At 42.0% G+C, this 576,716-nt stretch overlaps 12 protein-coding genes and 5 long non-coding RNA genes across 36 annotated transcripts in view; 8 read left to right on the top strand and 9 right to left on the bottom strand.

Moving 5' to 3' along the window:
* LOC137481086 (uncharacterized) overlaps positions 1 to 33,678 on the bottom strand; it is a 203,478-nt gene extending 169,800 nt beyond the window's left edge. For all 7 annotated transcript variants that reach the window (XR_011003301.1, XR_011003300.1, XR_011003298.1 and 4 more), the window contains exon 1: positions 33,647 to 33,678. This is a non-coding gene — a long non-coding RNA (uncharacterized lncRNA). The remainder of the gene's footprint in view (positions 1 to 33,646) is intronic.
* Positions 30,815 to 32,563, bottom strand: LOC137480955 (uncharacterized). Its single transcript, XR_011003209.1, has 2 exons — positions 32,452 to 32,563; positions 30,815 to 31,289 (listed from the first exon to the last, which is right to left on the bottom strand). It is a non-coding gene; the product is annotated as an uncharacterized lncRNA (long non-coding RNA).
* Positions 33,679 to 64,911: 31,233 nt separating the features above from the next.
* Positions 64,912 to 83,537, top strand: ZNF507 (zinc finger protein 507). Of its 3 annotated transcripts, XM_068202541.1 has the most exons (7): positions 64,912 to 68,064; positions 69,182 to 69,287; positions 73,786 to 73,900; positions 76,138 to 76,242; positions 79,254 to 79,388; positions 79,517 to 79,554; positions 79,648 to 83,537. In XM_068202541.1, the coding sequence occupies exons 1-7, from the start codon at positions 65,938 to 65,940 to the stop codon at positions 79,878 to 79,880; spliced, it is 2,859 nt and encodes a 952-aa protein (XP_068058642.1). In that variant the 5' UTR covers positions 64,912 to 65,937; the 3' UTR covers positions 79,881 to 83,537. The 3 variants fall into 3 exon arrangements, with proteins under 3 accessions (XP_068058642.1, XP_068058640.1, XP_068058643.1); XM_068202539.1 differs by having other exon boundaries at positions 64,917 to 68,064; positions 79,517 to 83,537; XM_068202542.1 differs by lacking the exon at positions 76,138 to 76,242 and having other exon boundaries at positions 64,921 to 68,064; positions 79,517 to 83,537.
* Positions 83,538 to 87,362: 3,825 nt separating this feature from the next.
* On the top strand, positions 87,363 to 120,617 carry DPY19L3 (dpy-19 like C-mannosyltransferase 3). Its single transcript, XM_068202552.1, has 20 exons — positions 87,363 to 87,475; positions 88,569 to 88,711; positions 90,139 to 90,272; positions 96,653 to 96,743; positions 97,605 to 97,726; positions 97,928 to 98,073; positions 99,717 to 99,840; positions 100,292 to 100,426; positions 102,111 to 102,242; positions 103,232 to 103,333; positions 103,786 to 103,859; positions 104,099 to 104,257; positions 105,554 to 105,556; positions 105,717 to 105,836; positions 106,176 to 106,287; positions 106,804 to 106,860; positions 111,041 to 111,123; positions 117,690 to 117,822; positions 118,480 to 118,638; positions 119,252 to 120,617. Exons 2-20 carry the CDS (start codon positions 88,609 to 88,611, stop codon positions 119,411 to 119,413), a joined length of 2,151 nt encoding a protein of 716 aa, XP_068058653.1. The 5' UTR covers positions 87,363 to 87,475; positions 88,569 to 88,608; the 3' UTR covers positions 119,414 to 120,617.
* On the bottom strand, positions 105,855 to 184,089 carry LOC137481074 (neural-cadherin-like). Of its 3 annotated transcripts, XM_068202527.1 has the most exons (34): positions 183,069 to 184,089; positions 169,087 to 169,284; positions 167,785 to 168,010; positions 165,183 to 165,387; positions 163,399 to 163,510; positions 161,959 to 162,208; positions 159,082 to 159,224; positions 157,250 to 157,422; positions 156,095 to 156,263; positions 155,141 to 155,311; positions 154,438 to 154,610; positions 153,280 to 153,447; positions 152,836 to 153,085; positions 152,613 to 152,740; positions 151,564 to 151,750; positions 150,677 to 150,820; positions 149,309 to 149,592; positions 147,191 to 148,805; positions 146,016 to 146,109; positions 145,183 to 145,367; positions 144,740 to 144,969; positions 141,599 to 141,870; positions 140,567 to 140,781; positions 139,449 to 139,576; positions 138,758 to 138,885; positions 137,340 to 137,463; positions 136,605 to 136,785; positions 135,569 to 135,735; positions 134,611 to 134,875; positions 132,128 to 132,308; positions 130,937 to 131,181; positions 129,268 to 129,422; positions 125,950 to 126,364; positions 105,855 to 106,386 (listed from the first exon to the last, which is right to left on the bottom strand). In XM_068202527.1, exons 1-33 carry the CDS (start codon positions 184,087 to 184,089, stop codon positions 125,987 to 125,989), a joined length of 8,565 nt encoding a protein of 2,854 aa, XP_068058628.1. In that variant the 3' UTR covers positions 105,855 to 106,386; positions 125,950 to 125,986. The 3 variants fall into 3 exon arrangements, with proteins under 3 accessions (XP_068058628.1, XP_068058629.1, XP_068058630.1); XM_068202528.1 differs by lacking the exons at positions 105,855 to 106,386; positions 125,950 to 126,364; positions 130,937 to 131,181 and having other exon boundaries at positions 129,285 to 129,422; positions 183,069 to 184,050; XM_068202529.1 differs by lacking the exons at positions 105,855 to 106,386; positions 125,950 to 126,364; positions 129,268 to 129,422; ... (4 more) ...; positions 136,605 to 136,785; positions 137,340 to 137,463 and adding an exon at positions 138,330 to 138,636 and having other exon boundaries at positions 183,069 to 184,050.
* Positions 161,975 to 163,397, top strand: LOC137481085 (uncharacterized). The gene is made up of 2 exons (XR_011003296.1): positions 161,975 to 162,258; positions 162,874 to 163,397. It is a non-coding gene; the product is annotated as an uncharacterized lncRNA (long non-coding RNA).
* Positions 184,090 to 195,808: 11,719 nt separating the features above from the next.
* Positions 195,809 to 475,299, top strand: PDCD5 (programmed cell death 5). 3 transcript variants are annotated; one of them, XM_068202550.1, is made up of 6 exons: positions 195,809 to 195,922; positions 197,553 to 197,593; positions 198,761 to 198,822; positions 199,257 to 199,348; positions 199,577 to 199,668; positions 475,285 to 475,299. In XM_068202550.1, exons 1-5 carry the CDS (start codon positions 195,857 to 195,859, stop codon positions 199,664 to 199,666), a joined length of 351 nt encoding a protein of 116 aa, XP_068058651.1. In that variant the 5' UTR covers positions 195,809 to 195,856; the 3' UTR covers positions 199,667 to 199,668; positions 475,285 to 475,299. The 3 variants fall into 3 exon arrangements, with proteins under 3 accessions (XP_068058651.1, XP_068058649.1, XP_068058648.1); XM_068202548.1 differs by lacking the exon at positions 475,285 to 475,299 and adding an exon at positions 204,486 to 207,465 and having other exon boundaries at positions 199,577 to 199,648; XM_068202547.1 differs by lacking the exon at positions 475,285 to 475,299 and adding an exon at positions 199,971 to 200,927 and having other exon boundaries at positions 199,577 to 199,648.
* Positions 201,648 to 367,700, bottom strand: ANKRD27 (ankyrin repeat domain 27). 6 transcript variants are annotated; one of them, XM_068202534.1, is made up of 30 exons: positions 367,686 to 367,700; positions 245,598 to 245,618; positions 234,535 to 234,665; positions 233,454 to 233,564; positions 232,638 to 232,794; positions 230,966 to 231,120; positions 230,614 to 230,673; positions 230,467 to 230,520; positions 230,317 to 230,382; positions 230,162 to 230,238; positions 229,680 to 229,801; positions 228,703 to 228,781; positions 227,729 to 227,861; positions 223,047 to 223,139; positions 222,113 to 222,240; positions 221,583 to 221,665; positions 220,739 to 220,854; positions 219,831 to 219,923; positions 219,260 to 219,457; positions 218,890 to 218,949; positions 218,649 to 218,768; positions 214,988 to 215,032; positions 211,970 to 212,092; positions 210,010 to 210,207; positions 208,881 to 209,000; positions 208,224 to 208,385; positions 207,302 to 207,410; positions 205,699 to 205,780; positions 205,095 to 205,167; positions 201,648 to 203,311 (listed from the first exon to the last, which is right to left on the bottom strand). In XM_068202534.1, the coding sequence occupies exons 3-30, from the start codon at positions 234,634 to 234,636 to the stop codon at positions 203,045 to 203,047; spliced, it is 3,186 nt and encodes a 1,061-aa protein (XP_068058635.1). In that variant the 5' UTR covers positions 234,637 to 234,665; positions 245,598 to 245,618; positions 367,686 to 367,700; the 3' UTR covers positions 201,648 to 203,044. The 6 variants fall into 6 exon arrangements, with proteins under 6 accessions (XP_068058635.1, XP_068058636.1, XP_068058634.1 ...); XM_068202535.1 differs by lacking the exons at positions 245,598 to 245,618; positions 367,686 to 367,700 and adding an exon at positions 257,774 to 257,901; XM_068202533.1 differs by lacking the exons at positions 245,598 to 245,618; positions 367,686 to 367,700 and adding an exon at positions 245,683 to 245,817.
* RGS9BP (regulator of G protein signaling 9 binding protein) lies at positions 246,280 to 250,281 on the top strand. Its single transcript, XM_068202546.1, has one exon. It carries the CDS (start codon positions 246,320 to 246,322, stop codon positions 247,031 to 247,033), a length of 714 nt encoding a protein of 237 aa, XP_068058647.1. The 5' UTR covers positions 246,280 to 246,319; the 3' UTR covers positions 247,034 to 250,281.
* On the top strand, positions 257,826 to 262,853 carry NUDT19 (nudix hydrolase 19). Its single transcript, XM_068202545.1, has 3 exons — positions 257,826 to 258,636; positions 260,382 to 260,589; positions 261,636 to 262,853. Exons 1-3 carry the CDS (start codon positions 257,947 to 257,949, stop codon positions 261,860 to 261,862), a joined length of 1,125 nt encoding a protein of 374 aa, XP_068058646.1. The 5' UTR covers positions 257,826 to 257,946; the 3' UTR covers positions 261,863 to 262,853.
* Positions 265,275 to 287,907, top strand: TDRD12 (tudor domain containing 12). The gene is made up of 32 exons (XM_068202551.1): positions 265,275 to 265,368; positions 266,132 to 266,181; positions 267,750 to 267,908; positions 268,205 to 268,341; positions 269,417 to 269,536; positions 270,102 to 270,157; positions 270,990 to 271,075; positions 271,990 to 272,191; positions 272,391 to 272,467; positions 273,284 to 273,342; positions 274,054 to 274,114; positions 274,769 to 274,873; positions 275,221 to 275,403; positions 275,846 to 275,999; positions 276,972 to 277,099; positions 277,633 to 277,821; positions 278,566 to 278,694; positions 279,541 to 279,658; positions 280,387 to 280,520; positions 280,612 to 280,832; positions 281,032 to 281,131; positions 282,266 to 282,453; positions 282,748 to 282,955; positions 283,455 to 283,547; positions 284,461 to 284,630; positions 285,156 to 285,218; positions 285,308 to 285,417; positions 286,426 to 286,480; positions 286,941 to 287,054; positions 287,135 to 287,288; positions 287,382 to 287,448; positions 287,781 to 287,907. Exons 2-32 carry the CDS (start codon positions 266,161 to 266,163, stop codon positions 287,864 to 287,866), a joined length of 3,747 nt encoding a protein of 1,248 aa, XP_068058652.1. The 5' UTR covers positions 265,275 to 265,368; positions 266,132 to 266,160; the 3' UTR covers positions 287,867 to 287,907.
* On the bottom strand, positions 293,855 to 299,831 carry CLEC3A (C-type lectin domain family 3 member A). The gene is made up of 3 exons (XM_068202526.1): positions 299,652 to 299,831; positions 297,983 to 298,063; positions 293,855 to 295,320 (listed from the first exon to the last, which is right to left on the bottom strand). Exons 1-3 carry the CDS (start codon positions 299,764 to 299,766, stop codon positions 294,929 to 294,931), a joined length of 588 nt encoding a protein of 195 aa, XP_068058627.1. The 5' UTR covers positions 299,767 to 299,831; the 3' UTR covers positions 293,855 to 294,928.
* VAT1L (vesicle amine transport 1 like) lies at positions 313,069 to 368,412 on the bottom strand. 2 transcript variants are annotated; one of them, XM_068202544.1, is made up of 9 exons: positions 368,300 to 368,412; positions 361,226 to 361,355; positions 357,321 to 357,536; positions 346,833 to 346,975; positions 344,614 to 344,717; positions 343,745 to 343,800; positions 341,848 to 342,042; positions 317,778 to 317,861; positions 313,069 to 315,919 (listed from the first exon to the last, which is right to left on the bottom strand). In XM_068202544.1, the coding sequence occupies exons 1-9, from the start codon at positions 368,395 to 368,397 to the stop codon at positions 315,821 to 315,823; spliced, it is 1,125 nt and encodes a 374-aa protein (XP_068058645.1). In that variant the 5' UTR covers positions 368,398 to 368,412; the 3' UTR covers positions 313,069 to 315,820. The 2 variants fall into 2 exon arrangements, with proteins under 2 accessions (XP_068058645.1, XP_068058644.1); XM_068202543.1 differs by lacking the exon at positions 368,300 to 368,412 and adding an exon at positions 367,395 to 367,742.
* Positions 362,184 to 363,919, top strand: LOC137481072 (uncharacterized). The gene is made up of 2 exons (XR_011003295.1): positions 362,184 to 363,229; positions 363,262 to 363,919. It is a non-coding gene; the product is annotated as an uncharacterized lncRNA (long non-coding RNA).
* Positions 381,504 to 449,155, bottom strand: LOC137481157 (hydrocephalus-inducing protein homolog). Its single transcript, XM_068202676.1, has 65 exons — positions 447,769 to 449,155; positions 443,410 to 443,544; positions 441,790 to 441,989; positions 438,569 to 438,693; positions 437,079 to 437,283; positions 434,070 to 434,262; positions 432,856 to 432,955; positions 431,509 to 431,627; positions 430,118 to 430,341; positions 428,145 to 428,212; positions 425,745 to 425,977; positions 424,852 to 424,952; positions 423,469 to 423,604; positions 422,687 to 423,013; positions 421,829 to 421,981; positions 419,755 to 419,993; positions 418,455 to 418,707; positions 417,682 to 417,825; positions 416,201 to 416,341; positions 415,396 to 415,712; positions 413,705 to 413,867; positions 413,114 to 413,212; positions 412,204 to 412,413; positions 411,226 to 411,354; positions 410,179 to 410,356; positions 409,440 to 409,705; positions 408,578 to 408,711; positions 407,480 to 407,616; positions 406,733 to 406,854; positions 406,463 to 406,645; positions 405,945 to 406,097; positions 404,622 to 404,861; positions 404,086 to 404,364; positions 403,509 to 403,707; positions 403,048 to 403,209; positions 402,492 to 402,513; positions 401,847 to 402,006; positions 401,284 to 401,412; positions 400,789 to 400,993; positions 400,190 to 400,331; positions 397,682 to 398,942; positions 397,044 to 397,202; positions 396,441 to 396,628; positions 396,079 to 396,261; positions 395,719 to 395,838; positions 394,315 to 394,474; positions 394,038 to 394,210; positions 393,683 to 393,881; positions 392,822 to 392,921; positions 392,191 to 392,290; positions 391,540 to 391,708; positions 391,018 to 391,256; positions 390,627 to 390,696; positions 389,797 to 390,001; positions 389,192 to 389,424; positions 388,777 to 388,928; positions 387,668 to 387,860; positions 386,992 to 387,100; positions 386,150 to 386,434; positions 385,663 to 385,805; positions 385,100 to 385,321; positions 383,766 to 383,926; positions 382,737 to 383,254; positions 382,144 to 382,621; positions 381,504 to 381,747 (listed from the first exon to the last, which is right to left on the bottom strand). Exons 1-65 carry the CDS (start codon positions 447,838 to 447,840, stop codon positions 381,507 to 381,509), a joined length of 12,858 nt encoding a protein of 4,285 aa, XP_068058777.1. The 5' UTR covers positions 447,841 to 449,155; the 3' UTR covers positions 381,504 to 381,506.
* On the bottom strand, positions 434,735 to 437,072 carry LOC137481071 (uncharacterized). Its single transcript, XR_011003294.1, has 2 exons — positions 436,693 to 437,072; positions 434,735 to 435,055 (listed from the first exon to the last, which is right to left on the bottom strand). It is a non-coding gene; the product is annotated as an uncharacterized lncRNA (long non-coding RNA).
* Positions 471,611 to 550,786, bottom strand: ADAMTS18 (ADAM metallopeptidase with thrombospondin type 1 motif 18). 2 transcript variants are annotated; one of them, XM_068202532.1, is made up of 23 exons: positions 550,485 to 550,786; positions 550,253 to 550,331; positions 548,074 to 548,390; positions 522,463 to 522,745; positions 518,629 to 518,828; positions 517,826 to 517,909; positions 516,817 to 516,976; positions 516,190 to 516,295; positions 512,960 to 513,097; positions 511,354 to 511,507; positions 510,229 to 510,324; positions 509,047 to 509,195; positions 501,790 to 501,962; positions 499,767 to 499,897; positions 499,503 to 499,626; positions 498,188 to 498,432; positions 487,621 to 487,762; positions 486,313 to 486,439; positions 481,590 to 481,794; positions 478,953 to 479,144; positions 478,390 to 478,602; positions 477,248 to 477,395; positions 471,611 to 473,655 (listed from the first exon to the last, which is right to left on the bottom strand). In XM_068202532.1, exons 2-23 carry the CDS (start codon positions 550,302 to 550,304, stop codon positions 473,540 to 473,542), a joined length of 3,555 nt encoding a protein of 1,184 aa, XP_068058633.1. In that variant the 5' UTR covers positions 550,305 to 550,331; positions 550,485 to 550,786; the 3' UTR covers positions 471,611 to 473,539. The 2 variants fall into 2 exon arrangements, with proteins under 2 accessions (XP_068058633.1, XP_068058632.1); XM_068202531.1 differs by having other exon boundaries at positions 550,489 to 550,786.
* Between the last annotated feature and the right edge of the window lie 25,930 nt (positions 550,787 to 576,716).

The following is a 576,716-nucleotide window of genomic DNA, read 5'->3' as shown; positions in this document are numbered from 1 at the left end:
ACCAAAAACTTTTCCTCCAGAGCAGGTAAAGAGCATGCAGAGAGTTTAGGCAGACTCTGAACTGTTTTGCCATATTGAAAATTTAACTGTACCACAACCACCATAGTTTGTACCACATATTCCAACTCCCACTCCTGAACTGAGAGCAGCCACCACCAAACTTGTGACTGCACCTTTGGGGTGCAACCACCACAAGTGGTTGCAGAACCCCCGGCTGTGCTCAGCCCTGCTCCTAGAGCAGCTCTCTGAAGCACACACCAGCAGAGGCCCAGGGGATCAGCTCAGAAAGCACAGAGAGAACAAAAATTCATTCCCAGACCAGGAGATGACTTTGCTGTGCGCCCCCCGAACCATTCTGGTGGTGAGACATGGTTCTACTCTTGGAGGGGCTCACACTGGCCAAGGGGGGGATTTGGAATGGCAGCACTGAACTCCAGATCCTTCCAGGGCACTGTGAGCTTAACCTTGCTGCCTGTCAGCTCCCACTGCTTTTAATGAGAGCAGGCCTGGAACTTTCCTAAGCTATAATTAACCCCCAGTATTGGCTCCTTAATCACCAAAACCCTTTCTGATGCCAGCCTTGCTCCTCTCACACTTGTTTGTTACTTCCAGCTGTGATGACTGAGCCATTATGTGGGTGCTGTGCCATGAAATTGTCAACCACTCACATCCTTAATTTTGCTGCTCTCACGCCATACCTGCTCCTTTACAGCCAGAGAGGATTTGACCTGCATAGCAAAGTTTTCCATGTTTAGAATACCAGGATCTGAGCTATGACAGAGGCCATAGTTCCACATGCTGCAGTTAGAGATTTGTTCCTGCTGCAGTTAGAGATTTGTTCCTGCAGAACAGTCTGTACCTTAAAACTGCTACAGAATTTGAGCTGGAAGCTGCATTCACCTCCTTCTATGCCACCAGGAATTTCAAGTCAGTTCACAGCCTAACTAATCCAGGTTGCCACTGAAAGCAGATTATTGCTTTTGAAATTCACTTTGCCATTTGATAAAGCCTCATTTTGCAAGCTTTTGGAGCACACCACAGAACCCCCTTTCATATCTGATGGATTATCAAAAAGTGTATTTGAGCAAACAGGCTAATTTTGCCTTCCATAAACTCGTGAGACCCTGTTACCCCAATGGAAAGAAAACAATTTCTCTATGCTTCTGTTCTCTATTTTGGAGACAAAAAATTTTTGAAAATGTCTTTGAATTTTTTTTAATACATTAACAAATTATTTAAACCAAAAAAAAAATGATTGAAAATTTCATTGTTCTAAATTCTAACCAAAAAGATTTCTTAAAATTAGCAAAACACACATCAGTATTTTTTCCCAGTACTCATAGGTCTTGTAAAAAATGTATCTATAGTTCCACATTTAATATAAAATCATAATAATTGATAAATAATTCAAAGAATAAATAATAAAATCATATAACATTTACTTAAAATCAGTTTTAGAAGATGAAATATTTCCCTATGTAGCATAGATTCCAAAGGAAAGAATCCATTAACAAGCATTGTACACTATTTGATCTGCCAGAAACTACACAGGAACTTACAGGGACAGTTCTTTGCATGTGTGAACACATCTCAGGTATCAAGAAAATTACCTGGGGATGTGGAAGGGAGGGGAAATCAGTGTTTGTTTCTCAATCAATGAGGAGCCAGCTCCGTGTACCTTAATTTTTCATTTCAAAATTGTATTTTTAAAAAGTTTTCCTGGTAGTAGTGGCAACAGCAAAGGATGAAATGACCTGCAGGAAGCCTGTTGATTTTATTGGGTTCAGTAAAGAGGAGCTAGAGCAGAGCCATATGGAAGTGAGCCCTAACACAACCAGGCTGGTTGGCAAGACAGTGCTGGCCTTTGAGACAACAGCTGGATGCAGAATTGCCCACGTACCTTCAACTGACTCAAAAAGCCTTGTGGAGAAATAGGTGTGACGTGACAAACTCATCAGCAGCCTCCAGAGCCCAGACTTTCCACTGCAGGTTCCATTTGCAAATAAACTCATGGTACTCTGCCCAGTGCCACCCTCACTGCCCTCATTTGTGTGCAGAGAAACGAAGTGCCTGTCCTCTGGATTCAGCAGAAGTCATGCATTTTATGGCAATAAAAGGAATCCTTGTTAGTAAATACCAGGTTAAAGGGAACACAAAGCTCTCAATCACAGAACAAGAGGGTTCCTTGTCCAGTTGTTCTCAATTTGTGCAGCTTTAGCTGGGGCTACATAATGTGATCAGCAACAGGACTTCAATCCAAATCCCTGATTTGGGGAGGGACCAAGCAAGGGATGATTGCTGGGGCCAGCATCATTGCAGTTCTGAGGCATGACTGTATTATCCAGCCGTGCACCAGCCCTGAGTCCTCTCTCAACGCCACTGTCCTGTCACAAGTTGTCACCCTCTCTTGCTTGTGTCCCTGAGAGCTTTTCACTTACAAGTTAGGGAGTATCTGTCCTGTAGGACTTGGCAGAGTGGGAAACTTTAACAGCAACTCACTGGATAAAACTTTGACCACCAATATATGAAGCAACAAGTTCCTACAAAAATCCCCAAATATCAAAGTATTCCACGATTACTTCAATCAGAATTATGTGCAGCTTAACTATATCAGGATTAAAATAGACACCTTTAGTTCTACTTTAGAACTAGAAACCAAGATCTTTGGATATAAAAACTAAATGGCCAAATATAAGCTGTTTGATTTCCATATATGCCAAATACAGCTTTGGTTCCTCTCAAAACCAAAAGTCAGATTTAAAACCTCTGAAGAGTATCAAGCTGAACAAAATCTTTATATCAGAAGAACAAATAACTAAATTCTATTCCCTTAAAGCTCAAAGCACACAAAAGTACAACACTGTGGGGTGGGGAGATACCAAAAAATTGTATTCTATTATATTCTGTATATTAAATCTGTATTCTATTTTCAAAAGACTATATTGTAAAAAATTAGCCTAGTGAGGGTCTGGGTTTCTGACTTCCTGTCCTAAGACACGCTCCCATTATGAACACAACATAAAATGTTTTGTTCCACACCTGTTTTGCAAAGAATCTGGAATCTGAAAGTGAGGCTAGGTTCCTTTTCCTGTGCCCATTGTCACCACTCTTAGTGGGGAGTAAACTCTTAGAGGTTTTCCAGTCCAACTTCAGACTCCCCAGCACCTACACAATGTCAAAACCTCCAAAATGTGTCCTGGCCTGTCTGCAGTCTCAGATGTGCCACTGAACTGGCCCAATCTTGATTTGTTGGAGCTGCAATCAAGGTCCTGTACACTTCATCTGCCTGTGCATTAGGGGTTTTTCCAGGACAAAAGGAGAAACATTTTTGGTTTGAAAAACATACCACTTCTTTGAATGAAGGAAAAATTCTGCTTCATTCACTCTTAAAAGAAAAAAATTTGTTTGCTATTTTCTCTACCCACATTTTTAGGTTTTATCCCCCTTCTCAAAAGAAAAATATTAGTTATAGCAGATACTTATCAAGGGCTGATCTATTGAGACATTTGTTCAGTTAAGTAGAACAAAATAATTCTCACAGTCCAAAAAAACCCCAACAAACCTCAAGGTGTGTCTGTTGCTCACCTTGTCTCAGTCAGCTCCTAGCCCCAGGAGAGAAATGACACTTCCTCCTCCATAAACAACATAAATAAACCCCGAGGTTAACCTTGACAGCTTCCAGATCACAGAAGTCAGCAAGTTCAATGACTGTAGATCTTAATTCTGCACTGCCTCACCCAGGAAGGTGCATTGCAATTGCTTCTCTCTATTCTAAAAGGATAAAAAGAGCTGACCTGCTGAAATTTAAGCCTGTAGTTTTAGTTGAAATATACAGAGTTCTGTCACAGAACTATAAGGAAAGATATCCGAGGAGTTTGGAATTCTGAGACATCAACTGTCTCCCCAAATCACTCTTTTGGTTATCCACATTCTACTGAGTGGAGCTACCATTTGTACATCTATCGTGCAGTTCCCTTCCTATCGTATTTCATTCTTCCAAACTCTATTGTCAACCACTTCATTATCTTCATTATAATCACTGTCAAGAGTGAAAAGCATGAAAGGCTTCAACTAACATCTTCCTAAACCAACCCCCTTTGTACTTTGCAAGTCGTTGTGATCTCACACACCAGATCTAGGCTCAAGCAGTGAAATATCAAGAGCATAATTCTTGCAAATTTCTGAGTATCATAAAGTCTTACTGTGCATATCATCCAGACTGTTAGGATGTTACTTCTGCCTTTTGATATGGCAATCAACAAACGTTTATATCCACATGTATAAGAGACATGAATAAAAGATGAAAGACAAATACAACAACACAGACATAAAAGTAGATCTGATACATATAAGCATTTAGGGTATAAAGTATATTTTTTTCCTTGTATCATTCTGCCTAGTCCATCCAGTCAAAGACAAAATCCAGTTGAAGGAATGACTTCATCAATGGTCCCCAAGATGTATTTATCATCAGAACTGAAATAAAGTAGGTCCCTTTTTAAATCTCAAAGTGATTTATGGCAATATTTCATGCTCCTAACCAAAAAGCCCTCTCAAACTTTTGGGAAGACAAGACCTTTTCACTGGAAAGGTAGCAACACTGTCACAAGCAAAGTTCTACAAGGACATCAGAGTCACAGCAAGGTTCTCCTGTGCCTCCAGCCCTACCCTTCCCCTTCAGCTCTGGGAAACACACACCAGAAAAGCAGCAAAGGTGCTGAGAGCAAGACCTCCACACACACACACAGAGACATTGCTCTGTAACCCTGCCCAAGAGATAGACCACAGCCCACTGGAAAGGCATCTCAGTGCTCTCTGAACTAGGAACAAAAGCCAACGGGACCACACCATCCCACAATTCTTACCTAAGAAAGTTAAATATACAAATTAAATAATTTTTTAAGCTGTTTGCACAACTGTGAAATAAAAACACATTTTAGCAAGAGGATGTCATATGCAACAACTCCAAAAAATTGACTTTAAGGGATGTTATTTCTAATGAAGAACAACAGGAAAAAAAAAACACAAAGGTAGTTTATTCCTCCCACTACCAAGGCTTTTTCTGAATAAACTAGTAAAATTTATGAATCTCAGCAGGACAGAAAAAAAAATATTTCATTGCAGAAAGAAGCCACACTGTTTGACTGGAAAAAAGAAACAACCAAACAAAAAACAGAATTATGAGATATCCATTTGTTACACTCTCATGCCAGGCAGATCTGTCTTCAGACAGTTCTTGCACAATCTGAGCTGCTGAACAAAGATAAAATGGCATGAAAACTCCTCCTACAGGCATCACAACCAAAGTTCACCTTCACACTGATGACACTTTTTGTTTTCTTTTTTCAAAACCATATAAAGATAATGTCATCTCTTCTGATACTGCCAATTCAAAATAGGACTTGCTGGAGAATTGCAGAGTAGAAACCTGCCAGATAACACTGATACTGCTGTTTTTTCTCACAGAAATTCTTCACATGAATAAAGATTTTTTTTTTTTTTTTTTTTTTTTTTTTAGCATGGAGACTAGATATAAATACTGGAAGAGTTCTGAGAGGGGGGAAAAAAACCCAAAGAATAAACTTATATTTCTCCCATGAAAAGAACCATTTTGTCAAGATCTTCCTTTTCACTCTTTGCCCATCATGCAAAACTGAAATCCTAAGAAGTCCAGGAGATGGTGGCCTCTGATAGCCATAAATCTTAGGTGGAAGCTGTGACCCCCAGCTTGAAAAAATACTTAAAGTTACTTTTGACTATTCATATTCAAAACATTGATTCTAAACAAACAGCAATATTCTCTAGGTACATACTTTCAGACGCTGCAGTGCATGACTGAAATGCAAGATGAGTGTCTCCAAACTTCCACGAGCTCCTTCATTCCCCTTTCACCTCCCCCTGAGCACCTTGCCCAGGCTGGTCCCGATTTCCACACCTTGAGGAAAGCTGGCCACACACCAGGGTGGGGACAACACCCCAGAGCTGTCAGGGACAGACAACAGTGCCCAGAGGAGCTGCTGACCATCTCGTGTGCCCTTCATAAAAGGCTGAAAATAACACAGCAAGTATAAGATACACACTGCTCCAAACCCATTTGCTCCACTCTGACAATTAGAATGATAAAATAAAACTCACTTTCTCAAGCTCCTTAAGCAAGGATTTTTTAGTATGTGGATATCTGCCTAACACCCTGGGTCCTGCCTCAGGCACTGTGGCACAAAATAATTATCTGAACAGACCATTAAATAACAGATTATAGAAATGCACAATAGAATTACTTTGGCATACTTGGTAAAAAAAAATATTAATCAACAGCTTTAAAATGCAACTGCCATTCCCAGAATCAAGAGATCTTCAAGTAACCTGCAGACCAGCAGTGAAAAACATGAAACATTCTGCTTCAACAACAAGAACAGGGTGAACAAGAAAATTAAAATGAGCTCTTGCTTCACTCTGACTGCTGGGAGAACCTTAGAAGCAATGAACATATGTGGCACTTTAAAACCTACATATGAAAAAGCAAATTCATGTGAAAGTCCCCCTGTAAGGGAAATAAACTTTTTGATATAATCATTTCCAACATTACTTACCCCAATGGACAAAATCTCTTTAAAATGTCAGGTTTGCAAATCCTCCTGGACTGGTGCTGACAGGAGTAAGTTCTTAGTCTGCATCTGAACTAAGGTGCAATGGCAGAATTTGTCCTTTTGTGACTGTATTCTTCAGGTTTCTCAAACTGGAAATCCTTAGAGCACCTAAATTCATTTCTGACAGGAGCATTCATTTCCTTCCTAACTCTCATCTGAGCAGTGCAGCTCAACTTGGCACCAACACCACTTACCTTTATTCACTTTTCATTCACCCGGGTCAGAGTTATGTAAAGTCCCTGTGCTTTATTTAGGGACCTGTTATTACTGGGGGAAGGGGAGATGCTTTTCACAGTCCCCACGTCACAAAAACACCAACCAAACCAACCCACACAAGAGCGTTTCCTTACTTTAAAATAATGACTCAGATTTTGGAAAGTTTATTTTACTGGGGAAAGTATGAATGCTACTTTTTGTTTATTTTTTCCATATTTAGGCATTTCTTTCCCAATTCATTTCCCACACTTCTTTCTGTCAAAGACACCTCAAAAATCTTGTTTTGAGGTGAAACATATTGCTGGTTATGTCCAATTAATGGTTTCCTCTGAAGTAAAATAACGTTTCAGGGCTCAAATGTGACAACTTCTTGACAAAAACACACTTTCCTTCTGCCTTGAGTAATTTTTTCTCAAGAACATTTCAGTCAAACACTTACTAAAAGCTGTATAAGGACAGAGTGAAAAGGGGGTGAGCCAATGCATGCCCAGGCTGAGATACAGAGTTAAGGTCTGACTCAAGGACCTGTGGAAAGAAAAGAAACCAGGAGGAAAAGACTAGCCCAAGTCAGTAGCATTTCTCATTCCATGTTTCATCACTGACTCTGGCAGTTTTTCACTGGCCTCCTTAGGAAATAGGGTAATTTTTGTTATTATTTCCAGCCCTTTTTATGACAGTTTCATCAAAGAAACCTGGTTTTCAGCAACTTTTTCAAACTTTCTCTATCACTACAATGATAACAACCACAGATAATCTGAGACAAAAAACAAAGAAATTTTAAACAACCTCATTTTACCTAAGAAGCCTTTGCCCACCTCAAAGGCATTTTCTAATTTGCAGTAGGAGTCTCTTTAGTTTCAGCTGACCTCTTAGACCTGGAGCTAGGTAAAACTCAACCTCTGTTTAGTATTACACTGCTATGGTAGCCTTCAAAAAGGGCATTACAAAAGAGTACCACAATGTAGCAATAAACTACAGCTCATGTTTATGGCATGTTCAAACAGAAGAATTCCCTTAAAACCCTTTTTGAAAAGAGAAAGGGGAAGAAGGGGTAACCATGGCATTACATTATTAACTGCTATTGAAGCCTCCTGTACTGTAGAGAAGATTAATAGATTAATATCCCAATGATACTAATCTATTAAAAGAGTTTGAAGAGTCACAAATTCCTATTTGAAGTCTGGCTATTGATGTATGTGCAAGTGATTTCTTTTTTGCCATTTTACTTATTTGTCTGCTGGCCTACACTGTCATCATTGCCACTATGCAGATTCTGGCTCAAATGATATAGATTTGACCAGAAGAGCAGAAACCTCCTAACACTGGTGCCTTTGGAAAATTACCTTAACAAAAACAATGCAATAATTAAAAAAAAAAAAGTTGAGTAGTAATATTTCCACAAACCTGGCTTTTCTCAATTTAATAGCATGATCTTAAAAACCACGGTCTACATATTCCCTGCTTTAATGTGAATGTTTTTTCCAAGAATAGGACTCTTAACAGGACAAATTCTAGTCTAGAAGGGAAATAAGGCAAATTAATATGCCCTTAGAACCATCTAAAGCACTTTTTGTACTCGCCATAACTCACAATTTAAACTGTACATGTGCACAGTCATAATCCATCTTTCATTTAAATTGTCAATACTTGAAGCTGCTCACTTTAGGAATATAAAACTTCTCAATAATTTCACTGGGTAAAAGGGTCTGGCAGTTGCAGAGACCACCATGGGAATTAAAAAAAAAATTTTTTTTTTATTGGTTTGTTTGGTTGTGGGTTTTTTAATGTCTGTGCTGCCAGGAATTGGTCAGAAAAGATCCATCAGGCAATCTTGTTTCCATCCTGTTAAATATTTTCCCCACTGAGGTTATATAAAGTTATTCTGAATAGATTTCTTTTCCCTCTACTGAGTCCACGCTACATTTAAATAAATGCTGCATGATGGAACTCCTGTCCCAAGTTCACAAGTTGCACATCTTTCTCTCCAAGCTTTTTTCAGCCTCTCAGCAATGATGTGTACACTATTTAGCAGCCTCAAGCATTCTAAGCTGAGAAACACAACCTAGGAAGCAAATTTTGTCACAGGCAGTGACAATGACAGCACAACAAGGGTTTTCTGCACCGTGCATATGCACAAAGAGTTCTCAAATGTGTCTGCTATTGCTACAAGCCCACCTGCTTTCTGCTCAGCAATACAGCTGGAAATGCTGTATTTTAAACCAGAGAAGCCTTTTCTCTGCTAAAAAAAAATCCAGAAGTAGTAACACAGCATTTTGTGCAGTATCTGCACATTCAGAATACAAGGGAGAAGTGCCAGCCTTGCTGTCTTTGAAATTTATTGGCATACCACGACCCAACTGTGTTCCTCCTATTTGCTTTTGCAGAGAAAGAGAAGGAATAATAATAGAAATAGCAGTAATAATAATTAAGATTCAAGCAATCAAATAAGGGATGCTACATCAAATGAAATTTCACCTCATCCAAATGGATGAACTCATAGCACAAAAGTTCTCTTTCAGGTCAGCATACATTTACACAATCTTTTAATGTATATGTTTGAACCTGAAACCATTTTCGGTGCAAATATAATAGAAAATACAATTCTTTGGTTCAATGATTCTGATGTTTATTCTCTTGCTTAAATAACCATGACTTACAGTCCACTTTTTTTAGAGTTATATATTTTCTATATATTATAAATATAGAAGAATAACTGTGGTACAGCAATCTAAAATTGTACCTTCTGGCAAATGGAACAAAATTTTAGGTGTGTTTGGTTTAGTTTCCACAAAAAAAAAATTAAAAAATCAGAAATACATACTCAAAGACTATACAAAAGAATCAAAATTCTATTGATGAGTCAGAGAAGTTAAACATTTCTATATTTTTATGCAGAAAGACTAAAAATTTTTGGTGTTTAACTGGGGTTTTTTTTTTAATCTTTTGGCATTATCCCCTTACCAGCTAGGTAGTAGAACACCTTACTGGTGTCAGAGGAGCCTTACTAGTGAAAATTGCTTCCTTTTGGCAACCAGAAGTTATACTAGAAATGAGTATTATTGTATACTTCTGTGCAGGCATCCACTCCAGAAAATTTACTCTCTATTCCAGCTATAATTCCTAATATAAACTGCTCACATTCACTCAGACTCCTTAAACTGATGCGAAAAGAAAATGACACTTTTTACCAAAAAGCATCAGAAAATTCAAAATTTACTAATATTTTTGCACATAGGTCCCTAGCACCTAACTATTACCTTTTAATGAACATATAACGAAGATGTATTTCTTCCACAATAACTCAAATTACTACTAATAATGTCTTTTCAATTAAAGTCTGTTATATTTTAAATACAAGATAGATTTTCCCCTCCTATTTCCATTCATTTTTCCCCAAAAGCTTTAGTTCTTGTAAATTTTTAAACACTGTAGCCTCTGTCAAATAAGAATGAACTTATCCTTATCTCTGATCTAAATCAGTGTAAATCATTGTCTGTTAATAACAAAATTCAGCTCTTACACATAAATACATAAAAGGAGCTCTATTTAGCATCAGCTGCTCTGATTTTAGCAGCAAGTTTTACATTTTCTTTACAAGTGTCACCAGAAGAAACAGAATGCAAACATCTCAGAGCTTGAACTCTGGTTCAAAGTGTTTGAGCAGATGATCACAGACACAAATAATCCCCCACTATTCATTACCCTTAAGTATGCAAGTTTTCCCAAAAGCACATTTAGGTAATTTACTCAATCATGGCCTATAAGTTTATTTTCAAGAGGTATTTCAAGAAAGTTCAGGAGAACTTTACTGGAATTACTAAGGCATACATTCTCAGATTCATGCCAAAAATATAGTTTTTAAGTCCTTAATTAGGCATCAAAGTAGAGCTGTAAAAACCTTCAAATGTTTAAGATACACCCAGACTACACATCACAGCTTCAGAGAAACTCAAGCTTGTATTTAAATTATTGCAGTGTCCAGCTGGGCCCTTGCTGGCAGCCCTCTCTTTTTAAGCCCATTGTGCCAGGAAAGCTGAAGGCAGCAGCTCACCACAGCAATTCCATGGGAATGGCTGGTGCAAGGATCTCACCACCCACTCCACTCCCAGCTTTCCAGCTCCTGAATTTCATGCCACGTGCATTTATGCCTGAGCAACAGGATTTTTTTTTTCCTAATCTCACCAATACTTGTCTCTTCACAACTTGTCAAATGGAAAAAAGCTCAAAGCACTCAAGCAATAAAAAAACCCCATAAATTCTCTGAAGAGTTTTATGTTACGTGTGAAGAGCAGCTAAAATTCAGCAGTAATGCAACTACCCATGGCTATTCAAACCACAGAGCAGCTGAACTCCCCTGAGGGCACTGACAGGCCAACAGCAGCAAAAAGGGAGTTCTCAGTAATCATTAAAAAGCCATGTCGTGCAATGCTGGAATCACCCTCCTCCCCTCCTGCTGGCCATGCAAACAGGCCCCTTGGCATTCACTGGGTGCTCTATTAACAGAGCAATTAGCTGGAGCTGCCAGGTATGGCAAACAACCAGGCCTTTGTAATCCCATGAGGATGGCATTCATCCCCAGCAGAAACCACCACAGCTTGCTCTGACTTCCCTCACCTAGAGACTACACCCAAAAACAACACTTCAGATATGGAGGACAGGATTCATCTAATTTAAATTTCAGTTATTTTAGCCTGCAACATCCAAGTCTCAGCTAACACAGCTTCACACAGGTCCGTGGAGAGCAGTGGGTGTCAGGAAAAAAGTCACCTGCTCAGACATTTGCTACAGGCAAGGCTCCTGTCCTCCTGGTTCTCCAACAAATAAATGTTTCCTGGAAGCCAAGACCCAGTAGAAAAGGCAATATCTAAGTATCTAGATCCTGCTCTGGTCGGAGCTATAAACCAAGCTACATTTTAATGTTAAAATATTACATTTTTATTTATAATTTTTTTAATAATGTTCATCCAAATAGGTTTTGAACTCCACTCCAGTGTGATAAATTCTCATTATTCCATGTTTACCCCATTTATGGCCCACTGTGTCTACAGAATGGAGTAGCTCAGATACCACTCCTAAGATACCTCATTTTTATATAGTTCAGGTGGAATATCTGCTTAATTTGCATTATATGCTGTGTATTTTACCCAAACACATATTGCACACAGTCATTAAGAGAAATGCCACAAATGCTAATACCTAGACTACAATATATAGGGAGACAAAAACATGCTAAACTAAAGGAAAAATATTCCAGGCTGTGAAGTGTAACAAAAAAGGCCCATGATGACAGTTTCATCTGAAAATAGCAGACTGAGACATATTAAAATTGGTTTATTGTCTCCCTAATGAGGCAATGTATGTAAAGCCCCAAATACTCTATAATCAAAGTTACCAGCTAGTGTAAGCTTTGAAAAATGAGAAGCAAATCTATAGCTGATAATTAACAACTTCCTTCATTGTTGACTACACAGGAAGGAGAAGGGTGTTTTTACTGCTGCTCCTCTCTGCGTTATTGCACGATGCTGCTGTAGTGTGGTCCACCTCAGAACACGGGAACTGCTTGCTTTCTTCCCCAAAACTCTTGAGAGCTGCAGTCAGGAAGGCCTACTTTTTGTACCCTAAAACGCTAATGTAATTTCTTTAGTTAGACAGAATTAGAATAATCTGCATAATTAGAACAGATCATAAGGTTCCAAGGTTATCTGTAGTATCATGAAGACATCAAGTTTTTTCTTATGAAACTCCGTTTTCCTAGGCTAAGTATAACTCATCCTTGTGCAAACATAAATCCTTAAAAACATGTGAAAAATCCTTAAATACATGCAAAAAGCCTCACACCACCAAATATTTGTAATCAATAGAATCTATGCAATAATGAGAGAGTGAATCTAAGCTAAACATCTCCATTACCTTATTCCAATTCCTCCAAATTCCAAACAGATTTATTTTTCTGACCACACTAGAAAAATTAGTAAAGTTGACTTTTCCAACAAAACCTGTAAAAGCTAGAATACTCAGGTATATGGTAAGACCACCTAGAGGACAGAATTTGCAGAGATTTTACCTGAACCAGCTGCTTCCTCCTGAAGGACACCACAACACAATCACTTGGACTCCAATCTCCTACCAGGCTGCTACATCCACAGCATCTCTTCCTTCAAATCAACTACTAATACTTCAAGTTTTATCAATCTTCTTTAAATGTTTCACAGCCTCAAAATCATACATGAACCTACCAAATTAACTAAAACATGGGGAACAGGATGTGAGCCACTGTTTAAACTAACTGCGTGGAAGTTTTCCCCCCTAAGATACAAGGGTTTTCAAAAATCCAGAAATATCTCTGCCTGTATATTCCTAGCTGGATGTATTCACTGCTGTGAGGGGTTTATACTTTGCCTTAAAACACCTCACATTTAAACTAGGTTTTCAAAAATGCCTACATGCAAATCAAAATACTACTTACTCATTTGCCCAGGGCAATAATTATATTTTATAAACTTGTCAAATATCCTTTGTTTCTTAATCAATCTTCAGGGCCTATGGCAGACAAGCAAAAAACACCAGTTTTTTGTGACTTCTAAAAGTAAAAAGGACTATTTTAAAACATTTATATTAAACAATGTGCATGGTTGTATCCACTGAGTATTTCAAGGCTCCAATGAAAATTCTAAAACACTGATAGATAGCACAGAAAACTTAAATACAAATCCACCAAATCAAACCTGAAAATCATCGGGTAATCCACAAAATATTTCAATATCTACTGATGACATCCCTTTTATTACTGATGAGAAATAATAAATTAAATTCCAATACAAAAGTTTATCCTTGAGACCTACTGTTCACTGAAGAAATAATAGCACTCCCATTCTTCTGACACAAACCTATATGATTTTGAGCTTTGGAAAGCACAAAAAAGAAATAAGCCACATATTCAAGAAGAACTTGCACATCTCAGTTAAAACACATATATACAAATATATATGTATTCATTCAGTGCTGGATCTGGCCATTGTTAACATTAGAGAAAAAAATGCCTCTCATACTGTAAAACTGCATAAGATCAGTGGCTATTGATCCAGAGTTATGGCCAAAAGGACACCACACCTAAAACACTCTGTCATTATGGATCCTCAGATATCTTCATATTCTGGACACCATCTAAATGGAAAGATTACTTCATGGGTCTCATCATCTGCACTTTCACAGACCAAGCTCCCTCTTGTTCCTAAAATCCTGACTCATATCCATCACCATTTGGGAGCAAGTGTGTATCTTTGCAGGGCTTCAGAATTCCATCTGTCCTGCCTGAGATTTCCTGGAGTACAGATAAATTCCACTGAATAACACTGCAATATGGAGAATGCATACATTTAGAGCAGCATATGGAAAAGCAATATTTAAAAGTACTTCTCATATATTAAAAATATACATGTGATTTAGAAATGAAAAAAAAAAAATAAACTAAGGAGGAGGAAAACATCATTAGACTACAAAAATCTGTGGCAAAAGTTTAGGATTCGGATATAGGCTCAGCTGGGAAGAATATTCCGCAACAGTTTCTCCCTTCAAGAGTACGTCCAAAGTACAAGAGACCATCTGTACGAGAAAACACGTATGGAAGACACCCAGAAAACAAACAGAGCACCCCATCCCCTCCAGCTGTCCGCGCAAGGGACGAAGTGCTGGCTGGCAGCACAGAGTCCCCAGTGTGCTATTGGGCAGCTGACGCACAAAGAACCAGCAGAATGAACAGAACCTTTTCCTTCCTGTTCCCTGTGCACTCCTGCTGCCTGCACTACACCTAAACCCAGCATTTAAATCCTGATGTGGACAAACAGCTTCACTGCACAGCTCCCTCTTGGCTGTTCCGGGATGCTTGCAGAGCCACCGTCACAACCTCAGATCAAGCCATCCTTAGTTAATATTTGCCCTCTGTAAAAGAGCTCAGTTTTGCACACGCATCCTTTTGGTAGAGTCACAGAGTAACTGGGGTTGGAAAAGCCCTCCCAGCCCTTGGAGTCCCAGCTGTGCCCATTGCCCACCTTGTCCCCAGCCCAGAGCACTGAGTGCCACCTCCAGGGATGGGCACTCCAAACCTCCCTGGGCAGCCCCTGCCAAGGCCTGAGCACCCTTTCCATGCAGAAATTCCTGCTGGTGTCCACCCGGAGCCTGCCCTGGCCCAGCCTGAGGCCGTTCCCTCTCCTCCTGTCCCTGTTCCCTGGGAGCACAGCCCGACCCCCCGGCTGTCCCCTCCTGTCAGGAGTTGTGCAGAGCCAGAAGGGCCCCCCTGAGCCTCCTTTTCTCCAGGCTCAGCCCCTTCCCAGCTCCCTCAGCCCCTGCTGGGGCTCCAGCCCCTCAATGTGTCTCAAGCCATGAAGGGCCCAGAACTGGACAAAGTCCTCAAGGTGTCTCACCAGGGCCAAGTATTTTTTGACAGAAGATATGGATATATCCTTTATCCTGCTCAAATAAAGCACCTTTTCTAAATTTTTTTCCATCAACACACAATTTCATAGTTATATCTGTGGAATACTGAAGAGGACTCTCTCCCAAAGAGTTTTAAATCGAGTACAATTTGTTTGGGGATTTTTTTAAAACAATTTCTGGTTTTAAAAAAAAACAAACAATTCTGAGACATACTTTTTGCCTGTATTTTTTTTAACAATACAATGAGAAAGCCTGATCAATAAACATTCTCTCATGAGAACTTGTAAAACATTTTCAAAATACATTCCCTGTTGTCGTAGACTCAACTCTGAAACAACATTGTACTTAGACAGCAGCAAAAAGACATGCTGAGAAAAAAAATGAAAATCAAAAACACAACAACAAATTAAAAGCACACAATCAAAAACAAACCCATTTTTATGTTAGAAATAAATCCCTAGGGACTACTGCAATAAACATTCAAACAGCTGAAAATGCAACACCACCATCTTCCAGGAAAACACCCTCAACTCTATTTTGTCTCTTCTGATGTCACAAAAAATTCAAGCTTCATATGAACGACAAGTTTCATTCATTCAGCTTCATACTATTTTAAGCAGCCCGTTTTTTCCTGCTGTTGTGTTTTTGGGGTGATCCAGTCACAGTTAACATTGCAGGTAGCACTGTCTCCAAAGCTGTAAAAACCTTTACTAGCACAAAGAAATTGCAAAGCAGGAAAAAGTTTAAATTATTGCAGAAATAAACCTAGAATATAAATGGTGCTATAAAACCCTACTTGTTTCAGCACTTTTTTTTTGTACTGCACTGTCACTATCATGTGGCAATCACAGGAAATCTATTCTTCAAGAACGAGCTCTTAGCCACTCTTGAAGAGCTAAAAATGCCTTTTTTCCAGATGGCCTAATGATAATGGCTTTTCACAGATCAGCTGCAAAAGTTGGTTGTTTTGTTCTCACTTCAGTTAAGTAAAATTCCAGAAATGCCACAGTCAAGTTAATCTCAAAGAAAACAGATATAATGAACACAGAATCAGGGGACTTGTGAAAACTGTGACTTCAGTGGAAAGGCTTCATTCAGCTCTGCAAGCACCACACCTCACACTGTGGATGGAGCTACTCCAGCCAAAGGCAGGACCTCTTCGGACCAGGACCAAGCCTAGACACACACACAGAAACCCCCTCTGGGAACATCTTTTTTGACAACTGACAATACGCTCAGCATCTCCACTGAATCCAAGTTCTGCCCTGCAAAGGAGAACACGAGGAAAAGGAGCATCATGGTTTAATTACAGCTCAGGAATTGTGGCCCCAGCCTCTGAGCGGCCAGGGCGCTTCCCTACGGAGCACCAGGCAGATGGCAGCTCTGGGAATTTCCACCAGGACAGGCCTGAGCTCTGGGTGCTCTCCAGCTTTTTGCCCTCCCTCCGCAGAGATTCCCAGTGCTGGCTTCTTTAGACCCGACTGCGTTTCTCCAAGGAGCGTAATAGAGCTAAAAAGGGCACTGGAGACAAGAAACCAGGATCATCAGAAGAATAAAAGTACAGCTCATAAATTGCCAGCTTCCAGAAACAGGGAGCACAGATTTGGGAAAATATAACCCTACTTGTGCTCTGCAGCTTCCACTTCTTCCCTGTAAATCCTTCAGTGGCCAATGTCACAAAAAGGACAGTGTCCTGGAAGGCTTGGTTCTGCTGTGCAATACTTGTTCTAATGATCATAAATCTGAAGGTGTGAGGGAGCACTGCAGAACTGGTTCCCACTTCAGGAAATTTCAGCTGGCCACACACCAAAATTAGCAAACTGAGGTCACTGGGTTTGATCTGAAGCACCACACTAAGTACATTAACCTTTAAAACACCCTCAGAGTACGTTACATGTCTTGATAGGCATTTCCAGACTCACCTCTGTCTATTACAAATAAGGAACTAAAAGAAAATCTCAGAGCCTTTGACTTCAACAGAAACAAAATCAGTTCATCCCACTAGCACTTGGTTGAAAAATCTAATGGACTCTATAATAATAAATTGCATTTAGATAAAAACTGACAATTTTTTTAAGCAGAAGTAACACCTACATCAACAAGGAGAACTCAGTACATCAGTGGTTTAATGCATTTAAAACAAAACTCAAAATCCGTTTTGTAAGATTTTTTTCTTATGTTCCAGAAAGCTTAACAACCCTCCTACACCTTATTTTGAGTTCAAAGTCACCACTACTCTTAACAAAATACTTTTACTTGATTCTCATCAAAGTATTAGTTAACATAAGGAAACTTAACTGCATTTTCACCTCACTTAAAACACACTTATAGCTCAACATTTCAAGTCAGACACAGTAAAGTTGTATAACCCAGTACAGAAAGCTAAAACTAACAGTCAGAATAACTGCTTAGAAGATATAAAAAAACAAACATTCAAAAACACAGCTTGCCATTCCTATTAATCCTTCTCTTTATATTGTGATGTTTTTGGAAAGCTTTTTAACAAAAAAGTCTAATACGAATACATAATCTGTGAAATAGAAATTGTGTTTAATATATTTTAAAATACTGTGTGTACAGTCTTTAATGAGTATCAATCCTATTCATGCAAAATTTTCAAAACATGTAATGTGTTTTTTTTCCCCATCCAACTTGTTCACATACATATTTGCTTGTTTAAGTATAAAATCCTGATAAAATCACATCACTTGTTTCTGGTAATTCCATCATTAAGCACACTTTAAATGCCTGATACTAAGCATAGGCACAGACAGGAAAAAGCAGAATTAGAAATAAATTTCAGCTGCAAGATTCCTTCCCTGAAAAACAATTTCTTCCCAAAAAAATAACCACTACATAAATGAAACTCATATCTGAATATATTTGTAACACACCACTATTTTCAACAACAAAATGCAAAGGCAATATATTACACCAGACCCTAACCTAGGACAAGTTGAAGCAGTAAAAAAACCCCTGGCAATATGAAGAAAGCATCAAAGATGCTGAGAAATATCAGAATTCTGCAAAGGGAAAAATCAGTTTGGAAGGACTTGGACCAAAGCAGCTTCCTGAGGAGGAGCGAGGTGGAACACGGCAGTCCAGCTGTGCAGGCTGCGAGCAGCAGCAGCTCCTCTGCCAGCACAGAGCAGAGCCTCACTCGGAATGCAGCTTCTGCCTCGCAGCCCAGCACGACTTGTCTCTGCCTGCGCTCGCCCTCTCTCCTCTCTGAAATGTTATTTTAACTTCTCGCCATAAAAAGATATGATTCCAATGTTTATACTATGAGCTACATTTATCTTTAGGAGCAAGATGTTGAGTTGAGCTCTAATGATGAAAAAAGCCTTTAAAAAGGAAAACTCATCACAACTCATTACGTACTATAAAGGCCACAATTTAAGGATTCTCTAACTCCAACGATGATCATTTTAAAGTAGATTTATAGCAGAAAATAGTTAGATACTTTTACTTCAGTTATAATTTTCCATTTTGTAATTTAACACTCCTTTAGTTCATATTTGCACATTAAAAATATAGCTTGAGAAGTCTATCATTAAATACTTTTAATAAGTGCAATAAATAAATTTTACAGTGTGCATAAATCTAAGAACAAAACACAGCTTAAATTGTTAATCTTACACTTTTTCTCATTAATTGCAATACATAAACATATGTTTTATACAGAGATATTTGCTACAAAATAAGTATAATAAATAGAGTTTACCACATGTATTAATCTTAATAGTTACAAGCTGTTAATCTTATATATTAGGTAATAATTTGCAATAAATAATTGTTTATTATCTTGATGTCTGCTTGTCTTGGGTTTTAGCAATATGCAATAAAGAAATGCAATTTTGAATAATTTGATTGTAAGACTGCTGGGAAAATACTGTAAGTTATAATTAGCTGAGGGAGGATTTTGTTCACTAGATGAACCATAGAGATATAGTTCAATAACAGAAACATGCATTATTGCTAACATAAATAATTTAAAAAGTTAACTTCAGTTCCAAGCAATAAGATTTTTTTAAAGTTAAATGCAAATAAAATTAGTAAAATATTTCACATTCTTTACTTGTTTTATCATTTTGTGTTCACTGAAAACAGCAACAGAAACCAGAGAAGCATCTCAGCCTCTTATGATTTTTGGCACAACCCACAAATGTGTCTCCCACCATCAATACTTACCTGCTCAAAAGCAAATCATATTTCACTATCAAACCATCTTCTGTCCAGTTCTAGTATAACACACTCTCACATATTTACTGATCTTAATATTGTTTCTCTTATACAGAACTGGTAATAATTTGTCACAAATATTTGTTCATTATCTTAGTATTTTCTCACTTTGGAATTTGGTAACTCGCAATAAAGAAATGCAGTTTTGAATAATTCAATTGCTGGGAAAAAGGTAAATTCTAATTAGCTGAGCAAGAACCAGGTGGCCCCAGAAGGAGACTGGTGCTTCTTTTCAGTAACTTCAAAAGTTTGCTTTTTATCAAATAAATGTTCTCTCAAATTAGGCAAAGAACTGCAGTTAAGGCATTTCAAACACATCCCTTCTACAGAAACAAAAGGACAGGTAAAAAAATTAAATATAGGTCCTCAAACCCTAACCCTAACACAAGGTGCTTGTGTTAGGCATTAAAAACAGGATATATTTTGCATTTTCATGCAACAGGATTTCGTACACTTTTTTTTGCTTACATATCCTAATACAGATAAATAGAGAAATCAAATCTGCCTGTAAAATATATACAAAAATAAAAGGTAAAGCTTTTTGTGAACTCTAATCGGGCTCTGTTTCCAATCTGTAAAGCATTGCAAATGCAGTCAGTACAGCAGAAAAATAAAACCCACAGAGATCACAGTACTTCAGAATGTTTATTACCAAAGTTGCTATAAACATACCTACAGTATCTCTGAAAATCATCTACTGATAAATATCGCTACAACCACCAGTATTTGTAAAGAAATGCCATTTACTATTAAGAGGAGTCATGCATTCCTGAGTTTTATGACGTGCAAATTCCAAACACTCTAATACTGTAATAGTTGTCCCACCTATTCACCTAGTTCACTTATGCAAACAAACTGCTTGCATTTTCTTTAAGCATCATCTAAAAATTATCAGTAAACCACCAGAATTTGCTGAGATAAGGAGAGAAACTTCTCACTGAATGACCAGAATCTGGTGTGTGTATACATCCCCACCGTAATCCGTAAAGATGAAGCAAATAATTTACCTTTCTAGAAATTTTAACTGAAATAAATGCTAAGGTACTGAACATTATAATGCAGTTTGATAAAACTGCCAATGCTAAGATCCTGTAAAACAGTGGCAAAAGAAGAATTTATCTGTAGGTAGATTTGCACAAGTGTACTGGTATGTAAAGACTTCAAGCTAACAAAATTCAGAAACACGGTGTTAAAATCAGAAAATATTATAGGCTTAATCATTACAGGAGTTGAAACATGACAAAAACAGTCACAGTGAGGAGAAAAAAATCACTCGGATTAAAACCTCCCTCCCACTTGCCTTACACAAATAATCCCATTGATTTTAATGGGACAACATGAACGAATAAAGCACGGAAGAGAACAGGATGAACAGTGTCAGAGCTATGACGGAATAAATTCAGAGCCCCTTTGCATAACACCCAGGCAACGTTTCCATCTAGAACTCCACTGGATACGACTACTTCAGGTGCTTAAATGAATTTGTACCCAGCACGTAACAGGAGGAGAAACCGAAATCCTCTGTTCACCAAGGATAAAAGGAAAATACCCTTAGAACAAAACTGGGGTTTTTACATCAGATGAAAAGCATTTGTTAAACAAAGAGCCGAAGAAGTCTGCTATTCAAATGAAACACTGTACTACAAAAACACAGCGAGACAAGCATTATTAGAGGCTTCACAGCAGATGGAAAAGCTACTTTGTTGTAGCCTAAAGACGTAAAACGCAATACCAGTCCCTAAGTGGCACTGGTACAACCGTGGAAATCATGCAGCCAGATGAAGCACATAAATTTCCCCCATGAACAATTGTTTTCATTTCCCTCCCGTGCCACCGCGTACCGCGGGCGGGCAGCGCGGCCGCTGCGCGCTCCCGCGCGGGGCTCTGCTGCCACCGCCCGGCCGCGCCCGGTGCTGCAGGCCGCGGGAAAACCACGGCCTCCCGTCGCTGCGGAGCGGAGCGGAGCCGAGCGGAGCCGAGCCGAGCCGAGCGGAGCCGAGCCGAGCCGAGCCGAGCCGAGCCGAGCCGAGCCGAGCCGAGCCGAGCCGAGCCGAGCCGAGCCGGAGCCGAGCCGGAGCGGGCTCCCGGGCACCGCGGCCCCCAGAAGTCTCTTCCCCCAGGTCGGGCACCGCCGCCTGCTCGCCTCAAGCTGTCTTCGGCAACAGCTACAGGTGCTGCTCTCCACAAACCCATACAGCAACTCTCTGAAACAGCGTCCTTGAAACTAATAAATGTACGGAGTAACTCCTTACAACCCTCACCCAGAACTGCCATGTAAACAGAAAAGGTTTTGGTGCGGTTTAGCTTAGAAAGGTTTCGGTGAGACTTATCTCAGCAAGGTTTTAGACGCCTGCCCAGAATTTCTACTCCTGTAAGCAATTGCTCGACAGTATTGTTAACTGTATTAGCAAAAGTGGCCTTAAAAAAAAAAAAAAACACAACACGTATTTTTACGTCAGATAAAAGAGAATTGCTAAAAACAAAGAGCTAAAGTCTGCTATTCAAATGAAGGTCAATGTCATCTTTGGGACAATTAATTTCATGTTATAAATCTAATGTTATTCATTTTAGTCATGTAGTTATTAGTGTGAAGCTCCATGAACAGGATTTTTTAAAATATAAAAAGTTACCCATTATTATTGTGTTTTTTAAGAGGAAAATGCTGCAATAATTTTAAAACCATGTTGGGTGAAAACCAAAATATGAGCAGAATTTCAGAAATCTGAACGTATCTCCTAGAATGGTTAGATGTTTCATCCTTCCATTTTCTTGTTTAATAAAATACCTTACAATTCTCATTCATGTCCAAACAAGACATACACCCTAGAAGTGGTCAAAGGCAGAAATGGCAGTGAGGTACCTTCAAGTAATTGAACAGGTCACAGATGTCTAATTCTCATTTATGTTCTTCATAAGAGCCCATTTGCAGCTCTTTGTGAATAACAAGGCAATGTACTCATTTTTAGTCCATATGGATGACACAAACTCCTCAGCTTTGAGTAGCTGTTCCTGAGTCAGCAATAGCAATTTCCCTGTGTCCCCAAAATTGCACAGGAAGCTCATCCTAGATAGATACAGGAACAGAAATGGAACACAAACACATAGTGCCACTGATATAGTATCAGACATTTTTATCTGTTTGGGCAGCTCGTGGCACCATCTCCAGGATCGTCTCAAAATCTGGCAACTATGTCTTAAAAAAAAAAAAAGGAAAAAAAAAAAAAAACAGATAACTTATATTTCAAAGTTCCCAAACCTGCTTCTTTGCCACTTTTTTAAACCTCAAGCTCACAGAATACAATGGATATTTCTGGCAAGGTAGCCAACAAAAGGTGGAAGCAATCTTATGCACTCAAAATTCAAACAGAAGCAAGTAGAAGAGGAAGGAGTACACAGATCCTTGAAAAGTGAAAAAGATACTCAATTAAGATGATATTGCATGAAAAGACAACACCTTAAGTAAGTTGTACCACAAAAACCCCACTGCATATTACAGGACTGCCTGTGTCCAAATTACTGCTCCTCCTGGGTTGGATGAACAAGGAACATCTCCAGAGAAGCTGTCAGAACTCCTGCTCCCCTCATCAAGAGGGGACAAAGGAGACAGGAATCACACTGCACTGGCTCCAGGGGTCTGTTCTAACCCAGACCATCACCGCAGGCCAAGACTCTGCTCTGGCCTTTCGCCCACCTTCCTTCCAGCCAGGCTGGAGAAGTGCTGGAGGATGGACTGCAGGGGAGGAAGGCAACTGGCAGCAGTGCTGGCAGGACTGTGGAGGAGTGGGACATTTTGGACCATTCTCCCAGCCTGCTCAGGTGCTGAGCTACAGTGCACAGACTACAGGGGATTCCTTTGGCCTCGTTCACTTCTGTCCTGTTTCCAGAGCTAACAATAAAAAATTAAACAGGGCTTGCATGTAACAACAGTGAAAACAGACAAATTCTAGATGTCAAACCCCAAGAGCTTAATTTTAAAAAAATTACCTAGTTCAGCTAGGAAGTAACTTATGTCAGGTCTCACGTTGCATGTCCGATTGAGTGAAGCTGCTCCTTGCTCATGAGTTTTGGAATGTGCTTCATCACCTGCACCTCCTTCTCCTCCTCATGGCCACCTCTTTCCTGTTCACCTCACTGTCTCCTTGTCTCCCACCCTTTGCTCCCCTGGCCCCTGCTGCTCCCTCCCTCCTGGCCCAGCTGCCCAAGCTGGCAGTGCCAGCACAGAGCCCAGCCTAAAAATCCTGAAGCAGTTTATTAATTTAGGCTTCAGGCCACGCCTCAATACCCCTGCTGTAGCTGGGAACGAACACCTACAGTGAAATTCCAAACTACAGTGTCAAACTCAAACATTTCAGAATTAGAAAATGAACTGACAATTCCAAAGATATTTATTCTGTAGGCAGGCAAAATCTGAGTGCCATTCTCTGTCCACATTGCTCTAAGACATCTGTACTTACAGAAGTTCCTCTTCCCCCAGATCATAGTAATCAAAATGCTTTATTATCCTACCCATGTTCAGGATGTTTCATCTTCCCACTGTGTGGGTTTCACATAGTTTAGTTCACCAACTCCCCAGCTATTTCAGGTCTACCTACAAAAGGATTTCTGCACATGTAAAAAGCATCACAATTTCACTGCACAGAAAAGCTCCCAGGGAAGCCTTGCTATTACACAAAGAAATGAAATTTTTTTTGAAAGAAAGATTTTTTTTTTCTTTTAATGCTGTATGGATACATAAGAAACTTATTTTTTTTTCTAGACCATATGATAAAAATGGAAACCATGAATAACCAGCATATTACAGATCAGTTTGTACTGGCAAACCTGATAGTGTTTATATATTTTATATACCTTATTTTACCAACACCATTTTCTCTTCATTAACACTTCTTTATTAATTCTTAATATCATTTTGATATCATAAAACAATCATCACTACTGACTCTGCCAAAAAGAAATACTAAATACAATGTTAATATGATACAATAGAAAATTGCTAAACAATAACATGGGTCTCTAAGAAAATTTGATATAGATTTCCTGTAGTTTCCCTGTACTATTTTCAACCCTTTTCACAAGGGATACAGCAAAATGGCAATGAAAAGTGAATTTCCTGCTGTTACAGCTACTTTGGATGCTCATGCTTCTGTTCCTGTGGAGCCAGCTTGGATCAATTTCAAGAAAATAGCCTTTATCTATACTTTTGCACAGAAAACACATTTCTGTTTTCAGGAGATGCAATGTTTGTCTTTGGTCAGTATTTTAATCTGAAGCATAACATTGTTGTAACTTGCATATAATTGAAGCATCCCTTACTATCAGAGAAAGATTTACAAAGCAATTGAGGAAAATTACGTTTGCATTCTATAAAACAGGTAGAGAAGTATCTAGTTCTGAATATTTAATAAGATTTATGCACTGTACATACATGTAGTAAAGTTTTACCTGCTGAAGGAGAAATTAAAAGTTATCTGAAAATTAGTATTGTCACAATATTGGGCCTGAAGATGCTTGCACCAATTTGTAGATCACCCAAAATCTTCTGAGCTGGTCAGGATTTTGGAGCTGCTGCAGTTAATCCTAACCCAGCTGTGGTGTGACAATAGAAGGTTACAGCCCACCCTTGTCAGCAGGAAGACAATGAAAGAAATCACTTCATTTGTTCTGGGACACAGACACTCAAGCAAATTAATGCATGAAGCAGCAGCACACAAATTTACTTACTCCTCCTTCACTGGAGAGTTGGTTATAACTGATGGGCTGTAATCTCACAGCAAGAGTGTAAAGGCACATGTATGCATTCACACCAGAGTTAATCTCATCACAGCTTGCATTTAAATATGCTTTATAAAAAATAAATAAAATCCCATAGACTTCAAGGGTGCAAGAGCAGACCCATTTCAGTTTGAAAAAAACACCAGACAAGATACCAATGAAATTTGAATCAGCCACCTTCCATCCTGTTCACAGGCAGTCAAATCACACACCTTTTACCATTTCAGCTTTCTTGGATCAATATGGACAGGCATTATATAAACTGCACACCCTAAATAGACATATCTGTTCTATAACTAAACAAATCACTGCATCTCTGCAAGAAGAAATGAGTCTGTACCAGACTCACTAAATCAGAATTTGAGCTCAGACTCTTACACGGCTGCAGTAGACCTAAGAGCTGATGGACAACAGCCTGGCCAGGTTTCAGTGCAAATAGAAATCTGAGCTGCACCAGGACAGACAGACAAATCCCTGAATGAGAAGCCAGCATTTCCTGTCTCTTGGACTTGGATACACTCTACCAGAAGTCTTGTTCCTATTTTGGATGCCAGCTCTCGGGAGCAGCAAAAGTGACTGCACAACGTGAGCACCGTTCTTAACTCCAGAGCTCAGAGTTGTAACACTGAAACAGCAAAAAAGCAACTTCTACAGCTCATTTTGTACAATTTCACACCAATTGCCAGATATTTAAAAGGACAAATGGTAGAAAATATTTGCTTTTATCATTTTCAGAAGGTAGATGTGCCTCTTAATAAGGACTTCAAGTACCAAGTATAGCAGGTACAGCTTCCTCTCTATACACTCCATAAATCTGCTTCTTCAATATACAATTCAAAAAAGCCCCAAATTGCTATTGCTATCATGATAAACATTGGAAAGTTCTGCTTGACCTTTTATTAACATTTTTCTATACCAATATGGTTCTTGTGCTACAAGCACCCTAAGGAATTATGAAAAATACTTTTTTCTCTAGTTTAGCCCATGTGCACTTAATAGGCTCACAAATATAATACCATTATAAAAAAGAAAAACTGCCAACACTGCTAAAAAAATTGTCATAACACTAAATTATTATATAAATATAAAAGGAGTATGTCTGTAAAATATTCACTCAATGAACATCCCAAGGTGATGATTTTGCTATGTTGTTTTTATTCCTGGGAGATCCATAACACATTTGGATATGCCACATGTCACCACATGAATCAGGCAGTTAATGCATGTGCTTTTTAGAAGCAGAGATGTCTTCCCAATAGAATGTGCTATAAAAAAATGTTGAAATTCTGCTGCTTTGTCTGATAGGCATAATTTAATGTCTTACTTGTAATGCTGCATCTTAAGGAAAAATGTGCACTGTCCCATGTAGTTATTTACAATATATTACTAAATCTATGCAAATATATTTTCCTGAGCATGGTATTATATAAGAAAGGTCAACAATGTTTGAAATATTTTGAAACACATTCTCAATATATTTTGTATATAGCACTAACGTCCAATGTAAAAATATATATCTTAATATTTTTTCAGATATTTCTATTCATTTTATTGTGCTGTCGATTATTACAATAAATATGAGGGGGGTTGCCTTAAGACTATAGAAATTGGCCTATCAAGCTATGGCTTTTCATTAAGACTGCTAATTATACATTTGTTAAAAATGCAGCATTTCAGTTGTCACATGACAGCACTATTTAACAAAATAAATTTTAATAGTCACTATTTGGTACCATTCAGATACTCATTTAAGAAAAATTAAGGGGGAAAAGTTTGAGATCTATTTCCCATGCTTTTTTTTCACTGTTTCTTCCATTCACCTGTTTTTGCACTAACATTTAAACATAAAGATCCTCAAATAATATTTACCTGTCCCATTTTGGGATAAATACTTGTCCCAAGGGACAAGTGTCTTTTGTGAAAATTCTGAACATTTGATCCCATTCACATATCCTCTTGTCATTTCTACCTTTATATCCAGATTAACAGGTTTTTTCCTACAAGTGAAACTGTACCAGTGATGAGCAGGTTATAAAAACTTGTGCATCTCAGAAAGCAGGAGCAGAAAACTAAAGGCAATATGATTATTTTTTTGTTTTTTCTCCCCAGTGCATATTAGGGACAGCACGTACTTTATCTGCAGAAGTATGGGGGTTTTTAAAATTCAGGACTTACAAGTTGAAATATGAAGTGTTGCTAATATTCATACAACATCACTGAAATACTGCACTATTCCTATTGTGCCCTAGCAAATAACTGACATATTTTTAAATTTTACATACCTGTGATTTCAAAATAAAGGTTCTGAAAATGAAACATAGTCAAGTTGTGTATATCAGGGATATTTTTTACATCTTTAAGTGAACTCTGTATCATGTCATTTTAACAGAGAGCCAAATGAATTCTGACATTCAGTAGTGGGCTTACAGACCACATAGCTAAAGAAGATCCATAGGTTTTCAAGGCCAAAAGCAATCCTCCCTTCTACCTATTCCAGCTTACAAGTGCCACAGCATTTCACCAAGCAATTCCCAGGTCACATCCAGCCGGCTGAATCACTTCAAGCAGTGAAGAAAACCAGTTAAATTCAGCCATTAAATGCTAAGCCCAGCACTTGGCTCCAGAAGTACCAAGCAAAGTGTAGCCACAGTCAGCTAAAGCCAAGGAGGGACCCAGAAGCATCTTCCAGCTGCTTGTGCAGTCATATCCCATGGCCACATCCCAGTTCCATCCCTAAAAGATGGGCCAGATCAAGCTGAACTCACTGGGTCAGGTCCACGGGTGATTTAACTTTGTGTCCTGTGTCCAACCCCAGGTGTAAGCCACAGGTAAGAAGAAAACAGGGCCAGGATGAGAGACTTCCCTCTCATCTTCTCCCAGGTCAGAATTTCCTGTATATCTACATTTCTACTGAAGCCCTCTACTGCCACTCTGTACCTTTTCCAAGTGATGCTAGACATCTCATGAAATATTTAAGGCATGTAACGTCATTACTCTGTTGATGTTTTCATTCTCAGTGTGCAGTGCTGGTTATTATTAGAATTAATATTTTAATTTCTAACACATTTGGTCATCTCTGATGGGTTTTTACTCAACTGGTTCGTATCAGTTCTTACCTATTTAAATTATTTTAATATTAACCACATTAATATTACTCCTTTTTGTATTTCAACTAGTGATAAATTAATTTCAAAAATTCATTGTATGGTTGATTTTTAATTCTTATTCCACCAAAGTGTAAGAAATGTTATTCTGAAAGTCTATTCAGGGCCATATTTTCCACAGAAATGTCCCTGACTTTTGTGATTGTGTTACAGTTTGCATTTGCAAATCAAATAATACAGTGTGCATGTAATTATTTAATCAAAACTACATACACAGCCACTGGGCCCAGTAATATAATGGAGCTTAATCCTGTTTTCAGCACAGGTATTCCTCACGTTGCCTGCAAGTCTTCGTGTTTTCCCCTTAACATGCTCATGAGTACTTTTTCTTTTTCCATGCTTGGCTTGGGCTACACTGCCTGTGGATCTCCTACACGTTCATTCATCTGAATTAGACAGTAACACAATCCTTTGACTCAATAATATGCACATGAAGCTGCGTTTAGATCTGGATAGTCCTGGTCAAAAATGTGATTAAGTCCCTCTGCATGTTTAAAGAGACCAAAACTGTACAGAACGCTGATAAACAAAGTTAATGTTTAATACCATGACAAGCACTATCAATTCAGCTGTTAACAAAAGAGAGCTATCAAAAGTTAAAACATGCTCAAAAAAAAAAAAAAAAAACAGAAACACTACAGCAGGAACAAGTTACGAATAATGCCTACAACTGGCAGATTTTTATTATGAAATTGTTTCTAGGAAAATATTTTGAATTGTGCTGATAACGTTTGCAAGTTAGAACAAGATCTCTGTTCAAGATTGGAGTTACATTCTCAGCCTTACCTTTCTCTCACATGTACATCTACACCACCACAAAGCCCCACAAGGCTCACTGTCTGCATTTATCAAAGGCTGGAATTTTCTTTTGATGTCAGGGAGATCCTCTGCCAACACTCTGGATCTCTCCACATTGTTCACCCAATCCAACCAGCACTGCCAGCTCCTCTGGACCTTCACCCATTCCCCGTGAATGCACACACAACACATGGGAGGGATGTTTGATGCATTGAGATCACCTTCCAGAAAACATCTGGACCTCAGCTTCTGTACCCCCAGTAAAGCTCCTTTGCCTTGATTCTCTCTGCTATATCCCATTTCAGAAAGGGTACAAAGGCACCCTGCTCCTTCCATACCAAACCAACCTCACCTCACTTCCACTCTGCTTCCTGTCTGTAAAGGACATACAAACTCCTCAAAGGTTCCAGACGTCCTTTCAACAAAGATATTCACCAAACCTAAACATCAGGAATTTCTGCAGAGGGCTTTAACCAACATCATCAAAACCAACATATTGCCTTCTCATAGGAAAGTATAATTTTCAAAATCTCAGAATAAATCTGCCAAATATGAACTTTATGTTGCACCATTTCTTGGTGAAGGTATGGTGACCAGAATCTATTGGTATATTTAAATAGCAAGTCACTTTGATATTATACTTCAAAAGTAAACTAATTTAGTCAACTCATCTTGTTTATTTCCTAAATATTGTTAGTTTCTGTAAGTCCAATGATTTTTCCAGACACTTACATAACAAGCATTAAAAAGATACATTTAGCAGCTACAACTGTTAACATAACAAAGGCTACAGAATCCAGAGGTTATTGCATTCTCCCAAAAGTACTTAAATAATAGCCTAAAATCTGAAGAATTACTTTAATACTTCAATAAAAATAACCCAATTCAAAACATTTTCAAGGAAACATAGTTCCTTGCTCTAGGCTACCGAATAATGGCTGAAAGAAAGTATATAGCTTGTCACTTCTGATTAGAGAACTGTGCCTCTGTGCTTTGAATGAGAGGCATGTCTGGTAATAGGAAGTGCAGATATTAAATTTAATAAAATAACGTGGAATACGATATATATGAAACTTGACCAAGTATAGCACAAAATGTAACATACATTACCCTGCTCAGTCAACTACTGTGGCCTAGCATCTAATGACAGACTTAATTTCTATTTTCCAAGGAGAGTACTACAAAAATATAATTTTCAGATTATACAAATATTTTATCAGACTACACAAAAAATGTAACAAAAAATTGCCTTACATATCTACATGAATACAGAACAGCAGCAGAAATTTGTTAGACTATGAAGGTTCAGCCTTAAAATTCCACAGAAAGGCATTAGGTCTTGTAAATAATTAGTTACAAAGACCCTGATGGTAATACATTACAGCATCATATGACCCACAGCATATTTCTTTCTTTCCAGGTTTAAGGATTCACTCAGTTTGGGGGTTATTTGTTGGGTCGTCTATGGTTCTTTTTTTAACACACAATCAGGATACAGCATTAACATACTGCTTAGGGAAAAGGAAATGCCTTATCTCTGGGTTTTGTCTTAATTCTGGCATTCCAATGCAAATCCTAACAGCTTTGTCTTTCATTATATGAACCCTCACCATGTTTTTTCACAATTAAATAAGCTCCACACAGTATTTTCCATTTCCTTTCTAGCACAGAACTATGCTACCTGTGATATGACACATAAGGGATTTTAAAACAATTCTAAGAGCTAATCCCAGTAAACCCAGAATTAAAGTTCTTGTTTTCATATTTCACTTTCAAAATATTTAGAACTTTGACAGATATGACATTATGTTTTCATTAAAACAGTTGATTTCAAAATGCTGCACTGTGCAAAAACACCATAAACAGTTTATGATGAACTGCCACACTCTTAATTAAAACAATAAATCCAGTGCACAATATTTGTGCAGCCTCTGGTTTGACCTTTGCCTCTTGCTATCCACTACCAAAGCTGCTGCCTCATTCTGTGCACCAGATGTAGAAGGTTTTAAACCATGATCTGAAAGGCAGTAAAGATAAAATAAGAGAAAATGTGCCATTACTCTTTGCAGTTATGATTAATTCAGTTCATATTTTACAATCTGGTTATGGAGTAAAACTGCAGACTTTACATCAAGCATTTGCCATTCAATATACCAAATGTATAAAAATGCCTGATACTTTAGAAAATGGCACAAAGCTAATTCACAACCACATGAAGGACAGAAATAGGAATAATAAAAAAAGGACAGTAATTAGCTATCCATCTAAAATAATGAAGCTATTTCAGCCACTTGGTCAGTCTTGGCAAGAAACACATCTGTTACAACAAAACAAACTAATGCTCCCTTATCTCTCTACTACTCCTTGATTTTAGATTAAAATATCCTTTAAAACAATCAGGTCTGCTCCACAAAGAGAAACCAAAGGTTATTAATTACTATGACATGCTGTAATGATCACGGATTTGTTGTGTTTTACTGGAAACAAAGTCAAATGCAGAAACAACTCCAAGACCCAAGAACAGGAAATGAGCTGGGATCTTTGAGTACAAGCTGGTGTAGGCAGAAATCTTGCAGACAAGAAGATAAATTGAAAAGTCTTCATTCTGAAAACACTTACAGATTTATCAGTTTGTTACTTTAATCCTCTAGCTTTGTATACAGTAAAGCCTCCAGGAGCAAACATCTGTTTGGTAGATCCAAACATGACTATTCATTGCATCCTTAATATTTCCCTTTTCTGTCAAAAGAAATCAATTGACCAACTGAAGCCAATAAAGCTCATTCTCCCATTAATGGGAAATTGGCACAAAATATATTTCTGCCTTATGATGAAAGGGAGAAAACACTGTATGTTGCCAAATTAAGAAATTCAGGATTCAAATGCAAGTCCATTCACGGCCTAAGTAGTGAAGATTTCCTTTCATAGAATAATTTCCCCCATAGTATTCTACAGGAGAACCTTTTCTTTGCTAGTCCTTTGATTTGCCCACAGTCAGAAAGAATCATCTCTCCCAGAGACATTCATGCTGCAGTTCACAAGACACCAGGTGTTTGAGGGGGCAGGGCACTGCTCAGGAGTGGATTTTGAGTATTTCTTTTACTCCCCAACTTCATTTACAAATCAAGGGAAAAAATATAGGAACACACACAAAACTTTCTCCAGCTTTGTTTTCTTACACAATAGCCATTGTGCATTCAAAGTCCAAGTGCATTGCTGTAGAAAGCCATGTATCACTTTTCTGCATCATTCAAAAACAACACAAAGCTCACATCCAATGCAGGAGTTCTGCAAGGACACAAAAGGAAACATATATATCTACTTTCTGCTCAGTGAGAAATTAGAAAATAAATTTTAAAAGGCAAGACATTATTTTTAAAAATCCACTGCCTTAAAAACTCTGTGTTAGTATTGGAAACTCTTGCTTGGATCCACTATTTTTTTTAGAGAGATACACAAAACAATTGCATGATAATCACTCAGAACAAAAAAACAAACATACCCAACCTATAAAAAAATTTAACTCTACAAAAATAGTTTCCAAGCATTTTAGAAGGAAAAAAAACCACACAAAAACAAAACAAAAAAAAAAACCAAACAACAACAAACACATGCAGTTAGGACAGATTTCAAAGTTTATCAAGAGGTACTTTACTGTGAGAGATTTACTTGTTTCATTTGTATTACCAGAGGTCCCACAGAAGTGAATCTAAAACATTTGTGGAACCTTCATAACATGAAGAAAAGAGTTTTAAAATTTAAAGATTTTAATTTATCATAAGCAAATTATTCTTCCAGCAGCTATTCCAGATCAACACTTTCATATTTTCCCCATTTCTAAAAGGGATGCTGGGGATGAGATTATGCTTCTATAACATTTCAAATTGTTAGCTAATTTCTGCAAAGCATAAAACATTCTTACAGACTACGTATGCAACAGGAAAATTTTTAAAGTCATCCCTTTGTGAAATACACACTGATGTACCTCTTAAAAATAGCAGCCAAGAAGAGAAGTGTTTGCACCCTTTTGCATTTACCTGAATCCTTCTACTTAAAATATGCAATCTATTCTAAAGGGCTGCAAATTCCTCTCCATTTTCTTTTGGTTTCTTCAGCCAAATACATAACATGTTTTAACAGGGCCTTTCTAGGTAAAGAGCTGACATTTTTGCCAGCTTGTTGCTTTAAAAGTACTGCATTCTGAAAACTGCAGATCACTCTGCCATAGCTTTCATAGAAATTTTCAAAGACAAGCAAAAGTCTAACTCATCACCAAATAAACACCATTGTATCAAGCACGCCTCCCTAAATCTCTCACAAAAAGTGGATGATTTTTATGTCAGCTGCACATATTTATGGACCCCATGCACATACCTTTTCTGTCAGGAAGGACTGGATGTTTTCCACAGACAGGTAGAAGGACAGAAGCACAAAGAACGATCCAGAGCTGAGCACACCCTTATAAATCCTGTCCCCAGGTGCTTTGGGGCTGGGCACCAGTTGCACCCACTTAGCCTAACGAGGTTCTGTAGCAGGTGTGGGACAGATGGGAAAGGGAGAAGAGTAGGGGAAGGGGGATTTGAAGGCTGATGCTTTTGTCTTAGCATTAAGATGGTGTGAGGTTGCACCTGGGTTACTGTGATTTCACCTGAAACCTCTCTGCTGTGCCCTCTGGCCCAGCAGGGAACCATCAGCCAGACTGGCCCTGCAGCTGTAACCCATGTCAGAGCCCCAGAGCTCCTGCCCCCACTCAGCCAAAAAGGGACCTGGAGCCAAATCCTGCACACATGCTGGGACACCTTCCAAATTACTAATTAATCCTTAATGCTTTCACAATACTGAACTTTTTCCTACCAGTGTATCAGCCACGATGCCTCATGAACAAATATTAAAATTGCAGGAGAGCACTGTCAAGATGCAATTTCAATTTAATGTGGCATTTTCCAAAGCAGAAATCTTGAGCCTGACAAACTCACCCCTCAAGTTAAAACTTTCTAATGAACACCTGTAAACATATCCAAGTGATGATTGAGGTTTTTTAAATGTGGTCACCAAAATACAAAATAAACAAATGTGCCCTCCTGCTCTGGATCTATAGCAAAGAAAGTCAAAGCTTTCAAAAACCAGCTGCAAGAATATTGAACATTAGCCAATAGCACATTTCCTGTAATCTAGTTCTCAAAAACACTCCAGTTAAAAACTAAAACATGTTAGTTGAAACAGTAATTTCATGAACTTGCAAGTTTTTGCCCATAAAAATAGGTGATATTTGACAAATTTTCAAGACACTGAAAACCATTTTTTTTTAAATTGGAAATGTTGGGCAAACTTAAATTAAGGGTGATGTATATGTTGCTCTAATAATAGTTGCATGCCTACAGCACAAGAGTCCATGCTTTTAGAAGGAAACATTGCTCCACAGAGTACATTGCATAGGGCATAAAATTTAAATTAACTTAAAATAGGAATTTTGCCTCAAGATCTACTCCACTCCAGCTTCTGGTAGATGTTTTTTTCTGAATAATATGTTTTTTATTCAATTAACTTGCCTTCCTTTTCCTTCCTGGAAGAAGGAGCTGGTCAGTTGTGGTAAGATTTCTGGTGTGGGCACCTTCACATGAAATGGCTTTACCTTGCCAATTAAAGTTGTGGAGCTCTGATTTGGAGAGAGCACTGAATACATAACAGAAATTAATACTGGCACATCCATATACAGCATACCCATGAACACAGGGAAGTAAGAAACTGGCAGCAAAATCCTCTCCATCCTTTTCAACCATGAAATATCTGCATTAGCTATCTCCTGCTGCATCCCATTAACATGTGCAAAGAGAAGTTATGCCCAGAAGGAGAAAAGAACCAAGCCCAGGCATGAGCAGCCCAGTTTCACGGCAAGTACAGAACCAACCATGATTAGTCCAAACTTCCAGCCCAACCACCTGAGGAGCTCAATGAAGTCAGACAAAGGGAATGAAGTCACTACAGGGAATTTCCATCAGGTCAGTTGACAGTCAACCAGCTGGAAAGGGTAATTATACATTCAACATGATGCAAGACCACATTCTTGCAGCTCTTTTAATGATCCTATAAAAGAATGATGAGGGAATGGAAAGAAAAATACCAATTAATCTTCTTGTTCAAAATACTCACTTTTCTCCTCGGCAACGAGGCTGGTGAGGGGCTTGGAACACAAGCCCTGTGAGGAACGTTTGAAGGAGCTGGGGTTATTTAGCCTGGAGAAGAGGAGGCTCAGAGGTGACCTTATCAATCTCTACAACTCCCTGAAGGGAGGCTGTAGACAGGTGGGGTCGGTCTCTTCCACCAGGCAGCACTGACAGAACAAGAGGACACAGTCTCAAGCTACGTCAGGGAAGGTACAGGTTGGATATTAGGAAGAAATTTTTCACCAAAAGAATAATAAAGTACTGAAATTGTCTTCCCAGGGAGGTGGTAGAATCACCATCTCTGGATGTGTTTAAAAAAGACTGGACATGGCACTTGGTGCTGTAGTCTAGTTGAGGTGTTAGGGCATAGGTTGGACTTGATGATCTTAGAGGTCTCTTCCAACCTCATTATTCTGTGATTCTGTGTGATTCTGTGATTCTGTATTATCTTTCCCATAGCACATCACTCTAACACTTCAATTAAGAGAAATTAAATTTCATTCCAAACAAAATTTTAAGGAATTCACATCCAGCAAAGAATCAGTGAACTGCTCAAATTATTTAAAGCTTCAAATTTTCATAACTGCCAATCTCTTCAGAATTTTACTTCAGTGGAACCTGCAGATGCTCAGAACCTTAAAACAACCAAGCTCTTTTCTCCATATTGTATTGGAATTAGAGATGGAGCCTGGATTACACAGTGCCTGACTTAGCCTCTAAATCAAGAGACCTTAAAAGTAATCACTCACAGGTTTATAAATTTAGAATAGTCAGGATCCCAACTGGCTGAATAAAACAGTTCACAAATGTTACTTCAGTCCATAGATTCTGAAAGATGGCATCTGTTGGTCTTCAACAGAGAAACATTCTGTGCTTTAAAAGGCCAATATATAGAGTGCACTAATAACACTGACAGAAACTAATCTATAACAGCAGGTCTAGGTTTTAAAAGTTCTCATGGAACTAAGAAGATTAGGAATTTGTCTTTAAAATAAAAATTAATTCCTGGGGGCAAAGGGGGGACAGATATATTAGCATTTATGTAAAATTAGTAGACAAATATCAAATGTTCTCACTAGCACAACATTTCTGAATTACGAATTTCCAAAGTTCTTCTGTGAGCTGAACTTTCCTATTATCTTCTTTATCCTGACTTGAATAGCAAAGATTTAAAGAACTGGAGAAAAGTAGATTAAGAAAAATAAAATACATGCTTGAGTCACAATATTCTTTAACCTTCAATCAGAGACCTTGCAAGAAAACTGGGCATGTGAAGATCAGCATGTGAAAGATAGCATCCATTAAGGTTTATGCTGCAATGGCTTTAGGGTTCATGAATAACAAAAAATGAGCTCAGGCAGGAAAAGTGGTTGAATAAAACTGAGACTAAATGCAGTATCCACACAAGGCCTACAAAATCCACCTTCCTGTGAACTCAGTTAATACTGTTTTCCTATTACAAAAGTAAGGAATTTGTTCAATTTTAAAGCTGACAAGTGAGAAAAATCTACATTTTCCAGACTATTATAGTCAGGTAACGAATCTGTCCTTACTGGGAAATGTATTTCAGACATGGAATGGATGAAATAGCAATTAAGTGGTACCTTCAGTGAATTCTTGTTCAGTACACACACAAGTATCTGTAGAGTCAACATAGGAGTGGAAAGGGAAAAACCTGGAAATTTTTACAGCTTATATAACCGAGTATTTCTTTTACATTCGGTAGATGGACGCCAACATTCAATGAATGTAAACAGAATAAATGTTCTCCAAAGAGCTGGTAATCCAAAATAGTAGGCAATAAATGAGTAGTATAACCCTCCCTGCCTCCCTGCTCAATTGTCAGCTTTAGGAATTCTCTGGGATCAATTAAAGGTGCTTGCTGAGCACATCTGCATGCCCAGGAAAAGACTTCAGTGGCCCCAAACATCAACTCATGGCACTTTGTCCATGATTACTTGGTAGATGTAGGTGACTGATTTAAAAACATAGCTCTGAGGAAAGTATCTGAATGAAAAATAACCTTGAATTACATCAGGTAACAGCCAAGAGTCTTTGTAAAAGAAAAAGATATGCTTTTCTGATAATGTCAGAATATAATCTCCCTTTTTAAGACTGCAGAAAAGGACTCCTGTTTGCTAAGATGACTAAACAAAAAATGAATTATTTTCCAGTGTTTTCATAACTTTTGTTTGAAAATACACATTAGACATTGAAGCTCCAGCAGTTATAAATATGAAGACAAGAATCTTGCAATAGCCTTGTGACTAAAACTCTCACTGAATGAATAATCTTTATCTTTATAATGCTGACCAAAGAAATCCCAATATGACACCTGGAATTATAGAAAACCTTTAATAACTATATTATCTTTGTAGGTAAAAGGAAACATTTTGTACATTCAAAATTTATATGCGAAAAAAATAAGTCATCATAGAGAATCACAATGCAGTAAATCAACTTCACTCTGAATCTTTAAGTTTTCTAACAGCTCGATTTTTTCAAACTGATTTGGGTTTTTTTTGTGTGTCAGTGTGGAAATGCAGAGCTGTCACCCAAAAGAACCGAAGAGAAACTGTTTAAAACAAATTGGCCTAAGCACTGAATCACTGAGACACTGAATTGTTTGGATTGTGAACCTTAATTTGTACTGCATCACACATAAACAGTGCCAATGTGAACAATTCAATACAAGTTGCACTCAATTTCTGAAAATCTTGAATTCTTGTTTGAATTCTGTGAGCATTATTTAAGATAACATATCCATATTTCATGAGGAATTCTTCTTGATTTATCCCTGAAAAAAAATCTCATCTTGAAAAAAAATTAACAGAGGCTTTAAGACACTTCTCCTAAACTAAGTTACCTGAAAAATCAGTGCTACTACACATGAATAAACACTATCTTTTAAAATCATACAAAATGAGCTGTATTTCATCTTTATAAGTGTGTCTTACTAAGTTCCACCACTGGGACAGTAGGAAAAAATAACAGTGATACATCTCCATCTAATTGTTTATGTCTTTCTCAGTGTTATTATAGGACTAACATATTCTCCCTCTCAAGTTTGTTTTTTTTTTTTCCTTAATTGTGGTAGCACCACCGGGAGCAGGTGCCTTGAAGTGGGGGCACATACCAAGCCTGACCTCCCTATGAACAGCTCTAAATTCCCTGATCTTGTTATGAATATTTTTTCTTCAAATGCAAAGCTGCAAAATGCATGAAGGCTAAAGTAATTCAATTAAGTATCTATTCTGAGCTGGAAAAGACCATTTTGTTCGAAGCAGTGGAGCACTAGTTTAACCCTGGTGCTCAGAATTCCCAAGCAAGTCAGCACATTAAGCCAGCTCTTCAACTTAAGAACAATTACTGTCATTTATCAGCCTGAATAGCAATAATGCACAAATCGACAGCTTTCAAGAGGCAAAGACCGAGCTAGGTGTAATGATATGCAAAGCCACAGCACTCTGCATTTTGAACTGTCTTCAGCCCATCAATACATCTCCAAGTACCTACAATTTATCAATACAAATGTGGTACCCAATGAAGGCAGGACCAAAAAGATAAATATGAACAGGGTGGAATAAAAGGTTCAAGAATGTTTGAATTTTATAATGATGAAGTGCAGATCACATTCTTACAGCATTTTACATGCAGTGACCTGATCACATCACATTTCCCTCAGTAAGAGGAAACTAGGATAAGAGATAATCTTTCCTTCAGGTAGTTGAAAGCAGCTGCTTTGCTATTTTGCCTTTTTATGTTGTTATTGTTGATGTCTCGTTTCTTTTCTGTTCTGTTCTTTCTTTTTTAACCCTGCCATTTCTATTTCAAATGTGCATCTATGCAGTAGTTACACAGACATGGTTACTTCTATTGAAATATATAATTAACGTATCATTATTTTATCTCAGCAAAGCATAGCATACATAGAAAGCATCATTTGTGTCTCATTACCTTATAAACTGATTTTAGTAGCAATTGAAGGACTAAAGGAATGGCTGAAATTATCTAATAGCATAGATAGCAAATAGCATTCAGCTCATGAAAGTCTCAAGCCTATAGAACTGATTTCCTCTGTACCTGATCTAATTGTGGGGGGGTTTTGTTGTTGACTTTTTTTGGCTTTTTTAGCATTACAGCTTCTTTGTGAACAGAACCTTTCAGCAAGCAGAGCTATTGCAGTGCTGAGGTATTTAGATTCCCTTTCTCATACAGGCAGGTATGGGTATTTGGATTAGCAGCTCACATATACAGGGAATAAAAAGATTTCTTTGTTTTACCATAACAAAAAAAAAAAAAAAAATCAGGATTATTTCACCTGCAAGTCTGCAATTCTGCCTGAAACGACTTGTTTTATAATATCTTTTCATTTTCTAGTCCTTACTTTCTATTATTATACCATGTAAACTGTTATATGTAGTCCTATCTTAATTCAAGATTTCAAGGTGTTCCCTTGAATTAAACATCTACTTTGAAATGTATTTTGCACAGGAGATATCACCATGCAAGATATTTTTTCTACACTATTATCATCTTCCAAAACTTAATAATTTTAAAGAAAGTACTAAGAGGTCCAGATGGATGAAGTGAGGGATGAGCAGAACCAAAAGAGGATTTGCTAAAGAGAAAAGAGTCTTTTAGGTGAAGAGCAGAGAGCAGGAACTCTGGAGTTTATTATGAGCTCTGCTACAAACTTCTCATAGATGAACACATCCCTAAAACCTGTGCTTCCTCAGTTTCCCCACAGACAGCTCTTTTCTAGCCACAGGGTAAAGCTTCTTCAGGGGACAGGTGACAGTTACTGATCCATGGAAAACACAACACCCTGACCTATGGAATATCTGTGTGATATTCTTGAGCAGAGGACTGGAACAGCATTGTCCTCAGCCTTCATCAGACAGAATTAGCTATACCATATGAGGATATATAGATCAAAGTTGAGAGGACCTAACAGGAGCCTTCACATGATTTAAAATACAATTTTAAAAATAAATACAATGTCCTCATGGTTTACTGTCTTTGTAGAATTCATCTTCTTCTGACATTTGGGGGGAAGGTATATGTTCAAATGCTTTGAATTTATTTTTCAAAACCATTTTTGCTCCTGGCAACTTTTTTCGCAAACTTTTGCCTTCTTACCAAGGGAGCTCATTTCATGTTCCTAAGCATATCTGTCTTTCAAGCAGCAGCTGCTGAAATGTGCAGAGATCCAACATCTCAAAGTGTGAGATGAACTCAACCTAAGAGATCCTTCCACTGTGACCTTCGTTCTGCTGCTGATTACAGCTGTTCACCAGTTTGGTAAACTTACCAGTTAATCATATCAGTATTCTTTCAGAAGTAATTCACTGTCAAGGTTACTGAAGAAAGAATATGCAGGACCAACCATCCCATTTCAAGGCAAAACAAAGAGAAACCTACCGCTGATTAAGACAGCAGAGTTTTGAGAACTTAAGGACTGCTGTGTTTGCTCCAGTATTCTGCTTTCAGCTCAGTTAGCAATGCATATGGAAGAATCCGACATAATGGAAACATAATAGCATTATTTTCCAAGAAGGTGAATGGGAAACTAAGCAGAACACAATGAATGCTTATTTTGATTTATATCTCTCTTACTTGTTACTGTGTTGGCAACACTTAGGATTTTTCACAAGTCTCCTATTACTTGGTATTTCTTCTCATCTAACCACTCCTGCAGCTGTATAATTATATTTTTAAAATCTCATTTTCTCTTTTTAAATTATGTTTCTAACATTCAGTAATTATGAGAACACACTGCATGTTCCAAGCCAAAAGTTTCAGAATACAAAGGGAAACTAAAAGAACATAAAATGCATTGTTTTTTTTTTTAAAAATGCTTTGAACCAATATAATTGTTTTTTTTGTCAGAAATGCAGTGGTCATTGTTCTGGAATATTCCTGTAAGTAATGTCTCTAAAGCTATAGTCCCAATAGAACTTTCATCCCTTCTCTTTCTCACATGTGTGTGTCCAACCTCTCTACTGTTATCAAGCTCTATTACTCCTGTCTAATAGCAGCATCAGAACTGCAAATTTGCTATAAAAATCCAAGGCACAAACCATTACATTGATAAAAAATAAATAAATTATTATTTAGAAGAGGAGACTACTCTCAAATAAAAGTGTAACCTGAACAACCTAAATGACATGTTACTGTGTCAAGTCCCTTTGTTCATTTCTTCTGTCTAAACTGACTGAGAGTTTGATCTCGCTTCCTCTGAATTCAAAATAAAACTTCCATTTTTTCTTTGAGAAAACCCAGAAATATCTTCTGGAGCACAATGATATCTTCTGCTGAAAAAAAAATCAGATTTATCTCTTCCTTGGTTCATGTAATAAGCAGAAACAAAATGGTAAGAAAAAATTCAATAGTTAGAATTTCAACAACCAATTAACTTATAAACTGTGGTGTACAAACAATAAAATGGGAGTCAAACCCTCTCAAACTGAAGAAAAACTTCTTGACTCTTGTTACTCTTTAAACTATTCATGCAGTAATTTAGAAGACAGTGCAAACTCACAGACTGAAAAGAATAGAGGGCAAATCAGGGCTAATTCAGGGATTCAGATCAAATGTTGATATATTTGCACACACTACAACCCAAATAGGAGGGTTTTCTTCAATGTCATCTTATTATTCTGCAAGGGAGGAAAACAGACAGTTCAATCACAAAATCATAATGCTTAAGCAGCATGAAATCATAAAGCTAGCAACAAAACAGGTGAAGCATGCTACATTTATGATTCATATGCTTCTTTTCACCCTAGCACAGCATTGGTTTGCTCACAGCCCTAAATGGCCAGTCCCTGCTGCTCTCCCCAGCACAAGAGGAGTGAGCAGTATTGTCCTTTTGGGTGTACTTACTGTGCTGCACTCCATCAGACAAAAATAATGCACATGAATACTTTAACTGTTCAGCCAACTGTACACATAGGTTACAAGACACTCAAAACAGGATTGCTGTTTAGACATCTACATAAAGCTGAATGCATGCAAATAATCTTTACTGTCACATTTTAGATCCATTGAACTTGGTATACAGCTACAATGGAGTTGGGTGGGTTTGCTTTGCTACAGACATCCAAATTCCCTTAAAAATTGCTGTGAACCAATATGAAAAATTATTTACAAAATCATGTCTATAAAAGAAAGTCTAAAAGAAAGTCTAAAGAAAGTCTAAAAGAAAGTCTAAAGAAAGTCTTCCTTTGCTCATTTAGTTTTCTCATAGTTTCTTCAAATATTTTGTGATTTTGAGATACTCAGTGTTGATATTCTCAAGCACATGAAGCAAGTACAGCTTGAAAGAGGTGTCTCCTTAAGATGTGTGTAAAAATCCAGAGTAGAAACAATTTAGAGAAAACTCTCAACTCTATCTCATGCCTCCACATGGTGAAATAGGCATTTCCAGTGAAGATATTAAAATTAGAACATTGCAAAATAAACTGGGACATTTCCTCTCTGTGATAAGGCTGGACTGAACAGAGAGATGAGGAAATGGGAAGGACAGCTCAGATCACCTCAGGTGGGCTGGAGACTTCTTCAGTCTCTGCAGCAGCTCATCTGGGTGAGTAAGGAATTGACCTGCAGAATTCAATCCACCTTTTAATACCCCACATCTTCCCGATACAAGTCAATCCCTAACAAAAGGATAATATTTTCTGGAGTGACTAAATAATCTAAAAGAAGTGAACTAGGCTCCCAAGTGCCTTTTTATAAATTTCAGCCATGTCTCATACACTGGCATTTGTTCATTACAAGGTAAATACACCTGCTATACTGCCATCTGTTGTCAATCAATAATCCACAGTATCAACAAAATTTCTACATTGTTTTCAAGATAACATCGTTGCTCTCAAAAATTATTTGAACCAGCTTGTCGTATATAATGTGAATGTAATAAAGATGTCTTTTTCAAGATGTAATTACAATATTCTTTAGCATATGAAACTTATTGCAGTCAAAAAGAAAAATTAATGATACAGGAACTAATGGAGTATTTATTTGCTACTGGCATCTGCATATCATTTTCTGAATGCTAATTCTGAGACATCTTTTAGTATTTTCTACCTCAATCAAAAATTCTTCCATTTCTCATTTTAGCCAGAAGACAGAGTCACTGTTTCCTTATGAAGATCCTCCCCACACACACTATTCTGCCTAGCTCCTAGAGCTGTGGTAGCTTCCAACCAGCTAAATGTTAATAACCACAATAGAAATTGCAAGTTATTCAGAATTTTGAGGCCCTGATTCCACACAGGATCTTACCATTGTCTTAGGTGAAATGCCACTTCAGCAGCTTATGATAAATCTTTCTAGAATATATCAGGGGTGATACATATACTTCTGTCATCTTAGTTAGTATCTTGACAGTCACAGCCTTCACCTCAGTGAAATTTCCACAAAAGTAGAGGCAGTCTTCACAAGCAGAGTTTGCTGATCCCTCTTCCTGAGAGGCGATTTCAGCTCCGCTCATCAGGGAACTGGCAGCTCTGGAAGAAGAGCTCGCTTACTAATGCTAGATCTAGTGCAAATTAATATCCAAGAGTACAGCACACAAGAAGCAGTGTTCAGAAAAGCAGATAACTCATGGTCACATGTTCCTCACATGCAGGTGTCCCCAGGAAATGAACAGGTTCTTGTCACACAGCTGGAAAATACAACTCAAGATCAACCTGAGCTATAATTAATTCATCAATTAACAACATACCACTGTATGTTTCATACTTACTGAAATGGCTGCACAGGAGTAAAATCCTGGCTCACAAACTACAGATATCACAAAAAGACAAGCAGAAGGCAAATGAAATACAGATTACAAGTAGCTGACACTCCTGAGTGACCAAAACCTTCAGTTTTAAAAGGCTTAACATGAAAATCAATTTATCAACCATCCCACTAGATCTGACTTCGACAACACTGTAAGGAGATTACAGGTGTTTTAAAATTCATTTTAGTTACATATTTAATTTGCAATCACAAGCAAGTGTTTCAGCAGTCATACATTATGTGATTACACCTGTGGTGACATAACAGTATTCCCTGGCTATCCACTGCTGATCTGGGGCCCTGTCTGGCACTGACAAAATAGACAATCTAAAAAATCAGGGTTACCCTTAACTCCTGGATTAGCTGCAAAGGTGTGTTCTAGGGGTTTTTTTTTTCTTGCTTTAAAGCAAAGAAAGCAAACAACCACCCAGAATTCAAACAAATGTGTCAGTGAGCACTCAGGAATTCATCAACACAGATACCCAAGTTGTCTGTAAGTGGAAAACATTTTGCAGGTACTCTGTGAATTAGTCTGATCACTGGTAAATTCCAAAGGGTAAATGCAAAGGGAAAATTACTATATTTCATTTCCATAAAATTTTAATTTTGACAGGTTTGCAGAGCATTTTTGCATACGACACAAATTCCTATAACTGAATACATTCTGCTTTTTCAATTTTTTCTTTAAAAAAATACAATCTTACATACACAACAAAGTGTATTTTCTCAATGAACAGACATTTCTTTATAAAGTTTTCACTGCTACCTAACAGGTACAAGTTTGGTGCACAAAACACCAGTAATTTAGCTTCTGAAACTTTGTGTTACTTCCCATGAAAGACATCCACCCACGTTTAGAGTTCAAAAGGTTTAAAATGTTTCTGCAGCATTACCAAGGGTCATGATGGTAACAGCAGACAAGGTAGGGAGACTGCACTGCTATTAGTTATTACTTATAGTACATATTATTAAATTAATTGAGCAATAAAAGGTATTGCTATGATTGATCAGAGTATTAAAATCTCATTCACTTGATTATTTTTTTTTTTCCTACTGAACTACTCAATTCAGTATTATAAAGCAAGGATTTTACCTTTTCAGTTTAATCAGGTGATCCAGTTTTGGAGCAAGTTAAATGGAATTCATCTGAATATTAGTAAGAAGAAAATAGAAGTTGTGTTATCATTAGAAAAACAAAAGTCTAGGGTAGATATTTTTAAAATATATCCTTCATCTTAAATTTATGCAAAAAGATTGTTTAGGAAGTCCAGCATTTGGGAAACTCAAAAAAACCCTGAACAAATGACAAAAAAATAAAAAAGTGAAGTCCAACTGTAACAAAAGGAAAACAACTGGTAACCAGATAGAGTTTTAGCATCATTATTTTTTATAGTTTATGAAGAAGTATTAACTGACAATGATATTGCATTTCAGTGTCAAAAATCAAGCTTATTCCTGCTTCACCACCACTCTTTTAGAGAATTTTTTGAGAAATAAGCCATCTCTGTTAAAAAGGGAAAATGTAACTAATATCTGGCAAACTTTTAGATAGCAATATTCTCAATGTTTTTGTACAATAAAATCCGGAACTATTTTCAATTTCCTATCATTAATACTGGTTTTGGGACTACTACGTTTGTGCTAAAACTGCAGAAGCAGCCAGTATGGTACCGAGATCTGAATTACTGAGCTCAGCACTTTTGCCTGCGTGTATAATGCTCACAAATACATTATGTGTAAGAAAAACAATGTATTATTGCATAACATTCTTAATTGCATCTCTCCCTGCAGGACTCCATCCAAACACGGCGTGTTGTATCTCTATAAAAAATATTTTGTAGAAGGACTTTGGAAAAGCAGAGAGCTAGTAAACAGATAACCATTGCACATATACTTACAATGCATTATGTATTTAATAACCTAAATTTTTCAGTTGAGAGTGCAGATTTTAGTGAACCTGAATGGAGAGAAACTCCACATGCTTATATGGAGTGCTATCTTTACCTGCTCTTACAAAGATAAGCTATTAGCACAAATGGCAGATACTATTTCCATGCTCACAAATACTGCCTAAGTATCCCTTCACTGAAAGACATATTTAGAGTTCATTGCTTTCCAGATTTGAACTTCTATAAACGTTGGAGAAGAGGAAAGTTTCCTGAACTACATTTCTAGGGGAAGTGGGTGAGTTTGTTCTCCAAAAGCACATTATCAGCCTGGAGGAGAGAAACAAAGGAACATGGTATGTGAACGGCTTCCCAAGACTGCTGTGGGACAGCATCTCTCATTCTAATAATTTGCTGACAGGCTTTGCTATTTAGTTCTCTGATCTTTAGAACATTTATGCATGTGAAGAAAGAAAAAAAATCTGAATTTTACAGGTAAAGTAGATTATTGGGACTTACGTGCTAAATCAGAGAGACAAATTTTTCTATCCCCTAATATCTCCCAGAAAAACTGTGAAGCTTTCCTTTAATTTCCATGACAGCAATTGGAAAATAGCCCTTGTGCAATACTACAGGGGGATCCCCTCTGTTTTCTTGTCATTGCTTTTCATTACTAGAACCAGGCAAGGACAATCCTAACATATCTGCTGTGACACTCTGACTGTTGTGAACAGTTCCTTCAAATGCCACATTATCAAATCCTGTTTAAGTTGATTTCCCTTTGAAAACTCCAGCTTGGGCAGAAGGGAAAGCAAAAGAGGTGGAGAAGAGGAGACCAGAGAGGAGATACTGATGGCTGGATTTGTATTTGTCCTCCCAAGTTCCAATTCAGTGGAAGCCTTTCCATGGTACTGTCTAATTGTTCATCTGCTGTCTTTAATACAAGATATTATTGTGGCATTTCAGATGGAAAGAGAGACTGGAAAAGCATCTGAGGTTATCTCAGTTACTGCAGGAAAACTCCTCACTCTCACAGTGCTGATCTAGAACAAGGAATGTCAGTCTTGTTAAGAACCATACAGAATCCTAAAAGAAAGTCATTGCATCCTTGTAGACAGAGCCCAAGCTCATTCAGTCAGCAGCAGTCCTACAGGAATAAAGCAATTTAGAGCTGATTAGTACAAAGCTGCTCAGTGCTCCGTGCCCAGGGGCTGGCACTGCCATGGCTCCGGCCACTTCCAGGGCTGCCCCAGCCCAGGGCACAGCTGAGCCCTCAGCACCCCCGTGGGAACACATCTGGGAAAGGGCAAAACTGCCTGGCAGTGGGGGGTGGTGAGGAAAGGCAGGAGGAAGGCAAGAGTGAAAACAAGAGCAGCCCAGAGAGCATTGAGCCTGGAGGAGCCCCTGGCTGGGGCTGGGGTGGGCAGAGGACTTTGGAAGGAGCGAAGCTGAGCCTAGGAAGGAGAGGAGGGGAGCAGAGGCAGGTGTTACTTTTATTTTGTCCTGTTGCTCACCATTCAAATCTGTTTCATTTGGCAATAAATTAAATTATTTTCCCCAAGTCAGGTCTGATCTGCCCAGGACAGTGACAGATAAGAGATCTCCCAGTCCTTGCCATGACCCCCAAGATTGGCTGCAGGACAAGGTCAACCCTGCACATCCCCAGGCTGATGAACAACACCCCTGGCTGCCAGCTGAGGGGGGAATAGAGCAAAAAAGGGGGGGAAAGGTAAGGGGGTAAACATAAAGAAGAGGGAATACTAGATTTATTTGAAATCTTATCCCTACCTGGGCTATTCTTGACTCTAAGTTCTGCAGTCAGTCCCTGACATATTTGGATATTTTGATCACACATCCATACTGCCAATATTTATTTCAGTGACACATTTGGGCCTCTGTACTCACATAGTTCTATTCTCAGCACACGACCAGAACCCTAAATATAGTCCCAGTCTGTCTGTGGGTATCATGCTGTGCAGCTACAACAAGCATGCTTTACTGCAGTAACCCTTTCTTCTACCCTTTAAGTAAGCACTTGGAAGGATCTATATCTAAAAATGCTCCATTTCCTTTATTGTGCCAAATCCTCTATATATCTATTTGTAGGGAAAGATGTGAAACTGTATGGTTATAAATAAAGAAACATGCTTTCTAATAAACATTGTATTAATCTGACAGGGTTTATATAAAAACAACCAAAAAAAGAAACTCATAAAATATTTCAAAACCATATTTTCAGGAGATATATGCTGAATAAACTTATGACACCTCCTGTCTGCTACACAGTTAGCCTCCATTCCCACTAAATTTTTCAGAATCACACAGCTGGATACAAACTCTGTAAATGCTATCTTTAATGCCAGGCCCAGCATCCTGCCCAACATATGGCGAAGTGATGGGATTTTTTTCTAGCTTTCCCCCTTCCCCGTTGAGTTCACACCTTCACATCTCCTTTCCTTAGGTAACCATAAAATTCTACCAAGAATGTAGAGTTAGATTTTTGTCCATTAGTGGTGACAGTCGTGGCTACTGAGGAGCACCAGTCTCATTCTTACACCCTCGGTTCGTGTAGCAGTTGTGATATTGATCTAAGAGCCCACAAAACACAGCTCTCAATGGTTACCATAATTGAGCAAAACACGTCCACCCTGAAATTATTAGTACTATCACAGAGAGATTAATTTCCTTTTGATGTTCTTCTATCAGGAGCACTACTTTGATTCATTGATGTCACAGAACAAATTAGTGCAGTACATAGCCAACAGTCTGATATTAAAATCGGACATTATTCTGCTGCTGATACCAAACAATAAAGTGGCAGTTGGCTTTTTGTTTTTTTTTCCAGAAATGGCTTTTATGTCAGAGTAAAGGGATGCACAAACCAAAATTATTTCTTTTTCTGGAAGTTGTTCTTGTTGGTTGCATACCTGGATCAAAATCTTCGTTGACTGAAAGGACTACATTGTATGACCAAAGGTCAAACATTCAATGGCATAGAAAAGACAAGAGGTTTCATAAGCTTCTATGTTTTTGCTCTTTAGCTTCAAAGTGGCAACAAACCATAATATCTGGTGAAGAAACAAACACTGACCAAACTGTGTTTGTTTTTGGACAAAATATTTGCCAAACATTCGATTTTAATAACATTGTCTTTTATACACAAGGTTTACTTACATCATGTGCTAAACTTGCCTGAAAGAAATTATTCCTTCATAATTAATTGAAAGCAAAGGTTTTTACTCTGGCATCAAACCTGGATTTGTAAGTGCAAGCACAACTATTCCAATGTTCTTCCTTTCTACATTCAACCTGAACCTGCTTCTCCAGTGGATTAAAGACAAATGTTAGAACTCATTTGTTTCAAAGGTGATAAATGTGGTTCGGGGTCTTTCTTCAAGCACATCTCCCATGATACTCCCCGATGTTGTAAGGACATCTGCACCTCTTTATTCAGCACAGCTGCTCTTCAGAACTGAAGGACTTGAACACCCAGGCTTGGGGACAAGTCCCTGTGCTGAGGAACAGCCCAGCCGTGGCTGACACCATTCCTCCTGCTGCCTGCCAGAATGCACAGGCACTGCAAGGAGTCGTTGTCTATGGGTACCCTTCAATGAATGAATGAAACAAAACACAAAGCACAAAAGTTTGTTTCACACTGTGTTCAACCCTGAAAATGACAGGTAACATTGCAGGGCTTGTGCAGCTATTCCTGCTCACCAGCAGAAGGACAGATACAGCAGAATCCTGGAATTTCAATTACACAAACAGGATCAGAATATGTACCACATTTACTGGATGTCAAGTGGTTACTTCAATAGCTTTGTACAGTACGGTTTCCAGAAGCCTAAGAAAGTGAACAAAATAGAACCACTTTCTTTGACCTCAGCCCATAAGTCTGGCAAAGAAAAAGCAGAGAAACATACTTACATATTTAGTAAAAACAGAAGAGTCACAATACAGACTCTAAATAAATATATAGAATCTCTAAAATAGGAATAATACGTCAAAACTTTCATTTAAAAACACCTCAACAGAGGAACATGTGTACTGCTAAGTGGATTAGCAGCAATACAAGTCCTGTGGAACAAAACAGGCCTTCTAACAACTTGAAATTTGCATTTCCCCATGGAAGACTGGTGATTAGTTTTACATTAATTGCAACATCCCCTTAATACTATCCCAGCCAGGTTTCACTGGCAGCCACAATCACTTTTTTTATTACCAATTCTTATTAGCTGTCATATATATCTAATCCTAGCATATGATTTGAGTTGAGTTTTTCCATTATTCTCATTAATATGGGATCTTTGGAAGTTTGGACTACCCATGAAAGAGATTGGGGGTGGGGGCTGGAGACAATTAGCCATAGTTTATATTATCTGTTGTAGAGAAAGTATCTGTGCTTGGCTTTTTAGTCATGTAAAGTCATGTAAACTCTGGGCCATGATGTCAGACTTTAACACTCCCACTTGTTAAAATGTAGACACTCAAATTCATTTAGAAGAGCAAATAAATTACAAGTTAATAACACTAACCCAGGTATTTTTAGAAAGTTCTGTACAGCCAAGGATTTTCTTTCCTAAGCAAAATGATTAACAAGTTCATAGCACTTTTCATATATCCATCTCCAATTTTAACAAAATTCTTTGAAAAAATAAGTATCCAGATATAGGCACAAACACAGAATAAGTGTTCAAGTTATTTTTTCTGAGTTATTGCACCTCTTTCTCTTCCACACCTCAAAACACCTCAAAAGCTGTAATCACCACCATTCACCATTACAATGTTTAGAACATAGCCTGTTCTAAATGTTCAATATAGTGAGAGCTTCTAATAAAGTTAAATTAACAACATCTCCAGCTTTCAGGGTCATCAAATTAAATCAAGGACAGTAAGATGGTGGGCAGTGAAAATGCATTTTGTACTCACGGCAACACTTGGCTTTACCAGCAGCAGACCAAGTACTGTGTTTTATGCAGAACACAATGTGGTTTGCTAAGCTTGGAAACTGTGAAAAAGAGCAGAAGCTTTCAAAACACAGCGAAGTAGAACTTAGTGCTCTTTCCTCATAAAGCTGCAGAATGCAGGTCCCTCTCAGCTGTTAAGATTGAAGAATGACTTGGAGTAGAACAATAATGTCAGAAGAACAGTGAAGTGCACACTAGACAGCCATAAGAACTTCATTTGACTTGTATTGGCAATTGATTTAAATGGAATTGCAACCACCCATCAAGGTCAAGAGTGCTTTCTTGACATTAGGGACCTCTGTGTCAACTGTAAATGTACAGTGGTCATCTATTTTTTACAAACATGTTCAAATCATTATAGATCACATTTTAGAATGATTGTTTTAATGTTCTAGGTAATGGAATTTTGCTGAATGGTAGTATTGCTTGCTGAACAGTTTGCAATTTATTCTTTGCTATACAAATTACTGCACAAAATAATAAAATACCCTTTATCAGATACTGCACAGCTTAACCAAAGAGATGGATCACACCAGGTACCTTCCATTCTAGTTTTACAGTGGTACCATTAAGACAACAACGTTGTGATTTCAGGACAATAAGGTCTTGCTTAACATTAGTGCAGAGCATTAGCAAAATGTTACACTAACATTTGAATAAAATCTAAAATACTGGTTCCAGGTCAAAATCTCTGGAATATCCCACCACATCTATAGTAGATTGCTCTCAAACTGAAGCTGAGGGCAACCTGTTTATGTGGACTTTGTATACTTACAAAGAAACCCCACTGTGATAAGTATTTTTATATTTCTCCAACAAAATGTGTTTATGTTGCTCTAAAGACAAATAAAAAGCACATCTCCCTTTTGGGATACTGATAACCAAGGTCCCTGACCAACAGAGATGAGGGGTACCCTCTAAACATGCTTTCTATAGGGTTCTGTGAAATTACTCATTTCATTTCCAGGTTAACTATGTTCAGCTCATACATATTTACTGCCTTACTTTTATTTCTGAGGTAAATATATTTTGATGATAAAGAGCCATAAGGTAAAATCAGAAAGAAAGAAGAAATAGGTTCACAGTGAATTACATTCCTCCCAGGAGTACTGCTGTTATCTGCTTTTTTGGCACTCGCTGCGTTCACATCTTTGGAAATTTTGAAAAACCACAATCCCAGAATGGCTGGGAGGGACCTTAAAGCTCATCCCATTCCACCCCCTGCCATGGGCAGGGACACCTTCCACTTGCCCAGGCTGCTCCAAGCCCCATCCAGATGTGCCTTGGGCACTGCCAGGGATCCAGGGGCAGCCCCAGCTGCTCTGGGCACTCTGTGCCAGGGCCTGCCCACCCTACCAGGGAACAATTCCTAATTCCCAATATCCCATCCAGCCCTGCCCTCTGGCAGTTTAAAACCACTCCCCTTGTCCTATCACTACATGCCCTCATAAAAAGTGTCTCTCCATCTTTTTCAGGCAATGGAATCACAGAAGTTAGTTCAAGAAACAGTGAAGTGTGGCAAAGAGAAGATGACAGCACAGACCGGAGGTAAAAGACCAGATCTGTGTCTCAGAGAAGTAACAGTAATTGTATTGGCTCCAGCAACCCCTGGCACAGCCCAAACAGCATTTGTGTGTTGTAATCTCTGTTGCCTTGTGGTTTGTGATTCTCTGTTTTTTAAACTTAATAACTCCTTATTGTGGAACTATAATTCAATTTACATTTTTGTTTACATACTTATATACTTGTTTATATTTAATAGTTCTATTTCCTTAGTTGAAAAAGTTGTCAACAAACAAGTGGAAAAAATTATTAGTTTAAACAGGCCTAAATGTCATATCCTAAAACTTAAAGACTGAATCAATTCAAAATTAAATGAACAAGTTAATCTTATTTTTCATTGAATTACACAGAATTATTTTATCTGTTACATAATCTATCTTTAAGCAGTTATTTGTACTCCTTTAGCATCTGTTACATAAAGGGACTCCTTCACACCAGATTTTAACTGATGTAAACACACCACTATCATTATTTTTCTGCATTTGTTAAGGAAAAGACTTTTGAGTGTTGCTGCTTCCCCATCATTCCACTAGATAACAGAAATCTAATTTGGATTTTAGTCCAGGCTTGGGCTGGTCTTGCAGAGCAGCAACTCCAGAGCAGCGATGCCCCAACAGAGTCAGAGCACTGGGAGCATCCCAACACCCCAACACCCCAACACCCCAACATCCTAACACCCCAACACCCCAACACCCCAACATCCCAACACCCCAACATCCCAACACCCCAACACCCCAGTATCCCAACATCCCAACACCCCAATATCCCAACACCCCAACACCCCAGTATCCTAACATCCCAACATCTCAACACCCCAACACTCCAACATCCCAACTGTGGACACCCTGGGGGGCAATCCCTGGATTGGGGAAACACAAGAATCTTCCCTCAAAAAGCCAAGAAAACCCCATTTGCTCCTTCCCCTGTTCCTCTGTCGGTTCCTGTGTCCCTGAGCCACTCCCTCCCTATTCCCTGACTGGCCCTCATCTCTGTACTGCCCCGAGACCAGGGTCACCCCAGGCCCTTGGAGAGAGAGAAGCCTGGACCCTGTATGTGTGTGTGCCTGGGACTCTGAGCATCTCACCAGGCAGCTGAATTCAACATCTGTGGATACCATGCAAAGGCCCTTTCTGCTTCTTTACCCTGGACTTTACTAGCAGCAGTTCAGGCTGCAACACCCCAACACTCCAACACCCCAACACCCCAACATTCCAACACCCCAATACACCAACACTCCAACACACCAACACCCCAACATCCCAACACCCCAACATTCCAACACCCCAATACACCAACACTCCAACACACCAATACCCCAACACCCCAACATTCCAACACCCCAACACCCCAACACCCCAATACCCCAACACTCCAACACCCCAACAATCCAACACCCCAATACCCCAACACTCCAACACCCCAACAATCCAACACCCCAATACCCCAACACTCCAACATCCCAACAATCCAACACCCCAATACCCCAACACTCCAACATCCCAACAATCCAACACCCCAATACCCCAACACTCCAACATCCCAACACTCCAACACCCCAACACTCCAACACCCCAATACCCCAACACTCCAACATCCCAACACTCCAACATCCCAACACTCCAACATCCCAACACCCCAACACCCCAGCTGCCTTCCCAGCCCAAAGCTGGCTTACAAGTTTGTCAATTCCTTTTCTTCCAGTGCCTCCTATTTGACTAATTACCTAATCATAATTTGGTAACCTAACAGTAATTGACAGCATAGAAATGCAAAATAACCGTGGCCTGAAAGCTGCCATGAGCAGAGTTATGTCACCCAGCATCCTGGCTTTCACACAACTATTTCATTACCTGTAAGCTTCTCAGTAATGAATATGCTATTAAAAGGGTTTTTTAATTTTCATGTTTCTCATGTTGTAATTCTCCAATAAATTTCCCTGACTTCCAACATAAATAAGTTTCATTATTCCTCATTATTAAAAGAAACAAACACATTCTCCTTCACTGAAAGGGTGTCATATAATTAGATGACCTTCCTACATAAAATCATGAATGAAAAAAGACCTGACAAGTTGCATAAAAATATTTAATCAGACATTAGGACATTAAATATAGTTAGTCAAAACACAAGTCATTATTGTACTAACAAATGCTTTCAGAAACAGTCTTTTACAATACAAGAGATCAAAACAGACTTTAGTTTTACTACATCATTAGACAAGTTCCAGATTTTCAACAATTTATCACAAATTTCTTCATTTGGTTGCTTTAAACATGCTTTTTAAACATACTTGATAACTAGTAAAAATTGTATACAATGCAAATGACATTTCAGATAAGTTTTATTGACTTAATGCTCTGGTAATAAAATTATAACAATCAGTATTATTTTGATTTATTGCAAATTTTACTTTCACCTTTAATGGACTTGGTACATGGCAGAATTGAATGTAATGCTGCTGCCACCTCAAGGTCACTACAGAAAACTGTGATGGTTCATTTTGGTCTCCTGCTATATAATAAACAGTAGGAAGATTGAATAACTAAGAATGAGCAGGCCCCTTTGTTTTCGTAAAGTTGTTTGATGCTCACTGTGTGCAGATTCCATGTCCATATTTGCAATGAAAAACTGATTTTCTGCCTCTGTGTACATGGAAGTACAGACACAGACACACAGACAGACACAGGACTGCACCGCTGCAGGCAAGTGTTGAGGGTTAGAGGAAAAAACAAACTTGGGATGCCAAGGAATGTTCATAAAGTGAGCCAAACCATGCAGTCCTAATTTTACACCTGAATGAGAATCTGAACTTAGTAAAATTGCAAAGGAATTTCAGTCCATTACTTTTTCAGGGTTTATGTTTGTTTGTTTGTTGTTTTTTTAAGCTTTCAGATAAAAATCACAATAGGATGAACAACTCCAGCTTGTCACATTTATGTCAATATCTTGACAAAGATTTTGAGGGGACAAAAGCATAGTAAGTTCTGTAGCCCAAACAGGAAACTTGTGCAAAATTTCCTATTTAAGATTCTGTAGAGCAAATGAATATTTCAATGAAGAACCATATCTTTACTATAAAATATCTGCAGTACTCTGTATTTCTATGGATGCTCAGAAATATTATAAGCTTGTACTCCTAAAAGTTTTACAGTAGCACAGCAAAAGCCTCATACCATCATCCACATGACAAATATGCGGTCAGTTATATAAATTTTGTAAAATTTATCGTGGTTAGGGTAATGTGACTGCTACCCTGAAGTTATCTGGAACATGTCACACTCAAAAATTACAATCTACTGCTTAAAACCCACCTCAAGCATCTCTGTGCTTGATTTAAAAACTCTATCTAATCCCATTTGGCAAAACACAGACTGCAATTCAAGTAAAAAAGTCTGCAGATCAACCCATGGAATTTAAGTAAAGTTGCCAGCACCACTCATTGAAGGACAGAGGACTGGTCCATGATTCCTTTTAATGACATAAGAAGTACCCAAAAGCACTTCTTATTTCTTGATTTAAGCTATCCAATTTCCATGCTGAGCAGGAAGTTTTAATAGACTTATTCTGGCCAACACTGGTAATTAATACTGAAATTAAGTCATGGATATACCTGAGTTTCACACTTGAGTGGATTTCCAAATTTTTGGTGCTATTTTATCTTTTGGAAGCTAGCATGTAGTACATAATCTAGAGGTTCTTGCTTGCAGAAATTAGGGTATTTTAGTCCACATTGAGTTATTTAACAAGGAGGAAAAAGTAATGCCTTCTAACTACAACTGCAAAAAAAAAAAAAAAATCACCAATTGAATCAATTATAGGACTATTAGCTATATTAGAACTCCAGGGAGTCCAATTCTTTTTAGGGGATCTCCTTTTACAGGTGAAATATTAATTTATATAATGCATGATCTGATTCCAGGCTTACTGCAGCTTATCATTCACAACTGAATTCTCCTGGATGTGTAAATACACACTGAGGACAGCCACTGGGGCATTTCTGAATGGCAAATGTAACATCTGGGATCAGTATGTACCTGCTCTAATGCAACACTTCACATAAAGATAATTTCTCTTAAGAATGCAAAAGGCACTCCTGTATTTTCTCTGACTATAACAAGACAAAAAGAGTGGTACTTTGCTGTCATTGCTGTTGTGAGTCTTTTGTGCATATGACTCCCCCTGCTACAACTGACAGTAATAAATCCCATTCTGCACTCCCTGGGTTGGATTACAGACCTAAAGCACTGCTTGGAGTAAGAGCTGGCAAAAATATCACTATCTATGCAAAGTGATAAAAAGGAAAAAAAGTACTGGACACTACAATATAGTACATCATGTGGCAAATCTCTGTGGACTGCCTTGATATTTTCTCTATAGATAAATAACTTTTGTCCCTATTCTAAGTGGAGTTTCCCCATGGCCAATTCAGCAGTAAAATCCCACAAAAAATCTATGATTTTAATTTAATTTAAAACAGATCTGTTCTCAGTACATGGACACAGACCACTCTTTATATTAACCCAGGTGTAAGGGAACTCCCTGTTCTGAAGGCTGTGAGAAGCCCTGAGAGGTCAAGATAATGGCAAAATATCACTTAAGAATCTGCAAGTTTATCATTTCCCCCTCCAAAAAAAAAAAAAAAAAAAAAGAAAAAAGTGGCAATAAGGTCCTTGCTACCTCACACTCAGCTACAGCCCAGGTTTATCCTGCTTTTCACTCACTGCAGACCTTCCAACAAGAGACAAATGTGCCACGGCAGTAGTTTGGCCAAGTCCATAAAAATCACCTCCCAACACACTCAGAGCAGTTAGGGGTGTGATTTTGGGTGACATTTTTATGTAAGACTTAACATGGAATGCAGTTCTAATTATGTTTTGCCAACATCACTGGCAGAAATAAGCTTTCATTTCCTTCATGGATGAAACTAACAGCAACTGTGAAAAGCACTGCTGTGCCAGTGTAACTTCTATATAAATTATAAGTTATAAAAGTTGCTGTTGGTATAGCTGTATCAAAAAAAGCAAAAAAAAAAGCCTTATTTATTGCAGAGAACATTTTTGCACTGCAGAGAACATTTTTGCACTTTGCCTTGAGCCAACGTGAAGCTTTCCACAATGTCTCACTCTTTTCAGTTCACCTGGTTGCCTCTTCTGCTCAAGACCAATGAGAAGTATGTTGAAGACAATAACAATATTCCACAGAACAGCATGAGGAGAATTTTGGGGAAAAAATTATATTCTCTTATTCCTGAGAAAAAGTTGTAAATATAAGTGAAGAAGCAGATGAGAAAGAAATGTAGATTTTTTTTCTGTAAAAAGCAATTCCAAATAAGTGACTTATGGTCAAATAACTAAGATTCAAGGGAATGAGAGTAAGTTTGCAAATAATAGGACAGATGCTGTTAAATCATCTCTAAATTGCAATTACGTATTTTACGTATACACTTACTTGCACACATAAAATTAGATTTACACAGAGCTTAGAGGTGGCCCTGAATCACAGGGTTTAAATCTGGAGTCAATCCTATGTCTACACTCCCATAAAGCTGGGGGAAGCAGGGGATTCAATACAGGGATTTTTAGTCTCATTTCCTGTACAAAATCAAGTAGATGTGATTCTAGGAGACAGAATAAGTCATGTAGGAAAGCAGAGGCAAAGTGTTTTCCCTTTAATTCACAGAAAAGTATACCTAAAATACAGAGTGAAAAAATCTCATCATTTGATAACGTGTCATGGAAAAATACAAGGTCTAAAGTAATGAGAGATTCACTGATTTGCAGTGGTAGCAGTACTAAAATAATTAAAAGACAGATCAAGGGGAAACAAAAAACAAAAAGATAAGAAGTTAAAAATGTCATAGTTATTCTCCAAATATATGACATATATCAGATTCACAGCTTTTCAGCAAATACTAATAATTTAGATTTAGTAAACATATTAGTAACCATCTTCTTAAAAACAGGAGATACGTATCTAAATTAAATTAATATAAATCAGCCCCTAGATGTCATTGTTGCAGCTGAAATATCACTTAATACAGAACTTTCCTAATTCTCTAGCAGAAAAGGCTGTGTAAAGCAAAATAAAACATCTAAGTAATATAAATTCTGCTCAGCTTTAATGCCCCACTGCCAAAGCACAAAGAGCTCTGAGGCTGTAACAAAAAGATAAATAAGTCTAACTACAGAAAAGGGTTGTGTGTGAGGTTTGGGCTCTGGCAGCAGAGCAGCACAGCCACCTCAAAGGAAATTGCACTCTAAACCTTCTGCACAAAACATCCCACACCTGTCCCAAGGGAAGGTCCTTCCTAACTCCCATCAACGCTGGCCTCAATACTAAAAATGTCCTTTCATATAACAATCTAAGTATACTGAATAATATTGAAATGTTATTTCAATATTTACGTCTCTGTTTCTATCTGGAACAGTTGTACATGTTCTCTCATTTTATACAAAAACTTGGGTTTAAAATACTCATTTTAATTATTACAAAATTTTGTTATCTACCATCTATTGTAGCAATGAGTTCCAGAGGTTGATTACACTTATAGAAGAAAAAAAAAAGAAATCTAAAACTTCCTGCACCTGTTTTGAAAGTGCAGCCATTATGCAACTTCACTGAATATCTAACTAATCTAATGGTAGGAGAAGCGTATCTAAAGTGCAATTTATTTCCTTTATACTATTTATTATCCATATATGTCTATCATGTTCTATTGTATTGTCTAAATGCAGAGACACAGTGTTCATTCTTCCCTGCATAATTTCTCAGTACCCCTAACAATTCTCAATCCACCTGCAGGATTTTCTCTCAGAATACAATGTAGTCCTCTTCCATAAACAAATAACACAATATCATTTTTCCTAGTCCATTGTCTTACCATGCTTCTCTCACTCTATGTATTTTCCTAGATTAAGCATCACATTTGCAAACTTCTGTATTTAGAGGGTCAAAATGTCCCCTAAGGCTCCATTTCACAGTAAGGGTTCCCACGATGCTAGTCTGATAAATCAAAGTACTTGTCCAATACTTGTACTCCCACGTGAAAATGTGCAAATTCTTCCAAATTTTCTGAGGAACCAAACATTTCATTTTTCATGTAATAGTGAGCTGTATTTTATGCACTCTAAACTTTTTTTTTAACCAGAAACAATACAGCTATGATCAGATACAGACAATATGAAACACACTCTGTCTGCCGAAAAGAATTAAAAAAACTGAATCCAGGCTTCTGTGATGTAGTTAGTCTATAAAGATAGCAGCAAATTCCCTACTTGCTATCGTATTGTAATGCAATGGCAAATTCCATCCTTTTATGGTGGATCTACCTCACAATAAAGGCCAACTCCAGGCTACCAAGAACTGAAACTTAGGTGAAATATTAAATTAAAATTCTCCTTCTTCTCATGCCACTCCAAGTGCTCACACAGCACTCATGGCACTGTTCACCCAGGAAGGGATGCACCAGCCAAAGCCTCCCTTCCCACCAGGGCTCCATGCAAAGCTCACTTCTCTTGTACACAGAGCTACAAATCAGTTTATTTAATGCCCACTCAATACAGTCAGGGACTCCAGTTATATAATACATTATAATAATGTGAAAATTATAAAGCTTTTGGAATGGTTTGGGAACTGCCAGGCATGAAAATGTAGAAAACTCATGGGCTAAATTGAATTTTTCATTGACAATTATATAACTCATTGCTGGTACAAATCATTAATGAAAACAAGCCTAATTGTTCATTTGATGACAGAAAAGAGTTTCAAGACTGAGGCCACAAAGAATAAACAGGCACCTTATAGGAAAGCCACTACCCGTAGATTTCTGTTATTTTAAAAGTGTACACAAAAACCTGTGCACACTTTGCATGTTTTCCCTTCAAGATTGCATCTTTGCTGATGTAGCTCGAAATTCACCTGGTGTTTCTAGACTATGTGTTACTCTTCTAAATTAAGCTTATAATGTTTACCATAAAACTCATGCCACCGACATTCTGTACATATTTACAGTGCTTAGGAAGCAATTTGGTATAAACTTTTACAAAAACATCAACATTCTGAACATATTATCCCCAAAACAAGAGCTTCATCTCTACTGCTCAGGGAGAGACGCCTCATCCAGATTTCATTTGGCTTCATGTCTCCTTCAACTTGAAAGTAATGAAAATGAAAAATGGGAAAATAGCTTTGTGAATTACGAAGCCTTTCAAATTAATGTAAAAGCGTAAAATCTAAATCTTTTTGTGCAATCATACCTGCACAGAGAATGAAATCTTTAACTTAGTCCAGGTTTAATTACAACAAAGAAGAATAACAGAGTGCATGGAGATGATTACTCATTATCAACCCAGTATTTTTAATTCAGATCTATCAGATCCTAGCATATTTTGATTGGAAAAAGGAGGGTGAGAGTCCTGTATCTACAAGAGTGATTCAATTCAGGTAACTGGCTAATTAACCTATGACATATACACACGTGGAAACAAAGCTTTTAAAGGAACAGGGTAGATGAAAAATAATCATTTTCTATGAAAAGGCTCCACTTAATACGGCAGGAAAAGCTGAAACAAGTTGCCATGATTATTACTACCACCTTTGACACTGTGAATACTACACAGCTTAAAGTTTTACTTTTATTTTCTTTAATTAAATGCATTTAATAGGTGTTAAGAAGATAGGTTGTATCCTTGCATTTTCCTGACAGCAATTTATTTTTAAAAAAGAGTCTTATCAAAGGCTTACCAATTATTTTCAATAAGGCAGAGATTGTAAGATATGACTTGAATTGTCTTAAAACTTTATGTAATTAAACAGAGCTTCAAAATTCAAGGAGTCAAAGAGAAAAAGTAAAATTAGAGATACCTATTGAAAGGATGGTCAAATCCATCTCTTGAATAATACCAGATCTGACAGTATTTTAGAAAGATCATATACTTCAAAAGACCGTATGTCTATGAAACAATATATAACCATTAACAAAAAGTTCAATCTTGCAAAAAGTTCCAACAATTTTCCAGATCCCTCCAAATCTCCAAATCAATATGCTTCACTCTCCGTTTTGGAAATGAAGATTGGATTTTACTTGCCACCATCACCCCGCCACCTGTGAAATCACTTCTGAAGCTCACGATTCCCCGGACTTTTCAGTCCACATAAATATCTCACAAATTCACCACATGTAACATTCCTGGAACACAGCTGCCAAGGCAGCCCCTGACATGACAGACACTGCTGTCCTGTGTCACTGTCACACACACAGACAGACACACAGACACTGCTGTCCTCTGTCACTGTCACACACACACAGACACACAGACACTGCTGTCCTGTGTCACTGTCACACACACACACACAGACACACAGACACTGCTGTCCTGTGTCACTGTCACACACACACACACACACACACACAGACACTGCTGTCCTGTGTCACTGTCACACACACACACACACACACACACTGCTGTCCTGTGTCACTGTCACACACACACACAGACACTGCTGTCCTGTGTCACTGTCACACACACACACACACAGACACTGCTGTCCTGTGTCACTGTCACACACACACACAGACACTGCTGTCCTGTGTCACTGTCACACACACACACACACACACACAGACACTGCTGTCCTGTGTCACTGTCACACACACACACACACACACACAGACACTGCTGTCCTGTGTCACTGTCACACACACAGACAGACAGACACACAGACACTGCTGTCCTGTGTCACTGTCACACACACAGACAGACACACAGACACTGCTGTCCTGTGTCACTGTCACACACAGACACACAGACACACAGACACTGCTGTCCTGTGTCACTGTCACACACACACAGACACACAGACACACAGACACTGCTGTCCTGTGTCACTGTCACACACACACAGACAGACAGACACACAGACACTGCTGTCCTGTGTCACTGTCACACACACACACACACACAGACACTGCTGTCCTGTGTCACTGTCACACACACACAGACAGACACTGCTGTCCTGTGTCACTGTCACACACACACAGACAGACACTGCTGTCCTGTGTCACTGTCACACACACACAGACAGACACTGCTGTCCTGTGTCACTGTCACACACAGACACACAGGCACTGCTGTCCTGTGTCACTGTCACACACACACACAGACACAGACACTGCTGTCCTGTGTCACTGTCACACACACACAGACAGACACACAGACACTGCTGTCCTGTGTCACTGTCACACACACAGACAGACACAGACACTGCTGTCCCATGTCCCCCGGCCCTGTGTCACACACACACACACCTCCTGTGCCCTGTGCCGCGTCCCCCGGCCCTGTGTCACACACACACACACCTCCTGTGCCCTGTGCCGCGTCCCCCGGCCCTGTGTCACACACACACACACCTCCTGTGCCCTGTGCCGCGTCCCCCGGCCCTGTGTCACACACACACACACCTCCTGTCCCCTGTCCCCGTCCCCCGGCCCTGTGTCACACACACACACACCTCCTGTGCCCTGTGCCGCGTCCCCCGGCCCTGTGTCACACACACACACACCTCCTGTGCCCTGTGCCGCGTCCCCCGGCCCTGTCGGCCTCGGCCCTGTCCCTCCCCGTCTCCATGGCAACGGGAGGCGGCGCTGACGCGGCGGCAGCGCCCCCCGCCGGTCACCTGACACGGGCCCGTGTCACGTGATACGGGCTCCATCGTCGCCATCTTGAAGCGGTGGCCGGAGGTGAGGATAACCGGGCTCTTTCTCCGCTCTCGCCGGCAAACAGCCGGTCGGGACTGCCCGGGGCCGCGGGCGGCAGCGGCGGGCGGGCAGCAGCAGGCGGCCGGGCGCCAGGCAGGGCGCCAGGCGCGGCGGCGGCGGCGGGCCGGCCCGGCCCCGGGGCGACGCGCCTCAGCCCATGTGCGGAGCCGCGGGCGGCAGCGGTTCCCGGCGGAGCCTTCCCGGGCTCGGGACTGCCTCCGTTCCCTCTTCTCCCCTCCCCTCCTTTCCCGACCCCTCCTCGCAGCCCCGGCGGGCCAGCTCCTCGCTGCTCTCGGCTGCAGCGGCGCGGCTCGGGCCGTCCCGCGGGAGGGCGGCCGGGCGGTTTCCCTGCCCGCGGGGGCCCGGTGCCGTCGCACCGCCCTCTGCGAGCCGGGCTGTGCGGGGCGTGCTCGGCTCTTGCTGCCCCGGAGGCGTTCGCCCTGCCTCGGTGCTGGGCTGGGGCGGGCGGCTCGGAGGCGTTTTCCTCGCGGCTGCATCTTCCCCTCCGCGTCCTCTTGGCATCCCCCGGCCCTGCACTTTCATCTCTGTGCGGGTCGTGGGGACAGCGCTCTCGGGCACGGGTGACTCTCGGGGCTGTGCAGGGCAGGAGCTGGACTCGGGGATGCTGGGGGTCCCTTCCAGCTCTGTGATAATTTGTGCACAGTTCTGACCATCCCTCTGTAAACCAAAGTGCAGCAGTAAGGATTAAACTCTAAGCGAAGAGTCACCTAACACGGATATATGCCTCTGTAAATGAGGATCAGCTCCAGGCATCCCAAATAACAGAGGTGAAGGTCCTCTCTGTTTGCCTTTTTGACATAGCAACGCTACATGGCAGCTTATTTCTTTTCTCATCTTCTGTCAAGGGTTTTTCATCTTAGCTGTTATGCTGCTTTCAGGTGTTTTCAGGTAGAGAAAATATTTGCCTATTTAGCATTACTTAAAAAGTTTTAAAAGTACCGAGGGTAATTTAAGGTAGCACCAGTTTTCCTTAACTCATTTTCAAATTGGAAATATTTCAAGTAGACTTTACCCCTTTGAGCATCTCATTAAATCTGCTTTCAGGGGAAAAAGCGGGTTTGTTCACTTTTCACAATGGTTTTGAAACATGTTACAGACACCAAAGTGTTTTTATACAACTGAATTAGGGTGGTTTTCAAATAATCATTTCCAGGTTTTAGTATTTAACATGAGGTGCAGGTGATACTAAAAAATTAACATTGCTTATATTGATAGCTCTGATGATAACCTGAATTGTAAGTTGAATGGCAGAGGAAGGTAATTTATTAGTTCTGCCCAGAATTTTTCTGAAGTGGGAAAGGGGCACCACAGACCCTGCTCTCCTGTGTCTGTGCATTATAATGCTGTACGCTAAATCCACAAGTAGAAATTAGTGGATTTCATGGGTTTTTAGGACCAGTTCTGGAAATTCTTTTTTTGCCTCTGTATCTTTCTTGGAAAAAAAAATCCACATGTGTGTACTTGGCATAATTTTTCAAGGATGACTGATAAATATCCCTCATCTCTTTATGTTTTCAGTTTTATACACAGGATATAAAAACTTTGTATAAAATATATGTGTGTATATGTAGTGGCACTTGAATAGGTTATTTCTAGACATTTTTAGAGAAGTAAATTTAAATGTAAGACCTTTTGTCCAGCTCCTTCACCCCCCAGCCCACAGCTCTGCCCACATCACAAAGTATGCTTTCATGTACTTTTTTGTATATTGGCTTATAATTTGACCTCCAACACTGTCACATTATTGCCTGTGGTTTATGGTTTGATATTTTTAAAGGAGAGGTAATTGGAAATAGTAACTGCCTGTAGCTTCCCCTCAAAACAGAGAAGAATTGCTCTTTATAACTTTAGTACCACTTCATTTTCCCTACAATTAAGAAATTGTAGCTGCAATTAGTAAGTTTTCTAGAAAATTACATTCATAATGAGAAGTATGATTTGACATTTGAATGGTCTTTAAAATAGTCATGGTGAAATGAGTAATGCATATAAATGCCAGAATTACTTTCTTCTAACATTTCAAGGAAAAAAACTGCTTATTTTTGAAAATTATATTGTTGCAAATTGTCATTTGCTTTAGGAGCATTGATGCATCAAAGTACATTAGGAATGTATTTTCATATCCTAGCGTGCTTTTAAACATCAGTATGCCAGTTACTGTCAGCTGATATTTTAATGTTTAGCATTCAAATGTGTAGTGCTTATAAAGAAAAAGAGAATAGCTGTAACACTGTTCTTCAGCTTACACTTGAAAATACTTGTCTTACCCTTGTACAGCTTGGAGGCAGCCTGTTGGAGGCTCTCTTGGAATTATTCTCTGCAGCTGTATTGAAAAACATCCACTAAATGTCCCCAATGTCTTTAGCTATTTCTGTAGCCATTCTGAAAATTTTTATTAGTTTAGTGGAATCGGGCTCCCGTGTTTGGTAGAGAGAGAAATGTAAATAGTACTGGGCTGTATTTTCATTATTGTGCAGGTATAAATCTTTATTTTATAACCCCCATTCTCCTAGGTATTATGGAAGAAGGAAGCAGCATTGCAGTATTGATGCCAAATATTGGGGAGCAGGAGGCTGTGCTGATTTCTGAAACAGTCATTGGCCCAACACTGCAGAGCAGCGACGACCAGAGGAAATGTAAAACTGACCCCCTGATCCACGTTATCCAGAAGCTGAGCAAAATAGTTGAAAGTGAGAAGTCACAAAGGTGCCTTTTAATAGGGAAGAAACGTTCCCATGCCGAGGCTTCTGCGCAGCCCTTGGACGCAGCCGAGCTCTGTGAAATCCCGGCTAAAGCCATCGAGCTCTCGGTGATTGCTGCTAAAAAGACTGAAGAGTTGCAAGCAGATTATTTTGTGACTGAATGTCTCCCACCAAGCAAAAAAAAGGTGACGTGCTACCAATGCGGTCTCTGTAATTTTCTATCGCCTTCGCTCTTAACGCTACAAGAACACATAAAACAACATGGGCAGAAAAATGAAGTGATATTAATGTGCTCAGAATGTCATTTTGCCTCCAAAAGCCAAGAAGAACTTGAATCCCACTTCCAAAATCACCATGAGAATGGTGGTAAAAACAGCATCCAGACAAAAGTGCAGCAGTGTGTCAATGTCACAAGTTCATTTCTGCAAGGGCCAGTGGAAGGAAGTGTCAAAACAGGGACTGATCAGACAGGAAATGTGGAATGTAAGGATACAGCTCAGTCTGCTCCTGTGCCTGAAATGGGTAGGAGGAAATGGTACACCTACGAGCAGTATGGCATGTACAGGTGTTTAATTTGCAGGTACACCTGCGGTCAGCAGAGGATGTTGAAAACACATGCTTGGAAACATGCGGGGGAGGTTGATTGCTCCTACCCCATCTTTGAGGAAGAAAATGAAAACACCAACTTGTCAGAGACAGTTGTAACTCACACACCCCAGAGCGTGGATACAGTTGTCCTTTCTTTGGAAAACAGTGAACTTGATATCCATAGTGAGCCTTCTCTTCAGCTTCAGATTTGCAATTCTGAGCAGCTGTCATGTAAATCGCCCATAGGAACAAATGCAAAAGAGGAAGAGATATTAAGTGAGTCCGTGGTGCATTCTCCTACTACAGAGGTTGTAGAGGAGACTGTATCAGATACAGAACCAGACAATTTGATAACTGACAGCCTGCTTTCATCAGCACAGAAAATCATCAGTTGTAGTCCAAATAAAAAGGGTCACGTTAATGTCATAGTAGAGCGTTTGCCAGGTGCTGAAGAAAGTGTTTTACAAAAGCCATTCTTAATGAACACTGACATTGAAACAGAAAAAAAATTGATCTCAGAGGAATCCTCTGTTACCTGTGAAGAACCTGCTGAAGTATATAATTCAGATGCAATTCAAGAAGTAATAATAGAATGGAATAACACCGAGAAGAAAGATAACGAATTAAGCGCTAATAAAAATGTAACAGCTGATGAAAATGTGCCTCCTGCACGGAGGAGGACAAATTCAGAGTCTTTGCGACTGCACTCCTTAGCAGCTGAAGCTCTTGTTACAATGCCAATTAGAGCTGCAGAATTGACACGGTCCAGCCTCAGGGCTCTGACTGGAGAAGACGCTGTGGATGCAGGTGCAGGACAGGGAGGAACCGATGGCCCATGCACGGCTCATTCTAAAGTGTTGTCCTCACTTAAGGATCCTTCAGAGGAGTTCGGAGGCTTAAACCAAAGTGAATGTGCAATAGTCGAGATAAAGAAAGACAGACCGGAGTTATCAGAAGCACCAATTAAAATGGGCATCAGCATGTCACTGCTCACTGTCATTGAAAAACTGAAGGAGAGGACAGACCAGAACGCTTCTGACGATGACATCCTGAAAGAGCTACAGGACAACGCCCAGTGCCAAAGCGCGGGCGATGGCGCCGTGGCCGGGAGCAGCCTGGTGGAGTTCATCCCCAGCGCCGAGCGGCCGTACCGCTGCCGCCTGTGCCACTACAGCAGCGGCAACAAGGGCTACATCAAGCAGCACCTGCGGGTGCACCGCCAGCGCCAGCCCTACCAGTGCCCCATCTGCGAGCACATCGCCGGCGACAGCAAGGGCCTGGAGAGCCACATGATCAACCACTGCAAAGCTCGCATGTACCAGTGCAAGCAGTGCGAGGAGTCCTTCCACTACAAGGTAAAGCTCTTCCCCGTGCCTCTCCAGAATCCCTAAATTAGCTCTTTTGCTGCTTTGTTAATAACCGGTGATCCCTCTTTCTAACTTATTTCAGTCTGACATCCTGGCTTTGTTGTAATTACCATTAGGGATTATTGCCAGCAGCACGTGCTGAATATACAGTTCAACTGTAATTATTCTGCTTTTCCCACTGAAATAACCTTGCTTCCTTACATAACTTTTTTCCCTGAGAATTGTCCTACGGACATGATAATATTGTGTTGTTTTTCTGCCCACACATAGCAACTGCAAGAAGAAATGGAAACATCAAAGAACTTAATAGCTAAAATTTTAAAAGAATGCTCAAACATGCCTTCCTCTTGTGACTGTGGCAGTTGGTGGTAACACTGAAGCAGAATTCTTTTCCCACTGTTTTACTGCTCTGGATGTTGTGTAGAACTTAGATTTGAAAGATTACATACCAGAGCAGAATAATACATTTCTGTCATTTTCCTAATTGCTATTTTAAGCATTAGTGAGTGAGTTCCCATGCACTCAGCTCAGTACTTAGGAATACAGAAGAGATGGCATCAGTACTCAGCTGTACAGCTGAACCTCTTGGAAGCAGTGGTCATGCAAATTTTCCCACATTTATTGTCATTTAGTCCTAGTTTGAAAAAATATGCAGGTAGGGTAGCAAAAAGGTCTCTTTTCTTTCTCCTCCCAAAGCAAGTAGAAACAGGACTGGTTTATGCTTAGGTCAGTAGGCAATATGAAAATTGAGGTAATTTTCACACAAGCCTCCAATCTCATGCTGCTTTTGGAGTACTGTCATTTTGGAGGAAGAACTGTGGCCACTTGTCTGTGGCAATGGGGAAAGAAGGAAATCTGTTCTCTAAACACAAATCATAGAATCCTCTCAGTCACTCTCATCAGTCCTTTATGTTACTAACCCATGTTATTGACTTGTTTTGTTTGTAATAAAATTACCTAAGGGATAATCTGTATAAGTTAACATTTATGTCATATCAGTTGTCATTAAAGCTTGAGTAACAAAGTCACAGATGATTCAATATTCCAAGTGATCACTGTATGTTTGTAGTGTATATTTAAACATTAGGAACTGTGTTTTTTTCAGAGCCAGCTGCGAAATCATGAAAGAGAACAACACAGTCTTCCAGATCTGTTCTCTACAGCCACAGCTAACAAACTAATAGTTTCCAACGAAGCAGATGATAGAGAAGGTACTGTTTATATTTACACTTGAAATTACAAAAAGTCACTCGTAATTAGTCAGTCAGTCATTACTTGTTTGCTGTATTTGTGTAACTGGTTTTAAGATCTCTTGTGCTGAAATGTTTTCATGCCTGTTCATAACCTTAAATGTATATTCTTTCCAGAGGGCAGAATTTACCACAGTCAGTCTTGAGATGGCATTTATTGCTAGGTGATATATTTTTAGCCCCAGTAATTAAACTCTTCTTATGACAACTTATGTGCAATATTATTCTGGATTTTTAAGAAGAAAATCTTTGTTTTATTCCTTCCTTTCTTCAGCAGCTGTAGTATTTTCCAAATGACCTAAACAAAAGAAGTCACCATGGTAATGGTGTTTAAGTCACCATGGTAATGTAGTTTACTGTCAGCATATGCATACAATGCCATCCCTTCTGAGTTTAGAAATTCCTGTTTAATTATGGTAATGTCCCAAATGAGTCATTTATTTTAGCCCTAGTGAGGCAAATGTAAGACATTCTAAATATGCAGCCTGTATCTGTACGAGTTGCCTGGGTAACAGTAGGTAAGCATTTTCCTAGAGACATAGAATGGTTTGGGCTGGAAGGGACTTGAAAGCTCCTCTTTTTCCAAGCCCTGCCATGGGCAGGGACAGCTCCCACTAGACCTGGTTGCTTAGAGCCTCATGTTTGTTTAACTGTGTATCTGCTTCTAATTTAATAGGGTTTGTTTGCAAAACATAAACAGAAACAAAAGAACAAAACAAACCAAACAAACTCTGGAGGCATTAAGGTAATCAAATAGGGGAAAAAATAACCAAAATCTGATGTTTAGGAGAAAATGTGACCTTAAAATCCCTTGTGTGTCCTGGAGAGCCACTATGTATCATTGCAGTGTGAATGCATCATCTTCTCTGGTGAGTTACAGCTACTGAAAATATTTACAGCATTTTTATTTTGAAAGCAACACTGTAATTATTAGCATTTTGCAATTTTAGAGCATTATGGATAAATAGTAGTAATTAGATAGTCTCTGAACAACTGTGAGCTGAAGTATTCCCATTTTGTGCACAGAGCTCTTTTCTGTCCTATCTGTGCTCTCTCATTTGTTTAGACAGCAAAATGTGCACTCTAATAGTACTTAGGTTGCTGTGGAAATTTCTGGGTTCTACTCTTTCCTCCACAGCTGCTCAGTGAGTACAAAAGTTGTTGAAATGGATGCAATTTCTTGTGAAAAAGGCACTGACCAGCAGGAGCCAGGGTGGATGGGCAGTGGTTTGCCCAAAACAACTTGGTACATGTCAGACCAGAATGGGTTCTCAGCTTTGCCTTCTGCTCTCTCAGCTCACACTGCCTCCTATTCTGGCTTTCAGTATACAAGTTAAAAGTTAATTACCTTGTCAACCTCAGGTAGAATGACCCTTCCCAGCTCCTTTTTGCTCTCATCAGTGCAGAAGGCATTTAAATTCAGGAAATTGATCTGTACTGCTCAGTACATCCCCTGGACGTAAGCCTGAGATAGCCATTCAAAGCCAGAGGGAGACAGGGAAATGCCCAGGGAGGGTCTGCTGGGAGTGGGAGTCTTTCCTATTACATTGTGGGGGTTTTCTGCAGAAGCAGTAGCCCAGATGTTTTAATGGCAGTGTTAGGAAATAAAACATTGTTACTTTAGCGACTTACAAATACCTACAAGCACAGCTTGGACTGTTACTTCTGACAGTGTGCTGTGTGCTGTGTTCTGTGTTCCTAAACATGTGGTGATTCAGGAATAACTACCTTGCAATGCCTGAAACATGTCAGGTTTGGAGAAATAATGTACTTTTTGAGCTCAACTCCTGGTAATGTGACTGGTAATGTGAAAATCAATAGTCCTATCTGCTTTTGAAATTAGTATGTTTAATGAGGTTGTTTTACAGTTTATATCCTGATTTTGTAATTTGACTTCCGTGAAAGGAAAGCCTCTGTTCAAGAAATCTGCCTGCTTTCAATTAGTTTAGAAATGGTTTTATAAATATTTTTTTTGTTATTATTACCATATACAAGTGTTGCAGCCATGCACTTTAATTGTTTACCCCACATGAAATTTAGTAATGTGGCTTGAATGAAAATAGTTCTCCTTTTAAACTTTTATTAACTCATACTGTGGAATGCTTAAATTATTTCAGAACCAATTTATAATCAAATTGCAGCACCACTGCAGTACAGCAATCTCTTGTCAAACAGATGTCATCCCTATAAAGCGACACAAAACAAAGAAGTTTATGGCATAGCATCTGTTTATGTGAAAGATGCCTGAGCTGGAACAGTTTCATTTCTTGTTTATGAAATGGTTAGTCCTAAAAGTCTCTTTATTCATCACGGTTGTACAATAAATTAAAAGGAGCATTATGACACTGGATATGATCAGATTGTAAATGTCTAATAATGAAGGAATGGGGTAATAAGCAGCATTACAGGAGCACCTGTTACTGCTGCTGCAACAAAGATCTGTCATTTCCATATTCACTTGTAGGAGACCTGATAGTCTCCATCCAGAAACAAAACAGGCCCCAAACCCACAAGAAATAAGCCTGGGGAGGGGGTGAGGGACACGAGTGCTATTTTGTAACAGCAAGAGATTATGTGATGTATTATAATTTATGTGCATTTTGTAGAAGGAATAAATATAAAGTAGTGATTGGTATAAATAATTGCTCCTAAGTGTGTGCTGCTGGGTGTGAGCATCTTAGAACTATGCTGCTGTAGCTAGTATGTTTGCATAATGCTTTAAAAATCTCATTAGATACTGTTGGTTTTAAACTGCCTGCCCACTGAAATACCAAATTTGTAACAGAAAATACATTTGGAAGCAGTTCATTTTAAAGCTGCAGAATTTAAGATGGAAAACCCCTTCAAGCAGAGCACAGCCCTTGCTCTCCCATGGATGGATCTGCAGCCCAGTGAGTGTCCTTGATCCACTTGAGGTCTCCTACAAGAATGTGTTTTCATAAAAGAATAATGCAGAAATATAAATTCCAAAGTCTCCAAGTAAATAATTAGGATTGTTCTGATAATTTTTACATTAAAGGAAAAACAAATCTAATAAATCTTACTCTATGAGCATATTGTAGGAAAAATTCTAATATATTTTGCTTTAAGGTTGACTTGCAAAGGGTGCCTATTGTGTATTACTTCCATATTATTTCTTATAAGAATGCTAAAGAGTGAGCACTGTGGCATGTTTTAAAATTAAATATGGGAAATATATTTTTTGTTATCTTTGCATACACAGAAATATTCCAGTTTTATTTCACTGTCTTTGCATTCAGACTGCTATTTTATTTTATATGATATTCTATATATTCTTCACAATAACCCTCTGGGGTTATCAACCTTACATAATTACTTTGCATCTTGAACCAAAAGTGCTAAATTTTGGAGTGAAAGTTTAATTAGTTGTAATTTTCCCTTACTGTTGAACCCGTGTGACTGTATTCATCAGAATAATATATCTACAACTCTTTTTGGCATAATTCAGTGCCTGCCTGTGGGAAAATAAATGTCTCCTTAAAAGAGTTTTACCATCACGACTCTTAATTGTTTTGTTAATGAAAAAATTCAGCCTAAAAAAGTGCATGAGGTACAGCATGATAGGCTGGAATGGGAAAATTACCTGCATAAAAAATGCCATCCCTCTTCCTAAATGTTAATATCTTAACCCAAATCAGTCCCATTATTCAGTGAGGGAACAGGGCTGTTAAAGTGTACACACTTATATCTCAGAGATATTCCAGCTGTGCATTGGTGGGCACACATTTTCCTCTGTAAGGAGTCATTAGCCTTTGTCTCTGCAACCATTAATTTTTCAAGAGTCTTTCATTCTGGAAGGAAAAATTACTTTTGTTACAATTGCTTTTTAGTAATTTGGATAAGTTCCAAAATATTTATTAAGACATCTGGTCAATATGTATTTTTTTTATCATCTCATACCTTTCAAAAAGCCTGAGTGTGTGTTGGATGAGAAAGAGGGTTTAGAGGCTTTGGGAGGTCTTTTGCTTTTCTTTTCTGTGTTTGCCAGTTTGAAACTCATCCATTCTCAATCCCAGTCTTTTCCTTTATTTGATGTATTCTGCAAAGCACTGAAACTGCTGGGTTCAGCAGTCCCACATATTATCACCTTTTGCTGTAACGCAGGAGACTTTACCCAACTGCAGGGAGAAGGAAAATGTCCACACAGAGAAAAAGAATGTGTTTTCCTAAAATTTTAATAATTCCTGTAAATGGCAGGGCAAATGCAGATCAGTATGGTAAAATAAACCATACTGTTTATATGGTTTATAATCCTTTATTACCTCTGTGTCAGCTGTCTTATTTAATACTTTAAAAGTATTAAATATTTATCGACATTCAAAACTATTGCTTTAAAATGTAAATTCGTGTCTCGTAGTTCAGTTGTGATGAAATCATAATCTGAGAGTTCCTTACAGCGCTGAGTGCAGCTCTACAGTAATGGATTTCGTTTCAACAGGAAGCAAGTCTTCAGCCCAGAAGCTGTTCAGGTGTGATGTCTGTGACTACACGAGCACAACCTACGTCGGTGTGCGGAATCACCGCCGCATTCACAGCTCGGATAAGCCATACAGGTGAGTGCCTGGGCTGCCTCCCCCTGCCAGGGCCACTGAACTGCTCATGCACTTGGCAGAGGTGGTGGTAAAGAACTGCAATTACACTATCTTACTGCAAATTACTGAAGGAGACACACTTGCTGGCTGACTCAAACTATGTAATTAAGAGTTGCTAATTTTTCCAGCATGCATCTTTTTCTGTGGAAGTCTTCAGCTTGTTTTCAGTTTGAAGCATTCACATTTGGAGAGGAAGATAATTCTGTTATAATACTGGACTTTGGCCAAGTACATTTCTCAAAACCCTTGCACACCTAACTTCATTTTGGATTTGCTTTATTGCAAAATGTTCTCCATTGTCATATTACTGCTTTATATATCAGCTGCTACAGAGTGTGACAGTCTGCCCTTGTCAGCAAGAGCCTCATCTTTTTCACTGGTTTCTAACAATAGTAACATACTCAGGGTCATATTTTATAAGTTTTCTACAAGGGTATCATATGGATTTATATAGGAACTTGGGTATCTAAAATCACGTGTAATACTACTGCTGAGGTCCCCAGCAAAAAAATAAATCCTGCATTTTCCTATTGGTTGCTGCATAAATTCCCCCAAATTCAATCTGTGCTTATTCAGTGTGGATCTCTGTCCCTCTCTAGTGGCTAGAAAATAGATCTGAGTCAATAGATTTTTTGAGCTGATCTTTAATGTAAACTTTGGTCTTTAGTGTAAATTCTGGAAACTCAACACCTTGAAATGCTGAGCCAAGCCAGGGACTTTGTTTTTTGGATAAACAAACCCTGAAGACATGTTGTATTTTGATTTGTGCATTATAATGATATCCCGTAACACCGGCAAAAATTCACAAGGTATTTACCCAGAGAGCAAGCATGGAATACAAATAGATTGTTTTCTCCTCAGAACCTTCACCATTACCATTATTTATTACTTAGTGAGGTTGGAGCAGCAGATCTGTAGAGTGTCTTGTACGTGGTAGTTTTCAAATTGGTGTTAGCAGCCTGTTTTGATTTAGGAACCCTTGGAAATTTTCCATTGGTGATACAGACTGCTGCATACTAAATACAAACCAACCCATCTGCCTTGCTTCTCTTATTATTTTTTCATAAACCCATTAGACAAATCTGAAAACCTGGCAGGATACTTGAGCCACAGTCTGAAAACCATAATGATCCAGTATTTATGGTATTTCTCCTTCTGAAACATGAATTCCTCAAGCCTTCCATAGTGTAAAACAGCAACCTACTATATTGCTGCCTTTTTGAGAGCTGTAAACATACTTTATTATTTGTTTGACAAAACTTGCTGGAAACTAAGCTGTTGACCCTTAAATGATATGTTTTTGTAGATTTGATATGTTCTGGATTTTAATACTGCACAATTAAATCCTTTCAAAAATACAAGGAGTATTCTCAGGCTAAGTATGCTGCAGTCTCAAACTGTTTCACGCTATAGAACAGACTTTATAACTGGACATTTTACCATTTCAGAAAAAAAGAAACACCTAAAGTTCAAACAAATACATAAGAATTTTAGCTGAGCTTTATGGTTTCTGTTTTAAAATGGTTGATACAAGAAGGTTGTGTGGTAGTATATTGATATTTATGAGTAGTAAGGAATTTGTGTAATACTTTGGAATCTAAATCCATGGATCTGAATTTAGATCAAGACTGTTTTATGTGTTGGTTTTATACAAAAATATTGTGACAGAAGTAAAAAGAAAAAAAAATTGAATGGCATGCTGTGACACGCTTAGGGCACTTAAATATGAACGTGTTGATCGTGTCACTGACTTCTTTTTCAGCAACAAAGCCCTGAACTTGGTGTTTTATTACTGGTTTGGCTTTTAGCATGTCATGAGAACATTGCCGGTGCATTAAGTAGAGCATATACCCTCCCCTGCAGCTCTTGGGGTCACATTGTGCCTTTGGAAGGGGTGCACCCAGCCACATGCATCCTCACCTCCCCTGCACTTAGTGATGCTTACCCACATCAGGAGAGGGGCACGAGAGAGATTTCAGGAAGAAACATAATCTGTAAGCCTAGGGATGCTTGCTGAAAGGTAGAGGCTTTTTTGGGCTGCAAAGATTCTCACTGCCCAACAGCAGCTTAACATCATAACCTGGAGTTCTGTAAATGTGGTTAGTCCTCAGCTGTAGGCTTTCTAGGCACCTTTGCATTCTGGTAGCTGTTGGGGTTTGGAACAGTGTCAGATCAGTCACTTGTTGTTGTCTCTTCAGATGTCGCGTGTGTGACTTCGCCACCACAAATATGAATAGCTTGAAGTGCCACATGAGGCAGCACCCCCAGGAGCATCAGGCAGTGCAGCTCTTGGAACAGTTCAAGTATGTAACGGGGCTCATGTGGCAAAAGCTCTGACACTGGGGGTCTTGTTACATTCCAGCAGTGTTCAGATCCTGTTCCCTTCCCTCCTAGAGTCATTCTTTGGTCCAGAGAGTTGTTTGGGGTTGTGTGGGGTTTTTCGATGGATTTGCCATGGCATTGCCAGGCCATGCTTCTGCTGGCTGATTAAACATATCCATGACTTCTCTCTGGGACACTGTTCAGCTTTTGCTTTCCAGAATGTGGTGGTTGCACCCTAACTGCCTATTGCAAGTAGTTTCTGACCCGTGTTAGTTACCTAAGCATGTCTGGAATTGCCATGCCATGCCATGGCACTTCTAACATTTAACATTATAGACAGGTAAATTCCAGTATCCAGGAATGTTCTCTGGCTTTCTTTAACATCCCAGTCTAGGCACAGCCTTTGCATGTACATGTTGGAATGCAGGTTGGCATCAGCTAGTTGAGATTTAGTATGAATAGCCTTTAAGGGATGAGTGTCCCTTACAGTCTGCCCATAGATATGGGTGGTTTATAGATATATGAGAAAGTTGGTACAAATGTGTGTAATTGTCTACTACTAATTTGTAACAAAAAATAGAAGTTGGGAAAGGAAAGAAAATGAGGAATATTCTGAGTATTTCTTAGTGGAAGATTTTAAGGGCAATATGAAAGGTCTAAACAAAGCACACTCATACAGAGGTTTCTTCTCAAGAAAAGCTGCTTCTACAATTTAAAAGTACTTCCACTGCATTTTCCCCAAAATGTTCCTAGAAGAATTAAGTTGTATTTGCTCAGCTGTCATGCTTCCCACAGTATTGCTCTTGGAATTACCACGGATTACTGGAAACCTCCACACTTTGGTCCCTGATCCCCAAGGAATTAGTCTATCCAAAGCTGCAAGAGAATTGTTTCCTCAGTGTATCAATGTAGAATACACCTGAACAGTGATGTTTAATAATTCAGCACAAATCAAGCAGTAGGTCATGTTATGGAATTGAAAGGCTTCTACTACTAAACTCAGTGGTAAATAATTTTGTTTCTCTGAGAAAGTTGCATATACTGTAAGCATATGATCATTAACTGTAGTGCAGCATACTAAAAGCTGTGGAGTTGCTGTGTTTGATTTGAACTGTATGCTAAAATAGTCAACAGTATTTGGCTCAAAAGATACTGTTCTCAGCAAAGTAAATTGTATTAGTAAATCACCTGAGTAAATTAATGAGCTTCAAAAAGTGAGAGTATTTAAAAGGGACTAAAAATGAACACTGGGCTGTGGCTTCCTTGATTGTGTTCCCAAATCACTGACCGAGCAGTGTTAGTGGCACAGAAAATCATATGTATGGTGAGACTAGTGGGCACATTAAATGAAATTAAGATTATTTGTTGATCTTCGTGTTTTACAAAAAAATTATTTTGGCCTAATTTTATCTATAAATTGACTATAAGGTCTGCCTTTTATGTAATGCTGTATTTTGTAACAGCGTTTTTAGAGATATTAGGATTCCCAATCTGAGAATACACTCGCCTACCTTTGAAAGCATCCATTTTCTTTGTAAGGCTCCAAATTAGAAGGAAAAGAGACAAATAGGATCCTAGAGAAGAGTGAGCTAGGATACACCAGTTGTTCCCCAGCAGGACAGAATTACCTTGCTCCATAAGCAAGGTAATGTACTGTGCTTTCACCTCAATTGGCAGATTTTTGCTGTTCTTTGCAATCTTCTGCTGAGCAGAAATAGTTTTCTGTGTATGATTATTTGCAGGGCATTTAAGGACTATACCCTACTGTCATTAAGAAAAGTCATAAAACCTTACTGAATTGTAGTGTATGATATGGTTTTATGTAGGTCTTCTTGTGTTTCCAGGTTACATTTCTGAAAAGTTCTTAAACATTTACAAAAACTGACTTGCATTGTGGTAATTTTAAGAGACTCCTCATAGTAACACACTGGGATCACATTGCTTGAGCAGAGCTGCATTGCTGGTTATAATTTATTGGCACAAGGTCACCTTCGATTGATTCTGATCTTTTCCATGGGATTTGGGGAACTGAAGCCTTCCCAAGTAAAGGGAGCTGAGCAATAGAGCTTTTTTATCCAAAAGACTTAAAAAGACAGATCCTGCTCTGAAGTGATGTCAGGCAGTATCACTTATCTCCTTCATGCTGAGGTGACTAATTTATCATCTTAAAAACATATTAAAAAACCTCCTCTGATGTATATTCATGCATGAAAAGGGTTATACAGGATTTGATCAGTCTTGGGTTATTTCTGTCCATAAATATACACTACATCTCCCTGTCAATAGGATTTATTCTTCAAGGTTTTATTCTTTACTGCATAAGATGGTGTTTTACAGGGAAATAGAAAATTTAGTCTTGTGGTACCGGAGCTGATGGAAAACTCTATGGAGAAAATGATCACCTGTCTGAATCTTGATCTGTGGATATATTCAGAATCTGACACTGCCCTCAGCAACCTGCTGATCCTGCTTGGGGGGCTGGATTGGACTGTGTGACCTCAAGAGGTCCCTTCCAACTTCAACAACTCTGTGATCCTTAATAAACTAATACCTGCTATACCAGAAAATACTTATTTAGTTCAATTGACATAATCAGTGCTAATTACACAGTTCCTGCTTGGTTCAGAGCAATGGCAGAGAGAGCTCACCACCTCCCTGCCAGATGCCGTGTTTCTGCACTCATGAGGAAGTACTGCATTTCTGCCGTGTTTGAACAGTTTTATCAGGCCAAACAGATAAGATTTCAATTCATTTGTTTAGGAAATTTAAAACAAAATATTAGAAACTTCTCAGACCCTAAAAATAGTCTTACATTTCAGGATGAAACTTTGCAAACTAACATGACCCAGTTATGAAACTGCAAATGAGACCAAGAAGAAGGTTCATATGGATTCCTCTGCTTACTCATCCTTTTGGAAGAACTAAACCATCACTAAACTAATGACATTTAACTTTTAAATGTTTCTCTTTTTCCTTCTCCTTTTTCCTCCAGATGTTCTCTCTGTGGATATGTATGTAGCCATCCTCCATCCCTGAAGTCCCACATGTGGAAACATGCAAGTGACCAAAATTATAACTATGAACAAGTGAACAAGGCTATTAATGATGCAATTTCACAAAGCAGTAGGTATGTCTGATTTACTGTCAAGCCCTATTATCTTTCAAAAGATCCAACCCTGACTCAAAATAAAGTTCCCATCAAAAAGCAACAGTTGTATATTTTAATATGTGTTTTGGTTTTTATTATTATTTCAGGTTTCAAGGACAGCTCACTGACAAAACCTTATTAGAAGGCACAGATGAAAGTACAGTACCTATACTAGGAAGTTCAGACAACTTGGTGTCTTTTACAGAGTCCATTAACCAGACTACAAATGAAATTTCAGGTTCTGATGAAAATGAAAAACCTACCTTGATGAATACCTCATGCAGTTTAGAAAAGAACTCCACTCTACCCCATCTTGGCACAGAATACTGTGTTCTTCTCTTCTGCTGCTGCATTTGTGGTTTTGAGTCTACCAACAAAGAAAATCTGCTGGATCATATGAAAGAACATGAGGGTGAAATCATAAACATCATTCTAAACAAGGACCACAGCACGGTTCAGAATACAAACTAGGTGAAGCAGTAAGTTAAGAGAGGATTGCCTTGAGTGAATATTTTCTTTTTTTGTTAATTTTTGCCTGAGAAACTTGCTAAAGAGAAGAATTGCAAGCAAAACTTGATTTCCCATCCTGAGTTCTTGTTTCAGTAGGAGTCCAGTGTTTGAACCAGGGACCGATTAATCATTTAAGAGATAAATATAAGGTGTGGAGAATAGAACGATCCACTTTAACCTGTTATTTCTTTATATGGTGCCAAGAATGTAGGATTGTTGTTTTTTTTTTTTCATTTCCTGTCAGGTACTAGTCAGTAATAATGCATTAGCACAGTACTTTAAAACCCAAAGGTGTGAAAGCTTTGAATCACTTGAAAAGCTTTTTTCTTCCTCCCTCTTTGTTGTTTCCAAGTAATTCAGCAAAGGTTTTTACCTTCTCTTTTGAAAGATGATCTGGCAACAGATCAGATAGAACTGTTACAATATAATCTGGTAAACCCCCCTGCCTGGAAGGTGGGGAGAGGGGAGGTGGGCCAGGGCATGTGTGTGTTGTATTCACATGCAGGAGTTCCATTTTTCACAGTCTATTTTTAAGGCTTTACAAACTCTCAAGTCATTTTCCAACAAAGACTGCCATCCTTTCCATCAATTTACAGCAGCAGGAGGAGAAGGCCCTGGAAGCATTTTGTTAATAACTATTTGTTTGATTGGATCCTAACTACCAAACTATCTTTTCAACTCATAGTGTGTAACAGATTATTTCTTATAACAATAACCTGTTGTTTCTTTATGGTTTTCTTGACACGTTCAGGTGAATTATTTTAAAAAAGAAAAGTTTATAATGTCATTTTCCATTTGTGGAGATTACTTTGCAGTATGGATGAGCAATGTTTTTAATGAGAACAAGATATTAACAATAACTGCCACAAAGTGATGTAGATGACATCTATGTAGATTCCAAAAGATGTAGGTGAGCTCAAATTGGGATTTTCAGAAACGCCTACGTGCTTTGGCAATCTTTGAAATGCCACTGGCTGGCCAAATTTCCCAGTTGTCTGTCAGAGCTGTAACTGTAGAAATAATGAGCTGAAAGATAATTTTCCTGTAGAAAATCATAGTTAAAAAAGAGAAATGGCAAACAATGTCTTAAGCCAAAACTGTATCCAGTCACTTACTGAATAAATTTTACTAGTGCCTATAGTATGGATTGATAGAGGGAATTAGAGATTACTTTGTTGTATAAGAAAAACATAGAAATCTCACCCTTTTAAAACCTTCAGCTTCTGAAATTACAGTGGGTTTTTTTTTTTTTTGTTTGCTGTTTTTACAGTTACAGCAGTTGGCAGTAGAATATACTCACTGTATATCAGTGTGGAATACCATTTCACTGGCTAGTTTCCTGGCAACTTTGTTGAGGTTATTGATGAAGTTGGCTACTTAATTTTTTGAAAGATTCATTAAGTGTAGTATCACTTCCAAGAAGCCCTTGGCAGCCAGATTTAAACTTCCTAGTTCAGGCATGTATTCCTGCTTCTAATGAATGGCAGATGCACAGCAGCTTGCCTACTGCTGACACGGGCATGCAGTGACCTGGTTTTGAGTAGCTCAGTACTTACAAAGTTCCTTACTCTTAGGAAGACAGTGGTTTCTGCTTCCTTTATTTACACCCTTCTGGCAGCAGAAATCAGCTGCAGCTGTAAATGTGAGAGGCTGGCACATGGAGTGTCTGTATTGTGCTAGCACTGCCTGGAAGTGGCAACCAGGAAAACAGTAACAGAAGTCACAGCTTCATGAAGCAGCACAAAATGTAGAGGCCAGGGTAAAAGCACTAAGACTTCAAGTGTATTTGATACTTGTTTTCACGAGATTTTCCTCAATTTGACTTCTTCTTTTGGGTTAAATAGGTATTTTTTTGTTTATAAATTAGATAGCAGAAAGTAAACATTTGACTTGAAGAATTAGTCAGGATATAAGGTCAAAGCATTTTTGTGTTGAATTTTTGAGATACTTTACATATTTGAAGTTAATTATACATTATTTTCAGTTAATAGTTATTTTTCATATTCCTACAGGTGGATTTTACATTTGAAAAACACATTATTTATTTACATGATCCCAAATTCCAGAGGAGATAATGAACTTTTAATGGGATATTCATATTGTCTTACTGGCACTGCTATTTTACCTTCAGTATAGAATTAATGTGAAAATACTACATCATCTGGAATATAGCTCAACTTTCTCACTCAGAAATTCCATTTGTTTGAAAAATTAAAGGACAGTGAGATCCCTAGTAATGCTAAGCTCCCAGTCAGTATTCACAGAAACAGTATTTACCACACTGTTATTTTTGTGTAATTCTGTTAAAGTTGCTCAGCTAGTGAAAGACAAAAAAGGAAAAACTTGCACTCATAAGCTAAGAAGGAGATGGCAGTGAACCAAAATTTCAGAAGCCAATAACCTTGAATCCAGATGAAGAGCTCTGGTGTGTGTGGAAGCCACACGTGCAGCGTTCTGTGCAGTGCACCAGGAATCAGCGCCACAGGTTTCCTAAGCAGGATGTGTCTGTTCACAGTTGTTCTTTGCCATCTTGTTGCTCTGTTCTTTTTGACTATGTGTTCCTGTAAAACAGAAAGCTACTTGCCTCTACAAACCATTATCCTGACAAATGCCAACAAAGAATTCTTTCCCATATGCACAGAGATTTACTTTTTTTAGCTGTCTCCATGCTGCTTGCAATTAGTTACCCACTCACAATTCCCATGGACTTTGTCAGAAGTCCTGCATGTGAAATAATTATAGACTTAAGTTTTTCTGAAAGCAAATTGTTTCTCAGGTTATCTGCTTTCAAAAGTGTATGGCTAGCCTGGTTGCATGTTTTGTAAGGGGTTTTAAGCACATTTCAAAGTCACTAACACTGCAAATTTCCCCTTTCTTTAAGCTTTTAAACTGTTTTTGTCTCTTAGGTCACAGCACTAGCAGGTGATCAGCTATTTACATGCTGTTTGTTTAAATTAGATTTTATTCTGTGATACAAACTGTACCTTGCAGCTTTGTTTGCTATGCCTGTACTTCCACTAAAGAGAAAACTTCATTTATACTCGGCTGTACTGAAAAATGGGTGCATATTTCATCTTCCCGATTTATGCCTGACCTGGAAAAACAGAGTGGGATTCAGTCAGAGTTATTGTATTTTCCTCTTTCATAAGCACTTATTTAATCATTTGAAGAAATGTACAGTTGGTGCTCAAAGTAACATTTGTTAAGATATATTTAATAGAAATTTACATTTGCATTTGATATTCATGGACATGGGTACATGTATTTTTTTAAGAAAAGGTATTGTAACACTATGGCACTGCTTTTATAGCCAAAGTATAAAAAAATTTAGAAAACTGACATGTAAAGACTGCAGTTAATTCTGATACTGTATCTTATTAAATAGGATGAGTTTTGTTTTATAAAGTTATCCAGCACATTAAGCTGCATGCCTTAAGCTCTCTCTAGGATTGTGTTCCTGATAGGCAACTCTTTGGAAGGATGAAGCAAAGTCTGTAGTACTACTTTAACTACCTTCTGGAATACTGTACAATGGTAGAATAATTTATTTTGCTTTACAGGAGTTTGTCACGTATTGACTTTAATATTGTATTTTGGTAATAAACTTTTTTTTGTTAATTGCTTGTCACTTTTATTTGGCCTCTACGAAATATGAATATGGAAAATCCAAACAATAAACCAGTGTTTAGAGAGAGGGAAATCTGTTTGAGCCAAAAAGTATTTGAAATACTTTACTGCCATTTCTTACTCTTGTATGAAATTATTAGTATTAGTTGTTATTACTAGTTTAAATACAGCTAATACAAGTTTTATCAAAGTAACTGTGGTGAAGAAATATGAAACTATTAAGTCAAAATATTTGTAAGCCTGCTGCAGTTAGGGTGGCACCGTGCTGAAGGAAAGAACTGCAAATTCAAAATTCATAATAAAACTCCTAGGAATTTCTTCCCTAATTTAAATGAGTGAAAGCCTTAAACAGCTTTTTTTCAGGTGACTGACTTGCTTTTCCATCATATAAGCTAAACCATGTCTTGAAACCTATTTTTAATTATACAGCGTATTTCTTGGCCTAGCTGGAGCTTTTCTTGCCATCTCTGTCAGGGAAAAATAAAGTCAGTTGGTGTTGCTGGGGAGAAAAGAGAGAGTATGGCCAGGATGCCCACTGCTGGTATCAGCATGGTTTGCAGTTACATAAACAAGCAATCTTTTGCCATTTTCTTGTTGTTATTATTAGGGCCCTGGGCCAAATATGTTGAAATAAAGGCTGGAACTACAAATGGGTTTAGATGCAACACTACAGAATGCTGTGTCATGCAGCTTTTTCACATCTTCTCTAATGCTGCTGCTTCTTCTTGGGAAAAAAGCTCTTTGTACTAGGATGTGCCATCCAGGTATTATCCTGTTCACTGGGCTAAAACACCTTCCTCACTGCAGCTGAACAAAGCTCCTCAGAGCTGAACAAGAGCCTCCTCAGAAGTTTCTTCCCCCCATAAATGACCTGGCCATGTGTGATCACAGGTAGGACTGGACACAGGGCTGGCTGGGACAGGGCACCGAGGGTCCTGTGATGGTTGGAACAGCCCTGGGAACTGGGAGAAAAGGAGCCAGAGCCCTGGCACACAGCAGTGGGATTCAACAACTCTGTCCTAGATCTCTGGCAAGTGTTTAGGGTTGGAATTGCTGCAGAAAGCTGATGCGCCACAGAGAGCCTTTGTTGTGCATCCCTTGAGGCATGTTTGGAGAAGAGCTGTCACATGCAGGAAGGGACACACCATTAAAGCTGACCTAAGATTAGCTAGCTAATGAAATTCACAATTGGTCAAGCCAAGATTTTTTTGCCCAAAAGCAAAAACTTCAGGACCCTGAAAAGCTTTAGAACTTGAGAAAAGTGAAAACCCAGAAATTTGGCATGTTTGCCACCCACCACACGGCTGCTGAACAGCAACGCAAAACACTGCAGGCTTGGACTTAAAATTTACCGGGGCAGAACTTGAGTCCTCCTGCTTTTCTAGTTCATGGTAGCTCTTTCTACAGTACAGTCCAAGAGAAAACACAAATAAACTGAATTTAAAGTTTCTTCCAACCGTTTCCTGTTTGTAGATGCTTGGCATTAGCTGGGATTATGGCTAACTTGGTGCCAACATGAACACTCCGCTACTTCGATCTAGTTGGAACAGGATGAGCAAATGGAATATTGTTAAATATCCTTTTGCTGTTTTGGCAAGTAAGAAGCCAGCATTGCAACAGTATAACAGTATTATAACAACACAGTTATGATATAACCATCAGTATTACTGATTGCAAGCTACAGTTTGGTGACTTTTAATTTACATTTTATAATACAACTTTTAGATATTAACATCCATCTGGAAGCTCTGTAGTTCTTCTGTATTCTCATACTTGAAACATTAAATTTTTATCAACAGACATGTTGCTGAAATAATAAATTGTTTCAGTGAGAATATGTTAAATAACTTTTTTTCCTAGTGCTGCACTTAAACACTTATTGCAACAGGAAATGACTTGTTAAAATATACAGAACTGAGGAAAAATGCATTTTTTATTTCCCCTAGTATCTAATCTTCTGCTATTTGAAACTTGAAAGGTAAGTATTAGTATTTCAGAAGGAAGGTGATAGCTGAGCATTTAGATACATTAACAACTGTGTAAGGCTGTGTAGCACTTTTCTATTACAGAAACTTTTTATTTCTAATAACACTATTCTGCAGTGTAGGTTGTGTTAGTACTTCAGAAATGTCAGTGAGATTTGTACTGCTGGTCCTGTGCATCATTCCACAAAATGGAAAACTTCAGCTGAGCACAGTGACTTATCACATACAAATCCATTACATCCATGCACGGGGTCGTAAAACACAGGAGAATTAAGATAACTCCTCCCTTCTCAGGGATTTCTAAAGCTCTTCACTGATTATGCTTTCTAAACCATTTCTGTAACTGCTTGTTCTTGTAGAATTTACTTTGCATTGGCCTCTTTACAAGCAGTGGAGAAGTAGAACTGTTATTCTAGGTAATATCTTCCACAGCATCCCCTTTCTTAGAAATGTAAATACATTATCTGCTTTACACAAAAACCTGCACACACTCAAGGTGTTTATCTACACTGTAAAATTTCTTGTACATATACAATGTGTTCATTTCAACAAACACATGATATCTAGGATGTGAGAGTGACAAAAGGAAGGTAAATCTATTGCCCATGGTAAGGCACATATTTATTTAGTTTTCATTCTTAGTTTAAGCATTCCCCACAAATGTATGACCTGCCTTATTGCACAAAAAACAAACAAAAACCAAACCCAAACCCAAAAGAAGTATGGCTGTAAATTGACTTACAGTAGAAATGTTTAAGTATGTGGAGGACTTGATCAGAGGAAGAAAGATAATTATGTTGGTTCTAAAAAATTCTTACAAAACAAAATAAGCATGCAGAGCAGATACTGAAAAAATTCCTGATTTCTAGTGTCAATGGCTTCTAAGTTCAGAATGACCAGGATGATTGCTACATCATTTTCTTGCTGCCTCTGAGCATGCTTTCTATGAATTTCATGGCTCTTCCTGCTTGAAATACTAAGTTTTTCAATGAACCAAGGTTGTGCAATGAGAGGGAAAAAAAAAAAAAAAAGTAAAAGTACTGCTGTACTATAAAATGTGATGGAAAATCAACTAAATATTGTCCTGAAGAAGTGAACTCTCTCCCCAACAATTCCACGGAATTTGTATGGATTATTGGGAAATCAGCCTTCTGTGACTGGACCTGGAGTCAGCTTGTTGGTCACACTTCACGGGGCATGGCTTTTTCTACAATTACTAAAGACAGCGCAAATAAAACTTACAATCAAGACTTACTGCAGGAGTACGTTGTACCCATTAAGTAGAGCAAAGCCTGGCATCGCCTTTATCTTCCAGCTACGAAAGGTCTTTTCCCCCTTTAAACCTTTATGGTGCAGTTAAGCAAGAAATACAGCGGAGCTTATAACGCGATGAACAGAACACAAAGCTCTAATTTCAATTCTAAAATCACACATCCATGGTACTATATCGCGGAGGACAGGGGTGGTGCGAAATACATTTTAAAAACCACTACAAATAAATTCTAGGGCGCTACTTGTGTAAAGCACGCTCCGACAGCGCGGCCCTCGGGGGAGCGCACCCGCTGCGGGCCCCGCAGCCCCTTTCCCCGGGGCCACACGGGCGGGAGCCCTGGCAGTGCCGCCATGTGCCGGATTTCCGCCGCACGCCCGCCCCGGCCCGTTCAAACCGGCGATGCCGAGGCAGCCGGGGCGGGGGCCGGGCCTGTGACGGGCGGCTGTGCCCGCCCCGGCCCGTTCAAACCGGCGATGCCGAGGCAGCCGGGGCGGGGGCCGGGCCTGTGACGGGCGGCTGTGCCCGCCCCGGCTCTCGGTCTCCGCCCGGCAGGGCCGAGCGCCCGGCGCCGCGCCCGCCCCTTCCCCTTTCCCGTCCCCTTCGCTTCCCCTGCCCGTGCCCGCGGCGGGGCCCGGCGGCTCCCGCAGCAGCGCCGGCAGCAGCGGCCGCAGGTACCGGGGCGCGGGGCCGGGAGAGCGGGCGGGGGGAGCCGCGGCGGGGCCGCGCAGGCCGCGGGAGCCCCGGGCCCGGCCCGGCCCTGCCCCGGGCCCGGCCCTCCGCGGCGGCGGGGCCGGAGGGGAGCTGCCCGCCCCGGCGGAGCCGAGCGCTGCGGCACCGGCGTGCGAGGAGCGCCGGCACGGCCAGCGGGGTGGGGAGGAGCGTCTTGCCTTCGGTAATGAATTGTCAGGTGTGCTACAAAGCCGCTCTTCCAGAACGCCAGCCCGCCTGCTTTCCCAGGGGCGTGAGGAGGAGGCGAAGCTGCTCCGCTGCGAAAGCTTTGAACAAAGTTGTGCGGCTGAGGCGTGCTGGCCCGTGGCGGCAGGGCAGCTCCGGGAGCAGCTGTTGCTGCGGGATGGAGCCGGTGGTGCCGCCGGGAGGGACGGATTGGCGCCGACGCCGCTGCCCGGGTGACAGCAGCTCTGTGCATGGACCGTGCTCACAGAGCCGGGAGCACCTGGCATCCACAGCGCCGGCACTGCCCCAGCTTGGGCTGGCAATGGCCGCAAATTCTACGGCGTGGAAAACATCAAGTACTTTTTTAATGCTATCTCCAGTTTTTGTAACACAAGTGTTCTCTGGCATCATTTGTGCATATTTTGATCCCCTTTTTTGGGCGCTTCCTGGAAGTCAGGATCTAAATGAGACTGGCTTCATATTTTAGGTGCCCAATTAAAATAGGCTGAAAAAACGAATTTTTCTTTGAAGGGATTAGACTTTTTAAAAAAGGGGAGCCTGGTGTGCGTTTTGAGTCAAGGGCTAAAAAACTGAGGGCAGTCAAAATAACGAATCTTTCTGAAAACCTGTTCAAGAGTATGTAAAATAGTGAACATTAGTCTTTATAATTTAAGATAATGTTTTCTATAATTTGCTGAGTGAGATTTAAAATAAACCTTGTATTTTGGTAAGATAGACTTTATGTACAGTAGAGTTGTAGAAGTCAGAGTCTGTGATGTCAGTAAGATGTGGTTTTATTTTCACATATTTCATACAGTATCAAGTGACTGCTTGGGTAGGAAGATGCATTGCTTGTGTGTGTCCATTTAGGAGTCAGGCTGAAGAATAATGAATTAAAGTGACTGACATCATGACAACCATAAGACAGAGAAGGGTTGGAAAAGGCACAGAAGCAGCTGAAGATCAGCCTTCAGAGGAGACAAATGTGAAGCCTGATGGGAAAATTCTGCCTGGTGGGTAATGAAAAACAAAGTGACATTATGGCTTTTTAGTGGTGCTTTGGTTTTGATCTGTCCTAAGCACAGCTCAGAGCTAGGCATGTGCCAAATGCATTTCCATACTCAAATATCACTAAAATTAATTGGATGAGACAGAGGGTCTCATGCAGATTGCTGCATGTCAATCTTATCTCTGTTTTAAAATCTTAATTTAAATGGGTGAGAACAGTTTTTTCAATTTATTATTGGTGACACTGTGTCACCTTGTACGTACCCATCCAAAGTTCTTCGAAGAATCCCAGTCCAAATCATTGGTAACATAAAAGGATTTGAAGACAACTGATGAAATGTACTTAAAAATAGGCAGGTTGCATGTAAAATCTGAATTTAACTGCAAACTTCTGCTTTTTAATTTATAGGACACTGGTAAGGTAAATTTTAAAGAGAGTAATTAAGTGTCTTAATTCCAGGATCTGTTTACATAATGAAATTCTGACATTTTTGTGTATGGAATTAAAGATTTAGAGCTGACAAAGTTCCTTGTTTTTTGGGGGATTTTTAGATTAACTTATTTGAAGGGATATTTTGATCTAAATTCTAAATGTTTCTCTGAATTTGGGAAGATGAACAGAAAGTTCTGTTGATGTTTCTGCACAAACACATATACAAAATGGGCAAGTGGTCATAGTTCTCCTGCAGCCCAGCCCTCAGTTCCATGGAATTGCAGAGTTGGAACCCTTAAGCAGATGTCACACACAGTATAAAATAGCCATTTCAAACAATTCCAAATCAGTAATCCATATTGAACCTCACCTTAGCATTGAAAATAGAAAAACCCCAGGAACGTAAGGGCACAGTGAAGGCCTGGAGGTCAGAACACATCATCCCATCCCTGCCCTTGCTCCTGTGTCAGCAGGAGCCCATCTGCAATTCAGAGCATGACACCATCATCAAAGGCTGCTGTGGCTGCTGTTCAGTCTCTTTGTGGGTATTTAGTGAGGCTTCTGAACCTTCACTGTTGTTTTCTTACAAAAACTGAGCAACCCCCTCACAAAAGGCAGCTATTTTTAGACCTTTCTTGTGAATTTCTTGCTTTGTCATCAGTCATGCTGTATTGCTTGAATGTGAAAAGTTCTGGAAGATATTTCAATTCAGATTTACAAATTAGTTATGGCATTGAGCTAAACTTGTATAGGATCATTGTGTTCTTAAATTCAAAGTATACCAACTCAGGCACACTTTATTTCACTTTGTATGTAATTAAAATTCTCTGATTTTCCTATATGAGAAAATAAAAACAAAAGTTATGTTAAAACCAGGTGTCCTGTTACCTGCAGAATGTAAAGTGTATTAGCAAAGGCAATGGGTAAATGGCTTTCCAAAATCCCTGTAGTTTCAATAATATGTTTCACAGTTACAGACTGAAATATTTTTCTTTCAAGATCCTCCAGGTAGAAAGGTGTGGAACATACTCTCAATAACTGTTGGTGGAATTGTTGCCATCTCTCTTGGATTTCTTACTTCTGTTTATGTGGCTACACTGCATGAAAATGACCTGTGGTTTTCCAATATCAAGGTAATAATAATTTTCCTAGTTTCATCAGTAGTTTTGTGGAGCGTTAATATGAGCATTAGTTGAAATTTTTTTTTTTAATTTGTCTTGCAACCTGCTCAAGACCAGAATATTTCGTTTTTAAAAATTCAATTTAAAAAAAGCTATGTTTCCCTTCCCACCATACCGCATCAGTTCTATAAATACCTGTCCCCAATTTTTTCTCTTAAAATATTTCTAGAGTGCTCCTGTCTGAGTTGTAGCTATGGTTCTTCCAAAAATTGGTCTTTATCTGCAATAGAATTTCAACATTTTACTGTGTGTTTTTCTATAATCTCCTTAGTTTTATCCAAAGCAATCTAAAATTAAAATAAAAACCAACAGTTGAAAGAAAAAAATTATGCAAAATCCTGGCACACAGTTCCTAATTGTATTTCCACTGTTGTAATATTTTTTTTGTGATACAGTTTAGGGACAGTCTCTTGGTATTCAAAACTAATTTTATATAATGTCATCCTAAATGTGCAAACCTCAAAACATGTTTCTGCCATTCACTAATGTCAACCCAACTATTCCCAAGACCCAGGACTGACTAGTTTTTTCATAGAATCACTGCAGAGAAAATAATGCAGCTCTACCCACAGCTAAATTTAACAGAGAAAAGAAAAGGTGAGTCATTTCCCTTTCAAGTGCCTAAGATCCATTCTGCTAGGTCTGTGTATTGTTTTGTTCAAAGAGTACATATATTTAACTGGAAAACTTGCCTTGCAATATGTCTTTTCTATGCTACACACTTTTTGTGGCCCAGAAACATTTGTATTCCCCTAATACAAATAATTTGCATTTCCTGCAACAATTGCTGTTGTATTATACATATAATACTGTGTTGTGCCCACACTTATCTTCCATTGATTTTGTAGAAAGATTGTACTCGATATATTGAAGGTACACCTTGGGTTTGCCTTTTCCTTCCAAAAGCAAGCAGTGAATAAATTCAAGGTGTTGTGTATTTCCAAGTACAAGCAGGCATGGGCTTGTGGCAGTGTATGAAAAAAATGGATACATCTTTTTTATTCTGTCAGACTGACCCAGAGGAGCACAGAGCTGACTGAAATAAGCAGTTCTGGAGTTAAAATTAAGTTGTCCCCTCAGTGGGTGAAACAGTCATTTTATTTGATAATTACTGTTCTCATTTTAAGTACACTGGAATGCCACTAGATATCAAAACTGAAATACGCCCCTCTAGTTTTTTGTACTCTGGATCTATTGTCTGTGTAGCTGTTACTTCATCCCATGGAGGTGATGGATGGCTGGTAACACTGCAACAAGAGCAATTTCAGCCAATTTGATGGAAAGATTCTAAAAAGAATTAAGTTCATCTAGCAGCAGGGTAAAGGAGAAAGAGGTGCAGACACTCTCTGGTCTCAGTGTCCCTTCTTTAGAGGGGTGTGATCTCCACCAGAGCATGCATGTGCAGACTACAGAGTGCTCATTTTAAACAAAATACCGCTTTAGGAGTAGTAGGGGAAGAGAAGAGTGCATATGAAGAGTCTGAAATTTCCTGCAAAGCTGAGGCAGGAAGGCTCATCCCTATATCTGTAAAAGAATCCACAGCTGTGTCCTGTGCCTGTGTGTAGGACTGTGGTCTCTGCAGAGGTTGGTACATGTTTTCCAGCACTTCTCAACTGGCTCAGCTTTTCATTACAGCACATACTATACACTAAGAAAGATCAGACCCTCAAAAATCACATGGAAAATAAGTGGAAAAGGTGCTTTCTTCTCTAACATTTTAAAGTTTGGCCAAAGCATATATATTTGCAGGTATCAACTGAACTTTCCAAAATTTTGAAGAGTGTAAGTTTTATTTTAGTTCATACCCCTGCCCAGATTCTGGGAAGGGAGAACTGTAGTCTAATCCTTGCCCCATAATTATTGCATGCCTTGCTGCTTAGTGAAATGCAGAGGTAGTCTCATTTCATTATATTTTCTTTAAACATAACATAGAATAAATGGATACATTCCAAATGCACATCCAGTGTTTCGTTAACCACCATGCCTGTGAAATACAGTAGAGCATCACCACTGCTCTGCAACACAGAAAAGAAAAATTCTAAATCGGTTCTATTTCCATATATTTTAAACTACTGACTTCAGTCACCCTTAATTGGCTGTAAATGGGGCAAATTTGAGGATTTATGTTGCTGAAATGTGACATAAAAATTATATAACTGTGTATTATTCCCCTTAACTTTGTTCCTTTCATCCAATCAAACACAATTAGTCAGATGATAAGAATTCATGCCCAGAAGGGTCTGTGTTGCAACTTAATTAATACAGAGATGTAATGGGAGACCTGTTTCGTCATCTTTACTTTTATATGAAGGTACTTTTCTATTTGAGGAAGGTCTGCAGTATTTTTCTGACACTTTTGCACCAGGCAGATATTTGTACCTGCACCTTTTAGGTGCAGAAGGTGGAATTTTGGTTCTGAAGACCCTAGTGATACATGAACACCACAACTGCATATTTAAAAAGTAGGCAGTTGTACTCGACCCTAAAAATTGGAAGTAAAAAGAGTTTATTATGCAAAGTCATGATTCCTAACTCCTAAATAATTGGAGTCAGGACTTGCACACACACTTGCAGTGATTGCCTTTCTGTAATTTCAATTGCAATTCATCGAAAGCCAGTTCAGATTTGGGTGTCTTCCAGCAATGGTTCACCCAAGTAGAAAAACTGTCTGGTCGTTGTTAAACTGTTTTGCTGTATTTTGAATATGGCTTTCAACAGTGCATTGATTTCAGCTGCTGCTCTCTGTGTGAGTCTTGTTCTTGTTTGTTGGTAAATGTGCCTGCTATTATCCATTAGCCATGGTCACAGGAGAAAGATGTACAATTGTTTTCTTACCAGAAAAACTGAAAAAGCACATCTTGAAGAGTGCTTTATGCAATGAAGGAAGTACACAATTGCTCCTTTTATTTTTTTATTTCAAGACTTCCTGAGAGAATGACCAAAAAAACCAAACCAGAAAAGATTCAGCATATCATGACATCTAGTCAGGAGCTGTGTTTGTGTCCCCTTCCAGCAGGGTTCACAGGTTATAATCACTTAAATTGATCAACTAATTTTGAAGAAAAAATTTTGAGTCCCTTCTCGTATACATTAAACCAACAAACATTTCTGTTTGTGATGGTGGAAGTCAAAACAGATTTCTTATCCAAAAATCCTTCTCAGTTTTCTGTAAATGTTCTGGCATAACACATCTGAAATGGCTTGTCTATTTTCAGTGATTTTCAGTAGCAGTTTAGTGGCTGCCCCTCCAGTGTAGCATTTTTTGGGAACAGAATCTCCTATGCAAATAAAAAAATGGAGCGGGGGGGGCACCTCTCCTGTCAGCCATTGCTTGTTCAGCTGCAAATTCTGAAGACACTTTGAACAGGAGTAAGCCAAGGCCACAGAGCAAATTAATACTGTAAGAAAAACAGATAAACTTCAGGGCATTCATTTCTTCTTCATCCCTTCTGAGTAAGCATTTAGATACTGTTACTGATTTTTTCCTTTAATAAAATTGCTGCTTGCAGGAAGTCTGGAATGAAAGTGTAAGATTGTAAGTCTTTTAGGATAAGAATGCCAGGATTTAGTCCATGAAGTGCTCATATTTTCCATTTTTACATTTTGAGTGCAAACCCAGAGAAGCTGTGGCTGCCCTGGATCCCTGGAAATGTCCAAGGCCAGGTTGGACACTGGGGCTTGGAGCACCTTGGGATAGTGCAGGGGGTAGCTTTCAGGACCCTTCCATCCCCAAACAAAATGATTTTATGAAGAAAAGCAGGGAAACAGGTAATGAGAGCTGCACAAAGTGAATGCTCAGGCGTGAAGGGAAGGAGGGCATGCAGGACTTCGGCAGTTCTTTTGCACAGAAGTGCCTGTCAGAGTGTTAGGGGTACTTTTACTCTGGATCACGTCTGATGTGGAACATGCCCTCAAACAGATGGGCTTGAGGTTAACCAGCCAGGAGAGCTTTCAAAGGATTAAATACATTTGCTGAAGGCTTGTTCTCAACTGGGAACATTGACAGCAGCTGTGTGTTGAGAAAATTTTCAAATCTTCCTGGTCTTAAATTGAAAAGTAATAAATAGTTTCAATTACACAAATTTTGTTTTAGCGATCTCAAAAAAAAAAAAAAAGAAAAGTAATTGGAGCTTTATTTATGCTCATCATTTATAGAAAAACTCAACTCAGACTCTGGCTGCTTGCTCAGCATTCTGAAGGACTTGTTTAAGGAGTTTGAGGAATCATAAGCGCTAAAATTTTGCACTGCCCTTGAGAGAAAGTCCTTTGTATCTGGTTGTGAAAGCTTACTTTTATTAGGATACAATTGCATAAATTGAAATAATAAGCAGCTCTGTGTGTGTCCCAGAGGAATGTGTTCTTTATTTTTCCCTTGGAACAGCGAAAACTTCTTTGTTACAACCTCACAAAGTGAATATACAGACAGATAAGCATGTGCTCTCACAATGTTTACCCATAAGTCTGTATGTTTTTATTGACATGGAATGCTAGGAAAAGTATAAATTGCTGTAGAACTGGAAAAGTATTTTCAATGAATAAAACAGATGTTATCTTAGCATGAAACAGATGTAAAACTCACTAGTGTTTGTCTCATAAAGTATAGCATTTGGTTGAATACAGCTGGTGCCAGGATTACAAATTAATAATGTTTGAATGCATTTTTGCTAATTAGATCCCCTTCTGTGTCTCCTCTCTCCCCACCAATAAATTCCAAATGTTAGCATTCCCTTTTGTTTTTTTATGAGCATTTAAGAGTCAGCCACTTTTTGTTATTAGAAAACTTTCCAGTCATGATAAATTTGAAACCAGAGCTTGTTTAAAATCCAGCACTCTCAATTTGCTAAGTGTGTGGCTTTTGTTGTGATGATGATTTATATGTCACAGGGCAGCTGTGAGAGTTTAATTCTGAACTTAGATTGAATCACTTGTGGTTTTATCTATTGGCTTTTCTCAGACCAGAACTAATATTGGTTTGTCAACAGTTGACTCCAATAAAACACGTGCTTTGCGATAAGAACCTGTACTGGGCAGCAGAGGAGAGAACATGATTTTTTGTCAAGCTTTATGTTAGCTCTGAAATAGAATTAATTCTGCTCCAGCATAAGAGTTGGGACTGTATGAGAAAGCTGAAAGTCTTGGGGTTCTGTGCAAGGTTGCATTAACAAGAATGGCATTCATAAAAGTCTCTGAAAAAGTAATATTCTGTTATTTCAGTAACATTCTTTTGTACAGAAAGATGAATTTATAAGGTTATTTTTATAAATCACACAAATTTTTTTAGTGACTTGCATATACCACATACAGGGATTTCACTGGATTTTCAAACCTCAGTATAAACTTTTTCTAACTGGATAGAGACCTTTCCTAACTTACTGCTTAGGAGATACATTTGCTGGGATGTTACTATACAAACTACTAAAAATACCACTAATAGTAGAACAATTCTCTATAAGACAATTGTTAGTTCTCATCAGATTGGTTGTTCATGCCATCTTTGTTTTAATGTGGTTGCCCAAAGCTGTGGATTTGTTAAATTGCATTAGGTCTTCACAGCTAATGAGGTAACAAAAGGAAGTGCATTCCAAAGCAGAGAGCTTTCAGATCTTACTAGACCCCATCTGCTGCAATATCAGCAGCAAGAAAAAGACAGTTTGAAATGTATCTGGTTTGAAGTGTACCTAGTTTAAATAATTTGAACATTTTTAGTTAGAAATAAGTTCACCACGCCCTAAAGCCAAGTAAAGAGTTCCTTTCCCTTTCACCTGTAATTTAAGAGTGAGAGCGATGCCAGCTGGCTTCCTGCAAGAAGCAGTGTTGAACAAGTGGGCAGCAGCATCCCCTGCCAGCTGAAATATCCCTGGCACCATGGTGCAGCCCCCACGTAGCACACTGAATTAATTGAGCCTTGAGCTGGCAAAGCCATGGAACACAAAGGGATAACTACAGCTGGGAGAAAAGGCTAAATGCACAGAGCAGGGGTATGCAGCTTTACAGTCCAGCTGTGGGCCACTGTGCCAATCTAAGCTTGTCATATTGCAAAAAAACAGTGAAATGCCCAAAATATTTCCAAGCAGCATATCGGAATCACAAAAACCTTGTACATTTCCCCAGTTAAAAGAGTCATTTACACCCCAGCTGTTTGCCTCTCATCCTGATTTGTTTATGTGTGTTTACCTTTAGTTGAACTAAATTGCTTAGAATGTGAAAGCCCAGGACTGGAGCCTCTCTGGAGGTCAGTTTCTCTGGTGCTGCAGGAATTGGAGTTGAAGGCAGCTTTGGATGATGGTGAAAAGCAAATGGAAAGTGAATTTACTGTTCAACTTCACTTGCAGGAGGTCGAAAGAGAAATTTCATTCAGAACTGAGTGTGGACTTTATTATTCCTACTACAAACAGATGATTCAGGCTGCTTCCATACAGCAAGGTATTTTAAACTGTAAAGTAAGTTTTGCAGCTGACTATTTGTAGGTTTGGTTGGGTTTTTTTTTTTCTAAATATAATTGAGAGCAAGGCATACCATAACTATGAAAGATAGTGTAACAATTGTACTGGGGACAGATTTATTCTGTTCCTATGCCAGGGAGCCACTAAGTTATGGACATAATAAATTTCACAATGATGCATTGATTTCTGTGCCACACCTTCACATGCTGATGAAGGCAGTCTCTTTGAGGGACAACTTTCATATCTGTTCAGGTTTCAGCTTGCTGGTTTATTCAGTTTATTGCTTTCATTTTTTTTTCCTTCTCTTGTTTAATTTGAGGCATGAGCTATTTCTGGGAAGGGGAAATGTTTTTTGCTGTATTCCTGGACAGTAAGTGACACAAGGAGCAGCTTCCAAGGAAATCCTATACAGTGATGGGGCTTTCTCAGACAGTCTCAAGTTTCCTAGATCTTTAGCTCTTTCTCCTTAGCAATTTTGCTTATACTACACATTTTTCAATAATAACTTCACCTGTGATTAAAGTAGTGCCAAGAACAGTTCCCAGGATCCAGAATGTACCACAGGTTCTATGCTGGGGATGGAAGTATAAAAATAAATGTTTTATACACTACTATATATATAGTACTTGAATTAGCACTGTGAGTCACATTTGAAGCAGGGAAGCTGAAGACCTCAGAAGGTCATGTTGATTCAGAGGTAATATGTTCTGAATCATTGACTCAAAGTTTGAAGTGTCTGATGAGAAATCCTAAAATACCTTTGAAAAAGTTATTCACTGTTCAAATGAAGATGGAGGGGGAAAGTGACAATCTCCTATTTCAATTTCTCTTTATCATTAAGGTTTACATGGTTTAGTATATGACAATAAAACTGAATCTGTGAGGACAATTAACATACTTGAAAGAATGAATGTTTACCAGGAGGTGTTTCTCAGCATTCTGTATAGGATTCTTCCAATTCAGGTAGGCATTTATTTATGGCTTTAGATTGTAAGTGCATTATGAAGATTGCGCAGTGAATCATAGCTCCCCTTTGTAGATATTTTCTAATTAGAAATATTCCTGATACCTTTTTAATTTGCAAAAGCAAAACCTAATTCATACTAAGTATAATCCCCCCCGTGAGTGTTTTAATGTCAACATCAGTATTCTTGTGTTTTACAGCAATACCTAGAGCCTGTTTATTTTTATATCTACACTTTGTTTGGACTTCAGGCAGTTTATGTCATTGCTCTGTATGTAACAAGCTGGCTTCTTAGTGGAACATGGCTTTCAGGGTTGTTGGCAGCTTGCTGGTATATTACAAACAGGTAAGTGAGATGAAACATTTCATCTTTCTAAAATTTTACCTAGTTTCAAAGGTAAGACATTAAAGCTTTAACTGCATGATTAATTGGACAAAACATGAAACTACAAGGCCTCTCTCCAATTAGCCAGAAAATGGAAAGCATGTTTAAATAACAAAAAATAATTAGAAAATAATCAGAAATGAGCTGACATATCAGACTGAGTTTTTAAAGATTCTGGAAGTTTTAAGTAGAAAATTTTGTCTTAAAGTAGTCTCTGAAAGTGGACTACCTGTCCACTACCACCACCTGTACCCTGTCTTATCCAGCCTAGGATCTCTCAGGTGTTAAAACATCTGCATGAAAGCCCTTCAGGTGCCTCCTCAGTGCCTCACACCTGCCTTCAGGGGTTCCTTCCACAACCTCAGCTCATCTGATGTTCAGCTTCTCTCTCCCCTTACTCCTGTAGCTACCTCCTGCACTAAGCCTCAGAGAAAAAATATGGTAATTGAGCTGTTCTAGTGCTTTATCACTTAAAGAATTTTCAGTTTGGAGATAAAAACCTAAGAACTGGCTTTATGCCAGAATTAAGCTGCTGGCGTGAAGCTAAGACTGGTGACATTGGCTGTTACCTGTAAATTACTCAAGAAAATAAAAGTAATGTCTTGGTTCTACCAGAAATGTTTGATATGTTAATGAGCAGCTCTAAAGGAATTTATCTGCAAGCACATACACTACAGAATAATTACAGGTGTATGGAGGCAAAATGTTTCTCCAAATATAAAAGTAATTAAAAGCCACATGCAATGTACAGTATTTCACACATTTCTTTCATGAGGTCATCTCTTCCATTTACAGAATATCTGGAGCAAATTTGTCCATCTTTCTAATAATTGGTGAAGAGTGAGAGCTTGTTTGCTTTATGCAATATAATAAGTGCATAGAATGGATTTGGATAAAGACTTTCTGTCCAGATTAATTACATCTGAGGCTATTGAGTAATTCCATTTAGACACGTTCTTTCTCCAGCTAAGCATGTCTCAGATATGTTGCCTACTTGCCTTTTTAGCAAATATTCTCTTTTTCCTGGTGGAGAGAAAGTTCTTTTAGTTTTTAAATCGGGTTTTGCAAATGACCATTCTTTGGGGAATTCTTCCATCACATACTTTGTATGTTCAAAAGCTTCAAAAAATGACCAAAAGCTCATAACCAATTAAACTGTCTTCATGCTCAAGTCATTGGGATCACAGTGAAAATTATATCCTGTGTATATTCTTACATGTGCATTTGCAAACCAAAAAATGAAGTAATGTGACCTGTGGTATGGAAATCCACAGCTGGATTTTGAGAGTGCTTTTAGTTTGGGGTGTATGTGTCATTTCTAAATCATCCAAGCTGTGCTTCATAAGTAAGATGTAATCCATTGTATTTTTTTTTACAGTTAGTGAAGCTGAAGTACATCATTTGAGATGCAGAAACAATGGATAATTTGCAGAACCTTAATAGTGATTTATTTCAGAGCCAGGTGTTCTGAAGGAATTGGAATGTAGAGCCTCCATTTTTATAAATAAGGAGTTAAAATAGCACAAAGATGCTTGTCATCGCAAGCTCTCTGTCACCAAATGTTTGCTTGATTTTAAATTTGTGAAACTCTCTGTTTTGTACAGAGTAGATACTACAAGGGTAGAATTCACCATTCCTTTAAGGGAGAACTGGGCACTGCCATTCTTTGCTGTTCAGATAGCAGCCATCACATACCTACTCAGAACTCATTTACAGCCTGCTCAACAAGTGAGTATTTCTGACAATTATGACACAATAAACTCAGTAACAGAGAACTGTCCTGATCTGCAAGAATAAAGCAAATGGGTGTTGCAGTTTCTTGGACCAACAGTTAAGTAACCACTCCTCATTTTGATCAAATAACTGCTGTTTATACCACAGTAAAACAGGTATTGTATTTTAATCTGGGGGCTGAAACTATCTGAGATCTCACTGTTTTCTTGCAGATGGTATTGCAGTGATAAAACACAGGCATAAGTCAAGAATTTGTAATTCCAATAAAATGTTTGTTATCCTCCAAGCTGTTATTGCAGTTAGAAGACTCAGTGTTTTAAAAGTGGTTTGAAATAAAACCAGAGTAAGGTGGGCTTTGGTTTGGTTTCTTGGGGTTTCTTTTTGTTTGATTTTTTGTGTTTTAACAAAGAAAACTATAAAATAAAACTTTGTTCCCTCCTTCCAGAGGCTCACACTGATGGCTGTATTCATAGCAACGTTTCTCTTTAGCCTGACTTGGCAATTTAACCAGTTTATGATGCTGATACAAGCATTGGCATTGTTCATACTGGACTGCTTGGACATGCTTCCCACAGCAAAGGTAACCTTCTCTTTGGAAAGAACCTACTTTTGTTTCTTTGTCTTCATAAAGCCAACAGTTTTGAAGGTGTTTTCCTAACCAGTGGCTTGAATACCCAGAGGAATACAGATAATGCTGTGTGCCTTGTGCTTTGAAGTAATCACAGTGTATAAACCCTGCAAGTGTAAAAGTGCATGATGGAAGCAACACCATTTCTGGTTTTTGTGCACTTGAACGTAGTTCATGTCTATTTAATTTTTGTCTACTTTTGTTTAGAGATTATTTGACACTTCCAAACACCAGCCTAACAGTTGATCTGATACCACTTCAGCATGGCCAGCTTTAGCATGGCTTCTCGAAGTTGCCAGAAGCAAAAAGTACCACAGGAAATCTTTGTGTAAGCTGAAGTCAAAGCAGTGTATGAATTTTGCCTCAAGCATTGTGCATCCTTGTTTGCCAGTCAGGACCAAGCTCTGTGCAGAGGAGGAGGATGCAGAACACCAGGTTGCTGGGGAGAAGCAGTTTTCTTGCCTGCATTGACATTCACTACAAAATAACAGCATTGCCCCTGCTGTGTTGCTGAGCTGGATAAGCCAGAAAATAAAACAAGTCTTACTAAGAAGGTCAGGGATCATTGACAGTCTTAAAAAACAGAAATGTACTGTAGAAGATGAAAACATTGTCTTTGACATAAACATTGCTGTGAAATTCTACTAAGATCATTTTAGCCATGGTGAAAGCTTGCACTGGTTGAAAAAGGTTCTAACTTTAGGAAAGGTTACAGGAGGATGAAGAGTAATTAATGTAAATTCAGTTTAAATTTGAAGCAGACTTGAACTTTACTGATTGTATTAATTTAACTGAAAATGAGTATGGTGCCTGCATATCAAGATAAATGTGACTTACTTAAGTTTCTGAACTCTTCATTATATCAGCAGCTGCAAGCTGAAGTCAACATTTAATGTGACTGGTCAGCTGCCTTAAAAGTCAGCAAATTACCAGCTTCATCCTGAGTTATTCCAAAACAGACTCACCACACCGTGTCTGTACTCATTTTCAAAAAAGCACTAAGAATTCTTGGAGTTTATTGGCCTCTTAGATACTGATTTACACCACTGCTGTAACACTGGTCTGTACTTGGGATCTTTGTGTGAGGTAAAATCTATATTTTGGTACCACTGTGTCAGAAAATCAGCTGGGGTTTAGTGTTTACATTGAGCTGAACACTGGTCAGAGTTTAGCATAACCCAGAAGGGATTATAGTGAACTATTTCTGAAAAATTTGAGAAGGCAGGTGATGTTTGTTTGCTGAACTGCGCTGAGCCGTAACTCTTTAGTCATAAAGACATCACAGAGGCTACAGAAACACTACTTGGACTAAAGAAAATAAAAACATCTTCCAAATATTAAGTAATTAATATTTTCCTCACACTGCAGTTATAATCAGCTATAATCAGCAGTTAATCTCCTTGATTATAGGATCAGGCTTCCTTAAATGTAAAATGGGTATAAAATATTACCCTAAGTAGTTCAGGACATAAATATAAAAAGGATACAGTAATGGCTTTAAGTGTAATGATTTACTGCAAGATGATACCTTATTTGCAAAAATATTTGATATTGAAATAAATCATAAAGAATACTCAGAGAAAAGCACCTATGACTGTAAAGTTTTGTAGACATAAAAATCTCATTATTGTTACAGGTTACATGGCTCTATATCATTCAGATTTCTGGGTTACTGCTGGTCTGTGTCCTACAGTTCTTCAATTCTATGATTCTTGGATCATTACTTATAAGTTTCAATGTTTCTGTCTTAATAGCAAGAACAATCCAGGTAGGTACCAAAATAACTTCTGTAGTACTAAATAAAGAGCATTTTTATATATGTGTGTGTGTGTGTGTGTGAATGAGTAATTTAGATGCATTATAATTTTCATTTAGTAATACTAATTAGAGGAATTACTATAGCATACAGCAACCCAAACATTGCCTGATCAAATAATGATTTCCATTACACTAACTGCAGCTTAACCAAGCACATCAGACATCATAATTCCATGATTGCTATTAACATTAATGATTGTGCAAGCTGCAGATTGGATCCTGAAAAAACAATTGCATAAATGGACTTTACACCTGTTTCAGCAGGACTTGGCTTGAATTTATGGATCTGCCTCCAACAAAATAATCTGTAACAACTAGGACAGCTAGACTCATGTCGAGTTCAGCTTCCTGAAATCCATTGCTTCTTTCAAAGATTAGGTTTCTTTACTGTAGTTAGAGTGGGTTTTTTTCTGATTCTGGCATTGGTGACAGCCTCTGACCACAAGGAAGGAGTTTACAGGGCCATTCCTATTGTCTGCACCTATTCCCAGTTACCTGTGAGCAGCTCGTCTGGATCTGGAGCTTGTAACTGGAAAATTGTTCAAAACCCTATCAACTGACGGAGCCAGAAGATCCTTCCTCATGTTTAGTGGAAGGTGTACTGAGTGGGTATTTCAAAAGGCACATAAGACTGTGGAAATTAGGGAATAAATTCTGTCAGTACTCTAGGGCTGCTGCCAAAGAAAGGCTTTTTGGTTGCTTCCAAAACTCTGCCAGATCAAAGCTTTTATGACATTGTGCCTGCAGTTTTGTGCACAAAGTATATCTTTATTCTGGCTACTTGGTTCTCTGTCCATTTTTGCTCAAACGACCCTAATGCAAATTTGGTGCTGCTCAGGACTAGCAGATCACAGTTGTTTAAAATAGCCTGTAAGGCTTTTGTTCCAAATACATTAAAAAAAAAAAAGGACTGAAATACTAATATTTTCTTCTTTGTAGAAAAACCTAAAAAAGGGTGGCTTGCTTAATAGGCTTGGGAAACTTATGCTCCATGTTCTACTAGTCTTGTGCTTGACTCTCCTTATAAATAAATTCATTAAGGTAGGCAAATAATTTTTAATATCAAAATTACACATTGTATTATGTTAAAAGCTATTTGTTAACCATCTACAGGAATATCATTAAACAAAAACTGCAGTGAGATTTTTCTGCATCTCAGAAACTGCATTTTAGAAATTAAAGATGGTTTTGCTAATCTTTGGTATATGGATTTGAAAACTTCATAAATTAACACAAATAATTGGTGTTAACTTGAAGCTCACGTGTAATTTTATATCAGTTGTATATCTATACTGTTGAGCATTTGCAAAGTTTTTCACTGAATTTTCTTTTCAGTTGATGCAGTTAAAACTGCATGCTTCTTTGATTGCAAAGCACCCATCTTAGTACACCTGTGTTGCTTTACAGTTTCATTTAAATGAAAAAAAAGCTGTTTATTGTGCAACATTTTTGATATTTAAAATATAATTTTCTTTCTCTTTCGCTCGTTGTAGAAAATTCTTAATCTTGAGTCAGATGAGCATATATTCAAATTCCTGAAAGCAAAATTTGGATTTGGAGCAACAAGGTACGATTTACCTGCAGTTTTGCGTTTTTGTTTGACTTCTTTAATTGAAGCCTTCAGGTTGTTCCTATTTCAAATGTGTGCAATAAATCACAGTTTTACCTCATCCTTATGTCATACTTGCCCTAAGAATAATCTGCACAACTGTGACTTTATAATTTCTTGAGAAGAAAGGAAACTTTGATCCTTTTTGACATCAAGTTATGAAATACATGATGGACAAAGGTGTTTATTTTTTTTAGAGATTTTGATGCTAACCTGTATCTTTGTGAAGAAGCCTTTGGTTTGCTGCCTTTAAATACTTTCTCAAGACTCTCCAGTACATTACTTTTTTACGTCTATGGATTTGTTCTCTTCCTTCTGACAGTAGCAGCTGTAATTGTTGCCTTTCGGAACCTCAGGTAAATACAATTTTAAGAAAATTCACATTTTTATCAATTTTTTTTTCTTCATCTGGCTGAGGAACTGACAGATGAACACAGCAGCAAATACAGCATTGCTTTGCACAGCTACTGAGGAGTGGGGTGTGTGAGAGAGAAATCAGGCAGAATAAGTAACTTCCAATTGAAGCTAAAAATGTAACCAAAGGAACATCCTTCCCTAGATTCAGTCAAGCTCTTTGCTGCTGGAGTTCTGCATTATGTATAATGTTGGTTGGGTTTTTTGGAATGAGGAGAAGCAGGGGAAGGATTTTTTTATCTAAAACATTGTTCGTTTCTTTAGTCCATGCCATTTTCCCTGTGCAAAGCACTCCAAATGACAGATTTCCCAGGTGTTACCCTCAGAGTGCCCAGAAGTGAGCTGGAATAGTCTGTGCTGAACTTTGTGATCTGTGTGAAGGGGCAGGAGCTGTAACTGTGCATCACTGCTGGCAGTTCCCAGAGCTCATCTGTGGGATTCTGAGGTATCTACAGAACACAGAAGAAAATCAGACAGAAAAGTTATTTTTTTAAAAATGGTTCACTATAGAGCTCTCAGTTTTACTTGTACAACCTGGGCAAAAGTTAGAAGGGATCATATAAAACTTGATTAAGCAAAAATTCAAGGAGTGTCACCTGACTAGTGTCACTATCAGAGATTTTAGGGAAGACTGGATAAAAAGGAGAGAGAGCAAGAGAAAGGAAGAGTATCCAAGACCTTCCAAAACTGTGTTATGACAATTACATATTACAGTAGTAATTGTCAAATGTCCGTCATCTGTAAATAATTTTGGTACTATTCAACCAGCCTCTTAAAAAACTTACTGGATCAGTCAATTTTAAAAATAAAGATTCTGCAGCTCTTATTATCTGTAAGCCTAGATGTAATTCCAAACATGTCTTTAATTTTTAATGCATTTATCTCACTTGTCCCCTGCTCTGAAAAAAACCAGGAAAACCCCAAAAACTGAAGCAGTTTTTTTTGCACAAGGCTAGACACTTCAAGCAATAATCACTCCCTTCAGGGCTCATTTTCCCTAACTCTGCTTCCAATCTTTGGCTTTAGTAACATCCAGGCATACCAGCACAACCCCACAAATCACAGCTAAATTCTTCACTCTCATCAAAAGCCCTCTGAACATAGGAGTAGCTGCTTCAAAATAGAAACCAAGCTTGCCTTGCTGTAAACAATTTTATCTCATTATTGTAATAAAGTTCATGTAAAATTGCATTTCCAGAAATCTGCACATGAAAAGAAATACCTGATGCTGCATCAAGTTGGTGGCATCAGGCTAAATTAGATATAGATACAATAGAAGGTTGTGAGCTCATAGCAATGGTTGTTGTTTCTGGCCTCAGAAAGATCCAGTGCTTTTTAAAATGCAGATAATTATATGAAATATGTCACACAACCTAATACAACACTTTTTCCTTCAATTAGTTCAGGTCAACTCAATTTTAAGGAAAAACAGGAAGAATATACAGTGACACTGAAGCCTGATGCTGCCTACAGCTTAGTTCACACAGTTCTTTTTGGATGTCTGGCATTAAGCACAATGAGGTATATTTTTTGATTCTACTAAAGGCTTGTTCAGATGATTGAGTCTATTTTTATAAGAGTGTAAAATATGTTGACCACAAACTGATAGGATCAGGAACCTTCTTTTATCTCTCTAATGTGTTTCTACTTGTAGACTGAGGCATTTCCCAAATTCTGCCAGACAGAATGGAAGTCTGGGAACAGACATGCGTAGCAAAGTGCAGTGTCAGTCCTGTGCTCACTTACTTCAGAGGCATGAAAGCCCAAGAAAACTGTGTTCAGAATTTCTCTAGACATTACCTGCTCTCACAAGAGGCTTTGCAAAGCTCCAAATGATATGGAAAGCTTGTGTTCTTTCAGGATGAAGTACCTCTGGACATCCCACATGTGTGTATTTGCATCCTTTGGCCTGTGCAGTTCAGAGGTTTGGAAACTCATCCTGAAGTGTCTCCATCTCTACACGTCCCAGAGGGTGAGCACTGCCTTTCATCCACTGGGCTTTGTGCTGCATCTGAGCCAAGTCAGGGCTCAGGGCTGAATATTGCTTTTAGTTCTCTCAAACCATGTATCTCTGCTGGATGTTTGTATAAATTTAGTAAGTAAAATTCATTTTCTGGTGGTTTCTGTATTAAACAATTCCATTGGAATACACTAGATGGCAATATAGATGTGGCTATGAAAAATAACCATAATTTTACTAAAAAAGTCTCCATATTAAGAAATCATCAGCAGTCTAAGACCATTGCAGTCAGTAATATTGAGTGACAGTGTTTTCCACCTTGTAGAATACATATTTAAAGATATAAATACATCTTTTGTGATGGGTCTGTAATTAGGGTATTACTTGAAAATAAAATCAGAATATGGGCTTAAAATGCAGTCTCTTAAATTCAACTACATGTTAAATATTTCAGATATCAATACATTAAAAATTAAGTCTATTAAATGTATCATCAAAATAACCAATTTTTTTTTCAATTTCTCATAGACACAGGTGATTAAGTATTCTATACCAATAATTACATTACTGTACATTTCATTTAAGGTAAGAAATTTTTTCTCAGTGTTTTGGCATGTTTTAGTTGCATTAAATTTTTCCTTTCTCCTAGAAGGTTTGTCTTATTAGTAACTACATACAAGAATTGTAACTGAATTTTAAAAATGAGGATAGCTCTGCATATGGAATTGTCTGTGAAGGATCAGTTGGGCTTATTTGATCCAAATAAGATAATAGATGCAAATGTTTATCTGATTGTATGTGTAAGTAGCAGGTGTATTTAAATGCATGATTTTATGGAAATGGGAGTTGTCTCTTTTGGTTTTAACTAAGTAGTGGATAAAATGCAGATTGTCACATTGTCTCATGATTTATTGTAGGAGCAGAAATAGTCATAATCTCTACTGTTGTGCCTCATCTCATATGTTACAAAGTTTAAAAATATTAAATAGTCAAGTAGCTGGTTTGTCTTCTGTCTCTTCCAGAAACAGAATATTATTATTGTCAAACACTGCAATGTAACTGCATAAAACATACCTAAGTCAGTAACATGTACAAGATTATCAGTCATAGCAGTGAGATTTAGAGCACTGATTTAGTGGGGAAACCATTCTTTTAATCTGTAGTCACAAAGACAAAAAATTCAGAGTCTGCTTTGATGGAGAAGTTGTTTCTGCAGTAACTAGTCTGAGATGAAAATACATCTGTTAAATAATTCCCTTCAGAAAAAAGCAAGATTCATTTCATTGTTACAGTTCAAAAGGCAGTAGTGAAGCAGTTAAGAAAGCTGCTAACAGAGTTCACTCCAGTATTGTGTTCCCCCTCTAAAAATGAAATAAAAAGTCAAAAAATACTGTTTTAAACTTAAATTGTCTAATTGTTCTGTTAGAGGACTCTTTTTGTCCACTGATGTGACTGTTATGAAGTCATTTGCCATTTTCATCATCTCTGAATATGACAGAAACAATGCCATTTCTTCTGACAGGGGGCATACCAAGAGCATGACATTCTGATAGTCGAATGTGACAGATCACTAGGAATAATTTTCCTCCCACTCTTCATAAGCAGATGTAAATTCTGTCAGTTTCAATTCTGAAGTCAACAGAAACCACTGATTTCATGGGCTTTAGAGCAGTCATTAGTTGTGCTCAGTCTGCTTGAAAAGCATCATTTTCATGTTTCTTCTAAATAGAGGAAATAATTTTTATTGACATTAAAAGTACTGTTTTTCAAATTTCTCAGTAGGAATGAGAAATTTGTCATCTCTCAGTTGTTTTTTGTCCTGAGTCAGTTCTTGCAGTTGAGCTCCCAGAAGAGTGGATTTCTCTGGGTCTTTTCTGCAAAGCTGAAAGAGTTGATGAGAGGCCTGAGGGAATCACAGAATATTCTGAGCTGGAACGGACCCAAGGCTCTTGTCCCCGGTGCCTTGGCAGTGGTCAGACAAGAATTCATAGAGAGAGAGATCCAGAAAGTACCCATTGCTTCTGTGAGAGTGTGGTTTTATATTCTCTCTCTAAAACCTTATAAACAGACAGTGGAAGGAGATTTTTGGAACAGAGACTTAGTTAACATCTCTTTTCCAGACAAGAATTTATCTGTTCAGTCACTGATTGCGCAGATTGCAGGGGCGGTTTCTCTGTACACCACAAAGTTAACTGGCCATCAGGGCTGGTTTTCTTGAATTTGCAGGAGGGCAGTTGGGTGTTTCATTATCGGTTATATTTGTCAGAAGAACTATTCCTCAGTGCAGTTCCTCAAAATAGGACTTTTATGGGATTATTAACCTAATCCTGAATAAGCCAATGAAAGCCTCTTTTGAGGCATGTGGTTACTACAGCCTCAAATACATCACTTGAACGATAATTTATTGAGATGCAGCTGCAGCTACAGTGCTGGCTTTCTTTCAGATTTCAGGTACAGGATGTTTTGAGGCCTGTAAGACATCTGTATTCCTGTTTACATGTGATTTTCATTATTACAGTACAAACATCTTTCAGATGAAGTGAAAATGCTGAAGTATTTCCTTGCTTACTTTAGCTGTGCTGCAGATAACACAACACGTGCATTAAGCAGTACCAAGTAGTATTTATGATTCACTTCTTAGACTTTCTAGGTAGGTTTCACATTTATCTGTGTTCATTGTATTTTAACTTCACAATACTGCTCATCAATTTGGGTTTGCATGTCAGTGATTTCTGAATAAATTGTTGGTACTTAAGGTGAGATCCTGAGCTTGAGCAGTCTAATTCCAAGGATTGCCAAATAATCCTGATTTCTCTCTAAGAGTAAACTCTATTCCTATTACTTCTGCAGCTGCATTTTCATCTTCACCCCAGCCAAGTCCTTTTCCTCCAAACATGGACATTTATGCAACATATATCCATGATCTGAGCAGTCTTTGGCTGTACTTAATAGTTTCAGTTCAGGGCTAATTTAAGCCACTTGACAACTGATTTCTTTCCCTGAAGACTTTGACACCAGGGACCAGCACTGTTACAAGTTGGAAACCTCTTTCACATTTCCCTCTCTCTTCTGAGCAGTTTGTTACATCCCTTATGTGCTCCATCTGTTCTTTTTATCCTCTCCTGGTGTCACCAGACTTTTTTTCAATCTGACTTATACTTGATTTACAAGACAAAGTTCTGTTAGTGTTATTGGTCCATATTTTCATATGCTTTACTTTTTATTTGTCATTCTCTTGTATTTGGAACTCCTGAAGTACCTTAGTTTTCTCTTGGTTCTACTAATCAAATGTTGTGCTACCTGGAAATTTTTCAATTCAGTAATAGCAAGCCCCATGACCAAAGTTTTCCTCCAGTAGAAACTGATTGTAGTCTCTCAAAACTTGCAGTACTGTGACTTAAAAAACCTTTACAGAGTGAATGTCATGGAATAGCCCCAGCACTGAGCAGGGAGCTGTGCCACTGGTTCCTCAGGAGGTTACAGGGCAGGGTGCAGTGACTGAAAAGAAAAGCAGAGCCCATTTCTTCTGTCTCCACCCTGAAGGACTCCAAGCTGTCAGAATGTGTAGCTGTCCAGGGCAGTTTAGTAATGAAGAGAGGAAATTTTGATTCATTATGAGACTCCACAATCTCCTTTCACAACAGCTGAATTTACTAATCTCTGGGAGAGCTTCTGAAGAGAAAAATGTATCTGTTGTTCTTCCCAAAGCTTCCCCATGGTTACGATGCTGCCCTGGCTCCACCTGGGAGATGCCAGGAGTATTTGGGCAAGTGTTTTAAGGAAGCAGTTACGCTAGTGAGAATCTTAATTGGCCCAGTTACACCTCCTGCCCCCCGGCCTGCCATGTAATTACAGTTTTAGTGAAGGAATGCCTGTGTTTGCTAAGGGACTCGGCAGGACCACATTCAAATTCTTTCTGAACTCTTGGATGAGCATTAAAACGGGATGATTAATGGCTTTTTAGATTATCAGGTGGGTTTTCTTAGACTTTCTCCTGTAGCATTTCAATTTTCAAACCAGCAGTCCTCCTTATCTAAAGAAAGCAGGTTTGGAATAGGTTTCACCATAACATCCTCTGTAGTAAAGACTGATGCACAGCAATCTGTCATTAGCATTGTCATTATCTTCCTTAATTGCTCCCTTCTGTCCTGGAATATTCACAGGTTTAAACAATAAACCCTTAAATAAATCATTGTTCCCTTAGCTTTTTGGACGGGAGGCTTAAGCTTTTCAGAATCAGTTTCTATCCTTTTTTCTCTCCTCTGGGTTTGATTTATGTATTCTTTGTCTGTAGTAAATTTTGAAATGCTTTCCCTTGATGGTCTAGTTGTTGTTATTCAGTCACAGTTTTATTTTCGCCTTCAGTGGTTCTCTTTTAATTCGAACTACTGAAATACCATTAATAGCATCTGCAGCACATCTAATAATCTTTTGATACAGATTTCCTACATTTTTTTGTTTAGTTTTATATTTCCTTTCCAAACTAATGTTAATTCCTGAGGCCTTTCCTTCTCTTGTCATCACTGACAATGGGTAGTTCTGGTCCTGTTGATCATCTGGCAAGAGCTGCAGATCTCAAACTCTGAAACTGTGTGTTCATCCTGCAGTGACAGCCACCTCTCCTTCCTAGGAAGAGCAGATAGATAGACTTGTGTACAAGCTGGACAAGATTATTTGCCAGCTAAGAGGAAGTAATACATTTCAGCATCCAAAACTTGTTTGCTTCATTCTGTCTTCAGGTTGTTCTATTTTGTTTCCATTTTAGTTCTGGCCAGGAATAATGGATGAACTATCAGAGCTGAGAGAATTCTATGACCCAGACACTGTGGAGCTGATGAACTGGATTAAGTAAGAGGATTTTTTCTCTATTTCAGTTAAATGCTATTTGTGTAGATCTAATGTTCTTAGTTATAGTGTTCTCCTTATTTGTCACAGCTCAGCAGTGAACTCTGGTGACCCGTGAGGATAGTTAGGGTGAGTGGGTTATCAGGAGGTTGGGTATGAGCAGCTGTGGAGAGCAGCTCCATGCTTGGGTTCAGTACCAGGGCTGTGTTCCATGTGCATCAGGGAACCAGCTGATCCCTTTGCTCCCACAAGGACACAGTTTTCCCAGCCAGAAGAGGTAAATTTGGAGATGTCAAGCTTCTCTCATCATATTATAGCTACTTTACATTAATAGACCTCTGCAGTGAAATCATTTTATTCCCTAGCCCCACCCCCCCCCAACCAAATGTCCTTCTCAACTCTGTAAATGTTAAAAGCTTGGATGTAGTGCTGGAAAATCCATACTCTGCAGTCTGTTGGACTTGAAAACAATCTAAGGTGTTTCTGCTTGTTATAATTAATCTCAACATCTGTTCCAAACTGCAAGCAGAGTATTTTTAATTGAACTTGAACTCATTACAGCTAAGCATAGGTGCAGTCTTTCAGGAGTGTGAGTTAATCATTCCAATCCCACCTCCTCACTTCTGCTTTCTCACAGAGCATAGGAAGTTGTTTTTTAGGTGGAAACAGTTTGGAATACTTCATGTAGAAGATGCTGAGAAAAAACACCAGGTAGGATGTTCTCTGGAGGGCTGTGAACTGAAGGGATATGTTTTCTATTAACATAGAGCAGCCACTAAAAACTTTCAGGTTAAGCTTCTGAACAGGGAGATTCCTGGGACTTGTATTTATTGCAACTCCGGCAATGACTTTTAAAAAAAAGATAATTGGTTTCATGCTATAGAGGAAAACATTCTGGAAGTCAATCTGAATATACAACATTAAATATTGAACAGTTTGAAGTATTTCCTTGGAGTATTTCCTTCATATGCAATGAACTTCAGTGAAACCAGTCACCCAGCCTCTTCTCCCCATAGCAACATATTTACACTCCATAATGTTGTATTTCTTTAATCCATAAACTAGAAGGAGTAATTTAGAAGTAAAATATATTACAAGCCTTCACTGACTTATTTTGGAAGCAGGCCATGATTTTTTTCCATCATTTAGAATCTTTGCAGCCTTATTGACATGTTTTTGTGACTAATGTTTACCAGCCAGTTCCATTTAGCACTACTGTTTTATTAAAAGATGGTAAATGTCTGATAGTTCAGGTCTCCTGTGTGCAATATATAGAGTTATATATAGATTTATACATAAAATATGCATGTGGAGTTATTCCCAGCCATGAACTGGATTTGACTGGCTCCAATGAGAGTAATTTTTCATGTGTTCTTAGTGCTGAGAATGCTAAACTGGTGCTTGTCATCTCTTCATTCCAAGTCATGACAGACAATTACAGAGAGGCATTTTTTTACTTAGAATTTATTGTATTTAGAAGTATTATTCCTGTGAAGAAGAGTTAATTATCTGTGCTTTAAATACCAGTCAACAAAATTTATGGTAAGTTTCTCAAAGTGGGACAGATTTTGTTAAGTTTGATATGTAAGAGAAGACTTTTTCTTTACTAACACTTGATAGTTGTGCTGTAGTTAATGACCTGTCAAGGCTGGTGTCAGGAACTAATCATTCATTATTAAAACTCCGTATGAAAACCTCTAATTTGTCATGTATAGCAGTGAATTAAGAATAACTCATCTGTCTTGCAATCTCTCCACAAGAAAACCCTTCTGTCCGCTTAGCTCTAAATGCATATTAACTTGTCCAAATATACAATCTGAATAATGGCCAACTATTAGTCTGTCCCCTGTGAAGTGTCTGCAGATGCATTTCTTACTCTTACCCTCACTAAAATTGCCATAGCATTTTCAGGAAGATCTACTAATTTGTATCTGTGCAATTGCAGAGCACAGTTTTTTACACAATGATCTTGCATAGCCCAATCTTCTGTTTTTTTTTCCTACCCACCATCCCATTTTCTTAGCTTTTTTTCCCACAAAAAAGTCAAGAATCCAATGCTCCAGGGATAGTTCACAGGTCTGTTCCCAGCTGGGAAGTACATTAAAATTCTTAGTTTTGGTCTTTCTCCCTAAGACAACAGGAACAACATGCTCATTTGTGAGATGGGGAAGAATATCAGTAGAATGAGCAAATCAATAGCGTGAACTTCCCTACTCTGTTTACTCCTGGTAAGTGTTAAAGAAGCAGTGTCTTCTGCCTTTAAAGGGGAAATCTGTCCACAGTTGTGGAATATTTCAATAGCAGTTGCCAAAACTCACAGAAAAAGATCTTAAAAATCTTGGGCAACAGCCAAAACAATGGAAAAGTTAACTGAGACTGAGATTCAGCAGAGCATTGTTGGATGTCAACTGTACCTGAACCAGGTGTGGGGACAAGCAGGCAAATTTGTATATTTGGATACCCCACATATTTCCAAGAAGCTCCTAAGGTTATGCATATGAAACACCCATGTTTCAGTGTTTCTTTTAGTAATTTATACTAATTAATGGCTATATTTTATTTTCAACCCAGCTTTAAAGTGTAATTCTGTTACTTACATTCCTGATTTTGAAGGGTAATCACACTGAAATCAACACGTATTCCAGACTTTAAAGGCAATATTACACTTTTTTTAAAAATTATTGTTCTTAAATTCTTGGGCTTTTGTTGGACAGACATGTGAGTAGATTTCAGGCATGAACTTGAGAGTGCCTGAGCAGTAGGCTTATACCAATTGTGTAGGTGCACTTCTTTATGTGAGTATAATCTGCATGCATGAAATTGAAGCTGGGATTCACAGAAATGCATCTTGTTGCTCTTTCTTTGTGGCTGTCATTTTCCATTTTTGCAATTTTCAGTCTTTCCAAACCAGAGGGAAAAAAAAGAACCATGACAGTGTGACTGAATATGCTTTACTGCCTATCATCTGCAGCTAAATCTGTGGTATTTTAATATTGCATTCTGCAAATAAAAAGATTTTCTTTTAAAGAAAAAGAAAAATCTATCATGGCATATTCCTCAGAATCTCCTTTTCTCAAATCCTTTCACTTTGTTGATTCATACCATACTCAGGCACTAGTAAAGGAGTAATCTGAGACTTGTCAGATTTTATGGCTTTGAAAGCCAACTAAAAAGGGTTCAAGTCTGGAGGACTTCTACTAGAAATAGCCATTTTATTTTTAATGATGTCACCTGTAATTGCAATGTTGGCCATTTTTTCCATAGTGCTTCCTAAAACCAGCTCATAATAATTCTTTAGTTTAAGAATTACCACCACTTTCTGAGTCTGTGCAAGTACTTCCTGTAAAACCCTTTTATTTTTAATGAGTTATTCTTTAGTATTTATATAATTCTCTAAATTCTTAACTGTAAGGTAAAGAAAAGGTTCCTACACTGTAATATAGTGCTTAGTTTACCCATTAGCTCAGCTGCAATTAACTTGTTGAAAGCTTAGAGCTTCAGAAATAAATGAGATTATTTGTTCAAAATGCCATCAGGTCTGCTTGGAATGGCATTTAAATTATATAATGTAAATCAGTTTGACCTGTAAGTCCTTGTCATTATTTAGTGACATTTCCTAGAGAATAAATTGTTTGCAGGTTGGGCAGTGTGGTATGGAGCTTGGCAGAGAGCTATAAAAACAAATTATCCTTTCATTTTATACATCATTTGCTCAGACAGTTGTAAAAATGGCTTGGTTTTAGTGTAATAGAGAAGTGTCATTCAGGGGTTTGCAGCACAGGAGGTGCCCTGGCTGCAGAGCCCTGCGGCGGCACCTGGCTCAGGCAGGGCATCGGCAGGAGCGGCCCTGGGATGCAGGAGCCATGCTGGCCCTGGGAATGCTCCTCGGGGCTCCTGTGTCCCCAGAACTCAGTAGTGGCACCCGCAAGAGCTCATGGGGAGGGAATTGAGAGGGCAGACACGGCCTGGGGCTCTGTGTCACCTCCCAGTGTCACCTCCCAGCTCTCTGCCCAGGGCACTGAAATCCAGCACTTGTGCTCCTGGCACTGTCAGTGCAGCACAGGGAAAGAGGGCTTCCAGTAGCTCCTGCTGGTCTGGGAACAACTGAGCTGGCCAGTAAAACATGGACAGTGATGTAGCTGAAGGAGTATCATTTCCTGGAACTTCAAACCTGTAAATCTCAGGGAAACAGCTGCCTTTACTTGGAACACCAGATTTTAAACTCCACCCCGACCAAAGCACTTAAGGCAGTTGTTCGAAAAGCAAGCAAGGGTCAGTAGATTGTCTTCAAGGGATAGGGAGAGCAGGAAGTGCTGGCAAAACTCTTTCTGTCTAGTAAAGAATGCAACTCAGCTGTATTTCACCCCTTCTGGGCAGGAGTGAGTGCTTTTGGAAAGGCGAAGAAGGAAACCCTGAATCTTCTGCATGATCCATTTTCTGAGGGGAGATTCACTGGGGGCTGCAGCTCCAATGTCTGCTCCCTGTGACCAGAGCAGATTCAGGCTGGAGAGCAGGGAAAGGTTCTCCTTCCCCCAGAGGGTGCTGGCACTGCCCAGGCTCCCCAGGGAATGGGCACGGCCCTGAGGCTGCCAGAGCTCCAGGAGCGTTTGGACACCAGGGATGGACAGGGGGCATTGCTGGGGGGTCTGGGCAGGGACAGGGGCTGGACTGGATGAGCCCTGTGGCTCCCTTCCAACTCAGTGTATTCTGTGATTCTACATTTTTGACAAGCATTTTTACCAGGAGGTTATTAATAAAGGGCACTATCACCCTTTAGCTTGCTTTTTAAAGAAAAGAGCCTGCAGGCTGGTTTGGCTTTTTTGTTTGTTTGCTTTTTTCCTGTGGTTTTGCCTTTGGTACTTGTTGGGAGGGGTTGCGTGAGTGGGTTTGAGTCTGCTACAGAGCCCATTATAATGCAAATCTGCAGTCAGAAGAGCAGGGTTGCCTTGGTAAAGCCAGTTAGGTTTTAAAATTTGAACTAATCTTGAACAATCACAGAAACCTACTTGTCACATTAGAAGTTGCCTGGCCCAGGCATAAACACAGAAACATGTTGAAGATGCTTTAAGAATCATCATTTTTATTCGGGTGTCTAAGCTCTTCCCAGTCCCTCTGTGAGTCCAGCCCATGTCCTTTGCAGCTTAGTCCTACAGACTTGTGCTTTCCCACAGCTCCAGGGATGAGTCCTGGCTGACAGCCTGTCAGGGCCATCCCATTTGCATAGTACTAAATTCTAACAGGAATTAATTTCTTTTAATGGAACATGTACCTCAGGACACTTGTGGCTTTGAATATTTTAAGTAATAAATAATTTCTTAAGAGATTAAATATTTTCAGAATTTAAAATGAAACCTGTTTTTATAAAGTGCTGAAGGACTAGTCTATCAGGAAATTTAAACTGGCCTATTAAAAATACGATCTCTGGCCTTCCTAGATGAGATTAATGTACCAGTTCAAGATTTTTTAGCAAGGGTTTGTAATTATTAATTCATTTGCTAAGCATAATCTCTTGAAAGGCGATAATAAAATTTAATACTTGTCTCAACATTTTCAAGCTGATCATGGAGCTTAAAGATGACTGAGTGTGTAGCTGCAGTTTCCAAAGGCTCCCTAAAGTGCACCTCAAAGTGCCACTGGAGTATTTTAGTGTGTGCATGGGGATGTTAGGCACCTATTCCCATTCTAACTTCATTTTATTGTGTGCGGCTTTCTGTTTGGTTAGTCTTCACAGACCCTTCCATGGTTATGTGCCTACTAAGCACTAGAAGACACTTCAGCATACTATGGCCAGTTTCAAATAGCCTGATCACAGGAGTGTCCATTGCCTGGCATTTTTACTCTTTCTTTTTGCTCTGCACTTATGTTGTGTCTTTGCAAATATTTTAGATTGTAAACTTGTTGGGAAGACGGTGAGCAAAAATAGTTTTTTTTTCATTATTGGTACTTGAGTGATCTTGCAATACCAGGACTGCTATTTGGAATTTCAAAGGTTACAGTAACAAAAAGTGACAGCATTATTCTGGCATCTTCTGCATTCCCCTTCCCCAGCTTTTTGCAACTGGGATGTCTTTTTTCATAATTTCTCTCTTACAGTTGTCAGAATAGAAGAGTAATGTCTCATGGAACAAAGTTTTTGTTCCAAGTAAATGGTGAATGCTAGGACAGGAACAGAAGGTTTTACCATAGTACCTTATATATATCAGACACAAACCTAAGTCACAATAATTTTCTTGAAATATTAAAATAATTAGAATATAGAAACCTATAAATATTCAGAGGCTTTATGAACCTGAGAAATATATGAAATATAGAAATAGTTTGAAATCGTCCGGATTGTGTTTTCCTTAGATTTCCTCATAGTGCTTAGTAAATTTTTTATTTGCAGTTGAGTATCATCATAATTTATCCTCTTGGCATTGAAGAAAACACAGTTGCTTGAACAGTTTGCTCCCTGAATAGAGGAGAAGCAGAAAAATATTTTTGCAGTCTTTTTTTTCCTTCTGATCTGTCACAAGCATTGCAAAAACACCCCTGCAAAGACTTCCTCAGACTTATCAACATTTGTTTAGGTCAAACACTCCAAACACAGCAGTGTTTGCTGGGAGCATGCAGCTGTTGGCAGGAGTCAAATTGTGCACTGGACGGACCCTAACCAACCATCCCCACTATGAGGATAAGAATCTGAGAGAGAGAACAAAGCAGGTAAGAGATTTCTGATTTTTTTTATAGTAATCCTTGCCCACGTCACTGACTCCACTCCAGAAAATAATGATGTCCTAATGGCACACTGCAAAAGGCATCACCTGCTTTCTCATGGAGTAACTTACTGTCAGTTGCTCAGGCAACTGCTTTGAGATCTCCTGACTCACTTTTGGCAGCTGGTGAGTGTCTCAGCAGCTCTGTGCCTGAGCACCCAGCTAGTCCCAAGGGCACTGGTTTGGCTACTGTGGCATGAATAGATCCTCATGCCCACTTGGGCTGTTAAACCCACATGGAGCATTCTGTGATACTCCTTTCAGTTCCCAGAGCATCACACAGCATTTGATAGAGAAACCACCCTGAGAAACTGCACACGCAGCTGGGAGACTGTTTTCACCTACCCTTCTCTGGACTCGAGACATTCTCAAAGCCTGACAGCACCATCCAGCGCTGTGTAGCCAGTAGCATCCTCGCCATAACACACATCTCCATGTGGAGATTTTACTGAATAAAGCATTTATAGATGGTTTCTATATATTTTGTTCACATGGTTTCCCAGTTCTTTGTTTGGTTCAAGATAGAGGAGTGATGACAGAGCAAACAAAGCAACAGTGAGTGGTGATGTGGTGTGTCTTGGAGCTCAGTTCCCTTGTTCTGCAGATCTACCAGATCTATGCCAAGCGGTCTCCCAGTGACGTGCACAGCATCCTGCGCTCCTTTGGCACAGACTATGTGATCCTGGAGGACAGCATTTGCTACGAGAGGAGGCACAGCAGGGGCTGCCGCCTGCGCGACCTGCTGGACGTAGCCAATGGCCACGTGAGTGTTACAGACCACATCAAGGAACAAAATACGTTTTGCTTGACCTGGCTCTGAAACCCAGTTACTGAGAGCTGAGGTAGCCAGTGTATTTGCACTGTGGGAAGGAAAACCTGCTGGAGCCTTAGACATTCTCAAAATGGCCAAATTAACACTTCTTGCTCTTAAGGGTATTTGAGAATAAAAAAGGGGGAATTTCAGCCTGGGCAGGAAAAGTAATCACTTCCTGACGAGCTCCAGGTTAGGAGCACACAAGCAGAGTTCCCTTCCCCGGTGTAAATCACTTCAGAGCTTCAGTTCACTGAGGTGTGGTTCTGTTACCACTCTGTCAGGGCAGTTCTCAGGCATTTCTAGGGCTGAGCTGGAGCCAGAGCAGGCTGCACAAGCCCAAGCAGATACAGACCTCTGACAAAGCAGCTTTATCCATTTAGAGACAATACTCTAAGTCTTACTGCTTTAAAGCTGTTTTCTTCCTCCCACTTGTTTCCTACTGTGAACAAACCTGGCCAGCCTGACCCAGTGAATGTATTGTGGAGGTTGTTACGAACTTGTTATTGCCTACAACTGTGAATTGGCTAAAGAAATTTCACCGGTCTGTTCCATTTCATTGCAGATCATGGATGGCTTGGGAGAGAATGAACCTGATTTGAAACCGTCCTTGTATCCTCGCTTCTGTGAGGAAATTAAAAAAAACCTTCCTTCTTACACCATGCACTTCACCAGGGTGTTTCAGAACAAAACATTCCATGTTTACAAACTTGCCAAGCATAAATAACGTTTCCACCCATGACTTCAAGTTCAGTATTTCACTGCTAGGACCCACATTAGGAAATGCAGGTGAAGTTTACAAACAGGTTACATTTGTAAGACATTTTACACCAATGGTTTTTTGTTTAATTACTGTGATTCTTTTTTCAGACAGTCTTAATTTTGATAACATTATTGATGTTGCCAGAATTTTCATAAACTCATAAATAAATGCTAGTAGGGACCATTTTGATTTAAATTTTGACCCTCAGAATACTTAGGTTGTAATTTTTTTCCAGTTTCAACTGACTGGAAGACAAGGGCAGCAGCCTGTGAATCTGCTCAGCAGTTCAGATTTTCCTCTGAAATGGTAGAAATTCAGTGAAAGCAGCCCATGCTGCTCCTGCCCTGAGTAAGCATTGCTTTTGTGAATCCTAAAAATAGTCACAAAATGAAGTTTTGTCTTACAGTCCGATCCTTTTTGACAGATCCTTGTGCTCTTTCAGTGCCTCTTTCTTGAATTCTTTGGGAATGTATGCAGATATGAGTTTCCAGTTTTGTGAGTGTGATTGCAGAATCAGTGAGTGCGGATTAAGCAAACAACTTTTAAGAAAAATAATCTTTGGTCCAGCATTTTTAGTGATCAGAAACAAACTGGTTTATAACATTAAGTGTTTAATGATGGAGTGTTACGTATTCTTAGTGAGAAAAAAGGCTGGAGCATGCTTGATACATGTTGCATGTTTGTATCCTTGTAAAATGCTCAGAACAAACAAAAATCCAAATTTCTCAGTTTGGATTCTCAGAACACTTTCCAGTATATACTTTCTGAACTATAGAGGATCCTTTTTCTCCTCGTGTGAATCCCACTAGGATAGCAAAATTGGACAAAAGAAAAACCATCTCTAAAGCAGCAGGAAACCAGTTTATCAAATACATTCAGATAGTAGAGCTTTGTTTTGTATTATTTCAGACACAAAGCTCTATATTTTAGCACAAAATCATTGTGTCCTTGTTCTTTAGCCTAAAACAGAGACTACCAGTGTTTTAAAATTACATGGAAGATTAAGTGAAGCCAGACCTCAATGCTGAGAATTTTGTGATTTGTTTGTACCCTTTGTCTTTTTACCAGCCTGAACTTTGTGATTTGTATCGGATTTCTAAATGTTATGAAGGTACCACATGACTTTTGCTGTGTTTTTAGCACTGCTTTGGTTTTAGATTTAAATCAATCAAATTTGGAAGCCTCACAGTACTCTCCATCTTGAATTAGACATCCACTAGGTTCGTTTGGTACAAAAAACAGAATTGTAATAATCAAGTGCCTCTAGGCCCAGGTTGAATTAACATTTGAATACCTGTATAAGACTGTTTGTGGCCTGTGCAAATAACTCAGTTATAGTAATTACCACTGCAATTAATTTCTAATGATGGGAAACTTAAAGTGCCACAGATAGCAAACTCCACATTTAATTTAATCAAGATGTGTAATGAGATTAGGTGTCACAACTGAGCTGGGCTCCAATTCCAAATGATATGTTTTCCCTTTCAGTTGTACAAAGGTAAATTACCAAAGAGATGGAGATGGTTATGTCACATGCTTAAACAATTTTGTATTCACTAAATACTCATTAAACAATGTTCAACATCCTTCTGCCTTTCTCTGTGGCACAGAAGGCTGTGCTGTAGCCAGGCTGTGTTAAATCACATGCTGACAGGAGCTGGGTTGTTTCATTGAGCAGCTGAAACTCCTGAGTAATTCCTAGCCTGTATCCTTTAATGAGGTTGGAGACCACTGCAGTTTAACATAATACAATAATAAAACATTTTAATCAGTATTAAAACTTTAATTAGGCCTGTAATGATGCATGGTGGTTCTAGCTGCAAGCCTGGGTCAGTGAATCCCTCAGTGAGTGCCTTCAGTAACTGAAAACAAGCACACAAAAAGTAAAAGATGTCTGGGCTGTATGGCTTGTTCTAGAATGCAATTGGATCTTTCTGGAGAGGTGCAGTGACTTTCCTTTGGTGGAGGGGAGGGATTCCCAGGACCAGAGACTGATAGCCTGTTGTCTTCAGAATTTACTTGTAAGTAACAGCTGAGACTAAGAAATCCTGACTGAAACAGTAATTATTTTTAAACAGACTTATTTTAAAAATGCAGTTTCTAATATTGCCAAAGGAGAAGTTTAACCTTTTCATAGAAACTACCAAGTGCAATCTGGTTTGTTTGGGGTTTTTTATACAAAAGGATGTATTATGAGAGATTATCAGAAAGGTTTAACACTATTCCAGGGACTGTAGTGCAGCATTCAGACACCAACCTGCTTCAAACAGTAAATCCAAGTGCCGAGGGCCAAAAGCATTTCCCAGCTCCAGGGGAGCAGCTCCTCCCTGCCTCTGCTTGAGACAAGGGCTGGGGGGAAGGGCTGCCCCTCCCATTCCTGAGGTACCAACTCTGAGAACCAGCAGTGGGAATGGCAGGGACTGGGCTCCTCCTGTGTGCTCCTTGGTGGCCACAAGGACTTTGTGCTGTATGAGATCAGTGGGATTGTGGTATAAATTACTTTTTTTTTTAGATTGCAGAGACAAAATGCTATCAAGGAGCCAGGACTCTTTTAGGAGAGAAAAGCCTTTGAGATCCATAAGTGTATTTTCATTTCTTGTTTCAGTGTTCTGCTGGTGGGATCTAACATAGTTATTTTATAATACGTTGTTGTAAAGAGATGTAATGACTATTGTATACTAAATAAAATGTGTCATTTGAAAGTTGCTTTTTTTGCTTGTTTATATGTTTGGATGGGCTGAGAAAGACCTGGTTTGGGTGTCAGCTTTGTTTTAGTCCATATGGAGGAAAGCAAGTTATTTTTCACAAGCAAGTTTTGGCTTCTTGAGCTCATTATATTGTGTGTGACTTTTGGAATGGCCTTTGTGTTTTAACAGCTCACTGGGCTTCCTTTGTTAGAAGCTAAAGGTACCAGCCACGATTTTTATCAGTCATCACCCCATGCATGTCAACTCCAGTAAGGTCAGTAGACTGAGGCAGTATATCCATTTAAATAAATATCATTTTTTTATTAAGTGTATTATATAGACATAAAATAATATATTAAGTGCTTAGAACACCAGGGACCTGCTTGTTTCCACATTGTAGCTCAAGTTTAGTATTTTTAATGAACAGAAACATTAGTGAACATTCTTTGGGAGTGAAGAAGCACATTTCAAGGGCTGTATGTGCAGTAGGGTGTCCTGATGTGACTCTTGTGGCAGGAGCTGCAGGATGTGCAGAGCTGGAAATAAAACTGCCCATGTGTAGGACTGGTCTAAAGGGGGCTGGGGGGAGTTTGTTACCAGCATTAATTAGGGATTAATGTAATTGATGGGATGTGAGCCACACGTGGTGGGGATAGAGGGGCTTCTGGGTATAGAGGGGATTCTGGGCTCCAGGGAACCTCCTCCTTTCAGTCCCCAGGAGATGGCTGTGGGTTTAACATTCTTGTCATTAAGAAAATGCTCCAATTTCTTCTGCCCACCTTATCCTGCTTCTTTATAGCCCTGTTTTCCTTCCTAAACCTGCTGATCAGTAGGTCAGGCCTAAGGACAATCAGCTTTCCTATAGCTTGGCTCCGTGTTATGTACTTGGAATGTTATTTTAACAGGGGAAGACCATAAAGATTAATGTAGTTGACAGGCAGCCAGATTAAATACTAATATCCGCATGATTATTTAAATTTCAGACCTTTACAAACATTTATGTTAAATAAAATGTTCTTACTGTATGTTTAAAGTCTGTAAAGAACATGGAAGAAGATTAATAAAAGTACTAGATTATTGCAAATCCCACTACCTAGGGACCCAATGGGGTTTTTTATTCAATATTTTTCCTTCCCCCCGACCCAAAGCTTTCTGTGGAAAGCCAGCTGTTCTCCCTGGGAGCCATGGCAGTGCTGGGATAAGCCTTTCTGCAGAGGCACTGAAATACTGGTGTGTGCCTGTGCGAATGCAGAACAAGTGAGGATATGATTTTAGCAATTGCACAGTAATTAAAAGAGCAGCATGCAAATTAAAACAGATAAATTAATTGAACTAATTAGTTATCTCTGGAAAGAGGAAGAGTAGGCTTTAATAGGGCATGACAGCTGCAAATGAGTGTGTCCTATTACTGAGATTGTATCTACACAAGCTCCTAGAGGAGTTTGCAAATGTTTCCTGCCCTTTTGTTTTAGTCTGTATGTTCTGTACAAGGTGGACTCACTGCCAGTGCAGAGGCAGCTCCGAGGCTCTGGGGCTGTTGTTTTCATGTTTGCTTACAGAGTAGGGCCACAGCTGTAACAGGGAAGGAAGCAGCAGCAGGGCAGCAACATTTGCAACAGCACTGAGACATCTGAACATCAGCAGCTATGTGGCTGCTCTGTGGGACACGTTTGTCACCTTTAGGGTTCCTGGGCAACACTTGTGCTTGTGCTTGTTGTTACTCTAACAGGGACCAGTTCCTCAGGGATGGAGGAAGAGCTTTGACGAGGTCTTGTTCCCCTGGGGAAACCCAAAGTGGTTTTTGGGTGGGTAACTGGATCCTGGGCCCACCAGCAGAAGCTTTTCAGGCAGCACAGTACCCATGACTCACATCTGTGGAAGCATCTGATCAAAACTGAGAGAGAACTAATTCAACACAGTTCACCCTTCAGTCATCCTTAAACACAAACAAGGCAGAGACACCCGGAACAGAAGGCCAGTTTATTAGTGATACGGTGCCTGAGATAGGCAGGACACTTCACAGGCAAATAGACAGTGTCGGCCCCAAGGAGCTTACAGGCTAAATTAAATTAAAACCAGCCAAAGCAAGAGCATGTCCATAGGTATGGGAAGAACACAAGGTATGCAGACAAAATTATTGCTGTTTCAGGAAGGAATAGATTTTTGTGCACAATATGTATGTAGTTCATTTTCCATACCCTGTTTGTGACTGCTGAGGTGATGGAATACAGGAGCTGGCAAACTGGACTGGTGAACACTGCATGATGTTTCAGCCAAGGTTTCCTCCCAGGCAAATAAATGTGTCAGTAAAATTACAAAATCACAGAGACTGTACCGTCTGTGAACCAAAACCATTGGGAGTGAGTAAAAACTGGATTCAGGTTTTCCAGAGGACAATGCTCACCACCTGCAGTGTGTAACAGTGCTTAATGGTGCACTCAAGAGTTTTCCAGCGTGGCACAAGTGCACATGAAAACAAGGTACTGTGTGAACATTTCTCATTTGGGAATCATGCAAACTGAGCTGGCCTGCAGACAGCTTTCACTTACTTATGGGTTTTAATAGATATATAAAAATAAAAGCCAGACCTCCCAAAACAGACTACTGTGAGCAAAGCAGTTTCAGTATCTGTTATAATACATTGTTTCATGCTTCGTTTTAATGAAACATAAGAAACTAGGATATATTCATATTATTAGCTCCTAATATATGATGTACATATAACTTATAGTTTACATATCATAATAGATATAATTTACATATTATACAGAGAAGAAACAGCACAGCGTAAGATTTAGGGTTTGCTGCATTGTACTCCATTTATCTGTACAAGTGGTCCCAATTTAAAAAAATCAAAATTAATTTAGTGGCACCTTGTCTCTTCCAAATATTGTCAAGTTTAAGAAAAATCCAACATAGTAGCTGGACATTAAACGGTTTCAAAAAGGGACTGATTAATTTAGAGCATAATGTTCCACCCCCTGCTACTGCTGTTAGTTTTTCCCTATGTTTCTTTGTCCCCAGATATGTCCTGCAATGATTCTATCAAAGGAGATTTAACAAAACATGAGCAACACAGTTGTAGATGCAAATGGCACAGTTCAGGCTGGTTTAGGCTCAGTTTAGCAGCTCATGAGGAATGAGAGATTGTGATGAACTGCGGTGTTTGCTACTGAAGTTCCTGACCAGCCCCCTTTGATGCATGTAGCCAGCACACCTGGCCTTTTCCTTAGGAAAATTACGTAGTTGTAAGCAGCTGGGTTCATGTGTTGTGCCCAAATCCAGTTTCTGCCCTTGTATGGCAGCATACAGGGATTTTATCACAGTATAAATGAAGTTCCAGTTCATCCTTCTGCTTCTTTCCTTTTCCTGTAGCCCTGCAGTGGCACCTGTGATCAGTGCTGTCACTGTGCACGTTGGGAAACAGGAGCGATATAATACACCATGGACTTCATTATATGAGAAAAAGACAAGGTGTTTTTTTCTTCAAAAACTGTTAAAGCACCAGAAACAGCACATCCAGCATGCTTCCCTCAGCTCCTCCTCAGGCCGTGTGCATTACTTCAGTGATAAAAAACACCTGTACTTCTTAATCACAGAATATGAATGACTACATACCCCAGATTCTCTCTTTATTCCTCCCAGTAGGTTTATATACCAAAATGCAAATGTCCAGCATGTCCTAGGCTGAGCTCCTACCTACCTCTGCTGCCCAATGTGCCTCCTTAGTGGGAATGTGAATCCCTGTGGAAATAAGGAAAAAAGGCCGGGTGGTGCTAATACGGAGCAGGAGTATAAAAAACTGTGCCTTACCTTTGCCTCGAGAACTAAAAATAGCAGCCTTGGGGAGCTACAGGTCTCCTGCCTCTCTGTGCAAGTACAGCTCCCTCAGTTTCTCGAACTTGGGTCCCCACTCGTGGATGTCCTCGGCGCCGCCGCCGCCCAGCCCCGCGGAGCTGAGGGAGCTGAGGGAGCTGAGGGAGCTGAGGCTGCCGGCGCTGGAGCCGGCGCCCTCGGTGCAGAAGACGCGCAGCGAGTCCTGCGGCGGGCCCGGGGCGCGGCGCTCGGCCTCCCTCAGCAGCGCCGGCAGCGCCCGGCCCAGCGCCGCGGGCCCGGGCCGCGCCCTCAGGGCGCCCTGCCGCCGGGCCGGCAGCTCCTTCCTCCTGGGCACGGAATAGGCCGGGCTGCCTTGCAGGGACACCTGCAGCTCTGCCATGTTGTAGGCGTCCTGCAGGGAGAAATCGGGCACAGGGAATTAATACTCTCTGTAGGTCCCACAGGCTCACGTTCTGGTGGGAAAAAAGGAATGATCGCGAGTCTGCGGTGAGAACCAGAAGGGTCGGGTGCTCTGCCAGCTCTGGCACCTGCAGTGCACCTGAGAAAGCCTGTGAGGAACACCTGTGCACTCTGCACTGCTGCGGTCAGGCTCAGAATCAAGTCTGATTTCATCCAGAAGCTAAATAAACGTGACAGAAACACCTCAGCTTTTGTTCTGAAATTCAGATCCAAAGTGTCTTTCCATGCCTGGACACTGATCCCACAAGTGTGGCAGAAGAGGTGAGAAAGGCTATTCACAAACAGCACGTTAAAGAAATCTTTCTGCAGAAGTAGTTCGAAAATGTGCTATGATTTCTGATAAAACATTACCAGTCCCTGGAATAATACCTAATTATGTTACATGGCAGTGGCACAATTGTAAAAGCCAAGTAAAACTACCTACTCCCAAAAAAGTCACTGATTCCCTTCCAGCTCAGCTGTGGTAAATGCTGTCTGGGAATTGTGCCACAACCTCTGGCACAAAGCTGCCAATGCCAACAGTTAATGGCATTCACTGATCAGAATCTCTGTGCCACCTGCAATGAAGAAGTCCTGTCCCCCAGCATCCTTCAGCTCCCTACAACCCAAAGGTTGTGTCCCTGGACTGATTTACAGGCCAAAGTACAATGCAGACAGGTGGAGGGAGACAGAGTTCATCAGAGCAAACAAATAATTATTTGTATTGCTACTACTGTTCATGGAACAGGAGCCATCAGTGACAGAGGTGTGGAATCAGCACTTCCCCAAAGATTTCTTTAGCTGTCTAGCATGTGGCATTGTGCATAACCATGTTGTAAGAGATTAACCCAGGTAATGTCAGTGAGCTTTGCTGAATTTCCCCTGGAGGCTGAGAACAACTTAAACTCCCCCCACCTGCAATCAAGAAGCTGCCTCAGTGGCAGGATGGGGTTTGGGACAGGAGCTGCTTATTCCCGTTCCTCCAGAGATTGAGAAGTGTTGGTGATGAACATCGAGACCAGCAGCCCAGATCCCTGCCTCAGGCATGTCCTAAGTTACTGCAAGCCCCAGTCCAGCCCCACTCTGAGCACGGATACCAGGAGAATCTGTGACATGGAACAACTTTTTGTTGTGCACAAGTGAAATGGGAGCTTGTTCCAATACAGACTTGAGGATCATCCCTTCACTGAACTGGGTGATAATAAAAGCATCCTTCATTGCTACTAAATGTTCATTAAAATTACACATTTGTTCTGATAATAAACCCTTCTTGGCTGGCCATCCACAAACCCAACTCAACCCTGCCTCTGGGTCCAGAGCTGGCTTTTAACAACATCTGGTGGTCAGCTGAGTTCAGTGTGTAATCAACAATGCAGTGACCTCCTGCAATTTTTATGAGCTCCTCATTTCTCTGGGAAAAAAATTTATTTATTTCACATGCAGAAACTCCTTCATATGACAACTCCTTGTCCTCAGAGCCCTACCATCCACAAACATTACAAAAATGAATCTCTCTTATCCAAGCAGCCTTTTGTTGAGGTACATTAGAACACAACTAAGGTGGTGTAATTCTAGGTGTTTTGGGGACTGGTTTGTTTGTTCGGGTTTTTTAAATCTAGACAACTAGGTTTTAGCTTAAAAAGTTTCAGCTGCAATCCCAGCAATTGTTAAATCTGAATAATTTAGGAAGAACACACAGAACCCAGAGAGGCTTCACTCCAAGCACTTTTTCTTCAGGCAGAGTAATAACCTCAGATGGAGATCATCAAGTCACTAATTTGGTTCTACTGCTTAAAATAAGGAGTGCATTTTAAGAACTCTCCAAAAGTAATTAAACATGTCATACAGTAACTGTAGGTTTCCTCAAAGAGACCTTCTGGGTGTAAAATTGCAAAATATTGCAGAGGAAGTTAATCTGATTAAGGAAAACAGGCTTTATAGCTGTCTGTGTTATCGCATGGGAAATGTCTGTGTTTATTACGTTGCCACTAATTCACCAAGAAAATAAGGATACTCTACAAGTAAGAATATTTTAAAATCAGTGGCTTTTTTTGGCCTTCACACTGGCACCATGACTATTATTACCTCTGCAGAGTCACACCACCCCTTGAACCCATGAAATGAACAGTTGGCAATGAAGTTTCTTACCTTTTATAAACATAGAAAGCATCTATAGGTCAATAAATAATCTATTAAGAGTACTTATAAATAATATTCACTGTTTTCCTTCCAAGCTCTGCCTTTCACTGACACATGAAAACCTTAGAACAGCCAGCAGGGATGTTAATAATACCTGCTTTGGGTATAATCTGCTCTACTCTAAGTATAAACTGCTTGTGTTCAGAGGTGTATTTATGTCCAAAACACAAAAATGCAGAAAGGTTCTTCCACAACCACCACATGCTCCAGGGCCTCAGAGGAGCCAATTCAGCAACACCCCTTCCCAACAGGGAAGGTGTGAACACCTGCTGTTGGGAGCAGTCTCTGGAAAAGCCTGGCCATGAGGAACAGTCACACCAGACTCTTCCAAGCCCTTGGAGCTCCAGCAGAAATGAGCCCTGAGAACCTCAGTGTCTCCTGAGCCCCAAAACCAAACCCAGCAGCTGATCCCTACTGCTAAACTCACCCTACAGGCTCCTATCAACATGCACTCAGGATCACAGGCTTTAAGACAAATTAAAAATGAATAGGCACTTATCTCTGCTTAGGAAACATGCACCCTCATCCAAATAATTCATTTGCAATTGCAGGGCTGAATCAGCAGAACGAACACTGAGGACAAAGCACAAAATGCATTTTCCTTAGCATGGTTAGGCAACAGTCCCCTCTTAATTGTAACATAACAGTGATCCTTACTTCATCTTGCTCCCCACCCCCTTCTTCATTGTAGTTGAGGATGTTTTCCCTGATGTCCTCCAGATCCTCAGGATGAGCAGATCCGTGGTAAACGCCTCCGTGCAGACCCTTGCGCGTCTTCCAGTGAGCCCAGAGGAAGGCGGCGCTGAGCAGAGCTGTGGGGACACAGGAGCAGAGCACAGTGATGTAGGCACCAGCAAACCCCAGCGCACAGCAGGGCCAGCACGGCTGCACTCTGGGCTTCTCAGCAAATGTCTGGGGTTTGCACTGTCCAGTGTGGTGAACATCAAACACGGAAGAAGAAAAGCCTTTAAAGAGCATTTTGAAACACCCTTTAAAGCCCAACTCCAAGTTGGTCAAAGACCAAGTGGTGTCTCTGTCGTGTCTCTCTCCTGTGTGGAGTTGAACTTGGTCACAGGATATGCATTACAGAGGGGTACAAAGAAGAAATAACATGCTGACAGTAACAGACACAATTACACACAAATGAAACACAAGAAGACACAAGACAGAAGAGGAAATTACTTTTAGATGTTTTACTAGAAAACAAGAATCAGGCACATTTTGCCTTAGCATTCATTAATTTAAACATTTTTCTTAAATGCTGAAGTGCATTTACACAACTGACAATCTTCAACATCAGGTACTGAACATTCTGTAAATAGAAACTTGTGCATCACTGTGCTACCAACTCTATAAAAATCAATAAAAGCTCAGAGTAAGACCTCAAAGCATTGAATACCATAAATTAGCAGTGCAGTGAACTAAAGAAACTAGAATCTCTTACAGAATATCTACATGGAAGCAGTTCTGTGGAGCAGCATCTAAATGACCTTGGGACTGAAATGGGGTACACAGAATTCATGCCCTACACTCCTCTAATATAAAGATCTACTATCTACCTCAGCTATCTGGGATTCCAAGAGCTGTAATACCACTTAGCTTCCCACGAATTTGCTGCTCATATTTGCATGGCAAACATAGTATCTAGCAGAATTGGGGAAAACAATGGTATTTTCATACTCTTACTGCAATTTCTGAACAAAACTGCACTAACACTAACAGCCAGGAGAAAAATCCTATGTCTTTACTCAGGCAAACTTCCATAACATTTGAATAAACAAAAAAGACTCCAAGATGTGATCCTTCCTCACTAGGAACCTCCTTCTGGCTTTTCTCTTTAAGATCCAATACCTAATGGCTGAGGAAGACAAAATCAGCTGCTTAGGAGCTGGGACACAACTGGCAAGATGCAAAGTCTGCTCCTGCCTGACCACTGTATTCCTATCAGACAGGAAGTTTCTCCTAGACTGAAAAATCTGTTTCATACTCAGCAGTATTTTAAACAATGCTTATGTGGTAGCAATTTCCACTCTTGCTCTTCAATTGTATTTGCTTCTAATTATGCATCTGAACAGTTCCTCAGCAATGACATCGAAATGTGAAGAAAACAAAACTGTAGAGACCTTCCATAGCTCACAAATGTTGATTCACTTAGCGATGGAAGCACAGAGGGATGAGAAATCAGTGATGGGACCACAGCAAAGGAACAAAGGCAGAGTTGAATCTCCCTCAGGAGTTTTCGGCAGGAGATGAGGCGATGGCTGCTCAGGAGAGGTGGACACGTGCGCTCACCACAGGTAATACAAGACGTAGTTGCCGTAGCTACCTAGGAGCGCCAGGAAGCAGACGCAGATGGCGAAGAGGGAGGTGAAGCTGAGGCCTGTGTCCTTGTGGAAGATGGCCAGGGTGATCTCACAGCGGTGCCCGGTGTAGCCGTCGGGGCAGTGGCACTGGAAGGTGCTGGGGGACAGGGACACGCACGTGCCATAGTTGCAGGGCCGCTCGGCGCACGCCGTGTACACGCACTGCCGGCCTGAGGCGTTCTCCAGGATCATGTGTCCTGCAGGGCAGCTGCACACACCAGGGCAGAATGGCACCGTTAGTCTGGGAGAAAACAGCCGTGACAGGCAGCACTGAAGATGTTAAAACACACTTTGGTGACACTTTTTGCACAGTTTCCAAAGCAGCTACTGGGAGTAAGTTATGTGAAATCATGACAGGTCATAGCCTTTCCTGAGGCAGCCATAGCATGAGCTGCACAACTTCAGACCCTTATGTCTGGGGTTTTCAGAACTCACGTAGTTCCACTGCCTTCTGCAAGATTATCCCTGTGACAACCAGCTGGGTTGGCCTCTGCAGTTCTGGCTAGGCAGGACAGGCTGTGCTATGTTCTTTGAGTTTCCAGAGTTAGAGAACTCCATTTGTGTGGACAGTGGCAGTCAGGAGTGTGTGCAAACATTAAGGTGTGTGTAAGTGTTCATTTGCACACCACAACCGACAGGAATTAGTGTTGTCCTGACCCCAGCCACAAACACAAGAATCTGAGCGCAATAGTGTGGTGTTCCTAAAGCAGCTGAAGGAGCCTGGGAGGGAACAGAGGCAACAGCCTGGGACAGTGTAAGAAATCAGACCCTCACAAGAGAAAGCATTGACACTGTACAGCACAGGCTTCACAGCACAGCCAGAGAACTGTGCCACTCCAGCTCACACACCCTCCTGTCCTGGTTCCAGGGTTTACAAGCATTCTGGATTTGCTGCTGCTCTTTAAATGTTTTCCATTAGACAGGCAGCTGAACTTGCTCCACAGTCCCTGGAGCCAGGCTGATTTACATCAGCTGTGGTGGTGTCTCTAAGGACACAGTAAGCTGCTCCCTGTGCAGGTGTCCAGCTTTGTGTGCCACTGTGGTTCTAGGGATTTGATGAGATTGCCAGTGCCAGCCTTCAAGCTGCACACTTCGACATCCACCCTTTCCCACCTCACTCTGAAGGGTTTTGTGCATCTATTTCCACCAATTACCTGCATTCATGCATCATCCACAAATCAATACAAATAAATTCCTGGTTGCAAGGGTTATTCCTACAGGCCTCCGAAGAACAGCCTTCTTTGATGCCTTGGGCACTCAATACTGACACCAACTCTTTCCCATGAGTGTCCAGGGGGATTCTGTAGTTGTTAAATCTGACATCCTTCATACATCCTAGAGCAAGGCACAAAGAGACAGTTTTAAAAACCATTCAGCAAAGAATCATTTGAAGCAGCTGTACAATTTGGCAACAAAAGACACAGGCTATCAAAGTTTAAATCCATGACTGAATTCACTTAAACTCTCATAGCATTGTCCTTCATTTTTGGACTGAATTTGCTGAAGTTTTAGATCCAGATTCCCAGTGTTTTCCACAGGAATCAAGTGCTGCTGCAGGTCTGTGCTAGTTTTGGCTGGGACAGACTTAATTCTCTTTCCAGGGCTGGTGTGGGGCTGTGTTTGGATCTGTGCTGAACACAGGGCTGATAACATGGAGCTGTTTCTGCCCTTGCTGAGCAGGGCTCACACAGAGCCGAGGCCTCTCCTGCTTTTTGTGGGGCCTTGCTGGGGAGGGGGCTGGGGCTGGGGCTGCCTGGGAGGCTTGGAAGGGACACAGCCAGGACAGGTGACCCCAAGTGACCCAAGGGAGCTTCCAGACCATGTGGTATCATGCTCAGGATATGCAGTGAGGGGAAGAAGGAGGAAGGGGAGATGTTTGGAGAGGAGGTGTTTGCCATCCAGGTAAGCAGGTAACATTCCACGGGATGTGGCCCCGCTCTCCTGGAGGTGCTGAACACCTGCCTGCCTGGGGGAAGCAGGGAATTCATTCCACGTTTTGCTGTGCTTGTGTGCGTGGCTTTTGCTTTCCCCATTAACTGTCTTTATCTCACCCCAGGGGTTTTCCAGCTTTTAGCCTCATGACTCCCTCCCTGATCCTGCTGGTAGGGAGTGAGTGAGAGGCTTTGAGGGGCTGGAGGCTGGCTGGGGTTAAACCATGACAGCCTAAGATAGTCAGTGGAATATGTACCCCTCTGCTGTGATTTCCATAGAAAAGTCCAAATATTGTGGGGAATCTGTTACATATGGATAAGCTGTTCTATTCTTCAATGTACCAGTAAAAACTGTTTGTCTGATTTTAAATTGTAGCTTATGGCTTACCTTTATAGTATGAAAAGCAAACCACAAAAAATGGTGGGAGAGTCTTCAGTCAGGGATAGAAAATTTGTACTGAAGAAGTGTGGCATTAACTTTGTATGCACGAGATGCCTCAGCATGAAAACATATACTTTGATTAATGAAGTACATTTTATGATTTTGAAGTCCTTAAAGTTTCAGCTACTTAGCAGCAACATTAATAGCCCTAATTAAAATTATTTTAATGCAATCATTTGACTTCTTTATTTACTTGAAAACAAACACTATTACTCCCATAAATAAAAAAATCAAAATATGCTCCCTAATTCATATCATAAACTTTATTTATTGGAATACTTATAGTAAAGCAATAGAAAACAATCTTTTTCTAAATAATTTGTGATACACTTAAGTTGTAAATTATTACTCTATTTAATTTCTCTCCAGGCCCTTTTGCATTACTCACTGAAGTACTTTTGCATGGTGAAAAGATGATCAGCTTGCTTTGAATGGATTTACTAGGACCTGGTTAAAGAGGTGAAGGGCATGGGAGAGAGGTGGCCTATAGACACCAGGCAGGTTTAACCAGCAGTGATGTGTGATCCTTGGCAATAAAACCTGTGCTGATTTGCTTTATTTACACTGTGGGTTTAGACAAAGGCCAAATTTCCAGTTGAGCTCAGAGTAAAGAGCTGCCGTGGATATCCCAAGCTTCCAGTTCTTTATATTTCTCCTTTGAGGAACTACTCGTTTTCCAGGCTGGAAACTGATTTGCTTTTAACAGACACTGTGACCTTATCCACTCAGTTGCTAAAAATTCAGATTTTTAGCTCTAATTCAATAAACGATTTCTAATTTTAGTTAATGCTTTGACTGAGTGTAAAATCCAGTAATACAGAGGTAATAAACAGGGTTTGGTGGGTGCTACGCAATGCACATATAAAATGGAAAAATTCCTTTTAGCATAGGAACAGATGTGTTTGGGAGGGAAGGAGAGCTGCCAAATGGACTGGGCAGAACCATACACTGAACCAGCTCTGCCTATCCCAGGCAGGGAGCCATGCACAGTCTATATGGGAGAAATTTCTGGATCTCCAGGTAAAAATTCTCTGCAGCCAAGGCAAGAGGTGACCATCATTATTCCAGGTCCAGTAGCCAAGTGTATTTGCAGGCAATTCCCTGCTGTACCTTCTCCTGGTCAGAACAGCTTATCCATCCCTGTTGCAAAGTGTCATGCAGGCAATCTATGTACTTTGGGCTCAACATAAACAAGAAAGTTTCCTGCACTATTTCTTTATTTTTATAGGTCCATATTATGAACAGTGGGATAGAGAATTCCTACCTTGAAAACTCCTGTTTTGATTGAATGGGTAGGTGTTTCCAAGGACCAGGCTGCTGGGGTCAATGACGATCTCTTTGTATATTCCTGCTGCTTGAGTAATCTCTCTCTTTCCCCCTCCTTCATAAAGGCGAAGAGTAAATTCATTTTCATTTCTCTCCAGTGTGATGTGATGCCATTCACCATTATCAATGTGGTAGGAGGGAAGGCTTACAGAATAGTTTCCATCACCCAGATTGTATGAGACCGCTAGGAGTCCCTGAACAACCTTGTGCATAATTTACAAATAGCAAGAAAGAAAAGTCATTGCGTGGCATTTGGTATTGACCTGTAACTTCAATCTTATGGCATTTGTTTAAATTTAGGGTATGTTTACACTGCACATTTAGGTGTAATATAAAAATACTGCAGGTGCTACTGAATTAGGGAACCTGAATGTGGTAGCAATATACTCACAGTAGTACGTAAGTCACCTTAGGAGTAATTTTACCCTGATCTCTCTTGCACAAATTTATGAGGTTCTTCTAATAGTTAGAAACAACTACAGTGACAGCTCAAACCAACATGGCTGAAGAGGTGAGTTGTTCAGTGGTGTTCATAAAATGAGAAGGTTGTCACTTTGAGAGCCTGACCTCATTAGAACTGCGACAGGCACCTTGCTTGGCAGAGTCTGAACTACACAGAATTGGCTACATGGTTCAAAAGGACACCAGGTACACACCCTATTCATCCTATTCTGTATACAACCTGCACTTCTCTGCAACTGGCATCAAAACCAATGGGATACCACACCTGAGTGGCCAATATCTCAAGTAAAGGATCACATATATCTATCCACAAAACCAATTCCAGACTCTTGGTGCTCAGCATAAGGTTTTTGTTCTGTTTCCATCTCTTAAGCGAGTGTTTCTCTGAGCTGTCTGTGGCTCTGGTGTCACTGTCTGTGAGCAGGTGCCCTCACCTGCAGGGTGATGTGCTCGTCCCTGGCCCGGGACAGCACGGTGGCGATGACGCCGTCGGGCTGCCGCGTGCGCACCAGGGCCTGCAGCAGCGTCCTGCGGGCAGACACACTGACAGGCAGCTGGTAGCGGATGTGGCTGCCTGCCTCAAACCGGTACTCCTTGGCCACTGCAAGGGAAAGAAACCTTTAAACCATCTCCTGAGGAGAGGGAAACATTGTTATTGTCCTTAATGTCATAATAAGTGTTTAAAGTAAAAGGAAACAATTGCGATGCACAGCATGGATCCGCGAGACAATTTGTCCTTTGGGACATCGCCTGTATTTATTTCCACAGCTTCTCCAGTCACTCTCGCGCTTCATTTTCCTCTGTAAAGAGGTGTTCTCCTACCCAACTTGATCCTGCTAATGGCTCCTCCTTACAATGCTCACAAGGGGTGATGGCAGGGAAGCAGCACCTCTGGCCAAGACAAGAGCCTGCAGGCCAAGTACCACAATGAAATTTCACAACCTGCTCTTTTATAATTGTATTTCTGCTGCAAACTTTGGCTCCATGAGAGCTAAAAATCCTACTATTTCCAAAGCACAGGTCCTTAAGCCAGCAGAATCTCTTCCGACACCAAGAGAGCAGTGATTTCTAATTCCAGTTGCATAGTTCTAATTCTTCACAGAAAATGGTACTGGCACACTCATATTTTTTAGGTTATTAGATATTTCTGAAAGTGTAAACAGATGCAAATCAAACAAATGTAATAAAATAAAATACTTTTTTCACAATTTTTTGTCATGCAGCCATGTTGTTATACATTCATTGCACAAACACCCTCAGGATTAAAGAAATGATCCTGTACTGAGAAAGCAATTTCTCAAAGGGAATTAGAAAAGAAATTGTTAACAATCACAGGCAACTACACTGCAACATGGCTTTACATAATGTAATATAAAACCATCTCAACAATCATTGCCTGCAAATATCTGAAGTTTCCTGTACTGTAAAATTTAGCAGCCTACACTAATGAAACAGAAAAGCAGGGTTCACCTTTATCACATCGGTAGCCGTGGTAGCCTGGCAAACAGTGACACGCAAACGAGCCCCAGTCCCCAAGGCACCTCCCATGGGCACCACAGGAGGAAGATCCCATGGTCTCACAGCTCCCATCCGTCAGGGTGCAGCCAGGGAAGCTGTTCAGGGACTCTGCAGGAGACTGAAGGTCGTACACCTTCAAGAGACAGTTTGTGATGCAAAAATATTATTTGAGAAACATATTTCATTTTTAAACAGAAATAGGTGCACCACTCATCTGCATTGCTGAAGTTACTAAGTTTGCTTTTTGACATTCAGACTTCAGCTGATTTTATCAAGAGCATATTTTGCCTTTGAATAAAGTCAACTGACTACGAAAACAAAAAAAACCAAAAAACCTAATACTTCCTAAAAAAGCAGACAGCTAGCATAAATACACTGTTACACAACTGACATTCAGAAGCTCCCTGAATGCACAAAGAAGCTTGGAAAACAGATGCATGAAACAGGGGATAAGCAAACACACAGTTCCTGCCTCATTAATACATCTCCTTCTATTGAGAAATAACTTTTCAAGGTACTTATTCTAATTATCACAGAAAGCCCCAGAATTTTCTTGTATTGTACACTGATGCATGTGGGCATTGAATACATTGATGGAAGCAGAAGTTTCATGTATAATACAAATCTCCCAAAAGTTGAATAAAGAAGTTTTCTTCTCTGCTAAAGCAAACATTACTCTGCTCTTACCTGAGTATCCAAGATGAAATTGCGCAAGCAACCAGAAAAATGTTTGTGTAGCAACTGTGGGTAGGAATATGGTAACGACTCTTTCACACCACCCAGCTGGAGAACATGGTTCACATTCCAATACCTTTAAAAATCATATCAATAATACAAATAGATGTGCATCTACCTTCAAACATGGGCGGATAAATAAATAAATACACCAATTCTCCAAATAACAAAGGCTTTATAACATAACAGTAGAACTCAACTACTTTATCTTCTCTCTCTGAAATAAAGCCCTTTAAAATAAGGGGTATTTTTTTAAACATGACAGTGAAACCTGCTGGAAGTTTAACTGTGGGACACTATTACATTTTGGGTATGTTTGCATTCAAGTCAGAAACAGCTGTGATATTCTAGACACCATATTCTCCTTCAAGTGCTCTGTGTACACAGACATCTTATGCTGTAGGAATACTACAAAAAAGGCTGTTCTGTGTATGACTAAGAAATCTAAACGTTGGGTCCATGTGGTCTAAAAGGTGTGGTAAACATGTCCAAGTTCTGCACTGTCTCCCAATCATCTCTCCAAGCCAAACAACTCCATGCATTTTAGTCCTCATATTTTCTTTTTCCCAGAGTTATCAATTCATTTCTATTGTTTTCATTCGTCCTTATATTTTTTCCCTTTCTTTGTGCTCCTTTCATGACCAGGAGAGCTGCATGCAGCTGTGGACAAGGCTTAATCTCAATGCTCATCAGAATGTTTGCTTGGACTATCTATTCCACAGCTGAAGTATCTTTGTTAGTACAAAGGTTTCCCTAAAATATAACCTGAATATTCCTCACTGTAACTTCAGGCCCTGTACAGAAGAGATTGTCTAAATCCTCTTTGTACCATTCTTTTATACACACTGAGACTTATCATCTCTCTCCTTAGTTTTCCCTTCTTTCTGTTAACTGACCTCAATTCCTTCATTCTTGATTCTTACTTCTCGGGGTGAGCTGATCAGTCATTGCTCTACTCTGGTCTATACCCAGCTGCTCCTTGCCCACCCTGCACTTTGGGCCACCAACTGTACCCAGGACTCTGATGTTAACTGGCCTAAATTTGTGAGGTTTTAAAGAGCAGGCTCACAGTGACTTGATAAACAGAGAGAAATCCTGTGGGTGGAGGGTGGTACACACGACCCACCAAAGCTCCAGTACTAGCCACAGAGTTTTGGGGTTGTCAGTTAGTACTGCAACACTACTTAGTGGAAGACTGGTTCCTTAAAATTTGTTTAGTTCTTTGAGTTCCAGGCTTGGTCTAGAAGGCCTGAGAAAAGAGGAAACGCTTTTTATGCTCCTAGCCATCAATAACTCGGCTTCAGTCTAACAGGTCAAATGTTCACAGGCCTTAGAATCAACTGCCTGTCAGGGACGCTCCAGGAATGTACCTTGCTCTCCGTGGAACAGACCCCAAGACTTCACAGTTTGTGCGATCTTCAGTGGACAGCCAGCGGCCAACGCCTTCAATCTCGGACAGCACGGCGGCGCTGCACCGATCCAGAGTGAAGCGGACAGCCTGCGCCACAACACAGCACACGGAGCTGGCCCCTGCTGCACAGCCCACACCTGCTGCACCACAGCCTCATCTTCTACTGCCTGCACACTATCAAGCAAAAAGGGCTGCCTGTTCCCTGTTCTGTTTGTCTTGCAATAACCATTAGAGCTAAAATGGAGCCATTTAGCAAAAATAGGCACTTCTCAACTTTATTTGTGCTTCTGAGTATTTTAACTACTTACACAAGACCTGTAACTGCATTTGCAAGTAAATAAATATCTGCTTTTTGTGCATAAGTAATAGATTCCAGTGGCCACATTCTACGTGTGTTGCAGCAGAGCTTAGAAAAGGTAAAGATTGCAGAACATGGATTACAACATCAGTGGAAGTGGAATTCACAATGAGGTCGTCCCAAAATTTGTATTACTTATCAAACCTACACAGCCAGTTAGGACAATACCTATTGTCTGTTCTTTATTGAAAGGCTGTTCTTTATTGAAAGGCTGTTCTTTCTACCTCCGCACAGGGAAATACTTTTAGAAATTGCTTGATGTGGGAAAAAAAAAAAAAATCCAGTGACTGACCTGACCATTGGTTTTGACTTCCAGTCGATGCCACTTCTTGTCTGCTACATTCAGGTGACTTGGAAACTGCAGCACCACAGAACCTGAGCCATGGCTCATCTTCAGCACAGGAATACCACCAGAGAGTTCTAATACAACATGAACAAGAAATTCCACATCAGCTACAAAATGTCACTTTTGGGTATCTCAGCAGCTAGTGATTTAATGGTTATTGCTAGTCACATACAGTGGGGTCACTACAGAAATAACTAGAATTATACCCTATGTCTTCTATTAAGCAGAAGTACTCATCCTGTATATTATTTACTTATACACTTTAGATTATTCCACTTCTCTGTCAAAACACTGAAACTAATTCCTGAGAAGCAATCTGCAATTTTATGATGCTCTAAAACAATTAATATATGCAGGTTTCTTCTTTCCCATCCTCTACTCAAATTTACAAGCAACTGCAAAGCAAGGCAAAAAAAAAAGGTAAATTATTAACTATTCAACCACATTACCTTTCAATTAATCAGGAGAATATAAAATGCCAACCATAGTGTTCTTCTTGTGTGTTAATTCACAAAAAAGAAGCAGCAGTAACCTTTTAAATATGTGTCAACATAAAGCATTAAGTTCTACTTGTAGATGAATCTTCCCACAATGGCACATGGGGCTGGATTCATCCATCACATCATTGCCAGTTTAAAAAAATCTGCAAAATTGCCCCAAGACCAAAGGGAGTTTAAGTGGATTTATTTTCTCACTAAACTAGATAAGAATGACATGCAACTAAGACTGCACTACTCATGTAATACCTATCTCCAAAGCACCTAAATTCCTTTATAGCACTACAGATTTCTAGGCAGATTATTTTTTTATATATATATATCAATCTGTTTTGCTTTCCCCTTCATTTCTACAACTCTGTGATGAACCCAAAGCCAGAGGTGCAGGCTCCAAAAATAGACAAAGGAGAAAGACTTGTTAGGAAATGCTTCAAAATATTTTTACACCACAAAATAAATTACCTTATTAAATGGAAAGACAGAATCCATAGTCTAATTGTTACACTGGTCACCAACAATCCATTCCCAAAAGACATTTAATTTTTCCACACCCTTTTGCAGAAGTACCTATTGCAATGAAGTTTTCTGTGCTCCCAGGTTCTGGATTTGATAAAGGGCCACTATATAGTAAAAGTCCATCTGGAACCACAGTAATAAACTCTAGAGAGAGAGAGCTTTCAAAACAAGGTCTGATGGGACGAAACCATGCATAACCATTTCCATGGAAACTGTGCTTAGTCTGCTGGCAGTCTGGTCCATGAAAGGAAGCAGGACAAAGACATCTGAAAGACCATAAACAAAAGAAATAGTCAGAATTTGCCCATGTTCAGCCTTTTTTTTTTGGTTTTGCATGCAGCAAATGCAGAACTTAAATCACAGTTAAAAAAATCAGCAAAACACAGATTTTAGCAGAATCTTAGGTGTGTTTGGCAATTATTAAAATGCTCTAAGAGTACAAAGTCATTTTGTTCCTTATACTACCTCCCTCAAAAAAACAAGTATTTTTGAGGCCAAGTTTTTGAGAACAATGAACTTTTTTCCTAAATAACACAGAACATCAAATATCAATTTATTACAGAGTAAACTCGAGGAGGTTAATTCCTAGCTGGAATTAATTTCACTAAGGGAATACTGCTGCACGCCAGGTGATGCTATAATAAAGCAAGTTTACAATCTAATGCTTTTTAGGCTCCTTATTACCCATTGTTTGAACTATATTTCACTCCTACATCCCTACTGCTACCACTGATATTCACCTTTATTATTGTTATTATTATTCACCTCTCCTGGAAAAAAGAAAAAAACAAGGCACACATGCCTTCATCCTGAATTAGGTGCTGTTAACAAATGTCAAGTGTTAATTATGTGTTCCCCAGGGTTTTCTTTGTTACTCGTGCACTTTTTGGGAGCACAGCCCCATCGGGGCCATCAGGAAGCCCCTGCTGCCGTTGGGTTTACACCCCAAGGGCGTGTGGGGTTTCTCTGTTTCTCCTCCAGTCAGAAGGACATTTATGGATATTTCAGGCAGGTGCCTCATAAGCACCACTCAACAGCATAAAAGCAGAGGGCAGCAATAATGTGCCGTGCAGGTTTGCTCACCTGTAGCCGTTCAGAGTGTCGACACAAAGGCCTCCGTTGAGGCAGGGGCTGCGGGGGTAGGAGGAGCAGGGCTGGTGCAGGCGCTCGCGGGCAGAGCAGGAGCAGAGCCCGTGGCTGGAGATGCTCAGGGACACGAAGGACACGCTCCCCGTGTCCATCACTGTGGGGATGTCGCTCACACTGAGGTGGTTTGTACAGCCCTCACTGCAGTTGGCACTCCTGCACTCGTCAACATCGATCTGGGAAATGTTCAGTTGTAGAGCTGACTGCATCTAAGAGAAAAGACAGCACCACTGCCATCCAATGAAGGCTTTTACCTCAATTCTGAAAAATCTAAGCCATCAGAGACTTAATGCAGTGTTTAGTTTCTTGAGCATTACTTAGAAACATCCCTGGTTATACAGGCAAGAAGAGTAATTTGAAAAACTCAGGAAACATTTCATTAAAAAATTACAGCAGCAGCATTTCGTAAAAACTTGATCGTTGACATGATTGATTGTGAACCTGTGAATCCGTACTGGTCTAATAACATTATTTCCAAGAACCAAAGCTCTGAAAGCAGTGACACTCCTCAGAGCTGCAGCATCTGCATCACACCTCTCCGCATGTCAACAGCAACAGGAGTGTTTCAGCTCAAGCCAGGATAAATCCTTCCTCAGCAGTAACACCCAGATATTATTCCTTACATTCTCTCTCACAAAAAGATACAGACACAGCAAAATGCAGAGCTGAGCTGCTTTCAATAATCATGTCCACAGACAGTGACCTGACAAGACAACTTTGTAGCAACTTGGATTCAGTCTAATGATTTGTGCCCCATAAATTTACATTTCAAGTCAAGCTGTCTGCTACAAAACACAGTCAGTTCAGCATACTGGATACTGTATTCTATGCTACACTAACCTTTGCTAGTTCAGTTTTTATTGTTAATTGGGGTTGCACCTGAAAGCCCAGGTACCAAATAAAAAGAGCCTCAGTGTAACCACAGCTCTGGTAAAGTAGGAATAGTGACTCTGAGACCACAGCTTCCATTCCAAATGGAGCAAGGAAGCATTGGGAGCGAGGGAGGGAGGGGAGCTACTTACCTTGTGAGGCAAGAACAGAGCTGCCATTAGTCCTGGCTTTTTGTCCTTCAGCCTGCACCCCTAAATTATCACAGTTTGTTCCTTCCACTTACTTGGGAATTTTGCATAGGTGTCTGTTATAAAGCTTCAGAATTTGATCTGTATTTGGTGATTCAATTACACTGAAATGTGTATTTAGTACCCAAACCTGAGTTTGGGTGAGTGAGGCAAAAGACTTCACTACTCTCACAGTGGTACACAAATGAACAAAGTATACAAATGTAAAACTAACAACACTACAGCTTAAGGTATTTAATATGGAGGGCTTTTTTCCCAAATGGTAAAACATATGGCAGATATCTTAAAAATAAGCTTTGAAAAGATAAAATACATAAATACTAAAGTGCTTCTATTTTTTTCCTCATTTGTGTAGCCATCTCAGTTCACCACTGTAAGAACTTTGATCTTTATAATCCTTTGTTTCTATATTCTTAAATATCATAACATGTATTGCTGCCCATGCCCCCAAAGGCACAGAGTATACTTTGTAATGACATGATGCATCGTGTCAATGCAGGTCTGTGTCTGCTGCCCGCGTTTATCACCATCAGTGGAGGGTCTGTAATGCACTTTTAGACATCTAGGTAATACTGTTATTGAAAAACTGTATAAAAACAACCTTGGCTCCCTTTAAAAAGTATTAGGATGGATTATTTTTCTGCTAAATAAAAGTTGCTGTTGTAAAACTATATCCCCAGAAGGTAATGCAAACATTATTTATGTAGAAATTCAATGAATAATTACAGTGCTAATTACTTATTTTCTATATTTATAGTTATACACATAGAAAAATTACTGGAGGAATTCTCCAGCTATGATTGGTTTTCTGTAAACTATTGATGATTACTCAATAGAGCTATTATTTAAATATTGAAAGGAGGCATATAATTAATAAAAACATATATTTTCATTAAAATAAGTGAAGCAATCCCCTTGTTACCATTTTGATGAATTCAGGTGTCATGTATTATGGCAGAGAATATTTGAAATCTATAGGATTTTCTATTTTATCATAGCAGTAATTCAATAAATATGCAAAAGAAGCAGTCATAACCCTTCATGACTACTCTCTGTCTGTGACATTCCCTGTTTGGTCACTCTGAAGAGTCTCATAGTCCACAGAGCCATTCAAGATACACTAAGAAGGAGGCAGGTAGTAAGTTAAGACAGCTCTGTTTGGTTCCCAGACTCGGGCAGACTCCACCATATTCACATAAATGGAAAGTGCTGATTTCTCTTTGGAAAAATCATCCATATGATGTACCATTATGATGTATTAAACCCAAACATGGCCAGGCAAGTGAAAAGCTGAGCAGTGTCACTTTGCCTTTGTGCAGGGCTACAGAAAAATCCAGCTGTGGCCAAGACAGACTGTGCCTGTAACTGAGTCAGAGAGCAGGACAGTTAGGGAAGACCAAGAAGGGGAGGAAAGCATCTTCCATCCAAAAATATTTTCCCTGACAACAGTAAAAGAAGTTGGGGGACGGTGTCACTTTGTATTTGAAGCTGTCCTCTGGTGAGATAAATGCAACCGATAAATGCAGGACTGGTTGTCTCCATCTCACTTACCTGTTGCAACTGTTCCCTAAGCCACACATTCCTTCCAGCAGGACTTTTCCTCTGAAGTGTCACCTCTTTGTACTGCAGAATTTCTGTTAGGGTGACATCAAGCCTCCACTCTAAGTGTCTAAGCACAAGCTGATGTGGGGATTTGGGGATGACACAGTGAAACACTGACTGGAGAAAACACAGGTATCTGCCCCATGGCAGCACTGCAGACCCATTTTTCTGCAGCTCTCCAGTGACTATTCATTGAACCAGAAGTTAGTACCACCACACCATACCAGTATGTATGGCACTAAAAAGAAGGGAGAAAGCTTGAATTAAACACTTGTTTTTATCCTGAGTGAAGCAATAAAACCCTTATCTGCAGATGCAGTATAGTTTTCCACTGAGGTTTGGGATACACACCCTGCAAACTCAAGTGTTTGGCTGAGTTCCACAGAGGAGAACCAACCTCAGTTTTGAACGCTGCCATCTCCGCATGCAGTTTCTCAGGTCTGTAATAGGCCGAGCCAGCACGGACTGCAAATCTCACATCTGTCTGTTTTCCATCCCTGCCCATCACACTGAAGACAATCACATCACTCAGCTTTGCAGGTAACAGTTTTGCAAGGAACTCCTGGAACTCGCCATGTCTCGTTTTGCCGTGTTCATCTTTCCTTATGAACTCCTCTGCTGTGACATCTGGTCAGGAGATTCAAAATTAGATAAACCTGAGCACCTGGGAGCTCACAGGTTAATTTCTCCATTTATTTCTTATTTAACAATATGGAAACATACCAGAAAGTAGCCTACAGTGATAAGCAAATCAAGTATTGATGTAATAATACCTACATCATGTAAACATTCAGTTAGAGAAGCAGCTGATCTAAACACTCACCAGCAAATAAAACCAACCTGAGAAACGCACAGTGGCTGAGTTTTGTATGGCTTCATTTTCCAGGTGTCTGACATGGACTTGTACTGTAGATATAACATCAGGACAAACTCCATCAGAAACTCTGACTCTTAAGTTGTATATTCCCTGAGGAGTGTTATCCACCATCAGCAAAGACCCAGTCCTCTGATTTAATCTGAAAGATCTAGACAGAAACGTTCAATTAGAAAATCTAAACAAATCAAAGTTGAGGACTCACTTTATTCATTAACACCATTCACAAGGCCTTAGATGTTACTGTGAAGGTTATAGGGCCAAAACTTACGGGAATTATCCAACAATGTCTAAGTAGGAATTATGGGTCCAATTTAACATTTCAGTTAACAGAAAAAACCTTCACTAATCTGACTCATGGTTTTCATATGCAATTGTAAATTTAGCCATCAAAGGAGAGCACCAAATTCCCCTCCAATTTTGATAAAATTACTCACTTCTTTGCTTTTAAATTCAGGATTTGTACTCCATCAACCCTAACATCTGAAAGCAAGCCTGTGGACACTGTCTATTTTTAAACTGGAGCTTACAGAATGCACATTTTAAAGAAAATTAACTATGACATCTGACTAAAAATCAACATCATGGTGTAATCCTGCATTGTCTTGCAAAAAATATTTCATGCAATAATTTCTTAATACCTAGTAACCCAAGTGAAAAAGAGCATTCAAAAGGTACATCCCTTAATACACTCAATAACCCTGGCTTTATGCACATCCTGAACACAGAGAAATGCATGGTGAGAAAATAATTACAGAAGCATAAATATTACTAATTTTGACAGAAATACAATCCTCACTTGAGCAGTTTTCCTTCAGAGAGAAATGTTTTATTGTCCCAGTCATCCTGATCTGGTGCAAACACTTCCCCAAGCACTGTTGTTGACCATTTTCCTGTTGAGATAAATTACAATAAATCTGCATTTAATTTTTGCTTTTCAGTGCGCTTTACATTCTGTGACATTCATGACTGCATTTATTATTTTCAGACTCCTGCTCAATTTAGTGATGGTTATGATCCAAGATTCTTAAAACAATGCATAGTCTGTCATATGATTTCAGATAGTTCTGGCAATGTAAGCACAGTGGAGATGCCACATGAAAGAAGAAAAGCTGGAAATAGCACAAAACAACACCAGAATCATACATAAATACAACTCTCTAAAAAACTCTCAGACAAAAGAAAAATTAAAAATCACCACATCAGGAGTTAATTCCAAATGTTTCATTGTTACTCTATTATTTTGAAGGGCAAACAAGTGGAACACAGCAAAAGAGGGAGAGCATCTTATGGGGTACAGCTGGAAGAGAAGGAGCTGATTAGGAAAAGGAAAAGGGCAAGAAGACACCAAGCTGGGCCGGGTCTTGGTGATTTTTCCAGGCCCTTGGGAGCTGGCACAGAAGCAGATCATCCAATCAATTTTTCTAAGACAGCAGGAGGAACAAATCCAGGGAAGGATACTTTTAAAATCCACAGTCTGGGTTCAGCAACATGGTAGATTTTTAAGGCTCACATCTGGAGCCAAGCCAACCTGGATGCTTCATTCTCTCATTTCTGCAGTATGATCTGGTCACATATTTTTTGTAATTTAGGCATACCAAACTCAGAAAATGTAACTGCAAAATACCTTCTGTAGGTGAACACTCATTAATGGAAAATAGATTTTATCTGTTTATAAAAATACTGCTTTTTCTGCAAGTTCAATATATACCTGTTTGCAGCTAACAGTTCTTAGTAGCTAATCTTTTACACACTAAGGTCTGAGTTTAACAAATACATTTCACTTATTCCACTTTACTTAGTAGTTTACAGAACAGGAGCTGCATTTTTGAAGTATGTAAACCATTAAAGAAATAGATTAACAGACTGCAAGAAAGAAATTAAGTGTAAGACTTATTTCATGAAGTGTCAAACTGTATTTCATGAATCTGATCTAATATCCAGAATCTGATCTCATATCCAGCTAGCACTCACCTTTGTAGCTGTACACATAGACCTCCTTGTGGCCAGACTGATGGCAGTTGTCGTTCTCATCACCAACTGTTATAGTCAGGGTGGTCGTGGAGCTCCTCACTGGAATCCCACTATCTGTTATAACTATTGGCAGGTGAAAGACCTTCTGCTTTTCTCTGTCAAAGGACCTCAAAGCTGTTATAGTTGCCGTGTTATTTCTGTTGTCAGTAAGAGAAAAGTCCAAGGAATTCTGATATTCTGGTGGCAGTGAATAGGTGAAGGGTGGCCCGTTTTCCTCCGCATCCGGATCAAAGGCATGAAGCAGCTTTGAGGTATGGTTCATATGCACTATTTCAGGCTTCAATGTATTCTCCCAAACTACAGGCATGTACGGTGCTTCAAACCTTGGTCCATTGTCATTAATATCAAGCAAGTTAATTAAAACTGTGACACTTCCAGTGCGGGCAGGTGTCCCCTGATCTGCAGCTTGTACAATTAAAGCGTATTTCTGCATGGCTTCTCGATCAAGTGCACTTGCCACAACCACGTGACCAAACTGGTCAACCACAAATTGTCTCATAGGGTCTGAATCTGACTTTATAGAATAGATAACCTTCCCATTCAAATCAGAGTCCTTGTCTGTAGCCCTCACTGTGGTTACTGTCGTACCTACAGGCACGTCTTCAAATACAGGGTTTGTCTGAATAAACTGAGAAAGGAAAGCTGGGCTGTGGTCATTTGAGTCTTCAACTTCAATCAGGCACACTGCAACACTAGAAAAATCCAGATCTTCCACAGTAATAGTAAGATTAAACTGTCTTTCACGGGCATTCTCAAAATCCAACTTTTTTTTCAGTCGAACAATGCCACATTGCCATTCTTTGTCATTCTCAATATAAAACTTCTCATCTGGGTCTCCCCCAATGATACTGAACATCAAGTCTGCATTTTCCCCAACGTCTGCATCCGTAGCACACACCTGCAGGACTTCTGAGTCGATGGCACTGTTCTCAGGAATTGCTGCCTGCCACAGCTTCTTTGTGAATTTGGGAACATTATCATTGACATCTGCAACCCAGACAGTGGCAGTGGCAGTTCCCATTAGCCCTCCCCCATCTCTTGCTTCAACAGTAAGAAAGTAACTTTCAGTCCTCTCCCTGTCTAGCAGTCCCCCTGCCACGTGGATGGTGCCGGTACTGGGATTGATACTAAACATGTCAGTACCAAACTCGTTCTTCACGTTCTCTGTTATCCTGTACGTCAGGACAGCGTTCAGACCAACGTTTGGGTCATCACGATCGACTGCAGCCATTTCCATGACTAAGGTGTCTGCAGGAGAGTTTTCAAAGACATTCCCATCGCAGTCATCGGGCATGCATGTGAACGCGGGTGCATTGTCGTTTATATCCCACACGTTGATGATCACATCTGCAAACCCTGTAAGTCCTCCTCCACCTTCATCAGTAGCCAGCACAATGAATCTCCACAGTGCTCTCTCTTCCCGGTCCAGCCTCTTGTGGGAGTAAATGCTGCCTGTTTTCTCATCTATTGTGAAAATGTCACCTGCACCATGCCCATGCAAGGAATATCTCAAATCTCCTCCATCAACACCACTATCAGGATCACTGGCCATAACCTACAATAGTTTTGAAAAAAAACCCAAACATAGAAAGCATGAAATATGCAGTGATTGCATCATACCCTATATGATGCTCCAGTCTAAAGGAGTCCAAGCAAAAGCATATGACATGGTATTAACATGTGCATGCCAGGGACAATTCAGGGCAGGCAAATATGCATTTTTAACAATGTTAACAATTTAACAACTTTTGTACTAAAATAATATTATATTCTTCATATTCATACAGGTAATTTAAATATTACATTCTGATAGCTACTTTAAATTGTATATTATTTGCTTTTCAGGATTAACAAATACATCTCATTTATCCTACTTACTATCCCTGTAATTTATATTTTTTTCCACAAAAGTCCATTTCTTCTCTTCAGTGATAAAAAAACTTAGTCAAAATAAACTTCATTTATATATATGTGCTAAGTTATTTTTAACATAATTGTACCACAGTAATCTGAGGTCTTTCACTGAAATATAATAATCTGTGGAACTGCATACACTACCTGAAGTACAAAGACTGGCAACGAATCGAGTTCCTCAATTATACTTCCATAGTATTCATTGATAGAAAAAACTGGAGCCTCATCATTTTTATTCATGATGTTGATGATTATAACTGCATAATCCTCCCATTTCCCATCAGAAGCCAACAAGTGGATCTCATACATTTTTGTTTCTTCATAGTCCAGTGGTTGGGCAATGAAAATGGCTCCTGTTTCTGGATCTACATCCAGCACTCCTCCTGTGTTTCCAGCTGTGATCTGATACCGTAGTTTAGCATTTGTTCCTGTCAATTACCAACAGTGTCAGAAAACACACATTTCTTGAAGTAGACTGATGGTGAGATGAAGTACAAATCACACAATAAGATTAGTGATATTATTTTTATTTTATTATTTTTGTGGTCTTTTAAAACATGCAGCTATGTCAGATTACTTAGCAGCATTTTCAATTCTGATGTGTCCAACTGTAGTTTGTCTCTACAAAATGTGTCTATGCAATGAAGTAATAATTCTGTTTTAATTTTATTTTGAGGGCAGAAATGAAGTGCCATATATCCATCACATCAGGTCCCCTGTCCAGCGCTATAGAGCAGATTGACAGGCAGCCTAAGTTCCAAACTAAAAGTTCCCTGAGTAGGTAAATCCTTCTGCAGTACATCTTCACCACATTTGCCTCAGCCTCCTACAGAGTGGGAGGAATCCAGTGAAGTCAGGATTTCCTTGCATTTCACAAACACACAGAGAACAGTCCTTGGGATTTGTGCAACAACAAAAAAAAAGCAGTGTTTCACCATACAGTGCAGATGAATTAGCAGTGCTCCATGGTCAAAAGATGCAAGCGTGTACTGATCCCTTTCTCTTTTATGAGCACTGGTTATGTACTTTTACATTATTAGTGGCTGAATTTCTGGCTGACTTGTGGATAAAACAGTGTAGCTAAAGTTCATCATATGCATTTAAGAAGTCTAGATTCAAATAAAACAAACAAACAAAGCAAAACTATACTGTCCATCATAGAGAAAGCAAATGAATTTCACTGGAATCAAGTCTAGTTAACCAGGACATATTTATTGGCACCCACTTTTAAGAAAATGATCTGATCTATAAAAAATTTGTATCCGCAGGCATAGAAATTATATCCTATCATCCCACATTAATGCATGTCTCCTGAAATAAGAGACTGTGCCTCACAGCTCACAGTTATGAACTAATGTTCATGCCTGAGCAGTGCACACTTAAGGAAGTTTTAAAATCTGGAGACAGAAAGACATTTCCTTTTCTCACACCACCAAATATGCCTTGGAGTGCTGAGATTAATGAAACTGATTAATATTTTGGACAGAGCTGTGGGGGTTTGCAGTGCTTTACCTTCATCCTCATCGTTAGCACTGACTGTAAGGATGGTGGATCCCACATCCTGGTCCTCGTCCACGCTCACCTCGTAGACGCTCTGGGCGAAGACGGGCTGGTTGTCGTTCACGTCGCTGACGGACACACGCACGTACGCCGTGTCTGCAGAGACAAGGAGCCACAGGGTCAAACCCCCAGCTGTGCCACTTCTGTCAGCCACAGTCCCTTCACCTGTCTGCCTGCACATTCCATGGAGACAAATATGCAGACAATACAGAAACAAACCCTTAGGGCTGTGGACTGCCTATATACCAACATTACTCAAAAGCACTTGGGTATCAAATAAATGTCACATCCAATTTGTTTAAACACATACTACATGAATAATTGAGTAATTGATGCCTAATATGGCAGTTGTGCAGTGTTTAGTCATAACTTTTCATCCTGAAGCCACAAAATTAAGTTTTTATTTAAGCAGGACTATCAATTGACAAAAGGATTTTCTATCTTGCATATTCCTGCTTCATAATTACTTTTGAATACTGTACCTATGCAGTGCTTTGAGAAACACTTGCACTGCCCAAAGATTTGCATCCTACAGATAACAGGCACATCTTTGCCTGCTAGAAAACACTCTCTAAACTCTAAATATGAAGGTCTATAGGTTTTTTTTATTTCAGAACAAAAAACTTGCTTGATCATCATGTAAAGCTTATCTTCCAGCTCTGACACAACTGTTGCACAGATAAACAGTAAAAAAGCCACGACAAAACCAGAACAACAGACACTGTCCCCACAAGACAACAAAAAAAGAGGAAATTACCATTTAATCTTGTACTTCAGAGCTTCTGTTTTCAGACACAATCCAAGTAATATCACACTTCCCACAGCCATCTGCTTCTTACCAGAGTTTGGCTTCCCATGCTTCCCAGGTCGAGCTGATTCAGAGCCATCCATTGACTTGACTTCCAGAAGGTAGGAGCCCTTCTCCTCTCTGTCAAACACTGAGGTGGTGTAAATGGAGCCTGTCTGGGAGTCCAAGCGAAAACAGGTGTAGTCTCTGCCACTGTCATGTAACAGGGAGTAAGTTATCTACAGGATTAAAAAGAAGTTGTTAATATATACTTTCCTTTTGTTGAATAGTTCACAACTAGAATAGTACTTAAAGAGAGGAAGAACTGTCCCATGTCTGAATACTTGATCAGGCCAAGGAAGCTGGGTAAAACTGCAGCTTCAGCAATCTGGTCTAAAGCCAATTAACTTCCTTGACGGCTGATCTGTAAAGGAAAATAATTTGTCTAATCAGCTCCTGATCTCACTAGCATCTGTTTGCAGAATGCTTCTGCTGCAGCACTCAAACTCAGCTAAAGATCCCAAGTATTTCTACAACATCCACAGGTAAGCTGCATTTGAACCTGCTCAGGATCACAGACCATGTTCTACCCTCTAGTATATGCATGGTTTTGTGACTTGATTTCAGTTTGCACTCTTGTTCTAAGGATGCAGAGATTTTTGATTTGTTTAATCAGCATAGAATACATCCGCTTAGGGTGTTAACTTGCCATATTTTGTAAGGACTCAGTTTGCAGTACTGCCAATGATTTCCAACTCACACAAGCTTTTAACACAGCTTTTCTTCCATTCATTTATCCAGTCTCATTTTAGGTCTATGTAGAACTTTCCACACAAAGGAATTCTACAGGAAGCATTTCAACTAAGCTACAGGCTGTGCAAATATTTCCTCTTTGTTTTTCTGCCTCACACCTACTAGTTTTAGTCGAATTTTTTACCTAGCAACACAGAGAAGCGTGTAATTAACTACTTTATTTCATTCTACATTTCCCTCTTAGTCATCCCTTTTCTAGGCTGAAGATTTCCAGTTTTTTTAACCATTGCTCCTGCAGAAGCTATTCCACAGCTTCATCAGGGGAGATGAAGATGCCCACTTTCTTACCTCACCATGCTGACCAACGTCAAGGTCAGTGGCAGACACCTGAGTGACAAATGTCCCCACATCAGCTCCCTCTGTTACTGAGGCTTCATAAATGGATGAAGTGAAGAATGGGACATTGTCATTGACATCTAGAACATCAAAAAGAGCACAGAGAGAAAACTGTAAAACTTTAAAGGAAAAGAGTGCAGGATGATACTGTGACATCACTGAGCAGATCACACACCTGTGACATTAACATGGACTGTGGTGAATGCTGCCAGAGGAACTGCAGCCACATTCTGTGCTCGCACCCGCAGCTGAAAGCTCTTTGTTGTTTCATAATCCAGGGGCTCAGCTACCAGGATTGAAGCAGAACCATCATGTCTGTTTGGAGTCAGGTAGAAACGCACTGGCATGTTGGTCTCTGGGACAAGCCCCTCTTCCAGGTTGTAAGTGACACGGGGATCTCCAAGGGGAGAAGTTGCTTTGATTGTCTGCACAGTTCAAAAAGTGTGTGTAATCAACCCTTCTGCAAGTATAGCAACATTTCTAAAAACTTCTGTGTTTTCATTCTCCCAGATATTCAGCTACAAAGCACAAAACTCTTATAAAAGCTCACTATTTAAGCAAATAAACAATGTTCAGTTACGCTGCAGCCTGAGAGCTACAGACAGACAAACAACCTTACCAAAACTGAGGCATCCCGTGTTGTGTTCTCTGGAATAACAACTTCATAGCTGTCTCTTTCCCACTGTGGAGGCTGGTTTTTTGCACTGGTTACAGTTACAGTAAGTTCAACTTTACTGCTCCTGTTGCCTCCATCTGTAGCAGTAATCTCTCGAATTATAGATGACTTCTGAACAGTAAAAAAGGTTTAATTACAGAAGGTTTTGAGCAGGCCTCCAAAATAAATTAATACATAAATTTAAAGGTACACTTAAAAATAACCTTCACAAAAGAAAAAATATGAAGATGAACTAAGTGTATATTTTATGAAAATTCTATTTACTTTACTTAAGAGGGTTGGAAGATTTTGCTATATGTCTCAATAAACCTAAGCAAATGTCATACAAAATTTAAAACCAAACAACCAAAAATACCCACTTTGTGGAGGCCCTGAGTTCTTAAGCTTACCTATTAACAGTTCTTGTTATTAGGTCTGTAGGGTTCTTAGATTAATTAAAGAAAATACATTAAAAGGATACACCTTCACCCAACTTTTGTGTGTCAGTTATTTAGAAGTTCAATGTCAGTATTAAAAGTATCTATTTAAAGACTGACATCAACAACAAGAGTTCAATCTCATTTAAAAATGAAAATATTGAACTGCTTGTGTAGGTATTCAGAAATAGCTGAAGCTAATCAATTTTAGATAACTACAAGAATTATGCTTTCACCTTCCTGAGGGACAGCTATGCTTAATGCACCTCAACTGACATAGATCAAATTGGGAATCTGTATCAGGACCAAAATTTCACACGTGTTCCTGTTCAGGTTTGTGTCTTGACTCATTGCCTATAAACACAATGAAGTGCTACACTTGGGTTCTTGCTCCCCTGCTTATAACCTCAGCCCTGCAGCCCTTGGAATCAGCATGCCAGAGACAGGGAAATGGAAAGAGCAAGTCTCAGAGGCAGTGCTGTGGCTGCTGCTTCCCAGCTGAAAGCAGGGCTTCTCATATGCAATTCACAGTCCATGAACTCAGCAGCTAAAAGCTTTAGACTCATGTTTCATTTAAATAGATGTATTGATCCCTTAACCTGAGCGGGTAACCCAAACTCATGACCTCAGTCCCTCCTACGATATATTGCAATAGTCAGCTTAAAACAGAAAGCAAGCACCAGACCTGAGATATGGGTTGGTTCACAAACACCCAGCCTGTGGCAGGATTAATCTGTAAATAATTTGGTTCATCACTTGCTATGGAGTATGTAATGGCAGCATTTGAGCTGTAGTCATCATCCCGGGCTGCAACACGCAGGAAGCTGGTCCCAACTCTTGTGTCCTCTCGGAGGAAATCTAAGGGAAGGAAAGGATATTTCAAAATGATCATTAATTTGCTAAACTACCATGGACATTTTAGTAAGTCATAAAGAAACAACTGTCATACATTATTCCTTTAGTATAATCTTCTCTTCCTTGTAACAATGGCCACACACACTGAGTATTTCAAAGGGCTGCTATCACTCCAGAGCTACAGATCATATCTGAAACTTTATACTACCCCATTCATAACCTGGAATTCTAACTTCTTATAAGATACTTCTTTTAACTGTATTTTAACCCAGAGAATAAATGCTCTGTATGAATGACATGGCTATTGTTTCAAGGAACTTTCCCTAAGGCAGGCCTACGAGCCAAGGCTGTACATGTTACATCACACATTACACAGAGTAACAGCTCTCCAATAAATAAGCAAAGTGCATCTCTGCATGCATCAAAATTTGTCACATGCTCTACTGCCAGGACAGGCAAAAACCCAAAAATCTGAGGCATGGGGTACGCTCACACTCAGGGCACTGAAACTCTATCCAATGACTCTCAATTACATTCATAGTGGGTGTTTTCAAATCTGGGGTCATTGTCATTTTGGTCCAGGATGACAATATTGATCTGACATATTCCAATGAGTGGCTCCGCTGCCTGATCTGTTGCTGTCACAGTGATGGGATATTCCCTCTGTTTTTCTCGATCAAATACCTGAAGAGTTGTCAGAACTCCTGAAAACAAATTAAATATCAAAGAGTTAAAATTCTGTGCATCTGGCAATATTCTTCATGCAGATGTTTGTTTTTCTGTCAATACATTGGGATACAATGCAGTGGGTTAAGTACACCTATAATATCAGCTTCAGGTTCAAGGATTCAACCATGACATTTAACAATTGCAACAGCTGACATTGTACTACTCAGACAGACTCAAACTTTAGTTACACTTACATCCACACACAGAGGAATTGCAATTAGAATGAAAGTGTAATTTAAGTTTACAAAGTGAAGGTAACTACAAACTAAGAGAATGAGTTTCCCAAAAAATTGTTTCTTTTGAAGAGCTGTAAGTACAGGGTAAAGGAATGTTTCATATCTTTTATCCTCCAGATATTCAGCCTTAGTTTTGGCTTTCTAAAATTTAGTTCCTTCCCTGTTTGTAAGATTGCTGTCATTTGGATAAATCACTTATATGCCATTAGCAATGTTGCAAGATAATGTACATTTAAAATAAGTTTGTTTGGGTTTTTTAAATCCAGTTACAAAAGCACACAAGTTACTTCACAAAGCAGAACTTCCACATTTCAAGGAAAACATCAGTTTTAGTTCAGTACTGGACATGTATGAAACTTAGATTCAGGGAAGACTTGTTCATGCAGTTAATACATTTATATTTAGTGTGCTGTCAAAACACTAAATGAAAAAGCACAAAGTCTGATTTTATCTAAGCCTTTTCTCCAACAGTGTCACAAGGTGGTTTCTCTATGCCATTATCAGTACTGACATTTGCTTTACCTGTGTCAGGATGAATGCTAAATGCTGGTAGGACACCATCTCTGTGCATCAAGCCATATTTCACTATTCCATTGGCCCCTTCATCAGCATCAGTGGCTTCAACCTGCAGAACAACAGTCCCTGAAGGCTGATTTTCCAGGACAGAAGCATGTTCCCGATAATACTGGCACTAAGAGAGGGGAGAAAAAGAAAGAACGGACAATTTTAAAAAGAGAAAAATTAAGGACTTCCCTTGCCCTTTGATTTAGAGGTATACTAGCAGGGGAAAAAAGGATTCTTTAGCTACACTTGCACTGCCCTGCTCTGCAGTTAAAGCTTTATCTGTACCATAACTAATTTCAATTTCCCTTGCTATTTTGTGGTTATACATACAACACAAAACATCAGGCCACATCTCCAGCTAAAGCAAATATTTGGAGAAAAAGTTAAAGTAGCTTCCAAATGCAAATATTTTTCTATATTAGCAAAGGTCTAATAAAAAAGAGGGCATACACTTGCCCAAACCACAGAATTGTTTTGATCAAAACAGGATTTCTACACAAAGTAATTTTGTCAAGGAGAGGTTACTGAGAATTTCTAAGACTGACATGAATAGTTGCTGACTTTTCAAAATATGCAACATTGCTCAACATCTGAGCCATCAGTACCACACCTGAAATTTTTAGACAACAGATCTTTAACAGGAATTAACATTCTGAAACCAAATTCAAGCTTTTTTTTTTTTTTTTACAGTACTTCACTATTTAAGCTAAAACACTCATTCTTCTCTCTTTCATTAGTTCATCAAAGGAAGCCTGTGTAATTTAGAGAGGTATTCTGGAGTATTGTGGGACAAGCCCACTGCACAGACAGCTATCCCTGTGGATTCCTGCTCACATGTGTCACATGGGATCTCCAGAAGTGTTTCACTTGGCCTCATCTTCTGAAATGCTAGACATGAGGTGTGGTACAGGGAACAGACAGGAGCTCACAGGAGCTGTTCTGCCACAAGAGCAGAACAAACCCTGAAAGCCTTAGGGAGGGATGGAGGAGGAGGAGAAGACAGGACCCAGAGGGAAGCAGAGCACCTCTTGACCAGCTCATCTGCTGCACACCTGCAGTGCCAACCGCGCTAAAACACAGTCCAGTACAAATGACAGGGGCTTATATATTTACCTTCTGAAAGACAGGTTTGTTATTGTTGACATCATCAATTTTCACTACAACCTGGGCAGTACTTGTGAGAGGATGGGGCCCTCCAGAGGCATTATCATCAGTAGCTGTGACATTCAGAACATATTCTGTCCCCTGCAGCTCAGGAAATGGGCTTGCACGCAGTCTAACTAGCCCTGTAAAAACAACAAGTTGTGGGGTTTTGCTGCATTAACCCATTCCCATTATTCTTCTCACTAGCAACCATGACAAGAAAGCATTCTGGCTTACCTATTCACCAAAAAACCATAAGGCTGTGCTGTTTAATTTAACTACGGTGTTTACTTGCAGTCCCATATTAAAACAAAAGAAAGACATCACAACAGGTTTGTCTATGGAGCAAACTGAGCCAACAGCCACAACTCAGCTGACCTGCACATAATGGCTTTCATCAATCTGCAGCTGCCATGGACAGCCCAGCTGAACTTCAAGTTTACTTTCCTGCAGCTCAGTCACAGCAGCACTGAGCTACAGAGGCACAGGCTGAGAAACCTCTGTTCTGCCACTCTCAGAATTCCCCACGGGACACACCCTGCTGGGTGGGACACAGAGGCACTGGCAGAAAGAGAGGTGCTGCAAATGCAGAAGGCACCACAGCTGCCCGAGATCCTGCAGAAAGAGGCTGTCATTCTTTTGCTCCACCATCCATCACATCTGTTATTCATCAGGAATAATGGCAATTGTCATCACATCAGAGTATTTTCACAGCATCAGTGTCACTAAATTTGATTGAAAATGTATTATTTTAGCTGCAGCTCTTAACTTTGACACTTCTCCAATGTACCTCCATGTTTCTACTACAAGTGGGTACAGACTATTCCCCTGACATCACTCCTGAAAAGAAACTGCTGTAAGCCACTGTATAAACTTTTACTGGTTTATTTAGCAACAAAAGCCTAAAAGTGTTCTGGAAAAAATGCTAATGTTCCTAAAATTAAGTTTCAAATACTATAGAATTAATTGGCAAAAAAGTATAAATGTACCTATACATGATTTTCTATATTAAAACTATAGAGCTAATCCCAGGAGATGCTATCAATCAAATGTTGAGATGCTTTGACCAAAAAAAATCTGTTTCTCACAAAAAAGATCTTCAGAAGTGTCATGTATATTAATGCTGTAGCTTTTAGACACTTTCAAAACCTTTTTTCCTCTTCAGGTGCCAAATCATCTGTAGAAATTTAACTCTTGGACCTGCAACTCAAATTTTTAAGTCAGAAAGGAAGTAAAGGAGCTCATAGTAAACTCAGGGTCATGATTAAATGCTTGCAAGTTACCTGCAGACCATATTTTTGGGAACGTTTCAGAATCTAACATTAATATTGCAAAACCATGATTGCATTGAAATTAAAATTTCATGTTAAGTGAACTCTATGAAATAAAGTGAAGGAATAACTAAGGGCAGCTTGCTCCTTCCTATGTATTCAACACTTCTGCTTTGGAAAATCTACGTGCAGATTTTGATTGTTTAACTGAAGTTAATTAAGTTACTTCAATCCTTCAATGGGATTTCAATTTGTTTGCCTGTTTCAATCTCAAAACATCCTCTTCTGTTTTTTCAAGCAATCAACAGTAAATAAATCCTATTAATTTAAAGGGATATGCCAACCAACTCAGATGTTGATGTTTGTGCACTTATTTAACTTATTTTTTCCTAATGAGGACACCAATGTGGTGGGAACCTTTTTTCTTCTCATAAAGAAGGATATTCACTTTGCTAGTAAGACCAAATTCAAGGTGCACCACAACAGAATCAACATTATGACCACAACAGCAAAGAGCTAATACACAATTACCTTTCTTAGGGTCGATAACAAAGTTCCCTTTCTGATTCCCAGACACAATATCATATGTCACACCATCTCCATCAGGATCAACAGCATTAACTGTGGCAATCAGCGTGTTTGGGCCTGCATCTTCAGAAACAAAGCTCCTGTAGCTGTTAAAAAACCCAGACAACACACATTTAACCAGGATGTCATATGTAGAGAACTAATCTTTACACCACCACCTAACTACCTGTTCAAAGGGCACTGCAGGAATTTGTAATTTTCTAATACAATTATACTGATATGATGCTTTTTTATTAAGCGGTGAAATGATAGCACTGATGATCTATCCAACCATCCACATCCTTCTGTTGTTACCCCCACATTTCCAATCCAAACTTTCAGCAGTACCACAGCCTTGAAGATGAGCTGTGCAACAAGACTCGTGCTAAATGCAGAATTCACTTGGGTTTTTTAATTCAAAAACATGAGTTTCCTGATTCACAGACTCCAAGCAAACATTTGGTAAGTTAAAGCAGTTCCCATCACAGCACATTCTGACACAAGCCCTCAAAAGATTTTCAGTGCAGTCCTTGCTCCAGAAGGACTAAGATGAAAGTGAGATGTGGAGGATATGTGCATAATGTCAGTTTTATAAAAATCTCTGCTCAAGTCCAGACACATCACTGACACTGTAAGCTCTTAAGAGGCATTATCAGCCTAAGCTTAATACTCTCTGGAGTAGAAAAGCCCACTGCTTTAGCAAAGTCCCAAATATTTATTATTTTATCTGACTGCATTGAGCGTGTGTCAGACTAAGCACCCACCAGGCCAGTCCACAGGAGATATCCCAAAGCTCAGCTGTAAGAATGAACTGCAGCTGGCAGCATCCAGCATAATACAGCTGCACCATTGGGTTAGAGTGCTTATGGACACACTGGCCAGATGCTGAGAACAGCAAAAGATTGGAAGAAAGAGAGCATGGATGCACAGAAAACCATTTCCTTCACTTTTCTTGTTGTGCTTTTTATGAAACCTCCATAGAAACAGCTTCTTTTCTTCCCCCAATTTTATATGCAATGAAGTAAGAGAAGTAAATCATTCTGGTTTAGCTCAGTCACAAACCTCAAGACACTGTCTTAACTCTGCCTCTCAGAAGCAAATGAACAGTAATTCTGATAATTTTTTACATTAAATACAGGGAGAGAGGAGTTCAGAAGAGATCTCTTAAAAAAGAGAAAGTAAAAACTGACAACATGAAAGAGAGTGGTAGCCTTAAGCATTTCATAACTGAGATAAAGAATAACTGTGATGAAAGAGGGCTCAAGGCAAGGAATCAGGAGCTTATACTGGGCTGTAAATCTGTTTGAACAAAGGGCTAGAATCACCTAGATTTGTATGAGATTGCCACAGAGCACAACATTAAACTGCAAATAGTCTCTCAACAGGCCCCAATTTACATGTGTTCACAATGATTCTACGTCATGGAAAATTTAAACTAAGTTCTGTCTGAAATTTACCTCTGGGTTTAAGATTTTTTTCCTAACAGGAAAGATAAAGCAAAATCAAAGCCTAGTTCACCAAAAACTTGAGATAATCTGTATTCCAGAAGATTAATTCAATTCCAATGCCTATCTACACATACACACAACAGTAGTTTCCCTGCTATTGCACAGGCAACAGCAAAGCTTCTTGTGAAGGTTTGGTAATTTAAAATAATATTATTTTAATCATATTCTTCAGTAACCTTTAGGTACAAGACCTGTCAGGGACTTTCTTAAACTATGTTTTCTGTTTCCAGTTTGCTAGATATGTTTACAGCATCTTAAATAGTATCACTCACTTCTGATTAAAATATTAGGAACAGATGCAGATAAATATTCAATATCGCTGAACAGTAAAAGAAATTAAATGAAAAATAGGCATCAGCAGAAGAGTGCAAAACATAACCTGGTTTAGTATTTGAAAATATAGAGAAATCCAATATTAAATTACAAAAGATAAAAATTTCCAAGCCATATCTCCTCAGCAATGTTTAGAAAAGAAAGAAAGGCACAAGATCTCAAAGCCAGAGGTTATCTGCACATAAAACAAGGACTGTCAGAAAGCTTTGATGTTTTGTTCAGCTAAACCCCAAGCCTAACATCACTGAAATCTTTGCCTCAGTTTTGTTCTGGGCAACTTCTACTTTTAAGAGTAGAAGGCTGGTGCAGAAGCTGACTGGAAATTCCATTACTAAGCCTCTAACATCAGTGCATTCTGGCATTGCTTCAGATACTGCTGAGTCCCAGCTATGGAAGAAAAGTGCTTACATGTATTTAGAAGAAAAAAATATATACATGCAATTTGTAGGGGATGAAAAGTGAAATTAAGTGAACTCCACTTAATGGCATTTATCTTATGGGTTTTGTAATTTAGTTGCCATTTAGGATTGTGTCATCTAAGCATTTTTCTTTGACAGCATTAAACCAGGGATGCAGACTGCTGACTCTAAGTTTAAACTGCCTAATTAAAAGGCAAAATTCCCCCATGTCTCTAGATGAGGGCTGATGGTAACAACTCTGTTGCCTGTTTTTTCTGCCTGATTTCCTTTGGTGGTGGAGGGGTGCGCCTGAACTGTATAATCTGAAATTTTTGCTCCATATCTTTCAGTACATACTGGAAAAAATAAAATTGCAAAAAAGAGATATAATAAATAATAATAAATATGTAATAAAATATGTTGTCTATATACTACCATTTTTTTTACTGAGAGTTTCAGAGTCAAAATATCACCCCACATTTGTCAGACCAGCTCTCAGCTTTGATTGAACCAAAGCCAATTGCCATTCTGTGATAAGCCATTCAACCAAAATACAAAAAGCAACAGTAAAAGATAAAGGAGTCTGAAGAATATGTATTTACATTGTCTGAGAAAACTCAGGTGCTTCATCATTCACATTGGAGACGTGGATCCTAACAGTTGCTGTGCCAGTCCTGGGCTCTTCCCCTTGATCTACAGCCATAATGATGAACTCATAGAGGTGGTTAGGGCGCTCGTAGTCCAACCGCGTGGCTGGAAAAATAGTGCCATGAGAAGTAATGCTGAAGTCTTGGCTCAGAGTGTAATACAGCAACTGGGCATTCTCCTTTGAATCACAGTCAGTGGCTGTCACTGTTAGAAGAGAAAGACATTGTGTAGACCAAAGTTAGTGAATTGGAATGGTAAGTGCATTTACTACTACTGTAGTAGGATTTGCCTTGGCATGCGGTGCTCGAAATCAGTCAGAAAACTCTGCTGTGCCTTGTGCTTTTTAGTGAACTAACCTTTACTCAAAAATAAGTCATTTTCAAAAACAAAAGTTAAGTCCCTGGGAGAATTTGATGCTAGATCTTGACTTTGTTCAAGAGTCCTGTGCCATCAAGAATATATTTCCACATAGAGAAGTATATTCTCATGTCCACCTGGCCTACACTGCTGACTCAAAATCACTCAGATCACACACTGTGCAATTAAAGATGGGATATTTACATATATTATTCAACTGATGCCCATTATGTGTTTGTCAGATCCTGATTATAACCTACAAAAATCTATGCTAAAAGCACAATTACCAGACCAGTAACTAACAAGCTACCATTAGTACAGGATAAATCACTAAGCAGAACAATAGGAGGTTATAAAAGCCTATTTACTAGGGAAAAACAATTTTCCAGCAGTTGAACTTCCTTTTCCCCCTGCAGATTTAGAGAAAGTTTATGTAAGGGTTAAACACTAATACAAAGCCCTTGTACAACTGTCTAATAGACACAGATTTTTTTTCTTGCTACACTTTACAGAGCACCACCACTTGAAGCTCAAGTTCTTGGTCTCCCTTGGAAGAAGCAAAGTCTTCTTGTCAAGCATCCAAACAAAACCTCACATAGAACAGTTAAAGTGCACAAGAGGCTGTTAATGCAAGAGAGCAGAATTCCTACAGCGAGCCCACACAGGACTCTCCGAGACAGGCAGAGAAGGTGAGCTGAGGTGTCCATAACTTCTGAACCAGGATCACTCTCTTCCTTCAAGAAATGTAGCAAGACTGCTACTATGAGCCTGCTGCTGTTAATACTAACCACAACAAAGTTCCATTACTTCAAAATTCCACAAAGAAAATCTGCTTCCTTTGCCTTCCTGTCCCCCAAAACTGTTTGGGCTGTGGCACCAGTAAATAACTCTGACATGAATCTACAAGGTGCCATTTGCCTTCAGAGAGCTGCAACTACCCACGTTGGGACAGGTAATTTTGCTTTCTGAACTGAATTCTAAATAGTGCAAGGGAGAAAAATACAGTGAACATAATAAATGGCTTCAGGAGCACTAACCTTGGAGAAGTGCAGTTGTCATAGGAACTGTTTCAGGAACACCAACTTTGCTGTAAATCGACTGATGAAATGCGGGGGCACAATCATTCACATCTGTGATTACAACCAAAACCTTAATGGAGAAGAGGGGAATGTTAAACAGCAAAGTGAATCAAGGGAATGACCTCACTGCTCTGGAAATACCACATAGAAGAATTTCCCAAAAACATCCTTGAAGTCTTCAGCAGCTATAGGATAAGACATTTTTCTTAGATTGCTCTTTTTCTGCTGAATGCCACTGAAATGTTACATTCCAAGATACTAGAAATTGCAAAGTCCCTGACCCTGCAGCAATGTTTTCCACTCACCTTTCATCTCCATTGATTATTCCTTATTAGTTTAAAGGAAAATGGGCCATCTGCTTGCCAAGCCCCCTTTTTCCATTATCTTATCTTGCAACACTTCTGTGATTTGTAACACTAAAAACTCTACTGCCAAGCATATTGCATTTTAGCATTATAAATCTCTAAGACCAAGTTCTGAATTTAATTACAGCAGCACAAATCAGATACAAGTGGAACTGATCTCCAGGGAAGTGATCACAGCCCCAGTCCTGACAGGGCTCAAGGAGTACTTGGACAATGCTCTGAGGCACAGGGTGGGATTGTTGGGGTGTCTGTGCAGGGCCAGGAGTTGGACTCAATCCTTGTGGGTCCCTTCCAACTCTGGATATTCTATGGTTCTGGTAAACTAAGTAAGAGATACAATTTTGCCTCTGACATCTTTACAAATGCTGTCTTATTCCTGTGTCAAATATGAGTCCACAGTTAACACTCCCAACAGTAAGGAGTGTGTAAAGGAGCCTTGCTGGTGCTCATGCTGCTGCACCTCATGCAGTTAGTGAAGGCATTCTGCATTACTGAGCACCAGGCAGAGCTGTATTCCATGTGCCTTACAGAGCAGATAGGCATGAACTAGAGCTGCTATCTCAGCTATTGAGGTTGTATCAGTGTAAAGCAGGTACAAGTTAAACTACCTCTAGGCTAAACATATTTGTAAAATCATCTCATAATCCTCTTTTGAGTCATATTTTACTAGTCTTCATCTCGCAGTACACATGGGCCAGCTGAAACTATCAGGCTACAGCCAGTGTTTGTTACACTGGCATACTGCTTCCTGTCTGTGTCCTCACACTTGATCCTAATAATTCTGTCTCCAGCTCCCTATCTTATTTCCTGCAGCAGGAACAAACTCATATAGTATGCTTTTCCTAGTTCAGTGAATCTCTGAATTCAAATAACTGTAATAACTATATTAAGAAATATTTTTGCGGTCAAACAGCTTTCTAAAATACCACAAACCATGACCTTTTAATATCAGTGAATTTTTATTGCTTTCTTGTTTTACGAGTTCACTTTGTGTTCTTGATACAAAACAAGTAATTCTTTGTCCTGCCTTTGTTTTAGAGTGGAATAATCACAAATGTACCTCACACTCGATGAAAGCAGAGTAAGAGAAAACCTCGTGTCTGGCTTGGCCACATCCATTTCCATGTGTTACCAGATAAGGCTTGAGATCTATGATGGGATGGCATACTGATCCCTCAGAAACAGCTTTTAGAGCATCTGCAAGAGTGAAATCCAATCTAAACCACTCCTCAACATCTCCCCATAGACAGAAAGACTTTTGAAATGGACAGCAGAACGGCCATCATGGGGAAATGGAAGCTCCTGGTGAATCTGTCCAGATTCAAAAGGATGAAGGAAAATGGAAATGCACCCAGGCTGCTGGAGAGGAACACCTACCTCAGCAGCAGTGCTGAACTGCTCCTCGTTCTCCTCTGCCCTGACCAAAAGGAGGTACTGGTGGGGGTCACCTTCATAGTCCACACTCCGAGTTAGACTGAGTTCTCCTGTTGCCCCATCAATGCTGAACAGACCCCCAGGATTAGTGAGCAAACTGTAGTTCAGGGATTTCTTCTGATATGACACAGCAGTGACTGTAAGAAAGCTGCATTAAAAGAAATAAAAAGAGAGGACTCAAGGACACAACACAACATTGTGAAAAATGACAAAAGCGATGCGTATCAGAAATGATGGTGCAACCCTGCAGGTCTGCTCAGAGGTATCCTCAGTGAAGTCAGTGACAGCTGTATCTAAACACCAAATTCAAGCATTTTGTTACACAGTGCTTCTATCACCTTGGGGTTAAACAGATAAAGATTCTTGGAAGCAGAACACAGTAAGGATTAAAAATGCAGGAACGGAGGATTTAAATTTTGCTGCAACTGAATTTGCCTACTTCAACTTCCTTCTGTGCTAGTGATGGTTTTCAGGCAGGAAACTAAAAGATAAAGCAAGATGAAAAAGATTTGTTTTAATAACAGCACAATAAGTTTGCTGCAATCATACCATCCTAAAGTTCCAGCAGATAACAGCAAAAGGATAAAAGCCAGGCCCTAATAGCAGTGAGTGTTACAGCTTACACTGGACATATATTGTCAGCTCATCTGACACTATCTTTTTTCCACTGAAGTGCAATGTGTTTAAAGCCTTTAAGAGGAAACACCCAAAATAAGAAGTAAAAGAAGAAATTTAAAACTAAATATTTTTAAAGGATTTAAACCAGAAAACTAATTCTAATTCCACAAGTTTTCTTGTTTTAACATGCAAGTTGCTTAGGAAAAGAAAAAAAACAACCCATCTCCCAGGAGAATACACCAACATGATCCTGTGGCAATTACAGTCAAAAAAACCCACAAACTCCTTTATTCCCCCTTGCATTGTCATGCTGCTGTGTCTCATGTCCCTCTAGTGCACTGCTGAACCAATGGACAACGCTGCTGTAGGTCATTATCTCTCTTCGGTTTTCTCCTCTATTTTCCTGTGCTGAGGTCTCACAGGCAGTTTCAGCCAGTGCATGACTGCATTCCTTCCAACAGGAATTATTTTGCACTCCTTCCAGCTCCCTGCCCTGGCTGCATGTTCAAGCCACCTCTGCTCTCCTGCCAGCACTGAAAATCTCAAGGCCATGCTGGGTGCACATTTAACAGCCCACCTGGAAACTTTTTTTGCCTTTTTTGTCTTTGTACCTCCTTGGCTCAGGCTGCCTCTGCAGCAGTAGCTCATTGGTGTGACAGGCAGACCAAAGGAAAGGAAAGATTTGGTAATGATCCTCTGCTCAGCAGCAGCCTGAAATCAGGCTCTAATTAGGAAATCCTAAACCCAGAAACTCAGTGCATGACAGCAACTCTCTTCTGCTTTGGCAAACCAAAACCACTACACCCGCATGCTTGGGTAATTGGGCCGATTTAAATATGAGAACTTTAGGATTCTAAATGGATTTGCATGGCTATTTCTGGCCAACACATTACAGAAACAACTTTCATTATGTATATTCTTTTCAGATATAATAACCACACAAAATACTTCATTCCTTTTGGATATTACCAAGTCGTTTGATCAACTGGCTAATCTACTATTATCTAAGGTGTGCAAGCCTATTTCTAAAAAAGTTATGAATAATTTTATTTTTAATTCAAAACATTATTGAACCCAAGGCAGTTGGACATTATAGTATTTTGCACTTATTCAATTTCTTTTATGCCTGTGCAATTTAATTTTATTGCAGTTTTGAAGAAAAACCTTGTTATCTACTAATATTTTTTTTTAATCCTACCAGTCCTTAGTTATGTAGACACCGTAAAACCGAATGTTCCACACTAAACATTAGCACCACAGATATTACAATATGAATAACAGTTGAACTGCCACAGAAGGAATACATTGACTGGACAAAAGTATCCTCGATTCAAGTAGAAGAGAAAATATTTGTTGTAAGAGAAAAACAGCTTGCAAAAGAAGGGACTGAGTATTCAGATGGACTTATGCTACTTACATTTTCTGTGGTATTTCAATTGACATGTTTATAGAAAGAATGGATAAATAAAATGGCATCTTCATTTTAGCTCAGTTTGTCATTGTGATGAAGACAGGAAAAAAAAATCTTGGTTTTTTCCAATTTTCACCTGGTGGAGAAGGCACTTCTCCAAATTTGACATGTAAATATGTCAAATTCTTTCACACAGGATACCTTTCTTCATGATGTAACAGTACTGATTTGTATTCTGCATTTTATTTGAAAGTTAAGAAACAATCAACATCTAATCCTTTCGCTATCATTTCAAAAATAAGAAAGCACAACTATTCAATAGCACTTCTCCCTGTAAAAGGGTGACTAAAACAATGTATCACCAAACTCTGTCTGGATCACTCCTATTAAGAGACCTAAATTGCTTCTCACAGTATGTATTTATGATTCACAAACAATACCAAGGCTCTGGGGAGATCAAACAGAAGTCAAAAGCAGGAGCACAACCTCACTGCACTACTGTGAGCTGTTACTTACGGCTCTCCTTGCGGGGTGCTCTCAGGAACATACACAAAGTATGAGATGTTGGTGAACTGTGGTGGTCGAAATCCAGCAATTACAGAAACAGAGGCTGGGGACCCTCTGCTTCCAAGTTTATCTGCTGCTAGTACAGTCAGCAAATACTCCTTGTCCCTCACCAGTGGCAAACCTGTTGTTTTAATCCAGCCAGTGTCCTTCTCAACTTCAAATCTGTCTTCACCACCTGAAAGGAACATGTCCACAAATTGTCATCAGTGAGAACATTTTTATTTGATTAAAATTAGGAGGAGAATACAGTGTCAATTCCCAAGTTGGCTTTGGCTTACGAGCAGCATGTACACTAAGGTTCAAAAGTTTATTTAGAACTTAGAAATCAGTCATTACATTCACCATTCATGACTGCATTTCTAAATTCCATTTCACTCTCTGGACAATTATCATTCTTCTTTATCACAGAATTATAGAATAGTTTGGATTGGAAGGGACCTTAATGTCCATCTCATTCCACTCCCTGCCATGGGCAGGGACACCTCCTATGAGACCAGCTTGCTCCAAACCCTGTCCAACGCGGCCTTGGACACTTCCAGGGATACAGGGGCAGGCACAGCTTCTGTGGCCAACCTGTTGAAGGGTCTCCCCACCCTCACAGGGAGGAATTTCTTCCCAATATCCCACCTAAACCTACTCTCTGTCAGTTTACAGCCATTCCCCCTTGTCCTGTCACTCCAGACCCTTCTGAATAGTCTCCAACTTTCTTTTATCCTCCAAAACTTTGCTGTTGCTTGACCCCAAGTATCCCTTTCCAGAAAATACTCCACTGGAGAGGTATTGTTGCTCCTCATCTGCTCAGATGCTTTTGAACTATTACTAAAGTTTCTTAACTTTACACGAAATATTATCACTGAATTTGTACAAGCTTTGCACACCCCAGACCTTTGAAAGTTTTTTACAAATGAACCAGAAGCATGACTCCCACAAGGGATAGGAACATTAACCCTCCTTTCACCCAACAAACTACTCCTCCACAGACGGTCTCATAAATACAGTCCCCATTGCCACCCCTTCCCAAAGCCTTGGGATTACTGACTGCTCCAGTCCCCATCATCTCCAGGGATATATTTTGGCAAGAACTCAACTTTGCAAAGAAATCTATCCATACATCAATAAAAGCTGATTTTTCTGACACATAGAGCTGAAGGTTTATCAGCCTTTTGCAGGAGGAAGGGAAAATAAAGCTGAGGCTAAAAAAGTCACAATAGTGAGGCATAATACTCAGGGAATGGGAGGGTTAAAATTTACCTTCCAAGAGAAAATATTCTACAGTTCCATGGATCCCTTCATCTGCATCCACAGCAAGCAGCTTGTACACTTCAGTCCCTCCTGCAGCCTCAGGAGAAACCACGGCCAGGAAAGGGAAGGGCTCCATGGCCCACTCAGGGACGTTGTCATTCACATCTGTCACAGTAAGTGACACGTGCACCAGGTACCAATCCTTCCCTAAAGGTCACAGCAAAAGGAAAAAATCATTAGACAGCTACTTCATGGCACCGAGAGTAACAGAAACCTATCAGCACCTGAGTGTGCACTTCCTGCAATACTGCTGGCACATAATCCAGAAAAACCTGGAGTCCGAGGTTCTGGAATGAAGAGCATCTAGGAACAATGTGGGGAAGAAATAACCAGCACAAGCACTGCTGAGCTGAAAGACTGGGGCCACCCTTATCACATTCTTCTGAGATCTCTTCTTAGGAAAAATCACCCATTCTTAAATTTTCTAACTTTAAATTTTTTCTAAAAAGTGTTTTGTTTTTCTGAAGAAAAAAAAAGCATCAAATGTTTTGTTTATGCAAAGTTACAGCAACTCTGAATTTTGAAAGTTAAATACTTGTTGCCAAAAAATTCTAATCTACTCTAAGCAATGATTTGCCTTTAAATAAAGTACTCTGAAATCCTAATATAGTTTTCACTCCTATTTAAGCTGAAATACTATTAAATACATACAATCCAGAAGAACAAACCACCACAATATAGAACTTTAAAATTTTCCAAAAAGCCACAGCATAAGATCCTTAAAAAATGAGGAAAAATTTATTACCTCTTCATTTATTATACTTTTACCATTATTAAATTAACCCATGAAATAGCAGAGCACCTAACAAGCACTAAGTTTCAGCCAGGTATTGCTGAAAAGGTAGCAGAAAGGACACTTGAGACACTGATGGAGCAAAGGGGTTTTTTTGTAAACTGATAATTATCAGTAATATCAGGGAGCACAGTATGAATAAAACTTGGGCCTGTGGGCCAGTCTGGCTTCCAGCAGCACTGGACCTGTACATAGTTCTGGACAGAAGCCAAGCTGAAGTTCCTGCAGGCTGTATTCATTGCCTCTGGCTCCAGAAAGGTGAGCCCTGTGTGGCACCAAAGGCAGCACAACTGCACTGTGCTCCAGCCTGGAATGTGGCCCAGGCCAAAACAGCCACCTACACTCACAGCATCACTTAGCCACAAGCTTAATAATGGATGTGAAGTCAGAATTTTTAATGTTGATGGTGTTAATACTTGATTTCAGTGTTGATTTATTATTTATACATACATGAAAACATACAGACAAGCATTTATTTTCCAAACAGCTCTACAGCAATTGAAACAACATGCAAAAAGGAACATCTAAAACTACCAGTTTTAATTTAAATCTAATTAATAACACAAAGACCTTAGTATTTAAGTATATATTGAAGTAGAAAGTGCTGCCAAAATCTCTAATCTTGTAGACAGTGTTATGTTGCTAAGGAAGCCTGTTCTCCCAGGAAGTTCACTTAGGCTGAACTGCTGTGCTCATTCTCCCTCTCCACTGCAGCTTGACATCCCTCGACAAAAAACATCCCTACTCCAACTAAAATCTGTTCCTTTGTGCGAGGTGTGCATTTACAGACGTTCTCCCTTCACTCCCACAGAAGCACCACCTCCTGCAGCTTCAGCTTTCCATACTCAGAAGCTCCTGTCTGCTGGCACATGGCAGGTTTAGCACAGCACATCAGAATCTGTCAGCTGTGAACAACCAGTTTGTGGGCTGTTGTGAAGAAAACTCCTTGGTGCTGTGACCAGCAAAGTCAAACAGAAGTTTCTTAGTTTAGATTCCTGAGACTTAATCCATCATGACCTTTGAGTACATTTTATTTTTACCCAGAAAATTATCTTAACCGAAAAAATCAGCAGTCACCCAGGATAATCACTGAGGGTCTCTTGAGTTCACCTTGTAAAACTGTATTAATTAATCTGCATTTTAAACCTGTGAGTACATGGCCTTATTTTGTTTCTCTAAAGAGCAACAAAAAGTGTATTGACAGTAACTTGTTAAATCCAAATTAATTTCTTTGTAATTAATCCCTGTACCTAGAATCTAATGTTCCACGGAATATCAGTTTTACAGTAACACATATGAAAAATCAGTGCCTACAGCAGAACTCAGTATCTAATTTACCAAACAGTAAATTACACAAGTGATCAGTTTCCTGAAAAAGAGCCTGTTTTGGGTTTGCCCATTAAACATGCCTTGCACCACTGTAGAACATGGATACATGCAACCTATGATCTGATATTTTCATGGCAAAATTCCCAGTTACCATGTACATCCAAGTCTTACAAAGCCTTCCTGACTGTGAGACCCCCTGTGTGTTGTGTATTACTGCACCTCTGCAGATAGAAGTGTTGGGAGGCCCAGTGTAAAGATGCTCAATTCAGCTTCTGTAGACAGATGTTCTTTAAAACAGTGCCTGTGAAGCCAGAGTTTCCACAGGCAAACTCAAACTGCCTCACCACAAAACACAGCTGGCACTGAGGTGAGAGCACAGTTGCCTGCTCTGCTGTTGCAGTCCCTTGTAGTCACCCAGGTGTCATTCCCTTCAGCATTCAGACAGACTCTGAAAGCAGCTGCTTTGCTTTCTCCCGTGTGTAGCACAAAAAAAAAAAAAAGCCACAGAAAGCTGAAAAACCTTTAAAAACCCCAAATATGTCAAAAGCAGCAACATGTATATTACTTCTCACTACTATGCTAAATAGTACCAGACGTGTTTTAAATAGATGTGTTCTCATGTCAGAATGTGTGTCCCAAAAGCCCCAGGTCAGCCAGTCCAAGACACCTGAAGAAAATGCAGAGGAGGGAACGTGCTGGACATTGATCCAAGGTTAAAATACACCACAGCAGCACACACCAGGGTGAGCTCTAAATAAGTGCCAAACACAACCAGTGACTGCTTGAAGACTCCTAAGATTTTAATTAAAAGGTGTCCAAATAGAGTAGTAGCAAAAGGGAGAAGTTAATGCCAAAGTTGCCTGTCTCTTCTCAGAAGAACAGGTCTGGTGGAAGCTGCCCCAAGTTTGTAAACACCCCTATTAGCCTAGTTTGCCTGGGCATACTGTGGGCTTAAAGTAGCAGCACTAAATTAGAAGCTGGGTTAAGAACCTTTGAAAATCTGCTCCTATAATAGCAAGACCTATTGAGGATTTGAATTCTACCTTGGTAACCCTGCTAGGAGTAGAAAGGTTACTGATATTTGTCTCTTGGTGTCTGGAAATCACTCTCCTAATCAACCCCTGAACTCATTCTGGTTCAAGTCCTGCTAGAGTTCCTAACATACATGTATTATGTATTCCTCTGTCAAAAAGTCCCAAATTAAGAATAATTCATTTTTACTGAAGTAGTAATAAATATGGTCACAAATCCCACTTTCATCACTCAGCCAATGCCAATTCACTGAAAATTAATATGCTGTTACTTAGAACATACTTGTAATTGAGAAACAGTTGCAAGTAAGAAAACTGTGCAAAAGTGCATAAGGACCAAGCTTAATCCTCACATGCTCTAGCAAACTTTATTGCTCAAAAACTCAAAGGGCACATTCCTCCAGGTACTTGTATTTTAGCATTTAAGAGACCTTAGTGTCATTCTGACATCTTGGCAAGACCAAAGCTTTCAGCAATATGTTGGTTACTTCTGAAACTTGTGAATAACCTTAAGAATTTTGTTAGGACAGTCAGCAGGAACTGCAGTGCAGGTAATGGAAGAGAGAGCATTTAAATGCCTCTCTTGATCAGCATCCATTTCCACTGCATATGACTCTACAGATCTTATTGGTATATTATCTTCCTCCATCAACCCCAGACAATCTGATTCCTAAGAAAAAATGCTGAATAAATCATCATGATTTCCCTGATAAAGGCAGTCTGGAGGAAAATGACTGCAAGTAAGTTTTCCCTTGACTGCATACCATATATCAAAGGAAAAACTACAGCAGAAATACCAACCAGGACTGGAGTTCTCTGCAGAGACCTACAAATGTGACCTGACAACTTGTGGAAACACCATCAGGGTGTCCAGCGAAGCATGACTGGACAAGGGCTTGCCAGAGGACAACGAATGTGATGAAGAGACTGACAGCAACAATAATGTCTGTGTAATATGTGGATGTCTAGGAGGACAGTGCATTAAGGATTTCAAAGAACATGTTCCTGAACATGATTTTTTTTAAGCATAACTCCACATTCTAATCAGCACAGCAAGTATTTCCAAGTTTTTGCTTGAATGTAATTACCACGACACACACAAAAGGCAGTCTCTGGTATTCTGTAACTGACACAGCTGCTTGCCTGCAGAGCAGACCTTAAACCAGATTTTCAACTCATTTCAAATAAGGTACATAAAATTAAATTTCTCCCTTATTTACGAATTTTTTTTTGTGCTTTAAGGCAGTGCAGATGGATAGAAATTTTAGAAATATATACTTCCCTATAGTTCAGGTGTCTCAATGCCTCTGTCCATCAAAACATTCCCTATATGTACCTTACAGATATATTAATTATATATGTACATCAGTAGATAAATAGTAAGAGTACGTGATCATGAATCTGCATTCATATGTTATGATTAATAGTAGTTTATTAGTAGTATATGTGCAGCAATATTGCTACATTATAGAAGAAAATAATATGTTACAATTCCACTCAAATCTTAGCAGAAACAGCTTAAAACTGATAATCCTCTGTGGATCTGGGTTAAGTCCTACAAACACACAGAGAGGTTCTACTGAAATTATCTGTCCCCAATCCCAGGCCCTGACAAGCAGTGGAGATACCTGCCACTACATCCAGCAGTGCAAGTCACCACTGCTGAGACCCTAAGTCAGGAGTCTGACCCAGGCTTCATTTTCTAAAAAGAATTTTTAAACTGTTGTGTAACACAACAGCAATTACAAATGTCTCAATATTAAATGCTAGCTGTTTGACTTTCAAGCCAGGCACACCATAGATATCTTACACAATGTCATCCATTCAAAAGAAATCCTACTCAAAGGATGGTTCTGCTAATTAGATTGTTGGCGCACACACAGATTTTGCATTTGACAGATTTTCTTCCCTAGTTTCAGACAAAAGAAAAATTTAAATTACTTTCTCACAGATATTGAGCAAGAGGAGATAAAACACAAAATGGCCCTTGCTGATCATGAACATGACAGTAACATAACACTGGAATATCTTATATCAAAAATGAGTATTTTTAAAAGACACAGAGAAAATAATACTTCCTATTCAAAAGGGTAAAACCATATTTTTATTTAATCACAAAGTATCTTTCCTCTTATTTTTCTTCAGCATGGCAACAAGTTCTATAAACAGATTGCTTTTCCCACGTATTTGCAAACACCACTTATTTGCCCCTCGCAATATCAAATCTAAGCCCCCTCCACAGCTCTCTTTTCAATTTATACAGAAAACTAGAACTAAAATTATAAACTCTAGTCCAGAGGTTTTTCCTACTTTAGCTGCTTAATTCCCTATTAGAGTCAATTCGTGTATCATCAAAAATCCTTCTTAGGGCAGCTCATCCTGAAGTCTGTTTTTTTTCCTCTCTGATATTCCCTTCCAGTTGGATTTACTTCCTTTTAACTTAATATTACTGACAAAATCTGTAGCACTGAAATTCATTCCCTATCACCAAAATCAATCTTCATAATCCACTGCTGAAACCTCATCATAGGTACCTATCTATAATTGCTTATTTTTCATGCCTATCTGTGGTTGAAAACTGATAAACAGAAGGATTTATTACACTGCCTTGCTCTGAAATCCAACCACATTAGGTAAGGTAACACACTAGCTGGCCACGTTTCTGCTCACAGGAAATATATGATATGTCATCACTCATCATTTTCATCCCTTGGAGGAAAAAAAAAAAGAAAAACTAACAAAAAATTAAGTAACTTGCTGGGAAGTTTAATCATAGTAAAAATGGAAATAAATGGCAATGAGTCAGTAAAAAAAATAGGGAAAGTCTCTAAAACATTTAAACAGCAATAACAACCAAACAAAACTGGGAAAAGCCTTAATACTCATATACTATGAAGACTGGGTTACACTTCCCACATCAAATTTAAGATACACAGAGGAATTTAGGAAGGGAAAGCCCTCTCAAAATTGCGAACGTCCTGGGACTGAAAATTACAAAAAGCAACCAGGTATCTTGATGGGATAATGGTTTCCTTCTGCTATAGGTTTTTACAGCTTTACTGAATCCAGGCTTATTTGAAGAATCTCTTCTATGATATTCACCATCAGTTTTTTCGGGAAGGGATTTTAACATAGTAACATGAACCAGTTGCTCCAACCTGCTATTGCAGCTGGTTATACAGGTTCATTGGATTGCAGAGAGATAGTGCAAACTGATACATCCTGTCATTTCAGACAGCAACTAGAAAAAAATATTCCCCCACCTACCAATAAAGTTACACCAAAGGTGGCAGGAAGAAGGCAAAGGATTTAATACTTAATCATTCAGTTAACAGCAACTTCTGAAGGCAACTCTGGTTAAACCAAGCCTTGAAAATCATGCCTGCTGAAACAGTCTGACTGCAGTTTCAAATACTGTAGGTCAGAGCTGCCTCTAAACCCATCTCTTTTCACCATGTCATTTTAAAAGATGCTGTCAATCTGTGAAATCCAACATATTCTCAGACTTCTGATTGCATTAGGATTATATGACTGTCTTTTCTCTCAAAAATCCAATGGATAATTCTATAAGACAAGACTTGGAAATAAAATCCTTTTATTCATGAAAAATGTAGGCTTCTCTGCATTAGTGTAATTGATAAAACTGACAATTCCCAACATTCTGATTTTTAAAAATCTGACAATAGACACTATGCAGTTGACTGAACATGTCTCTGCAATTGGGGACAAACATTATACATTCCTTGAATGTTCTGAGGGAAGAGGTATTATATTATCATGATTAAACCACAATGGGCGAGAAGCTAGGCTGCTCCTGGCATTTTCAGGTCATTACAGTTTACTTTTAAAAGGAGATTATGAGAGTGTTAAAAGTCTTGCAAGTCTTAAGGTTACTATTGCTATTACATAGTGCCCTAAATCCATCAGCAAATTAAGTATTCAAGCTGGTATTTTTCTTTATGGCTTGTGGGTTTTTTAGGTTGCTCCCACTTTTTACCCTAAATAGACAAATGTTTTTTGAAAACCTGGGGTTTTTTTTGGGTTACTCCAAGTTAAATGTTTGGAGTTGGATGACAGGATAACGAAGTTTTGAAAGCTCTCTCCAAATATCATACTTTGCTATTTTAAAACCTCAATTATATGTCTTCATGTAAAATACCTAGTGAGTATAGAGTTTGAGAAGATACATTTTCAGAAAAAAAAAATCTTAATGCCCTAAGCCTCTAGCTGCAATCAGGAGAAATCTCTTTTACCGTATTCATACCATAAGATAAAAGCTATTGGTTATTGTACCCAGTCCTACTGTATATCCTTCAAAAAATAGGACAATTATGCACAAACATTTCTCTACTGTCATTTCTGAAAATTCCTGAGGTACATGATGGGCTACTTTTAAGTACAGTAGTTTGCTCATTCATAAAACATTAACCTTCTAAAGAGATAACTTTGATGGGCTCAAGCTGGGGACAGCCCATGTTCTCTCCTAATATGCCTCATCTTTTTTGCAGACAGAATAATGACAGCCTGGAATGTCTCTGCTCCTTCCCATCATACAGCTTTTAAAATAGAAGTTAAAGCAAACCAGAAAACAAAATAAGGAGAGCATCAGATGTGCTCAATGATCATGACAGAAAGGAAATTAGCATAAATAACCAATTAAAAGACATTACGGTGATCACCATGTTATCAGGGACTTCCAGTGTGGCATCAGTCTTCTGAGGGTGGCAGTCAGGGAAACCAAGCATGGCCAGATGTGAAATAATGACTGCAAATTAATAATCACAACAGACATCCTTAAATAACAAAACACATGTCTTAATGAATTACTATTGATTGCCAAAAAGCATTATCATAAATAGAGATCTTGGCTAAAGCAGGAGCAGCTACTGTACCACTGTAAGATGGGAAGTTCTCATGAAATTTTTCTTAGAATTTCTTGGGGAAATCCAGCTTGTTTTTCGGTAGTCTTCCCTGTGCAAGGAGGGGAAAAAAAAAAGAAAAAGAAAAGGTAAAAATGCCACCACAATCAGGAGCCTCACCAGAGAGGCTGCTGTATGTCCTGGGATCATTGTGGAACCCTAGAATGATTTGGGTTGGAAAGGACCTTAGAGCTCATCTCATTCCACTAGACCAGGCTGCTCCAGGCCTCAGCCAACCTGGCCTGAATGTTCTATAATTTATTAGTTCTATCAAATTGGCAAATTTGTGCTGAAATTTAGTTAGATTTTGAGAACAAGAGAAGTTCATTTCTTTTGTAGAAGATGAATGTTTGAGATGATAAACAGCCAGAAGATCTAAACAGTTTTGGTGTTCAAGTCATAGCAGTCTCGGAAAGATATTTTTAATCTGACTGCTTGGAATAGAAAGCAGAAAATTTCAAAATATTCAGACTGATCAAACATCAAGATGGTGCTCCACAGTTTCCTCAGACATTCCTTTCTGCCATAAATCAGTAACATTCCAAGTCTGTAAACACCCATAGCTGTCCTGAATGCACACAGAACACCCATTTTTTTAAACTTAAGTGCATGAAACCCACTGCTGTTTAATGAAACCCATCTGCTGTTTAACAGATGATGATTTCAACTTAAGCTCAGCTTGAAGTGTAACTGCTGACAGCTGTAATTCATGAAAGAGGTAATAAGAAATGTAAAAGGCAAAACATCACCCAGAAGCTACTTAATTCTTAGGGATGATCCCCCCAGAATCAATACAGCTAGTAAGGGACTAAGGCCTCAGATAAAATTAAAACAGATGATCCTTGACTTCCAAGCACAAAATCCTTCAAGGTGAAAATATTACTAAAATTGGGATCTCCACTCTCTATATTGATTTAAACAGGATAAATATACTTAAAATACAAGTGATGCTGTTAACTGTTGGAAGGCATGTCAAACATCACTCTCAGTGAATCCCCTGATGAGAAAAAATGAATGACAGCAGATTACAAAGCTAATGCCCATGGATCAAGTAAGGTCAAGGGAGCTTGAGACAGCAGGATTAGAGAGGTGGGCTCTTTAATGCACTTCCCCCAAGCACTAATGGAATAATAATGGCTCCTTCTCAAATTAAATGCTACCCCATGTTGAAATATTAAAGTGTATGACAGTGTAAGAAATTTTACCTTCTGCTCACTGGGTAAAAACCTAAAATAGCATTATGCTTTTGCAAAGAATAAAGTGTGTCACAATTAATTGAATGGGATAAAATCCTGAAATGCCACAAAAAAAAAACATGTGAGCATAGCCATCAGTCCTTCCAGGCAAGGTTGACTGAAGAATATAACCCAGGGCTGAGTGATCAGTGGGGTCACCAGAGGAAACTCCTCCTCAAGGACCATGTGCCAAAAAACATGTTAAGCCCTGAAATTCTGGCATTCTCTTTAGCATTTCATGGCACAAACTAATGCATAGGGTTTTCCTGGTGTTTCCCTTTGGTTTGGAGTTGTAAAGTTTGTGTTTTGCTTTATTTTCTTTTGGATAAAATGTTTGCTAATTATGAAAAACAAAGATTGCCAGGCCATTCTTCAATTTCAAGTGTTTTCAGCTCTCAAGATTGATTTTTCTGTCCAGTGTCAAGACAGAACCTCACAGCACCTTCCAGTATCTGAAGGAGCCTGCAAGGAAACCAGAGGGACACCTTTTGTCAGGAATTACAGTGACAAGAAAAGGAGTCATGGGTACAAATTGAAAGAGGGGAAATTTAGGTTAGGATGTTAGGAAGAAATCTTTTACTGTGAAGATGGTGAGAGACTGGAACTGGTGTCTCAGGGAGGTTGTGGATGATCCCAGTCTGGCAGTGCCCAAGTGCAGGCTGGATAAGAGCTCACCTGAAGCTGAAATACCAACCAAGGCATAATGTCCTCTCTTGTCCAGGTCCTGAAACTCCTCCACAGGCACATGAGAACCCATTCCATTAAAAAAAAAAAAATCCATTCCATTAAAAAAAGCACTCAGCATTGCAGGTCCGGATTTTTTTGTTGCTACTTTCTACTGACTAATTACTGCCTCCAGAACAAAAAAAAAACCACCTATGATAAAACTAAGCCTACAAAGTATCAAAAAGCAAGACATATACACAATGAATAAACAGAACTAGTAACATAGTACTTCTTCTACAGATTGCAGTTAATTTTACTGTTGCAGTCAAATAGACCAAATTGTTATTTCAAAGCATAAAAAAAGGATTTTTTTCAGGCATCTACATTAAAATAAAACCATGACATTGATAACCAAAATATGTTTGGTCACAAAGCAACCACAGCATGTAGTGCCCTGGTAATGATAATAATTAGTGATTTGTGCACATCACTAATAAAAATCTTAGAGTTCAACTGCAGCTTTGCCAAAAAATCTCTACCCTGAATGCTGAAAAGTTCTTCATACTGCAAAAGCCCCCCAAATCTACCCCTGACACAGGCAAACATACACCAGCACAAAGCCTGTGGTCTACCAAGAAATACTCCAGGCAGTGATGAGGGAGTCAGTGTGTTACACTGGTAAGTACTTGCCAGGCCAAGTGGAGTGAGCTCCCTTAACTCATACCTTCAACAAAATGCAACTCAGAGAGAGAAAACCCTTCCTTGTCATCAACAGGTGGGAAATATCTGGATACTGAGATACTAAAGGTCTGGTTGCATCTGGAACACCAACCCTACACACACTGCTGTGCTGATTAAGGAAGTAAACAGAAAAATATTCCAAATTCTATTTTAGCAAAAGGGGGAAAATAAACAAACATATAGCCTGTTACATGCCACTTGAAGAAAAGGTAATTCAGGCAAAGGACATCTCCTGCACAGTCCCATTTATGAACCAAAGAGTGGGGGCTGTCACAAACCAGGAAGAAACTGCTCAATGTTGCTTTATTACCATATACCCATCTTCTTGCTACTATTTTGAGAATGCTCTATCAGACAAAAAATAAAATCAGTTATTGTGCCCAGAGATGCATTAGGATCACTTGTGGCACAATGCTTTTAAGCACTTTTTACTGCTCTAGGTAATGAAGTGCACATTACAAATAAATCACAATAAACTACACTGAAAAGATAAAGGAAAGGAGGGTAGACTTTATATGCTAAAGTATTTAAACATCTTGTCTTATCCTCAACATCACTGCCTGGGTTGAAGAAGAGAATAATGACAGAATTAATTATTGGCTCATTTTCAGTTCACAGCTACCAGGCAGCAAGAAGAGTAGAAAGTAAAAATAAAAAAAATATTGAAGAAATTAATACAACTTTATACCACTTGAAAATAAATAGACACCTGATATCATAAGCTCTAATGCTAGAAATCCACTGAAATGCTACTGAAATGTTTATGGTTATGTGTAATGTAAAATAAGTGACCACAAATGTTAAAAGCAAAGTAAGTAAACTGGAGAAAGAATCTGAACTTGCACTTTTATTCACAACAAAATTCAGTGTAGCCATCTCCACACTTTAATTCATCCTGAAAGTTCACTTCTGTAAATACTGTGTTTTCTCCTGGAGCTTTTGCAATATTCTGCACCTATTTCAGACTAAGCAAAACACACAGTTCTGCTAGGTATCTTTCTCCTATCCCTTCCTTTTGGTTTTCTTTTTTCAGATTACTGCAGTTTGGACTGTGAGTAAGCAGAGAGACAAAACTTTCTAAATCTGTTTCAAAGTATTATGTTAAATGTATTTTAACTCCTATAAAAGGAGTACGAAAGCATTCTGCAACTTGAAAGAGTTTTGAAAGTGCAAAGTCATTATTAACATTTAACTGATGAAAACAATAGTATTAAGATGTATTTTGAATTTGGTCTCCTTTAAACCAAGAAACTTAAAATCACCACTACCTAAAGTATGGCATTTGGACTGTACACAATTAATTGCTTTCTACCTAATCTCAGAGTCAGAACTTAGTCCTACATATTTCTTAGAGATTTTTCTCTTATTACTACATACTACCAGCAGTAATACATTAGGCTAGTGGAAAATGCTCCAAACTACTTAGTGAAACTACATGACGGTAAAAAAAATCCATGAAATTAAGTTAAAACTTGTTTCAGATTTTTTTAAACTGCATTAGCAAGCATTGCCTTGGAAGTGAAATCTCGGGCACGACAGAATGACAAGCTTTGTTCCAGGCGATCTTAGATTTCTCTACTCAGACTAGGTAAGGGAAAAAACGAGCACAAAGGTGAGACCAGCAGTAACCCGGGGCAAGGTTAGCTACCGCTTCTCTAACAACATCTTCTTGATCCCGACAGAGGGAACTGACACCAGCAAAGGGCTGGAACTTGGGCTGCGTGACTGGGTGAACACCCCAGCAGCACACTCGGATTGACCCGAGGGGTTCTGTCACTGCCTCGGAGCAGTGACATTCCCCTCGGCAGGCAGCCTTGCTCAAGACTGACTAGCGGGGGTAGGACACACAAAGCGCTGCGTTTTGGAAATTGGTCTGTCAAGCTCTTGGTCTGCAGCCAAAGCTCAGGCTGGAACACAGCACAAAGCCAGTGCGAGTGACTGACACCAACACGCGATAGCGACAGGCGCGACAAAACCCCAGAGAGAACGAGAGGAGGATCTGAGCGCTGCTCCTCGGGACCCGGGCGAAAGGAGCCGCTGCTGTAGTCTTGCTTCACAGGGGGAAGTATCCGTGTCACCGAAACTGTCTGCGCTAATTAGAGCCCTGCAGGCACCCTCGGGGATTGCGCAGACACCGAGGAATAAGCTGCCTCTCTCTCCTGTGGGCTGCCCCTCAGTCACAAAGCAGGCGAGATAAGGGAGAGGAATCGCGTGGGAAGCTTTTCATCTCTCCCGCCTGCGCTGCTCTGTGGCTGAGGGAAATCACCCTGAGCAGCTGCTCTGCTGAGCAGTTAATCGTTTTCACAACCACTGGAAGCCTCACCACGCCAAACCCTTCCCGAACCCTCCCAAGATGAAATCAGGCCAACCAACTCATGTCTTCTGATAAGATTTTCTCCAGAATACTCATTCTGGGCAATCTCTGCAACCTCGTTACAATCACAAGTAACATAAATTTTTTAAAAGTGACATGGTGAATGGGCAGAGATATCCACCATCCATAAGTTTAAAATATGCTTAAACTAATTTGTATTTTCATAGGTGAAAAACAGTAACCAAGATGGCAATTAAAAAGGAAAAGAGAACTTTAAAAATCAGTATGTGTAACCAGTAAATGAAATTAGCTATTCCATTTAACTAAAGTAAGAGCTTGTGAAAAATGATAATTTAAGTCACAGACGTGCCATTTCAATGGTGTATATTGAACTCCTGAGATATTTTTTAAAAAGAACAGCCACCTAAACACAAGGGCTCCAGTCCTGCAAAACCCCACATCATGCTTTTGAGTCAAACACACTCGACTTTAATAATGACTCAAAACTCAATGCCTTCAGCTGCATGCTGAATTAGGCACTTACAGGAGAAGCGCTATAGAGAATATTTTAATAGCAAACACCTGTGCTGTGCCTCAACCACTCACCAACAACTAAGAATTCTAACCAGTGAAACACTTAAATTCTGCTAAATGCCTTACTGCTCCAAGCATTTTCACACAGCTGTACAGTCCACTTTTCCTAAGCTACATAGTGCCTCTTCTCACTTCCAGTGTTTTTAATGCTAACAGTTTACAGATTTAAAAGACCAAACGTACACTCCACAAAACTGCATATGACACCTGATGCTAAACCACCAGGTGCTTGTTGTCACCTGGAGACAAACTGTCCTCGGACTCCTTGATGGGACGACTACTTGCTGTAAGACTCTGCCTAACACCCACCTCGGCGCTCCTGGACGCGGACGACGAGCTCCCAGGCGGCCACCGCTTCCCTGTCCAGGGCCGCGCGCAGCGTCACCTCGCCGCTCTCTCGCTCCACGCTCACCGGCGACTCCTCGCCGGGCGGCGACAGCAGCTCGAACCACGCGGAGGCGAAGCGCGCGGGGGCCAGGGTGGCCAGGCGGGTGCCCGGGCGGGCGTCCTCGGGCAGCGCCAGCGCCAGGGGCGCGGCGGGCGGCAGCGCGGCCCGGCGGCGGCGGGGCGGCGGCGGCGGGAGGCGCTTGGGCTGCGGCAGCACCTCCAGCTCCAGGGGCTCGCTGAGCAGCGCGGGCCGGCCGCGGTCCCGCGCGTAGAGGCGCAGCGGGATGGGAGCGCGCAGGTGGAGCAGGGAGCTCACCAGCACCACGCGTCCGCTGCGCGGTACCACGAAGAAGTGCGCGCTGCGCGGGAGGGCGAAGTAGCGCAGCTCCGCGTTGGCGCCCGCGTCCGCGTCCTCGGCCCGCGCCTGCCACACCTGGGACTTGAGCGCCAGCGTCTCCTCCACGCGGAGCTGCGCGGAGCCGGGCCCCACGAAGCGCGGCGCGTTGTCGTTGTCGTCCAGGACGCGCACGGTGAGCGCGGCCAGCTCCGCGGGCGCGGCGCCCTGGGGCGCGCAGCGCTTGCAGCACAGCCCCAGGCGGAGCGAGTACAGCGCCCGCGCCTCGCGGTCCAGCGGGCGGCGGGTGCGCAGCCACACGCGGGCCGTGCGCGCGTCCAGCGACACCTGGAAGTGCGAGTGTCCCTCGCCCAGCAGCTGCAGGTGCCAGCGGCGCCCCTGCACCTTAGCGCACCAGGGCTCGGGCCCCAGCCGCGTCAGGGGGATGCTGAGCCCGCGCACCCGCGTGCCCGCCGGCCGGTTCTCTGCGACGTGGCCGTCGAACGAGGGTGTCCTGCGCGGGGCGGCGCGGGCGGCGGCCAGAGCCCAGCACAGCATCAGGCAGCCGGCGGCGCGCCGGGCTCCGCACCGGGCTCCGCGGGGGCCCATGCCGGCTGCGAGCGGCGGCGGCTGCGGGAGGGTGTGCGGCGCTCCCCGCGCCGCCCGGCCCTGCCCGCCGCTCCCCGCAGTGGGCGGGCGGGGAGGGGCCGGGGCCGCCCCCGCCCTGCCTTCCCCCGGTCCGGAGCACGCGGAGCGAACCGTCCCGTGCGCCTGCTGTAGGATGTCCCCGCCGGGCGAGCTGCCCAAATGATCCTGCTGATGTAGCAACCTGCCGCTCGCTTTTCCTCCTCCGGCAGCCGAGTTCTGCATGCACGCACCGCGAGCATCAGAGCACAGGTGATGCCCTGCAGTCTGTCACATGTCAGGCAGGCTCTCCCAGCACTCCGGTGTCCCCTGAAAACTTTTAATTGTTGATTTCTAGACAGCTACCTAATCTAAAATGCCAGTTTTGCTCTCAGCGTGTACGTGAGCACTGTCTCAGACCTAAAGTCACATCTTTAGTCATAATTAATCAGCTCCCTTATATCTCCCGATTTGTGAAGGTAAAAAAATTCTTGATGATATGTAGCTTGAATAAAGAATGTTTCTGGTGATAACCAGAGAGAAATATAACCCAACATTTGATTGCTTGTTTGGATTTTTGGAGTAAAAGTAAAAACCTAATAAAACTAAATTTCGCCATGTTATGACTACATAAATCAGGGATGTTGTAGAAATAGTTACTAGATTATGTAATTCCTCTTCAAAACAGATCAGTCCTTTCAAGAATAAAGTCCAACACAATATAAAATGGGAGTTTGCTGTGTTTATGTAGTACATAAATCATTTAAGATTAAGAATCATTCTGAGATTAAAGAACAGCAAAATAATAAAAGATACTCCATATTGGTCACATTACTCAAATTTCATGAGACTGAATAATGTTTACATTTCTCATAAAATAGTGTGTTTCTCTTATGTGTGCCACCCAAGACTGTGAAAAAGTTAATAGACATAAATTTGTGCTTTCCTGCAAGCCTTTTGGAGAAACTGGTTGTCTTTTTGGGGAATTGGCAGTCCTGGATCAAGTAGGAAGCCTATGGGAGACTCAGAATGAAAAATCCAAGTGCTCAACAGGGAGCGACCTTCTCAATTTCATCCTGCAAGCAATTAAGGAGACACAAATCATCAGCTTCACACATTAATATATTCTCTCCATTTATGCCTCACATTGAAATGTCTCTGTAAAAGCACCCTCCTGTACAGGATGTTATCTTCAGTGCTTTTGTGGGGGCTCTTTTTTGGCCTTTAAATAGAAAATTTTACACATGTGGATGTGTACAGAGCAAAGGGCAATAAAGAATGGAATGAGATAGGAAGAACCCATAATTTGGTGACAAAGATTTACATGGCTTCAAGATAAAAGGATTTTTTCCAAGAGTTTCCTAACTAGTAGGATACTACAAGGAATCTACAAGTAGTATTTGATTAAATTTTGATCAAACCATTTTGTGAGAGCATTTTAGTGACTTCTGTTTTCTACATCCACTAGGATTTCCCTCTGTAAAAACATACCGGGAACATTACTATATTTTGCAAGGTCTTTCACTTCTGCATGAGAAGTTCAACAGATAAGTAGTTTTAACTCACATGTGGTTTTAACAGACTAAAGATGAGCCTCATTCATGATTTCAGATGCAGAATTCTACCTACATTATCCTAATCAGCACATAGACAGGAAACTGGGAGATTGTAAACGTTTTTTTTAGAAAAAAATAGAGACCATATACCATTGTTTATCAAAAAATAAAAGGATGTTGTTTTATAGTTCACTGCCCTATGGTAATCATAGAGAAATACTTGAGACTCCCTAATCCTATTATCAACTCTGCTAATCAGTAGGAATCTGAACTGGTTCCCTGGATATTGTATAGTCAGAATCCTTCTGACTTCAGCCCACCTCCAGAAATCCTGACCACGGTGGCTTTACAGTGCAAGTTGCTCAGGTCTTCTACTTCACAAGTTTGTTGAGATCTAGAATATAATAAACTTTACACATTATTTGCTTCCTTTTCCTGATTGTTGAACAGCACTTTCTGAGGTCCCATCAGGGTTCTCTGAATGTTCCAGACCATCTTCCCATTTACAAAAACTTTAATTTCTGTTACCTCTAAATTTGGATTTTTCAAGATGCACCAATTCTTCCATTAAAGCAAGAATGTGTTTGGGTTTGTTTGTTTGTTTTGTGCCTTGAATTACATGTCTGCGACTTTTATTACAGTAGCTTGAAATTTCCCTCTTTTCTCTCTGTAAAATCCAGGATTTACAACCCTCAGGGTACATCTACGTACCTGAGAGTAAATCTCCTGCCCAGGCTCACAGGCTACGCAGATTCTTGTAAGCCTAGAGTGCAGGTGAGCATCATTTCCAGAGAACTCACATGACCACAGATCTCTCCTGGTCACACGCAGCATCAGGCTAAACCATCCTGCTGGTTACTGAGGTTCACCTGTGTGACCAGGTAATGGCGAGGCCAAGACAAAATCATAATCTCTGTCAATGTTATGAATTCATCTTTGGAAATTACTGAATTGTAACAGTCTGTAATTTATTGATTTATATAGAAACATATTTTTTTAATAGAAACATCATGACAAGCATTTGATGCAGAATTTGCAGTTTATAAATCAGAATTCCTCAGAAACATGAGCAGAAAACATTCTGAGGAAAATCTTGCCTTAACCTTATGGGACTGCAGTGTCAATATGGAGGCAGGAGAGAAGAACAAGACATTCTTCCTGGTTTACATATACCTTGTAGCTGAAGAGCAGGATGGCTTAGGGAAAAGTGGGACAATCAACTTTGCTTTTGATCAAAAGGCAAATATGCCTGAAGCAGTGAGTGCTCTTGACTGCTACATACTCAATAGCTGGCTTTCCAAGAGAAGAAAGGGGCTGGAAGTCCCCTAAGATATTTTACTATAAATAACTGTAAATATATAATCATAACAGAATTAATTGACCCCTCCGGAGCAAGATGTTGTATGTTTCACCAAGTGCACCTGCCAGACATTCCTCTCAAGCACGAGTTTAAACCTTCAGGAAGGGCTCTGCTCTGCTGCATATCCAGCCAAAGGAAGCTCTTCCTACACTATTTACTCCCCATTCCGGATTCTACAAGTGTCTTGGCAAGCAGCTCTGCAGGATCCAGCCCAGAGTGACACAACAGCCCCCATGCGATTTGAGATGGTTTGTACATTGCCATTTTTTATAACAACACTTGTAGCTCCATTTTCTCAAATGCAAGTACAAGTGATAATCCTTTCCTGTATAATTTTGCAAATTAAACCTAAATTATTCAGAAGTACAGCTGTTGTTGTCTAATCCTTGCTAGTTCTTTATGCAGCTTTCTCTCTACAAGTCACAAATTTTTCTTGGAATCTAGTGCTGAAATGACTGCAAGAAACACCTTCTGTCATACTAAAAGCAGAATTCTTCCTCTGAAAGGGAAAAGATAGTGACATTTTCAGTATCTTTCATTATTTTATAACAATTACTTTCCAGTTTATTTCAACCAGCTGGAAGACCCTTTCTGCTGTTAAGCATGGTGTGCTATATACAAGTCCAAGGTTAAAGAAAAAGTTTTAATTACAATAATGTACCTAAATGGACATAGGTATGCAGCTGGAAACACCTCCTACATGAATTATAATGAAATTAAATACAGCTGTATCAAAAAAGGAAACCTGAGGTGTGTTGAAATCAGACAACAGACTCATGATCAATTTTCACTCTAATCACACTCTAAAGGTATACTCTGTTTTCCCTGGCTGGTGCCTTACTGCTTACAAGTAGAAACATATCATTATGTTAACATATCATTATCAATGTCCCTTAACAGTTTGAAAACCTTTAAAGAAAAGCTTTTCTTAAGCCCCTAAATCATCACATGATAGTTTTTTTGACTTGTGACTAACACAGAAAATACATTTTTAAAAATATTTTTTTAATATAATGATTTTTGCATTACTTTATCCTATTCTCTAAATGCTCATTTTTCTCAAAACTGTGTTCCATCCCCATACTGCTTTAATGAAATGTCTGTGAGAAGCAGACTGCTGTTTTCACATTCAATACATAAAACACAACAAATACACATGCCCAACACTAAATCTTAGTAAATCTTGTTCCAAATTTTTTCAATTATTTGTATAGGTGCAATAAACATAAAGAACCCAATAATTCTTGCTTGTCTTTCCTATTGACAAGTGTAATTCTCCGTAACTTCAGTATCTTTTGTTTTGGTCATCACATTTCTCCATGTGTGAAACCCAAACTATTTTTACCTCAGCAGAACAAATCAAAAGAACAAATTACATTGTCAGAATGTGCAGATTTGGCAAAGAAAATGCATCTGATTCCATTCGAGCAGAAGCTAGGCAGGCTTCTGGTGAGCTGCTCAGCATCTGACCAAAAGGGCTGCTGAGGAACCTGACCTTCCAGATTCCCTGATTCTGGGAAGGACATCACTGGACTGCAGCCCTATGGCTTGGGATGTGAAGGCTTCCAGGGTCTGGAGCAGACAACTGCTACAAAATCAGGGAGCCCACATCTGCCAAGGGCTGTAGCTCTGAAAGCCACAGATTAACTGACCTAGATCCAGTGTCTGGTGCAACTCTCCTCATAGAGGCTTCCTGGGTTTGAGAGGGGTTTGCTCCCAGGTAGAAAGAAGCAAAGTTAGAAGTATCACACATCAGCACATTTAACAGAAAGGTACTTAAAAGAGGTTTCTATAAACAATCCTTTGAAAATAACATTTGTTTAAATAACTCCAAACAGTGTGACACTACCATGCACTGGTGTCTGGTTCATTTGAGGTATCTTACATTGTACATCACAATTAGCAAGGGTGTCAATCAGAACAGTTATTAAAATAAATATTCTGGTTTAATCAGTGATAAGGAATAATATACTACCAACAAGGGCAGAAACCAACTTTAAAGTAATTATCTCACTTTCATCTTTTTGAAAATTAAAGAATCTTGACAGTGATACAAACCTAAACTAATATTCTGTTTTATCTAACTTACATTTGGTGCTCTTACATGTTAAAAATACTCAAGCATATTAATGCTGGAAAATTGGAAACCAAAGCTTATGACTGCTGTAAAGGAGATACAGAGAAAATATTGTTTGTACAGCTCAAGGAACCAGTGAGGAATGATGCCTCTGTGAAAGATTCATCTTTCATGTGATATGAATATGTGGTGAGACAAGCTGAAGGCAGTCAGTGTACCTGTTGTTTAATTCTGTTGGAAATAACTGCAGGTACAGCAGGGCTCAGCAGCAGGTCCCCAGCTTTCCTCATAATACAGTTATGATATTCCCTTCTGTCCTGCTCTGCTCCTCTCTCCCAGAACAGCTCCCAGGGGTGTGGAACAGCCAAAGCTCTGAGGGGACAGCTCGGGCCTTCTCAGCACACCTTGACCTAAGCAAAGGGAAATGACAAAAGTAAAACATGAGCAAGCACTGCTTTTTACCCCAGTCTCATCTTTCCTCTCCCAGCTCGAGTCTTTCGATCACCCCCCTCTAGTTTTCTGTGAAATCTGCCCTCCATTTACTCCTCTGTCTCTGTTTTCATCTCAGTGAAACAGCAGCCAAAAGGGGAAACTGACAATGAGATAAAGTGGGTTACTTCAATATCTTTAATGTGCACCTTTGCTTCCATGGGCTCTTTCTTAAATAAATAATTGGAACCAATAGTGTTCCAGAGCATTTAAAGTAGATATTTTTCCATTGGCAAAATTTAATAGTTGGAATGCAATAAATACTTAACAATGAAAAAAAGAAATCTAGTGCATCTCATACCTGTTTAATTTCCAAAAATAAGTAAAAACCAGCACTAGTTCATGTCTGTTACTAAAGGAAGTACATACTACCAGGAGAGAAGTGCTGGCTTAGTGCATCTCTTTTTTATACAGTAGTATCTTTTAATAGAGACATGCTTCAAATTTATGAAATTCAAAGAATATGGAAGGGTTAATTTCAGGTTGTTTTGATTTTTTTTAAAGCAAAAACACTTCCAGTGGAAAAAAAGGGTAAACTTCCACATCTATATATATAGCAACAGTTATAAAACTCCTAAATGAACACTTCTATAAAAGTGAGAGTATCTAATTTTGCTAAATATTATAATACTACTGGCAACAGCAACAGCTTTCATTTTAACTTAGAGGGATATTTCTAAATTGTCTACTCGCTGTAATTCATAGTTCAGATTTTTGTGGGGAGCTGGGAGATGTGTTTCAGAACAAGCAATGTTCAGCTGCAAGAAGAGCTAAGGAAGAAGGACAATTCTGATCTTCTCTGACAGGCAGTGCTTAATCTGCTCAGCCCAATGCAATGGTTCTAAACTCTCAATACAGTTGCCTCATTCAAGTTAATTCCTACTCTGAATCTGAAATATGGGAAAAAAGTCTTTAAGCAGGGACAGTAAAACAATACAGTCAACATTCCTCATTAACCAAACCAACAAACAAGTGACTAAGTGCTTAATCCTGTAGAAATTTAACAATACAGTAAATATTATCAGAGGAAAAGATTACAATTCCAAAATAAAAACAGGAATTGGTTTAAGCCACAGTCCACTCTCACTTCATATATGTGCTGATAATGCAGAGTTCCTGTTTTATTGGCTTTGCTGTGCTCCAGCTCAGTACACACAGCTGCTTCCCATGGGACAAGTACAATACCCAGAAGGAGAATGAACAACCTGAAGTATAAGATTTTAGCCAAAAAGGCTTTCATGCTCTACTTCTTGGTAATGCAACAAAACCCCAAAACAAATAAAACAAATAAAAATGTTTTTAAAAAAATTAAGGTGTAAGAGCACATATATATATATATATATGTATATATATATATCTCCATCCCATTAATGGCTTCAGCCAGGTTAAAATAACTGTGGACACCTGTGTAGCAGAGCAAATCCATGAGTGATGGCAATTCTAAAATAGGAAATATGCATATATATATGTATATATAGGTATAGTTCTTTCAGAGGACTGAAAATTATGCATGAACTCAAGTAGTTTGCAGGTTGGACTTAAAGCCCAATTCAGTTCCTACTGAAATCTGTAAGATACAATCACAGCTGCTGTACCCCCACTTTAAATATATATATATAGCATAAGGAAACTACTGAATGTGCTCCTCACATCTGATGGCACTATATGGATTATGTTCCTACAAAACATTTGCTGTTTAGTCTTTGAAATTAAATGTAATTAAAAAGTCTGTCAACAAAACTGTAAAGAGTAATATTTTTTCTTTTCTCACTCCTGTCTTTTACAATCTGAGATCTCACACATGGACATAATTCCCTTTCCAAATCTATTCTACTATATTTTGCTATTATTGCATACAAATCTTTGCAAAGCCATGATCCAGCCAGGCCACAATGATCTCATGACACACTTATGTATTTATTTATTAGAGTCCACTGCTGAGGCACCATTCAGAGTGTTGCATTGCAAATAATCTTTGTCTGCATTGGTGTGTTTTTTTATGGAACAATGGAAATTAAGTGGGAAATCTTCTGTGGCTTCAGTAAGCTTTGGAACAGGCACTGTTATTGTACAATTACTAATTAGATGCGTAAAAAGCACTGTTAATTACTGAAGATTGTTGGTTCTACTCTTGCTGTAAATTTTTCTTGATTTTTCTCATCAAACACAATTCAGTTTGCTTTTTTTTAATATCACTTTAATATTACTTTTCTTAAAGTATCAGTTTCTGTAAGGTGGAAAAATCTTACAATGTTTATCTTGAAGGTGTTGCAATGTTTGCCAATTTTTATAACAATGTGATTAATTTTTATTAAAATTTTAATTTAGGACAGAGATAACTAAGCAAGGATTTCATCAAGCAAGGATTTCTAGTGTATCTTGCAAGCAGAAGTGCTAAACACAGAGTTTGCACTGTTGTCACAACCATCAGCATTTTGCTTTATTTACAATTGCTTGAGGAATGAGATGTTTTGTTTATGAATTTTTTCATGCATTCTGTTATGATTCTAAAATGATGTTATTCCAAGGGTGATTACTAGGCCAATGTGAGCATTACTTAAAGAAAGACAGCATTTATAGTGATTAAACCTTGTGGAAAAAATCAGCAGCTTTTCTTGATCCCTCTAGTGTTTCAAATTGAGTCTCAAAGGGCTTGTGAAGGATCCTGCTTATTGAAAGTGATCTCCTGGAGATTTTTACATATCTCAAGTAGTTCTGAGAACTCTGCTGAATTCCTAATGTACACATAGTCCATAATTACTTGCCAACCAACACATACTGAGCATTTCTGACAGCTGACATTCCTAAATAATACGGAGTATAAGTTGAAAAAATAGAAAAAACAGTCTTTTTAAAGCATCTCTTTTCTGTTTATCATCCTTCATCAATATAAATAATACACAGAATTCTGTGAATATATCAAAAACATCTAGAATTTTCAGGAATCCACTATTTCTGCATCACAACTAAAGGTTCTGAACACTATAAACAACTCGACTGATTCTGAAGAACCTTGGTCCATTCTTTCATGCTTTTGCATTTAGAACTGCCCGGTTTGCAGAGGAAATGATACCTGGGAGCAGCTGAAAAAGAAACCAGGCATCTGACAAGCTAAAAATGATACACAACCTAAAGCACTGTTGCCTCCAGATTTCTTTAATGAACCAAACTCTCCCTTTTTGCTTCCTGAGCCTCATATCGTAATTGGCAATAACTACAACACCTTCTTAAAACACAAAAACTCATCAACTGCCAGCTCCCTGCTAATAAACTCATCCAGAACAACTTATTAAGACATAACCTTTAAGTGTGTGAGCAAACAATATGCAGTGAAAGCCGCAACACAAATATCTATAAAGTGAGATGAAGTATTAGGATTACTGCAGCTTTCTCTGAGCGAAGCCAAGCATATGGTGGTATAATGGAGCATGAATTTACAGCAGCAGAGATGTACGATATAGATTAAAGCTTCATCTGGGAGAACATACTGTGTGGCAAAAACAAAACAAAACAAAACAAAAAACAAAAAAACCCACAACACCAACTAACAGAAACCCCCCCAAAAAAACCCAAACAATTTTTGTTTTATTTTCTGGTTTAACGATGAACACAGAATACTGTTGTGTAGAACGAGGGCTCCCTCTGCTGCCCACGGGGACGGACAAACCAAATCCTGCCTTCTGAACCGCTGAAGACGTGATCCCGAAATAGCCCTGATTTTCAATCGGTCTGAACGTGCTTCTCAGAAGACGAGGATGGATGCAAGGTTTTCAGGCAGGACGGATGGGCTCCTGTGATCCATCTGGAGGGTGCGACATGGAAAGATCCGAAGAAAATTAGCTGAACTAATTTTGTCTGCATTTGCTGCAAGAGTTGTTTAAATGAACAAGCACTTGACACATTTTGTTACTGTTTAAAACTAGACCAGAAATATTTGGCGAAGACATCTTTATGATCCATGTTTTAAGGGAGCTGTAGCTTGTTCGTCCTGGCAGAGCAGTTTTTGGGGTTGTTTCTTCAGTTAAATTAAATCTTAAAGCACGAGTGGAAAACCTACAGCCTGTAATAAGAGTATGACTGACCAATACTAAAGGCTGAAATTTGAGGTGTGAAAGTTACATTTTTAACGTGATTGAAGCTATTAAATGAGAGTGCCAGTAACACTTGCATTGCTATTTTGACGCTGTTAGTGACAAATGGCCAGTCTGATGAAGGCCATTACATTTGTCACCTTTTTGGGGGAGAGTAGGGTTTTTCCTCTTTGATTCCAGCGACAGGGCCGTGGCTGAAGGTCAGGATGTCTTTTAGTCCCCATTGCCGACTGTGCACCGGACTGCGGAGCAGGGGGCTCAGCACAGGGAGGCACTTTTGGGGAGCCCCAGAAGCAGAGCAGGCCTGGGGGCAGCGCTGCTCCCTGCTGCTCCCGTGGGATCACCCACCGAATCGCGTCGCCACGGCCGCTTTTTAGAGGAAATCGGAGGGCCCGTGGCAGACACGGAGCCCAGGCCACCAGTCCATGGTGACATTTGTAGCAGTCACTGGCACAACGAAACACGGGAGAACCTCGGTGTTCCAGCAGCCCAGCAGGACCAGCCCGTCCTGCCGTGCCCTCACACACAGCGCACTCCGGGCTGGTCCTGCCGTGCCCTCACACACAGCGCACTCCGGGCTGGTCCCGCCGTGCCCTCACACACAGCGCACTCCGGGCTGGTTGGGTCCCGTGCCCTCACACACAGCGCACTCCGGGCTGGCACCGTCCTGCCGTGCCCTCACACACAGCGCACTCCGGGCTGGTCCTGCCGTGCCCTCACACACAGCGCACTCCGGGCTGGCACCGTCCTGCCGTGCCCTCACACACAGCGCACTCCGGGCTGGTCCTGCCGTGCCCTCACACACAGCGCACTCCGGGCTGGTCCCGTCCCGTGCCCTCACACACAGCGCACTCCGGGCTGGCACCGTCCTGCCGTGCCCTCACACACAGCGCACTCCGGGCTGGTTCGGTCCCGTGCCCTCACACACAGCGCACTCCGGGCTGGTCCCGTCCTGCCGTGCCCTCACACACAGCGCACTCCGGGCTGGCACCGTCCTGCCGTGCCCTCACACACAGCGCACTCCGGGCTGGTCCCGTCCCGCCGTGCCCTCACACACAGCGCACTCCGGGCTGGTCCCGTCCTGCCGTGCTCTCACACACAGCGCACTCCGGGCTGGTCCTGCCGTGCCCTCACACACAGCGCACTCCGGGCTGGTCCCGTCCTGCCGTGCCCTCACACACAGCGCACTCCGGGCTGGTCCCGTCCTGCCGTGCTCTCACACACAGCGCACTCCGGGCTGGTCCTGCCGTGCCCTCACACACAGCGCACTCCGGGCTGGTCCTGCCGTGCCCTCACACACAGCGCACTCCGGGCTGGTCCTGCCGTGCCCTCACACACAGCGCACTCCGGGCTGGTTCGGTCCCGTGCCCTCACACACAGCGCACTCCGGGCTGGTCCCGTCCTGCCGTGCTCTCACACACAGCGCACTCCGGGCTGGCTCGGTCCCGTGCCCTCACACACAGCGCACTCCGGGCTGGTCCCGTCCTGCCGTGCTCTCACACACAGCGCACTCCGGGCTGGTCCTGCCGTGCCCTCACACACAGCGCACTCCGGGCTGGTCCTGCCGTGCTCTCACACACAGCGCACTCCGGGCTGGCACCGTCCCGTGCCCTCACACACAGCGCACTCCGGGCTGGCTCGGTCCCGTGCCCTCACACACAGCGCACTCCGGGCTGGCACCGTGCCGCTCCTCACGCCGGCAGCTCCCAAAAGAGGGGCAGCTCAGGAAAGGCAAGAAGCTGCTGGAGAGGGTGCAGCGGAGACCACCAAGACGAGGAGGGGTCTGGAGCATCTATGTGATGGGGAGGGACTGTGAGACCTGGGCCTGGAGAAGAGTGAGAGGGATCTCATCGGTCCCTACCAGCGTCTCCAGAGGATGGTGCCAGGCTCTGCTCAGTGGTGCCTAGCGACAGGGCGAGAAGCTATAGCCGTGATCTAAAACATGGATTCCACATCAAAATGAGGAAGAACTTCTTTACACAGCGGGTGGCAGAGCTGCCAGAGGGATGTGGCGTCCCCCTCTCTGGACACGCGTCCCTGCGTCCCCTGCTCCGGTGACCCTGCCCTGCTCGGGGGGCTCGGGCATCGGCGGTGGATTGGCCTCGCCTGCGCGGGCGCCGAGGGGCGGGGGCAGCGCTCGGCGGTGGATTGGCAGCGCCTGGCGCGGGCGGCCTCAGCCATGGCGGACGAGGAGCTGGAGGCGCTGCGGCAGCGGCGGCTGGGCGAGATCCGGGCCGAGCACGGGGTGAGGGGACGGGGAGAGGGGACGGCGGGATCAGGGCCGAGCACGGGGTGAGGGGATGGGGAGAGGGGACGGGGAGATCCGGGCCGAGCACGGGGTGAGGGGACGGGGGGATCAGGGCCGAGCACGGGGTGAGGGGACGGGGGGATCCGGGCCGAGCACGGGGTGAGGGGACGGGGAGATCCGGGCCGAGCACGGGGTGAGGGGACGGGGAGATCCGGGCCGAGCACGGGGTGAGGGGACGGGGGGATCAGGGCCGAGCACGGGGTGAGGGGACGGCGGGATCAGGGCCGAGCACGGGGCGAGGCAGCGGCCGATCCTCCGCCCGAAGCGCTTTCGGCGCCGCCCGGGCCTGGAGGGGAAGGGCAGAGGCGTGTGCGTGACCGGGGCCGGGGGAAAGCGGGAAGAGGCCCGGCCGTGCCGGAGCTTTGGCTGGAAACGGCACCGAGCGCAGCCCCGGCCCCCCGCCGCCTCCCTCCGCTCCTGCCCTGGGAGGTTCGGCACACGAGCGTTCCCGCCCCCGAGCTCACTGTTCCGTGGATTGCTATCCTCGCCTTCCAGCCATCTCCGTTTTCAGAGCTGAATCACAGAAACACAGAATTGTTAGGGCTGGAAGGAACTTCTGGAAATTATCCAGTCCAGCCTCTCACCAGGGCAGAGTGACCTGGAGTAGCTGACACAGGAGCGTGCCCAGGTGGGTTTGGAATGTCTCCAGAGACGGAGACTGCACTCCCTCCCTGGGCAGCTGCTCCAGTGCTGTGCCACCCTCCGTGGAAAGAAGTTCTTCCTCAGGTTGAGGTGAAACGTGTTTTAGTTTATGGTCATTGCTCCTTGTCGTGCACTGGGTACCACTGAAAAGGACACCATCCTCTGACACAGTCCATATATGGATTTATATGAAGTGTCAATTTTGTTTATCCTGTTGTTCCTTCCCTACCTCCAGCCAGCCCCATTTCCTGTCTGTGTGGTTTTCCATCCTGTTTTCACACCTTTAATTGTTACCTGTAAAATCTGAGGTGTTGATTCCATATAAAGTTCAGGGTTTTTTTGTTTGTTACTTGTTTCTGAATAGTCACCAGTAATAGTGACTTGGAAGTTTGCCCCCTTTTGTTTTTCATATGTATTAGTGTTTAATGTAGGAACCAATTCTTGTAGAACATCCCTCATTAACTTTTCATTGGTTTCAGGAGTTAAGACTTGATGATTCTTGTGGGTTCCTTCCAGCTCAGAATATTCCGTGATTCTGGGATTTCAGCTGCCATGCTGAGAATGTGTTACATTTCATTTTACTCATCCTTAACTTACTCTGATGGATTTATAATGCTTTTGTCAGTTTTCTGGGCTTTGGAGAAGCCTAGACCTTATCCTAGACCAAAGGGGAAGGCCTCTTCCTGCCCCCAGCCACAGGAATCTGTGGATGGACCAGGAGCAGCTCACCCACTGTTGGCATGGCTGCATTGTGAGGAGAGCAGAGGGTGGCACATTTATTGCTAGGGCAGCAGATTCCCATTTCCAGGATCTCATCCATGGGCAGGCAGGTTTATCTTCCATCAACGCTGCTGGAATATTTTAACTTTCTGTCCTGTGTGGAATGATTCCGGATTGTGATACTTGCTCTGATCTCCTTCTTCAGGATCCTTCCGCTGATCCGTCACAACAGGAAGCAAAGCAGAGGTATAAATGAGACTATTGAATTTTGGTCTTGCATCTAATAATTTTTAACCATTTACTTTTTTTTTTTTAGCATTTAATTTCTTTGGCATGTTGCCCCACATTTGTTTTGTTGCTGGGAAAACCACCAACAAAGGGATTGAAGTGGATCAAAGATTTGATGCAGGTGTGGCTCCCACGCCTGACCATACTGCCCGAGCCCAGCTGGGGTGGGAGGGCATGATGAGAAAGCAGCAGCAGCAGCTCATTGCCCCTGGAACTTGTCTGAGTTCAGTAACCTCATGAGCTGCAGAGATACAGTGGGGCGCTCTGGGGAAGCATCATCCCTCCCACTGTCACCTCCTTCTGGAAGGCAGAATCCTTGGCTCCTCAGGGTTGCTAGGAGTTTATGATCCAAGTCTTGAAGGCTGGCAGAACTCCTCCCAAACTGGTGCTTTTTGTCAGTGGTGAGTTTGGGTTGGGTTTGGCTGTTATTGCAGTTGGAAGAGCCTTTCCCAGTTGATTTGATTTTTCTGGGATACCTATTCCAGTTAAAAAGCTGAAGCAAAATTATTTTTGTCAAAGCTCAGTGGAGGAACAGTGTTCAGGATTTGTGCTAATTTGGAAAATTGTAAACAAGTGTTTGAAGAGCTGACTTTGCACAGTCCAAGTCTGTATTAACTAAAGTTTCATAAACTAAAGGTCCAGTTTTGCAGATACTTATATCAAATATTGTAAATACATGGAGACTATGTGAAAAGTTCTAAATACATAAATGAGCTTTGGTTTGGTTTTGGAATTGTATGGACAATTCCTTGTGCCTGCTCTACCATACTGCCTTGGGGGGAATTCCACATGGATAAATGCAGGATCTAAAGGGTAGCACAGCTTTTGTCTCTTGAAATGTAATTATGAGCAGTGAGAAGGTGTAGGTATGAAACTCCACCTTGATTTCTTGGAAGATGTTGCCAGCTATGTAAATTCAGCAATGGGAAATGAGAAATGTCCATAAGAAATGGACATTCCCAGGACAGGAAATGCTGTAAAAGATATAATGTAAATGGAAGGCTTGAAGTGACCTCAAGAAGCCACTTACATGAATCAAAAGTCTTCTGTAGTTTGCTGTTCTGTGCTTGTTATTTTAGGTGCTTGAATTCCCACTTTTAATGTGTGGTTCACTTTTCCTTACAGGGAAGCAGAGATAAGAAATACTATTTTAGCTCAAGTTCTTGATCAAGCAGCTCGTGCAAGATGTGAGTATCCAAGGAACTGCCTAACAAAAAACACTCATCTAAGTGACTCCTCAAAAGTGTGTTGTACAGAGGCCAGACTAGAAAAGTACTGTTGTTGCTGAGAAGATAAAACTTGCAGCTTTTCAGCTGGCAACATCAGTGATTAGAAGGGACAGGCTAATGAGTATCTGAATTATGTTAATGTTTTGGATTTTATTTAAATTAGTAGAAGGAATTATATGGAGAGTCAAAGTTGTTTATTCAGAAGCAAATATTTAAAAGTAAGAAATATAACTGTCTTGTACCTGGCATAAATGAAAATGCCTTTTATAATTTATTTCATGACCCTGGCATGAAGAAGATTGTTTCCTAGGGACATTTCTCTTTTTTGTTACTAGTGAAGGTATTTGCAGAATGTTCTAAACCCAAATGAACAGAGCCTGTTTTTGTTGCAGTAAGCAATTTAGCACTTGTGAAGCCAGACAAAGCAAAAGCAGTAGAGAATTATCTTATACAGATGGCAAGATTTGGACAGCTAGCTGGAAAGGTCAGTATATTTCCTAATTCTTTCTCACATATATTTATTTTTAAACCCAGTTCACGCTAAAAGAAGATGCTTATAATAGATGCAAGTTAAATTAACTGTAAATAGCTCCTAAAGACTATTATATAATTCCATCAAAAACCTTTTGTAAGAAAGGCAGTTGTGATGCAGTTGTTTGATACTAAGCATCTGTCAGAGTGTGTTTATCCACATTTTGTTTGACTTTCCTAGGTATCAGAACAAGGTTTGATAGAAATTCTTGAAAAAGTGAGTCAGCAAACAGAAAAGAAAACAACAGTGAAGGTGAGTTTTCTTTCCTAGATGTAATGTTGTAGGAGGTAGAGCAGCAGAATTGCACGTGTGGGACCACTTCAGGGTGGAGCTTTGTATTTGCCCTGCTGAGTGCTGGGGTCCATCAGAGTCCTACACCTCTGCAGCTCCTGGGGCCAGTGTGGTGGGGGGCAGCCTGGCCCAGCTCTGTCCTGTGCCACTGGGCCAAGCAGGGCCTGGGGTGGGTGTTCTGCCCAGGCAGTGCCTTCATTGCCACGTGCATGGACTGGGAAAGGCTTGTGCCAGCCTGCATTTACATGACCCTTCAATTTTCATTTTATGTATTTCATTTTAGTTCAACAGAAGGAAAGTATTGGATTCTGACGAAGAGGATGATTATTAATACTACTGTAAGGCTGCCAAACAATAGCCTGGAAAAATGCTGTTAGCAGGCAGAATGCAAGATCTGAAAATGTTTACGCTTCTTGACTTTTTTTTATTATTATAAAAGGCCAACAAATAACTTGTAAAATAAACCTGAGAAGGGGGATTTTGTAACTCAAAGTTTTGTAGTATAAGAGGCCTGAGCAGTGTGGGGTTCCCTGTGGCTTCATTAGCATGAATGTTTTGTTGCCCCTTCCTCACTGTAAGCTCTGCTTTCAGCCACTGCACACACGTAACTTGCTGTTATTGGAGATAGCAGGCACAGGAGCCAAGTGAGACAGGGAACAGCCACTCAGAGTTAAAGTCTGTCCAGACTCTGTCACAGAAGTGTTAGAAAGGAGATTCCCTGAGCCCCTGAAGGATGCCTGTCCAGCCAGTCACCGGCCCCCAAGTCCTTTCTGGAAATGTAAAAATGAAGGGATCTAGACAGTGTTTGGATCAGGGGATTCCTATCAGGCAGTCTGTGTAAAGAAAAGTTACCAGCAAACAGCTGAACTGTTCCCCTGTGAGTTCCTGGGCTTCAAACAAAGCAAGTTAACTGTGTCATACACAGCACTGTTCAGACACTTGGTATTGTGTATTCTTACAACTACCTCCACTTTTATCAAATGGCTGGAGTGTTTCTTACCTGGAAAAAAAAAACACAGACCATTTTCCTAAACTCTGCAACTCCTGCATGCATAAAGTAAAACTGAACTTGTGCTGTACCTTTATTCAAGAATATGGTTATGGAAATCAGTAGGATAAAATACTGTAACGTGCTGATAAACTCTCCCACCACAACCCCCTTATCTGACATAATTTAACAGGATCATGTATGATTCCAACTGCAGTGTTTTTTGGAACAGAATAAACTTGTTTCAAGTGAGCACTAGTGGGTGTGTCTTTTATCTGTCTGAATGTGGTTAAAAATATTAAACAGTTGTTATTTTTGTTTCATTTGTTTTAGACTGTGCATTTTGCTTCTCTGTGTTTGTAATTAGGATGCCTTAGCTTTAGTGATGTCCTGAGTGTACCAAATTTCTTCAGACTTACCACCCTCACTGAGTTTGAAGCCAAAGTTTGGTGAACTGATTTTCCTTACCTATATGGTTGAGAAATCTAAACAGTAATTTAGTTAAATCCATGCTACTATAAAACACAAGCAAAATTCTCACTCTGTAATTTGGAAATCAGATCTATAATAGCCTACTGGATCTTAAATACCTGGATTATTCTTGCTACAGGTAAGGACCAATTGCTTACTCTGGGTCATCTTTATAGTGTCACAAGAAGGAAAAACCTGTTTTACCTCTTTCCTTTTGTGTCTTTTGACTTGTAATAGCTGAACATCCTTTTATTTTTTAATGTGAATGTGGAGCTAGAAAAGGAGGTTATGTGAAAATGTTCAGTTTCACTAACAGTTCTGTTTTGTACACCTCTGTGCATAAATCTAAAACCACACAACCTAATGAAGTTATCTGTAAATGTAGGAGGAAGGAAAGTCCAAGAGTAAACACAAGGTAAAGTCTTCAAATGCCTACAAAACCAAGCAAGAAAATCTGTAACAGACTCAATGCTTGGACAGAAGCACTCAAAGAAAACAGCATTTTCAAGAGTTCTTTTACTCGTTTTTTCTTTCCATCATTTGGCACAAATCCAAGGCACATCAGAAAATCATATGAACTCATAAATTATTAGAAAAATAAACACATTACCCTCAAATCCAAATGTCATTTGACATTTTACCTCTTAGATTAAAAAGTTATCTGAAAAACCCAGCACTCTTATCTTCCAGCTTTGTATTTTGCCAGGTAGTTTACTAATACCACAGTTAACAGAAAGAGAATTATCTATGCAAACAGTTCATGAAATAAAATGCAAGCTGGGTGTGATGAGCCAAGAATAAAAAATAACGGCACTGCAAAACCTGGCTTGTGCTATTTACAGCTTGTCCTCCCATAACCAAACAGTAGAAAATGAACTTCCAATCTAAGCAGCCACTTGGTAGTTCCCTGTGAGCTTCCAGTTCTTCAGTGATCACCCCTGGGAACGGGGCCGGATTTGGCCTTTTCCAGCCAGTGTTCACTGATGTGAGAAGTACCGTTCATAATGGGAATTCCACCTTTTTAACAGCAGTCCAGAGCAGGCTCTGGAGCAGTTTTGTCTCTGGATGTTGCCCAGGATCAGAATCATGAATACTTGTGCATTTTTTCATTACTTCCTTTAGAGGAGGGGAAAAGCAACTTAAATGCATGCTACAATAAAACACAAGCACCTTGTGCTTGCTTCTGCTTTTTTATTAGGCTGTGAACAGCAAGTCCAAAGTTTAGCTTTGTCAAGGGCTCTCCACTTTTTCCCCAGTATCTTGGCTCCTCTGTAAGAACTTGATCTTGCAGCTCCAGTACAGGGGAGCATTGCTGAGATATTATCAAGGATTACATCCCTTCACGTTAGTAATGCAGATGTTATGTACTATTGTTTGTCCGGCTACTGAAATATACAGAAATATATACTATAATGGTTTGTAACATTACAATAAAAATAGAGACATTTCAATTACCTCTGGCAATAAATACCTTGTTATCCAATATATCTTTTTATATATATAAATATATTTAATTCTCGATGTAGTGATAAAAACTAAAAATGCAAGGATTATTCAAAGACTTTGGGTGGCTGAAAAATACAATACAGGGTTTCATTTGGTTTACTGTCACATAGAACTTTTTAATAAGTGCTGAATAGAATAGGAAAGTAATTTTGCTATCTTCATCTCCGTTACATCCCTGTTAGTGAGACCAGTAATGATCTGGCTGTGTGGTCACCTCCTACATGAACAGGACTCAAGCCCCAGGGTGCCAGAACGTTCCAGCTGTGCTGCAGAGCCTGTGCCTGCTCTGAACTGGGTGTGTGAATGTCACCGACATCTGACACGCAGTGGAGGGCTCCTGAAATTCACACCACCAACTTCCTCAGCTTCGGGCTTCAGATCCGCGCTTCCCTTCAGTGATCTGAACCTGAGCCTCGCCAGGCCTGTGACTGTGGCACACCTGGCTCCGCAGGGCTGCAGGAGCCACCGTCGCTGTCCTCTGCTGGCAGTGGCACAGTGACCGTGTGTCTGCGCTGCATTAATTTACTCCTGTGAGGAGCTGCCGTGTCATCATCTTCCACACACTCGCCACTGCACCCCGAGTCAGGCACCTGACCTGTGCTCTGGTCCAGCATTCCAACAGATTTTAATTTGCTTTTATCAAAGCTTTTAATAGCCATCTGTGAGGAGAGAGAAATGGTACGTTAAAAGCATTATCTAGTTTATTATAGCTCTTCATTAAGAAGGAAAATTAATATATTGTTTTTGAACATTATTATCACATGAATGTCATGACACTGAGAACACAGCCAAGCTTTTAAATAGCGTACTTTGTAAGAGAGTAACTATATTTGGGCTACCTATGAGAAAACAAGAGGCCAGCCTGCCCCAGGCTGCACACACATCAGTACCCGACCTGAGAACAACAGACATTCCAAAGCTTACTTTCACCTCACTATCTCAACAGCATCCCAACTCTTCTAAACACCATTTGTAATGCAAGTCTCAATGCACTTGAAATTAACAGCCATTTCTTTTACTATTAAGAAAAGTGGAAGTAGTAACAGACAGGGTCACCCAGGCACTGCTGAAGGCAAAGGCAGTTTTCCCTGCTTCCAGAGGTCACCTGTCAGGGAAGAGACACCCACCCTCCCCACCCCTTAGTTCCTCTTTCTGGTTGTTCCAACTACTCATATCTTCCATTTCTACACCTGTTCCTGTTTCTGCTGTACAGAGTGGGTGGCTGGCCTGGATTACTGGTCACTATGCAAATGTTAAAATAACCAAAAGAAATAAAGATAATGCAACCATGCTAATGACAGATCTTCTAAGACAAGAACAAAAGGAGAAAGTAGCTTTTTTACTGAAATAATGGCAACAATCTTGAAAAAGCTGCAGACAGAGGTTATTTACATCCACATTTAAATCCACTAACATTTAAATCCACTAACAATTCAGAGCTGTATGGACTCATGAATTAGTTCAGCCACAGCTGTATGAACTCACAACCACAGAACAGGGCTGGACTGCTCTGTATCAGGGTCACATACTAGTTTTCTGGCACCTGTGTACTGAAACGACATACTGCCTTTAGTGAGCCACAGTTATAAAATGTAAATCCCAAGTTATGTAGTGGAATATTATAATTTAGAAATAATTATTAAAATATTACAGCTTTAAAGAATTAATAGTCTCAAGGCTTTTGACAAATACTCAAGTCTTCTAAGGGCTGTAGGAAAAGGAAGAGTATCCCATTTTCCAGAAGGACATGAGCTGCAGAGTTTACATTTCCAAAGCTGTGTCAGATGGGCAGCTGCTGGACTAACCTGGTAAAAACTGCTTTGTTTTGGACAGATAATTTTTCTCTTGATTTAGTGTTCTGAAGTGGCCCAGCAGAAGATGCAATGAGAGTCAAAGCCAGTGTAAAGGAGGCAGAAGGAGCACAAGCTCTGGGGAAGGCAGCATCCAGCAGCTGGTGTGGGTGTCACTGCACCCCAAGCAGAGGTGAATCTATTACATACATCTGTGTCACAGCTGACAATGCAACATGCAGTTTGCTGTCACCCTTGCAAACAGTCTCCTGTTACAAGCAGACTTAAAGCAAACTCTAATTTCAATCTACTTAAAAATGTCTCTCTTGCCAAAGGAAGCTACAGCTCCAAGAAGCTGCAGAGTTTGTCAGTTCGAGGTTTTGCTGGACAGGACACAGAAAACAAGACAGAGATGAAACCTGCAGTAAGAGGCTTAAGAGATTGAAAACAATGAAGTGTTCAAGAGGTGTCATAGAAGCACCACTGAAGTTTGAACAATGATGAAATGAGCAATTTGGCAAACAGGTCAGAACTTGTGTGAGTCACGACCACCACTAGTAAACTTTCTCTTACACGTACCCAGAGTAATAGCAGAGCAAACAGACCTAACTGCTGTAAAAGAAGAATAATCTGAGCAAGTGCTTCCACTTACCTGGTGCAGTAAGTGATAGTCAAAATTAGGGACACTTTTATCTCTTGTTATTGTTCTCCGTAAGTGTTTTTCTCTGAAGAAGATTTTAAAGAAATCAAAGAAATTAAATGTCTTCACATAAGCCTTTCATAAAAGACACTTTCTCAGAAGCTCCACAAGGTGGAACTGTCTTGCCAGAGACAGGCATCTCCCTGACAACACCTTCCCAGAACTGCAGCCTACTCGTATTCCCTGTATTTTACTATGGAATATACATTGGGGCTTAAAAAGATATTGAGCAAAACCCAACCAATGAGTGAACACCATTACAGTATTTTTAAGCAGTCTGGCTCTGAAATGCTTCACTGATGGTACACCAAGTATTAGTGCAATCCCAATTTTAGATACATTTTCAAGCCCTCCCTCACCACTCCAGTGAGCTTGTCATGCCAGAACATCTGCCTGGGGATGTGACCATGCCAGCCCTGCAGGATTAACATCCACTGGCACACCACCATGTCGTGTGTAACCACCCCTGACCCACTCTGGGACTTTGTTAGCAGCTGCACTTCACCTTTGCTTATGGGAAACAACAAACACACTGTAAGCAAGCTTCTCTGCTTACTTGTTAAATCTGTTAATTGATTGGACCAGTTGAAGTTGTCTGCTTATGGGATCATCGGCTTCCTCACAGGGCTTAGGGTGCACTGGGGGTTTAAAAGAACAGGCAGCTAAAATTATAACTGGGTCTCACTTAGGAATTAAAAAACACAGTTGTGATTTTAAATTGAACATAAAACTGTAACGGTGCTAATTTGAATTAGAGTGGTGATTTATCTTTGGAAATTTTAAAAACCTTTAAGTTGCAGAAGTAACCATTATTCCTCAGATTATTAAAACTGGCCAAGTTTCTGAAGAGACTATAATTCTGGATTTTGAGGCCCTGAATTCCAGTTTTTACCATCCTGAACAAAGAGATGCTAAACCACCTCTTCATTAGTATTAGTCACTCATATCTTCTATTGCTCTTTCAGAACTATTCAAAATATTTGAAAGAACTATTCTCAATTTTAGGTGTCAGCACACTGTGATTAATTGTGATTTTCTATTAACCAGACATTCACAATCTTTCTGAGGGAAGGAAGCAAGAGTTTCTTTGAAAACTCATGGGTGCTGAAATGGGCACTCCTGCTCTTCACCTTCCCAATTCCTGCTTTGCAGCCTCCCTGTTTTCTTTCTACAGTCCTGGTGGCATCATGTCCTTTGCTGAGCTGTCCAGCACAGGGGCACAGCTTTTCTTACATCCCCAGGGTAGTGAACTTGAAAATTCACCTGAAAAACTTCTAAGCCAGCATAATGGGAGCAGTGGATAAGGCAGATCAGAAGCTGGGGGTGAGAGGTGAGGAGGAATCTGTGGTCCTTAAGCTCCATCTCAGGGGCTGCTTAGGCACATTAAAATAGGGCCATGTGTCAAATCCTTTAAGGAGTGAAATAACTTTGCAACATTGAATATAAATATAATGTTATTGCTATTAAAAAGGGGAAGGTCAGAGTTAACACTGCAAGATAAAAGGTATCAAAAGGATGGTAACTCATCTTCCCAAGGCACCGGGGTCCTGCTGCAGCCCAGCTGTGCTGGCACTGCACCTCGTGGCCACACTGTGCCACCTCCTGCCACTAGCTCAAAGTCCTCTGCAAACTGTGCTGGAAGGTTCACAGTCACCTCTGTAGCTCCCATTTCTGCCCCAAAACATGAGAAACAGTAACTAATGAAGAGTCACTCCCTGACCTGTTTTAGGGCAATATAAATGACACCCAACAGTCATTCAAATCTGTTTTGCTTTTCACTGAAATGCACAGTTCCTACATGGCTAATTATATAATCTCAAATGTGGCGTGTTTTTACCTTTAAATGTTTTTGTAGGAAAAATTCATACATGTACCCCAAAGTAGGTGAAAAATAAGTTTGAAGCACTGTCATGAGTAGAATACAAAGTCTGCTGCATTTAGTTACAGTATTTTAGGTGTTACCTATCATAAATATGAAAAATAATTGACTGTTCTATTACTATATGTATAGCAATTACATAAAATATTTTATACAGTCACCCATTAATTCCTAAATCCCTTTCTATTCCTACCAATGGAAATATCACAGGTATTTTATACAGTCACCCATGAATTCCTAAATCCCTTTCTATTCAAACCAATGGAAGTATCACAGGTACCTTTTTTCCTTAGTTTGCCAGTAATGTGCTGCTCACTCTCCTTCTCTCCCTCTGCTGATGTGGGGACACAGCTTGGTGCTGCTTTCAGCAACTTCATTATGTTTGAATTCTTGATTTTAAGAGTTTCCATTTTCACCATTATTAAAGAAAAAGAAAAACAACAGTACAATTTAGTATTCCAGTCTGTGTAGAGTGTGTTAATAATGCTTGTATGAATCAATACAACACATATAAAATAACTCATTATAAAAACAAACTTGAAATTGTATTCTTCTGAGTAGGGACAAAATCAGTGTTCCACAAAATACACTTTAATGCAGCGATGATGTTGGAGCCCTGACCTCTTATTTTAAGCTGTATTACTTATGGTTAAGCCAATTTCAGTTTAAATGGTAACATACATACCAAAATTGATTCAGTACAGAATTTTGTGGTCATTAAGCTACATCTCAGAGGCCATTTAAGCACATTAGGATAGGAGTTATGTGTCAAACCCTTTAAAGAGTGAAATAATTCTGTATCATTTAATACTACATATAATGTTATTGCTATTAATGAAGGGGAAGGTCAGAGTGATCTATTGCAAGATAAAAGGAATCAAAAGGCTTACAGGGCAGAGGATGGTGGGACAAGGGACGTTGCTGCCAGTGCAACTGATTAGTACAAGTTGTTCATTTGCCTACATCCAACATTGCTTCTGCTCTCTCTGCCATTACAGAGATTTTAATATTAATTTTATTCAGCTCTGTGCTTGCACTCTTTCTAGACTCATCCTTTTAGTCTAGGATAACTTATTCTAGAAACACAACTGGTTTCACCGGCCACCGGAGTCATCGCTAGGCTGCACCTCAGTGTTTATGTGCCCCAGGAGAGCTGGATGCAGCTCAGTGTGTGCAGCCCTGCCCTCCCGCGCAGCACTCACGGGCTCGGCGCAGTCGGCGGGGGTGCAGCCGCGCTCGTTGCGCAGGTGCTGCAGGGCCCCGTGCCGCAGCAGCAATGCCACCAGCGCCTCGCTCCTGCCCGCCACGGCCTCGTGCAGGGCTGTGCTGCCCTTGGCGTTGGAGAGGTTCACGGAGGCTCCGTGCTGCACAGCAAAGGGAAATCACAGTTAGGAAGGAGCAGGGCAGTGCAGCAGCCCCAGAGCTGCACACGCCCAGGGGCAGCTGCACCACCAGAGCCACAAGAACCCACCCGGCCAGGTTATTACCCCATCTCATAGCCACAGCTTCATGGATCAGCTCATTTTGGTTTTGCATATATCTATTACATATTCCAAGCTCTAGAGATACTTAAGAAACCCACAACCCTATGTGACAGAATCTCAGACAAGAAAACCTGCACCTGCTACATTAAAGTTCCATAAAAACAGCTACCTGTACAATAGCAAGGTAATATTTATCTAATTAACATCTCTGAAGGGATGGGATTGAAAGGAATAAGTTAAGAAAAACTCTTATTTGTTTCCCCAAGTATTTTTGACAGAGAAATGCGTAACTAAAAATACTGATCCTGAGTACTGGGTAAGTACAGATATCACATACGAAATACCAGCAGAACACTCTGTCTTCAGTGATCTTACCTGCAACAACAGGGCAGTAGTCTCATAGTGACCATTCAAGCATGCATAAATTAAGGGAGTATTTCCATATATATCCTTTTTATTTAGTTTAGCATTGTAGTCCATCAGACACTTTACCACCTATTGAAAGAAGTAACAACTTTACTCTTACTGAGTAGGAGTACTGAGTTACTGAGTATGAGACTAATTTTCATATTTTAACACCCACTTTTAAAAAAGAAAAATTTAATCAACTACAAAAAAGGCCAGAAAATAAATCTTGAAGTGTGTGAAAAACAAATATAACCAGTAACTTAACAAAACCAAACCAAACCACCACAGCAGCAGCACCCTTTTCCAAACTCATCACAACACTTGGAAGGAGTTCTCTATACTGTAATTACCCCATGAACTAATCTACAGCTATCCCATGAATTAACCTACAACTCTGAGTTGTATTCTTGGTTTTCCTTGCTTCCCTAGTGCTTTGTCTTCCCATCATTTTCAAAATTCTCTTTTTTTCCCCCTCCTGCAGTCTTCAGCTCCTTATTTTTAAAATCCTGATTTTCTGCTTTTCTGCATCTTTCCATTTGCCTTTTTGCCCCTGCTTTTTCATATTTGTTATTTTCCTGTCTCACTTACTGTCCCTTCTGTATTGACACCCTCCCCCCATGGGCTTATGCTTCTCCTTCACTGCTTTTGCTTCCCCGGGATGAGTTGTCTGCTGCCTCAAACCTGCACCCTGCTCATGATCTAAGTAAGGAGTTGAAAATACAGTAACTATTCAGTGCTGTGGCTACTGAAGATACCAAGACACAAACATAACCCAGAGAAGGTACAGAGGAATGAACACAGAAGATTCAGCTGCACAAGGGATGTTTAAAGCATTTGAAATATGACAGAAGGTTTTTGCACCACTTGCGTTAAACCAGTACTTTAAGTCACATATGCTTTGATAAAGAAAAGGTGTCTACTGAAACGACTTCAGCTCAAAGTTCCCCTTTCCATCTGGAGATATTAGACACTGAAAACAAAAGCCAGAACTGCCAAACTCATTTTCTCTGCCCTGGCTTAGTCTGGTTGCTAGTTTCCCCAGGCAGCTTTCCGTGGGTGCCGGGTGGCAGCGAGGTTTGTGCCAGGGCAGGGTTACCTGGGAGTGTCCCCTCTGGCAGGCCAGGTGCAGGGGAGCTGCCAGCTGTGAGCTCTTGGCGCTGGCACTGGCGCCGTGGCGCAGCAGCAGCGACACCAGCTCACTGTGCCCGTGCAGAGCAGCCATGTGCAGTGGGGTGAAACCATCCTGGTTTGAAACATTCACCCCCAGCCCGTTGGCACAGATCTTGGAAAACTTCTGTTGAGGAAAACACACAATAAAACTATAATCATGCTTTATGTTAATTCATGGAATAGCCAATTACCTGCTGAGTTTACATAAAACGGGCAGATGGGCATTACAAGAAATTCTGCTAGAGTCAAATTTGAGGCCTTCAGCAAAAGTCAGTAAAGCAGAGCAGTTTGGAGGTATTTTTCAACAGTAAATTAATTTTGTTATCTATTTTCTTTGAACATGATAACTTCATGGAGAGCAATCCTAGGCATAAGTATTAATGAGATTAAAAAGAGGCTAAAGCAGCACAGGTTGAGACAAGAAAAACTGAAAGTTTCTATACAGCTGTTAGGATGCTCATACTGGATATGAGGCAGTGTTAATGAGTTACTTTCATTTATACAGATATTTATGCTCTTTGAGACAGACATTAAACACCTCTTAATGCTACATGAAGCTTGGTTGGGGTAATAAGGATACAAACTAAAATAAATTTCATTCACCTGGAAGCAAGAGTGGCCCAGAGAGCAGACTCCCTTGGGGAATCAGGATAAGGAAAGCACCTGGAGGACATTTTACCCAGCTGTACAGAACATCCTCTTTCACTCCTCCTGCAACTGTGCCTGCCTGACATTTACAGTGGTGCACAACCTTTCATCTTGTGCTTTCAACGTGTGCCTGACTAACACAGGGGTTAGGATTAACTAACAAGCTCCTTCTCATTCAGCAGACAAGAAAATTCCACAGCAGATGCCATTCCCCTCCCTATCAGCAATAAAACAGAGCATTATGGATTCTGGCATCTTTAGTCCTGAGGGCACAGGCACATCCCTTACCAGAGAACAAAGCACAGTGTGAATGTGAAGCATTCAAGGACAACAGCACACTCTAAGGCTACACAAAATAAACCTGTGGTGGCAGTGGGGAATTCAGAAGTTAAGCCATCTCACAGTGCTGTTAACCCCTAAGCAGCCAATAAACTGAAAAATTGTACTTAGGTTTATTTTGCAATGCCTTATCCAGTCATGTACCCCTTCAGACACCTCCTGGAAGGCAAGTTATGGAATTTTTATTTCCAAAAAGCTGGGATCGTTCCTTACATAAAACAACAACAAACCCAAACCAGAACCACATACACACACAAAAAAAAAAACCCCTCCAAAAAACCAACCAAAAAACAAACCAAAAAACCCATAGAAAGAGTAAAGCCTCGTTCTATTCTACAGTGTGGTAATTTAGGGGGAAGGAAATCTTAGCAACTGAAAAGAAAGTCTTTGTAATTATATGAGATCTCTGAAGAAGCTTTAGATATGGCTTGTAGAAAAGATGCCATGCAATTAAAAAAAAGACTTTATCAGCATTACATGGATTCTGGGATTAGCAGGTATTCCTTGCTGAAGTGATTACTAACAGGTAAGTAGATATGCTCTGCCAGTAGCAGTGTACACTAAAGAGCATCAGAGGCTTAGAAAAGAATGTTTATTCAAAGTGGCCCAGACCTTCCTGACAGCACTCCATATATCCTAAAAGCAAACTGTGACATTTCTCAAGCCATTAGACATTGTGCAAGTCCGTAAACACCGTTCCTGTTTCCAAAATTTTCAACAATTCCATTAAAAATATAACAATTTCATACTCTCAGATGAAGTGTGAAAATTTGTATATAGGTAATTTATTTTTAGACAGAGAAACAGACATGCTGGGCAATATGAATGCTATTTCCCTGGAGCTAAAACTTACATTACCAGCATATAAATTATTCTTTTTACAGAATGAATATTCCAACCTTTTGTGCTGGCCCACATTTTGAGCACTGGCATAATGGATGGCAGAATTCTGGTTTTGATGTACTGGCTGTGTCATCCTCATCTTCCAAGTCTTCTTCCACCCATTCCAAGAGATAACGGACCTGGCATAAAAAGCAAGTCCTTCTTTATAGAGTCCAAAAGTTCCATGTCCCAACAGATCTGCACATGCAGACAAGTCAGATTTGACAAACACACACTTGTGAGTCTCTCAGGGGGAGCACACAGCTACCTCCTGCCATCAGCTGCCCACAGGCCAAATTAAAAAATCAAGTGTTGTTGTTGACAAAGCAGCTAGGAAGTTCTCCAAGTTCAGTGAAGTGAATTATAAATGACTTCCTGCTGCCTAATCACAACTGCAGTGTTCACCCACTCTCAATCACTCCACAGCCCTTTAGCTCAGATGATTTGTGCCAGCTCACATCAATGTGAATTTTGCTTCATCTTTTGATTTAAAGAACATAAGGAATGACAAGGATGACAACACTTAACTGATACCCAAAACTTTGCAGGGGCACTGACTTTCCTCAGGTCTGTCACTTAGGAGTTGGACAGTTTCACTTTTTCCTCAATGTACAATGCCTCATTTTTGAGAGAGAGGCCCTTCAGTGAAGTCTTAGGGCTCAGGGCATTTATGTGCAACCTGCAAACAGTGATGCTTAGGGCATTTACATTTTACATTACATTTCATTCAACAAAATAAAAGCTGTTTAAGCAGTACATTTTTACCTTGAAATTCATTAATCAACATTTCACTAAAGACATTTTAGAATTAGCAGTGATTGTATTAAGTCTCCATTACTACTGGACCAAGCCAAGAGCTCTACAGCTGCCAGTCCAAGGGAATGGAGCCAGTGGGATTTCTGAGACATCCCTCCCACTCTGTTTATTCTCACACTTGTCACAGGTTCTGCTCCTCACCACTGAGCTCTGGAAAACAACACATCCATGTCCTAGCCACTAAAACACATGCAGTTACAACAAATCCTAGGAAGCCAGGAAGAGCCCTATACCTGATTCTGAATGATAACATATTTGAGTCTGAAAAGGGATGTTTTTACAGAATATTGCTTTCCCTGCAAACTCCACGTTGTTCTCTGGAGTAAAAGAAATCTCTCAAGCCTGCCTGTTTATGGAAGGCCAGCTCAGCAAAGCTTTACTACTTGCTACATTTGTACATGTCTAAAATAAGCAGAACTGTCACTTCACTTCCCCCTTTCCCTGCAGACTGCAATTGATTTCCTCCTCCTCCTGGGACAGCCCAATCCTGCTGCTCTCATTATCCAGTGCACAGCTCCCAACATACTGATACCAGTGTCTCCCAAAAACCTGAACACACTACTCCGGTGCCCACCTCTTTATAATTACAGTGCAGCAGCCATTCTTCTTGGTTTAAAGGTATTTTTTGTCAAAATACTAACTGTACTTTCAAGTAGACACATACTGAACCATCTCAGGAGATTGCCCAGTCTCATTTGCCAGGTAATTTGTCACCTGAAAGGTTCTTTACACTGCTGGGTTACTTTGGAATACTCAGCTGAGCACCCTGGGTCTCTGTACCCTCACTCCAACCTTTCAGCTGCTCCACAGCACTTATTTCAGACAAGAGATTTGCTTTTTTTCTGTGGTAGATTTGCACATATCCTTCCCACTGAACAGGCTGGGTACAAGGAAAGCACCAAATCCAGTAGCTATGCTGAGACAACACCAATCACACCACAATGTTTCTTTTTCCTAAGTCTTCCAGTTTCAGAGCACTTTTTAAATGCCTCCTCTTGCAAAGCTCAGTTGGCTGTCACAGCAAACATCTACAGCAGCCCTAATGACCCGGTTGCTGTGGCTGCTCCTATGGAGACAGACCTCAGGCTGTCAGAACAAGGTCAGAGTTTTTAAATACTCGTGGTTTTTTAATAGATATGAAATCTGTAACCTTTGCCATCCAGCTGGATGATTCTCCTTGTATGAACAGCTTCACATGAACTTCAGTAATGAGGAAAGTAAAGCCACAAAAGAGAAGGTGATTCTGTCATCTGAATGCACAGACTGGATTTCTATATGCTGATCATTGCTGGTATCTATTGAGCACTGCTAGATACTGATTTCCCAGCAAGTTATAGCACTGTATTTAATTTTCTTGATGAAGTTTAGATTTTCACAAAGTGGGTGAAAAGTTAACTGCGATACATGCATATTTACTACTGGCCAGGAAAATGGAAATTATCACTATTGTACATGGTACTGCTTCTTGAAATGACTCAAGGGCTGGTTTGGAAATAATTACTTATATTAAGTCACATTGTAAACTAGGATTATGATATGTACTCAACAACTGAACAGTTCTTTGCTCTATCAGCTATTAAATTGTTTCCATCATCTCAGTGGAATAAAACATAAGAGAAACAGAATTAACGTGGCACATATTTTGCAACATGGGTTTTCTTTTTTCTGATGACTCTATGAGGCTTCATTGGCATTTGCAACTCCTGGTACAAACCAAACCCAAACAGGTTTTTCACAACATGTACCCAGTGGAGCAAACCTGCATTCTCACACAGCTTTATGTTTTGTTCTGTGAACTACAAGAATCAAGAAATCTACAGCCTTACACACATTTCCAAAAGCAAAACTCCTAAAGATTCCTGTGTCATCTTCCATTTTTCAGTAGAATGACACTGGAAGTGTCTTATTTTTTAAGGAATAAAGGCAATAACATATAAAAGAAGAGTCAAGACAGTTGATACCACAAATTACAGATCATCACCTCTGAAACTGGTATTATTATATCATCAGCTGTCCATTTGAAGGGAAATCCAAACTACACATTGCTGTGTGCCCCACAAATAGGATCTCTGTGCTGACTAGTGTCACCTGAATTTCCTCTTTACATGAGATTATTACCCAAAGCATTCTCCAACTTGATACTATTTACAAGCAACTTCCTCAATTTGAATGAGATAGAAAGGAATTCAGTAATATTCAACAGTCACATTAACACTCACCATTTCCAGATCTCCATCAGCAACTGCTCTCAGGAGTTTTTCCACCTATGTATGAAGAAAATTATTTATTTGCTTTGTTAGTATTGGTAGTAAGCAGAACACAGAAGATCCTGTGTCCTTTGCTAACCTCCTAAGCTCATGCTATAGGATTACTGCTGGCCCATTTCATATTTATTGATAAAGTTTTAAAGGAAAAACCTTCTTCCTTTATGAAACAGAGAATCTGTACAAGGCCTGTGGCCATTTGATGATCCCTGACTTGCTTAGTTAAACAGTACTTATCTAAATTGAGGATATGTGGCCCACCCATAAACAAAGCCATGTAAACTGATATATATTATTATGCTGCTCCAGCAGCAGCTGCCCTGTGCATTTCTGCGTGAACCTAATATTAAAAATCCCTGCTCAAGGCAAATTCCTACCCTAATATACATCAACACTGGTTGGACTCTTGCTGAGCTACTCTATGCTGCTCTCATTATCCAGCACACAGCTCCCAACAGATTGATACCAGAGTCTCCCAAAAACCTGAACACACTACTCCTGTGCCCCCCTCTTTACAATTAGTGTACAGTATAATTACAGGAACAGAAAGCTACTTAAGAAACAAGAGTTTAAGATGAAAAAGATGCTTTCCAATTGTTACCTTTACATCCGCAGATAACTGGTTTAATCCTGTGCTAAAACCCAAACATTTACAAATCTAACTTGACTGCAGTTATGAAATTTGTTTTCTTACTTAAAATCTGGGAAGATATAAATCCCAAAGGGTGTGCATTAGGACAAGCACCAGCATTAGCCCATTTTAGTGTAAGGTGAGGCCAGGGCCCCACTGCTGGGGGACGGTGCTCGCCTGCTCACGAGCTCTGCCGGGGGATCGGATACACGAGGGAAGAAGAGCTGCAAGGTGTTCTGCAGAGCACTGGTGCCATTGCCCTGAGCCCTCAGGCTGCCTGTGAAAGCAGGAGCAGGAGATTAACTTGTCTCTTCACTTCTCTAATTCTCTACTCTCACATGAAGGAGTTGAGATCCAACCTGATGGGAAAGGGAAAGGCGCCAGCCAAAGGGAAGGGAGAGTCCATCAGTCCTCTCACAACTCACCTGGCTGTGCAGAGTGTCAAGAATCACTCAATAAGCTTTGTGAAAGTCTGTTTTAGCATTACAGCAAATTATTCCAGCACTGTGCTAGAACCACTGAAGATGCTAATGGGTAAACACACTTGCTTCTATAGTAAGGAACACCTTGCAAGTTGGAGATGTCATGGAGCGACAGCTTCAGTCACATTTCAGTCTTCGTATGGAAATTACCACCTTGCTGAGTGTGACAGTGGTGTTTGGCAAGGCAAACAAGGAAGAATGAGACTGAAGTTTGTGTTCTATTGCTCTGATCTCTTTCTTCAGGGTTTTAGATGAAGAATAGGAGACAAACAGCTGAAAGATCAGAAGCAAGATTAAATGTCTCCATTTTTATCTCTTCCTAGGAACACTGCTAAGTTTGGGTTTATTACTACCTTTCTAACACAGGATGAAGGTCCTTGAAGTCATGCACTGGTCACTCTGGGCAGAATCTGTGATTCTTTTGATTTTAATTTCCTAATTTTGAATGTCTAAAAGTCAGCTGTCTGAACCTCAGCCAGGCATTTTATTTTTAAACTCCCTCTCTGGTAACTACAAAAGAGAATGCAGTCAACAAATAACACCTGAGGGCAACTCAGGTCAAACTAAGCATGTCTGAGATTAACTCCTCTCTGAAGTGGATTTCCCTCCACTGACTGAGGAGGAGAAATAGATGTCTGAAGTGAAGACAACTGTCTTCCAGAAGCTGGGTGAGCTGAATCCCAGTCTCTCCACATTCACAGCTAAAATGGACTGTATACACAAGGACTATATACACATGTGCCTCCCCTAAACTTCCCCTAATCATACAGAATAATGTCACTGGAGAATGTAAAGGTCTTAAGGATTTTTCATGAGTCACTTTATGCCATACAAGATGCCTAACAGTAACAGAAGTGACCCACAAGCCCTAATAATTTCTTTCCAAAAGTAACAACTTTCTTAAAGTACTAAAAGCTGCCTCAGGCCCCAGCAGTGGTACATTTGTTACACAGCTTATAGATAATTTATTAAGAGTACTTAGGGCAAAATGTCTGCTACATGCATTTCCCCATCTTTCCAGTTTGTTTTCTCACTCTTCCATGGAACAGAACCTTCCCTTACATTTGTAAAAATAAAAAAAACAAATCTATTACAATTCAGCTGCATATCCAATTTTTCAGCTGCTGAACAGAAACTGTGCATGGAGATTTTAGTTCCAAAAGAGCAAATCCCTAATTTACAATCCTGGCTCTTTCACTCTCTTTTCTAAGTCAAAATAAACAAGCCACTAATGACTGGCTCACTTAAGAGTTTAATTCAGTAATGATCAATCAAGGTCTGAGTGGATCCCCTTAATCCAAGATGCAAGCCTTGAAATCTGGAAAACTGACTGGATCAGTTTCCCATGACTTCCAGTGGTGTTTCCTCCAAGGAGCTCTCTCAGTACCAGGCTCTTGCTTCTTTGAGCAGGGAGTCCAGGTGAAACTTGGCAAACAGAAATCAACTAAAGCTGGATTACAGAGAAGGTCATTACTCCAAGGACCTCAGGTGTTAGCAGTTTGTAATCTTTTTCCCTGGTTTGAACTACAGTCTTAGTAGTTGGGTGTGATAAATTTATTCCTTCAAAGAAAAATAAATCCTCAATCTAACAAGGAGAACTTATTTAGAGAGCCTGACTCTGTACAAACAGGGAGGTACAGCCCTACACTGAGCCTCTCACAGAGCAACTCAAGTGTGAAATGATATTGTCCACTCAAAATTTGCATCTTTGTGTTTCTTCAATGTTCTTAGAGAACCAAAACTTCTGGCAAGAGAAGAATCTTTCAATACCAGGAAAGGGAAGAAGCTGAATGTAGTGGTGATATGGAGAAACAAACATACTTAGGGAGGTCAATTTGGAAAAAAAAATAATGTATAGGCAGACTAAGAAAAATAAAAAGAATCATCAGAATGAGTGGTGATATGACAGTCTTGGGAAGGGGTAACCAAGTGTGGATCTGAGAACCCACAGGAAAAAATTCAGAGGATGCCATCTGCTGTGGACAGAGCAAAATCAGCAAACACATACATGCAAGATATTTAATATATAGTCTGTACTTCTTCACTTGTTACAAAATTGATTCCCATACCTATTTGAAACCATGTTTTAACATTCCAGTTTGTTGTTTGCCAGCATGCCTGTACTAGTCTCTTTTCCCTGACAGATTTTCCAAGCTAACAGTGGCACTTAATTCCTGGATGGGACAGCCAGGTCCTTGGGGCACTGACTGCCACTGTACTTTGGTAAACCTCAACAAATTCTCAAATTACGTAGTTAACGTCAATAAACATAAACAACTACTTCAGAGATGGTGTCCATTTCCCCCCAGAAATAACCAACAGAGCAGTTGAAACCACAAAAAAATAGGTACTGAGATGACAAGCCTCTGAGGACAGCAGTTAACATTTTCCAAACCAGACAGAAGGCTATTCCTGAAGAAGCAGTTGAAAACACTGTGGCAAATTATCACTCTTCTAGCTTCCTTCACTTTGCTTACTGTCAAAACCTAAACCTCAGTCTTACCTCTTTATAACTGTTTTTTGCTTCTTCTTGCCTTATATCAGTTGATGCTGATGACAGGCTTGAGACAGACGATCCTCTGCTGAAAGTTTCTGTTGAGTGCTGAGGAGACCTAAGCGGTGACTTACAGTTGGAAAAAACCAAATAAAAATCAAACAAACAACCAACCAAAAAAGGTTAAATATCAAATAAAGGAGGTTAAGCATAGGCAAGAAACAATTGAGCAACTTGCATGGGCTGTTACCTCAGAAGCACTCTGTCCTCTTTCAAATGTTAGGTAGTTTACTTCCATCAGTGACAAAATCTGCACAAAAATATTAGAGAGAACCAATGTAAGTCTGCTTACAGAGAAATCTACTGACTGAAACACAAATTAGCTGACAACCTAATAATTAGTAACAGAATATGACTGAGCAGATTAGAAGTACCCATTTACAAGTTCATGCTCTATCCCACAGAGTGTATTCCCACTGCTGGAGTTAAAATGGGACTTCTCCTCCTCAGAGTAAAACACACATTTTCTCTTTAATACTGAAACCCCCTTAGCAGTGAACATCTCCACCTCTGTGGTGCTGCATCAGAAAGAAATCAGGCTGGAAGACAAAGAGGAATACCTTGGAATTCAATGCACACTGCAGGGAAGTCTCTTTCATCCGGTTCTGAATTTCTGGGTTTGCCCCATTTTGCAAGAGCACTTCAATGATCCCTTGATAGCCCCAGCGAGCAGCGATGTGGAGAGGAGTGTCTCCCTTCTCATTGCCAATATCCAGTCTGCAGGAATGCACATCATAGTACACCAAAGCCTTGACACACTGGGAAGAAAAGGAAAGCTATCAATAAATTATAGTGTTGTGTCTCAGTTCAGACAACAGGCACAATCCTAAAAGGTTTGTTTTTATTGCTGCTTATGTAACCCATTACTTAAAGAGAAGGCTTTAGTGGTTCAGTGTCATTAAATAAAGAGTTAAACAACTACATTTGCAAAGCACTGCTATCTTTAATGTGAAGTCACATTAAAAATTGCTGTGAACTACCAAAGAAAGTCCTCATTTAGAGCATTAAACAACTTAGCCTTCAAATATTTTTATTTACTTTTTAAAATATGTAAGTTTAGTGCTAATTTGCATCAGTTTAATTCCATTGCATTAGAATGCCCATTTGGTTTGTTACAAAACAATTACTTACATCCTCATGACCATAAGTGCAGGCTAAATGAAGTGGAGTATTTCCATTATTGTCCTGAACATCAGTACTTGCCTTGTAGTGCAATAAGAGCAGCTTAAAAGAAAAAGAAAAGTAGACATTTAAGTAGCTAAAAAATTAATGTACAAACAGTTATTGCTCTGCAGATTCCTTTAGGGTTCTGGCATGATGATGAAGCACTTCATGAGACACTAGCTCTGCCTCCCATTTCAGACACCACCCTCTTGGCACTGCAGCACTGTTTGTGCCCTACCCTGAGAATCAAAAAGTCTCTTATTACATATTCAGAATTTTAATGGAAAAAAAATGAATCCTCTACTGCAGCAAACACTGCAGTATATTCACTACATCATCTACCTCCCATTTCAAGAGCCTATGCAAGTGAAGACACAACTTTATTTCAATAATGCTAATTGAAGAATATCACATATATTAAATTCAGGTAGACAATAATTGCTGTAGTTACACAGTCTAACTTAAACACAGTGTGAAGCATTTAACTCAGCCCAGTGACTGCAGTGGTTCTGTCTCAAGCAAGAGCAGAGATGCTCTCCATTTGTATTATGTATTGGACATACATAAAGTGGATGTTAATAAAGTGGATAAATAACAATTATCCACTTAATAATAAAGTGGATATTAATAAAGTGTTAATAAAGTGGATGAATTATCAGGTATGCAGAGCTGCCAGCTGGTTATTACCAATAGCTGAAAACCTTACAGTAGAAGAAACGATAAAATATCTTGCAGACTACAATAATGGAAGAACCTCCATTCTGACAGTTTACAGAGTTCTGGTAAAAGCTCCCCAGAAGATCTAAATGACAGTAACAGTGGGAGAGCTTAGTAAGAGGCATGCATTCATTATTTAGGTTAGGTGTTGTGCTTACTGTGACATTCTGATATCCCTTCTGACAGGCGAGGTGAAGGGGAGTTGAACCGTGGTAATCTGTGGCATTGACAATGGCTCCTTTGGCTACGAGTAAATCCACTAATGAAGTCTGACCTTGGAAAATAAGCATTCAAAGAAAGGTGTAAACTTTGCACAAGAACACTGCTACTTTTCAAATTCAAACAGTGACTATAAACCAAGATACCCTGCATTTCTGCATACTATGCTTCCATATACTGTATATTCACTCCCTTGGTATTTGGGTTTTTTGTCACAGCTATTTCAAGGTCAAAGCCCCATAAAATAACCTCCAGCTAAAAGCAAGCTATATTTGTATCCTACGAGTAATACAAGAAAATATTTGGATTCAATACAATAAAAAAGGAAATTATAAATAAGAAACCACCCACTAAGAAAATAATACAGCTTCTAATAAAAGGAAAAATCAGTTACATAATGAACATTACAATACAGGTGTTACAGATCTACAATAAATAGCCAGCTACAGGAAAGAGAAAAGTTGTTTCTCAATCTGCCAGTCCTTTAATAAAAGACTGATTTCTAAGGATATATCTTTACTTTTTTTAAAGCTGAAGAAAGCACCACTGTGGTAACCACTATGGCAAAAGTAGAGTCAACAACCAAAGATTAACTCAGCCATAAGAAACTGAGCTTAAAAGAATATACAACTTCAGTCTGTGCACAGATAGAAACAGCAAATTTCAATAGCAAAAAAGTAAAAAAACAATGCAGAATTCCAACTTCAATACAAAGGTGGGAAACAGGCTGACATAAAGACACAACAGCAAAAGGAGGAGGAAACACTAGTGAAGAACACTCACCACAAATAGCAGCTATATGAAGCGGAGTATATCCCCGGTCATCTCGGGAAAAGGGGGTGACAATGGAAGGGTCATTCAGTTTCCTGTAAAACACAATGGTTTGAAAGCAGCTTAATTACCCAGGTGGTGGTAGGAAGGAGGAGAGAAAGGGAAAAGCTGCCAAGGATGGCAAAAAACTGATTTTGGAATTTTTGATCCTTTTACATTGACAAATTATTCCATAGAGAACTTTACATTTTGTTAAGAGAAGTGGGTTAGTCCCAAATCTGTAAGTTTGATTCAAGAGAAGAAGCACCATGTTTACCAAAGCCACACAGGCTCCATCACAGAATGGGTGGGTTCCAAAGGATTCTGTATGTTCCCAATACTTCTTCTGTTTTTTCAAACCACACCCACCCACATGCTCTTTACTATATCCCAAAGTGCTCCCAAATTCCTCTAAAACCAAAAGCAGCATACTTCCTGAAGCCAATCTTAGATAAAGGCTTCTACACAGCTTCCTATGCATTTGTGGGGTGAAGAGTGCTCACCCAGAAACCAGCTTCTCGCATTTGTCACAGTAACACAGCGGGTGACACATTTTCTGTACAGTGTCCTTATCACTGTCACCTTGACTTAGCAGGCGCTCCACTTCCTCCTGATCACCTGAAGCAATATGCTACAAAAAAACAGGAGAAGAGAGAATGAGAAACCAACACAAAAGGCCTCCTTTTAAGACAAAAAAGCCAAGAGTAATTTACTGAAGCACAAAATGAAAGGAATCGATTATGAAAGACGTAGTCAAGCATTAGAAAGCAGAAATGAACAATGTCACAGCACAAAACCCCCTAACGGGCATTCAGTATTAAAAAGAAACTGTTCTTGGCTTACTTCACTTTCTATAAAAGAATTAAAACAATTCCTATTGTCCTCTTTAGATTCAATCATGAAATTGAGCTCCCTCTGTGCAAAAACATGTCTATAAAATTACTAAGTCTCCAGCCATAAGCTGTGAACACATATAATTAGGAGCTCTGCTTTGTGTCCTTGTATAGGCAAAATTCTTTTAGAATGACAGTATGAGATTAACAGATAATATGAAGTAGCTGTCAGGTGACTACATTTAAATTATTTCTGAAAACTCTTCCAATTTCAAATACTAAAAGCTGTGAGACACAAGCAGTATCACATCTGTGATTTAAATGGGCCACATGATACCAACAGCAGTAGCATTTCATCCCCATTTGCTTCCATATTTTTCATGTAACATGTATTGAAATTCATAAGATTATATTATGTTAGCAAGGCTTTGGCACAGAAATGTACTCGATTCAAAAGACAGAGTAGATTTTAGCATCTACTAAAACACATTTCACAGTACTAATGTAATTAACTCTTCATTGCTTTCCAGAAAACTTCAGAAAGGGAGGCATATAAACATGAAATGTGCAAATACATACATATTCTGCAATAAAAGTTATTAACCTTAAACAAGCAGTCTATTGGTGCAGCAGACATCTGGGACAACAAGTTCATCCTCTGTCTTAAGAGCAGCTTGTCACACAGACTCTCAGATTCCTGAAAATAAAACAGATAAATTGATTATTTATACAGTCATTTACAGGCAAAAGTGCAGAACCCTAACAGTGGAATTAACTTTAAAGAATATTAAATTAAACACTTAATTACTATGTATGAATTATCAGGCACGTGAAATCTGAATCAGTTTCACTTTTAAGATTTTGAGACATAAAAGATTGGGCACCCATAGAAATAATAAGTAGATGTTCACCAGAATATTCCTTTACTGAAATTCACTGTGAATTAACATTAATGAAATGATGGCGGTACCATCTAAAAAAGAACACAGCAAAACTAAAAAAATACATATCAAAGACATAATGAACTGTAAGAGGTACAACACAGCTTTCTCAAGAGGAGAAATTAAGGCAAATTCACATAAAACATGTCTACTGATGGCCACTAAAAAGATGACCCAGATACAACTCTGACTCAAAGAATTCTGAACACTCTGCTGCTGGCTGAAAAATAGAAGATTGCACCAGGGAAAGCATTGCTTTGCAGCAGACCCATCTGTGTAGATTTCCTACTTAGTTTGAGCTAAGCAGATACAGCTGCAACCCTTGCATCAGCACTTAGAGACAGCTAAAGATAGCTTCAGGATGCACTAAAGAATATAAATGCCTCCAAAGCCAGGTGAAAATTTTTAAGTGGAGTTAGATTTTGAGGCGGCAGCACTGACCCTCCCATGAAATAAAAAAAAAAAAAAAAAAACCTAAGGAAAACACTTCCTAAGAATGCAAATGGAAACTTTTGCATGTGGTTGGTTCTGACCCACAGCTGCTTATGGCTGGCAGTGGTGCTGTTGTAGGATAATGGCTCTCCAGAAATGGAAAGACTTCAGCCTCCATAAAACAGAAAACCACTGCATTAAAGACACACACCCATGTATCAGGCAAACTTCAACAGTTTAGGATCTGGGCTACAGCTTTTGCAATTAGTCTGTCAAGACCAGATACAAATGAGTGCAACCAGTCTGACTCTGCTCTTACATTAGTAAGTCAGCATGAAATTTGAGCCCCATAAACTGCAAATGAACAACATCAGTTGATTCAGACTTTCTAGGAATTAAGACTATTCATGTTTCAAAATCAACACAGATGCCTCTCATAAAGCTGTCCAAAAAACCCATAAGAGTTCAGCAAATAAGGTCATTAAAAACATGTTTGTGAGATTAAAGTTCTTCTCTGTACTTCAAAGAATTTAGATACACAAAGGTGACAAATATTCACCAATCTTTTCAAATCTCTGTACTTTATCTAAGGATACCCAAGCATATCTTCTCAGAATTACAAGGCATATAACACTAGTTTCCCTGGATAGAGTCTTCACTAGGAACAGGAATAACTTCCCTAAGAAATATTTGATCAAATATTTAACTGCTAGTACAAGTTCCTAATGTCTAATCAGAATTTCTAGTGTGGATGCTCACAGACAGCTTTATACTTTCACTCTGGAGAATGTAAGTAACCATTAGCAAGAACTACTGCAGTTTTAGAATTGCTCCTTCCACATTGTGTGTCTTCAAGAGAAGTGTTCTCCAACTGGAATCATTATTTTAAGAAAGTCACATGAGACACCAACCCTATTGTAGCAGTATTATGTATTTATAATATAAATCAGAATAAAAAGAGCCCAGGTGAAACCACATATCTCACATATCATATTTGGAAATGATGGGAAATATGGAATGTGAGAAATGAAATATGGAATATGAAATATGAATGATGAGTGAAATATGGAATGATGAGAATAAGATATTCACTGAAGGATTAAGCAAGTTTGGGCCTTCAAAGTCAGAACTTACTTGTATCAGCTTTACTTACAGCCCAAGAACCTGTATTACTTTTAAAAAGAGATTGCTTGGAGTGAGACTTTCAAGTATTTTAAGAGCATGTTGTTTAGAAAATACACGCCCAAACATTAATGACCTTTTTTATCTAATACAGTGTGTAGAAAAAGAAAGTATTTGTACTTATGAGAGTGCACCTTTGGAATGATCTATCCCAAGTGATTCTCACAGATTACAACTGATGACTTGGAGGAAATACAGGTGGCAGAAACCAGGAAATGAACTCTTGAACACAAACGAAGGCTAATGAAGTGTTGGGTGGGGAGGGGGAGTGGGGATCATTTCCCCATCTGAAGCTCTTCCCACACATGAAACAAAATGCTGCCTATTCCCTCATGGCTGGCTCTGACTCCCTATTTTCTTATACCTCACTTGAACCCTCTGAACTTCAGAGTCTTACTACACATTAGCTGTGCATAGGAATGAGCTAGTATCCAACACTTATTAACAGGAATTCTAATTGAGTAAATGTTGACAATTCAGAAAATAAAATTGACTCTCTCGTGCTTTACAGACTCCTGTCTTCCCCACAAAGTGTCTCACAAGGACTTGCATGACCTTGGGTGGAGGGATTTGGCAAGAACGCCCTGAGTGCAATTCACTTACTGACAGGAGGGTGAGAATGTGCCCATTATCCCTCAGGGTACATTAGTCCCCTGCTGAGTTTCTTTCTAGAGCAAGCTTCATTAGGGATTGGACAGCAGCATAACTCAGCTGCCAGCAGCTCCATCTGAAGCCAGCTATAAAATTAAGCATAACCACATAAGGGGCTGTAATGAAGCCCCAGGGCACAGCAATGCTCCTGCTCATTTCAATCCCACACCCCCTTCCAGCACAATCTGGAGAAGGAAATCATAGGGCAGCAAGATGACAGCTGCTCCTGCTTCAAAGTTCATCCCCTTTACCAGAGATTAAAGGAAATATCTCAAATGGCAACTTGAAGAAGTGAGAGCTATGCTCCTCCACCTCCTCACTATTCTTTTTCCATTTCCACCTCAGTTTCTTTTCATAGTGTGCCACCTTCTCCTGTCCATGAGAAAAGGGTGGTCCGGCTGTTTCCTTTCCAGCTGTGTCAAGGGCAACTTGTCCCTCACTTCATCCTCAGGGTCCTGCTGCCTTCCAGCCAGGCTGACTCCAAGGAAAGGCAATGCAAGAGAATTTTGTGTTGCACATTCACCCTAAAGAGATAAAGTTCTCTAGGTCTGGAGCTGATCCAGCTAAGTATGGGCAGAAAGACTAATGGCTTGCTCTTCTCATGGTGCAGACACTGAATTCCTCATTTAGACTTCTCAGATATATATAGTTTACCTTTTAAGACAGGTGCCTCCCAAAGAACTACATTACCTTAATGGAAGTAGCACTTAAGTTACAACATATGAATGCAATCCCAGTATAAAAGCTGCTATCCTTAACTACACCAAGACAAATAGGATCATTTAATAGGAAACAGTCTTTATTCTGGAAATGTAAGAGCAGTATATTCTATCTTAGTTTGCTGGCATTGTTGTGGAAGACAATTCTACTTTGGTTTCAGTTTTCTTTCAGAGCACCAGCATTGCTCTTTGTATATTGATTGTGAATGACAGCCAAGTGACTACAGGAAGCAAAATCATATAGCAGGTTGTTCTTTTAAACTAAGATTTTTATTTTTTTGAATATAATTCAATTACAGACAAGAAACACCACTCTTTTTGCACAATATGAAAGTGTTGGTTAGATTTTTTTAAGTGTACAAAACAAACTTGCACAAGTTCATGGAAAAATCCCCAAAAGACAAAGCCAAAAATAGCAAGAGGCCAAAGTGTTACATTAAGTGCTCCTTAAGACTGTGCCCCGGTTGTCCCATCCCAGGCCCTGCACACTGAACCATTGTTCTGGCCCCTGCAGTTAGACTCTGGGGCTTTGCAGTTGGGCAGACTGAGACACATTGAATTCACTCTGGTTCCACGTTCACTCCTTTTGATGTCCACATCAGCTCAGGAAAACCTAGTTTTACAATAGTAGAAAATTTTACAGGAGTGGTAAGACTAGATTTCTTGACTAAATAATCTACGAAGTTCTTAAATTATAGAAGTCTCTAAAGTCACACCAGCATCACCCTTGACTGGCCTGCAGGGATGTGACCAGATTGACAGCAGGTCTAGCTGCCCAGTAGGAAAGCTCTCATGCATCCACAGATTTCCTACCCCTGCTAGGTCAGAGATCCCAAGAGCCACACTGACCTTCAAACAGCAACTTATCACACCCCTGCACCCCCTTCAGTAAGCTATCAACTCAGTGCAGCACTGTAACCCACACTGCAAACACATGGAATTCTTCCAGTATGAAGATTTACTGAGTAATTCTAAATTACACTGCTATCTCCATTCTGCTAGCACAGCTAAGCTTTTTTAAATTACACAAAAATTTAAGCTGTGCCTGCTCCCATGTACTGCACTGCTTTCAAAATCATGGTAAAGTACAAACAGGAGATAAACATACTGGAGACTCATCTATAGAAAACAGTGCTTTCATTTTCCCTCTAATTTAAGTACTTCCTCAAGAAGTATGCAATGAACAAAAACATTGTCACATAGTTAGGACTTCATTCTAATAATTTAGGTAAATTTAGCATTTGCTTCAGGTAGTTACCTCTCCTCATTTTTTAAGCACAAAAAGGAAATTCTTATGGTAGTTATTTGTATCCTCTGGCTGGATTTACACCCACATTGGACAGAGTTTAAGAGTAGCTTACTGTTGATCTGTCAGAGAGGTTGCCTTGCCGGATGTATTCTATTGCAGCCTCAATGGAGGTCAGGCAGTACCCCAGCTCATCCTTCACTGAGCTGCAGAGCCTGAAGTTCTTTATGTAACTCAAATTGGCCATCCTGGAAAGAAAAAAGTTAAAGTTATAAACCCCTGAACCTAAGACACTAGCACGGCACATTGCAGCTCATCTTAGGCAATCCAGGCAGACAAAAGGGTGAGCTGGGAAAAAGCTTCTAAAAAGCCTGTTAGGCCAGCAATATGGCTGTTCTGAGCTTGTAGAGTGATCAGACCTCTACTCATCTCTCATACAGTCAATCAAGAGTTATCAATTGGACAGAAGGAATAGAAGGATGAGATAAGGACAATAACGGGAAATCAACATCTTTGAAGTGAGTGAAGCAATGTTTCCAGCACCATGAGCACCACAGTGATAGCTGCAAGTTAAAGGCCAAATGCTGATCTCAGAGATCTAGGATAGAACAGAACTGAGAATCAGTTCAGGTACAGCTGGAAGGTTTAGACAGACTTTTACTGAAAATGAGGAGACACAATGGCACAAGCTAGCAGGAAGTAATTAAACATTCACACCTAGTTTCTCTGTAAGAAATGCACCAAATCTTGAAAAAAATGCATAAAGGTGTCACAGCTCCCAATACAGATGAAAGAGAACCACTCTGTGAAGGTTGTATTGACACACAGATTTGGTTGAGAGATGGCCTCCCACTACAATTTTTTTCTAGGCTGAGAATCAAAATAAAGGCACGTTCTTGATAGCTTCTTCATTTAGTTACACGTATAACACAGCTTTGCTATTTGTACTGTAAAACATTTTCTGCATTTCAACAGGCCCTCTTTACACTTTCAGTAAGTTATAACTGTATGTTCAGAAACATTTGTCCCTACAGCAGCACTACACAAGATGGTAGGAAGGAGATCTATGTAGCTAAAACTGTTACATACCAGTTTGGGATTTCTGTTTTTACAAGCAAATACAGCAAAACAGAGAGAAGATCATCTGCACACATGGTTTCCATGTTAACTGAAAAAAGAATTCACATTTAGCATTAGTCATGTAATGGCTCAAATCAAGAGCAATAACTCTGAAGTTCTGCCTCTTAAGACTAAGAGCCAGCTATTAGTAGAGAATGCATGGAGAGTCCAGGGCAGGTCTCCAAATGTTCTCAATCTCTCACTGCAATAGTCTGCCAGGAGCCAACACACAGATGCAGTTTGTGCAGTACACACTGCAATATTTGACCAGCATCCCTCCCTTCCCACACAGCAAGAGCCGCAGCATTAGCTCAAGATTTCTGAAATTCTTGAGGGCAAAGACTATGCTCAAAGTTGGCATATTTTTCCACAACCCAGCAGTGTTCCTAGAGAAAAGAAGCGATGAAGTAGGGAAAGCATAAGTTCACTGTGCTACTCTATTTGCATTGTAGAAGTATCTTGTATTTTCAAGCTAAATAAAGTAAGTGCCAGGTTAAGAGGACTACGTTTTTGTATCACAGAATCACATCTGCAATTCACAGCAGCACATTTGTTTGGCCCCACCCATCTTTTGCATTTTGCAGAAGATGCATCTCAAGAGTATCAATTTCAAGATGTCAAGGGGAGCATGAACAAATACCCAAGAATGATCCAGCAGCAATCTCCAGTGTTTAAAATGGATCACCCTCAGGGTCCTGGCAGATGTGAGCTTCCTACATGTCCAAGCTAAAACATACACAAGCTAACCCAGTAGCCCACCTCAGCCCACAGGAACTGGTGCTGACACATCTACCTCACTTCCCTTCCCTTCTGCTCTGTTCAGAGACCTCAGAGACTCCAGCTCAACTGTGTTTGATCCCCAAGAGCTAGCCAAACAGTTGTTTATACACTGAAGTGCTTTGTGTGTGCTGGTCAAGTTTAAAATTATGAATTGACTAATTACTGACCTCTTTGGCTTGGAGACTGCATAATAATTTGTACAACTTTACGCAGACAAAGTAGCTTCTGTTGAGGGGAAGTGCATTTGTTCAACTGACCCAGTTCCCGCTTTGCGCGTGGTATATTAAAACTACAAAATAATTAGAAAGGAATGATTAGCATACAGAGTTCCTCTGCAGGATGTCCAAAGCCCAAGTTTTAACTTTTTCAGAGCTGAATTGAAGAATGGTTCCAAAATATTCCCACTTCTACTCCAAGTGTATCTGCATTTCTGTATCCGGTAGATGGCTTAAAAACACAAAAGTAAAGGAATCAACCATCAAGGCAAAGATTGTCCTCATATGACACTTGCAAAGCTTTGATGCTACATCTCAAATAGAAGTATAAAAAAATGTGCTAGTGTCTGAAAGAATACACTTTTTGGCTGGCATGATCCTATTTAAGACAGGATATCAGTGACTCTTCAAGTAACCACAGTCACCTCTCTCACCTGAACTCAGGCTTCACTCCAATGTCTTTTTGCTGCAGGTCTTGAAGGCTCCTCGTGATTTTATTAAAATCAGCATCCTAATTAATAGAAAAGCAACAGGTTTTTTAAATGCCTTAGATGAACATCACTAGTATGTAGCAATCAAAGAAACTTACCTCACTTGCCTCAATTGTCCCCACATATTTGAAGACTAGGTCATAAATAGCATGATGGATATACATCTGTAGAAAAAAAAAGTATTTTAGGCATGAAAGAGAGAATTAAAAACAGCTTGCTATTTATTTTCCTTCATTTCAGATGCTTACTTCAACTGCTTGTTTGATCAGATTCATCTGCTCTTCTTGCTTTGCAAGCATCTTCTAGAAAAGCAAAGCCATAAACAGCAAAAGCAAGTCAGATAATTTATTGCTTAAGTAACACTGTACTACGTATTTAGGGGATTAAGTCTTTACCAAGTGCGAATCTCTCAAAAGATGCTGCAGACATTTGGTATAAAGTGCATTGACAGAATCCTAGGAGAGAGAAAAGATAAAAGCCATCAGATTCAGGTTAATGGAACTTGAAGAAACAAAGCTTAAGTAAGTAATGTAAAGTGTACAGTATGGTGTACTGTACGCAATAATAATTGCATTTACTAAACAGTTCAGACAGTGAAATTCTTAAATGTGAATTGCCACTTCTCCCTCCTCCCCCTTCACAACTCTAGGCTACTCTGACACAGAAAAGCTCAATAAGGCACAGATAACAGCACCAGTGAAGCTAATTATATGTAGCAAATTAGACATCAGGAAGGAAGATACTGACTATGTAGTGGCGGAGGCTTTTCCTTTCGTGTTCTTTAAATGTTCTGTAGAAAGATCCTATGTATTTATCAAATCTCTCACAGTGCCTTCCCAAGAACTCTCTAACATCTTCAATGTTTTTAAGAGAATAGGAGTTTGATGAAGCTGTAGATTCACCTAAAACAAAAGCCAAGAATTAACACATAGGCTTAATATATGTATGCATGGTAAAATACATTTTGTCCTTACATATACAGTCACCTTGTGTGCACTGAAACATGAACTCAGCTCACTGCATCTTTAACCAGAAGTATTGGCTATAATTAAAAGAATTTAATGCATCACATTTGAGCAGGCTCCCCTGCTTTTTATGTCAAGTGTTTATCTGGAATAGCTAAATCAGATTCCACTTATTTTTTACACTGAGATAATTTATTACCACATGTACTCAGCTTATGAGTTGTGTAAGTCAAGCTTGAAAGTAGAAGAAAAGCACATTACAGTGTTGACAGAGTGACCATGCAGGAAGTCGGGGTGCTTTAAGTGAGCTGCAAAAATCCCATCGTGGACTTTTACATAAGCTATTCTTTTTTTAGACATGCTTTCTCTGAATAGGAGAGCAAAGTTACATCAAGCAACACTAAAGCAAATCCACTTTTCTTCTGAATAAAGCAACTGAAAACCTCACTTAGAAATTATGCTGTTTTTCCAAAAATTATTTCTAGGCAAATCTTTCATCTTCAGTCTAAGGCAGCCAGCTAATAAGAGGCTTAAATAATTCTTTTCAAATTACTTTTGAAATTAGAAACTCCTTCACTTCTGAAAGACTGTGGTATGACTACATTAAGTAATGGCTATAAAGAATAGCACCTGAATAATTTTTGAGATATACATTAACACTTACAGAATTTAAGGCTATATGAATGGCAGCTGGGTTGTTTCTTTTTTAAAGCCTTCCATACTTCCCTCACAGTACTACTTTCACACTACCCTAGTACTACTCCTCTTTGCATTCACTTGTTTCAAATGTTCTTATTTATTTAGGAAGACTAATGTTTTTATTTCAGAAAAAGCTGAAGCTTTTAAGCTTCTTAAGGAGCTTCTGTTCTTATTTAGTAAACATAGATTGTTATACAAGTTCACAAGGACATGTTTTTAACATTCACAGTATTGACTGTAGTCTTGAAAAGAGTGTCACAGCCTTAAGGAGCACTTTCAGTGCAGGACAAAAATTGAGACATTCAACTTCAAAAGTTGGGCCACCATCAGGAGGTTGGTACCTAACTCTGCCACCCAATCTCTACCCCCCCACAAAGTGATCATGAAAGAATTTACCTCTCCAGTTATTTGTGCATCCACCTTGCATCTCAAGACACAGATGATCACATTTAGGATTAAATCCCTTTTTTAAGCAGTCAGCACTAAACTAAGCACAGCTAAGAAAAATCATGCTGGATTAAAGTATTCCACAGATAATTCTTAATTCTACACGATTTATGCCCCAGTCTCAGCACTAATTTTGCTGGGAGCAACTTGGTATTTCTCTGCAGCAGCACACCAACATTTGGCCCAGCGAGCTCATAAATGCCAAGGCTTTTAACCGAGCCAACACTTTCCAGAATGAACAAATTTATTAAGCACATCAAACTTGCTCACTGTGCAAAGGCAGCCACCCAAGTGACACCAATACATACTTGAGCTTTCTGTTTTTTCCAGCGGATGAGCTATGCACAATATACTAAAGCTTTCTTCTTTTTCATTGTAAAAGGTTTCCTCAAAGAGAACAGGTACCGAGAGAGTGTAATTAAAACCAGCCCCTAGAATGATGAGGTTTCCTTGTATGAAGATCTCCTGAAACAATACAGAGCAGATCACGTGTGAAACTCTACCAGAAAAAAAGGTTATCTTTGGCTTCTACATCACCTGTAAAATAGTTACATTTCCAAGGGAGAGCAGAGAAACTTGCAAGGTGAGAAAGCCAAATTGGAGAAATTTCACATTTTCATGCTGTGTTGACACGGAAACAAAGGCTCCTTCATTGTGTAGTGACTGGCTGAACCTTGCTTACAGCCACTTCTTTTACAAGTCTACTGCTGGAGGAAGTTTCAGACAATCACCAAGGTCTCGTTTGTAGATTTTAGAGAACTTTCAGTAGAAAAGAAATTTAAAAACCGCAACAGCTTAAGATCAGTACTTAATGCCAGCCTCAGAAAAATACCCCACACCTTGTGTGCATTTCTCACATCTGGCTTTCTTTTCCCAGCAACTCCAGTGAGGACATCTGGAACAGGAAAATCCTGATGGCAGCCTGCAAACTATCTCTAGTGCAAGCTGCATGCCCTAGCTCTCAGACTGCACTGCAAAATTTCAAATGAAAAACCTGGGATCCTATGCAGTGTCAGCCCTGCTTGCCTCATCTGTACCCATTAGTTCACACAATCAGTCAGCAGCAGCAGTGAATCACTTACTGGAGTGTCCCCTAGCTACATTCAGATATCAAACAGAAATACCTTTCCATTTAAGGTCTGAAAATTTTCTTCCAGCGGCTTCAGAACATAAGATTCAAACTGACAGGTAGAAAGACTGTTGCTTGAAAGGCTTCCTTTGCATGGAACTAGCACCTAAAAAAAGTTAAATCATGCTTAAGAGAGAAATGCTGTGTATTGCCAGCTATGTATCAATACCTTTTCTCCTTACGAGGCAAGCAATTCAATCTGGCTTTTAAATATCTAAAGTAAGCATAAAGGAACTACAGGGGCTTTTATTAAAAAAAAAAAAAAAAAAAAAAGAGAGGTTATCTCTAGACACACAGTCTGATAATTAACCAAGAAATTTCACTTAATAACTTATCTGAAAAAGGCTGACAGATGCAACTGAAGCAAACAATACTAAACAAAGTAAATGAAATCTTTAGTTACTTAGCACCAGTCACAAATAACTTAATGACAACAGATGACTTAAAATTAAGCAGCTAATAAAAAAAGTGAAGTATATATTCAAACTCAAACAAAAATCCATCAGGAAGAAAAAGGTCTAAAATAAATATCCTGGGTTTAGACCAACAGATTGGCAATTTGGGACAAATTCTTAATTAGAAAGAAACAAATTTTATCATCAGATGACAATAACCTCCATGTTTAATGGAGTTTGTGAATGAAAATTAATTGCAAAATACTCAGCTTAGTAAATATTAAGGACTGGAGTTATTATTGCAGGTCAGTTTAATAGCTTTATTTTGCTATGTAAAATGCTGTCAAATGAGTAACTGCTTGTCCACCAGGCATCTCAAAAGGTCAATCCCATTTAAGTTATAAACTTGGGAGAGAATAGGTAACTTCAGCTCATAGAAAAGAAAATAAGTTTCCTGTAGAGTTTAGAAACAACACCAACCTTAGCTTTTTACTACCTTGCAATGTATCAAGAGGTCCATATTAGTAAGTAACGTGCAAATTAAACTAAAAATTATTCTGCTTCATTTTCAAGTTTTGTAGGCTTGAAATAATCTTTACATGTTCCATAGCACACATATGATATAAATTCAAATAGCTACTATTTACTAAGCAGCTTTTAAATATACTTTTTCATACTTACAATACCATGGAGTTCTGCAACTTTGCTGCACAGATCAGGACGTCGCTTCTGAATGGCCAAATAAAAGGGATTTTTCAAGATATCTTCATCATACATAGCCATATGGACTTCAGATATTCCAAAGAGATGTTCTAAAATACATATGGAGAATGGCTGATGTATCACACATGGTATCCGTTAAAACATATTTGGGAACACCTAGGGGCAGCTTGATTCTCCTCATCCAAACAAAAAAGCAGTTTCAGGTGATGTAAGTAGCCAATGGCATTGCTTAGCTACTAACTACAGATACCTAGAAGTTATTCAGACACAATATTTTTCATGATTATACATTTCCAATCACAGTTATCCTCAATGATAGCCTTCCAGGCATTGGGGTCTAACTGTGAATATCAGAGAGGAGAAGTTAAAAATGATTACCACTTTGATATACAAGCTAACTTCTCCTGCTGAGATCTAAAGCCAAGAGACAAATTAACAGCTTTTTCACAGCAGATTCTACTGCACCATGGGACATTGATGCTTTTGCACTGTACTCATGTAAGTCTTAAAACTTACCTGTAAAAGGATTACTCACACACACCAATGAGACACCCAGACAGTGTAACAGAAACCCTCGTGTAAGGCAATCCCCAACTTTCCAGGGAAAGTTAGAGAAGTACACCAAGGAGATATGACTATCCATGCCATAATTGAAAAGCCACTGTGAAATTCGTCATAATTTGTGGTCATCTCTACGCCCATGAAAAGAATCTCAGTGATTTGAGGTCAGGCTGCTAAGAAACATTTGGCTAAACAGAGCAAAAGAGCAACTGGAGAGTGAAAGTCCAACCTGTAAACATTGAAAATGCTGTCATTGGGTGTCACAGTGCCCTGGAGAAGATGATCCCTAAGGAATCAGACCTTCACCTACTTGCTTTCTCAATTCCAATTCTCTGTAACACATACACAAGGGCAGGAAAAACTCTAACAGGTACCTCCTGGAATAACTTTAGAATTATTTTTTAAACAAGAATTGAGATTAACAGGCATACAAATGCTTAAATAGCAAGCATATTCTATCTATCCCCTTATGCAGGTTTCCTTAGTAATCAACAGAAGTTGCATGATTTCTTCATGCAATTTCAGCTGTATATAGCAAGAAAGGGGGAGCAGAGCTAGAGACTTTCATTTGAGCACACCACCCTTACACAATCAGTATCCCTCTGTTTCCTCCAATGCAGAATTACTCCTAGCACATCATTTGCCCAGTGTGAGCTCACTGTATGGCAGTTCAAGGGGGTGGGAAAACATACACCAAATTCCCAGGGATTCCAGACAGCCTTTGAGTTTCAGCCGTGCTATCAGCTGATCTACAGCCTGACTGAGCTAGGCTCTGGTCCCTCCCCTGATCAGGCACAAGCAGAGCTTCCTTAGGGAGTTAAGCACAAACACAACCAGTTACAGTACAAGCAATTTGCACTATAAAGGTATCACCTACAGCTTGAACAACCCCAGCCCAAAACACTGAAGTCTGGCAGTGGCGGGTATGTGCCTCAAGCAGCTTTCTTGCACAATTCCAGACAAAAATGGTCCCTCTGCTTTCAAAGCATACAATAACACCAAGAGCTTCTATGAAAGACTACATAGCCAGCGCGCCCATACCAACACAGCAAGGAAGAAAACGTCTGCTCATTGACACCTTCACAACACCAACCAAGCTGAGTAATTAAAGACTGCAAAGCTAGCAAAAGCCCAGCTTAACATGGGCTCCTCATGAGCCAGCCATCTGCATTTGAAGCCCCAAAACCAGCCATGTCCTGAGCTCATACCCCTGCATGGGCAGCAGGTCAAGGGAGGGGAATCTGTCCCTCTGCCCTGCTCAGGTGAGACCCCTCGTGCAGAGCTGCCTCCAGGCCTGGGCTCGCAGCACAAGGACACGGAGCTGCTGCAGCAAGTCCAGAGGAGGGGCACAAAGATGCTCCAAGGGCTGGAGGCCCTCTGCTCTGGAGACAGGCTGAGAGCGGTGGGGGGTTCAGCCTGGAGAAGAAAAGGCTCCAGGGTGACCTTATTCACACTCCAGTACCTAAACAGGCTGCCGAGAGACTTCAGACAAGGGCCTCAAGTGACAGGACAAGGCAAAGTGCTTCCCACTAAAAAAGGGTGGATTTGCATTAAACGTACAGAAGAAGTTCTTCCCCGTGAGGGTGCTGAGGCCCTGGCAGAGAAGCTGTGGCTGCCCCATCCCTGGAAGTGTCCAAGGCTAGGCTGGACAGCTCTGGTAGAACGCATCCCTGCCCACAGCCAGGGGTGGAACAATATGTGCTTTAAGGTCCCTTTCTACCCAGACCAACCAATTCTACAATCCCTGATCTGTCCTACCACAATGTCTGTGTCAACAGGATGATCACCAGTAATTCCACCAGATGATTACTATAAAGATTTCTTGGCAGGTAGCTACAATCCAAGTCCAAGCTGTGGGCTCCTTCCTCAGCCAGTGCAGAGGGAAGAGAAGAGGTAGCAGAAGCCCTGAGGCAGGACTGCTGCAGGAGCACAGGTATCTCTGCTGATCCACACAAGAGCGGGGCTGAGACACCTTCATGGGCAGGACTAGGTAGCTACAAAAACCCCTGCCTAGGCCACAATTCCAAACCTTAATGACTGCAGCTTGCAGTCCAAACATGACTCAGTGACAAATTAGTATATATAACTAAAAACAATTTAGTGTAAGTCAAGCACCAAGCAGGGCTGTATGAACATATATGTGCAACCCACAAAACAGTTTGCCACAGCAAGACTTGAGAGTCCTATATGCTTTTTTTTTTTTTTTTATGGTTTTGGACGTTCCTGTTCTTATCACAGCAGATAAACCGACCGGAGCAGAGCCTGAAGTAAGAAAGGCAAAGGAGCCCTGTAAGCAGAATCCAATCCATGGAAGGCAGTGATGTTTATAACTAAGAAACTGGATGAAGCAGGTAAAGATTTTTTTTTCCCCACAGGTGGATCAAGCTTGCAGTGAAGGACATTTTTTCCCACATCTAAGAAGTAGGCCTTAACTGAAGAAAACAGGCTCAGGTTACAGATCAGGAACACCTTCCAAAAGGAATGGTAAGCACATGGTTTAGATTGCTTGGCAAAGCTATCAAGTCTCTCATGTTGTAAATCTCCAAGAACATGTCAGACAAACCTCTACTAGAGGTGGTAGTGGACATAGCAAAGCTGAGAGGGTGGATGATGTGGTCTTTTGAGATACTTTCCAAATCAAGCTTTCATTAATGCAGTTGTCCCACTGAGGCAGTTTCATCTGCCTTGAGTTTGGTGAATTCGTGTATCTGTCCAAGCAGCAGAAGATCAGACTGCTGAGATCCCTCCCAAGACAGTGATGGAGAAGCTGTTAACACACCACACACTGTCAGGGGAAAAAGCATATTGACACAAGGAGGCAACCAAGCATCAGACTGCAGTGCTAAAACTGCAGAGCACAAATGTCTCCAACAGCTTTATTGCCAGTCTTTCAGCCTAACAGATCTTCAAGTCCAAAGACTTCTTCCCATAACAGGAGGGGAAGAGAACACATACCATAAATTCACCTCATCATCAAAAAAAAAAAAAAAAAGAAAAAAAAAAAAGCCCAATTTAAAGGAACACTTCATTCCCTGGCATAAAAGGTTTAAGAAATTTATGTGAGGAGGAGAAGCTCCCACAGAAAGACTGCTGTCTGTCAGACCTCTTAAAATACGATCTGCACCTGAAAAAAAAAGAAAGAGCAACTGGAGTACTCTAAGAATCATTACTGATGGACCATCATAGGAAGAGCTTGAAATGATAATCTTCAGTTTCCAGTTCATGAGTTACACACCACAAGTAATTAAGTAATTTAGTGATGTGCAGCCATACATTCTTAGTTGCAGCCACTGATTCTTTTACTACAAAACTACTGATAGGGCAGATTCACACTGGGAACTCCAGCAAGGAGTGAAAGAAACTGCATTCAAACATTGAATTCTGGTATTTCAGTTACTGTAATGCATCTAAGGTGCCACAGAGGTGCTCCACCCCAGGAAGAAAGGTAAATTTCTAGTTCACACAGGTGTTTCTCACCCTCCCTGAGCAGAGCAGATAGGAGCTCTGCACTGCTCCCCATACATGTTTCTGCACAGCAGGAAACAACCCCCACTGGCCACACTGGTACTGTTTTGAGAATCACAACTCTCAATTTCCTTCCCTTTTCCTCTCCCTTACCCCTGCAGCTGTTCAGTGTCACATTAGGTATCACAGCTGATTAAGAGGTAGCTATGAGAAACAACAGGTGGAATGCTTATTACCTAAAACAGTTTAGCTACTGTATTCACTTAGGCCTCCATCACTTTCCCATAGCATTCTCCAGAGAGACAGAAGTGAGGACATAGAAGCAATTTAAGTCATCAAAAAAACCAAACCAAAGGAATTTAGTATTCAGATTCAAGAGAAAACATTAAAGCTTCCCCAAAGCTCAGGCATTTTTGAGATTAAGTCAATTTCTTTCCACCCCAGAAGTTAAATGCATCTGAAAATATTGGCTAATGCATTGCTATAATTCTAGGAACACATTAGAATTCTCCATTAAGAGTCTGCTGGCAGAACATAACATCCAGCTTCAACCTAATTTAACCTGGGGGTGACACAGACTTACTCTTCTAGCTGCACCTTGGACAGCTTTAGCTTTACAGTGAAAAGAGAAAATGCACAAAGCCTTATATACATTACCACAACTGATTATTGCCTAACAGAATGCTCATTAAAAACTATCATCAGCTATATTCACTATGAAGTTTACCAAATTCTATCATGCTGAGCAGTAAAGCAATACTCAAGCACTAATGTTCTATAAAAGGTTTAAACAGAATCACTTCAGTGTATGGCTTCATGCCTGTAAACACAGAAATAGCTCAAATTGCTGGAAGAACAGAAGCTAGCTGAATCAGACAATCTAATAAGCATTATGTTACAGTTAAAAAAAACTATAATCATAATCCTACAACAGACTCGTCCTTTCTATATCAAAAGCAGAGTGATAATTCTAACGATATAACTATGGTACAAAGGACAGCTCAAGTGAAGGACAGGGAACCAAAGCATGTCACTGTTTTCTCTAAAACATTGGAAACAAGGCCTAATTACCTTTGGTAGTGAAAACAGTGAATAGGAATAAAGTCTGGCAGCTCATTTTCTCATTGATGGTGTTTTCCTTTAGAGATGGACAAGTGAGGAACCTTTTCCAGAGCTTGCAGGTTTCAGTTCCTTTTAGGAAGTACTTTGAAATTCAGACAAACAGCCATGAAAGTGGATGATGTCATTCTATTTGCATTGTTACTTAGCAGTTACCTCCTGTCCACATTCAACTTGTACAAGTACTTACTCAAACCTTAGTCTCATTATCTTCTGAACATCCTGCTACATCTCTACTAAAGCCTAATCAAAACTTTCTGCAGAGAAAACATCTTTCAGAGCATCATGAGGGATGGTGTATACAAACACTACATAGTCAATGCTGAGCAGCATAACATTCTGTGTTTTCACCATGGCATTTTAATAATAATTTAGCAGAACAAAGTAAAAACAGCTACCAAAGTCAGTAAAAATTATTAGCCAAGTTCAGTAACCTCAGATGTCTCCAAGACAGCAAGTTAGAATGTTACACTGGGATACTAACATCAAGTACCTCAGTGTGCTCCCCAGACACATCCAGCTTCAAGGGAGCAGAATGCCAAGTTCTCCAAATCCATCAGCACCAGATCCATTAGCATGGCAAGAAGCATAAATTCACTCAATTTTATTTTACCAATATTGTCAAGTTTCAAGAGATAACATCAGCTTCACCTTAGCTCCCAATAGCTACAACAGGAACACTAAGGCTTAGTAACTTGATATTTGCTGAAGTGCTCAAAATAATGAGTGACTGAGGAGAAACTCATTATTCAACTAAAGGATTTTTATCTCAGAGTAGCAGATAAATATACATACAAACTTTATCAGAAATGTATAATTCTAGCAAACTGCACAGCTCCACACACAAAAAAAGAGTAAAAGGAAGCAATTGTTCCTCAGTTCTAAGTTAAGGGGTTTTTTTTAACAGACGTGCTTTCCACACACACCTTAAGAGCACCACTTGTTAGAAGGAACAACCAAAGGTAAGCATATCTTAGAGCTCTTTACAAGCAAACAGGAATCTAACAGTGGAATTTAAACAGACTCAGTCCAAAATCTCAAGTTACCACTCCAGTTCCTGTTTTACAGCACTATTATTCCTCAGTTACTCTGCTTCTGGGCAAAAGTTACAATCTGAACTTTAGCCCTACATCAGCATTCACCTCAAAGTAAAAACAAAAGATTATTTCTTTTTCTGAGCATTTAAAAACTCTAAAGGATGAGCGTTGAGCATCCTATAAAAACACCTGACACATTCCAGTACACCTCGCTCACCATGAGGGAATAAATAAGTTAATCTATTACTACCTCTTCTAGATTCAGATTCAGCGTGTACTGACTTCTGTGAAATGGAAGTATGCAAGAGTAGCACCTTTGAATTATCAGACTATAGAGTGATGAGTGGTAAATTCACATCAGTCAGCTCAAGGCTTACAAGCAACCAGTGAAAAACTAAGTTTTATCATCCCAGAACATCAGCCTGACAGCAACAGAACAGAGTCTAGGGTCATGAGCATTCCAGGAAGATGCTAATTTCTCTCAGCATCTCCCTTCCAGGCACACACTTCTTCCACTGCAGAGTTAAGGGCTGACAAAGGATCTCGTGGCTTGGGTTTTGCCTCTACCCAACACTTCCCAAGCCTCTCCTAAGCCTGGCAGCTCTGGCCCTGCTACCATTGCTCCATATCCTGGGACAGGTGTCCCCCAGAGCCTGCAGCAGTACTGAGCACACAGGGCTGTACCAGATCCTTGCGCAGCTTCGCATGAGCCCTACCTCCAACTCCAGAGCTGAGCTCGCTTGGGAGAAGTGGTGAGAAGGTTCACCCTTTATATTTTAGCAGTGCATTTGCACTATTGTTTGACGTGGGCACATCCTTACTTGTCCCAGACTTGGAGGCTTGAGTCTCCCCCATCACTTGTTCCTTTCCTCCAGAGGAAGCACATTTCAACATGCGTGGATCCTTCAACAGCCAAGCTTCCCACTTCTACCCAGTTGCTTCAACATATTCAAAACACATCTTGCTTGTCATCAGCCAAGCATCAGGAGCAAGCTGCATTCTCTTTTCACAACAGGGTAGACCCAAGATTCCCAGTTCTCACAGGTTTAGAAATCCACCAGATTGGCTGCAAAGAAGTTTCACTCCTCGGCTTGCCACTACTGAAGCTGCATTACATTCGCTGATGGGCAGCCCTGAGTTACTCCAAGCAAGCCCTAGAACAAAGTGCAAGTGCTGTTCAGTGAACCATCAACAGTTACAAGGAACATTTAGAGGGAGAACATTAACAGCAAACACAAAGTTCCCACAACAGCTTCTCAAATAAGGATGCTTCCTTCAAATACCAGTGAGCTGTATTTAAGGTCACCTCCCCCTCAGGCTCTCAGAGGTTTCAGCACTTTGGTACTTTACTCCCCTTCTTTGGGGGGGAGTGGGGGGTAAATTCTTACGGAGTTAAAATACACAGAGGTTTACTTAAGCCAAATATTTTCATTAATTTAGGCAGCAGTGCAAGGGTAAGAAGGCTGGAAAACAATTCAGCAGGTAAGCTCTAACTAGCAAAATAAATTATTTTAACCACTACTGGTGTTATAAATACTACACAATGCAACATGTAACAGACCAAGCTAATTAAGAGCTTCCTGGAAGTAAACATCATGGTACAGAAGTATCAGTCTAACATTCCCCCACAATATAAATTTAGATTCTTCCTATGGATCAAATGCTCTCACCACTACAAGCAAAAAGCTTAGCAGAAAGTAAATCACAGAATTCAAAGAATTCACAATTTATCAGTGATCAGGGAGAGGAAGAGGTTGATGTCACATTTCATTTTCACTGTATTTCATCCTTACTTTCCTTCTTCATCTCATAATGGCTTCAAACTTTGCCAAGCCATAGCAGTCTACAGACCAAAGTTAGTATATGAGCTTACTCTAAAAGCAAGTCCCTCAGACATGGCTTACCAATCTTTAAAGCAAAACAAATCTGTATTTACCTAAAATTCTACTTACAAGTATTAAAATGAGGCTATAACATTTAATTAGTGATGCTCAAGATGCATCACAGAATACTTTGCAAACAGTTTTAAGAGTACTGCACAGGAAGAATACTGTCATTAACATCTATTACAAGAAAGCCTTGCCACAGAACCAGGAAATACAGTTTTTTCTACTACTCATTATGCTGCTTCCTAAGTCAGTTCTAAGGATTTTTACCTCCATCCTAATAGTTTTCCCAGGACAGTGTTTTGGCTAGTCAGCATCTTGTTTGAAAGCTGTATCAAGATTTGGATTTTCACATCATCGTGCCTGACTGACAAACAACTGAATTTTAGGAGTTCCCACAATCTAAGCAAGTTGTATAACTGCATGCAGCTGAATTTAAATTAGAAGTAATCTAAATAACAGGCTCTTCCCATATGACACACATAAAGATGTACTTAGGCATTACCTGATACAGATTATGACTGCTGCTACCTTCAGGTTTAAATAGTCACATTTCTGAACCGATCCTCCCTCCCCTTCCCAGACACATTCGCAGAAGTGGTTTCCAGATTCTCACATAACTTCAGTGTTCTGTGGCAGACTTTAAAAATAGCTAAAACAGACACACAAATATGCATAATTTAGTCAGCAATAAGCTTAACACTTATGCCACATAGGACTCCAGCTTCAAACCCAGAGCTAATCCTTTTTCCACCTGACAATGATTAGGCAATTACAAGACTTCACTTGCAATCAGATCAAAATCATCCTGTGTTTCTTTATTCCTACAGAGAAACAGGCATGACGGATTTGCTTCTTCTAGGCTACCAACATGCAACTTCACAGAGGTACTCAGTTTAGTTGGCAGTAATTTCATAATCTACACAAAGTTAAGAGACCATTCCTTCCACAGGTAGTAAGTAACTTGCAGCAGAAGCTGCATAGGTTTTGGAACTAGGGCCAAAATTAAAGCAAGATAAAACAGAATCAAACAAAAAAACCCAGTCAGTGGAGTCCAAACTACCTAAATCCAGAAAGAGGAACATAGGCTAGACAAGACTCTTCAAGCTGGGCTCAGCAGCAGAAAACCAGTCTGCCTGGACTCTGTTCCTCTTTGCAAATTATCTTGCTCATAACACACACTGCCCTGCAAAGGCAGTGATAAAAGATAAGAGAATGGGTCATGCTCCCCTTCTTGTGGGACTCTCATGGCTTCACAGCTTTTTCAGGCTACTGTAGCATCACAAAACCACTCAGCTCCCCAGAAACGCTGGGGCATATGTGGTAGTGTATGTTGTGACAAGCAAGCTCTCCAGAAGCCCACTTCAGCTTCAGACACACCAGGTGCTAGAGACAGCAGAGTTCAGGTCACCGAGCGGCACTCATCACCTCCATCCTGCTGGCTGCACACACCAGCACGGCCTAGTGCCCATCAGTGCTCACCGCGCTGTACCCAGCACACTGCCCAGGGCAGCCGGTGGAGCATCGCTTCTGACAGCGACAACTGGTGTTTTCCGCACTGCCTGATGTGCCATGGCCTGACGTGAGCTACCCGCACTGCCTGATGTGCCATGGCCTGACGTGAGGTACCCTCACTGCCTGATGTGCCATGGCCTGATGTGAGTTACCTGCACTCCCTGATGTGCCATGGCCTGATGTGCCATGGCCTGATGTGAGTTACCCGCACTGCCTGATGTGCCATGGCCTGACGGGACTACCCGCACTCCCTGATGTGCCATGGCCTGACGTGAGTTACCCGCACTCCCTGATGTGCCATGGCCTGACGTGAGCTACCCGCACTCCCTGATGTGCCATGGCCTGACGTGAGTTACCCGCACTCCCTGATGTGCCATGGCCTGACGTGAGTTACCCGCACTCCCTGATGTGCCATGGCCTGACGTGACTACCCGCACTGCCTGATGTGCCATGGCCTCACGTGAGCTACCCGCACTGCCTGATGTGCCATGGCCTGATGTGCCATGGCCTGACGTGACTACCCGCACTCCCTGATGTGCCATGGCCTGACGTGAGTTACCCGCACTCCCTGATGTGCCATGGCCTGACGGGACTACCCGCACTCCCTGATGTGCCATGGCCTGACGTGAGCTACCCTCACTGCCTGATGTGCCATGGCCTGACGTGAGTTACCCGCACTCCCTGATGTGCCATGGCCTGACGTGAGCTACCCGCACTGCCTGATGTGCCATGGCCTGACGGGACTACCCGCACTCCCTGATGTGCCATGGCCTGACGTGAGCTACCCGCACTCCCTGACGTGCCATGGCCTGACGTGAGTTACCCGCACTCCCTGATGTGCCATGGCCTGACGTGAGTTACCCGCACTGCCTGATGTGCCATGGCCTGACGTGAGCTACCCGCACTGCCTGATGTGCCATGGCCTGACGTGAGCTACCCGCACTGCCTGATGTGCCATGGCCTGACGTGAGTTACCCGCACTGCCTGATGTGCCATGGCCTGACGTGAGCTACCCGCACTCCCTGATGTGCCATGGCCTGACGTGAGTTACCCGCACATGCCCCGGACCGCACGCCGGCCCTTCGGACGGATGACAACAGCAGCGAGCTCCCTCCCCAGCCGGGTCCCGGCGCGTCTGCGACACACGGGACACCCGGGGAGCCGGGTAAGACCGACCCGCATGCACAGTGGGGTTCAACACGGCGAGGAGCGACCCTGCCGCGGCGGTCACTGACCAGGGCCATGTGTCCGCACGGCCCGACCCCGCCGCGCTCCGGCCCCGGCGAAGGCCGAGCGGGCACGGCCCCGCCGCCGCCCAGGCCGCGGCCGAGCGGCCCCCGGAGCACAGCACGGCGGGCCGGGAGCGCTCCCTGCTCCCAGCTCGGCGGGACGGTCCCAGCGGGAGCCGCAGGCTGCCCGGGGCGGGAGCGCTACTCACACCGACACCATCGCCTCCCCGCTCCCCGGCCGCAGAGCCGCTGCCGCCCGCCTCCCTGCCGCTCCGCGCCCCAGCCAAGCCCTACCGGGGTCCAGGGCGGGCCCGGCGCGGCCGCACGAAGCCAATGGCCGGGCAGAGGCGGGAGGGAGCGGGCGAAGAGCTGGGAGCACCGCGGGATCGCCGCCTGCGGAGGCGGAGCCTGCGAGGGCTTATAGGGCCGGCCCGGGCGCTCCCCCCATGTGACCGCGCGGGCGCCCAGCTGGGGCGGGTTAAGTGGCGGCGGCGGGGACCGCCGGCTGCCCGCCTGCCGCTCCCCAGAGCTCTAGCCTTGGCTTTTTTGATTTCTTATTTTTTTCTCCTCCATCCTCGGCGTTTGGCACTTTTCAAACAGCAGCGCCCCGCTGAGCGCGGCGCGGACCGAGGCGCCCCGGTGGCGCTGCAGGCGGCGGTGGCGCGGGGAGCGATGCTGCCTGCCCGCCCGGGCTCCCCGCCGCCCGCCCGGGCTCCCGGAGCCGCCGGCGCCGCCTGACCGGGGTGCTGGATGCAGGCGCGACCCGGAGGCAGCGCTTGCCATGTGTGCTGGTAGCGCCCGGCTGTGGCAGCGCCCGGGGCCCGGCTCCGGGTAAGTCGGGGCGGCACCGGGCACGGCGGCACCGGGCACGGCGGCACCGGGCACGGCGGCACCGGGCACGGCGGCACCGGGCACGGCTCCCGCCGCCACCATGGTGAAGGAGGAGTGCAAGGCGCTGCTGGACGCGCTCAACAAGGTGACCGCCTGCTACCGGCACATGGTGCTGACCATCGGCGGCACCTCGGACTCCCAGAACCTGCGGGAGGAGCTCAAGAAAACACGGCAGAAAGCTCAGGAGCTGGCGGTGGCCAACAGGAACAAACTCACCACGGTCCTGAAGGACAAAACCGTGAGTAAGGAAGATAAAGCCGAGTTCGAGAGGCTATGGGTGATTTTCTCCACGTGCCTAGAGATCCTGGAGATCGATATGAGGAGAGCCCTGGAGCTGGGCCACGAGTTCCCGCTGAACGTCCCCAAAAAACACCTGATCCAGACAGGCATGAGCGGGGGAACCTCCGGCGTGGCAGCCCGCGCCATGAGCGTCCAGAACATGAAATACGAGGCTGAGCACAACATAGACGTGGTGGATTTGAAAGACCTCGAGAACGAGATCAACCAGGTAGGAGAGATGATGTACGAGATGGAGATGAAGGTCAATGTCCCCCAGTGGACAGTAGAGGCTAAGCAAGACCCAGGGGCTGAACTGAAATCCACCATCAGTGTGGGTGCTTCCTCTATTGGCATGATCTCTGTGGAGGAAAATAAATCCTTCTGCGACATCAGCAAGGTTCTGGCTGGGATTATTTTCACTGCTGTGCTCATTATCGCTATTGTCCTGGCAGTGTGTGTGGTAAAACTGTCTTAGGGTGGTGCAAGCTCTGACACGAGCGACCCCTCTCCAGCCTGTCTCTGGAGTGTTTCATGCCTCACCTTTACTTCCAAAGTGTGTCACTTGGATGAGCTGAGAATTTTAAACGAGCACTTGAAAGAACAAAGCAGAACTTTTGCCTCTGGGTATTCTGAAATGCACTATCTGTTTCTTCATGCTTTTTGAAGAAAAGGGATGCAAATCAGCCTGCAGAATAGAATATCTTCGTTTACTGGACTTGTAACAGTTAAACAGAATATCAGGGTATTATCACTACTGGCTGTACCAGGGATTTGCCTGCTATTAATAGGTCACTATTCTCAGAAGCCTGTGGTTTTTGTTCTTCACTAGGCTCTGGTGTTTGCTGCTGGTCACTGTTTACAGTATTGGGTAACATAAGTTTGATGGCTAACATGGGTGTTTTGTCTGACCACCTGAATAGAATACTTCTTTTTTTCCATCAACTACAAAACATATTTCTTGAGTGGAGGAAAGGGGTAAGGATGAAAACCCCAATAAAAAATGTAACCAACCTCTATTTTAAATAAGTTAATGGTTGGGGAGGGGGGAGAAAACGGAACAATGTTTGATACCAAGTACTGTTTGTTAATTTAGACTGGATTGTATGGAACCCAGTTGCATGAATTGGCACAGCCTATGTCAATGACTAATCGCTTTCCAAATCCAGAGAGAAAAAAGGGAGAGTTGCATATTCAGAAAAATACTAGCAAGCCTCATGGTTTTCATTCACGTTTTACCACAATGTTATCTTTCCCTGCAGAAAGACTGATTCTTGTTACTGATTTTCATTTTTCTCTCTGAAGCAGCAATTTGTACTCCGTGATTAACTATGAAAACAGCAGCAATCAATCTACCCACAGCAGATGCAGTAACATGGAAAACAGATTTTAGCAAAGAGAAATGATGTTAAGTTAAAACAGACTTTCCCAATGGGATCCCCTCTCCTGTTGACAGGGAGGGACTGATGCTTGTATGTGTACAGCCACATTTCTGCAAGCTCCCAAATTGCAGAAATCCAGACAAAGCTAAAAATGTGTCTCAGTTTCATATCTCAGTCATGTCTGATTAATCATCTGGGAAACAGGAAGCCTGTAGGATTGGTCCCATTTGATAACACTACAATTCTGGAAGGGAAATGCAACAGCATAAAACTTTCAAGTGCTTCCCTGTGGAATTGTCAACATTTAAATGTAAAACTGTGTGAACAGACACTTACTTAGCAGAGAAGCTTTACAATATTTTGTAAAAAGTATTTATGTGTTATGGTATTTATTATTTACTTCTGGAAATACCTTCTAGTGCTGTGAACACACACTGGCGGTTCAGGAATGCTTGGTACATGTGCTACGGTGCCATAGGTGTATGGGGCACTCCACAGCCAAATATAAAGACCCCAAAATACTGGGGGTTTAAGAAGTCGTTTTTCTTCATTGATTATTACAGGAACATTATCAAAAGTAATAATCAGACATGTTTTGTGAACAGTATTCATGCTTGTTAAATAAAATTGACAACATGGATAAACACCTAATATTTTTTAGTATTTTTGAGTTAAGAACTAAACATACTTCGAAAAACTGCAGCAAACAGTTTAGTCTTTAAAACTTAACTGGATTTATTGGGGGGGGGAAGTGTATTTGAATCTGGTCACTTGTAAGTGAGGGAAAAAATAGTAAGCAGAGGCCTGAATTCAAAGCTATAGATTATCTTATGTTGAAGGATAATGTGACCTCTGCACATTGGTCCAATCTAACTCCATTCTCTCAGGAATTCAGTGTGTTCCAAGACAACTCCACATTCCTTTCTGTTGTATTTCACTAATTTCACAGAATATGTTTTATATGTAGTTAATCTATGTAGAGATCCCTGACAGCTGTCTAACAAAGCCCGGTCTGTATTTATTGGTGCTACAGTTCCAGCCTGCCTAGACAAGGTGTAATTGCTGAGTGTTCATTTAAATTCGATGATCTCCTTCACAATCACAATAAGTAAACATATTTAAGGAAAATGCAGTAAAAGCTGCAGAAGAATGTACCTATTTGGATTGCCACCTGTTGTCATTAAGGACCTGTGGATGTTTTCACTTTTTGCACTCTCAGTTCACAGGAAGGTAGAGAAGCCATTGGGCTCTATTCTGTGCTTCCTGAAAACTCCATATACCTTGTGAAATCAGACCATTTAACCACATGTTCTCAAACCCCCAAGTCATGAATGCAAGTCTGTTTTCTGGTGGATAAGTACATGGTAACAGTGACCACATTCATTATCTTTTATCTTGGTATCTTCCACATACCTAACCATAAATAAACAGTTTATCCATGCTTAGTTGTGTAGAAGAATTTTTAAGAATAGGTCATCTTTGAAAGCAAGCCTCAGTGGGTTGGTAAATTTTAAGTTTTCAGTCCAATACAGTTTTGGGGTTTTATTTGGATTTTCTAATACAGGACTCAAAGAACTCATATAAATAGCCTCTAAGTATGTAAGTCTTGCTTTATTATGAATATGCACACAATTACTATTTAAAGGACTGGCCTTGCAAAAAAAAAATTTTCAAATTTTAAGACAAAGCTGGCTGCAAATTAATTCATCATTAGTATGTTCCTAAAAATCTGTATCATCTAATATTTAGGCTATCTAAAATTAATAGATTCAGTAGAATTCTAACAGAGGATTGGCACTGTCTACATGGATAAAAGTGCTGCCATTCATCTCCTACACGTGTTTATTCCACATGACAGAGTTTGGCAGGACATTGCACAAAACCAAAACTAAATGAAACCACCATTGCCCAAAAGTGCGGAGGCTTCCTTTAAATTAAGAAATAGAGATATGGATTTGTAGTCTTTATTTTCCCCCCTACTGGAATGCAACTGGAAGGAGACTGGAAGTGCTACTTTTTAAGTGAAAAATGGGAATTCGTACTTCAAAATACTCTATATTGAAACAGCATGATGAAAAAGCACATAATCTCATGTTGATTGGTGAGAATGTAATTATAGTACAAAAGAAGATGGGCATTGCTTAATTAATATCAGTGTTGATCGACTTCAGCTCTTTTGTCTTTAGTCACAGAATACACATATTAAATTTGCTGTATACTAAAATCTTACTCCTGACTTGAATTACACTGGTTTTGCCTGTGCATGGGTGGTATTTTCTACACTTTGAATAATGCAAACCTGTTACTGTCACTATTTATTTAACTTAAAATAAAGTACTTCCTTTATAACTTACTGGTTTGCTTGCAGTAGTAATTCAAACCAAACAAAATCTGTCAGAGCAAGTCCAGAGGAGGCCACAAAGTTGATCAGAGGGATAAAGCACCTCTGCTGCGAGGAAAGGCTGGGAGAATTGGGATTGTTCAGCCTGGAGAAGACAAACTTTGGGGTGACCTAGTTGTGCCCTTCCGGTGCCTGAAGGGAGCCTGCAAGAAAGACGGAGAGCGCCTGTTTACAAGGGATGGAGCCACAAGGGGAAATGGCTTCACTGACAGAGCTGGCTCAGATGAGATACTGGAAGAAATTGTTCCCTGTCAGGATGGTGAAGCCCTGGCACAGGCTGCCCAGAGAAGCTGTGGCTGCCCCATCCCTGGAAATGTTTGAGGCCAGGCTGGATAAGGGCTTGGCACAGTCTGGTCTGGTGGAAGGTGTCCCTGCCCATGGCAGGGGTTGAAACCAGATGATCTTTAAGGTCTCTTCCAACTCAAATCATTCTGTGACTCTTTGAAAAGCTGGAATATTAATATAGCTTATCTGTAGTAGGCTCTTCTAAGCTAAAGTTCCTGTTTCAACCACAGTAATAAAAGTAATGTGCTAAGCTCTCACTAGTTTTGTTAACATCGTTAAACACAGCCTTCTCAAGCTCCCAAAATTGAATAGTGGTATTCACTGCCAGGGAAGGAGCAGTCTGAAAAGCCAGGAAATCCCTGCCTTAGGAAACAGCTACAATAACATTTAGGCTAACAGATGATTCTGCCTTCAGCGCTGGTTGTCCAGTGTTAAGTACAGAACCACTGGCCTGGACAACCTGAAAAGCAGACTAGACTGGACTAACAATTGGATTCTCCTTGTGTTAGGATCCCAACTCTGTCTCTCTCAGCCAGCAAAGCTGGCATTTACTTTAGCAAAAGATTTACACAACCTAAGGAGTGTGAAACTTGGTCCTGTGCTATTGGTAGCAACAATGGTCAACAGTTCTATCAAACAATCAGAACTGAATCTGTTAAACACAGCAATTTGTAATTTCATTCCAGGATTCACAGTCTATCACCATAAAAACCCATTACACTTTTACTGTTTAGGAACACAGGATCGTAATTAATGTGATTCTCCTGATGTTGCAAACAATGTAACATCAGACTGCAGCACTACAAATCTAAAATAAAATTAGTTTCAAAATTCTTCATGTAAGTATGAAAATATTTTTTACAGTAATGCAATTATTTAAAACTAGATCAAATGACTGATGTAATTAGCTTTCAGATTAAAAATTAAACATGTGCTTATTGTTTGTAGAGAGGATTGGTTACAGGCTTGCTTTTCCTTCTCTGGAAGGTTTGTGTTGTTTATGTTTGCTTTCCACAAATACCTTCTATTTAAGTGCTAATGGAACTCCTAGTCAACATATTTACCCTTCAGATTTTCATTATGTAAAAAGTCATTCAGTAAGACCAGTGGATTACAGATCTCTAAGTGCTTTCTCTCAATACGATTATGTAAGTCTTTTAATGCAGGAAGAGATCTGGACAAAATAGTTTACGTGTGAGCAACATTTGCTACAGTAAGTGTACAATAAAAGTGGGATTAGAAAATAATGTCTTTCATATAAAATTATCCACATGTTTAGGGAACAATGAAAAAAGGAAAGGAGATGGATGTATGTAGTAAATACCACAGTTTGCTTTTTGTTATATACAACAGCATCCCAATGTTTAACAAGAGCTTCTCTATTAAAAAAAAAAAAAACTATCTTATGCCCAATGGGATAGAGGATATAAAATATCCCTGAGTGGAACTGACTCCATTCTCTTATTACCTCTTACAGAGTAAGAGTAAAATAGTTTGATTTGCTACATGTTGTTATCCATTTTACAGAAGACAATCCTTATCTCCCTCAGTTGCACACTACCAAAGACTTTCTTCTGGAAGAAGGCAGTCCCACATGTCTGGATCCCATCAGCCATCCTCACAGCTCGCTGCTGTGGTACCGGGTGCAGCTGGGATGCAGCTTTAGCAGCTGCCACTGCAGAACCTGTGCAAAGGTGAAAAGTCACAGGGCATCTAACCAGCCCCAGGGCTCTGCTGGAGCCTCTCAGTCAGCCAAGCATGAGTGTTCCACGCTGGAAGCAATGTGACTGCAAACACAAATCCATCACAACCTCTCTGAAACTGCCACCCACAGAGGCCACTTACAAATGCAATGATGTTTATTGCTCAGTTCCAGTCATTTGTGAGAATATCTTCTGTGATTTACCAGAGTGACAGAAACTGACTTCTCAGCCCTCCACAGGGTCAGGGGGCTTTTTGTTTTGTTCTCTTTCCTTGAATTGTATGTTTTATTTACACTGTATTGCATGACATTATTTATCATATACTTAAATCTCCACCAAATTAAACAAACTCACAAATCCTCTGAAAGCTAGGTATAATTCAGCTGCACAGAAATGGATGTCACAGCTGTGGCATAAATGTGGTCTGTTATTCTGATCATTTCCACTGTGCGTGAAATTATCACTGGAGTCTCTGATCAGGCAAGTCTGTCTCACACACAAATGTTCAAATAACACACACAGTTGAATTCAATGATGTGCCACAGCACTAAAAAACCACACAGCAAAAAAAATTACTTTAAAAAGCATGGGGCTTTTGAAAAAATAATAAACCTGATACCTTACAGTCATCTACAATTGTCTTGAAAAAAAAAATTAAATGCAATTCTTCTGTGTGATCCAGCAAAATCTATACAAAAAGAGCTTAAACTTTGGGGAAAAAAAACCACAAGAAAGGGGAAATAAGAAAAAAAAGACAAAAGAAAACACTTAACTATTTATACCATATAAAATGACTGAGGACTGCCAGATACAGCAAACATGATACTCCCTTAGCAACTTAATCTAATATGCTAATTGCAGGTGTAACTTAAGAGATACACATTTGAATTCTGGGTCCCAGAAGGTGTGCTCCAAATGACTCCTCAAACAAGCCACCAGTGCTCAGTCTGGCAAGAAAATACATGTGTGAAAACTATTCACATAACTAAAAGCTGCAGAAATAGAATAATTTCCATTTCTATAAGACTGTAATCCATTTTGTGTCTGTTGGAAGTAGAACAGTTCCAGTTGTTAATACTATCTGTAACCTAGTTTTCTCATCTGCCTAATTTGTTGGAATATCATTTTGTATGAAGTTAACTGTTTTGTGGTTTTTAATTTTCTTTTTAGTCAATCTATATAATGGTGTTATTATCATAAACCTGCATTTCCTAGATATGACATTTATTCACAATTTGGAAACTATACTTGAAAACATATACAGTGAATAATCTATTTAATTTTCATATTAATTATTAAGTCTGCCTATTTGTTGATATTACATGAGCTAAACAATCTAAAAGCTTTAGCATGTCATTTTGAAGTGACCTGGAGATATTTGAAATACCATTTGAAATAGCTGGAGGCAATTAAAAGATGTTTAGATGGGGCACCTGGGGACATGGTTTAGTGGTGGACTTGGCAGTGCTGGGTTCGTGGTTGGACTCAATGATCTTGGGGGTTTTTTCCAACCAAAATAACTCTGTGATTCTGCAATACTGTACAATAAGCTAGTTTAAGAAGCAGTAGACAAACCTAGTGAAATCTCTGCATTTTTTGATACTTGCAGTTGTCACAAATCATTATTGTAGACACTGCATCTGCATGGGGACAAAGATGCATCTAAATTAAACCAAGAACTGACTTAGTATAATCATCTCCAACTCACAGGGTACCAGGTAAACTAAATGATGAAATATTGGTGGACCTTGTTTTTAATCTGAAACTAATTATTACAGTGGTGAGATCTGCACTGACCTGTCTGGGCAAAATAATTTATGCAATGATGTAACAGAAAGAATGAAGTCATTTGATTGCTAAGTAGTCTAATCACAAAAAAAAAAAAAAAAAAGAAAATTAATTTGAGAATCATTTCTATATATATAGTGACTAAACTTTTTTTTTAAACAAACATGCATTTTCTTGTAAGCAGTAACTGAACTGTAGAGAAAAATGCTGAAGTAATCTCTGCATTGCTGAAATATGATGCCTCAAAGAATTATTATCAGTGCAATAATCTTATGGTATTTTATTTGATGTAACTTTTGTATCACTCAGAAGGGTTTATTTTTCAATACAACACAACCTGGTTTTGAAAACAACCTGAAATACAAATGTATTTGGAGTCCATTAAATAAACAATTTTATGTTCTGGCATAAAAGAAGCATGAAAGACAGCTGAATTCTTTAGTTTTAAGCAAAAGCACCTTTTTTTCTTTATTTAATAATGTAATTTGGAGGGGACCTCTTGACTCTTCAGCCTTCTGTTACATTTGACTGAGTGTCACACATGTATTTGGCTAATTCCAGCTATGGGGAGACTTCTCTCCACACTGAAGTGCCCTGTATTCCCAGCCCACAACTGGCCTTGAAGCATCATGTCCTTGTGCTGGAATCCTTCCACACAGTAATGCAACAAACTGGTGTGCTTGGTTTAGGATTAGTGATAGATTTTCTCTTCTTTTTCTGAAATCACTCATAAAACTATAGAATATTTAAGTACAAGTGAGATAAGCTCTGCATTCTAGCAGAATATATTGAAGAAAAAATCATCTAAGCTGGAGATGAAGAAACATGCTCTGTAGATAACCTTACATCTAATTTGTCTTTAACGCTTTTTCTATATTCATGTGAGCTACCTCCAGCAGGTCAGCTATAGCTTTGAGGGGGCAGATACACACTCTAAGAGCTGATCTTTTGCCTTTCTTAGCAGGAGACAGGAAGGGGGCAAAATCTTTGCATCCTTTATCTTTGCTCCCAGAGTGCTTTCTGAGTGCTCATTCTCAGAACCTCCTGCAAGCTCCAGTCCTGATAACTGGGTCAGGTAAAGACTCACACACTCCTGGAATTTCACACGAGATGACTTCAGCTTTGCAGTGAATGGATACTGAACTGCTCTTCCTAAGACAATTCTGAAAGAAGTCAAACTGCCAGCAATAGGGTGAATCTGCCAACCCTCAGGTAAGGAATAGCACCTTCTTAACAGGTGACATATACTGCAAAACTGGAAAATGCAGCAATTGGAGTAGGGAAGAAAGTTTACCTTAGCTTGCACTTGGCTGTCTTTGGGCCCAAAGAACTGCTCTGGATGCTGAGCTCAGTCCTGAACAGAACTGTAACCCCAGCCCTGGCATTCTCTGGGTGTCTGAGGCCACAGCACCATGCCAGGCACACATCCCATTTCCACTGCCCCGCAGGAATGCCTACGAGTTTAATACCAGTGGGTGCCAGTGAAAGCAGGGGAGTTGTGACCAGGGGGATAAAGCACCTCTGCTATGAGGAAAGGCTGAGAGAATTGGGATTGTTCAGCCTGCAGAAGAGACAGCTTTGGGGTGACCTAATTGTGCCCTTCCAGTGCCTGAAGAGAGCCTGCAAGAAAGATGAAGAGAAACAATTTACAAGGGCCTGGAGTGACAAGGGGGAATGGCTTCATACTGACAGAGAGTAGGTTTAGATGGAATATTGGGAAGAAATCTTTCCCTGTGAGGGCAATGAGGCAATGGAACAGGTTGCCCAGAGAAGCTGTGGCTGCCCCTGGATCCCTGGAAGTGTCCAAGGCCAGGCTGGATGTGGCTTGGAGCAAGTTGGGATAGTGGAAGGTATCCCTGCCCATGGCAGAGGGGGAACCAGGTGATCTTTAAGGTCTCTTCCAACCCAGACCATTTTATGATCCTATGCTTTGTTTGCCAGGTTATCCCTGCTTTACATACTGGCACTTGTGAGCCTTTAGACTGTCCAAGATAAAAAAAAAACCCAAACCAATATTCCAGTTAGAAATTTAAGATAACACTATCATCATTGCTATTCTCTGGTATCAGATTTTCCTAGGTATGTTCTGAAATTGTGTTCCAGGGCTATCAGACATTGCATTTTTGTCATCCTAAGACAGGGTATTATATCTGATTTGAAAGTGACACCATTCATTACTGGTACATGAGCAGTTTCTACTTAAAATGCCTTTATGCTGAAATGATCTGACATAATGGACCCTAAATATTTTTGATCAGCCATCAAGCTTATTGGATGTTAAATCTTAAAAAACCTCAGTAGTTTATTAATATTTCACCAGTAAAGCAGCTTTTAGGCAAAGCACATTCCTAACAAGATGTATGCCTAACACAGTGAAATAGTTAATTACACAAAGAGTGCAAAAGGCAAACAAATATCAAGATGAATGTCATGATTTTAGATTCAAAGTACCGTAGTAGAAAACAACAAATTAATGAGCCTTGTGCTTCAACTGCTTAACGTGGTAATTACTGATGAGCAAAAAGGATTAAATTAGTGAGGAAAAGGGCTGCTCACGTTACAAGATATCATTGGTTTTGCTTGTATATTTGGTGATAAGCAATGGAAGGAGAGGGAGGCAGGCATGTCTGTTGTCTGGCCATGCGTTTTAGCAGCATCAGCTGGCTTGGCTGACCTGCTCTGCCCACTGCAGCCAGGCACCAGGGTGAGCTTATGGCCCAGCTGTGTCTGGGCACACCTCAAGGTCATTTTTGGATTTGTCAGTTGACATGATCCAGGATCCCACTGCTTTGTCTGCTTCTAAACTTCATTTCAGTTCCAGTGACACACGTGTCATAGGCATCAAGTACAAGCTCAGATATAAAATCAAATTGAGAGGTTGTCAGAAGCAGGTACAGGTACAAGGGTATTTGCCAATGCAATCTGGCAAGAGAAGGATTATGGATAGGAGAAGGATTTTCCCATGTTACATATAAATAGCATTGTCGCAAACTTCTCAACCTGTGTCATCAACTTCTTTGTGCTTAAATTTCTTATAGATTAAGCAAAATTGAGGAATCAAAATCAATTAACAAAATAAAATGTTTCCTAAAGGTTCAAAGAACCTTTCAAGGTTTTGGTACCTTGTCGAATAATTTTTTTTTTTCAGGTAACAAGGTACTTAAAAACCTCAAAACAGAAGAGCTCTGTAAAGATTAACTAAAACTCTACATACTCCTCCCGTTTGGAATGTACTAGAACAAATTCAAACAACTTGGCAAACGTCACGTTTAACTACAGACCTAAAATGACTTTTGCTGTCAGCATGGCTTGCTGTGGAATTGAGATAAGGAGATTTCTGTGAGGCCAGCTGGCGGGTCAGCAGCAGCATTACGAGCACAAATCCGAGTCCTTGGCTCCTGACCCCGTGCTGACTCCCGGGGCTGGAACTACACACCCTTCCCCTGTGCTCAGGGAGGTTTTCGGCTCCGAGGAAGCTCCTGGACATTTACACCTTGTGGTGCTGTAAATACACTCCGTGCCCCCAGGAAACGCCAGCCAGCCCAAGCCACAGCTTCCCAAGCCACTTAAAGCCATCGCCTCGTTTCTCCTGGACATCGCTGCCTTAAACCCTCTGCATTTCCCTAAGCTTTCGCCCCCTGAGGACACCCGCTACTTACCGGCTTAGGGCTGAGGGGGGCCGAGGCATGCCGGCGCTGTCCCGCCTCCTGCGGGCCTCCCCCGGCGCCGGCCCGCCCCGCGGCTGCAGTGGCTCCTCCGGGGGCGCAGGCGGCGGTGCCGCCCGGCCAGGGCGCGGGAGCGCGGCCGCCCCGGCGCCCTCCGCCTGGCCAAGATGAACCCGCGGCTGCGGCACTGGCGGGAGGCGGCCACGCTGCTGCTGGCGGCACGCACGCCGGGCCCCGGCCGGCCGCCGCGCTCGCCGCTCGGCCCCTTCGACTACGAGCTGCTGCTGCTGCGCCGGAGCTCCCGCAGCGGCTTCATGCCCGGCGCCCACGTGTTCCCGGGCGGGCTGGCGGAACCGGCGGATTTCTCCGCCGAGTGGCTGGGGCTGCTGCCCGCCTCGCCGCACTGCGGGCTGGGCGCCGTGAAGCCGCCGCCGCCCGGCGGCAGCCGCGCCCCGCTCTTCGCCACCGACCGGGAGAGCCTGGGCTCGCAGCTGCCGGGTGAAGTCGCCTTCCGCATCTGCGCTCTCAGGGAGACCTTCGAGGAGGCGGGGATCCTGCTGCTGGTGCCGGGGCGCGGGCCGGCCCCGCCGCTGCCCGCCGAGCGCCTGCCGCCCGCCGCCGAGCTCGGGGAGTGGCGGCGCCGGGTGCGGGAGGACGCGGCCTGCTTCCTGCGGCTGTGCCGGCACCTGGGCTGCGCGCCCAACATCTGGGCGCTGCACGAGTGGAGCAACTGGCTGACGCCCGTGGGCAGGGCCGGCCGCGGCGGCCGCCGCTATGACACGGCTTTCTACCTGTGCTGCCTGCAGGAGCGGCCGCCACACGTCTCGCAGGACGACCAGGAGGTGACAGCCGTCCTGGTAAGAGGGGCCGGGGGGCCGGGATGCAGCACAGCCCGGCCGGGCGGGTGTTGCGACGGGAGCGGCCGCTCCTGCCCGAGCCCTTCTCCCGGTGCCCCTGGCTCCGCCGAGACTGTGCCCTTACACTTCGAACAGGCGTAGAATCATAGAATGGTAGGGGTTGCAATGGACCTTAAAGATCGTCGTGTCCCGCCCCTGCCATGGGCAGGACACCTTCCATCAGAACAGGTTGCTCCAAGCTCCAAGTGTGCAAGGCCCCTCTGACCTGGCCTTGCACACTTCCAGGGATCCAGGGGCATCCACAGCTTCTTTGGGCAACCTGTGCCAGGGTCCCACCACCCTTACAATAAAAAAACTGCCTTCTAATATCTAATCTAAAAGTCCTCTCTTTCGATTTGTTCCCATTGTACTCCTTGTCCTGTCACTGCAGTTCCTGACAAAGTGTCCCTGTCCAGCTTCCCTGCAGTCCCGCAGATACTGGAAGGTGCTGTGAGGTCTCCACACAACTGTCTCTTCTCCAGATCAATCCAAGCCCTCCTGATAAAGCTCCTTGAGACCTGAGGACAGGGAAGGGAGCTTTTACCTGCAGGGTGCCCCTGTCCCCTGGACACCTGGAGCTGCCACCATCACCAGAGGTGCAGCTGCAGCAGCTGTCAGGAGAGGGTTTTTTGTGAGGTCATGATCCGTGTCACATCAGATCCTTTTCACCGTGAATTACTGTCTCTTTCAAAGGCAGTTGACAAACACCATGTTTTGACATTGATTCCTGCAGTGTAGCGCAGGGTTGTCACATTTCCTCAGTATGCTGGGAGAGATCCATGTGGTATATCCAGGTATATTCCAGGACTGCATGACATGCTGGTAGTTTTTCTTTTAGAGTTCCTTGGAAGATTGTAAGTAATATGCAAACTTGTTGAAATAGTCTAGTAAAAATTTTGAAGTTTTAACTTTTTTTTAATTGAGAGTGTAAAAGTAACAAACATCATGCAGAAACTCTAAGAGAGCTCAAGGTCAGGTACATTATGGTCCTTGAGTTTTTCTAGGATTCTGAAGTTTGATTACAAGTTAGAAGTAGATGAGAAACCAGACAGTTCTGTAAAAGCCTACCTAACAATGTTGGTATTACTGATGTTGCTATATTTATTTGTTTTAACAAATTTTGCTACAGAACTTTAAAAGTACCTGAAACCTGACTTTCAAGAGTTCATGTTGTAATTTTGTCGATAATAGTATAAATCTACTGCAAATGATTATGCACATATTATTAAATGAACCATGTGAGATGAAATCAAGATTACCCATAGTTTAAATATGCAGAATTATGATGAATAGCTGGGTGTTCACACTCTGAAAACAATGCTTCTAAGAAGCAGATGTTTAGAGGTACTTCTAAAGCTCAAAACATCAGTGGCAACCTCTGGTAATAGTGAGTTTAATGTTTTCTGTTGGTTTCAGTAATGCCCCTAAAACAAATTTCAGTTTTTAATGTGGCATGTCTGTATGTAAAATAAAAAAATATTTTATTGGGAAAAATGAGTAATTTTTATCAATTGTTTTTCAGTTTTAAGAATGTCTTTGTTGTTACTTTGGTGTAGTTTATACATGGTTTTTATTGTATTCAGAAGATACTGTCTGTTGCAAGCTCCTTTGCTCTATAGACTTCCTTGCTAAATGACTTTTCAGTTTATTCAGACTTTCTATCTGCTGCTGAAACTATTATTTCAAGACTTGTTTTCACCTTCCAGTGGTCGTCACCTCCCGAAGCCATCGAACGCTTTAAGTCTCAAGAGATCTTGTTTCCTCCACCTCAGTTTTATGAATTCTGCAGGCTGTGCAACTTCTCTTCCCTCGAGGAGCTGCAGCAGTTCAGCTCCGCACGCGCTCTGGAGGGCTGTGAGCGCTGGATGCCCGTGATGCTGAGTGCTGCAGATGGATTCATCCAGCTGCTGCCGGGTAAGGACACGCTGGAGGCTTCTCCTAAATACACAGCATCTCCTGAATGCTGTGTGCTGAAGCCACATGACATAAACCATCCTTAACTGTAAGAAAATACTCTTCTAAGTCAAATCAGTGCATGCTGTTTCCACCTTGTTTGCTACAGTTGTGACAGTAGCTGCAGTCAAACCAGGGCATCAGACAGCACAGTTAGTTACTCACAATCTCATTGTCTCACCATTGTCATCATATGTGTATTTGTGAAGAAATTTCAGCATTTCAGCTTTGTGTAACCTGAAGAATGTTTCAAAACTCCTTCTGTTTAGTCCTTTTCAGTGGGACTTCTGCTTTATTTCAGGTATTTGTGAGGAGAAGGGAATCAAGCATAGCTGCAGTATCACAACTTCCAGCTGCAGTGATAAGGCACTGGACTAAAACCATACACTCAGTCATCTTCCTCCTGCCCTTTCTCCTACTTAAATCTCTCTCATTTCATAATCATGTACATGCAGTGTTAAGAAAAACTGCATATACTATTTATTATTTTCATATTTTCTTAGTTTGTTGTTCATTATGCTTTCCTTTTTTTTTCTTTTGGTCACAACTGACCTCTAGGATTTCTATATTTGTAGTTTATTATCAGTCTTGCACAAGAGTATAATGCCTTGATATTGCAAAACATTTATTTCCTTCAACAAAATAGAACAAAATACATTTCTGTTCTTAGTCCTATCTTTATAGACACTAAGAAGTGCTTGTCTTGTGCTCCACCTATTATACACACTCCTGTCCGCACAGGCTGTCATTACAGCATATTAATAACATATTATCAGGAGCTCTGGAACATGCAATGTGCACTGCAGTGTCACTGACATACTTCAGAAATTTATGGCTCTGTCTTTAAATCTGAAGATGTTTAGAGTCAATTTACTTTTACATTGCAAAATACATTTCCACTGATGTACATGTCCTGATAAATGTTAAGAAATTGCCAGTGTCACTCAATGAAAAGGCTGAAAAATAAGCTTGGCAGTCTATAACTAAATCTTTTTTCCTACCCCCAGGAGATGAGTTATATCCGGAAGATCCAGATTATACTGGAGAAAAGAAAATTATTATGTCAACAGATAAGAAGGTTGAAGATCTCATGAAAGAGGGTGGGATATTTCACAGGATAGTAATAAAAGACATCAACAATCTTGCTGTCTACGTTAATATTCAAGCAAAATATAAGCATATAAATCCAATGATGATAAAGTGTGACAATTCAGAGTACAACAGTAGATTATAATATGTCTTTGGTTTAAATCTAGAATGCTTTTAATTGCATATATGCTCACTGTGGTTTTGGTGCTTTTTAACTGTTGCCAAATAGTGAGGAAAATATTTCTCTGTCCTGCCAAAGCATTATGTTTGTATGTGTGTGTGGTGTCACATCCATGTGTATCTAATCTCTTGAGTCTTTAAAAAGAGCAGTTGTGCCACTGTTGGGTTACAAAGGTCCTCTTCTCACTGAAAATTGAAATATATGTTATGTTCAGAACAAGCAGAGAAGAGTTGAAGGATTCCTTTACTATGCTTCCCAAAGTTACCTGCTAGACAACTACAATGTGTGTCTAGAAATGGGTAAAATCTCCCATTCCATATGTGTTGACATTTTCCACTCTATTCTCTTTTTCATTTTGGGGACAAGCAATGTATGTATAGATATAGATATATACATAAATTAACTATAATGCACTTTAGAAAATGATATTAGAAAGTTAATTTTTATATTTGATATACTTAAATTCTTTCTACTAATGGTAATCATTCAAAACTACAATTTTCAAAGGTAGACATAATTTAAAAGAAGTCTTCTATGGAATTGAGTGCATTCTTTTTATCAATATATTTTTTATCTTCAAGTTGTAAGCAATTTAAAAAAATAAAGTTTATTTTTTTAGCACTAAAAAGATATCAACAACTTAAGGGAATAATATTCCTCTTTGATATACCCACTTTTATATTCTAACATCCCACTTTTTGCTTCTTAACTACTTTACTAATATAACTGAGACTTAAGAACTTCAGAGGAAAGATTGCTGCTTAATTTTTGGGTTGGATTTTTGGGTGGATTTGTCTTTTGTACAATAAGTGGAGTCAGTGGAGCAGTTCTGTAAATTTTTTATCTGGAAGGAGAATGAATGATGACTTCAGGTTAGTCAGTAAAGTTGTTCAGAAAGCTTTGTTCCAGCTTTTGTTCTGTGTCAATTAAAACCTGTTGCTACAATTAGCTTAAATTGGTTTGTAGCATTCATTTGGATTAAAAATAAATACTGAAAAAAAGGTGTGTCTTTCTCTTCTCCCTCAGAACACACCCAGGCTGGTGCTGGTTTTGCAGACCTTGTTGAGGTTTGTAAACCTGTGCTGAACAATGACCATGTAAGCAGAACCCTGTGTATTGTGCAGTAGAACACCTTCTGAATATTCTGGCTGGGTGTGACGTTCCCTTTTCTCCAGTCACTGGAGACTTCACCTGCCTGCCCTGACTTTTCAAACGCAATGGAGAGTGCCCTAGGACCCACCCTTGCTAGTTCCCTTAGCAAGATTCCTTCCTGGGATGAATCTCATCAGGTCCCAAGGACTTGTCTATGTTCAGGCTTCTCAGATCTTGACCTTGGTTTTCTCCAACAAAAAGTACTTTACTCCTCACCTTGAAGTTCGGGGACATGGGAAATGTGGGAAGCATGACTGCAGCAAAAACTGAGCTAAAAAAAGAGTCAAATGTCAAAGAAACCCTGTCAGCCCTCTCTATGTGCATTATCACTGAAGTGTTGGGGGTGGAGGTGTACATTTGTTTAAGTTCTCCTTTTCTAATCAATATACCTCTGGGAGCTCTTTTTTTTTTTTTTTTTTCCCAGATCCCTTGCCACATTCAGCTCCGGCTGTGCTTTTGCTCTCCTGATCCCATTCCTATACCCCCAAGCACCATCCCTATATTTCCCCCTTCCTATTGCAGAAAGAATATATGGATACCTATTCCTGCTTCCAGTGCCTGTGCATTTCTTTCTTGCACTTCAGTCAGACCAGAAGAGTCTTACTTAAATTCATTTGTCTCCTGCTTGCTTTGTCCGATTCATTACACATGGGAATCAAGAGGTTTTGTGCTTCAAGGAAAAGATGCTTAAGGAGCTGCCAGCTCTCTTCTCTCCTGCTCCTTTATCTCTGAGGGCAGTTTCCAGGAGTTCTCATCTAGTAATTCCTTCAACAAGCGACAGTGCGCTCTCCTAGAACCTTCACTTTATTCATCTGGACCATATCCCTCGAGATGACAAATTCAAATACACAAAAGATTTATTTTATTGTTCTGTCTCATGGTTATTCTACCAGTTTACTTTTATGTAGAAAGTAAGTATTATGAGAAAATATTTTTGATAAATTATTTAGCACCCGGGCACAATAGGACTGTGGATATGGGAATGTGGGCAGGGGAGGAGTGCAGGGGTGATGCCGGTGTGTGGAAAAATGCAGTTTTGGCACTTGTGTTAGGCGAGGGCTCTCCCTCTGTCTGGCTGAAGTTGTATCTTCCTGCACAGCTAAGAACTCCACCGAGCACTTGCACGAAGTTATTTCACCACTCCCACAGGGGCGGATGCCTATGAACTCTTTCTACTTGTCCATTTACTTCTTGGTGCTACAGCTGCTTTGTGTTTTTCTTTTTCCCTGCATTCGTTAAGAACTACCAACATGTCCAAAGAAAAATTTAGCCATTGCCTCTGCTACAGAGACTTTAAGCCTGAAATGAATTCCAAATCCCAAAGGTTTGTTGTAATAATTTCCCTCAAGTCCCAGTAAAATATTCTTGATTTCAAGTTGTTTGTAGTAAGGCTTTTATTCTTTCACTACGAGTTTGGTTTCCATTTTATACCGAAAGCAAGACGACGGATTTCCCTAGGCTTTGTGAGGTGTCCTGCAGCGTCTCAGGTGTTTTTTATGCCCGGGAATAATTGGCTGTGCCCGAGGAGCCGGGGACGGGCCGTTCGGGGCTCTGTCCCGCCCCCGAGCCAACCTTTCACAGCCCGGGAGCTTCTGGAAGGTTCTGCGGGGAGCGGCAGGGCGGCGTGAGGAGCGGGGCAGCGCCGCACAGCGAGGTCGGTGCGCTCGTTCCTGCGGGGTACATCGTGGAACTATGGCGGGATAGGGGGAAATGGGGTTTGGGGAGAGGGAGTAAAGGGAAGAAAGTGGTTTTTAAAGGCCCCGTTCCGTGCCGCTGCTCCCTCGCTCCGCGCCTCCCGGGTGGACAGGGATTAGGTGGAGCGCGAGCTGTGTGCTCTGGGAGGGTCTGCAGGGGCTCCCTCCACCTTCTCTAGGCGTGTGTTAATGCAGCCCGTTGGGGTGAGGGTTTTAGTGATGTACAGCATTTTTACAGGTTAAATACTGTCTAGCGGCTAGTGTGGGATTTGAGCAAGCGTTTGTTTTCCTACTCCGTTGTTAACAAAGCGGGAATGTTACTTGGAGTGGATTGAGAGAGCTGACCTTTTCTGTGGGTGTGCTTCATCCCTGCCACGTCGATGGGCCATTTAGTGGGTTTGCACTAATTAACCTGAGACTTCAGCTGAAGTTGTTTATGGCCCTCACGTGTTAGTGCTGAAAGAAAAGTATTTTCTATTTTAAGTGTCCAAGGCAGCCCCGCGTATCGCTTGTTGCAGTATAACGGTGCGGGGTAAGAAACGCGTGTGTACCTCGGGAGCTTTGCTTGTGTTGAATGATGTTGGGTGAAGCTTCTGCAGTCGTTTCAGCTGTTCCACTGTCATGGTAAACTGGGAATGATCAGTGCTGTCCCCTATGGCTTGTCGCCGTTTGTCACCTCAGGGTACCTCTGTTGTTGCTGAATTCTGGCTTGTTCAGTACCTTTGGAAATGGAAGGACGACGTCTTGACTTTCCTTTTCTGAAGGAAAATTCTGAAATATTTTATTAAGCACCTACTTAAAATGTTAATTCTTTTAAGTTGTAAGCTAGACCCTGCGGTGATGATACCACGGTGTGATTTCGTTTTGGTTTGTGCCAAAATGAAATGCCAGTTACTTGCTGGAAGCTTGATCATTCTGTTGTAACTTGCAGATCTGGTATGTACCATTGCAGGTAGATGTAGTGTGAAATACTAACAAAAATGTGTGGCGTTAAACTTGTTTGTTAAGTTTGGGATTCCTCTTTTGTATTAGGCTGAGGGATTTTTTTAAAGTTGTAAATACTCTCCTCTGGTGTTTCTGTTCATTTGATCATGCAAGTAGGTTGTAGCAGCCCTTGTCTGTGATCAGCCTGTTTCTGCTGGCCTTTGAATGGAAAAGATGGCATCATGGATGGTAAATCCTAATTAGGCTTTGACATAGTCCCTCATTAAGAAAGCTGGTTTGAACCCTTTGAAACATATAAATAATAAGCAATAATTTGCTTAAACTAGTACTCCTGACATGAGTAGTAAAAATGTATAGGCTTACTTTGCATGTATGCTCTTCAGATGGGCTTCGAAAAAATGGTAGCCATTGAAATGGTTCATCAAATGTTTCTCTTTTACAGTAGTGATAAGGGAGACAGAGGAGATAAACATGGAAGTCGTGGTATTAAAGGTATGCTCTTTTGTTTTTTTTAATCTGAAGGATTAATGTCTGTTTCCATGTGACTTTCTGGAGGTAGCATTTACAAAAAAGATGTTGCCTGTGTATTTCCATTCACTAGCATTTCTCTGCACTTGTGAAGTCATATTTGGGTTATATATATATTGTCATTTGTTTTAGGTTTTATTTTCTTGTTTTTATTGTAAAATAGGTGAGTGAATTAACACAGGCAGGCTGTCAGAAAAACCACAGGCTGAGATAAAAGGAGTAAATTTATTTTGTTGCCAGCTAACTGGAGGATCTGGGGCACACCCAAGTGGACAGTGGCAGGCTTAGCCCATCCCAGCAGGATTCATCAAGAACCCTGTGAGCTCCCCTGTGCTTTTTATGATCTCTGAGTTTTGATCTTTCTCCCAACACAGAGCTCAGCATGTCCATGAGAGTGCCTCCAAGCCTTTCCAGACACCTGTATTACCTCTACACAGAAATTCTGCTCTCAAAACAGAGGATCAACAGCAGTAGGCATAATAGATGGGACTTCCCACTTTGATATTCTCCAGGCCTTGGCATTCCCAGCTGCAATGTCACTTGAGCTATTGTACCACCTTCCTCACCATTTTTATACTTCTAGTTCCTTCTTCCCAGCAGCAGGGATGCAGCTAAAATCTAAAATGGAGGGTATGCAACACAGTGTTAAATAACATGTAGCATAGTAGTAGACTATCCTGAATTTCACAGGAGATTGTGGAAAATGCGGAATACAGCCAGGACAGATGACTGAGGGGATAATCCCTACTACATGTTGTCATGCTGAGCAATAAAAGCTGCAGGTATGTCTGTGGTCATCAGATTTGCCTGCCCAAGTCAGCAGCCCTGTGTGCGGTGAAGCTCTGTGTTCTGGAATTGGCCGAGCGGTTGCCAGTGGGGAAGAGTGAATGCACTCCTTGTCTTGATTTGCTTGGTCAGCTGTTCTAATGTCAGCCTGTGAGTTTTCTCACTTCTGTCCTTCAGATTGTCTGGTCATCCTGCTGCAGGGATGTGAGTGAGGGAGCAGCTGTGTGGGGTTTAGCTGCCCACTGGGGTTAAGCCACAACAGCTGGGGCCCCACATCAGCTGGAACACTGGAATGTGGCAGTTTACAAAGGCTTGGCAGAAAGCTGTCACCCTGTTCTAAAGAAATGGGCTGTCATGCTGACACTCTGAGTAGAAAGAAAAGCCTCTTGGTGAGGTTTATCATGTTTTCAGGGTTTTTTATGTACTTCCTGAGGACTTCATATGGAAGTAAAAACTTTGTCTTTTTACTTTTCCCACTGTTTGGTTTAACCAACTTTTTTAGATAATGCTGCTCCCTTGTAGACCCCACATGGTGTTTGCTGCAGTGCTAAAGAAACTTGGCAGCTGAGAAGCCATTTCATGAACTAATGCTGTGAAGGTGAAAGATGTTTCACTCGTTAACATTCTGTATCTCAGTGTCAGTCACCATAACTTTGAAGGTTCCCTGTAAAAATCAAGTTTTATTTTTACATCTGCTACTCAGATAGTCAAAGTTAGTAGTATTTATTCTCTACTCCTTGTCCCAGGTTGAGGATCCAAGTAGCTTTTGGATTGCTGTGAAAGAATGCATGCCCGGCGTAGTCAGTGAAACTGTGTATGAAAACCTGAATGCTGAAATGGAACAGTTTTATAACAGTTACAAAGATACAGATAAAGTAAAACAAGAGGAGATAGAAAAAGGCCAGGTAAGGTCATTGTTCTACATAGAAATAATCCATTATTTGAATGTGTTTGGGGGTGAAGTATCAAATATATGTTGTTTTTTTTTTTTAATTTTACACAGAAAAACAGATAATAGTATCTCTCTGAGTTGTGTTTTCTCATCTGTAAGCCTCCTAACTTTGTAAGCTATAAGGCTTGCATTTTGCAAAGAAAATGGAAGGCTGTGTAATAAATACTGTGTGTTCACCTTTGAAAAACCTTTGAGTGTAATTGGGGCCATTTGAAAGAACCTGCTGTCCTGTTCTTTATCTCTTCTCAGGTTTATGTGGTTTTCAGTGAGGAGCTGAAGTGCTGGTGTAGGGCTCTGGTCGAGTCAGTCCGGTGCCAGGCAGATGGTTTCCAGCTCAGGTGTTTCCTCGTGGATTACGCCAAGTACTGCTCTGTTACATCAGAGAAGTATGTATTTTTGTTAATACATCACGTATAATAAATTTGTTAATAGATACGCATGCTACTGATACTTATTTACTCAGTGCTTTGGTTTAATTGAGGTGTAGGTTGTGTCCACAAGAAGCTGCTAGCCAAATGATATACTTGAAAGAACCTAAGTGCAAACCAGTCCTTATTTTGTGATACTTCAAAGATGCTTTCCATTTTAGGTTTTGCTTTTTTAAAGATTCAGAATAGAAATAATGTCAGTATGTTGTGATTTAGATTTGTGCTGGCCAGTTAAAACTTACCTTTATATTCTTTTCTTCTTTAATAATTTGTTATATACTGAAAAAAACTATGGCCAGTGAAGTTCAGGAACAAAAACTATCTATAGAAGCAGGGTTTCACTTGCTGCAACAACTTTTGAGGTCTAAACAGAAATATGTGGAGGTTTTCCCACTGCAGTTGACCAACTTGTTTACTAAGAGCTGACAATTTGTATTGTCATGGTGCCAAAAAAAGGTGAGTTTTCACCGGTTCTGAGTTCTTGATGAAACGAGTGTAAAACCTTGTTTTTAAAATCTTGAAAAATATGTTCTTATGTTTTGGAGCAAGCTAATCTGGCTCCTAAAGTTTGTTCCTCTTTTAAAATATGCAACTTGGAGCACAAGAAACTTCACCAAATTGGTTTTGATAGTATTTCACAAAATTAGAACTTAATTAAAGTATTTTAAAATAAATAATGTTTTTAAGTTGATTGTTGCTTTGTTGGGAAACAACTTGACAGTGGGTTAAATACCATGAAGATATTAAGATGATGAATAGCAAGACGACTTGAAACTGCAGTGGCAAAGGATCAGAAAGATTCCAGGTAACTGGGATGCTAAATGACTAGAACAGAAATCCCATTCACCAGTTGGTCCTGATGGCACCTCTTGGAGTAAGACAGTGGTTTCAAGGTGGGAGCCAGTAGGATCCAAACTCCTGGAAGAACTGTGCTGTCAAATTCAGGGTAACAGGAGGTGATTTGTGAGACCAGTGACTTCTAGAGAAGACATTCTGCCCTGTAAAATGAGATCATTTCCACTTTGTTTTGCAGCATTCGAGTTTTAGCAGGAGCATTTGCAAAGATCCCACACAGAGCAAAGAAGTGTCGGCTGCACTGCACAAAGCCACTGACACTGCATATTGACTACTGTGAGAACACTGCCAAAATAGGGTAAGGAGAGCTAGTAAATACATTCTGTGTGTGCATTTCTGAAGTGTGAGGGTTTGGTGCAGAATTTTTTAGAAGGGATTACCTTTTAAGAAGAAACCTGCAGTATTCTCATAGTGAACACAGAACTGTATCAACTCTCTTCCAGCTGAGAGGACAAAGCTCCCCAGGGAACTGGTGGAGTCACCATCCCTGGAGGGATTTAAAAGATTTATAGATGTGGCACTAAGGGACATGGTTGAGTGGTGGCCTTGGCAGCGCTAAGTTAGTGGGGTTTTTTTCCAACCTAAATAATTCTATGATTTCTTCATATTTTACATTGGGTGCAAGCCATGATACCTTGACAAAACAGTATCTTAATTTTGATCAATTCATGATATTGATGAGATGGAACAATTATTACCAAGACTAAAGTAATGTGCTAAGTAATCAGATTCTGCTGATTTGTGTAGCTGTGCACTTTGTGAGAATTTGCATGATATAGAGCTTTGTGCTTGTATAGATTTTTTTTAATTACTACTTTCATGTTTGATAATGTGGAAAAAACTGGTTGTGTTTATTTTCCTAGACCAGCCAAAAGATGGGATACTGCTGCTATCCAGCATTTTCGAAAGCTTCTTGAAGGTAAATAGCACTTCAGTTTTGGGAAAAACCAATTGTTAGAGAAATGTAGTACTTGTGTACAAGTTCATTATACTTGAGTATATCTGATTATATTTATAAATGCTGTTCATTAAAAACAGCGAGAAAGGATCAGCCTAAGTATGGAGTGACTAAGGCACAAGTATTTGTGGAGCTGTATTTTGAGTGCTCTGGGCTTCCATGCTGCATAAGTTTTGGTAGTTAAATAGATTGTCTTTAGGCTAGATTGGACTAACTGAGGGAACATTCATGTCACATTTGTTTTGAGCATTGGAACCATTCTGTGTATTCAAGATAAGATGCTGAATCAGCATCACAGCTGTCCTGCATTAGCATGTGCAGAGGTGCTTCAGGACTTTATTGGCTGTGTTTGCCCGAGTGAAAAGTGTGACAAAGGTGACAAAGCTGTACAGATGTGCAACTACAACTTCTTTCAAGAAAAGGAAATGTCACACTTAGAAAACACATGCTGGTGCCCCAGACTGTCGGAGCCCAAGAGAGAACCAAGACTTCCAGTGTACTACTAAGAGTGGTTTGTCTCGAGGGGTTGTTAATCTGTTTCAACTCTCAATCCTCCTCCAAAGACTGAGGACAATTTCCTTTTCGGAGGAAAAATCTTATAAGTTTTTAGAAGTTTTTATTGTTATTCTAAGTTCTTATTGTTAAATTCCTCATTTAACTTAGGTGAAATAATAAGTGTTACATGTTTTTAATTGTGGTGCCTAGTTTTGTCCGTCTCAGAAAGTACAGGTGAAGAATGCTGATAGTGTGATAGGGGTTTAATCTTTTTTCTTGTGTTTATTACTACATTTAGAGGCTACCGAGGTTAAAGCCACAATACAGACAGTAGAAGATAAAGTGTTAGAGGTGTTTCTTTTTGTGACTATAAGAGATGAAAAGGTGAGATGCTTTTATATTTCCAACTCTATTGCTGTACTTTGCTATTAGCTTAAGACTGGAAAGCATGCCTTGCGCGTTTTGTAGTTTCAATCAGATGCTGTAGAAGCTAAATCATTAACTTATTAGAGAATTTTATTACAATGCTGTGCGTTGTAAATCTCTGGAGAAATTACAAGAGGCAGAAATTGTATTTTTCTCTTCATGAACCTTTTTTCTTTTTCATCATTGACAAGCAAGTGAAGTCCAGCCAGTATTTCAGTGGATAACTATATGCCTTACTTGGTGTACTTCTTGTGGTATCATATTTGAAGATATTTCAGTAAGGCAGTTGCATAATACTGTAAAAATAGCAAAAATTTCACACTCTGGCATACAGATGAGTCCTTAAGCAGCTGGAAAAAACATCCAGTCTAGTTCCACTTGCCGAAATGTGTAGCTGGTGTTAAATTTTTGCTGTAGCTACTGCCAGCCTTAGGCAGCTGTATGGTAGATACAAGAAGTCTTAGGCCTAATACTACTCTTTTTTTCTGCCAGATTTTGATGTATGCTGAATCCAATAGAAATAAACAGGCTTCACTGGATTAGAGGGTTCTTTTAGATGTGTAGGGCTCATAGAAACAGTTAATTCAGTACAGAATTTTGGCCAGACACATAAAACTCACTAACACCTGTGGAAAGAACATACAGGAAGATAGGACTTTGCTTTTTTTAGAATTAATATTTGACAGAAAGCATTCACTGGTACTTATTATATCTGGGGTTCTGTTTAGTTGGATTTTTGGGAGGTTTTTTATCATTTCTAAAAGCATTGCTTTTGTTTAAAGCTTTACATAAATCCTGAACAAGTATGTGCTGGTGTAGCTTATTGCTTGTTGACACTGATGAAAAAACGATGTTGTTTGGGTTTTTTGTAGATCTGTGTTAATGATGATCTGGTTGCAAAGCACTTTGCTCATTACAAGGAAGATGAAGGGACTGCAGAGAGTTCTTCAGATGTTTCTGATGATGAAGTGTCGTTAAATGCTGAGTGTGTTCCAGTGGAGTTTGTTGGTCCTACATTTCTTGCCAGGCCAAAACTGCCCTTTGGGGAGGAGGTGTCACCACATCTTGGGCCAGGTGGGACCCTCGAGTGGGGGAGACAGTCCTACATGCAGCACTTCGTGTGTTTAGTTGGATGTGTGGAATGGGAATGTCCTGTCTTGGTTTGGATCCCAGTGACTGGGACACGTCATGTGCATCTCTGGCTTTTTATATGTTCATAATCAGAACATCAGATAATCAGAAATTGGTATCTCCATTTTATTTACCTTTTTAGGTCTTGCTGGTTGTAATTCTGTTCTTGAAAAGCCATCCCAAAGGTCATGCACAGATCTAAATGACAATACTGTGCCTGTAAGTATTACATTTTGTATTAAGTTGTGAAATACAAACTAATGTAAATATACATAGGCCAGATTAGAAGTGCTATAGTCACCCAGCTTCTTAGTCTTTTGAAGTTGGTTTCATCAAAATTGTTGCCTTAGTTAAAGAAACTTAGAATTTGTAAAATAATGCTGTAAAATATTTGGAGAATCCCACAGCTGGGTAAGAAAACCACTTTCTGTTTAAATTACTGATTTTGAACAGCATTTTAGTGCTTAAAATTGTGGCATCCCAGGTTGGCGAGGGAAATGCAGAAACTGGGATGCCTTGAGAGGACGCTCACGTTGAGCTAGGGTGACACAGTGCGACACTCTCCCACCGTTCCTTGCTTCCTTATGTTCATGGCCCCAGTTATGTCACCCCTGTTCTCCTTCCCAGTTCTAGAATGTTCCCTGTTCCCACTTTCCCCATTGAATGCCATTTCATGCAACTCCTCCTCTGTATCCCTGTTGGTTGTTTTCCCCTGGCCCCACCTTTGCACCACCCCTGGTCCCTCTACCCATTGGCCCTGAGACTTGGTGCTCCACCTCCCCTGTCCCATATATAACCCCTGGACCCTGCTGTTGCTCTGGTTCTTCTGTCCCTGAACTCCTTTGGTGTGCTGTCAATGAACTGCCACTGGAACCTTGTAGGAAGAACCCCTCCTGCCTCTGTCATCCGTGGACCTGGACTCTCCAGCCAGCGGCACGAGCGTCTGGTGCTGGTCCTGAGCTATCTGCCTCTCCCTAAGGCAGTGATCTCAGCAGCTTCTGCCGTGCCTCTGCATAAAATGTGTTTCCTTTCTAGGTGGACAGCATGGTGCTAGGTTTGCCTTCCAAGGAGGATAAAGCAGTTCAGACAGAGAGGTGTGGTGCAGCATGTTAAATATTCAGAATGATTCTGTAATCAGACCGCTGGGAGCTGTAGTGTGTTTGCAGTTGTTGTTTTTAGGCCTCTAAGGGCAGAGGGAAAGGGAAGGTGTACATACACATGCTTTTGGGGAAGGAGGGACTTCGAAGCTGCTGATAGTTACCCTGGAAAAATACCAGTTATTTCTAAACAGTAGCCTGACAACAGGGATGTGGTGGGGAGGTATTTTTCTGCATAACAAGTGTGTTACTTTGCTTTGTTTTTAGTGTGAATTTATAAAGTTTTCAGATTTAATGAAATATGACTAGGTCAATTAGTGCAATGCTTTCACTGTGCTGCAGGTCAGTTGGTGCATATGTAGTAAACCTCAGGAGTATTTCTTCTTTCCGTTTTGAACTGATGTAAAGATGTTTTATGTTTTGGAACTTCAAGAAGCCTTTTTTTCTACAGTACAGTCTGTTTTTCTTTCAATGTCAGGGAACTTACCAACTACGAAAAAGATTTTGAAAGATGATTTTCACTAAATTTTGCTTTTCAGGTGGTGGGTTTTGATTTCTCCTCTTGTATTGAGGGTTTTTCTCATTGGCATAGATATGTCAGAAATACTTAAAGTGAATTGCTTCATGACACTTGGGAAATACTGGTGGTGGTTATAAACTATGTTTTTCTTTTGCATTTATGTTGGATTTAATATCTCTGTTTCTCAGGCTTCCGCAGTTCTTAAATTTCAGTTCCCTCCAGACACACACAGTTGAAGATGACCAGCAGGTATTTCAAACATTAACTTTCATTTAACTTCTCTTGTGAAAACATTTTGGTTTTGATAACATTGGGTCTTTGTGGAAGGAGGTCAGGGGCTGACTACACCTACATTGGCCTCTGCAGGCTAAAGCTGTACCAGCCAGCCAAGTTGGGGATACCTCTCTGAATTTAAGAAAGGGCAAAAACACATGGAAGGGAACAAAAAAAAAAAAAGTGAGAAGCAGGCAATGCCAGGGTCAGAGGAGTAGAAGGAGTCCATGCAGATGTCTCTGAAGGGGCTGCAGTCTGCACTGGAGCAGAGAAGAGAGAAGGAGCGATGGAGAGAAATTTCCGTCTGCATTGTCACTGCAGTCCCTGCCTCGTGCTGCTCCTTGTGGGACTGAGGGCCAGCTGTACACAGAGTATCTGCTGCATCTCTTCAGGGGTTTAAGACAGTTAAGACCATCTTTGAAAGTCTTTATTCAGGAATAGCAATAACAAGTTCTTATCTTGCCCTTGTTCTGTGTAACCTATCAGTGTGAATGAATCATATTTAAAGTGGATTTAGAATTTGATTCATTTACATCAAAATGCCATTTTTTAAATACAATGAGTGCTCTGAATTTCCTGTAAGCTAAATCGCTTTTGTTAAGTGTTGCCATTGTCATCTTGTGGTTTCAGAGTTTTCAAAATGTTGGGAAAGAAAAAAGCTTTGTGTTCCTGAGCAAGAAAATTGAACCATCATCACTTTTGGAAACAGCACCACTTTTTGATGGTCTGAAAAAGGTAGCAGTGACAATACTGCATTTCATACCTCAGATCACCATAGTAAATATAGTAATACCTCGGTTTGATTGAGGAATTTGTACAAGATTGTTCACGTGATTGAATAAATGAAGCTTTGGAGAAATGCTGTAAGAATTTTACACATTTTTCTGGTATATTAGCCAGTACTACAAGTGGATTTGAATTTTAATACAGTAATTTAACAGCTCAGCCCAGAAGATGGTTTTTCATGTTACCTGTTAAGGACGTTTGTTACGTAGTGGGTCAGAAGCTCTTAAATCGCTCTTTACTATGCTTTGTCTTGTTTTGTTGGTGTTTAAGTACACTCTTAATTTCTCTTTCCGTAGGAACTTGCTTGGAACAAGTTTTCAGGCCCTACCTTCACCCAGTCCTACTGTTGGCCACCAGTAGCTTGGGGATGTGATGTTGTTGCCATCTCCCATCAGGGAAATGATCCCTTACTATATATTCCACCAGTTCTTACACTTCTGCAGGAAAGTGACTACCAAGCCTTGCAAAACATGGGTGGGGTATGTATATATTGGGCCAGAGAACCTGTTACTACTCTGAATGTTTGGAATGTGTACATTAATGTCATCTCAGTGTATCTTCATGATGCCTGCCAGTTTCTGTCAGGCCTCTTAGAGGACTTGGATGGACTCTGTGAATGGGGCGAGTCCCAAACTTACTTTTAAAGCAATCCCTGACAAGTAGTTCATGCCCTGGCACTTATATACACAATGGAGCTTTGTTTCTGCATGAGTAGTATGTACTTATTAAACTACAATGGGTATTACCTGTTTTAAATACTATAATGCATTTTCTAGCTTGTATTAGATCATAGAAACAGAATTACTGAGGTTGTTAGGGACCTCTGAAAATGGCCCAGTACAACCCTAGTAAGACAAGATTCTTAAGGTTCTGTACTTCTGTCTAATACTGTGTTGTCAATTTTTGTACCTGTGTATGTAGCCACTAGCAGTGATTGTATGTCCTGGATGGAAGAAGGCACAACTTGTTTTTGACCTGCTGAAAACATTCAGGAAAGGCTGCAGACACCTTCATCCAGTGCTGATAATCCTTGGGCAGAACAAGGAAGCAGCCAGCCAAATGGAAATCCAAGGCTGTAAGAATATTTTGTCATTTTAGTTACGCTTGAAGGTAGTGTGGGCTGCCTTAGTTGCAGGAGCATGTGAAAGAACAATTTCTGCTTCTCAAGTTCGTGATTTATAAAGTGAAGTTGGGGGGCTTTGTTCCTTTAAATGTTGGTTTACAATTTGCTGTTACAATAAATGCTCAGTACTTTGTGCATTTAACTCAGTAGCATGCAGAGGGTGCTCCACAGAGAAGCAGTGTAGAAGTGGTAGAGAAGCTGTTGGGAGACTTATCCTTCTTAGGTATACGTACTTAAAACATTTAGGTGTGTTCTGGTTTGGTGCCTTTGAGCTTTGGTTGATCCCTGCATTTTCAAAAGTGTCTTTTGTTGTGCCAAGGGAATAAGAACTATGGACAAAACTATGAAGAATTGTGTAAAACTCCATTTCAGCAGCTGGTATTTTTTCATCCATCATTCAAGTTTGAGCCTGGTGGGTGAATTCAGACCTTTACGCAGCAGAGCTGGTGGTGTATTTGCACCAGTGAAGATTGGTGTGGTTTTATTTCTGTGTGTAGACAGATACACGTGCACACACGTCTTTGTAAATTCCTAAGCTACAATATATGCTTTATTCCACTGTTGAAACTGAACTTTAGTGAAATTGCTCTTGCATATATTTATAAATATTTCCCTTCTGCCTATTTGGTTCTAAAGTCATTACCTCTACTTCTAGTAGCTTACTGGAAAATGAGATGACCTCCTGCTTTGTAAACTTGGTGTAACCTTCAGAAATTTCACTGGATATCAAAATATCAGAGCTTTACCCACTCATGAGTTGGAAAACTTGCAGGAGTAGAAAAATACAAACTCCCCATCTTTGAGATGATGACTCTGAAATACAGATGTGATCCTTTGTAATAAAGCCACCGTGTCCTTTGTTGTCTCAATAATACTCTTCCAAGTAGTAAGTTAATAGTAACAGTCTTTCCTTCCAACTTGTAGGTGAAGTAGTAGTGACTACACCCTACAACCTCCTGAGACTGCTGGAACGTAACACTAGGTTGTTGTGTAGGGTTTGCCATCTTGTTCTTGATGAGACCGAGGTGCTGTTCTCTGATGCTTCTGAACAGGTAAATGGCTTACACAGTCACTTGACAAAGTGCTGGTCCAGTTGTGTATGTGTGTGAAACAGCAGCACACGCTGAGGAAAAAACACTGGAAGTGGGTTTATGGTGAACTCCCTCTTTTTGTTTTCTTTTTCTTTTTTTTTTTTTCTTTTCAGATTACTGTGTTGGCAGGTTGGGGTTGTTTCCTAATTACCACCTAGTTTTTGCTGGATGCCTCTGCCCTCTCAGATCTGCTTTGTCTAGGCTTTTTATATTGCAGAGTTGAACAGATCTTTTTCCTGAGATTTCCAACTTCTCTGGACAGAATCCTGTATGCACATGCATATGCTGTCCTGTTGCTTTCTCTTGCTTCAGAAGTCATGCAAAGAATAGGATAAAAGTGTACATACCAAACTGGGGGTGAAACGTGTTGTTTGCTGTGGTAGTGGCTTTGTGACTAGAGAAAAGAGTGTTCTCAAGCAGTGTATTTTTCTGGGCTGTCATGAGCTTGCTGGAATATGATGAGAGGATAGAAAAAAAACCCCTCTTCTTCCTAGGTGTTTACTATACTGGATTGTTACAAGAAAGCCACTGCTCAGGCACAGGGGAATCTACCGCATCAGATGATTGCTGTGGGAACTCAGTGGAATAAACATATCACACCCTTGGTAAAGGAGTTCATGAATGATCCTCACATTGTGATAACTGTTATCGAAGAAGCTGCCATCTTTGGAAAAGTGCAACAGGTAAAACTTAGGAAACTACATCACTGCATTGGATATGTGGCTGCTGCTGGTTTATTGGAAGCAGGTGGTGCTGCAGTGCTGCCTCCCAGTGTGAGCTGAAGTGGCTGTTAGAAATCATGTGCAGGTAAGTCACTGGATGAGCTGGAGGTGTCTTACTTTCTTTTATAGGACTGAGATGAAGACAGTCCTTTGTCCTTTGACTATCTCATGGTTAGTGCAAATGAGTCTAAATTTGATGAGATATATTTGCAAGCAGTACAGTTTTTGAACAGAATGTTACCAGAATGTTTTTGCAGTTGTTAGCTGTGACTGGCAGAACTACAAGGTAAGCAGTGCCAAGGCAAATAAAGCATTTGGTTTGCTTCTTTCACACAATACCAAACTTTTGACCTCAAATTTCTAGATGGCCTGTTACATATTTTCAGGTATCTTTTCACTTAGTTTTCAGTCAATGTGGTGGTATAGCCCTGAGGAATAACACAAAATGGTTTAAGTTTGATTTGAATTGCAGCGTGTCTCAGCATGGCGTCGTTTGTGGATTTTAAATGTTGGGAAATCTCCAAAAGTAGATACTCTGAGCATGTAAAGAAACTGAAAACAAAATTTGTGAGAAGCCTTAATGATTGAGCAGAACTGAAAGTGTCCGTGTGTGGATGCATTAAGGTTAGGATTGGGAAGAATTAAATAGTAAAATACCTATGGGTTATATGAATTACCAGCTCTCTGTTTTGTATTTGCTTTTAGGTGGTACAACCCTGCATGAACAGCAACAGAATTGCTGAGTTACTTAAAATCCTGGATTTTACCCAGAGGAATCTTCAGAAAGTGCTGGTCTTCACTGACTCAGTAACTGAAGTAGAGATGATTCATAAGGTAAGAAAGTGTTTAAATTTATATAAGCAGGGTTTGTGTTTTTTTTTTTTTTTATTTTAAAGTAATAGCAAACTAAAATATTTTGGCTTCTGAGAATAAAGGAGGAATATTAATTTGGAAGTTAATCATTCCTACTAAAAGTAACCCCAGACTGACTGTCAGCAAATAGCTGGCATAGATCATGTGATACTTTAAAGGATTTATTTCTGATGTAAATATTAGTGCATCTGGAATGTTTATTCTTTGAGTGTTAATGGGAGCAAATCTGGTTTGGGATTGTAATTTTCTAACACGTTTCCCTTGAATATTTGAGGGTTTAAGTGTACCAAAACAAACCCTGCCACCACTTTAAAAAGTGCTTGTTGATGTTAAAGTAGGATTGAATCTGTTTGTAGTAATTCTTGTTGAACAAGAATTCCTTCAACACCAACTTCAAATATTTTACATGGCCTATGAAAATATTTCAAGGGTTCACATGATGAAGAGTGCTTGTTCTGAGAGACTGAAACATGAATCTGTGTGTTGTTAGATCATGGAATCAGAGAGAAGATATTAATGAGAGGAAAAGCTCGACATTTTTATTTTCTTAAATGTCTGTCTAATTTATCAAAACATGAGAACCATGAGCTTGGTATTTTTTTATACAGGAAATTAATGAACCTTATCTCCATTAATACTTTTTTTTTTTTTTTTCATATAAGCAACCTAAATTTCATTAGCTCTTTCATTGTATCTCTACAGTAAGATGTGCTAAATTCTAGTATGAGATTGTGCCTATTAGACTTGATTGGAGAAGAAAGTACTGCAGCATTGCAGGAATGTGTAACTTTTCACTTTGCCGTGCAGGCACTGAAGAGCAACTCAATTGTTTCCTTGAAAAAGCATAGAGAGAGCACATGTAATGCTGAGTGTGTCTTGGAGAGGTGGAGAAAAATGCACAGTTCTGGCATTCCTGCTGTGTTAGGTGAGGATTCTCTGGTTGGGATTGTATCTTAATGCAGAACTAAGATCTGCACCAAGCACTTAAACTAGGTTATCTCATCACTTCCACAGGGGCAGATCCCTATGAACTCTTTCCAGTTCTCTGTTTCTTTTTTTTTCTCCTGTTACTATTTTCCCTGCTTAATTAAAAGAGCTACCAATTTTTTTGAAGCTTTTCCATCATTTCACAATTGTCTCAATTGTCTCTGCTACATTGGATATACTAAGTCTAAAATAATTTCCAAACTACAAAGATTTATTGTAATAGTTTTCTGTAAGTTCCATTAGGGCTGTTTTTCAATTGTTTTTTGCAGTAAAAAAGGCCTTCATCCATTTTCAAACTCAATTTGTTCTTCATGTTCTATAAAAACAAGAAGGTGGGCTTAGCTCTGCACAGAGCTATGGGAATTCCTGCACTATTAGAGCTGTCGCCTCTCTTACTCCTGTGAATTACTGAGTGGTGCTCAATTCTCTGTATTCTGTGGTGCTGACAGGAAATGGAGAATTCTGTGAGCTTGGCATGAAATGCTGTGTCTGCCATATGCTAATGAGATTTATTGACTGGAGCAATAAAAAGCCTTACAGGAATGTATTGGGGGGAAAAAATTCATCTTCTAGTCAGGAGAAGGAAATCAGCCGTGGTGTGTGTGATGTGATACTTCCCATGTTTGACTTATTACAGTTACATATCTGTGTGAAACATGTGCTTAGTTTTAACAGATGACTGCCTGCAGTCCTTGGGAATCACAGATGCAACTTGGGTGATCCATTTCAGTTTCCCATCTCCAGCAGTCTTTGGGCAGCGCCTGCAAAGCATGAGTGACAATTTCTGCACTGGCATAAAGGTTTGGGTGAACCTTGACTAGGTAATGCTACACTGGGTTATTACTGGTGGACACATAAACATTTTCCCAAAATATTTCTCATTATTTCTAGGATTCTGCTGTAGATCAGGAAGATACAAAGGCCAAGTCGGTCATTCTGCTGACAGAGACCAGTTCCTGTCATGCGCCTGGGATTCTCTACTATTTAAAGCATGCAGAAGCTGAAATTCCAGAAGAACTCTATGACTTGACAGCCAGGGTGCAAGAATCTGAGGAAGACAAGAAATTTTCAAGACCCCTGTGTGCTTCTCTTAAAACATTTGGGATTTGCAGGTGAGAAAGTGTCAGGTTTTTGTGCCCTGAATGATGATTGCCGCGGATTCCTTGATGAATTTTTCTGTTGGAAGCTTTTACCTAAAACATGTTTTGCTCGTGATTTTTTTTTCTGTTGCAAGTCACTTAACAGTAGTTTAAAACTGAAAGCAAAGAGCTTTTTTCTAAACTTCTTGTGGGTTTTTTTTTTTTAATGTAGGAACAGAACAGAGTGTCCAGATCGTCATCAAATTAATTTATCATTAGATGCAGCCCAGAATATTGCAGATGAAATGATAGAAACACCTGAACGTGTGACAGTAAGTTACAGTTTTCCTTGGGCTTCGCTACCAAGAGGACAGGTCTTAAACAGCTACTTAATTTTTTTTATTCCATTAACCCAACTGCAGTAGGATTAATGTATTCTCCCTTGCATAAATCAGTGTGCCAGATGTTCTTTGTGTTTTGTTTTGTAGGTAATACTGAGTTTACCTCAGATTTTTTTTTTCTGCTTTGAAGATTCACATTTTGTGGGAAGAGGACTTGTGTTCTGTGTATTCATTCCTTTTATAATTTGAGACTATATCAAAATTAACAAAGAGGGAGGTTTATAGAAACTTACATTTCTTGTAGAGGAAACACAGTAATCTGTGGGAGTGAAGAGAAGTTGAAGTGGAAGGACTTTTTCTTAGCTGACAAGTTCATGCAAACTTACTGCAAACTGAGTATTTTCTGGCCTTAGGATTAGAGAATGTATTTTCATTTATAGTATGCTCAAGAAATGGGGAGCTCCGCTCTTGCAGGTAGAACATTTGAGTTATTTCCTTCAAAAATACCAGTGTTTTGGAAGACTTTTACTATAGAGTGCTGTTTTAGTTAGACTTAGTAGTTCACATCCATGAAACCTTCACTGCTATAAGGTTTACTTTGCTGTAGTGATTCTTCATATCCCTTATTAAGAGTTAGTGTCTCCAGCTCCATTTGAGACTTGGGCTTTATCTGAGGTGCTCTCAGAGCAGCATGTTGCACATTGGTGTGCACAGCTGTGTGTTCGTAGTCCCTTTTTTAACTCTTTTGGTGCAAAAAAGCAGTCATTTTTCCCTGTAAGGCTGGGGAGCGTTCATAGTAGAGCTGGAGTGGTGCAGAGAGTGTGAGTGGTTAATAACCTGGCAGATAATTGGCAGAACTCATTGGTGTTCACTGAGGTGGAATATCATCACCTGACATGCAGCAGCTCCTGTTCCATACACTGCTGTCCACTGCTGACTGAACTATGGGCAGTTAGGATTGAGAATAATAACAACTCACAGTTTTCTGAGAAAATGTGTGTACAGCAACATATGTCACCTTTTGGGTCTGGAAATAGGTATGTGACCTATATATAAAGACTTTTATTTCATTGGTTTGATAAATTATCCACCTCTCCTTTCTGCTGATGTATTTGATCCTTTCAGATCCTGCCTCTCTTCATTGTACATGCAACAAACTACTTTGGTCGAATAGTCAAGAAACAAAAGGACCTATTTGCAGTTCTTGCTAAAGAAATGAATGATTATTTCAAGGTACCAGGACATAGGATTTCTGTTAACACCATGGAGAGGTCACTGTTCTATGCATTACGTGAGGGAGCCATTTGCCACAGGTAAAATTTTGTTGGCTATTTACTTTATTCATGTGCATGTATTTACTGTTGGATAAAAAAAAAGCCCATCCTCAAAAGCGGTAAAGAAACCACTGCTATGCCAATAATGCTTTTAAAAATCTCTTGACTACTCTGAGTTCCTGAAGGGCAAAGAAGGTGATTTCTCACACATGCACTTGGTTACTGAGTGGGCTGTGAAGACATCAGTGTTAAAATGAGAGCAGTTTTAAAAAATACCCTGCATAACTGGTTACATGAATAATAATTCTGTGTTTCTTTTCCTGCTGTATGAAGGGTTCAGGTGGTAGAGACTCCAGCAAAAGATGGAGAAAATGTCTACAAGGTCACAATTAAATACGTAGATGACGGCAGGACAAGTCAAGTGAATAGTGATCAGCTGCTTCACTTGCCTGCGAAGTTCCAGAATCTGCCACCTCAGGCTGTGGAAATTATAGTTTGTAGAGTAAAACCCATAGATAATGAAGTTGAATGGAATCCAGAGGTAATAAGCAGGTTTTGCGTGGTATTTCCTTTACGTTCTTTACCTTCTCTCTCTGTTTTCTACAAGAAAACAGTTACAGACTGTAAGCCTGGGTACCAAATTGCATTGCTTACTAGTATTACCAATACCTGCAATTGGGGCAGATTCTAAGTAGGTCAGTTTTCTTTTTTTGTTTTTTTATGAAATAATACAGGGAAGTTAATGGGATTTTTTTCTCTTATTTAAATGTCTTTTTTTTTTAGAATAGGTTCTCACTGCTTTGGATTCTGGGGGAGGAACAGGGGAAGTGTAGCCTCTCTGAATTGACCTGTGTTTGAGTGATTTTGCCTTATACTTGAAGGCTAGTACTGTTCTGACTTACAGTTAAGTTGTATTTATTTTTTGAATATTCTTTTCATTGTTAAGCTCAGAAGGTGTCGTTTCATTGTAGTTAAAGTGACTGTAAAATCTGTGTTGGTATTCATACATCTCAAATGCAGTGATAACTTGTTTTTCCTAGGTGACTGCTCACATTAATAGCAAAATAAAAGGAAAACTTCATCATGCAAAAGTGATGCATACCTTGGGAAAGACAGTTTGGGTTGACCCAATGGTAGGTATAGAATGGCAGCACTGGGAAGTCTTACTATATATGCACATGGTCCAAGACTATTTTACAAAGTTAGTAATAAAAGTGTATTTGGGAGGTACTAGTGTTCAGTAGTTTGTCTTGTGAAATCAGTTCTGCACTTTGTTACATTCCACTGGAAGAATGGAACTTGGATCATCCAAGATGGTTTGCTGATATCCAAGAGCTCATGAAGTAGACTTAATTTGTTTTGTTCATAAATTCTTAATTCCACTCTTACAGCCCTTACACTAGTTTGCATTTGGTTTTAGTATAAATTTTTCTGCAAATTAAAAAACATTGAAGCTTTTCTCCTTCATTTTCTTGATCAGAACACAAAAAATGGATGCTCTTGTTCTTGGGAGTTTTTTTTACAGTTTCACATCCATTAGCATCCAGCTGACTCCTTGATTTTGTGGAGCAAGTCAAGTGAAAAATGGATTGGAAAGAGAAAATGATTTGGAAGTCATTCTTTTTAGTAGCTTCTGTTCCCATATGTGTAGCTCAACCTTTCATCAGTTTGTAGGCTTTGGGGTTTTTTATTGTGCCCCTCACCCCCCTCAGCTGTTCTCGGGTTGTTTGGGACTCACAGTTCTTCACTGCCTGAGGTATATTATGGCTGTCACATACACGATCAGGGCTGGCACTGTTTACTGAATTGCCATCCTGGTTCTGTTAGTGCAAACAGCCAGTTACTTGAGCCATTATCACAATGTAAATGATGGTGATACTTGGAAAACTATTAAACATGAGGAGGTTTCTGTCTGAAAATCAGGAAAACCAAATTGCCTGCAGGCATAAGTCAGTAGGGCTGCGTTTGAAGTTAGACTAAAAGAGCAGCTTTGAGCTGGAGAGAGACCATTGAAGAGCTGTGCTTTCCCTTATTATGTAATTCAAGGTTGGGGTTACCAGTCTTCCCATGATGAAGATGTGGATCAATGAGTACAACATTCGGTCTGAGATTTTGTCAACGGGTTTGGGAACTGACAATCCTGAACACGTAGGAGAAATTCAGAAGCTATGCAGACAGATACCAGTTTTGGATCATGCAGAGAGCTTGGAGCGTTTGTAAGTGTTCACAAATTTTTTTTCAGCATGTACTTTATTAAGAGAAAAATTCTATTTAACCGAATATGAATAATACAACTGACAGTGATGTTCATTTAAATGCAGAAACAGTTGTGTTTGTAATGTGTCTGCTTCCCATTATCTGCTCTTTAGCCCCATAACACCAAGGAAAAGAAAATTCTAAATCTAGGAAATGTTAACCTAGAATTTGATGCAGACAGGCAAGTTAGTAACTTGCCTCACTCTGTAACTCCTAACTTACTAACTCTGTAGTTAGTATGGAGTGTGAATTGAGATTCTGTTACAATTTATGATGCTCATTAGCTGGTTTGGATGCTTACCAGTGAGTAAAGATCTGGTATCTCAGGCACAACATGTTTGCATTTATTCCTTTCTCCTGGGAAAGGAAGGTTGGGAATGTCCATGTCATCATGAAAGCATGTAATTCTAAGCATCAGACAACTTTATTGTGATGCTGTGTGTTGAAATGTGTGTAATGCAACTGCTTGGATCATTTTTTTACAGACCTGCTAAGCCCGAGACTACTATGGAAAAATTCAGAACTCCAGTACAGGCTTTGTTAGTAAGGTACATGTTAAAGCAGGGGGAGGCAAAGTAAGGTGAAGCTGACTGTCAGTTGTGGGTTTTCTTTTAAAACTGCTTTGTCCTGTGTTCAGAAGCACAAAAGAGGACACAGCTGGTCTAGAGGAAGCATCCAGTCCACGGGATCCATCAATACAGGAAAATACTGCTGAAAGCTGTAACAGTCCTGTGACTCTTCCAAGCAGTAAGCCTTCAGTCCTTTCCAGAAGTTTTCAAATGCGAATTCAGGTTAGGTGCTTGATACCAACCTAACACTCATCCTGGCAGCTGCAGGCTGCTCTGGGTATACAGAGCAGCACCATGTGGCTGGTGTTTGCAGGCAGCCAGAGCTGCCTTCCAGTGAGCAGTCAGGAGATGCTGAGAGAGTGACTCTTGCTACTATAACTGTGTGCCTGGCTGGGGGATGCTCTGTCCTTGACACACTTGGAATTCTTTGGCTGTGAGTGGAACATGTGAGCAGGACATCTCTGCTGTAGAGTGGACACAGCTCTGCTGTCCAAGGCCACAGGATTTAAGGGAGTTGAAATACAAGTTGTTCTCAGAGAAGGTAATTTTTTTCCAAAGACCAAGGATGACAGAAAATAGTGCTTCCCCCCCCCATTTCTTTTTTATCTAATCTCAAGGATGTGTTTACTTTTCTGTCAGTAGAGGCTTAGAAATGCTTAGGCATAGCAGGGCGACAGGATTACCTGCTAGCAGCTGACACATGAGTTCAGAGCAGTGAAAGGTAAAGAAGTTCTGGCAGATAAAAGGTTGGAGTGCTTATTGTAGAATGGTTTTTTTCCCTGTTAATAGCCACACTTACGCCATGTTTCGAGCTGTGTGGTGACACCACTATCAGTCATTTCATTCCTGAAGCTCCCCACTAATTCCCAAAATTGTGTTTCAAGTGTCAAATAAACAATGTTTTGAAACTGGAGAAAACCTTTACCTGACCTGGAAAACAGCATGTTTGGTTAGGTTTTTTAAAATCTTCTAACACCAACTACAGTATTTTTGATAATTAAAAATTTTACTTGAATTACTAACTTCATGAAATCTTTCAGGATAGGAAGTACACAGTATAAAGGACAAAGACAGTAATTTGGTTGCTAGCAAGTTATTTTTGTGATGGTATAGGGAAATTCTGGGAATACCTGCTTTCTGTAGTATTGGGAAGTAAAAAAGGTATTTCTGAATGTCTTCTTTTTAGATGATGTAGTTCAAGCAAAAGAAGCAGAAGACACTACTGTGCATCAGCAGAAAAGGTAAGCAAATAGTGATTCGTTCCCATCTTGCTTTTATGTGAACTGACAAGCAGGGTTGTTCTGTCTCCTGTGGTCAGCTGAAAAGTTCTTTTCGTCTGTCAGAGGTTGGTATTGCTGTTAGCTTTTCCTTTGGCACTTGGAGGGTAGACTATGGACACATCCTGAAATGAGGCAGCAGGTGTGATTCTTGTGGATATCCAAGTCAGTGGAGTGTGTCTCCCCATGGAACTTGTAGATGTGCTCCTCCAGAAATTTGGAATATGGTGCTTTTGTAGGAAGCTCAAAAGGTGTACCATCACCTGCTTCACTGGCACTGCTGCTGGTGTCAGGTCTGCATGGCCCAGGCTCCTTGGCCGAGTTGTGACTTCATGGGCAAATTCTGGCTCTATGTGAGACAGCTTGGCTAAACCTTAGTGGTTTTTTGCTTTGGAAAATACCTATTAAATGAACTTTCCTTCAGCTGTCATCCACCAATCAAGTGGTTTCAAGATGATGTGAGTGTGTCACTGAAGGTACAGATACTGAGGGCAACTGACAGTAAATGTGAGTTCTTTAGAGAAAAGGTGACTTTCAGGTAGGTATAGGAAACTTCAGTATAATCAGCAAAATGTCTTTGTTTGGATTCAGTGTTTTTAAACTTAATGTATATTGCAGTGCTTATTCAGAAGGCAAACTTTATGTTGCTGACCTGGAGCTGTATCAGTCAGTAATTGCAGAGAAGTCCACATGTGTGATTAAGGATACAGAGGCTGTGATTTTACTGGTAAAAGAGAAAAAAGGAGCATGGTGCAAATTACTGAAGAACAAGGTGAAGTGAAAATTAATTTGAGAGTTACTGAATGTTCTGAACACATTTGCTGTGCATCAGAGCAGGTATTTCAAACAATGTTTTGGTCAACAGAATGTTCACGTGTCCTTAGATTTTGAACACTGGGAAGAGTCTGAAGATGAAAGGCCTTTTACAGTTGGTAAGGATTGAATGAGTCTGTGTTTAAAATACATAAAACGATCAGCATTCTCTCTTTGCATTGGCTTTATCTGAAATACTGATTTATTCAGCAGGTTGCTCAAATTCTCTGAAAAAAACTGAGGGGACCTCTAGAGCAAACTAGAGGCAGCAGAGCACTTTTCTGTCAGCTTAACACAGACTAAGGGCAGATAGAAGTGATTCTGAGTGTTCTGGTCTAGTTTGTAGTCAAAAGCTTTGGGGCTTGCTGGGTTGGGTCATCTAATAGTATCATGTATTCTGAGGCTCATTTTCCCTGCTTTATGAATGCTATGCTTTGTTAATCACTTGCAGGTTCTGCAAGACTGAACTACCCTCCTGCAGGATCTGAGGACTGGTTTGAGTCCTCAGAAGACAGTGATACAGAAAGTGATGAATAACGGGGAGGAGAAATTCCTCTCTGATAAGAATTGTATTATTGTTAATTAAGCAGTTGATGTAATCGTTGATTTTTGAGTTGGTCGTTGATGTAATTGTGGCTTGTTCATGTAATTGTTAATTAAAAACATTATTGCCTTTAGAACCTGACTGAAACCGTGCTTAATTACAACCTTTGCCTGAGAACAGGTACTGTAAAGCTGTACCTGGTCTAAGAACACTTCAGAGCTGATGCAATCTGTATTTTAGTCTTGCTCTGAATCCTGATGACAACAGAAATTACCTACTTGAAAAAAACAGCTGTGGAGCAGATGTTTTCCTTTGTTTGTTCTGTTCTTCTTTGACTTGTTTAATACCTAAATATAATGTAAGGTGTTTGGGGTTTTTCGGGCTGGTAGATGAGGTTCTAGTGGGTTATTTAAGAGGTGTAAATACCTCTAATTTTTGTTCAAAAAACAAGGCCTCTTCTGTGAATAAAAGCAAAAAGTAGGTTTAGCATACGTACATACATACAAAGCACTAGTCTATAAAGAACAGTGTAAAAAACAGCACCACTCTGTCCAAGAATATTCATTTGGCATAAAGTAATTTTTGATCAGGGTTTTCATGAGGAAGAACTTTCCTGGGGCCTTGCATAAGTGCAGGTGCATTTTGGAACATATGTGAGCTTTTAATATTCTCCTGCACAAAGGAATTTCCGTGAAATAGTTTTCCTGTGTGCTGAAAACTATTGGCACTTCCCTGATGAGGGCAGGGAGGGCACCCCAATGTCAGTGGGAGGGAATGAATGAGCAGGTGAGAGGAGAGGAAGGGGTGTTTTGCAGAGTCTGTGGAAAAAAAGGGAGGTTGTAGTCCCAAAATGCCTGACAGAGGTGTAAAAAAATACAAGTATAAAGTTTTGCATTTTTATATATAAAGTGATTTCAAAGTAGCCTCCCATACATTATTATGTACACGGGTTTAAAATAGTGCTTCTTGAATCCATCGGCTTTGAAAGTACAAATACAACTTTTCTACATACACATTACCCAAAAAACTGCTTGAAGAAGAAAAGATCCCTCTGTGGTAATTTCGGTACCTTCGCTGCGTTTTTTCCGAGTTGTTTGAGTAAGCCGCCTACGGCCGAAGCGTCAGATGTCTCAAAGGCGGTGCTGCCCCCCTGCGGTGCTGCTGCCGGCCGGGGGTCGGGCCCGGGGCCACGGCCCGGTTCGGAGTGTCGACCCTGGGCCACGGCCTTGGCGGCTCTGGGGCCGGAGCGGGACACGGCCCGGTTCGGAGTGTCGACCCTGGGCCACGGCCTTGGCGGCTCTGGGGCCGGAGCGGGCCACGGCCCGGTTCAGGGCTCCGGGCCCTGCGGCACGGCCTTGGCGGCTCTGGGGCCGGAGCGGGCCACGGCCCGGTTCGGAGTGTCGACCCTGGGCCACGGCCTTGGCGGCTCTGGGGCCGGAGCGGGACACGGCCCGGTTCGGAGTGTCGACCCTGGGCCACGGCCTTGGCGGCTCTGGGGCCGGAGCGGGACACGGCCCGGTTCGGAGTGTCGACCCTGTAGTTTGCACTACATATGAAAATACTCTGGGAAAAAAACATACAACTTCATTTACAAACCCACCAAATAATAAAGAAATGTCATAATATTTGTTCCATTTTTTCAGAATTTCTTTTCTCTCAAAAACCCTAATGCACTTAGGGTTACCAATTAACACAACCAGACTTAAGACTACTACAAGTTTTCATGTAACCATTTAGAAGAGCTGTCAGGGTTTATCTGAGACATTTTCTGCTTGCTATCTGCTTTCAAGAGTGCAGCTTGCAGTTGGGCAGCAGTGTCACAGCAGCCTCAGCTGTGTGTTCAGTTTGGCTTTACTACCCAAAACCTGCCAAGTCTGAGGCTGGAGCAGTCTTGAGACAAAATCAGGTAACATAGCATGGGATGTGCTTGTCAGCTCCATATCCTGGTGAATTGGTAGCATCCTAGTGAATTTTCTTTACTACTACAAAGATAATATTTCTGATAAATTCTACAAAAATACTTTAGTGGAGTTTTTATTTTTCCACAGGCTAGCGGCTGAATTATGTCAAGGAAAAAAGGACTTACTAAAGTCAGAGAAGTTAGTGCAGTATGGACTGTAGTAAACTTTTTTTTAAATACTCTGAAAAATCTTGACCTGATTCTGATTTTGCTATTAACAATTGACATAGTGACATTTCACTTGTGAGGGATTTGAATCCACCTTGTATTTTCAAATAACTTAAGTAATGCTTTTGCATAAAGAAATACCATAGGTCATTCTACACCCTTTCTTGTTTCCCTTTGGATCATTGTGCACTGTTTATCTGTTGATCTTGCTTTTCTTTCCATGTCTCTGAATCTCTGTGGTGCCAGTAAAACACATCACATCTGGTTTGCAGTCATAACCTTGTTTCCTTGGTAAGACTGTGGGAATTCTTCCCCTATGCATGTTACTTACAATTCAGTGGACTGTTTTATGGACCTCCAGCTAATTCTTGTTCTGCCTAAAAATCAGTTTGAATTCAGTAAGAGGCTACCATTACAGTCATTTACATTCCTGATATCTACTGATCCTGTAATTCAGTGACAAAAAAACCAGTCACAGTTGCCTAATCTACTAACTTAATTTAAAGATCTAAAAAGAAAAAAAAAGCATTTATGGAAGTGCAAATTAATGGCTGCATTGGATTTTATTTCAGCTGGTACATAATGACCTGGAAAACACAGTGCATTGGTATAACTCTGTCAGAGAAAAAAATTCCAATGGCTAGAGCATCATGTTGGCACCAAGGAGCTGGACTTTCAAAAAGGCTCAATTATTGAGTGTTGAACACTGTTGGACCTTGGGTCTTGGGTCAGAATATACTCCTTAAAACCTGGTCATGAGTTCCCTTGAAAGTCTTGCTTTGACTGCACAAGATGTTTGATTTAAGGTGTTGACCTTTCCTTACTGAATGAGAATATATATATATGTGTGTGTATATATATATATATATATATATATATATATATGAATATATATATATATATACACACACACATACACACACTCTGGGTTTGAAGAGGGACAGTTACTTCCAAAAATAGTCTGTGCTTGTGCAGCCTTTAAAAATGAAAAATAGATCCTTTAAGAGTAATGGTTAACAATGTGCTCTCATTAATCATTTCTAAATTGCTTTTCCTGGCACAAACATTTCTATGCTAGACCCCTATTCCATAGTTGGAGAGAATCCAACCTTTTAACTCTTTGATCAAACTCATATAACTCTTCACAATTATTCTGTCTTTGATGGTAACAAGAAACTCCCAAAGTATGCTTATAAATATCTCCAAACACACACTTTTGTAGAGGATCTAGTGGGGATCCTCTGATAAAATATTTAGGGAGTAGTTGGAATACTCAAATGTAGCACATGAAAGTGTTAAAAAGCAGATCTCAGCCCTCTCAGCTAAAGATCATATTCCTGAATGTTTTTAACACAATTCTTTAGCTCCTAACATCAAGTGTCATCCCTTTGGGAGAAGAGCTTGGTAAGGCACTATTTAATTTTTCCTCAATAAAAGTCAGCTGTGTATTGATCTTACAGAAGAATGAGGAGCCAGCCCTGTTTCCTGACACAAGAGGGAAGCAGAGATGTCTGTGGGGTGTAAATACTCTGCCAAACAAAGGGGTGGCAAGAAGCACAGGAAAGAGAAGCTGGGGGTCTTAACTGCAGTGAAGTTTATTGTATCATGACAAAAAAGGTATTAAATTCACCTTTTAATACTATGTGGTTGACATGCAAGCTAAGGCAGACTTGTGATCAATTTTCTTTCCTTTTTTTTTGTTTGACCACAAAACCAGACAACCCATTTTTCACCCAACTCCACTAATGAGCTTCTTTTTCTCAGGTTTTGTACTCTGCATAATGAAGAACATCTGTACCTTGAGTAAAGCTTGACATTTCCCTGCCTATTCACCGAAGGCCTTTTTCTGTTCTTTCAATGCAACACTATAAACTCAATGCCTGGGAAAGAAACCTGGTGGAGTCTCCAGAACATTCTACTCTGATCACCTTCCATCAATATTTCAGCAGAATTACCCAATTCATATGGAAATCATTTCCTTCTAATCAGTGTTTCCTATGTAACCTTGTTTATTCACTCCTACTTATTCCCACTTGCCAAGAAAGCCAAATGAGACTATTGGGGGTATCTGTCTTTTGTGACACTGAGAACAGATTAATCATGCTGACAGCATGCTAACAAAAGGATGGTTTTTATTAATTAGCACTTATAAATAATTTGTTAAAGGTTACAGAGTGCTTAATATATTCCTTAGTAAACAGTTACTACATGAACCAGCCAACCAATAAATTGCTTATAGCTAGAAAAAGCTTTTCTGTTGGGCTTAGAGTGCTTCTCAACCTTTCTGAAAACCAAGGGTCACTTACTATCCTGAGCAAAATGCTGATTGCCTAGTCTTGTGGAAATGGAGTATTTTGTACCTCATTGCCATAATATCTTTTATATGAGGTTATTGTATTTTTATTATTCATAGTAACATATCTCTTTTTATTTTGCCTTGTTTGGTCGTGTGCATAGGATTGATTTTTTGAAAGGGGAGTGACCATTTTGCAGCCTGCTTGGTGGTGTCTGGCAGAGTTCAGGTTGAGGTATAGTGATTTATGGTATGCACTGTTCAGGTAGGGTGCTATTAGCGACTTCATTAACTCTTCCTAGAAGTGCCCTCCCTCATGGACTTAGGCTGTAGTCAATAACATTACTGAACAGCTGCATATACACACATGTGAGCAGGTACAGTTCTGACATTCTGAAACTGTCTGATTTTATTTCAACACTAGCAGAATTTCGAGTTTCATAGGGCATCTAATGAAGACTGAAAAATCTGGATTTAAAATTTTGAAAAAAAGGCAGCAAAGCTTATCTCTGGTGGGCAAGGATTACATCAAGTCTCTTAACACCCCATGTATATTAGCAAGATCCAGTGGATGCTATTTAATTACCATATATTAGCAAATATATTTAATATTTTTTAATATCTAAAAATATAATGCTGTGCAGGTAAAATTCTGAGAAGATTTATATGCTTATAAAATTTCTATGAGCCCATTGTCTTCCGTTTATCACAGTGTTTCTACAGCAGAGGATAGAAAGGGAAGCTGAAGATGTTTTCTTTGTTACCTGTCTCTGATCTCAAGAGCTCCATGTGCATTCCAGGATTCTGCAGTGTAATCAGGGCTGATCCCAAGAACTCAGCTGGATTTTCCACAAGAACCGTCCGCTGTCACAGGGTTGTTTTTATTGCCGGTCTCAAGATGATAAATGTTTTCTTACAGGATCACCCAGAAAGCGTTTTTTAAAAATGAGATTTTTCTGTGATAATTTTACACCTTGTAAGGAAAATCCATGAAGTGGCTCATGTTCTTTATAATGGGTACATCAGCAAAACAGCCTATGAAAATATAGTCCTGTGCCAATTACACAAGGTGTGGAATTTGTGGTAAATTTTCACTTTGACTGTTGCTGTAGGGATTTGCTGAGATACTGACTTACTTCAGACAAATCAGAGGTTAAGAAGCCATACAGACTTTTAATCATATACAAATATAGGTGACAAAAATTTTTACCCCAACCATATCAAATGCTGGTAGATTTTGAAAGAAAATTGCATATATTTGGGCCCTTTTTGCTGCTCTATTTTAACTCAGGAGTAAATGAGAGAATTGTGATGGAAAATGAATTTAAACACAACACATTGCAGATGCCTTGAGTAGTTAGATCTTACAGAGCTTTTGGGCTGTATTATACAGTAGGGATCCAAATTTTATCCTGTGGCCTGTAAATACAATAGTAGAAAAAAGTACCCTTTTTGAATCCTCATGAAAAGTCCTAGGAAAGAATGGCCTTCAGATGGGTGCATAAGTTGTCAAAAACACTATAACAATTAAATAATGGTAGTTGCAGATTTATTGCATTATTTAAGAAAATCTTGCAGGTTTAATAGGTAGGGAATAGGAATTATCCTCCAAGCAGCAATATATTTAAATACTTAAACAAAGTGAGAGAAACTGCTCTTTATGACATGAAGGCAAATCTCTATTGTGAAGTTCTGAACAGCCAAAAGCAACCAGCAAGTTTTATTTTGTTTTCAAATGCCAGGTGTTAAATTGGAACATTTGTATGTGGTCTGGCCACACTCTGCTGTTCCCCTGGGGTGTGCTGCCCTTCCCATGGGGGAGGAGGGAATGCTGTGGCAGAAAGGAGCTCCTGTCTCCCTCCCAGAGCTTTCAGGAGCTCCCTGTGAACGGCAGAGCCTGTCTGAGCCTGCTGGAGACAAGGCTTAGCAAGGCCTCATACAGCAGAGTCTGGTCTAGTCCCAGGCTGGTTTCTTCTGTGGGCATGTTCCAAATGACATCTAATATTTAACCATAATTGAGACATTTAGAGGCAAACATGTCTAGACTAACTGATGTTTTCAAACAGCTAGTCCCCCTTTTTCTAGGAGTGTATCACTGTGAAATGCATGTAGTTAAATAATTAATACCAGATTTTTCTGTTTCATTCAGCATTCTTAACCCATAGGTAAAACTCTTGGCCACAGTTTATTCCAGTTAGACTCTGTAAAGGATGATGGTTGTTTTTCACAGGAGCTCACATTATCCCAAATTCCCTCTTAAACTTCAGGACAGAGAGGATCCCAAGTGCTCATCCTGGAAGGCATTACCATGCAGCAGTATTTTCTAATTAAAGTACAGAAAATAGGAGGTGAAATCCAGCAACCCAAACGTCAGGCTGAAGTAATATGCCAAAATATGATACAATGTAGGCCAAAACATAATATATATCCCTGTACATAATGAGAGTGCTCACTAAACATTTTTAGCATACAAATAGAAAATAAATTAACAGAGAAAACTTGTATTTCAGGAAAGAGTGAGTTCAAGGCAGGAGAGGGATAGTTTTAACTCACCACCCTCTAAGAGGGAGGGGTTATGAAGCAAAAGTGTGTGTTGTTAACACAAAATGCGGCCGTGTTCTTTTGTGTATGTAATTATGGGATCAGGAATTCACAAACGTATCTCTTGGCAGTGCGGCAGACTTCATCCACCCACTTGCCCTGGGATGACTGAGACAGGAGGACACAGTTTTCCCTCTTGCCCCCATTGGGCTGGGCACGGTCCCAGTTGGAGTACTGCAGAGCCATGCCATTGACATCCACAAACCTCCCTTCATTGACCATGTCGGTGACACCCAGCCAAAACTCGGACGCGCTGGGCACGCTTTTCTTGCCATAATCTCGCAGGATGTTTGTTTCCTCGCTGTTCCTCGGGATAGCCAACGTCCCCCCCTTGGCTATGCAGTCCTCATTGGCTTCATGGAAATGCTTGGTGCCTTCTGACATGAGGTAGCACTTCTTGTGGGCCTTGGTCCCACGAAGACACACTGTGAACAGACAGGAGTTTGCACGTTCACTACAAGTGTGGGCCTCAGCATTCAGTAATGGTTCTCCAAATGATAATTTTCCAAAAGCACCTTGAAACTTGAGCAGGCAAATCCTTCAGCAAGTGAAAGGCTCTTGACTCCACAGAGTGGGCCTGAAATTTGGAGTTAGATCAGACTTACCTGCTGGTGCTCCAGTTCATGTAGGATCCTGTGTGCAGCCAGCATGTCAGTGTGCCTTTGGAAACAGACTGCTGAAATATAACCCAGGCCTGTTCTCAGTGCCCCTTTTACCAAATAGTGCTGCTTTCACACGTTTTCTACCTTATTTCAGCAGTCCCAAAACTGATGGAATGGATGAGGTTTGTTTTGTTGCCAGATGTAAGTTGGTTATCGGGAAATCTGCATTTGGCTTTATAGTGGAGACAGATCTAAATGTCTTTTCATATTGGTGATATTTAGGTAAAGAAATTTTTTGCATCTTATTAAGCTCAGTTTCTAGCAAGCAAAGGCAGGACAGAAATGTGCTGTATTAAATGTGTCCTGCTCACCAGGAAAATATTGATTTGAAATTCGTAATACAAATCTCTGAGTGATTACTAAAAGTGTAATTCTACCTGTAGAAGATTGCATATTCACCTCCCTTGGCATTAATTTATTTTCTTTCCAGCAAAGTCTCCCCCTTCAAACTCTAAATCCAAATGAGGTAAAGTGACTTAAATCTATAAGTGCTTTTAAAAAGTGCACACTTTTTACTGAGCTTACATGACAACCTGGACCAAATCTTCTAACCATTTGAATGTATAAATCTGTTTCCTTTTACTTCTGCTGGAGAAGTCTTGATGTAAAATCTGAATGGACCAGAGGGTTAATTTGCCAGCTGCTCTGTCACTGGAATTGCCTTGCAGAGCTGCTGCTGGGGTTGTTCCAGCCCGAGGTCTGTGGGGGCAGGAACACAGGGGGGAATCCTTAAACTTTGCCTTCCAGCTCTCCTAGTGCAGATTTGTGAAAAACTGATTCTCCCAAGAAAAATAATGATGGCAAGGCGAACCCTCCTTGGTGGAGTGTTTCTTCTGAGCTGAGGAAGGTGCCAAAGGCCTGAAATAGACTCCTGTAACAATTATTTTTATAATTCTCTATGTTATTACTTGCAGATTATTTCATTTATTCCATAAGATCATCTTGTACTTATGTGCATCTTCTGTTCTGATGTTTTCTATAATCTGTTTTTAATTCCTGTCATCTTTTCTTCTAAAAAAATAATTATGTTTAATAGGATATCAAAGTCACCTTGGACCACATTCTATGTCTCAAGTTTTTAGTATTTCCAGTTGGAGTATTCACTTTATTCCTTAGCTGCATTTTCAGAATCATAATTTTCTATTAGGGTTTAACCTTCAAATTTTAATCCTTCCAATTGCCAAAGTAATGAACCTATTTATTAAATGTGCAACTCCTTAACACATTTATATTTATAGGAAGGATCAGAGAGACTTCAGCAATGCTGCAGCAATGATAAGGAGTGGATGTCTTCAGGGAGGAAGTATGTGCTGCAAAATGGTGTGTGGCAGCATTTCACATTCCACTCTGTGTAGAAAGGAGGCCCAGGAAGTTCAAGCAAAAGAAGAAATCAGATTTTTATTGTGTGTCTAAGAAACATTCATAAGCTAAAAATTGAGCTCCTTTTTTCAGTTGTTACAAGGACATTAACAAAGACAGTCAGAGCTAGGGGGGTGATAGGTGTCCTTTTGCCACATTTGGATTCCAGTTGCACAGTGTGGGTTATAAATTTAGAATAAAGCTCAAAATAAGTTTTGAGGAGAGAAATTCTCCCCGTTCTGGTTTCATTTCTAAGCCACTGTATGCTTCCTCTCAAGCTCCTTCTGGAAGCAATACAAGAATTACTTTTAAACAAGAGTTACTTGTCTAGCACAGGCTCCCTCTTTTAAGAAACTTCTAAAGCCTTCTTATAAGACATTTGAAATGAAAACGTTTTGTAAAGCCCCAAAAGCTCTATGTAACCCAATACATAAAACTGAATAACCCAGATACTACCATCCCTAAGGAAAATACATTCTGTTTCATGAGAATGATGTAATTTCCTCTGTAATGTCCTCTCATACGTGTTTAAATGCCAGGTTTTGTGTCAACAGCTGTGAAAAAGCACAACTGTCTAGTAGGTGCATGTGTATTTACCCTTCCTATTTTGTTTGGAAATTTCCATCTGGTTATTGAAATACTTAAAGGACTCTGCACGTTGGTCCAGAATATTTCTGAACTCACAGTGGATGTAACTTTGCAGTTTTATGGCAACATTCACATTTGAATATATGTTCCTATCAAAGCTGGGCACTTAACTCGCTGACCACTCAGACCCTCATTGTGCTGCCTTTGATACAAAACTCAGAGCTTGAAGTTATGCATAGCAAAGAAAAAAGTAGTTCTTGCTCTCAGTGAAGAATCACCACTCATTCCCCAGTAGCTGAGACCTGATTTTATTTGAATGCTTCCTTCAACACTTGTCTGTCTGGTAAAGCTATGGCACACCATGGTTTTATGGAGCTGTACTCCTCAGTCATAAAATCCCATTAAAGAGAGGGATGGGAGTGAAGAAGAGAGGCAGTGAGAACTGTTGGAATCCACTGACCAGCATAAGCTGCTTTACCTGTCTGCAGTGCTTGTATTTCCTTCAGAGCATTTACTTCTCGCCACAGTTTGTCAATCTGGGTCTTCAGGTCATCTTTTTCTTGCATAAAAAGAATATATAGAAATTAAAATATATGCATACAATTAAAAAAATTAAAATTACATATTAAAAGTTGTTTCAAAATATCATGCTGATATTGCTGCATTGCTGAAATGCTTTTTGATTATTTTTAAAGATTTGTTCTTAATGAAAATATTCCTCTAGGATTTCTATAAAAAACACGAGGAACACACCTTTACCTTTCCTTCTCATATTTTATCATGGATGTTGCCCTAAAAAACTGTTTGAAAATCATGGATTGTTGCAGCTAATAATTACTTAGTGAGCTGGTATCTAATTAACAGAAAATGTCCCGTTTTCTTTTGAAACTGCACACTCTGGTGTATGGACATGACATACAAAACATAGCAGGACACAAGTTGTGTTTCTTCAAAGAAATGTTATTTCTGTGAGCGTGAAAAGTTTCACACAGCTCTTGTTTCAGCACATGGAGTAACAACAAATGAAACCTGACCTGACAACCTGAATGTTGCAGATGTGCTTACTGAGCTGCAATCTCTATTTCCCAGGATTAGCCTTCCTCTGTCCCTCACTACAGAGAGGGCCTGGGGACTTGAGTCACACAAAATCACTCTGAATCACCATTTTGTAGCACTTAAAAAAGCACCAAGAATATGATTGGACAAGAAAAGAAGTTACTTTGCACATAACTCCATTTTCATGTCCTCTTTTCCATTTTTTTTTTTTAATTATCATAGTATCTTTCAGGGCAGAATTCTTTGTTCTCCAGTCAGTGTTACTCTGTGCTGGCACAAAAAAAAATTATAAGCAGCCTGTCCTTAGGACACCTAAGCTTAAAACCCTAGAGATCCCAAAGCAGAAGGAGGTGTCTACAACTGTGTGGCTCCAGAGCAGCTCAATCTCCTTGTACAATTAAAGCCACAGTTTTTTTAATTAAATAGCCCAATTTTTTAAATTCAAATACTCTCCATCAGTGAGCCTCCATCATACCTGCTTTTATTAGGAATAAGTCTTTAAATTGAATACACAGACATTTCTAAACAACATTCTGTGGTTTTGTATTTACTCTTAAGCTTTGCTGTGGGAACTGATGCTTTATCTTCTGCTAATTCATTGATGCTGACCTGCTAATTAGTTTGACTTGCCGTTTCACAGTGCTTTTCATACAACTGGAGTAATATTCCACAAAGAGTAGACAGGCATTCTGTTAAAATTAGGAAATGGTACAAAAATCTGAACAGTAATCCTTTCAGCCTGAATACTTCAGCTTGTTTCCCCCATATACACAAATCTCCATTTTTCTGATCTTAGTCAATATAGCCATGTAACTAGGAATGATCAGCCAGAGTCCTCTCTCAGCTGTACCTGTGAATTCTAAATAATGTTGACAGAGGTGAACAGCCAGAACAAAGCAATATATTTGCAGCTGTTACACAGCTCTATTTTCATAATTCATTCTGGCACCTTATTTGTGGCTTTGCTAACAGCACATAAAAATATTTAAAAGACAGACAAAATATAGACTCAAGTGTCTTTTATAAATAGTACACAGTAAATTTGCATAGTCTATAAGGTTCTATCCCTCCTCCCAGTTCAGACCCAGTACCTTTCACTCTACGTTTGCTGTGCTTCCTGGCTTTGAATTTGGAAGCCTGGCTGATGGTCTGATCCAGCAGTAGTAAGCTTATGAGTAGAAAAATCATAAGTCCAGTTTGTGCCATGTCTCTTTGAAAGACCCTAAGAGGGAGCTTGAAGAGAGTCCCTTTAGCAGCTCTGAGAGAGGTCACCCAGAGCCATCTCAGCGGGGACTGAGCTCAGCTTTATAAGGTGTGCAGGCAGGCTGGGCTGGACTCCCTCCTTCCAAAATATGTTTAGTGCTTGAGCTGGCTGTAGCATAAGACACCCCCTTGTTCTCACATCCCATCTGAAAGTGCTGTTTCCATTCTGAGCTCAGCTGTCCCAGCCCTGAACACTGCCCCGACTGCCTCACCCGTGAGCGCCACATCTTCTGATTTAACACCGGAGCCAAAACCTGGGCAAAACCAGACGGGTGCTTGTGCTCTGCCAGCCTCCAGGAGGGGCAGCCAGAGGATTTCCACAAGTGCCAGAGGCTCGCCCAGCATGGCTCTGCCCCAGGCTGGTTAAGTCATGACCGTGGCCATCACCTTCCACTGAAGCACAACCAGGATGCTGCTCCCTCAAGAAATGCAAGCACTGCAACTACAGACTCACACAGAGGATAAATACATTAAAATCCCATCATGAGAGGAATGCATATATTGGTTTATGAAGAGTTAATAAATGCTTGATAGATATGACTACTTTTCTGGTTGAGAACAGCAATCAGCAGGGTCTACTCAGGGGAACAAAAGGTAGCAGTGCTCTCCCAAAGGTTCCCAAGTTCTCATTGGAGAGTCAGAGGAAGAGTAAAACACAAGGTGCTTGAAGCAGGACAGTGTCTCCCTGGAGTCTGGAGAACTCTCTGAGTTTGAATTTCTTTCATTTGCCCATAGGCTCTGTGGACTTCTGTGGGGCTGCCTTTAATTGGGATTGCTATATGAAGTAGAACCTCTCCCTGATTTTGGTGAACAAATGAAATTGTCACGAGAACATTCCCATCCATCCCCCTTTTTCTTTTTTCCTTTTCTTTTTTTTTTCTTTTTTCCCCATGAAAAGAGGGTTTGATTAAAATGTGGACCCCAGAACCATTGCTGGGTGCTGGCTGGTGCAGTTCTTGACCTTCAGAGCTGTTCTTCCTGACATCCCTTTGCCATCTCTGCCTTGATTACATTCTGCTCACGTTGCTGACCTTTATTTATTTATTTATTTATTTTAATCAGGACTGTAAAATCAAGGGATTTACTGCTTTATTTTCAAAAAGCTGGGATTTAGGAACATGCTGGCATACTGCATGAATACTTGCTGGCTTTTTCCAACCCCCACTAAGGCATTTCAGTACTTTTCAGTGCAAACCTTTAAGCAATTCCCTGTATTCTCATAGGCTGTAGCTAGCAAACATCTCTTAACCATTAGCTAAGAAACTTTCCATAAATGCATCCTGATACAATCAAACTTAGTTCCAGTGGTCCTGCTCCAAAATATTGAAGTATTTACTTTGATTGTGTAGGGGATCAACACTGCTCAGCCCTCAGAGCTGTTTTGGAGCACAGAACACCAGAGATGGCTGTTGTGGGCCCACCCACCCAAAACATCTCACACAGCTGCAAATTTCAGTCCATGGTAAATGTGGAAAGGGCTGGCACCCCAGGACTGAAATGTGAGCTGGCAGAGAGGAAAATCAGGAGCTTTGAAAGGGTCTAGTTCAAGATTTAATCTGTCCTTTAGAACAAGCCCTAAGCTCAGGCTTGATCCATACTTTATCCCAATGGTATTGGGACATCAATATAAAGTTAATTAAGGGCAAATGGCTGAATCAATAACTGCCTCCAGTTAGTTTTTCACTTGGTGCCTTCTCAGATCTTGTGGAATTGCACATGAAGCTGATCCTGAACCACTGCAGCTTTCAACCTGACAAATTAAACTGTGCTAATTTCAGGTTGCCTTGATAAGGGAGCTGCAAACCCCTGGAGCTGTTTCATGTGGAGCTTAACTGTCCCCCAGGCTTTGGGAGAGGCTGGAGCAGTAGCTGGCTCAACAGGCCCTTCAGTGTGTGTGTCCAAGGTCTCAGTACCAGAATGGATTTGTTCCTGCCCCAAGCAACCTGAGCTTGCTAACACAGGCTCCTTTTCTTCCTGTGAAACAAGTCTGACAGAGAAAGATTTGTACTCTACTGGGGCAGCACACAAGTCACTAGAAACAGAGGGATAAAGAAAACACAGATTTGGTATTCTGACAGTTCTTGGCCAAGACTCTGAGTGCAAAACTGCTTTTTGGAGCACGCCGTGTAATGTCCTTACAAGAACAGAGTTGAAATTCTGTTTTGAAAGCTTAATTCCCCTCATTCAGTATTTCCTCTGAGCAGTTTTCCAGTCTGCAAGTAGCTCAGCTGGACTTCACTCCTAAAAAGTGAATCACGAAGCTGCCCCTGCAGCTGCTGGGATAGACCACAAGGATATAGGGGCTAGAATTCCTCTGGAGTACCCAAGAAACAATTTCCACATTTATGACTAATCTGTAGCAAGTGGGGAAGCAGCTTTAACTTCCTGGGTATGCTGTGTGGGCAGGAGAGGCAGAGAACAGTCAAAACATGTTGCTGGGAAGATGTCACCTCTCAGGGCTACTGTGAGGAAGCAGGAAATAGAGCCACACAGGAGTGGCACACTCCCTGAAGTGAGTACCTGGGCTGTGTATGGGCTTGAAATCAGCATTCTAATGTCATTCAGAGGTGGAATTTTTCTCTTACTGGCACAGTTACAGTAATATAATATAGCCCAGGGAGTGAACACAATTATACACTGATAGAGGTAGTTTTTCTTGAAACAAATGATTCCACTTTCCTTATCAGAATATACTATATAAATATAAATATTCTCATTGCTTTAGAGCTGCATCCAGACTAGGAGGGGATTGTGGTTTTTTTATTTACATCACTACAGTAGAACTCGTGCATGCAGACAGAATTGTGGTTTCTCTTGAAGTGCTTAGCTCACTTCGAAGCACTCTTGAAGTGCTCTGTCTGATAAGAAACAGAGCACTTCAAATCTTGCAAAAGCCAGAGTTGCTGTGCTGCAGTGGCACCTGGGGTTTGGCTCCCATCTCCCCACCTCATTCCTTTTGCTTCCAGACAACCAGACCATTCAGAGCATAAGCATCCTTTGGTAAAAGGCTTTTTTCAGTTTCTTCACAGAGACTCTTCAAGGTAAAACTCTGTTTCCTTCAGAGACAGTTCTACCTTTATATGCTCCTCTAAACTGGCTCAGGAAAAGTCTTCATACAGCTGTTTTTTCCTCTCCATTCTCAACCACCCCTGGGTTTATGGAAAGAGCATGCAATGGGGCACAGGGTATGAGAAGCCAGTGTGACATGAGGACTGGATGCTGAGCTCCTGAAATAGGTCTGGCTGCAGATGTACAACAGCACTTGTGAAAAACAGCTTTGGAAAGATTTAGTGCTGCAGTCTGCTGGGAAGTGAACTGCTCACATGTTGCCAGTAGATTGTCTGTGTTTTACTGAGACCTACAGTGTGCTCCAGAAATGGGAAATGGATGGGCTCTATCTGCTCTGGAATCAGAGCAAACTCTATTCTCCTTGCAGCATTTCAGTTCTAGAAAATTAAGTTCAGCTTTAGGAAAATGAAGCCATTTATTTGGGGAGTAGGTGTGTAATTATTTGCCCTTTCTACTGAGAGTATAAAGAGAAAATGAAAACTGATCAGAGCTGTTGCCAGACTAAGGAATTGCAAGTGAGGCAATCTGAAGAGCCAGGATGCTCAATAAAAGTAGATAACAGAAAGGTTAGTAAAAGGGTTTAACACAAAGGTTAGAAAAAGGCTTATCACCTCCAATACATCAGGTTTTATGACTGTCTTGGGTAAATGGGACCCACTGGTTGATTTTTATTTGTTTCAATTTAACGTAGTAAATTTTACAAACTCTTCTAGTCAAGCATTATGTCGTGCTTGGAACATTACTGTATGCATGGTTTCTTTGGCCTTGAAAAGTCTTGCAAAGTCTTTCTTAAGGATTTGATCTCAGTCCTAACAGGTATGAGGCAGGATCATGGCTGACATCCCAACACCAAAGTTATTTTGGGGAAATTTGTACAAACAAACCGTGTTTAGAGAAGCAAAGGGCTGGCCTTATGGTATGTGAGGTTTTTTGAAACTTATAAATGATATTTTGGAGTTTTGCCATCAATTCGAGTTCTTTTCTGTCATGCTAATTTGGTGTTTTGAAAGGAAATTTGCTGGGTACAAGTGATCTGCTCTGTCTAACAGAATTAAAGGTAGTTCCAGGTTTATTGCAGAACCAGGCTGCCCACGAGTAACCTGCACTGAGTGTCAGTGAGTTTTGAAATGAGGACATTCATGTCTTCTTTAGATATGTGATTCTGCTCTCCCAAGTACATGCCTCACCTTGGCACTGTGGACTGTTCCTGATTGATCAATAAATATCTGCTGCTTAGTGTGGTATTTGAGCTGTTACTGCCTACAGGTCCAGTGCTTTTAAAAAAAATTAAAAATATTGAGATATAATAGTGTATGTGAACTGAAAAGATGAGTCAGGGCAGTATTTTGAGCTTCTGGAATCAGTGCTTTTTGTATCTCTTGTTTTGGGGTCTTTGTCACAAAGCATCTCACAGCTGGGTCTCAGCAAGCAGAGAGGAGGGGAAATGGTTTGCAAAATGCAACAGAAAGGCTTGTCTTACATCTACCATGGATATTTAAGACAAATAGCATCATCTTGTCTAAGTGACCAAAACGTCTCACCTGTATTCCTGTCCTCTTGCAATGGCACTGGATATGGATTACAGGTAGTGAGGCAGAGAAAACACAGCTGATCCAGGCCAGAGACTCAGAATGCAGAAGAGATTCACCAAATCTGCACAAAGCAAGGAGGGAAAAGCCACTGAGCTCTTCTTTTGGTTTCCTGTCAATGCATTCTGCACTGACACAGTTCCTTTCTTATGGTGCTCAGGTATCTCAAAGGAATGACAGAGTTGCCAAATCTTTTTACTTCAGGCCTTTAGCTGCAAAGATAAGAAGGTGCACAGGGTTTTTCTACCTGCATTGCTTGTTTTTTTTAGTCAGGAAGGACCCCAAAGAAATAGGTGCCTATTTAGAGATAAATGTTTTGCTGGATTTGTGAAATGTGAACAGAGAGCAAACCACAATCCCTCTCAAAAAGGGGACCTTTTACAGATCAGCTGACTCTGTCATCGCTAAAGATAAGGGAGTCTAGGAGAAAATTTAAATCAGTTTCGTTGCAGTCCAGGTGCAAATAGAAGAGTTGAATGGTGTCTTTTAAAATGCTGTTCCTTTGGACTTGGCAAAGTTTCCAAGCTGGAAATTCCTGGCAGCAGCTCAGCTCTTTTAGCCCTCAGGATATGTGTGAGAATGTATCTTTTTCTCTTTTGTAAACACAAATTACCTGTTGTGCTATTTTTTCTCCTGTAATGTGTGCTGCCTTTTTGCCTTCCTGGAAGTGACCTGAAGACATCCTGAGCATTTAATTTCTCCCTTTAAATATTTTGGTTTTGATCATCATAGCTGCCCTAATCCAGCCTCACAGTAACATGATCTCAGCAGTTCTGCTCATCCTTATGTGTGCCAGACAAACTGATTTGGACAAAGCCTTGGTTTAGGCACTGTGAAACTCTCCAGACAGCCTGAGTTGCACGTCCACAGGCTCACAGCAGGTTTCCAACAGTGCAGCTCTGCACTGCCAGGAGGGCTGGGCAGAGCAGGGATTATGTTTTGGGGTGCGTAGATGTTTCTTGGATTTTCCTCATCTGGATGGAAATTCAGATTTGTCAGGAGTGTGATCATGTCTGCCTTGGTGGCTGCACTTCACCAAGGACTTGGAGATTCTGCTCAAGGGCTGAGGCTTTCTGCCTTGCCAAACCAAAACTTGAGTCACAGGATCTGCAAACAGCTGGCCCTGCTTCACTGTGTTTTAGGAGCAGCACTGTCCCCATGCACAGGCATAATCAGCTGCTTTGTCAGGCCCCAGGCTTGGAAAACTTGGGATGTAGTCCAAATAAAGCACCATTCTTTAAAATGTAAACAGAGTCTTTAGCTGCTTAGTCAGGAAAGAAAAATAATATCTAAATGTAACTCCTTGGGAGATATCTGCTTGTCTCTGAAGGGAGACTCAAGCAGTGGAATTAGCCCTGGCTAGCTGGAGGCTGGGGAAGAGGGAGAACAAATCCTGCACCAAGCCCTACCTGCCTGCTCTGTGCATGTCCCTGCCCACTTGCTGGGATGGAAGTGAAAACCGCACATCAGCAGCTCGATGATGCTCACACAAGGATGCTGAGAGTGCAAAGAAACACTGACCAGTATAGGAGTAATTTTCACTAATGGCCCAGTATGTCCAGTCAGAAATAGCATTGTCTCTGGGAGGGATGCCCACTGGGAAAAGTCCTGGGTGTAACTTCCCCTCCCATCCAGCTCTCATACCCTCCAGGCTCTGTTTGAGCACACACAGATACGCTGCTGCTGTTGGATGTCTTTTCAAAAGCTGCTCCTAACATTTTACTGAGCACTACACAGAAATCTGTGAGGACTTTTTAAAGTCTCAGTTGCCTTTTCCTGCAGAATTCCAGTGTGGGCAGAAAGAGCCATGACAAGTCAGCACAGCATCCTCCTGCCCAGTAAGCTGCTGTCCTTAGGGACCAGGAACCCAGCAGGGGGATGCTGAAGCCAGAAGAGTGAGGCCACGAGTGCAGATGGGCAAAACAGATATTTTTGTGTCTTTTGTGCTGTGTCCTGTGTCTTGTTTGCTGATAGCACTCAAGTCATCCAACACAAAGCCAGCTTGTTAATGTCTGTATAAAAAGCAGCCACTGCACAGTCTTAAGGTGCAGCCAGACCCTGGCTGAGGCACTGGCAGTATTTAATGAGTAGGATTAGTCCATTCCAGAAATTGCAGGACATTCCAAACCCTGCCCTACATGTTTGGGAGAACCCTGGAGTGTTTAAATGAAAAGCTGAAGGAATCAGCAAGAAGGTGACTGCAGTTACACCTGAGAGGGTGCACACATCTGCATTTCAGGGAGATATCATAAGCAGAGATTATGGGTCTGGACATAGCATCCTTAGAACTGAAGAAATTCATGCTGTAACATTACCTGAGAGTGCCTGTTGGTCATGAAATCTAGATACAAATCCCCACCTCTCCTTGCCTTCTTTTCTGCCTGAAAAATGAGATTCCTCTGGTAGGGCTGGGGGATGCCAAAGACACGTACACTCTGTGTGTGCTTGGGCTATGTGGGACCCTCATGTCACACGCCTGGATCCCTGCCCCTCTCCCAGGTGCTCCCCTCCCTGTGCCAGCAGCAGGTGCAGTCAGGGGCCCTGAGCTGTGGGTTTCTGCTGTGGATGGACCAGCTGGGGATGTGCCAGAGGCAGGGCCACGCTCCCTGATAGGATGTGCAGTCTTCTGGGAAGTGCTTTTGATGCCTTGTGAAGGCTGACCTAGAACAGAGGCTGGACAGAGTTACAGAACAAAGCAGGGATTTATTAAAAGGCCTCAATGGATCCACCTTGGGCAGCACAAGAGCCCAGCCAGGGTCACACCCAGGATGGACCCAAAACGGTCACAGAATGGACGACCGGTCACGGGGGCTCTCACTTTGATAAGTTCTGGTCCATCTGCATATTGGAGTTCATTGTCCAGTTACAGCTTTAGCCCATGCAGTCCCACCCTTCTTGTTCTTCTCTCTTCAGCCCACGTTGTTTATACTCTTTGGCCTGAGATCTGGATCAGTTGTCCTTGGTCCCCAGCTAGAGAAGGAATTGTTTTATCTGCCTGCTCTATGAAGAGAGCTCACCATCCCCTAATATGAAGCTCAGAACTGCACACTAAAGCAGCACAGAATCTGAAAAATGTAAAACCTAAACCTGAGGCCTCACTTTCAAGAGGTGCTGGAGTCACAACAGGATTTGTATGAAATTGGTTTGTAATCAAGATTTGTATGTAAAGATAGAAGGAGATTTGTGTGCTCTTCTGTATCCAGCTACAAACAACTTACATCCATTTAAAGCTGGAAACCTGACCAGTGCCAGCACATGATGCCACATACTGTCCATGTATGTCTGTGGCATGACCTCACACATGAGGGATGAAGGGAATTCAGGGACTGCATTCAGACTTGCAGGTTTTAGAAACTGAAATGTTCCTCAGTGGCAACAAGAACAGCAGGAATGAACAGGCTATTTATTCAAATATGTTCAAATGATACTTTCAAATGGAAAATATTGTAGCATTTGCTGAGCAATTTAGGCACTGTGTAAGTATAAACTTCTCAGAAATGTTCCTTTTCATTCTGTCATGCACATTCCTACTGCAGTTTATCCCATTTCCAGCAGATGTCTTCAGTGCCCCAGGAATGATCAGGACAGCTCTGATTTTATAGTGTTTATCCAACAAGCTGAAAGAGAAAAGAGCAGCCTCTCCTCTGCCTGTTTAGTGCTCAGGGTAGATCCCCTTTGCTGTACAGCCTCATACCAGTATTACCCAGTAAAACTTCAGGCTCAGGCCGATTTTACATTTTCTAGGTGCTTCTGCTCCTGGAAGAGCAGCTGCAGACAGACACCCATCAGGTCAATCGTGTCTCTACAGCTGGGGTTTCAGTGTTGTAGAAATGTTCTAAGGAATTTGGGATAGTTTGTCCTGCTTTTGTCAGTAGTGTTTCCTATAATAATACTATGGGCTCTGCACGGAATAAATATAATATGTAACAAAGTGACAAGTTACATCCCCAGCTGGTCCATCCCACAGCACAAACCTACAGTTGAGGTCCTCTGATGGCAAGGATTTTCCATTTTAGATCATTTACTTGCCCCGTGGCTCAAAAAACCCCAGTATAAATCAATACTGCATCCTCAAGAAAGATAATTTGGTTTAGCAATGTGTATTTTAACGTGGAAAGTTGAGCAAGGATTTAAAAAAGAATCCTGTGGGTTTTCCCCCCACCAAATAGGCTACAACAGGGACATAAATATTACTTGCTGAATTTTTAATGCTGTAGCTATGACTGGATTCATTTAGAGGACTAATCAGCTTGATGCTGTCCCTATCAAAGGCAGTGGGATGAGACCTGTGAGATTCCAGTTTGAGTTGAGCTTGCCATCCTAATGAAAATAAGGAAGGAAGCTTGCAACAATTACGCTTTTATTTTCCTGTTTTGCTGGTTGATTAGTGAACAGAACGCTGTAATGACTTTATCCACAGCTGACACGTTGAACAAAACACAGACCTAAGATCTCACATGAATCATATTATGTATGCTCTATGAAGTTAAACCACAACCTCAGGGAATGTGCTGGAAGAAATACAGTATTGAAATGGAGACATTTGGTGTGTGGATAGTGAGAACTGGCAAGAGTAAGTGTAGTGCAGGACAGCCAGTGGCATCCAGCAGGTTTGGGTGAGGGGTTCCAGATCAATCATTCAAGTGAGACCTAAAGAACAATTCCCTCTGTAAATCTGCTGCCCCGTGCCTGTGCTGAGCCTGGCACTGCCCTCCCTGGTGCCCCCCTGCACAAACATACCCCTGCTCTGTGGGTTCAGCATCCCTTGGCAGCCAGACTTCAGGATGGCACTGGTTTTTACAGCCCTCTCTGCAGTACCATTTCCCAGCTGATCCTCAGACGGAGCAAACTCAGCTCTACTCACCAGGGGAGGATCAGCCAGAAGGGCTGGAGCTGCAGCCTCCTCTGAATCCAGGATCTTGCTGGGTTTGGGGTCACCCTTTCCCTGGGATGCCCTCACCAGAGATGATTATTCAGATGAGCATGGAGAGAATGATCAAGAAAATAGCAGAAAATTCTTTTAATGGCCAGATTCAGTCTTGGTTCGTGCTCTGAGTTATCTGATGGGAAAGCAACGAAAATTTAGATTATTGTCTCTCAAACCCCTATATTTTTACGGAGTTTGCCTGGCTGGGCTCTAGCAGAGGGCATTCAGAACATGATTCTGTGCATCTCCATTTCTTTGGAGCAGGTATGATTTGAGACACAGCTGTGAGCCATGTAGGCAAAGCTTCCAGCTCAACTGCTGTTAATTAGGGTTCCTTTGGTAAATGGAGAATTAAATGCCAAAGAACCATAAGTCCTTAAACCAAATGGCAGTATTATGACATTGGACAAATAATTTATTTTTTCCTTTCTGCAGCAGAAATGGTTCAGAAACTCAAAGGGATGTTTTTGTACAAGCAAAGGGATACGTGGCGAGTTACAGGAGACTTGATTTTTTTTTACAGTGGGAGAATATTTCTAATATGAAATGCAGACACGAGAAGGAAAAAAACAGCAGCTGAGAAACAGAAAAATAATCTGCCAAATCAAACTGACTTAGAAAAAACACTTCACTTATCATCATCATCTCTCTTCTGCATTAGCAACAAAAGAAATGTTTTCTCCTAGAAACCTCTGGAAAACATCACTGATCTAACAGGGCTCCAGGCCACAGAATGCCTGTCACAACAGAAAACACAGCAGTCACTGCTCAGCAAACCTGGCACACCAGCCTTTACAAATGTTTGGTTATCAGCTTATCACCTGGCTGGCCCAAGGAGAGAAATGCTTAGCACAGATGATGCATCCAGCATCTCTGCCATCTCGCTGTGTTCTTCCAGGGCAGGAAGATGCTGCATCATGTCCTGCTCACACAGGGAGCCCCAGCTCTCATGGAAACACATTTCCACAGATTCCCCAGCAGACAGGCACAACAGGATTTGTACTGCAACCTGCAGCTTCTCAGGGAGATGATGTTTGGCAGGGACCCAGCCAGTGTCTGGCAGAACATGGCACATCTCCAGCTCTGGCAGAGGCAAAGGCAGAGATGCTTCCAGCAGGGAGCTGGAGGCTGATGGAGCAGGACTGGCAGGGCACCTGGGCTGGGCAGGAGGGGCACATTGCAGGAGCTGTGGGCATGGGAGGTCCAGGTGCTTCACCCCTGTGGTTCTAAGAGCAAACCTGCCCCAGGGAAATGCTCACCTTCTACTCCCCAACCCCTCAGCACTCACAGTAAAACAGGTTTTCCTTCAGTTCTTTTACTTCTTTTGGGCTAATTGTAACATCTCAGCCTGGTCACTGTGCAAGGAAAAAAAAAAGACTCTTCCAGACAGATCAAAGCCCTCCTAATCTCTGAAGGATAAGAAGCAAGTCCCCACCCCTGCAGCCCTCCCTCAGTCACAGACCCCATCCCCTTTTCAGTATCTGGGAGCTGCTGGTCCTAAACTAACAAATGCCAGTGGCATCTCTTAATTGAATCCCATTTAATCCCTGGGTGCCCAGTTTGATTGCTGGTATCTGTATCAAGCACTAATCATCATGAGGCTTCAGAAGCTGCAAGAGTATTCCTTTGATTTTTTAGATTGTGTTTCATTTGAGACAGTTTTAAAGCTTTTACCAACTATGCAGGCTGTTCCTTCCTAAATGAAAGCTGATTTTACATGATGGCAATTGTAGGAGTTTTAATTTAAGAGACAGGACAATCACTATGAGGGCTGTCAGTGCTTGTTCCTTCCCTTTTATTCCTTATCCTGCCCAAAGTGCCTGCAGTTCCCTTAAGTGAGAAGAAAGGTGAAGGGTTAATCCACGTGTGTTATGTCCACCTGGAGTTTCTGTGTCACTCTCTGTGGGGCATGGAAGTGCATGTGACCCATACTCTTCAGAAGGTAAAAAATAATTTTCCTGACGTGCAACCAGAGAACAACAATGACGATTGAGTATTGCAGGGAATGTGAAACCCCTTCAGAGAAAGACTGGGACCCCCTCCAAGCACACACATAAGTAACAGAAAACATGCTTCAAATCCTCCTCCCTTGTAACTCTTGGGCAGAGACACGCAATTCATTTTTTCCCCCAGATTCATCCTCTCACTCTTCCTCACCTGCACTGTTCCCCCAGTGCCTTGCAGCTCCTGCAGAGTGCTGGTGGGAGCTGGCAGAGCCATGCCAGGCAAACACAGGAGCAGAGCTTGGGCAGGGCCAGCTGGGCACCATCAGCCAGCACTGAGCAGATAAAGCAGTGCTGGTGTTTGTGCTCTGAGCTGTTCTCTCGCAGGAGCACACCGGGACGTTTGCCTGGCATCACAAATTACCTGGGAGAAAGGTGCTTTGTTCCACATGGCTGTTAGAGTGTGTGCTCTGTCCCGGCTCTTTCTGCAGTGGAACAAAGCACTGGCTCACATCAAGGGACCCCAGTGCTGCCAGGGGGACAAACTCCGGCACAGTTCTGCTGGAGCTGGGGGCTGTGCTGGCAATCGTGGCCAAACTGGGAGAATGTTTCCCGACAAAACCAATCAGGAGGAACCACTGAGCTCCCAGAAAATGAGAGAGGAAGCACCAAATGGAGGATGAGGTGAGAACCAGGGGTACTGAAGTGGATTTTTGCATTTCATGCAGATGCTGCACAAAGGCAACCTGCCACATTCTGCTGTGTGGTAGAGTGTGTGACAGGGCACTGCAGATGCCAGTGGGAAAGGTGGCAAAGGCAGAGCTTTGGTGGTAATCACAGAGAATTTGCAAAAGGCTATGGCCGTTTGCTTTCAGCCTCATCCTGACCCCATGATTATGGATGCACTGATCATTACTGGCTTAAAAAAGCTTAAAAACAGAGGGCAGAAATTTACTCTTCATACTCAGCACTGTTCCCATGAGCTTTGAGATTATAGAGCAGATTTGGTAACTACTGAAGTGAGATTTTCCAGGGACATCACAGGCTTTGGAATGTGTCCTGCATGACTAAAATGAACCAAAGCCAACAATCCCTCTTTGTTTAGTTATTAAACCGAAGTTCATTCACTTCTTTCCCTGACGTAGGGAGACCTTTAAAGCCATGTACTCAAGTACAGGCTGGAGATGACTCTAGGGGCTTGGTAACCATTGCCAGTTCTTCCAAAGACACGGAGCCCTGGGTTGAAACCAAGGCCCAGGAGAGCGGGATTCAAAACTCAGTCATGTCCTCCTGCTTTCTATAAGCTCATCTGGTGATGACTGTTTGGATTCTATATTAAGATTATTCCATTAGAGAGTTCTAATTTCTGAAAGGAGCTATCTCTCTGAGGATAACTTTTGTGGCAGTCTGAGTCCTAGCTTCTCTTTGTATCAAAATACACTTCCTTAAACACTTAGTAAAAGGTGTCCATATAATGTTTTGAATTTCTTAGACTGTGACATTCAAAATTTTATATCTACATTGTTAATGGTGTGTAAAGCAGCACACAGCAGTTTTAATAACCTTGATTTACTCTGTAGTAGTCAAAATAAATTATTTGTATATCCCACAGTGACCGAAATGGAAAGTAAGACCCCCTCATATTTTTCTCTTAAGCAGTTCCAAGTCAGTTCCCTAAAGTGACCATAATACTAGAATAAAACATAGAGACCAAGGATAATGCTATGCTCAACATTTTATTTATATTTTTGTGTAAACATAATTTGCTTTGTAGGCACAATATAACAAAAGCTCTAAAGCAACAAATACAATTAAACAGTGTTTCAGTTCACTTCAATCAGGCTTAAGTTAAAGAAGCTTTCACAGTTCCTTTAAGGCAAATTGAGAAATACTTTTGTTTCACTTGAAGAAACTATCCAATTGTCTCAGAGCTGTTTAAACAACACTGTCAGTAGTAATCACAACCCTTCATTTCTGCTACAGTAAGACTTGGTCAGTGACAAGCCTTGGCTTCACCAGTTTGACCAGCACAGCCTCCACCCCTGCCAGCGTGACACTACTGCTTGTGGTCTCCTGAAAGGTATTTAGGGCTTGTGGGCCAAATTCTGCTAGCACACATCCTGCTTCCAGAATGGATGCCTGAAAAACTTCCACTAATATCAGCAGCAACCTCCCTCCATGCTATACTGATAGCAGTAAAACACAGAGCAGAGTTTACCTGGCTGATGGTCACACTCAGCTGTGTTGCACTCAGGTACTTCCAGTAGCATTCCTTTGTACTCACTGCAATTACCTGATATCCTGCTGATCAGAAAATGGCCCTAAAATTGGTATGAATTCGCATGAAGAGTATTTTTTTTGCCTTGCTAACAAAACCAGAAAGAACTAGCCAAAATTATATGATTGTTGTCCCTGTGGTGTCTGTGGCCATGACCAAGATCACCCATATTTGTCTTGCAGGGTAATTTAGAAGCAGAGCCCACCAGACTGTGGTTTAGAACAGAAGAATGGGTTTGCTATTCTGCTTGCCCTACTAATTTAAGGCCTTGAGAATGCCACTTACTGCCAGCTCGAAGGTCACCAGCAATATTGCTCACTTTGGCGTCAAATCAAAATTCCTAGTTATGTTAAGGTCTGTTGCAGGACAACATCATTACATTAGCTGCAAAACAAAATTGGGCATGTTTCCTACTGCTGTCAGCTGATGAGTCATGAAAACCTAATGGCCCTTCTTAAAAGTCCAACTGGCAAGCCCAATAAATGGAAAATTCTCACTGAATACATCTTTTCTTCAGTGGATAAAGTCCCTGTTTGGCCCCGAAATGGCACTGGAAGTATAGGAAATACAGCTTGAAAATAAACTCAACTATAATGAAGTGAAGAGAAAAACGAAGTTCTGGTTGGATCAATAGTTCAAAAGCTTTTTGGCATTTTTCTCCACAGTTATTTCTTGCTGTTATTTTTGAATTTGTTCGACCCAAGGAGAGCTCCTTCAGAATGAACCATCTGCACAATTATCTGACAGCGACTTCATGAGTACAGTGTAAAGAGATGGACGTTAATACTCAGGCAGCAAAACCAAACAAACAGAAAAAAAACTAATGAGAATCTTCTAAAACCACACATAAAAGTCATCCAGACCCAAAAGTCCTCTCACACTGAGAAAAGCCTGAGAAGCCCACACTTTTCATTCTTCTGTATTGATTTTTAACTTCTATCATAACATGCTACTTGTGCATTTGGGTGAACAACTAGTCATGTCTGGGTAAATACCTTCTTTTGAAAAAACAAATATTAATTTGAAGCTGTAGGCATTATGCAAGGTCTCTGCCAGTCCTTCAGCATTTCTACTGAACGTGATCACAGTAATTTTAAAATAACTGTTTTAACAAGACAGTTGAGGACCTGAGTAGCTGCTGTTTAGATATGGGAAGGATGTGGAAAAAATATTTATTTTTTCATGTCTAGATATAGTTTCCACTAGTGGGAGGTAGATAAGACTAGCTGGTCTTTGAATACTTAATCCTGTAAATAATTATAAATGTAACTGTACATAAGGAGCAGAGCTTTTGATAAAACAATTCTAGATAGAAGTTATCCCTGTGCATGATTTGTGGTGGGATTAAGGCCTAAACCTCATTTTTACAGGGTTAACTTCTGCAGGAGTTCAGCTCCAGCCTGACAGTTGACCACACATTAGCGATTTCAGAGCAATAAACTCTGTCACCAAATTTCTTTCCACATCCTGATAAGTGATCCTTACCAATGCAATTTAAAAATGAAATTTAAAATTGGTTTGAATTTGACATACGAGTCAATATGTCCTTACCAGAAGATGTTGATCAAAGCCTCTCAATTAATGATTTCTTGCACAATTTCAGATTCCATGATTCTGGATGAGGTACTTTTGAAAATGAAGATAGGATTGCTTGTGAAATGATGAAGTATGACTGAGGAAAATAAAAAGTAACCTTTGTTGCAACTTTTATTTGTGGTTCATTAAAGGAAAACTGTTTTAACGCTGACAAACCAGAAATAAAAAATTATCCCTCCAGTTACTAGAATCTTTCAGACAGCAAGTAGGGATTTTTTTTTTTTTTACTGTTTCCAACTTGCAAAAAAAGCCCAAACCTCCCAAATAACTTTATGCAAGATGTTGGAATTTGCATGAGAAAGATGCCCATCTAAAATTACACAGTAAGTTAATAAGGCTTTCAAACAAGAACAGAAAAATCCATGGGACTCCTACAGGGAAACTGGGTATTACACAGAAATGTCATAATACTGCACTGGATGAGAATGGCACTTGAGTTCAAAACAACAATGATCAACAGCTCATAGCTCAGCTGACTGCAAACAAATACAACACACACTGTACTACAGCATTTGTTCACTGATGCACAGAAGAGATTTCCCAGTCTTGTTCCCTTCTCCTTCTCGGCTCCTCCTGCCTCCGCCGCCTCTGGCTGCTACTGGATGAAGGGCATGCGCTCCTTGTTCTCGTTGTCCCCTTCGTGGTCCTCCTCCTCCTCCCCAGCCTCGCTCGTCTCCGTGCTGTCGTTGGCCATCTGCACCATGAAAGATCAAGGACATCAGAGCACCTTCCTCACCCTTTGATTCCTCCTCATTTCAGTCTGGTTCACTGGATAAAGCGACTTTGGAAACTCAAACAGACAGGGCTGCTGCCGAAAATAAACATTCTGCCTGTGCACAGCCTCGGCTGGCTCTGCACCACTTCCAGCTAAGCCTGCAAGCTGCTCCCCCACGGCTCACAGCTCTATTTCCTAACAGAAGGCTGTTTGTAGGACAGCTGCACACGAGGACTCTGCTCTGTGCACTTGGAGTAAACTGATAGTAAGGGTCTTGGATAGGAAACACAGCTGTGCAGGAAGTTTACAGAACGTGGGACCTCTGGGTTACAACTCCAGTATCTGTGCTAATGGACGGCCCCATCTGAGGCACAGTGCGAAAACTTAGGGGGCAATTTTCTTTCTTTTATATATTAAAAACCCAATGAAACTTTACAGAGCAGTGGATATGTAAATGCTGGCAGGATACACCCACAACAGAGTGCAGGTCCCAGATCATACAAATTTTCATATTTTTACTGAAGATGCCTGCACAGGCACTAGGCAATTGCAGGAATCTGTAGTTCAGAACAGCATTTAAGGAGAGCACTGTGGTTTTTTCACGTGGAAATATTTATTACAAGCTGTGTAAAGGTGCAGGACCCTCCAGCACTTCACCCTGTCAGAGTGACAGGTCTGTGGAGGCACAAGAGTCTGGCTCACTGGAACAACACAGTTGGTAGTGTTGAACAGCACACATTAGTGTGACTGGATTCTCATATACACCCACGTTACCTCTCTTAGGACACAAGAAGATTCTTGTATTAGCTTATAACTACTTCAAAACCAAATAAGCAAGGGACCCATTTACTTTTTAAAGAGAAATACAATGATGTTCCTTCCCTGATTGATTATTAGCCTCTGGTGGAAAAAAAAGTCTCAAACACAACCCGATTTTAATGCAGAAAAAACATTGCTCTGAAGTTACCCTTATTTTTGAGTTAACACCCTTTCATGCAAGTGTATTGTTCCTCATGTGAGGTCCTCAAAGCCTTCCTTTTCCTTGCAGAGAGTTTGTATAAGATTGGGGAGCACTTTTAGAGTGAGTAAGAGCTTAATTCTTAAGTCCAGGTTCTTTTCTTTTGAAACAGGAGGTTTCTCAGGTCTGAAAGCAAACTTCATACATCAGTATTGATTTAAAGTCAGCTCTGCATTACCTTCTTTACTGCTCTTTCCTACACCATCAGCAATGCTCAGGAGAGCCCAGCTTTCATTTACCATTGCTCTCTGAAAGGTTTCTATACCATCCTAAGTGCTCCAAATCTAGTGGACCAGAGCTCCATCCCTACTATCTTCCTTCAGGATATTTCTGGAAATATTTACATGTTATACTTCATATATTACATAAACCAGTAAACTAAATTCCTACCAAAAGTATACTTTAACTTTAGTATGGGAATCAGAAAGCACTTTATGTTTGCACACTGCAGCAATATTGACTGGGTGTTTTCCTGTTCAATCCACCTATTAATAGAGGAATTTTTTAGTTTGAGAAAAGTCTGTTTGTTTTCCATCACAAGGGCAGAATGACACGTGGCAGTTTTACCCCAACCCAACACTTGCTGGCACATTTTTGGAGAAGCAGATAGTGATTCAGTAGAGAGAAGTAACTGCTGGCACTTGAGGAAGTACATTTCACTTGGGTTAAATACAGAAATTATGGTAACTGGTGGTATTTGGGTGCTACAGATTTAGAAGAAATCAGTGTCAAAAAAGCATTACAAGCATTACGTGTCCAGAAGTCACTGCCAGGCTGTACCATGCCTGGCTGAACATTGTGTCTATGCTCTACACTCACCAGGGGAGTGGGTGCTTTCTCCACATCCAGAATGAGTTTTCCTATATTTCCTCGGTCGTGGATTCTCTGCATGGCCTCCTTCACCTGAAAGAAAGATCACTACTGATAATTTTCAGTCACACCCTAGGAGAACCCCGAGTCCCTCTCTTCCAAAGCCAGAAAAACGTTTAAGGCATGCTCTGTGCAAGGTCACTCAAAGAGCTGCTTGAGCAAAGACTGAGAATTAAACATTTTTTAGTGAATTTGTAAGGCCTGGCTTATGCACTGTGTTTGCCAAAATGGGATGTGAGTCCTGAGGACAGTCCCTGAATAGCAAAACACATCCATAATGTTAATGCAGAACCAAAGTGATGGATAGCTGAGGTGCAGGGAGAAATACAGGCTCAGGGAGGTAACTCTAAAAGCTTGTTCATTGCATTCCATCTTTGCAGAATATTTATCAAGACATCCTACTTTCACTGAAAGTATGAAACATTTTTCTAATTGACCTATGATATTTTTCAAATTCTTATGGGTTTCCACAGAGGAAATGACATGCCCAGGCTATGGCTGGGATTAATGCAATACTGTGGGTCTTGCTGCCTAGGCAAACATTTATTTCCACCTTTTTGTCACTTTTTTTCCTTATTTTTTTAATAAAAGTGTTAAATAACTGGTGTCCTACTATATCACAAAACCATCTGTTTAACAGCTGGCTGCAATTAGTGCATGTGAGAAAGTCACAAGAACCTCTTCTTACAAGTGCACTGGAGAGAAGCTTATTTTGATGTATGAAGTTTCACAACTCAGGAGAGCTCATTGTTGATAAATTGTTTGTATGTGAGTGTGTTGCACTGAATGTTTAATGTGCAGCATACAGACCACTGCTGAGTCACTGGCACAGGGTGCCCAGAGCAGCTGTGGCTGCCCCTGGATCCCTGGCAGTGCCCAAGGCCAGGCTGGATGGGGCTTGGAGCAGTCTGGCATAGTGGAAGGCATCCCTGCCATGGCAGGGGGTTGGAATGATATGAACTTTAAGGTCTCTTCCAATTTATGGTTCTATAAATCACTAAAATCACTAAAAACTCACTAAAAGTGAGTTTCCTCACTTTCACCATGGGAAACTTCAGGAACTGAAAATGCGCCCATAAAGGCTGTTCCATATCCCTATCATGCTGCTCTTTGCCAGCATAACAGGGTCGATTGAGAGAAAAATGAGTTTTATGTTAATAGGATTTAGCACCTGTGACATAGTTCTATTGAGTATTTTAAGAATAATGGCAAATGTGTTTGAAAGAAAATGCTGAGCTGGGACCTGATGGGTCCCACAATACATTTAAAAGCCTGAATTGGGGTCCAGGCCCCCAAAATATTCCCTGAATGTCTAATACAGAAGGAGGTATGTAATTTTTAAAGAGTATACAGCATTCAACTCCCAATTAAATTGCATGGATGCTGGTCACAGCACAAAATGTCTTTCCCATCTGTCAGCCTTACTTAGGAAGCTGAACTGCAGTGAACTCAGAATTACTCCTTGAATCTTACAGAGGTGTTCCCTCAATAATTAAATACCAGACTTAAGAAAAATTCTATTAGAACAAAAGAAAAATTGCACTGCAAACACAATGACTTTCTAATTTAGGGCATTATTGTAAATTCACCTCAGGAAACACAATCTTATGAATCCCACTGGATAGCAGGCTGACCTCAAGTGTAGTCCACAAAATCACAATACCTTTTATGAAGCTACCTTAGAGCATAAAGAACACTCAACTATCCCGTCATACTAGCTCTGCCCTGTGGATAATATTCCTTTATCCAAACATGATGATGGAGAAGCAACAGCTGTATAATTTTTATGTCTGTTATTATCCAAATCAAGCTTTTAGGAGGTTACAGCACGGCATAAGTAACAGAATTGGAGAAATCAGCAAACGCACTTGCCCGTCCACTGAAATGTACAACCAGAACGTCATGTGGAAAGCAGGGCATGCAACATTTTTATTTTAATTTGTACCATATCATATTTAGCAAGGCAAATTTGAGAAAATGTGCCTTCCCTGCTTTTTTCACATACACAATATCAAATTTAAGCCCCTGGAGAAGGGTTCAGGAGTTGTTTCCAAGACACTTGTAAGTAAGTTGCAAATGCAAACAGCAGGCAGAGGCAGAGGGAACAATAAAGCTTGTAAAAATAATAGTGGCTATGGAATCCAGATGGAGCTATTAAAACATATAAAAACATTGAAAAGAATTTGAAAAGTTGGTACAACATCTGTGCCTTTTAGTGTTATTTGCAACTTACCTACCCAGCCAGTCCAATTCTGTCCTAGTGCAATGCCATTCAGAACACGATGTCTGAGTCAAGAGACCATGAGCTATTTTAGAAATGAGTAATTTTATGTTTATGGCTGCTAACAGTCCACTTGTTGAAGACTGCAACTACTTGTTTCCCAAAGTGCCTATTAAAACCATTCCCTCTTCTCCTATAGGGGACAGAGAGGATTAAAAACCTTCTTTGCTGTGCAAGTACGGTTAAATTGTTCTGCACAGACTATATGAAACTTTTGGTTTTTTCTGTGCCTTTGACAGAGGGAGGAGCTTCTGTGAGTTTGTGCCTCAGTGTTTGCATATACTTAATGAGGACAGTGCATCCCTCTGTACTTGGTTAAAACCAGACCCAGGCCTTAATTGGTTGTACAGGGAGGCAGGTAGAAATCCTGGAATTTACTGGAGGTTCCCTGAAGTGCTTGAAGTTTGATTCAAAAGAAACATCCCTTCTAGCCTAAGGGTTTCCCTCTTCTTACAGCATTCTGTAAGAAGAATTCCAAAATCCCTTTTCACCAATTATTCCACATTGCTTGCTATTTACATTTGTCAGCTTAAAGCCAAGTAAATGGATTTTACTTTTGTTTATGTGGATGAGTTAATTGAAATTATTCTTTTACAGTATCATCATCAGAGGGCTCTTGGATTGGAAACAGTGCAAAGACGTGTTTACTGATATGAAGAGTTTCCACTGGAATAAAGGACAAAATTCCATTGTTCTGGGTTTGTTTTCAGTATGGCTCAGAAGGTCTGTGTCTGAACTAGTGCCAAACTACAGATTTTGGCCTTGAGAGCCCCAGATTGACACAATTTCTACCAAAGCTCTGCAAAGGAATCAGAACTATTACACATTAGTGGACCACTGGTCCTGGCAGCAATGATACACCGAACTGATATGGTATCTCTCAAGAAAACCCATATTTCAGTTTCTCTTTAGTTAATGATTTGCAAAGTTTTTATTTCGTTAAAAGCAAAAGTGAATCCTCTACAGTAACAGTCATAAACTATTTTCCACTACTGAACACAGCACCTGTGTATGCACTGGGAGCATGATAAGATTTTATTGTAGTTATTCTGTCTTTAGTGAGCAATTTTCCTTTAAAGTAAAATACAAGCTTGCATAGAAAAAAGAGAATAATAATTATGTCAATTTATTCCTTCTACATAGTAAAGTACTAATAATAGCAGATAGTGAAGCACTACTACAGCAAGTAAGAAACCAGCTTTCAGGAATCACAATATACCCACAAATGACTTAGAGAAGTTTAATGAAGTCTCTGTCAGTGCTCATGACTAATTTGCAATACACTTCTCTTTGAGAAATATAGGTTTAAAAAGCTCCAAATTAAGCATATTATTACCTCTAACCACTCAGACCAGACAAAAAGGATTTTTGTATTGAAATTAAAAATAGCAGGCACTATACAATTTTTACTCAAACAGTATCTGCAATGCTAAAACAATGAAAACCAAGGTGTATTCCAAACAGAAAAACTAATATAACATGCTGGCATTGTATTTGGGTATTTGCAGCCAGCTTCTGATTACTCTGCTTTTCCACAGCTTTTGATGTCAGGGTGTAAAACCAGTCCATTTAAAATCAATAAAAGACTCTTTTTTTCACTGAAATACATATTGTACACCTGCCTTAATTCTCCTTTTATCCCTATGTTCTCATTGGATTTTTCTTGTTTGTTTTTAGCTTTTCCCAGGTGGAATCAGTAACTGGGACAGATTTCTTGTCTGGCTTTTCATCTTAAGTCTTTCATTTCAGATCCAGGACTTTTGCTGTCCTGGTTCCTTTTCCTTTGGAAAGTTCCTGAATAGAGACACTTTCCTGGGTGCAAGTCTGATGCTCTATAAATAATACATGCCTGAAACAAACAATTATGCTCCAACTTTGTATTGCTATAGTCAAGCCTCCACTTACCCATTTTACTACCAAACTAATGTGTTGGCTGCTTGCATTCAAAATGAAGAGCCAACAGTAATCTCTACTGACATATTCATAAATTCTTGCTGACATTCAGTTGGCTCTGGAACTTCATTTTGCTCTTAGAACATAGCAAGAGCAGTCTACTGCTTTATAAATACAGGGAAATTTAAATGGAAGATCTATTACTAATTATCTGCTGCACCATTTTACAGCGTCAAAGAGAAATGCAGCCTACCTAAGAAATGGATGCTATTTTCAAGCCTTCAGATATTATTTTAAACATAACGATCCAGTTCTGTATTTGGCTCTTACAAGGAACCAGTCTCAGGAGCAAAATAAAAGAGACTGGGAAGCTGGATCATGAAACCACTCGCTCTGCCTGCATAACACATTGGGGGCTTCAGGCCCACGTCAGTAAGGTGGGGTTTAGGAGGGAGAAAGAATGAAGTCAACATGCCATGGAAAAGCTTCCTAGTGGAAATGTCACAACACAATGTTTTCATCATCCTACATGAAGCTGTTTAGCTCAGTAATGTGATTAATTTTATGGATTTGTTTTTTTAGTGAAGTTCTATGCTTCAGAAAAAAAAAAGCATTGAAAGACACTGGTGCAGGAGAAGAGGGGATATTCTTCAGCTGCATGAGGTTGGATGCAGTCTGTTGCACAAACTCCCATCTACAGATTACAGTTCCATTTTTGCAGACAACTTCTTTACCCTCTCACTGTCAGCTAAGGCAGGTTTATTGGATGCTGGCAGAGGATTTTGTCCTTTCTTTTCTTGGGGCCCTCTGACAACAGTGTTTTTCCCTGAGGTATTTGAAAGGATTTCTACTTACATTAAAGGACTCCTTCACTCCTCTTTTTGATAAATCAGGCCATGGTATGAAAGGCTGAAGAATCTTATGCCAAGATTACAAATTGAATCCAAACCAGGAGTTATATTACTTCAATTATCTCAGTGTAATCTGTAAAACTCCCCAGTCACTCTAACACTGTATCATCATGAGCTGTCAAAAAGGTTATCAGCACCCAAAGGAAACATCCCTCAGTACCAGATGGGCACAGTGAAGCAGAGCATCAGTTTAGGTAATGATCTACAACTGCAATTTTCCCTCTCATTAGTTCCAGACCTTTAGGTTCAAGATTACTGTTTATTTTTATACATCATCTCAAAGAATCACCTTTCATCCTCTGCTTACACACTGAAAATGTCCAAGCCTTCCAGCACGTCATGACTGCTCCCCTCTAGCCATGAAATAATCCCCTCATAAATTTTAAGCTGTGCTGCACACATCAGACCAAAGTCCTGCTTTTCCAGCTACACCCCCTCTCTTTAATCCTTCAGCTGATTCTTCAGACCAAAAGCAAAAACAAAAGGAACAACATTTACTCCCTGCATCTGGCCACCAACCCAAGTCCCTTCTGCCCACACCCCTTCCTCTGAGCACTTCTGCCCAGTATTATTTTTAAACATCCATTTTTTGTGGGATTTTTCATGTAAGAGAGTGTCCAACACAGACATGTCCAAAGCTGGTGCTTCAGTGATTCTTTACAGCAGTTCCCCAAATGTCAGTGTCACTGCATGCCTCAAACCCAGTGACACCATTCTCCTGCACTGGCTCACCCATTCACATCCTGGCTCTTGGGCAGTTTCTGAAGCCTGGACTGTGTCTCCTTGAGGGAGGCATGTCATGTCTACAGAACCCTACTGATCCTGCTGCAGCCTGCTCATCACAGCTGTAGCACCCAGAAATAGCAACAGCACCTTTTGACCATCTGTCGTCATCCAGCCTACTCATAATTAGGTAAAAGAGATGGAACAAAGCATTTCACCTCAGCAAAATGACTTTATCGTGAGGCTGGCTGACTTCTGTTCTCCAAAGAATATGGGGAGGAAGGAGGAAGCACCCTTTAGCCTGCTCAACCATCAGAAACAGAACTATATCTCTTATCAAAAGGTTTGTTTGGTCTTCGGTTTGGTATTGTGCAAAACAAGTCCACTTCACAGTCCCATTGTGAGGTTCACCAGAGGTCAGAATGGAAAGCACAGCATAACAGCTACTTTTGGAGGAGAATTTGGAATATCCTGCATATACAGACAGATTTCAGCCCCTGCTCTGCTGGTGTAATTTCCCTGATATCACTAGGTCACACAAGAATGAGGGAGAGGGAGGAGAAGAAAGCCTCAGTTGATAGAGGAATACCGGGAGCATTTCATAGCCTTCAATCACTCAAACAAATGTTCTGTAAATGAATATTATCATTCAAGCATGGGCTTTACACAGATCAGCACTCTCTGACCACGCCTCCCAATCCGAACATGAACTTTCCATCAGGAGAACTCAGTGTTTGCCTTACCACAGCCCAGAGAGCTCCCTCCTGTTACCCCTGCCCTGCTCCTCTCTGTGCAGCTAAAACACAAAGGAAAAATGTAGCTGGTGTTTGCGTGCAGGCTCTGTCTGCCAGGGCACAGCTGTCTGCACGAGCATTGCTCACCAACAATTAATTCCTCTCTGAGACGCCTGCAACTGCATCATGCCTGCAAAATCACATGGACAGGGTCTCCATGGTGACAGTGCCATGCGCTGTGCAAACATCAGCTGGCTAGTCAAGGTTACTTTGGCAACCCAAGTGTCACAGGTAATGATCCAAATCTCCTTCACATTTATGGAGAATAATCTGAATTAAAAACATGCCCATTTTTCATTCTAGGGCTGAGTCTGTTCTGTCGCTGCTCATAACTGGCACTATTTCAATGAGCCCAGAGCTACCTCCACTAGAATTACAAACAATAATATCAAAAGTAATTATTTAAGCATTATTTCTAGACAGTAATGAAGAAAAAAAGATGCATACTGCAGTTGATTCTAGCTGAGATCCCACATAAGCCAAGCTTTAATACTATAGCTTTCATTAGTGTTATAGAGCAAAATAATTTTTATCAGGCTCACTGCTGTGTTCTATTACAAAGCTATGCTGCCTTTAATATGGATTGTGAGCTGCATTCTAATTTCAGATGCACTTCTCAGACCAGGAGAAGAGTTTTCTCTCATGTTTTTGGTATATATGGCTTTTAAAACTAACACTGCAGTCGCTGCAAAGAAAAACCACATCATCTGTCTTCTGGATTACGTCTGTCTGGTCTGTGGAAGGGAAGAACTCGAGGAACCAGGGGTAGCAGCTCCTGAAGCTGCTGGCAGCTCTGAGGGAATCTGTGGTGTTCTACTCGCTGCAGACCCTGCCAGGCTGTCAGGGCAGGGGAAGCACTGAGCAGAGGCAGATGTCCCTTTGCAGCCACCCAGCCCTGCTCAGTGAAGGGACAGCCACGGCTCCCTGGGCAGCCAGGACACACAGGTGGCCAGCAGTCACCGGCTCCTTCGCTCACAACTGCCCTTCTCCTCCCAAAACAGGCATCTGTCAAAATTCAGTCCTGCTGTTTTGCTGGCGTGTTTTCTCTTTGATAATCTTGAAATGTCTCTCTTGAAATATTTATACAAGAGGATGTTGTGGGGTAATATTTCAGTGGGAAACATGCTGGGTTTTTTTCAAAGCTTTTTTGTTTTCATTCTTAAAGTGAGCTTGCAATACTTCTCTTTTTCTCAGCCTGTTTTCTGTACAAGCTTTTGTAGAAAAACTGTTTTCCTGTGTGATTAGTGACAGTTATCCTACTAGACACAGTTATCTGGACAAAGCCATCCTTTGCTCTAAGGGATTATTTCCCTTGAGAGCAATGGAATAACCTGTATTCAGCACAGCACACTTCCCTGGGAATGATCTGCATTCGTGGTAGGAATGTTTCCCTTGCACTGTGTAGCAGAATAGCCAGCAGAAAAGTGCTTCTAGTGTTAAATTGCCTTATCTGCTGTGACAAAATCCTTCAATTACTTGTTTGTGTGGGAGCTGGGTATATGGGAGGCTGGCAAACCCACATCTGCAGCCAGCCTGGATTCTCCTTCTCACCTACAGCATCAATTCTGGAGAGACCTCCCAGACTCTCTGTTCTCCTGAGGCTGAGGGGATGCAGCAGCTTGTGTGGCAGATGGAAAAGCAGCATAATATTTACAGGATTTTGAATTAGGCTCTATTCCTGCCTGTGGTGAATGCAGCCAGCTCTTAAGATGCAGAAATTGAGCACTGAGCATATGTAAGAAGACACATCAAACTCAGGGTATTGGGGCCCAATTTTCATGAATGTCTACACGGGCATGGAGAAAACATGGACACAATCAAAATGTAAAAATTTAGTATCACTAGCAGTGATTTTGAGCTGATTAAAGTGGTTTTCCTACAGGAAAAACTTGGATCATGAAGTCTGTTTCCATGTCCCATCATGTCGTGTCCTGTCCTGCTCGAAGCCATCTCAAAGCAGAAGTGATTTTATCCAACACCGCTGTTTATGCTCTGTCACACCGAACTTTTGCACCGATGGTTTTGGCAGCACACGTGCAAACGGAAAATACTTGCTGTATCTCTTTCATCCCTGCACTGCTATTTGCAGTTGCAAACAGCAGCAATGGCCTCTATTCCCTTCTGCTGCCTGTCAGCGAGGAGAGACCTTATCTCCGGAGTACCTTTTAGCCTCTCTGTATGTTGCCATGGCAGCAAGACTAAAACCAGACCCAAGATGAGAAAAATGTCACAGGAATAAAAACTGATGCTACAGGCAAACTGAGAGTCCTCCCTTGGCTGCTGAAGATACCTATTAAGTGATACATCTTCTGGATGGAGAGCTACAGCTGCAGAACTGTGCTGTTTTCACTCCTTCCTTATTCCTACAAGCTCCTGCTGACGTCAATGAGTATTTGTTTTGTCTCAGTAAAATTCAAAGGAAAAGGGATTCAAAGCCTTGTAATTACAGAATAACTGAGCCAAATCTTGCCAGCCTTTACTTACAGAGTCAACAGGGATAGAGCAGAAAAAAAGGCAGAATCAACAACAAATTAAATATTTAGAAGTACTAAAGAGCAGTGCCTAGATTATCAGTTTGGTGGGAGCTTTTCTACATGATAAAAGAGAAGAGCCTGAAATTTGATCCATCAACACAGGGAATTCCAGCAGGTTAGGACAGCTCAGGGGCACTCAGCACTGACAGCCAAAGACAAACTTTTGGTTGCAGCAAAGTGCTATAGAATTTCTGTGTGACTGTGCATTATCTCAGAACCTGCACAGAGCCAGAATGGACACTCGATTTACACTGGCACTTTCCTCAGCAACACATTATTAAGATAATCGTGAAGAAAGTATTATTTTTCCTGCATTACTATAGAAAATTATTACCTTATTACTTTCAGAATAAAAAGTTGTTTCTGTGGGGTAGAAATTTGGTGATGAAATCCTTGGAACACATTTGAGCTTGAGAGAAGACACATCATGTGAGTCAGGATGAAACTTTAGGGTCCTCCACTCGTATTTCTTTTAGAGCAGCAACAAAGCCAGAACTCCTGCTTTATTCCTGTGAGCCACTGGCTCCCTGGGACTGGCTGAACTTTTGGAAGTGATGGTAGAAATTACAAAAGCATGGTCCCAATGGTAGGAAAATGGTTTTGAGCACATCAGAGCCACAAGTAGAGGAGTTCAGAACTGGTCCCCTTCATGGTACCTTTCTGGCATGAATGCATCTTGCAGTAAATTGCAGCCAGGTGTGCACACAGGGATGCCCCAGACACCCCTGAAGCTTGGGGTATTCAGAGTTGCTGGTCTGCAGCAACAGCTCTTATGGTAAGGAAAATTCCTTTAGCTGCAAATGAATTTTGGCAGCCACAGAGAAAAGAGACCCTCTGTACTCTGTTAGGGTGCAGCAGGCTGCTGCCTAAATTGAATTAATATATGATGCTCAGTTTGCTGTATTCCTGTACTCCGTTACAACCTGCTATAAGAAATTATGGCAGGAAATAATTTTTATTAAATTCATCACTCTGCAGTTTAATGAAAAAGATATCTTATGCTGTTATTGACTATCAAGCTCCATGCCATCAGTTTTTAAACTCTTCCCTCAGCAATGCTGCCCTGTGATCTCCAAAAATCATCTGGAGAAAAACTGCACCAACCCACAAGATGATCTTACTTGCTGTCTTGCCCTCAGCTCCAGTAGTTTTGAGTGTCATTAAACTCTTCTGCTCCTCCATCCCCAGAACATGCAGACCTGATCCTAAGCACTCTTCTTTTTGTGGTGCTGTTTGCTTTTGAATTACAGTGCCTGGACTGTGGAAGGGCAATGCTGCTGCTCTCTGCACAGCCTTGCAGCAGCTGATGGTTTTTATTAGCTCCACCTGATTTCTCTGTCAGGCTTGTTCCAGTTCTCTGATTCACTAGAACCACTATCCAGTAACTGGATCTTCACACAAAACTCATTTCTACAGTCTGTCAGAGGTTTTTCCATCTCTTACCAGCACCAACAATTATTTTTTTGCATTTCTCAACACTTTTGATGCCACATTTCAAGCATCACAACCTGCATGTGAGTAGTTTTCCTTTTTTCTCCCTTTAACTTCCCTTACTTTCCCTACTTTCTTCTATGTGAAACATGAAAACATGTCCATGTCCTGCACTTTTCCCAAATAGCAGGTGAATTTTTTTGAAAGTCAGGCACAAAACCTGTGACCAGCATGGGTTCAGCCTCTGTAACCTTGCATCTTACTTTTTAAATGATTCAATGACTCAAGTATTTTTCACCCAAAGACCTTCTATTACATGTTCCTCAGACTTGTCCTTAAGCTCTATTTTGAGCTACTTATTTCACAATATGGGATATTAAAATCATTAATAAAACAATGAGAAAATTCTGTATGACTTATCTACTTATTCCAAAGAACTCTAAGCCTTCCTTTATTACTACTAAGGAGCAGAAATTTTGCTTTATTCCAGAATCACTATTCCAACACCACGGGAACTAAACTTAGTGATTACAAAATACAATAAACATTTGGTCTTCCAGATGGTAATCAGTAAAAAGTCTTGACACTATAATTTCTAAAGTCTGAGAAGCTTCATGTAAAAATCCACCTACAGGGATCAGATTAGCAGAACACATAAATACTGTGACTTTGAAAACTATCTCCATTTTATTTTGTAACAATGGATTATCTTCAGTAAAATCTATCCCCAATCAGTAAACTAATTATGTAAATTCTTGAAACTCATCAAGGTAAATACCAAAGGTCCCTAATTATACAAATAAGAAAATCTTTCTCTTTTGATTTCCTTGTGTCATTTTTTTTTTTGTTCCAGAAAGCAGTGCCATGAGGATTGCAAACCTAATTCTTTTTAAGTTATCGCAGTATTTTTCGATCATTCAAAATGTTTTCCAAGTCAGATCTTACCATTGGGTGCCACTCTGTAACTTCATTAAAATTAAACAAAAACGAAACCCTGTTACATTAAACTGCGATACAGCTGTTATGATAGACAGTATGATTCATGCTCATCCTCACTTTGAGCTACATCACTTTACAGCAAGATTGAAATAATTCATCCAGGCAAGATGAAAGGTATTTGAATGTATCTTGTTTGCTGGTTGACAGTTTTACAATATATATTGCAGTACTATTTGCTTTATTACTTAATATTTCTCCTGGCACTGTTAAAAAAAGTCTCATTCTAAGCCTTTATTAAAGACCTAAACCTCCCGTTAGCATTGTACCAGTGTGACTGCTATAAAATTGATTTAGTTAGTTTAATGCTGGTGCATGAGCACTGATTCAGCTCAGCACTCCATTCTCCTGACCCAGCTCAGACTGCAGGAATTGGCAGCACGGAGCTGAAGCACAAGTGTCCGTGTGACAGAATGTCCCTGCTGCAGCCCAGGCAGCTCCTCATCTAATCCTGTGGAATTTGCACGTGTAGACGTACCCCAACCCCCAAAGGCTTGTGCATGAGCCACAGCAATGCAGGGCAATAGGCAGAACCTCACATTTTTAACTCAGATTTTGCTAGCTGGAGGCTAAGGCAGGTTTAACTGCAGGAACTCTAAGAATTATGCTGGGTGTTTTCTTCAGATTGAAGGGAGAGATATAGGATTGTGTTACTTCTGCTAAAGAACTCAAAGGTTATGCCCTTCTTGCTCAGGAGAGTTCAGGATCTTTCAGATATTTTACCCAGGACATAATCACAGCATATAACAGAAAAAGTCCTCAGGTTCTTCTCAAGGTTGTGGGTATTTGGTGGCGGTCAGGAATTCACTTTTACACAGTCTTCACTAAACTGAATTAATTTAAACAAAGATTTGGAGCTGCCTGTGATGTGTGAGGCTTCATTTCTTACAAGTCTAACATTTTCAGATGTGTGCACTGTAACACCACCTTCAAAGCCTGAGCTTTGATACTCAAACTGTCATTTTCTGTACAGTCAAAACTCTGGAAAATCAGTGCTCATTTGAAACTCTTAAATTGCATTGCTTCCTTTTTGTATAGTTTTCTCAAAGTCAGTGCTCATAACACAGGGTTTTTCCCTACAAAATGCCTTTGGGTTCAATCATTCCCAACAGGTTAATATATATTTAGGAGTCTCTTACTATCGACAGTGTATCTGCTTCTCTGCCTTGGTGTAAATTTAAATCATTATCTGTAATCAGCAATAATACTATTACCAAGCTGCAATACCACATAGAACTCTCAATTATCACATTAAATTTAGATTACATTATGCTAAGAGATATCTTTATGCCCAAGAGTAATTTTGCTTTTAAAATTCATCTGTGTTTAAAATAACTGAAAAGAATATATTAGCCATTATCATTAGGTGAGAACAATTATCTTGATTAACAATTGTTATGCACTAAAATGAAGTGTTATTTTGATAATTTTTATTTTTGATGGCTTTTTTTGGATCTTAGCAAAGTTGTGTGAAATACCACACAAAACCTATGTTTTCTTTGCAATAAAGGCAATTTAGTAATCTAATCAGACCATAGTACCAAAGAAAGAATAAATTAAAACAACCCTGGAGAATATTTTTGTGCTACTGCTCAAGAGATTTCCAAAATTCCTACCAGTCTGCCAAAACTAGTCATCAATATGATCAGTTGCTGAGAGACAGAATTGGCTTTGCTGATGGAACTCATAATTTACTTTTTCTTTGGCCACTGTTACACAGATACACCCAGAAGCTGATCCCAGGAAATAAGCTAGAATGCTCACCTTAGAAAGGCATTGCTAAAAGCAAAAAAGGCCCATTTAATTTAATTTACTGTACCAGAGTTCAGTATCTATTAATATCTAAACATCCTTCTACTGCAGCTAAAAGCTTATGTCAATGTTCTCTCTTTATAGGCCAAGCACCCAAAATTCCCCAAAGCAGAAAGATGTGAGCTAGAATTTACAGCAGAAATGCTCAAGGCACAGCCTCTACTGCTGTTTCTCACGACAGCAATGCAGCAGGGTATGAAAGCTGCCCTTTTCCTTCTGCTCTGTTACCCTTTCTGCTCCCTGGCTGTCAACAGAAATGGCCTCAGAGATGATGCTGCCAATGCAGAATCATTTAGACAAAATGGACGCTTCAGATTTAAATATATAGAGAGATATTTTCATTATTCTTATCTCCCACCTCCCTTTTGATTCTTTTCAGCAACTTCTTAAGTGGATTTTCAGGCATTCATTGATTAATGAGGAGACTCATAGATTACAGCCAGGAAAACAAAACAAAAAAAAATTAGTCTGATTTTTTCTTTTTCTCAAATCAAGAGACCAAAACCTCATCCAAAAGCATCAGTCTGAAAATGGAAATATTTCAAAGGCAGGAGGAATCCAAATTATTTGTATTCTCTGTTGTGCCAGACATATACAGATGTATATGTCAACTCTCTCAACATCACCAAGTAGATTTTATTATTTCTATCTCTCTTTTTTTTTAATTCCTTAGCATCTGTGAAAATAGGTCTTTCTTTAATTTGAATGCAGACTAAAATAAGTTTCTCAGAGAATGTAAACAACCAGGAGGAATTGTTAACACAAACCTCAGATTTCTGGTTCGTGCTACCCCTAGAGAAAAGCTGAATTTCTCACATTAGCACTCCCTGCCAGCCTAACCTGAGCGACCAACAGCTTTCTTCCCAAAGCACCCAACTAATTAACAAAGAAGCGTGAGCGGAATGTTGGACAGAGGGAAATCCAAGGTTCTGTTCACAGGCTCTGTGGCTGAAACTACACACACCAGCAGAGCCCAGCACAAGAGTGAAAGAGCATCTAAATGCGGCTTTGAAAACTTTGTTTCTAATATTTTCCCTCTAGTATCTGCTATTTTTTAGTGAGTCTCACTCAGCATCCAGTAATTATTTCTGAGTGACAGAAAACACTCATTGTTCCAGCTCTTAAGAATTCCTTGCCAATTAGTGGTACTACCCACTCTGTGGAGCAGGAGACACAGAAAACTTCCTCTAAGAATGAATTTAAAACTATTTCTGCTGGTGGATGCAATAATGTATTGGCATATATTTCATCCACATGCAAGACTGGAAGAAGATAGGCAGATATTTCCTTGCATTATCAGGTAGAAATAAAAAGGAATGGATTGAAGCACACTTGGATCACGGGTATAAAAGCAAGTAGCTTTTGTTCTCTGATACTTCAGGAAGAGCGTAGAAATTGTTTTTGAATAGGGAAATGATCCCATGACACTCTGTTTTCCTCTCTCTTGAGAAGTGCTTACATTTCATGACACAGACAGCAAAAATGAAGTGTAAAACAACTGTGTTAGAGCCAGAAATACAAACTAAAGACAGAAGAAATACACTCTGTCTTCTGGGGCTATGCACGTGTTGGTGTCACTGGTGCCCACAGTAAAGCTTTCCCTAGCCAGGTCTCTGTTTATTTCCTTGCAGGGGAGCAGCATCACCAGATCAGCTCCATACATAAGGAATGTGTGCCAATTTATTACTTAGAAGCCAGCTAATATATTTCAGAAGACAGACTACTCCTGTAAAATACTGCTTCTTCACAGTAATTAATCAGCACCTTGCTCAATCTAACAGCTTTGTCCTTATTTTTCTAATAAATGGCAAAGCAGCTCTCCCCATATAGCCTCCTGTTGCTGATTTAATTAACTGGAAGCATGTGACTACTTTTTCTTTAATAGTGCACACTTTTTCTTCAGAGGAATCCATCAATGCTTCCTTTATTATTTTCCTCGCACTATCCATCAGGAACCAAATCTGCTTTTTACTCCCCTTTCCCTGCAGCTCCAGAATGTGTTGTGGCACACAAGTGCAAACAGAACTGACAGCCTGGCCTGCCCCAGAAACACAACCATGACTCACCACTGCACTTTCAACCCCCAGTGTCTCATGCCTTCCACCAAGTATTTTCTGCCTGTGTGTCTCCATAACGAATTAATTCTTAGCAGAGTGCTTACTAAGTAGATCAGGAAAGAGCTGCAGGCTGTCTTTATGTTAATGGAGAGGTTCAGTCTCAGGCTGGTCAGCTTCTAACCTTTGCAACAGCAAATCTGAGCACGGGATCAATGCTCATCAGAAATACTGATCAGCATTGATCAATACGGGATCAATGCTCATCAGAAACACATTTCCGTGTTTGCCACTTCATTCCAAAACAAGAAAACACCATTCTTGGAAGGAAAGAGCTCACTGACCTTGGGGAGAACTCACACCTCTGTGCATCAGAGCCCCCATTAAGGCACTCGGTCACAAAGGCTCCTGGAGATGCTGAGACACAGCCCAGGGCTATGGCTGTGAGAGGCCAGAACTGGCAATTGGAGATTTTCAGGCTGATCCACGATCTTTCCACTACTGTGCTGCATGGCACCAGGCAGGTAATGATCCTCCATCTCTTTAGTTATTCATCTACTAAATGGGTATTGTAGCACAGATATTCGCACTCTGCATAAAGGAACATTCTGAAGACTCTAGGTTGTTGTTTAAATACAGGTATTTAACTGGCAGGCCAGATAAAACAAGCTAAATTTCAGAGGCTGTAAAAAAAATACTAGAAGGCATAGAGAAGAAATAAATTACTTGTCTAATTAAATTCCTTTCATGTCGTTTGAATTGCATACAGTGTTTATGAATAATATATAGCAATTGAAAAGAATTGACTTCTGCTTACATACTTAACAAGTCTGAGTTTCCTAAAACAGCTCATTACCCAATCAGATTTTGTGGTAATCACAGTTAATGTCATGTATCTGAGGCCTTATTACAGAGCCACCATGTTTACATAAAAGTCTTGTCTTGTTTCTATCCCAGGCTTTTAATGAAATCAGAATCATTGCCATCAACAGTGTGTGAATCCAAAAAGACTACTGGGTTATGCCATTGCTTCCTGATAGTGGTAGGAAGGGTAGAATGAATTATGAAGTAACATCAAGTCCTGTTAAACAGAATTAAATGCACAAGAAAAGCAAATAAAATTTTATAGGCACTTTGTAGGAACTTAATAATTCACCCAAGAGCAGCAAAGATCCCAGAGTCAGGTATACAAAATGTTTTAGAGGGAAAAAAAATTGCAATACCTAATTAATCTCCACTGCTTTCAAGGTATGTTTAATTCATCTAAGCATACAGCAACAAAATAATTTGGAGTTTTAATTAATATTTATTTCAGATATGTATCTTGGGAAAAAAATCTTTGGCAAGGCTAAGTTAAAGATCACCTTACTCATGGCCCAGTTTTCATTTCTTTAGAACTTGTGTTCATTATATTTCATGTTAGCAAGGTAAAATTCAGGTGGAATAGCTTTCCCCTTAGCCTGGAGAAGAGGAGGCTCCAGGGAGACCTCAGAGCCTCTTCCAGTGCTTAAAGGGGCTCCAAGAGAGCTGGAAAGGGTCTTGGGACAAGGGCTGGAGGGACAGGAGCCAGGGCATGGCTCCCAGTGCCAGAGGGCAGGGCTGGATGGGATATGGGGAATTAGGAATTGTTCCCTGGCAGGGTGGGCAGGCCCTGGCACAGGGTGCCCAGAGCAGCTGGGGCTGCCCCTGGATCCCTGGCAGTGCCCAAGGCCAGGTTGGACACTGGGGCTGGGAGCAGCCTGGGACAGTGGAAGGTGTCCCTGCCATGGCAGGGGTGGCACTGGATGGGCTTTGAGGTCTCGTTCATCCCAAACCTTTCCATGAGTCTGAGATTCCCTACATTTGAAAGATATGGTCTTTCTTTCAAATATCTTTGAAATATATTTGGCCTCTGTATAATTTGTGAATACAGAATCAAGCTGCCCTATTCAAGTTTTGTTTCTCAGTCTGCTTTCCCCACATCTCCATTTTCAAACCTGTTCCTTCAGCAAGACACAGCTCCTTGCATTTCTGTGCGCTTTGATATCTGCATGAAGCTTGTATTAAGCTTGTGTTAGACCTGTGTGTATACAAGGAAGCAATGGTGATGGAGAGATAAAGCATTTAAATTTACTTTGAACTACAAGTATTTATTTCATCCAGTCAGAGGAACAGAATCCTCACACAGGAAGAACAAAGAGAGTTCCAAGGCAGTGTCAGAGGACAAGATATCTGCAGAGTTAACACCTGTCCATCAGGAAAGCTGTTCATGAACAACTGCAAAGAAGTTCTGTCAAAGAAATACTCAAAACAAGCAGAGTCTGCTCTGTGGTGCTGGAGGAGCAATCACAGCACAGACACACTGACAAGCTCGTGGGAGGTTTCACAGAATGAGCTGCAGTTCCCTCTTTAGACACCATATGACTGCAAAGTAAATTGTTCTATGCTTATGAAAAAATTAATCTTTTCTGTATTTCAGAGTGGATTATTACTTTGGTTATAAACTTACTTCCACGTTTATTCTGGTACTCTGTTATTTTGTATACCCTGAAGTACACACACTGTAGAAGTCCTTGACTTCAAAAAAGGCATAATTTGTTCTGCTGGAGAATGTTTTCATCAAGCAGGAAAGACAAAAAAACCTGCACACATTATTATGACATTGTAACTATTAAAAAAAGCCAAACTGGGATGGTTTTTAGTATTCCTAACAAGATACCAGCCCAATCTGGTATTATTAGATTGCCCTCATTCTACATTAAAAGTAATTAATGGGTCAATTTTCTGTGGGTCTCACTCCAGTGATACCTGACAGGCTTTTTGCCCTGAAGCCAAGATCACAGAAATGCATGAATAGTTTTGATGAAATTAAAGTCTCTCCTTTAGGGGGTCCACTGTTATTATTCTGCTATCATGGGTTTGAGATTTCCCATCTCCCTGCTCTCAAATAATGATATTGCTGATATTTAACAGCACGGAGATGGTAATTTATAGGAGAGGATGAGTTCACTGGAAAAACACAGGTTTACAGTACCTGAATCCTTTGAAGCCAGTGAGCACTGCTAAAACCAGACATACTGTGATTGCTCTGCCCTCCCCAAAACATGCCATAAATTCTGTATGGAAAATGTTCCTTCATCCAGGTCTTGTCACTGGGTTGGAACTCAATAAAGCTGCAATCTTAAAGTAAGCTTCCTATTCTTTGCCTGCTAACAACAGTTAGCAGTTAGCAGAGAACAAAGAGTGTGAGAACAGCAACCTATGATGAAATGTGCCTTTTACAGGAAATTTTTGTATCAGCAGGTTCTCTATAATGTCACCGTAATGTGATCAGTTGCACTGCATTCCTTTAGCTTCAGGTTCTTAAACACAGCTTGGGTTTCCTTAGCAAATTACCAGAGAAAAGCTCTGGCTTCAAGAGCAGGAAGTCTCACTTAGATAATAACTATATTTACAGCTAGACCTACTGATACAGTAATTCCTTTAAAAGGCACATTTTCTCATATGTTGGTGTTCTCACATGTATCTGCTCTCTGCATTATCTATCAGTGTTATTTGCACACAAAGGAAAAGTAATACAAACCTTACAGGAAGATCTCATAATAATTCAGCCAAAAAAACCTCAGTGACCCAGTACAGTGTTCATTACAAACTAAATTAGGGTGCAGGGCTCTTTCCAGTTAAAAATATTCTATGTACTGACCACAAGGTGCTGTCACTAGAGCGCTCTGATAGTCATATCATGGTCTGTAATATTTAGTGCCTTGATTCCACTGATTTTGATCACAGCTGAGTGCCATGGTGTATTCCCGGGTCTGGGCTATGGCTTTTGCATGACTATTCACTAAGTGAGGTGCTGCTAAAGGCATTATTGCATTATCACTACAAACCAATGACGCGTGGTGCCATGCATGCTCTGTACCAGCCAGTTCTTACCACATTGTCACATTACCCTCTTACAGTTTAAGAGTAAGGAACAACTCTCCTGCACAGGTTTCAGTATCTCATCACTCTTACTGACCCTAAGGCAGCAGGAGCCTTTGATACCATTACTGCTCCATAGCAGGGCACTGCTTTAAATCCTTTGAGAGAGAGGACTGCAATGAGTCCTTTGGTACAAACACAGATCTGTAGTCAGGATGTTTTTCCATAATCTCACCCATCACCCACATGGATCAAAATGCCCAAGTCTGAAAACTTTCTGACTGCTGAGAGTCCCTTGTGAAACAAGCAGTTTCAGGTAAAGGGAAAGGTGCCCCAGATATTCTGATGACTTTGACCATGACTGGCAGTTCCTATGCAAGAATTTGTGAGGTTTGTTTTACACAGGCTCAGTGCTAACTTTGACTGCTGTGAATCACCAAAGGCACATCTAACTTCTGTGTCAATCTACCTTGAACATAAATTTTCTTTTGCAACTACAAAGAGATTAAAACCACGGAATTTTAATAGAAAAGTGCAACGTGCATGTTTTTATTCAACACACTAGATTTTTCTGAGAACTGTCAGTTTTCATCCTGCTTACTAACTGACTACTGTGTAAAGCCAAATACTCACAGACCCCAGGAGAATGCTAATGCATAAATGCACAGTACAAATTAATCAGAATGAAGACGAGTGGTAAATAGGCACTAACCAAGAAACAACTAAAAAGATCAAAAAATATTCACTGAATACAAATTCTGTTTTAAACTCTGCTATTTGTAATGAAATGTAATCCTACCAGACAATCAGCTTTTTACTACAGAGCAGCATTTTAAGCATGTGCCACTACAAATCATCTCATCTTTTAAACACTTGAATGCATAAACAAATAGTTGCAAAGCAGCAAGATATCTCACCAGCAGCTAATTTATTGTATGACTTCATTCATCTAATGATGAGCAATTCCCAAGTTGTATTTCCATTTTAAAGTATCTGTGGATTTTATTACTGTCTCTTTTAGTTAAATCCTTCTTACTTTTCCACAATAAAGTGGTTCTAATTGCCTACTTGAGACAAGACTTGGCTTTACTGGGATTTATGGATATAAGTTTGAGATTAAAATCACCCTTCCCAAACAAACAGCAGCAGCTAACATAACAAAACAAATAGTTTTGCTCCACAGCAGCAGTCAAGAGTCTGGATCCAGAGCTCCCTTGTGTCAGCAGTAATCTGATGCACTGATGAAAACTGAGTCACTTCTAAGTTCCTCTTTTCAGTCAGTTGGCAATTTTGTTTAAGCAGCCTGCACTGAAGAGGCAGGGCAATGCTTATCCTAAAACAAAGGCCAGTGCAATCAGGAATCCTTCCACAGACTTTGTGGCCTTTGGATGCAGCCCTAAAGCAGAGAAAGGAGGACACCTGAAGGGTTTATACCCTAATTACAATGATCTCATGGACACTTGGGCAAACCTCCATGGTTCAACAGGAACAATATCAACAGGAACAGTATCAAACTAAGTCCATCTAATAATTTCTAAACAGTTCTATCTATAAAATAATTTGACAATCAACTGGACATCAATAACACTGACTGCATAATAGGCAAATGGGAATCTAATAACTTTCTCTACATTCTGTATTACTGCCACTTGAAACACTGTAAAATGGACCATCTCACTGCCATTACAGTATTCTCTCATCAGTATATTCTCTAAAATTCAAACCATGTGCTCCTGCAGAAATTATTAAGAAATAATGCTGTTCAAGGAACAATACCAGGCTTTTAGAAGAATGAAGTATTTCTTTTACACTTCATAAACACCAATGAAAACTGACACAAAGCCTGTCTCTGGCTGTTCTCACATGCACTGGGACACAAAGCCCTCAGTTTTGGGGTCATCATGCAAGGAAACCAGCCTTGAGCAGCAAAGGGGAACACCACTGTGGATATAACTCATTGTCCTCTGCTCTGATACAGGATGGAAACTGATAAAGGACTGAAAGGAGCAGCATTTGTACTGTAACACAGCTTTGAAACAAAACCAGGTGTCTTCCACGTTGGCTTTAGAGAGTCTGCATTAATTTGTGAATTGATATTTTCACAAAGGAATACATGAAAACAAATGGAGATGCAGAGTGAATAAAGCAAGCTGAAAGGATGTGCTGGGGATATGCTTTTCACACAGAGAGTAAACCTATTATGTATGTGATGATACATTCAGGTGTTTAAAATAAAACATTTGGAAAGGTGTCCCATGGTGAAGGCTCCTTTGAGAATTTTCCTTACAATATTTTCATTTTGAAAGTCTCTGACTGGATCCAAGATAACTTCTAGGGTAGAACTGCTAGACAGAGGACACATGGATTCTCCCATGAGGCTCTGGAAAAGGCAATATTCCTTCCCAGAAAACTAATCAGCCATTCATTTTCAAATGCCATGTAGGGAGTCCAACTTTCTGCCACTCTCTAGTTAATGCACATTCTCAATGCTCTTATGGGTCAGGAAGTTTCCTTAGGAAACCTGGTAAAAGCTGGTCATGTATTGGTTTAGGCTCTAATAAAGCATACTGGGAGAGGTCAAATGAAAGTGGACATTTGGAGCTCACCAAGCTTACCCAACAGGAAGTGAAAAACAATCAGATGTCCACCTCTGAAAGGAGATGTTCAAGCTCTAGAATTAAAAATAAAAACCTACCAAAACAAAACAGAAATGTACCAACGTTTCTTCAGTCTAGTTCCATTTAGTCCTCAGCTATGACACATTCTCTGTGTATCATATTAATTTGAGAGTCAGCCCTACGTTATTTTTATGCCCACAAAATATACCCCAAAAATGATAATGCCCTGGATGAGTAATATTTCAGTAATACTTTGCAATCAAATAAACAACTCTTGCACTACCATATCCCTTAAGGTACAGCCAGATACTTCCTCTGCCAATTCCCAGACAGCTCATGGAAAGCCAGCAGGTGTGACAAATGAGCTGGAGTTTTCTAGACTGCTTTACAACAGATGTATTTACACATATCACAATCTACTGGTGGGGATGGTGCATGCTACTGCCAAATGTTAGATGAAATGTTATCAAACAGAAGTCTCCCAACAAATTCCCATCATGTTGACTACTGAGATCTGCCTGCCATGTGTAATTTTTCATGTTATGGCATGTCCTCAATCAAGTATTGTTTAAGCTATCGTTACTATTTTAATTATCCTTCTCTTACTCACCAGTACATAAAAAGTATGTATTTTACATGAACAAAGAACTTGCATAATGCCTGTCTAGAGACCTGTGCCACTTACGTTTTTAAGCTCCTTCATAACCTTACTTAATAATTAAATTCAAAAAGATACATCAAAACCATAAATCTGATCCTACTTCTGGTTCATACTGCTCTGCAAAGGGCTCTGCCTTTCAGGCAGTAGCAGAGGATTTTGTCTTGCCTGAGCAGCTGCTATTTATCACAACATCTGACATTCCTGAAGCAGGTGGATGCCGAGCCTTGGTGTCCCCAGCCGGGACAGCCCGGGTGTCCCTGGGTGCTGTTGCTGACAGTGTGGCCTCAGGCAGACCTTTCAGAAGAAAAGAAGGGGGATCCTGGGGAAGTTGCCACTACAGAGGAGCCCACAGGGGCTGGACCCTTTGCACCTCTGCCAGATGAAGTGGCACCTTGGGATGCACTGGGGCACTTGCAGGGACAGTACAGGACACGTTGGGCTCAGAAAACAGCTCACAGGCCAGCCACAATCTTAAAAAAATACAGCACTACTCATGGATTGAGCCTGGTGCTGGCTACCGTTCCCTCATGGTAACACCACCTACTGTGTTCAAACACAGACAGGATTTTGTTGCAGCACCCTCTGAACAGAGAAATACAACACTGCAGACAGAACCCCACTCAGCAGAGCTGCCACAGACACACTTCCTAAGTGATGTGCCAGGCTCAGTGCACTTCACAGACACATAAACCATGAGCATTAATCTGGTGGTGCTCTATAGCTGTGTTGATTCTTCATATGGTAATGCCTGTTCACACCTCCAAAAATACTTCTCTTCCTTCACCAGCATCTAACTATAAATGTCTCAAACAGCACTTTGAACAAGGGGTTTGTAACTGCCCAGGCTGTGAGCAGGTTAGTTTCTTTGCATGTATTTAAGGAGAGCTGAGCAATTAGAGGAATTAAAAAAGAACCATAAAAAATCCACAGTCCACAATTGCAACTTACATTTAAAGTGAGTTCTGATTTCTTTGTCTTTGCCACGTTTTCAATAACTGCCAGAAAACCTGCAAACTTCCAAGGCTTGCTAGCACAACTGTGACACTGAAACTAAAGCTTGTGTATTAAAATGCATTCTGAGGGAAAAAAATCTAACTTGTTTTCAATTCCATTGTCAGCATTTCACTCTGCACTTGTTAGTCACTTAGTGTTTCATGCACTTAGGAAAAACAAAGTTTTCTAAGATTGAAAAAACACAATTATTATTAGCATTTTCAATAAATATATACTTAGTAGAGAAATATGTGGGTAACTCTGGATCTTGGATTTTACAAATAGCAGGGGCTCTAGAGACAACCTAGGCACAAACTAAAAAGCAGAACACAGTAATAACTAGAAAACCTGTTTAAATATTATTTAACCTCTAAAAGTATATATTTTTCAGAAATTTCAAATTGAGGACTCCTACCTCTTCCAAAGCCCACAATGAATCAACTACAGGCTTGATCTTCTTACTGTTATATAGATTTAGGAGTTTGTCCATCACACCCTTGATCAGGCCACCTCGATTCTGTTTGAAAAGTAGATTCAACAGGGAAAATCCAGCAATGACTTTGTTCTCCTCATACAGCTTGATAGGATTTACTTTCTCAACCTGCCACCACTGGAAATCAATACACAACAGCATGGTTAGAAAAACATTTTTCAAGAAATGTACAGGAAAGTTCACAAGCAAGCTGTCTGTGCAGATGTGATAAATGACTCCTCTGCTAGGCCTGAAGCAACAGCCAAGAGAAGCAGCAAGGATTTGATTTAAGGATGAGCAGAGAAAGTGTGCAGCTGACTGACAAGCAGAAATAAAACACAAACGTGTGCTGGAGGAGGTCAGGGTGTGAGAAGGATGGTGTACACATCTGGGTTTTAAGAGGGTCTGGCAGTAAGGAGTTTGGCTTTCCTTCCCCCTTCTGCTCTCCTGCTATCTCCAGACAGCCACTGAAGTGCCCAGATGTTCACTGGCAACTCCTGGCCATGACTCTGCTCAAAACCAAGGGAGCCAGGCACTGCCTCTCAGCTGCTTTAGTTACTTTACATCCATTGTTATGTTTATGACACTCCAGCAAACCTCATAGTATCTGATGAAACGATTTTATTTCATTTACCCCAAGAGCATCATTGAGAGTGAGAGATGCCACTTCCCTGCAAATTTCATTTGAATGGGTAAATTTTTAATTAGAATTTTCATACAATTTTGATGAGTTAATTTTGCAGCACAATTACATAAAGAAACTAGTTATACTTGTATACAAAATTTGTATTTTTTTATTCATTCAGTTTATTCATATTTATTCCATCAATAAATACAAATCCTATCTGAAAAAGACTTCAGTTGGAATTTATTTAATTGGGCCAACCCACCCCACACATTACATACACCTGGATATTTTTACATTACCAATGAAACGGCTGCATAGCCAAGATTATCTTGGTTTTGGTCACAAGTGTGTGACAATAATAAAGATCCTCCCACTACAACCATTAAGACAATGTAGGAGGCAAAAAACAGCTCCTTGCTACAGTCTCTGACTTATCTTGTTTTCGGCTACACAGAGACTTTTGAAGCCAATTCCTCCTGGGAAGGGGGCGTTGCTGGAAGCTGTAAATGAGACTTTGGCAAAAAGATCATAGAACAGATGTTCAGAAAAGACTTTTCCCTATGTTTTTCCCGTATGAAAGAATCACTTTCACTCTTGGTTAACTTATTTCTTGCTGGCAGTTTATATGATTTATTTGTCCTATTTTTGATCTTTAGGATTTCTGCAAAGATTTCTGTTGTTGCATTAAGCTGAAGAAAAAAAAAACAAAACATTTGAACTTTGAATTTGTTGACATCATCAGTTAGGAAACAAATGCCACATCATCATCTCTTTGATGTCACTTGAACATGGAGAACTGGAAAATGTTTTTCTGTATGAAACAAAATTCTGAACAGCTGGAAATGACTGGACACATTTAAGAGATGTATCTCCTTTAATTCACTGCATGGTCCTGAGAGTGTTTTCAGATACAAGGAACCTTCAGGGTACAGTTAATCATATCCAAGGATGTGATATTTTGCCACAAGTAAATAAATAATGCAGTCTAAACTTAGCTGTGTAAGACATCTATGTCCCACAGACAGTTTCAATGGCAACGTGAAATGCACGCAGATCCAATTCTGGTCTAGCTGTGCTGCCAGAAGAAAACATGGCACAAAACCACAACATCAGAAGTAACAACTCGGCAGAGATAAATGAAAATTATGAAGATGAAAATGCTACAGAAAAGACCAAAGTTAGAGGAAAGAACATCATCACAGAGACACTTACTGATTTTGCAAAACTGAAGAAGCTTTTTGTCTCCCCAGTAACCATGTTCGATGAACCTGTAAAAGATGAGCACATTCATACACAACCTATTATTACAAGCCAAAGCAGACCATTTAGTACATGTAAAATCATCTCTATGATTCATATTTAAGAAAAAAAATAACAGGCCCGGGTTTAAAAGAGATTAGTAGAAATATGTTGAGAATAAAAAATAACAAAGAGGCCCTCCAGGCTTACAGGAATTCCGAGATGACACTGACAATCAAATTGTCAGGGACAGGTTAGGCTCTGTTGGGCATCCCATAAATACAGCAATCCCTTCAGCTGTGCCCTCCAACAGGAGCTTCCCCACACAGCAGGGCAGCCTGGCACAGCAGCAGGGGAGATGTGTCTGCTCCACGTGAGGAGCAGTCCACAAACAGGAGCGGAAATTTGTGAACAGAAGCCTGGGCTGGATTCCTCAAAGTCATGTCAAATAAAACCAACAGCATTCTTCCTGAAATTGTCCTTCAGGATTCTCTCTCACAAAAGCTACACTGCAGTTTCCTTGGCCACACAATGATTCCCAGAATGAGAGATCCAAACTTTCTCCCACGCTTCTCCTCTATCACCCAGTGATGTCTAACAGTCTGTAATGTAGGCTCACTTTCAATTTTGGATTTACTTTTCTAAACATTTTTTTTTTTTGTATTACCATTTATTTATCAACAATTTAGTCCATGGTCAGCTTCACTAAAACTCTTGACTGGAAATGATCAAACTGAGCAAGCACAGCATGTCAATCTCCAGTTCTGGAAGAAGGGGCATGGATGGTTTTAAGCTCTGCAAAGATTTAGTTTTGAAATGTGCACCTGCTTTTTCCCACTCACCATATAAAATGTAAGTCCCAAGTGGTTTGAGAAGACTGAGGCCTTTCCCAGTATTTTCTCCACAAAGACAGTCCAAAACAATATCTACTCCATCTGCTGAGATTCTAAAACAGAGAAAAATCTCTTACTTTGCGGTAAGATACACAGGGCTGGTCAGGCTGGTTGTTAACAAAATACTAACATTTTCCAGGTACTTTAGAAAGGACTCTTAAGGCTGAGACTTTGACCATGTGAAAACTTTACCCTCATCAAAATATATTTCAGACTCATTCAGTGGCACAATGCAAGTTTTTCAGGCTAATCAACCCACGCCTCTTAGGCCTTACAGAGGGGGAAACCATCTTGTTTTCCCCTTTTTCAGGGCTTTCAGTAAAATTAGATTATCAAAATACAGGCAACAGATAAAAAGTTCTTTTTTGATTGAATGCAAATATTAGAGAATGCTTGTTTTGTGAATCTTATGGAGAAAAAGAATATTTTTCTTATTCACATCTAATATTATTTTTCTGAATTTGTAAGGAAACAGGTCTTCTTATCCTAATTTTTATTCAGACAGAATTATTGTAAAGTTATTTACAATCTTCTTTATCAACTAGATATCAGCTAAGACTTAAATCAAGCATAAAGAGAAGTGACCAAGAGCTAGAAATCCAGCACAAGGGTTACAACCAGGCAATTTTTTACTGTTTTAATAAACAGTTTGAATATTTTTAACTTTCAAACAGCTCTGTCAATGCAATGTCAATATGATGCTGAAGAAGAAAAAAGTACACTGAATATCCTGATTTAAAGGAGAGGAAAAGATTTATGGCTTGTAATGCATCTTCTGCTTCCTCACAAAACAAGGGTGAGACCCAGACATCCCTTGGTTACAAACAGCAGCAAAACCAGGCAACTTCACTCCTTGGTACTGCTGCCACATTTGGGGCAAGAAATTGCTTCTATTCAGGCCACTGGATGAGCTTCCACTGTAAAGGAACAAAAATTTTACTATGAAACTGCTTTTGGTGGCTTCCTTGGTCGAACTGATTCCTCATCCCCTATAAACATGTCCACATTCATAGCCTCTCTATGGATTTTTTGGGGATTTTTTTTTTCATTTGCTTGGAGTCATTGGTGGTTGCTTTGGTTTTGTTCTGTTTTTTGAGTTTTCTCCCTGATGAATGCCCCAGTGACCTGCAATGAAGCAGGTTCCTACCATTGTCCTTTCTCCATCCTTTTCTGCTCACAGCTTTTAACAAATGAACACTTTAGGCAGAACACAGTACACAGCTAATATCCATCAAACCAAACAACTACACCATTCCCCTCACTGCTCCTGCCAAGAGACAAATTGTCAAAAGAGCATTCTCAGAATTGCTGCTGTAGGTTTATTAAAAATCTTTTCAATGCAAAGGGAAATTGGAAGGATCTGAGTAACAAATCAGAGAACTGGCACATTCTACAGGGTGCCACTTCTGCCTTGCAATCAGGACTATTCACTGAGCTGATATTAAACATCTCTGTGCAAGGAAAGAAGAACAAACTAGCTTGTTACACCCATGTTTTTTTAATCTCTTGCACCCACCCTGATTTCTCCTGCAATACCAGCCTGCAGTGCTAACAGCCCAGAGAGAAGTTCTGCCACCTCCACCAACACCAGTATCAACAGTTAGACACACTGAAAAACAAAGTGTTTGAAAGCACATAAACAGAAACACACATGATGACTTCAAAAGGCAACAGGATGATTTTAATCTGAATGCAAACAAACAAAATCTAAGGATTTGAAATTAAAGCAGACATCATGTGCTCTGATATCAATCCCTGGCAGAGGATAAAAACCCAGGCAGATAAAAGCACACCAGAGAAGTCCAAAACCTGGATACTTCACAAATCACTGAAAATATCTTATTTGGTGCATTACAGTGAGCAAGTACATATGCAAAGGAAGGCAAAGTACATCCTTCCATTAAGACCTTTAGTTTCTTTCACTTAATTTACTTTGCTCACAAGAGATGTCCAAATAGGGACAGGGATTGAAAAATTTCATGTTGCTTATCTAGACATAGGGAGATGCTTGTAATGCTGTCCCTAGTGGACAGATGGAATAACTGGAACAAACTATAGCTCCCAAATCCACTGATGTAGTATCTTCCCATAAATATGATCAGCCTGGTGCCTTTCATAGTATTTTGCCAGATACTATACAGACCTGACTCAGGAAAACACAAGATTACCTTTTTACTTCTTGAACATAGTCTGCATTCCTGTCAAATAGGTGAGTTACCGAGTTTTTGATTGCTTCATGTTTGAAAGATGAAGCTGTTCCAAAAACAGTAACATTGGGAATGGTTGAACAGAGCTGAGCAACAGCTTGACCCTGCAAACACATTATTATGTTAGTTCACTGACATGGAAATTGGTTGACAGAGTTTGCAGCTGTCCGTTCACTCCTGACGCAGCAAAACCCGAGACCAAGCATGTGCAAGCACTTCCCAAACTAGTTTACTTCCACTGAAATGCAGTTCAGCCACAAGAAAAAACACACCTAAATCACAAGGATATTCTGAAGACAAAGCAGCCCTAATACAGTAGGATCATGTCTCCTTAAGGTTTCAGTGGGAGACAACAAGTTGCTGTAACAAATGCTGCATAATAAAGAAAATCTGCTTTACCTCTTACTGATAACAATAGTTATTATTGATTATTCAAAATGCAGGAATAGCCCCCAGTCACTCTAAGAGAGGTCTGCTGAAGGAGGGCCCCAGGCTCAAAACTGATCAACAGCAAAGGGGATAAAACAGCCTACAGCACGTCCAGGAAAATCATTCTATCTCCTGGTCTGGGCAGGAACCCAGTGGGGCCCATCAGATGCTATGCCAGCCTTAGGTAGCACTTGGGGCATTGAAGAATTTGTGCAATCAGATGTCTGTACTTTGAGTTTCCAGTTTTGGGCCCCAGAATTTACTGACTTTTAACCTCTAATTTAATGAGGCTGAGAGAAGGGAAGCTTAACAGCTGAGCCATCTAGATTTCAAAAACCATCCTAAAAGGTCATCTTCCTATGACCCGAGGTTTTGTTTTTACTCTTAACACACCAACAAAAGGAAACCAGACTTTTGGTAGCCACACCCTACCTCCTCTTGCAACCATATTATTGCACTGGAGCCAGCACAGTTACATGGATATACCCAGAAGTTAAAAAAATGGCACTGCCATTCCATAAAAACTGTCAGATGGAATTCAGCAGACTCTTACTTACATCTACAGCCCAAAGATTGTCATTTGTAAACTGTATGCATGACGAGTAAAATCACCCAGGGACAAACAGCTTCTGTTCACTCCAACCAGAAACCCTCATTATTAGTTGCGCATCCCAGTAATTAGCACTTGGGTTTTATTTAGAGCAGGATGATTAGCTAACCCTGCATATCCTGGAGATCTTGGCATCCTCATGTATTCTGCTGAATGTAACTCCAGGCTGAGCACCACCAGAGAGGGCAAAGTTATTATTTATATATGGTGGCACCCAGGAATTTCAGAGTGGTTTCCTGCTGGGTTAGTCAGTAAATGCCTGCTCAGCAAGGCACAGCTTAGGACATCCTTCAGACAGGCAAACAGACACAGAAAAGGGAGCAAGAGAAGGGATCATTCTCATTCCTATTTTGCAGATGAGGGATGGAACACCACAGCAGATTGAACAGCTTGTCCAGCAGCTCAGAGAAGCTCACAGGCAACGATGCTTACTCCTGGCATGGTAAATCCACCTCCAAATTAAAAATTACCTCTTCTTTTTAAAATTATCCATCATTTTCCTGGGTTGGAATCCCCAATCTCTCAAAAATCATAAGAAAATCCATTCCTGAAGGGCCTCATCTTGAAAGATGTAATGTTTGCAGGGAACAGAAAATGTTTCACTATTCTCATATTTCACTTCTCTATTAATTACCATCTCATTCTAAACCCTTCCCAGATTTTAGCCTCCACAAATAATGTAAGGTAAAATTAAAAGAAAAAAAAATTGGGGATTTTGTAGCTGTTCTTCTCTTAGTAACTTTTGTAAGCAATCCTCTTTTCTCACTTTCTGCATCTCGCAGAAACCCAACACCCACAGTGATTTAGATAAATCAGTATTTTATAATGCATGGTAGCTGAATGAAATTCTGACATTATTGATCTATTCTCTAATTAGTTTTCTGCATTTTCAATCTAACTTGGGCAGAGAAGGGCTAATGAATATATCCTGAATCAAAACCACTGAATGTTTAAAAGGTCAAAGATTCAAGAAGAAAGCATGTTGATTTTTATCCTTCAGAAGATGATTAACATTTAACAAACTGACAGTCAGATGAATAGGAGAAATGCACAAAAACATCAGGACGGGAATAACCTATTTTCCTCGACTCAAACTTCTTTGTACACCTCTCCCTCCCCCCAGAGATAAGCTTATCTAAAATCCCAGATCAGCTGGGAATGCCTTCCAGCTTTCTGTACATATCTAAAGCCTACAACTGGCTCATATGACCAATACTTTTATAATTGGATCAAGTATTTGAAGGAATTCCCCAAAACACTCTTCTACAGTTTTCTGAAATCTTAATTTGAAGTTGACTCTTACTTATTTCTGTGTAAAGTCTTTTTAGTAGCTCTATCAGAGATCTAGGAGTAAAGGCTGATATTGGACTTTTTATACTTTCCCCATCAAAACAGGAGAACTGAACTCAACCTATGAACTCAACCATTTCCCTAATTTCTGTGGAATTCAGTTAAGCTCCAAAACACCACCGTGGCTATGCAAGTCACTCTTAAGTCTCCTTTCTAATCCCTCAAATCATGTACTGCCTCTGGGTTAGCTGCCACTGTTCAGCAGGTTACACATTTTAATTGCAAATACTGAGACCAGTGTTCAGAATATCTCAACTCAAGCATCCACAAAGGGTTTTGCTGCTGAAGGAGGACCATCCACTTCCCAGGGCAGCAGAGGTGTCTGTGCTGGCTCCTGTGCCCCTGCATGCTCCCACCACAGGCATACCAGCCCTGTCCCGTCTCTTGGATCCTGCCAACTGCTCTGTGGCAAACAGGGACAAGAAGCTTTTCTGTCTCCTCCCTGCCCAGGCAAAGCCACATCAACTCTGCTACCAGCCTCTCTGGCTCTGGAAGTAAGAACCATGTTAGCAGAAATAGTGCATCAACTCCAAAACCTTCCAAGAGGATGCTAAATTACACAAGCACGGGTTGAAAAATATCCTTCACACGTCTAATATTTCATATACAATGCCCATTTCTACAAGGAAGTACAGACCAGATTCTTGCTTTCTGAACCTAGGAAAACTAGTAAGTTTAAATGGCAAAAAATAATGATCACTTGGACAATTAATGTTACCTTTAATGGAATTTAGCAGTCTTTGGGAATAGAAAAGAAATCAGGCGATGCACTGAAGGGATAGACATGGTTACACAATATTCCCTTAAAGTGGAATTAATCTCCTTTAATATACTCATGTATTTTATCTACTACTTATCACAGAATCATAGAGTCATTCTGGATGGAAAAGACCTCTAAGACTATCAAGTCCAGCCACCAACTCATAACCATCACCATGTTTTATCACTAAGTCATCCTGAAGTACCACATCCACACATTTTGAACACTCCCAGTGAGGCAGAACATCATGTGGTGAAACCTTAGAGAAATTAATAGCTTGGATTTAATAGCTTAGATTAAAGAAAGTAATAGCTTGTGGAATGAAGGATGTCTGCTAATGCTGGATGTGTCTCCCCAGCTTCACAGTCTGCTTGATGGATTCCTTTTCAAGATATCCCGTGAATTCATAAAACCAGTATGTTGGACCTCATCTACACATATGATTATTACAGAAATTAATATAAATTTATAGCCTTACAGTAGTTTTAGATCCAGGAAAAAAAATCCTTCACATTCTTTAAAACCCAGGTCTAAGCCTGCAGGATTGGAAACTTCTCATACCAAGATAATCACCTAAAAGAATGGAAAAGGAGTTTTCTAGGAAGTAACAATGAAACAGACTGTTTAGTGCATTTCAACAATTACAAAGAAAAAAAGTCACTGATATTTAAAAGTCAATACAGAAATCATGAATAGAATGAAACTTACTAATCTAATTACCTTGTTACATTAACACAAACTTAATGCTGGATGAAATATAAATAAGGTGTACAAGTGAGTGGCTTTTCAAAAGGGTCTGACCTAATGCCACCAGCCTGACGTGCCAGCTGCACACTGAATTGTAGCAGGTATGGGGCAGAATCCTTTCAACAAAGCATCTTTTTTTGCTATTATGTAAACCGAGGGCAGCCTGATAGCAGGAGAGAAAAAAACATGTAAAAGATACCACCCTGCAAAACTGCAGCAGTAAAGAATTACCATTTCTATGATATATTTCTGCAGCCCAAAGGTGTTACAGAATTTTTAAAAATAGCATTCAGATTTAACCTTGCACAAGAAACTTGTCTGGAACCGGATGTGAGAAAAATGCTTTGATTCCACCTAAGCATACCTGAAGGTGCTGTGAAGTACTCAAACACAGCAAGAAAACTGCAAGGGGAATCATCTACTGATTTCGTGGCATCAGGAGAACTCTTCTCTGGTGTTAGGTGAAGTCTGATACACAACATTTCATCTCCTGCAGGTGTCATTTCCCAATTACAGCAGAGGAAATTGGAAACCAAACACTGGGTGAACATTGCAGAGTGGACAAACTAAATTGTGATTATTGGACAAGCATAAGGAAGGCAGCATCTGTTACTCTCAGTGCACCACAAATGAGTTTTGGAGTGGAGGGAGAGGGAGAGTGACCCTGAGATAATGATTTCTCTCACTCTCAAAACATTTTCTGCAACAATTAGCAGGGTGTGTTTTTCCTACCCCTTTTCCTACCCCTGCAAAATTGTGCAGCTGAGCTGAATCAAAAACTCAGGGCTGAATCTCCATCTGGCACAAATCCACTGCAGCTCAGTGGAGCTACCCAAGCAAAACTCTGCCAGGGGAAACAAACTCCACCTGGAAAGGGAGAGCAGCCAGGGGAGAGCTGAGTGCTGCCTGTGACCTGGCTCTGCAGGTGACCTGGGGACAGGACACGTCCTCTGGGGAGTGCAGGGCTGTGAGAGGCAAAAAGAAAACGCCTTCAAAGGCTGCAGCTTGCTTGGGTCAGGGACATTGCTTTCTGTGCATGGCTCACTGGGCTTCTGTGTTTGATGAGCAGAGTATGCTCTGAGGCAGGGTCTGGGAATGGGCTGGGCTGTGGCACCAGGACTCTCTGGTGCTGCTGAGGGAGCACAGCCATTGTTCAGAAGCATTTAGCAGCAGCTCAGCCTCCACTGCCCTGCCTGCCTTCAGCAGCTGGGCACTTACAGCAGCCCAGGCTTGGTGACACAGCGTGCGAGCTGATTTATCCCCTTCCTTGGCTGCTGGGGATGAAACAAGAGGAAAGCACTTCATCAAATGCAGAACAGCTATGAACTGCTACTATGAAAATAGCAAGTGCAGCCCTGGTACCAGGTGAAGGTGTCAGCAAAGCGGGCTGGATTAATGCCCTGGCACAGTGTGCTGGCCAGGAGCAGCACAGGAGAAGAGTCAATTCTAATTACATTCAAGGAGTTCTGACTCAAACACAGGAGTGCTGTTTAATGTGCTCCTGCCTGCTAAGTGCAGACAGAGCAGCCTACCCATACAGTACTTAAAAGGATCAGGAATGCTCTGAGATCTGTTTTATCAGGATCTGGCTTCCCTATCATCTTACTGCTGCTGTGCTCCCATCCAGCTCAGAGCTCAGCAAACACATCCACATCTGCCTGGAGCAGGACCTGCCTGGAGGATGACCCAGGAAACAGATATCTAACCTTACAAAAACAAGGTATGAACAAACAAACCTGCCTTCAGCCTGAAAAATACAGGCCAAGGAGAGATTTCATGCTGAGCTTGTTGTAGCTGTAAACATATATAACCTACCAAAAAGATTGAAAAGAAGTGCCCCAAGAAGAAAGAGGACCTAATTTTAATTAATGGATAACACCATTAAATAAAAGATACATTAACTGTGGAAGAACAAAGATACATTTACTGGCCATGAATAAAGTCTGGAAAAGTTTTTCACTGGGTAAGATAGAGTGGAGAGAATCTGAATAGATAAACAGGTATTTTTTCAGAAAGAAATTAGATCATTCTTTTGAAAGGGTTCCTATATGCTGTTTGTGATAGCAGGTGACTAGATTCACTAAGAAATGCCAGCTCTTTGTCAGATAAAATATCACCAGTGATTCAGCTGGGAACACATCCTCAAATATTTGCAATGTATGCAGGGGAGACACAATAAAAAAGAGGGCTCCTGCCAAGCAGTAACAAATCCTGCCAGGATGGCCTAAATCTGTTGCCAAGTCAGATTTACCCTTCAAATTCAAACATGAGAACTGCATCTGTAACTTACTCTGCTTGCACTTCCTTTGCTGCTGAGCCTGAAAGGGAAGGTCAGACAACAGCTTCAGGAGAAGCAATCAATGCTCCTGCATGGAAGGCAGCTTATTTTTAGTATCTGCAAGATCAAAATGCTAAAGAATTGGCTGATAATTCTGCCTTGAGTCTGAGGAGTTAAGTGATGAGATTGCTGTTTACAAAATCTTGGTAAATAACCAAAGCTTTGTGCTCTAAATATTCAGAATGGGAAGTACATGAAGAACAAGCAAACAAGCAAACGGACATAATGGCTCTCTCTCACAAATATAAAGCCCTGGAGGTATTAATTTTCCAGGTAGATATCACAGAAATAGGGACTGGATTTAATGGACCTCAAGGAGAAAAACATAATGCTTTTTTCAATTTTTTTACTACAACAGTCCTGTATTTATACTAATTCAACAGTTTACATGAATAATTGTGAGCAGAACTTTATAATCTCATACAAGCCTGTGCTGTGACTTGCACTGAATGCACTGACTCAGAGTCTTTGTTTTAAAGAGCTAATTGCCTCTTAGAGCAGACCAGTCCCAGCAGGGTGCACACTTCTGATCATTTTTCTCGGGGTATTTTCTTCAGTTGTCACTTTGCTTCACTTTAAAGAGATATGGAGTGTATTTGTGAAGGGAGCTACTCTTCCATTGTCTTCCAGTCATTTCAAACATTAATTGCAGTGTTTTACAGTTAAGATAGACCAATATATGTCCTACAGTAAGCCATATGCTCTTGCAAAGTCATTATTTTGAGCATTAATGGCCATTTTTGATGTTTAGTGTTAGCTGGCTTTCTCCCTGATTTAGCAATCAGTTCAGAAGGGCACTTGAACATTTCTGTAGCTTCAAGCATTTAAACTGTATTTGTATTAGATAATTCTACTTTTTGTTAATTTTTGAACTGCCCTGCTACTCAATTTAACAGTTTAATCAGAAGTTCTAAGTGTCCTGCCAAGCAGAGGCCAGAACAGGGAGCAAATGGCAATCTCTGTTAGATCAGCAGCAGGACTTGAAAAGTGTTCATCTCTTGTCAGAGCCTGAGGGAATCCTGAAATGCAACTGTGAGCCTGTTCTGTGCTTTCTGAGAAGGCTCCTGAAATATCTTCAGCCTCCTTCCCTGCCCAGGGTGAGAGCTGAGAGTCGCTCTCTCTTAACTGCCCCTGTCCCCAGGGGGGAAAAAGAGACAGGAAAGCCAAAGCAGCCCCTTTTCCAAGCAATCAAAATCAACAAGCTGGCCCTATGAAAACCGAGTATCATCTCTTCCTCCAATCCCCCTTGTAAGCACTGCAGCTCCCCCTCCTCTGAGGGAAGGGTGCAGTATCCCAAGGGTCAGAAGCAGAGTTTGTGGGTATCCTCTTGTCCCCTGGTGCTTCCCTACAAGTGGCCATGTCTCCTTCCATGACCAGGGAAGGTGGCACAATGCCCTGGCCTCTCCAGGGAGTGGGTGGCAGGGAAGGCACTCATTTGGCACATGGAGCATGATTCAGGTCTGTAACACAGAGACAGGTGTGTGAGACCTTTTTCAAGACAAGTTATCTTGGTATGTTTCCTTTTTTCTCTCCCTAATCTTCTGATATCCCCTGGAACTTCTGGAATAAATAAACTGACTTATCTAAAGCATCCTGTCAGACATTAAACCTACTAATCACACTCCAGGCACAGATGGGAAGACAACTGCTATAGTTACCTCACTACCAAAAGTATCTATCAACAAAAGAAGGCCACATAAATAAATTGAGATAATACACAAGAGTAAAGGCCCTAGAGAATTTTCTCTGTCTCCACTTATTGAAAAAGCTGCAGGATCCTCTTAAAGAGGACTGAGTAGCCAGAACAAAGAACCTAACAAACATTTTTGAAGCAACAAGTTCTTTTTCATAAAATGCCTGAAGCAGCTAAAATAATGATCTTGCATAATGAGAAATGAACAATTAGAAACTTCTAGTCCCACATGGAGCCTATTGTCTCATTAAAGTGTTCTGGAATTTCTCTGACATTTAGAAACAAACTAGACACATTTCCCATTTGCTGAAAGTGGGTAAGGGCATTTTATCTATTAAAGCAACAGCACAAAAATAACTCTTTCTATAGCAGCTTCAGTGCCAGTTTTCTGTTCATTAACAAAGACCTTTGTGAGAATGATGTGTTCAATCTGAAACTGTCAGATTTTTCAAAGGATTAACAGACAGATTAACAGTTACTGGAGTAACACAGACCCCTCTGAAATCTTTATGTCTGCTTAGCAGAAAGTAAAAACATCCACACATCTTCAGAGTGATATATTACCTGGAAAACCTATCAAGCAATGGGAAAATTTCCAATTCTTGCTCTCCATGCTCTTCCCTTACACCAAACAAGGGGCTATGTGAGGCCCTCTGCCCTGGGACAGTGATCAGCATCCTGGCTTGCAGGCTGGCCAGCCCTGTCTCCCTCTTACTTACAGTCCTCCTGGATCCTACACAGCCCTCCATCCCTGACTGGTCAGCCTGGCTGCTCCCTGTCTGGCCTCCCCCTTGGAAACTCTGGTTTATTTAACTACTTAGCAAGTGATGGATCTGATTTCTCCTTCTTCTCCTGGCAGCCAAGCAGGACCCATCCTTCCTTCAGCTTCTCTCAGAGAAGGTTTTGAGCAGTCACAGCTGAGGACCAGCCAAAAGCTGCCCATTGAACAGCTGGATGAGAGAGGAAGCCAGCAGCTCCTTCCAGGAACAGCCCAGCACAGAGGCTGGGCACTAGAGCAGAAGATAAGTGAGAACTGACATTAACAGAGCATTATCAGTCCTTCAGGAAAAGAAGAAGGAAGTAACAGAGGTGAGTGAGATCAGAAAGAGAAACAAACACAGGAATCTGAAAAAGGAAGAGGGGGGTTCAACTTCTCTAGATACACAGGTACGTGCAGGGATTGCTTTGGGGCTAATTCTATGCTCAGCCTACACAGTGTCTGTACAGTGCCAGGTGAGCAAATGGCCTTAGAGCTACAACTGAGAGTTTGATTCCTGTAGAATATTCCCCTGAATGTGGGGCCTCATGTTGCTTTAGCAGCCCTGAATTCCACAGGAAGAGATTTAACACTACAGAACAATAGTCAGCCATAACACTCTGGGCCGTACTGTGCTGGAGCATAATACGATTATAAATTCCATTCATTTACACCAGTATTCCAATAGGACTGACCCTCCACTGCCAGTGGGATTATGGTTGGCTAAAAATACCTCGTACAGGGAACTCATAAATTTATTCCTTTGATTAGAGCCTTCATTTATATAAGAACCTGAAAGAAGGGCTAAGGGCGCAGAATTAAGGACGGCGTGTTTGGGGCTGCCCACCAGACCTCAGCAGAAAACAGAACATTAATATAGCATAAATAAGGCATAACAAGAACACAGAAAAGGTACTCCAGTTTCAAAGGCTGCTATGGTCTCAGCTCATAAAATCTGTCTTATGAAAAAGGACTGCCTAATTTCAAATGTAAACAAACTCCCCAGTCAATATCGCAGTATTTTGCACAAAACTTTAATACTTTCCAAAAGACTGAGATTTTCCTGAAAGATACTTCAAGGAACTGGTGACACAAAATGCTGCCTCTTTATTTCACTGTGTGGCCTGGTATTCTCACAAATTCATCCTTTGCCCATGCCACACAATGCCTCCTCAGGAGTGATCCAAACTACAACATGCAGCAGCCACCACTGGCTACAATTTCAAATTTGTACCTTTTCCTCAGGGATCACATGAGAACTTTTCACTGCTTTCAATCCCTCTACAACAAAGGGAAAAGAAAATCTTTGACGGTGAAAGCACCACACACACTCACACGTTATATGTGCAGGAGTACTCCGAGAAGGACATTTACTATAAAGAGGATTATGGTTACATACAAATACCTTTTGCAGGGAGCTTATTTATTCCTTTCACTACACCCTTCTTTAACATAGAAGTACAACATGCGTAAGTTCAGGAATGCAATATTTGAGACAACACTGGATCTCCTGACAACCAGTTAGGGGCTTTTCCATGAAATTTTTTTCATAGTCTAGAGCCACAACATTTTTATTTCACCAAAAGCTCCTGCCAACCATTCACATCAGCATTTTGATGGGAAAAGAGATGCAGTTCCTCCCAATGCAATCCCTCACACAGAGGAATATCACACCCAACTGCAGATTCTGGCTCATTTCAGGAACTAAGACACATCAGGCTTTCAGTTACTCAGTCTCAGGAAAGGAAGAGAAGTTCCAACTTACCACCCCACCTCCTGCTGAGTGAACCAGCACAGACATGCCTTCTCTCAGGTTAGCAACCTCAAAGAGCATCATGTAGGCAGTTACAAAGTTCATGGGAAATGCAGCAGCTTCGGAAAAATTCATGTCATCCGGGATCCTGTAGACAAATTCTACTGGGGTACACACAACTTCAGCCCAGGCATTGTAGTTTACAAAAGCCATGACTCTGTCTCCAATCTACAAACAAGGAAGAAAACAACGTTGAGGATCTGACTGCAGTTGAGACTGTAGAGAGCAACCTGTGAGACCTGCAAGTCTCCTGTTCAAGGTGTGGGTCACTGGCTGACCATGAGGAAAATACTGCTCCACATCTTTGGAAAAATAGCAATTAAGCTGTTCAGATTTGGGCTTTTACCGTTTCTAATGTTAACAAAAAAACCCAAAAGAAGTTAAAGCCATCTCTTCCTTTTTTTTTTTTTTTTGCTCCATTCTTCTCTGATAAAGCAGTCTTCTACCATCACTAACACAGATCATCTTTTGCTAACACAGCTCCCAAATAACAAATGTAAACAATGAAAACAGCATTCCTAGCAATAACAAGGAATTTTGCTAAAGAGAAAGAGATGAGGGGGAAAGGTTATAATTAAATTGATGAGAAGCGTGGAATAAAGAAAATTATACCCAGGATAATTTTCACTTGTTTTCTCAATCCTCACACTAATTTAGAACTATTCCTCTCTGTGGATTGATAAGGGAAGGCCTTGTGCTCTGGTAGATGGAGCACATGAAAGGGTTGCAAAAGCTCACATTCAGAAGATAACACCATCTGTACCCACTCTCTATTTTTATCATCCGATTAACTGATTCTACCAAGACATATCCATGATTGTAATCTCTCCACAGCCATGTGTCAGAGCAGAATTTAGTTCTACAACTTCAAATAAGCCACCTTAAACATCAAAAATATACCTTTGGATTTTAAGGTACTGTTAAATCTACAAAGGGAATTTGACAAGATTTAAAGGAGCAATGAAATATTATCTTTCAGTGCAACATTTCTCTGCTCAGTTTCTTCTGAAAATATATGGTAGTGAAAGCACAATTCGCTATGGAGAAAAAAAGGCTTTCTGCAAATGTTAGATACAGTGGGCTGCTCCTAGGAACCCTTCAGAGGTCCAGGCACATCGAGCTCAACTGTTTGTAAATGGCCTTCATTGCAGCTTCAGGTTTTCAAAGCAGAGATACTGACCCTTCTCAGATGGACAAGAGTAACAACAAGGCACAACAAGGCACAACAGGCTTGGAAAGCAACACTCACCTTAAAGCAGGAACTGGGCTGCTGGGTCTACAAGGGGTCTACAAGGGACAGCCACACTGAGCAAATGTTTGGCCAGTGAGTATTAAAATCTTCACAGGTACAACTCTTACAAACTCTCAATAATTCCTCATCACCAACAACCCCATGGCATCTTTTATCTTGCCTTTCTAGAATACACCACCAAAACAACAACCTGAGCCATGAAAGGAGCTCTGCAATGGAGCCACAGGATAAGACAGGAATAGCATCAAACTCCGGGCCTTCATGTTTTAACTAAAACTAACAGCAGCTGTCCCTCTAAAATAACTTCGCTTATCAGCCTGATGCTCTCTTACATTCTACAAATACTCTCTAATGCTTGAGGAACTACAAGTATGGAGTAAAGCACAACACTTTTGCCTTCAGGCAAACGTTTACAGCACAAGCACATTTTGGTCTCCTGAGTCATCACTTTTGCTCTGGGATTTTGCAGGTTTGCTCGAAGCCAAGGTGCTGCTGACAGTTCTGAAGGGTTGTCTCTTTTAGAATGAGAATGCTGAAACAGAGCTGTCATTCCAATTTCACTGAAATGCCTCCTCCTTTTGAAAAACATTCAAATTAACAATGCCTCACTGGTAATCACTCTGTGATTCCCTTTTGCTCTTAGAGAAGCATCTAAAAGAGAAAGTCTGCTAGGATTAATTAGTACAGATGTTAATAAGCCCTACATCCTTGCCAAAAATCACAAATTATTACCAAAAAGAATGCAGAAAAGTCCCTCTTGGTGATTGCCAAGGCACTTCTTGGTAACATTAAATACCACATTTTACCACAGACACTATTCAGAGCCTAGTCAGATTGGACCTCTTTTCTTAAGAATCATCCCCAAAACTGGAGGGAGATCAGGGCTGATACAGATGTAATAATCAGAAAGCAGCTTTTTCTTTTTATGGGAGAAGGAATAGGCACTAGACCTATTTTAGAAGGGCTTGAACTGGAAGAGATCTACCCAGGAAAAGGAGGTCAGAAGACACAGGGTGCAATCTCTGCCATTACTGTGGACAGAGGTAACAACATATGTCGAGGAGACACCAAGCATCTGGGGAATTCCATAAAGAAACCAACAGAACGTTGTTCCATCATCCTCATGGCATGCTCTCCTGCTGATGGATTCACACCCATGCACAGCTGTCACTCTGAGTGTGGACCCTTTTCTAGATCACTCAGACACAACCATGGCTATGAAGGCTCTGTGTAAAAAATAAAATACTACAGCTTGTTTCAGTTACAGGGAGTACACCAGTGCACAAACATGCTCCACAGTCAGAACAAAGATGTCACTTTTATAAAGAGACACAGTATATTCAGTCAGGTGCAGTGATATTCAAGCAAGCACTATATGCTGTAGCCTCATGATGCCCTTTAAAAATAGCAAGAACTTTAAAATGAGAGTGCTGATCTGGAGCAGAGGCTTTTTAGACTCCTTTCAGAGAATATTCTTTGATATAGAGCACAGCTATGAAGGACAGATGCTAGAGCAGAACTACTGAAGCAGCAAAGGTTTTCAAACAGCAAAATTATCATTCAGTTGTTGTTTGTAACAAAATATATTGAAAGATTACAACTTGTTTCAAGGCAGAGATGGGGCAGGAGGGGAACTGAGACAAATCCCCTAAGAAGATCTTATCACTGAAACCACAGTTGAAACTAAACTGGCCATTACCTTCATCCAACTGACAAATTTTAGCTGTTTGAGAAGAGAAAAATTTTGTCTTTAGATAAAATACTTAGATTTTTTAAAGATCCAGATATAACAGGAATTCAGAAAATTTGATTAGCTTTTGACATGACTGACTCTGCAAATAACTAAGATAGAATTGACATGTATTAACTCAGGATTTATTTCCAAAATTTTCAACCTACTTAGGCAATAAATGCAAGTCTGCAGTGAATATAGATGTTTAATATCAATAGTAGAATAGGAGACAGGACAAAATGCTGCTTATATGCCATAAGAGATACCAAAGAGTCCATAACCACTTATGAAAGCTTTATTATATACATTAACTATTTGAGATTTATCACAACCTGTCAGGTGAAACAGACATCTCTCCTGAGCAATCAGACTAAGTCCTATACCCAGAATCACAATTCTAATTTAATCTGTGCCTCATTAATGCACACAATTTTAAGAAGCAAAGCTTACTGTAAACAGGACTTTGTTAAATCAAGATCAAAAGCTGGAACCAGAATCATCAGCACCTGGGCTTTGAGTAAAACAGTAGTGATGACAGGAAACATGGCCAAGAAAGGAAACTTAACAAGTTAACTTAATTTCTTTAATTTTCTTAAAGTACATCACTCATGCTTTCCAGTTCCTATTTAGCCATCAGGATGTGCACATGGCACAAGTGATTTTCAGGAAGGATTTGCAGGAGATGACAGTGGTGGATTCAGAAACTAATTCAAGAGGTCATTCTCACGCTTGGGAGGCAGCAAGGAAAAATTGACCTTTCAAATCTCAACAGGGTGGTGAAGGCTGCCGTCACTGGCAGAGCAGAAGGGATTAGAACTGGTGATTATTTATATGAGACTTATAACTCCCACTTTGAAAATAAAAAAAAAATACCTCAAATCCTTTCACGCTGTCTCCAAGAGCTTCTACAATTCCAGAACATTCAAACCCAGGAACAAGCGGAGTCTTGGGAGGGTTGTCAATATTCCCCTGTCGCACCATCAAATCAATAAAGTTCAAACCACTGTAAAACACAGGAAAAAATAAAATCAAGACTATTACCACAGATCAAAGTAGAGAAGGAAAACTTGACCCGAGTGATGGGACAGCCAGAAAACTCCAGGGCAGCGTAAAAAAGCTGGGCTCTGCAGGGCCATGGGACCCAGCAGACATTCCCCCTCTTGGGGTGCTGAGCCTTGGGCAGAGGGTGCACGTGCCAGGTCACCACAGCTGCCAGCAGCCCCGGACTGCTCAGCAGTCACACAGGGCATTTCAGAATTCAAGACAGTGAAATGCTGTGATTGCTACAAATGCATTACTAGCTGGCAAGTAAAGCCAGGTCAATTTAAGAAGAAAACCCCAAGCCTCACACATTACAGTTATTTTGGGCTAGGAGCCACATGATCTAACTCTCCTAACCTTTCATGTGACCCCAGGAATTCATCTTGTGTTTGTCTGAGGCAGGAGTCCAAACTCTGGCATGAACTTACGAAGTACCAGATAGGCTTTTGTTTTAAAACTGTTCCTTCCTGGATCATGTTTGTATGTTTTTTAAAAACGTATTAAGATCTTTGAAGTCCTCAGGTTTGATACTTGGAAAAAAATACAGGTCTTTCCCTGCAGTCTCAGCTTTGCAAAAATTCTAAAGCACTTTTGCATTGTCTTTTGTATGCAATTTTATTAAGGAAAATTTTGTGGTTTTCTAGGCAGCCAGAAAAAAAAAAAAAAAAAAAAAAAAGGCACCATTTATCTACTATGTGCATATATTGATTATTAGCCTTAATGACATAGTTAAAACTTTAAAACTCCTACCTAGCTGAAATACACATCAGCATTAATCCATTGCTCCAAAACACAGCCCTGTTTTTAGGGTTAGCCAAGCGCACAGCCAGTCCTACTCACACATGTGATACCAGCAACTGCCTGGATGTGTCACATTACTGATGGGCACAAGGATTTATTAGATGCAGCTTTAGTCAGATACTAATCAAGACACAGACTGAACAGACCCAACAAATGAATAGACAGAACAGACACCCAGCCCTAGCACAACAGCATGGCATTCATGGGATGTAGGTCACTGGGGAGGGGGCAGGAAATCCCACCAAATGTAAGCATGCATAATTGTGGTGGAGGGTTTAGGAGCAACCTGAACCCACAACTTTCACCATACTCACACACAAAGCTTATAATATCAACCATATGGAAGGTTAAGAGGGGTTTTCACACAGTTAAGCTGGCAAATTTGAAATTATTTTGGAAAGGTCACTTCTTATCCAGTGGGTAAGACCACCTCCTACATCGCCACTGTGATGCTGATATAAAAGAGAAATTCCAAATAGCAAAATGCCTGCAAGGCAGCCATTGTTTGGAGAAGAGAAACAAACAAACAGACAAAAATTCCAAAACAAACCACAAACCCAGAAGCCTCACAGCACTGATGGTGGCAACCTCTGTCTGTGTACATTAACTTCAGCAACGGTCTTTTAAATGCATCTTTCCACACTGCAAGCATTTTACAAAAAGTTAACTTTTCCCTACATTCCTGCAAGAAAAGGCAGCTGGAGGCAGAACTGTGATAAAGGAACCTGGGCAGGAACACACCCTGTGGTGTCATAACAAGTAGGCAAGAAGGAGACAGGTGGATATGCAAAGGCCATTGCTCTTTGCTACTGACAATGATCACAAACAGATTCCTTCTCATGAAGTAAATTGTCAGGTTTTGAAAAGGCACATGTTCAGTTCTGCATCTATTGACATAATACTGGCAGTTCAGTTCTGTCCTAGTGCCATTTCTTTTTCATCTGCTTTTTCCCCAAAGGAGGATAAAGGGCAGCAAAATTATACTGGGAGTTCATCTCTATTACAATGAACTTACAAGACCTCACACTAGAACAGGTGTGATAAGGGAAGAATAAACACTGCACAAGGTAAACAATAATCAAGTCATGTGTTCTTATTATTTTAATTGCTAGTTGAACCATGGAGTGTTGACCAAGCTTTCTAATAATTTCTAGTCACTTTATAGAGAGTTTCTTCTTCATTCACTTTCATCTCTTTTATTCTTACATTTTGTGGCATCCCTGCTACTCTCATACATGCATTTATTCCTATTCTTCTCCACGCTGAAGGAACGACAGAAGTTTTATTTTACCTGAGAAATCTGAAGATCAGTAGACCTGAAAGCATGATTATGGTGTATTGGTCAATTCAGCTTTTTTTTTTTTTTTCTTTCCTTTGAATAGCCAAGAGGGCCTAAAGATGGATAGCAAGTTTTGTAACTTCACTGAAGATACCCACCTCTTTCATTTGGATTCAATCAACAACACACTCGGGAAAAGTTTGACTGCACAGAGCATCACAAGAAAATATGTCTCATGAAGAGTGGTAGGTTTAGAGATTAAGCACAATTTATTTCTTGTACTAGTGCAAACCAGGATAGCCTGTTCTGGTGAGCAGCCAGAGAAAGTGACTCCTGCAGATGCAGAGGGAGAAGTGTAAATGCAAAGCAATCCAGTGACAAACAGTACACAGCATGTTTTTAATCCTAAATCAAGAGCTGGATGCAAATGAAGATAGGGAAGGATATGAATTACCAAGATCAATGCATTGACGTAGGGGCTCTGCAAGAACCTCCCTGTGACAGAGCAGGGATGTCTCTGTGACCTGCACAAACTGTGCATTACTGCAGGCTGACTTTATCAAGTATGGAATTATCCTTGAATCTGAATCTGACTTTCTCAGTCTTCAATGCTCTACCTTAACACCAGGTCCTTTTGAGGGCCTTGAATATTATTCTCTATACTTGTGGTTTAGTTTTGCTGCATTTTCATCTCCCTTTTCTTAAGTGTGGCAACAGTCAATTTGTTTCTCCTTGTTCCATCCCACATACTCAAGGATGCCAAGTACCTTCCACTGTAAAATCCCAAATCATGAAGACCACTCCATGACACATTGGTTTGGAGAGGTGCTACTTTTGATCTGTCTTTCTTATCTCACTGTAAAAATCCACTAAAATTAATTACTGAAATTAAGGAAATGCCACAGAGCAAAACAAGAGGACCCTGAGTTTTGCATTCTTAAAATCCTTCCTCTTAACCACAGCCAGCAAACTGCCCAATCTTAAAATTAAAAAAAAAACCAAACAAACAAAAAAAACCCCAACAAAACCAACCATATCTATACATAAGGGAAAGGTTTAAAATTATCAGGTCTCATGCTTTTTATGCAGAAACCAACACCATATAAACAAGACTGCCTTTAGGAGCAACATTGATTCTCTTCCACTACTCTGTTACAGTTAGGATTTCTTTTATCTGCTCCATTTTTTTTAAGTGCCTTTATCTCACAGTCACAAAGTCAGAAGGATCACTTCTGCCTCATTCCTCATAATGCACATGTACAGCAGCACAAGGAAGAAATAATTATAAGAGAAAAAAGAACAAAAGAGGGAGGTAATTATAGGACACTATTGCTTATTCACACAACATATCTGAAATATGGCTTCCATTCATTCCAGCTACTTGTCTCATCTTTTAAACAGTTTGTATCTCAACATTCTGCTGCCTGCAAATTATAATACAAACAAACACAGGAATTTCAACTGCTTCATCATTATCAATCAAGAATTATTTCAAGAAATATACACAAGCTGTGACTCAGCTTGGTCATCGATGGCTGCTCCATTTCTTAGTCACTGAATGAGCCTAACACATGACTCATCTCAGCTGACACATTTTCAATTGGATCACTGATATTCCAGACCTTCAAAAGAATTATTCATCTGGCTTAGTGCTAATCACAACATCTCCTCCATCTCCTCCATTTCTAGTACCATACTACGAAGTGTACACATACAACTTAAGGGGTCTAAACATGTGATTCAATTGGTTTTATCCACAGGGGATTCAGAGACCACACAGAACTTGCTCTTCTACGGGCATAAACTATTTATCAAGCAAGTGCATATCCTTCTTAAAACAAAGCTTCTTTTTCTCCATCAATTTGTTGAGTCTAATAATAATAATAATAATAATAATAATAATAATAATAATCTCTAGTGGTCATCAACTACAAAACTGATTCAACAGAATACATGTTTTGTAAGAAGTATTGATGACTGGAACAACCCATCTTGCGTGTGTTTAGCACCGCCCACATCAACATGTGCACACTGCCCTGGGCAAAGCCCACCCCTTTCTCACTCGGTCTCCCAAGTCCATCATCATCCCAATCAATCCTCTGCATTTACAGGCTTGGGTCAAGAGGATCAGCAAATTGATTTTGCCTTGCCTGGAAGCACACTTTGGTGACATTTCAGCCCTGTGGCCATTTCCAGTCAGGAATGACAAGCAGATGCTCTCCAGCCTGCAGGCTCCTCCAGCATGAAGGGAAGCTCCCAAGACACACACGGCATTGTGCAACCTGGCAGCTACCTGTGGAGCAGCTGAGCCGGTCTTCTGGTGTCAAACAGCACGTGTGCAACTCACACAGCTCTACAGACACTGCAGCCCTGGAGAGCAGCTGCAGCTATGGCTGCATAATTCTATTTTACAGCCAAATGTTCTTGTGTAAGTAGCTTGCTATTTGTGATACATACACAGATACTGGTTTCATGAAAGTGGAATTCATACAGGTACTGGAAAATGCTGTAAACCCCTGACACATTTAGAGGAATATATCCATGTGCTAATAACATTTTTAGCTTTGCATGTTAACTTTTGTTAACCCAATGGCTGAAAAAAAAAAAAAACCACACAGGAAACAAGAACCATTAGTTCTATTCACTTAGCACAGAATTTCTTGCATTTCCCATTGTGGCTAGTAAAAAGAAAAAAAAAACCCAACGCCAAATGTGAATGCAAAAAATCCCAGCCCATTATTAACTAGTACTCATGCAGATTAATGGATATCACTATTTTTTATAGGCAACACCTTGGCAGGGGGAATACTCACAACGGTCACAAACTTTATGAGCTCCATTTAATGTAAAGTACAGCATCTGAACAGATCAAGACACTCAGCTACATTAACCTACCAGGATATTCCAAATCTGAAGCAGATCCACTGATACATAATTCAAAACAAGCTCACTCCCCCATACCAGTAACATTTTTAACACAAGTTCCTTGTAAAGTAAACAACTTGGTCTTCATCGTGGAATTTATCTTCCAGAAGCACCATGTTTTCACATAGCAGAAAAGGACAACAGAAGATAAATCCTTGCCTAGGCAAAATTAATTCAGTCTTTGGTAAACATCAAGTTGTGTAGTAAGATCCTAATGTGGCTTCTGTCACTCAAAAAAAATGAATCCTATTTTCAAAAAGGAACATGTGCACTAAGAACCAGCAATCTAGAAAGAACAGTCTGCTCTGATTGTCTGGGAATAAAAAAAAAAAAAAAGAAAAAATAAATAAAAAGAAAAAAAAAGCCATCTAGAAAAGCTCGTTTCAGTATGCTGCCAGACTGTAGCCACTTGTCACCTGGACACAGCGACTAAAACTGGGAAATTATCTCAAGCTCTGGCCACGCTGCCACAGCAGCTCCGATGAAAAAGGGTGCTGACTTAAGTAAGTGATTCCCAGGAGAAAAACAACAGCCAGTGTGTCAGAAGGGACAGAGGTGCTGAGCAACACGCACAATCTGGCATCCACATTTCTCAGAGAAACCCAAACCCCGAACGCACTTGGCCAGGCTTTCCCCCCCTTTTCTCCTAGCTGGTAGCGTGAAATACCACTGACAATCTTCTTCCCTTCGCATCTGCTGCCGAGCGCACACAAACGCCGCTGCCCGCCCTGGACCGGGAGCCCGGAGCTCAGCGCTGAGCCGGCGGTCCCGGCGCCGCCGGGGAAGGGACGGGGCGGCGGCTGCCGGGAGCGGGGCTCCCCGGCGGGGAAGCCACAGGTGAGGGAAATGGGCGCCAGAGCCGGGGGCTGCGGGGCTCGTACGGCGCGCTCCGAGCGCAGGGATGCCCGGCCGCAGGGATGCCCGGGGTGCCAGCGCGGGCATCCCGCACCCGCCCGCGCCCCCGGGGGAAGGAGAGGGCGAGGGGCGATACTGGACCAGGCTTTGACGCGGATCTTCAGCTCGCCCTCCTGCGGCTCCGGCATGGCTTTCTTGGACACGCGGAGCTTGTTGAGCCCCCCGAAGGCGGACAGCACCACGGCTCGCATCTCCTTGGCGTCCCCGGCGCGCAGGCTGCCGCCCGCGCCGCCCTCGGCCGCCTCCCTGCCGCCCTCCTTGTCGATCATCTGCTCCGTCTCCTCGGCTCGCTGCGCTCCCTCCTTGGCCATGGCGGGGCTGCGGCGGCTCCCGCGGTGCCGCCGTGCGAGGCCGGTGCCGCCGTGTGGAATGGCCGCGGAGCCGCCGGGGCCCGCCCGCCGCACTGCACCGGCTGCGCAGCGCCCTCCGCCCCGCGCCGCCCCCGCGGCGCCCGCAGCAGCCCCCGGCTCGGAATCACAGAACCAGGCCGGTTGAAAGGATCTCTGAGATCACACAGTCCAACTTTGTAACCCATATCCACCTTGTCACACAGACCATGGCACTGAGAGCCACGTCCACTCCTTAAACACCTCCAGGCGTGGGGACTCCACGACCTCCCCGGTTAGCCCGTTCCAATGTCTAATCGTCCTTCTGTGAAGAAATTCTTCTCAATGTCCAGCCTCAGCTTCCCCTGGTACAGCTTTAGTAAGTCCTGTCACTTGTTACCTGGGAGAAGAGCCCGATCCCCACCTGGCTCCACCCTCCTTCCAGGTAGTTGTAGAGAGGGATAAGATCACTCCTGACCGAGTCTCTTCTTCTCCAGGCTGAACAGCCCCACTGTCACCTTAGGCCAGCGCAGAGCCCGAAGCCCGCTGAGCTGAGTGTGAGGCCAGGCTGTCAGACTGGACCAGCCACCCTCTGTGCCCCAGAGCTCATGGCACTGTGGATTAAATCTTCACTCGAGATGCCCGGGTCTTGATCCTCACTGGGGAGCCCAGTGTGCAGAGTCACACCTTCCCTGTTCTTGTCCTGAAGCTCTTCTTGGGCCCAGCTCAGTGAGCACTCTTAGCATCAGAAGAACCATGCAGGTGGGCAGCTGCCTCACAACTGACACACACCTTTGCAGCAAGAAACACAAGCTTGAGACTCTGCTGTAGAGCATTTTTAAGCCTTTATACAACAGATCTTTAGCTAGTGATCAATGCTGGTCTTTGCTGGCTCCTGTGGGGAGCTAAATCCTTTAATATGAACACAGGGTGTCCTGCAAGGCACCCATCCACCAGAGCTCCCTGGGACTGTCCTGGTTTGGGTCCCTAAAGAGGCTTGGATATCAGCCACTTAGCTTGTGTTAATGAGGGGCAGTGCCTGCAGCCTCCCCTGGGGCAGCTGAGCGTGGATTTTGGGGGATCACTAGTTGTGATTCCATGGATGTTGATGGAGTGTCTGTTGAGTTCAGTAGTAGATCCCTATACCAATTTGTGGATGGCCCCACAGTTTGAGTAAATCAGCCTAAAATGATGCATGTATTTATGGAGTTCCAAAATTCACTGCAGCATGCTGTGTGTATAGCGAGTGATCCTGCAGACCTCCGTGTGGGTACAGTTCTTCCATCAAACCACACCCGCTGGAAGCAACTGAGATCCTAAGAAGCTTCAGGACCTCTCTGTCATCTGTTGGGGATTATGACCACCCTCTCTTTAGGCTGTGGAGTTGCAGTGGTCTGAGTTCATAAATACTCCTTAATTTCACAATGTGCATTTATTTAATCTTGAGTCATGTATTCTGTGTTCAAGTATTTGAAGGAAGCCAAAACTGTTGGAAGTATCTTAGCTAAAACACATAATGGGGTAAAACATTTTCCTTAACAGTAACAAAGTGAGATAGCAGAGGAAAGGCGAGAATTTTCCTATTCCTTTGCAATTTTGGTTTTTTTTTCCTCTGTAGTCTGTGAAAACTTTTATATAACATGTTTTTAAAAGGCCATTTTGGAGAATTTGTCATCTAAGCCTGCCATAAATACATACATGTTAGGAGAAAATGAGAAATAGTACTAACCTCAGGGAAGCTTCACTGAGTCGATTACCTCAAGAAGTTCAAGCAGATTTTTTCAAAAGTGAAGTCTGATGCCTCAAAAACCACTTAAGTTGTCCTTAAGATATGTTTTGACAAAGACTCAGAACCAGCTCATTAACACCATCAAGAATTTTATGGGTGACATATTAAAGCAATGCCATTCACTTCTTTCCAAGTATCAGTATGTCGAAAGATCCAACTGTTTTAAAGATCAGGAAGCTTTTTTCTCCCTTGCTCCCCCAGTAATACCATGAATATCCCTTCCCTGTTCCCTGCACTTGGCTAATTCAGTGCTGTAATGGGGAATACAAGGTTCTGTCACTTTAGATCTGGCCATTTGAATGCATGACCAGGCGGGCAGCAGCTGAATAAAGAATAACATGCACTTGTCTCCAAATGATTCACTCTGCTGGCATCTTGTTACAGTTCTGACTCAAATGAATGGTGAAGCAGAGAGTGACTGGGGAAAGTAAAGCAGATAACATATGGCAACTAAGTGACATCCAGAATGATGAAGAGACTAGGGGATAGCTCACTGACATCACTCCAGCAGTCTGCAACAGCCAAAGAAGTGAATCTGGGCCTTCAAACTGCATTTGTTTTGCAATGGTTTGTGAGTCTTCTGATTAAGCCTCCCCATATTGATTTAAAGCTATCTCTTTTACCCCTTGGTCCTGAACCAAAAGTAATTTATCCTAAATACCTTAACTGTGTACTGTTTGCAAGTCAAAATGTTGAAGGATGGCCATTTTGTAGAAACATGATGTATGGTAGAACCAGTAATTGCACAGGTCAGTTGTGGCAACTGAAGTAATGTATAGCAGATATTCTTGCATAATATGATTCCCTTAGTTTGATTTAATTCCTGAGCACTTCTTTAAGAATATTTGATGACGCAGTACAGAAGCATACACTGATGTGAAAGCAGGATTTATTCTGACAGTTGACTGTAAATTTAACCACCCTAGAGACAGGCTGCAGGATGGCCATTCATATCACTTAAGCCTTCAGTAAAAGCATTCCAGTAGTGGCTTTCACTGACTTCAGCAGCCGGTGACTGGACCTGTAAAAGTGAAAACACAGAACTCAATTTGATGAGTATAGACAAGCAGTGACAATATTAATGAACATGCTGTGAGAACCTGAGCAAAAGGGAATTAAGAGTTCTTTCATCACCTTCTGTACCTGCTGGTCAATCTGGGGATATCTCTTTTTTGAGAAAGTGATGTTTAAAATGCTGTGCAGAAAGGAAGGGAAATGGAGCAGTGTACTTGTGGATAAATGCTGGCAGTTGTAATCAACATTTCCTCCCAATTCAGATCTTTTACTTTCAGAACATAAAGTTCCTTTATTCAGCCAAGGAACCTATATATGACTTCATAAGATACTGTTTTGAGGGTTCATGTCTGAATTTCATGGTGTGGAGAAGCCATTCAGGATAAATCTGACTGTAGTATTGCCATACTTCTGGAGGAAGTTAAAGGAAGAATTTGAAGTTGCTACTGGAAACACAGACCCAGTAGAAGGTCGATCAAAAACTGAAGTAGATGAGCTAAATGCAAGGTTTGATGCTGTGTGGAGATGAAACCAAACCAAACCAAAGCAAACCAAACAACCCTTGGACCATTGTGCAAAAGAAATATCTCCCATTAGATACTCTTGACATACTTGACACCACTTCATTTTGGAAGAACAATGAGGTTTGTTTCCAAGAAGGACTTGATGTCTTTGTATCAGTTTCCATTCTTAACAGGAACAAGAAGACCTGAATAAGGGCTAATCCCTTTGCTCAAAGGAAGTAACAAATAAATGGCAAAAACAAATTCTCAGTTAGAATACAATTTTTATCTCAGTAGTTTTCTCCAGAGCATAAATCATGTTTTGTTTTTAGAATAAAGTATTATAAACATTTTTGTTAGGTTAAATTATTTATTTTTCTAGTAGTTATAAATTAAATTAGAAAATCATAGTGATGTATGTTCTGGCTGCTTTAATGCATAGTCAAGGCAGTTTTTAATACATTGAGTTCCAAAATATTTTTTTTTACAGTCTATTGTCACTGAATTCTGTCTAGTGCCAAAAAGAAATCTGAAAGAAATTATGTTGAAATTATGTCTATTATGAAACATGTTCAGAACACCTATTTAAGCTGTTGTGATGCCCTATAGTCCACATCTCTTATCAATAGTAAAACCGGTTTAGTTTCTTTTCCCACCTGTATCCCTGTGTAGAATGTATTAACAAAGATATTTCCAAAGGAATCTCCAAGAGTACAGGATGCTAGATTTATTTGTTTGGGCTTTTTAAAAACTAAAGAGACCTCAATTTCCTAATGTTGATTTGCATTAAGATAATTGTATTATTTTATTTATCTTAGCCAAGGGCTTTCTCTTGCTGGTGAAGCTCTGTATGAATCATAGCAGCAATGAAGCAATTCTCTGATCATAGGCACTAAAAAGAACTCTACAGTTCCCTTCAGCAGATGTAGTTTAGAGTTCCTTGCCATCATCAGATGTAATGAAAACGTGTTGCATTTTAAACCAAAGAGGAAAAGAAATGAAAGCACTCACAGAGGATTTGGCAAAGCCAATATATGGCTTATCCTGTTGGCTGCTCAGTTCTTGCAGCCCTTTGCTACTTTACCATTTGGCTTGTTTGGAGATTGTGCTCAGATAATTCAGTGATGAGTACAACAGAAATTAAATAAATCACAGCTGATCACGAAATAATACAACTTAGGAAACTTTAAATGGATTGTGAAGTATTTACATTATGGTGATGACAGTTACCACATAGAGACCAAAATAAGCCCTTTTAACAAAACTTCATTTATATCCTTGTTCCTCAAGCTCTAGTATCCATTTATTTGGCTGATGTAGTATAATGTAAAAATACTGTTCAATATCTTCTATTGTTTATCTCTTCCAACACTTCTGCTGTGTTTTCTAATAGCTCTGAGTATTTTTTTATTTTGCAAAAAATATACATGATTTTGGTAGTAATATTGAAGTTCTGTGTTTCCTTTTGGTACTTAACTGAAGAAATGTAGGAAAAAAATGGTCAGAAAAAATTGCAGAGGTGGATAGTAGATCACAGGGAGCAAAGTTAAAGGAGATGGGTACATTACTACTGCCACTGCTTAAGAATATCTCTCACAAAAAGCAGACTGGCTACATTGTCCCAACTCCATAATTTCAACTCTCCATGACTTGTTTCCTGCTTTGTAAAGCTGAGTTAAGCCATTTTTACCTAATATGAATAACAACTAGTAATACACATTTACAGTTCTCTTGTATTACTGCATCAGCACTGGGTACCCTAAGAATTTTTTAGGGTATTGCAATGCCATCCCTGAATATAAACAGATTCAAGATATTATTTGTAGCTTATTCTTTAAGGTAATTTGTAGCAAAAGTAAAAAATTATTGCACATGTTGAATCTCCCTTTGTAAGTACAATGGTCAGTAACTGAACTGTTAAGTGTATGGGATGCACACGATGATTTAAGTACTGCTTTATTCTGTGTGACTCCAGGCTTTGAGAAAGAGTAATCCCACTTGGCATTTTGACTCAATTTGGTTTCAGTAATTTTGGACCCAGAGTAACTTGCTAGAGGCTTGTGGAAAAATGTCTCTGAAGTTTACAGCAGAGCTGTACAGAAGGATGAGAATTCAGTGAATAATTCAATGAATACTAAGAATAAGTTTGAAATGCATATCCAGTTATCCTACTGGCTATGTCCACTTGTTATCCACTGTTACAGTACAGTGCACAATATCACCAGGAAAATTGAATGCCATCTTCAGACAGATCTATTAACACATTTTATTTCTGATCAAAGTCACTTTCTACAAATTACCAAGCTGTTTTGCCTTTTTGAGGCTCTTATTTTTTTCTTGTTAAGTATTTACATGTATAATACAGGTGGCTCCTGAATCTGCTCAAGGAAACCAAAATGAGCTTTTAGGTTTTCTAAGCTGAGGTCTGTTTTGCCTGTTCCTGAAGCTGCAGTCCAAGAGCAGTGACAGAAAGATTGCTGCTCTGGGAGCAGGGATGCTTCTAGCTTGAATTTAAACCTGAAGGCATTGTACCAATTTACAGCTCTTACAAGAGCAGTGTCACTGCACAGAATTTCCATAGGCATTACAACACAAAGAACTCTCTTTCCCCCACAAGCTCTTGACACAGCTTTTTGTACCACCGTGGTTGTGCCCTCTGTGATGGGTATTCTGCAGAAAGGAAAAGGATACTCTTTAGCATTACTGTGTTTTCTGTGGAGTGTTTTATCATGGTCTATTAATATTCTCTTTTCCTCAATTCCATAGCTACTTACTGCTTTCTGACTCATTGATTTTAATAAACCAACTGAGCATGCTGTTGTATTCTCTTCTACTCTCCCTGTATTTTTTCTACTCTCCCTATGGAGGAAAAAATTACCCATAAAACCAAACATAAACACCAATTATTCAGAGATTGGTTTCCTCTGAGCACTCTTAAGATGCTAATGGAATTGTTCATTACATAGCTTCTAGGTTGCATCTCACTTGGGCTGGTAGAAACAGGGATTTTCACTGAATAAATGCATTTGAGTTTGCAGGCAAGGTTCAGAACCTGTATTCTGTTTTACTGCAATGGAGTTATTTTTCTTCACAGTGGCTGATGTGATGCCATGTTTTGGATTTACTACCTCAAGGGTGCTGATAACACACCAGTGTTTTTGTTATTGCTGAGCAGAGTTTACACAGTGTCAAGGCCTTTTCTGCTTCTCCCACCACCCCAGCAGCAAGGAGGTGCACGGGGAGCTGGGAGAGGACACAGCTGGGACACCCCATCAGATGGAAGGTGAATCCTATTCCACATGGCATCTTGCTGAGCAAACAATGCTGGGGGAAAGAATGAGGAAAGGGGGACATTTGGAGTTATGGCTGAGGCCCTACTTTCCTGGAAATAGCCAAACATCTGTCTTCCTAGGAAGCAGGGAATAAATTAATTATTTTGCTTTGCTTGCACATAAAGCTTTGCCTCACTTACTAATCTGTCTTTATCTGAACCCACAAGTTTTCTCAGTGTTGTTGTTCTGACTCTCTGCCCCACCCCACTGCAGAGGAGAGATGAGAAAGTACAAGGGCTTTATCTGCCTGTCAGAGTTAACCCACAGCAAAACCAAAACCACATATCTCTTATTTTTATACTGATTTTAATAAGTAAACTCATAAATTAGGAAATGGGCCTGAAAAATCTTAATTCCACGTTCACCTAGAGAAGTAGTTCCTTATTTTGTAGTTAAGCATACTAGTGAAGTTCTTTGGGTAAGCTTATACTATTGATAATGGCACAGTACTAGATGTTTATAGTAACACTAGGATAAGTGTTCCAGTTTTATGAATTTGGGAAGGCTGAGAGAATTAGGATTATTCAGTCCAGAGAAGAGAAGCTTCAGGGCTACCTAACTGGATCTTTCCAGTACCTGAAGGAGCTCCAGCAAAGATGGACAGAGACTGTTAGCAAGGGCTTGGAGTGACAAGACAAGGGGGAATGGCTTCAAACTGACAGAAAGTAGATTTAGAATTCATATCAGGAATAAATTCTGTGAGTGTGAGGCCCTGGCACAGGTTGCCCAGAGAAGCTGTGGCTGCCCCACCCTGGAAGTTTCCAAGGTCAGGTTGGATGGGGATTGGAGCATCCTGGGATACTGGAAGATGTCTCTGCCCATGGCATGGGGTTGGAATGAGGTAACCTTCAAAGCCCCTTCCAACCCAAACCATTCTAGGATTCTGTGATTCTACCTACTTATTCCATCTGTAGCTGTAGTTCACTGTACTGGAAGATAATGGAAAAAAAGGCATTGTAGTCTGAAATTGGACCATTTGCTGACAGCAGTGTAACTACACAAGAGGACTGACTGTGCCATTCTGTTTCTTCTTTCACCCCAGTGTGGGCTCGCTGCCCACTGCACGGTGCCAATTCATAAACCACAGCGAGGTATTTCTATTGTCTGCTCTTGTTTGTGCAAAGTAGGGAGCTGGGGGGTAAGCCACAAGAGGCTGGCTTTCTGACCATCAAAACTTCACACCATTTTAGCAAACAAAGGCATCAGCATTCACTGGCTAAAAGCTACCTGGTTCTCTTATTAACTGGTATTCTGCCTTTGATTGGTTAAATGATTCTTTGGCTTCCCATGCTAATTAGTCTCATGCTCAGTCTTTCTCTTTTCAGACACTGGGTTTCTTGAGTCGGTGGCTGTGAGTTGGTGGTTGCAATATTCCCCTGGCTGAATTTCCTTCTACCCAGCTGGAGTTGATTTTAGCATGGTTGCTGAGTCGACTTTGTTAGTTTCCTCCTTATCTTGGGAATTCTTCAAAGTGTCCTTGTGGCCTGTAAATTCTGCATTCTCTGTGCCTGCTATCAGAATCACGTTCTTTTTCCCAAGCTTTGCTAACCTCCCTCAGCTCTGAGATCATTGAAGTCTGTTAAGCTCTAGACTCAACAAAGCCATTCTACCAACAAGTAATTTAAGTTTCTAACACCTGGACATTATTTAGGGGCTTTGAAGAAGTATTAGAATAATTTCAGATGTGCTTTTCAACAATAATCAGCTAAATGTTAGATAAAGGTGATTTCTGGAGGCAAAATTAATGTAAAAGCTGCATAGCAAACCTTCAAGACTGCAACCAAGAAAAATGATTCTTCAGTGCTCCAGTCTTTTGAGAAGTCAGATGTGGTCCAATAAACTCGAGGGTTTGTCAGTGTGTTTGGAAATTCTGAGTGGAAAAGGTCAGGAGATGAGAGCCTGTAGAGCATTCTCAGACTTCTTTCATTGTGGCAAACACATCTTGTTGTATAGGGGCAGCATTCTTATTCTTCTCCCTCTAGAAATTGTGCAGATGGATTAGAATATTGCTAAGTTGTGAATTATCATGAACAACTGATCAGAGAAGGTATTTAATCATGAATGGTAGAACTTGGCCACATAAGACGTTGAAGTCCCAATTAAGGGGTGAAAATGAGGACTGCTTACTGCCACAATGCCCTGGCACTGCCTGATTGTGATCTCTGTGTGTTTCAAGAGTTTCTGTCTTTTTGAGACATCAGTAGAGGGCTTTAAAGTCCTCATGAAATGATCTTCCTCTATGGAAGTTTAGATCACACCTGCTATCTCCCTGTATGACATAACACACTTGGGTACCCATGTAAACTATCATTTGCTTGATCTTTTTTATCCAGTGTAAGAAAACCTGCAAGAAAACTTGGGCATTCTGGATAAATCTTTTTTCTTTCAGGGTAAAATGGAAGGGCCACAACTACTTCCTGAGCATGCAGTTTGGTTTCCTCTTACTTTGAGGTAATTCTGTATCTAAAATCTAGCTGGTTAATTTATCAGATGATTTAAATTAAAGTTGGAAACCATTTTAGATGGGAATTTGGAATTCAGCAGGAGTGTCTTTTTAAAATCACAGTACAAGTGCTGGCATTTGAAGTCTTTGAAGAAATAAATCAAAATGCAGTTTACATATACAGCCAAAAATAAAAGGACGAAGTAACATGGGATGTGAAGTCAGGACAAAGGAAACTGAGGTTTCTAGGGGTATTGGTATTTTGCACTATAAAAAGAGATATTTTTCCCCCACATAAGAAAAAGATATAGAAACCTTCTGGCTTCATATTTTAATCATGAGCTAAGCAATGTCCTTTCATGGCAGGTAACGAGCCAGCATCTCTCTTTAAACATGGAGATGCTGACTAGTATCTGGAATCTCAGCTAGAGAAGGGGGATTGTGTTACTATATCAGATCCAAATACCAACACTATCTTGGTTGAGCTGCAGCATCAGAATTATTTTTGCTGAATGTCACCCAAGTTTCCCCAGAGACCTTGAAATCAGTGGGATTGTGAAGCATGTGTAGTCCAAAAAGGAATTTCTGCACTAAGAGGCTGGATCTCTAATCACCTTGAAGACACCCCCTTAGGAGGAAGACAGAAGAGGCTTATACTACTTTCAAACCTTTAATTCAAGGGTTTAATTTCTTCAGTTTAGAAAAGTTATATTTACTGTTGGGTTAATCAAGTTAAAAGAGAAGCAATTATTAGCTAGAAAAAGCTCAACAGTGCTCCAGAAAGTGAACATTGCAGGTTATTTCTCTTATTTTAACAAGGTGGTGGTGGCAGGGGTGTTGAACCTTCTCTATTTTGAGAGAGAAGCGTGGGTAGGAACATGAAGAAAGGAAGACAAAAGGCAGTGCCCTACAAACACACCTAAAGAAAAGAATCTGGTATCAGCTCATGGGAAGCAATCACATCAAAAAAGAAATCCATGTGAAGCTGTTCAAAAAGGTTTGTGAGCTACTTTTGAAAGTGTGTGCCCTACCCAAATAAAACATTCCTTTAGGACAGGAAAGAGATCTTTTAAGTGTTCAGTGGTCTGAGGTACTGTGGGCGAGAAGCATCAGGGACACAGAACACACTTCCTCCAGTCATGCTCCAGCTTCAGGGCTACGGAGACTGAGGCCTGCAGGAGACTTCAAAAGCTCTACAGAAACAACTGAACAGCACAACCATCAGACAGCTCCCTGGATGAGCAGGCAGATGTGAACCAGGCCTCCTCGGATAAATACAGAGCCAAGTCTTGCCGAGTTTTAGAGGGAGCTGCCAAGAATTCTATCAAAGATTCTCATGGACAGGTACAGTGATCATATCCCCTGCTGCTGGCAAGCAACATCAGAAAGGGAACAACTGAAGTTATAAGGGAGGAGGTAACCTTAAATCATTAAAACAAGAGAAAATTGAGGCCTTTAACTGGGAAACTGTGGCACAGACCCATCAGTGTCAAAACCAGTGACAGCATATTACCCTGTGTGAGGAGCCAATTTACTTGTGATTTATCTCAACCCTGGTTGTCAGAGGCACATGGGGAAGGGGCTGCACAGGTGCCCCGTCCAGGAGGCACCGAGGAGAGGACGGAGGAAAGCCCTGTCTCTGGGGAGACTTTGCCTGGCAGCCAGTTCATGTGTCACACGGGACAGGCTGTCAGCAGGGGATCCCCAAAGGCACTGTACCCCAGAGACACTGCAATCCATGGCAAAAGGTCTCTGCTGGTGGACTGCAGTGGGACATCGGACTGGGCCAATGCACTCCTGTCAGCAGGCAGACTTTGGGAGGAGACAGGGCCATAAAAATAACTGCAACACAAGCCATGGGGTTTTTTTGAAACTTGCTTTTTGAGTGGGAGGGTGTGGGGTGGGGCTTTGGAGACTGTGCTTTTTGCTTGGGGGGGGGGGGGGGGGGGGGCTTTGAGATTTGCTTTTTGAATCTGGGGGCCTTCTGTGTCTTGTTTCTGCTTTGACTCCAGCCTGCTGAGGCCCTCGCTGGATCTTGCTTGCCTCACATCTGTCCTGTCTGCTGCGTCTCTGTGTCCGTGAGCCACCTGTGTCCAGCCCTCCCCACCTCCAAGCCAGGCCTCTGTCTCTCTCTCCCACCAATTCCTTTCCCATTTTTCTTCCTCTTGCTCTGTCTTTTCTAGGCGTCTTTAGTAGAGTAACTCTTTTTTATTTTGCTGTAAGCTGCCCGCTCCGCTGCTGCGAGAGACGGCTCCCCCTCCTCCCCGGGCTCTGCGCTCCCGCCTGCACGCTCCCCCGCCGGTGCCGCTGCCGCTCCCCTCGCCGTGAGTGTGGGCTCGGGGTGCTCCCAATCTCCTTCCCCACCGAGGGTAATAGTTATTCCTGGCTGATCTGCGACCGACTGAGGGATTTCTGCATCGGAGGATCCTAGAGATTCTGGGGGCTCAGGGGAATCTGAGGAACTGTGGGAACCTGGGGACCCTGGACCTGATGGAAAATCATCCCCTTGCTTTTCCACGGGAAGCAGTCCTGCTTCCCCTGGATCCGTGGTGAAGAGAGCTGCCCCATGCTGCTGGCTGGGCAATTCTCCTCCCTGTGCTCCTCCAGGAGCCTGAGCTGTCTGCTGTAAAATGACAGACCCCTTGCGCATTGCTTGTCCCAAAAGGAAGCAGAGCTAGGGACTGGCTGGTCCCCAGATCTCTCGTTCCAGATTTTGCAGCCCTCCGGGAGCTTAATGTTTCATACAGTGTCTTTTCCCAGTGTCTCCCTACCAAGGCCAGATGAACTTTCCGTGCTCCTGTGGGTGTTTCTGCTGCCTCTCTGGGGCTGCCTGTCTCCAGGCCCACCTCCCCATCCCAGTCAGAGGGACTGAAGGGAGGGTGTTAGGAGACGAACCAGGCTGTGCTTGGTGATGCCCAGCAATAGGATGAGAGGCAATGGGCAGAACCTGAACAGGAAATTCCACCTGAACCTGAGGAAGAACTTCTTGCCTGAGCAGGTGACAGCTTGCCCAGAGAGGGTGTGGAGTGTCCCTCACTGGAATCATTCCAGAGCCCTCTGGACACAACCCTGTGCTCTGGGATGACCCCACCTGAGCAGGGAAGTGGGACCAGATGACCTACTGTGGTCCCTTCCACCCTGTCCCACCCTGTGATTCAGTGATACCCATCAGTAGCAGGAGTTGGTGGAGATGTTTCCCACCTGCACAGCATGGTGGCCTCAAACTTCCCCACACACTTCGGGGAGAACTGCACATGAAACGTCTCCTTCTGGCCAGGAGCAAGGATGCCACGGTAGGGGTTGATGGAGAACAGTGGCAGGTCATGGATGAAATCTGGGAAGATTTCCAGGGAGGAACTGACAGGCTGCAGTGAGAGATGCTTTTGCTTTGAGTGGCATATCTTCTTGGAAGGGTCTGGCTGCTTTGGCTGCTGCTGCTGCTCAGAGAGCTGCCGTTCTTTGGAGGGGCTCTGCTGCTTGGAACCCTTCTTCTGCTTGGAATCCAGCTGCTCCTCGTCAGAAAGCTGCTGCTGCTCAGAGGGCTGCTGCTGCTGCTCAGAGAGATGTTGTTCATTGGAGTGGCTCTGCTTCTTGGAACCTTTCTTCTGCTTGGAATACAGCTGCTCCTCCTCAGAAAGCCACTGCTGCTGCTCAGAGAGGTGCTGTTCCTTGGAGTGGATTCCTCCATCAGGAAAAAGCCATTTTGAGAGGGTTAGTCCAGTCTAGTGGCAATGTAACTTTATCCTGAACACGAGTGCAAGGAGCTCACACCGCGCTCTGCCCCCAGGGAAGGCTCCTGCTGCATTTTCTGAACTGGAAGAGCCTCTGCTCTCTCTGCAGCAGACAATGCCCTCGTGCGGCAGTTCCTGCTTCTTCGGCTGACCCATCCAGGCTAAAAACTGCTGCTTCTATCCCAGAGTTAATAAGCAGACCCCTCTGTCCTGCTGAAGTGTTTCCATAGCATGAGGACACCCCTTAGCAGGATGCAGGCAGGCCCCATACAGATCTCTCTCCGATTTCCAACTGCAGTATTTAGAGGAAAAGCCATTTCTGGGAAAGGGTTAACCAAGGGTAAACCAAGCCCCTGGGAAGCTCATGACCGGTGGTCTCGGTCACCCTTTGGGACTCAGCAGAGGCTGAGGGGTTCCAGTGGCAGCAGGTGGGATGTACGACCAAGACTGTGTGCCACAGTAGCAGATGTCCTGGCCCCTCCTTAATCCCGTAGCAGACTTCAGTTCTCCAGAGTACGTATCACCACATCTCATGTAAAACTAAGATTAAATACACTGCGGATAAGCAGCTGGAGCTGCCAAGGGGTACAGAGAGGATTTGTCTTTCTCTGTAGAGAAACCCAAGTGCTGACTTCTCTGGCCCATGTAGTAAAGCGTCGTCTTCCCTCATTCCCTCAGAGGGACACCAGTGGCTATTTCTTCTTAATATAATAAATAAGCACATGCACACTGGAAAGGTCATGGTGTTCCAGCACCAACACTGAGCCAACCAGAACAAATCCAAACAATCCAAACAACACCACATAGAACCAACACCTTTCATTCTTTAACCTAACAACCTTTTGGCTTCAGCAAAATATCACCTCATCTCTCACAATCCACCCTTTCCTTTTATTATCCTTTTTTTGCTGAAGCCCTTGATTTAATTACCCTGTCTGGTCAGCACAAACTGGCTCCTTTTGTGAAGTAGTTATAAATAAGATTAATCAGTTTTTTATTAGGTTGGTGTTAAATTAACTAAGAATTACCAATTAACTAAGAAGTAATTAATTAACTTAGGGCAGGAGACCATCAGCAGCAGAAGACATGATGTTGCCGGCTCCTGCCGGATGCTCCAGCTGACACAAATGCTGTAACTCGGGTTTTGGTTTCCAGTGCACCTGCTTCTTGGGTCTCTGGCCTTCCTCTGTCTGCCATAACGCAGAGCATTTCGGTTTACCAAGACTCTTCTTCTCCCGGGCTCTGCCTTTCAAAATCACCTGCACCCTCTGCTGAGTTGGCTTCAGGTTAGGAATCCTAGGAAGAAGGGGACTGGTATTAGCCAGTTGAACATTCCCAGCCAGCCGCTTTTCTGTCTCCTTGCAGAGTGCACAGTGTTGCATCCTCCCTCTGTGCAAGCAGTGAGCAGCAGATTAAACAACTGCAGTCGCTGCATGAAGGCTGCAGGAAATTCCACCTGAACCTGAGGAAGAACTTCTTGCCTGAGCAGGTGACAGCTTGCCCAGAGAGGGTGTGGAGTGTCCCTCACTGGAATCATTCCAGAGCCCTCTGGACACAACCCTGTGCTCTGGGATGACCCCACCTGAGCAGGGAAGTGGGACCAGATGACCTACTGTGGTCCCTTCCACCCTGTCCCACCCTGTGATTCAGTGATACCCATCAGTAGCAGGAGTTGGTGGAGATGTTTCCCACCTGCACAGCATGGTGGCCTCAAACTTCCCCACACACTTTGGGGAGAACTGCACATGAAACGTCTCCTTCTGGCCAGGAGCAAGGATGCCACGGTAGGGGTTGATGGAGAACAGTGGCAGGTCATGGATGAAATCTGGGAAGATTTCCAGGGAGGAACTGACAGGCTGCAGTGAGAGATGCTTTTGCTTTGAGTGGCGTGTCTTCTTGGAAGGGTCTGGCTGCTTTGGCTGCTGCTGCTGCTCAGAGAGCTGCTGTTCTTTGGAGGGGCTCTGCTGCTTGGAATCCTGCTGCTGCTGCTCGGAATCCCACTGCTGCTGCCGTCGCCGCCGCCGCCGCCACTGGGAACGCCGCTGCCTCCGTTCAGTCCGCCACAGCCGCCGCACTTTAGGACACATCTGAGCAGGATGTTCCAGCTCCCACCAGTAACTACGCAGCAGCTCTCTGCGATGCTTTACAGTTTCATCAGAGAGGAACCGACCTGCAGGGAGGAAGAGGACACCTTTCAAAGACTTATGCTCCCAGCAACTCTGCCTCCTGCTGCACGTAGATGGGAGAGCTGGGACGCACTTGGAGCATCTCTGGCCAAGTACTTTATTCCAGCAGGAAATAGAGCGTCTGGGAGCAGGGTCTCTGCCTGCAGCACACACTCCTGTGCCAAAGCAGGAGAGTTGCTTTCAGACAGTGACTTTGCATTTGCCCTGGAGTGGGGAACTCTGCACACAGACAGTGGCTGCAGGGCAGCTCACTCGTTACACGACTGTTTTTTCCCAGTCTCAGACTTCTCAAAGAGATGACCTGATGTCTCCCTTCCCAGTCCTGACCCAGCATGTGGCACTCCCCAGAGCCTGGCTCAGTCCTTTGCAGAGCAAAAGTGGCAGAGCAAGAACAGAAAAGGCTGAAAGGCAGAGAGGGACAAGGAGAAAACTCTGCAGCTGGGAAGATGCTGATGAAAGTGGACGTGTGGACAAGGATGAAAAAGCAATTCATATTTCGGGGTGAAATGCCCTTACGCATCAGAGTGAATGAGTATGGCTTGTTCACTGGTTCTCTATCTGCAGCTTCCTCCCAGGAGTATTCCAGGGCTACCTTCCCTGTGTTGCGCATTTTGAAACTGAAAAGCAAGAAGGAGGAATTAAAAAAAAAGTCCAATAAATATAAAGCAAATAGTACAGTAACATTGTCTGAGGGACTCCTGGTACCACTTTCTGCTGAGGAGCATCTTCTTCCCCAGGCAACCCTGCCATGCTCAGACTGCTGTCCTGGGTGGCCCAAAACAGTATTTCCATGTCTGGATGTTTCAGAGCAAAGGGCCAACATGGTGCCCAGGACATCAAAGCTAAGGGGCTTATTCTGGACTTTAGGTCTTGGTTTGACTGCAGACACATTCTTGAGCAGATGAGGACAGGTGACATGCAGTGAAAGCAAACCCATGGCTGTTCTCAGCAGAAAGGTATGGCAGCATTGAACCTCTCCTGCCCACCATCTCCCACTTGGCTTTGTGTGCACATAAATGGGCCTGTGCTGCTTTGGGCTGGGGCAGAGTTCTGGGAAGCAGGCACTGGGCCAGCCCTGGGCAAAGGCAGCTCCTGCTTGCAGGGCCCTGCTTGGCCTCCAGCACTCACATGGCTGTCCTTGTCTGGAAGGGCGAGGTATCCTTGAACTGAACCGTGATCGTGTTCAGCTTGAACTGGGTGTAGGCAACAACAGCACTGAGGTACACCTCGACCTCCTGGCTGCTCTCCTCCACCACAGTGTGAGCCGGTTCTGGGGCTAGCTCGACCACCTGCAAACAGGGAAAGGAGGAATCACTGAGCAGAGCCCAGAAGGTCAGGCTGAGAAGGGGATCTTCTGGCCTCCAAGATCAGCCTCGTAGAGGGACTAGAAAGGATCATTCACTTTAATTTCCCTGGAAAGATGACAAAATTGGGACTGCTCTGCTACAGTAGTTGTTTCTACCCACTGATCAAAGCAGTCACTACCACAGCTGTTAATATCCCCATGGAGACTCTAGCTGTGTTCCAGTCCCTGTACTTCAACCTTGTAGAGGAACTGACTCTTTTCCTGGTCCTCTATAAATCCAGCAGGTCTCAAAATTTGGTTTAAGTTCCCCTGCTGGAGCTCTGTGGATGGAGAACCCCAAGACTGAAGAGTTCCAGAAAGCACCTTTTTCTTCTTGTCTTAGGAGAAAGTGCTCTCCAGATGTCTTGTGTGGAGCAACAGCCACACTGCTGGGAGCTGAGGATGGGCATTTTGGGATGTGAAAGATCTCACTTGGAAAGTCTCCAAATGCAGATATTCTGATAGAAAAGAGGATGGTTTTGAGGCCTTAAAATGGTCCAGAAACTCAGAAAGAACCTTCACCCAAGATGAGTGTGCATGGCAATAATGACAATAAAAGCAAGAGTCTCGAGATGATCCTTCTCCAGACTCCTCCATACTGTCATCCGGTGCCTGGGCTACTCCATGATGAGATATCCCACACAATACAGACACCAAAACCAAAATCTCTGGTATCCATGCAGACAGAACTTAAGAGTTCACCAGCATATGCAGGAGAAGTGGATTTCTCTCCACTTCAAAAGAAGAGACAGAGTGCAGCAGACTTAACTCCTTGTTGGTGAAAAGTCACCAAATGAGATGAAGAAATTTCTGACACCATAAAATGGGATAAAATTAAAACATTGTCCCCCATTCAACATGGGCTGCAACACTTGTGCTTGTGGCACAGACTGATGGTTTGTGTGTGGCTAAAGGTCTCTTGTCAAAAGGCTTCTCCCTTTCGTGTAAGTGTATCCAGTCACTGTGCAGCCACCTCTCCCCTGGAATGCACTGCTGGTGAACCTCACAGCTGTCCAATGTCCAGAGGAAGCAGGGGCTGCTCAGTCAGCAGTGATGGTGTTCTGGTGGTTCTTTTTGTAAAAGCTGGGTTGGCTTTTTTTGCCATTTTGCTTCTTACCTTCTCTATTTTAGGGAATTTGTCTCCCGGGTCTTTCCTGGTGGTACTCTTCCATGAGACAATGAACTTTTGGTCATCCCAGTCAGGAACCTTCCTTTGTGGTAGCTCAAAGTCGATCTTGGTCACCTTACATTTCACAAGGTGCCTCCTGAAGGTGGCTGGGACATCTGATTTCAAAGTCACTGTGATGTCCTTGGCACCGTGAGGATGGAGGTGTCCCACCTAGGGAGAATCAGGGAGTCAAGACCAAACTGGAAGCACTGCCAAGGGTAGGACTGACAGCAAAAGGGACTGATGTGGTGAGCAGCTGTGCCAGGAATCTGCACCTCAGAGGGGATTTATGTGAAGTTTGGTAGACAAAAGTATGAACAGAAGGTGCCACCTCCCATAACATGAAGTCTTTTCTGCAAGGCTGGCAGCCTTGGCCCAGCCAAGCCAGGGACTCCATCTCCTACGTGGCACTGGAATGGGCTACCAGTGGTATGTGAGGACTCCCTGCCAGCTCCTGGGAACACCAGGGCAGGGCTTGAGCAACGGGAAAAGGCAGAGCAGTCCACGCTCACCTTGGGGGAGAACTGGAATGGGGCGTCTGCCTCCCACTCAAAGCGCATGAACTGGTTACGGGTGTGGTTGGTGATGGTGAAGGTCCTGTGGCAGGGCTTCCCGACAGGACAGTTCCCAAACTGGAGGTGATTCACTCTGACAGCTGTTAAGGAGGAGAGCAAGGGATCTCAGCATGCAGGGAGCTCTGCCTGCCCCCTCACGTGCACAGACACCTGCATGTTCAATGCTTCCTTGTTCCAAGCCTTCCTCCCTCTGGGAGGGAGTTCCCCAGGCAGTTCCCCATCCCACCACCTTCAGGAAAACATCCTGACACATCCCTAAGCCAGCGATGTGCAGCACAGCACACACTGCTCTGCATGCATGGCTGCCATGCCCACAGGCCCCCAAGTCCCGTGGGTGACAGCCCAGGCCTGGCTAGGGAGAAGACACACATGATCAGACATTTTCCTCTTCCTTGCTCCACCTTGGCAGCCTCTCCTCTCTTACCATCAATGATGTCTTTCTTCAGACTGCTCTTAGCATTCCTCTCCGTTGTGTCTTCCTCTAGGCCATCGAGGGTGAATTCATCCTTGTGGCCTTCACCCACCAGCTCTACTAGGGTTTTCTTAGAGTCCCCCACGAACAGACGAATCTCCCCTTCCAGACGTTGAGCCAGGGTGGGTTTGAAAATGACATCAAACTCTGTCGATTGCCCGTGATGCAGAAGGAAGAAAGGCTTCTTTGGGGGCTTGCTCTCTGCACAGCAATGGAAATCAGAGTTAAGTGATACAGCTGTACAGAGGAAATATTTCCATAGGATAGATGAGGAATAAGAGGTTGAAACCAGCTGCCTTCTAAGCACAGGTTCTACCCCCAGTGGTTCCAGACCCTCTTCCTGTGTTCACAAGACTGCCACCTCCAGACACAGCACCACTTAAGCAGCTTAACCTCAGGCTGATGCCCAGCCCTCATTCCATCTGCTTCCAGCCAGCTCCAGCCATATGCAAAGCTGAGCCAAAGAGTGCTTTTGGCTTCTGCTGGCTGTCTGTGTGCTCAAGGGCTGTGTCTGTTCAGGCTGGTACCTTCCCACAGGCAGCAAATACCTCAGAGGGTCCACTGAGGTAGTGACAGTCGCCCACAACTCAACCCACCATGTCTAGAAGAACAGAAGAACTTGCTACAACTTGCTAGGAGGAAACACTGCAAGAAAAGCCCCAAGAAAAGCTTGGGGGACAGACAGCCCAAGGAACTACACTGTGCCTAACATCTGGCTGCTGCTTAGAGAAGCCAAGAGCAGGGCACATGTTTTCCCTCTGTGCATGATCACACTTAATGGTTAATGAATTTACCGTTTCCAATAGAGTCCTCTTCCACATCTTCAGTGTGGAATACCTTGAGTGTGGAGGTCCTGCCTTTCAAGAAGAACGCCCCATGCTCATCCTCCAGGCGTAACATAAACTGAGAAAAGGGAACCCAGAGCACAATGACACTGGTGTGAGTACAGGATGGCACAGGGACTGGCACCGCAGTGCTGCTGGTCCCACATGGGAACCCAGCACCTCTCCCACTACAAACAGCACTTAGCACAAAAGTTAAGTCAAACCAGCCTAGAAAAAAGGGTGTTCAGAGGCATCTGGATAGAACTGACACAGAGCCAAACAGGACACAAAGTAATGAGCAGAAGGTAATGAAACCACATCTAAGTCTACTTAAAATGTAGTAAACTGGGATCAAATACAATCTAATGGAACTGGGAAATCACACGTGTCCATGAGAAGAAGAGGTGACCTGAGATACATATATATCAATCAAATACTCCATCACCTTTCTTGTGTTCAACTTAAAGAAGAAAGACTGGATGGAAAATTTCCAGGAACTCCCTTCTTGGAGAACAGATGTCAGTCACTTGCTTAAAATGAATTTCTGACACCTCTTCCCAGGTCTGCCATGGTTTCTGGGACCCTTCCCCTGTGCCACAAGCACTTGTTCCCAAACCAGACCATTCCTTGAGCAGGTCCTCCTCACCTTGACAGGTATGATGCCATTGTTGCGGACGACCAGGGGCAGTGTCTCTGAATCCCCCAGCCGGAGGCTCTTGAAGCACAGAACGGCGTTTCCCCTCTTGCTGAGAGCACTCGGGCACACGACTGTCAGCTGCGGCTCGTGCCCCTTCCCGCTGATGGTGAAGGTCAGGGTTTGGGGTTTAATTTTCACAGAGCTGCAGGAGAGGCACAGACACAATTTCAGCTGGCACTAACCTATTTCTCACTGGGCAAGTGAAGCAGCAAGGGCCAGAGTGTTTTCCCTGCCTGGTGCTTCTATACCCCACAACACAGCCCCCCCACCAGCCTCTTCCCAATCCACTCAGGGCCATTCACAAGAGGAATCTGCTCCAAAGAGCCAGAGCCTTCCACAATAACAGTTAAAAATAATTTCACTTAAATGAATCACGCAGTACAGCAGGTAAATGAAGCACCAGATGAAATATGGCAAATCCCCTGGCTGCAGTGAGATGAGGCTTATGCAACAAGCAAAAGCCCAGCATGAAAGCAAGAAGGCAAAAATACATCATCGTCAGCATCAGTAAAGATCATTTCCAAGAACAGTAAAAAAGCAATTGCTTGTTAGCAGTTAGACTTTCTTGTTCCAATTCAGCCCCTAAAGAGTTGAGGAAGGGCAAGTCAAAGCCCCAGTACACAGGTCCCAGGGCAGAGGAACTAGGCTCCTCTTTCATACCAGCTCCAATCGCTCCAAAACAGCTTAATGAATGCCAGGTAATCACAGAGGATCATCTAATTTTATAGAAACAAAGAGGAAATTGTGACTGCTGACTTGCTGGTACAGAAACTGCTTCATCTAAGCCTTTGTCCTTGGAAACCCCCAGTTCAGCTGCAGCACATCTCAGTAACTTCTGGCTGGCTACCTAATATTTGCCTGTCTTCATAGTTCCTCATACAGGCTAAACCCTCAGCCTAATTTTTCTTTTCTAAGAGTTACTGCCTCCCAGATCATGTCATGCCAAGTACTCTGCCTAAGGCTACTGAAAGCATTAGTGCTAAAAAGAGGTCTATTCCTTCCCAGGGGAGAGACAGCTATCAGTGAGGCCTCCCCCAATATTTCATAGGGTCAGTTACCCTTTTGGGAGGACAAGGGAAGCCTTGAAAGTGCAGTTGTAATTCTGCTCATCTGGTGGGGTGAAAGTCACTGTAGCAATGGCATAGGATGAGCCAGGAATGGACATCTTGACTGGATCCAACTTGAAAATGTTTTTGATAGGGATTTGTTCCTTGGGAGAACACAGAGAGCAGTGTTAGGAGAAAACACCTTTCAACATGACCGTTTTATACATAAATGCATTACTGAGAACAACCCAAGACATGCAGAATTCCACACAACTGTTCCCTGGCTCTGCTGCTCTCCCCTGCAGTTTGACTTGCACTGAGCTAGCCTAGTCTGGGCCACAGGAAGCAATCTGGAAGCATCTGGAGAACAAAGCAGGCTCTCACACAGCCTTTAGAGGGAACTATCACCTTGGCCTCCTGTTCTTACCTCTCCAGGCAGGGGTTTGATGGAGAGGACCACGTCACATGGCAGACTGCTTGCACTGTAGATACTGAAATGAGCTACAGCCTCCTGCCCAACCAGAACCTTGTTGAAGATGAATCTGTTCTCATCTCTGATGAACAGGCCGGTGTCTTTCACCGACTGCAGCTTGTGGCTGAGGTCGGTGCTGCTGCAGATCTGGTATGGCTCGAAGATTAACATGACATCCTCAATGAGTCCTGTGGACACACCAGAGGAATGAGCATAGAGAAGTCTCCCTGATGAGTTTATCTGGACCCTGATGGCCTCTCAGAAGGCTTGATAAGCCCTTTCTGCCTGGGTGACTGCTAAACCCAGCCTTGGGTGGGGGAGCTGGCTGTGAGGATAGAGCTCAGTCAACCTCAGCCTTAGAGAGCATTGTTTTCCTTTTATCCTTCCATGCATCCCTCTCAGCCTGGGAGGGATGAGTCCACTGGTGGACCTGAAGAGGGCTGGAACCTCTGAGGATTTTAAGGTGGGACACCAGGGCTAGCATGCCTCTCTATCCAAGCAGCAAGTTTAGGTGCTGATCAGCAGCAGGTGTGACCAAGGGAACTGTGGGCAGTAGGTACCTGGGAGGCAGGACTCGGCAATCAGGGTTAAGGGAATGCCGAGGGGATTGTCCTCGGGGTCTCTGCCCGGGATGTCAATGTAGAGCTGCTCCTCACATGTCCCCTCCTGCCCTGCGAGGCATTCTACTGTGATCTTCTGCTGGCCCATTGGGCCGATGGAGCCGAAGCAGGGGAACACCGTGAACACGCCAAGATTGAGGTGACCCTGCAGAAAAAGTTCCAGGAGAGGCTGATGGCTAATAGCTGTGCCTTCAGCACCCCAGCAAGGAGTATGTCCTGCCTTGGCTTCCAGCTGGGTCCAAGCACCCAGTCCCAGGGCAGGGAAGGATGACTCCATGGCCCAAAGGCAGCCCCAGGCTGAGAGCAACAAGCCAAGAGGAGCTGCAAGCCTATCCCAAGTGGCAGAGAGAAAGGAGTTTTAGTGTAAAGAATGAAGGTGGTAGCTGTGATCCTTCAATCTCCATAGGTAACACAGGAGAGCAGAAATCACTGTGAGAAACGACGGGACAGAGATAGAGGACTGGGAAGAAGAAAAAGCAATGTTGTCTGAGCTCTGTGGACTGGGAGTACAGTGGGGGATGTTTTTGCTTCTGTGGTGTTCACAGACCTATGCTGGCTCGCAGCTACCAAACACAGGACCTGCTCCCCTCTGTTGACCCCACAACTCCAGGTCAGAGCCAGAGTACAGGACTGGCAGGGGGACTGAGCAGATACTGGATTCCATCCTGCAGACCATGTCCCACCCTGTGGTGATGAGCCCCCAGCCCGGGCACAGCAGCATCTTCTCACATCCCGTGCAGCAGCACTGCTGGGAAGCAGGAGTCACCCACCTGTGTCAAGGAGCTTGATTTCCTTGCTGAGTACTTCATAGCCAATGGAGCAGATTCCCCTTGCTTTGAACTGAGAGGAGAAAGCAGAGGTGTCTGTCATGCTGAACTCCCCTGCCTTTCTCTGAGGCCACATCTGGCCTTCCTCCTTACAGAGGAAAGCTTTGTGCTCCTGATGGCTCCCAGAGAGCAGCCTGCAGCTCCCATTGCTGGACTGAGCAGCTCTATCGCCAGCTTCATACTACACATGCAGATACCGAGGCCTTTTTCTGCCCCCTCTCCCCAGGCCAGGGTTTCAAATGGACAATAGCCCAGGACTCCTGGCTGCCTGCCACATACCAGCCGTGGGGTGGTGCCTCTTCAGACAGGAAGGGTGGTGCAGGGCTTCTCCTACCTTTTGCTTTCCAATGCAGATGCATCCTTGGGTGCTTGGCGGATGCAGAATTTGAAGTTGAGCTTGCCTTTGTTCTTCAGCACAACAGTCTGGGTCTTCTTGGTGCCCTTGAACATGGCTCCGAAGTTGATGGGCGAGGCAGGCTCAATGCTGTACTTGCTGTACACAGCTTTTGCTGACATCCTCACTGGGATGTTGGCAACAACCTGGCCTCCTTCACCTGAGCTGGCATCTATCACCTGTGTCCACAGGAAGGGTGGTAAACAAAGCAAAGAGGCCAGCCTCTAGCCCAGTCCCCAGCCTCCACCCCAGGCCTCCAGTTTACCCCTCCCTGTTCAAGCACCTCCTCCAGAGTCAGATTCTCAGCTGCACTTAGGAAGCCTCCCAAATGGTTTTGAAAGCCTTTGTTTGTGTACATAGGAGAGAGGATTCTCCAGTTAAAGCCCTCCTTCCGTTAGACACCTATCCTGTGTATGCTCCCAGAACACCGTGTCATAACACAGCCTGGCCCAGGCAGCTCACCTGGCAGTACAGGATGGGCTTGTTCTTGAGGAGGATTTCACTTGTGGGGTGGAAGAGTATCTCAATATTCACACCACGCTGGGAGGCAGACAGCACGCCTGACTGAGGCTCAACAGTGAAGTAGGATGCCACGTTTTGCATCCTCGGACCTGCACCCTTCAGCGTGAAACTGGGGAGAAAGAGAAGGAATGGAGATCTCTGCAGTTAAAAATATAGGGGCCACCAGCACAGCCAGGACTTTGTATAGGACCAGAAAAAAAGGGAGAATCCAGCTCTGCTCAGGGAATCCTGGATCTCGACAGAGAGTTCAGACAATCTCACAATGTTACTGCAAGAAACCTTGACACTGAAGTTTTTCATTCACTTCTTTACAGAGTCTCAGAAAGACAAAGGAGGTGACCATCAAAGAAAGTCAGTGAATCTCAGCATTTCAGTGGCTGAAATTTCTGGGGTTCTCTTTTGGGTTCCTGCTGAGCTGTGAAGAACTGCTGGTTTGGGGCTGGATTCTCTAGTAGAATAATTGAGATTAGAGAGCCCAGGGTTTGTATTTACCATGAGGTAGCCAGCATGGAAACAGGTTCTAGCCACTGACAGGGAGAATGCAGGCCTGGGAACCCAAGGAAATGCTCACTACCAGGCAGCTGGACTCACCTGTACTCAATGTTGTACACCCCTTTGTTCTTTAGACTCAGGACTTTCTTCACATTATCCAGGACATTAATGGTTCCAAATTCCAAGCTTCCATCTGGACCTGCAGATAACCCACAGAGTGAGGTCAAACACGGTATTTGTGAGCTGCTGCAGAATACAACAGGTCACAAGCTACATGGAGGTCTCGATGCAAAACCCTTTCCAGCAAGTTTCCATTCTTGAAAGTGTTTTCCAGCTACTTGTCTGCCCTTTCTTCTCACTCAAAATATCTGCAGGCTTAGTAGCTAATGAGCTCGGCTCCCATTTCCTCACTTCCAAGCACAAATCCAATTACTTTATGTGCTGTGCTGAGCCTGTGGGGGTTGCCAACTGCCTGTTCACATCACTGTTGTTTCAAAGCCCCCAAATCCAATCTGCACATGGAGCTGCACACTTCAAAGTTCAGAGGGGAGAGACTTAAGGCTGTCAGTTCCCTGACAATGCTTTATTTCATGCAGGTTGCAGGGTACGTGCTTTATGTATCCATGCCATCCTTGTATCCCATCCCATCCCATCCCAAGTGCTTTGGTTGCCCACCTCCCAAGGTAATGCAGTGCACCTGGACTGCTTTGTTTGGGAGGCATCCACTGACCTTCAGGCATATCGAGGCTCAGAGAAACGTCATAGACCTCTGCAGAGATTTTGATGTTTTCAGCCTGAACAATCCCCAGGATGTTTTCTGTATCTGAAACCTGAGGCAGCAAGAAACAAACACTGTTCAGAATATTCTTTTGGTAGGCAGCCTGAAAGTCCTTGTCTCTGCTGGCTGCTTCCCCTGTGGCCTCCCTGGCTTCACAAGCGTTGGAGGACTCCCAAGCTTTGCTAACCTGTTCCTCTCATGGGCTGCCCCAGTGGGATTCTACTGCAGTTAAAAACCCTATCAGCCCAACTCTGCACTCCTACAGCAGGGAATGCTGCTGCTAAAGCATCCTTGGGAGGCACAGGGGTGTGAGAACAACCACAAGAAGTGTGAGGTGTCTCGGAGCAGGTGGCATCGACAACCCTCTCCAATCACCTAGCACCCTCTCTGAAATGCAGCCCCTAAACCATGGGGAACAAAATCCCACAGGGAGAGTTTGTTGCACTGTGCAAGAGCTTCAGACAAAGTCCAGGAGGAATGTAGAGAACACAGGGAGAGTTTGTTGCACTGTGCAAGAGCTTCAGACAAAGTCCAGGAGGAATGTAGAGAACACACTGCAGTCTGTACAACCACACAACAACCTTCAACCATTCACAGGGACAAGGTGGTTGTGGTACAGGCTCAGGATGCAGCGTCTGGTTATCTGGGGGGATGTGGATGCACTGCACGTTCTGGCAAACGCTGTGTAGAGGCAGAAGTTGGGGTCACAGCACCCTTGTGTCTGTCAGGTGCAGCTCTTCCTGACCCTGTCCCTAGGAGCACACGGCTGCTCACTGTGCCCTGCTCTGCCAGGCAGGGCACAGCCCCTCTCACCTCTAGTCGGAGGGTCTTCTTAATGCTGCCAGTCTGCCCGGCCTTGAAACGCACTGTCACTTCAAACTCTGAGCGGGGATCAATGGTGCCTTTATCTTGGGATAAGGAGAAGTACTCAACAAGGTCATCCAGCCCACTGAGCTGCCAGGCCATGGGCAGCAGGGTGTTGTTTCTCAGGACCAAGGTCCTGCTGTCAGTCCTGCAGAGACAGGAAGGCACTTGGCATCAGCTGCTGGATGCTCACACCAGTCTCGCCACTGAATGCAACTTGGAGCAGCTCCATCCGTGCCCTGGAAACCAGAGTCAAACGTTTTCTCTTTGTCACAAGTTTTGGTGTGCTTGTGGGATCACTGACCTGTACAGAAGCAGCTTGTCAAAAGACAGCTCCAGGGGGCTGACGTCCAGCTTCACGTGGACCCCGTGGCAGCACAGGCTGAAGACCACTGGGTCCGGGTTCTTCCCAATGCAGCAGATGAGTTTGTCTTCCAGGAAGCCAGGGGAAGTGGGGTATGCCCAAATGGTCAGCTCCTGGACCCAGCCCCACAGGAAGAAATCAAAGAGCTCAGTGTGTGAGCAGGAGGAGCAGCCCCTGGGCACTTCTACGGTGCCTGCCCTGCCTGCCCTTCTCCTACCTGCTTCTCCTTTGGTTTCAGTGTCATGCTGGGAGGGTCCAAAAGGAACGTCTCTGCTCCCCCAGCATTCTCAAAGGAGAACTGGACCTCTACATCCATGCGGGAGTTGTTGAGGATGGTTATATTCTCCAAGTTGCTAGGACAGTTCTGGGCCTTGTACCTGTCCACAAAAGGGGAAAAGGCTGCAGAGCAGACTGTTGCCTTTGCCACACACCGAGGAGAGCACTGTGTGCACCTGAGGAAGCAGTGCTGGAAGACCCTGCCCTAACAAACAAGTGAGGGAAATGGATCCCAGCCAGGGGCATGGGCGTGTGCTCATCCTTGCTTTACTCTGATGCCTTCCCCTGGACTTGGTGCCTCCAGCCCAGAAGCCTGATGATGCTCAGGCCACTTCAAGAGTTTTTAATACAAGGTAAATTCAAAGGTGCCTAGAAAAATAACAGTACACTAGGCACATGAGTTCTTTTCCCTTCTCCCTTGGGGTGCCTTTCCTGCAGGGTATAAAGAAAGGCTTTTGGAAAAAGAGTTTAACTAATCTCTTTCATAAAAGTCATGAAACTGCTTTGGATTTCATGGGTTAGCTCAAAGTCTGAGAAAGAAATATAAAGCATCAATTCCCAAGAGGAATGCAAAAAGATAACAAATGACCCTTCTCTCAGGTGTGGAAATGACTTTGGAGTGAAAGGGTTAAAGAGGCAAACAGAAATCCCAGACCATCCATCAACCTGGCTAAAGATTGTCTGTTTTTTTAAACTCTTTCAATTTCATTTCCTTGGGGTGTCAAAGTAGACCTAGCCCTCCAGAGCTCCCATGGAGACAAGAACTTAATGTTAAATGTTACTTTTTTTTTAAAGTGACAGTAAAAGTAGAAGTACACAATAGCTTCAATGGCAATGTGTTTAGGCAGACTTTATCCAGCAGTGAGGATGCAATGTCATTACAGGAAAATTTAATTCCTGCTGTATGTCCCCCCTGACACCCACTGGCAGGTCAACCATAAAATCTTATTAATAATTACAGATTAATGAAAGGTTTACAAAACTATCTACAGAATAATTGCTCGATCAGGCTACCTGCAGAGCTCAAAGCACTTGAAAAACCACCATAAAGTTCATTTCCTACTGGTTGAAGCTGACATGTGGGGGAACACAGGAGTTGTCCCCCAAGTCACCTTTGGACTGGCAGCAGCATGCGGCTCTGGCCACCAAGGCACCCACTGGGCAGGCAGAGCAGTTTCTCCAAGGCTCATTTGCCTCTTACCTGCTCAAGTTCACACATCTGTGGTCCTTCAAACCCATGAGTCTCCCAGGACTCTGCCGGGGACTGCCCTGGGTTGTGCCACCAGGACAGCCTGTCTCTCCAGGCGTGCCCACAAAAGTACAAGGCCCAGCAGGGAGCACATACCAGTTTCTTGATTTCCCACACAGCAGCGGTCCAAAGTGGAATTGCTTTGTGCTCTCAACATATTCCTTGAAGATGATTTCATCTTCCTCCATGGTCTCCCTCCACTGTGGAAACACCACCCTGGGCAGAGAAAGTGGGGAAGGAGGAGCTATGAGATGCTCCGAGTAGGAAATGTAGTCAGAAAGCCATAACCCTTCTTGGTGGCTGAGGAGCCATCTGCCTTCCCAGCTCCCAGCACAGGAGGAGGTGCTGGGTGACCTCAGGCAGCGCGATCTGCCCAGGCCAGAAGCCCCAAGGGGCAGCCCTGGCTGTGGTTCAGGAGCAGCTGTGGTGTGGGAGGCTGCCAGGGGCCAGCCTTACCGTGGGTCCTGGCTGATGCTGGGGTACAGGCCGGTGCCACTGCAGGGCAGCTCGTACTGGCGCTTTGACTGCACGAGCTCAAACCTCAGTGTCTGCTCAAACTTCCCTGGCTTTTTGGCGGAGAAGTGGACCTTCAGTTCCACCTCACCGTGGGCAGGCACTATCCACCGGTACCGTTTCAGCCTGGCAATTAGAGAGGAGGCTTCAGACGTTGCTGAGGAGCAAACGAAAGGAGGGTGCACTCACCATCCCATGGAGGCACTGGCACAGGGTCGCTGTGGAGCTGGGGACGATGGACCTTGTTTGGCAAGAGGGCAAGAGGACCACGAAGCAGATTCATCACCTCCTCCCATGCAGCTCACCTGAGGAATTCTGTGGGGACTGAGGCACTTTCCAGTGTACTTTTGGATCTTGCTGCAGAGGAATCCCGGGGACATTCCGTTCTCTGCGTGGAGATCTGCTTCTGCTTTGCAGAGCTGTCTCTGCTGGCTATTATACCCGTCTTTGGTTGGCCCTCGGCAGAACTGCCCTTCACATCTGGGGCCTTGGCCTAAGGGGAGAGAGAAAAGGGAGGGAAAGGTGAGCCCTGAGACATCCCTATCCTGGAAAGCAAAACGGGGGTTTGTTCACCAACGGAAAAGAGAATAAATAAGTAAGTCCACCCGCCCATGGACTTGGTCTTCCGTATTGGTGTTTGTTTTGCCTAGGACACTCCCTCTCACTCAGACCCTCTCCTCAAAGGAAGTTGATGGTTTTAAGTGATTCTTTTCCCATCTCGTCTTACAGAACTGCTCTGTCTCCAGCAGAGCTGCCTCTTTTGTCCCATCCCTGACAGAAAGGAGACCTGCAGACCCAGGGCCCCATCACATCTTCACTACCTCTCCACCATGATCCTTTTCCATCCAACCTGTCCCCCATGTCCCCATGTAGCCTGATCCCTGCCCTGGCACAGCTAGAGCACCCACCAGGCTGTCTTCCACAGCAGCACCTCCCGGTGCCACAATGGTGAAGGGCTCCATGCGCTCTGCAGAGCCCAGCCGCTCCTCTGGGTACTCGACTATGGAGAGCACAGCAGCAGGGGGAAGGGGAGGCCCGTCGGGATGCAGTCCCACATGTTTCAGCATCTAAAACAGAAGAGAAAACCCTGCTTATACTTCTGTCACCTTCATCCTCACAACTCCTTCTTTAAGGGCACTGAGCTTTTGACAACGGGGTTTTTAATTTACATGAAGTACAAGTGCTTTGTTATGCCCAGTGGGGTGAGCAAGCTCCAGAGCAGAGTCAAGAGCTACAAGCAGGACTGGGAGAGAAACCTCTCCCAAGTGACTCAGCTGAAGAAAACAATGACTATGAGCTGCCCTGTCCTAGGGCCATTTATGATTTCCAGGCTGGGAAGCTCTGAACAGATGGGACACTTGTACACAGAGCACTCCCACTTCCTGTCCATCTGAGGGGTGGTGATAACTTCCCCATCCACACAGATGATACGGAGTCATCGTGGAACATCATCAGGGACCTGGACAAGGCTCTGTGCCATTATCACACAATGCTCCAGGGCCCAAGACCATGACAAGCTCAAGATCTGAGCCTCGCAGGGTGTTACCTCATCTTCCGTTGGCAGCTTCCCATCCCTCAGGATCTCCCCGATCATGGCCTTCGGATCTGAGACCTGGATGTCCAGGCACGGCACCCCGACATGCTCGTGTCTGACTGCCCCCTCTGCAACTTCACTTTGCATCTCCAGCTGAGATGACTGAAGACTCGTTTGGTCTCCATTTTTTTGTTCAGGCTTCTCCACATTCTCCTGTGGCTTATTGGTCTTCTGACCTTTGTTTTCAGCTGAAAAGTGGGACTTGTTTCCCTTCTGGATCACAGGTAACTGCACGGTACCCTGAACCCTGTCCCAGCAGGAGAAGAGCTCTGCAACGTTCTGCTGTGATGATTCATAGATCTGAAACCTCAGGATCAAGTTCTCCATCTCAGATAGGTCCTCTGGGATTTTGGTTTCCCCCATCTCTGAAGCTTTGGGTTCCCCCTTCTTAGGGGCTTTGGTTTCCCCGTTCTCAGGGGCTTTGGTTTCCCCGTTCTCAGGGGCTTTGGTTTCCCCGTTCTCAGGGGCTTTGGTTTCCCCATTCTCAGGGGCTTTGGTTTCCCCATTCTCAGGGGCTTTGGGTTCCCCATTCTCAGGGGCTTTGGGTTCCCCATTCTCAGGGGCCTTGGGTTCCCCATTCTCAGGGGCTTTGGTTTCCCCGTTCTCTGGGGCTTTGGTTTCCCCGTTCTCTGGGGCTTTGGGTTCCCCCTTCATTGGGGCCTTTGGTTCCCCCATCTCTGGGGCTTTGGTTTCCCAATTCTTTGGGTCTTTGGTTTCCTTCTTCTCTGGGACTTTGGTTTCCCCCATCTCTGGGGCTTTGGATTCCCCATTCTTTGGAGCTTTGGATTCCCCATTCTTTGGAGCTTTGGGGTTCCCCTTCTCTGGGGCTTTGGTTTCCCCCTTCTCAGGGATTATGATTTTGCTCATCTTTGGGGCTTTGTATTTCCACTTCTCTGGGATTTTGGCTCTCTTCATCTCTAGGATTTTGGTTTCATTATTCTCTGGGACTTTGGTTTCCTCCCCCTCTGGGGATCTGGTTTCCTTCCTCTCTGGGGATTTGGTTTCCTTCCTCTCTGGGATTTTGCTTTCCTTCTTCTCTGGGGGTTTGGTTTTCCCCTTCTCTGGTTTTGGAGGTTGCTTCCCCACAGAGACACCCTTCTTTTCCTTCTTCTGCTTCTCTTCCTCCTTCTGCCTCTCTTCTTCCTTCTGCCTCTCTTCCTCCTCTAAGGCTTTTGCCTCCTCCTCAAGCTTTTGAGCCAGCTGCTTCATTTTCCTTCAGCAAATAAAACAGAAAACATCACTGAGAGTCACCACCAGAAACTTGGGCTCACTAGTCCTGACTGGCCCTGCACTTCATTCCTTGACCCTGAGGCCAGGCAGAACTGTGAGACCATTTCCCTGAATTTTCCTCAACCCACAGAGGTTGGGAACATCCCAAGTGAGGGGATTGGTGGAAGGGGACCTCCAGGACCAGCCAAACCTAAGCCTTGCCATCATAAGGTCTTGACTGTGCAACCTCCCTCTTAAGGCACAGCCAGACACCTCCAGCCCACTGCCAAAGGCTGATCCACCAGCTCTCTGTGCTGATGCCTGAAAGTGCCCTTTGTCTCTTGATTTCCCAGTTTAAAGCAGATCACAAATTGCTAAGATCTGCTTATCTCTCCTACAATTCTTTCTCAGCTCATTCAGCCCTCTTCTCCCTGGGCATAGCCTGCTCCTTAATGAGAATAATCCTATCAGTCAGAAAGCAAAGGCTGCAGGAACTCCTCTCCTGCAAGACAGGCTCTTGTCAGCCAGATTTCCTGCTGGAACCAGCTGTGACCAAGCAAACTAGTGCTGTCTGCCATGGAAGCTATTTGAAGCAGCCTAGTCCATCTCCTTCCCATGAAACCAACTTCAGCCTGGGCTGAAGGAAGTCCTGATACACAGGCTTGCTTTAGGCAGCCTCCACTCCCAGCTCCACACTTTGCCTGAGCTGGGCTGCCTTGCTGGAGCAGAGCTTCTCCTGTGCTTGCCTACTGCTGCAGCTGAAGGGGAGCCTAAAGGACATGAGCTTTTATGGGTGGTGTCCCACCATAAGGAGAACCCTGGCAGCTCAGCATTGCAAGGACTTCATCTGTGGCAGGACCAGGACCCAAACCAAGGTTTGGTCTGTGCCCCACACCTGCCCATACCACAATCCCACTGTTCTGGTGAAGGGAGATGATGAAGAAGGTGCAAACCAACATCATGGACTTAAAGACACTTCTACAGGCAGTGCCAAGGCAAGCCCAGAGCCCAGCTCCCTGCAGGCAGCATCTAAGCCAGGAGGGCTCAGCACTAAAATAGAGAAGAAGGAACTTCTTCTCAACAGAAGAAGGTCCTTCTTCTCTTGGGAGCCAGGGAGCTAAGAGTGGCCATCCCTGTGTTGCTTCTGGCCTTTGCTATCCAACACCTCTGAGCTCAGAGTCCTTAGAGCAGGGAAGCCCTCCAGGGACAATAACCCCTGGAAGAGCAGTAACCCGTGGAAGGCTTTCTCACCTCTCCCTCCGTATGCGCTTCTTTTCCAGTAATATTTTATCCACTTCTGCTTTTTTCTCCTCAGGGAGGGCGTCATACTCATCCTCGTCCATTTGCAAGACACGTTCTATGTTCTTCTCAATAGCTTTTTCCCGCTGCAGTTCTTTATCACAAACCAGAGGAGAAACCATCAGTGCAAGCAGGGCTGGGTGCTCTGGGTCAGCTGCAAGGATTCACAGCTTTTCCTGACCCAGCCTATCATACCAGGAGATATTGGGGAGCTCATATTCCTGCTCCAAAATTCAGACAATCCCCCAAAACTATGGTCAGGCAGTGGGGTCCTGGGCTTTGCCTGACTTAAGTGCAACAAGGCTGAGGAGAGTTGTTTGTCACTGAGCTACAGTAGCTTGCACTTGTGCCCAAGCTTTAATGTTAGAGATTAAGATGAGTCTTAAAACCTCCGGTCTCCTGCAACTCTGAGATGAGTGCTGGTTACACTGAGGCAGAAGGTAAACAGATTAATAAAAACATTTCTTACAAGCTCTGCTGCAGACCCAGATACACAGAAATAAGGTTGAGGGCTTGAGAGAGAAGATTTGAGAGGGATGGAGATATCTCACCTTCCTCCTCTCTTTCAGCTTCCTTCCTCTTTCTTTCAGCTTCATCCTTGGCTTTCCAAGAAGCATAATCCTGATTCAGGTTCACCGTGTAGATATGACGACGATTTTTGACAGCTTTTAGTACACAAAGCAGAGAAGATTCCAGGCTGCTTGCAAAGAGGCTTTCCAAGCCATCAAAGACCACTCCCTTGTAGCAGTCTTTACACTGTGAATAAAGGGAAGAGTAAGTCAGCCACTGCACGTAGGGGGCTTGCAGCTGCACTGTAAACCCAGATGACACCAGCTATCCTTGTTCCAGGTGCAGTAGCTAAGAGCAGCTTGGATCTGTCCTTAGGCTCTGCCAACTAAGGGCAGCTGCAGCTTCCCCCAGGGCTCCTGCACACAGTCCAGGATCCTCCAGCAGCATGCACAGACCTCCTCCTCCTCCTCTCCGGGTTGTACCCCAGTGCTGTCTCTCCAAAGCAGGAATGTCTCCTTTTCCCCCAACCCACACACCTTCAGCCTCTCACAGAGGATGTCCACCAGCAGGTCCTCGGGCAGCACACAGCTCAAGCAGTTCAGCTCTTCCCCATGACTGCTGATGATGTTCAGCTGCTGCGGCGCAGGAGCAGTGAAAACTGTGAACTGCAATGTGAACCATTGTAAGGAAAAGAAACCACGGTGCAAAGCCCTGAACAACTCCCACTGCTGGGCTTGGAGCTGGGGTTCCTCCCTGGTGGAACCTAGAACAGCCCTGCAGTGCAGGCTGGGGGCTCCAGGGGATGGTCCTGGAGGGCCCATCCCTTGGCCAGCAGACACCCAAGCTTGCAAGCCCCCAGTGCAGCCTCCCAGCACTTTGCTCACTGCCTGCAGCCACACTAGCCAGGACTGCACTTTGCCAGCAAACCACTGAGAACCAGTGGAGCTGTCTGCCAGAGCACATTCCCAGCCCAAGTCACGGCACTATGGACCCACATACCAGGCCCTGGCTGGCACAGAGCCTCCACTGTAAGCAGCCCCTGCCCATCTCAAAGACAATGCAAAGGTCCCAGGCATCAACCAGGGCAGATCATGTTTACCTTGGTGTCCTTTTTGTCGAGTTTGCCGGCTGGCTCCTTCTTCTTTTGTGCTGAAGGGGTATTGTGTTTGGCATCCTTCTTGTTGTTTTTTTCCCCAGAGGCTTGTTTATTCTTGGTCTGAGACTTTTTACCTGCACAGGGGACAGATGGTTCAGAGGAGCTTTGAAAAGCAGCAGGTATCTTTCACTGCAATGGGCACAACCTTGGGAAGGAACATGACACTTTTTTCCCCAGTCTGCTGGGCACTGGGAGCACTGTTTCCCAGAAGCAGCTCCTTCCCTTCTTCTCTTAGCAGCATGGTAAAGCACACCATCCCATACATGATTTTAAAGTCAGCACTGTGTCCCTCCTAACAACTGTGCACGCAGGTGACGCTGCTCGCACAGCAGTTCCCCTGAGGATCAAGCCAAAGATTTGTCCTCCAGGAGCACTGTTTCCATCAAGTGCACCCATCCTGCATTCTCATGTGGAGGCCTGCAGCCCTGCCCCACTTGCATCACCCGTCTCCACTGAAGCTAAATCCTCCTGTGGGAAAAGCCCAGCTGGGACCCAGACTCTTCTCCCTTCCACCAGCTCCCAACCCAGCCAGGTTCAAAACTGAGCAATACAAAACTTCCCCCTGCACCGAGCCAGGTCTGGCCTCACCCTGCGGAGCTCAGGGTACCAACTGCCCAGGAAGTTTCATAAAAGTCTCCAGTCTCACATAGAGAACAGCCTAACATGCAGCAGCTGTGTAACCTGACAGTGGGCATAGGTAAATCTCTGGAGGAAAGAGCTCATCTGGAGCATGTCTCTCATTGGAAATTCATCTGGGAGGCTGTCCTTCCCTTCCTCTCGTTTGCGAGGTTACACTCCTAGGCAGTCCTCTTGTGCTTAATGAGCCACTTCAGAAGGCTTTTTCCTTGTTCATGAGGAGCAAGCTCAATTCAGCTTTGAGGAAATATAAAATATTTGGGAAAGAGACAGGTGTGCTTCACCACCCCTAGAAAAACGAACATGTGCCCAGAATGGCAGCAAAGGGGGCTATACAAGAACCTCTGACTGAGTTCTTAAAATTGATTTCCTTTTTTTTTTAAGACAAGCCAGAAATGCACTTCAGCCATGTTCCCTAAGAGACCCAAGGACTGAAAAACTGCTGCTCTGAGTAAGCAGAAGTGGACAGTCATGGTGGGTTTCTCAAGCACTGGCTCTGGGTCCTTACCAGCATTACCTTTTGGCTCCACGGAAGCCTTGGTGCAGAGCTCCCGGGCACAGAGCCCTGCTGGGCTCCCATCGTTGGCCATGGCCTCTTTCACCACGGTGTCAATGGACACGTAAGCAGCGTCATAATACTGACACAGGCCTGCTGCTATCTCTGTCTTTCCTGAGAGAGAGAGGAGGATGCTTGGTGACACTGGCACAGGAGGCATTGCAGGGACAGGCCCTGGAAAAATCTCCAACAAGATTTCAAAGTTAAAAGGGCAGTGGGAAAGCAAGTGTCCCTCCAGGGGAGGGCATGAGGGAGACAGCTGCAGCGTGGGTACCAGCTCTGAATTCTAAAGCCAAGAGGATCATCTCCATGTCCTGTTCAGCTGAGGACTTTGCCTTAAGCACCATGGCCCACCAAGATGCATTCCTCCTGCTTGCCCCTCTCCCTGCAGCCCTGGGCTGCAGCTGACGTACCTGCCCGGGGTGGCCCATGGACGATGACAACAATCCCTCTGTGCTGCTGCGCTTCACGCCTCTCTGAAGATGGGTCAGTGCCCAGGTGGCGCATGACAGCCCGAGAGACAGGACTGCCAGTCACGTTCACCATGGACTCAGGACAGAATGTGACAGTCCTGTGATATGCTGCAGTGCAAAACCAGGGGGAAAAGTCAGCCTACTGCCTACATTTGATCCTCACCATCCTCCCCATCCCATCAGATCCCAGGAAAGGAGACTTGGTGAAAGCAAGATGAGCTCGTTCTTTTGTTGCTAGGAAGGTGCAAATATCAAAGAGCCAGTAATATTAGACCTGGTCCTGCTGGCTGAGGATCTGATCCAGTCCTAGTCTTTGTGGCTAAGGGACACAAGGGAATATCCTGATTATTTCCCCAGTCTATAGCAGGCAAATAGGAGCTTGCTTTGGCTACACTCAGGGTTGGTAGAGAATGCCACAGCCCTTCAGCCCAGAGCTCCTCCACCAAGGTGGGGAACAGGCAGCTGCTAAAAGCATGGGCTTGCCCTGGAGAGCAAGGTGACAGAGAGTTCAGGGTGTATGGGCTGGAGTCCCAGCTGTGACCACAGTCAAAACAGACACCATCAAACCCTCATTGTTTTTCTGACCTGGTGCTGCCTTGCCCATGGCCTTGGCCTCAGTCTCAGCCTCAGCCCTGGCCTTGGCCTCTGCCATGGCCTTGAGCTCTGCCTGTTGAGCCTTCAGCCTCCTCTGTGCTTCATAGTCCTCCAGCACCTCTGGGGGCAGCGTCTCACCCACGGCACGTGGAGGCATAAAAAAAATCTTTTGGTGCTCAGACCCCAGTGCCATCCGCAGGATCTGTGTGTGTAGGGAAGAGAAACCATATGCAAGATTCCTTTTCTTGCCTTTCATCACACAGACTCAACAAACCCATTTTCTGTCTCCTCCCTTCCTCCCAACAACATGAACTATTTAGTTTAGGTCCTCCCACAGCATGTCAGCAGAGTTGGCTTTGCCCTGGGGATTGCCTCCATCTCCCTGGCACAAGCCTGGGAACGCTGGAGTGCTGTGAAGCTTGGGCAGCATGCACGTGGGGACCAGACCTGCCTTCTCACCTTCTCCTCCTCAAGGTACTGCTCATCAAAATCCAGTGAGTAAAACTCAATGGGGAAGTTGCATGGGTTCTTCACCACCACTGTGGCCTCCAGCCCATCACTGTCCACCAGCATTGATCCCATCTTTAGTGCTGGGGGGCTGAACTCCAGACGTGGCTCCAGACCTTGTCCTGAGAGGTGCAGCTTTAAGTGATTGCTGCTCCCACAAATGTTAAGCTTCAGCTCATTCTTGTAAGACCTCTGAAAAGAGGAAAGTGCAGAAAACTCATCCATGAAGTCCCAGGTGACAGGACCCCAAATACAACAATGCTTGCCCCAAGGTCAGGGTGTTATCAGTCCCTCCAAGGTGAATGGAAACCAGATATTTACTTCTGCTAGGGACTACAGCATCTCTAGTAGTCTGGGTCTGAGTAACTGGGATGAATCCTGGTGTGCACTGTAACTGGGTATTTGGTAGTAGATGGATGTACAATGGACTGTCAGGCGTTTTCACCTGGTCATGCAGGAGTGCAATGCTCATGGGAAGGGCCCTTGGGGTTACAGTGTCCAGACACTGTCCTGGCACTGCTGCATCAGGCAAACACCAGCTCCAGGAGAGAGGCAAACGAGCTCTCGCTGGCCAGAAATAAGGGTCATCTCCTCTGCTTAGTGTTTGGCTCTGGTCCAAGCCAGACACAAGATGGTTACATCTCTTGAGCAATTAAAAGATCCCTGGGACTGTTTGTGGGCACAGAAGCACTTGTGTCCATGCTGGTACACACTGCCAATTTCTGAGACCCAGCGGCCACAGGCAAACTACTTTTGGGAATGCTCCATCCTTTAAGTTGAATCTCCAGCTGCATGGCAATGTGCAGGCAGGGCAGAGCCCCAGGGACTGCTGGCAGCACACCACTACAGGAGACTGTCCTGCCATGCCCAGGAAGGTGTGTGGTGGCTGTTTTGTCTGTCAGTCCTGCAGCAGGATGAGCCATTCCAGACTGGCCATTCCAGGATTATCCTCTGCGAGTGGGCAGCTGCTCTGCACTGAATGTCGCAGCTGCAAATACAGCCAGGCAGGGGGGAGGCTGAGAGGAGTTGGGCACATCCCCCCCATGTGCTGAGAGGCAGCCTCAGAGCCCTGGTGCCCTCTGTGCAAGCTCCCTGTGGGCATTTCAAGCACATCTCACAGGAGTGCTCTGTGGGGTGAACTGAGCCACGCAGAGTATGGGGCTTGCAGAAAGCTCCCTGTGAAGGCAGAGCTCATACCACCTCTGCACCACACTCTCAGTCCCTCATTTCCAGATAGCCAGACAGGCTTCCTGGGCTGACACCTGCCAATCTCACCTCCTCCTTGGGTGTAAACTGGATTTGCAAGTTCTGCCACTTTCCTGGATCAAGGGTTCCTTGGGAGGGCGTCACTTCAAAGGTACAGGGTTCATCCTCCAGCGCCTGCTGCTTCTGCTGTACGGCTGATGTCATGTATTTGAGGTGATTGTTCTGGGCACAGAAACCAATCGTGTGAGGTCTCCTCGTGCTCTGAGACACTGATATGGTGCTGAGAGCACCCACAGCCAAACCAAGTGTGGCCCCAAAGCCCAGAGCTGGAAGGAAGCCCTGTAGAAAGGGCAGCCAGACAGGGAACTACTGTCCTCAGAGGAGGAGGAATGGGTGAAGATGGCAGAAAAGCAAAGCATCAGCTAATGGAACAGGCCCAGGCAAACCAGCCTTGATCCAGACCCTCAGAAGCTTCCTCAAACACGCTGTAGACCCAAGTGCTCAGGCAGCCACAGAAGCAGAACGGGCAAGAGTCACAAAGAAAACCCAACCAAGAAGTTACATGCTCAATGTTGCCTGTGCTTTACCTTCAGAACAGGCTTGATGGACCATTTGCAGGGTACTCGGAACCAGTTGTAGAGTCGGATGGTCTCAATCTGGCACTGCCCAACGAGGATGTCAGAGAAGTGCAGTCTGTTCTTGGAGAGGTCGAGCGACAGTGCCAACACAGAGGCACGGAGGCGGATGTAGTACGTAGGGCCTTTTGTCACCTGGAGAAGGACAGAGAATTCAGTGGAGGGTGCAGGTGACATCTGCTGCTGTGCCCAGCCTGCTGCCTGTCCCAAGAGCTGTGGTACCTCTATGGGCAGCAGCACATCCACGTCACCCTGTGGCTGGTGGGCACTTTCAAAGCGCACTTCAAACGCCACGGTGTGGCTGGGGGGCAGGCCCTCCATCTGGTCCAGGTCCACACTGAAACCTTGAACAGACGAACACAAAGCAGCTGAGATACACACGAAACACAAAATGTGTATAAGCATGTGAAGGCCTTACAGGTGTCCTGGCTGAGAGGTCTGGGGAAAGCCCCATACCGTGCTGTGACCTGGACAAAAACTTAAGAGTGCACCTGAACACCCCTCAGACACAGTGAGCCACTGTGTGATGGAAGCACAGCCTTTCCTCAAGGCCTCTTTTGATCCACCTGAGGATCTCACAGGCTGCTTCCTCAATAAAGGCTGAATACAAGTGCTGTGACAGTGTGAACTCCAAACAAAGCACTTCCAAAACACAGCAGACCCCACTGGTTGGCAAAACAAACCCTCAGAGTGCCCAAAGAAACTTGCTGCTCGTGGGAGCCAAGGGCAGAAGATGCTGAGAGGTGACCAGGGTGATGAGCCCATCTGGCCTCTGCACAGGAGCATTAGGGCAGCCACAGGCAGACCAGGTCCCTGGGCACGGCTGGCCAGGAGAGTTCTGCCTCTAAAGCTCCCAGCAGGGGCAGTGAGAAGAAAAAGCTCAGAAACCTCCCCAGGTTCAGTGGCTTAAGCTAATCTGTCTGAGACACCTCCTTCAAGGCCACAGGAAGTGTCTCCAGCGCTGCTTACCTGTGTCCTGCAGGACAGATACATCGACCTGGAAGGACACATAGATCTGCCCAGGGTTGGTGATCTCCAGAGTGCGTGTCTCAGTGTAACCCTTAAGGACAGGGCCCATGTCCAGGACATACTCGAGCAGCTCAACTCTGCAAGGAGGAGTAAGGACAGTCCTTAAACCACAGTCCTTAAGCATGGCTACATGTCCAAGTGGACAGAGGATACAAATGCAGTGGCTATTTCTTTATTCACTGCTGTAAAAACTCAGCTCAAGCCCATGAAACCCATGGCCTGACCACCTGGCAATGACTTTGGGAAGTCTGGAGGAGTGCAGGTCCTAGGTTTTATCAGCTACTAATGGTGCCTGAAAATAAAACTAGTTAAAAATGGACACTGGCCACAGCTGCTCTGCCATGAAAAGCCAGTATAGGCGAGTCCACTGGGCCTCCACTGGTCTCAGTGGAACTGCCTAGCTTGGTGTACAGCCTGAGCCTGAAATTGCTTTGGGGTCTAGGAATAAAGTTTGCCTGCACAGGAAATCTACATTGCTCTGCAACCAAATCACATGATCTGTTCTGCAGAGCATCTTCTTCCTGAATTGAAGCCTCCTGTGCTTGTGCTGCATCATGATGGTGCAAAGGGATGGACCAAGTCACCTAGATAAGCCCTGCCACGCCACCAGGATTCAAACCATCTGATTTGGGGTTTTAAAGGGTTTTCTGACATGTGCAGTTCCCTTCTCCTTTTGTTTAGTGTGTTCTGTTACTTGGAACCAAGACATCAGCAGGGAGCTGTCTCTTTCAGAGCTAGTCAGCAGGGACAGAATTTATGCTGTTTGGAAGGGCTTGAAGGTCTGCACTGGGTCCTCCAGCTCCAGGGACAGAACCCCACACCTGTGGGGAGCTGAGCAATCCAAAGCTCAGCGTGGTGCTGGGGAAGGGAGGACACTCTGCTGCTCCCATGTAGCGTGTCACAGCCACCAGGACCAGACCCTTTCTTGAGTCCAGGCTATTCCCAGCTCTGCAGACACAAGGAGCTCTCAGGAGAAGGGGACATGGCTGGGTGTTCCCCACGGGGCACCTGGAGATGGGGCTGGAAGGCCCTACTCACTTGACAAGACTCTGGCACAGCTCCTTATCAGGGAACCTGCTCTTCAGGGGATGGGATGGGAGCTTTTTCTGCAGCTCCAGAGAAGGCTTCTCTATCAGCATCCTCATCATCTTTATCTGCAGCTGAGTGTTTGACTGAGGAAAGGGAAGACAGTGGCTGCTTAGCAAAGGTCCTTCCTAAGGCCCAGCTTGCACCTGAGAAAGGATCCCACCCTGCTCTCGTTGAGAGGGGGTGTGGGGTCCTCCTGTCTGGCTGCTCAGTGTTTGTGACACCTCCTGCTCTCTTAGGCAGGACCTCATCTCCAGGGAAGTAACTCCAGCATCTTTGCCTGCCCAGACACTGTTAGCAAAGCTGCTCTGGCCAGGCAGACAGACCAGCCAGGAACCTTCCAGAGCTCCAGACACTGGCCTGCCCCCAGCCAGTACCAAGGCAGCTTGGACAAAAACTGTCTTGAAAGGGAACCAGAACGAAGCTGGTGCCTCTTGGAGATGAGCACAGCCAGCACAGCCCCAGGGCACAATCAGGCAGCTGCTGTTAAGGTCTGTAACTCTGGCAGGGCTTGGGTTGGGACCAACAAACTCCCCAGCAATGACCTGCATCTCCTTGAAAGCACCATCAACTCCATCCCTGGAGCACGGCCTTCAGGATCTCTCCCTAGGGTAGCCAGGAAGCTGGTGCAGCCCCAGAAGAGACCATGACCAGAGTGGCAGCCCTAGGGGCAAGGCTGAGGTGACACAAGGTTGTAGTTGGGCAGGGAGGTCCCAAATGTCATCAGGGCTCTGGGAAGCTGCTGTGGGCTGCAAGGGGCTCAGGTGACATGGGGAGGGTGGCATGTGCCAAACGGGGCTGCAGCTGTTCTTACTACAATGCCAGAGTGAGGGGTGTGGGGCTTCGTGTTCTGAGTCTTCGGATTCCGAGTCTTCAAGGTCTGAGTTGCTGGGGTCTGAATTTTCACAGTCTGAGTCTTTGTGGTCTGAGTTTTCAGGGTCTGAGTCATCAAGATCTGAGACTTCAAGGTCTTGGTCTTTGGGCTCTGAGTCGTCTTCTGAACAATTGATTTATTCCTCTCATTGTATAGTTGCTGGGGATTTATGAGCTGTTTCAGTGGCTTCTCATCTTTTTCATTTCCTGAAGGAAGAAAACATCCACAAAGAGAAGTGTGAGCAAAGTGCCAGTCCCATTTCAGCTGGGAAGTCCCCGCCTCCCAACACTGGTTTCTTCCAGAAAGAAATCCCTCAAGCCCCCTCTGGAAAGTGGATGCTGCTGTTCCTCTCTGAATCTCATCCCCTGCAATGTCACACAAATCCAACCCTGCCAGAAGCCCTGCCAGCCTCTCTTACAGCTTTCCCAAGCTTTCAGTCTAGCCATCATCCTTCAGGACCCTGCCAGATGTGCTGGCAAGCTCTGCAGGACGGTTCCTGGGACAAGGCCCACATGGGATCCTCTGCTCAAGACTCATGAAGCAACCAGAGGGCTTGACTTGGTCTGGGAGTCCTGCAACCCTCCAGGCTCGGTGGAGGTTGGCATGAGCTGCCCTATGGGCATATGGTAGGGAACAAAACCAGAGGGGCCCTTTCTGGGGGCAGACAGGCTGTGCTCACCTTTGATGTTCCAGGGCAGGTTCACACTGATCATGGGAAAGGACGCTTCTCCTTTCAGGCAGATATTTTCTGGGTCCAGGTCACCCACTTTAAGCTGGCAAGTCCTGCTGAAGGCTCCTGGTAATCCTGGCATGTAAGAGAATTTCAGCACTTGCTTCTCGCCAGGTGCAATGGAGCCCTGCAGGGACAGGAGAAGAGGGAGGGAATGCATCAGTGTTTGATGGGGGATGGCTCAGGGGACAGACAGGCTGAGGAGACAAGTTCTCATCTAGAAGAAACCATCAGACCACATCACCTTTGTGATAAACATATTACAGTGTTGGCTTTCACAATTGTTAAATACTATGTGTTCTATAATGTTGACTTCTGTAAAAGAAGTTTTGCTAAAGTCTAGAGTTCTTTTAATCAGAATGTTGTGTTGTGATACCAATGTTGGTGAAGAGTTGATGCAGTATTAACATTTAACCAATGAAGGAATGGAACCTGTTGAATGTGTTGAAAAGTTACAAATGACCATCACTAGGACAACTGCACATGCTCCACCTGCCGAGCAGGACCCGACAGAGAGGCCCAGCGTTCCAGCAGTAACGCTCTATCCCTGTCCTCTGTTTATTCTCTCAGGTTCTCATTTTCTCTCTCTGCTCTCTTTTCTATCCCACTCTGGTCGGGACCATGCCCTTTCTTTATCAATGAACAGTTTTCAGATACAATACTTGCTGCGTTTGTGCCTTATTTTCGTCCGAGAAATCTATCAAAAAGAATTCTCTCTCCCCTTACAGCAGGACAGGACAGCGACCAACACACTTGTGCCTCCTGCCGGTGTCTGCCTCTGACAGCAGAGCCACCCACCAGCCAAGGCCATGGGGGAGTCAATCAGGAGAGCCCTTGTCTGACCTGCTCTGGCCCCAGCAGAAATTGCTTACAGCCCTGTCTCTGTCATAGCTGGGTTGGGGTTTTCCCCCTTCCACCCCCCCTTTTTTTTTTTCCCTTTAACACTCTCCTGGGCCACCTGGCACAGGGCTGGGGTCAGTCACTTGTGCTACTTACAGTGGTGGGCTTGACCAGAAACACACCAGGCAGATGCTGCTCTGCAGTGCTAGGGTTTAGCACCCAGTTGAATTTAATCCTGCCAGTGTTCTCCAGGGTGACTGTGCTGTGACCAATTTCATTAAACATCTGGAGAGAAGGCACAGGAGCAGGAAGTTACAGACCCAGGCCTGCTGCTGGGAATCTCCTTCCTCTCTCCTGGGGTTGGAAGCAGACACATCATGGGAGCAGGGACAGAGAAGAGATATGAGCACTTGGGAACCTGGGGAACCCCCAGGCACAGGGCACCTGCACAGGGAGCTCTGGGAGCACACAGCGGTGTGGTAACAACCATGTGAGGGCCAGCAATAAATGAACCAGGGGACACAGGCCCTCTGCACTCTGAGGGGTCACCAACAGCCAGGAGAAACAGAGACAGCACTGAGGCATTCCAGAAGAAAAGGCATGCAAGTATTGGCAAGCAACATACACAAAACAAGGGAGTTACACAGGGCAACACACACAGGGCCAGCAGCTGGAAATATCTGTGGGCTTTCAGCTGGAAAAGAGTGAAGTGGGGATTATTCTGGGACAGTCTCTCCAACTATAGTGACTGGAAGCCCAACTTCTTCCCTTGATTGTTGTGTGGATTAAGCAAGACTTTTGACAAGAGCATCTCCTTGGAGGTCAGGCTTTAGGCGTGGATCAGCAGAGGGATGTCTCAGGGACACACCCCCCAGAGCACCCCCACTGGGACCCTGCCTGCCCCAGGAGGCAGTGTTAGGTACCCTGAAAAAGAGGCACTCCCAGCATTTTGGAGAGGATTGGAGATGGCCATTTTAAACCAGCTTGGATGCCAGATGTGTCTTTCAAAGGTTGTACATCCAAGCCCCAGAGCCAACAAAGGGGCTGGGAAGGGAAGGGAGCCCTGGACTGAGGTGGGCAGGAACCTGCTGGCCGTGATCCTAAGGCAAGGAGCCGTGCCAGGGTGTGTGGTACCTGAGAGCCACAGTTGATCTCCCGGGAGCTCAGGCAGTAGCTGACATGTGAGGCCTCCCCGGTCACCACCACCTCGTAGGTGGGGCCTCCCTCCACGTGGCACAGCGCCGTGACATTGGAGATGGTGTTGAGGTGGCCAAAGAAGGTGAAGGAGACCTGCTGGCTCTCTCCTGGCTGCAGCACACCTGACACTGGCAGGATACTGAAAGTCTGGATGGAAGACAGGAGAGATTGAGGTGTTGAGCATGGAAATGGATGCAGAAGAGCATCTTGGAGCAAAGTGCAGCTGTACCTGGAGGGGCCTGTTCCCAAAACACAGCCAGAATCACCCTGATCTCATCTTGCATCCATGCCACTGACCAGTGGAGGGACCATGGGGAAAATCTTCTCCCATACTCACAGACCAATGCATTAATTAATACATTACATTACAGTGAACTGGGATGTCTCCTGGCAGTAGAAATTCTCTCTGATGCACAACTTGCCTTTAAAAAGCATTTCTTAGCTGCTTTTAGAAAAGGAAGAGACTCAGAATGAGAGCACTTGGAGCTGAGCGAAGGACTCCAGCTGAGCTCATCTGACTCCTGAGGCTCTTCCCCTCTCTCTCTGATTTAAATGCTGCTTTCTCAAGGTGCTACAGCAAAAGCTCCTGCAAAAATTTCCTATGGACCACCTGATGAGTTCCAGGGGGAGCAATGCCCTCCACAGGCGCTGCACAGTGTCCTTGGACAGCCCTACAACATGTCCTGCACGGCCCTTCCAACAACCAGTTGCTTCAGCAGCACTTGGTGATGGGCCTGGAGGGACGTGAGGCCCCTCTGTGGGCAATGCTGAGGCCACCAGTGGGACTGGGAGCTACAGCCCTGCTTGCCACACTGACAATGGGCAAGTGAGACAGATTCCCTCTTACCTTCTCCACTTCGAGGGGAGTGTGTGGGAAGTTCATGGAGCACCCGAATCTCTCCAACTCTAGTGGGCGGTGAGGGGGTTCAGGCATTTGTAGTGGCACCTGAAAAACAAGCCATTTACTATGCCAGGAGGAAGAGACAGCCACTTTGCAAAGTCTCAGTTTGTAAGACAGCTTCAGGGCCACCAGTGCAATACCAGCTCTTGGGTGAAAGCAGAGACTTGGAAACAGGTAGTCTGGCTGGGCTAGGAAGAGGGTACATGGAGATCAGGACTCATCACAGCTTGCTCTGGGAAGGAAGCCGGAGGTCTTACCATGATGATGCAGATAAAAGCCTCATCTTACATTGTGAATGAAACAAGGCAAAAAATCCCACACTCGACACAGGCCTGCAGGATCTGAGCGAGCTTCTCCAAGGAAAACTCTCCTATTTCTCCCTCCCACTCACCCCATGCCCAGCCACTGGCCCTGCTGCCCAGCCCACTGTGAGGGCACAGAACAGCAGGGCAGCAAAAAGGGAGGTCAGCACGAGCATGACTTGTTGGTGGCAGGCTGGGTAGGCAACACAAACAGTAGGTGTACAAGAAAATCTACCTCTGCTCCTATAGATTGGTTAAAATCCTGAAGTTCTTTCAGGGCTCTGGCTGCCTCCTCCTTTCTAATTTTGAAGTGTCTCCATCGAGATGCTGGGCAATCCAAATAGGTTCTCTTCCCCTTTGGTGGTTGGGGTTTGAATTTAGGTGGGTAAGGCTCATATCTGGAAAACAACATAACTATGAACAGAGACCTGCAGAGGGAACAAGGGAGGGACACCTGCACGAGCAGCTCCTGGTCAGGATGCAGCCCCTGGATGGGTGCTGACACGTGGAACTGAGAAATGGTTTGATCCATTGGACCCTTCCCAATCCAGGCTGGAGCAAGTCCATTCTAAAGGCAGCCCAGGGATGACACTGAGGTAGCAGTGGTGCAGCAGCTGCAACTGCTTGCATTGAGGAACTATAGAGGACAGGGATTAACACCTTGTGGGAGAGGAAAAGACAGAGAAGGAAAGCAAAAAGGTGAGATTTGAGGCACCAAGGGGCAGACCCAGCCAGTGATGAGCCAGCACAACCCCCCCAGTGCCCAATGCCAGAAACTCTGCAGCTCCACCAGGTATTTATCAGGAATGTTTCCCTGACACCGCTGGGGGGTTGGTTGACATTTTCCAACACTCCCAGGTGACTCAGGTCACATTCCCCATTTTAAATTGAAGCAGGTGCTCAGGGTAACTCTGCTTGTGTTTCTAATGCCACGTGAGGGACACAGTCGAGCCGTGCCTGCCTGTCACCCTGCTGAGCTGCAAGTGCTCCCCACACAGTCAAACATGACCTGGGTGTTCCATTCCCAGACAGGCATTCAGAGCCTGTAATGACCTGCTCCCCAGAGAATCACTGTCTTTTGCTATATAGCCTGTTATCTAAAGCTGGGTTTAATTTCTGGATGAGGGGCTCTCTCATCATAGCCCCCAAGAGATCCCTAATCATCTAGTCCACTGTCTTTAGTTGATGAATGGTTTGAGGCAACTGCCCAGGACCATGGTGACCAGACAATGACATTTTTCACTCTAAAGTAGAAACTCACTGGGAGGCAGGGATAGGAGATGATGTGATGAGAAAGTCCTGCTGTCAAGCAGTTCAGAACCCATAAGGGACATGTTGCAGTGGGGAAAAGTCAAAATGAGTAACAAGTGTCACAAAAAAAGGGAGTGAAGAATCCAAGGTGTCCACTGAAAGCTGACCCCTGGGAATGAAATTGTCCTGGCACTAAAGGAGTTGTCTTAGCAAAGAAGGAAAGGGAAGGTAACAAGATGTTCAGCATCAGCCCAGGCACTAAGTAGCTCTTTTCTGGTCTTGGGACTTTCTGGGCATCCTGCAGCACAAAGCAAGGGAGGAAGGCAAGGAGCAGAGAGCAGCTCCTGCAGAGAGGACCCATCCCAAAGCAGAGGGGCCAGAAGGACCTCCAGCAGCACTGTGGGAGCTGGGACTAGGAGCCCTTCAAGGTGGACATTGCCTCAGGCCACAGAGGTCTGAGAAAGCAGTTTTCACTCCAGCTTTCCTTCCCAGGGGAAACCATTGTGGGGGCTATGCAGCACCAAACTCCTGGAAAACCTATTCCCTGAGCATCCAGCCTGACCATGGCTGGTCAGTGTTATTTGTCAGATCCTAGGCCAACAGCTTTGTTCTTTGCCAAGTACAAACACGACACCAGCAAGAAGAGCTTCAGGGAGAGGACAAAGGTGCACATACCTCAACTTGTTCACCTGGCTGCCCGAATGGAATGACCAGCGGTACTCGACGGGAAGTGGGCTGCAGTTGGTGATCTCCAGAGAACGCACTTCTTCAGTGCCAGCCACGATGCAGCCAAAGTCCAGGGTGCTGGGCTGGATTTGGAGATTTGGGAAGGGGACTTCTCCCCGAAGGGTGATATGCTCCACAAAAGGATGGTCCCTGACCAAGCCTATCTTCAGAACCTTCTCTGTTTTCCAGCTCTTAAAATCCAGTTCATAAGCTGGGTCAAATGCGATGTAGAGATGACGGGTCTCCCCTACATCCACTGTCACAGGCTGCAAGGACACAAACAGTAATTATTCACCTGTGGGATGATGTCCCAAGGTCTTGACAGCATGAAACAGCACATGCTCAAAGTGTGACTCCAGCATGTGCTTCTCAGTTCATGGTTCATTTCTTTACAGCAGGGGTCTGACTGCAGGCACCACAGTCTAGTCCAGGATTCCCTCAGGCCATTCCTGTGCTCAGCCCCAATACAAGGGGGTGGCTTCTGGAGAGCTGGAATGCTTTCCAGGAGAAACCTTTACTGCATGGCTTGCCCAGACCCAGTTGCCTGCTCCCTTCTCCCTGTGCCTTAAAGCCAGGATGGATCTTCTCAATTCAGATAAGATTTTGATTCCTTCAGCAGCTCTGCTGATGCAGCTCAGGCCAGCCCACTGCTGATACTGCAGAATAAACTTCTTGACTCAAGGAGCTCCCAACAGAAAGGCAACACCACATCCCTCCTCTTCAGACCCCACTGGAGGAGTCCAGGGCTGCTCACCTGGCCATATGGGAGGGGCTGCTGGTCCTCATCACAGACCAGGAATGGCTGTTCCAAGTCCAGCATAAGGTCCAGTGGCAGCAGGCAGGTGTTTTTTAAAGCCAAAGGCTGGTACTGCAGCGTCAGGACATCACTGGGTCTCTATGGAAACAGGAGACAAGGAAAACTAGCCTCAACCAGCCACAGACCTCCTTCTGCTTCTGCTGCATCTCACATTCTTCAGCCCCAGAAGTGCATACATTTATATTTGCCCTTTCTATTTGTTTCTACCCTTCCATGAGGTTTTTCTTTATAGCAGATGCTTCTCATCTTTAGAAACCACAGCATCCTCTGGGGGACAGGGAAACACTCCCACGTACAGATGAGGGAACAGGCCCCTGAAAGGAGGTGGCTGCTTGAACAAATATCTAAAGCAGAAAGTGAATCCAGACCATTTGTCTCCAGTTTTGTCCTTCTATTGGGCAGAACAGCACAAGATGATCTTCACACACACAGAGTAATTTCTCACAACCTTATTGGCTCTAGCAGCCTCAAAAAGCAGTTTGTCTGCAGCATGCGTCCTGCAGCCCCTGCTACAGGGACAAGGTGTCTGTGATCTCAAAGCTATGATCAGCCCAGGCTCTTCCTTCCTGTCTATGCATTGTGCTGGGCTTCCTGCATGGTTTAGAGAAACCAGAGACTTTGGGAAACTACTTCTGGATGTACTGATATCAAACAGGTGCGGTGCCATAGTATGCAATACATCAGTTTGTGTGTGTGGCATCGAGCAGAACCCAGGCAGAATCAGGGAGAGCTGAAAATGTTCTAAATTACATCTGAACTGCCTGTTCCAGGGATTCTGTACTTCAGTGGAAGCCTGGGAACCAGAGGAGAGGCCTGAAACTACAGAAACCAAATCATGAACCATCTTCTCTTTTTCAGACAACTTGCAGGAGAGGGAAGGATGATGCTGGAGTTGGGATCCAGAGACTAAATGGCACCTGCTCTGCCTCAGTGTTATCATCACTGCAGCTGCAGGATGTCTGGGGGTCCTTAGAAGCAGGTGAGGGTTAGGGAAATGCACAGAGCTGTATCATATAATTATACCATAAAGCATCCATGCCAACAGCAGAGAAGGTAAAGAGACACAGGAGATGATGGGTTTTCCCTTGTCAGCCTGAGGAATTCACAGGAATCTCCGTTTCTCCCAGCTTCCCTACAGCATCATTGTACAGACAGAACTGTGCCTTGGAGGATCCTCAAAAGCCTCCCTTTACAGTGAGCAGAGAAACTGGCATTTCTCTGGAAGTGGCCACGATCTCCTTGGCAGTACAGCTGTAACTGCAATTTTACTTTGAGGATGTTAAATACCAGTCTCATCTCTAAAAGCATCTTCACTCACTTTACAGAGTGCCTCAGGAAGGGTAAAGAGGGACTTTAACACAAGCACTCAGCCCCCTCAGCCATGCTGTTAAATGCCAGGATGCAATCCAGAGACTTACCTTCTCCACACAGAAAGAGAATTGTCTGGCTGATGCTTCTACAGAGGGGTGAATAAATGTGCAGGTAATGGTTGTTTCTATTATCTTCTTCAGCCAGGTGCTTGTCCCAATGAAAGCGTCACACAACACATTATCCCGCACCTCCTGCATGCAAGAATCACTTGTCACCAGTGGGTGGTGGCAGGGCATCCAGCAAATGCCCTGCATTGGCTCAGCACCTACCACCCACCATGGGCCCTATTCCTGCCACAGTTACAGCCACTGCCCCTTTTTCTTCCTGTGATGCAGCTTATTTATTCTGTGCTCAATTGTCTGTAACACTGCACCCCAATAACCACAAAAGGTATTTGTGAGCAACTCCCTCCCTTCACATGGCTTTTGTTTTACTCCATGCTTACCCCAGATAAAGCACTTGGCGCTTGTTTCATTTACTTTCTTTTTGGGCTCCTAGTCTAAGTGTAACTTATTTCTCTGCCCTTCTTTGCTGACTCATCATGCAACACTGCTTGCACCAAAAGAGCAGTATTTCCTTCCACCCCTACTTTGGGATCAGCACTGGGTTTTGGTAGCTGTGGAATCACAGTAAAGTCTTAGCTGGTCTGGTGGTATCCAGCAGGGAAAGCAACTGGTACTGCCACAGAAACGTGTGGTCTTAAACCAGTTTTGTGAAGGCCCCTGCTCATTTCCCCAGGCAAATATCAACGGACTGTGGAACAAGCCCAGGGGAGGGGATCTGATGGTTCCCCAGGCTCAGCCCCTGGTGGGCACCTCACCTGTGCGATGTGGGAGAAGCCTCGCAGCACCATGTCCACAGACTCGCCTGGCTGCAGGTCCTTCGACAGTGGCTCCAGCCCAAACACGGGGGTGGCACGTTTGGGGCTCTGGGAATCACCTTTAGGCCTACTGAGGGCTGAGACACTCTGGCCCTCCTCCTTAGGCGTGCTGTAGCATTCCACTCTCCAGAAGAGCCGATGGAAATGGTGGCCCCCGTTTGTTACTTTGAACCGATGAATACAGGGAAGGAGGCTAGAATAGAAGGCAGGATGGAAAATAGTATGGGAGTAGCTAATTCCCTGGTCATCAGATTGCTCCCAGTGAGCAACCTGAGTGTTAATAGCTTGGAGACTGTCTTCATTTCCAGTTCTTAATGCAGACCAGAAACAGTGCCTGATAAGCTGCCCTTCTGATGTCATTATTGCAAAGAGAAATATGTTTATAATGGTAATGTCGCATTTTCCAGGTAAGACTAACAGGACGTGGTGTTTTCCTCCAAAATGTTTGTTCTGGGGTGATTCATACTGTTACTGTATTTTGTATTAATCTGTGCCTGAAACTTTGAGATCCTGCACTTGGGGACCTTGTGTGTGGGGGTATGATTGCAGGCATTTCTAAAAGCCGGCTCAGAGGCAGTTTCTGGATGACCCCAACAAGCTGGTAAAAATTGTATGCCTGCTCCAGGAGAGGAAACCAGGGCAGCAGGGCCTCTCTCATTTGTAGCAGCCTTGGTTTTGCACTGGTAGTCATTTGTAGAAACTTCATTTTGCAAATGGAAACTGTTTGGAAGTGAACTTTGCAAACTCTGCTGGCAATTCTGCCTCTGGAACTGCTTTGTGGGCTCCTGCCTTCCCGGTGGGGGTTGTCACCCTCCTGTCTCTTTGTTCCCAGGGACTGTGATTGCCTGGAAGGTGCCATTTGGAGGGCAAGGGGAAGGGGAAGGGTGTGATGCCATCTTCCCTTGGTCCCTCAGCCACACGGAGGGACTGCCTCATCTGGGCACCATTTCGGGAACCTTTTGTTCTGGGCAGCCTGCAAGATCATTACTTCATCAAGTGAAGACATCAATGTATTAGAACTAAAGACAATTCAGTGGCAATTTAGCAACTGGTTTCCCTGTCAGTGGCTTTTGAGGATGTCTAATAACTCTCAACTGGCCATCATGGTTTCTAAAGGAATCTCTGCCTTCAGGGAAGGAGTCAGGGCTTTGAACACTGAAGAAGATCTTGCCTGACGGACTACAGCAAAACTGCTCCTTGTTGAGACAGGAGGAGAGGTGGGAGTGGAGAGATCTCCTACCTGAACTGGTATCCCAGGTTGAGCTCTGGGGTTAATGGCTTGTCTATGACAATTGTGGTGCCAATGCCCAAAGCCTTGAGTATGAAGGTGGTCCAAAGGCGGTTCCCAATGAACAGCTGGATAGTATCATCAAAAATCCCTGTGTCATCCAGGGTTGCTGTGACAGTCACAGGCACTTCACCCCTAGCGGGGATCACTCCTTCTCTGGGTTCAACAAGAAAGAAGTGGGGTTTGCGAGCCTGTAAGACAAGCATAATATGCATTTAGGATGGAAACCATACAGCCTGGTGTCTTGTGGGATACGAGAAAAGAAGACCAAAGAGGGAAGCACAAAAATCCTAAAGGCTTAATTTCCCTAAAGTTAAGCTACAGTACTGGGTGACAGCAGTCACCAAAATACAACCTGTATTTTCCCCTCCTTTAACAGACTCACCCAATTAACCCAGTTTTGACCAACCCAAGGGATGCTTATCCTCAGGAGAGTGTTCCTTCCCCAGTCTTTCTCTGGAGTGGGGGCCAAGGAAAACTGCTTTCTCTCTCCTGGCTTCTCACAAAGGCTCAAGGCCAGAGGAAGCCAGGTCTGCTCAAATACCACTCCAGATACCACACTGCTGGAGGATACTGTTGAGAGCCTGAAGAGTATCTCTGCAAAACCAGTTGTGCAAAACCCCAACACCAAACTATTCTTTCCCAAGGGGCCATCGGTGCTTCTCAACATCCCCTAAAGGGCTGAAGCCCTCATTTCCCACCAATCATCAGCTGTAGAGAGATGTCCCAGTGCCCTCTGCTTTGGAAAAGTCACCTCCAAATGTTAGAGCAGAGCAGGAAAGCAGGAAGCAGAAAGCAGAAAGAAAACTGGACAACATGTGCTCTGTGGGCATGGCCCACTCTTCCCAAGAACTCCTGTCATCTAGTTTCTCATGGACTTCACGGATTGGGCAAGAGAGCTCCCGGGGAGGGAGGAAAGGCCTTGCACCAGCACAGCTGTACAGCCACAGCTCTGCAGGTCCAGCCCTGCTACGAGCATGTGAAACCCATCCGTTACACACCACGACCACCTAGCCAAGGTGCATTGCTCCCTGCAGAGGCTGGAAGCAAAATTCCATTGTGGAGCCAGGGAAAGCTGCCCTGGAAAAAACCCCTCACTTTAGGGTAATATTTATCCCCCAAACAGCTGGAAAAGCAGCAAGAGGAAAATTCACACCCCTCCTCCTTGGCCCAGGAGGCTGTGGCTGGACTCTCCCACATGGCCTGATGCTTTACCCACAGCCACAAACAAGTTCTTAATATCAGGTTTTAACCAACTCCACAAGTTCAACGCACCCAGCATGAAGAAGAACAAACCTCAAGCCCCTCACAGATCTCCCCTTCCAGCAGACATCCCACCCAGCCCCAGGCCCAGCGTACAAGCCCTTCCTGGCTGCACCAGCCCTGCTTCCCCTGCCAGGGGAGCAGCCCCAGCTCCTTCTGCCCTTTGCAGCCTCCATGGATTAAACGGCCTTTCTCTGCAGCTGGTCCCCAAAGATTCTCTTCAACGGCACAGAGATCACAGGCTGTGGGGGTGCCCACCCCCCCACATCTTTGTGGGGACAGCCCAGCTGGCTTGACCCACAGGATGAGTGAAAATTGCCTCCCCACGAGCAGTCTGAGGACAGACCTCACACCCTGCTCTCTACTAGTAACAGCAGTTTGGCACAAAGCAAGTGTTGATGGAACAGGGAAACCATAGGGAAATCCACATTCTCTGGGGAGCAAAGGACCACAGGTTTCTCTTGATCTCAGAGCTCCAAAAATGTGACACGCACAGCTAAAGACCAAAGATAAAATTAAGGGAGAACTTGTCAACACAACCCAGACTAATTTCTGCTCCAACACCTCTGCACCTGATTTCACTGAAGGGTGCCCCAGCTAACACCACTCCAGAGCCAGGTTCCTCTTGCCTCGCTCAGATGGAGTATTGGAGTATCTTGCCTCCTCTCACACTGGGCAATATGGAAATCTTGCATATAAAAACCAAGTCATGGCTGCTACTGACCAGTCAATTTCCCTGGAAAACAGCCCCACAGATACTTACAATCTCTAGCCTGAAGTCTGTAGGGACGAGACCTTCATTGAAGAGGGTAAAACTTCGTGAAGTAGACTGTAGTGCTGGGACCTTGCCAAACTCTATCAGCCTTGGACTTGGGTAGATTTCTGCCAGCCGTCCAGAGGTCCGTAATTCTATTCTCTGTTCCAGGAAGCAGGCAAGAAAGATTTAAAAAAACCCAAAACCAACCACAACAGGGAAACCTAAAAAAGCTTAAACAGCTCAACCGTGCTCAAGTTAGTTCTTTAGGGACAGCTACCATTCTCCAGCTGAAATGCTGGGCTTTTGGGGAAAAAGAAAATTACATATTCACCTCCAAATTAAAAAGGATTAAGTTAAGAGAACCTTTCAGACTACAAATTATTGGCCCAAAGGTAAAAGCTTTGCAAGAAATCTCTAGTTAAGACCAGGCTGACAGTTAAACAACTGGTTATTCTGGTGGGGAGGAACCCTCACCTTTAAGGTAAGCAGCCTGATAGTTGAAAGCAACTGTTTTGTCAAACTTCAGGCTCCCTGGCACAGCCTGCATTGCCTATCCTTCCTGTTGACTGATTTACATGCAGTGCCACAATGGCCCAGGTTCAGTGTTTGGTGCCATCCAGGGAATTTGGCATCATCATTTCCATATGTTTTAATATAAGTTTAAATCCTTGCAACTACTCTTCAGATGCCAGCTTTCCTTTCTTTTACAGAAAGCTCAAGGTTCCCAGAAGTCTTCTGACATCCTCTTTTGTGCTCAGAGAGATGACATTTTAAAACAGATGTTTCCAAATTTAATAGCATTTTAAAGATTAATTAACTAAAATCATCCTTGATTCCAGCTTAGATGAACTACCTTCTGTGTCAGACACTGAGATTACCACCTGTAAGGCATGAGCTGTTTGTGCCACCGATTCCTCCTGTCCTTCTCCTCAGCAGCCTGGGCCTGTTTTCCCGCAAGAATCCCTGTACGCTTTGCAGCCTGCCAGGAGCAGCTGCACAAAGGCACACATCTCCCCTTGCACTCACCAGTGGGTTTCTCTCATCCCCAAACACGCCGATAAGAACGTCAGTGCGATGATTGCCCAGTGTTTGGACTTTGACTATAACTGGAATCTCTACCATGCTGTGAGGCTGGACAATCCCAGAGGGTTTGGGGCTGGAGTAGAACACAGGAGAGTCCTTCTTGCGTATCTGGAAGGGACAGAATCAAATGCAACTTCAGAGGGATCTCTGAAGAAACTTCAGACTCCTTAACATCCACTGCAACAGCAACTTACACACATTTTTTAAAAATCCCCAGGACAAAGGTAAGAGGCACAAACAAGATGCAAGAATTGTAGGCTTAGCATTCTCAGGGGGTCCTGCAAAGAGGCTGCCAGCACAGGCGTTGGTGTCTGTAGATGCAGCAGCTTTTCACAACTCTCTAAGATCTCCCACAAGAAAACATCCTGAAGACTAGAACATAAACTGTTTCCTCAGGAGCTTAAACTGCATCCTAAAGTTTACATTCAGGTAGGATCCTGTTCTCAGCAGACCTTTAAGACTGAATAGAAACCAACAAGGTCTTATCCAAACCCTTTTTTATCCTAAAACCCTTTTTTCTCCTCAGTAATATTTGAGAGTAGGAAGTGGATATGATGCCAAACCTGGGGAATAAGCCCGTAGCAGCCGGGAAGGTTGGTGGGATTCCCAATGATGAACTTCTTCTGGTATGGCACCTTCAGCTGGCACTCATCATAAAACAGGATTTGGGGGTACACGTACAGCTCAGGAACGAGACACCTGGGCAAAGAGATGACCCCAAGAGAATCAGAGATACTGAGAGAATGGAGAATGTTTACCCCCAAAGATTGTGAAATGGAGCATAACACACTTGTCACTGTCAAATGGACATTTAACAGCCCTACAGTGATAAATTCCCTTCTAAGTCTTCCCACTCAAACATGTCTTGTCAAGGAGAGGCAAACCCTGAGAGGCAGCACCCAGAGGCTGCCAAGTGCCCCAGGCAGAGCACTTTGTCCCACAGCTGCCTCAGCCCCTCCTTTACCCAAGAAGGCTTGCAAGGACTCCTGTAACAGTCCCAGTGATCCATGAGCTCTGGGGGAGCCTTCCCAACAAGGATCAGTGCTCACTAAGGCTCAAGGAACACACAGCTCTAGTGTCTCAGTGAAGATGACCCCATTCTCTCCCACGGTGTTGTTGCCCTGCCTAAGAACTCAGCTGTTTGCCCCAGCCTTGGAGGGCACGAGACACCCCCTGCCCTACAGAGTGGGTGATCACCCCCTCCCAGGTCCTACAGCTCCCTCGGTCCTTCACTCCACAGGTCCATGCACTGACTGCCCCCAGTTGCACTTGCTTGACAAAATGGCAGCCCAGGCACTGACTGGATGGCTCTGCCTGGGACAGGGAACAGCACCAGGGAACTGCATCCCTCTTGTCATTAAACTGACACCCACAGCAGCATAGCAGGATGGAATTCTGCTGCAGCAAGAACGACTTGAGATTTACGTCTGAGAACATAAAAGCTCAAAATGGGAAGCAGAGGGAAGGAGAAAAACTAGAGCTGACCGGCCACATCAAGGGCTGTTTTCCCCTTGTAAGATCTTACCCTCACCACTCTTGCTATGAGCCACTTCCCCCTGTCACATGCCCTCATTAACAGAAGCAGACCCTGACTCCCAGCAGGCTGCTTGGTGTATCCCAAACCAATGCAGGGTGGTCACAATCCAGCACAACTCCACCTCTTGCAGGAAGAAAGAGAGGAGGCCCTTGGGAAATTTGTTCCAGCTCAAGCACCAAAAACCAGGCCAATAAATGATATCATTCCTGGTCCCTTTAGAAAAAGGCCCAGGACCGTGCTTGGCTGTGAGCAGGGGTGCTTTTCACCACAGGCTGCTGTCCAAGCACTGCTGTTCTCATGTCCAGCAGGGCACAACATGAGGTCATTAAACAGCACTTCTCCTTGGGAGCTGCAGCCAGCAAACCCTGTGCAAGGCAGTGGCTGGGGGAGGCCAGGGAAGGGCTGGTACCTGGCTGTGATGGTCAGTGATGCCACTCCCTCGCCAATACCCTCCAGGTCCACCAGCATTTTCCAGTAGAATTCCGTCACAATGTTGGAACACAGGGTCATCTGGTGGAAGAGAAGAGCAGTAAGTTCTTCCTTACAAAAGCCCGTCACCCATGTGTGATATCCTTCAGCTCTTAAGGGAGGATTTTGCCTTAATTCTTCTGCTGGTCCATGTGTAGAGTACAGTCTCTGAGAGTAACAAAAGCCTTCTGGCAAGACCAGATTTGATAAACACACCTTGCTATCAGGGCATAGGTCAGCCAAGCATTAGACTAAAGCTCTACACACCACTGTATTCAAATTAAGGGGCCAATTTTTCCTCTGACTACAGTGACATAGATGCAGAGGAAATCTGACTTGAACAGAATGAGTTTAGCTTTACAGCAGGAAGCTGAAGGGAAAGTGTGGCCCAGCAGGTGCTGGGCAGTTCATGGCTGCAGTTTTTTGTCTCCACTGGAGATCCCTTCAGTGAACACTAATTTTTCTGCTCCCCAGGAGAGGGGAAATGAGACCAAGAAGAAAAGCTAACTGCTTTTTACAATGACATCCCTCTAACAGCCACCTTCTGTCCTCATCCTTGTTCTGCCCACTTGCAATCAAAGAAATCTCTCTCTAAAACACAAGAAGGGCTTTAGTACTTGACCATATGCTATGTGATCTCAGTGTATGATTTTGGAAACAAAACAGTGCTCCTTGAGGAACGTCCCGAGGAACCCAGCTAGCAGAGGCCTCTCGCCAGTGCAGATCTCTCACTCACACGATGCTCAAAGCTGGCACCAGAGCTAAAGCCCTCCCACACTCCAGGGAAGCTTCAGCCCTGGTGCTGAAGCGTCTGTGGCTGGGCTCTTCCCATACCTCAATATCCTGGTGTCCCTGGGGGAGGATGGTCCCTTGGCTAGGATTCACTGTAAACTCCCTTGGCTTCACATAAAACTTAATTCCCTCCCTCCAGGATGTGTCACTGTCGCTGCGTATTTGATCAAAGCTGTTCACAGCAGGCTGCGTGCCCTTGTCCAACATGCGGAGCTTGAACGTCACGGGCACCGGGCAGGTGTTAGTCAGGCGACAGCTCTGGGTGTAGGGAAAGCCTAGGAAAGGACACAAATATCCATTTAGGCACCAATTATGGCACGACTCCTGGTGTGAATATCCTGGTAGGATGAAAGTGTCATTAGAGTTTAGCTCTTTATTATCTGAACTACAGCTCACCATGAAGCTGCACGAGGAATTAATCGTCACTTAGCTCCCTTTGACACTGATTCCAGACTGCAGCCTTGAAAATGCCCGCTCCTAGCCCCGCTGAACACTGCAAGCTTCTCTCTTTGTGATGGGGAGGAGCTCCCTCATCTGCCCCAAACCAGCTCCAGTTATCTCTCAGAGATGAGTGAGCACCTAGACTGAGCATTTACTCGGGCAATTCAAGCTGTAAAATTCCCTGTTAAAGCTGCCAACACTCCTACCATTTTCAAGATCTATAAACAGTGAGTCGTCATTGAGAAGAAGCTACAGCAAATGAAAGTGAGGATGTAGTCAGGAACTAGAACGTGATGCAAAGCACCCTTATGCAGTTTCTCTCTGCAGGATCCTTAAGGCAGCTCTTGGTTTGGGCCAAACAGACTGAGCATGTGACAGCTCAGAGCCCACTCAACTGGAGACAAACCCGAGCCTTGCTTCGAGATTAGCAATTAGGAACCATGTCCCACCTCACCCAACAAATGGGGACATCACACCCGTGCTGCTCACTGTGATTGCTGCCTGCAAGGGTTTACTCCACTTGAGCTCTGAGATTTGCTTTCCATACCGGAAAGCCAGAGATACAGCCAGGCATGGTGGGGATGTCCTGCAGAGGCCGAACAGCAGCCACAACCTGCTCTGCAGAGCACATCTGGCTGGGCTGGCCAGCCCTGTGGGGAGGAGACTTCTCCCCAGGCCTGCCCACTCGGAGTCATTGGAACACAGATGGGGAGAAAAAACAACTGCAGGTACAGCCCAGAGCTTCTCTGTGCCCATCAACAGTGATCACCGCCAGCTCCAGCAGTGACTCCAGCAGGGAGGCAAGAGAGGCACAAAAAGGACAAACACAGATGTCAAAACCTCAGATGAGACTGAGGTCACCACATGCAGACCACAGTCAACAGTTTAAAAGAAGCAAAGATACAACAGCTGCCTTCAGCTGAAGAGACCTTAGGAATGAAATTGGATTAAGCAGGATGAATCTCCTGTTTCAGAACCATATTTCTACCTGTTGCCTTTCTTGTTTCATTTATTCAAAAGGCAACTTGACAAATGCCTCCGTGGTGATGCAGGGTGAGGAAGAAGCAGCTCAGGAAAGGCAATTAGTTTTCTTAAAATGTTAATGACCTTCATTGTTATGGGTTTAGGCTTCGTAGTGAATTTTCCCCTTGGGCTGGGAAGGGGGATAGGGGTTGTGGGGGGGTTTTGGCTGCGGGGGTGGGCTTTTCCATTCGGGGTTTTTGGGAGTTGTGGCGTGATGCCGTGGGCGGCTGTGAGGTCGGACCTGACCTCAGGTTCGGCAGGGAGCGGAGCTTCCCTTCCTCCCGCTCGGGGATCGAAGGGCGGCCGCGTGCTGCTGCGGGAGGTTGTGTGCTTGGCCCCGGGACTGCCCTGGCTGCGGCTCAGCACTGGGATCAGCCCGCCTGCCTTCCCCGCTCCTGCCTGCTGCTGTTGGGCAGTGTCGAGATCCCCTCTGCCCGTGAGGTCGCAAAAGGAGCATTTCCGTCCTTCCTTCCCTGCCGGTGCCGGGAGGGGATCACTGCCCTGCCAGAGCCCACAGCTCCTCCTGCCGTGATCGTAACTACACCAAAGGGGAAAAACGGTACTTGGTGGGTGGGAAACGTCTGTTCTTGCGTTGTTGTCTGTGCTGTCCTGATATATTCTGGCAAAGAACGTATTCCTTTTCCCATATGTTTTTGCCTGTGAGCCCTGTACTTTCAAAGGTATAGTAATTTGGAGGGAGGGGGTCATTTTTCCATTCCAGGAAGATTCCCGCCTTCCTTGGCAGACATCTGCCTTTTAAAGCAGGACAGAGACACCAGAAAACACTGACTTTCTATGCCCTGGTTCTGTTTGATCTCACAATGGCAGAATGCTACCTGAGGCACCAGCAGCCCTGGAGTTCACACCCTGAAGAGGCTGCTGTGGCAGAACACGAGTGAGGGATGCTTGTATGTTCAAGTGCTCCATTTTGGAACGCACAGATGCCCCACGCTGTGTCCCAGCCCAGGGAACACTCACCAAAGGAGATGTCCCCGAAGCTGAGCTCATCGACATCGAAGTGTAAAGTCGGTCCAGTGACACACCCCCTGCAATGGCGAGACAGAGGAGGAAAAGGCTTGGTTAAAGGGAATTGCAAAGGTCTGGCAGTCGTGGCTTGGGGGCATAAAACCTGGCGTCAGGGCACGGTGGGGCTCAAACCAACACACCGCCATGTGCTCAGCACAGTGCCCATGTGGACAGGAGGCAGCTAAAGCCAAGTGGCCAGCAGCCAACAGCCACTGATGGGGCTTTGGGCACAGGGCAGGCAGGAAAAGCCCCCGGGTTGCTGGTGGTCCCATGAAGGACCCTGAACACACAGCCAGACATGGCTCCGTGCCTCAGTTTCCCCATCTGTAAAGTGATGGACATAAAGGTGTCCCTAGAAACTTCTGTACTTTCCAGCCACAGGTTCCCTGCTTTGCTACTTCTGAGCTGTAACTGCTGTTCCCATGGAGGAGCTTTCTCAGGACAGTTTGACCCACGCAATCATTACAGACAGAGTTCTGAGACATGAAGCCAGAGGAGCCCCAAACATCCTCTGAAAAGAGCTGCAACAGTTCTACACAGTGGACAGATGAATCCTAGAGGAAAGGACCAGCTTGTCACCAGTGCACCAGCTGGCACAGCTAAGAGCAATAGCTTAAACAACCAAACAGGGGTGTCCTGCATCTAGCACACCACCTCACCTGTCCTTGAACTCAGCAGACAGACCCCAAAAGTCACCAACTGAAAATCAGCACTTGAAGCTGCACAACACTCACGAGTTTATTTCATGGTTGATGCCAATCAATGCCCACTCTGCCTTTTGGTTAAAAATCAAGGACCAGTGAACTGTGCCTTCTGTTGTATTCACAGGACTGCCACTGGCTCTGCTCTACACCTCTCAACAGAGACACCTGCCCTTGCTCAAGGAGAAAGCTGCTTATGCAGAAACATCCCATGACCAGTTTGGGGGAGGGACAGAGGAGAATCAATTATTTGATGGTGAAAGGTTCCCTCTTGATTTCCAAAATAAAAAAGCAGCAATTTTCCTCCAAAAACAAAGCCAGCATAATTGTTTCTCCACTATAGACAGACCTGCTCACCACTTTTCTCTTGCTAAGTAATAACTTGTTCTTTTTTATCCATCTTCCTTATCTTATTGGTATAATCAACTGCAGAGTGCTTTAATTTCTTTACTGCCTTGACCCAGTGCCTCCCAACAGCAGCAGCCTAGCTCCAAAGCTCCAGAGCAGCCAGCATCAGCTCTTCTGCTTACCCTACATGATCCTAGCAGCACATGGCTCAGGCTAGCAGGGACAAGCCCTCATGCTGCTGTGGTCCTGAGGACTGAGCTCTGCCTCCCCTATTATCAGCCCTTCTCCCTTTTGCTGGGCCAGGATTGTCTCTTGCAATGGCACCAGCCCATGGGATGACGCCCCTGTCCTTGGGACAGTTCCTGCTGCACAGTTCCCTGTCTCCCACATCAGCCCCTGCCTGGCTACCAGAGCACTCTCTGCACAGGAGTTGGGAGCACAGCTTGTCCCCCACAGCATGGCTGTGAGAGGTGAGGTGAGGCTGCTGCTGCCCATCTGGGATGGATTAGTAACAGAAGTTTTTAAAAATACTGCTGCTGGTGCAGAATCACCCAGGCTGGCCCACCTCCAAAGCCCTGGGGACCTTGCTGGCTGTTCAGGGGGAACATCCCAGAGCAGCTACTGCCCAAAGCTGATCCATCCCACTGCCTGCCATGGCCCAAGGCAGAGGGAGATCCCTGCAGGGAGGAGTCATTCCAGCTCCCAGGTACCCACACAGGGCAAGAGGCATCCTCACACTAAGGCAATGCCAGGATCAGAGCAGAGATTAAGACCTCAGGAAACACCTTTTTTCTCTGCTCGACCCCAAAATGAGGTAGGTGGGGGATGTCCCTGAGACAGCTACAGATGTGCCCACCAAGCTCCCACAGTCCTTACTGGATGGTCAGGATTGCAGGCATAGGAGATCCAGCCACACGGAACTGGAATTCTTCCTCAAACGTCCCCAGCACGCTGGCATTGAAGGAGATCTGAATCGTCTGGGTCCCACCAGGTGCAATGATGCCTTCCTCGGGTGCAAACTTGAAGCAGAAGCCCACGTTTGCAGTTGAAGGGATATAGGTGAAGGGAGCAGCAATAGCTCCTTGGTTAATCAGCTTCACCTGCAGCAGCAAGAAAGCAAAATGGAAATACATGCGGAATCTTGCCTTCTTGTGAGTTATTTTCTAATTATGCAATTCAAACCCAGAAAAGGCAGAGGATGCTCTGTGCTGCTGAATGGCAGAAGCCAAAAGATACAACAGGACAAGTTCTGCCTTTGGGTTTTCATGTGAAGCTGTGCTAACTCCACATAACTGCAGTCACCCTGGGGTTGTCCCATGGACACAGAGCAGTCCACCTCTGGTCAGCACCACCAAGCTCATTCAGACCTGGCCCTGAGAGCAATGTGGGGTGATTGCAGCTGCGTGGTGAATCACCACAGAGCTGCTGCTGCCCCAGCTAGCACAGCTCCAACAGTACCATCTACTCATTCACCTTTTCCCATACCATGAAAACAATACATTGATTATGAGGCATCAGCATCTAAATGTATAGACAGCACCATGTTTTGGTAAGAAAACTCAGCGTGTCTTTCCCTTCCCCAACCAAGCTTTTGAAAGTGTCTGGCATGATGTAGTGCCTCATTTTCTACCTCTTTCAGTTGCTCTCTCATGATTTTTTTGCAATCTTGACACTACTGGTGGGAGGCAAATAGGTAGATAAACCCTTTGCTTTATTCCCAGGAACACATTTCTCTTTCTAGAGTCAGAGATGCACCAAGGCCGAAGTGTGGTGAGGGACTGGTCAGCAAGGGAAAGAACTCCCAAGCTCTTTGCAAGGGCCAGCACTGAGCCAGGAGGCTGGATGGCTTTCCTGTGACTTCAGGAATAAGCAGGAGACACTCGACTGGAAGCTGTTTGCAGTGGACTGAAGCTCAAATGCAGCCAGTGTGTTCCAGCTGCTTCTCAACAGCCCAGTACAAAGGTGCCTTGTGTCTGGCACTGCCACAAAAGCCTCTGAACGTGCAGCTTTTTGACCCACTGTTGGTTTCATATGCCAAGGGGTTGTTTTGCAGGAAGCCTCCCAGCTGATCCCTGAGGAAGGCTGCCCAAAAGCAGGGACCAGGGCTTCATGAACAACAGACGCACCTTTCTGACCCCCCCAGATTTGACCAGTACATCAAATATTCCCTGCTCACAGCTGCCCAGGTTGGCAGGAATTCCACAGCTCCACCAGGCTTGCTGCTGCCTCAGGAGCCATCAGGATCCATCCCAAGCCCTGCTGCTCACCTCATAGACTTGGTGGGTGTTGACAAAAATGTTCCCAAGGTTCAGTGTGTGACAGCTCAGTTCAACCAAGGGTCCTTGGCCTTCCCCTCTGAGGCGCAGGGGCAGCCTGCTCTCACGGCCTGGGGAGAGATGTCCATTTCAGTACAATAATTCCCTCTGTAACACTGCATTTTCCAGGCTGCCTCAGTGCTAGTCCCTGACTCTGAACTGGCTGCAACCAGTTCCTGATGCTGCAGGAGAAGATATGGACCCTTGTCTTCCCTCAAGAGATATCCCTTGGGGCTGACTTGCAATTTATAACCCATTCCTTGGGCTGCTTTCCAATTTTAGCCACCCGTTTGCTGAGTTTAAAACATCTCTGATGTCCTGTAGTGACAGGCCAAGGAGTAATGGGTAGAAATTGAAAGAAAGGAAATTTAGCTTAGATATTAAGAAGAATTATTTTACTGTGAGGGTGGTGAGACACTGGAGCAGGTTCCTGAGGGAAGTTGTGGAGGTTCCAGCCCTGAAAGTGTTCAAAGCCAGGCTGGATGGGGCTTGGAGCTACCTGGTCTAGTGGGAGATGTCCCTGCCCATGGCAGGGGCCTTGGGACTAGATGATCTTTAAGGTCCATTCCATCCTTAACATACTATGATTCTGTGGTTTCCTTCCCAAGCACTTAGAGGAGCTCTGAAATCCATTCAGTGAAGGCAAAAAGCTCATAAAGAGTTTGGCAATTGCCAAACTACCTGGCCCAGCAGCACACGACTTTGTTGCCAAAGTCCTCAACTTCTGGCACTCAGCATTGTGTTTCATTTCCACAGACTGAGCTGCAAGGTGATAATTCCCAAACAGGGACAGAAACAGGTGTTGGCCAAGGGTGCTCCTTCTGCAAATACCCTGGGCTCAGTGGGGCTCAGCCATCTCTGGTCTGGTGGTGTCTGGGCAGTGGGAGGTGATCCAGGGTCAGGGAGCACATTTCTAACTCAGCTCCTACCACCTGATGATGGAGCCATGTCAAATGGACCCATCCTGGAGGTCAGTGGTCTCTAGAGGGGCTTAGTGCTTGTTCACTAAACTGTTCTGCTCTGTAGCTCTTTGGCCTTTGAAGAAATGCTGGCAAAGCCATGGCATGAAAACCTCTCCCTGCACTGCCTGGGTTGTTCTGGAATCAGTAACCCAGACACAGGATTCTGCACCCTGGCCTTGCATGGGAGACTCCCTGGAAGCTGTAGGGCCAGTGGGGATGTGCCAGCACTGCCCTGCTGACCAGGGACTCTTCCCAGCAGTTACAGGGGAGCCCAGTGGGCTCAGGCTTGCACTGTGGCTGCACTGAGGGTGAGAGAGGCAGGGGAAAGGAGCTGTACCTGAGATGTTGCAGTAAGCCACATTTTGATACTCCAGTGCCTCTAGGGGTTTGAAGGTCACCTTGATTTCAGCCCAACTATTTGGCCTAATTTTTCCTTCCTAAAACAGAAACAGACAGCAAAACAATTATCTTCAAACTTCTCATTTCTTGTTTTCAACCACAGTCCTGTAAGCCTTTATTCAGAGCATCAATGATGAGTGAGCAACTCAAGGAGTCCAGGGAAGCACTCCAAACCCAGCTCAGCACACTGCTGAAAGCTCTCTGCTCAGCTGATCAGCTCCCACTCTCTACAATATTGCTACTGCTGTGACACAAGCTCTTGATCACATCATGCTGCTGTCAGCTACAGTGGGATGTAACTGCCACTGTGCACTGGCGGCTCTTGGCCTTAGATGAGCCATAGGAGTAGCCAAGGAGGGAACATGATCCCCTTCCTTGAAATACAAATATTAGTTAACCTGTTTTGAAAGAAAGCAGAGGTTGGGATATTCTGGGGTTTGCTCCAAGATGAGAAGGGATTTTGCACTGTGCAGACACCAGGCATTCACCATCTCTCACAATGCCAGGACTCAGAATCAGGGCTCTGGTTGGTGGGAGGACACAGCAGTTTGCGTGCACAAACAGAAAAGGAAAAGGTATTCTGTCTGTGTGTGCAGGAGAACTCAAAAGGCCCGTTTAAACCTTCCACCCCTGTGTCCAGGCTCTCAGAGGACACTGGAAGGGACACTCAGAAATAGTGCAAGGCGTAGTTACAGAAGGGGGTTGGCATTTCTGTGATTAACCTTGGGCTGGATTTGGCATCCTTTTCCCAGTGAACCATTGCAAGCTTCAGGTCAGTATGTGAACTGGCAGAGCTCCAACACCCTCTGCTGAACCCCACACACCACGTGTCGGGGGAGCCCCTACCTACAAGAACTGCTCCCTGTGGACACTGCAAGGACACGCACGGAGCGCCCTTGAGTTCGAGCCCTGGCAGCAGAGCTCGGCTTTGTCAGGCTCCCAGTCCTGCCCTGAGCCTGCAGGGCAGAAATGCTTTCAGCAGGGAGCTCTGCAGCCGCACCAGAAACTCCACATCTTCCCTCTCAGCACATCCAGCCAGCTGAGGATCTGCCAAGTGCCCACATCTGGGGGAAGGGGGGCGGGGATAGGGTGGGTGGGAGGAGGAAGAGGAGGAGGAGGAGGAGGAAAATGGGGTTCTCAGCTATCACTTACCATTGGCTCAATGAAAAAAATGTCATCAGAGAACAGCATGGGGTCTTGTTGCACCTTTGCCATCTTCTCCTGGACCATGCTGCTCAGGAGGGCAGTGCGATCTTCACAAAAGCCCTTCACCTTCTCTATTTTTTGCTCCTCCATGAAGTTTTCCAGCCACACCTCATTTGGCGGGCACAGCAAACGACACTGCCTGCAGCCACAGGGAGAGACAAGGCCAGCAGATCATTTAATAAACCACATATTTACAGAGGCAAGTGTGAGTGCAGGAGGGCAAAGCACTTGGGGAGGAGCAGCAGCAGCTCCCCAGCAAGGGCTGACCCCAAGCCCTGGGGGTCCCACATGGATCAGAGGATAACTTGCTGTTCACTGGCACAGCAGGTAGTTTTACTTCACACTTGCAAGCTCGGGAGATGTTTCCAAAGCCAGCAGCCCTCAAGAGAACCTCCTGGCTCAAAGCCTCTCCCAAAACTGAGGGAGAATCCACCAGCTACCTCAGCTGGCTTTTCTTACTACTGAGTGCTCGGGGGAGGCACATAAAGATCACGGAGCACCCACTGCAGGACTTCCCTGAGAAGGGGAGAGGAATCTGGGTTGCAGCTACGTGTTACCAGCATCACTCTTTGTTTCTGCCATTTTGGACCTTCCCTGTTCCCTACTCTGCCTTGCACAAGAGCATCCCAGAGCACTTCCAAAGGAAATGGATTAATTCAGGCACCGCATCCCTACAGTGACATTCAAGGTTTTATATGCAATATGCATGAAAACAGAGGCTCTGAGAGGGGAAGGGACTTTGTTGTGCAGGAGAGAGACAGCAAACTCCTGGAGAGGCCTTTTCATGATCCAGAGCTTTTTGGGTCCCATCCCACTGCATGTTAGTAAATGTCAAGAGAGGAAAGGATCCTGCACTATCTCCTCTCGTTAAAAAGTCCTCTCTGCTCTGAGATCTCAAAAGCTTCTCTGACAGTAGGACAGTGGCCTTGGAGCTAAAGCCATTTCTAAGACTGGAAGTAAGAAGAATAAAATGTCCTGGTGACAGTCTAGGACACAAACTGGCATGAAAACAGATGTAATTGGAGAAAAACCCACAAAACCAAAACCAGGTAGAAGTTTACTTTGGGGATACCTCATTGCTTCTGAGGGAAAAGTGGATCACCTGGGGTCCAGGCTGAGGCAAGCAAGTGGGAAAAATGGAAATAAACAGCCCAGGGAAGTAGCCAGAGAAGGTAAAGGGTTTTTCTTTTAACACACAGAGCTTGTATGGAAGTCAGACACTGTGTAAGGAGATAGAGAACAGAGGAAAACCAAGAAGCCTAGGGCATTAAAGGACCCCGTCGCCAGCCATTCAAGCGGGCAAGGGTTGATCTCCTGGTCCTTTGCAGGCGATGCAAAATGGCCCTGGGCAGTGTGAGCGACCTGGCCCACAGCAACCAGGGGCTTTCCACGGCAATTTGGGCACGGCAGTTTGCAGTTTTTTCAGTTTTTGCGTGGCAGTTGGCACAAGAAGGCTGAGCAAAAAGGGTGCAGCCAGCCACCCTCCTTGTGTAGTGCGTTGTGTCTTTTGGCTGCTTGTGAGGTGCTTGCTTTTCTTTTTTTTTTTTTTTTCCTTCTTTCTGCTTTTTTTTTTCCCCAGTGATGTTTTAGAAATTATGAAAGGCCATTGCTGCTGCCAGCAGCAGGAGTGTACTAACTCAAACAGAGCCCCCCAGGAAGGACACAGCTGTCCAGGCCCCTGGCTGCAGGGAGGGTCTGAGCCTGGTGTTAATATCAGAGGATAGTGTGAAAGACACCTGTGTGTGGTGTCAGCAGCTGAATGATCTGCTCCATGTGGTGGCAGAGCTTAAGGAAGAAGTGGAAAGGCTGAGGAGCATTAGGAGAGTGAAACAGTAATAAACTGGTGGAGTTATACCCTTCTAACCCTGAGAAAAGCTCAGCAGGAGCCAGAGGAGCCCTGCCCTTCTTGTGATCAGGCAGAAGGAGGAGACCTAAGAGACAGTGGAGAATGGAAGTGGGTCTCTGCTGGGGAGGTAATAAAATTCTGTCCTGACCCCCATCACCTACCCAGGTGCCCTGACAGAATAGGGTATGAGGCCCTGGATCCAGAGGGTCTGGCAGATGACACTAAAGAAAAATCTGTCTGGAGAGTCTCCCAGCTGCACTTGGTCTGTCAGACAGATCACAGCCTCAAGTATTAAGAAGAAAAAGAAGGGTAGTGGTAGTAGGTGACTCCCTTCTAAGAGGAACTGAGGGCTCTGTATATTGACCAGATCCATTCTACAGGGCAGTCTGCTGCCTCCCTGGGGTCCAGGTACTGGATATCACCAGGAGATTCCCTAATGACGAAATGAACTTCATCTATTCACCACTGTCTGGGGTACAGTGAACATGAAATAATAAGAGTTCTTAATATTCAGTGAAACAAGGAGGGACATCAACAAAACTTCCACTCTGGACTTCTGGTGGGCAGATTGGACCTGTTCAAGTAATTTGGAAAGTACCTTTGGAAACAGACCTTAAAACAAAGGGGTCCAGGAAGAATGGACATACTTCAAGAAAGAAGTATTGAAGGCACAGGAACAGACTGTCCCTGTGTGCTGAAAGATGAGCTGACGGGGAAGACAACCAGCCTGGATGGGCAAGGAGCTTTTGAAGGAACTAAGGGAAAAAAGAGGGTGTATCACCTTTGGAAAGAGAGGCAGGCAACTCTGGAACTGTTTAAGGATGTTGCCAAGTCATGTAGGAAGATGATTAGAGAGACAAAATCCCAATTAGAACCAGAGGAAATCCAGTCATTGCAGTCAACGTTTCCATTCCAAAATGCCATGGTTGGAGTATAAATGGAACCGGAATGCTAAGTGCTGAGCTCCTGAAGCCCAGGGACACACACTCTAGGGCCAGGGATGGTTTACTTGGCCTAAACCATTCAAAAGCACCAACACCCCCCTGAGGCCACACGTCAGTTTTAGTCTTGGGCCATGTATCTCACTGAAATGCATCTTTCAAACCAACCTCCTCTTCTCTTCATTCTCGTCTTCCTCAGTAGGAAAAGTCTTCCACTGGAAGTGGGCTGTGATGTTACTCCTGTTTACGATGAACACGGTTGTGTGGTTTGACATAGTGATGAAAGTCTTCTCAACCTCCACGGAATTTGCGCTCAACCCAATGCTGAGATCTACAGCTTCTCCATGGAGGTTTGTGTGGATACTTTCTTCACCTGGAACAAAGCAAGGGGGTGTCTTTGCTCAGCTCACTGGCTGATGGAAGCACAAGGAACACAGCAAACCACAGGTCACAGAAGAGAGTGTCACAGTTTTTAGCTGAATGAGCAGTTCCATGGTACATTTATCACATCAGTACCTTTATCACGCTGTGTGTACAGCGTGAGGATGCCCTGGGCAGCTCCTTAAACACCTTATTTCTCAGTGTGTTTGTAGAGATTTGGCCCCAAAGTGACAGTATGTGCAGTGAGATTTGTCAATGTGCTCCGGTGACCCACTCATATCACCGGGATTTCTGCATCAAAGTCCTTCAGGTGACACTGAGGAGCCCTGTTCAGTCCTGGCTTGCCCAGGGAGACCCTGGGCATCCCACGAGACTCCTGTCTCTCCTGATCCCTTGGATCCCTTGTTGCTGACCAGCAAATACACCTGGGGGCATGTGGGCAGCAAAAGGAGGCCCAGAGGAACAAATGAAGTGACAGCCCACAGCAGGAGGGGACACAGGTGAGGGAACACACCAGCCTGGCTCTGCAATATGACAAACCACTACAAAATGAACACCATGAAAATCATCATCAACACACAGCCACATCAGCCTTGAAATATTTTATATTGTTCTGATCTCAGAAACCAAGCTGGAGCATTGCAAATTAAATAAAAAAGGGACAAAGAAAAGATTAATAAGTACAGAGCAGCTTCTATATGAAAACTGAATGGGATTCCTCAGTTTAGAAATCAAATGGGAGATAGATGTGAGAGGTTTGAAACAGCATGAACGGTCTGGGAAATGGGGACAGGGAAAAATTTGTTTTGATTTGTCACCAAACAGGAACTTGAGGGCCTGAAAATGTTATTAGACAGAAACTACATATAGGCATAAGGGAAACACAGAAAAAGGGTCTGTGACAAGCCAATGGAGAAGCAGCATATGGGACAGAGGTGTGCAAGATATACATTGCCTTGGAGAGAGTCTGATGGAAACCTCACACCTCACACACAGCACTGCCCAGGAATAAAATAAACTTCACCCAGGCATAGCCACATGGTAGTGGAGAATCAGGGATCCTCCTTCCTCCACTCAGCAACTCCCAGCAAAACAGGAGTAAAAAGTCTTAGTCCTGCTAGAGGGGATCCACTTTATCAACCTCCTAAACACCAACGAGTTCTCAGTTTTCTCAGGGGTAAAGCTGAACAGGGGAGGGGAGGAAATGGAGGGGGATGGGACAAAAGGGAGTGATGGTGCAGAACTGTCCTGTGCCCCGTGCAGGGCCCAGCACTCACCTGTGTTGCAGCACACTACCAGCGACCTGGAATAATCACCAGTCGTCAGCGGGTGAAATCCCACTGTCACCCGCATGCTGTCACCAGCGCCCAGAATTCCCGTAGCTGGAACCACGAAGAAAGGACTGCAACACAGAGAGAGGGATCAGGACTCGGGGGGACACCTGGGGATGAGATTCCTTCTGCAGTGCATCTCACTTCAGCTCACTTGGGCAAGCAGGGAGCAAACCAACCACGGTCAGCAGAAGACAGACAGAACAGACAGGATCAGAAACAGCCACTGACCCACTTCTGAGGAGATCCAGCCCTCAGAGGATCCTGTGGGTAAAATGACCTCATCTCCCCCATACTCTGCATCCAGCCCTCTGCAATGAGACTCAAAGGTCCGACTGCCAGCAATCCCATCAGAGAATGGTTTGTGAAAAGCACAGAGAGGGTTCAGAGCTATTTGCATACACAACTTGACACTGACTGCCTCAGGAATTTCTCTTTTCCTGCTGCCTATAAACCTCATCTCAAGAGATGCAAATGTTAGGGCACTACCTGTCCTGTGAGATTACAGCCTGGAATCAGATGGGGAGAAGGAACTTTTCCTTGAAGACCAAGGAATAGTTACTGTTGAATTTGCAGTGTGGTTCTTTGGTTTATTTTACCTTGAAAACATCCTGATTTAGCCTAAAAAGGGCACATTTTATCAGCATTTCAATGAAAGCTGCTCTAAGAAAAGGAGCAGTCAAAACTCTGAAAGAGTGCAAATGCAGATTAGAGCAACACAGTGACATGGAAACCCAAAGGAGGATGCCATTTACAGTCTGAAGGATCTGGTCCCAGCCAAATGAAGCACCATTATCAGAAGCATATCAAGGAAACAGAACAGGAGGTTTCTCTGTGTTTACCAGCAATGCAGTCTGCGACTGTGGGTCATCACCCAGGCTGGAATCTGTTTGATTGGTCCAGCAGAGAAACTCTGTGCAATGTGTTGGAAATAATTATGCAAATGTGTTGGTCACTTTGGATTTAACAGGAGCAATCACAATTGGTCACCAGGTAAAGAGCTCTTGTCTGACAAACACAAGACTCCGTGCTTTGATGCTCAGGGGCAGCTCAGATGAAATGTGCATCTGCCCAGCAGCTGCTGGGCTTTGTGCTCTTCTACAGCCCCACGGAGGAAACAAAAGTTCCTGGCCTTGGTGCTTTGCTGGTGGTCAATCTGTCACTTAAAAGTGTGTACTGGGGAGTTTGGTGATGAATGCATCACACAGAAAAATAAAGAGAACATCTGGCAAGCTGAATTTTATTCATGTCAGTTGCTTCAGGTTCTGCTCATTAAGGATCTATTGCTGCAATGATGGGCCTGGCCTGTTCCCATTACCACAAGTGAGAACATCACTACTGGCTGATGGAGAAGCCTTGGACCAGCAATGTTTATGTGCTGGAGTGAGACTTTGGAGGGAGGGGAGGAAAGACAAGGCCCCAGCAGCCCCAGAGCCAGATTAGTGTACATGCTCCTGCATCTGCCCCAGGGGTGATGCCAGAACTGCTGCAGGTCCCTGCTGGGGCTTGGGGGGATCAGTGCCTGGTGTGGGCAAGGCACAGGATTTTTTCTTATTCTTTTGCCAGGGATTTCACCAGGACAGAGAAGCTGCCAGTTAAGGGAATCCCTGGCCACACTTCAGCACTCCATTCCATTCCATTCCCTTCCCACTGCTGCCCCATGTTACATACTCCCACCCTCAGATGGCAGGATGGGAATAACACTCCTGGGGGTGACTTCAGGGGTTGCCTGAGAAAGAAGGTATCTTCTTATTTTCAAATTATCAGGAGAAGAGGATCCAGCCAAGTCCAGGACTCAGTTTCAGGACTGAAAAACTGAGTGCAAATCAGCCTCTGCATCTCCTACATCCCACCCCGGGCTGTACCCAGCAGACTCCTCCTACTGCTGTAGCAGTCATCTCTCACACCTGGCTCCCCAAGACCCAAGGACACAAGCTCTACAGCTAAACTTAACTCCTCTGAATTTCAGCCAACACCACTAAGCTGTTCCCTGAGCCCACAGATAGAAGAGCTGTGAAGAAGACATCCCTGATACTGTAATAACCAAATGGAAACCACTGCCAAGAGATGGGGCTGGCAGGCTAAATTTTGGCCTTTTATCTGTAAATTGTGAGCTGTTCCTTAAGACACTTCTCATCCTGTTAGATGTGCCCTTTCAGTGAATCACTACTGCACCCGACAGGCAGAAAAGATAAGGTATGGAGGGGGTTTTAATAGGTTGCTTTCTTCTGCTTTTTAACTAGGTCCATTTGTATGTTAGTTTCCTTGTATGGCATCTAAAGAGAGGTCCTGATCTCCCAATGGCACCTTGCAATCCCCAGACACTGGTCTTGCTTTGAGCAGTGTGTCTGCTCAGATGATTTCCAGAGGTCCCCTCCAGCAGAAGTTATTCTATACTTTTATCTTCTAAATCAGCCCAACTGCTCTTCACATATTCCCTAAATGTCTCCTATTTCCTATACACCTGTGCAAGTAGCTATGGGCATGTGGTATATTGACAGGCATTAGAGGAGCTCGACCTTCATGAAAGTTCCCAATGAAGAATTCATGATCTTCTGGCAAACATTTAACACAAACCAAAATGAAAAGATGGCAGAAACACAGCAACTTCAGAGTATTTAAAAAAGAAATCTCAATGAAAGGGAGCACAACCTTATTCAGAGATTTAAATCATCTGTTTGAAAGTTTAAACTGGCTTTCAAAGGTTTATCATGGAACAGAACAGGTGACTGATGCCCTCAGCTGACAAGGGAAATCAAGTCAGCTTTAAGTAACAGGAACTGCACCGGCTGCCTGCAGCACAGCTCAGGTTGGGCATCTGATGCAGGCACCACTGGAAAGCCACGTGCCTGTGGCCTTCCAGAGAACGGCTCTATTTGGCTGACAGTGGTGAGTAAGCATTTCAGAAGCTGCTTGTGCTCAGGAGGGTGCAAGCCAGCTACTAACATGTTCCAGCACCCTCCAGGAAATCTGGGACAGAGAAAGCTCAAAGGCTGCATCCTGCTAGGAACACTGAAAGCAAGAGCAGGTGCCATCCAACCTGCTCACTTCCAGCCAGGGCTGCAAGGCAGCAGTGGCGATACTCTGGTTCCTTTTGCTGCTCTTTCCCAAGTCTGTTATCACCCAAGGGTGGTATCCTTTGCACAAGGATAGATGAGCTGCCTCACCTCTGGGTGCTCAGCTGGTAATGAGCTTCCAGGTTACCAGTGTTGCGAACCAGCAGAGTCTTCTGGGTGCTGTACTTGACTGGACACTTCAGGAAGTCCAGCTGGTCAGGGAAGTCCAGGATAGCTCGGGCACCAATGGCCCGAATTGGCACAACTATCCTTCCCTTTGCAGTCATGCAGACGAGCTCGTGGGAATAATCCTGCAGGCAAAGAAACTCTCTCAGGGCATTTAGTGCCATCCCCAAGGCAGAAGAAAAACCATTTCCTATAACTCATCAATGGCATCAATTTACCTATTCCACCCTAAAATGAACACTAAGTTCTACTAATATGTCACATTTTAAAGCCACCAGTGCACTTTGCAAAACCTATCTCAGTGGCATTAAGCTCTTGTGTCACTTGAATCATACAAAGAACTGCCCTAGGCCACCATAACACCGTAATTTTTACTCTAAATTTTAATGATTTAAATAATTCCTAAGTTCCTTCTAAGGAACATGCTGCTAGGGAGCACAGGACATTCCTCTTTAGGTTTCTATAAACCCACTGTATGAGAATAGGACAAAGGGTTAAACTGACTCTAAGCAGCAAAAGGAAGATGAGGAAACAGCTGCACCCAAAGAGATCCTGCACCTCTGGCCTGGTGTAGAAACATCAGTTGGCTCAGAACTCCCCTCTAACTTTGCCTCTCCAACCAAGTCAGGAGAAGAACAGTGCTAAGAGGTAGCAGGATGCTGTTGGAAAGAGCCTCTCTCTGTTTCCCTGCAAGGCTTCCTCCCTTCCATGCCATGTCCCAAACCCTTCTGTTATCAACAAGCCTCTGGATCACAGCACTGAGATCAGACTTGCCAGGCCCCCAGCACTGGTGCTCAAACCTCCCCACAAAAGCAGATTTGGCACGGAATGGGTGCCAGTTGACAGAGCCACCACAGTGACAGGCATGAAGACAGAGCCACAGCAGTGTCACTGCCACAGGCCCTGGGCTCACAGCTCTGCCTGCAGGTTGTGCCTGCCCTACACGAGCTCTTTCAGGCAGGTGTCCGAGTCCCCTGCAGCTCACCAACCTCCTGCTGGCTGAGGGCACCTAGAGCCCAGTGTGCCTGTGCCAAGCTGGGCTCACGGGCACAGCACATCCTCTGCCCTGGCCCTGCAGCTGTATCATGGTCAGCTGTGCTCTGGGACAGCACAGCTGCAAGGCTGGAGAACAGAGGGTGTGAAAAAGCACCATCTTTGTTCCAGCCCAGGGTGAGGCAGGGAAGCTGTTGCCAGTCAGGAAGGAGGAAAGCTCTCTGACCTCTTTGTTCCTCTAGTGTTTTCCGTAATAATGAAAGCCCTTCCACTGTACCTAGAGATGGCCGAACATCTATCAACATCCCTCTGTCATTTTCATACAGTTCCCTCTGCATCTTCCCTTGGGGATGCTCAGGAATGTGCAGGGAGGGGAAGCACAGCCTGTCAGGCCCGGGTGCGGTGCCTGACAGCACGTGCCAAGCTGTGAGTGGCGGCAGGCTGCCTGCCCACAGCCTGGAGCCAAGCTCACAGCATGGAATGGGCTGTACCCAGGGTGCAGGGAAAACAGTGGCTTTGGAGGTAATTCTGTTTTGGCTCCTCCAGTCTCACCTTGTTCTCGTCAGGGGTGAAGCGGATGCGCACACGGGCAGATGCGCCTGGTGGCACAATATGGTACACATCACTGGGGCACGCCAGCTGGAAATAAGGTGAGCTCTCCATGCAGACCTTCACCATCCGAGGAATCTGCAGGAAAGACATGAAACGATGATTTTGCCACTTGTGGAAACAGGACGAGAGAAGACCTGTCCATGCCCTGGTGACATCTGTCCTTGACCCCTTTTCCAAAGCACCTTCAGCTGTGGAGGTACAGGCACATAATTCACCAGGGTGAACTTGAATTCCTTCTGTCTGGGTCCAGTATTTTGGCCAGGGGCAGTAGGGCAGTGCCTGGTGGGAAGGAAGGGCCCACCAGCAGGATGGAGACAGAGCACCTGAACCAAGTCATCTGCATATTCAACAAGGCCAAAAAACCTGCTGGCTTCTGCTACACACAGCCATGCAGTCGTGTTCCAGAGGGGGAATGTGCTGCCTGAAGGCAAAACAGTACTTTATCCTGGGGGAAGGAATTCTCTTCTAGCAGATAAGGTTTGGGTAGGGACGTTCTGGGGATACAGTCATGCAGGCAGAGCAGCAAGACAGGAGACCAAACACTGTGGCCTTAGTGGGAATAAAAGCAAACCTGAAAAGCAAAAGAAGGAACACATAAACACAATCCCTAAAACAAGGAGATGGCAAAGAGAATTTAAATGGGCAGTAAAGCAGCAAGGAAGAATCATAAAACCATGAGAGCAATCAGCTTGCCAAAAGTGATGGAAACACAGACAGGCTGTACCTATCGACTATGGGCTTCAAAGGCACTTTCTGCCTGGAGAAACATGACCAGCACTGACTCACAGTGTGGTTCCAGTATTAAAAGCCAGTCTTGGCTCTCCAGGGGTTCTTGCTGCCTGTGCAGGCAAGCTGGGCTGCTGGGCATTCCTGCCTGCAGCCAGCAGGCCAGGTTCTGCCCTCTGGGATACACAGACACAGCAAACATGCATTTTCTAGCACATAGATATCAACCCCTGAGCACCAAAATGCTCTCCAGAAGTCTAACCCAGATGATTTTGACTCCCTCCTGTCTCTTCCCATCAGCCCACTCTTAGCACAAGGCTCATTTGAGAAAATGTTTCCCTGACTGAAATTCAAATGGTCTCCATTTTCCTCTTTACAGTGGAACACAACTGGTGACATTTTTCAACTTTTTCTTCTCTCAACTCTCTTGGGAAACTGCAAAACAATCACAAGTGAAAGTGAAAACCTCCAGGAGCACATGGCTTTGGATGTGCTGTGGTTCTCCAAAGGGAAAGCAGAGCACCATGTTGCTTTTGGAAAAGCTGAGCAGAGCTGAATGAAGCTTAGCAGGAGCCTGAAGTGGCACCTAAAGGCTTCCACTGCTTCTGCTACATCAGCCTGATTCCAGGGCTGTTTCAGAGCACACTTCCTGCAGTGCCAATGCCATTAATGATAAGTGATTCCAGCATAAAGGGAAGACTCAGCCCCTGAGCTTTGACTGTGAGTTGCACAAAGGGAGCCAAACAGGCTGAGATTCCTACCAGGAACCAAGATTAACCAAGGAGACACAGGATGTTGTATACACTCAAGGCAAAGCCTGAGAGCAGGTAAGAACTATACAGCCCTCAACATTCCTATCAATCCAGAGCTTTCAAGAGAAGGAAACTCCTTTGGGATAGATACCATCAACGCATGGCCAAAATCAGGGGAGAATTCCCAGCACAGGAAGATTTCCACCATCTTGCAGAACAAAGGTGCTGAGACATTTTCTTCTGGATGTGCTGCAGCAGATAACTTGCTTTGCTGTACACTCTGGGAATTACACCACTCTCCTCTTCCAGCACAGAGTTTATGCTCCAGGTGCCAGCACTTACCTTGTCCTTATTCATGAAGGACAGTGCCATTTCAGAGACCTCAGGGGCGATGAAGTTCTGAAATACCACCTCTGGTGGGGACACCCGAAACAAGCTCTGTTTCGGGGCAACTGGTGACAGCTGTAGAGGCGAGAGAGAGCAGGGAGAGGTTCAGCTGCTGGGAGGAAGGTTCATGAAGGACAATCTTACACTGATCCCCAGTGAAGAACAGACTCTGGGTGAGCACATCTGCCCAGCCCACACTGGGGGAACAGTAGCTCACCCACCTCTGCTCTGAGCTGATCGAGAGCTGCTTGATCAGCTCAGAGCAGGCTCAAGGCAAGCTGCTCTTTTGGCATGTATTTTTCCAGGTTTCCTACTCCAGAGTGCCAGGCAGCACTTTCCTTAAGCACAGCCCTGTGCCTACTGGGGCACTGACTGAGCACTCATGGAGTAAGTAAACCCCAAGAATTTATGTCAGACAATATGGGAAACAATTCTGGGATGTCCCTTACTGTGAGACAGGGAAACTAAGGCCCACACAACTGCAAATATCTTTTTTGATCTAGAACTTAGGCATGAGTAAGAAGAGAACAGCACCAGAAGAGGTGAGAAAGATGAGGTGATATTTGGCTGAGGCCAAAAGGTTATTATGTGAAAGAATGGAATTTGTTGGTTCTATGTGTTGTTTGTGGTTTGGATTTGTTCAGGTTGGTTTGTTGGGTGTTGCTGTGAGCTGGGAGAAGGACAGGGTTGAAGACCTGGCCAAAAGGAAGTAGGATGAAAGGGAAGGGGAGGCGAGTCTCCTTTACATCTGGCAGCCTGCAAAATCTAACACCCTGTCAGGGTCCAACACATTGTTTCAACCCAGAGCATGAATGCAATTATGCAATTTGTTTTGTTAAATCTGAAGTAATTACTGCAGCTCCTCGGCCTTCAAAGGCCAACGCTGCCACTCTGGAGGGAATCCTATGACCCCGAGCATTTGATGGTGACCACACCAAAGTAAGAGGCGGCTCCTTCAGCAGGAGAATGGCAAATGGCAATTTTGTGCCTTTGTGTCCCTAGCCTTCCCCCCACTGTCAGCTACACTCCAGCACACCCCAGCAGCTTCAGCAGAGGTTATTTGTGTTGGCTTAGTGCAGATCAGGACTCCCAGTCCACCACTACCAGCAGTTTGCAATGACAGCAGGACCTGGACACTGAGGTATTTTGCTGGAGGCAAGCCTGTCACAAGCACACACCCTCCTCAAAGGAAAAGAGCAGGAAAAGGCTACCTTTGGATCAGTCTCACTCATGTCTAGAAATGGGCTGCCAATTCTGGGCAGAATACTCCCCCCAGTGTTGGCCTCCTTCTTTGTGTTGAGAAAGTTCTTCCTCTGGAACGTAGAGGGAAGCAGCTGAAAGGCAAAAGAAAAAACATAAACAAACCAGCAAGAGCCTCAGAGACGTGCTTGTTCAGAAAAGCTTCAGAAAAGCTTTTCCTGAACAAGTGGCACTGGTGAATAATTTGGGATCACAAGGCACTAGGACAGTTCTGGAAGCCCTAGAAGTTACCTGCTGAAATACTTAGCACCAATAAATTAATAATACAGAGTGCAATACACATCGCTCTGTCCCATTAATCTCTCAGTGATTTGATGTGACATGTTTGGGGATTTCTGCTCTTTGGGCATTTGTTTCCTCATTGGATTGAGGCAGTGACCTTTTCACAGAGTGGGGAGGAGCTCTCAGAACTCCCCTAACTCCATCCCTGCACAACACTCAAAGCTCACAGTGAGGAGATAGCACTGCTGGGTGAGTCCAAGAGAAGCAAGAAAGCAAAGTTGTACCAAGAGTGAGGTGCACAGGAATGTGTCCCAAGTTTTAGTTCTCCCTGTTCATTAGCATTTGTTTTGTCTCTCTGGGCTCACAGGCCCCTCCACAGAAGAAAACAGAGGGATCTCCTTGACAGAGCCTCAGCAGTGGGGCATCTTCAGTCAAGTGAGCTCCAGACACCAAGGGACCTTTGTGGCCCTGACTCCAGTGCTGCCTGCAGGGCTGGATCTGTGCCCACACAGGAGATGAGAGAGAACAGCTGGCTTGGAAGCTCTTCCAGCTGGGACCAGCCGTGTCTCTCAAGGCTTTGGGCAGAGTTTGAGCTTTCCCCCCCACATGCCCAGGTGCCCAAGGGCAGGTTGGTCAGAGCAGCACAGGTGAGTGCCCAGCCTGACAGGAGGAATTGCTGTGGCAAAGGGAAAGGGACAGAACACACGCTCAGGGCTTCAGCTGCACATTGGCTTAACATGGCTCCAGTGGCACAGCCAGGCAGGATGCTGGACTGTCCCTGAAACATCACACATTGTTCCCTACGGCACCAGGACAGCCCCCACCAACAGGAGCAGGGCACAAAGAGGTGGGGAGGGGGTCTGCAGCTTCACAGGCTGCTGACAACAGGGGCAGGGAGAGGAGGGACACGAGGGCAGTTTCCAGCCTTAACACAGCCCCAGTGGGTACTCACAGTATCAGGCTTCAGTCTTTCCCTGAGCAGAAGACGAGGTGTCGGTGTCCTTCTCGGGAATCCAGAAGCCATTTTGGAAGGAGGATGTCGCAGATGAGCGATAAAGCCTCAACAAAACTGGAAAGAGCAACAATGGAACTCTGAAAATCCAGAACCCAATTCATGGCAGACTCAAGGGATATATTGGTGCTAAAAATGTTATATGATTTGAAAGTAGCTAAGTGCTTGTTTGGCATAAGTAGCTAGTATTGTTAGGCCTCTAGCTGGATTTTTTTTTAACTATATGGCCATATTGTGCAATTCAAAGACGGCTCATACTGAAACCTGGAGCTAAAAAGCTGAACATTAATAATAGTTAGTACAGACAAAGCTGTAGCTTAAATATTACTTAAAAATAGCTCGAGTGGACCTCCTCTTCTTTAGGCTAAACAATCCCTGCTCTCTCAGCTGCTCCTCACAGGACTTGTGAGAGACTGGAATGTTACGGCTAATGGCTTAAATATTGCGATAAAGGACTTTTTGCCCATTGTGACAAAACTGCATAAAGAAGCTGCGACCACCCAAGCCCACCCTTCCCTGAAAATGCCTCCTGGCTGGAACTTGGGACTGTGAGTTAAATCACCTAAGGGAACCTGAGACAAAATAAAGGTGACACAACTGTCCTATTAGCTCAGGTCTGGGGAGAAGTGAGCAAAGCTGAGGGAGAAAACTATACCCACAACAAAGCCAAACACAGCAGCTGTCCTGAAAATCAGCTCTGTCTGCCTGCAGGCTGGGGAAGTCATAGCCACAGACTCGTCTGCTGAGGCCAGGTTTGCACACAAACCTCCCATCAACAGAGGGGAAGGAGGAAATTTTGGGTGTGTGGAGTCACCTCTGGTAAGAGGGAGTGGACACCCATCCTTCCTCATACAAACTGGCTCAGCTCTCAAACCCCCACCCCCAGAAGGCCACATCCAGGGCACATTCCCATGAGGGGCAGCTGAGGGGCTGTCATAACCCATCAAAGACCTCCAAAGTGCCCCCAGACCCATCCCTGAGGCCTTGCACCAGATGGCTGCGTGGCATGCCACGTAACACAGCAGACCTGAAAATCCACAACCCAGTTCAAGGCAGACTCCAAGGATATACTGGTGCTCAAGAGTTTACATTATTGAAAAGGAGCAAGAGACAGAGTCCAACTTGCCCCACCCCAGGGAGGTACCTGGGCAGTCCCACCTTGCCCAAATCTGCATTAATCCATTGGGGTCTTATGTGTTGTGAGACCTCACCACAGAGAAGACCAGAAGAGGATTTCATGGGATGGGATGTGATCCATGGAATGGTGGTATTTTCTACTAAATCTGTCCCTGTTACTCTCTTTCTTCCCCTCTTCCCAGCCCCCTCCTTCCCTTTTCTATTTCTTTCTGTTTCTCTTCCTCACATTTACTGTTACATAAAACCCAGACTATCGACTTTGACATATGGTCTCATTTTGCACCTTAATTCAGGGGCATCTCGTTAATAATTTTAATAACCAGATCATAGCAACCCACCAAAACTTGAACAGAACTCATTCACCTTTAAACACTTTAAGTAAATATTATAGAGAAAAAAATTATATAGATTAGCATATTTAGTAAATTGCATTGCATATAGTTGCATTCCTTCAGTGAGGAAAAAGCACCATCAGTAGACTATATATTGTTCATCCACTCAGCTGGACATGCCACCGAACTGAAGAGTGGCATTATCCCATCCTGTATTTCCCTTTGGCATTCTCTTTTAGAGCACAGACGTGACAAAACCAGAAAGCACAGCTTGAGTCAGTCTTTACCTTCAAACGAAATTCAGGAAAAAATCCTGTACAAAGACCAATGCTTTGCGAGTTCAGGACTCGCTCGCAGAGACCAGTGCTCTGTGAATTCTCAGGACTCGCTCGCAGAGACCAGTGCTCCGCGAACAACTCTCTCGGTGAATGGCCGAGTGCAGCCGCCTGACCGCGCCCGGGCTGCGAACAACCAGCCAGGAGCGAGCTCCGGGCAGCTGAGGCCGCCGCGCCGTCACAGACGCTGTGGGCGCGTTCGCGGTTACCCGGCAACCGCGGAACCCGATCGTCGGGCCGGGCCGGGCCGGGCCGGGGCCTCGCTGATTTTCAAAGGAGATTGTCACTTTTACGACTGACTTTACTTTGGTGCTTTCTGAAGAGTATTTCCACAAGTATTTATGAAAGTTTAAAACGTGGGGATAAAGGCACCTATGTCAGCTCTATTACATTGCTCTTTGCACAGCACTAGTATTCTATCCTGGCTGGAGCCCCAGCAGGGGCTGAGGGAGCTGGGAAGGGGCTCAGCCGGGAGAAAAGGAGGCTCAGGGGACCCTTCTGGCTCTGCACAACTCCTGCCAGGAGGGGACAGCCGGGGGGTCGGGCTGTGCTCCCAGGGAACAGGGACAGGAGGAGAGGGAACGGCCTCAGGCTGGGCCAGGGCAGGCTCAGGGTGGACAGCAGCAGGAATTTCTGCATGGAAAGGGTGCTCAGGCCTTGGCAGGGGCTGCCCAGGGAGGTTTGGAGTGCCCATCCCTGGAGGTGTCCCAGGAAGGGCTGGAGGTGGCACTCAGTGCTCTGGGCTGGGGACAGGGTGGGCATCGGGCACAGCTGGGACTCCATGGGCTGGGAGGGCTTTTCCAACATGAAGAGTTCTCTGACATGAGGTGCGTTTTACATATAGAACACACAAAGCAACAGTTTTATGTACTAGATAGTAAATGCGTAGAATAGTCACCTTATTAGCACTGTTCCATAGGAGCATTGATTGCTTTTTTGCCCCACATAGGTCTGAAAAAATTACAAAAGAGCTTGTAAATCTACTTGGGTATTTTTAAAGGACAGGAAATGAAAAAACAAGCTGGAGTATAAAGAACACAATTTAACAGGTTTGGTGGAGTGCCCTAAAGAAAAGCTCCCTGATAGGGGCCCTAGCTTTTCCCTGATGGGAGAGGGTTATGCTGTGCTGTCCTGGGATGTGGTTGGGAATGGTGTTCCAAGGAAACAAGTGCACGCTTACTCTCCAGAGTAACATTGGTGGCACTAAAGCTTTGGGGACAGTAGTGATCTCAGCAAAGGTTTTTATAGGAACATTGTTTGTATTCACCTTCCTGCAGGTAAGCCAGAGGGAATTTAAGAAATATATTGTGCAGAACAGCAACACCAGAGATTATTAAAATAATGCTGGTAAGATGAAATTTAGTTACATGTCAGAAAACCCAGAACAAGGACAACTACCATGTAAAGGAACTTTAAGCCATTTCCTGTGCAATATTTTGCACTCAGCCTGCATTGCCAGGTTTCTGCAAGTCAATAAAAGCCCCTTTTTTTGTGTCACAGACCTGACTCTTTGACTGGATTTGTTTTATAAGATAAAATTGTATGTTGCTCACCTCATCATAAACAGGAGGGTTGAAACACAGAGGTATACAACAAATCCTGGTGAGTGGAATCACAGGTCTTACCACTCCAGATAGCCTTGTGATATGAGCAAAAAAATAAAAAATGGCTCTAAAGCATGTAAAGGAAAAATAAAAACCACTTGAAGTTGAAACCTGTGATTGCAGAGGTGGGTTGTGTTTCTGTGTATTGAGAATTAAAGGCAGTGCAGACGAAGTGAGAGAGGAGGTGCTGCATTTTCCCCTGGGACTGAAGGAGACCCTGGGAGCTGTGAGGAGGCACCAGAGCTCTGACAGCAGGTGATAAACTGTAAAGGGAATATTAACTTCCCGGGATTTGAATAGAATCAGACTGAGTGAACAACTGGTGTTTGAGCCAAGCCCTGTGAGTTCCAATAAAATGTCCAGCTAAATTTGATCTCTCCACTTAAAAGAGAGGGAGTAGGGGGGGAGGGAAAAAGAAAACTCTACAGAAACCACCAAACATCGGCCAAGCAAACCAGCCACTTTCCTTCTGTAGGCAAAGGAATACAACCAATTTCATAGGATTCTACACCTGTACCATCCTGCCTTGGAGAAGAACCATAAAACTGCAGCTGGATCTTGTATTTTTTTTCTTTATGCAGCAGCTAAACATACTCTTACTCACTTGAAAAATGAACCAACAACTTTCTGTAATTGTTAGCTGTGCATTCCTTGAAGACATCCTCAGCTTTGCCCTTTTCAGCTGGGTAATTTGCACTGGGTTAAACTCTCCTGTGGATTCCCCTGGTCTGTGGTTTGTCACAGCAGACCACTGCGCCTCCTTTGGAGCCATTTCACCATTCTAATTAAATTTGTGGTTAGGCTTTTTTAACTGTTATTTGCTTCATAGAATCAAACATTTAGGAGTTTAGTGTCTGCGCATGAGTGCGCTAAAAGTAACTCTTGAATGAAACAAAATAAAGGAAGTTTGTTCTGTGGTTTGAAGTGCAAACATTATTGCCAGCTTCACCACTCATTTTAATAGAGTGGTATAACTGCTACAGTAAATGCTTATTTGCACATTTTTATAAAGGAGAGCTGTTCAGTGGGAGTTCTTTGTGTTTTAGGGTAAAGGTTGAAAAGTTCTAAAAAATGTAGACTGAAGTAAAAGTTATCATTTCTTTGTTTGAAGTTGATTTTTGCTTTGCATGGAAATGTCTCAACCGTTCTCTTAAAAACTCTCCGGAAACTGTCTCGCTCATGTTTTGAGGTGGTTTTCTCAGCCCTTGGTGCTTCATTTCAGAAAAATAAGCAGTTTTTTTGTTATACTAACACTATTTTAATACCTATCTAAAATTTTCAGAAGTATTTCAAAAATCCTGTTGTCTTAAAACACTTATAAACTGATTATTTGAGAGACATTTCCCAGACCTGGCTTGAGGCTCGGCTGTTTGCATTCAGGTGATTGTTGGCACTGTGAGCAACTTGAAGTTAGAATGATTTTTTTTTTTTTTAATGGGAACAAATAAATCAATATTCTTAAGGAGTAGAGAAACCATTCTAATGTTCATTTGGTTTAAGGGATGGAAAGAAACAGGCTGTGCAGTTACTGAAAAGAGCTGTTTATGCATAAAGTTATGATCCTAGGAGCTCACTGAAGCCCATATATTATTTATCCATCTCTAATGTGGGATTTATCTGTTTCTTGAAATTGAGTTTTAATTGCTAATATTGTGTTTGTGATAATATTGTGCAGAGAACTGGAATTTGGATTAATGGTGAGGACAGTCCTTAGCAGAACTGCAGACTGAAGCAAAGCTGTGGAAATCTGGAAGAATGGCTCCAAGGATGGCAAAGCACTTGAGGAGGCCGGTTAAAATGATTGCTGTGTTCCAGACATGTTGCTTAGTTTGGCATCTAACATTTTCTCAGAGACAAGTAAGTTCTATAATAGCCACTTCAAGAGATGAAGCACAGCATGCAGGAAAAAGTGACTGCAAGAAGATTAAGTTCAGTATAAAACACACTTTAAATGATGCAGATTTTAGTTTGCCATTCCTATTGCAATCAAAAAATTCTTAAGATGTGAACTTGCTTAATTAGACATATCTACACAAATTAATATTTTGCCTAGTGTTGACAGAAATGATCACATGAACCACAACAAAATTCCCAGAACTGATGAAAAAATGTAAAATTTTTATTGTTCAGTTCTTACAGGGCAAGATGGATTTTTTGCATTTATTCAGTGACTCTGACTTGTTGTTGTGGTTTGACATGGAAGTGAATTTTTTTAAGGAAGTTGGGTCAAACTAATCAGTGGTCAGGTTTGGATACTGGCACTTGGAGTGACCACTGAAGGTATGGACATGCTTTTGAGAACACAGAGGGTTAAAAGTAAGAACTCCCAAGAGCTCGCTCTCTTTGGTTCCGGTCAGAGTGCAGTGCAGACCTCCCCTGCCCAGCCACGGGCTGGGTGGGGGAGGAGAAGCCATGTGGCCTGGTCGAGGTGAGCCGAGGGGTAGAAGGACTGGAACCGAGCCAGCTCCTGCAGACGGAAGGGTGGAGAGCAGCGGAGATGCCTTTGTCGTTCCCCTTTACCAGAGGGAAGAGACAGAAGAGTCCGGACGGCACCAGTAACTTTGCCAGCGGAGGAGAAGGAGAAGGGGGTGGAGGTGCCCAGCCTTAGCCTTAGGAATTGGCTTCTGGGCAGAGATTTCAGCCATCTCGTCCGGGGAGTCTGAATTTTTAACCTTTTCTTAGGAAATTAAGGCATTGTAAAATATTACTCCTCTTCGATTTGAAGCAGGAGAGAGACAGTCTGAGATCTGAGATGTTGGAAGAGGAAATTTTTGAGTAGGAGGAGATGATAGAGTGGCTTGTAGCTGGACTTTTCTTGTTAGCCATAGACTGAACCAAATTCTCTTGCAACAGAGACTGCATTTAGGGGGATGCAGTGGTGGGCCAAGAGACCTGTTTCAGTGGCTACTAACAGAAGACTAGAGAGAACAGAGGAAAGTTGAAGAGGGTGTAGAGAGGCCCTCTGTTTTCAGAGAAGAAGAAAAGAGAGTGTGGAGAGGCCCTCTGTTTTCAGAGAAGAAGAAAGGAAGAAGAAGATCTCTGTTTTTAGACCCTCGGTTCCAGGGGAAAATGGGGGGGACTATTGTTTCAAGAAAGAGAAGCTGTTGGAACCTCAACTTCAGGGGGAAATGGGGGGGGACTGTAGTCCTAAGATGATAAACTGAACTGTTGTTTTTCTTTAGTCTTTAGTAAAGCATCTTAAAAGGAGCCCTATGAGCAGTCTGACCATGCACGGTGGTGAGAGCACTGTGTCACAGAAAAGAGTGTGTCACCATGGCAGATGTTCTCTGGGCGGTTGCCATGTGTGACATAGAGACACAAAGGTAGCAATTGTGTTTCCTGGGGGAGTCTGTGGTGCAAGAGAGACTTCTCTCTCCTTTGAGGGACTGAGTGTTAATTATCTGAAGGGTGGCAACTTGATCAGGATCCTGAGTGGTGTCTCACTGTAGGTTTGTTTAGAAATTAAGTGGGAGGAGGAGGAGTGTTTTGGGAAGTCTTCATCCAGGATTTAGTGTCTGTGTTTTATAGTAGTAGTTAATAAAGTTTTTTCTCTTTGTTATTAAGCTTAGGCCTGCTCTGCTCTGTTCCTGATCACATCTCACAATTATTTAGGAAGGTGCATTTTCATGGGGGTGCTAGCATTGCGCCAGTGTCAAACCATGACACTTGTGTTAATTCTTTCTTGGTCCATGTTGACTGTTGACCAAAGTGGACTTGTGGCTGTTCTCTCATAACAAGATGCAAGGTTTTATCTAACTAGGTTTATTTTTTTTTCTAAGCAATTGGATGGACCCCTGCATGTTGTGTGCGATTGGAAATTATCTAGGGTTTGAAACATGAACTTTACTTGCTGTCCTTGTGAACTGCAGACTACACAAATGAGATGGAAAGATCCTTTATTTCTTAGTTTGGTCATTTAGGTTTTGGTTGTTTTGGGGTTTTTTAAAGCTTTCTCAGGCACTGTTTGAAAGGAATCCAGTTTGTGTGACTGATATCTCAAGCCTGTCTCTTGATAATAAATATAATTAGGTCTTATCTGTGCCTCTTATTTGTTTTGTTTCTGTCATTTACAGTTGTTAGCAGTCTGTACATTGCTCAAACAGCACCAGGTGTCAGCTCAAGCATTTTTACTTGGGCATATCTGTGTCATCTGATCTCCTAGGGCAGGGACATTAAAAGGGTTTACAACATTTCTGTGAAGTGGATGTTTTGGAAAAGTGGGGTTTAAATCTCTGAAGCTACTTTAAGTAAGTTATTTGACTTTGTTGTGTCCTCACAACGTGCTGGAGTTGAATTAGCTGGAGTTACACACAGCTGGTGCTGCTGGGCAACCTTATCACAAGTTCTGGATGGTTCTTTCCCTCTGTACAGCAGTTATAATGAATACTGCATAGGGAAGCATCTCTCTAGTGATTTGTTTTTATTAACATGGCCTAGAACAGTGATAGCCAGTATCATTAAATATTTTTATCCTTCTTGGATAAAAGTAACAGAGTGGATATTAATTGAACAAATAAAAAGGCTTTATGAAACATTGTTATATAGATATCTATGTTTCTACTTGTTGAGTAGGCATTGAATCAGCTCATCTGTGATATGCTGCACAACCCTTGCAGCAACTGCTATGCTGGTGTGGAAAAAATTATATGCAAGTTATTTCTCAAGACAGACCTCTCATTTACCATCTCAAGACAAATATATTTCTTTGTGAAGCTTTAATTATGTTACTAGCTTTTTTATTACCATTTTCCACTCACTTAAGAAAGCTTCTTCATGCAACAGACTTCAGTGAAGCTGTTTGCATAAAAATTATAGGAGAAAAAAAAGTAAGATTAGAGACTTTCTTACTAGAAAAAAAAAACTCTGGTTTTTTTTTTTTTTTTGGTTTTTTTTTTCCCTCTCTAAGCAATTATTTTATTGTAGTACAATTGGAAGTTCCTTGAAGCTTTTTTCTGGAAAGAGTAATTCCATCATGATCGTTCCCATATATTTTGTAAAAAGAAATAGCTGTCTGTACTCAATTTGTTTCAACAATGTGCATTTGGATATTCATTATATATTTAGACTGGACACAGGTGCAACCTGTGTCTTCATGCTTTTCCTGTTGTCTGGTCAATTCCATGCTCTAAGCCTATCTGAGATACCATCCTGTTGAAATCTTTGCTGACGTGTTTTCTTTCCTGCCTTTTTATAACATTTCGTTGGTCGAGGTCTTGAATTATAACACATTCCTCAGTCTGATTTATTTTGTTATTTTACTTTTAAAACTGTGTCATCACCACAGTGCTGCTAACATTTACAGAGTAAAAAAGAAAGGAACCTAGAGCTTTTCTTCAAACTGTCTTCCAAATCTGGCTACACCAGGCAGGAGACTGGCATTGGCACATACTATTCTCCAAATATTCTCCCGGGTATGCCTGGTGTGAGGAGTCCCTGGTCTGTGTAAAATACCACAACCAGCTCTTTTGACATACTTCCCTGGGGAATCTGAGGACATAGGGAAATTTTGTCTAAATTCTGCTGCATTCTGACCATCTGGGTGTGGGGGTGTCCTGTTGGAGCCACCCACTCTGGGTTACACTGGTTTCTTGCTGTGAAGAGTCAAATGTCTCATTGCCACGTAGTGAGACACAGCTCACGTTTCCTGTTGCCTTTTTCAGAGAAGAGAATGTTTCTGTTCTGAGAAATGCACTGGATTTTCCTTCAGGTGTTTCTGAAGGAGGACGACAAAGGCATTACACTGCAATGTAGGCTAATTTCCCAAGCCCACACTTATCTGGCAATAAATACTTGGGACAGGAGTAAGATGATGTTGTGAAATTGAATCTTGATACCTCAACAGATGGTAATAAGCAGCCTAAATATGAGGTGAGTGCATCAGATGTTTGACTTGACTCTGAGAAGTTTTATGCAGTTATATTCTATCTTGAAAGGAAATACCTAAATACCTTTGCTAATCTAGATTTGTGCCACAGTAACTTTCAAAGGCAGACAAGATCTCTGTTGCACTCTGATGTAGATTATTGGTTCTCCTAAGCAGGAGGCATGCAAAAAGTAGCAAAAGGGAATAGGCTCCTACTGAATTTACCAGACAAGTTGATAAATTTTATGTGAAAAGGGAGACTGGAAGTATAAATATGTTCTAGATTCTTCCCATGACAGGCTATGGAATATTTATTATAAATGGAGTCATAAAGCAGGAATAATCTTCCCCATGACCCCACTGTGACAAACTGGCTTTCTAATTCTTGCTGAGTGCTGATTATTACTTGGCTAACACTCTGAGCTGAAGATGAAGCATGTGCTAAGTTGCAAGAATTCTTACAAATAGGCTGAGCTAATTCCAGAAGGACAATTTTAAATACACATTCATGCTTTTTATTTGGAGTATTTCTTCTTAAGCACATGAGTAGGTTTTCACACCTGATGAAAACCTTGAGGCAAAAAGTATGGATGCACTTGCTCATTTATGCATTGTGCAGTGCCTGGTCCAAGGAAGCAGTGGGATTACTGGGATTGGTCACAGGCTAGGAAAGGCACTCTCATTAAACACCTTTTGGAGGTGATAACACTTATAAACTTGCTTCCATTTTTATTAACTCAGAGAGGATGCTGCTGGTGGTGAAGGCAGCTCACAAATACATAGCTATACTATGAAGGAGTAGAGTTAAGGGGTTCCTTGTTGAGTTTTATCACCTGCAGGAAGCATTTCAACTGTGTTTATGGAGACTTTGCTCATGGAAGGAGACAAGGATCCTGCTTCTCATAGCAGTGAAGCTGCTGTGTGTACATCTACAGTACTTCCAGAGGCTTAGGGAGAGCTACAGTGATCTCACAGAAAGAGAAAGTCATTCATTGAAGAATTTTGCCATTCTTCGTGCAAGGTTTCCCCAATGGATCATCCTGATTATTCCACCATGACCTGAATTAAGCCAAAGGTACTTGTGGTGTGTATTTGCCCTTCAACAAAGAGTTCCCAGAAGTGTCTGACTGTAACCAGAGCATCTCCTCTCCAGACCAGAACCAAAACCAGCCCTCCTGGTGTGCCTGGCACAGCCTCTGCACTGCTGGGGTTTCCACTGACACATTTTAATCCAGCAGGCAGCTCATGCCACTCAGATCTGCCAGAACAGTTGTCTCATGGTTCCACACCTCCCTCGTGTCCCATGATGCGCTTTTCCAGCCCCACCTTTCCCCAGTTCCTCTTACACAGCACGAGCTCCAGACACAGCACCTCAGCAAGGTCTTTGTTCCCATGTTTTCGGGGCCTGCTAGTGGCAGCCTTTTACAGCTCTGTTCTATAGCCTTCCTGATGTGCAATTATAGCAACAAGGGAAGAAAGGTAAAAACTTTCCAGGTAACTGCTACTGAGTAGCAATGATAGCACACTTCTGAGGCTGGTTGTTTATAGCATTTCTTCTAATAGAAGAAATTATATTTTATACAAAAAATGTATAAAAGAATGAGTTATCATTCCTTTTGTAATAACCTAAACACTTGTCACTTGCTTTCAGAGATTTTGCATATGACATAAGACCTTCTCCAGAAGTTATTGTACATCTCCTCACACAGTTGGTTTATGTGATGCAACAGTTCACTGCTGAAATTAGGACCACTGGGGGAGATCAGTGGAGGGAATTGTCTCACATGGAGAGTGTAAAACATCGGTGGAATGAGCAAATACCTCTTTCAAGTTCTAGATGAGCTGTGAGAAGTTTTTCTTCTTCTATGAAGTTTCACAGACAGCCTGAATGTAAGTCTCTTAAGTCTGTGAAAATGGAGACAGAGGTTGGGCTTTTTTTTACCTCACCAAAAATATGAGACTTTCTTCAAAACTAGGTAGGCTCAGCATTGAGCAACAGTGGCAGAGAGAAATGTCATCTGCAGGCTCAGTAGTGGGGTTCATTGGCTCTGTCCTCTGAGCACTGAATTTTTATCAATGCCAGCACACCACTGATGCAGGCAGTGGGAGGGAACAGCAGCTCTATCCGAGCTTCTCAGGTGGGTCATCCTTCCTCCTGTTTTACAAAAACGGTAACAGCTTCATGTCTCAGAGGTTGTTTTCATGAAAAGGGAACAAATCAGGTTTTTTTTCTAGCAAGTCATTATAAGGGTTTGTTTCTTGTGTTTTTGATATGGCTTTGCCCCTCAGGCATGTTTTGCCTGCAGAGCACCTCTTCCCAGCACATGCTGCATTGGTGTGGTTGGTGCAGCTCAGCTGAATTTGTCAAAAAACTCAGGCAAATCTTAATTAAATTTGTGTTCTTGTGTATCTCATGTTCACAGGACAACACAATCATAAAAAACATAAACCATATGCTTTCCTTGCTACCATTAGTTACTCTGCCACATGCTGTCAGAATGTCAGATTTGAAAAATTAAAGCATAGTAAAAGAATTTTCAGTAAACATTTAATTTCATAGGCCTGGGAATGTTCTGTCAATGCACAATGTCACTCCTGTAAAATGCCTTCACTCTGACATAAGAGGTGAATTTCTAGTATTTTCATGCTTCAAGTTCCCAGCAGCTTCAGCTGTATTCCTATGTTCTTACCTGCCTTTAAAATTAAAAAATAAACCTGCAGTTAGTTCATCAGGAATAGAAAAAAATAATATAATCCAAACTCAGGGTTATGAAAGGTCAATGAAGACTTATAAAGGAAAGTTCTGTAGTTAAAGATCTGGGAAGCAATAAAATCCACCAAACTGTCCTGTGCAAGAGAATTCATGGCTGTAGTTTTGCCTGTCTGCTTAGGGAATTTTCCAGAGGCTTTGGGGAATACCAAATTTCACTTTACAGGGGCTGTTCACAGATGATGGAACAGTTCTTTCTAAATTACAGGACCCTAGAGAGGTATTTTTGCTCTGATTCATTAAAGGTTAAACCCATAATCTCAGATATTCAATCAAGTCCTGCCCTTATTTTCAAACCACAGGAAAATGGATGCAGCTTAATGGTTATTCATATGAGAAGTCTGCTATTTTTCCAGGGGTACAGAAAGCTGGTTGGCTTTCAGTTCCTTGGACCCCTTCCCTCCCTGACAAGATCTTTCACTTTATAAAGCAGAGCAATGGTATTGAACATATTATCAAATTAATAGAAGCCCTAGAACAAAACTGCAGCTATGCCTGAACCTATCACCATTGTTTCCATAAGCTTCAATTCTGCAAAATCTTGCAAATTGTCTTACATTCTTGTAATTCTATAATGTCGTATGGCCATTAAGGGGTACTCCATGAGGAGATTCTGGTGACAAGGTTGTGTCAGAACAGAATGTCATGGAGGAAGAAAAACAACAAGCTCTGAATGAGGCTTCACAGAGAGATATTCCCCCAGAGCAGGTGTCTGTAAACAGGAACAGGGCTCACACACTCCAAGAGACCTCTAGATACATATTGGGAGCACACAGACACATTACTCCAGGAGTTAGGTACTTGGGAAGACTTTTCTAGGGATCATCATGGAAAAGATTTTAAATTCACAGTGTAGAAATTGGTGTCATACATACCTGAGAAAAAAACGTATTTACACATTTAATATAGAGAAAGTCTATCTTATACATTCCCCAAGAAGCAGTATTTTCTTCATAGTCTGTCAGGGATGAATTTTACTTGTGCTTAGATGAGTAACAGCAAGAATGATCCATGCAGACAGGAATCTCAGTGGAGCCATGGCTTCAGAGCCAGAGGAACTGCTGCAGGTCTCAGAGCTTTGATAGCTGTGATCACTTGTATGACACTTAATACAACAACGCTGGGCAGCTCTCCCTCTTTGGGCAAATTAAATACAACTCTTAACATAATGTCATTGCTTTTCTCATAAATAAAGAGAAAGTCTTGTGAATTTTGCCATTAAGTTCTGTATGGATTATCTGTACGGAACTGGAGGACTCATGAAAGCTGTCAGGACTGTCCATTAAAAAACCTTGTTGCCACTGCCTGCTGGAACCCGGGCTAGCTCACTGATGCTCTGGAGCAGTGACCAGAGTGGGGAACTGCCCTGGCTGGGGTGAAGCCACCGACAGAACCTTAGAGCTCTCACAGCTCTAGCTTGAGAAGCAACGCTCCAAGGCAGCAAGGCAGGGACTGGGTGAAGAAGCAGAAGAGACTCTCCACGTCTTGAAGTTCCAACCAGTTTATTGAAGAGGTCAGGATGCAAAAAGAACACCACTCCAGCAAGGTCAAAGGAGCCAGGATGAGGAGAACCCCAATCACCGCTGTGCACGGGACTATAAAGCCTCACAAAACAGGGGGTGGGTACAACAGAACAGCCAGTAAGGTAACACTTGGGGTGGAGTTTTGGGATTACAACCAGTCCTGGTGGGGGGAGGAGAGAAGGCTCAGTCAGGGATTGGTTCAGGGAACGAATGACAGGGAACTTCCCAGAACAAGGGGCACGGTTGCCTTTACAGGCAGGGAAGAGGGGATGGGGTTGACTTGATAGGCAGGGAAGGGTTTGGAACAAGGGGAAGGGACACCTAGAGGGACAGTTGGAAGGGAGGGCACAACCTGGGGAGAAACTAACTTGGGGAAAACATGGGGGACAACAGAACATACCATTTACCATAAAACTTAATAAAATAAACACAAACCACAGCACCTTGTGTGTATTTAAACAATAGCTGGATGCAGACTGCTGGATAAAATTCCTTGCTGTACTGGAAATAAGATAAAAAATAAGCAAAAAACCCAGCATGGGGGAAGAGAACTTCCAGCACTGAGCTGGAAGCCTCAGAGGCTGTGGAAGTGACTGGCAGAAGTTCAGGCCCAAATGTCACAGGCAGCACCTGCAAGTGCTGAATTCCAGCAGTAGGGAAGTGCTGGGAAGCAGTGGCCATGTGGGAGACACTTTTGGGCGACCTCAGGTGCAAGAGAAGGATGACACTGCAGTGGAGATATTTCAGAAAGTTTATGGGCTGTGTTGTAAGTCTGTCCAACAGCTGGAGCTTCATACTTAATTTACAAATTACCAGACTCCCTGATCTGGCATTTAGGAACCATCCAACAAACAAAAAAACATTCAAAAGTCATTGCAAGATCTTGAATGACCCCTTGAGATGTCAGATAAAACACTGCAGTGAACACAAGCCATTCAGGGCCAGATTGAGGCTTGTGACACTTAATGCTGTTTAAACCCATAGCACACACATAAAAAATATCAAATCAAGAGCCCATGCTTAAAAATGCTCAGGGTCAGGAAAGGAGGACTCCCACAAGAAAGAACTGCAGGACTTTGCTAACTATGACAACCAATATCTGTTATGCTGAAGTGGATTAAATAATTCTAGTATTTGTAAATAACTCCTAACAGCAAACTGGGTGTCCATATAATTTCAATTCTCAAGGAGTAATAATTTTACTGTAAATTATTCATATCTGTGGCTGGGAAATGGGGAGGTGGAGGACTGTGCTTTAGAGATGCCCTAATTTTGTAGTGCCAACACCTTAAATACCTGAGCTTTAAGTGAGACACTGAAAAGTGCCTGTCTCTTGTTTGGGCACTGTCACAGAACACCGTGGCAGCAAATCCCTCCCTGGGTGCAGAAGAGAGGAAGAGGAGGTTTTAGGAGGCAGCAGCCTGAATTTGTCAGGATCTCTGCAGCTGGGGTGAACCCACCTTCCCTCTGGGAATGCTCTCAGGCTCTGCTGAGCTGCCATCAGGATTTAGCCCCTCTTGCCCACCAAGGAAGGCAGAGAGATCTGAGTTCACACCCCACTTGCTGGGCTAAGAGCACACCTGCTGCTGGCTGTGGGAGGGTAAAGGGGCCGAAAGTCTCCTCTGGAATTAATAAATCAGTACTGTTTTTGCTCCTCCACGGATTTGGTGTGGAACATCTGTACATATGTGCAGCTTCTACACAGTATCACACCATATGTATAGAGCAGCTCTCTGGGGTATGGAAAGTAAGAAATCAGTAAATGGCCCAGCCCCACATGTCTGGGGCATTCAGAACCAGAGCTCTGAGGGCTGGAGGACAGCAAATTCTTAAGGAAGAGGGAGAAACTGGGACACAGGAGCAGCAAGCAGTGTGAAAGGGAGAAGGGGGAAGCGGAGCATGGCACCTCAGTGTGACTGAGTGTTTTGTTGAGAGCTGAGCCATGTGAGCTGAGGAAGATTTTGAGTGAGACCTAATTAAAATCCTCATGAGAGAGGTTTCTTTTCCTTGCAATTATTTTTATGTGTGTCAAGGATATTTATTTAGGCATGTAGAGCTGATGTTTCTAAGAGGAATTAAAAACATATTTATGGCTATTTATAATATGTTATTGCATTGTTAGACTTGGGGATTACAAACACTGCAAGTCCATAAGAACAAAGAAATTGTATGGCCAAGTCTACAGCAGTGGATCAGGACTGACATGATTTGCAGCCCAGGCACTTCTCCGTTTTGGTAGAGTTTGGGGAGGCAATTAATTCCTAAGTAGAAATTCTACAGCATTCCAAACAGAGTATCATCATCAGGGTTTGTTTCTTCTATGACCTACTCACCCCCTTACACCCAACTGATGGCATATTGAAACTGGATGGAACTTTGGAGAACCACAATTTTGACAAGGTTTTCCACTAGTATCTTAATTTTTTGTTTCAGATTATTTAAAAAAAAATCCTTTCAGTGATCCCATTTATAACTAGAGACCATCTGGAAACTTCATAGCAAAAGGCAATTTAGCGAACAGTGGTTAATAGGTAACCACTGGACTGATGAGGTGCTGACTCTGGCTGCTTCATTATAATTCCACACATTCTGTGTCCTTCTAGCACAAGGATACATTTGCATGTTGTGGCTCTGTGAATGCCCAGAACATGAGACAGTAAGTGTGTAGCTTTGCCAGACATCTCCCTGGGGTAACTTTGGACAAGCAAACTCCAAAACTCATACCTGAATGTTTTTTCTGTAGGTCCTTATGGTTGATGGCTTTTTCCTCTCCTTTTTTTTTTTTTTTTTTTTTTTTTTTTTTTTTTTTTTTTTTTTTTTTTCGTAGAGCTGGAATTCAGCACACACAAGTAGCAAATGCAAGTGCTGGTTTTGAGGTGAACTGAGCTCACAAGTTCTCTTTTCTTTCTCAAAAGACTTCCTGCTAATTTCACTTCCACAGACCAATTTGGCGTAGCAGAAATGGCCCAACACACACCAGCAATGAAGCAGGCTCTCTGTGCCAATCCCCAGGGACACTGCTGGAGTCACCATCCCTGGAAGGGTTCAAAAACTTGTGGACACAGCACTTGATGACATGGTTTAATGGTGAACGTGGTGATGGTGCTGAGCTGACAGAAGGATTTGGTGTTCTTAGAAATCTTCTCCAACATTAATAATTCTATTAATCTCTCTATCCCTCCAGACTTTGCCCCTTTTTTTTGTATTGCATGATGTCCATCATGTCCTGTTTTCAGTCAACAGAAATGTTTTGATTTAGAATAGATATGTAAGAAAAAGGTGAGGTGTATATATATATATATGTTTGTATGTAAATAAAACCATACACATATACTTGTTCCTGAAAAAAATTCTGAAATTCACTTAAACCTCAGACATGTTTTTCAATACTTGAACTCTCCCCCAAACATTACCTTCAAGAAGCACAGAGGGATGATAAATCTTGTCTCACAGCTCAGTAACTGAAGCACCCTTCTGCTCTGCTACTGCCCTGACTGAGACAAAGCCCCTCTGCACTCATGGCAAAGTTTCGGCAATGTTTTAGCACTGTTTTAGCGCTGTATTTGTAGAGTAACTCCAGCCTCTGTGAGAATTCACGGGATTTCCTTGGAGCTGTTGATCCCTCGCTAAACTCACTAGGTGGCTGTCTAAGAACACGGATGGGCTGTGTCCTGCTCTGCTCTTGCTGCATTGCCCACTCGGGCACTGGAGAGCTCCCTCTCCCCAGCCACGGCAGGCACTGGCTGCCACTGCCAGGGCAGGGCTCAAGAAACCCAGCCCTGCACGCCCTGGGCACCAGATCCCTTTGGTTAAACCAGTTTTGTTCTCCAAGGCAGAATTATGTATTTTTATCAATCGAGTTCAAGCTTTGCTTGAATGAGTTCCTCACAATTTTTAAAATTCTATGAGGTATTTCTAGGAGTTAGGTAAAAATAGGGAATAAGGTGCATAATGAAGGCTGCTTTTTTCTTCCAATAAACTAGAGCAGTGAGTAAAATCAGCTTCCAGAATCTGGAAATTCTGGTTTGCGTGTGAGGGTACAGACTGAGAAAAGATCTGTGCCGTTCACTGAACATTCTTCATGTTCAAGCCCTTGTTGCCAGATGTGGCTTGAGTCTGGCCTGTGTTCACTAATGCTATGCGGTTATGAATCCTTTAACTTAAGGGAAATTATTTCTGATTAGGATGAAAATTGGACCCCAAGGCTCAGGCTGAGCTGAACTTTGGGAATGTATCTCAGTTTTCCAATGCTTTTCATTGGAAACCCTGACTTGTGAAGGAAAGTATGCACGGATCTATCTCCAGTCCATGTGTCATCCTATTGTCTTCAGTTCCACAGAATTTAGAGCAGGGAATTAGACCACACAGCAACGAATGCATCTCTCCAGAGCACCTCTGGATCTGACTTGCATGGTTTGTGCTCCTCTGGACTACCCCAGGAAGAGGAGGCAGGGAATTGGCAGTTGCCTTACTGGGATTGCAGCAAAGCTGAATTGGCACATGGGAATGATCTTAATTGCTTATGCATGGAGAAATGAGGGAGAGGATGGGAGTAAAGAAAGGAATATAAATGTTATCTGTACTTAATCAGTTTTTTCCCATCACTGTGTTTTCAACAGGATACTTACATTCCATGAAACAATAATTGTTCTTTTAGTTCAGCCTTATTGAAAACCCCAGATTTACCTGACACTTTAACAGTTTTCAGTTGGAAATGGTGACATGAGATACTTAGTCTGAGGGCTTGGTCAACTCCATATCTTCCAGAAAACTCAGACTGTGAAATAGTTTGTTTCCTGTGATCAGGGCACCAAATGCTGATGTACAGCTCTCCAGTGCCTTCTGGGAGTTGTAATTTGCTTGTTCTCTGCCCAGCTCTGGTATTTTTTGGCACCTTGCAGCTACACGATACCTTTTCCACGTGGAGATAAATGCATAGTTTTAAGCCCTCATTTGCCATAAATCTTAATTTGCATATTTCAGATTTAGCTGAAATAATAACAAATTGACAAAATGTTTTTGCCTGGCCATCAGGCAAGTTTGAAAGTTAAATTCTTGGCTCAGAGTTGACCGGATTAATATGAAATGCTAAACATGATACTGGAGCTGATCAAACCGTGCAACCTACACCTGAGGGGAATTTTTCTCATGGAATTCATAAAAAGGTCCTTATTTTCTCTTGATTAGATCTGACGGTTAAGGTTTAAGTAGAAAGCAGCAACTTTTACATGGACAGCAGTGGGAGCTTTGCTGTTCCAAAGCCATAACTTTTAATCAGCGCAGTTCCCTGTCAAAGTGGATTATCCCAGGACACTTCACAACTCACTCTGCTCCCAACCCCCCAATGGCTTCAGGGGGGAGCTCTGGAACAGGAGGAGGGAAGCAGTGAAAAAGGGGATGCAATTGTCCGAGAGAGACAGAGCTATGTGCCAAAATGTCTGAAGGTTTCAGGACAGTATGATTCTCACATTATTGGTACTTCATGTTTTAATCAACTGCTGTTTTTAAAAAGGCAAATCCACTGTTTGCCTTCCTCTTCTATGTAGTTAGTGTGCCACAGTAAATCAATTTGGAACCTGAGGTGTAAACCCTCCTTTCAAAAAGTCCTTTGGTAGTGGAGGATGCTGGCTGGGATCCATCTAGTAGGCATGAGGTTCAGAAGGTTAATGAGAAGTTCAGGGAAGAGCATTTACAAAAGCCAGCACCAAGAACAACCCAGTTCTTGCAGCACTCTCTTGTTGGGCAAAGTGGGATTGTACAGTCTAGGAAGCTGGGGAACTACTTCAGTCAGGCTGTTTCCTGATAAGAAGACATAGCACATAAAGAATAGTCTGGGTGTTTTTTCCACCTTAATTTTGTTCCATATAGAACAAGATCTAGATAAACAGTCTGTGAGTATACAATATATCTTGTATATATATCTATGTGGATGAGTTTGAATAGCATTTTCTAAAACTGGCCTGATTAGAGGAATCTCTGAACTAAAAGAAGAGTTTTAGTCTCCCTCTAAGTCACAATCTCTCAGCAGATCAGGGCTGTCAGCAGGACAATGACACATTAACACCAAGACCCACAGCACTTGCCCTTATACAGGCATGAGGTGTGAGTTGTTCCTGCCCCAAATAAAATGAACCATTTAACCAAAGGGGATATTGGATATAGTGATCTAGAGAGTGGTGGTTAAACGCTGAAAGGGATCACTGGTTTTAGTAAATCCAGTCTCTGACCACAGCAGGCTGCTATGTCACAGGTGTCGAATAAAGAATGAATCTAAATAGGATACACTCTTCTGTTCCAATTCTCCTTTCCCTTCCTCAGCACAAGTGAAGAACTTGCAAAAACACCATCTGTGACCCTACAGCAGAGTCAATACAGCAGGTCAAAGATTCAGTTTCACAGGAGATTCTAGCAGAGGTTAAAGTACGTGCACCAATACCCAGAATCTCTCTGGGGTGACCCTGTTGAGGCTTTCCAGTACCCAGAGGGCTCCAAGAGAGCTGGAACCTTGGACAAGGGCCTGGAGTGAGAGGACACGGGGCAGTGGCTGCTCACTGACAGAGGGCAGGGATAGCAGTTCTGTGGACTTCTGTATCTTCAGATGAAGGTTTTTCCCCGGTGCTCTCACCCAGCCTGCACTGAGGCATGAAGGCACAGGTGCTTTAGCTCGGCCTTACTATTCATTCCACTACCTTACTGTTACCTTACTCTGCCTTACTCTTTTGTAGAAGAGTGGTGAAGCTGGGCAGGATTCCCAACGATGTGCAAGTTCTAGGGTAGAGTCACTGTGCTAAGGAGCAAATGGAATGGCTGATGAGTGGGACAGATGTACAGCATGTCTTACAGAGCTCAGTGCTTGAACCAGCCTGTGGGAGCTGCACTGCTCTGCTCCCCAGTCCATGTGCCAAATGTCACACAGCTCTGCTGGAGCTGGAGATTAGCAGGCTAATCTGACACTTGATTTTACCTGAACAATAACCTGATACCAAGCTCGTGATTTTCATTAAAAGTTCCATTGCAACTGAGAAACAACAAAATAAAAAGTCAGCATTAGCTGTTAAGTGGCCACGGGACACGAGGCCAGCTCAGGTTTGTGTGACATGGTCACTTAGACCGCCTGACAGCCTCAGTCAATAGCTGGATGCTTTTCAATGAGATGTTCCAGTTTGTGTATACACAATTTTGGGTTTGCAACTGGTAGTTTGGAAGTGGACACCAAACCCCTCCAAGTAAAGTTGTGGGAAATAATATAGTTTGAAGAAGTATATCCTGTATTTAATGGGAGAGAGCCGTGTTTACAGCCTGTTATTGTCTGTGTTGGTTGATTTTCCCCCACACAGCAGCAAAGCCCAGACTCATGGAAGTTCTGGGCAACTTGGCATCTGTAGTTTATTTTTACAAAACGTGAGCTGATGAGCTTTTTGCTAACAGGCAATATCTCTCTAAGACTGAAATGTTCTGATCCACTTAAAATGTCAATGGAGAGAGCTATACAGTTAAACAGACAGTAGAGGACTGTTATTTCCATGGAAGCAGCAGAAGCAGAGGTAGGGCATTCCTGCTGTGGGGAGAATCCCTTCAGTTTGCCTTATCAGACAGACAAAATTCAGATGTGGTGATTTGAGAAGGTCCCAAAGAAGATCCCAAAAATCAAAATTCTTGTGTATGCTTTCCTCCAAAATCTATTTGGTGTCCACAGATAGAGCTTCACAAATAAACATTTCCCATAAAAATCCATTTATAGTCCTTTTGAGTGGGCTTTTTTGTCAGCTTTGCTATGTTATTATGAAAGGATTAGTGAACATTATCACAACAGAACATAATGAATTAATGTTTGGCAGCCCAAGGGATACTAAAGATCTGTCATTATTTGCAGTAGGCACACAGCAGTGTTGAGGCTGACATGTATAGCTTGATTTAATGCTTACAAAGTAAGCCTGGAAGTTAGAATTTAGCTGAAGGTTCCTGCCTCCATTGGCAGAATCCAGAAATTATAAAACAGGTTCTGTTCATGACTGAATAATTCTTATTATTGAACAGAAAGTACATAAAATATTTAGTAGCTTGAAGCATAGGCCCCATAATAGAAGTTTTTCTTCAAGGAACGTAAGGAAAACTGCATTTGATGTTATTACATATTGAGAATTGAGGAATTCAGATTTTGTCTCTAGCTCAGCCCAGCTGGCAGATGTTTGCTCCCCTTCCCTTAGCCCTGCCTGGTGTGTGCTGGCTGCTGGAAGGCCAGAGTGTTTTTCTGATTCCCTGTGCTGCAGGCAGGGGCTGTGGCTTCCCCATGGCACTGTGAGGCAGATGCTGTCAATAACCTTTGCAGGCTGAGGATCAGCTCAGTCCCACTGCCCCTCTGCCACAGACTGTGCTCGTGGGAAGGGGAAGGACTCCAGAGGGTGATCTACATCAAAGGACACATTCCAGCCCAGCTTGGACCTGGATTTGTCATGAAGAGCAGGGGATGAAGTATACCCACAGTGGTGGTGCCCAGTGAGCAGGAAGCAGGCAGGGAGGTCAGCTTGATTTGGCTGCTGTTCGTACAGTAGTGCCTGGGGAGGAATTTAAAGCAAGTCCTGGAAGCTGCATCTCCTTATTTCAGGACTATTTTGACGAGAAGGAGGTTTACTGCTTTGCCAGATCCTCACTTCTCAGTCCCCAGTAACTGGCAGGTGAGTGATCCGCATGGATTTCCCTCCTCTTGGGACAGTCCCATCTTGGTTAGAACTCAGCACACCTCATTTTTAATTTCAAAGCAGTGTCAGGATAAAGTTCCTCAGTATTGTTCCTTCAGATCTCACCTGCACAGAGCTGCCTTGGAGATGTCCTGCACTGTCCACACAGACAGTGAGACACCAGCACCACTTTTCCTCCTAATCACCATGAGCTCCCTAATAATGTGATCTTTCCCTTAGATTCTTGTGGCACACTCAGGACTCTGAGCCCCTCCTGACCTGTGCACACAGCCCTGAACACAATGGCATCCCAGTGACTCTGTAAGGCTGCACTTCAATTACAATAGAAATAATAATGTTAATTTATTTTCTTGATGCTTTTGAATAGGATTTGCTGAAAAATAAAGGAAATATGGGATATGGATCATGTTACCATAAAACCACATGCAGTGAAACATTCATCTCTCTCCAGCATTTCATGTCTTCTGGGCCTCTGAGAGAGTTGAGTTTGATTTACACAATCAACCTATTCATTAAATATCTGTTTGAGTTTTGGGCAGATGCATCCTTTACCTGAGTGATGAAATCTGACCACAGGAAATTGAGCTATTCCTTTGTGAAAAGACCCCATTCTGCTTTATAAAGTGAGCCTTGCAGCAATACTCTTCCAGAAAACTGCCAAGCTTTGTGTACCAAATACCGTTGTAAGGGCTCAGCAATAAAACAGTTGTGGACTTGGGGGGGATCCAAGCACACAATAGCACATCTTTATGCAATATTTCCTCTTTCAACATCCCCCTCCAACACTGTAATTCACTGACAACCATCAGTTCATTTGAATTCCAAAATTCTAGCCCCAAACACTAAGCAGTTTATAGTCTGAATTCCTGTGTGGGCATATTAATTATTTAAATCACTAGTCCAAATCCCATTCCAAAGAGCTCTTGCTGGGAGTCCTTCAGGAGCAGACTGATCTGTTATTGCTTACTGGATTGTACTGTGTGTCAGAGGCATCTCAGTATTTCTATCAACAGCCCTCTGGATATCTGGCTCTTGTGAGAGCACTGAGTGATTGAATGAAGGGAAAAGCACAAATATATCATGGAGAATATATCTGAAACGATCAGTGAAATGATACCCTCCCTCCTAGGGATTGCCTTGGAAAGTTCTTAGCCAGTTTTAGAAAAATCAAGTATCCCCAGGCAGATGGGAGAGGCTGTAAAACCTCCTGCTGTGTTGAGTGAGGCTCCTTATCTCGAATACTACCTTGCAGATAAAGACAGGGAAAAATCCTGCTGCTTCTGGGATACTCAAGTTCCCACTGTCTTCGATGAGAGGTGCTACAGCTCAGGTTTGTCTTGCACAGGTATTGTTGTGTATTTTAGCTCTTGTGTTGTCATGCAAATTAAACCGTGGATTTTTGCTCCGTTTTGCCTTTTCGGGCCCAATTTCCCAATTACACAGCAGCAGAAAAACAGGATAACCTCCTTATGGGATAACCAACAAAGATGCAAGGGAATGCACACAGCACTTATAGCACTTGATATTTACTTATAACCTCCGTATTTTATTCATGAATTTTACAATTCCAAATATAATGAAACAGTTAGAGTATTTTATTACAAAGCTTATAAAATAATTAAATATTACACTTATAGTTTTTGCTTTTTTTACACCATAATTCGTACTTTGTGACACTACCATTTTCTTTCCTCATTTCTCATGTAAGGAAGTGAGCAAAGAAATATAAAGGAAAAGCTATGCATTAATAAATTAATTATTTTACATCAAATAATAAAAAGAACAATTATAAAAACAAAACAAAAACAACCTTGTAGTTTTCCTAGAAAAAAGGTTATAATTACACAATGTCCAATATCAAGACAGAGCAGTGTAGGTTGAGATATGTTTCCAATCATTTCCTAAAGTAACACAGAATGCATGTTTTTAATTTAAATTGTTTCAGAAGGAACTGCTAATTTTAAGTGACCACTGTCTGGCATTAGTGCTGAGCTGGCTAATCCTACACCGAAACCATACTTTAAAAAAACACTCAAACTGAACTACATTCATCAAACAAATTGTGGGATTGGGTGGAATTAGATAAATATGTCCCTCATAGGCACTCCCAGAAAATTACAGTAGGACAGAGCTCTGTCTCTGAATGGGTTTGGCAAATAGGTTGGGGTTTTTTCAATGCAGAAACCTTCTGAATGACACCATTTGATACATGGTGCCATCAAACATCTCGATACTGAACGGCCACAAATATCAGCATTTTTACAATTCTTTTGTTTGCTGGTAGATTCTGAACTAAATGCAAGTATTAGGAGGTTGTGTAAAAATAGAATTGACTTTTATTTGGTAAGAGTGAATAATACACTTATTTTTTCATGGTTTTTTTTTTTTTTGTAACGTGAATAAATAATTGTTTAGAGAAGTTCAGCATGAATTAATGGACTGTAATATTCTTATTTCCTTTGGGTAATGGATGAATCAAAATTTGCAGAGAGATTTGAGATTAGAAGGAAGACATTCTTCAGTATCTTGGCATTCAAACAATCTAGCTTCTGAAACAAAACTACTTAAAAATATCAAATTTAAATTTTAAAATTACATATCTAATGAGCTTAGAAAATTGAAAACATAACCATTGAGCTCAATCAATCTGAGTTCCTTGAGTTAGTTGAAATATGCAATTCTATTTTACTTGTAACACGGCAATATTAAAAGTCCAAATACTCTAATGCTGCATATTTCTAGGAATACATTTCAAGTTACTAGTTAACCACCTCTGAGTTTCTACACAAAGCAGAAAATGAATTCTTCAAAAATTATAAAAACATTAGAATGATGCACAACTTGCTTTTCCAGCAGCAAGTCTGGTAGAGAAGCACCATAATATCTTTGTAGTGCACTATTTACTTCTGGTGGCCACACGTGTGACACTGCCTTCTCCAGCCCTCAGCCATGGATGTCCCTCTGGGGCAGCAAACAGCTTCCTCACCCTGGGACAACAGTCACAAAAATAGGAAAGGACACGCTTCTGATGGTGTGATCTGTCCTGCTGCCACGCTTCTTCCTCCTCCAGCTGCCAAGCTCTCCTGCTTTGCATTCTGGTAAATCAGGCAGAAAAGGCTCCCTTGCCTTAATTTCTTCCATGTAACATGTGACAGTGCAAAATGACACTTTTAAAGAAAGAAGAACTTCCCCTCGAGTTTCAGTGTTCAAGTGATCCATAGTACCCTGTGCTTTAGTGAGGTCAGCAAATTAAGAAAGAATAAAAAAGAAACATTCCTTTTTCAACATATATCCAACAATTACTGTACCTCAGATGTTCCCTTCGAAAAAAATGTCTCTTCCATCAGTGGTTTATGTGGCACCGTGTCTTGCCTCAAAGCAGAGATAATTCCAACAAAAATTGAAGAAGAGAATCCTGTTGCTGAAGGGTTCAGATGACACACTGCTATCAGTTCTTCTTCGTACATGATTTACAACATTGCTTGCCATAAAATTTGTGGTTACAGACACCATGCTGGGGCACCAGATGACACCAAGTGAAGAAATCCACACAAGAAGGATCATCTGAAGGAGAGAAACCCAAGCAATATGGTGAGACTGTGTTTTAGGAAGTCTGCAAATCGGGCAATAGTCCCACACCCTTGTATGCCTTTGGTAATATTTAAAACATGATGGGCAACTCGATTCAAAGGAGAGGAAACATGAAAGAGCTTTCATCTCAAAAATAATAGTTTCTTGCTTTATTTTAAGAGCTATTAAATTTTTGCCAAGAGATTTGTTAACTTGATTGAGATAGAACTAATATTATAGGGGGGTCAAAAGCTGAAGGAATTAAAAAATTTGGAGCACAGTTTGTAGCTCAGGATGACAGCAGGAAGTTCCACATTGGAGGATAAAAAAAAAAGCCATCCATGTTTACATCTCTGATTACAAATGTTGCTCCAAAGCTCATAGAAATGAGCCTCCTCCATATTTGATGCCAGTTGCTGGTTGCCATCACCATCATCACGTGAAGTTCAGCTGCACACAGACCTCACGGAACTCAGAATGCCTGGGCCCTGCACAAAGTGCTCTGCTCTGTGCTTGCATTCCAGCACTTTCTGGAGACACTTCTTTATCTCCCTTTTACTCTGCAGGAAACCCAGAAATCTCTTTTCTCAGACACTTCAGTTAGGTGTCATGAGTCAGGCTTTTAGGACCTTGAATATGCCATGTTGGCAAAATCTTAATTAACTGTAATGGGAGAAGAGAATTGCTAACCATGGTTAGTTCTCAAAAGCCCAGCTTTTAATTACAAATACAGTCAAATTATATTTTTCAATTAAAATCCTGTTACTCTTCAATTTATGTACAGATATGATTTATACACACAGCTCCATTGCTTTAAAAACACCTCGTAGCTGCTCCTCTCTCCAGTTTTGCAGTGGATGCTTTATGTTTCTTTAAAGGAGGAGAGTGATGATTCATATGGGTGATTTATAAACAAATTCACCATGTCTGAGAGAGCAGTAAGACTCAATGGGGTTTAGCAAAATTTATAGCTAAACTGAAATCTCCTGTGAGCATGGGTAAAAGATTTTGTTCAGCTCTCAGAACTACTGTTTACATGGTCAATAAAAGGAATTTACAAGGCAACTGAACAAAAATCTAGCCACCACTGTCTGCATTCTCAGATCAGTTACTGAGTCACAGCACATAAATGCTCCCTCACAGAGCACAGACAACTTCTGCATGTTCCATTGGCCAGGAGGCATCTCCATCTCCCTATGGCAACTTCCTTGGTTTAGTCACCACTGCTCTTTTTTTATTCCCTTTTATATGATGGCAAAGGTGATTTTTTTATGCCTTTATCACGCTCAAATTTATTTGAGTGAAAAAGAAAATAATTTAATATTAATTATTATTTTAAAATGCCATTTTTCCTCTGGTTTTAAAAACATGAGCTTGTCTTTAAATTCTAATGGTAGGTAAAGAAAATACTGTTCTTGAACAGGAGCTGGGGAGCTCAGGACTGAACTGCAGCCTTCCCACTCCACTGCACTGCCTTTCTGTTCTGCATGGAGTGTCAGGAGGGATCCAGCTGGGAGTTCAGCACCAGACTTCCATTCCTTCACCTGCTGCCACCAGACAGAATTTAGGAGGGCCCAAAGCAGACAAGAGATGAAAAGCACACACCACACCAAGGAAGGAAAGCTGTTCTGATGAAGACAGGAAGAAGGTCTCCTGCCACGTAAGGGTGAATTTAAAAAAAAAGTATGTTTAAAAAAAAAAAGTATAAGCACTAAGGAAGCCACGTTAATAAATCTGTATGTCCCCTTTGAAGATCAGAGGGCAATGCTAATATTGCAGAGGTATGGCTGAAATTGGGACTTAATCCAAGGACTACTGGAAGGAACACAAAGAGTCCCACAAAATTCAGTGGATGGTGATCAGGCAGTCAGGTCCTTATTTCTATTTGCCCAAGTATTTATAAGTTGTTTAGATTTTCATTCATTTGAAGCAGCTGGATTTACTACGAGTTACGGTGACCGTAACTGCATCTAGAGAGGGATGGAAATGACCCAGCTTGTCTAGGAAAGTGTGCAAACTCTCCCTGAAACATTAATTTCTTGCCTGTGATCACTGAGCTGGAGCTGCATGGCTGATAATAGAGACTGATTTGCTTCAATGTGATTCCAGCCCAGCTGGTTTCCTCTCCTTTTGCTGCTTTAGACAGAAAGTTAGAGAGCAGCGAGGAGATAATTGATCTCTAGAGCCTGACGACCCAGGTATAATAAAGGGGAAAGGGCTCCTGCAGATGTGAGGAGAGAGAGAAACAAGCCAAGGCCAAAATTAATAACAGACAGTACTTCAGACATGAAATATAGCAGGGGAAAACAGGGGTGAAAGAAAACTCCTTGCTATACCCTAACAGAAAAGGAAGTTATACAGAAACTCCAAAGTACAGCAGAACCTTTTAGGAATGTTAATTTGAAGTGTTAGGAACATTTACTGATAAAAACAGCAGAACTATTTACTTATCCCTTTTAGGACCATTTCATCTCCATATCCTTGTTTGGATTCAGGTCCCCTGATAGATGAGGCTGATAGCCTGCATGTCTGGGGCTGATGCAGCAGAATGGTCTGTTAGGATCTCACTGGGTTTCACAAGGGTTTTGTGCACAGAGAATGCCAGGAATTGGGCAGACATGGGGGTGGTTGGCTAATGTCAGTTTACAAGATGCAGGGCCAGAGCTTGACCTCTGCTCCCAGCTCCATTACCACCTTCCTCAGGCAGTCCAGTCTAGGTTTTATAGAGGTTGCTTTCAGCTCCCGGTTTTAAAAAGGTAACAAGTCAATTAATGTGCAGTATCTTGAAAGTCACAGTTTAAAGTGCTTAAGCATACCTAGATAACCAGATTATGGGGGACAAACGTGGACCTCCATGAGCATTTTTTATGCAGTTAGGAAAGAGTCACAAATAGTAACCATCCTGTAAGCAAATCTCTTTGGAACAGGATAATGCACCACTCTTTGTCTGTGGTGGTTCTGAGAGAATTCCCCTTCCCTCATTCCATGCAGTACAAAACCTCTTGTTCCCCCCTCCCTTGTCACACTGAAGAGGTGGAGAGATAGAGTAGACATGAAAGTGGAGAGAGACCCTAATTTCATGTTCCCTGACTGCATGTCATGCACTGGTCAGAAGCAGTGAGAAGGACATTCTAGGTAAAGCAATTTTGGAATCCCAGGAGCCAGGTGAAGTCTAGGAGACTAAAAATATATGGCAAATTCTTATTGTTTAGTTCCAAAGTTGCTATTATTCATCAAAAGCAGTACCAGCATAGAATGCTTGTGTTTTTCAACAAGAGAGTAATAAAGGTGCAGTTCAGAACCAAACAGCATGACTTTTTCACATACTTCTTTTAACATATGCCTGTTTATAAAATCTCCAGTGCCAGTGGTACTCCCAAGTCTGCTTTAAGAGGGCTCACTAGGTGAAGAAGAGATGCTGTTAATATCAGAGTAAATTTGATAAACTTCCAGTAAATCTGGAAGTTTTGGAAAAAACCTTCTATGAAGGAACAGGCCAGATCAGTGGTGTAGCGAAAAGGTGATGTTTGCTGGGTACAGAACTCTAAGCAACAAGCCTGCTGCAGCATCTTGAGCTGAATTTTACCTCTTTTCACGGGGACTGGACAGAAGCTGGTGTTGCAGGCTCTCAGGACAGCTGGTTTCTGCTGGGGCAGGCAGCCAGCAGCTGGCCTGCCCTGGCGCAGGCACTGCACGCTCCGGGTCTGCACTCCCCCGCCGCAGGTCACCGTGCACTGAGCAGAGGGAAAACAACACCTTGGCTTTCATTGCAGAGACTCTGAGAGCCCCTGAAAACCAAAGGGGGAGCTTTGAAGAGCCTTGGATGAAACTTTCAAAGCAGGAGAGGTCAGGATCAGGTGTGCTGCTGTCCACCCAGCCCCATCAGGACCAACTTTTCAAAGACGTGTGTGTCTTGTGGTTATTTAAGGACTCAACTGCAAATCTGGTTCCTTACTTAGGCATCAAGACAGAAACTGAACATTTTAGAAACCTGTTTCTGATTGTCTGCATGGATTTCTTTTGATCTCTAAGCCTCTGGGCCCAACCCTGCTGCCTGAACACAGATAAAACTCCCATCAGAACTCTAATTATGGCAGTATCTGGGGAAAACCACTATGGGTTTGCAGGAAAAGCTGTGAAGTATTTTAAAATTAATAAGCCTTTTACTTGTATGTGCTTCATGAAAAGTTGTCTTTAAGATAAATGTGATCGTTTTCATCTGATTGCAATTGTCAGGCATACATTGTTTCATGTAAATATCATTAAATGGGTGCGTGTCTCATTGATATATGACTCATAAAGTAGATAAGTTCCAGAAATACAGAAGCTTGTTTGCAAGAATGTAGAAACAAATACAGACTGATCCCACAATTAATCATAGTATTTAGGGAATTCCAGGCAATCTGTGCAGATGCTCAAATACACTGTGCATAGAGATATGCAGTAGTTCAACCACAATGCACTTTGAAGAAGACTGAGAAGAAAGTGTTGGAAAATGGGTGTGGAATGTAGTGATTCTCAAGCATGAGTAACATTTTTAAGTGACATTCTTCAGTTTCAGGACAAAGCACTGAGCTGCACCACAGCTCATGATGGATGTGGACCAGCTGCATCCCATCTCAGTGGCTGAGTGGTGTGGTCCTCCTTAGGGAATGGCTCCGTGCAGGGGCCTGTTAGCACTGGAGGCAGCTCCTCCGTGCCGTGCCACCTCTGATTTCCCATTCCTACCTGCTGCCAGGGCGAGGAATACCAGCCAGACACCATGTTATACAACATCTGCGATGGACAGGCACCCTTGTTACAAGCTTCCTCCAGGTTGGTGTTTGGTTTCTTGATGTTCCTGCATCTCCTCTGAGGGAAGGTGACCAATTTCCCGTGGATGCTCTTCTCGCCGCATTTGAGCTCTCGCTGTCGCAGGCCAGGCCCGCAGGAGGCTGAGCACTGCAGAGGCAAAGCACAGCTTCTGCAGCCTCACAAACACATGCAGATAAAGGGGAAGGTGTGATGTGTCAGACACCCCAAACTGTGCATTATAAAAGCATCACAGAACTAATCCCACAAAGCCCATGCTCCGTAAAGTGTAAACTGAAATATGAACTCCAGTCAGTGATTAACAAAGACATTGGGGTACATCCATCTACATCTGGGGTTTACAGCTTCTCACCTAGAATACCTCATTTTCAAACCACAGCTCAGCTGTCTTTCCTCCCCATGGTTTGTGTGTGTCCCTGAGCCACCATTGCCAAGAGCAGCCAGGGCAGGCAGCGAGCCATGAAACTGCACCACTTTACCTCACTCCAGGAAGAAATCACCCACTGGAGCCGGTCATTTTTGGGACAGCGTCCGAGCACACAAGTCTGCTGGGACTCAGGCTTAGGGTCTGTGCTGCACATGCTTTCAGGCAAGATTTTCACCTTGGGAGAACCAGGACTCTTGCAGTAGACATCTCGTTTCTTAATACCTCTCCCACAAGTCTTGGAGCACTGTGATGGAAAGAAACACTTCTTTGAACTGGAGGAAATAAAAATTGGCACAATTTGCATTTTCCAGCAGAGCACAGAAAGCATGGCTAATGTGCTGTACAGCTGCCATTGTGATATAAGTAAACATGAAATCCTATTGGTAAATAAGTAACAGTAACATCTGTGTGTCATTTCTAAAACATTGTTCTAAGTACTTTCTTAAATGTAAGCTGTGAACTCTCTCAGCCCCCATGTAGAACAGACAAGTAATATCTCTTTTCTGTGGATGAGGTAAGTTGGACTTGTGAGCAAAATGCTTTTTCCCTGCTCAGCATAGTTGAAAGCTGGTCCTAAGCTCCCACCACAGAATCTTCCATGGCAAGATGCTCTCAGCTATTTGTCATTTTGTCCTCACCTTGGCCTAGAGGGATGAGATCGAGGCAGAGGAAACAGCCCAGGGAATTGATACATAACTCCTCCACCACAGGAGACAGAATCTGATACAGACAATGGTTAAGGAGATATTTTAGTTGCCAGCTGCAGCTTAGGACGAGTCACCAGAATAAATAAGCATTGCTGAGCCATGGTTCAGTGGAACAGGCATGCTGTGGTTTGCACTGCCTTATGTACAACAAAATGCCTGAATGAGCCATTTGTGAGGAAATGAAGCAAAGCCCTGAAATAATGCTGCCAGCTTCCTACCTTCTTGCATCCTCTTCTAACTGTTCTTTCTACTAATAATTATGGGGCATGTTCCAAGGCAGAATCACTCCGTGTATCAAATTACAAATGTCTTTAAAAGATTTCATGAAAGGACCGTTGTGCTGAGGCTGTAACAGAAATATCTGCATGGCTGAAAATCGGTGGGTTTAATCCTTCCCCAAACAAAATGATCTTTTCATTTAAAACAACACTGATTTGTGCAGAAAGGCTGGGTTTAGATTAGATGTTAGGAAGAAATTCCTCCCTCTTAGGGTGTGCAGGCCCTGGCACAGGGTGCCCAGAGCAGCTGGGGCTGCCCCTGGATCCCTGGCAGTGCCCAAGGCAAGGCTGGACACTGGGGCTGGGAGCAGCCTGGGACAGAGGAAAGTGTCCCTGCCATGGCAGGGGGCAGGACTGGATAAGTTTTAAGGTCCCTTCCAACCTAAATAATTCTGTGATTCTGTGATTTTACATTTTTTTTCCTCTTAACACCTTTATGTCTGCAATAAAGCAGTTTTCAGCTGAATCTTAAAACCTTTATTAACTTGTACAATACTTGTACAAACCTTTACTAACTTGTTTCCTATATTTCAGCAGGACTGATGAACTTAATTGTTATGGCCTTATTTGAAAATCGCAACTTGAATTTTACACCTCTTAAAGAGGAGGAAAACAGATTTTTTTGTAATTGTCTTATTTATTTATTTATCTGCCTTAGAAGAAAGGAAGTTTGTAAGTGTGAATGCATTTGAAAATCTGGTTTATATAATCTTCTGCCACACTCAGGTTTTCTTCAGACACACTAGAAGAAAAAGTTCTTTTTTGAGAGTTGTGCTGGACTACTGAATGATTACTCATCTGTTATGGTGCTTTACAGGGCACTCCCTGTAGAGGCAGTTCCTGCTCAGCTGGGGGTGCTGAGGTCAAGATGTTCTTGAACACCTAAAGAGTAACAGCACCAAGAACAGAACACATAAGTAATACCTTTTTCAGCTAATTGAAATCCATCTTCAATCTCACTAAATGAAGATGTAAAAAAAAAAAAAAAATTTAGATCCTTTTATAAGAGTTCTGTCAGCTCTCTCTTAAAACCCAGATGAGTGATTTATTTGAAGGATACTTCATTTATCCTTACATGAACAGCATCAATAGTAGTGAAACACAGAGCAGAGCTGAGTTTTGTGTGTTTTTAGCTCAGGTGTTTCAGTGTCAGGTGTGTAAAGCAGTGTGTGCACAAAGGAATTTGCCCTCATGGCAATAGCTGCAGCAGCACTGCTTGCAGGAGAGTTACTCTAACAAAGGCAAAAGCACAGACGTGAGTAGTGAATGTGTAAATCACAAATTTATCAATCCACAATCCATATACACATGTGCATTAATATGCAACTCTAACCCCAAATATTTCTTCATTCCTTGACTGCCTGCCCTCTCTAAGAGAAGTCAATACTCCTTGGGAAGTAATCTCATAGGGGGTTGCTGGTCATAGAGCCTTAAATTATGAATCCAGAAAGAATTATCCATCTGTTTGTATGTACCTAAAAGAGCACCACGTGCCCACTTCTGGCAAGCCCTCATGTGCCAGCTCTTCTGAAGGCTGGTTACAATGCACATTTCATTTACATCTTTATACAAACATGGTTTACAGATTATCTTCAAGAAAAAACACTGATCTTCACAAAGTTTGCTCTGTTCTTTTCAGGGAGATTTTTTTGCAGTATTTTCATTATGCCAGCAGACAAAAATGTAAGTTTTTCTCCAAATTACCTGAGACCACGGGCCAGGGCTCCATTCGGGTGGGCAGTCCTGACTACTGCACACTTGCACCTGTGCTGGGGTGCTGACAGGACACAGGGAATGGGCCACCACCTCCTCTCTTTGGAAAGCCCTTTTCTGGACACACTGAATGAGACGACTTTGCTGTCCCCCTCCACAAGACTTGCTGCATGTGCTCCATTCACCTGCTGACCAGCTTAAAGGAGGAAACGTGTGTTAGAAGCACAGGAGTGCAATTAGCTGTAGAAAATCAATAAAAACAGCCACCTATCAAATGTGAATTATCCAGAGATCCTGCTCAGCCTATCTCCTGGAGTACTGGTATCTGTTCAAGCAATCAAAAAGCTGCAGTTACATGATCTATTTTCAAAGCATGGAACTTTCTGCTAGGGATGAAATATAAGTCACTCAACTAGAAAAACAAATATTGTTTGTTTATAGCTTTTATCCACTAGAAACAGCTTGCCTATGAATCTCACCTGGAATTCCTCAGGGACTGAAAGAGATGCTGCTATCGAGGCAGGTGGAGTATTTAGAAGATAGAATTAGATAGAATTTAGCCAAGTACGTACTGACCGCATTTGTGCTGAGATAACACTCTACTCACACAGGGTGACAAATATTGGCATTTCTGTCAAACCCTACTGGCCCTACTGGTATTCATAAAAAAAAGAACTTGCTTGCTAAAAGAAGGAGTCCTGTCACTGACATCCTGAGGAAATGAAAAGGCTCTGAAAGGCTGAGAGTTGGGGCTGTTCAGCCTGGAAAATCGAAGGCTCCAGGGTGGTCTCAGTGCATCCCTCCGGTACCTGAGGGAAGCCTGGAAGAGAGCTGGAGGGGCACTTTTCACAAGGGAATGCACAAGGAAAAGAGGGAATGGCTTTAAGCTGAAGGAGGGCAGGTTTAGATTAGATATAAGGGAAGAAATTGTTCCCTGTGAGGGTGGGGGAGGCACACCAGAGCAGCTGGGGCTGCCCCTGGATCCCTGGCAGTGCCCAAGGCCAGGTTGGTCACTGGGGCTTGGAGCAGCCTGGGGCAGTGGAAGGTGTCCCTGCCATGGCTGGGGTGGCACTGGATGGGCTTTGAGGTCCCTTCTGACCCAAAGCACACTGTGACTTTATGATTCTCTAACTCAATGATTTACATATCCTCAGACTAATAAATCTGGCAGACAGTTGATGCAGAATCTAAATAAAACAGAGGCAATTTAACCAGCACAAGCTGTTGGGCAATGTGTGCTCAGGCACAGGGACGCTGCAGTTTACACGTCATGTCCCTCGAGTGACACAAAGTCTGAGGGGTTATTGCCAATTGCTTGGGCTAAGTTCAGTTTTGACATGCCAGGGCTGCTCACTATTTCTATTCTTGAAGCTCTGAGTGGGTCCCCAGGCATTGTGGGACACTTTGCAAACATGCAACCAAGTGTCTTTGTCCTTGAAGGCTTCCAATATAAGGCCATAATCACAGCCAGATAGGAAAACAGAAGTGAAAAAGCAGAAGAAATTATGAATGACTAAATGATTACTCACTGAGAACTCTTATTCAAAGACCCAGCACTGAAATGAAACTGAAGATTTTTAAACAGTTTGACAAATTTTTAGTAATTTTTGTCATGGAAAAGGTTCTTGTCTCACATCTGACCACTTGGCCGATCCTACTTCCACAGTTTCTCACAGCATCAATCGTGTGACCACTGGAATAACTGCTTACATAAGGTTTTAGTGACAAGAAAGCTTTCTTCGTCCTGTGTGAAAGACGCACGGTGTCCCATTTGCCTGTCTATTCACAGCTGCCTGAAAACAAAGCTAATTTTAATTGTAAAAAAATCATAAAAAGCTTATTTTTGAAAAATGTCTTTGGGAATAGAAGAAATCCCAGCTCTCAGTATCTAGCAACTTCAGGAACTGCCAAAAGTAGTGAGAAATGTAAAAGGCACTAATTTAAGGACAAAGAAATATTAATGTGAAAAGTCAGTCATTATGTAATTCCAGAACACATCAGAAGTTTCATTTTTGTCTGATTTATAAATATTTGGGCCATTGAACTACAAACTTATGTGAAAAGAGTTTCAATCCATTTTACAACTTCTAATTAGTTTGCCTTGATGTTTCTGACAATGGCCATTGGTGGAGTGACCGAAAGTGTTCATTTTAAGAATTTATTCACCATAACTGCTCGGAAAGCCCCCCTCTTCACAGAGGAGAGGGCAGTAAACCTACTTTAATGTCCTCTAGTAAACTTCCATTTTCCAAGATTATCTGGGCTGTGATCCAAGAGTATCTTTCATTAGTTCAAATAACTAAATAATTATGACCAGATTTGGCAGCTCTGAAATCCAACAACAGCAGTGTGCAGTGCTGGTGCCTTTCTGTGTGGGACAGTAGTTTGGTCCCACTCAGACTAATCAGCCTTTGTTCTTATGCAGAAATTATTCTTCACTGACCTTTACAAGTCTGGAGCCTCTTTTATGTCCCCAAACTGACGCACTTGTATCTCATCTGTCACCTCTTTCCCCTGCCTGTTCTGCCTGGTGTATTTGGGTTTGCTTTCTTTGCTGGCTATTAAACATTCTTTTGTTTCCTCCACGGTATTTATTAATCCTATTTTTTTCTTTTGTTTTTTTTTTCTGTTGGCAGTCTTGGGTTTATGGGAAATATTACATGCTGTGAGTTTCTGGGCAGATTCCTCAGCAGAGATATCCTGGCACAGTTTCACTCACATGAATGGCAACCTGTTAATTTAAGGCATGGTCCTACTTGTAGATCCTCCATGCATTAATATATCCTAAGGATTTTAAGAATAATTAATTAGTGAGTTGAACAATTTTTCCCTAGAGGTGCTTGGGGCTTTTACATGTTTTCTTTTTGTACTCGTTCTATGGTTCAACTCATTAATTTTGTTTTAAAGTAGAAAATCATAGAATAGCTGCGATTTCAGTACGAAAACATTGCACTGTGTGTCAAAATGAATATTAAGCATTTTCACGGTAAATATATATCAGTAGATGTTCAAAATACATGAGGATCTCAGGTTATCAGAGATAGAAATTTTGTGTGTGGTCAGTATAAGTAAACCTGATTTGGGTGGAGCTTTGTAGCATAATGATGCCACATCAAAACAAAGGTAAGCAGAAAGAGCTTAGGCAGACTCCTGCAGACATCACAGACAATACATTTCTGTGTTCATTAGATAAAAATAGTCCTGGCAGAAGATAAGCTGCACATGAAAACATTATGTTTGGCTACAAAGATTACTTAAAATTGGTATTGGGAAAATCATGTGGCTAAACGCAATCTAAAGAAACTGCTGAAGCAGTAACATGGGGCTCTCATGTCACAAGGTATCATTATTTAAACCTTATCTCCATTGTTTTGTGGTCATAGTGTGTAATTTGGTATTTGGGTTTGGTGTACTCTGCTGTACTCTTTAAATCTGCAGGAAATTCCAAACTATTGCTGGACTATTTTTCAGTATGTTCAACATACTGCAAAGTATGGATTTTTAAGTAAAACCAAAGTCACTACAGAACATATGCATCTTTTTGCTTTGCCCCACCATCCTCTCCTGGACTGGGGAGGATGAGGAATGCTTCCTATTAAACATCATTAAATGGGATATTTTATGAACTATGGGAGCAGGCTTAGCCAACTGCTTTTACTGTTGCTTTTATCACCCCAGAGTAAAACCAGCAGATGACGCCAGGTCTGGACCCTTCCTCCATTTCTTCTGCTTCAATGCACCTTCAAGTGTATTTACTTCCCACTGAATAAAAGACTCTTAATTTTTTTCAACATATTCCTTTAGAAAATCTCCTGTTCTGGAGGCTGAAATGTCTAGTCCAACATAATACAGCTCTTCTGATCTTTAATATAAAATTAAAATAATGCTGAAGTTGCAAAGTCAGGAATCCAAAAGTGAAATAACCTGAGGAAGAAAGATGTCCACTATGTCCTTTAATCTATCCATTTTTATCCTAAGCCACATAATACTGTGTTTAATTATACAAGCACAGAACGTTTTTTTTTTGTTGTTTTTTTTTTTTTTTTTTTTTTTTTTTTCAAAGGACCCCTACTTCAGCTACTATAAATCAGTGTTAACTCCCTTGGTTTTTAAATTGATTTAGACCAGCTGGGTTCTAAGTGCTTATCTATATGTCAATGTCTTCCTTTGCATCTCGCCTTTCTTGTATCTTTTAGAAAATAAGATTGTTCACAAAGGCAATGCCTTCATATATATTTTTGTGGGCACCAGGAGCTTTGCTGACAGCTCATTTGGTTCAGATGGTCCTCTTCGCGGCATCACAATACTTTGTGGGGCATTTTGTCCAAAAATCACTAATTACACTTCACAAGGCTCTTTTAACCTAATCTAATATGTGGAATGTGAGTCATGGGGCCAAGCTTCCACACAGCACTTTACTCAGGAAATGGGCTTAGTGATTCAAGATGAGGAAAGGTGGCAGAAGGAGCCCCTGAGAAAACTGGATTTGTCACCCCAGCAGAGGCACAGAGCCCTCAGGAGCCCTTGCTTTAGGCACCAGACCCAAAACTCCACTGGGAGGCTTGGGCAGAGCATCTTAAACAACTCCTGGTTCCCGTTCAGAGAGCACCAGGGGTTCATCCAGCAGGAAAACAATTCCCCCCAAGAGGATGCCCTCCACGGCACAGCCAGGCACAGGGCACAGCCAGCAGGCTCAAAACCCCAGAGAACTTACTAGGCTGGGCAGGGATTTGTGTTGCACAGTTTTGTTTCACTTAAAGGCTTTGTCCTTGGGCCACAAAAGGAGGTGTTGACTCGTGCACGATGATCTTCCAAACAAATTGCTTTTGCTGTAATGTGTCCTGTGGAAGTATTAGAAAAGAATACGCTATAATAAACCTGTATTTGAAATACAAGAGCAAAAAGTAGTAGAAAACAATTTTAACTAAACAAGTCTAAACTTATCCTTGCTACAAATCCACTGACTTGAAATAAATAAAATATGCAGCAACCTGTTTTAACATTGATTTCATTCTCTGTAGCATAGATACTACTGAAGTCAGATAAAACATTTTAGCTATAAACAACAGATTCGAAGACTGTTCCCCCAGCAAAAATTATTAATTATTCAAATTCTAATTCCCTGCAGACACCAGCAGTGCTTGCTTAGAGCCCTTCTCACCCATGTGAAAACTACAAATAAACATTCTGTAAACTTTTTACAGTGAATCTCTACAGACTCCAGAGTTCTGCAGGTACCTGTACCTTAGACTTACTCAAGTGTCAGCAGCAGGAGAATTACAGAAATGCCTTAAGTGATTTTATAGATTTATCTTTTAACTGAGATCTATCATTCACTTCACACATGGTTCATTGGGCACAGTGAATCAAATTTGGAAACAAGGCTGTTTTCATCATTTTTATATCCATGTTACAGCCTTTTAAGGGGAAGGAAGAAAATACAGCTGTAATATTTTATGGCTACAGTGCTCCTGGTGGATCTTTCTTCCATAAACCATTTACTGAGATGTTGTGAAGTTCTGACACTGCACCAGCAAGGTATTAATGAATTTCACCTGAACTTTTTTGCCAATACAGGAGCATTTCCTTCAGTGCCCAGTCAGATCCTTTAGTATTACAGACTTCCAACATGCCAGCTTTTTGCTTTCATAACACCCCAGATTTACTTTCACTGACAAAAAATGCAGGATTTATAAAAACAAATAAGGGTCTGTGCAAGAAAAGAGGAAATCAAAGTGTATAATTAATTTCCATATTACTTCAACAGGAAGATGTGATATGCATACAGGTTGACCTAAACAAACAATACTGACTCACTGGCATGAATATTTTTTACTCTAAAGACCATACAAAGTTATTTCCTCTGTGTTCTAAGTTATCAGATAAAAAAATAAGGACCAGGTGTTCAGTGTAAACCCCTGTATGCATCAATGTAGATTTGCAAAATTAAAGGCAGCTGAAAGCTTTGAGATGCTTTAAAAAAATGAAAAAGAAGAGGCTTGGCAATGGGAAAGTCACCTACCACCACCACAGGTCGCTGAGCACTCAGACTGCACTGTCACCCAGGAGTAGCTGTGTTTTCTGACTGATGTCTTGTTTTCAATGCTGGTTTTGGCAAATGTATATTCCCAAGAAATCCCAGGGTTTTTGCCTTGTAACAGGATCTGTAGAGGGATATTTGGGGTTTATTTTTTTTTAAAAAAAAAGTGGGGAGGACGTGAAAAAAAGGATTCTGTCAGTCTGAAGGAAGATGAACGAAACACAATAAACACAAAATATACAGACACACAGCATGCTTGTGAGAGGATTTTCAGGGGACCCAAAGGAAAGACCATCAGAGCAATTCCTAAACAGCAAAGCATTGCCCGGAAAAACACCCGCAGGTCTGTAAGAGAGGGTGCAGAAACAGAGTCCCCTCCAGACAATCAGGGGCACCTGACTGGGTCAGCAGCAGCACTGCCTTCAGCAGAGGTGGAGCATCACCCCCAGAACATCACCCTCTGGCCCCTGCACTCACTGGGAGCCCACTGCACTCTGCCTGGGGCACTGCAGGACATGGATTTGGCATCTGGGGATGGGTGACATCTCCTCTCTTTAGTAAACAAAGCCCTGGCTGATCCTTCTAGCTGTGGGTGAGGGTCTGTAGTGACACAGAGTCCCCAGGCAGTGCAAAGGAGAGCTGCTTTATTGCAAAATCCAGGCCTTTCTCAGTTACACAGCTTTAAATCATATCAAACATAATTCAACCAATCACCATACACCATGATGAGAATACATAATGGTTATATAATTTGCTTTTCTACCTCTAATTCAGCTGAGTCACTTTCCCACAGTCCTTTTCTACCTAGCAGGCCTGATCCATGGTTTACAAGGCCTTCCCTTTGTAAGGTTTTACCTACATGCAACATCTAGCAAGGAGGAAGCTTTGCCCACCAAGCAGGACTCAGATGCTTTCCTGGCAGAAGCTTGAGCAAAGCAGCAGCACAGCTGAGGGGCTGGAGGTGGCTTCCTCAGTTCTTGGGGCTACGGGTCTAAAACACAAATCTCTTTCTTGTAAAAAACTCTTTTCTATGTGGACTGGTGATAAATTTTGTTTGTAAGACCCTCAGCTGGAATTTTTCTCATGGTGACTGAAGCTGATAAAGCTTCAGTGCAGGAGAGAACCTGTCCTTGGGTGTCTACAGAGCAAAAAAGAACTGGAAAAATCTTTTATTCACTATTTCAGCATAATGTTTTGGGAAAGTTATAGTAAGTGTGATTACTGACTATAATAACAATCTCTGTCATTTAACTCAGGGAGCCCAGCTCTCAAGGGTGTACTATTTTAGAGGTGAATTATATTGCAGTTTTCATTCACTGTATTCATTTCAAGACTGAATTATAATCACTGCAAGATGCATGAACATCTGACACATACCTAAATTTGGGGAGAAATTTCTACTTAGCAACATTTATTTTAGAAACTTTTGGCAGCAAAGGGCATTTATATCCACACTTAGTAGAAACAGTGTGGGAGTTTACAGTTACAGAGCTCTAATGACTCTTAACTCTTCACCAATATGGATCTTGTCACAGTAACATAAAGAGCAGGTGCAGTTGACCTCAGTTCCTAAATATGCTTTTTGATAAGCATTAGCATTTCAAGTACAATTCAAGTCTATGTTAATAATTGCCATTCAAAATATTAATAACTTATCAGTGAAGTTTACATAATGTCTGACCTGAGAACTTAAACAATCCATACAAGTAGAACTGGTTTCATAAAATAGCAACAAACTCACATTTATGTTGTTTAAGACCAAGGACTATAGTAACATTTTGAAATGTAGCCAAGGGTTTTAAGGTATTCTGAAAATGTACCTATTGGAAAACAGAAATTGCCCACGACAGTGAAAATTCAGACCAAATTTACATGACCTGCAGCTCAATAATGTTGAACACATGAAGGATCTGGACTGCATAGTGTTTACTTTTCTAGAAGAAATAAAAATGGATGCTATCAATTCCATTCTTAGTAGCCAAAGATTTTATTTCAGTCAGGGAACCTCAATAATGATCCAAACTGAGAAAATAGCAATTAGGGCTGCAAAAGGCAAATACTTCCAAATGAATTGTGAGTATGTGCCTTCTCCTGGGAGGATTCGTATTAGAAACTCCTTCAAGCACAGGTAAATCCAGTATTTCATGTGAATTTTTTCAGCCATCCAAGCTTAATTCATGAGCACCTTAGAATAACAGTGAGATTATGGAAGAAATAGATCTGAGAGTGATTACTGACCTCTATTTTGAATGAAAACTCTTGGTAGAAATAGGATTACCAGATCTGCTTTAAGGATGAGTTATAGATGCAAATATATATCACAACTATTTTTCAAGAACAGGATTAAAATGGAATACGCTGAAATTAGGAAACATGAGAACTGAGACTGCTGTGCAACTCCTTTCTGCCCTGCACAGCTGCACCCCAGATCTCAGGATCTCTTACTGGCTCCCCAGAAAACCCCCACAGTGTCCAGTGCTCCCAGCACATGGGGCTCACTAATGAACATCTCACAAAGCTTCTGTATTTCACTCTAGGCTCCTTCCTCAGGGTGTGCTTCTTCACCCTAGTTGCTATGCTCTATTCAAACCATTCCCAGTGTAACTTTTTTTGTGACTTTTCTTTTTCCCTTGGTTATTCATCATTATCTGATGTAAATGTGCTAAGATTTAACAGCCCCTTCAGATGAAGGAAAACATCTCTTCTGAAAAATACTACAGGATGTATAATGTTCAACTGACTTTTCATCAGGAATTGATTGAAAAGTTGCAATTTTGCCAAAGTAACATTTTTATTTTCACAAATCTATCAGACTGCTGACAGCAAAAAGTCCAGCTGTTAAAACAGCTACTCTACAGTTTGAATATTGAACCCCAAGTCCACTGGCATTAGAGATAAAACAGGTTGCAACAACGTGCTCACTCTACTCTTCTTCTCTCGAGGACAAATTGAGACAAATATCTGAAGCATAAAGCTTCAGATCATATGCTTCAGAAAAAAAATGCAGTGTGTTAAATAGAAAGAACTGAACCCTCTAATACTATTCTTCATTTAAAACAATGCCTTCCCTGCTTCTTCCTACAGACCAGACCTCAAAATATTTTAATTTACATTTACTCATCCTCCAAGTCTAAGGCATTAGCACAGATCTCGGCATCTTAGGCAGCCAGAAACACTTTCTCCCATTTCAGTAGGTGCTCTGTGTTCCTTCAAGAGCAGAGGCTGAAATTCTGTCTGGCCTTTTAATAAGTTGTGTCAGAGGAGGAGGAGGTTTTGTCCATACCACAAAACCTCATGTAAGGGTTAGTCCTCATCTCATTTGATTCTGACAACTGTCATAAAACTGTGCTGTGCCAGTGGCCAAAAAGCAGCAAAGTTTAAAGCTTTTCTAATAAAAATATCTTGAAGTATTAGACTGAACATTTGTCTTCTGAAAGTGCTCTTTGTGACAGTGGAGGCATGGAACAGATGGAATGCATTCTGAACACAGAGTTCAGAACAGGAAAGGGGGAGGATGAGAAGGTAAGAGTGGCAGTTTTACCCCTGTTAGAGCAATACTCTGCTGGTGCTTCAGCAGAGTGAAGGGGATGGTCTGGGACGAGTGAGAACAAGCCCCGTGAGAATCCATCCCTTCAGAGAACAGAGAACATGATGCAGGGAGCTCGCAGCCGGGTGGGTGCCTGGGGGTAAATCCTGCACACCGGGCAAGCTGGGCCATACACATTTTAAGACCTTGGGCTACACCCCCTCCTTGCATGTTGGGAAGTAGCCACAATTCTAACAGGCAGGATAGGGGAACTTCCTTCCCATTTCCTGGCCAGCAGCCAAAGCCAGAGCCCCTTCCCACCCAGCCGGAGAGGAGAGGGAATGTTTACCAAGCAGGAGCTGCATCACTGTCAGGTGTCTCTCCTCCTGTATCATCCCAGCCATGCAGAAAAAGGGGCAAAATCAAACCATGGAGCAGTATTGGAGACAAAAATATTGCAGGGCACAAAAAAAAATGCTTTGAAATCCCTGGTGCTCAGCTAAAAAATAGTACATGGTGTATAATGTCTTACCGAGTTTTCATCAGGAATGCAATACTATTGCAAAGTTGCAATTTTGCCAAAGTAACGAGCATATAAAAAGTTTTCTATCGTATTTTCAAACATTCATTATAAAGCCCCTTCTTAACAACCCAATAACTGAAGTCTGCATATTCAGCCAAGTTATCAGACCTACAAATATGGAAAGACCTCCAGCGCTAGTCTACTTAACTGGATGCATTCCAGCATCTTTTCAGCCAACTGGCATTTGCTCCCAAATTTACAGCTGGCAAACAACCTCCTTAAACATTTCCAGTTCCTCAACAGAACTGTTTAATGTCTACCTTTAACACACCAACCACCTGACTTCAGACACAGCACTCAGCAGCTCTGACCGCAGGGCGCAGAGTTATAAAATTTACAGCTTCTTGAGTTGGAAAACCACAGGCTCTACGGCTGGAATCTGCTGGATCTATTCCGAAGGAAAAGAACCGTGCCTTTAGCTTACGGCACAAAATGGTAAAACAATGGATAAATTGAACTCTCCTGAGTAAAGAACCTTTTCCTTTTGCTGCTAATTTTGATGTGAAAGCTAAACCAGTAAATTCTCTAAACTAGCTGTGCATCTGCTCCTTTGTTTCAGATTTTTTTTCCTCATGGCCATCCTAAGTTTCCAATATAACACTCTATTTTGCAGGTCAAATTTTTAAAGAGTCTACTAACATTGCTTTGTTATGATTGACTTGGTGCTTTCCAGTATTTTTTTATTGTAAGATGTGCATGTGAAGTTACTTGCACCACACTGAATTAAGAGAGATTAATTGATACAAGCTAAGTTCCTATTCCTTCCATGACGTTTTGTTCAATGTTTAGGAAAGAATACTAATGCCAGGCTTGTAGCATGCTGAGAAAAGGACTTGTTATCCCTGTGGAAGTCTAACAGACAGTTACAAATCACTTACAGAGTGAAGCTGAGCATAGAGGAAAAAATCCAGGTAAAAAAGACTATTTTCATGTGCATGTGCCCAATTCACAAAATGGGCAAGAGCCCAAACTCTGAATCGCAGTATCCACAGTGCCTTTGATCTGCATCCTCAAGCTGCATCTACATTGCAAACATCATCTACACTTCCAGGATCATTCCCATTCTTTGGAGGCCTTGGATAATTTCTTTAGGGGCATGTACCAATCTGCCGGGAGGGCAGACAGAGAAGTCTGTGTGAGGGCAAGTGCCTGGCTGTGCTCTGCTTGAGACCTGCAGTTCTCATCTACTGGGGATCTACATGCTGTTTAATAAATACTGTAACAGCCAATATCCTAAGCCACATTCTGATTTCTCTGTTCAATCAAGGTTAATTCCATGGACTTCTATGAATTTATTCTGGTATATTTAAGCATACAGCATATGGTTCTGGTGGAAAAGTGTTTAAAACAAGTTTTAAAACTGGTCTGTTGTCTTCAATGGGCAGTTACTGGATGGGATCCTTGACAGTGGCAGCATGAAGTCTTCAAAGGAAAGTGGGAGAACACCTGCTTGGAAAGCAGTAAAGGAAGAATTACCCACTGGGTACTTAAGCCAAGCCTTAAAACAAAAGGGGTTTTATCTCTTCAGTACTTCTAAAATAACTTTAAAGACAGTCCTAACTAAAAGCTTATGACAAACTACTGTTTTTCAAGTCCACTAAGGTCATTAAAAGGAAAAAAAAAAGTGTATGAAAGGGTCCTAGATGATCTCATTTCTACTTCAGCTGTTTCAAATTTATCTTCCATTGTTATTATGCTCCATTTTTTCACTGTTCACATGCTAAATGTACAACCTTCAGGGATGCTGTCCAGCTAATCTCTCCTCACTACAGGAGAACCCTTTTATCCATTGTATTGAGTCAACATCTGTATCTTATAAGTACATCTTAGGTCTCTTTAGCCTACTTTCTCTTCAGGGGAAATCAGTACAAATTTATCATCTAGTAGCTAATAATAAATGTAATCCTTTATAACTGCAACTTGGCTTTCTCCCAGTGGCAGCTACATCATCAGCAAAGCCATTCCACCTGGCCTCCCTTCTCCTGTTTTCCCCTATTGATAAAGAGGAAGTGATTTACTGGATTTAATTAGATGTATTTCTGCCTTGAAGCTCCATTCACCTTCTCTTCCTGTGGATGTCTGCTTCTTTACAAAGTATCCTCTCCATCTGTTACGTATTGATGTTAAAATAAACTCTCTTTATTTCACAAAGATGTTGCAATCTCTTGATTTAATGTTTCACCAAGTTTGAGGTAAACTTCAGTGAGGATTCTCATCCTGTCTCATCCTGGGAAACTTTGCTTTCTCCAATTCTATTTGACTTCTCAAACCAGTCAATTCTTCCTTCATCTGCTTATTGATAGAATGGAACACAAAATTACAAAACTATCATGTTTTTAAATTAGTTCCTGAATCCCTGGCCGTGCAGCCTCTTTCATGCCCACATAAAGTTTTGTTTTCTTGTGCCCTTTCAGAATCTTTCTCAGCATTTGAGTGAGTCATGGAGGGTGACTGAATATTTCACCAAATGAACATCCCTAGTGAGCCCTACAGGTGACAGAGCCCTGTGGGGGCTCTCTTTCTCCAAATGATTTTCAGCAACTGGTGGTGCCCACTGGCAGCCCTTGCTTGCAAAGCTAGATAATTAATGATAAATATACTGACTGTTTCTCCTTAACTTTCAGTTAACAGAAAAACTCTGAAAAGGTCTTTAAACTGGAAGAACTGATCTTGGATTACCTAGGTCCAAATAACAGATAAATGAGCTGAAGGTATTCAGCTACATTTAAAAAAAAAAATCCAGCAGGTTTCTATTTAAGACGAGACAAATATGCTACAAAAAACTATATTTTAAAAAACTGGTATCAACTTCTCACCCTAGATTGGCATCTACCATATTTCTACCCCTCTGACCACTGACCATTATTTAATGTAATCTAAATTGGGCCATTTCAGTGACTGTCTTCTGAATCTATTAATATTTTTCATTTCAGCTTTTACTGGCTTTTGAAAACCCATAATCACCAAAAATATCAGTGTTAACTTCAGAAGGACACTGATACACAAATTCTGAGGGACATCAGTTTACTGGGTTGTCCTTTCCCCCGCTCTGTGAAATCAATTCCTGAAAAATCCAGAAGGGATCCTGATGAATCCTAAAACCTCATCTCATGCATTCACCCTTCCAGCAGTTGTGCTTAGGAAATACTAGTCATGCATATTAATTCCACATTCATCTCACAATGTTCTCTTCAGAAAATATCTGGCCACTACAGTTTGTACTTTTTCTCCCACAACCCAGTTAAATTACAGAGTCACTACTCTTTGTCTTTTTTAGTATGATTCATTCCCATAATTACATATCTGTAATATATAGAAGTATAGATATGGAGGGGAGGGTTTGGTGAAATTCTAGGGTAAATAAGAAAAGCACTTTATGTCTTTTTCTGGTCTCTGACCCATTTTTGAATAGTGTTGAGGGCTGCAGTGTCTGATGAAATGATACGTGCTCAGCTGAACTATTGAAAAGCCTGACAGAAAAGCAGATGCATAGGAACACACTGTACAATAAAATATAAATACACTACATTTCACAGAACTGCAAGGCTGAACTTGTGGTGTGCAAGGCAATGGGAAATTTAAAGATTTCTTTTCTTATTTGCATCTCCTTCTGCTCTCTCAATACATGCTTCAGATGTCTCTTTCAAGAAAATATTTTGGAGGATGACTGCATTTCAAAGGAAGTGATTGCCTTGAGCACAGACTTGCCAGACCTGTCTGGTCCCATCCTCTCCTGGGAATGTTGCTCGGAGGACGAGGACGTGCACAGCCTGAGCTTCCTGGATACCTGCAGCCTGCTTTGCATGCAGAAACAAAGGCAAAAACCTGGACCATTTCAGTCACCACACAAATCTCTAGCAAAATTATAACTGCAGAATGAAATGGGCATGAGCTGTGTTAATCTGGCATTCAGTCATAGGTGAATGGCAATAAATACAGCTGCAAAACCTTCTATTTTCAGCCCACCTGAAAAAGAAAAGCTCCTGTATTATACATACAATTTATCCAAGTCCTCAATACCTGCAGTGCACCATTTTACTGGGGCTCACACTGAATTATTCTGGGAGAAAAACAACAGCCCTAATCCAGAAAAGAAGTATTAAATATCTTTTGAATACAGCCTTATTAAAAAAAAAAAATCTGAAGATTGCATGAAGAAGTTGAGGTCCAAACCCTGGAAAACCTTATCTTACATAAAACTAATCTAGTTGAATAAAAGATTGCAGCAGAACAGTTTTGTGTAGTTCTTTGAAAATTACAGGTTGGATAAAAAATGAAAATGAAGCTACACTGTAGTATGCTTAAACACCCCTTTTTTCAGCCTGCTATCAGTTTCTGGTATTTGGAGCTGAATCAGGATTCATTTCACTACTATGGCTGCTAGCAGACACTCAGAAATTTTGTTTCTCAAAACATATTTCTTCAGTTTTCTGGCATTTTTGCTTCTTAGAGTTACTGGTAAGTTATGAATAATGCAGATCTCTGAACAGAAAATTCTGCTTTTTTTTTTTTTTTCAGAATTGAGCTTGCTGAATGTTGCCTAAATTATTAAAGGGGGGGGAAAAGCATCTTAAATTCAGTTCCTAGATATGTGTAATTGGGGAACACATAGCATTTTTAGTCATTCGAATCCCCAGCTACCAATGCCAGTGGTGTAGGTATTTCAATAAAAATACAAGGGAAGCTTAAATAAGCTCTGAAAGGAGCAACAGCCTCCAGTTAAATGCTACATCTTAATAAAACTGTTTAGCATAATTTGAAAGGATGAAAATAGAAGTGTTATTTGGCATTAATTTATTTTCTTTAATCTTTATTCTGCAAAGTATGTGCATGATATGCAGCCAAGTCTTCCTCCAGGCAATTTATTATTCATACTTCAGCTTTATAATAATAATAGAGTTCAAATCTACTTTGGGTTATGACAAATAAGATTTCTGGGAGTTCAGCTTAACATGTCATACTATTTGTAAGTGTGGTGGTTTTGGTCTAAGGCAGATGATTTGCAGAGAGGGGAGCATGTCTGTAGCTTGTAGACCAAACTTATTGGTCTAAAGGAAGATCCCTATAAACATACATAACCAAAATGAAGATTATTCAGTGAAGAAAAACGTTGCAAAAGGCATTGTGAATTGTGATGGCAATTTGTGGAAAGACAAACTCTTAGCCCATGTCAAACTGCCTGTTCTAAAACCTGTGTTCACTCTCCAGAGCTCTAACGTGCCCATGCTCCAGGGCCTTCAGTGGTTCCTAAGGACACATTTCAGTCCATTACTCAGCCAGCAGGAAGAGCAGCAAAGCTCTTCAGTATTCCAAATACACATTTCACTGGACACTGGTGAAAGCTTTAACAACCCTTGAAGAATATGCTTCATGTCCCAGTCTGTGCTTGCTCTTTCTTGGCTGAACAGGCCCAAGCTGGGCAAGGGAGCGGATTCCAGAGCCTGGGATATGGGATGGGGACAAGGACAGCAGGATGCTGCCATGGCCAGGGGGCACAGCACCCACTGCCGTGCTCCCCAGGGGCACTGCACGTTCCAGAGTGCTGCTGGAAGGTGTGGGGAGGAACTGAATCCCTGCTGGGGAGGGATCCTTCCTTCTCGCAGGGAAGGAAGGATTCATCAAAACAGACTTAACAGCTGAGTTACAAAGCCAAAGACCTGCTAGAGCTAAAAAGGGGCAAACTAATGGAGCTAACAGGAAACAAAGCCCTTGATGATTCAGACTGAAATGGCCCCTCAGATGTTCTGATGCATTTTAGAAGAAAATCTAGCTAAGCAACCTGATGCAGAAAGAGGTTTTTCTTAGAACAGGAGCAAAGGCCAATTTTAAAATTGTAAAACTTGAACTAACCATGTAAATTGCAAGTTTCCTTTCTGCTTACAATAGTTTCAACACAGAACATCTGGCAAACAATGTAGATGACACAAATTTGATTGTGAGATAAACATATATAATAGAGTAACTGAACCAACAGAAATTCATTCTACAGGAACCTGTGTGTGGTATTTTGACTGCATTCCAAGGTGGATGTGAAAATGGCTCCACTCACCTGCAGTTTCAGAAGCATTATTTGAACCTGCAGCCATCAAGCATTGACGTAATGGTACCTTTAATTTTTACACTATTGGATTTTATTGTATGCCATGTATGGGAGGCATTCACAATCTCCATCACTATTGTGAAACTCAGAAATTATGCTATAGGGTGTTTCATGCACCTTCCTATTCACTGAATTTGTGACAGTTTTCTAAATTTCAGACCTCAGTAAAGCAGTGAAAGGCCTTTCAATCCAGGATGACTGACCACACAATTAAGTCTGAATGCTATCGTGACTCAACACTATTCTTTAATCTCTCTGAGAGCCCCAGTGCAGAGCTGAAGCTGTCGTTACCAATTCTGTAATGGACATCAGGGCAAGAACAAACAGAAGCCAGGCTTACTTCAAAGACCAGCGTCTCATTAGTGGGTCCTGCAGCATAGAGACTCTCGGGATGGTTAAAGGAGCGTTGATAATCAAAAACTGTCCCGGCAAAAGGGAACTTCCCTGGCCAGTCGATTGTCCAGTCTCCTGTCAGGTAGTACTTGCTGGCCAGGCTGCGCACGGCCAGGTAGCTGGGGGAGACGTGCATCTCCTGCAGCTGGATGCTGCGCGCGCCCGCCGGCACCGTCACCACCGCGTAGTAATCTGTGAGGAGAGGAGGCAGCAACGTGTTGGCAGCTGGCACACACAGAGCTGGCTCGTCTCCCTGAGCCAGTTTGAAAATTAGCACAGTTCAGAAGATACACACCTATTCTGACCCACCAAGTTAGTCCATTTTCACCAGGAAAAAACAGTTCTGATTTTAACATCCCCCCCGCCCCATGCAGCCTGTAATCAGAGAAACTCTGAGGTATTTCAATTCCTGAATTTTTTTCTTGTGATTAAAGGCAAGAAAAAGCAAGTTCACCTTAGAAAACTTCAGAACACACTAATGGTGGCTCCACTGTAGCTTTTCCTGCAGCTCCCTACAGTAGTTGGAAGGTACTACTGCCAAGCACGAGGGCTGTGAGGTGAGGTGCACTGGGATGCAAAGTTCTCACAAAGCCCTGGATACCAGAGGATCTCCCTGCTGCCAGCCAGGGCTGCATTACTACATCCTGGACAATTTCCTGACCTATATTACTGCAGTAAGGACATGTCTTATGACCAACAGCAAAGAGATCCTCAAAATACCCTCGTGGGTACTGAAATCTTATCTGCATTTTGTGCCTTAAAAAACTGCAGCACAGTGAGATTGTTTCCCAAGAAGCCTGTGACAGTGCACTAAGGAAAAGTCCACCTCCCAGTGCCTGGATCTTCCACTGAAACAGCTTCCAAACTACTTAATTTAAAAATGGACATGGAAATACTGTCATGTTTGGCATTATGCTGTGTATTGCTTTTTATATGTTCCACAGTCTCATCCGAGTCAGAGCTGCTGACAGCTATTTTTTTACTTGTCTGAATCCTAAAATCTCTTTTAAGAGGATTCACATGTGTAAAGGGAAAATGTGGCTTAAGAAACAAGAGAATTGTTTAACTGACCAAGACACACGCTCACAGCCTTCTTGTTACCAAGAAACAGGAGAAATGTGAACTCTCCTCTCACTCTCCCTGTGATTTTCTGCTCACATCTGGAACCTCAGCCACTGCCTGAATGAGCAAGGAGTCATATATATTGCATGGGGACACAGCAGAGCAGAGAATTGATGATCATGGGGAACAGTTTTCCTTACCATTAGCTTTGTGCTGGGTCAAGTATTGGCCTTTAAAGAACTTGCACGTTGAATTATCTCCTTTACAAACTCCACAAGCATCCAACACAGCTTTCGAACCAAGTCCATGATCACACCCTACTTGCTGCAACCAAAAGGCACAAGTGAAGGACTCAGACAAAAGGGAATTTGAAGAAACAGCTGCATTTTCCCTAAAGGAGTCAATTGCCCACTATTAAAAAATAAATAGATATTAGGATTGTAAGAAACTTATTTTTATCTTACTTCACATATTCCATCAATACAAACATCATAATTATTTGGAGAACACAGAGTTCCATCCTTCACTTTGCTGGACATTGCAAAGAAAAAGTCAAAGTCTTCAGCTGTGCAATACAATTTACATCTGTCTTGCTCTGGGGAGAAAACAAACACAAAAGACAAGGAAGTATTAGGAGACCTGCACTGTTAAAGAGATAAAAAGCATCTTGGCTGTTGTTTCTTCTTGTATTCTAGAAGATAAGCTACAAGGATGAACTGTGCATGATGACAACTTAGGACACCAGAATGTAGCTAAATAGAAATATAGCTAAATAAAGCAGTTTATATGATGCTTTTTTAAAAGCACACGTGAGTTTGCTTGTCCACACAAAGAATTGAAAATTCAAACTCAGTGTAAAAGCATTGCCTTAGCCTTGCTGCTGCACCCTGCTTTCAGTTCCACTGCCTCGCAGGCTCAAATTTCATTTTTATTAAAATAAATGGGAGACTGCAATAATTTTATCTGAAGTTTACTTAAAATTTGGGAAAGAGATAACATGGCACAAATGATCAGTTCTGCTGAACTGAAAGCTAGAACTGCAGCCAGACTTCCCCTCACAGAAGTATTTTTCCTCCAACAAATCCCAACCATTGTCAAATTTCTCCTTACACACGGGTGATGTGTTATGTTTATAAAGGGTTGATGAATTCTGCACAGACAAAACCAGTCATGAAATTATAAATATTATCACAACTGCTGAAATGCAGAGTTTTAATACAAATTGAAGTGCAGCAAATAAAACAGTTTTTAAGAACATGAAATTTGATTCAAAAGAGAATCCTTTTATTGTTACATCAGTAGCTGGATTTCCAGTAGTCCCTTCTACACGAGTAAAGATTCTGTGGCAATTTTGAAAACCAGATTATGTTTCCAGGACGATAAATGTAGATCTTGGGGGAACTTTTACAAAGCAGCTGAGAGGAAGGATGGGCATTTTCAACTTCAGAATCACTTGGGGACATCTTGCTTTTGAAAATTACGCCCCTTGTCCCTAAATTTAAGCCTCTTTTACTAAACATAGCTCCTCCCCGTAAAACCAATATAGGCCACCTTAATTTCTATTAAACAGGATGTATTTTTTGCCCTATTATATAACATCCACTGCTGCATGCTGTGAAACCATATTACTTCTTTCCTCTGTTCACACTGGCCTGTTAGGATATTTTTAAATACCCATGAAAATATCCACAAAGACTTTTGAAGAAAATATTATCATGCTATGAATTAATGTACGTGCATGTATATATTTAATTATACACATTATCATCAAAAGCAAATTTATTCATGTGCTAAACAAAGCAGCTATGATGTGAGAAAATTCAGACACATTTATTCAAGTAGAGTTTTCAAACCGGAGAAAAGATTTGTTTTAGCTGATAAAAGTGAATACTGATTCAAAATGTTTGCAAAGTTAAGATGCATAAAATAAAAATAAACTCACTTGTGCAAAATAACAGAAATAGTTATTGAGACCTGAACTTGATAAAGATCTCTTAGTAAAAGATGACCTTAAAAAATGTATGCCAGTATATTGTTTGCATTTCCACTTCTCATGGGACCATACCAGCAGAAAAGTCAAAAGGTTGATTTACTGTTACATTTCAAAATCTGAGAACATTCCAAAAGAAGGATGATTCTGGTAGTGTTATTGTGGAAGCTTACATTTCCCATGCTGAAAATTCCATGGAAATTGTTTTGCTTGGGTTTCAGACTCAGCAATATGGAATATAAAATGAGAGAGAGAGGGGCGGCAACAGCCGGGGAGTCACGGTGAGGACAAGGACTCGAATTCCCAGCCCAAATCAATCCTGCATGTCCCTGCAGGCAGGATCACACAGCAGCCTGGCTCCAGCTCTGCCAGAAAGCAAACACATCTCACCCAGAGCCAGCGAGCTATATCTGCTCCCATGGGGTGATGCTCACCCAGAGCACACGGGTGGAGCAGCGCTCAGAGCTCCCTGTCCCTGACAGCAGGGCCACTCTCACCTTCCACTTTGGTGTAGGGCTTCCACTTGTAGAACCAGCCCCGGAAGGGTTTGCTGTTGTACTCTGCACACTGCAGGGCTCGGAAGTCCAGGCTGCCTGCTGGGCAAGGCTGCTTATTGCAAAGCTGATACACACGGCTGGAACCTTGGCAGAACTTCCCACCGTACTGAGGCCTACAGAGAAAAGAGAAAAAGATGATTTTGCAAAGTCTCCCTTTTGTGTGACTGGCACGTTACACGTGTGTGAGAATACAGGGAACGGGACAGACATTCTGCCTTGGGAGATCAGTGTTTCTTATAAGGGCCATTAATTTTCATGGTTCCTAAGACCAAGCAAAGCAGTTGACATGAGTTATCTACTTGGATCGCTGCAGACTCAGCAAAGATGCAACCATCTAGAGGTGAGTCATGTTTGCACTAATTTAAATTTATAGGGCTATTTGGTACTGGCCGGGTTCAACCTTGTTATACAGCTATTTTTACTCGGCTGTAACCAAGGAATGAACATGTGCAAAGAATTACCTATCACAATTAGAGTTAATAAAGGATAACATAACACTGATCAAACAAAAAAAGAATGAATGATTACATTTGCTTGTTCATTTATTTTGTAAATCATTTGGAAAAAATGTGCTTTTAAATAGTCAGAGGAAACAGGGACTGTGCATAGTTGTCCTGCTTTAGGAAAGTGCTGGAATTCCGAGGTAATTTTAAACATGTCACATCCACTTCAGCAAACCTCACCTGGGCATTTCCCTTCATCTTGGCCAGAATGGAAAAAGCATATTCTATTACTTTGCTCATACCTCACATTATCAGATTTTTTTTAACCATTTGGTCTGTGCACAGATGTTGTAAAACAATGTAAAATGCAAGAGTTGCTCTTTTGAACTTAGCAATTCACTGATGTCATTTGTGCAGTTTCACAATGCTCAGATACACATCTGCAAGCACTGAGCCAAGTCTTCAAAACAACAAATTCTAAGAACTCTTTGTTGTATTATACATTTCCAGCATCAAGCGAAAAGAAATGTACCAATGCTACACTTGCACTTATTTGTATAATGACTTTTTTAAAAATTAGGGAACTTACATACTTGAAGGGCAAGATATAAACTTTGAGTGGACGGCTTTGCCCATATTATACACACATTAAGGAAAAAACCCAGATTAATATAAAAGATACTCAATAACAGTAATATATTAACTAAAAGCAAAAAATTTAAAATTCTAAGAGTATAGAATGTGTAATTGAAACATATTGTTTGTTGAAACCCCTAAACACTATGCTCTAACTATTCCCCACATCCATGGATCCCATGCAACTCCTGACTTGCTCATGCCCGGAGTAGCATGGAGACAGCTCTGTGCAACATGGAGGAGAAAATCCAGGTGCTTTTTCTGTTTGCTGTGTTATCAGTTTTAACTCCCATATGTCTAACCCTCTAACCAAGCTGGGACTTGCCTTTTTTATGTTTTACTTACACAATATCTGCCTTTTCCAGAATTCTGGGCTGCAAAACAGTCTTTCAGAGAAAGAGATGGAAACCCACCTGTTACTGCATTTAGAACTGGGTTAAATCACCAGTGAAATGTGCTGTGGAAAAAACCACAACAACTTCCACTGATTTTTCCTGAGGTCACCTGCCAGCTACACTGATACTGGGTAAAATGGTCTTAAAGGTCTTAAAGTCAAATTTTCTGTCCTAGTTGATGGCAATACAGCCTGTGAAGGGCAGGGAAAATATGGAACATCAGTGAAATCAGGGAGTGTTTATGTTGACTTTGTGCAATTGGTGAGAGCTTTGAGTTAAGGCAGCCAAACTGTTGGGTGCTGACTCAATTCCCTACAGACTTTCTTTACAGCTTCAGCACATGGAGGATTTTTGACCTCCTTCAATGCCAGAGAATGAATCTGCTTTAGTGTAAGGAAAAGAAGCAACTGCCTTCCAAATAAATGCCACCAAATAAGCAATACAATAGAATTATTTATGGCTAGATCGTGATTTCCAGCTGCACTCTTGCATTTAAGGATGGGATAAAATTCCTCCAAACTAAGAAAGCTCTCCTCAGGCCATCAGGTTAGAGATGCCACCTATAAGTGGGCATGAGACCGAGGGGTGTATTTAACCATGGACAGTATTTCTCAGGTTATCCATGACCGTGAGATGTGTGCTGAGATCAAGCAGGCCAAGCGGGTGAAGCCCCTGTGGTATGGTGGGTGGTGGTCCAAGTGCAGGTATGGGGAGGCCTGGCAGATTGACTATATCACGCTGCCCCAGACACACCAAGGCAAGCGCTACATGCTCACAACGGTGGAAGCCACCATGGGATGGTTGGAAACCTACCTTATGCCTCATGCTACGGCCCATAACACCATCCTGGGCCTTGAAAAGCAGGTCCTTTGGAGGCATGGTACCCCTGAGAGGATTGAGTCTGACAACGGGACTCATTTCAAGAACAGCCTTATCAACACCTGGGCTAGGGAACATGGCATTGAGTGGGTGTACCATATCCCTTACCATGCACCAGCTGCAGGCAGAGTGGAGAGGTACAATGGACTGCTAAAAACCACCTTGAAAGCATTGGATGGGGGATCTTTCAAAAACTGGGAGCAGCATCTGGCAAAAGCCACCTGGTTAGTTAACACCCGAGGATCTAGCAACCGAGTGGGCCCTGCCCAGTCTGAGCCTTTGCATATAGCAGATGGAGGCAAAGTCCCAGTGGTACATGTCAGAGGTTTGTTAGGGAAGACAGCGTGGATCAATTCTGCCTTGAGTACAGACAAACCCATTCGTGGGGTTGTCTTTGCAGGCTGCACATGGTGGATAATGCAGAAAGATGGAAGAACACGATGTGTACCTCAGGAAGATCTGATTGTTGGGTGAGAACTACATGTAAATATCACTGTTTGCTGAATGTCACTGCCATTGTCTTTGTATAGCTGTGTATTGGATGTGTTTGTAGAGTTAGAATATATATATTAGTTTTAGTAGTAAGCTGACGATATGGGGATAAGGAGTGGAATGTCCTAGGGTGACTGTATGATGCTTTTATCCCCAATCGTCTGTTCTGTTTATGTTGAATTATAAATTTTGCATCTTTAAGACTTGTTCCAGGAGTGAAGGGGGGGAGAAGAAGCGCGGAGTTTGTTTCCAGAAACTGCACTCACTCCTCCACATTCCTGCTGCTGGACTGTGTTGTCTGCGGACAGACAGACAGCGAGACAGAGCTCTCCTTTGCTTTTTAGTTAGTTTTAGCTAGCTGAGGCAAAGAAGTTCCCTGGACTGTGGCTTTTCCTTTTCTTTGGACCTGCTCAAACCTGCTCTGGATTGAACACCAAGAAGAGCACCAGCAGCTCACACCTGTGGCCCAGCGGGCCGGGCCTGGGCCGCGACATTTCCAGCGCTGGAGGGACTGATCAGAGACTGAGTGAGCTGAGCTGCAACCCATGGAGGGGACTTTCCGAGTTTGTCCCTCTTTTGGAGCAGCAAGAAGTTTCATTGTTTAATATTGTTTAGGTTTTCTTGTTTAATAGACTTTTTTTTCCACTTTTCTCCAAGAAGGTGTTTTTTCCCAAACCGGTTGGGGGAGGGGGTGATTGAATCTGCTTCCTAGAGGAACCCCTTTGGGGGTTCTCTCCCAGATTTGCCCTGAACCAGGACAGCTCTGAAAGAGGCATTCTGTTTCCCAGCTCCATGACAGCATTTTAATATTACAGTACGTTACCATTACTGAAACTGTTGGCTTGAGAGTGATGGAAACTTCCCCACCTTCATTTTTACCAAGATGTCAGTAGGAGTTAGGTAATTCACAGGAAAAGAGATGGAGATCTACAGATGCAAATTTCTGTGGAAATACTATTATCCGCACTGAGAAAATCATGCTTTTCTTGAGGATGCTTGTAACACCAGTAGATTTGGGGTGGACTGCTTCCAGAAGCTGTTGGTGTATCCACACTTAAAGTGGAATACTCTGCATGAAAGACATTCCAGTATTTCTGTAGTGGTACAGTTCCCCCAGTACAGACACAGTCTAAAGCTTTCACCCCTCTGTGACCCCCTCCAGAACTGATATAAACAGGTTGACCTGCATGAGGTTTTGCTGAGGATAATTGGAAAAGGGAGAAAATTGGTGAGAAAGGCCAACAAGAAAGTCTCCAAAGATAGATTTGGAAAAGGAGTCTGAGTGCAAACAGGTAAGTACTCCACTCCATATAAGACTCAAATACAAAAATACTACAAGAATAGCTTAAATTAATTCTGGAGTAGCCTTTTAAGAGTAGATTTCCTAAACCACGATCTTCACTGCAACACAACACAGAGTGAGAAATCCTGAAATTCATGTGATCAAGGTAAGTATTTAATGCAATACCAAATCAATTAAGATTCTGAAATTCTGGACTCTGAATTTTCACTCTTTGTTATCATTAAATTTCATGTAAGAACGCTTCTGCTCATCCTGTGGCCATATTATGATAGTATCACAAAGCTTTATTATTCTGCACGAATCTGAATGCCGTTCACAGTCTTTGTTTTTTAGAAGTATTTTAAGTGGCATCATTAATTTGCATCAGTTTACATCTCAAATTTTCTGTAATCACTTTCTGTAATCATTTTCTGTAATCATAACATACAGATGTTATACACAAAAGATTTTTAAAAGTGTGTTCAAGCCGTTTTGATTCAGTCTTTTGACTGCACACATGCCTACAACTCCATTCTGCTCTGCTGAACAATGCACTATTGTGAGGCGTAGGATGCAGTCCCACAGATATGATTCAGGTATTAATTTAAATCTCTCGGGCACTCTTCGGGTTCTTTCCCAGCTAAACTATTAAATTATGCAATCAATTTCTATCTTGGAAAAGTACCTCAACTGTAAAGTGCTGTGGTGTATGAAAACCAGACCCATGAAATTACACTGTGACAATTTACAGGAACATAATGATTTTAGCAAATCTGCCCAGCTCTGTGGACTGCAGGTGATCCCCACGGGCGTTTGTCAGTGAGAATTTGCACACAGCTCCAGTGGGAATTCCAAAGCCATGCCCAGAGCTGTTTGGGTGTGGTCACAAGGGCTGCCTGAAAATTGGCTAGAGGAAACAAATTGAATCGGTTTGACATTATTTGCAAGAGGAGGATTTCACAAACTCACACAGGTAACAAGATTCTCACACACAACAGCCTGATGCTGTATTCTTCACTTGCCCTTAAATTTCTGGTAAGGTGGGTCACCCTTAAATTCACCAGAAACTGAGACATTTCACTCAATGTTCATAAGAAGTCAATAATTTTGATTTCATTTTAGAGTCTAGTCAGTTCTTCACAGATTCACACCCCATGTTCTAATCTAATATACAGAAATGACAAATTCTTTGTAATTTTCAAAATTTTGCTATCCAAAATCATCTATCAAGCTTTTGAACAAAACAATCATTAGCTCCTAGACAAACCTGGATTAGGAAAAGTGACATAAATATATCACATATAAAATAACATACATATATGTACCAAAATATATAAACATTTGAAATATGTTTCAGAAATTCAGAAATAAAGAAATCATTATTCTGAATTGCTGTGTATTTTTAGAGGTTAACAATGAACAGGGACTAGTCCTTAAATCATTCTGTGTGGTGTAGCATTGAAAATAGATTATATTACTTTTCTTCTGATTCCACATTCATACAAAATGCTGTGATAGCAAATACAGCTACCTGGACATTTGTGCACTGTTGTGTGGCTTATTTATACTCCTGTCATTCCATCAATGTAATATTCCATCAATTCTCTCATCATTCTGAGAGAGAATTATACCATCTTCTCTTTGCCCTAACTGGATTACCACTAATACAATGGAATTAAATCTAGTGAAAACATGATCCAGCTCTGGTACCAAGTATGACTTGGTTACATCAAATCTTACTTCATTAGAACAGAGAGTTCACTCCGAAGGAAAGTTCCAAATGCTACAGCAGCTGACACACTTCACGTTAAAGAGATTCTCTCTGAAGACCCCAGAAATCGTTATCAATCACACCAGTGCACCAAACGAAACCATTTCCACTGGACATTCTCCTGTCACACAAGGAGAGCAAGGGGGAGCTTATGCAGAAATGCAAAGAACAATGTGCAGCCATACACATTCAGCACGAAAAGCAGGGACCAAAGCAGGAAGACCAAAATATACACATATGGCCTCTGAGACCCTGCATTCTTGTGCTAAACTGCTTAACAAAGGAAAACATCCAAGTGATTTTATTTATGAAAATGAACTGAGAAACAGCAAAAAAGGTTGACAAAACGCTCTGCTACAGATCTGCAAAAATTGGCTTGGCTGAGGGTAATAAAGACTATTTTAACTAACTCACATTCTCCTATAACATAGTATATGAAGCATGGATATTATACTGCAGCACTGTATAGTAGATGTGAGGCTTCTTTACAGCCTCATATAAACTGTGTCATATTTTCTCTTTTTTTTATTACTGCAGTTTAAATGCTGCTTTTACTGTGTGCAATGAGGAATACATGTGTCTATGCCTGCTGAATTTGTGTATGAAATAAAACAGGGAAATCCTTTTTTTTTTTGTAAGTTGTGGTGGGTTGAGCACTTGGGAAAGATGCTGGTCAGTTAACACTTTAAATCTACTTTTAAGTACTTACCATTATGAATAGTGTTTACAGACATAAGATATTAATTAGAGGTAAATTAAAAAAAATGTGGCATGAGTTAGCACACAGTTGCAGGGTTCAGCAACTTTCGTTTGACTCATGAATGAATGCAAAGAACACGACAGACATGCAAAGACATCTGTCCTTATCATCCTGGATAATAAGATCTCAGTAGAAGTCTTAATAGCTTTTAAGATCTTTTTCTCCTGCTCTCTGTTAGGTATAAAAATGTCTGTATGGTGCTTCCTCAAATGTAAAATTTAAAAGTGTAAAATATAAAAATGTCTGTACAGTGCTTCCTTACTTCTGCAGGTATTTGATAAACTGTAGCATCCCAAAATAAATGAAGCAAGTTGGGCTGGAGATGTTGAGGTACTCCAGCAGTCTGCAGCCAGCCTCTGCTTTCTGGTGACAGGACATAGAACTGTCTTCCTCCCACAGACTGCTCATACTGGGCATGGCAGAAAGCCCTACAAACATTTCCACACACACTGTTTCCCTGCAGAAATGGACCGTGCTCATTTTCTGTCCTAGTAACATGAATAGCATAAAAATACTACCTTTCCATATCTATGTCTTACTTTGGATTATTGCAGTGTCTTTCTTGATAGGTGACCCCCCCTCCACAGGTGCGAGTGCACTCGGACCACTCGGACCAGGCAGACCACTGGCCATGGACAGGCTTGGGCCCGTGGTCACCGTACCGGACACACTGTCCTCTGCGACACCACTGCAAAACAGGGACAGAAAACACAGTTAGCAGCACCCAGGAGATGCAAAAAAGAAAAAAAAAAAAAAAAAACAAAACACATGTAATAGCTCCAGTGCTTGATCCTAACCCGGTCACCCACTGAACTCAATGAACAGCTTGCAGCAAGACGAGGATTCTGGAGTGGCACATTGATCCATACAGTGACATAGATAAGTAATGTTCTAATATTTGTCCAAGTTTTGAGTTGAAGATCCCTGAGGAAGCAAATTCTGAAAACTGTTATCTTGAAGAGTGCTCTTTTGCCTTACTCTTCCCCCCAAAAATCCATGTTACTTTATGGCCCTGTGCTGCAGAGCCTCAACACTTCCTGTGGAATTTACACACAGAATTCTCCTAGAATTCTGCTAACATGTCTTCCTTTTATGATTCAGTTAGGAAATACTGCATAAAGAGAAAAAGCAAAATAGAACATTTGTCAGTAACTTGAAAAGCAAAACAATGTTCTGCTAGAAGAAACCTTATAGGTAAATAAAATATTTTGCATGACTACAGATGAGAGTAAATTAGAAGGTTCAACTCAAATAAATGCAAAAAAATGAGGGTAAATACAAACAAAGAAGATGAGTGTAAATTAGAAGGTTTGACTCAAACAAATAAGCTGTTTTAGTGGTGATCTCTGATGAAAATATGGCCTTAGTCTGTACAGTAATTAGTATGGCTTAAGGTATGCTCATATCAGAGTGGAATTAGAAGCATTGACCTAACTCCTGTTATAATTCATGTATTTTCTTAGTGATTTAGATTTGCCAGAGATATCTGATCCTACAGCTCCTTGGGAGGGGCTCCAGGCCCTGCCATCAGACAGGTACCACTGGGAGGCCACATCCTGAGTATGCACCACAGTGGAATCATTTACAAAGCAATCTCAAAGCCCAGGATGGCAAATCTGGAGGGATCTGGCTAAAACTGGTTTTGATGGGAGCTTGTATTTGACCAAACAGAGTCTAAACTCAAGCTAGGATGACAATATTTTATTTATAAAACAACTTACCATACTTATCCCACAAGCTGTTCCTTCTGCTGCAGGCATGAACTTTGTCTCACACCTGTGACCCACTTTGTGACACCAAAGGGATTTGCAGATATCCTGAAAAGGAAACAGTACTTGCTACAGTGCTCATAATTTCCATTATTTCCTGGTATTTTAAAAGAACAATCAATGAAATGTGCTTTTGCTACCTTAAAAGAGGTATAAATAAACTTTTCTGAATTTGGAAAAGCCTGGGTTAAAGTTTCCTAGCAGAGATGTACCCTGTATATTGCCTTCTTGTTTATGCACCATTTCACAATATATTTCTTAAAATTATATTGAGTGTGAGATTATAATAGAACACAAATAAAGTGTTAAAAAGTTCATGGCTAAAATTTCATCGTGTCTGCAGGGACTATAATACTATGAAGAGACAAGATTTTTCTAAACCACAGAAGATATCTGGAAAGGCAGTCTGTGCACAGTGCCGTTCACTCCCTCTTCCTTGTCTATTAGCTGTGGAAGAAACACAGCTGCCACCACTTGAATAATGTGGTTAGTATATAATAAATCAAAATACTCCAGGATAATAACAGGAGTAAAAGAAATTACCATACTTTTTTTTCAGAATGAGCACTCCAGCTTATTTTAAAAAATGCCTTCTCTGAAGAGACCAGTAAGGAGTGTAACAGTCATTAAAACAATAGGTTAATCTAAATTAATCATTCATCATGAAGTCAAGAGTATAAGTTACATTCACTGCTCTAAAATAACCCCATAGATCTCTCCCAGACTTTCTGCTGTCAGAAAAGTAAAACACAAGAAACTGAGTCCTTCTTACCCCACACAAGCTTTGATCAAAACTCTACTGCCTGCTAATTTCCCTTAGCACAGCAGGCAAGGGCTCATGGCTCATGTGGATTCAAGTGCCCTCCTTATGACTCCTGGAAGGAACACATTTCCTTCTGAAACTCCCCTGGGACTGGGATATTCCTCAGAAGAGGCCAGTACCTTCAAAGCAAATTGCCAAGCCAGATAAGGCAGAGAAACAGCCCAGGCCTCTGAAGAGCCCTGTACTTGTCCTTTTTCAGTGTACTGCAGTTCTCTCACGCCATTGTGACTTCTCAAAAGTGCATCGACAGGTACCTTTACAAAGCTGAGGTTGCACAGTTTTGCTTTCATTCCAAATTGCCATTTGCACTGCGTATCAGCATCATAGATCTGCCCTGGCAGTTTGTCAGGGTATTTATACTGTCCTGTTTGCTTAGGTTCATCAATCAGGCAGGCAGCTTGAGCTGTGCTGTAATGAGAAAGCAAATCAATCATGACTATGATCTTGACATCAAAATATTTGCATTTGCTACAGACCAGCACAAATACATAATAAGGTATACAGTACCTTTAACTAGTTTTAGAGATATGCTCTGAAACAAGAATATCTGTGTGCAGGAACCAAAAGTTCTTGACATCTTGTTGGTAGCCTGACCTGCAAAGTTTTAAGGAATTTCCAAGCTTTGGGACTGTTGTGACAACAAGAAGGAATGATGACAAATTCCTTGCCTCCCTGTATTCCTGGATAACCAAGAGCGAGCTGACCTCCTCTGCTTCTTTCCCTTCAGTGGATTCCCAAATCAGGAGCCAGCAGAAGCAGCAGGCACAGAGTCCCGTTGCAGCATTTGCCCTGTGTGGAGCTGCCAGGAGGCTGTTGCAGGGTGTGTGCTTTGGGCTGTGCAGAGCACAGCTCCCAGCTCCACCTTTTCCCCTTCGTTTCTGCCTGAGAACCCCTGAGCACAGAAGGTCACTCCATGCTGGATTTGCCTCCCAAGTGTCAGGCTCTGGGACCATATGGCAGGATGGAGGGCTCATGTGACTTTTTAGCTTGCAATTTGCTTCTGTACACAAAATATATTGCATCACTGCAGCATGAAAAAAACCCAGAACTCCATTACCTTTTCTGGCTGCTACTCAAAGATATTGACTGGGAATTCAAGGAGGACCAGATCCACATACCTACCGAGGTGCCTGCTTCTCACTCTAAGGAATTAACATCTGAAATGCCTGCGCTGCTCTTGCTCAAAATACCTCCTTCATATTTTTTAGTATTTCTGTATAGTCTACCCATCAATAAGGGAAAAAATAATACAAAAAAAAGGGAAAGATTAATGTAATCACGAATTAAACAGTGATTGAAGAACAGTTCCTCTAAAGGCATCACTGAGTAATGACAACACACTGGGAAAAAAAAAAAAAACGGACAACCTTCCCTTTCTCCTTTTTTGTTTCTCCCAGAAACAGGATGTGAAAAATGTAAAATGGCCCTTACTCGTGACATGAGCTAGATCAAGAGAGAAACTCCAGTGAGAAAGGCCACTGATGTTAATTTACATTTTGTAATGACTTTGGTACCACTGTGTCTGCCCTCTTTTGTGTACGCTTCCTACTCATTCTCTAAGAAACCCAGCTGCTGACAGGAATGCCTGGGAAAGAATGATATACCAGTCATTACTGCATGGTATTCCTGGAGGGTGAAACTCATGCTTTTGAAACAAGGCAGGACAAAAAAGCCCTTCCAGGCCACACCACCTCAATGCTGCAGCAGCCTGAGCATGTGGGCTCACACACTGCAAGGGTTTGAGCACATTTTAAAGGAGGAGAATTTCACACTTCAGTAATTTTTATGCTGTTCAAGAATTCAAGCCCAGTTACTAAAACTGCATTCCCTGGCACTGGCCCAGATTTACATCTGACCTACCTGAGAAATTTGTTGAGATACTGCCTGCTGCACACAGACCAAGAAAACACTCCATTGTTTCCAGTAAGTGTGGGAGACATAATATTTCCCTCAGCTTTTCTACAAGCATTTCCTTCTCCATCATGAATCATCCCAAAGCTGAAAAGAGAACCAGGTGGGAGAGAGAAAGTCTAGATTAAACAGAAGCCAGACAAAATTTGGGGGAAAAGAAACACTTTCTGGGTAACAGCTCTATGCTTGAACTCCATAGGGAAGGTGGAGTTCATCCCTTTCATTCCAAAGGGATGAAAACTTATGCACCATACAAATTAGCATTGGTATAAGTTCCAATTAGCAGCATTTTTTGTCATCACATACTGATGGGAAAGCATGGTCAGGTTCCAAGGAAGAGCCACACTGGTGCTGCACAGGGAGCCAGCGACAGGACACTGCACAGAGGAGCTGCAGCCTGTGCCCAAGGTTTCCCAGTTTACCCATTTCTCAGCCCCAGAGAAGAACAGTTCCATGGTGAGGTGGATGGACATCATGGATTTTGTGTTCACCACACTTGGCCTTTCCTAGGGATCTGTCAGCTTAAAACCTGCAAAGCAGTGTGAGCCTGTCTCTGCCCAGGGACAATGCCTGCGAACAGGAATGTTGTGGAGATCACAATCCAGGGAAACACCACCCATAGGAATGTACTTTACACACCATAACTGCCTTCCTGATTAGAGGGAAGAGCTACAGAGCTCCATTTGTAGCAAAGGAAATGGGTGTGAATGAATAGAATACAGAAGTATGAATATAAAAATATTACTATTTTTCTAATTCTGGCCACCAAATTGCTATATTATCTCAGGCGAATCACATTGGTTTCCTCACCTTTGTTATACAGTGTCATTTTGTCTAGACTGGAACTGTTTAATGGGAATAGTGCCTCTTACTGGGAAAACAGCCTCTTATGGGGTGTTTTGCTCAGTCTGAGCATCAAGAGGCCCTGCTTTCACTAGGAGAGGTGTTAGGATGATATAAAGAATAATAAGCAATAATAAAAAATATCACATTATAGTTACAAATTATAGGTATTTTATTGATATAATAAAGCTAATTTTTAGGGGTTTTCCTTTCCCTGTTCTGATTTTACTGACTGTACGGGACATCTGTGAATTCCAATGTGTTTGGGATAGAAATTTCATCATCTGTTACTTCAATATTGTAGAACACTGGCGACTTTATAAATGTAATCTGTGCATGTGCAGGGAATATCTCATTTACTGGACTCAAGCCTCTACTGCTATAAATCATTACAGGCTCATCAGAGTTACTGCATGTGTTGCCACCAGCTGAGGCTCCAAACTTCCTAAAATATATGGCTCTTCCTATAAATGGACAAAAAAAGTACCAATTGAGCGGGTGTTTTAGAACCCTTCATAAAATACTGTGCTCCCCTGCACTGCAGCCAGAGAATGCCCAGTTTATACCCACTGACACAACGGGCTCTGAACACCCAGAGGAACTGTTAAGTTTCAGGTAAAAACACAAACTTTAGAAAATCATTAAAATGTCTAACAAAACAGTCAAATGTCTAACCACTGAAGCTTTCAGTGGATCACAGAGTGTGATATTCCCCCCCTAAGACCTTTGGTTAATACATTCACAGTGGACCTCAGCACCTCCAAAGCTGGCACAGTTTTTTTACTTCCAAGAATCTCTGTATCACAAAAACAAACTTTTGTTGTCTTTGTTGTCTTACATCACATATTAGGTAGTCTCAGGACCATGAACATGACAAATTATCATAAAGGCATTTTGTGTCTGGCACAGGTTTTTCCCAGGAGATAAGAAGCATTTTATTAGGAGCGTGGAAGTATACCAAGGAAAGGTTGAATAATATGTGAGTCAAAGGCAGTGGTGAAAAAGGGAAAAAGGAAAAAAAAAAAAGAAAAAAAAAGAAAAAAATCCAATTCGAATCTCTCAAAGCAAATAAGAAAAAAAAAAGGGAGAACATCAAGAGACTAAATGGGATAATTCTTGAAAAATAAGCTATGGGCCTGATTCTCTCCTAATACTGATCGAAGGGCATTAAAAATGTACTGAGGTCAGTGAAACTGCATTAGTTTGACAGGAGGATCACACAATATTCATATTACATATCTGGTTCTTTGAATGCTTTGGCACAATTCCCACAGGCCTCAGTGGCAGCTGGATTACTCTTTAATTCCTTGCTTCCCTTCAGATGTACAGAAACCTGTGAAAGGGTCACTCGTGTAGACATTAGGTCATCGTGTGTACTGCAGAGCATTTCAGTGCAATGAAAACTGAATAGTCCTGATGCAGTCAGGCAGAATGGGAAGGCTTCATGCCTTGGCCAATCAGCAGAATACAGCAGAATACAGCACCACTGCTTTCCAAAGGTTTTCTGTGCATTAATGTTGCTGAAAAATAAAGATCTTTTAACTAAGCCTTGATGTTAGGTTTGTCCCACACAGAGAAACTCTGCTTCTCTACTGCCAGTGGTGAGACAGACTCCAGCTTGAACTGTGCTAAACTGGAAATCAAAACCATGCACAAAGTTGTGGAAAAGTAATTCAAAATTATTAGGAGAAAAAAGAGCAGAACAAAACCTGATCACCTTGTTTAGATTTAATTCAACAATCTGAAGAATTGCTGAAGCTCCACAAAAGATTATTACTGGTTTTGTATGAGAGACACCAGGTTCTAAGAAAATTACAGTCTTTCTACAATGGAAACCAATGGAAATCCAATGGACATAAATACAGAAAGGCAGAAACCATTACAAAGGTGGGTTTTACCCAAATCACTCATTAAACAGGTAGAGAGAACAAAGGACAGGTTCAAAATTTTTTATGAGACACTGGGTCTTCTGGGAAAAGGAGACCTCCAAGAGACCCAGAGAGATCACCTCTCCAGTGGAGCTGCAGTAACCTGCAGCAACCCCTCTCTTTTTGGAGCAACCACAGGGATACCAGAAGGGATTTGCCTACCAGAATATGGGAGCAGTGTGGGAATCTCAATGGTATTAAAGAGGACTGGCCTGTTCTGAGCCCAGCAGAACACTACTGGTGACCAGTCACCAGCTGGATGGAACCCTGTTTACCACCACTCCTTGGGCTTCCAAATGATTTACACTTAGAATGTGCCAATCCAAATGATCTATATTTAACTGATTTATATTAAATAGGCTATGTTTCCATTCACTTACATATTTGCTTACAGAAGAAGAAACTTACTTGTGTCCAGATTCATGAGCAATTGTAAAAGCCAGTCCAAGGCCTGTATCTTCGTTAATGGTGCAACTGCGGTATTTGCTGCACATGCCACTGATGGGTGCAAATCCTGAAGGAAGGAAGCAGTAAAATAGCTTGTTCATCTACAGAATTCCAAATTCACATATCATCTGCACGAATAAACCAGTTTATTTTGGCACATGGAGACACTTGTCTACTCCATCAGGTTTATCGTGGAGGAATTACAGCAGACTTTTATTTGATAATAAAGAAACTCCTATATAAAAAGTATAAATCAAACCTAACCTCTTCAACCACACTTTATTTCTAAAGATTATTCTCCCTGCAATCCACCCCCCCACGATGCCTTTACTGCTCTCCAGTTAGGGAGGAATCCCATTCAAAAAAGGCAAGCAGTCACAAAAAGAAAATAGAGTGGCTCAGAAATATTCTCAAAATCAAAAATATTCCTTGAAAAGGTGACAATCCAAAATTAATACTGTCCTGTCCTCTTCAAGAAGACTAAGAACAACACTAACAATGTGCAAAAATGGACTCTTTTATTTGAAACCAGCTCAGCTCCTGCTGTGGGCACCCCCAGGTTTCCCAGTCCGTGTTTTGGTGTCATACCTAAAGTGTCACAGGGCTCGTTCTTCCAAGAGCAGATGTCAAAGCCTGTCAGAAGGATGGCGTGGTCGTGGCGCTTCCCGTTCTTCCCAACCAGGGCAGACTGCCACTGGCAGAAGCTGTTCAGGGACTGGTCAGCGTGGTGGTTGATCAATAACCCGCCCTGCAGGGAGGGCACAGACACACAGACAAGGTGTTTCCAGCAGTGTGTGAGAAAGGAGATTGAAAGAGTTGCTTAGGGAAAAGAGAGTGAATATTTCATATTTGTTCCACATCAGCTTATGTATTCCCATGTTAACTGTCTGTGATGGCTGAGTCAGCTGAGGAGGGAATCTCTTACAACTGTAAAACAAAACTGGGCCTCTCCCCAGAAACAGATATTTCCAAAGCTGGTGGCTGGAATTAGTGTACAAATACATTTGATTCCTGAGAATTCTGAACATCAAGACATATTCAATATTGTGATTATAATGTATTGTAATTGCTGGGGAAGAAGAGTATTATCCACGTAGCTCAACCCTTCACAAGTTTCTTTTCAGCAAAAGAGATTTTTGTCTTTTTTTGTCTCAGCACCCTTGACACATGAATTGGCTCCACTCCACTTTTGTTACATGTTTTCTTCAGTTTGGGACTTCTGACTACTTACCGCTTCTGATGACCACACCTTGGAAAGCCCAGTTCAAAATTATTCCATTTATTTAAATACTTATTAAATAGATTTCTTATTCCAGCCATTTCTCCTCAAGGAAACGCTAGAAAATGTTAGGCATTATCTGACTGGAAACATTTCAATGTTTCTAAAGAATATTTATATGAAATGAAGAATTTAGAATCAAAACCCAAGAAGCAGTGAAAAGTAGAAAGTGCAATTTTGGAGATTTTGGCAGTTTTAATCTTTTTCTCACACTCTGTGCCTTAAGAAACCTCCCAACACATAACATGGGAGCACCCAATGCTCCCAATGAACAGCAGCAAATGAAGTAGCTCAGACAAAAATTCTGACACAACTTACAGGCTCTTGTTCCAACAGAAGCAGGCTCACAACAATAATGTTTATATCACTTCCAATTGTTCCATCCTTAAACAGACTAGAGACCTGCAATGATTATTGGAGAGGAAATATCAGTTGCATGCATTATCCTTTTTTAATAGATTAAACATATGTACTGAGTTATTGCCTTGGACTTCAATTTTCAGTACTAACTTATGGAGTTATATACCTTGTAGGATTAATCCAAAAGAGCTCAAACCAGAAGAATTATGCCCCAAACTGCACTTAGTCAAAAACTTGAAAACCTTCTATTGACTTTGATCTGTCCTTGGTCTCCTGGATCAAATGGAATTAAGGCCAAAGTTCACGCTCAAGTTTTGCAGTACAAAAGTAAAGAGCAAGGCTATGCAGGAAAATGTATTTCTAGTCAAATGATATCAATTTTATGGAAATGTGCTTTCTCAAATAAGTGTTTCTAGGAGACGTGAGATGAAACAGATAAAGCTTCATGATATTCAATGAAAGTTTCAACTTTAGAGTATCTGCCTATTTTGTACTACACAGGAAGTATTTTAAAATTTAACATTTTAAGTACTTTCTAATTTATTTTTTTTACTCTACAGCACTGGTGCCAGAGCTGTGATGTTTTAAAGATGCATATTTAAAAGCTCTTTGATAAAAGTACTGCATTAGATGAGGCTTGAAGAAGGGCTTGCATAAGGCGTCTCTGTTCTTTTTGTTATCAGTATTTGTCTAATAAAGATCCTACTCTGACACAACAATATTCCCCAGTCAAAAGACACTTTAGTGACACCACACCCTACCATGTTCATGACTGTTAAGATATATGTTGTTACATTTTCCTTGCCATGTTTCTCCAACATTTTTTTATCTGCCACAACAAGGGTTTCAACATTTAGACTTCCATTTTTCTGAATTTTAGCAGATGATCTTTTGAACCTCGCAGAAGTCCCATACTCATCTGAGCGAATGTAGGTCTCTTCTGTGGGTGGCTTGGGTGCATCTAAAAGGAAATAAAACTGTTTTGGAAAGAGTTCAGATCACCCATGAACAGTTTCATCAGAAAATGAAGTGTCACAGGTTTAAAGCCTTAGATTATTTTTATAGCATGTGATTTAATACTTCTGGCTAAGTTCTTCCATATTTATTAAAAAAGACCTGATTCATTCCTGAGGGAAGGACTGCTACAGGGAGAGAAGGAAATGGGAGAACCACATTCGTATTCAATAAGCAGTTTAAAATAAGGAATTAATCTAATAAAATGGTAGCATCTGTGCAAGAAATACAACAGAATTTTTAACAGAGTATCTGCATTTTTCCTGTCCTTTTGATAACTTCCTGAGGTGTTTGGCATGTGCTACTTACATAGCAGTTGGCAAAAAATTCCTTTCCACAACAGATGTCCATGGGCAGTACAGAAATCAGAAATACATACCACAAGTAAATTCCTGCCAGCCTGATACTGGGACTGACACTGGCTTTCCATGTCAAACTGCCAGTGAGATTATTCCTGCTGGGAATGTATTTATTGAGTCAGGCAACACCAAGGAGGGCTTGACAGCAGGCAGTGCACATCCCAATTCTAGGGAGCATTTTCTCCCTCTGTGCTGGTGCAGCGCAGGCAGTGCCACAGCTGGAGAGTGTTTTCTACTCCAGTTCTTCAGGGAACCAGAAATCAGGAAGAGAAATCCATCTCCCACATCCTTCAGGACTCCTCCTATCCACAGGTTCTCCTGCATAAACCTACACTGCCTTTGCATAAAGAATTAACTCAAAGGCCACTTTAACAAACTCTGTAGATAATAATGGGGAGGGTTTGAAACAGGATGTAACAAAACAAATGAGGGAACCTCAGGTAATGAAAAAAATCCTGCCTGTTCCTCATCAGAAATTTATTCCAAAGAGCTAAAACAGACCCTACTTTCTACCCTGCCAAAACGGGGAATCAAGAACACATAGAATGCACAACGGTGGTCTGCTTTCAAGAACTCGGCACTCTGACATGCATTTAACATACAAAGGACCAGGTTACGGTGATTTTCAAGTGTATCACTCATTATACACAACTGTCCTTTACTAGCTCAAAGAACTTTTCTTTTCTGGAAGCACATCAAGACAAAGGACAGGCCTCACCCAAGAGTGCTCAGTTCAAGGAACATCAGTGCCCGGGTACTCTTTTGGAGGCAATACAGCTCCAATGCTTTGGACACATATATCCATGAGCAGGGAAGTTTTGCTCTTGAAGTTACTTCATTGCTACTGATAAAACCTAAGCAGCAGCAGCAGTTTCATGCATGTTTTACTAACTACAGTCCAGTTAACTCTCATGATCTAAAAGCATTTAGGTTGTGACAAGGAGTTTAGAAGATTATTAACTGGCTTTTCTAGTGCTTACAAAGTCCCTGCACTTGAAATTTTAAAAGATGGTGTGTGGGACAAGTTATTTTTATGACACCCAAGTGGCAATGTGCTCTTCCCTCTTACTGCTCAGCAAGTTTGATTTCATTCTTAGGTTAGGATAAATTAACCCTGACTAGTCAGGGTTAATAGCAGAGGACCACCTTTTGTCAGCCTGAATTCTCCATCCCTTTGTTCATTCGAGCTGAAACTCTATTCCAGGTGACCAGATTGGATTTCAGTGAAAATTTCAAATTGATATGACTCCAGATCTCAGAATAAGATCAGGAAAACAATGTAAAAACTTAAAAAGAGAAGAAGAAGAAAAAAAAAAGGCAAAAAGAAAAAAAGTACCAAATACTCATAGAAAAAGGGTTCCCTTTACTGGGGTAATTTCTTCTGCATCCTGTATTTTCCTCTACTCAATTAAACAATGACATGTGATTTTATTTGTATTTCACTCAGTGAACATGAGATTGATTTGTTCTATAAATTAACCACGACTGGGTCTGGAAATAAGTTGTTATTTGTTAAAACTCTTTCCTTTCTCTAAAAAGGTTACAGGTATGAACTGCACCAAGTGAAAGACCACATAAGTGTGAAAAGAAAGAGTTTTGAGGGTAAGGCACCTAAATGCCATCTTGCTGAATCAGATCCTAAGAGTGTGTCTGACATCAAGTTCCTAAACAATGATGAGTAAATCACTTTTACTAAATTCATCATAGTTGGATGCTAATTGCATGTTCTTCATTTAACATAAAACCTACTTGAATATGTAGCTAAGAGCTCATAGCTGTAAGTGAAATTATTGAATAAATAGATATACATGTAGACTTACAAAAGCACAAAGTATTTTAAAGAAAAATTCAGTTTCTGTATTATGTTCCCAGAATCACTGGTTACTTCTGACCTCTCCTGTGTCTGTGACCCATTTATAAGACAAGAATAACAATAATATCTTCTCACATCCCAGGAGGTCATACGAATACAGTGTTCAAAATGCTCTCATCTATTATAGGGATAAGCACTGTGTAAAAGCTCAAGAGGACATGGATAATTCTCATTTTGAACAAGCAGTCACAGGAGGAGCAGTAAATAAAGCACAGACTCATAGTGGACAATCCAAACAAAATGGGCCAGTGTAGAGCAGGGCAGATAGAGCACCATCAGCCCTGCTCTGCAGCAGGAAAACCAGACAGGAGGGAGAGGGAGGATGTAATGAGGCAGTTTTGGATTGCAGTAGACGGCAAATGTTTACAGGTTGAATCACAGGCTTGTGCATCTGGCATTTGAGGGTTGGCTTTTAAACCTGGGGGGAAGGATTTATGAAATTTTAACAAGCCATTTGTTTTCAGGCCTCAGTCTCAGCCAGCCACATTCCCACTAACTCCTTTCTCATTCCTTCCCTTCTATTTATTTTCTCCTTCTTCCTTACACACCTTTGGAAAAGGAAGCTGCTCATTTTCTCAGAACTTCTGTAGGAAGTTGGAAGAATATAAGTGGACTCAGGCACTGTTTTCAATACTGTTTGCAGTCTTGGAAACCCTCATTAAGAAACTCAGCTCAGAAGCTGATCAGTTTTCAAAAACACTCAACTGAATGCTAAAAGTACAGATATAGGGTCCAAGGGGGCTCTAAAATGTTCTGCAATTTGAGGGCCTAACGAAGGACTCTGAATGGATCTTGGCAGGATAACATATTTCAATATATTTTTTAAGACATGGCTCCAAAATCTTATTTAAACAATTTACATGGGTGGTTCTTTTTGAAGATCTCAGTTGCTGAAAATTTCATTATCAAATGGTGAGTTCTGAAAGACATTTTCTCTATCCTCTCAGAAATTAATAATTTTGAAGCTTTTTCCTCCATCTTCAAGCCTAATTAATTTTTTATCCACAATCTAACAGAGAGAAGTTCAGGGACTTGGCATCCATCACTGTGCAGAACTGCTTACTGAAAACTATTTCAATGTAAAAAAAATCACCACTGGGATCTTTTAATCTAGACAAAGAACAAGAAAACTAAACAGTGATTCTGATGGCTTAATAAAAGAGATGATTCTATGAACTTAGAGCAAAACTCAAGTTTCTCATATGCGTTTCACGTTAGAAATACATAATTTAAAGTTATTACACCTCCATCCCAAAGGGCTGTGAAGAGATGTGAAGCACACCTCGGGACCACCGCACAGCCTGAAACAGACACTACCTCAAGAAAGGAGAGAAAGTTTCCTTACATACATTTCTTGCGACGTCCACAAAAGTGCTGCTTTTGAAACCTTCCGTGGCGGTAACCGCTGGCTCGCGCGGGATGCGCGTGGGAAGCGCGCGTTCTGCGCCGGCCAGAAGGGGAGGATTTGGGATGGGGCTGAGCTGGGGACCGGTGCACCTTCCCCTCGGCAGTCCGCTTGTACAGCACGTGCGGGTGGTGGCCGGCGGGGGACGTGTAGTTGTGCTCCCGTGCCAGCTGCTGAGGTAACGGAGAGATCAGGAACTCCATCTGCCGCGTCCTTATCAAACCTGACTGAAAAGAGAAATGGCACCACGAATTAGAGAGGAGGCTGTCAGCTCACAGCCAGTGAGTGACCTTCCTGCGAAGCCCAGACTGACCACAATGTGCACCTTGACACTGGTTAGCTACTTAATTACAGGTTATTCAAGTTATGATCTGGATATTCTTCCCATTTAAATATGCATCGTTTCCTTTTGGAGATGACAAGGTTTCCCATTCGGAAAAACACCAACCAGGAATGTTGTAGGATGGTGTAGTGGTCAAAACCATGACAGATGGGCAGCACAGCACCTTCACACAATAGCACAGATAGTTCCATATGCGATAATAACCCATTCTTCACAGTACAGGTTTGTTTGTGTGGGTGTTTGTGTACAGGATATACATAAAAAGGAAATGCTTTTGGAAAACACAACTTCTCACAAGTGCACACATCATAGAAGAATATAGCTGAATTAAGGTTCACAGCTTTTTCACAATAAGGTATTACCAAACAGGACTTAAGGGGACTCCAAGTAGAAAATGACATCACAGGTCAGCAGCCCAAAGCTGGAGCATCTGAACATGTAAGGACCATCATTCAGCAATCAACTCCCTGCAATTTAATCATAATTTAAACACAATATAAAATGTATACCCTCCTACAAGGGAAAGCTAATCAGTAAAGGCAAGTATCTGATTGTTTTCCTTCTTGGATCTCTGAAAGACACAAGTATGGGAAAACTACACTGTAGTTTTCACATAGGATCTGTGCATAAAACTGCACATGTGATGAAGTGTTTCCAGGATCAGGGCCAGGGAAATGTGGGTGGCATTGAGGAAGTATTTCTATGCAGCTCATTAATCAGTTACGATTTTATTTCATTTCTTGATTTTGTAAAACATGTTGTAATAAACACCCCTTTTTACCAAGTCAAAAACCAAAAAGAAGTTTCATCAGGTAATTCTATTACATTATATACGTAATACTAGATACAGATTTTTGGTTTGGATCAGTGAGGCTCTACCATGTGCCAACACCCTCCTGCCAAAACTGACATCCCATGAGGACTACATATCTCTTAGGCTTCAGAAAAATATGTGCAGACAAACAAATGTCAATTGCAAACCATCTTGCTGCACATCTTGAGTCCTCCAAGACCATGATTCCAACCTCCTTCCTCAAAAAAAAATCTTTGAAAATGCAGACATGTCACAGGTATCAACTCTTCCCTTCTGAAATGGATGTTGTTCTTCAGCACAACCTCCCAGGGCCTGAATGCCTTGGGTATGATAAGGAGAGCAGTTTGAATGCCTAATGTAAGCACTGTATTTTTTAGGATCTGTGGAATTTTCTATGCTTTAAGAAGTGTTTTCCAAGAGGAAAACTCAACACAGTGAAAAGCAAGTGAAAATTGAAAGTTACATATGAATCTTCACAGCTTTAACTGTTAACTAAACCAATGCAGAAACTGATTTTAAGTCTATTCCATCTGGAAAGATTTATCAAAGATCTACAGGTCCTCAACAGACTACAGTCACCCACTGCACTTCACAGAAATCCTCTTCTGTTGATCCAAATCAAAGGCAGCTTTGCAGTACTCCCCAATATAAGCACTTTTCACAGGGGCCCAATAACAGTGCTCACAAAGTCACACTGTGATCTCAGTTTTGGCAATAGAAGAGATTCCACACTATGAACTGAGAGGGTCTAATTGCCCTCTGAATAATAATAATAAAACACACAAATAATATTCTGGTACAATTTTCCGGTTTTCCTCTATTCACCATGAGTTAATAATTATGTATCTCTGCCTGTATCTACTTAACATTATAAAAGAAGGTTAAAATTGCCTCCATCAGTAAAAGACAGGTTTTAAATAATTGACAGGAATTTAACTTGCCTGTTCACTGCAATAAGTTGGCATATTTCAAATGTCAGATCACATTTGGTCATGACAAAGTACTTTCCTGTAGGGAAGATGACTAATATTTTAATCCTTATGATGTGTGTCATCACACAATTTACAAGTGGTTCTGAGAGGCAATCTTTATCTCAAAGGCACTGATAATTGGGCATGGCCAAGAGATTTTTTTTTTCAGCTGGAAAACAGAAATGTAGTGAATCTGGTTCTTATTTCCCCATTTTAAAGGTTTCCACATCTGAAATTATTCCTGTAGGATTCATTTTGTAAATGATTTGAACCATATGGAAAAAAAAGGGGGTTCTACATTTTCCTGTAAGAAACTGTCCCTGATGCACATGGTCTCAGCACCAAACATCATTTCTATATTTAACATTATAAGGGTGGATTGAGAATTCATGGTTGGGGGAGAAGAAGTGACTGAATTCTGGGCCCTGCTTGTATTTTGCTGCACCTTTACAGAGGCAATAGCTGACTGAGTGCCTTACAAATGTAGTCACTTTTTTCCAACAGAAATGACCCTAAATTTCCAATAAGACATTTTTCCTTTGGGTTTTACATCAAACTCATCCTCCAAGTTGAAAAATGCTGTGTGAATGAAAGATACCTTCTTTTTGATAACATCCAGTTTTATGAAGTTGTGAAGTTGTCAAGAAGAAAGGGGAAGTGCCACAGAGCAGTCTGGACACTCATTCAATCACACACCATTTTCCATTTTTTCCAGGCATGGGATGGTTTCAAGCATTCGTATTGAATTAATCACTTTGGGAATTCCAAAGCAATGCAGAGAATGCTGACCTGGTTTCAGACAGAGCTGCAGTCTTCTGGAGTAGTGCAAAGGGGGCAGCAGGACAAGAACTGCCAGGTACTTTTCCTGCAGGTTCTTAAATTGTAGTGTTGGGTGAAGCAAAGATGCCTGTAGCTCCACTGTGCTGGCTGGCACACATGCCAGCTGAGAAATGCCATGGCACAGAGGCAGGAGATTCATTTTTTCATCCTTTTTCATCTTCATTCAGACACACAGATTCATCTTTTCTAGCCTTACACCAGGAAGGAATTCCAGTTTTTGAAGGCCAGATTTTGGTTCTGTGTACTCCTGGGAATTTTTTCCACAAATACATGAAATATCTCCATAATTGTGAGTTAGATTCAATGTATTCATCCAGCTCAAATACTTCAGAACAAATACTGTCAAAACTGTTGTGGAAATTTATGCACTGGGTTTTCTACGTTCAGAGTAGCTTTATGCATTACATGTGATTTTCCTTGAATCAAGGATGACTTTCCATTAACCTCGATGGGTTTAGGACACAATGAGGAGAAGGTCAGATAGGTCAAAATTCCATTTCTATTTCAGATTCTCTGCAATTATACCACCACAAGAGGAAGCAGGATGACAAAATCTAACATTCTTGTAAGTCTAGACAACACAGCATGAAAAAGGCCAGGGACTCCTGTCTATTCCTTCTGCATCCCACTGTGGCTATCACTAATAATAGCAATAATTGTGAGAATATGGTGGGAAGGAACACCCAAGAGATTGCTCAGTTGGAATTTGCTGTTTCTCTTTTCTTCTTCCCTCACAACACATATTTGCTATCCTTCTGGAAGGGATATTCCATGCCATTGGGAAGAAAATGGAAAGACACAAGTTGACCTATGTGGTTAGCAAATAATTTTAAATCAATAATTTAGAGGAGCTTGCAGTTTGATTGCGGAAAAGTTGAGAAGAGATGAAAAGGCAACATTCCTCCTCTTCTCGTTATTTGTTATGAAATGTTTGCTTAGCTCTGGGCTAAATGAATTTTCAGATCCAATACACCTCTGTGAAATTCCTCAGTATCTGGCTGTAATCACCAAGGTAAGGAACTTGTTCTGTTTTCTTGGTGTGTTTCAAAAGGAAGAATAATTTCAAAATGAAATTTGGACGAGGGCAATGACAACATGGTATCTGCTTCAAGAATTTTTAATAGAACATAGACTATAAATTGAAAAATAAGGAGAATTTTTTTTAAGCCACTGAAAAAGATCATCTTAACTATACAAAATCAGGTAGATTCTCCACTGATTTTCAATCCACAAGGAAGAATTTTCAGAGTCACTAACATATCTGTCCCTAACACATCTCATTGGCCTCTTACTGGAACAGCAGAGGCTGCTCCCATTTGCTCCCCTGTGTTCTTAGACTCGGAGTGGAGCTTTTGGCAGCTTACCAGCCTGTAAACCTAATTCACTTTGGGGGTTCAGCATCTCCAGAAAAAACAGAGCCTCCATAAAAAGCAGAGCAGTGACAGTGAGTGAAGGATTTGCAGAACTTCTACTTCTCTCCATAATTTAACAAAGCTGAGTGCTGACAAATCCTCACTCCAGACTGGAAAGGCTGAGGGTTCTCTTGCATGCAAGTGCCTTGCATGCCTTGTTTGCATACAAGGCACTTTCATTACATGCTAATTAAACTGAAGGCAACAGCTTTATGCATATTAAAGTTAGAGGAGTTTCAGAAACCAGATGCAAATAATGAGGTAAAAGCCTAACAAAATGAAACTGAGAATTAAAACAGATGAATAATTGAACTTCAGTGTCTCTGCTAAATGTAACTACTCAATACTGATAAAAAGTTAAATTACAGTTTGCACAAGAACAAGAGTATCTCAACTAAATGAGCTATGAAAAAGCATGCACATATTTCCTAAAGAATACTACTCATACCCAGAATGCCTTATTCAGTGTTAGGAGCATATACATAAAATAAGGTGTTTACAAACCCACTGTGTCTTAACTAAAACAATGGCCAAAGAAATCAATGAAATCTATACCATTATGTGGATGTGAGCAGGCTCAAGATGAAAAATCACTAAAAAGGAAGAGTTAAATGTCATTTCACACCCATTAAAATAGTTCCACATATTCATGAAAAGTTTTAAAGGACTTGACAAAAGGCCAACTGAAATTGGCATAAAGCTTTCCACAGACTTAGTGGACATTGATCCAAGACTTCTGTTATTTCCCAACTGTCCAGCTCCTAAAAAAACCCAAATCATTGATTCAAACACATCCCAACAAGAATTACAGAACATGAAGTACAGAGACATAAAGCACAGTCTTTAGTTCTACTTAAAACACATAAAAATGTAAACTAAGAACTTCCCTGAAAAACAAAGAATAAGGAGAGCAGATGACCTATGAACTATGGTTGCTGGTTATTTAAAACCATCTGAGGCCAAAGATTCCTAGAAATCTAATATGCACATCACAGTGTGGTTGGGGCCATCTCATGTTACAGCATAGTGGAGTCTTTTCTTATTCACTTTGCAGAGAGAAAACTCATGAAATTACCTTACCTACAGCGCATTTTCATCCAACTCTTGTTGCCTGCCCTGATGCTAAATCTTCGGTGCTTTGGCACCACAAAGGAAACACAAAAGGCCCAGCTCTGGCACCAAAGCTTTCCCTTGCTGGAGGAGAGACTGCCCTCACTCAGCTGCCCCACCTGGGGGCTCTGCCCGCCAGACCACTTCCCACAAGGAACCAAGGGCAGCTTGGAAGCCAAAGGAGGGTATGGCAGAGACCCAGGGAACACAAAGCTGTTCACACAGCTTAGAGCTCCCTGACAACAGCCAGAAGCTGCCTTTTGGCCAATAACTGGGCAGATGGCAGTTTTTGGTCTCTGGAATTGGGCAGATGTCAATTTTTAAACGCCAACATACAACAACATGTGCTAGAAGGGGAGAGAGGTCTCCCCGTAAGTCCTGTAGCTCTGCTCAGACTCCACCCCAGACTGAGGGGAGGTGAGGGAGGCCTTTCCCTTGGGTTTTATGAGCACATCATGGCAATGCCCTCACCAAGTGCAGAAACCACCTTGGCGTTTGCCACCATCCCTCGGTTCCTGCCTGGAGCACACGCTTGCCAGAGCAAGCCAACCCAGCCCAGGAGCCACAGGTCTGCTCAGAGCCTGGATATTGGGAGAAGCACAGCATGACATCCACGCGTGGCCACAGCATTGTGTAACAGCGAGTTCACGGCAGCAGCGATTTCAGAAACATTTCAAATGTCCCCACGGAGAAACCCGTGAGGAGGTGGCAGGCCCTGTGCACCAGCAGAGACAAAATCCTGCCAAGACAGCAGGGAAAAGTGCCAGCTGCTTAGAACAGGTTTTGGGTTAAGCCTTGAAAATGTGGTAAATGTATCATTTTCTCACTTATGCCAAGGAATCCCAGGAAGAATAAAGTCTTGTTACGTTTGCCAACATTCATCTTATGAATTCCTCTTTCCTCCAAAGCAAGGGTATTCAACCAATACCATCACGAGGCCGTTCAAAGAAATCCTGCATCATGTAAGCAGTTTAAATAATAAATGATTGTTTCTTTAGGGAATGTGTAATGAAGTAGATTCACCTCTTGGGATGGGTTAAGTTGGTAGTCTGAAAAATATGTGAGACTATAACCATACTACAGTCATAAGCAAAACTACTTCCAAGAATTATAGCCAGCAGGATTGTACAGCCTGACCTGGAACTGCAGATACCCGATAGCACTGACTGACTTTTTGAGAGATGGCTTACTGAGCCCCTCTCAAGTTAGGGTCACAGTGTCAATGCTCTGGAAAATATAATCAAAATGAGCAAATTAAGATGTGAAATTAGGTAGAAAAAAATGACAAGCAGCATATCTGGAAAGGAGAAAGTGGCTGAATTGCAGAAAGTGTTGCTGAGGTGAAAGATATTTTTACCCTCGGGAAGCATCAGAAGCAAACAGCCAAGCCAATGGCAGTAAATCATGGTAATTAAGGGAGTTCCTTTCCTCTCCACTCTGACCCACAGCCCCTTTTCTGGGAGGTAGCTGCAGAGCGGACAGCAGCAGCCACAAGGCTGAGGGGCATTTTGCCTCTTTCTGTCCCCCTGAGAAGGGCACTTACACAATGCACCCGCGTTACTGAAGCACTGGGAAAATGGAACAAGCTTCTGAGACACTGTGACAGGGACACGATCAGTGATCCACCAACAAAAAGTGAAAAGTCTGGACCCTAAATCCATACACAGATTGTTAAATTAATGGCAGACTTTTACAGAGTGTTAAGCACCCAGGAGCTCCCATTGAGCTGAACATTGTCTGTGCAAGCATTTCCAGAGTGCTTTTATACCAATTTGGGAAAGAAAATGTTCTGGGAAACTAGTGAGAATGGACTCTCATGAGGTTTCCAATAATACACATGTATTATTGAAGTCAGAAATCCCACGAGTAAAACTCAGAGCATGTTCATTTTTGATCCTATCCCAAACCAGGCAGCACAAAGGCATGCGAACACACTGAAGGGAAGAGAGAATTTAAGTTAACTAAACTTTTCCCTAGCTTTTATTGTGCCAAAAAAATTCACCCATCCTCCAGAAAAGTATCAGTCCTGTAAATGGGCAGTTCCTGATGCTGGCCCTAGAGTCAGGGAAGTACAAAGTGATGTTTTATAGGAGTGGGTCCTTGGCTGATGAGAATAACCTCAGCAGACCTTTACTAATTTTCACCAGACTGGAATACCTGGCTCTGTACCACAGCAAATGTTTAGGTTAAGTTAATAGCCCTTATACACACTAAAATATTTTTTATTATGAAAGAAGTATTAGAATCATTGGTTGCCTTTTCTGACTTGAGAATTGTCAGCAGATGGCATTTTTCTTTAGAATCCGACTCAGAAAAATAACTCAATTATTCTGTTTTCTAATGTAATATAGATTTCTTGCAAATATAAAATGTTAAGTGTTCTTAACAATATGGTATTTTATTACGTGACGATCCAACAGGAGGAGAGTACAAGGTTTAAATTGCCAGTCTGAGTTAGCCATGAAAGACTACTCTGTTTGGTTGCTCAAAAGAAGTGCTGCAGAACAGTCAGCAATTAAAACAAGGTAACAAAATTGCATGTCTTTAATTATTCCTATATGAACAAAGCCAGCGTTATCTCTGAATAGTGCCTTTGTATTTCTGCAGTTGACTGAGCTTGTTTCAAACATCTTTATGCAACCCCCTGTCAGCATATGGCAAATAAGGAAATATTCTTATTTGTTCCTCCACTTACGGTAATTGAACCAGTCACATTGGTATTTAAATGTATTAAATTGGTATTTATTGCAGGGTAATGAGATATTCTAGAACTAACACAAAGTTGATTGCTTTGCCACAGATTAAATACTTGCTTGTCAGTACGTGAGCTCACTCATTTCTCATGTTTTGGGTTTAAGTAAAAAGCCAAAAACCAAAAAGAAACCACCCCAAGAGTAGGCATGATAAATGAATAGAAGAAAAATACTAATGCAAACTACAGCATAACCACACTAACTATGCACAAATAATATTTAAGTGAAGTGCCAGAGGTTTACCAAGTTACAGTCAGGATCACTTCATTTACAATTCCATCAGAGGGGCGCTTTGGCTCCCTAGAAAGGTTTTGGAAGGCAATTAGCTAAAACCAACAGCTCAAATTTAGCCCTGGTAGCTGTACAAGCACTTGGGTATGGCCTGTTTAAGCAAATCCCTGCAACTGTAAGATAAAATCTAGAGCTTTTATTAGTTATGACAGTTCTGAAATCCATCACAAAGCAAACAGGAAACAGCAGGATTATTTAATGAGTGCATTTATGCTTCACTTTCCCTAAAAAGAGGCAGCCCACTATTTGCCATGTGCTGACAGTTGATTAGTTACTTAGGGTACCTCAAGAATAACAGAAAAACTGACTTCAGAGGGTAGCTTAGTGTGTCCCCTGAGCTAACATCCCATGTAACTAGGTGCACAGCTTCAGAGAACACTCCAGGTGAGAGCAGGATTACCTTCAGAAACCTTCACAAGCAGAGGAAATGCAGCTTTCTCTGTCCTGTCATTCTCTGTAACAGCACAAAACAAAAGCACCATTTATGTCCCGCTTAAATATCTGAAATGTGCCTTCAGGATGCCCAGATCTTCCGACAGGGCAGTGTTTCACCCTAAGGTGGGTTTGCTATGAATTATTTATGCTGCTCAAAGGATTAGGTGAAATGAAAATTTCTGGCAAGATTCTCCTCCCTTTTATTGTACAGCTAATCAATTTTACAGGGCTGGAGTTCAGATGAACCAATATTCTAGAGAAAGTTCATGCCTTCTTAATGAAGCTGCTGCTCCTGGAGTGGTAATAAAGGCAAAACCAATAAGATTAGGGCAGAGTAACACAGAAAATGAACAGCTTAAAAAAACCCCAAAAAAACCAAACAACTGATGATATATAACTAAAATCAGTACTTGGAAATTCCTTTTCCATAGGTACTTAGCATTAACAGATGCTTGCTTGAGTGTTTCTGATCAGCAACATTCCTCCCTATCAGACAGGCAACTCCAAACATTAAAAGTCATGAATCAGGCCTTGCAGGAAACAACACTATAAATTATGAGATTTTTTAAAATAATGCCAAAGGGCTTCAGTGTTTTATTTTCTTTCTGATTTCTTGAACCATTTTCAGCTGAGTTTTTAAAAGCATTTTTACTTTTTATAATCATGTATACTAGAATCAAAGTTGAGTAGGGTTGAGGTTTTTTGTAGTGAAAAAACAGCTTTTCCTGTGATGATGGGACTTCGGTAGCCGAACCCTTCAGAACATTTTATATTGTGAGAATTAGGCAAGGTTTAATACTCCCTCTCCCTTATAGGACACCCTGTTGGGGTTGCAGACATTAGAGAGAGAAGACGCTTGCCCAGGCACTGAGACACCACTTGGAGCTACCTGATGGCAGAACCTTCACTCTGGGCAGGACTCTGGGCTGCAATTAGTTACACCCAACTGCATCAAAGCCCCAGGCAAATGCTCTCCACATCTGGTGGTTCCCTACCCATACCCACATTTCCCCAGTGCAGATCCTCCAGATATGAGCTTTCCCTTCCAGAGCTGATGCAAATGAATTTGAGGGGGCAGAAGATCTGAGCCTGTCTGACCTGGGATAATTTGCATTCAAACAAAATAAATCCAGCTCAATTCCCATAGCAATTTTGCTTTGCTATGAATAGCTCAGGCAGCTCCAATAACGAGGAGCTCGGGTTACATCTGATTGCCAGCTGTATTGCTTACTAAGAAGTTAGGTCAGTGCTTCCCAACCTTTTAATTTTCCTTGTTGGAGTATACATTGCTATGGATTAGTTACATGACAGAGTGGTCACAAGGAACTCTGTAGGGAGCAAAGTATCAGCTTTGCTGATATTCCACATACACAGACATATCCATATGTTGAAATATCTATGTGGGAAGGAGAAAGGGAGTGGAACAAAAGAGCTTAGGACATTAAGGGAATGGAAAACAAGAAGCAAAGATGGCCCAAGAGTGAGAATGTTGGGCTGGCGCCTGGGTTATCTGGATTAAACTCCCTGCTCTTCAGCTTCTCTGTTCCTTATTTATCAGTTTAATAGGCAGGATTTTGTAATCAATGCAGAAAAGGCTCATGAGGGACTTGTGAAGGCTCACGTTTGACCCTGGCTGGGTTGTTCTGTTAAAGTGCTTCCACCTTCTCTACTCTAAGCTGCAGCCCCAGCCTCCAGGATGCCACAGCCAGAGCTGTGATCCAGGAGCACAGTGAGCTCTGAGCACAGAGAGCCAGAGCACAGCCAGGAGTGTGCCACCTCACAGGGCTCCCAGCTGGCACTGCCCTGGTCAGAGACAGCGTCCCCAGACACAGCCCGGTCCCTCAGCACATCCTGGACAGGCTCGTGCCAGGTGGCCCCAGCACTGACCCAGAAGCACGCAGCACAGGCAGCTGTGGAGGGCTGGGAGCTGTGCTGGGAGCTGCGCTCATCTCGGGAATTCCTGTGCCATGGGGCTTCCCACTTGTCACACACCTTTAGAGAAAGGCTGCTACGTGGTGTCATGGTGTCAAACCCAGCTGGGGATGAAACAGCACACGGCCACTCCCTCAACCACCCCTCTGCACCAGGGAGGCAGCACTGTGAGAGCAGAGCAGGGGAAAGTCAAGGGCATCCTCTGCCCTCTTGCTGCAGTCATCTCTTTGAAGCAGAAGAGCAGCCTAGGTGTGTCTGAATCTCTTCTTGCCACCACGAAAAGGTAAAACAGTAACACGTTAACTGTAATTCACACAATTAAACCCAACATACAAGGCAGCAGCATCCCAAAAATCCACCAAGTTGAAATAAGACCTCATCCTTTTCTCAGTTTCCCCTAACATCGAAAACCTGCACAATGGCAACTCCACAAAACACTTCCATGACCATACAAACACCCTCAGCATTCAGGGCTTACTATGGGCATTTGAATAGCTATTTACAAAGATAAATGTAATAACATACATCTACATTCCATGGCATGAAAAAGCCTCCTATTTGCAGGCCCTGCTTACAGTCATGAAACCTGCCTTCACCATATTACACTGCCAAGTGTACCCTGAGGCCAGACAGTCTCTGTTTCCCTCCTTGCAGCCAAATGCCACCAATCTGCACTGCTCAGCCATTCTACACCCACCTTGGGCCTGCTTTAAAGCTGTGCACTCATTCACTCCTCTCCCACAAATTAGCCTCAGCTTCTATTTTAAGGGAATGATACCCAAGGGTGAACATGCAATAACTGCTCTGCTGGAGCAAACGAAAAGCTTTGCTAGTCTGTGACAAATCCAGCCAGATTTCCTGCTTTTAATAATATTATAAATGAAAGGTCGATGAGAAATAATTTTTGGTACTATTTTCTAAATCTCTGTAGTAGAAATAACTCTGATGACATGCAAAACCCACCACAATGAGGTCCTGGTTTGGTATAAAGTAAAACAATGCCACAACTGTCTTAAAATGGACATAAAAATACTACTTAATAGTGGCCCAGGTTGTGGTAAGGTGAGGTAAATCCATTTTTTAACCCAATTTACACCTCCTGACATGCTGTGTGTGACAAGGTCAGAGCCCAACACACAGGTCTAAAGCAGCATTTGGAGTGTTAAACAATGACTTCCAGGTATTCAGCCCCATGTTTGACTTGGACCCCCTGAACAGGCCTGCAGAACTCAACTGCTCATGAAAGGTTACAATGATTTTGCCATCATCAGAATTTAGTACAAACATCTTAATTATGCAACTGTTTAGCAGGGACGAGTGCTAAGAAAACAGCAAGAAAAAAGTCAGTGTGGGAGCATTTACTTGTGTCTTTGCATTGAAGAAATCTATTCAATTATGTGTTATGGCACCAAAACACCATTTGCCAGGGTTTTCATGCAAGTGAACAGCATTTCTTCACAAAAGCACCTGTACAGTAGAGAGTTTTCAGCACAATACCTTACATATAAGGCTCTCAAAGTATAGTCTGTGGATCAAAGCTCAAAGTAACCCTGTGATATTCTCTGAGATCTCAGGAAACCAGAAAATGTAAGTGGCAAAAGGGAAGGTAGTGTCTGAAAGCAACTTTTTATTCTATGTGATAGTCTTTATATTAAATTGATCCAAGATTACCAGAAATCTATTGAACAGATGTTGCCACTATGTTAAACACTACAGGCCTTCTGACTGAAATAAAGATGCAGTGAAGACAAGGGAGATATTTGTTGACAGCTCAGAATGCTGCGAAGTTACAAAGGGATGGTAAAATATTGTATCAGCAGAAGATTTAGAAGGCAAAATTTCCTAAGCAGCCTGACCTTGTTTCTGCAATGAATCTGCTGAACAGTAGGTTAAGCAAAGGTCAGGTTAAGCACAGGTTAAGAAAAAAGCTCCAAGAAGAGGAATGTGCTGCTAGGGTCACAGAGGTTCTGGGACATCAGGGGAGTGTGTGAGAGTCACAGACACTCCAGTCTCCACTGCAGCTCCTACTGCCAGGGCCTGAGAGTGCTCTCTGCTCCATCCTGGCAGCACAGGACCTGGGCTGGCTGCACAGCACAGCCAGCAGTGGCAGAAGTGCTGCACAGCTCAGCTGCTCTTGCATCTTGAGCCCTCAGCCAGGAATCGGGACACGCTTGCTCTGCTGAGAAGTACCACATGAGTGGAATAATTAGTACAGCAAAGCACCCAACTCCCATAAACAGGAGATAATTTGTCTGCTTTCATAGGCAAGAACTAGAAAAGTGAACATGAAAAGTGATAAATGCGGTCCTCCCACTCCAAGTCTCTCTGAAGCTCCGTGTGACCTGCACAGCCTCTGATTTATTATACTCAGATGGTATCTGCTCTGCTGGAGCCTGTCCTCAACCCCCATCCCTCACAGTGGCGTATCCCCAGCTTTTCCCCAAAACAATCTGGCTGCTCAGTGGCCTTTGCAGGGGCACAGCCTGCCCCAAGGTTACTGGCTGATGGTAGTTCACCCCTCCTCATGCCTACACACCTTCCTCCTGGAAGTTCCATGTGCTTCAGGAGCTGAAGTGCAATCCTGCCACTTCCCAGTGTGGATTTGCCCAGCTTAACACATCTGACCACAGATGTGACTGTTCCTGCAATCCATCTGGATCATCAGTCAGTCCCTCCACCTTTTCTTCTTTCCAGGTGGTAAGGCAAACAGAGGAAAAGCCAGAAGGAGCTCTTGTGAAACATTTCCTCTCTTCACAGCATGTTACAGCACACACTCCTCCCCCTGCAGAAAACCAGCAGTGTTAATGTGCTAGAGAAGTAAATTAGGCACAAATAGCACCATGGGGAACTTAAATATTTTGAGTGTATAGCATATAATCAGGAAATGCCCACCCTCTTTATCTGTTAGGAACAAGGAAACCGAAAGCTTTGTAATTTTAAACTGCCCATCAGTTGCTGTGAATCAGTCAGGCATCTTGCTGGGGAGAGGTAGCACACACAAGAACACGGGCAAGATAAGAGAGGGGTTAAGCTACATTCCCCATCCTGTCGGAACAATTTCAGCCCAAGATTTCACATTTGATCGCCCCTCTCCAGGGCTTCTCTTTATACACCTCCACTAAGCCCCTCAAAAGGACTAGAATAGGACACTGATCATAGTTTTTCAGATTATTTATACTAATTCTTACAAGATTCACCAATCTGAAATAAAATTGGTTTTGTTTTCAATAGCAAATTTTATAAAATACTTTATAGATTTACAGTGACTTACTCCTTTAACATATTTAAACAAATAATAAAGGAAGTCATGTGAGACTCATTCATATACATCCTTCACATTATAAATTTTTGCAATAAAACTATACTCTCCATTTACTACAAAAATTAAAGGCAAACTACAACAACCTTCTCTTTAAAATGCAATTCCTTTCCTGAAAGAAGCACAACAATGTTGCTTTAAATCATAATAATAATAATAATGATTAAACAAGTTACTGAACAGCAGAAAAGACTACAGCCATAAACAACATTGTCATGTGCACTTCTATAGAAAAACAAATATATTCATATTTCAGATACAGTGGACACTGAATTGCACGGACCGTTGCAAGATAAAGATTTAATAAAGAATAGGCACCAATTCAGTGCATTGGTATAGAAAAGAATGTATCAGTTTATAAGTTCTTCTTCCTCTTTACTGGCAATTAGGTCCAAAGGCTAAGCTGTCATAAAAGGATGTGGACTATCCATGGAGATATTTTGGGCACCATTCTGAGCAGGCTGGTGGTAGGTAGGAAACATTCCCAATGGGAAATACTCCCCATCTTCTGCTAATCCTAACGCAGGAGTAGGGCTGTGGAGGCAGAATGACCTTGGCTTTGCACAAAGCCAGAAGGTCTGTCTGGCTTGCAGAAGACAGACCTTCATTCTGTAGGAATAACATTTCCTTCTGTTTTGTTTCTCACATTAGAGTGGGTTCCTGACTTTCCCAAACTGTAGTCTTTCAAATGACTAAATAAATCATGTGAACAGCCACAACAAAAAAATATACTATTCCCTCAGCCCTCAAGTTATTTGCAACTAATTTAGTGTTGTGGTGCTGTTTTGAGCACCAGAAAGCTAATTTTCAAGAAATGCTTGGAAAATTAAAACAAAAATAAACTTCTGATGGCACTATAACCCACAAGCTGGGAACTTGTAAACAGAACCAATGTAGTACTCAGAGGCCAAGAGCACAGTCTGGCACATTTTTGTTCCTAGCTTTAACTGGTAATATATCAGCCTTCACTGATTCAGCTGCTGGTCCAAATTGTCCTTTCCTTGGTATTTCACCTAACCCACTGATGGAAAACACAAACCTTTGTCACCACAGCATTATGCTGATGCTCACAGCCATGGCACCACCTGTACCCTGTTGTCTCTGGGATCATGCATGGTCTTCATTACTGAGACCTGCAGGGCTCTGTGCCTCAGGCAGCTCAAATGACCACCCAGCTCTCTCTGGTAAACACAGGAATCAATTAACCATTTCTGTAACATGCTCCCCTCTCTGCAATTACTCAGCTCTCCTACCCTGAGCAGGAGATGAATGATGTCTTGTCCCCTACAGGTGTTCTGTGATGGCATCTGATAATATTCCCGCACAATTTCACAGCTCAAAACCTGCCAAGTCCAGCTCCTGTCTAACAAGGAAAACAGGCCTCAAAAAGTACCATCCTCGTTTATCCCCATCACCAGACCTGACTTTATAAGGACTGGATTTGGGTTGGGCCGAATAACCCCTTTACATTTACTTGTGGCTTCGCATTTTCTGCTGGCCATTGTGCTTCCTTTGCTCCTTCATTGTCAGGATGCTCTGGCAGCAGAGTGAAATGACAACACTTGGCACCAGGGCACTGAAATCTATCTGGCAACTGCAGGCACTACATGCCAAGCACTCGGGTGCACTTTCTAGCAGTAATAGTAGCAGCTGACTCTCTGGCAACTGCCAGAGCTCCTGCCACATCTCACTCCTGTCTGTTCTGGTCTGAGCAGTCCATGAGAACAGCGAGGCTCAGCCTGCAGATGGGGTTTGCCCTCCAGCACGCTGTTTGCCCCCATCTAACTTCTGATTCAGTGAAATCTGATTATACAGCACCACCCTGGAGTATGTCCAACAAGCATTTTGGGGTCTGCCAGGAGCAACAGACACGTTTCTCTTTCTCGATGAGCCAGTGGTGCCTCCCCTTTTCAAAATATCTTTCTAAACCAAAGAGCAATTGCAGCAGTGTATCCCAAAAAAGTGGTGTGCCTACTGGCTCAAGGGCCAAGATTATGCAGGAAGGAATAAAAGACACTTCCTGAGGCCAGGTTCAGATCCAAAGCAGTCAGCAGAAAACTTTTTACTCACCACAAGAAGCTTTAGATGAAGCCCATCAACCAGCAAACAAACACCTGTCAACAAGAGTGGACAATACTGGGCTGCAGGGATCAGCAGACATCAGCAGTTCACTGCTGTCTCAGCTTGGAAACTTTTTTCCTGCCCCTTTGCTCAAGCTTTTGATGCTTGGGGTAGGCTAGCAGTCCCATCACCAGTATGTGATGTAGTGTAAAAAATATCCATATGGCCTCCAGCATGCTTCCAGCATGAAGAGAGCCAGCTGACAGAGCGAGCCCAGAGCTCCTGTTGTGGCAGACTGGCCTCCACAGTGGTTGCAGAGATGTTTATTACAAACAATGAAATGTAGAGTAGCCTACAAGGAATTATTCTTTATCAGAAAATGTAACAAAAAAGTGCACACGTGACAGAAGCATTTTTCTTGTGTATGCCATAATCATCCACAGCGGACTGTAGAACAAAAATCATCTCTGCCCTAGTCCAAGACTGTTATTTTAACATTTAATTTATATTTGCATCTAACAAAAAAAGTAACATAAGTTTCTGTCAAGTGTTAACAAGAAATGACATTGGGTAGACACATTGTTAGGGAAGTTTAAACTTTCTTGTGTCATGCAGCATTACAGCATTTATACCTATCCCTCACCATGACCAGCTTGTACTTTAACAGCAATATTAATTTGAAATATTTCTTGAGGTTTAGTCTAGCCTAATTTTAAGGCCTGCTTCTTCCTAAAAAAAAAGAGTGTGTGGCATAAGACAGGCCTGGTCAAGAAAGAATTACTTTAAAAATATTTTCACTGAAGTGCAGTAATTCACACAAAGAAAAAGAAAACCTCTTTTTAATTTCATTATTTAAAAATAACTAATTACATTCTGGTGTTATATCAATTCTATATCTCATGGCAAGGAAACTGCAGGTCTGAAGAGTAATCCATGTTTCATTAGTTTGTGTACTCTGCCACAGAATATAATATTACGTTCTTAAATTAGTCAGAAGCCACACTGTGCTGCAGAGTATAAAAACAAAAGTGAGGGCTCAAGCTAGGTCAAGCATATTTTGTATAGGTCCATTAAAAATCTCATCCATTAATATTAATAAAGATGTTGAGACACAAAAGTCCTTCAATTAACATATATTAGGCAGGCAGGCACAAGCATTCAAGTGATCCCACTGTGAACAGCAAGAATCCAGCCCTCAAAGAATAAAGCCCCAAGTGTGCTGTGTACAGAGTGGGGCAGCCTGAAATGCAAATGCCCAGGGGAGTGAAAAGGCAACACCCCATTGTCTCTGCAAGTAAATATCACTTTATTGCCTCAGCTTCCTCTTCTCTTAAGCAGGTTTGTTCTGGGCCTTGTTATTGCAGTAGGAATAACTTCAAGACCTATTATCTTTGTCATCCAACTTTTGTCTTTTACCATTTTTTGGCAGTCACTAGCTGGGCAGCCACATATGAGATTCAGGAAAAGGGTTTTCATCCGACTGTAGAAGTTGTTTGCAGACTTCCCCAGCTTATGAACTAACATTGTAAAAAAAGAAATTAACTTGCATGTTCCAGAAATTACTCCGGACAATAATGGTTCCCACGGTACCCAGCTTCAACCATCAAGACTCATTCACTCGCATCTGACCTGATTATTTGACATTTCTTCACCCTCATTCTTGGTGACTTCCGAGCACGATGAACAATAAAAGGTTACTGATGTCAACCCATTGTGTGCCAGGATGTTGTTCTCATCAAACACAGAGCAGAGCCAGCACTGAAGCTTAATTAATACATGTTTGTAAATTGTGCTGAGCTGCAAGGCTTTATGATTTCAGGTTTCTTCTGTAAATGTTTACCTCAGAGCTTTAGTCAATGCTCCACTGTCTGAACCCAAGATAAGTTCTGCTTCCATCAGCTATTCACATAGCTGGTCAAATCACTGTCAGAGCAAATCAATAGGAAATTCCTTTAGCATACAGTAATTTATGGTAGACCTGCAGCAACAGAATTGGGATTAAAATGGGATAAGAAAAGGCAAGAAAGAACCAACATTTCTGCTCCCAGTGACATGATCAAAAAGACAGAAGAAAACCTTGTTTGCAATGGAATTGTTTGTTAAAATTCAATTCAGATACCACTTAAGGGCTAGTCAGAGCCTTCCAAAGACAAAATAAGTGTTTTTTGGAAAAAAAAAAAAATTCAAGTCTGGGTTACAGCTGCTAAAACTCACTGTAGGTCCACTGCCAGCTCTCACTGCAGAGATAATTAAGTTTAACCCCTCTCCTGCCAGCTCACTGGGAGAAGACCATGACAAAGTGAGGCACACAGAGCTCCTGGAAAGCAGGTATTTCCTAGAAAATCCCTAGCAGGCTTTATCTCTGTAAGTCAATAACAGTGCTAATGCTCAGGAGAGAATGAAATCAGATGCAAACAGCTCTAAAATGATCTTAAGGAACTGACTGATATATCATGGGCATCACCACCGTGGAGGCCTTATTTAGCATAGCTCCAGCTTTTATCTTGATCCATGTGCTGCAAATTTCCAAACCACAGGTCTTGGACCTCCAATCTTCCCTCCTGTTGCAGTACTGGACAGCAGTCCCAGTGATCCTCTCTTTCAAAGAGTAAAGAACCTGCTGTACATCAGGAAGACAAACCCTTCCCTAAAAAGCTGTAAATTAGAAAACATTATTATAAATATCTTGTGGACTTAAGCACAGTACCACAACAAACAAAAATTTGAGGAGCCAAAACACGTGAGGGACTTCTGGAGCTGGTGACAGAACTCCCAGGGAGCACCCAGAGTGGTTACGACTGAGCAGCCTACAGTGACTTGAAGTCAACTCCCAGCTGAGTGCAAGTATGTCACAGAGCTGTCATCATGATCAGGGCTCTGGTTCTGCACAGGGTGAGGAGAGAATAAACTTGGGAAAACAGCAGTCTTTAAGAAGGGTTTTGATAGCGGCATTTGCTCAAAATAAGTGAATTGTTTGGGGGCCAGGGCACGAGCAAGACACTTCTGTGCTTCGCACTCCTGTGCCATGTGTCAGGTACAGATCTCCAGGAGTGAGCTGCTTGAGCTGCAGTTTCACAGACTGACATTGTGTTTTGGGTAAACAAAAGCCTTTACACACCAGGTCTGTCAACCTGGCATCCTCCTCAAACACTGCCAAAGTGGAGGAAGAAAAGGGGAAAGACAGAAATAAAACCCCGTTTAGGTTAATCAGTGACTAAAAGCCTCTATTAGTTATTAAAATCTGCCTCCAAAAAGAGAACTATTTGTGATGTCCAGCAGTCACCAGCTGTGCAGAAGAGAATACACTGCCTCTCAGCAGCAGAGATGGTACGGCCCACATGAAAATAGTGGCGCTGAAAATAAAAATCCTCACGACATCAAAGACATCCTGTCATGAGGGGGTCACGTCTGTGCAGGCAGGTCATCCACTCCTGACCCTCACAAGGGCATTTGTCTGTAAGCTTCTCTCTAATGGACTAGGCAAAGTGTGGGAACTAGGTTTAGTGGATAGGCTTTGCTACAGCAAGAAAAACAGTGATGTTTCAAGCATAGATAGCAACTACCGATTCCTTTGGAAGCGATGATAAGACTGCTGCTTAACAAGAAGGGGCAGGATGAACTATCTCAGTACAAATGGATACTCCCTGTTTCTGGAAAACCACTCCAAGGGTTCAAGAAATGGTGCCCACAGCAGCCTGAAGTTTGGTCGGAAATACACCCACGAACCATTTATTTTCACACTCTGCTGCCAGCTGAGCAATGACAGCAGGCACAAGTGACAGAGGACCAGCTTCTGTGGACACTCAGGAGCAATTGGGTAGGCACAGCCTACTGTGCTCAGTTTCCTCTATGTGCATTCCAGGTTTTTTAACATCACACAGGGAGAAATGCAGCTTCTATTACTTTTTCTGCCAAGCAGAAGTAGATTCTTTCTCATCATTAATCCTCTTTAATTCCTCTTCTTACCTATCAGGAATCAGTAGTGCCAAAACACCTGGGATAACACTGCCTTTGTCTTTCAGAGCTAAAGGCAGAGTTAAACAGAAAGCTTATCAGACAGATATGGAGAAGGTTGATCAATAACCTAATCACACAATTCATCACCAGTCAGGTCAGTGCTGAGACCAGAAACACTGCCTTGTATTTTTCTAGTACAACCTAAAATATCTTCAAGAATATGACTATTTCCCATTGTCATCTCATTTTCCTGTAGAGATTTTTCTTATTTTCATATTTACTGCAATATGGAGTAATGGAATAATAATGGAAAAATGTTCACCAAAATAGTGGACAAAAGGATGATCCTGTAAAAAACAGTTTGTGTTTTATAAAGGATGGAGATGCAATAGTGTGTAAATACAAAGAAAATCATATAACTCCCATGAAATAGGCTGTTCACGTTGTGCTGGTACAATGGCAGAAAATACAGGATTTGTGTATTGGCTTTTGGGTGGACTAAAAACACCTTAAAGAATGAGAAAAGCCACCAGCTCTGTACTTAGCTTCTCCTCAAGGTCCCACTGGGCCAAATTTTGTTGTAATTTTACAGCTATTGATTTCTAAAGGACCCTCATTGCAAACAGCAATTATTCTGCACTTTCACCAGCAGTCTGCCTCAACGAGTTTAATGGCAGTTTGTCTGCATAAGAACCTTGGGATTTGTCTCAACATAATGTAATTGGACCTAAAGTGTGGGCTCTAGGAATAGGAGGCTGCTGTTAGCATCAATTTAAATAATGCAGGTGCAATTAAACGACTACAAAGAGTGGTTACATGAGCTGCCTGGCCTGCTTGCCTCTTAGGTGGTCAGACTGCATCAAGAAGTTTAATTTTGTGGCTTCTTTGATACTTTGAGCAAAGCCCTGCCCTCAGACACACACACACCTCCCTCCACTGAATTAATACATCTCCTGTTTATCTCTCAGTGCTACGTCTATAATGCTTCTGTCTAGAATGCTCTGACAGCTCAACGAGTGTAACATGATTCATCCCTCCCTCCTCTTCTCTTCCTTTGACTAGACACTAATAAACATAACACTACTTGAGACAAGAGGCTCCTTACAATGACAGATTCAAACACATTTTGCCAAAACCAGAGGAGGGCACCACTACTTCTAACTGAGGTACACAAATCAAAGGGGGAGAACGGCCCAAACCCACCTCTGGTGAGAGCAGGCGCAGCCTCTCAGGCCACCATGCCAGGGCTAAATTTGGCCTGGAAGATAACACTGTGTATCATATAGTTTTAAAGGACCTGAACTGTTCCACTGAACTGAACTCCCTTTTTCTGACCCAGAACACACACACATCTTCTCTGTGATGGAATGGCAGGAGAGTTCTTTATGTTGGGTAAACAGTTATTTCCTCTGGGCACACATTTTGTACTTGCTCTAGACCCTTCACCTGTGTCCTCTAGCCCACAAATGCTGTATAACAAACCCCTCATTCATTAGGGCCACCAATTCCTATGTTGTGCACTGGATTATAAACTTGTTTGACTTTGCCAGAGTTCATGTTCACAAGGGGAACGTGACTTCTGCTCCCAAAAGCACAGTTATAAATTACTTTTGAAAATGTCTCTACAATACAACTGGAGACCTCTGAGGTTCTCTTGTATTCTGCCCTGATTTACTGTGTGACTGCAAACAACTCACTTTATACAGGAGATTCTGTACACATAAACCTAACATAAGGAGACAAAAACTGGCCTGTAAAGAGAAGCAAACAACACTGTGATACAGGCTAGGAAGGCAGCAGTAAATCTTTTAGATTTCATCATGGAAGTAGAATTAAAGGTGGTGGACCTACAACAGATCTCCAGATTAAATAGCACAAAGTGGATGAGAATGGGAAAGGGGGAAGAGGTAGGAATATACACAATCCTATTGAGTAGGTCCTAAAAAAGCAATTTCTTATTCTAATAGTGGCCAGCATAATCTCATTCAGGAAAACCTGAAAAACCACAGTAGTCTGTGGATTTGGTGTAGTCTGCCCCTCAAATTACCTAAAGCCAATTATAAGTAATAATAAATTGCTAAATAATAATAGTAATAAAAATACAATTATAGTAAGTAAGAATTAGCTCAGATCAGGATTTTGGGAAAAAAGGTTGAATGTGGAAAGAACAAACAGTTTGAATTGGAGAATGTAAACAGGGGATGAAGCAGCAAGACAAACCAGTGGCTTGGATACAGCAACTGGGAGAGCACAAGGCACTGAAGGAAACTCCAAAATGTCATGCAGGAATTAAACAAGAGGTTTATTAAATCAATAATGAAAAATCACTGAAGAAAAGTAAAAAAAATTGCATTACTTTTTATTTGGGACACATTAGGATGATGCTAAAGAGAGAAACTAGCTTTGGATTTACTAACAAACTCATTGTCCTAAAGTTGCAAGAGTAAAAAAATGATCCCAGGGAGTGAGAATGCATTAAAAAATATGTGAAAAATCTGAAAGTTCTGTGGAAGGAATATACCATGTTCTCCACAGAAGGTCAAGAACAGCATTTTCATTTAAAAAATAAGTAAAAGCACTGGTTTATTTGCTATATAACAGACGCTCCAGCAAGCAAAGGATGCTGACTGAAGCAGAAAAAGGGCAGAAGACAGAAAAAAAGCAATTTTCCATTTGAAAGTCTAAGCAGTTTGATGATGAAAAGAGGTAGTACTCACAGTAATCTTGTGCAAATTCTCCTGAAATGCTCACTTACTCTATTAGAGACTTGTTCAGATAAAGATCCAGTTCTGCCTTCTGACACATCAAGAAAATGGTGTTGACTGATGGAAACATTTGGTCTCAAATCAACAAATCAGCATAAAAACGTGGGGCCTTCCTGTCAACTAAGCCATTAAAATGTAATATACACACATTTCTTAACAGATCTAGACCAAAGCAACAAATTCTTGCTCCTTTCCAGTGTTAAGTTAAGGTCATCCTGCCTAACAAACCATTTCATACAGCCTCTCCCCAAAGTCTCCTCTGCAGGCACTGGCAGATAACAGACAGCTGAATGACTGAATACTCTAGGTCATCCAAAAAATTAGATCAAAGAGTCCCCGTAGTCTATTGAAATGCAATTGCTTCCAAATCACATTGTGGTGTTCCAGGCTTGAAAGAATGGGTCACTGCAGCTTTATTGTAGAGAAGCTATTGCTAATGAAAGGAACAATGGAAAGATTAGTGCTACCAACCATATAGAAGAAACACCACTTTCGGTTTAATTGCACTGAACAAAGCAAATAGGAAAGAAGGGCAACCAAGTGACAAAAGTAGTTGGTGAAAAAGGATATAGAAGCTATTCACAAGGTTCTCTTGATCAGAGCACAGCGTCCAGACTTAACATATGATTACTGAATTTGGATCCCAGTGAAAAGTGACGTGGGTGTCATTACAGACAGCTGACAACATCTTTAAGAGGGCAGCCTTGTAAACTGAAAGACTCAGAATCCTGTTGGTAATTTGCCTGGGATTCATTAGGTGCATTGAAATTAATAGATGGATAGGAAGAGAGAGCAACAATTATACTTTGGGATATCTACCATACAGGACATTATTGTAAGTAAAGGTTTACTTCATTTGCCAGTTTAAAACAACAATTTAAGGCAAAATCTATTGAACCTTAAAATTAATTTTAAACAGAGATTCTAATTGTTGATAGTCTAGGTATTTCCATAATAAGTTTGTTCATACCACAATATTTATTCTCTTTTGATCAGTTTCTGGATCTTTCCTAAGTGAAGCTTACCAGTCATAACAACCTCTGTGTCGAGACAGTGGTAAAAGATCCACTTCATTCTCAGTTAAGATCACCACATTCTGTTCCTCTGTGACCTGAGGCAGGCTCAAACCTTCCTTCTCCAGACAAGACTTGACAAGCCCAACTTCACTTAGCTCAGAAAGCATGTTAAAAACCAAAACGTGGCGAAACAGGGGAGATCTCCCAAACTGTATCTGCTGTGTGTAGGTAGAGCACTTCCCGTAGCAAAAAGACAAAATACTGCAATGAGTGAAAACAGGGTATTTTTCCAAGTAAATCTCATAAAAGGTAGTAGTTGCGAACATGAAGCTTCCATTAAAACAACTGACCATATTTGATATTAACAGTTCAGCATCACAAACACAACTTTAAAAGCAAAACAAAGCTTCAACCCAGTTCCTGGCACCTGCTCCAAACTCACATTTGCAACTGTTCAAATGAACTGTTAAGATTCCTCTAACTTGATGGGAAAAAAAAAAAAAAAAAAAAAGAGCACAGCATTCAAAATATAACCCAGACCACTTCAACCAGTTATCAACAGCCCTTCCTAATGAACAGGCTTCTCAAGTCACTGATTCCAGTTTCAAAGGAAACACTGGCTGTCTCAAGTGCTCCTTCTTTGGTCCCGTCACACAGTTTAATAGCCCTCAGAGACAAGTACCTTTGCAAAACAGATTTCTAGAGGGTGACCCAACATATCCTCTGGACCTTTAGTCAACCACAAAGCACACAGATGACTTCATAGACTTCCCACTCAATGTCACTGCCTTCCTCTGCAGCCTGCTTTGCAAGTACAAGCGATTAAGACTAAAAAACATCCTTAGCTATTAATTCTGTCGACAATTCTCCTAAATTACATCACTAAAGCCTTCTCTGCAGGCAGTGAGCACTGTCAAATGTATTTTGAAAAAAATCACCTGTGAACAATGATTTTTCATGAACTTGGCTGATAGCCATAAATGGAAAATACACAATGATAATATTTAACACATTCATAAGAGATCAACTCATCAAGACCTGTAAACCCAAATAATGCTTGAATTATTAAAAGATACAAAAGGAAATTTGTTCATAACTCCTGCCAAGCTAGAAAATTCACTCTTCCTTAAAGTAGTTGACAAACCTAGATATAATGTTTTTTCACAATGTTCTGGACTGATTTTTGTTTATTCACCACAGTTCACAAAGGCAGGAAGAACTTTTACTTAAGAGTGAGCAGAAATTTATAAACTATCACAAACTGTAACAAATTGCTATGGGATAATTACTCGGACTACCAGCTAGTCTTGTTTTTTTTTTGCCCTGAAAGACTGTCATCAAAAATTACAAAGATTTTGATGCTGTTCACTGGCCATAACAAAGTCTCTTCTGTTAAATACAATAGCAACTAGTGATACTAGAAAAATCAGAAACGTGTTTATGGTGTCTTGAATATTATATGAACTATATACCTTCAGCTACTGTTCCACATATGAAAATACTTTTAAAGCTGATTTGTTTTAAATAGACACTTACCAAGCCTACACACGTAGATATTGCTACCGAAGAGGTGCTATCATTCCTTATAAATCCCTGGTAGAAACACTGCTCAATTTCATGTTCCTGAGAATTTGACACTCCATCTTTCCCGAGTATCTGGACAATAAAACTGTTGCTTAAAATGGTTGAAGGTTTAAGCTCTAAGTGAAGTTCCTGTCCAAATGCTGAAAATTTGTAGTGCAAGGAACTCTTTGAACTCTGAGTTGATCTCTTTCTCCTAGTACTGTGCAAAACATCATGTGAAATGTACGATCCGCTGGCATCCACTCTGACAGGTGTCACAAACACATAATCTGTAACGATAAAGAGTTGGCCATCAGCTCTGGCATCCCACAAACAAGGCACTCTGACACGGTATCAGGCATTTCCTATGGCATGGAGCATTCCCTCATTTTGGGGCTGGCCTGCAGGCTCTGTGTGTGCTGTCTCACCTGCATAAATTCACCCCGGTAAGTCACAAAGGCTCTCAGCCTGTGTTTGTTTCCTTTGTGCCCCACTGAGAGGCACAGACTAACTAGCATGGCTGTGAACATTCCCACAACTGCTTCTCTGAAGACATTTGTCATCACCAGCAGATCTGTAGATTTTCCCCTCCCCCTGTATTAATTGTTGTCAAATATGAAGGCCAGTCTGCTTTGAGAGGCTTTTCCCTTCCCAAAGAATGCAGCAAATATTGTATCACTGTAGGGGTAGCCATGACTGAGACCATGCAGAACTGTACCACTTGTTCAAATGGATTAAAGGATTAATTTATTAATGCCTTAACTAAGTGAGACCTCATCTCTTTGTAGTGACTTGATTAGACTGGGTTTCAAATTGTAACTGACCTCCAGCAGAAAGAGATTACATCTTACCTAATAACCTTTAGTCAGCCATTGCTAATTGCATGTCAAAAAAGTTTATTGTTTTGGATAAAATATGCAAAAAATTACAAAACTATTTTTGAGGAGAACACTCTGATCTACTCAGAACCACCCCAAAAAAGGAGGGGGAAAGAGGCCATAATTCAGCTGGCTGTACAGGCAGGTGCCTCGCTTGCAGTACATTACTTCTGGTGTTGACCTAGCCACGCAGGGATTACCTGTGTCCTGGAACCAGGCTCTGAGTTTTAGCTGTTTCCTGAACTAGGATCATTGCACCCATTCCTGGCAGCCTAAGTAATTATGATGAAAAAACTGCTTCCCAACCCCATTTAATTTGTGAGCTGTGTTTCTCTGTGGACACTTAGAGATGGCCATGCACTTGGTAAACAATTAATTTCTCTTCCTAAATAGAAATAACCCCATCAAAAAAGAAGAAAACCCCGTCCTTTTTGTGTTGTAACAGATGTTGCAAACGCTCTCAATCAATCTCTTTGCCTGAATAGACTTTATTGGACACACATTAGGCTGAAAACGTAACCACTGACAGGTTGCTTTTCCTTAGACAGTGGAAACAATGCATCAAGAGCTTTCACTTTCCTCAAATGGTGTTAATCAACGGCAGAAGTTGAGGGCGCTAAGCAGGCTGGTGGCCAAAAAATGCAAGCAGCTGCTGGAGAGAGGGAATCTCCCAGTGAGCAGAGCACAGGGTGCAGGAGGGGTTTCCTTTCTGCACCCTGGTGTGGTTCTCTATTGTACTTTGTTTTACTCACACACAATGCAAAGCATATACTGCACTTCAAAAGTCCCAAAGCCATCAGCATCTATGTGTTAGTCACTCCAACCTGGGAACAAACGGCTCCTGAGCTCCCACTCACACAAGCCCTTTCTCTCCAGGCTTTTCCCCTCCTTAGCCTGCATTGCACAGTTGCTCCTGATCCCCCACACAAATCTTTTCATTACTTTTGTCTCACTGCTTCCACAACAGACACATGAGGTTTTGCTGTTGTGGCTACACACACATTCATCTTTCTAATCGCACATGGAAACGTGGATGTATTTACCATCTCATTCATTTGCTTTGCTGCTACATATCGTTCCTTTCAGCTTTAGCACACAGGGTTTAACAAGTTAATCCCTGCCCATGGTTCACCATCCCACAGTAGCCAGCCTGCTTGCACTTTATGCTTCCTAAACACTGTGACATCTCCCCTCTAAATATTCACTCCACAAGAAAAAAAAAAAAAAAATCCATGCAAATGTTCACATACAGACATAGAAAGAGCTATACAAACCATGAGTCAATTCACTGATGCTGTCACTGGTTAAAGTTGCTGCATGAGACATGCAACAGAGGCAACACAGCTGAAGGGTCTGCAAGAGAAAAAAAAAATAAAAGAGAGACAGAGAAAAGGAGTATTGGGCGAAGTTTCCTTGACAAGGCAAAGCAGAAAGACAAGGCACCAGAAACTGCAGTAACCTGGTATGAAAGTACACTAGGCAACTGCAAAAGAAAGTGCTCTCGACCTGCCTTTACAGTGCTTCCGAGCCACGGGAGAGTCTGGAATTGCATGGAGCTGCCGCCGAGAATCGCAGCAGGTAAAGTCCAGACGGCCAGCAGGAGACAGTCCATGTTCCGCCGCGCACCTGGCGAGTGCTACCTGCTCCCCGAAGCGTGCGGCGGGCGCGCCCGCCTGCCCCGCATGGTCACCTGGGCGCTGCCCCGCAGCCGCTGCGGCGGCCGGCGGAGCGCGGGGAGCGGCGCCCAGGTGAGCGCGGCCCCGGCCGCCCGAGCGCTTTAAGCCCCGCCGCCGCCGCCGCCGCCGCCGCCGCCGCGGGGCAGCGCTGCCTCCGGCGCCGCGTCTGGCGCGGCCGCACCCGGGGGGCGAGCGGGGCGGGCGGGACCAGCGGGGCGGAGCGGAGCGGGGCCGGGCCGGGCGGGACAACGGGCGGGAGGCACCTGGGGCCGGGCACGGCGGAGCGGCGGGCGGGGAGAGCCGGGCGGCGCAGGGCGGCGCAGGGCGGGCGCACCTGAGGGGATGTGCAGACAGCGGGGGACCCACGGTGCGGGGCAGAATGGGGGGCCGGCCCGCAGGGGTTGGGCACAGGATGGTCAGGCTGGAAGGGATCGCAGTGGATCGGCTGGTCCAGCCGCGGTCATCCCAGAGCACCGGGCACAGGCTTGTTTCCAGACAGTTTTGGAATGTCCCCAGTGAGGGAGACTCCACACCTTCTCTGGACAATCTCTTGCAGTGCTCAGTCATTTCACAGGGAAGAAGTCCTTCTTCAGGTCCAGGTGGAACTTCCTGGGCATCAGTTTCTGCTCATGGCCTCTTGTCCCGTTGCTGAGCACCTCCAGGTTGCACCTGGCTTCATCCCCTTGGCACTCCTCCTTCAGACACTTCAGATGCGTGACACTGCGCCTTCATACATTGATGAGATCCCCTCTCTTCACAAAGAGCAGAGTTCTGGATGCTGCAGGGGGAGCACAGTCCAGGACAAGTTGTGCAGCTTCCACCACTCATTTGGAGACAATGTGCTGTTATTTTCTATTGTTTTTAAAAGTTGCATCATTGGAAAACAAAGAAACAAACCGCACAAAGATTAAGGTGCCTGGGAAGTGAACACAGCTGTGACAAGTACTGGACACTGAACACCGATGTCCATCGAGGAGCTGATTTTCACACAAATGGAGCCAAACACAGCACCAGGTTCTGGCCCAACCAATACAGTTGTGCTATTACACACTTCTTTCTACAGAAAATTCAGGAACGGATCAAAGATCCAAATAATCTAATAGCAAACAAGTATTGAAGTGGATGGGATTGGTCCAGGCTGGAAATCAACACAGAACTTTTTTCTGATGATTTTGGCTGCACTTGCGAGAAGTGTCCCTCACCTCATGATCTCCCTTTTGTGCCAGACAGTTTTCCAGTATGTGTCTCAATCCAATCTCACTCAAAATCTCCCTTGTCCCACAGTCACACAGTGAAAATGAACAGTAACTGTGTCAGCTTAAGGTGCCTCTTTGCCCCAGTTGGCACAGGAGCTGGAGAGCATGAGGTGAGATGGAGGTCATCTCCTCTACCTGCCCCCTTCACCAGGAGTATCGTGGTAACTAGTCTGGGGCAGTGGATTAGACAGATCTGAGATATTTTTGCTTCTAAAACATTTCCTGTCTTTAAACATTAAATAAATTCCCAGGTGTGGAATTTCTGCTTTACCTCTCTCCATTTTCCAGCAGGTTTTACATTATCACCTTGCTGAATATATTGTGATAAAGTTTCAGAATCTTTTTGTAACAGTGCACCTGCCACCTCCCGCTGAGTATATTCAAATGAAAGAGCTGGCCACAGGTTTACAATGGTCCCAGTGGAGTGGAACACCTAAAATAATCTGTGCATGGCAGATAATAGGAGAAAAATATAAAATTGCTGGCCTGTAATTTTATTATCAGCCCTCAGCATCCTGAACAGACAGACCTGACTGTTTTCAGTAGATTATATGACCAAGAAAACTGACATTTCATTTGCTGTGAGGGGAGAGAAATAAATACAATTCTCTAACAATTACAAGAATCATTTAAGAAATAAAAACACAACTTTCACTATGAACCATGCATCACTGAAAGGAGGTTTGCTCTGGGTTTCTGTTAAGATTTCACCCTGGGGATTTATAGTTTCTGGGTACGATCAAAGAAGAAGAAAAAAATGTGACACTACTTTGCATGACTATAAATGACATGCATCTAAATTTGAGTTGGCATTAGGCAGGGGACCCCAGCCTTTCCTGGCCCGTAGGCAGCAACGTTGATCAGTTAACACGCTCAGACAACATCATCCTTTGCTCCCCAAGTCAATCAAGATCCCAGCCGTGATGGTCATAAACATCAGAGAATCCTGCAAGGCAGCTCATTCCATGTGCAAACACACCATGCAAAACATCAGAGAAAGCTAAAGCTCCACAGCCAGCAGTGGAGTAAACAATGCAGTCAGAGGGGGGCTTTCCTCCCCCATCGCCCTAGCAAGTCCCACCTCAGAAATCACAAGCACTGATTTCCTCAGAGACAGCCATTACCACACTGCAGTCTCATTGGGCTCTCTCCTCCCTAAGCTCTCAGGCTGGATGCTCCCACCAATTTTTTATGCTGACCAGTTTTGTCAGGTTCTTAATAGGTCGTCATTTTTCCCCTACTACTTTGTATCCACCTGTTGTAATTGTGTTCTACTCATGTGAGTAACTCCTTTATTGCCGAGGAATACAAGGAACTGTGCAGAGCCAGTGAAGGTTTTCACCCTGGAGCAGCATTGCCCTGCAGGTAGCAATAACCTTCTTGGGGAGCGATCTCCAGCGTAAAAAGATCAGCCACAGAGCCCGACCCGGGAGGTCAGGATTTCTCTCAGAGCTGCCAGGCACAGTAGGAAGTTGCTGCTCCACACCAGCAGTGAGTTACTGATTCACTTTCCCCACACCAAGGTCCAACCAAGAGCAGAGCCCATTTCACCAGGATGTCTCAGCCCCCTCTCTAGACAGACCACACCTGCATGCAAAGTGTCTGTCCACCGTCCTGATGTCTGCATGCAAACATATTAGATGTTCTTGTTTCGACTTGTGAGCATATCATAGAAAACTGATTACTATTTTTTGGGAGTCTATTCTTTCTAATTCTGAATCCTTCTTTTCCAATAAACTTTCCTGGATTTTTTTCCCAAAGAACTATGCTGCCTCATGATAGAGTCAAACTGCACACAGAACTCACTCAGCTGTGGCTGCCCCATCTCTGGAATTACCCAAGGTCAGGTTGGATGGCGCTTGAATCAACCTTGTCTAAAGGAAGGTGTCCCTGCCCTTGACAGGGGCGTTGGCAGGAGAGATCCCTTCCACTCCAAACCATTCTGTGGTTCTATGATTCTGTCCTTACTGCTAACATGACTGACAGGCATGCAGGAGAAACAAGCCCTGGACTAAAACACCACGTTTGTTTTGCCATCTTTGTTAGAGCAAACTCTTCATCATGTGGGACATTTGTGACCACTGAGATGAGCAAACAATTCACAGAAGACAGAGAACTGTCAATCTAGATTATCTTCCAGATTTATTTGTGTTTAAAATTAATTTGTATAATTTAGTTAAACCACATATGGTTGGATGACTGGAGGCAGAGTACTTCCAAAGGGAAATGGTGCAGGAAGGGCTCATTTCAATCGATATTCAGTGAATATACACAGTAGAATCAGAACAGAATTTTCCTTTGCTAACTCAGCATTCAGTTTCTGCAACTGTCCATTCCTGCTTGACTGTTTCTGGGACCATTTCTTGTCAAATGACATGCTTGTTGGGTTACTCAGGATTCATATAAGCACTCATAGGATTCTTCCAGCTCTGCCTTTACTCCCTCTATGTTTATCCTCACGAAGAAGTTTCCCTTTTGTGAGCCACAGAAGCCCTTTGCCTTCAATTCTAGTGAGGGATGATTAACCACATGCTGGGTGAAACTCTTTGCATAGAAGTCTTCTTAGAATCCCCTTCACAAATGACCCTCTTTAGAATGAGCTGGTAGTTTTTAAAACCCATCAGGTTCATCTTTGTCACAAGTTGAAGAGGCATCATAGTGAAATTATGCTTTAAAGTTGGTTGTGCTCCATACTCAACAAAACAGTTAAGGAGGCTTTTCTTTCTCATTATATTTTCATTCAATAACCTCAAGGCATTTTGTGAATTTATATAATTTGTCTAAAGAGTTCAGCAGCTGTTACTCCATTGTAGCAGGATGAGCCCTCTGGTTGAACAAAATATGAACAACTTAAGAAAGACCTTGGGGAAGGGTTCTTATAGATTCAGTGGAGTTGCAGGGATGTGCTCAGCTGCTATCAAATCCCATTGGCACGTCTATCTGTACATTATCTAAACCCATGCAATACTGTACAATTTGAGGCCAAATCAGCCAGCTGGCATGACTGACCACAGCTCCTTTCTCGGGGTGGGTTAGAGAACCTGAGAAGACAATAATTGTATCCTCCCTGCCAAAAAGATCCTTTGTGCAGAGAGGAGGCTGTGAACAGAGAGAGTTGGTGGCCCTCAGGTTTGAACTGAGGGCACATCCTGACACACTGATGGTCTGAGGACACTGCTCAGCTTCCCCACAGCTGCAGCACCTTCTGCACTTGCTCTGACTTACACAGAGCGGGGTTATAAGGTACCAGACAGCACTGGAATGGCAGCTGACAGCAGATCCACTCCTGCACTGTCCTCTTCCCCCCTCCACCCCAAATTTTAAAAGGCTACTCTCATAAATAGAAACTCTGAGGACTCCTTTGTCTACTTCCACAAAATCTGAAGCTGACTACAGTGTTCTGAGGAATGGAAAATGCTAGTCTAGCATGTTCCCAAAAGCATGTTTCTGCATTTCTGACCAGTATTCAGTTTACCATATGAGCTACAGGAATAGAGTTGCTTTTGCATGATGGTTAATTGCATTTTTCAGTGACACGTGGCACAGGCTACACCATGTCACTGGTTATTCTGTTTTTATGGGTAACTGTATTTCAGCTGACATGAAAACTCGTAAGTAACAAAAACACATACTGGTTGACTTAGTGTAGTTCCTCCATTAATTCCTGATCCTTAAGGACCTGAAAGTTCACAGAATAAAATTCCACTGTCTCACCAGTTTCTGTATTAAATTTGCTCTCTGCAGAAGCCTTAAAACATGGTGTTAGGACGGAAGTCATATCCTCAGCTTGTCTCTAAACCCACAGTTTTCAGTTTGCATCCTATAAATTCTGGCAAACCCCTTGCAGTAAAGAGTAATCATTGTGGAATAGGTTTCCACCACCATTTACAGTAATATTTTCTGTCAATAAGTCCCTAAATTCATTTCACATATCTTTTTAATCACAGCCCCTGGAAAAGGAGCACCATCCAGCATTCCTGTTGCACCCTAACTCCGTGAAATCAAAGAAACAATGTTTACATTTTTTCCTCACCCAATTTGCACGTAGCGCTGGGCTGTTATAGTCCCAAATAAATGCTTTTGATTACAAATATTAAAAACAATTTTCTGCTTACATGCATTTCTCTGTATTGCACAGCATGCCCATCCTAATTTGATTAGTTCTACACATTTATTTGTGCTAGCTGGACATCCCGTTTTCTGGCACGGAGTATGAAGTTCCAGCTATCCTGCTGACTTGTTACCATTGTCCTTGCTCCGTCCTGCGACACAAGAGATTTGGGCTCAGGAGCGGAACTAAGCCCACCTTCCAAGCAATGTTCTGCGTTTCTCCAGCCTTCTCTGCTGTAGGCTGGTGCTTAGATTTTAGAACAGATTAACTGACTTGCATTTCTAGTGTCACCAGCAATTTTTGAAAGGGGGAGGGGAGACCAAGGAAGCAAGACAGACAACCTAAAAAACTTCGCAAACAGCATTCACTTGGCTCAGGTCCAAACGTCACAAGTGGCTGCCACGGTGTCCCGACCACTCTGTGGCTGGAAAGTGAACAGGGGAAAGCTGCAGCTCAGTACACGGGGGCTCTGTCACACACCCAGACCGAAATTAAATGAAAATGTCCATCACTAATAGAGGAAAAATAAAAGCTGTCATTGTGGGTGGCCCGACGAACGCTTTGCAAGCACTACATTTTAGAAGAGTTTTCCTGGAAGCATGCCAAGGGTAATTAAAGCACAGGTACCTCCAAACTCACCGAACTCTAATAAAAACAATTATGCAGTTTATAATGTTGTGCACGTGCCAAAATTTGTATTTATACAATGGATCAAAAATGGCACAGGAGAAACTGTTCAGTCCAGCAGGTTCAAAGATCCACTTTGAAAATGCTTTTTATAAATAGCGATTTGCACTCTACCCGGAAGGCTGGGCAGCCTACAGAGTCACAAAGACACAGTTAAAACCCCTACAAATTACTTCTAAGACACTAGGATTGGTTTCAGACACACTCTGGCATCACGTGCAGGAAGGAAAGCTCAGTCCCTGTTACCGTCAGCCAGCATCTGCACCCCAGAAAAGGATAAACCAGGCCAAGAAACAAAATCCATATGGAAGTTTCCACCCCTGTCTTCCATGTTAGGAATGTAGGAGATTATTCCACCCCCAAAACAAATGGCATTGGGATGAAATATTCTCATTAATTTCTTTTTGGTTCTTCTTTTCATGTCTGTAAACAACATATATTTGTTTCATCCAACAGAGGCTAAAAGTTGTGCTTTTCTCCCCCATTCCTGGTAGTGTTGCTTCATCACACCCAAGCCTGAAATATTATCTTGCTTTTTCATTTTATTACTGGACTGGAAAGGTAACTTCTGCTGATGTGACTAGTTCCCACAAGTCCTGGCATCAGTTTGAAGATAAGATCTCTGGTAACAATTCTCCTGCTTGTATCCAGTTAGTTTCAGGTTGGGTGTCTGAGTTCTGGAATGAAAATTTTGGGACTTAATTTTCCACAGTACCAAGAATTCACAGCTCCAGTTGGGATCAAGAGGAACTGAACTTCCCAGGCATTTCTGAACATGGATCCCTGTATGCTTTTGAGCATCATACCCCAAGAAGAACATTGCTGGGAAGATTTAGTCTCCAGTTCTTTGTAAACGTGTTTCTTCTTTTATTTGCTGCTCATTTCATGGGCCAGGCAAAGAAAATTGGCTTCTCTTTTCTCTGAATTTCATTATTTGCAGATTTTTTTAATACAAGATAATGCTTCTTTGGCTGGCTCCTGGGATTCCTCTATTAAAAACTTCCCTCCCTTCTCACATCAATGAGCCTTTGTTTCTTCAGCCTTCTTGCTGGGAACACAGATTGCAAAGGAGCTCAGGAGCCTTTTCAGTCCCTTCTGTGGAATGGTTGAGGCGTATTAACAAATCATTTGTTTTACCATTCTCAATTAAGTATCAGCCCATTTCCTAAGAAAATTAGGTGGTTTTACTCCTGGTACTGTGTGTGTTCATCTTCCCTTGGTAGGTGTCTGCCCAGACCCACCACCTTCATGTCCTTTTTACCTGAACTGGAGTTCTCTGGGGGAATTTTAACTACATCTTGTCAAACAAACAGGAAAAAGTCTCCCACAGAATTATGGAGCTGTTCCATATTTGCTTCTATAAGAAAGGGCTTGCAGCACCATGCAATACTGTACAAAGAAGGTGTTGTCTAAAAGATCTGCTCAGATACTCTGTTTGCTGTGCACTGAAAGACTCCAAACTCTTGTTCCATAACAAGGGTGGGATTTGTGTCAGACACTGGAACGTGGTATCTTTTGAGGACCAGAGCTCATTACTTGAGGACTGCACTGCACCACAATGGCAGTGAGCAATCACAGCTTTGGATAAGGACATGGACTGCCTTCAAATTACTTTATACACTTTCATCAGGAACACAAGGGCTTCGTGACCTACCTTTTATTTTTCTGCAAAGAGATTTAGTTTTTACCACTAATTTTTATGCCAAAAGATGATGAGAACAGATGAAGAATATGGTAACAGTAGCTGTAGAGGATTCCTTGAGCTAGGTGCCGAACACATGGTCCCTATCCCAAGAGCTCAGCTTCTGTTTTTAATTCACCACAGCCTTCTTTGCATTCCTAATTTGCAAACAAAACTATTCCCCAACTGTGGTGTTGATTTCCAAAGTGATTTCAGCATGTTGAGGAATCAAACAGCTGTTTTACAAACTCAGTGTTGCACCAGTTGCTGTGACAACATTTAATAATATCTTACTCTGTGTGTGTGTGTGTGTGTACCGAGTGGAAAGTGTTTGATTTTCGCCTGTTTTCAATAGAGCAGGATGTTGGGAAGAAAAAGGAATTAGATCATTTTATGTTGTATGCCTGTAACACTGAAATCAGCAGCTCTCCTTAAAATGAATTTAGTAAGGCAAGAGTTGGGCCTTTATAGTGGCATATTAGGAAAAGTGCTGCAGTGGAGCATGGATGAAAGGTAGCTGGGAGGGTGATTTCTAGTCCTATTACAATAAGAGAAACGTGGAATAGAATATTAATGAAAATTGGAGTCCTGAAGGTTGAGGCTTTCCTCAACAAACCCTTATGTACAAGTCTAATTCCAGATATGTTTATGTTTGCCTCATAATCAAAATCCTTCCATTCCTCCCCTTTAAGGAATAGCAGATACTGTGACAGTGCTGTTGTTTTGCTCCATGGATGAACTCTTTAAGACTGTAACATAAATAAAAGTGATTTCATGGCCATTTCAATCATTTTACTTTTAATGAGAGCAGGAGTATTTTAGCTTGAATTTAAATGAGATTTAAACCTCCTTGGCAGGGCAGACACAGCAACATTGTGCTAGAACTTCATAACAGAAATTCAGACTGATTAGTCTGTTTGAGGGTAGCTTGATTAGTTTTTCCCCATGCTTCCAGGATAATTGTACAGAATCTAGCAGGAAGAGCCCTGCTGGCTCCAGCTCTGCCCTTCCAGCCAGCCGCCCTCATAGAATGAAACTGGAGTCCCAGGACATGCACAGGATCTTCCAGAGAAATATGGAAGGCAGCACATCAAGGACCCAGCCACAGTCAGGCAAAAACCATTTACAGTCAGAATTCTACAACTGACATTCAGGACTTGAGTTATCTTGGCCTATTTTCATGGTCCAGGATAAAACAGAATTAAAAGTAAACAGAAGAATGTGTCAGGTAAAATATTCATTAGATTGACAAAGCAGTTGTATTTTTTATGGCCTATAATAGTCTAAGCTTCAAGATTTCTTTTTTTTTTTTCAGTATGTATCTTTTGTTTCCCCTTGATTATATATATACACTTGTTCATCTGTAATCCCACACTCAGGGTGTCAAGACATAAATGCAGCTCTCATGAGTCAGATTTTCTCACTGCAAACTGAGGAAAATGGGCAGTTAATTATTAAGTCTCTGCTTTCCAGATACATTTTTTTCTGCAGCCTGTCTCATGACAGTATAGAGACAAGGAGAGGTGAAAGCAGATGGGTCTGGACGAGTGCCAGCCATCTGGGAATCCTTCACAAGTACCTGAAATAGAAGCAAGGTAGGGCACATTGAGGTGAGCGGATTCCAGATTCTACCTGAAAGCTCCGTAGGTGGCCTAAGGCCACTTGAATCTAATCCAAAACAGGCACCTGGCTCTGGCCTGGATGCCTGCCAGTTTCATAGCATATTCTATCCCTGAATTATGGTGTCTGGACTTATTTCATGGCTTATTGTTGTATGTCTTTTAAAACTAATTCCTCACTGAAAGATGTTTGAAATTCAAAGCTTTCTTCAGTTTCCCACTTTATTCTGGAGCTGCAGACACTTGCCTTATTGGGTCCAGGACAAACCTGCTCTAAGGATTCCCTAAATAGAACTTAATGCTTTGGTAGCTGCTGGTTGTTGTTTTTTGGGAGGAGGAAGGAAAGGGGGAATGGAGGCTTGTATTTTGGCTTTACCTTGTTGTTAACTGTGACGAAGTATAACTTCTGTAATGCCAGAGTTGTCACTGAGTGTCTGTGTAACTTTTAAAGCACTTTTTAATAGGTGTAAAGGGATCCATCTCCTTGCAGTGATTAAAGCTTGGTTGTTTGTTAACAACTAATGTCACTTGTAGATGCTAGCCCCTGAATTATCACACTGCTCCTATTAAAGCTCAGTCTTCCATACTTCAGTGAGATTCTTCTGACTTCTTCCTCATGGGCTCCCAGAAGGAACTCTACTATGGAGCCTCATAACTATTGGACTTCTCTGGAATACTAAGTCAGGCTTACTCAAACTCCAAAACTCTAAAAGGAGAAGAAGAATCTCCTAAAACCCAAATGTGAGTTGCATAGTCAATATTTCCTTCACAGAGGAGTAAAATATTTAAAATACTTAAGGGAAAATTTAGCAATGGGTGATACAACTTCTCCCTGAGAGTCAAATGTTTAGCTTTTGATGGTGAAATATTTTAAGTGGACAGCACTACAGGATTTCTCAGTGCTACAAGGGCAGCTTAGATGGTAATGTGTTCATCTTTCTTCTTTCTATCAGATCTGTCAGAATGGTTTGTATCTTCATGATTTTGTACAACCAGCAAATCTAATCCTTACCAGATGCCTGGACTTTATACTGCAGTGTTGCATATTCTTAATTATGCTGCTATCTGCCCACCTCAGTATTTGGTTATCGTTATCACACTAAGCAGTCTACTTAGTTAAACTTTGAAAGAAACAGAAAGGCAGACTTTTGCAAACTCTTTTCCTAAGTTAGGCAGTCTCACTGTAACAAAAAACATGTTGCTGTTTAAACAGCCCAGAAAGGAATTACCTGACCAGAATAAATAACAACTGCCTGAGGGTATGTTCCCTCTCAAATGTTGTTTTGAAATTGCTGATCAAGTGTTAGATTAAGTGAATTACTTACAACTCTCAATTAATAAATACCAAAGCAACTTGGCTAAGAAAACAACAGAGAACATGAAACAAAGAGAATAATGCCCATGTCTGCAAAAATCACTGGGAGTGGTTTGTGAGAGACCAGGGCATTACACAGAGAAGAGATTTCTCCAGAATCAGCCTGAGAGCTAAACCAAGGGTCATCTGTTATGTCCCACCTAAAACTCTAATAAGCAACTCAGAAGGATTTAAAGACTGTTGGGCCTATAGGAAAAAGGCAAATAACTGCAAAGTCAGGAGAACACTTAACCTGAGATTTATGTGTTGTATCAACAATAATGGAAAGCCCGAGAGAGTCCAAGGGTTCAAGACATGAACCTATTATGTGTGTGTGTGGAGTGTGGAATGTGGGAAGCTTAGGGCTACCATATTTCTGTCCAGGCTTTCCCAGACAAAATGAAATGCAGTGAGACTAATGTGTCTGGGATGCATCCTTGATTTATACCCATACAGTAAGCTCAGGGTGAATTGGATTTACTGTGCTCACACAGATCACCTACTCAGTGCACACACGTTAGATCCCATTGCATCCCAAATGCAGGAGATCCATTGTCCATATGCCACAGAACAGATCTGACCCTGTGCAATGGAGGTGTCTGTAAATAGCCTTGATCTGCTCATCAGGTGACTAAACCTTGGCTTTTCCTGGACAAAATGTCTAGGTAGAAAAAGACAACGTTCCTGGAATAAGTTGGATGCAGTCCTAGGTAAACTGAATAAGTAGAAGTTTAATTTAATGCGCTTAATGGGATCTTTAGAGAAACATTTGAAGATATCATTACTATCAGAATTTTTAAAAAAAGAATGGTATCCACAGATACTAGAAAATTTCTTGCCCTGGGTGTCCACAGAATGAGATGAGAAAAATATGTCATTGTCCACTCTTGTTTACAAAGGGACAGAAATAAGTGCTGCTGTTCAAGAGGGAGGGATCCTTCTTGAAACATTAAAAGTCTAATAAGCCTTTTTCTTTCCGGCCTATATGTGTATTGTTAATATACACTAGAAATCCTGATCTTTACCATAGATTTTAAGGACTTTCAATGCTTTTTGGAAACGTACTTCAAAGTATTTGTATTTTGAAAAGGCTCTGCAGTCCTCAGGTGGGGACAGTCCTTCATATTCAGAAATTTTTGGAACTCCACAATGTACACTTTCTGTGCATCCCCACATTCCCTATCTTGGACTATAAAAGTGGAAAGTTGAATGAAGTAATTATATCCTCAGCAACGTATTGTTAGTATTTCAGCAGAGTAAAGGCAAGAACAGGATGAGGAGCACCTAGTGCACCATGCTCCTGGGTGGCTCAGCACAACCCAACCAGACACACTCTGTCACCTTTTCTTGGACCAGGACCCAAGTTCTGCACGTACTGAGTGTCTGGCAGCTACAGAAGCACTCTAAGACATAATGTGATTTCACTTTCCAATGTACACTGATGGCCACGAAGCTACAGTATCTTATCTGACTCCTATTTCTTTGGATTAAAATAAAAAAAGACCACTTTGCCCTAGAAATGGGCCTCATTACAGCATACACTGCCAGAGGAACATGTCCTGTTCAACTTGAAGCTTATCTAAATAACCTAACTCAAGCATACCCACAAGTATTCTTTTAAACAGTATGAAAATAATGCTAAGCATTTTTTTCTAAATCCATAGGGTAAGAAGCAGGCAATGACAAACCCAGGAGCACTTTTCCATCCAGTCCCTGTACATGCTCCAGCCTGAAAAGCAGTCGGTGTGGGAATGGTGGGACCCAGCACATTGAAGGTTATGTTGCACCTACTGTGTGCATAAAGGAATTTCTCTGTTCTACACCACCATAGCATTTTACATCCTGGCTCCACTGCAGCCAAGGAGCAAGTCAAGACAAAATTACCTTTTCCAGTAAACCTGAAATTCCCCTCAGCAGATGTCAACAGCGAGACTTGCACATCCGTCCTCAGGTTACACACTCTGCTGTTCCTTTCAGGGCATTTACTGAATTCAATTTCAGGGCATTTACTGAATTCAATTTCTACAAAACAAAAAGTGAAGACAAAGTCATTGACATATGAATCAAGAAGGAAATATATTTTTGTATTAAAAAGATCAGTGAATATTTCCTTTGCAGGGGTGACTATGTGACTGGCCTTTTGCCTTTTTAAAAATCTCTTTCACCTGTTGACCCTCAAATTGAAAGATGCTATTTAAAAACTACAATTTCATCTTGCTCCCTTTCTGTTGGAGAGAGGAGAGTGCTCTCACAGAAAGCTTTGTACACCTGATGTTCACAGAATGATTCCAGTGGTTCTTGGGGAGTCACTGTGTAAGTACAGTGATACTTTTGGGGAAAGCTTCCAGAAAGGCTCACAAGTAGAAGTGAAGACAACTACTCCTAGCCAGTAAGAGTTATTGCCCAAGTAGCTACAACATCTGCTGCAGCTGCCTAAACTCACTTTTCTAACTTCATGGGAAGACACAGCTGAAAAAAAAAAATGAGGTTCATTGGGACTGGATGATCTTTAAGGTCCCCTCCAACCCTTAACATTCCATGATTTTGTTGTGGAAGACTTCTAGATGGAGGACTACTCTGGAATGCCCCCTAAATTGAAGACTACTCTGGAATGCCTCCTATCAAAGCCCAAAGCCCTCATCCCAGTAGCCATCCATCATTCTGGAGTGGAAGATGGTCCTTCAGGGGTGCTTCAAAGGAGGTTTACCTTGGACAGCATTTCAGAAAGAGCCAAAGAGATTTTGTCCCAGTAAATGCACACACAGAGGTTTAAATCTAGCAGTGGCATCAAAATCAGCTACACAAGGTCTGTTGAAACCTTTAAACAGCATCAAGTCCACATGCTGAACCCTCTGAGAGCCCTGCTCGAGTACATGGGTTGGTGACATTCATTGTACTAAAGGGGTTGAACTTTTTCAGTGCCTTTAACCTCAAAGAATTCTGGTAGTTTTATTTTTTAAAAATTCTCATTTCAAATATCCATCTGTAATTGTCTGGTGTAACTCTTCAGAATAAACTTATAATTTTAATTCAAGAGACTTTAAAACTGTCTGGACAAATTAGGCATGTACTTAGAATACTGGCACTTCTCCAAGACAAACGGTGTCTGTTGTTATCAGCAGTACTAGTGTTACCAGAATAACTAGGAAGCTTTACAAATCAGCATGACAAATTAAAAAGAGGAAAAACAAAAATCTCCAAAGGCAAGGAGCTTTTGGCAATCATTTAAATTTAATCTTCACAGCTAGATTTGCTTCCACAAACATAAGTTTGTTGTAATTAGCTACCAAGACTGGAGCTTAATGAGTTTAATAAATATTTCAGGCTGTTAAGGGATGGAAGTGGCACTGTGGTGACTGGAGATTTTCTGCAGTACAATAAAATATAAATGAAGACTAGAAATTAATAATTAAAAGAGAATTGGAATGACTGAATCATACATTTCCTAAGGGCACCACTCGACTTTCTGTGGAGTGGAAAAAGTTATTAGGAAATGGGCATGGACCATAAGCTTCTAAACAATTGCCCAGCACAAAGAACAGCTCAGTCTGCTGGAATTATGCACTTATCCTAAACAATTATGGGCAGATGAATATTTTCTCCAAACAGAAACTGAGGGCAGTGGAGGTATTGCCATTTGATTCCAAACTATTTTCACTGCAACTCCTATGAATAGCACAGAGTTTGATGATGCCCTATGAGGAAAGAAGTGTAATGGGAGCCACACACAGAATTACAGAGCTCATGAAGCTTCAGACACCTTTCTTCATTTAGACCTCTGGCTAACAAAATGTCTTCCCTCCTCTTGTTCCTTTATTTTAGAATATTTGGGTCTGAGATGTTATGGGCAACGATTTTCACACTGGATTTTGTAGTCTGAGCATAAATGCAAGGACATTACACTTGTGTGTGATCCTGGGGCTACTTAGGCACAAATTTAATCCACATCTCACTACCCTCATGTCCATGTCACCAGAGTGCAGAGACCAAGGCACCATTCCAGTCCTGACTCTGGCTCTTCATGTCAAACCAGATGCATCAGAGCTGTCTTAAGAATCATGAGGGAAATGTACAAGCCATTACATTATTGTGTACTGCTGTTTGCAGGAGGATTTAGGCAGCAGAAATCAATACTCCTCTTTGCTTTAGTTTTCTGTAGACTTTACTCTTTTTTTACAACTACAAGATGGAAATTTCCTTTTTTAGATTAAAGGTTAAATAAAGGTCCTTAGATTATCCCGTGATTTCAGGGATGTTGGGGCATTTACCTCTTCCTTAATGCCATCACTAAAATTGAAAATAAGCATCAAACAGTGGGCTGAAAAATCAGAATTTTGGAATTTGGAGCTTCCTTTTAGTACTGACTGACTATGCTTAGAGCAGGGACAATTTTTGCTTTTAGATGAGGAAATCACACTTCAGAGAAAATAAATTAAGTGCTGCTTGTTATGAAGATTCTAGCTCACACACTGTCTTCAGGTGCCTGTGGCTACAGATGCTTCTTAAAGCCAGACAAGGAAAATTCAGTTCCCTAATCCTGGAGGAAGTGCAAAGCCAGACCTTGCAGCTTGATGCAGAGTGTTTGCCCAGGCTCTCGAGAATCTCCTGACTGTGCTGCATGGAAAATTATCAATGGATAATCTAGTCCATGCTGTATAATAATTCACTACTTCAAAGGACACAGAGAACAGTGCATTTATCAGATAATGGTAATGTAATGAAAGGCTGAAGGATGTAAGAATAAGATTAAAGTACAGAGATAGAAAATTAAGTATTTAAATGTTAATGTGGCAGCACTTGCCGCATACCATAAAATGCATAAAAAAATCTTAAAATAGAAGAACATGCTAACAGTGGAGAAATTACTTCAGGCCCATTCTCACCTGTTATTTCAGTATTTGGGTTATTGTTCAATAATTAGCTGTAATGTAGCAAGCAGATAGCACTTTGAAACGAGGCTTTGGAGAACCACCTCACTTTGATTCCCAGTAAATACAGAAATTACTGTAATGAGGAGTGAAAATATCATGCCAGGGGACACTGGTGAGGGTTTTCCTTTTCTTCCTCTTTGGCTCTTTAAGTGATGATGTTAAATTAGCCTGACTCACAGATAAACAGGTAAACAATCTAAATTTTGACTGCAGCTGGATTTTTTCCTTATTTCACTCCATCTTTCTCCGTGTTATTCTGTGGGCCTGCAAATGGAGCACTGTCAAACTTGTTTTCCTGATCTGACTCATGGCTCATTTCTTATGCAGGAATAATTCTACATGGGTTCATCATGTCCTAAATTATGCTTATTTTACTTATAGGCACTTTTTTCTACAGACAAGCGCTTTCACTGGTTAACATATTTTGCAGAGTATACATGTCTCAAGAAACATAGCAACATATGAATACACCAACCACAAAAATCAAGTTATCTCAAGCTGCTCAGAAAGACAAGAATTATAATGGATGATGAAATTAGGAATCAGCTGTCGTCACTTTGTAATACTCTCGCCCCATATATTTTCATAATTTCACGTGCTTATGTCACAGAACTCTTTAATGATTGTACAAGTTGTGTCTCAAGAGGTGGAAAGATTTAAAACTGCTGGGAAAAAATGTTAGGCTTTTTCTTTCTTTTTTCCTCATGAATTTGAAAACATTCACATCATCTTTTTACCAGAGCGCTCCAGTAGCTGAAAATTGCTCTGTATATTCCAAAGAACATGAACATGGTTCAAATAATATTGATGAATTTTAAAAATTGCAACTGCAATTAAAGCAAGCTAAACATAAACATTTGATATTTTTCAAATATATCTTCAAAAATCAAGCCCCCTGAAAGAATATTCTCATGCACTAGAGTGGAAAAATGTGATCTCAAACCCAATGTTTATTTTTCAAACAAAGAAAGAAGTAATCAGTCCATTTTATTCCAATGTCTTCAATGTGGTCTAATTAATCAAATCAAAGTGAAAGGAAAAAAAAAAAAGGTAACAATTTGCCAAACACATAAAACATAAAAGAGATGTCTAATGCTGATGACTAAAAAAACAACTCCTCCAAGCAGTCTGAATTTTTTTCTAGAGGAAAGAATTTTAGTGGGTTTTGAGCTTTCTGAACTCTTTCTTGTAAGTTTTTTTGACAAGATCAAATACAAATTTACCATTTATCAATCATAGTACGTATAAGAATTGTGCATGTCTTTGAAATTCTCTTCACTTGAATTTCTGCATCTACTTAAAAAAAAAAGGCCTCTGTGGAATTTTTATCTTCTAGAGAAGGCCCCATTTATGAATAGCTCCACTAAAATATCTATGACTACAAAACTGAGCACAGATGCAGGTGCTTGGTGCATCATTTATACCATGCATTCCTGATGAACTCAAGCAAGTAATTTCCACTCATTTCTCAAGTACAAAGGAAATACCAGTGCTGTTGTGAAGCACCTTCATTGTTGGGATTCAGAGCTGGATAGATGCTCCTTTCTTGCCATATTTCCAGCAGCTTGCAGCCTTAGTGTCTGATGGCAATTTACTGACATCATTTACACCTACAGCACCAGTTGTTTCCAGTGAAATTCTCTATCTTCATGCTCATGCCATGTTTATGCCCCTGCATCCCAAGCCTGTGGCTCAGCGATACTGCTGAGCAGGATTCCTAGATTTGAACACCAGATCTATCAGTTGCCAAATATAAAATTTCCTTGAGGCAGCAAGAAATGTTAATAAATAATGAAGAGAACATAAATCACTGTTATTTTGCTAAATGGCAAAAGGTTTTAGCTGTTTTCACCCATGCAGGGATACAGAGGGAAGTTAAATTATACTTATATAGTTATATCAAGCATAAGAAGGCTGGAGGTTGTACATTGAAAGAGACACTGGGAGACTTTGTGTGTGCCAGCACTCTGGGAATGGTAACCCAGCCTCTTTTGTGCCACTTGCACACTATTTTAAGGCCAAATAATCTGTGTTTTCATTAATCTGTGTTTTCACACACCCTGCATGTGGTCTCCAGTCAGGTCCAGCCACACTGCTGATGCTGGTGCCATGAACACCTTTACTGTGCCACACTAGAACAATCCACTGACCGACTGACCATCATCTCCACTCAGAACTGCTTCACACAGAGGAACAGGAGTTTCATGGCCTTCTGTATCACAGTGGGCTTCACCTGCTTTGAAAACTGCCAATAGCAAAATAATTCCCATGAGCTGTGGCTGCTGCTCTGCCACTGCAGCTACTGCACTTCAGTCAGAGAAGTGTCAAATGTTTTTCTATTGCTTTATTTGATACCAGCCTGTATGGAAAAGAGGTCAGAGCTCTGAGCACACTTGTCCTTTTTCAACATCCCAAGTGAAATGAAAATCTGGACACTTAGAGACAAAAAACAGTCCAAAGGTCAAAGGAGATTTTCAGTAAGAACTGTCAGCTGAAAGGACTCAGATATGAGGAGGATAGAGAAGTTTATCTGAGGGCACATGCACTTAGCCATAATAAACAGCAGCACATACTGAGAGATGAGAGATGTCCTGAATGTTTGAAGCACTGATTAAGTTATTGTTTCTCTGCAGGGAAAGCCCGTTTCTGATACCATAGCTCTTATCTGTCACTTCCAGATATACATCAACACAGTGAATTTTCTTAGTGATGAATATCACCTGTGTTTTACAGAGAACCTGACACAAAATAATTCATATTTATGGTCTGCCTGATAATAATCATAAATGTCATCTTGTGACGAGTAAATTGAGTATTCCCCATATTTCCTGCCTAGCAAAAGATCCTTTAATAATATTAATATTGCCATCTATTGCACTGTCTGATCACAATACTGCACATGCTCTGAAGGATCCAGGGACAGTTCATTCCCAAAGGACTTGTCACAGAAAATTCTTTCTCAAAAGCTGGACATTAGGGAAGCAAACAAATCAGGTGAGAGAAAGTGGGTTGCTTAAATAGCTGTTCATATCAGCATGGTACAATCTTTCAGGACCTGAAAAGCTGATTCTTAAAACAGAATCCAGAAGCTTTGCCCAGCTTACTTTGCAGCCTTGGGTTTTGCATAAAGCCTTTGACAATTTCATTTTTGAGTAAAAAAATAGACAAGGCTTTTGAAAATTCCTACCTAGTTGACTGACACTGCCTGAAATACATCTACCCACAAAGGATTTTCAAAACACACTGGAAGCAAGAGATGCCATTGAGTGGATCTATTGCTGCAACTTACAGGCATATAAAATATTTCAACAGGCTGTTCATGAAGTCCTCACTGTAAAATAGAGGTGACCTTAATGGATATAGATAAAAAAGCTCCCTGCATTATTCCCTTCACCCCAGCTACAGTCTCCTGTAGGTTTAAAGGCCATTGATGCTTTAGAAACTGAGCAGAGGCGTCTTTTCCATTCCCTCTCACTCTTGTTAGGGGAGGCTTGTCCGTATTCCTGAGCTGGAACGTGGTGTGCTGGTATTGCCTAGAGCATCTCTTTGCCTGTGAGGTACCAAGAGAAGCCTCCTGAGCTCTCTGCCAGCAAATCCCCTCTGTGAGAACAGCAGGATGAGAACTGGGAGCACATTCCCTGCAGTGGGGCCATCCCTACTGACTGGGGTTTGGGGTCAGGGCACTGCATTGCCCAAAATTACCAAACATTTTACCATTCCTGCAGTCAGAGCTACGGAGCTTTACCAAGGAATGAATTTTCACCTCACTAAGGTCTTCAGTTATTTTATTGCTATTGTTTTTGAACAAAAATGTCTGCTTTAATCAATATGGTTATAGTTTTCTCTCTGCTCTTCTCTGAAGTCAGTAAAGTATCTCCATTAAAGCCTAGCCAAAAGGACATTTGTTCTTAAGAAAAGAGCAGCACTTTTCATGAAACAATTTATTTAAACAACATCTGCTTGAGTTTTCAGAATGTTGCTGTAGGATATGGTTACACTGAATTGTAAGACAAAATGTCTGGTCTTACTGTGTTCTGTATCTCGGTTATTAAGTCAATTTTATAGGAACACTTATGTAGGCTGAAAGTCTTCCTAATAAATCATTAGTGGATATTTAGGCCTCTCTCTCAGTTTGTGGTCTTTGTTTTCCAGTAACCACAAAACATCTGAATTAAATTATCTAGTAAATTTGATTACTTGTATTCCAGAAGTTGTACATCTTCAAGATATGTGAATGTCATTGCTACATCAGCAACCTCATGCTCTGACTGCACTTAAATCACTCCGTTCCTCTTCCAGTGCATTGCTGCCACAGAGGGGTTAAATCAGTTACAAGCAACACTATACAGCCTCAACTTTCTCTGAAGGTGAATACACAAATTAAAAGAAAAAAAAAAATCTGCTTGGATCATACCACGTGACTTGTTTGACCTTTTTCTAGCTACAACTGCTGCCCCTGCAGCTGATGAAGGAAATTTAATCTGGCATCTGGCATGGTGCTATCCAGGCTGGATAGTGTTGGGGAGAATGGTTCTGAAGGGGGTTTTGGTGATAGCCAGGTGATTATTTTGTCCATTCCAACAAACTCTCTAATGAAATAGATACAATTGAAAGTGGCTGAATGTTCCATCTAGATATGCCTTACCTAAGAAAGATCTGATTTTATTTAAAATTTTGGAACAACTTTTTCAGAATTTAAAGCCTTCAAAATAATTAACAGCCTGTGATTATATATTGAGGCACAACGATTCTTTTCTACACAATGTCAATATTTTTTAGAAGATTAGGCATTTCTGTTCCAATCAGCTGTGTTTGGTTGGTTTGGCACAGCCTTGGTGTGACTGAACTTAGCCCAGAAGAGAGGGCAGACGCCTCACTCTGGGATTGCAGACAGAGGAGCCAGCCCCTTTATTTACTATAATTATGTCTTCACTTAGACAAAACACTTTTTTTGACAATTTAATGCGAAAGTAAAAGATAAATAAATCCCAAAGATGATACAGTAACTCTTAATTTTCTTTAGCAATGTAAGAGACTACTGGGGTTTTTAGATTTGCTTTTGCTGCTTAAAAGTGACCTCTATTTGTATGCAAAAACTCTTAAATCCAAACCCAAAATAATCACTGAAAAACAGCTCGTGTAGCCCATTAAATGCCCAGGCAACACCTGGGAGATGTCTTTCCATATCAGCATTCTTCAGCACAGGGAATACAAAAGTTAATTAATTTAGATATTAAATTAAGCATGGTTTTGACACAATACAGTTCATTGGAATTTCATACAGTGCACTCCTAGAATTACTAATGGTCAATAAAGAATTACCTCAGCAACCCCCCATGGCACAGACATTGTCCCATCAGACAGAGCAAGAATGTACTACACATTCCACTGTTCAAACTGGGCTTTTAAGTGTTTAGGTTTTGGGGGTGGATGACAGAGAGCAAGAAAAGGAAAATGAACAGTCCTGCAGCCATCACATTGATATAACAGAAAGGAGCAAAGAGTCTCCTCTGCATTGCTCCCCTGGCCTGCAGGAGCAGACAAGGAGCCTTTCAGATGCTCCATTTGTGTTCCACTCCACATTCCACATTTCCTTGCTTTGGGCACCATCTGTAGTTTGCAGATTCCTTAAGGTCACCAAACATCCCTGGGAAAACAAAAGCAAAAACCCAAACATACACAATACACAGCCCATTCTCACACAGCAGAAGCCACAGTTGGAAAATCTAGACAATAAAAGCTTTAAATAAAAAATGCTATCTCTAGGCAGAACTGTATTTTCCTGGTCCCCTAGAGATTTATTTTCTTGTTTCTGGCTCTGGTTTTTGCTAGTGGGTACGCTGCTTCCCTGTTGTTTGAGGTAAAGAAATCTATAATGATGTCTCTTTCTCCATTAAAATGTCTCTGCAAATGACTAGAGATAAATTCAAAGGATTTTTAAAAGCCTCGGCGGATGCAAAGTTGGAAAACCAGAGTGTTTTACTGCCACACTAAGTAGATTACACCCTGCCAGTAAACCTGAACTCCAGCCCATGCACAGGGATCGGTTCTTTGCCTGCCAGCCAGAGCTGCAGGGCAGGTTTGCTTCCCACATCCCCACATCCCCACATCCCCACAGCCTGCAGAGCCCTTGGCAGCAGTGTGGTGCTTTCCCCTGCCACCCCTGCCAGCTGTTTTGTCCTGCAGTGCCCGCAGTGTCTGCCCTGTGCTTCCCGGCAGCTCTGAGCCCCCGCAGGCCACTGGGAGATGCTGCTGGACCCAACGGGACGTTATTCAGAATGGCACCAGGCTGTGCAATGCCTGAAGGTGGGGTTTGGAGAGCAGCAGGAGAACATGGCACGAGGCCTCGGTTATTCTGTGCTATCAGGGAAGCAGCAGCAAAGCATGTGGATCTTACCTAGCAAATCCATGTGAACCTGGAGATATTCAACCTGTCCCCTCCCTAGTCATGCTCTTTGAGTGTGGCTCTTCTTCTAAGGATCTTTGAGGCTCCACTTTACTGAGTTGTTTCATAGAAGAGCATGATCAGGATCTCAGTTCCTTCATTGGCTCCTCTGATATCACTTGCATCAGCTCTTTCCATGCAAACATATCTCACAGCACCACAAAACAGCCAGACCTCAGCAAGGGAGTGTGTATTTGACGCAAGAGGAATGCACACTTTACAGAGGAGTATATTTTTAACATCCAGGATTTGTGTGGTTTGGCTCTTTTCTTTTCATGAGTGCACATTTTAAATCATGCTTGAAAAGACTGACCTTTTGCTGAAGAGACATAAAGCTGGAGTGAGAAGGATTAGGGGAAAGGAGTAATAGCACTATTAATTTTTCTTTCTTCTGTTGCTAACAAAGGTGAGTACACAGAAGAAAGCAGCCTGAGTGTATTTCTGCCCATCACCTCCCCAAAGCTGTTCATGGTACACTTAATTCTGAAAGAAGTGAGGCCAAGGAAAGACCAAGATCTATTTTACTTTGTTGTGTATGTGGTCTGGTTGAAGCAGTAACAGCCCCACGGAAAAAACCCCAATCCAAGTGCTGCGGACGTGGCTCTCTGTTTACATCTCTATGTGAACATTAGGGGGGTACTTTGTTAGATTTTCACAGAGTTCACAATCCTCCAGCCCTGATGCCTACCAACACTGGGATTTCTGTTTTTCAGCTTGCACCAGGTTTTCCTGCAGCTCTTTGACTTGTGTGGACTTGTACTTTATTGTTTTGGTTGGTCAGGAAAAGCATGACGGGATTTCATAAGGAAACTTAAGAAGGTCTCAAGAATCTTTGGTTTCAAAGCTATTACTGGGACAGCTCTATTGAATTTTTGGGTGGCTCCAGGCTCAGAGCCCTCCTGTAGTAGGCACCCTATGGTACATTATTGCCTGTTTCCAGTGAACTAGTAGGAGGTGATTTGGTTCTTTAATGTGATACAAATAGTTTTCATTAAAGAAAATAGGACTGTCAAAAGGGATGATGTCCTGTGATGATTAAAGGGTCTTTAACTTGCTCAGTGTCAGTACAAAACTGAGGTTCAATAATATATGAACATCTGCTACCACTATGAATTAACTGCTGCTCTATAGGTTTGATATGGGACTGGAGAGATCACTATAGTATATATCAGAGACATGCTTTTCTTTCAGTACCTCTTATGTGCCTTTTGTCCTCACCCATCAAGTATTTTGTTAAATGTAAATTAGAAGCCCTTTGGTTTAGGACCAAACCCTTTTTATAGGTTTGAACAGTGCCTAATGTAACAACTTCTACCTTTGGGGAGCTCTGCAGTGCAAATTAATGACATCAAGTCTCCCAAACCCTATTTACAAAAGGACATTAAGCTTGTGAAGTAAGGATTTGTGAAGTAAGGTACCAGCAGGTACCAGAACGAAGGTTTCCTCCTCAATTGCTGCAGTGGTGACATGCGTGCCCATAGTGTTACGATGCAGACTCTCATTAATGAGCCAAATTCCCTGTACAGAAACAGGCAGTGCTCACTGCCACTAGGGAGGAACTTGTTTTGTTCCCTGCATTCCCTGCTGCACCTCATCAGGCTGGTGAGTCTCCCACAATTGCCAAATGTGCCGTTGTGTTTTGGTTGCCTGCGTTAAGAAGCACAGGGCTTGACTTTGTGAAGCAATTACAATGTATAGCACACTTCCACTCAGAACAGATGTCAGTGCAACAGAGGTCTTGCCACATCTGCTAACCAGAAACATCAGCTTAGTTGTCTCAAGCTGGCTCCCCAGAAAATGAGGAACACAGCATTACCACCTCCAAATCCTTGGTTTCAATCACTTCCTTTACTGACTGCACAGAAGTGTGTGCCAAAGACATCATTCAGACATGGGTCTCACCGCACAAACACTGGTTTGTCTCAATACTTGAATCCTCTGCCCCTTTACTGCAGCCACAACACATCTCCTTGGAGATCACTTTGATCTGGCACTTATTTAGTAACTTCTCCTCAGGACTAAAGCTTATTTTAGCCTGTGTAAACTAAGCACCTGGAGATAAATGTTCTCAGTAGATTTCTCAATAGATTTCTATCTGGGAGGAGAATTTGGCACACATTTCTGTCTTGCCCAAGGTCTTCAAAAGGAGTCCCTGTGTGATCCTGCCAGGTTCCTAATCCAAATAGTTTGGAAAATCATGACCAGAGAGCATGTTATGTCACATACCTGTGGTAGGGTCCATGTACAGCCTCAGAAATAAAAGTCACTGCAGCACCCAAGGAGACTGATTTCTCATAATATCTACCAAACAAAATGCACAGCAGTTCCCTTTGCTCACCAGAGGCTGACCTTTCCTAAATCACCACTGATCTAGGACTTTTCTTGTATAGTTGACTTTGACCTGCATTTGCCTCCCTGCTATACTCCTGTTTCAGGCTGTGAAGGGTGCTCAGTGATCATGTCCTTATCTTACAGAAAGATCCACAGAGCAATGATCTCTTCCTGTTGTTCCCTAATTAGCCTTGAGACATAATTGACAGTTCTCTGTACAATTCCCATAAAAGCAGCACAGCATTGAGCTGGTCCACTAGCCAGTCTCACTGTCTCACTCTCACAATGTTTTTTTTCTTTTGCTCAGACCTCTTTTTTTGGCCCTTAAGCTCTATTTTATCCAAATCTGTGAAGCTCGCTGCCCCCTTTGAGGACAAGGAGCAAATATCCCCGTGACCAACTACTTGGGACTACCCACGTACATGCAAGTCAAGCAGTGCTTGTGTTTTAAGCTTTACTGATGTTGGGATGATGTTTCCCTCTCCCTTTAAGGAGACAGAGATAAGAGTGTCTTCCCCTGAAATTCCTATATTAATGAAGGAGAAAATAATGCTCCACTGGAACAAATCCCTTGGGTGTTACTTCTTAATCATCAATTTACAAAAACAGATTTTAAAGCAAAACACCCGTGGGTGGTTCTGAGATCATTATTAACAAGATATAAATCTTTTAATAAATAATCTCACGGGTATGGCATCTTAGGAAGACTGGTACCGATTTCTACACCAATTTAAAGCCTGCTGTGTAGTTAGGCTGGATGCCAGTGCTGCAAATGAACGGCCTGAATCTTGGCATGGCCAACCTCCAGTGGGCAGCTTCAGCCTGTGAGTGGTCATAGTGTGCTCTTCCAAGGCACTGCCTGCAGAAGTTGCCAGAGGAGGAGGCTCATGTACAGTACTGGAGCATTAGCAATGTGTAAATCCAAGTGTTTTCATACTGCCAGCTGAAGCCAACCTAACAGGGCTGTGTGTGCAGCATGTAAATAACCCAGTGAGTGCTCTGCAGTGTGCTAAGGCACCCTTACAGCAAGGGCTGGACAGGAAAAAGAGCTGCCCTGTCAGTTTCTGTGGATTTTTTCAATAAAAACATGGGGGACACAGTCTCTGAGGGTGTGCATGTCTGTGGTGACAGTAACAGGAGGAAGAACTTGCAGGGGGACCATAATTCTGGATGTGCTTTCCCTGCTGGCATGGCCATAAGGGATGGAAATCTCAGTGCCTTTCTGACTGGAATGATAATGCCATCAGGAAGACAACAAATGAGATGAAGCATCCAAAATGCCTTATTAGCCTTTGATGGGATGGGAGGAGCTGCCAGCAGAAGCAAAATATATACGACCTGCTTTTCAGCTGCTTTGTGTATGGAAGTGCAGTGCTGGAGCAATGTGGAGGGTGAGCATACATTAACTCCCCTTCCATGAGGCACAGCAGGTTGAAAAACAGTCAGGAGGAAGAATTATTGTAGTCTCCCTTTTATTGTTGTAACTTTATGTGCAGTCAGCTTTGTCCTTTCAGTCAGTTATTTACAATTCTGTTGTTTATTCTATTTATTGTTACAGGATCTTAGACCTGGCCCACAAAGTCAGTGGCTTCTACATGAGGACTCTATCATTTTGACATTTCTTTCAGCAGTCTTTTATCTCTTCTA

Source organism: Anomalospiza imberbis, chromosome 12, assembly GCF_031753505.1.
Source record: "Anomalospiza imberbis isolate Cuckoo-Finch-1a 21T00152 chromosome 12, ASM3175350v1, whole genome shotgun sequence".
NCBI lineage: Eukaryota > Metazoa > Chordata > Aves > Passeriformes > Viduidae > Anomalospiza > Anomalospiza imberbis.
The sequence above is the reverse complement of the archived record's forward strand: the minus strand, read 5'-3'. Positions and strand labels throughout refer to the sequence as shown.

Excerpts from the sequence above, each read along its gene's own strand:
- TDRD12 (XM_068202551.1), top strand. The coding sequence starts at position 266,161 with ATGGAAGTCGTGGTATTAAAG. Across the intron at positions 278,695-279,540 it reads AAGTAGAGATGATTCATAAG|GCACTGAAGAGCAACTCAAT; the intron begins GTAAGAAAGTGT and ends TTTGCCGTGCAG. Across the intron at positions 281,132-282,265 it reads AAACACCTGAACGTGTGACA|ATCCTGCCTCTCTTCATTGT; the intron begins GTAAGTTACAGT and ends TGATCCTTTCAG.
- LOC137481074 (XM_068202527.1), bottom strand. The coding sequence starts at position 184,089 with ATGGGCCCCCGCGGAGCCCGGTGCGGAGCCCGGCGCGCCGCCGGCTGC. Across the intron at positions 153,448-154,437 it reads TGAACCAACCCATATCTCAG|AAGTCATCTATAATTCGAGA; the intron begins GTCTGGTGCTTG and ends TTTACTGTTCAG. Across the intron at positions 152,741-152,835 it reads AGTCCATGTTAATGTCACAG|ATGTCAATGACAATGTCCCA; the intron begins GTGTGTGATCTG and ends TTGATGTTCTAG.
- LOC137481157 (XM_068202676.1), bottom strand. The coding sequence starts at position 447,840 with ATGGCTTCTGGATTCCCGAGAAGGACACCGACACCTCGTCTTCTGCTC. Across the intron at positions 419,994-421,828 it reads CAGACTTCAGGCTAGAGATT|GCTCGCAAACCCCACTTCTT; the intron begins GTAAGTATCTGT and ends CTTGTCTTACAG. Across the intron at positions 390,002-390,626 it reads AATCAAGCTCCTTGACACAG|GGTCACCTCAATCTTGGCGT; the intron begins GTGGGTGACTCC and ends CTTTTTCTGCAG.
- CLEC3A (XM_068202526.1), bottom strand. The coding sequence starts at position 299,766 with ATGGCACAAACTGGACTTATGATTTTTCTACTCATAAGCTTACTACTG. Across the intron at positions 298,064-299,651 it reads CAGCAAACGTAGAGTGAAAG|AAAAAGATGACCTGAAGACC; the intron begins GTACTGGGTCTG and ends TTTTTATGCAAG. Across the intron at positions 295,321-297,982 it reads AATACAAGCACTGCAGACAG|TGTGTCTTCGTGGGACCAAG; the intron begins GTAAAGCAGCTT and ends GTCTGTTCACAG.
- DPY19L3 (XM_068202552.1), top strand. The coding sequence starts at position 88,609 with ATGACAACCATAAGACAGAGAAGGGTTGGAAAAGGCACAGAAGCAGCT. Across the intron at positions 99,841-100,291 it reads ATTTACAGCCTGCTCAACAA|AGGCTCACACTGATGGCTGT; the intron begins GTGAGTATTTCT and ends CCCTCCTTCCAG. Across the intron at positions 103,334-103,785 it reads TTATAAATAAATTCATTAAG|AAAATTCTTAATCTTGAGTC; the intron begins GTAGGCAAATAA and ends CGCTCGTTGTAG.
- ANKRD27 (XM_068202534.1), bottom strand. The coding sequence starts at position 234,636 with ATGGCTATGTATGATGAAGATATCTTGAAAAATCCCTTTTATTTGGCC. Across the intron at positions 218,950-219,259 it reads AGTGTGCATTGAATTCCAAG|ATTTTGTCACTGATGGAAGT; the intron begins GTATTCCTCTTT and ends ATTTTTGTGCAG. Across the intron at positions 215,033-218,648 it reads CAAAAAACAGTTATAAAGAG|GTGGAAAAACTCCTGAGAGC; the intron begins GTAAGACTGAGG and ends CTTCATACATAG.
- RGS9BP (XM_068202546.1), top strand. The coding sequence starts at position 246,320 with ATGGTGAAGGAGGAGTGCAAGGCGCTGCTGGACGCGCTCAACAAGGTG.
- NUDT19 (XM_068202545.1), top strand. The coding sequence starts at position 257,947 with ATGAACCCGCGGCTGCGGCACTGGCGGGAGGCGGCCACGCTGCTGCTG. Across the intron at positions 258,637-260,381 it reads AGGAGGTGACAGCCGTCCTG|TGGTCGTCACCTCCCGAAGC; the intron begins GTAAGAGGGGCC and ends TTCACCTTCCAG. Across the intron at positions 260,590-261,635 it reads ATTCATCCAGCTGCTGCCGG|GAGATGAGTTATATCCGGAA; the intron begins GTAAGGACACGC and ends TCCTACCCCCAG.
- PDCD5 (XM_068202547.1), top strand. The coding sequence starts at position 195,857 with ATGGCGGACGAGGAGCTGGAGGCGCTGCGGCAGCGGCGGCTGGGCGAG. Across the intron at positions 195,923-197,552 it reads AGATCCGGGCCGAGCACGGG|GATCCTTCCGCTGATCCGTC; the intron begins GTGAGGGGACGG and ends CTCCTTCTTCAG. Across the intron at positions 199,349-199,576 it reads TTGGACAGCTAGCTGGAAAG|GTATCAGAACAAGGTTTGAT; the intron begins GTCAGTATATTT and ends TGACTTTCCTAG.
- ZNF507 (XM_068202539.1), top strand. The coding sequence starts at position 65,938 with ATGGAAGAAGGAAGCAGCATTGCAGTATTGATGCCAAATATTGGGGAG. Across the intron at positions 69,288-73,785 it reads CGAAGCAGATGATAGAGAAG|GAAGCAAGTCTTCAGCCCAG; the intron begins GTACTGTTTATA and ends TCGTTTCAACAG. Across the intron at positions 79,389-79,516 it reads GCAATTTCACAAAGCAGTAG|GTTTCAAGGACAGCTCACTG; the intron begins GTATGTCTGATT and ends TTATTATTTCAG.
- ADAMTS18 (XM_068202531.1), bottom strand. The coding sequence starts at position 550,590 with ATGGACTGTCTCCTGCTGGCCGTCTGGACTTTACCTGCTGCGATTCTC. Across the intron at positions 522,746-548,073 it reads TATCTACGTGTGTAGGCTTG|TCAGGTTTGATAAGGACGCG; the intron begins GTAAGTGTCTAT and ends TTCTCTTTTCAG. Across the intron at positions 518,829-522,462 it reads TTGTGGACGTCGCAAGAAAT|ATGCACCCAAGCCACCCACA; the intron begins GTATGTAAGGAA and ends ATTTCCTTTTAG.
- VAT1L (XM_068202543.1), bottom strand. The coding sequence starts at position 367,624 with ATGGCCAAGGAGGGAGCGCAGCGAGCCGAGGAGACGGAGCAGATGATC. Across the intron at positions 344,718-346,832 it reads TATGTTCAAGAAGTAAAAAG|AATCTCAGCAGATGGAGTAG; the intron begins GTAATCTTGTGT and ends TCTCTGTTTTAG. Across the intron at positions 315,920-317,777 it reads AGAAAGCACCCACTCCCCTG|ATGGCCAACGACAGCACGGA; the intron begins GTGAGTGTAGAG and ends TTCATGGTGCAG.